Consider the following 407,372-nt stretch of genomic DNA (forward strand, 5'->3'; position numbering starts at 1 on the left):
GTGGACAGTTCCCGAACAGGGAGGTGGATATTGATTGCATGGTCCACTGCAAGGGCAGCTGGCAGACTTCGCTGCGCCACCAGTGAGAGCACTGTTGAAGGAAAAGCAGCTGGAATGTCAGGAACACAATGGAGGTGGCTATCAATATAACAGGAACGGCAGTCACTTGCTTGGAGTGCCAGGGTACTGACACAGTGTGGTCCCTTGAAACACTGGCAAAACTGCCTTGTGCTGGGAAGATTAGTGAAATTGATCCTCAAACTACCTTAATTGGCTTCCTGCCACAGACATGTGGGTTGCTAGCATTGTACCTAACCTACTGCTGCGAAAGGTGGTGGTGGATGGGGAATTGTTGGCAAACTGGACCAATGCATTTTTTAAAAACTAGATTTGCTTCTGTGCCTCCACACCCCACCACCCACCTCCAAACTCATTTCAAAGGGCCTGGGAAAATTCCTCCCATTCACTCTGAAATACATGGGCCACATGTTTACCACTGATGCCCCAAAAGGTTTTCAGTTGATGCTTGTAAGCTATAATAAAGATGTTTGTTTAGGAGGTGTGTTTTATGTTTGGTTTGTGATTGTGAAAATATTCTATGATCTAATCAATCATTTTTAACTGAAGTAAATTATAATTTTTCCATATTGCATTTTATTTAATTTACATTTCTTCTGATATACTTGACATCATGCAGAATCACCAGCCACAGGTTTACCACAAATGTTATATTTAAACTGTCAACATTTAGCAATGCATAACTAAATTTTACATGTTTTGCTCTAAAACATGTACAATGGAGCCACCTTACACAAAGTCTCTTTGTGAATCTGATTAATCTCCAATTTACTGTAAATACACATTACAGTAAGTTAAAAAAACCATATTCAATTGATCCCAAATATTTCAGGGTGCCGTTTTAATGCCACTTGTATGTGTGGTTTCAGTTATGCGTCAATATGAAAAATACAGCATAACTCAAAGCAAATCTGTCCTTGCTTTCCAAGCAAACTAAAATGAATCTATGATTCTATAAGTGATGCAAGACTTACACTAGCTGTTTCAGGACTCTTGGTATGAAACCACATTAAGAAGCTGCTCAGCTGGTCCTTTGGACATTTGAGTAAAATACTGAGAGGATCGACTCTCTGACCAATTTTTTCCGAGAAATGAACAGCCCAGGAGGGAAGTGTACACAATGTTCCTTTGTGGTTGACCCAAGTGTGACCCGCAAAATGGTTCAGTCGTCCAATAGGCATTGTGTTCCATGCATCTCAGTCAACACAACTGCAGCCTCACTGATTCTTGGTCTGTTTGACTCAACAGTGTTCTGCTACACCCATACAACTTCCAGCAGTACGGATTTCATTTGTATCATGGAGAAGAATCAAAAGTAGGTAATAACAGTGAAATATTTGTAATTCCAAATGTTTATAATAGTGTGAAGAAAGACAAATATAATTAGTCATGTGTTATCAATACATTGTAATTTGTGATTTGTTGGCATAATTGTACAAGTAAAATATAGTGAAATGTAACTCATTATTAACACACATTGTTTCCATAATTATAAAATTATTTTGGAAAATTCATTTTTGAAAATTCGGCATCGTAGTTTTAAAATGATTCAGAGAGAAAATATTGAGGATAGTAGAGATCTGCTAAACAGAATAAATCCTTATTTGTAGTCAAAATTACATTATTATAAAAATGCACATTTCATCTGCAAATTTTTTTTAAAAACGGTGTGATACTTTTATTTTCCTTATCTATTTGAACTGCTAGATTTACAATTCTATTCTGTGACTGAGTGTGGGCCAACCTTGGCCAATGCTGCTTTGTGCATGTCTACAAGGAAGTGTGTTGTAATATCAGGTGTATTCACCCGGGCAATTTCCCTCTCATTTTCTCTCTTTCGCTGTTGGAAACCACCTGGTCTCTCCTTGTTACCTGCCCCCATAGACATCTTAGGCAGGGAACCAATCATGCACGGAATCACGACATATCAGACATATCTTGCATGCCAGCATGCCATACCACTGAGTCACCCATTCATTAAAAAAATTGACATGCTTTTGCAATGTCTCTATTTCAAAAGTGTTGAATAGCAAAAACTGCCAGCCATACTTGACTGCAAATAATTCAAAATTGTTTCTCGATGAACATTTTAAAGATAGCAATGAAAAAAGGTCATCCAAGTCATCATCCTTTTTAGTCTTTTGTAAATAATGTTCTTGTACTCATTTCCACTTCTATCACTATAATCGGACAGTTAAATTCTTATTCATGTCATTGATTACAAACAATATTCGAGTTAGCTTTGTTCAATTACTAAAGAGGTATTTTACTGAAAAATATTAAACTATATTAGTATTTTCCATGTATTCATTTTGAGCAACAGGAAAGAAACAATTCCTGAACAAGTCAGCAATAAAAACACGTTACTAAAGTTATCAGAAAAAGTGCACAACAATTTTGGTTGTGATAAGTGCAGATATTACAGAACAGACAGTGATAGGCAACTAGGTGGCAGGAACATATATTTGCAATGGTTAAATTAACAGCATATACATAAGAAACAAGCTAATGTATAGCGTACACAACAAACCAAGACAGGTGAACCAATCTATATCATCAGTGTGGAAACATCTGAGACTGCAGTTACCTTGTACTTGAAGGATAGCATTGGAACTGACAGTACCATTAGAATTTTTAGCTCGTACAACATAAATGCCAGCATCTTTATCAGACACCTTGTCAATGAAAAGAATGTGTTTGCCTTCCTTGTTTGAAATTTTAAAATGCTGATCTGTTGTCAGCTTCTGTCCATTCTTGTACCTGAAGTAAAGAGTGTATTTTAAGTCAAGTAACATCTGGCACCATTTTAATAATACCACATTTATTTTTAAGAATAGCCCAAAATTAGAAAATGTATTTTATATAAAAGAGTTTTCTGCATAAAGCAAAATATTATTAAGTATTAACCCAGTCTAAGTGACGAAGGACATGCTTTTCAAAACATTTTCAAATCTCACAAATATACAGGAGCATGGAATGTTATAGCATAGCAAACCTAAAGCACACCATCAAGTTTTTTACTCCCGTACATGATCTTTCTGGCTTCTCATGCTCTAATATTCATTTCAAGCAGCTATCTCATTTAATTTTAACCAACCTTAATGACTCTGCTAAAATTCCAAATCCTAACTACCTGCAAGCAATAAAAATGGTAACATCGCTTTCAGTTCTTTTCATAATTTTCCCAAATGTATGCCTTCTTGAAACCCCACAAAAATTATTTGTATCAAAGTTCCAAGCTTGAGAAAACTTTAGGACAATTGAATCATTCAGCTTTGAGTGGAAGTGAATGAAATTGGACCTTATAGAGCGATGCTCAATTAGACTGTAGGAAAATCCTAGAGCTCAGTCAGGTCAGGTTGGGGGATTGAGGGGAATTTGGCAGTGTAGTCGAAGGGCCGAGGGGTAGTCAAGAAAATAGTGGATTGGTTGTATATTTACACAGGAGTTAGACTAGGATTTTTCAGTCTAATATTTCCTGAGTAACAATTCAGGTAAATATGTCGGAACTGTCCAAAGTCTTCCACTCTAACTCATAGTTGGAGGCTTTTTCGGAGGGTCTTGGGGAGCAGAGTAATTGACCATCAGAAGTTCAAACTTCCTGAGCAATTTCCACTGAGTTAGCGGATTGGGACTTTTGAGGGGTCCCATGGTCCATCTTGAGGTACAGCCAGCTTCCAACGATCTAGAGACCAGAAGATCAAGGCCAATGTGTCATTTGTGGTTGGCTGGCTGTGTCGATAAGGCAGATTAAAGTTCAAAGCTTGAGCTGCAGCTATTTACAGTGTAAAATTAATGACTTAGATAAACAGACCAAGTGTATTCAAGCTTGCCAGCCAATCAAAGCTAGGTAGGAAAGTAACCTGAGAATAATCAAAGAGGTTACAAAGGAATAGAGACAGGTTAAGTAAGTGGGGAAATAGATGGGAAATGGGGGGTGTGATGTTGGAAATATTATTTACTTTGCTAGGGAGAATAGAAAAGCCAAATTCTTTTTACAAGGTTAGAAACCAGTAAAAGTTGGGATTTAGAGGGATTTTAGTGATCTTGTACACAAGTAACAGAAAGTTAACATGTAGATACCCCAAGCATTTAGGAAGGCAAATAGTGTGTTTGCCTGTACTGAAAGGTGTTTGGAATACAAGAGTAAGATATCTTGTTACATTTACATAGGGCTTTTGTGAGACCGAACCTCAGGTACTGTGCACAGATTTCATAGAATTTACAGTGCAGCAGGTGGCCATTCGGCCTATCGAGTCTGCACTGGTTCTTGGAAAGAGCACCCTACTTAAGCCCACTCCTCCACCCTACCCCCGCAACCCAGTAACCCCACCTAACCTTTTTTTGGATACTAAGGGCAATTTAGCATGGCCAATCCACCTAACCTGCACATCTTTGGGCTGTGGGAGGAAACCGGAGTACCTAGAGGAAGCTCACGCAGGCACCGGGAGAACATGCAGACTCCGCACAGACAGTAACCCAAGCCGAGAATCGAACCTGGGGCCCAGGAGCTGTGAAGCAACAGTGCTAACCACTGGTGCTACCGTGCTGCCCATTTGGTCTCTTCCGAAGGAAGGATATACTTGCCCCAGAGGGGTTGCAATGTGGCTCACTAGATTGATTCCTACGATGAGAGTGTTGTCCAATGGGAGGAAATTGAGTATATTGAGTCTATCGAAGAATGAGAGGTGATATCTTTGAAACATATAACATTTTAGAGGAGTTGACAGGGTAGGTGCTGAGAGGCTGCAGAGTCTAGGACCAGGCCATAGTTTCAGGATAAGGAGTTGACCTGGGACTGAAATGTATTAATTTAAATGAGTGTCGGTTGTTAGAATTCTCGATCCAAGAGAACTGTGCATGCTCAGACATTGGGTGTATTTGAGACTGAGATTGACAGAGCTTTGGTGACAAAGGAAGTCAAGGGATATATGGTGGTGGGATACAAAATGGAGTTGAATGAGAAGATCGCCATGATCTTATAGCACGATGAAGCAGGCTTAAGAGGCATGGCCTGCTTTTATTCCTTATGTTCTTTTATCAAAATCAGAATGATTTAACAAGGTAATTGAGATCAGCTTTTCAATATTCTAAAGTAACACAATTGTAAGGTCCTAGTTTTCATTAAAACCCTTACAGAATTATGGCCTGAATTCTCTGGCCATTCACGCCTGTGAGATTCTCTAGTCCCCTCGGCAGCGCATTCCCACTGTGGGTTTCCCTGAGTCGTGGGGTGTCTTCTTGGGAATTCCCATTGACAGCAGTTGGAGCAGTAATATCGCCACAAGCGAACGGCGCACCGCCTTCCGCTGCCAAGAAACACGTGGCTGGGAGGCCGGTGAATCCCACCCTATCATTTCTCAGGTCATATGTTCCCCAACAAAGGTAAAGATCACCTTTTGATGTTGGATTAGTATGATTTTCTTTGATCTCCCATATTGCTTGGAGCTTCCTGGAATTGTCAATTTTTGATGAGTGATAGCTGAAAACCGATAATGAAAATTAAAAGTGATAATGACTGGAATGAAGCAGCATTATTTTGTCTCCACATCTGATCTTGTTACTTCTACAAAGGCTAAATACTGTCACTAAAATTAGGTCTACTGAAGTGGTTTGTACAAATAAAAATTGCTCTACAGTTTAGACGATGATTGGTTACAAGACTTGTTCCCTTGATGTCTTGATGTGTGTCAGATATAGGCTGGAATTTTCCAGCCTCCCAACCCCATCCCCTGCAGCAGGTTTTCCTGCGATGGATACAGAAAGTCCCATCGAGAGTATTATACTATATCCGTGACCCTATTCTGGATGATTTCATTGATGTCATGGGCTTTGATGGAAACTTAGCATTTGGGGTGACACCTTTTCTCTTATTGAAACTACCAAGCTTCATTCTTTTACCTTCACCAGCAATACTGGTGGCATTGTGGTCCTACTCACCAAATCTCATTTCAACTGTTGCTTTATTACTCGAACAGCTTCTCCATTTCTAAGCATCGTACCTTGCTCTGAAACAATCTTCAATTTAAATGCACATCTCATGCTCAGCGAAGCCCCACCCAAGTTTGTCATTCATTTCCTCAATTCTTACCTGCCTCAGCACTGTGACTTTTCATCCCCGGTGATTTCAAACTCTGTATCAAGTTATCTTACTCTTTCCTGTCCTCAACTTTAATCTTTCTCTCCGTATAAACTCACTTACCCGTATTCATATGACCCCCTTGACCATGTCATCTCATGTGGACCTTGATTTCCATCGTCACAATTTCAGGCAAAGGACTATGACTCATCAACTCCATGTACTGCTCACCACTCATATCTTCCTTCCCTTTCCTGCATCCTCCCCTGGGGAAAACAGGCCTCCAAGTCGCTTCCAATGGACGAGATTCTCTGGCCTCCCCATCGCATGTCTCCTTGCGGCAGGAGGTGGCCCACATTGGCTGGTGGAAGGATCTTCTGATCCAGCCGCTGTCAATAGGATTGCCCATTGAATCCACCACACGCTGCTAGGAAACACACGGAAGGGTGCACCGTTGGTAGGACCAGAAGATCCGCCGGCTTAAACAGCCGGAAGAACCTGCCACATGACCCATTTAAACTTCCAACCATCACCTGCCCTTTGTTCACTGCAAACTTATGTAGCTTTCCACCCACTCAATCACTTCCTCACTCCCATCTTTGATGCACTTGTCAACAATAAACCCTTGGTGTTCTCTCTCACCCTGGCCTATCACCTGGTACTGCTCCTTTCTCTGCTCCCTTTAATTCAAGGGATGCAGGTTTAAAGGCAAATAGTGCACAACTGATGTAGCCTTTCATCACTAGATCACCACAAGAAGTACTATGGAGCCCTGCTCTACGCTGCCAAAGCTGCTTAGGATCATCTGGGAATGCAAAGATAACTCAGATATTCTTTTTTTGACTAGCAAACATCTCATTAAACCTGCATTCCCTCCACCAATGCACTCTCATCTCCAGTAAGAAATTTGAGGAGCTCACGTCTTCCTCATCACTCTATGTTCCACTGCCTCCACCACAGTCCTACCTTCCTCTTGCTGAAGAAGTTACCAGTCATAGTACCTGTACTTTTTGGCAGCCAATAGCATCTTAGCTGTTTAAACAAGTCAGTTATTCATCAGTTCTAATTATTCTAGATACTGAAAATTTCCAGTTCTAATGACTGATGGAAGATTTTAAACTGCAATTGCCCTGCAGTTAATTTGCACACAATTTTGGGCATAGCCATATAATTGTATATTAACGTGTGAATATCTAAAGTAGGAGGAATAGTCACTTGGCTCCTCAAGCCTGCTCCGTCATTCAATAAGATCATGGCTGATCTGATTGTAACCTCAACTCCACATTCCTGCCTAATCCTGATAACCTTTCACTCCCTTGCTTATCAAGAATCTATCTACCTCTGCCTTAAAAATATGTAAAGATTCTACTTCCATCAGCTTTTGATGAAGAAAGTTCCAAAGATTCAAAGCACTCCTAGAGAAAAAATGCCTCTTCATCACTGTCCTTTGAGCAGCACGGTAGCACAAGTGATTAGCACTGTGGCTTCACAGCGCCAGGGTCCCAGGTTCGATTCCCTGCTGTGTCACTGTCTGTGCAGAGTCTGCACGTTCTCCCTGTGTCTGCGTGGGTTTCCTCCGAGTGCTCCGGTTTCCTCCCACCGTCCAAAGACATGCAGGTTAGGTGGATTGGCCATGGTAACTTGCCCTTCGTGACCAAAAAAGGTTAGGAGGAGTTATTGGGTTACGGGTATAGGGCGGAAGTGTGGGCTTAAGTGGATCGGTGCAGACTCGATGGACCAAATGCCCTCCTTCTGCACTGTATGTTCTATGTTCGTAAATGAGTGGCACCTTATTTTTAAACAATGGCTCCTCGTACTGGATTCTTCTACAAGAGGATTCTATCAAGACATCTTCTAAACTCCAGTGGATACAAACTTAGCCTGTCCAACCTTTCTTCAATTAATTTGCCATCTCCTTATTTTCCTTATTATTCCCCCAGACTTACTTTCTATAGGACCAAATGCTCAGTTTCTAAACTCCTTTTTCTTTCTTAAATTCAATAGAAATTCTTACTATCTGTCTTTTTATTTCTAGTTAGCTTTCTTTCACACTCTAATTTTTCCTTCCTTTTAATCTTTTGGCCATTCTTTGTGTTTTTTATATTCTGTCTAATCTTCTGACCTGCCACCCACCCCTCTTTATGCAATTAGATGCTTTTTCTTTAATTTGGATACTATCTTTAATTTTTTTTAGTTGACCACAGATGATGATCCTCCCCTTGAATGTTTTATTTCTTGCTGGAATGTATCTATTCTGAAATATCCCCCTCAAATATCCGCCACTGCACCTCTGTTGACCTATCCCTTAATCTAATTTGCCAGTTCATTTTAGCTAGCTTAAAAAACAGCTAACTGATATGATTGATCAAAAATGAGGACAGAGGCACAGCTGAAACATGTTTGCAGCTGTTCAATTTACGTGCAGTCTCGCTCATTAATCAGGAAAGTGAAGCAATTATGGTCATTCATGGAATACTGATTCTTTGAAGTGCCAATGATTGTTCCCCTAGTTGTAACTTCTCGTTTTGAGCCTCCAAGATCACCAGAGTATTAAGGAACTGCAGAACTGTTGGACAAGCTTGAAAACCCCTTTGGAAATGTGGCCATGGACCATTTACAGAAGAGAAGCTTCAGGACTGTGAAATTAATCTCATGTAGTCACTGAATGTTTAGTCCAAAAGCGCAATCTTGGAATGCCCATAGTGGTGATCCCAGCGCCTGGGCTGAAAGTAGAACATCTAGTCACATTGCCAAAGCTTTTGGCACTGGGGCAGGGAGTTGGGGGTGGACATTCATGCACACCCCGCACTGGGCAATACTGTAGGGGTCACTACTCATAGGCATTTGTAAAAGGCCTCAAGGCCACAATCATAGACGAGTCTTTGATGGAAACAAATGCTGACTCGTGCAGGCTTCTTCCTGATACTGCAGCGAGGAGACCATCAGGAAGATGTGGCTTGGTGTTATCACTGTGTGCATTATTGCTTGTAAGCAGGGGAGAAGAATGTGATGGTGGTGCTTGGCTCACCAAAGGGAGAAGAACGTTCAAGACCAAGTGGCAGCAGGTCTTCCTCCAGAGGCAGATAATGATTCTCAGGGAGTCATCATTGGTCATCTGCTAGACCCAGGGTGTATAAATGTTGTGTGTGTTATCTGCAAATAAGCAAGAACCAGTGTCACAGATTCAGGATTTTGTGCCAAGGGAACCTGAAGGGCATTCAATGTCAGTGGGCATGAAAGTAACTGTTGCACTCAACTTCTACGCCAGTGGCTCCTTCCAGGGCTCCACTGTGGACCTCTACAGGATTTCCTGAGTGTCCACTCACAAATGCAGCCAGGAGGTTTAAGATGTTATTTTTTTTAAATGTCCACAATTTTATCACAATCATCAGAGAGCAAGCAAGCCAGGATGCAACAGCACTGAGCATTGCTAAAAATTTGGATTTCCTACAGGTGCAGGGTGCCACTGACTGTACTCCTGTGGTTATAAAAGCCCCCCAGCAACAGACAGTCCAGTATACCAACTGGAACGGTTACAATTCGCCCAATGTGCAGCTGGTGTGCGACCGTAACAAAACTTATGCAGGTTTGATCTAGGTACCCAGGAAGTGTCCACGACTTGTACATCCTGAGTGGCTCTCAGATCCCTGACATCTTTGAAGGATCACAGGATACAGGGTTGGCTCCTTGGGGACAAGGGCTACCCGCATAGAACATAGCTCATGATGCCTGTGCAACGGCCTCACACACCTGCTGGGAGAAGGTATAACGAGGTATAACGAGGCTCATGTTGCAACCCGGAACACACCATAAGGATCCTAAAAATGTTATTATGGTGCCTGGACAGGTCTGGCAGAGCTCCCTAGAGGGTCCCTCGAGGGTTTCAAGCCCATTGTGACTTGTGCACTACACAACCTGGCACCACAAAGGAGGGAGGAGTTGACGGATAATAAGATGGAGGAGCTACATGTCTCCCCTGTTGAGGAGTTCATCAAAAGTTTTGACAATGGCAATGAAGTTGTGAAAGCCAAGGATGTAGGTGAATAGACCAGTGCACAGGCCAGGCAAGGCAGGTATGATTGTGAGGCCTTCATTCCCAGCAGATTCCAGAAATAGGATGACGAGATACACTGAGGATCCTCCAGGACAACTCTCCTCCATCATGGGCTAGCATGACCACCGGCATTGCTATTCCTCTAATTTCACCCATGAATTCCCAGATGATAATGCATCGTTAGACAGCATCCTCATGTTGCCATGATGCTTTGAAGGATGAACAAGCCTCGAGGGCATGTGTCTGTGCTGAGGTGAGGTTCGACCTGGATGAAGGCATCCCAGCATCAGACATCAGAAAGTGCTGCTTCTTCACACATCCATTCAGCATCCCAGTTTCAACAGCACGCTTCAAGACTTAGGGGAACTTGCATAATCCTCAGTAGCCTAGTGGTTGCATGCCTTCAATCTGGCAAGCCACCTCAAGGAGATCCAAGGCAGTATTCCACAATGTGTTACAGTGATGTTGAAACTGAAACATAATACATGGGACAAAGCAGCTTGTGAAATAACGCTGCTGTGACTACACTTAGAGATGACTCAGTCACCTGTGGTACACACCCGAAATGACATTGACATCAGTAGTTTGTTAGGGATCCTGAACTGCATTTGTCCTAATCCTAATATAGGAGTGAAGCTCTTGAGCATGAAGAGGTCAGACCATCTGGTATTGAGATGCCTCCTCGTACACACAACCAATGTGCCCTCATGGCCAGCCCATAGCCCTTTTGTGTTGACATCGATGGATGCCAACAATAGCTACAGTGATTGAGTGCAGCCCCTGCAGCAGTGCAGGACTGACATCCTGGGCCCAGGTCTCTATGACAACCATGATCCTACCAGGGTGGACCTTGGTGGGTTGGCATGCTAGCGTTATTACATCAGACTGAAGGCAGATGGGCTCCTCCATTGTGTGTTGCAATCTGAGGAGTGCAGCTGAAATCCTTTTGGCAGCTGATTTAGGACCGAGTCCCGAGGTGTGTCATCAGGCTTGGACTCAACAGAATTGTGGCCTCCAACACCCCTCCGAGGGCCGGTGATCTCTGATGTCCCTGCCTCAGCCTGCTGTGCTCAACAAAATTGTGACCTCTGAGGTTATTCCGGAATTAGGCCCCACCGATGTTTGTGTCTCTGTGCTGGTGGAGGGTGTGGGTGAGCACTGTCCTCAGGTTCCTCACCCGAGGTGTTGTTGGGGCTGCACGGATGCCCTGCGGCAGCTTCTCAGAGGTGACTACCAAAAGAAAGGAGAGGCAATTAGTGCATAGCAAGTGACTCTGAAACAGGAGAATTCATTTACAGTATGGCTGTCTGTCGCATGGTGTAGTGCCAGATCCTCACTTGGGTGTGCGTGCTGACTTTATCGTCAACGCAGACACAGTCTATGTCTTCTCTGGCCAGCTCTACGGTTCTGTTCTCAAAATCTGTGAGAACATTGATCTTGGGAACTCCACCCCAGGTCTGGGACATTCTCCTTGTTATTGTGAGCCAGCTTGTCCTGCAGGAAGATAGATGGAGAGAGTGTGAAGAAGATGTATTGGAGGGCAGATAATAAGGATGCCTGGCATGCGTGGATGACAAACGGAGCCCTGTACAGGATTAGGACACGAACTGCAAAGGGGAAGTGGCCAGGTGGAGATGTTAGGGTGTGCGAGAGTGAATGCTGATGTCCTTTGAAATTATAGCGAATGAGATCCTTATGAATGTGTGATGGACTTGTGGGTGTGTGAATTGAGCATGGTGAGATTGTTGATTTTCCCTGGCAGGACAGAGGCGATATCGTCTTCCAGCACTAGGTGGCTGACCTCTTCTGCTGTGCGTTTGCACTGAATACTGATGCAACCGCCTCCCACGGTCACCTGGTGGAAGTCCTGTGTCCAGGGTGAGGATAGAGAACATTGCAGCAGGCCACGACTGTGTCCTACACCAGTGAGGCATCACTGATTTTGGGTGCAGCATTCTTTCTGCGTTTGGAAGCCATTGGCGAGATTCTCCGCCCCCCCGCCGGGTCGGAGAATCGCCGAGGGCTGGCGTGAATCCCGCCCCCGCCGGTTGCCAAATTCTCCGGCACCGGATATTCGGCGGGGGCGGGAATCGCGCTGCACTGGTTGGCGCCCCCCCCCCCCCCCCCGCCCCCCCCGCGATTCTCCGGCCCGGATGGGCCGAAGTCCGGCTGCTAGGATGCCTGTCCCGCCGGCGTGGATTAAACTACCTCTCTTACCGGCGGGACAAGGCGACGCGGGTGGGCTCCGGGGTCCTGGGGGGGGGGTGGGGGGGGCGCGGGGCGATCTGGCCCCGGGGGGGATGCTCCCACGGTGGCCTGGCCCACGATCGGGGCCCACCGATCCGCGGGCGGGCCTGTGCCGTGGGGGCACTCTTTTCCTTCCGCCTTCGCCACGGTCTCCACCATGGCGGAGGCGGAAGAGACTCCCTCCACTGCGCATGCGCGGGGTGCCGTGAGCGGCCGCTAACGCTCCCGCGCATGCGCCGCCTGGCAATGTCATTTCCGCCCGCCAGCTGGCGGGGCGGAAATCAGTCCGGCGCGGGCCTAGCCCCTCAACGTTAGGGCTCGGCCCCCCCAAGATGCGGAGGATTCCACACCTTTGAGGCGGCGCGATGACCGACTGATTTGCGCCGTTTTTGCCGCCGGTCGGTGGACATCGCGCCGATACCGGAGAATTTCGTCCCATGTCTTCACTGGAGCTGTCCCAGGCTTCAGAGTATGCGAACGGAATGCAAGGGTGACGTTTAAATATGGTGCTTGGGGTTAGAGAGTGTGGAGGATGGGCGAATCAGATGTAAAACAGCATGTCCCCCATGGATGAATAATTAATGCAGCCTGAAACACACGATACAGCATGAAAACAACCCGCCATTGCAGCTGGCAGTGAAACACTGTTTTCTACATCCGCGAATGCACTTAGTGCATTTCACAGAAAATCCCGGCCTTTGAACTACGTATTCATCTTTCTAATTTAATGTACTCTCTGCCAATCAAGAGATCATTATTACCTTAGAGGTTCTGCATTTTAATTTAGTGTCTAGCACCTCATACTATTTATGTAGAACCCCTTTCCTAGTTCTACCTATGTCCTTGGTACTAAATGGACCACAACATTGGGATCATGCCCCTCCCAGTGCAAGCTCTTCTCTAGCCCTTAGCAGTTGTCCTGAACCCTGGCACCGGACAGTCAACACAGCCATCTAGACTCTTGCTCTTAGCTGCAGAGAACAGTGTCAATCCCCCTCGCTATACTGTCCCTTATACCTTATGAGCACATTTATTTTTGCTCCCTCCACTTGGATGGTTTCCTGTACCACAGTGCCATAGTTAGTTTACTCATCCACCCTGCAGCCCCACTCTAATCCAAACAAGCTGAGAGAGCCTCAAACCTATTGGACAATTGCAAAGGCTGAGGCTCCTGCACTCCTGCCCTCTAGGTCCCCTTACCTTTTTCACTTGCAGTTACATATCCTGTCCCAGTCCCTGACCACTGATACTAACATTCTCCCTTCTTAATGTGAGTGTCTACAACTCAGCCTCCAGATCAATGATTTTGAGCTGAAGCTCCTCGAACTGCAAACACTTACTGCAGACCTGTTTGCCCTGGATCACACTGGCATTCAGGAGTCCCAACATGCTGCACCCTTGACACATCACCTGCCCTGCCATCCTAAATGTGATTTTATTCATTATGTAATTAAATTATGCAATTTATAATTAACATACTTTGTGGTTTCATTAGTTATTAGGCTGTAATAAATCAGATCCATGGTCAACAGCTCATGCTGAGGAGCTAAATATATCTTAATGTAATAGAAATGTTCTAAGACAGAAGCAATTTGACTTGTATAAATTATTGTTGCTTGTTATAGGTTACCCACCATGTCAAAGTTGGTTCTGGGAATCCTGTTACATCTATTTCCAAGGTCACAGGAGAACCTTCTACCACACTGACATTAGACAAGAGCTTGGAGAAGTTGGGTGTGTTGCTAGCCAGGTTGCACTTGGTTGTGCTTCTTGCTGTATGCCTGATTTCCTCACCGATGGTATGATAGCCTGTATCATGCACTGACTGATCTATACTGAGGGGCACTGCTAGTGGTTCAGGTGAAGTGTATAAATTATTTCTGTTAGACCTCAATTCTTTTCTAAAACATCTCCTATTACGACCATGCAGCAACTCCTGTGTTTCAGTCACACTCTCATGCATATCATAAGTCTGCAGCTGTGTCTCATGCACTTCACAGAAAGAATCGCAGGCTGATGAATTAGTTACCATTTGGGATTTTAACATATGCATGCTCGAAACAATATTGGGTGCAGGAATTGTCAGTGGGCTGTGGATAAATGAGGAAGACTCAGATCTATATTTTGTGCAGGGCTCAGTGCTGTGATTTGGACGAGATGAGGAATTACATTCTGATCCACTATAAACTTGTGATCTTGAGTGATTTACTGTATCAGCAGTGCCCACAGGTGCTAGCAGATCAGAGTTGTCAGTCATTCTGCTATAGCTTGCTTGTATCTGTGGTTGGCCACTATAAGACCCAGCAAATAGACTGTGGGAACTTAATCTGGACATTTTATCCACTTCGGTTTCGGAATGGAGTATGTTCGATTCTGGAGTCTCAGGAAGTGGAGGCAAAGAAATGTCATCAGGTGACATGCATTCATATTCTTCTACAGATAGGGTTTCATCTACAAAAGATTCATTTTGCACATCTCCATCAGTCACTGTGCTGCCTTCTGTTGAAGGATGAAACAACTCAGCAGCTTCTTGTGAATATGAATCTTCTGGAACTGAATCAGTGGCTTGGTTGCTCAGTAATCCATCCAGGTTGGCATTTAAAGGTTCCTGGAAAAACAAAAACAAATAGTATTTCTGATGTATTTAATTTGCTAAGTACACCATGCTCTCCTTATTTGAGTGTTCCTATTTCTGCTGTACCACTGGGTGGCACCTCGATAACTTCCCAAAATTGTTCTTCACCATCATGTCTGCAGTTCCTGCGGCTGAATTCTTCATTAAATAAAGGGAGAATTCACAACACTCTACTTTCATCAGAAAACTAGGCAGCAGAAGAAATAAAGTCACTTTATATCTGCTGTTAAATTTAATGATGGTAACATGTAAGAACAAAGAAAATAGGAGATTGACCAACTGGCTAATTATATTAAATTCATAATGTGCTTGGTTTCAAATGTACTTTTTAGGACACCAGTATGCCAAAAACTACATAAAATTACAAAACCTTCCATGTCCATGTGAAGCCCTTGAGATTAAATGAGCAGTGGTGGGGCATGGATACAAAATTAGGTGAGGGACAAAAAGCAGAGAGTAAGTGTGAATGTTTTTCAGACAGTGGTGCCCACCTGGGGTCAGATTAGAACTATTGTTCATTTAGATATTTATAAATGACCTGTGGTGGGTATAAAATGAATTATTTTTTGAAGTTTTCAGGTATGACAAAACTCAGAAAAGTAGTAAACAGTGAGGAGGATAGTGCCAGACTTCAGGAGGACACAGGCTAACTCTGAAATGGGCAGACACAGGCAGATTAAAATTAGCACAGACAAGTATGAAGTCATGCATTTGGAAACAAGAATGAGGCAGAGGCTATATTTAGAAATTGCCCAATGTTAAAGGCAGTGCCGGGGCAGAGGGACTTTGGGGTGAGATGGGGAGAATGTTTTAATGCAGTGAGTTATCCTCTAGAATGCAATGTCTAAATGTGTGGTGGAATAGAAAGTTTCAAAAGGAAATTGGATGGACACTCAAAGTGGAGAAAATTGTCAGAGCACGGGGAAAAGGCAGGTGAGTGAGACTTCCAAAGAGCAGACAATGCATGATGAGCTGGATGGCCTTCTGCACTACAAGGTTCGACACATGGAATTTAGTGTTTCCCTGGGAGCAGGCTGAGATACAGAGACGGCCATACAATAGAGTGGGAAAGTGCAGCGTGGATACCCTGTTGCCTTCCTGACTCTCTCCAATTAGGTCCAGGGCAGGATGGGTTGGGAACAGTTTTCTTGCCCAGAGGCCAATTGAAGCCCTAGTGGCTACATCTCGCAGCCACAGGTTTTTAACCAGGGAAGACCCGGAGCTGAGAAGAAGGGTTTGAACAACAGCGCCTCAATAGCCTTGACTGGACCCCTTCAGTGTAACTGATCAAAACCTTCTCAGCTTGTCAGTTTCACTGAAGTAGCTCTTCCCACAGTGTATTCACCTCAGTCACCCTGTTTAGTTGCAAAGACAGTATGGAAGCCTTGAGTCTTAGGAAAATAAGGAACTTTTGATTTAAAACACACTTAATTTTCATTTTAAGTACCTCACTTGCTTTCCTGCTGACTTACAGAGGTTTCCCGCTGGTCTCGGAACCCGCTCCAGGAAAAGCCGGAAGAGGGTGCAATGACATCAGGATCTCTATGTCCAAAAACGACTTTCCCAATAAGCACATACTGGAATTTTCCTTCACCTACCTGGGAAAATTCAGTTACCTCGAGACTAGACTATTCCAATGCTCACCTGGCGGCCACCCATTGTCCACACCGCTGCCCATATTCTCAGTCGCTGTTCACTAATTTTCCTTCTGCTTGCTGGTCTACATTCGCTCCTGGTGTGGTAATACCTTGATTTTAAAACTCTTAACTTTGTTTTCAAATCTCTGCATGGCCTTGCTCCACCCAATCAATGCTTTGCAATCTTTACATTTCTCCAATTCTAGCATCTTGCACATCCTCAATTTTAATTACAGCACCACTGATGGCCGTACTTTCAGTTGCCGAGGCCCTAAGCTTTTTAATTTAATCTCCATACCTCTCCACCTTTGTACCTTTTCCCCTTTAAGATCCTTTCCAAAACTTTCACCAAGTTTTTGTATCGCCTAACCAAATATCTCTTTATGTGGCTCAGAGTCAATTTTTAAATTACAACACTGCCCTGAAACACCTTGCCATGATTTACATTAAAGTTGCCTTATGAATGCAATTTGTTGGAATAACATTTACATTGTAAAAAGTCATTTATTTACATTCAATCAATCTAAAAATACACACCTTTCAATATCGCTAACTGCTCAAAATTGTCATGAATCATTCTATAGGACAACTAAATACAAAGGGGCTGCTTAGCTCAGTTGTCCAGATGGCTGGCACATGGTTCAGAAAAATGCCAGCAGTGTTTGTTGGATTCTCATTTGAGGTGAGGTAGTCTTGAGAGCCACCCCCTCATCCTGCCCCTGAGAGTGGGTACACAATGGCAAAACCACACCTGGGGGAAAAGGAATTGCCATGGAAATTGCTCAGGATGAAGAATTAGCAATGAGCCGATGACCTGCCTTCAAGCAGAACATATATGAATGAACTAAATAAACTATTCTCTTTTTGCGAATTGGAAATATGTTTCGAAATAACACATAACAAATCATTTCTGTGCGCAGAGGAATTTTTAAGCAAATTTTACTCAGTGTTCAGGTCTCATTCTGGTGATATTACCTTTTACCTTTGTTAATTTAGGAATACTTTAATGGAATACATACATGACTAGATGACAACGATTCTTTTTGGAGTTCTGTCCGACTGTCTGGGGTCCCTCTGTTTTCTGTTTCATCCATTTGATCCTCTTTGGAAGAATTTGACACTGATATTTCTGAATTATTCCCAAGGGTAGTCATGAAAAGTTCAGTATTTTCTGATCTGTTTCCTATGAGGTGAAGGACAAAAACCCTTCTTTCTGAATTAGTGGAATATGTTGATGCAAAGAGCGATTTTGGCTGGGACTGCTTCATTTCAAATGGTTGGGACAAGGTGGTGGTGTAACACTGAACATTTGTCTCTTCCCCTCTGCAGTTCTTCACATCATCAGTTATTGTTTGGACATCTTCTGTGGTTAGTCCTAGAACATGATTAGGGTCTGTGACATGTATCAAGGAGGGATTTAGGTCTTTGTTTTCTTTTGTCCCATTAGTTGCGTCCACAATCGGTTTTGATGAAGCTCTGGTCACCTTTTCTTGCTCATGGTTGTCCAGTGTTTGATATGCTGTTTGCAAGCTTGCACCATCAAGTGATGATTGGAAATCACTGGTGTCCATCTAACAGTAATTAAACAGACATAAAATTAAGACACTTTTATCTTCATTATTAATTGATATGATTCTTCAATAAAAAAAGTTATTTCACTTTTAACATTCACCATAGTATAAGAAAAACACAAAATCACTGTCGGATTGCCACTCCACTCCTACCTTACTGCATCATACCAGAGCTCCGCATTTCTGGCCAGGGTTTCAAATCCCTGCTTCTCCAGGAATGCAAAGTGCACACAAAATAGAACTGCTTCTACGCAGCGCTGGATTGTCAGGAGAAGACAAGACATGCCCCCCTTTTACGGTACTATCTGCCGTGTTAAACAGCTTTTCAGCATATTGGTACATGAGTGTATGAGCGAATGAGTAGGTGGTAAGGGCATAGGTAGGTAAGATATGTGGGTAAGGAGGTAGAGTGGCAGGTGGGTGAAATAAGTGGGTAAGGGGGTGAAGTGGCAAGTGGGTAGGGTGGCAGGTAGGCAGGGTGACAGGTGGGTAAGGTCGCATGTGGATAGTTGAAAAGGGTGGTGAGGTTGGATGAGATTGGGTAGGGGGGGGGGGGGTGTTGGGAGGTCAATTGAATAGTTACCCAGTAGTTCGACAAGGAGTTTTCTGTCTTAACATTTCCTGGGTAACTATCCAGATAATTATGTCAGAACTGTCCAAAGTCTCTGACTCTTACTCAAGAGTTGGGGCTTTTACCAGAGATTCCCAGGGAGCACTGGCATTGGCCATCAGAAGTTCATATTTCCAGGCAAATGCAATAGAGTCAACATATTGGACTTTCGAGGGGTCAACAAGTGTATCTTGGAGATCCAGAGACCAGATAACCTGGGCCAAAGAGTTTTACTAATTGATAATGTACATTTAGATACCTAGAAAGACATAAGAACATAAGAACTAGGAACAGGAGTAGGCCATCTGGCCCCTCGAGCCTGCTCCGCCATTTAATGAGATCATGGCTGATCTTTGTGGACTCAGCTCCACTCTCCGGCCCGTACACCATATCCCCGAATCCCTTTATTCTTTAGAAAGGTATCTATCTTTTTCTTAAAAACGTTTGCTTCACTGGGCAAGGAATTCCAGAGATTCACAACCCTTCAGGTGAAGACGTTCCTCCTAAACTCGGTCTTAAATCTACTTCCCCTTATTTTGAGGCTATGCCCCCTAGTTCTGCTTTCCCCGACCAGTGGAAACAACCTGCCCGCCTCTATCCTATCTATTCCCTTCGCAATTTTAATGTCTCAATAAGATCCCCCCGCATCCTTCTAAACGCCAATGAGTACAGTCCCAGTCTACTCAACCTCTCGTCATAATCTAATCCCCTCAACTCTGGGATCAACCTAGTGAATCTCCTCTGCACTCCCTCCAGTGCCAATATGTCCTTTCTCAGGTAAGGAGACCAAAACTGAACACAATACTCCAGATGCGGCCTCACCGACACCCTATACAATTGCAGCATAACCTCCCTAGTCTTGAACTCCATCCCTCTAGCAATGAAAGACAAAACTCGATTAGCCTTCTTAATCACCTGTTGCACCTGCACACCAACTTCTTGCGACTCGTGCACCAGCACACCCAGGTCTCTCTGCACAGCAGCATGTTTTAACATCTTACCGTTTAAATAATAATCCATTCTGCTGTTATTCCTCCCAAAATGGATAGCCTCACACTTGGCAACATTGAATTCCATCTGCCAGACCCTAGCCCATTCACCTAACCTATCCAAATCCTTCTGCAGACTTCCGGTATCCTCTGCACTTTTTGCTTCACCACTCATCTTAGTGTCGTCTGCAAACTTTGACACATTGCACTTGGTCCCCAACTCCAAATCATCTATGTAAATTGTGAACAACTGCGGGCCCAACACTGATCCTTGAGGGACCCCACTAGTTACAGGTTGCCAACCAGAGAAACACCCATTTATCCCCACTCTCTGCTTTCTGTTAGTTAACCAATCCTCTACCTATGCTACCACTTTACCCTCAATGCCATGCATCTTTAGTTTATGCAGCAACCGTTTGTGTGGCACCTTGTCAAAAGCTTTCTGGAAATCCAGATATACCACATCCATTGGCTCCTCGTTATCTACTGCACTGGTAACGTCCTCAAAAAATTCTACCAAATTAGTCAGACACGACCTACCCTTTGTGAACCCATGCTGCATCTGCCCAATGGGACAATTTCCCTCCAGGTGCCCCGCTATTTCCTCCTTAATGATAGATTCCAGCATTTTCCCTACAACCAAAGTTAAGCTTACCGGCCTATAATTACCCGCTTTCTGCCGACCTCCTTTTTTAAACAGTGGTGTCACGTTTGCTACTTTCCAATCCTCTGGGACCACCCCAGAGTCTAGTGAATTTTGATAAATTATCACTAGTGCGTTTACAATTTCCCTAGCCATCTCTTTTAACACTCTGGGATGCATCCCATCAGGGCCAGGAGACTTGTCTACCTTTAGCCCCATTAGCTTGCCCAATACTGCCTCCTTAGTGATTACAATCATCTCAAGGTCCTCACCTATCATATCTTTATTTCCATCAGTCATTGGCATGTTATTTGTGTCTTCCACTGTGAAGACTGACCCAAAAAACCTGTTCAGCTCCTCAGCCATTTCCCCGTGTCCTATTATTAAATCTCCCTTCTCATCTTCCAAAGGACCAATATTTACCTTAGCCACTCTTTTTTGTCTTATATATTTGTAGAAGCTTTTACTATCTGCTTTTATGTTCTGAGCCAGTTTACTTTCAGTCTACCTTACTCTTCTTTATAGCTTTTTTAGTAGCTTTCTGTTGTCCCCTAACGACTTCCCAGTCCTCTAGTCTCCCACTAATTTTTGCCATTTTGTATGTTTTTTCCTTCAATTTGATACTCTCCCTCACCTCCTTAGATATCCACGATCGATTTTTCCCCTTTCTACCGTCTTTCTTTTTTGTCGGTATGAACCTTTTCTGAACACTGTGAAAGATCGCTCGGAAGGTTCTCCACTGTTCCTCAACTGCTTCACCATGAAGTCTTTGCTCCCAGTCTACCTTAGCTAGTTCTCCTCTCATCCCATTGTAATCGCCTTTGTTTAAGCACAAAACACTAGTGTTTGATTTTACCTTGTCATCCTCCAACTGTATTTAAAATTCCACCATATTGTGGTCGCTCCTTCCAAGAGGATCCCGAACTATGAGATCATTAATCAATCCTGCCTCATTACACAGGACCAGATCTAGGACCGCTTGTTCCCTTGTAGGTTCCATTACATGCTGTTCCAGGAAATTATCCCGGACACATTCTATAAACTCCTCCTCAAGGCTGCCTTTACCAGCCTGGTTAAACCAATCGACATGTAGATTAAAATCCCCCATGATAACCACTGTATCATTTCTACATGCATCCGTTATTTCTTTGCTTATTGCCTGCCCTACCATCCTGTTACTATTTGGTGGCCTATAGACTACTCCTATCAGTGACCTTTTCGCCTTACTATTCCTGATTTCCACCCAAATTGATTCAACCTTGTCCTCCATAGCACCAATATCATCCCTTACTATTGCCCGGATGCCATCCTTAAACAACAAAGCTACACCACCGCCCTTACCGTCCATTCTATCCTTTCGTATAGTTTGATACCCTTGGATATTTAACTCCCAGTCGTGACCATCTTTTAACCATGTTTCAGTAATGGCCACTAAATCATAGTCATTCACGATGATTTGCGCCATCAACTCATTCACCTTATTCCGTATACTACGAGCATTCAGGTAGAGTACACTTATGCTGTTTTTTATGTCTTTGTTATGAATCCTAACACCTTGATCAGTAACTTTTCGCAAATTATTTTTCCTCTTACCCTTTCTCCTAATTTTCCTCGTCTTTGAACCCATATCTCTACATAATAACCTGTCATGTACCCTGCTGCCTTGATCTCCATTAACCATTATACTGTCCATAGCTTTACCCTTCCCTTCCCCCCAACTTGCTAGTTTAAAGTCCTTGTGACCAACCTATTTATCCTATTCAGGGGACAGGATTCTCCCCTAGCGAGCGCGTTTCGCCGCATGTTTCCTGGCGCCGCAGTGCCGAGAAACACATGGCTATTCAACGCGACTTGTTTTGTTTAATGGGCCTGAATGGGGAATGCGTGGCTGAGGCCATACATGTGTAGCAATACTGCCAGTGCATTGCAAAATCAGGACGACATTTTAAAATCGGCGAGGCCTCAGAAATGATCTCCAACCTCCCCCACAGCCCGAATGCACTATGGGTGGGTGGGTGGGTGGGTGGGTGGGTGGGTGGGTGGGTGGGTGGGTGGGTGGGTTCCCCCCCCCCCCCCCCCCCCCCCCCCCCCCCACCGGGCCAGGACCCCCAGCCTGATTGCACACAGAAAATGCCAGCTGGATGTGCCAGCAGGGCATCTTGGCACTGCCATGGTTCCAAGTTGGCACTGCCAAGGTGCCAAGCTAGCACTACCCTGTTCAAATGGCATGCAGCTGGGGTCCACCGGTCCCCTGGGAGACCCCCACGAGAGCCGTTCCATCTAGTCCCCATTTGTGGGGACAAGTGCTGAATGGCGCTCACCCGAGGTCTTTGGGGCGGAAGGGCTGAATCCCAAAGCTTCAGGTCCCTCGGGAATCTGCACATTAGAGTACGGTTAACTGTCTCACTCTAATATGCAAATTTGCCACATGGCGATACCACCCACAATGGCGGGATCTCCTGAGTCGTTGCGAGCCCGGTAGATACCGGGAGCGGGGTTTCCCGGCTTTCATTGGCAATGCTGTGCCGCGCGCAGTGAGCTGCTTTTCTGCCGCAGCGTGGCAGCCCATATTCTTTTGTATTGCGCCCATATTCTTTTTTCCTCAGGTTTAAAATCATTTCTCCATAGAAACTCTCCAGTGCAGAAGGAGGCCATTCAGCCCATCAAGTCCGCACCAACCCTCCGAAAGAGCACTCTACCTAGGCCCACTTACAGACCCTAACCTCGTATCCCTGTGCATTGATCATGGCCAATCCACCTAACCTGCACATCTTTGGACTGTGGGAGGAAACCGGAGCACCCGGAGCAAACACATGCAGACATGGGGAGAACATACAAATGAGGGCACAATGAGTAGCACAAGTGGATAGCACTGTGGCTTCACAGCGCCAGGGTCCCAGGTTCGATTCCCCGCTGGGTCACTGTCTGTGTGGAGTCTGCACGTTCTCCCAGTATCTGCGTGGGTTTCCTCCAGGTGCTTGGTTTCCTCCCACAGTCCAAAGACGTGCAGGTTAGGTGGATTGGCCATGCTAAATTGCCCTCAAGTGTCCAAAAAAGGTTAGGAGGGGTTATTGGGTTACGGGGATAGGTTGGAAGTGTGGGCTTAAATGTGGGTCGGTGCAGACTTGATGGGCCGAATGGCCTCCTTCTGCACTGTATGTTCTCTGTAATTGGAGCAGATAGCTGTCGCTGTCATTGCCAGCAGTGCAGCCCCAAGGATAAAGATGCAGAAATTCAATGACATCACACAAGTGGTCAAGATGAGTGAATGCAAATTCATATGCTAACCTTACAAATAACCTGACACCTGCCACATACACTGCTCCACCTGACATTTTTCATCAACCAAAACTCATATTTCACATTCTTAGTTTCAACTGACCCTCATACATTTAACATTGTTACAAACCTCATACGCATATCTCTCACACACTCACGGTTATTCAACAGTCATATCACCCAACACATTGCACCACATTCACTTGACACACTTCCCTTTCCCTTGCAGGCAAAGTGGCAAATAACTACAGGTAGCAGCAACTAACCACTGGGGCACAGGCTTAGGTGTAGGCACTCATCCAAATGGAGGAGACCAGGATTGCCATCTCTGGGGTGGCCACGACTGAGGTTGTGTCCAGCGATGAGGCGGAAACCATTGGAAATAGTTGTATATACCTATCTAACGCTCCTTCTCGCAAAAGTTCTACAATCTCTTTTGATTTACAAGTTACAGATGATATATAAGGGTAATAAGTCCACAGAGACAGAAGTCTCGTCACCAGAATTCCTTTTATTTACGAACCCTAACAGCTGAACAACCATGACCATTCAGTCTGCTGTCTACACCGGGAGTGCAGAATATTTGACACTCCCTGTTATATTCACAGGAAGGGGTTCCCTGATTGGGCCACTAATCAGGGAACTCGCATTCTAATTGGCCAATCTCAAAGGCCTGGCCTAAGTCATTACAAAAAGGATGCACCTTTTATTTTTCACGTCTTCCCTCTATGCAACCCTACCCTTGTGCTTTCCTTCTTTCAGACAGTCAAGAACTGCCACCTCGTCATGCAGTAATGTGGAAATTTGAAGTGCAAAAGGAAGAAGAGATTAATAGTGATAAAACACCATCACTTGATCTCTCACTGGCAGCCACTGGTTCATACACTGGTAATATAGATACTTTAAAAGGTAGCACTGAAATAGAATCTGATGTGGTAAGTTACTGAGCACAAGGGGCCTGCAGTCAGAGGAAAAAGACCGGTCCACACAAGTGCCCAACACCCTGAAGGCAGATTTGCACGTGGATTCTGCTGCAGAGAACTCAGAAGAGGACTTCAATGTAGTGGCATAAATAAAATGATTGATCAATGTGGGAATGAGAGTTCACTCTATCTGTGTATATCAAGTCCTGGGATGTTTGTGAGATGAGCACCCAATGAATTTGCAATGTTAATGTAAGCCTACTTGTGACACCAATAAAGATTATTATTACTAAAATAACTTTCTGTTGAAACGTAGGATGCATTGTGTCAGCGGGTCAAAAACAAGGGTACCTTCTTAGCAGCCAATAGAATGTGTGAAAATCGGTCATGCATGGGCTGAATTCGGTCACTTACTGGCATGTCCTGTCGCGAGGGCTGAAAGTGAGAGGTGACCCCATTCAATGGGTGGCAGGACCCAGGGCAGTATATTGCCTGTGGTGGTCAATTGGAATGCCACCACCAGGACCTAAATCCAATTAAGGATGGCAACCACCTCCCAAGAGTGACCAGCTCAATTGGAGGACTTGCTGCACAGCAAGCTCTGCAGCACCACCACTTGAGAGGTGGAAATTGCTGAGGTTGCAACTCCAAGGAGGGCATGCCTTAATGGCTGGGTGCCCTGTAAGAAAGATGAGTTGGATTGCGGTATGTCGGGGTCAGGTATGTATTTCTTGACGATCAGGTGGAGAGGTGAATGGTCATCGGAAATTGGTGGGGGAACCTCCTCCATGGATCATGAAGAACCTGTTGGTAAACCACCAGGTTTCACCCGGCGATCTCCCCAGGCAGTGGCAGGCCCTCCTAAAATATCCAAATTGTCCTCGGAGGCAGGAAGTGGCCTTTAACTGGCCACCTAAGTGACTCAACTGGCCACCAGATGGGTGGCCAAGTCATCAACTTTCCTGCAGTTGGCAATATGCTATGGTGGTGGAAAGATGATGGGAATCTCTCCGAATGCCTAGCTTGTTATTTGCCAGTTTGGAAAATTCAGTCCCATATGCCTGATAGTCAGTCAGGTAAGTGTCATGATATTCAAACACACACATCATGATGGACACACTAACAGGCAAATCAGAGTACACAACACCACAACCAATCACAGACAAGAACACCAACCACATAAAAAGCACGAGCACGACACCTGGAGGTCAGTAGGTCTGGGGAGAAGGAAGCATGAAAGAGCTGTTGAAACACCACAAGCAGGGAGCCCCCCACGTGCAGAGTGCAAAGACCAAGTTGTAAATAGTGAGTTTAAATAAACAAGTGTTGTACCATATGCAACTGTGTTGGCTCTTCTGTGTGTTAGAACACCCAACACCACATGGTACAGGAGTGGATCGATACCTGCCTACCAACCTGCCATTCTGGACATGGACCACACCGGCAAACCGCAGCCGATGCAAGTCACGGGGAACCTAGGCACCAACTGGAAGCTCTACAGGCAGCGATTTGACCTGTACATCCGTGCCACCGAAAAACAGAATGTCTCGGATGATTCGAAGATTGCAATGCTCCTCTTCTACGCAGGCCCCCACCCAAATGATGTCTTTAATTCACTGGTGTTCGAGGAAGGCGAAAACCAGGCCAAATATGACACGGTCATCCTCAAAATGGACCAGCACTTTCAAACTGAAGTAAACGAAACTTTCGAAAGATACATCTTTCAGCAACGCCTGCAAGGTAAGGAGGAGCTTTTTCAACCCTTTTTGACGCACCTCCGGATTCTAGCGCAGTCCTGCGGTTACGGCACCACCACAGAGTCCATGATCAGGGACCAGATTGTTTTTGGCGTTGCCTCCAGTGGCCTACGCCAGCAGCTTCTTAAAATAAAGAGCCTCACCTTAGCGTCTGCTGTGGAAGCCTGTGTCCTCCATGAAAATGCGACCTGCCGTTTTGCCCGATTTCAGGCGTCCGAGTTGGCACGGAGGGGGTCCCCAGCCGTCGAATCGGCAAGCCAGGCCGCCCACGACGTTGAACGCATCCAGGCCGTCGATTTCTTCCCGCCCCACGGCCCGGACGACAGCGGCCGCTTCCCGCGCTTTTCGCGGTCTCCCGCGCAGGTGCGCGCCAAGAATAACGGCCACAACGAGGGACGCACTGCGCAGGCGCGCCCACCGCAAGATCGCACTGCGCATGCGCAGTGGCGCAACGAACGCCGTGACGTCATGACGTGCAGCAAGTGTGGAGGTCTACACTTAAAAGGGCAATGTCCTGCAAAATACCAACAGTGCAACAGATGTGCCATGATAGGCCACTACGCAGCCCGCTGTCGTGCGGCTCAACCCATGGATCCGGCGCATCCTCGACAACCTCGCACACGAGTCAGGACCGTCCAGCCCACGCATCAAGACTTCCAGTTAAGTGATGCAGATGACCAGGATGACTTCAGAGTTGCCGTCATTGATGTCAACAAGGTCAATGCCATCAATCCAGACGATGAGTGGTGTGCCACCCTGACGGTCAACCGATCGCGCGTCGCCTTCCGTCTGGACACCGGCGCATCCGCCAACCTGATTGCTTACTCTGCAGTCCAGGCCATGAAGGTCAAACCACTCATCACACCATCCCGGCTTAAGATGGTTGACTATAACGGGAACGTTATCCCGTCCGTAGGATCTTGCCAGCTACAGGTGACTCACAAGAGGTACACGGCCACACTCCCCTTCGAAGTTGTGGGCTCATCAAAGGACTCGTTACTGGGCGCACAAGCGTGTAAGGTCCTTCACCTGGTACAGCGCATCATGTCTCTCTCTCCAGATGAGATATCCGACTTCCCGGATGCTGAGTTCCACGCGAATCTCCATTCCCTCCTCGCTCACAACCAGGAGGTTTTTGAAGGCATGGGGACATTGCCACACACGTACAAGATTCGACTCAGACCGGACGCCATCCCTGTCGTTCACGCACCTCGCAGGGTTCCTGCGCCTCTCAAAGACCGCCTCAAGGCACAACTGCAGATTCTTCAGGACCAAGGGGTCCTATCCAAGGTCACGGAGCCCACGCCATGGGTCAGCTCCATGGTCTGTGTAAAGAAGCCCTCTGGCGAGCTCCGTATATGTATAGATCCAAAAGATCTGAACAACAACATCATGCGGGAACACTATCCCATCCCAAAACGAGAAGACCTCACCAGCGAGATGGCGCGAGCCAACATATTCACTAAATTGGATGCGTCCAAAGGATTCTGGCAGATCCAACTGGACCCGGCCAGCCGAAGACTATGCACATTCAACACCCCTTTTGGCAGATTCTGCTACAACCGGATGCCATTCGGCATCATTTCGGCATCTGAAGTATTCCACCGCATTATGGAGCAGATGATGGAAGGCATCGACGGGGTACGTGTATATGTGGACGATATCATCATTTGGTCCACCACTCCGCAGGAACACATGCATCGTCTTCGACGTGTCTTCACCCGCATACGGCAAAATGGCCTGCGTCTCAACCGTGCGAAGTGTGCTTTCGGCCAGACGGAGCTGAAATTCCTCGGGGACCACATCTCAAGGTCCGGGGTCCGTCCCGATGCAGACAAGGTTAGCGCCATCACAGCCATGCCACGACCGGCTGACAAGAAGGCTGTCTTAAGATTCCTGGGCATGGTCAACTTCCTTGGGAAGTTCATTCCCAACCTGGCTTCTCATACAATAAACATGCGCCATCTCGTAAAAAAATCGACGGAATTCAACTGGCACCAGTCGCATCAGCAGGAATGGGAGGAGCTCAAGCACAAACTGGTCACGGCACCAGTGCTGGCCTTCTTTGACGCGACTCGCCCTACAAAGATCTCAACAGACGCCAGCCAATCTGGTATTGGAGCGGTACTCCTGCAAAAAGACAGCACGTCATCATGGGCCCCGGTTGCGTATGCCTCACGAGCCATGACCCCTACCGAACAGCGCTACGCGCAAATCGAAAAAGAATGCCTGGGCTTGTTAACTGGACTGGACAAGTTCCACGACTATGTGTATGGCCTGCCACGATTCACGGTCGAAACTGACCACCGCCCCCTGGTCAACATCATTAACAAAGACCTGAACGACATGACTCCTCGCCTCCAGCGCATCTTACTCAAACTCAGGAGGTACGATTTTGAACTGATCTACACTCCGGGGAAGGAACTCATAGTGGCGGACACTCTTTCCCGAGCAGTGAGCACACCACCAGATGCGGAGGGGTTCGTGCGTCAAATTGAGGCACACGTGACTCTGACAGCAGCAAATATGCCAGCTGATGATCCTTGTCTGGCCCACATACGCGCAGAGACGGCGACTGACCCTCTGCTGCAGCGAGTGATGCGCCACATGACGGAAGGGTGGCTAAAAGGGCAGTGCCCCCAGTTTTACAATGTGCGAGATGATCTCACCAATATAGACGGGGTCCTTATGAAATCGCATAGGATCGTCATTCCACACAGTGTGCGCCAGATGATTCTTCGTCAACTACACGAAGGCCACTTGGGTGTCGAAAAATGCAGACGAAGGGCCCGGGCGGCGGTATATTGGCCGGGTATTAATGAAGACATAGCCAACATGGTGCTCAACTGCACAACCTGTCAGAGGTTTCAGCCGGCGCAACCTCCGGAAACACTTCTACCACACGAGATGGTGACGTCCCCCTGGGCGAAGGTGGGTGTTGACCTATTTCACGCGCTCGGCAGAGATTACATTGTTATTATAGACTACTTCTCAAACTACCCGGAAGTCATGCCTCTCCATGATCTGACGTCGTCCGCAGTCATTGGGGCCTGCAAGGAAACGTTTGCTCGCCATGGCATTCCAAGGACTGTCATGTCAGACAATGGACCTTGTTTTGCCAGCCGTGAATGGTCGTCCTTTGCCGCAGCATATGGTTTCACTCATGTGACATCCAGCCCTCTGCATCCACAATCGAACGGGAAGGCTGAAAAGGGTGTCCACATCGCAAAGCGGCTCCTGTGCAAGGCGGCTGATGCCGGATCGGACTTTAACCTTGCCTTGCTGGCCTATCGATCGGCCCCGTTATCCACGGGCCTCTCGCCAGCGCAGCTACTAATGGGTCGCTCCCTCAGGACGACGGTACCTTCCGTCCTGGCACCGACAACAGACCATGAGGCGGTTCTTCGGGACATGCAACTGCAGCGTGATCGCCAGAAAGGTCGGTACGACACACGAGCGACGGACCTGCCCCCCCTGTCCTCCGGAGACAAAGTACGCGTCCATCAACCGTATGGTGGCTGGTCAGCACCGGCCGAAGTCCTCCGACAAGTGGCTCCCCGCTCGTTCCTGGTTCGCATGCCGGATGGTTCCGTGCGTCGCCGCAATCGGCGCGCCCTTCGCCGACTTCCACGTTCACAGCCACACAACACGCCAGACCCTCAACAGGCTTCCGAGGATGACTTTGTGGAGCTGCCGCACATCACGCCCTTTCCATCGCCACCCATGGCCATGCCTGCACAGCAGCCGGTGGTTCTTGATCCACCCTTAAGGCGGTCAACCCGAATTCGTCGCAAACCCATTAGAATGGACTTATAATACAGTTCATATGTTTAATAAGTTGGACAATTTTACATGATAACCTGTTGTTGTTTATCGTTCCAGATGTCGTCTGACTGGACAACTGTTCAAAATTTTTTTTCTTCTTCTCTCGTTCGCATTTCTGTTATGTTATGGTACAACTGGATTCATGTGACGCACTCGACATCGCCCCATGTACATAGTTCCGTCATAGACACATGCTGCACACGACACACACACACTCTTAGATGCACTCACGTCACGATCATATTTATTACCACGTAGGCACATATCTTTGTAAAAAGGGGGGATGTCATGATATTCAAACACACACATCATGATGGACACACTAACAGGCAAATCAGAGTACACAACACCACAACCAATCACAGACAAGAACACCAACCACATAAAAAGCACGAGCACGACACCTGGAGGTCAGTAGGTCTGGGGAGAAGGAAGCATGAAAGAGCTGTTGAAACACCACAAGCAGGGAGCCCCCCACGTGCAGAGTGCAAAGACCAAGTTGTAAATAGTGAGTTTAAATAAACAAGTGTTGTACCATATGCAACTGTGTTGGCTCTTCTGTGTGTTAGAACACCCAACACCACAGTAAGTATGTGAAAATCAGTCATGCAAGGGCTGAATTCAGCTTGCTTTTGGCAATAAATTGTTGAAAAGAGTTTATGTGAGTACTATCATCAAGGAGATTAAGAGGGCAATATAATAGTTGATGTAGAAGTGTGGTGTGCATTTTTCCGTCTTCATGGTGTTAATCTGATGTCATTTGTTGTACAATTATTTACAGGTCACAACATCAATCTCAAGTCACTGTCCTTTCGATCGGAGTTCACTGTTCTCTCTTAGCCTCTTTCTCCATATAAAATCCCCCTTTTTTCATGGTGGCTCCTTTAACATTGTCAACTCATTTACACTATATCCTCTTCTCGAATCATGGAAGTAAGCTTGCTTGTGTCCCTCAGCCACTTTCAGCCCCCTTCCTTCAATGTCTGCCCTGGAAGAAGCTCCTCCAATTTGCTTAAAATTATACTTTCAACTGTGTTCATTTCTCCCTCCATTTGTCATAATACTTCATCTGTTGATCTGTGCAATCACTCTTTTACCGACATGTTTGTGGTTCTTGTGCCCAAATGCACCATCCCCCACCCCCATCTTCATTTCCATAAATTCAAAACGTGCTATATTAGTGTATATGGTGCTCGGCTGCTTTAGCTATTCATTCAGATGGGCAGCATGGTAGCCTTGTGGATAGCACAATTGCTTCACAGTTCCAGGGTCCCAGGTTCGATTCTGGCTTGGGTCACTGTCTGTGCGGAGTCTGCACATCCTCCCCGTGTGTGCGTGGGTTTCCTCCGGGTGCTCCGGTTTCCTCCCACAGTCCAAAGATGTGCCGGTTAGGTGGATTGGCCATGATAAATTGCCCTTAGTGTCCAAAATTGCCCTTAGTGTTGGGTGGGGTTACTGGGTTGTGGGGATGGGGTGGCGGTGTTGACCTTGGGTAGGGTGCTCTTTCCAAGAGCTGGTGCAGACTCGATGGGCTGAATGGCCTCCTTCTGCACTGTAAATTCTATGTATGGAACGTAGCGATCAAACAATTGTGAGTGGACCACTGTATACTGCATTGTTTGTCTTTTTCTCAGTGCAGTGCTTTCTGCTTTCCCTCTTTAGGTTTCTCTACCCTCCTTCCTAACCTCTCTTATTGCTGAAGTAAAAGCAGAATATTGCAGAGGCTGGAAATCTAAAAGAAAAACAGAACATGCTGGAAAAACTCAGCAGGGGTCTGGCAGCATCCATGGAGAGAGAGAGAGCGAGTTAGCGTTCTAGTCATACAGACTCGAAACGTTAACCATGGCCATAACTTCCTCTTAAGTCCATCTTTCCAAAGTTTGTTCCAATGGCTCAGAAGGGCAGCACGGTAGCCTTGTGGATAGCACAATTGCTTCACAGCTCCAGGGTCCCAGGTTCGATTCCGGCTTGGGTCACTGTCTGTGCGGAGTCTGCACATCCTCCCCGTGTGTGCGTGGGTTTCCTCCGGGTGCTCCGGTTTCCTCCCACAGTCCAAAGATGTGCAGGTTAGGTGGATTGGCCATGATAAATTGCCCTTCGTGTCCAAAATTGCCCTTAGTGTTTGGTGGGGTTACTAGGTTATGGGGATAGGGTGGCGGTGTTGACCTTGGGTAGGGTGCTCTTTCCAAGAGCCGGTGCAGACTCGATGGGCCGAATGGCCTCCTTCTGCACTGTAAATTCTATGAATAAGCATGGAACCCTCGTTGAAAACAGTTTAGTCTGTATTTAAGAATAAGTTTGATGTTGTAAATAGAAGGCTAAAAGATTGGAAAGAATTGTACCAACCATTTGGGATGGACTGGGAGGTGCCTATTTGCAAGCGGCAGGAAAGGTAGCAGTTGTGTCACCTGCCAGTTGCCTAATTGAGCTACCATGTGGCCAATTAGGGGCACTTCCCATCTCTGCATGCAATTTGTCCAGATTGGGGAGCTGCTGCCACATGGGGAGACTAGGCAACAAAATCTGGCAGTCTCCCAACGTATTCTACGGAGTGGGGACAGGGAGGGGGAAAACACCCTCCATTTTGAATGCACTTTGGTCCAGGAGAGACCCCCTTGTGCCAATGACCTCACTCATGTAAATGGGCCACCTATACCTCACAGTGTCTTGCATGGAGCTAAAATAAATGGAATAAATACATTAGACCATAAGACCATAAGACATAGGAGCAGAATTAGGCCACTTGGCCCATCGAGTCTGCTCCGCCATTCAATCATGGCTGATATTTTTCTCATCCCCATTCTCCTGCCTTCTCCCCATAACCCCTGCTCCTCTTATTAATCAGGAACCTATCTATCTCTGCCTTAAAAGCACTCAGTGAATTGGCCTCCACAGCCTTCTGCAGCAAAGAGTTCCACAGATTCACCACCCTCTGGCTGAAAGAATTCCTCCTTATCTCTGTTTTAAAGGATCGTCCCTTTAATCCGAGATGGTGTCCTCTGGTTCTAGTTTTTCCTGCAAGTGGAAACATCCTCCCCATGTCCCCTCTATCCAGGCCTCGCAGTATCTTGTACGTTTCAATAAGATCCCCTCTCATCCTTCTAAACTCCAATGAGTACAGACCTAGAGTCCTCAAACGTTTCTCATACGACAAGTTCTTCATTCCATGGATCATTCTTGTGAACCTCCTCTGGACCCTTTCAAAGGCCAGCACATCCTTCCTTAGATATGGGGCCCAAAACTGCTCACAATACTCCAAATGGGGTCTGACCAGAGCCTTATACAGCCTCAGAAGTACATCCCTGGTCTTGTATTCTAGCCCTCTTGACATGAATGTTAACATTGCATTTGCCTTCTTAACTGCTGACTGAACCTGAACATTAACCTTAAGGGAATCGTGAACAAAGACTCCCAAGTCCCTTTGTGCTTCTGATTTCCGAAGCATTTCCCCATTTAGAAAATAGTCTATGCCTTGATTCATCCTTCCAAAGTGCATAACCTCACACTTTTCCACATTGTATTCCATCTGCCACTTCTTTGCCCACTCTCCTAGCCTGTCCAAGTCCTTCTGCAGTCCCCCTGCTTTCTCAATACTACCGTCCCTCTACAGATCTTTGTATCAGCTGCAAACGTAGCAACAGTGCCTTCAGTACCTTCTTCCAGATCATTAATGTATATTGTAAAAGTTGTGGTCCCAGCACAGACCCGAGGCACACCACTAGTCACCGGCTGCCAGCCTGAAAATGTATGACGGAATAGCAACAAAGTGCTGTTAGATAGCGGGGTCATTCCTAGCGCTTTAAGAGCCGTTAATCATTGGCATAATTTACCGGCCACGTCCCACCAGAATCTGGACGGGACATAGAATCATAGAATGTAAAGTGCAGAAGGCCATTCGGCCCATCAGTTCTGCACCGGCCATTGGAAAGAGCACCCTACCTAAGCCCACACCTCCACCCTATCCTTGTAACCCAGCAACCCCACCCAATCTTTTTGGACACTAAGGGCAATTTTTAGCATGGCCAATCCACCTAACCTGCACATTTCTGGACTGCCGAAGGAAACTGGAGCACCCAGCGGAAACCCATGCAGACACAGGGAGAACGTGCAAAATCCGCACAGTGTCCTAAGCCGGGAATCGAACCCAGGTCCCTGGCGCTGTGAAGCGACAGTGCTAACCACTGTTCTACCATGCCGCCCATGGCTGGCAGACCCCAGGGGAGGTCTCTACCGGGATTCCCAACAGTCGTTATGCCTTGCGAGATCGAACCACAGTTAAATGAGCATAAACCCCACTTAACTCTGCCAACGCTAGATTGAACCGGCTCCCAGGATCAACCTGCCGCGCCAAGGAGACCCCAGCCGGTCACCGTTTAGCACTGGTCCCCTCAAATACGGACCAGGTGGAACAGCACTTGGGGGGGCGGGTCTCTCCAGCAATCGGAGGCCCTCAAGTGGTCAGCCTCCGAGCAGGGTGGCAGTATCTGGCACCCTGGCAGTGCCACCTGGGTGCCACCTTGCACAACCAGGTTGGCAGGGGCACTGCCAGGGTGCCAAGCTAGCAGTGACAATGTGTCTGGGTGGACACATCCAGGAGGCTCTGCCCATGTGAGGTGGGGTGTGGGGGGCCCAGAGGACCCCCTTATAGGTCGCTTCGGGAGATTGAGAGATCGGTGCACCTTATATAAATGGCGTTCCGATCTCTTCCTGCACTGAGGAGCTCCACTTGTCAGAGCTCCTTAGTGCAGAAAATGCACTAAGTGCGGCCACGTGAGCGCGTTCCCGCCGGGGGCCGGAATAGCAATAAAGTGCTGTTAGATAGCGGGGTCATTCCGCTAATCCCGCCCAGAACAGACTCTTATTTTCAAAAAATTAAACTGCGTCCATTGTTTCCCACATGGTGACAAAATAAGAGATCAAAATCTGAGATAATCAAGTTCTAAATTACTTTGTTATTTTTCTGATAAATGTAAAAATATTTACCTGCTTTTGCTCCTGAACATTTCTTGTTTCATCTGATTGACTTGAATTTTTGGTTGGTTTTCCTGCAGCTTCAGCCTGTTTGACATTGACATTCAGTGTAAGCTATGTTAGTTAAAGGCACCCAACTATCATCTACAGGATGTTTCCTCTGAGTCAGTTCAGTTCTGGTACAGAGAGCATTTTTGCTACTTGGTGTTATGTCAACATTCTAATGTCAGCTAAGTATATATTTTTTGTAATAGATTGATTTACTATAAGAATTTAAATTTTTTTTGAGGATGCGCAAAAGGTATTGCGATACTGACATCATGTAGACATGATCAAAGATGAACTTGTATTAATTTTACAAAAAATGAAACATTCCCTGAAATGAAGTGGCGAGAAAATCATGGAATTTCTTGCACACTTGAGCTGGGGGTATTTTCATGTTTCCCCAAATTCCATTGAAGCAGAAATTGCATTATCTTTACAAAATTGTTATTAAACTGTGCCATATTTGTTTGATCTTTCATTTGGCACTTCACAAGAATGTAATTCTCATATAGAGATGTGAAAAATCAACCAAAACATTTTGCAAAATTGTCTTCATTTCTGCTGGACCAGGAACATGAGTAAGAATAATATAGGGCAGCACGGTGGTGCAGTGGTTAGCACAGTTGCCTCACTGCGCCGAGGTCCCAGGTTCGATCCCGGCTCTGGGTCACTGTCCATGTGGAGTTTGCACATTCTCCCCGTGTTTGCGTGGGTTTCGCCCCCACAACCCAAAAGATGTGCAGGGTAGGTGGATTGGCCACGTTAAATTGCCCCTTAACTGGAAAAAATTAATTGGGTACTCTAAATTTATATTTAAAAAAAGAATAATATACACAAAACAGATGTATAGAAGGCATTATACCTCAAAGTACAAATATGATTAACTGTAAAAAAATCCTCTGCCACAGAGCAATTGATCACAAATTTGATTCAGTGCTTGAAAGGATAATGCTCTGGTTCCCTGAATGCTGGACAGTCAAAGAAAAAAGTACAAACAAAGAAAAGTACAGCACAGAAACAGGCCCTTCGGCCCTCCAAACCTGTGCCAATCATGATGCCCTAACTAAAAAAAAACTTCTGCCCTTACTCGGTCCGTATCCCTTTATTTCCTCCCAATTCATGCACCTATTCAGATGCCTCTTAAATGTTGTTAATAATAATAATAATAACCGTTTATTGACACAAGTATGAAGTTACTGCGAATATGAAGTTACTGTGAAAAGCCCCTAGTCGCCACATTCCGGCGCCTGTTCGGGTAAGCTGACATGGGAATTGAACCCGCGCTGCTGGCCTTGTTCTGCATCACAAACTAGCTGTTTAGCCCACTGAGCTAATGTGCCTGCTTCCACCACATCCTCTGGCAGCGTGGTCCAGGCACCCACCACTCTCTGCATGAAAAACTTACCCCGCACATCTCCCTTAAACTTTTCCTCTCTCACCTTAACCTGTGCCCCCTTGTAATTGATACTTCCACCCTTGGAAAAAACCTCTGACTATCCTTCCTGTCTCTGCCTCTCATAATGTTGTCGACCTCTATCAGGTCTCCCCTCAGCCCCCATCTTTCCAGTGAAAACAATCTTAGTTTAGAACATAGAACAGTACAGCACAGAACAGGCCTTTCGGCCCTCGATGTTGTGCCGAGCTTTGTCCGAAACCAAGATCAAGCTATCCCACTCCCTGTTATTCTGGTGTGCTCCATGTGCCTATCCAATAACCGCTTGAAAGTTCCTAAAGTGTCCAACTCCACTATCACAGCAGGCAGTCCATTCCACACCCTAACCACTCTCTGAGTAAAGAACCTACCTAGGACATCCTCCTATATCTCCCACCCCAAACCTTATAGTTATGCCCCCTTGTAACAGCTACATCCACCCGAGGAAATACTCTCTGAACATCCACTCTATCTATCCCCCTCATTATCTTATAAACCTCTATTAAGTCGCCTCTCATCCTCCTCCGCTCCAAAGAGAAAAGCCCTAGCTCCCTCAACCTTTCCTCATACCGTCCAAACCAGGCAGCATCCTGGTAAATCTCCTTTCCACCCTTTCCACTGCTTCCACATCCCTCATATAGTGAGGTGACCAGAACTGCACACAATACTCCAAATGTTGTCTCACCAGGGTCCTGTACAGTTGCCTCATAACCCCACGACTCTTAACCCCCTGTGAATAAATGCTAACACACTATAGGCCTTCTTCACGGCTCTATCCACTTGAGTGGCAACCTTCAGAGATTTGTGGACATGAACCCCAAGATCGCTCTGATCCTCCACATTACTCAGAACCCTGCCGTTGACCCTGAAATCCGCATTCAAATTTGTCCTATCAAAATGAATCACCTCGCACTTATCAGGGTTAAACTCCATCTGCCATTTTTCGGCCCAGCACTGCACCCTATTAACGTCTCTTTGCAGCCTACAACAGCCCTCCACCTCATCCACTACTCCACCAATCTTGGTGTCATTAGCAACTTTACTGACCCACCCTTCAGCCCCCTCCTTCAAGTCATTTATAAAAATCACAAATAACAGAGGACCCAGCACTGATCCCTGTGGTACACTGCTGGTAACTGGTCTCCAGTCTGAACATTTTCCATCCACCACCACCCTCTGTCTTCTATGTGATAGCCAGTTACTTATCCAATTGGCCAAATTTCCCTCTATCCCACACCTCCTTACTTTCTTCATGAGCCGACCATGTGGAACCTTATCAAACGCCTTACTGAAATCCATGTATACGACATCAGGCTCTACCTTCATCTACACACTTAGTTACCTCCTCAAAGAATTCAATCAAATTTGTGAGGCAAGACTTACCCTTCACAAATCCGTGTAGACTATCCAGGTTTAAGCTGCATCTTTCCAAATGGTCATTAATCCTATCCCTCAGGACGTTTTCCATTAACTTACCAACCACCGAAGTAAGACTAACCGGCCTATAATTATCAGGGTCATTCCTATTCCCTTTCTTGAGCAACAACATTCACCACTCTCCAGTCCTCTGGCACTATCCCCGTGGACAGTGAGGACCCAAAGATCAAAGCCAAAGGCTCTGCAATTTCATCCCTTGCCTCCCAAAGAATCCTAGGATATATCCCATCTGGCCCAGGGGACTTGTCGACCCTCAGGTTTTTCAAAATTGCTAATACAACTTCCCTCAGAACATCTACCTCCTCCAGCCTACCCGCCTGTACCACACTCTCATCCTCAAAAACATAGCCCCTCTCCTTGGTGAACACTGAAGAAAAGTATTCATTCAACGCCTCTCCTATCTCGTCTCACTCCATGCACAAGTTCCCACTACTGTTCTTGACCGGCCTTAACCTTACCCTGGTCATTCTTTTATTTCTCACATAAGAGTAAAAAGCCTTGGGGTTTTCCTTGATCCGACCCGCCAAGGACTTCTCATGCCCCCTCCTAGCTCTCCTAAGCCCTTTTGTTAGCTCAATCCTTGCTACCTGGTAACCCTCAAGCGACCCAACTGAACCTTGTTTTCTCATCCTTACAAACGCTTCCTTTTTCCTCTTGACAAGACATTCAACCTCTTTTGTGGACCATTGTTCCCTCACACGGCCAATTCTTCCCTGCCTGACAGGGACTCCCCTTTCAAGGACACGCAGTATTTGTTCCTTGAACAAGCTCCACTTTTCATTTGTACCTTTCCCTGACAGTTTCTGTTCCCATCTTATGCTCCCTAATTCTTGCCTAATCGCATCATAATTACCCCTCCCCCAGTTATAAACCTTGCCCTGCCGTATGTCCCTATCCCTCTCCATTGCAATGGTGAAAGACACCGAATTGTGGTCACTATCTCCGAAGTGCTCTCGCAGAAACAAATCTAATACTTGGCCTGGTTCATTACCCAGTACCAAATCCAATGTGGCCCACCTCTTGTCGGTCTATCCACATATTGTGTCAGGAAACCCTCCTGCACACACTGTACAAAAACTGCCCCATCCGAACTGTTCGACCTATAGAGGTTCCAATCAATATTTGGAAAGTTAAAGTCACCCATGACAACTACCCCGAGACCTCCACCCCTATCCATAATCTGTTTTGCAATTTCTTCCTCCACATCTCTATTACTATTTGGGGGCCTATAGAAAACACCTAACAACGTGACTGCTCCTTTCCTATTTCTAACTTCGGCCCCTATTACCTCAGTAGGCAGATCCCCCTCGAACTGCCTTTTTGCAGCCGTTAAACTATCCTTGATTAACAATGCTACTCCTCCACCTCTTTTACCATCTTCCCCACCCTTACTGAAACATCTATACCCCAGAACTTCCAACAACCATTCCTGTCCCTGTTCTAACCATGTCTCCGTAACGGCCACAACATCGTAGTCCCAAGTACCAATCCACGCTCCAAGTTCACCTACATTATTCCAGATGCTCCTTGCATTAAAGAAGACACACTTCAACCCACCTTTATCTGCCCTCTCTCCCTGTTCCTCAACTCGCTAGCACGCGGCACCGGCAACAAATGAGAGATGACAACATGGTTTGTCCTGGCTCTCAGCTTCCACCCTAGCTCCCTAAATTCCTGTTTTAAATCAATCTCTTCTCATAGCCAACACCCTCGAGACCAGGCAACATCCTGGGGAACCTTCTTTGCACTCTGTCGAAAGCCTCCACATCCTTCTGATAATGTGGTGACCAGAACTGCACACAATACTCCAAATGCGGCCTAACCAAGGTTTTATATAGCTGCAGCATGATTTCCCAACCCCTGTACTCAATGCCCTGAATGATGAAGACAAGCATTCTTAATCACCTTGTCTATCTATGTTGCCACTTTTAGGGAACTGTGGACCTGCACGCCCAGATCCCTCTGTATCTTGATGTTCCTAAGGGTTCTGTAATTTACAGTATAATTCATACCTGGATTTGATCCTGCAAAATGCATCACATTGCATTTGTCCGGATTAAACTCCATCTGCCATTTCTGTACCCAAGTCTCCAATCTATCTATCCTCTGACAATCCTCAGTACTATCAGTAACTCCGCCAATCTTCGCAAAAGTACTGATCAGACCACCCACATTTTCCTCCAGATCATTTATACAAAGAACAGAGGTCCCAGCACTGATCCCTGTGGAACACCACTAGCTACAGATCTCCATTCTGAAAAACATCCTTCCACCGCTACTCTTTGTCTTCTATAACCAAGACAGTTCTGCATTCATCTAGCCAGCTCACCCCGAATCCCATGTGATTTTAGTTTTTGTCCCAGTCTGCCATGTGGGACCTTGTCAAACACCTCACTAAAGTCCATATAAACTACACCAACAGCCCTTCCCTTTTTGTCACCTCTTCAAAAAAATCAATCAACTTGGTGAGACATGACCTTCCTGGTACAAAACCATGCTGCCTGTCACTAACTAGTCCATTTTCCTCCAAATGTGCATACATGCTGTCCCTCAGTATCTTTTCCAAAAGCTTTCCACCACTGATGTCAGGCTCGCCGGCCTATAATTTGCTGGATTATCCCTGCTTCCTTTCTTAAAGAAAGGAATAACATTGGCTATTCTCTAGTCCTCTGGAACCTCGCCTGTGGTCAAAGAAGATGTAAATATATCTGTTAAGGCTATTTCTCCCCTTGTCTCCCACAGTAACCTGGGATAGATCCCATCCAGCCCCAGGTACTTGTCTACCTTAATGCAATTTAGGATACTCAAGACTTCCTCCTTTGATATATTGACGTTCTCAAGAACGTTCACACACCGATCCCTGACATCAACATCTGTTATGTCCTTCTCCCTGGTGAAAACCGATACAAAGACTTATTAAGGATTTCACCCACTTCCTGTGGTTCCACACATCATGTCCCTCCACTGTCCTTGAGTGGGCTACTCTTTCTCTTGTTACCCTCTTTCTCCTAATATATGCATAAAAAGCCTTGGGATTCTCCTTGACTACGTTAACCCTCTTGATTCCATGTATAAGTTCCTTCCTACTTTCACTGTACTCCTCAAGGGCTTCATCCGTTTTTAGATACCTAGACCTATTGTATGCTTCCTTTTTCCATTTGACTAAGCTTACAATTTCCCTTCTCATCCATGGTTCCTGAATCTTGCCATTTCTAGCCTTCATTTTTGCAGGGTCTTGCACTTCAATCAACTCGCCTTTAAAAGCCTCCCACACGTCATACGTGGATTTGGCCTCAAATAGCAGCTCCCAGTTCCTGTCGAATTTGGGTGTATCCTAAATTGGCCTTTGTCCAATTAAGCACCCTCACCCACTCAAGACATGATTTCCATGCTTCAGGCTAGTCTGAACTTGTTAACGAACTATCTCATTTAACATTTGAACAAAACTAGATTCCTTTTGCCTTTTAAATTCAGTTAGCCATTTTTAAAATTGGGGCAGCACATAAATCTAAGAGGTTTGTCGGTCTGTAGGATATTACAGAGATAAGGAGGGGTGATGTCATGGAGGGTTTTAAAAACAAGGTTGGAGACTTCCGGCTATGCGAAGCTAAGTCGCACGTTCGGCAGCTCCCGCCAGAAACGGACTTTGGGGCTCTTTTTAGGGCCCCCAGTGGCATTTGTTCGACGGTTCCCAGTGTGGGAAGGTGACAGTAACATTTCCCGGCACTGTGTGGATTGGACCAGGAGTGGAGTGGTGAACTTGGTACACTACGAGTCCAGTGATGGCGGCAACCCTCAAAATTTGGGGGCAGTGGAGACACCACAGGGGGGAGGCAGAGGCTTCGGTGTGGTCCCCGATCCGAGAGAACCATCGGTTTGTCCCGGGGAGAATGGATGGGGGGTTCCTGAGCTGGCACAGGGCAGGTATTAGAAGGATGGGGGACCTGTTTATAGATGGGACGTTTGCGAGCCTTGGGGCGTTGGAGGAAAAATTTGGGCTCCCCCCTGGAAATGCCTTCAGGTACATGCAGGTAAGGGCGTTTGTAAGACGGCAGGTGAGGGAATTTCCGCTGCTGCCAGCACGAAGGATCCAGGATAGGGTGCTCTCGGGGATGTGGGTTGGAGAAGGCAAGGTCTCGCCGATCTACCAGGAGATGCAGGAAGAGGAGGAGGCCTTGGTGGAGGAGCTGAAAGGTAAATGGGCGGAGGAGCTGGGGGAGGAGATAGACGAGGGTACGTGGGCGGGCGTCCTGGGTAGGGTAAATTCTTCCTCCTCTTGCGCCAGGCTTAGCCTGATACAATTTAAGGTTCTGCACAGGGCGCACATGACTGGGCAAGGCTGAGTCGGTTTTTTGGAGTAGAGGACAGGTGTGTGAGGTGTTCGGGCAGCCCAGCAAATCACGCCCACATGTTCTGGGCGTGCCCAGCGCTGGATGGGTTCTGGAGGGGCCTTGCGAGGACCATGTCTAAGGTGGTAAACACCCAGGTTAAGCCGAGTTGGGGGCTCGCACTCGCACTTGGGGGAGTGCAGGAGGTGAAAGAGGCCGGTATTCTGGCCTTTGCGTCCCTGGTAGCCCGGCGGAGGATTCTGCTACAGTGGAAGGATGCGAGGCCCCCAAACGTGGAAGCCTGGATCAGCGACATGGTAGGGTTCATTAAATTGGAGAGGGTAAAATTTGCCGGAAGAGGATCTGTGCAAGGGTTCTTCAGGCGATGGCAATCGTTCCTAGACTTTCTCGCGGAGCGTTAGGAGGCGGTCAGCAGCAGCAGCAACACGGGGGGGGGGAGTCTTTGTGTTTACTACTGTGTTTATTATCGTTTAATGGGGGGCTTGTATAGTGGGGGAATATGTGATATAGCTATAAGATGTTTATTTATGTGTTCGTTGTTTTTTCTTATTTCTGTAAGGGGGGGGGGTTGTTGAAAATATGTAAAAATTTGAATAAAAATATTTAAAAAGAAAAAAACAACATTGGAAATTGTAAAATTGATATGTTGCAGGGCAATGTAGGTCAGTGAGCTCAGGGGAGACATATGCAAAGGACTTGGTTTGAATTAGGATATGGACTGCAAATCTTTTGTATGAGCTCAATTTTATGCAAGGAGAAAGATGGGAGGCTGGTCAAGAGAGCATTACAATAGCCAAGTCCTGAAGTAACAAAGGATAAAGGTTCCAACAACAGATGAGTTGAGGCAGGGGAAGAAACTTCTGCTCATCCAGTACTAGACATTGGAGGTGTGAAGACAGTGATAGTGATGAGATAGAGCTGGCATACATGAGGAGCCTGTAGAGACAGTCATCCACTATAATCATCAGTAAAACTGAAAGTTCCTACCTGAACAATTTATGTGCTTACCACATTATGAAGTTTTGATTCAAGTTCTCTTAACCCATTGCACAGTTCCTTTATTGATTCAAGGATTTCATTGTGTTTTGTTGCCAGTTTGTTCACAAGTTTATTTGCTTCTTCAGGACCTATAAATGTGAATATAGACATGAAACCAGTGTTCACTTTCAATTTAAAGGAAGACAAATCCAACTCTATTTCCAAATATACATTGTCCCAGTTACATTTGTTCTTATTTACTACATATTGTAACTATTATATTGGTCAGGGTGCTAGTTTAATCTTTGAATTACTTATGGTGAATTACCAATATTTTGCGACATAAAATAATCTGTATATATCTCTGCATCAGTACCAGATGTTATCATGCAATTGTGTCCACATTAAAACCTACTTTCAAAATGACATCTCAGAGCTAATTAAGGCAGTTATAAAGCAACATCCTCTCACACAATTTGAAATTATTGATCTGGAAGAAATATTGTGATTAAGGTCACACTGAACAGAAAAATTGAGGTAAAAATTCATTTTCAAAGGATGATTTTGAGGTACTTAAAGCAAATTAAGTCAGAAGTTTATTGTCTTTCTGGAAGGTTGACAGATTAATATTCAAAAGAAAGCAAATGTTTCATATTCCCTGCATTTCTCTTGAAGTTTCTACTTGACAAAGACCACTGTAAAACTGCATTATCATCCTCAGCAAATTGTTGGTTGCTAAAATATGCTTTACTCCGAAACTGCTTGTTGGTTACCACAGACAATTGTACAAAAATCCAAATGTTGACGTGTATTCAAAATGTTGCACAGATCTTTGTTGAAGAAGCAATTAATACACATGTGAATATGGTAGACATTTCTACCACATTCAAAATGTTTGATCTGTATATTTTTAACAAGTTATCATGTTGGAAAATAAGGGGCGAAATTCTCCCCCAACGGCGGGATGTCCGCCGACTGGCGCCAAAGACGGCGCCAATCAGACGGGCATCGCGCCGGCCCAAAGGTGCGGAATGCTCCGCATCTTTGGCGGCCTAGCCCCAACATTGAGGGGCTAGGTAGACGCCGGAGGGATTTCCGCCCTGCCAGCTGGCGGAAATGGCGTTTGTTGCCCCGCCAGCTGGCGCGGAAATGCGGCGCATGCGCGGGAGCGTCAGCGGCCGCTGTCAGTTTCCCGCGCATGCGCAGTGGGGAGAGTCTCTTCCGCCTCCGCCATGGTGGAGGCCGTAGCGGAGGCGGAAGGGAAAGAGTGCCCCCACGGCACAGGCCCGCCCGCGGATCGGTGGGCCCCGATCGTGGGCCAGGCCACCTTGGGGGCACCCCCCGGGGTCAGATCGCCCCGTGCCCCCCCCAGGACCCCGGAGCCCGCCCACGCAGCCTGGTCCCGCCGGTAAATACCAGGTTTGATTTACGTCGGCGGGACAGGCAATTCCTGGGCGGGACTTCGGCCCATCCGGGCCGGAGAATCCAGCGGGGGGTCCCGCCAACCGGCGCGGCCCAATTCCCGCCCCCGCCCAATCTCCGGTACCGGAGATTTCGGCGGGGGCGGGATTCACGGCGGCCAACGGCCATTCTCCGACCCGGCGGGGGGTCGGAGAATGACGCCCAAGGTTCCTAATCTTACTGAAACCTTGAAACGCTTTTGTAATTACCCTGGCTCATGATCAGTAATAGTATATATATGTACACTCCATTCACAGGCGTAGTGAGAAATAAAAAGGAAACACCTGGCATTTCTGATCCTCACTGCACATTGCCTCATGATTTCCTGGAATACCCTGGAAGGACAATAGGTGAGCCTGTTCTTGGCATTGGTGCAGGCCCATCATAAGCATTGTAATGATGTTGAAGTGACTGTTCCCAGACCTCTCACATTCCACTGTACTGCAATAAGGCTCGTGACAAGTCTTTTCCCAGACAGGGGCAGCAGGAGCAAATTGGATTGGATTGGATTGGATTTGTTTATTGTCACGTGTACCGAGGTACAGTGAAAAGTATTTTTCTGCGAGCAGCTCAACAGATCATTAAATACATGGGAAGAAAAGGGAAGAAAAGAAAATACATAATAGGGCAACACAACATATACAATGTAACTACATAAGCACTGGCATCGGATGAAGCATACAGGGTGTAGTGTTAATGAGGTCAATCCATAAGAGGGTCATTTAGGAGACTGGTGACAGTGGGGAAGAAGCTGTTTTTGAGTCTGTTCGTGCATGTTCTCAGACTTCTGTATCTCCTGCCCGATGGAAGATGTTGGAAGAGTGAGTAAGACGGGTGGGAGGGATCTTTGAATATGCTGCCCGCTTTCCCCAGGCAGCAGGAGGTGTAGATGGAGTCAATGGATGGGAGGCAGGTTTGTGTGATGGACTGGGCGGTGTTCACGACTCTCTGAAGTTTCTTGCGGTCCTGGACCGAGCAGTTGCCATACCAGGCTGCAATGCAGCCCGATAGGATGCTTTCTATAGTGCATCTGTAAAAGTTGGTAAGGGTTAATGTGGACATGCCGAATTTCCTTAGTTTCCTGAGGAAGTATGGGCGCTGTTGTGCTTTCTTGGTGGTAGCGTCAACATGGGTGGACCAGGACAGATTTTTGGAGAAATCAAGCATAGAAACTAGCTGCAGCCAGTTTTTTGTTTTTTTAAATTCCTCGGCATGATTATAAGGCCAGTAGAGACCTGCAGTTGTCTTTCTGCTTCTGATGTCCATTTTGGTGTGGCATGGTATAGGATGCAGGGTACATGTGTGTGCACCGAATGGTAATCTATACTGTCACGGGTGCAGAGTATCTCAGACTCCCAGTGAGGGCTTATTGCATGGGATGAGAAGTCACGTAACAAATTCCACAGCCATATGTCCAGCACAAATGGGCTCTTCTTTCTACAAATAGAAAAACCTTTACCCAAGAAATTTGTATCTTTAAAGTGAATTGCTTATCCTTCCATGAAAGGTAAACTCTGGCATTATTGTGGTATTTGACTAAATAATACCACAGAAAGAAGTGGCAGGAATCCAACTACAGGCACAGCAAACAAAGGGGACAACTATGAGAAAGGGACAGACAATGCAGGACAGAGGCTGCTATACCTAAATGTGTACAGTATACGAAACAAGGTAAATGAGCTAGATGCGCACATTGAAGTTGGCGGATAGAATGTTGTGGGCATCACAGAGACGTGGCTGCAAGGGCATCAGGGCTGGGATCTAAATATCCAAGAATATGTGTTCTATCGAAAGTTCAGGTAGATGGGCAAAGGGGGTGGGGTTGCATTGGCATTGTTAGTAAGAAATGAACTTAAATCGATATCGGGTCGGAAGATGTAGTGGGTAGAGTTGAGAAATCACAAAGGAAAAAAGATCCTGATGGGAGTTATGTACAGGCTCCCGAGCAGTAGTTAGATGTGGTGCAGAAAATAAATCAGGAGACAGAAAAGACACACAAGACCAGCAACACTACAATAATCATGGGGGACTGAGAAAATCAGATTGGTAGCGGATCTCAAGAAAAGGAATTTCTAGAATGTCTATGAGATGTTTTTTGGAGCAGCTTGTGACAGAGCCTACTCGGGAACAAGCAATTCTGGATTTGGTGATGTGTAAGGAGGCAGACTTGATTAAGGAACTTACGGTGAAGGGACCCTTAGGGGGCAGTGACCACAAAACGATAGAATTCATCCTGCAGTTTGAGGGGAGACTCTGGAATCAGATCTAAAGGTTTTACAATTAAATAAGGTAACGACAAAGACATGAGGGAGGAGCTGGCCAGAGTTGATTGGAAGCAGAGAAGACAGTGGAGCAATGGCAATGGCAGGAGTTTTTGAGGGTTATTTGGGAGGCGCAACAGAAATTCATCCCAAGGAGGAGGAAACATGCTAAGGGGAGAATGAGGCAAGCATGGCTGACAAGGGAAGTAAAGGACAGCATAAAAGCAAAGGATAAAGCCTACAATGTGGCAAGAATTAGTGGGAAGCCAGAGGATTGGGAAGCCTGTAAAAGCGAACAGAGAACTAAAAAAGGTAATAAGGGGGGAAAATGAAATATAAGTGTAAGCTAGCTAGTAATATCAAAGAAGATTGCAAGAGTTTTGCCGATAAAGAAAAGGTAAGAGAGAGGCAAGAATGGACGTTGGACCACTGGAAAATAAGGCCGGAGTAGTAGTAATAGGGAACAAAGAAATGGCAGGGGAACTGAATCAGTCTGCACAGTGGAAGACACCAGTGACATACCAGAACTTCAAGAGAGTCACTCAGAGATGAGTGAAGTGGCCATCACTAAGGAGAAGGTGCTGGGGAAACCGAACGGTTTGAAGGTGGATAAATCACCCGGACCGTATGGACTTCACCCCAGGGTTCTGAAGGAGACAGCTGAGGAGATTGTGAAGGCATTGGTGGTGATCTTTCAGGAATCACTGGAGGCAAGGAGGGTCCCAGAGTGTTGGAAAATGGCTAATGTAACATATCTGTTTAAGGGTGGGAGGAAGGAAGAGGATGGGAAATTATAGGCTGGTTAGCCTGAATTTGGTTGTTGGTAAGATTTTAGAGTTTATTATTAAGGATGAGATTGCAGAGAACTTAGAAGTGCATGATAAAATAGGACTGAGTAAGCATGAATTCATCAAGGGGAGGTTATGCCTGACAAATCTGTTGGAATTCTTTGAGGAGGTAACAAGGAAGTTAAACAAAGGAGAACCAGTGGACATGATCCATTTGGATTTCCAGAAGGCCTTTGACAAGGTGCCATAAAGGAGGCTGGTAAATATGATAAGAGCCCATGGTGTTAGAGGCAAGGTACTGGCATGGATAGAGGATTGGTTGACTGGAAAAAGGCAGAGGGTAGGGATGAAGGGGTTCTTTTCAGGACGGCTGCCGGTGACCAGTGGTGTTCCGCAGGGGTTAGCCTTAGGACAGCAGGTATTCACGATATACATTAATGATCTGGAAGAAGGAACTGAGGGCATTGTTGCTAAGTTTCTGGATAATACAAAGATATGTAGAGGGACAGATTGTGTTGAGGAAGCAGAGAGGCTGTAGAAGGACCTGGACATGCTAGGAGAGTAGTAGATGGAATACAATAGAAAAGTGCGCAGTTATGCACTTTGGTAGGAAGAATAGAGGTAAAGACAATTTTCGAAATGGGTGAAGGCTTTGGAAATCAGAAGCTCAAAGGGATTTGAGTCCCAGCTCAGGATTCTGTTAAGGTTAATGTGCAAGTTCAGCAGTTCGGAAGGCAAACGCAATGTCAGCATTCATGTTGAGAGGGCTGGAGTACAAGAACAGCAATGTTGAGGCTGTATAAGGCTCTGGTCAGACCACATTGGAATATTGTGAGCAGTTTTGGATCCCCTATTTAAGGAAGGATGTGCTGGCCTTGGACAGGGTCCAGAGGAGGTTCACAAGAATGATTCCCGGAATGAAGGACTTGTCATATGAGGAGTGGTTGAGGATTCGGAGTCTGTACTCGATGGAGTTTAGAAGGATAAGGGGGGATCTCATTGAAACTTACAGAATACTGAGGGTCCCAGATAGCGTGATTGTGGAAAGGATGTTTCCACTAGTCAGAGAAACTAGAATCCGAGGGCACAGCCTCAGACTGAAGGGATGATCCTTTAAAACTGAGGAATTTCTTCAGCCAGAGGGTGGTGAATCTGTGGGACTCATTGCCGTAGAAGGCTGTGGAAACCAAATCACTGAGTGTCTTTAAGACAGAGATGGATAGGTTCTTGATTAATAAAAGGATCAGGGGTTATGGGGAGAATACTGGAGAATGGGGATGAGAAAAATATCAGCCATGATTGAATGGCGGAGCAGACTCAATGGGTGATTGGTTTAATGCTGCTCCTATGCCTTATGGTCCTTTCCAAAGTCATTGAAGGAGATGTTCTCTCTCAAATCCATGCTCATCTTTTCCAGATCTCCATGTTTAAAACCCTTTAATCTGAGTTCTGCCTCTACCACAATACCAAAATGTTTCTTATCCAAGTCACAAATGGCATCCAGTGTGACTGTGACAAAAGCAAATTATCCCTCCTTGCTTCTCGTCCTGTCTGCAGTCTTTGACATAGTTGACCACACCATCTTTCTGACCCATAGACTACAATAAGTAAGGATACACAACAACAACAACTCCTCCACGATACCGGGTCCCTGCAAGGCTGCGTTCTTAATCCCCAACTATACTCCCTATACACACACAACTGTGTGGCAAAAGTTGGCTCAAACTCCATCTACAAGTTTGCTGGTGACACCACCGTAGTGGGTCGGGTTTCAAAAAACGAGGAGTTAGAGTACAGGAGGGGGATAGAGAACCTAGTGTCATGGCATGACGACAACAATCTCTCCCTCAATGTCAGCAAAACTAAGGAGCTGGTCATTGACTTCAGGAAGCGAAGTATCGTACACACCCCTGTCTGCATCAATGGTGCCAAAGTGGAGATGGTGACAGCTTCAAATTCCTAGTGTGCACATCACCAACAATCTGTCCTGGTCCACTCATGTCGACGCTACGACCAAGAAAGCACAGCAGCGCCTATACTTCCTCAGGAAACTAAGGAAATTCGACAGGTCATCATTGACTCTTACCAATTTTTACAGATGCAGCATAGAAAGCATCCTGTCTGGCTGCATCACAGCCTGGTATGACAACTGCTCGACCCAAGATTGTAAGAAGCTACACATAGTCATGAACACAGCCAGTCCATCACGCCTTCCAACCATTGACTTTGCCTACACCTCCCGCAGCCTTGGGAACGGGCAGCATAATCAAAGACCCCTCCGACCTGGGTTATTCTCTCTTCCAACTTCTTCCATCGGGCAGTAGATACAAAAGTCTGAGAACGTGCACTAACAGGTTCAAAAACATCCTCTTCTCCGCTGTTATCAGACTCCTGATTGACCCTCTCATGGACTGATCTCTTCACACATCTTCTCTGCTGAGTAGTACTACACTCTGTATGCTCAGCCAATGCCTGTGTCTATGTATTTACATTGTGTATTTGTGTCAATCAGTCAATCAATCCTCTAACACCGTTCCATTATCATCCAGTTGGGTGGGACTGCACATACCTGATTCCATTCTTAACCATCTAATCATAGTTTATGGGCCAGGGTTTAGAGAACCCCAAAGTGCATCATGGAGTTCACCTGACCCACAACTTTTACTAGATTGTGGTATGTGGAGCACACGGCCCACTCTACATGTGATGTACAGCAGTATTTTTTTAAAGCAAAACAATGTTTATTCTATGAACTCAAGTTAACCTTTTTAAAACATACAGTGAACATCTTAGCAACCATTAATTCAAATACAACCCCCAAAGACTACAACACTAAGTAAACCTTTAAGCTTTCCTTTTTAACATCCATACGACTTAAAAACAAAACCTTTATCAGAAGCACATCAGGTTAAAGGCACTACTGAAAACATTTATAATTCTGAATTCACCAAATGATCAAGAGATAGTCTTTTGATGGCAGAGAGAACAGCAGTACACCTGCTTGGTCTGGCTTCAGCTCTAACACTGAAAATGAAACTAAAACACACCATGCAGCCTGCTCAAAAACGAAAATAAAAAGCTGACAGACAGCCCAGCTCCACCCACTCTCTGACATCACTGCACTAGTAAACACCCATTTCTTAAAGGTACTCTCACTACAGATATGTATATACACACCCATTTATAAACAACAATTTCTTAAAGGTACTCTCACAAGATACCTCCCCTCAAAAAAAAATACCCATCAACTTCAAGATGGTTTCATTTTTCACCTTTTCACTATCCTTTAAGAAATGCACACAGGAAATATACTTTTTCATTTCAAAAAAACACACGCAAACTGGTATAATAATATAGTTTTTTTTTCTTGTTCTTCTTCCTCCAACTGAAATCCTTCTCAATTGACAGTCTCTTTGAACAACAAGGTCTCTGCATGATCCGTCCATTTGTCTACGCCTCGGCATTTCTCTTTAAAGTCAGATACTTTAGTTCAATCTGATCACAGAGTCCCTTGCAATTCTCCAACACAGGAGCATTGGTTATCACAGCTTTCAGACTTTCAAATGCCTGTTGAAAGTCCGCTGTCCATTGAAATTTTTGACGTTTCTTCAGCAAGTCCATCAGTGGAGCAATCATGCTACAAAATGTTTGCACAAATGATCGATCAAATCCACTCATGCCAAGAAATCGCATTATTTCCCTTTGTCTTGAGGGTATCGAAACTCCTCAAGGAAAGTGATTCGGGCTTTTCCAAATTCACTTTTGGCTAGGTTTATCACCAAACCCGCCTCCTGAAGTCGATCGAATAACTCCATCAGATATTTCAAATGTTCTGTCCATGTCTGGCTGAAAATTACCAGATCGTTGATGTATACCGCACAATTGGGTAACCCTGAAACGACTGTGTTAATTAACCGTTGAAATGTGGCTGGGGCATTTTCATGCCAAATGGCATATACCATCTGGAGTCAAAAAAGCTGAAATCTCCTTCGCCCTTTCAGATAAAGGTACCTGTCAGTAATCTTTAAGTAAATCCAGTTCGGAAATAAAAGCGGATTGTCCCACTTTCTCAATGCAATCCTCCAAACGTGGGATAGGATAAGAGTTTGTTCTTTTAACCGCATTAACTTTTCTATAGTCCACACACAACCATTGGGTACTGTCCGGTTTAGGTACCATCACTATGGGTGAGCTCCATTGGCTGCAACCCATTTCAATTATGCCATTTTTAAGCATACTCTCAATCTCTTCGTTAATCTGCGCCAATTTTAAAGGGATAAGTCTGTATGGATGTTGTTTGATTGGAACAGCATTTCCCACATCTACATCATGTTTCGCCATTTTAGTACTTGCCAATTAATCTCTACAACCTTGCCCACGTGATATCAATAACTCTTTCAGGTCAGTTCGTTTTTCCTCTGGAAGGTAACTCAACAATTTATCCCAATTTTTAAGAACATCCTCGTTTTCCAATTTAATTTGAGGTATGTCAAATTCACAGTCATCTGGATTTGGTTTGTCACTTTGAGTTAGAATCATTAAAACCTCCTCCTTTTTCTCTCCTTCCCTTTCAAACTACCTTTTAAGCATATTCACATGACACACTCGGTAAGTTTTCCTTCTATCCGGTGTATTTACCACATAATTCACCTCACTTAATTTCCTTTCAATCTGATAAGATCCACAAAACATTGCTTTTAAAGGTTCACCGACCACTGGTAACAATACTAAAACTTTATCTCCACTGGCAAAACTACGAACTTTGGATTTCCTGTCCGCTACCCGTTTCATCACATTTTGTGCAACTTTTAAATGTTGTCTAGCCAATTCACCTGCTCTATTTAATTGTTCCCTAAAATTTGAAACGCAATCCAATAATGTAATTTCCGATTTCTCACTCACCAATTTTTCCTTGATCAATTTAAGTGGTCCTCTTATCTCATGACCAAAAATTAGTTCAAAAGGACTAAATTTGGTTGACCCATTAGGTGCATCCCTAATTGCAAACAGTATGAATGGAATTCCTTTATCCCAAACCTCTGGATAATCTTGACAATAAGCCCTCAACACTGTCTTTAATGTCTGATGCCACCTTTCTAACGCTCCCTGCGATTCTGGATGGTACGCAGTTGATTTAAATTGTTTTATTCCTAAGCTATCCATAACTTCTTCGAATAACCTTGAGGTAAAATTCGATCCTTGATCCAATTGTATTTCTGTGGGTAGTACATATCGAATAAAGGATTTAAGTAACTCCGCCACAATATTTTTAGCTGTAATATTATGTACTGGAATGGCCTCTGGAAACCTAGTAGACACATCCATTATAATCAAAAGATATTGATTCGCACTTTTTTTGTTTTACGAAGCGGTCCTACGCAATCAATTAGGACCCTTGTAAAAGGTTCCTCAAATGCTGCAATGGGTATTAAGGGCACTGGTTTTATCACTGCTTGAAGTTTCCCTATCACTTGACATGTGTGACATGATTGACAAAATTTAACTCCATCTTTATGTAGTCCAGGCCAATAAAAATGTTTCTGGATTTTAGCTTGAGATTTCCTTATTACCAAATGACCTCCCACTGGTACCTCATGTGCAAATCGCAACACCTCCTTTCTATACCCTACCAGCAAAACTACTTGATGAACGTCTGCCCACTTTTCATCCGCCTGCATATGTAAAGGTCTCCATTTTCTCATCAAGACATCACTTTTACGGTAATAACACTCTGGTATACACGCAGATTCCTTTTCCGTGTATGCTTTCTGATACATCTGTTTTATTTCTACATCTTTTTGTTGTAACTCCGCCAATTTTCCTGAACTAAAAATATCTGCCTCATCCTCCACCTGTTCTTGTTCTTTTTCAACCATCTGATCAAAAATCGTTTCTGATAATTGCACTTCAACGTCTTCTTCACACTTTGATTTATCCTCTTGTCTTAACCTGTGACTATGCGACCTTGTTATTACACAATCCGGAAAAATCCCAGGATATTCGTCCTTCAACAACACTTCAGTTGTCTGATTTTCCACTGGCTTATCAACCACAGTAGGCATCACTCCTACCTGCGATCCAGGTATATCATTACCCAAGATAAACTGTATTCCTGGACAAGATAGTTTCTCTATTACTCCTACTACCACTTCACCACTCTTCACTGGACTTTCCAATCTTACTTTGTATAATGTAACACTACTCCTCTCACCCTGAATTCCACATATTACCATCTTTTCTGGCAACATTCTTCCCAAACTACATAACTCCTCATCTCTTACCATTAAAGATTGAATAGCTCCTGTATCTCTCAAAATTGTGACTTCTTCATCTGCTACTCCTGATACACATGAGTAAACCTTACCCACACAAGTAAATTCTTCAGAGATCTGGCACCTTCTTATCAATCACCTCTTGATCAGCCTGTACAATCTTTTGCACCTCCTTCACTTCACTTGGCTTTCCTTTACCACTTTAACAAACTCTACTGTCTTATCCTGTTTTACCACATCAGCCTTCCCAGTGCTTTTCTTCAACTACCAACACTGTGACTTTACATGGCCTAGTATATTACAGTGAAAACATTTCAAACTTTTCATGTCTCTTCCACCCTCTTGGATTTCTTTTTTAGTCTGAGGTACACTCTCCTTATTATCTCTCATCAGATCACCTTTACCTTTACCACTTGAGTATTTCTCATGTCCCCAGTTTCTATCCCTCACAGGCTGAAACTGATGTCGGAAACCAAGCTTTGATTTATGAACTCATTCATAATCATCTGCCATTTCTGCTGCTAATCTCGCAGTTTTAACGCTCTGTTCTTCCACATGAATTCTCACTACATCAGGAATTGAATTTTTAAACTCCTCCAAAAGTATAATTTCTCTGAGAACTTCATACATTTGGTCTACTTTCAAAGCCCTTATCCACCTATCAAAATTACTCTGTTTGAGCCTTTCAAACTCCATGTTTGACCAAATTCTTGACCTAAATTTCTAACCCTTTGTCTGTAGGCTTCAGGCACTAATTCATATGCACTAAGATAGATTTTTTCACCTCCTCATACGTCCCAGGTACCTCCTCCGGTAGTGATGCAAACACTTCACTCGCCCTACCTACCAGCTTTATTTGAATCAGTAATACCCACATCTCCTGTGGCCATTTCATTTGTTTAGCTACCTTCTCAAATGAAATGAAAAAGGCTTCTACCTCCTTCTCATCAAACCTTGGCAATGCTTTGACATATTTAAATAGATCCCGACCAAGCCTTCAACTTTGACGCTCTTTCTCACTATCCTCATCACTGTCATCCAACTGAATGTTTCCCTTTACGCCTGCCAATTTTAACTGACTGTCATGTTTCATGGTCATTTTCTGAAGTTCAAACTCTCTCTCTTTATCCCCGATCTGTATCTCCCTTTCTCTTTCTTTCTGTTCTGCTAGGGCTATTCTTTCTTTTCTCCTTTCTTCTCCCTCCTTTTGTTTGTCCTCTCTCTCTCTTTCTTTTTCTCTTTCTTTTTCCTCTCACTCACTTTTGTATTCAAGCTGCTTTCACTCTTTCTCATGTTCCATTTGTTTAATTTGCAACTGAATTTTTGCTATTTCCAATGAGTCAAACTGTATCTCAGGCACCTTTAAATGTTTAGCCACTGCCACAATGACCTCATCTTTTCACATTTTGTCAGGTAATGTTAACTGCAATGTTTTTGCCAAATCTAACAGTTTGCTTTTAGTCTCTGTCCGTAAGGTCCTGCGCGTGACCGTCTCCACCCCCAAAAATGTCAGAGCCTCTGAAAGAGCCATTGTCCACAACACACTCCCTACTTAAACTAAAATACCACACCTGAAAAGCACCCACAATATGCTCACCCCTCACTGGCTTAAGTTCACTAAGCTAATCCAATAGATAGACTTTTATCCCGGACGAGCCCCCAATTTGTTATGGACCTGGGTTTAGAGAACCCCAAAATGTATCATGGAGTTCACCTGACCCACAACTTTTACTAGATTGTGGTATGGGGAGCACACGGCCCACTCTAGAAGTGTGGTACAGCAGAAATGGAAATATTTTTTAAAAAGCAAAACAATGTTTATTCTATGAACTCAAGTTAACCTTTTTAAAACATACAGTGAACATCTTAGCAACCAATAATTCAAATACAACCCCCAAAGACTACAACACTAAGTAAACCTTTAAACTTTCCTTTTCAACATCCATACGACTTTAAAAAAAAACCTTTATCAGAAGCACATCAGGTTAAAGTCACTATTGAAAACATTTATAATTCTGAATTCACCAAATGATCAAGAGATAGTCTTTTGATGGCAGAGAGAACAGCAGTACACCTGCTTGGCCTGGCTTCAGCTCAACACTGAAAACTAAACTAAACCATACCCTGCAGCCTGCTCAAAAACGAAAGTAAAAATCTGACAGACAGCCCAGCTCCACCCCCTCTCTGACATCACTGCAGTAGTAAACACCCATTTCTTAAAGGTAGTCTCATTACAGATATTTATATAAACACCCATTTATAAACACCCATTTCTTAAAGGTACTCTCACATGACAATAGCCACTAGCAATTGGCTTCTCTTTCTGCTCTCGCACTACGACTTCAGCTGTCATCCAAGGATCTTTCATTTGCTGCCTTCCATTTCTCAACTAATCCTGCTGCTTGGCAATATGATGACGAACCTCAGCATTTTTAGCCATAATTGCAGATCAATAAATTAAAGTGAATTTTCAATATCAAAAGCAATGCTGTTTTTAAGCCAGGCAGCTGGATCATGGTAATTAGTTGCAAGGATGATTCCTTTCATCGGTAGATGAAACAAAAATCCAAATGTAGACACCAAAGATCAACTTGGTTATTTATACCAGCATTGCTCTCCAAAGGCAACAGACACTTCTGGCTGGTGATTCCTGGCTGGCCCCAGATGTTCACTGTATGTTTTAAAAAGGTTAACTTGAGACTAATGCAGCCATGGCTGCATTACTGTCCTTCGCTGTGTAGCTGTTCAAAATTTGATGTGAGCCTATTGAGTTGTGCTAATACCTTTCAAAGCATGAAGTTAGAAATCTGGCTTGCTCTTGCTTCTTGGACAAAGGGCTCTGAGTCCTGCGACATTTACTTGGACCACGTCCACTGTAGCAGCACCAACAAGTGAATATGCATTGCAAAAAGGAGCCCAAGAGCACAGTTTCGCGGTCCTCCCACATTACGCCATACCCCTCCCAGACACGACCAATCTTACTTTTGGTTTTGGAAGACTCTATTTTACATGAGTGTCAAAATGGTGGTGCTGCACCTTTGTGACTGGACAAAGTTCACCTGTCCCTCCCTTACTGTCCCTGTGACTCCGATTTACCTGGGCCTCACGATGTGTAGGTAGAGATGCCACCTGTTATTCAAGAGACTCCACCACTAAACTGTTGTTGTGGTGGTGGACATTGATACGCCCAACACCTGCGAGGCGCCCATGCCTCACGTGGATCTGTAGCCACCTGTGATGGCTCGAGACATACACTGGAGGCTTCCAATAATAAACAAAGGGGTTTATTGATGAATGGCAAAGGTAGTTCGATAACAGGCTCAGAACACTATACAACTGGGCCTGCTTCCAGGGCTCTGGCAAACTCCCCATTGGCTGGGGTTCATGCGCCTCACGTGCTGGCCCTGAGCCGGTAACATAGTCTGTGGCGCCCATTCACTTAAAGGGGCCATGCTACCACATCTCTCCTCCATTAAGTCCCTTAACAGACTACCCCAAAGCATGTACAAATGTTACAGTGGTTAACAGGAAGCACTAAAGAAACAGAATGCATCAAAAAGTCAATCAGTCCGGAGACCTCCGGGTTCTCCCAGACCTCCATAACCCAGCCACAGGCTCGACACTCTGGCGAGTGGTCCACAGACGATGCCACCTCAGGCGGGCTCACTCCGACGATAGGTGAACTAGCCTCAATGGCCTCAACAGATGCAGCAGGTTGAACAGAAACACGAGTCCCTGGCTACCCATAGAATCCCTACAGTGCAGAAGGAGGCCATTTGGCCCATTAAATCTGCACTGGCCATCTGAAAAAGCACCCGACCTATCCCTGTAACCCCACCTAATCCTTGGCTGGATTGAGTTATAGAGTATTCACGGTCCCTGCTGGACTTGTTGACTCCAAATTGGGGGTCATCACCCCTCGACTCCTCAGGTGGTCAATGTGATTTTTGACGGTCTTCCCGTTAACATCGACCACATATGACACCGGCCCCAACTGGACCACAGCCTCTCCTTCTAACCAAGGTGAAGCTGCACATAATTTCGGACCAAAGCTGGACTCCCACCCGGAACCACCTGTCACCTCTCTGCACTGACCGGTGACAATTTTGGGAGGCCTGATGTGCCTCCACCCTCCCCACCAAATTTAGAAATACAATATCCAATCGGGTTCGCAACTGACGGCCAATGAGCAACTCAGCTGGTGTGACCCCCAAGAGAGTTGTACAACAACAAAAAATTAGCCAACCTCAAGAGTGTACTGCCAAAATTCCACCAGCACATCTCCTGTCTCACCAGGGGCAACAACACTCTTGACCACTGCTATTCAAAAATCAAGGGCACCTACTGTTCCTTCCCCCGACCGCACTTTGGAAAATCAGACCATAAGACGCTCCTCCTGCTTCCGTCATACAAGCAGAAACTCAAGCGGGAGAATCCAGCGAAGAAGGTTGTGCAGTGCTGGTCCGAGGAAACAGAAGAGCTCTTACGTGACTGCTTAGAATCAGTGGACTGATCCATATTTAAAAACTCAGCGACCAACTTCAATGAGTATGCCGCCACCGTCACAGACTTCATCAGAAAATGTGTGGACGAATGTGTGCCAAAGAAAGCAGTACGTGCGTTCCCCAACTGGAAACCATGGCTTAATTGGGAGATTGATTCCCTACTGAAGGACAGGTCTGAGGCGTTCAAATCAGTTGACCCTGACCTATACAAGAAATCCATGTACGACCTCCGCAAAACCATCTGGGATGCCAAGAGAGAATATCAGACCAAGCTAGAGTCACAGACTAGCATTACATACTCGCGGCGGTTGTGGCAAGGCCTAAACAACATAACAGGCCACAAAGCGAAGCCGAGCAGTACCTCCAGCAGCAGTGCACCCCTCCCTGATGAACTCAATGCATTCTATGCTCGGTTCGAGCATGAAACCAACGATCTGCCAACGACTGCACCAGCAGCCCAAAACACACCCACACCCACCCTCACAGCTTCCAAAGTCAGATCAGCTTTCCTGAAAGTGAACCCTCGGAAGGCGACGGGTCAGGACGGGATCCCGAGTCGTGCACTCAGAGCCTGCGTGGACCAGCTGGCAGATGTATTTGCGGATATATTTAACCTGTCCCTACTCCGTGCCGAGGTCCCCACCTGCTTCAAGAAGACCACCATCATACCAGTGCCAAAGAAGAACCAGGCCATGTGCCTCAATGACTACCATCTGGTGGCCCTGACATCCGTCGTAATGAAATGCTTCAAGAGGTTGGTCATGAAACGCATCAACTCAATACTCCCAGAACGCCTTTATCCACTGCAATTCGCATACCGCTGCAACCGGTCCACAGCTGACACTATCAACCTGGCCCTACACTCATCCCTAGAACATCTCAACAACAAGGACTTCTACATCAGACTCCTATTTATCCACCTTCAACAGCATAATCCCAGCCAAACTCATATCAAAACTCCAAAACCTAGGACTTGACTCCTCACTCTGCAACTGGATCCTCAAATTTCTGACCCACAAATCACAATCAGTCCTCAATACCGGGGCCCCGCAAGGCTGCGTACTAACTACACTCCCTGTACACACATGACTGCATGGCAAAATTTGGTTTCAACTCCATCTACAAGTATGCTGACGACATGACTTTGGTGGGCCGAATCTAGAATAACTATGAGTCAGAATACAAGAGGGAGATAGAGAACCTAGTGGAGTGGTGCAACAACAACAATCTATCCCTCAATGCCAGCAAAACTAAAGAACAGGTCATTGACTTCAGGAAGCAAAGTACTGTACACACTCCTGTCAGCATCAACGGGTCTGAGGTGGAGATGGTTAAGAGCCTCAAATTCCTAGGCGTGCACATTACCAAAAATCTGGTCCAACCACGTCGATTCTACCACCAAGAAAGCACAACAGTGCCTATTCTTCCTCAGGAAACTAAGGAAATTTGTCATGTCAACACTAACTCATACCAACCTTTACAGATGCACCATGGAAAGCATCCTATCTGACTGCATCACAGCCTGGTATGGCAACTGCGCGGTCCAAGACCGCAAGAAACTCCAGAGAGTCGTGAATACAGCCCAGTCCATCACACAAACCTGCCTCCCATCCATTGACTCCATCTACACCTCCCGCTGCCAGGGGAAAGCGGGCAGCATAATCAAAGACCCCTCCCACCCGACTTACTCACTCTTCCAACTTCTTCCGTCGGGCAGGAGATACAAAAGTCTGAGAACAAGCACAAACAGACTCAAAAACAGCTTCTTCCCCACTGTTACCATACTCCTAAACGACCCTCTTATGGACTGACCTGATTAATACTACACTCCTGTATGCTTCACCCAATGCCGGTGTCTATGTATTTACATTGTGTACCTTGTGTTGCCCTATATGTATTTTCTTTTTATTTTATTTTCATGTACTTAATGATCTGTTTGAGCTGCTTGCATAAAAATATTTTTCACTGTACCTCGGTACACATGACAATAAACAAATCCAAATCCAAATCCAAGTTGGCAAGCGTGTCACTGTTGTACTAGTTCTTCAGTAGCTTTTCTATGCCCGGCCACCAGACATAACTGCATGCCAACATCTTCATCTTTGTCCTGGGTGGGCGCTGTATAACTCTTGAAGGAAGGGCTCCCTGGCCTGATGTGCGACGGCCACCCGTGATCCCACAGAATCACGTCATCTTCACATGTCGACTTGTCTCGATGATTGAAATAGGACCTCAGCTGTTTATACTTCTCATAACGCCAGTCAGTCTATCATTCTGATAGATGGAGCAGGCTCAAAGGGCCAAAAGGTCTCCTCCGGCTCCTATCTTCTATGTATCTATGTATTCCTTTGACCTCTGAAAGAATAGGGTCTCTTCAGGTCTATCTGCGGATGTACCCCACTGTTTTTGTACTGAAAGACTTTGGCAAGGTGTCTTGGAGGTTTAGGGCTCGAATTATCTCTTGGGGTACCGGTGGTGGTGGAGTGCTCTTGGTAGGGGCAGGCAACTTAATACATCTGCATTAACAATTTGAGTCCCAGGCTGGTGCTGAAAAGCATAGCAGTGCCCAACTCTGTATCCCCGTGAGGCTATAGGTGACATGGGCTTATCTTTCCTTAACTAGCTCAGTAATGGCTGTGGTCAGTCACTATGTCGAACCATCGATCATATGCCTACTGGTGGAATTACTTCACACCAAATATAACCGCTAAGCCCGCCTTCTCAATCTGGGTGTAGATTTGTTCTGCTTCAGAGAGGGCCCTTGAGGCATTCCGAACCATCTCCCTTTTTATGGGATAAAACTGTCCCTGTACCGTAAGAGATTTGACCACTGCAATGCTTGCTTCACAACTTGGAAGGCTTCCTGTTGAGGCTCCCTCCATTGCTGTTGCTAGATTTAAAATAAACCTTCCATAGTAATTGACCATACCAAAGAAGGACATAAGCTCATTGATGTTTTTGGGTGCAGGGACATCTTGCGTGGCATTAATCTTTTCTTTCAATGGGTGCAACTCTGTCGCATCACATCTGAGGTCTGAAACGTACATTTTTCACTTTTTAGGTGGGCCCCTGCATCACAAAACCTCTTTAGTACTGCCTCAAGGCTGGCCATGTGCTCTTCTGGTGTAATGCCGATGATGAGCGTGTTATCAAGGTAAACCACCACCTTGGGAATTCCTTGGAAATTTTCCATCATGTGCTGGAAGATAGTGCAGGCTGAAGCAATGCCGAATGGCAATCTGGTATACTGGAAGAGGCGTTTGTGGGTGTTGATTGTAGAAAACTTCTGAGACTCCACATCCACCTCTCGTTGCAGGTAGGCATGACTGAGGTCCAATTTTGAATAGGTGAGCTTGGCGTAGAGGTCTTCAATTTGGGGAAATCGGATACCGATCAACATGGGCAACTTAATTTGTCAGCTAATATTCCCCACCATTAACCCACCATTATGAGGATTGCAACAGAATTTTATGCTAGCGGGTTTCCAGCTGTTCGGTTCCCAACAGATTCATTGTGCCAGCCCATCACCAAACCCGCCATGGTGGGATGGGAGAATTCCACCCTTTGTTGGAGGTAATTGAAATTTCAGGTCCAAGTCTTAAATGCCTGGAAATTTGATTAGAAACCTGGTGAAACAGATGGTGCAGCTGTCAGAGGACCCAAGTAGAGATCACGGCATTGCAGACAGCACACACCTACATTAGCTACGCTTCAAATGTACTTTATTGAATGTAAATCCCTTTGAGTCATTCTGAAGTCAAGAAACGTACAAAACAAATGCAATTCTTTCTTTTTTTCCTTAAGGAGACAGTGTTGCACAAGGTTTTTATGGTGATTGACCTACAAACTCTTGCAGATGAAAGAACACAAAAGAGAGAAATACTGCTTACTGCATTGTGTGAGACAGCTGCAAATACATATCAATAGGGCCAGGTATGGAGAGAGAACAATATCGCCTCTCTTACCCCCAGACCAGCGGATTAGTGGAGAAATAAGTACAATAACCTGAAGAGGTCAGGCAAGGTATCAAATTAGTAACTTTTTTTCCCTCCACTGGCACATGGACATTAACACATATTTCTGTCCATCTTCTAAAACTAATTGCTGCACACGTTAACCTTCACATTCTTATTCTTAGGCCGTCCCTTGGAGTTGAGGATTACTTGCTTCCACACTAAAAATGAGTTCTCAGATGACCTACAGTCTCTGTCACAGGTGGAGCAGATGGTGGTTGGAGGAGCGTGTGGGTCTGCCCTCCTGGTGCTCATTTGCCCATGCTGAAATTCTGAGTAGAGTGCTTTTGTCTTGTCAGACAATATGGACGATATGGCTCGCCCAGCAGAGTGTGGTCAATGCTTCGGCCTGAGCGAAAACACAGACTTTTGTGCGCCTATCCTGCAAATGGAGTTTCAGGATATTGCAGAGGCAGTGATGATACTTGGGTTTTGAAGTGCCCGCTGTAAATTGTTCATGTCTCTGAGTCACATAGGAAGCGGGTATCACTACTGCTCTGTAGACCATGAGCTTTGTACGGGGTCTGTGGTCCTGGTCTTAAAGCACTCTCTTCTTCAGGTGACTACAGGCTGCGCTGGCGCAGTGAAGGCAGTGTTTAACCTCAACATCAATGTCTACCTGTTGACAGTAGGCTCGCCAGGTATCCACGTTGTCCAAGGCCTCTTCATTGATTTTGATAACCAGGTGGCAGTGCTGTGTTGCAGGGGCAGGTTGGTAGGGAACCTTTGTCTTATAGATGTTTAATGTAGTCAAGACCACCTACGGCCCAAGCGTCTAGGGCCCCACACGACTGCTGACCAAAAATGGAGAAGTGCTCATCAAGAACAGAACGGCTGTCAGCGCCTGCTGGAAGGAGCAGTTTGACAACCTCCTTAACACCTTCAATATGGGTGTCCTCAACTCCATCCCACAGCATACTACCAGCCACTATCTCAACACAATGTCTACCCATGAGATAAGAGATAGAAAAAGCCACCCGACAGTTAAAGAACAAGCCATCTGAAGCAGATGGAATCCCTGCCAAAGTACTAAAAGATGGCAGAAAAGCACTATTGGCATGAATATATGACCTAAGTTCCCTTATCTTGAAAGAGGAGAACATACCAGGAGATTGCAGAGATGCCGTAATTGTGATCATCTTTTAAAAAGGTGGCAAGTCTGACTGCAGTAACTACAGAGGAATTTCCCTGCTCTCAGCCACAGAGAAGATCATCACAAGGGTCCTCCTTAATCGCCAGCTCCATGTGCCTGAAGAGCACCTCCCAGAGTTGCAATGCACATTCTGCCCACTAAGGGCCACAACGGACATGATCTTCGCCGCATGGCAGCTATAAGAGAAATGCAGGGAACAGCACCGACCCTTCTACATGGCCTTCTTTGATCTTACAACACTGTCAATTGTGAGGGGTTATGGGGCACCCTCCTCCATTTCGGCTGCCCCCAAACGTTTGTCACCGTCCTCTGCCTGTTGCATGATGACAAGCAGTGATCCTGACCAACAGATCCCCCACAGACTCAATTCATGTTCAGACTGGGGTCAAGTAAAGCTGTGTCATCACACCAACGCTCTTTTCAATTTTCCTTGCTCCAATCTCCATCTTACCCTCAGCAAGCTCCCCCTGGAGTGGAGTTGAACTACAAACAAAATGGGAATCTGTTCAAATTCTGCCGCCTGCAATTCAGATCCAAGATCATCCCATCATCTGTCATTGAACTACAGTATACAGCTGATGCTTACATTTGTGCACACTCATGAGGTCGTGCTGCAAGCCATCGTCAACATCTTCACCGAGGCATATGACAGCATGGGCCTTACACTGAACATCCATCAGATAAAGGTCTCTTCTACCAAACTGCTTCACATTACACTGTGGCTGAGGAGTTCATTAACTCAGGATTTGAAAATATATGTCTCAGCACTTTCCCGAACAGATATTTCTTGTTGAACCTTCAAATCCTTCCTTTCATCAACAGTTGCTACTGGGATACAGGCAGACGTATACTTTCTGCTGTCTTGTTCATAACAATTGAGAACACCAATAATAGACCCTTGACACCCCATGAAGCAGCAGTCCTGGAGATGCTGGGAACCATGTGGCTACAGGAATAAACAAAGGGTACCGCTTCAAAACCACCACATCCATACCCAGCCCCCTCCTCCTAAAAATAAACATTTCTCGCCCTTTCATTTCTCTCATCTTTGGGTTTATGTTACCCAGTAATCACCAGCATTCATAATTCTTTTCAATGGTCTTCTTAAACACCTTTCCCCTGTCTCTTCCAGCTTCACCTTCAACAACAAGTGCTAGGAGTTCATGGATATTTTGTCATTAATATTGAGACCATCTGACCAGCTGCCTTGGCCACGTCCCATGGGTCCACTTGGCCAAACCTCCTTTAATCCACCGCCACCAACCTCCCACCCCGCCCTAGGCATAAAATCAGATTTTCTTCTAGTTTCTCTATAATCTCCCTTCATGTCCCCTCTGAGCTCAACTTGTCCATGAAGTTCATCTCCTGTTCCCTGGATCCTATTTCCATGAAACTGTCGGTCACGAAGTTGTCCTCCTGACCCCCCCATTAGCTGATATTGTAAACGGTTCTCCCTCTTCAGGTGTTGTTCCTTCTTCCTTTAAATTTGCCATCATCACGCCTCTCCTCCAAACAATCACCTCTTAACCCATCGGCCTTCCAAACTACCATCTCCAACCTTTCTTTCCTCTCAAAAGTCCTTGAATATGATACAGCCTCCAGGGTCTGTGCCCATCTTTCATGGAGCTCCATGTTTGAAACTTTCCAATCAGGTTTCCACCCCTGCTGCAGTACAAAAACAGCTCTTATAAATGACATCATATGTAACTGTGACAAAGGTAAATTTTCAATTTTCCCTCCCCGCCCTTCTCAACTTGCTTGCAGCCTTTGGCATGGTTGGCCACAGCATCTGGGAAGTCAGAAGGATTATTTTTGGGATGTTGAAATCAACACAGCTCAGGTAGCTTCCTGTGCTAACATATTGAACTGCCTGACGTCTGCAGGAAAAACATCCTCCTCAAAAACACCACCGACTGACAATCATTCTCCTCAAAAACACCACCGACTGACAATCATCCTCCTCAAAAACACCGCCGACGACAATCATTCTCCTCAAAAACACCGCCGACTGACAATCATCGTCCTCAAAAACACCGCCGACTGACAATCATCCTCCTCAAAAACACCACCGACTGACAATCATTCTCCTCAAAAACACCACCGACTGACAATCATCCTCCTCAAAAACACCACCGACTGACAATCATCGTCCTCAAAAACACCACCGACTGACAATCATTCGCCTCAAAAACACCACCGACTGACAATCATCCTCCTCAAAAACACCACCGACTGACAATCATCGTCCTCAAAAACACCACCGACTGACAATCATCGTCCTCAAAAACACCACCGACTGACAATCATCCTCCTCAAAAACACCACCGACTGACAATCATCCTCCTCAAAAACACCGCCGACTGACAATCATCCTCCTCAAAAACACCACCGACTGACAATCATCCTCCTCAAAAACACCACCGACTGACAATCATCCTCCTCAAAAACACCACCGACTGACAATCATTCTCCTCAAAAACACCACCGACTGACAATCATCCTCCTCAAAAACACCGCCGACTGACAATCATCCTCCTCAAAAACACCACCGACTGACAATCCTCCTCCTCAAAAACACCGCCGACGACAATCATTCTCCTCAAAAACACCGCCGACTGACAATTAACAAAGTACTCTCATTGACTCAGGACCCCAAAATTAAAAACCCACATGCTCGTTTGAAATTTAAAGTCTTGGCTGAAACACACTCCACATCCTTGCAACAAGGTAACTGACCGTGGACAACCCTCAACCAATTAAAGATGGGCCAGGGGAGAATTGGCCATTTGGCCCACAAATGTAACGTGATGTACAGCTCAGATTGTGACTGTGGCTATCGAAGCTAGACCATCGCCCACATACTGAACTTCCACACCGAGAAATCCATTCCTGGTGGCACCACAACACTTCACACTATGTCAGCTAAAGCCCTTGAATGGATTGTTAACCTTAACACTGAAATATAAAGGCATCCCCAGCCATAGAAATAAAATAGCCCACACTCTCTTCCCCCAACACTTCTCCATTGTTGTCCAGCTTTATGGGACTGCCCTTTACTGATTCTATTATCTATCTTTTTTTTTTTAAAATTCCAATTAAGGGGCAATTTAGCATGGCCAATGCCCCTACCCTGCACACCTTTGGGTTATGGGGGTATGGTAGTATGCATTAGGGGTCATGTGGGACTGTGAAGCCGTGATGTCATTGGCTGACAGATCCCAGGTCCTGGTTGGCTGTTGACATCTAGCTCCGCCCTGAAGGCGGAGTATAAGAACCAGGAGTTCTCCCCCGCAGGCCAGTTTGCTACTGAACTGCGGGGAACAAGTCACACTTAATAAAGCCTCATCGACTTCATCTCTATTCGTCTCTCGTGAGTCTTTGTGCGCTACAATTTATTAAGCGTGCTTAAAAGAACTATGGAGCTCAGGATCATCCCGGAATGCCTGAGGATCAGCCCCAACGCAGTGAACTCAGCAGCAGTTTTCAAACACTGGCAGACTTGTATCGAGTCCTACCTCAGAACGGCCCCCGGCCGGGTCACAGAAGACCAGAAACTACAGGTCCTGCACTCGAGGGTAAGCCCGGAAATTTTCCCTCTCATCGAAGACGCAGAGGATTTCCAGACGGCGTTCGCAGCACTAAAAAGCATCTATGTTCGCCCAGTGAACCAGATTTACGCACGCGACCAACTCGCAACGAGACGGCAAAGTGCCGGAGAATCGATAGATGAATTCTACGCCGCGCTACTAATTTTGGGACGGGCCTGCAGCTGCCCGCCGGTAAACGTGATGGAACACACGGACATGTTGATGCGTGATGCTTTTGTGGCTGGTATGAACTCTTCCCAAATCCGCCAAAGACTTTTAGAAAAAGAGTCGCTAGGACTCTCAGAGGCATGGGCCCTTGCAGCCTCACTAGATGTGGCCGCGCGAAACGCCCACGCCTACGGCCCCGACCGCGCGGCAGCCCCTTGGGCTCCGTGGACCCCCGTCGCGACAAACCCCCCCCCCACTCCCCCCCCCCCCCACCCCACAGGCTTGCGCAGTTCAGACGCCAAGTCGTCCCGGGGGAGCCCGCTGCTATTTCTGCGGCCAGGCGAAACACCCCCGGCAGCGCTGCCCGGCCCGCGCAGCGATTTGTAAGAGCTGCGGGAAAAAGGGCCATTTCGCGGCTGTGTGCCGTTCCCGGGAGGTCGCCGCTGTCCCCGGCGAACAAGGATTCCTGCGCGCTTCTAACGCTCCCCAACCCCTCCAGCGCCCCATGTACGACCCACAGGCGCAACCAGTTTGGGTCCCGGCCACCGCTGTCCAGCGCCCATGTACGACCCGCAGGCGCAACCAGTTTGGATCCCGGCCACCGCTGTCCCCGGAGAACAAGGCGATCTGCGCGTTTCTGACGCTCCCCAACCCCCCCAGCGCCCCATGTGCGACCCGCAGGCGCCGCCATTTTGGGTCCCGGCCACCACGAGGGGAAGAGGGGCGCCGCCATCTTGGGACCCCCCAGACCTGTGCGACGCATGGGGACGGCCATTTGGTCCACCCCCGCCGCCATCTTGTGACCCCCCAGCCATGTGCGATGCATGGGGGCGGCCATTTTGTTCACCCCCGCCGCCATCTTGGACGGCAACAACGGACCCCAGTGTCGACGGCTCCACGGGGTTCGAGGAAGACGCTCAAGCACTACGATCACGTCTGGCCTCAATGACGCTGGACCAAGCGCGGCCCCGGACGCTCCAGACGACGACAACAATGGTGCTGATAAACGGGCACGAGACACCATGCCTGGTCGACTCCGGGAGCACGGAAAGTTTCATCCACCCCGACACGGTAAGACGCTGTTTTTTGACCATCCGTCCCAGTGCGCAAAAGATTTCCCTAGCTGCAGGATCCCACTCCGTACAGGTTAAAGGCTTCTGCATAGTGACCCTAACGGTGCAAGGGAGGGAGTTTAAAAACGACAGGCTCTACGTCCTTCCCCAACTCTGCGCGCCCACATTACTGGGATTAGATTTCCAGTGCAACCTGCAGAGCCTAACGTTTCAATTCGGCGGCCCAATACCCCCACTCACTATCTGCGGCCTCGCAACCCTCAAGGTTGAGCCCCCATCCTTGTTTGCAAACCTCACCCCGGATTGCAAACCCGTCGTCACTAGGAGCAGACGGTACAGCGCCCAGGACCGGACATTCATTCGGTCCGAAGTCCAGCGGCTACTGAAGGAAGGCATAATCCAGGCCAGCAACAGTCCCTGGAGAGCACAGGTGGTAGTAGTAAAGACAGGGGAGAAGCAAAGGATGGTCATAGACTATAGCCAGACCATCAACAGGTACACACAACTAGATGCGTACCCTCTCCCCCGCATATCCGACATGGTCAATCGGATTGCCCAATATAAGGTCTTCTCCACCGTGGACCTCAAGTCCGCCTACCATCAGCTCCCCATTCGCCCAAGTGACCGCAAGTACACAGCCTTCGAGGCAGACGGGCGATTATACCACTTCCTAAGGGTCCCATTTGGCGTCACAAACGGGGTCTCGGTCTTCCAACGAGAGATGGACCGAATGGTTGATCAACACGGGTTGCAGGCCACATTCCCGTACCTCGACAACGTAACCATCTGCGGCCACGATCAGCAGGACCACGACGCCAACCTCCAAAAATTCCTCCAGACCGCTAAAACCTTGAACCTCACATACAACGAGGACAAGTGCGTGTTTAGCACAAACCGGCTAGCCATCTTGGGATACGTAGTGCGCAATGGGATAATAGGCCCCGACCCCGAACGCATGCGCCCCCTCATGGAATTTCCCCTCCCGCACTGCTCAAAAGCCCTAAAACGCTGCCTGGGGTTCTTTTCATATTACACCCAGTGGGTCCCCCAGTACGCAGACAAGGCCCGCCCCCTAATACAGACCACGACCTTCCCTCTGTCGACAGAGGCTTGCCAGGCCTTCAGCCGCATCAAAGCGGATATCGCAAAGGCCACGATGCGCGCCATCGACGAGTCCCTCCCCTTCCAGGTCGAGAGCGACGCCTCCGATGTAGCTCTAGCGGCCACCCTTAACCAAGCGGGCAGGCCCGTGGCCTTTTTCTCCTGAACCCTCCACGCTTCAGAAATCCGCCACTCCTCAGTGGAAAAGGAAGCCCAAGCCATAGTGGAAGCTGTGCGACATTGGAGGCATTACCTGGCCGGCAGGAGATTCACTCTCCTCACGGACCAACGGTCGGTAGCCTTCATGTTCGATAATGCACAGCGGGGCAAAATTAAGAACGACAAGATCGTAAGGTGGAGGATCGAGCTCTCCACCTTCAACTATGAGATCATGTACCGTCCTGGAAAGCTGAACGAGCTGTCCGATGCCCTATCCCGCGGCACATGTGCCAACGCACAAATTAACCGCCTCCAAACCCTCCACGAGGACCTCTGCCACCCGGGGGTCACTCGGTTCTACCACTTTATAAAGTCCCGCAACCTCCCCTACTCTGTGGAGGAGGTCCGTACAGTCAAAAGGAACTGCCACATCTGCGCAGAGTGCAAACCGCACTTTTTCAGGCCGGATGGTGCGCACCTGATCAAGGCTTCCCGTCCCTTTGAACGCCTTAGTCTGGATTTCAAAGGCCCGTCCCCTCCACCGACCGCAACATATACTTCCTGAACGTGGTGGACGAGTACTCCCGTTTCCCCTTCGCCATCCCCTGCCCTGACATGACAGCGGCCACAGTCATTAAAGCCCTTAACACCATATTCACACTGTTCGGTTGCCCCGCATACGTCCACAGCGACAGGGGGTCCTCCTTTATGAGTGACGAGCTGCACCAGTTCCTGCTCAGCAACGGTATAGCCTCGAGCAGGATGACCAGCTACAACCCCCGGGGGAACGGGCAAGTAGAGAGGGAGAACGGCACGGTCTGGAAGACCGTCCTACTGGTCCTACAGTCCAGGGACCTCCCAGTTTCACGGTGGCAGGAGGTCCTCCCGGATGCTCTCCACTCCATCCGGTCGCTACTGTGTACTAGCACTAACCAAACGCCTCACGAGCGCCTCCTTGTCTTCCCCAGGAAGTCCTCCTCTGGAACGTCGCTGCCGACCTGGCTGGCGGTCCCAGGACCCATCTTGCTCCGAAAACATGTGCGGGCGCACAAGTCGGACCCGTTGGTCGAGAGGGTTTGCCTCCTCCACGCGAACCCGCAGTACGCTTACGTGGAGTACCCCGACGGCCGACAGGACACGGTCTCCCTGCGCGATCTGGCGCCCGCCGGCAACACGCACACACCACCGACACCAATCACCCCCTCCCTGCCACCGGCGCACCCCGCGAGCGCCCCCTTCCCGGGAGGATCGGTCCTCCTCCCAGGTCCGACCAGAAGTGAAGCTGAAGCAGAAACCGTAAGGCTCCCGGAGACGACAACACGGGAACCAGCACCACCACCGGGGCCGAGGCGATCGACGAGGACGACCAGACCGCCCGACCGACTCGTGGCATCGATGTAACACTACAATGTTGTGGACTTTAATGAGAACTCTTTCCTTTTCCCCCTTTTACTGTAAATAGTTCAAAACAAAAAAAAAAACCTCTGTACATGCTGTGATGACATGCAAACGTTTTCCTCCCAGGACCAACCTTGTAAACCCTTACCACCATACGAAGCACCACCCCGCCGGGTTCATTTTTAACACGGGGTGAATGTGGTAGTATGCATTAGGGGTCATGTGGGACTGTGAAGCCGTGATGTCATTGGCTGACAGATCCCAGGTCCTGGTTGGCTGTTGACCTCTAGCTCCGCCCTGAAGGCGGAGTATAAGAACCAGGAGTTCTCCCCCACAGGCCAGTCTGCTACTGAACTGCGGGGAACAAGTCACGCTTAATAAAGCCTCATCGACTTCATCTCTATTCGTCTCTCGTGAGTCTTTGTGCGCTACAGGGGGTGAGACCCATGCAGGCACAGGGAGAATGTGCAAACGCTACACAGATAGTGACCCAGCGTCGGGATTGAAAGCGGGTCCTCGGCACTGTGAGGCAGCAGTGCTAACCATTGCACCACCGCGCTGCCCAGAGATTCTTATCGATCTAACCATAGCCAAAAAAGCACTTTCAATGGTTTCTCTTCCTACCCCTGCACAGTTACCTCTGATGTCCCCCAAGGATTTATCCTTGGTCCACTCCTATTTCCCATCTACATGCTGCCCCTCAACAACGTCATCTGAAGACACAGTGTTAGCTTTCACTTGTACGCTGATACCCAGTTCTACCTCACAACCTCGACTTCTCCACTGTTGCTAAATTATCAGATTGCTTATCCCACATCTAGTACTAGATGAGCAGAAGTTTCCTCCTATTAGACATTGCGAAGTCTGAAGCCATTGTTTTCCGTTCCAGATCCAAATTCCATTCCCCAGCTATGGCATCCATCTCTTTTCCTGGCAACAGAGATGAGGCCAGTCCGCTCGCACCCCATTGATCCAGAGATGAGCTTCCAACCTCATATTCATGTCATCACCTATTTCCACCTCCACAACATCGTCCAATTTCTCCATAACATCGTCCAATATCAGCTCATCTGCTGAAATCGCATTTGTGCCTTTATTACTCCAGACTTGACTATTCCAACTCACTTTTGCTGGTCTCTCACATTCTAAATTCATTTAACACAATGTCATCCAAAATTCTGCTGCCCGTGCCTTAACTCACAGCACCCTCTTATGCTCACTGGCCCTTACACATCCCTGCTTCCAAATCCCTCCATGGCCTCACCCCTCTACAGCTCCATAATCTCCTCTAGCTCCATAACCTGTCAAGATATTTGCGCTCATCCAATTCTGGCTTCCTGTGCATCCCAAATTTTATAGTTGTTCCATCATTGGTGGCCCTGCCTTCAGTTGTCTCGGCCCCATGCTAAGGACCACCGTCCGATAACTCTCGGACTCGCTTCCTTGCTCTCTTCCCAAAGAAACTCCTTCAAACCCACTTTTTTGACCAAGCCTTTGATCATCTGACCTAATGGGTGGGATTTTCCAGCCCCCCCTGCAGTGCGTTTTCCAACAACAGAGGGGGTCCACCATTAGACTGTGGCAGATCTTCTGGTCCTGCTGATTTCTACAGGGTTTTGCATGGCCTGCACCCTCCACCGCTGGGGAAACCTGCTGCGGGGGCTGGCCATTGTCAGGACCGGAAAATCCCACCGACAGCAAGGGCGAAGCGTTCCGCCCAATATCATCTTATGTGGTTCACTGTCATACTTTGTTTTATAATGATCCTTTGAGGCACCTTATGACATTTTATTATGTTGAATAAATACTAAATAAATAAGTAATTGTTGTTGTAATTTCAAGAAGGAATTAGATATAGCTCTTGGGGCCAAAAGGGTCAAGGGTCATGGGAGGGAAGGCAGGATCAGGGTATTGAACTTGATGATCAGCCATGATCATAATGAATGGTGGAGCAGGCTCCTGCTTCTATTTTCTAAGTTTCTATGTTTGTATTCATGAACACATAAATGATTAAAAGAATTCTGAACAATAATAAACATGGAGGTGTCAGAAATAGTTGTGATGGAAATATATTCAACAACAACAGCTTGCCAATATATCATAATTCTAACATATAAAAGATAAAAATAAGAAAATATGGAATTTTTACACACAAAAAATTGCCAGATGCAATGGGCTTAAATCCTGTCCTTCCACTTCTAAAAAGTGGGTTCGGCCAGATTGAGAGGATGGAAATTTTCCTAGTTTGTTGTAATGACTTTTTTTAACATGAGCTTAGATTGTTTGGAGACTTGGGCAGAGAGATGGCAGATGGAGTTTAATCCGGACAAATGTGTGGTAATGCATTTTGGAAGGTCTAATGCAGGTAGGGAATATACAGTGAACGGTAGAACCCTCAAGAGTATCGAAAGTTAGAGAGATCTAGGAGTATAGGTTCACAGGTCACTGAAAGGGGCAACACAGATGGAGAAGGTAGTCAAGAAGGCATACGGCATGCTTGCCTTCATTGGCCGGGGCATTGAGTATAAGAATTGGCAAGTCATGTTGCAGCTGTATAGAACCTTAGTTAGGCCACACTTGGAGTATGGTGTTCAATTCTGGTCGCCACACTACCAGAAGGATGTGGAGGCTTTAGAGAGGGTGCAGAAGAGATTTACCAGAATGTTGCCTGGTATGGAGGGCATTAGCTATGAGGAGCGGTTGAATAAACTCAGTTTGTTCTCACTGGAACGACGGAGGTTGAGGGCGAACTGATAGAGGTCTACAAAATTATGAGGGGCATAGACAGAGTGGATAGTCAGAGGCTTTTCCCCAGGGTAGAGGGGTCAATTGCTAGGGGGCATAGGTTTAAGGTGCGAGGGGCAAGGTTTAGAGTAGATGTACGAGGCAAGTTTTTTTACACAGAGGGTAGTGGGTGCCTGGAACGCGCTACCGGAGGAGGTGGTGGAAGCAGTGACGATAGTGATATTTAAGGGGCATCTTGACAAATACATGAATAGGATGGGAATAGAGGGATACGGACCCAGGAAGTGTAGAAGATTATAGTTTAGTCGGGCAGCATGGTCGGCACGGGCTTGAAGGGCCCAAGGGCCTGTTCCTGTGCTGTACATTTCTTTGTTCTGGTCTCAATTCAGATAATTCTTGGTATGGGACCACAAAACATAACCTTTCTTTAATTGCCATCAATTGGCAATCTCACTCAAAGGGACCATTAGACAGCTGTTGTGCCTAGTTCGATCTTGTAAATATATACACTCGAGTAATGGGACGGTTTCTTTCTACAGATTGGATTGAGGCATGTTGTTGGGACAGTGGGAAAAGAAAAAGAGTTGAACATTGTTAGGACAGGGCAAAAGGAGATTTATTCTGACCATTCTAGATGAAGCCGGAATGCCTGCTTGGTGTCCAATAAGGTAAGCATTCATTCCCCTGCATTAACATTGATTAGCTTGCTGAACACAAAAACTTTTAAAAATACAATAATTATTCGCTCTAACCATATAGTCGCATTGCCAGTTCTGTGATTTGTTGGATTCTCTCCTCTTGCTGTGGTACGGTGGGCCACACAAACTTCTCAAACTGCTTGTAGAGAACTCCCACTGCTTCCTTTGTCTTGCACTCAGCTGAATACTTCCCAACTCTAACAACTGTACCACTTGCATCTTCACACCAAAACTGACTCTGAAATGTATAAATAGGCAAATTGATATATTTAATAGTACATGCAGATAAATGAATTTGTTTGAAAATGACGCAATACTTGTTATCATTTACTGTTTCTAGAAAATGTACTCAATCTATCAATGTTGGAGCACTAAAGGCCATCCAACATATCAAGTCCTTTCTTTCCACAGACCATGAACAATTTTCCATCAGGCATTCTCCCGCATGTCGCTACTTTGTCTCTATTACTGAAAGAGGCATAAATGCTAGATTATTTTAGATGCCACCATACACCACATCAGTGGATGGCACAGTAGCACAGAGGCTTCACAGCTCCAGGATCCCAGGTTCGATTCCCAGCTTGCGTCACTGTTGGTGCAGAGGTTGCACGTTCTCCCCGTGTCTGCGTGGGTTGCCTCTGGGTGCTCCGGTTTCCTCCACAGTCCAAAGATGTGCAGGTTAGGTGGATTGGCCATGCTAAATTGCCCTTAGTGTCTAAAACGGTTAGGTGGGGTTACTGGGTTACGGGGATAGGGTGGAGGTGTGGGCTTAGGTAGAGTGCTCATTCCAAGGGCTGGTGCATACTCGATGTGCCGAATGGCCTTCTTCTGCATTGTAAATTCCATGATTCTATGATCAATATACAGCAAGGGGCTACTATGCTGGTTTAGCTTAGTTGGCTGTCCAGATGGTTTCTGATGTAGAGCAAAGCCAACAGCGTGGGTTCAATTGCCATACTAGCTGAGGTTATTGATGAAGCCACTGCCTTCTCAACACTGCTCTTCGCCCGAGGTGTGGTGATCCTCAGGTTAAATCACCACCAGTCCACTCTCCCCCTCAAAGGGGAAAGCAGCCTATGATCATCTGGGACTATGGCGACTTTACTTAATTTACTATGCTTTAATTAGGTTTGTGATTTATGACCGGAGTACATCTGAAATTATCTTGTTGATTATAGCTCCAATTTGTCTTTCCAGATATGCTCAATGAACATTGGACAATCACGTCCAAACCCTTTCCCTCATCTACCTTGGCTATTGGGCATACACTCTGTTTTATACTATCATGTGAATTTAATTAGGCCAGATCCCTTTAATTGGTATCTATCCAACAAATTGCCATGTGTGCCATGAATATATTTCATAATGTGCAAATACAGAAATATTCCAATATTAGCTCATGCCTCCATGTGTCTCATCAATCATTTTGAGGAATAAGGTTAGCTCAGATGGTTCGAGCGTGGTGCTAATAATGCCAAGGTCATGGTTTTGATCCGGTACTGGCCAACATTGCTAACCACTCATAAATTCAACAAGGTGCCTGGCAGGTTTAGTCCCAACCACTTCGCCAACGTGTTTCTGCGTGGTTTTGACTAATGTGGAGCAGTGCAAAATCCCTTTTTTCTAGGGGCAGCATGGAGACACAGTAGTTAGCATTGTTGCCGCACAGCACCAAGGACCCGGGTTCAATTCCGGTCTTGGGTGACTTCCTCCCAGTGTCTGTATGGGCTTCCTTCAGATGCTCCGATTTCCTCCCAGAGTACAAAGATGTGCAGGTTAGGTGGAATGGTCAAGCTAAATTGCCCCTTAGTTCAAAAAAATGGTCAGGTTGGGTTATGGGGTTGCAGGGTTAGGCCGGTGTGGGCTTAGGTATCCAGTGCTCTTTCAGAGGGTTGGTATAGACACGATGTGCCGAATGGTCTCCTTCTGCACTATAGGGATTCTATGATTCTATGAAGGTTTTACGGTGTAAAAACGTACAGTGCACTAGCTTGTGCCGGAATGAAAATGACATGGAGAAAGAGTGTAACAGATTTGTTCCTAAGATAAGAGAGCCTCTTCCCAAATCAATCCAAGAGAAAACACAATGCTTAAGTTCCACTTCCTGTATTTCACATACCATTTAAAAATACAGTTTATCTCCATTCACTCGACTGGGCTCTGAAAAGTAATTTAGGATCTATGCGCTCATCAGAACATGTGCTCAGGATTTTTTTAGTTGCATCTCCTGTTTTCAGACATACATCGTTTCAGTTACTCACGTTTAATATAAAAAATATACGACATTATTTAAAACGATTTTTAAAAAAAATTCCCAATAATCTCATGAGCTGAAAACAAGTGTGGAATAAACAATGGTCTAGCAACTTAATAAAGTTGGCGATATTCAACGAAAAAACAATTTTCACTATGTTGTTACTAAAGCAAAAATTAAATTAAGTTGAAATCTATACCAGTGCAATAATTTGCATTACTCACCTCTTCCATAGCCTGCTGCAATTGTATGGTCATGTCCAAGCTTTGTTTGTATTCCTCCACTGTCTTGTCAAGTTCATTCACCTGTTTCTGTAATTCATTCAAGGATTCTTCAAGTACATTTATTTCTGCTCTGGGGACATGCTTTTCCAGCACGGTAGTGCCTTTTGTCACATACTGAATCATTTTCTTATTGAATATCTTTTAAACACAGAAAGCACAACATGAACTTAGGGATCAGAGTTAGTGCCACCAAATTATTACAGTTCAGTGGTTGAAAACTAAACAAAATAGGTGCACACAGTTACCTCAAATCTTTCAGTATATATTTCAACTTGCTGGGCTTGATTTCGGACAGCTTTCAGATTGCGGGATTTCTCATTTTTCTTCAGGTAACTAAATTTCAAGTTGTTAAACTTCTTCTTGAGTTCTTTATAGGATTCCTTTAACTAAAGATATATATTTTACAGAATTATTATTTATTCATTACATCAACTTTAAAAGTGAACTTCAAAGGGGGTTATTCTCCAGCCGTGTGTCGCCTGACGCCATTATGTCAGGAGAATTCTAGGAGAGGCCTGAAAAGGGATTTGCGCTGAACAAATGATGCTCCCGGACCCTCCCAGCAGATGTAACCTGGTTCACGACCTCACTGGGCATGAACCAGATGAGTATATTAAAATTCTCATTTTAATATGCTGGATTTAGCTTTAAGCTAAATTCTTCCAGCTCCTGCAATTCCTCCACCAACCAGCGCAACATAAAGCGCGGTGTGCATCACTACTGGTCTCCACAAATGGAGACCAGATGTGATGTCCACTCTGGGGGTGCTCAGACCTGGTACCGGCGATTGGGGGGACCTTATTCAGCTATTGGGTGGGGGTGTGGAGGGTTGGGGGTCTTTGCTGCTGGGAAGGGGGGGGGTGTCTGTAGTGTTCTTCTGAGGTCGGCCTGATCTCTGAGGATCAGCCTTGCTGGCGTCTTTGGGTTCCACTCATCTCATTTTTGGCACAAATCACTCCTGGCTCCAAAAAAAAAAAACTAAGTGCGGAAAGGTCACAATTGGAATTGCACCAGAACCCCTGCCGCGACTTGCACTGACTTTCACATCCGAAAATACTTAATCATTTTTTGGGAGAATTCCACCCAAATAGTTAGATCAAAATATTCTTGATAAAATCAGGGCGATGGTAGTAAAATACATAATAAATATCCAGTCATAAAGGAGTTGGTTTTCATTTACCTTAACAATATTACAAAAGGATTATACCTAATTGTTAAGATACAAAGACAGTGGCCGGGATTCTCCGTTACGATTGCGCCCCACTACCACTGCTAGCGAGGAGGGAGAATTTGGGCTCAGCCAAATCTCCCATTCACTGCAGTGAGACTGGAGAATCCCGCTGCCATGAACAGATGGAGAATCCTGCCCATTGCCTTTGTCATTACACCAAATAACCATTATAAAGTAATGATTATAGATATTGTATTCTTGGTTTTCTATGATAATGCAAATATTCAAACATTTCAGTTGCATTTAAAGAGGAACAGATTTTATGGCTTTCTGGCCGACAGAGTCATGAAGTGAGTTGGGAGAACTAACAGCTTGTTTTCAACCGAGGAGACAAAAGCAGAAGTTAGGTCATAGCAAAAGAAATTTGTCATAGTATATCAATGGATGCCAATGTCAGCTGTTATGGAAAGTCATACCAACCATAACAGCACTGTTATTGGAGATATTAACGACAACAGCATAAGGAAAATCTGTAGTTTATTCAAGCATAAAAGAAGGTTATGTAGTTGAAATATATTTAATAATAATAATCTTTTATTGTCACAAGTAGGCTTACATTAACACTGCAATGAAGTTACTGTGAAAAGCCCCTCATCGCCACATTCCGGCGCCTGTTCGGGTACACAGAGGGAGAATTCAGAATTCTCAGCTGGTACGGGAATTGAACCCGCACTGCTGGCCTTGTTCTGCAAAACAAACTAGTTGTCTAGCCCACTGAGCTAAACCAACTTCCATTGAGCTAAACCAGCTTTGAGGAGTGGGTTGACCAACTGCCGTGGATATTTTGATATCATCTTGGAATTTGATCTCCCATCCTGTGTCCCAGGCAAGGATTACTGGGGCAGGGGTGAGCGGGGGGGAAACATGTCATTGAGTCATGGAATCATACAATTTACAGTGCAGAAGGAGGCCATTTGGCCTAGCGAATCTGCACCGGCCCTCAGAAAGAGCACCCTACTTAAGCCCACACCTCCACCCTATCCCCGTAACCCAGTAACCCAACCTAACCTTTTTGGACACTAAGGGCAATTTAGCAAAGCCAGTCCACCTAATCTGCACAGCTTTGGACTGTGGGAGGAAACTGAGCACCCCGGAGGAAACTCACGCAGACACAGGGAGACCGGGACACAGACAGTGACCCAAGCCGGGAATCGAACCTGGGGCCCTGGAGCTGTGAAGCAACTGTGCTACCACTGTGCTACCATGCTGTCCCATGGAGGTTTACAGTATGGAAACAGGCCCTTTGGACAAACCTGTCAATGACACACAGTTTTTAGCACTAAACTATTCCCAATTGCCCGCATTTGACGCATATCCCTCTATATCCATCTTACCCATATAACTGTCTAAAGGCTTTTTAAAAGACAAAATTGTACCCGCCTCTACTATTACCTCTGGCAGCTCGTTCCAGACATTCACCACCCTCTATGTGAAAAAAATGCCCCTCTGGACCCTTTTGTATCTCTCCCCTCTCACCTTAACCTATGCCCTCTCGTTTCAGACTCCCCTACCTTTGGGAAAAGATGTTGACTGTCTATCTTATCTATGCCATTCATTATTTTATAGACCTCTATAAGGTCACTCCTAAGCCTCCTACGTTCCAGGGAAAAAAGTCCCAGTCTATCCAGCCTCTCCTTATAACTCAAACCATCAAGTCCCGGTGGCATCCTAGTAAATCTTCTCTCCACTCTTTCTAGTTCAATAATATCCTTTCTATTATAGGGTGACCAGAACTTTTTGATTTTATTTGATTTATTATTGTCACATGTATTAGTATACAGTGAAAATTATTGTTTCTTGCATGCTATACAGGCAACGCATACCGTACATAGGGAAGGAAGGAGAGACTACAGAATGTAATGTTACAGTCATAGCTAGGGTGCAGAGAAAAGATTAACTTAATACAAGGTAGGTCCATTCAAAAGTCTGATGGCAGCAGGGAAGAAGCTGTTCTTGAGTCGGTTGGTACGTGACGTCAAAGTTTTGTATCTTTTTCCTGACTGAAGAAGGTGGAAGAGAGTATGTCCGGGGTGCGTGGGGTCCTTAATTATGCTGGTTGCCTTTCCGAGACAGCGGGTATTATAGACAGAGTCAATGGATGGGAGCTTGGTTTACGTGATGGACTGGGCTACATTCACAACCTTTTGTAATTTCCTGTGGTCTTGGGCACAACAGGAACCATACCAAGCTGTGATACAACCAGATAGAACGCTTTTAATGGTGCATCTGTAAAGGTTGTTGAGAGTGGTAGCTGACATGCCAAATTTCCTTTTGATCTTCTGAGAAAGTTGGTGGGCTTTCTTAACTATAGTGTCGGCATGGGGGGCACAAGGACAGGTTGTTGGTGAACTGTACACCTAAAAACTTGAAGCTCTCGACCCTTTCTACTTCATTCCCATTGATGTAGACAGGGGCATGTTCTCCTCTACACTTCCTGAAGTCGATGACAATCTCCTTCGTTTTGTTGACATTGAGGGAGAGATTATTGTCGTCACACCAGTTCACCAGATTCTCTACCTCATTCCTGTACTCTGTCTCGTCATTGTTTGAAATCTGACCCACTAAGGTGGTGTCATGAGCAAATTTGAAAATCGAGTTGGAGGGGAATTTAGCCGCACAGTCATAGGTGTATAAGAGTATAGTCGGGGGCTAAGAACACAGCCTTGTGGGGCACTGGTATTGAGGATGAGCGTGGAGGAGGTGAACTGAACACAGTATGGCTAACTAATGTCTTGTACAACTTCAACAAGACGTCCCAACTCTTGTATTCAATTTTTTGACCAATGAAAGGAGGGGGAAGGGGATGGAATGGGGGGGGGGGGGGGGGGGGGGGGGGGGGGGAAGAGACGTGGGGGGTATGAGTCGTTGTCTGGTGGTGGGGAAGAGGAGTCCAGGCTAGCGGCAGCAGCATTCTGAGCCAGGCATAAGTGCAAGGAGCTGGGACCAACACAGGTCACGGGGATTCCAGCTACCTAGAGGCGTGGGTGGGGACAGCAGGTGTGAGGGGGAGTGAGTTCCAGGCAGGCCCAAGATTAGGGTTCTAGTAAGAGATGAGAGGATGGGTATGCCCAGGCAGGCATGAGGGGGCGTGAGATCCGGGCTTCATTGGTCACTTTGCCGGTCTCACCAGGGCCTGCCCCATCACCACTCCTCCAGTGAAGTGTCCCTTAATCTTTCCACCAAGGTCATCACCCTGTTTAGGAATTTCCAGCTATGTTTATTGATCATTCATTTAAATCTCTACTCACAGAGGGAATTGTCAGTACATTGGGAGGAGGAATTGGTTTGTGTTGTGTTTCTTTCTGGAATTAAAATGGGTGCAAAGCATACCAATTCAGCAGTAGGCCAGCCTGTGCCCAACTGTGCAGGCCTTGGTCCCGCTGTTCAATTTGTAGGGATAATTTTTTAGACAGCCCAAATGAACCGTAGCTGAAGTATCCCGCTACGGCAGCAGCCCCTGTGGAAGCCAACTCGAGGTAAATTTGTAAAGTTTTGCTCTCTGTGGAATCCAGGAGAACAGGAATGCTTCCCCTGACCCCACAGTCCTGGTGATTGCCCCACTCCTAATTTGCCTGGAATGAACACTTTCTGGAATTTATCTGCTCAGAAGGCCTGAAATTGATTTTTATTGGAGGGTGAACTGCCTGCACGAGATGGCCGGTAACCTCACCTCAAAGGTTTAGCAGAGGCCCCAATAAACAATTCCTGGACACTCTTGGTCATATTGATTGGATGCTGCTGAGTTAAACAATCCAGTCTAATGTCTATCCCAATGTGGAAAATCTATGACCTTGAAATCATGTTACGGGATTACAGGATATGAATGCTCAGCATCTTTCTATGAACTTGCTCTGTCCACTACTTTAGAAAAGATGGTAGTAACCGGTTCAAAATAAATGGCAAATTTACAACATTATACCAAGGCCTATAATATTAATATGTCACAATGTCCATCGATTTCGAATAAGTACATTGATGTTTAGTAATATTATATATTAATAGGCAAATTTATAATCCTTTCATTTCCTATTTCAGATTTGTCACCATTTGATTTATTCCCTTTGTTTTTTCCAGATAAATCCGAGAGGTTAGCGGGTAACATATTCTCAATGCCATTCTAATAGTTGTCCGAGAATGAAGTGTAGGAATCTCTGACTCTCCTTCTTCTGATCCCATGCCCCCCACTCCAACCATCTTCCCAATGAATTTGACAGCAAGAATTCAGTGCAGTGAGGGATGAACCCTCAATCTTACCACGTTGGATTACTGTTCCACTTAGTTTCAATTTCACCTTAATGCTGTACTAATGAATTTACAAATATAGCAGTCATAGAGTTGACTCATGACATTATTTCTTCATAAACAAACTATTTCTTTTACCTGGAACAAAACATTTGCAAATTTGAAAAGATTGCTAAAAAATTGCTGTTTGCAACAACACTGAGTGATAGATTTATTTTAGCTGTCATTAGAAGTCTTGTTTAAAACCAGCAAATAACTGGCAATGTTGGAGAACGATTTCTAGAAATGCTGAATTATTAGTTTGGGAATCACACCATTATACTTCAGACTCGTGACAAAGAAAAACAACTGTTTGGGTGTCCTCTCCTCTGGGTCTTTTTATAGGTCGACAGTCATTTGCTACTTTTAAACATGATGGCAGAACTCCCAATGCAGCCGCTGAGCTTGTTGATTTGCTGATATTTCACAAGGGCCCACACAGTTAAACATACAGTGTAGCTCGGTGTGCAAGCAGTTTAGTCTTTCTAGTTCAGATATAATTGTCTAACCACAAGTCTGATGATTTACAGTTGTCATTTAGTATCGCTCTGAGAGTGATAGTTGCCAAGTATAGCTTTTATGTCAAACTGTGGTATGAACAGAGCTCCTGCTATCATCTGTTGAAACTTCCAGCAATGAAAGCATTTTAACATTTCTAAATCTTCACTTTACACCAGTCCAGTTGTTATATCTCTGGACTAGCAACTCGGCTGAGGGTTTAAAATCAAGAAATAGAAATATTTTGTTGAAAATTAGCACCGTGGCAATTTCTTCAAACTGAAATGTTAATCACAAGCAAATTTTTTGAACCAAATAGAAAATATTTTAATCACCTATGTTTCCCCAATACTCAGTTTAAGTTTGAGGTTATATTTGTCACTCAAACATGCTCATTCATGCTGAGAGGGGGAAAAAATTAATGACACATTGCCTTAGTTAACATGTACAGAATTTCTAATCGATATCTGTATGTTTTGAGCTGGATGTAAAAGATTGGAAGCACCAGCCGCTGACCATTCTGAGCAGCTGTGCTGATTTTGTTTAGTCAGGTGTGGAAGGTGTTAGGTAAAACACTTGAATGGTTGGCTGTATAACAGCTACCAAGTCTTTAATAATTTGTAGTACCCTCAATAACGACACGAGAGTGTGGAATGGTAAATGAAGGCTTTAATAAGCAGAGAACTAGCCAGTTACCGAGACTTGTGCTTACTGAGTGCCGCCTACAGGGCGCCACCTTATATACAGCTCCCTGGTGGGCGGAGTCGGAGGAGGAGTTCCCCAGGGTTCCAAACCCGGACTTAAAGGGGCATCACCTACATGGTGTTAAGGGTACAGTAACCATTCATCACATTCAACCCGTTTAAAAAAAAACACAAAGCCCGTCGGGGTGAAGTGGAATCACATGTCTATTCTTTTTGGCAGCCTGCTCGTCCTCGACGACCTTCTCAGCTCGGGCGGTGGTGCGGCGGACACGGACGTCTTTGGTGAGGGTACATCCGGGAGCACAGTGGTCGGAGCTTTCGTCCTGGTCGGAGTAGGGGGTCGGGGGCTGGGGGAATAGCTGGGGCTGGGGGTAGTGGTGCCGGTGCCGGCGGAGAGTGTGGAGGGGGGGTCGCTAGGGGGAGGGCGTGGTCGGTGTCTACCACCGGAGTGGGGGTCCCAGGGGGGCATCAGTGGGGGAACCAGCGGGTGCCAGGTCCCGTAGGGAAGCCGCGAGGAGGGGGGCGTCAGTAGTGGGGGAACCAGCGGGTGCCAGATCCCGGAGGGAAACCGTGTCTTGCCTGCCATCGGGGTGCTCGACGTAGGCATATTGGGGGTTGCCATGTAGCAGTAGGACCCTCTCGACCAGGGGGTCCATTTTATGGCTCCTTGCGTGCCTCCGGAGAAGAACAGGTCCCAGAGTCGTCAGCCAAGGTGGAAGCGAGACCCCGGAGGTGGACCTCCTGGGGAAGACAAACAAGCGGTTGTGAGGGGTCTCATTCGTGGCCGTGCAGAGGAGCGACATAATGGAGTGGAGGGCATTGGGTAGGACCTCCTGCCAGCGGGTGGTTGGGAGACTTCTCGACTGTAGGGCCAGAAGGACAGCCTTCCAAACTGTCGCGTTCTCCCTCTCCACTTGCCTGTTTCCCCGCGGGTTATAACTGGTCATTCTGCTCGAGGCGATGCCCTTGCTGAGCAGATACTGACGCAGCTCATCGCTCATGAACGATGTACCCCGGTCTTTGTGGATATAAGCAGGGAAACCAAACAGAGTGAGGATGCTGTGCAGTGCCTTTATCACGGTGGCCGAGGTCATGTCGGGACAGGGAACAGCGAATGGGAAGCGGGAGAACTCGTCGATGACGGTTAGGATGTAGGTATTGCGGTTGGTGGGCGGGAGGGGACCTTTGAAGTCCAGGCATAGTCGCTCAAAGAGCCCCGAGGCCTTTACAAGGAAAGCCTTGTCTGGCCGGTAGAAGTACGGTTTGCACTCCGCGCAGATCTGGCAAGCCCTGGTCATGGCCTTGACCTCCTTGGTGGAGTAAGGTAGGTTGCGGGACTTGATAAAGTGGGCGAGCCGGGTAACCCCTGGGAGACAGAGGTCATTGTGGATAGCCCGCAGGCGACCCTCCGGCGCATTGGCACACGTGCCGCGTGACAGGGCATCTGGGGGCTCATTGAGCTCCCCAGGACGATACTTAATATTGTACGTGTAGGTGGAGAGTTCGATCCTCCACCTCAAGATTTTATCATTTTTAATTTTGCCCTGTTGTGCGTTATCAAACATGAAGGCTACCGGCCATTGGTCAGTAATGTGGGTGAACCTCCTACCGGCTAGGTAGTGCCTCTAGTGTCGCACAGCCTCCACAACGGCTTGTGCCTCCTTTTTGGCTGCGGAGTGCCGAATCTCAGAGGCGGTGAGGGTCCGGGAGAAGAATGCTACTAGCCTGCCTGCCTGGTTGAGGGTAGCAGCCAGGGCGATGTCTGACGCATCGCTCTCTACCTGGAAAGGGATGGTTTTGTCCACCGCGTGCATAGCGGCCTTGTTGATGTTGGCCTTGATGCGGCTGAAGGCCGACCGGGCCTCAGCCATCAGGGGAAATGTTGTGGTCTTTATGAGTGGGCGGGCTTTGTCCGCATATCTGGGGACACTGGGCGTAATCGGAGAAAAGCCCCAAGCACCGTTTGAGGGCCTTGAGGCTATGGGGGAGGGGAAGTTCCTTAAGGGGGCGCATGCGGTCGGGGTCAGGACCTAGGACCCCGTTTTCCATGACGTAGCCGAGGATGGCTAGTTGGGTTGTGTGGAAAACGCATTTTTCCTTGTTGTAGGTCAGGTTGAGGGCTCGGGCGGTCTGGAGGAACTTTTCAAGGTTTGTGTCATGGTCCTGCTGATCATGGCCACAGATGGTGACATTGTCCAAGTACGGGTATGTAGCCCGCAAGCCGTATTGGTCCACCATTTGGTCCATCGCCCTCTGGAAGACGGACACCCCATTGGTGACGCCGAAGAGGACCCTGAGGAAGTGGAAGAGCCGGCCGGCTGCTTCGAAAGCAGAATACAGGCGGTCTTTCAGTCGGATAGGGAGCTGGTGGTAGGCGGATTTGAGGTCGACAGTGGAGAATACACGGTATTGAGCGATCCGATTTACCATTTCTGCTATGCGGGGAAGGGGGTACGCATCAAGCTGCGTGAAGCGGTTTATGGTCTGGCTGTAGTCCACGACCATCCGTTTCTATTCCCCGGACCGTCCTACCGCCACTTGTGCTCTCCAGGGGCTGTTGCTAGCCTCGATGACCCCCTCTTCCAGTAAACGCTGGACCTCTGACTTGATAAAAGTCATATCTTGGGCACTGTACCGCCGGATCCTGGTGGCGACGGGCTTACAATCGGGGGTGAGGTTCGCGAATAGTGAGGGGGGTGCAACTTTCAGTGTTGCAAGGCTGCATACCGTGAGGGGGGCCTTGTCGTAAGTGGTCACCTTCTCGATCGTGGCGGAGATTCTATGGCTCACCCGGGCGTGGAGTAGGCACAGCTTGCGAGGCCCTAGGACGGGAGTTTCCGAGGATGCCAGGCCTCGAAGCTGCCGAGCCAGTACTTAAAAATTTATCTGGCTTCTGGTGTCCTGGCTTCCAGGTTGAGCTTTGCTGGCTTGAGACTGGTGTCCATCCTAACGTAGTTCTGCTTATTAAATTGTAGTACCCTCAATAACGACACAAGAGTGTGGAATGGTAAATGAAGGTTTTAATAAGCAGAGAACTAGCCAGTTACCGAGACATGTGCTTACTGAGTGCCGCCTACAGGGCGCCACCTTATATACGGCTCCCTGGTGGGCGGAGACGGAGGCGGAGTCCCCCAAGGTTCCAAACCCGGTCTTAAAGGGGCATCACCTACATGGTGTTAAGGGTACAGTAACCATTCATCACATATTTTAAGGGAGAAAACCTTGCATGCATCGAAAGAGCCTTTTGCCTGATAAACTATTAAACAAAATAATTGCTCAGCTGTATTTTATGATCAACCACAACTACTCATATTTATAGCATCTTTAATATCATGAAACGTCACAAGGTGATCAGAGGAGCATTATAAAACAATATATGACTGAACCACAGAAGAGATATTAAGTCAGTGTTCAATCCGAGGTAAGCAGCCACGCATAAGCCGTAGGTTAGAGCAAAAAGAGGTTTATTATTACCTACAATCAAATCATCACTCCTCCCCGGAGGCTTTCCTTCCCCAAACTGCACCCAGATTGTGGTTTTAATACTAGAGGGGCTACATCTGTTGAAGCCCTGCCCCTTTATCAGGGAGGTTCATATTCCCCAGAGGGCACAAGAAACCTAATGGTTCCTATCCCGTGACCTCCGCTGGGGTTATGTGAACACCGTGCCGTTATTGGACACCTCGGGGATTCCATGTGTACTGAAAATCTGGCTTAGTTTTTCCCATAGTGGCTCGGGCAGTTGTCGCCTGTATCCACACTGCTTCCAGCCACTGAGTGAGCGTCTACCAGAAAGAGGAACATTGCCCACTGGAAAGGGTTCACAAAGCCGCTATAAACATGGGTCCAAGACGTTTCGGGCTAATCCCAAGGGTGGAGTGGGGCTGCTGCAGGTAATCGTTATTGAGCCTGAGACTGGGGCATCACTGGGCTACCTGTTCAATGTCCGTGTCGATGCTGGGCCACCAGACGTAGCTCCGGATGAGCATCTTCATTTTAGACACTCCCATGTGTCCATTATGGAGGTCTAGTACGAGCGCTGCATGTCCATCACGGGGGTGAGCCATAAGAGCATGCTGTGTTCGATACTCAGTTCTTGCATCTCCCCCGTGTAAGCCATCAGGTCCGCAGGGAGAGCCCGGTGCTGGGCCCTATGCTGGGCCCCATACTGCACCATATGCCTGATGCGGGAGAGCTGTGTGTCAGTCTGGGTCCAGCCGCGGATCCGAGATACCGTGACTGGTAGTGAGTCCATGAAATGGAGGGCAGTTATTACCTCATTGGTCGTGGTGGGAGTAGGTGGCGTAATGGGCAGTGGTAGGCGGATCAAAGCATCCACGTGGGGTATGTGGGCCCTGGAGTGGTGTTCCAATAAGTAGTCATGCTGCCAGTAATAGCACGCAGTGCTGGACGTGGGCAAAGGCTATGAGAGAAATCGCATGGTCTTCCTTGAAGAGCCCCAGAAGGGGCTTGTGGTCCTTCAGGACAGTGAGATGGTGCCCGTAGACATACTGGTGGAATTCTTTAAGTCAAATACCACGGCCAGTACTTCTTTCTCGACTTGCACGTACCGTTTTTCCACGTTGGCCAATGTCCTAAATGCAAATGCGATAGGTCACTTAGGGCCATCTTCCATTACATGTACTAGCAGGCCCGACGCCATAAGGGGGTGTCACAGGTCAGTATTGAGTGGCCTAGAAGGGTCAAAATGAGTAAGCAGTCTCGAAGAGGGAAGCTGATGCTTTACAATGTGAAAGCTGCTTGTTGCTCGGTGCCTAGAGTTGTCCCTTCTTCAGTGGTTTATGGAGGGGAGCCAATGTTGTGGCTAATCCTGGGAGGAACTTCCCATAATAATTGACCAGCCCCAGGAAAGCCCGAAGTTCCATTGGCTCCCTGGCACCGGGACTTGACGGATGGCCTGGACCTTCTCCCCCATGGGTGCAGACCGTGGTATAACAACTTGGCTGCTTTGAAGATGCACTTCTCTTGGCACAGGTGGACACCAGCCACCACAAAGCTAAAAAATAGACCTTTCACACCTTTTGTTCTGTCTGGGGACTGCTATTAGCACTCTTTCCCCTTGGTTTCTGTGGCCATTAGCACCTGTTTTCCCTGGGTTTCTGTGGCTATGACTCATCTTTCATTCTCATCCACAGTATAAATATTTCCCACTTTCTCTGTCTGTTAGCTTTGACAGTCATTGGACTCAAAACGTTAGCTCTTTTCTCTCCCTACAGATGCTGCCAGGCCTGTTGAGATTTTCCAGCATTTACTTTTTGGCACCACAAAGCTTTGTCGCACTTCTGCCAAATTGCAGAGGTGCTCCTATTCGGACGATCTGGTTATCAATACATCATCTAAGTACACCGCCACGCATATGTTCTCCATGATCCGCTGAAATATTGCGCATGCCGGGAGACCCTGAATGGTAGCCAGTTGTACTCATGGAATCTCATCCTTATCGCCAGTGTGAGATCCGAGGTGAGCAGCCATGCATAAGCCATAGGTTAGAGCACAAAGAGGTTTATTATTACTTACAATCAAATCACCACCACTCCCTAGCGGGTCTCCTTCCCCAACCTGTACCCAATTTGTGTTTTTTATACTAGAGGGGCTACACCTGTTAAGGGGAAGCCTTGCCCCTTTACCGGGGAAGTTCATATTCCTCGCAGGGCACAGGAAACCTTATGATTCCTGTCCCATGACCTCCGCTGGGGTTATAACAATCAGATGGCTAAAAATCTGCTGAAAACTTGCTGGTACAATTTAAGAAATATCTTGAGGGAGGAAAGAGAGGTAGAGGGCCCCATTGAGGGCATTCCAGATCTTGGGGCCAAGACACTGAAGGCATAGCCACCAATAGTGCAGCAATTAAAATGGAGGATGCACAAGTGGCCAGAATTGGTGCAGTGCAGATGTCTCTGAGGGTTGTGGGGTTGGAGGATGTTACAGGGAAAGGGAGGGGCAGGACAATGGAGAGATTAGGAAACCAGGGTGGGAATTTTAAAATCATGGTGTTACTTGACCGGGAGCCAGTGTAGGTTAGCATGCACAGCGGTGGTAGGGGAATGGTACTTTCTGTGATCTAAGACACAGGTAGCAGAATTCTGGATGATCACAAGTTTACCGATGATAGAATGCGGGAGACCCGCAAGGGGCATGTTGAAATAGTAAGTCTCGAGATAATAAAGCAAGGATGAGGGTTTCAACCGCAGATGAACAGGGGTGAAGTTGGGCGATGTAACCGGTCATTTTAAGAAACAATGGTAAAAATTGGGATTATAATCACATCTGTACATAATTTGCTGTGATCTGTTTTAGTTATCGTGCAGGTAAAAACAGCGATAAATTAGAATTGTATGAAAGTCATTGCTTCGACTGTAAGAAATAAAAAAGCATGCACAACGGTCATGAGTAATGCAAATTTTACAAAGACAAGCTGAGATCAGAGTAATAATAGTCACAGTAACACTTATTCTGCAAATTTGTAAATTCAAAAGATTGTCCTCATGTCCCTCTGCCAGACCCTGCCATCCACCCACTCCACATGTCCCTTCATGCCCCTTTGCCAAACTGCCCTCTCAGGCTCCTCCTGCCACATGCCAAGCTCTGGCACTCTATATCCATTGACTCACTGTACACTTTATAGAAACAATATGCACCATAGTGCTTAGTGGGACCTATCAAACCATAGTTTTGAACAAATGTAATCCATTGATGAATTTCTCTGATGAGAAAAAGTCTGGATGCAAGCTAATAAAAGTATCACTCTTGCAGGCCCTTTGAAATTTGAAAAAGAAAAAAACCCAGAAACATTTGAAAGCACTTGTTATGGCAACAAACATTGTGAAATTGACTGCATAGATCAGAGAGGCTGAGCTGTCAATCAAACTCTGAGCAGCAACAGTTTTCATAATTCACTAGCTGCCTGGGCTCTGAATCATGTCTCATTATGCACTGCTCAGGCTCTGTGATCTCTGCAGCCTATTTCACAATGTCTGTTGACTTAACTTCAGTGGTTTTGAAGTGTTTGTGGTTTGTAGCTTTTGAAACGTCAAATGGCCTGGGTGATTTTATTAGCTTCCAGTCAGACATTTTCTCATAGGAAAAATTTGTCAGTTAATTATTTTTTTCAAATTTTTTTTTTTACAAATCCCACTATACACTATGGTAAGAGTACAGTGGATCAATCAGCATGGACGTGCCAGAGTTTGGCACAGGGGCCATGATGAGCCTGAGGGGATGGGTAGAAGGGCAGACCCTGGCATAGGAGGCTGACGGGACATATGTGGTGAATGGCAGAATGGAACTTGCCACAGATGAGACCTCTTAAAATTGAATAGCTAGGATAACACTAGAATAGTTCTACATAAGTTAGTTTATTAAGGATTGTGATTAATCATAGAAAGTATACCTAGTATTCATTATTAACCATTAAACCTGTAATTTTAGGACATAACAGTAATAAGCATTTAAACTCTTGCTACAAGCAGTAGCCACAATGCATGAGTGGACTTAAGCTAGCTAACTTTCCCAAGTTTTTGAGACAAACAGGATAGTGTGGTCAGCAAATGACACAGTCAACTCAGTAAACAGTTCTTATCAGTGCCCCCAATATCCTGTCTCAGACAATCCATGGTGTAAAGAGGAAACCAGCTTTGGCATTCTGCTCCTGGATGAACAATGAGGTTGGCAGGAACTGACTGCGACACGTAGCATGGGAATGTCTGAAAAACAACTTTAGAATGGGCACAAGATCCTGGTAAACAACAGGTGACTGGATGGGGTTAAATCATGAGCTGATCACAAATCATCATTTTGCTTAAAGTAAATTTTATTGGATAATATAAAAGTGACAGCTCCAAGGATTGGATCAAGTCCAATAGGGGTGGGCTATTGATTTTTGGAAAATCCTATAATTGGTGTGTTTTTGTCAGTGTTAGCCAGATTGACCATGGCATTTATCCAGATCTCTCTCCATGTACATGAAACCAAGCTTGGAATAATAAAGCCGCCATAACCAGGTTGATGTGTATCTGCTGAGCTGTGTATTAAGCGGAGCCATAACCACGAGGGAGAAACACCACGTAAAAACTGGCTCATTATTCAGGCCTTGAAAATGCTCCTACAGGAGGCATAAGAGAACTGAGAGGGAGGGTGGAGGGCAAAGCTTGGCATCGGGGGCATGAGGAGACATAGGGGTGTGGTGCATAGAAATGCATGGGGTGGCTTGAATGAGGCAGGGGAGGGTGAAAGGGGTGAGAGCTGGAGGGCCTTTGTGTTTCTTTTCCATTGGGATAAAGTCCCATGGCACTGAGGCAAGCTTTTTAAACAGCCCACCTCCACAATTGACTGCCCTTGTGGCTGCCTCTGCACTTCTTCCCAATTGGTGGTCTGACTCCATCTTGGACCTGACCCCCAGCAATGAAGATCCCGCCTTGGAGAACACTTTCTCTCGAGGCTGGGAGTCTGAGTTGGTGATTTTGGTGATTCTCCCTATCCTCAAGGGGGAAGTGAGTTCAAAGAGGGCATGAGTGGAGATAGATGATGAACTAGAGAAAAAAAGCGAGTTCAGGACTAAGGCAAGGGAGTATTAAAGAAGGTTTGGCCAAGTTAACTAGTACAAAATCCAGGCCCGCGTGGCATCCTCATAATTTATTTTCCCACCTACCTTCCTATCGCCAGCAAATGTGGCTACAATACACACCGTCTATTTCATCTAAATCATTAACATAGGTTGTAAATAATTGAAGCACATTTCCCTGTGACACTCAACCTAAATATGCCCCATACATCCCAACTGTGTCCAGAAAGATGCTACAGTTTTCTCAGTCCTGGAATCCTACCACTTCTTAAATAAATCCCCCCTTCCACTTGGAAGTCCAAACAACAATTACAAGAACTTACATTTATATTTCACCTTTAAGATGATGAAACTTTCCAGGATGCTCTGCACATGCATTATAAAACAAAGCATAACATCAAACCCATAAAGGTATATTAGGACAAATGACCAAAAAGCTTTGTCAAAGAGATAGTATTAAGAAGTATCATAAAGGAGGAAAGTGAGGTATAAAATCTTAGAATAATAGAATTTACAGTGCAGAAGGAGGCCATTCGGCCCATCGAGTCTGCACCGGCCCTTGGAAAGAGCATCCTGCCCAAGCCCACGCTGCCATCCTATGCCTGTAATCTAGTAACCCTACCTAACCTTTTGGACACTGAGGGGAAATTTAGCATGACCAGTCCACCTAACCTGCACATTTTTGGACTGTGGGAGGAAACCAGAGCAGCCGGAGGAAGCCCACGCAGACACGGGGAGAAAGTACAAACTCCACACAGACAGCCACCCGAGGCCGCAATTGAACCCGGGTCCCTGGAGCTGTGAGGCAGCAGTGCGAACCACTGTGCCACCATGCTGCTGGGAGCTGGAGAGCTATAAGGAGGGGATTCGAGACACTGCAGCCTAGATAACTGAAGGCACAGCCACTAATGGTGGATCAATTTTGACTGGGAATGCACAAAAAGCCATAATTAAAGGACTGCTGATATCTCGGAGGATTGTGGGATTGGAGAAGATTACAGAACTATAGATGAGCATTTTCAAATCAAGGTGTTGCTTGACTGTGACTAAACATATGTGATCCTTCCTCCTTTCAAAGCTTTAAAGACTGGCTTTACCTAACACTGGCCCCTTATACCTTGTTCTATGGTTGAATAGATGTTAATGATCCCATAGAGTATTCCAAATTCTTCTCTTCACCACGAATGGAAGAACGAATGATTGTTTATGAGATTTTATGATACATGAGATTGCATTTGCCTCCATAATAATGATGACTGGCTTTCAACTTAATTCATTGAATGCTAATACTTTCTTGTCCTATGTAATGGAGAAAGGTGCTTAATAAATAAAATAAATATTTATTTAAAAATTGAAATTAAAGTGATACGTGGTCTTTGGAGTTGAATCAATTTTTCCAACGTTTGTTGGAACATGTAGGCGTCTCCTTCCGAAACAGTTAATGTTAGCCTGAGAATTCACAGGTTATTATTATTGTAGTGGAACATTCTCCCAGATATTTAGGAATCTCTCATTTTCTTTTGGAAGAGTACTGTACTGGCCTGTCTCCCTGAGTTTTCCTGCCATGCTTTTATGGTCTGTGTTCTCACTGGTTTTACTGTGCTGTCATGCTCCCTTCAATTAACCACATGGTAGTGAATTAGTCATTTTTAAAGAAGGCTCATATTATTCACTAGTTTATTTCATTGATAGGAAATGTTCAGTTCTGATCTGAATGAAACTGTGACCAGAGCCAAGCAGTTTTGCTCTCACAGCAGTTCAGCTAAAGAGATGAACAGTCTTTAAATCAATGCAGCCTTGTCTGACGACAAGGAGGAGCTGAAACAAGCTGAGAAGCATCTTCTGCAGACATACAGCCAGAGTTTATGCAGAGGTCTGACAGGAGTCGGATCTTGACTTGAAAGCAGTATCAAGAGATTGCTCTTTCTCAAAGAATATCTGTGTAAAGCAGGTATTCCTATGTGCCATTGGTAGTTAAAGTGGATTGAGAGCTGAGATGTATTTTTTCCTGTTGTGTAAGTGGGAATAAAGGTAGCAGTTAAGAGTATTGTATTCATTGTATTAAATATTATTGTGTAAGGGGTAATTGTAGGTTATTTTCTGGTGTGATGTTCAAGATATTCTAATACTGTTAGTAATAAAGTTATTTTTATTATACCATATCTCTATTTCTTCGTGCAATCGCTCCTTTCCTCACAGTCTTACAAATTAAAATAAAACATTGGGGTTTCTGCCAGAATCCTAGCCACTGTTGGGGTCTTGTCTGGGATCCTAATACAATCCAAGGCAGTGAGATTACTATGTGGATTGGGAAACCTGGCTCTATTCCTAAATAATTACTCCTAAAGCACCATATTTAACACTGAAAAAGCCATTGACACAAATTGCACCAAAAATAGAGATTTTGACCTAGAAATTTGTCTAGAAACATTTACACGCATGGAAAATGTAACATTTGCAAAGTGTGGGCCAGAGGCAAAATAGATGGCAATTATCCCAGAGGAAGCTTCGCAATTTTGTAGGTCCTGGAAATTAAGGTGTGGAGGGGCTGGGAGGGAGGCGAGCAAGAGAGCTGTGTTCACAACCCATTAATAGGTCACATTAACACTGTGGAGCCAGGATGAACACTCATGCTTTCTCTTGTTACCATATAAATATGACTTTCAAAACACATGTTTTACTATTTTGGTGACAGCCTTCAGCTGTCCCTATAAAGACTACTGGATAAGCCTCAGTAGGAAACACACTGAACATCGCAGTTAAGGGTTTTTGTGTCACTGTATTAACTAACAATGTGTAAGGGGTAATTACAAGTTACTTTTGTGTGTGATGTTAAGATATTTTAATACTGTGTTAGTAATAAAGTTTGCTTTCATATACCAGGTCCCTATTTGAAATCACTCCTGGGGCAAGGCATCCTTTCCTCACAGTCTTACAAAATTAAAATAAAATATTGGGGTTTCTGTCCAGTATCCACGTCAATGGTGGTGTCTGGTCCCAGATCATAATACTCCCTTCTCCTGTTCTCCACTCAGAAAATGGGCAGAACAAAAAGTAATTCCTCCATCTTTATGTCAGTCCCTTTCAACACATATTGTAAACAGTACATACTGTAAACAGTCATGCCATGGCAGGCATTAGAATTTAAGTATCAGAGATAGGAAAAAGAAAGGCAGTCCAAAGTGATTGACTGCAATAAGGGAAGTTTGCAGATTGACATGGAGGTCTGGCAAACCACCAACATGCCTCATCCATTGCAATAATGTTTTAAATCAACTGATCCTTCTTTTTCCAAAAACCCCTTGATTTTTCTACAAACCTCATTCATTTCTTCTTTCATGGTACAGTAATGCAAATTTGCCTCCAGTTTTTCTCCATGTTGATCTGCTTTTGCACTCCACTGGATGCTCTGACCCTCTAGAACTTCAAGTTTCTGCTGAAGAGAGTCCACTGAAGCTTCAATGAATTTCTACCCAAAAGAAAGTCATCAGAGGTTAAACAGGCTAGCGAATTTAGTAATTTGTGTCAATGGAAAGATTTCTGCACAATCTAAATTTAACTTACGGACTGCTGTGTAATGGAGATTATATCCGTTGCTAATGTAAGAGACAATTTATACAAATGGCGCACATGTATCTCCTTTTCTTTGTGGTGACTAAGTTGTATCTTTGCTTGACTGCTGGTGTCTGACATTCTTAACAGTTCTGGATATTGCAGCTCTCCGGTCTTCATCATCTCCTCAAGCTGAAATGAAACCCATTAAATTACAACTGATAATAAAAATTACTGCAACAACAGCAACTTTTATTTATATGGGGCTTTATTTAAAAAAAAGTATTCACATTTTTCAATTTTATACACAAACAGTAAAACAGTATTACAATTTTTAAAAAACGTGGAGCCCTCATCCACCCCCCCCCCCCCCACCCCTGTACAAAACATCTCCCTGCAGAAACCCCATCACCCACTCCCCTCCCTCCTCATTCCCTAACAGCTAACAGTGACCTGCTTTTTATTCCCGCCAGCAATGCTTGACGCCACCTTTAGAAAATAGAGACAGGACTGGGAGACACTAGTAGTCAGGGACTTTTACATAGGGGACAGACTCACGACCTTGGATGATCTAATGGAAGATCTGGAGCTACTGACAGGACTGGAACTCCGGCACCTTTAAATTAACACTTTCTCCGCAAGGAGGCGGCAAGGTACCCTAGGGCCCAAGAGACAAGTTACTGGAAGAACTAATAAACATGGACTGTAAAGAGAGGGGTGGGGGGGAACTGTGTGGACATCTATGGACGGTTGCTGGAAAGGGCAAGAGCACCACTGGATGGAGCCAGGCAAAAATGAGAGGACGACCTTTGGGTGGAAGTAGGTTGGGGATTCTGGGGTGAAGCACCAACTCCATCTCCTCCTGCACTAGGCTAAGCCTCATGCAGTTTAAAGTGGTGCACAGAATGCACCTGACCAGAACCCGAATGAACAGGTTCTTCCCGTAGGTGGAGGATAAATGTGAACGGCGCCAGGGAAGCTCAGCCAACCACGTCCACATGTTCGGAGCCTGCTCCAGACTTGTCGGGTTCTGGACAGTCTTTTTCAAGGCGATGTCCAAGGTTGTGGGGGAGAGGGTGGGAATCTTTGGGGTATCAGAACAGCCAGAACTACATGTGGGGAAGAAGGCCGACGGCCTGGCTTTTGCATCCCTAATCACACGCTGGAGAATCCTGCTCGGCTGGCAATCAGCAGCACCACCCACAGCTGCAAACTGGCTGGAAGACCTATCGGAATTTCTCCACCTCGAGAAGATAAAGTACACCATCCGAGGGTCGGACAAGGGCTTCCACAAAGCATAGGGGCTATATATCAGCCTGTTCCAAGACCTGTTTGAAGCCAACAGTGACTAGGCAAAGAGGTGGTGGGGGAGGAGGGATGGCAGAAAACAAATAAGAACACACACAATGGAGAGGAGCAGAAGGGGAGGGGAGATGAAGTGAAGAGGGAACCCAAGGGAGTCACAGAGTGAAACAAGGGGAGAAAGGAAGGAGGGGTGGTGCAGGAAGCCCCCCCCCACCCCCCACCCCCCCCCCCCCGCTGGACCCTGCAAGGACAACAACTAAAACCGCAGCAGAACGTAGGGGAGCACAGTGTCTGACACCCAGGGTGAAAGGTGGTATTAGGGAAAAAACAGACAGTCAACGGGCATAAGGGAGGGAGGGGTGATGGTCAGCAGATGGAGAGAGTATATGTAAACATTTGTAAATAAGAGACATCACGACATGTAAATACCAGGTGAACTATATGTTAAGTTGTTATTCTGTAAAAACTGAAAATGCCAATAAAAATATTTTAAAAAGAAAGTACAGAATAAACAGCTGCCATCTCCAGTACAACCCCTCAATTGCCCTCCTCACGGTGCACTTAACTTTCTCGAGTCATAAGAACTTGATAAGATTCCCCTGCCACAACGAGGCACTGGGTGGAGAGGTTGACCTACACCCAGCAGCACCCACCTTCGAGCAATCAGTGAGGCGAAGGCCAGGACATCAATTCCCACCCCCGTCTGCAGCTCTGTCTGGTCCAACACCCCAAATATGGGCCCCCTAGGTACAGGGCTCAGTTCAATTTGTAGAATTACTGACATGGTGCTGAAGAAGGAGACCCCCATGAGCTTAGGGAGCGACCAGAACATGTGAACATGATTAGCCGGGCCCCTCCCATACCACTCACACTTATCCTCCACCTCCTCAAACAGCTTGCTCATCCTGAATTTGGTCAGGGGGGCCCTAAGCACTACCTTCAACCGTATCAACCCTAACCTCGCACATGATGACATTGCATTCACCCCATTCCTCCAGCTCAGACCCCAACTCCTCCTCCCACTTAGCCTTACCCCATCCACCGACACTGCCTCTTCCACCATAATCCTACCATAAATCTCCTATGTACTTCCCTCCTCCATTCCGGCCAGCGACAAAACCCTCTCCAACAACAAGGACAGAACACCACAGGGAATGTTGGGGAAACCTCTTTGGTGAAGTTGGGAACCTGCAGGTACCTAAAAACATCAGCATGTGAAAGCCCAAATTTCTCCGACAACTCCTCCAGGCTCGTAAATCGCCCCTCCAAAAACAAGTCTCTCATCCCTCCCACCTCCTTCCCCTCCACCCCCTAAACCTGCCATCCAGCCTCGCCGGCTCAAACGGTGTGGTAGTATGTATTGGGGGTCATGTGGGACTGGAAGCCCTAATGTCTTTGGCTGACAGACCCCGGGTCCTGGTTGGCCGTTGACCTCTAGCTCCGCCCTGAAGGCGGAGTATAAGAAGCCGGTGTCTTCCCCCGCAGGCCAGTTTACTATCGAGCTGCGGGGGAACAGACACGCTTAATAAATTGTAGCCCACAAAGCCTCATCGACTTCACTCTATTCGTCTCACGGAGTCTTTGTGCGCTACAAACGGATGGTTCACACAAATCAGCACCAGCTTCGATACTGCCCCCAATATAAAGTGCTGCTGAACTTGTTTCCATATGTTCAATGTGGAGACCACTATTCGCTGCAGTGTGCCAGGCCCGCTCAATCGCCGCTATTGTCCCTGCACCCCCTGCGTGTGGCCAGTGGGTGCCGCCATCTTACTCGCCTCAGACCACGTGCGGCCAGTGGGTGCCGCCATCTTGCTCCCCTCACAACACGTGCGGCCCGTGCGTGCCGCCATCTTGCTTGCCTCACAACCAATGGGCGGAGCCATCTTGCCTGCCCCAGGACACGTGCAGACCGAGGGCGCCGCCATCTTGCCTGCCTCAGGACGCGCGCGGCCCGTGGACGCCGCCATCTTGCCCGCCTCAGAACCCCTGCCTGTTGGGCAACTCATCGGGCTGCTCATCGCCTGCAACCACAGGCGACCAGCCGCGTCTCGCTTCTGTCACGATCGACCAGTCCCAACTGCACAACCTCGCGACCGCGTCGACAAAGGTGAAGGTCGACGGGCATGAGATATCCTGCCTTCTGGACTCCGGGAGCACTGAGAGCTTCATCCACCCCGATAGGGTAAGGCGCTGCTCCCTCGCGGTACACCCCATTAACCAAAGAATCTCCCTGGCCTCCGGATCCCACTCTGTGGCGATCCGGGGGTACTGCATCGCCACCCTCACCATCCAGGGCGTAGAGTTCAGCGGCTTCCGGCTCTATGTCCTCCCCAACCTCTGCGCTGCCTTGCTACTCGGCCTGGACTTCCAGTGCAACCTCCAGAGCCTAACCCTGAAATTCAGCAGGCCCCTACCACCCCTTAATGTATGCGGCCTCACGACCCTTAAGGTCGACCCGCCTTCTCTGTTTGCAAACCTCACCCCGGATTGCAAACCCGTTGCCACCAGGAACAGACGATACAGCGCCCAGGACAGGACCTTCATCAGGTCTGAGGTCCAGCGGCTGCTGCAGGAAAGTATCATCGAGGCCAGCAACAGCCCCTGGAGTGGCCAAGTGGTAGTGGTGAAAACGGGGGAGAAAAACAAGATGGTCGTTGACTACAGTCAGACCATCAATCGGTACACGCAGCTCGACGCGTACCCCCTCCCACGCATATCTGATATGGTCAATCAGCTTGCACAGTACCGGGTCTTCTCGACAGTGGACCCGAAATCTGCCTACCACCAGCTCCCCATTCGCAAGGCGGACCGCCCGTACACCGCGTTTGAAGCGGACGGCCGCCTTTACCATTTTCTTAGGATTCCTTTCAGCGTCACCAACGGGGTCTCAGTCTTCCAACGGGAGATGGGCCGAATGGTTGACCGATACAGACTGCGGGCCACTTTCCTATATCTGGATAACGTCACCATCTGCGGCCACGACCAGCAGGACCACGACGCTAATCTTTCCAAATTTCTCCACACCACCAAACTCCTCAACCTAACCTACCACAAGGAGAAGTGTGTGTTCAGCACGAACCGATTAGCCATCCTCGACTATGTGGTTCAGAACGGAGTTCTGGGGCCCGACCCCGATCGCATGCACCCCCTCATGGATCACCCCCTTCCCCACTGCCCCAAAGCCCTCAAACGATGCCTGGGGTTCTTTTCGTACTACGCCCAGTGGGTCCCAAACTATGTGGACAAGGCCCGCCCACTCATCCACTCCACCGGTTTCCCACTGATGCACGAGGCTCACCAGGCCTTCAACCGTATCAAGGCCGACATCGCCAAGGCCGCGATGCACGCGGTTGACGAGACGCTCCCCTTTTAAGTCGAGAGCGATGCATCAGACGTCGCTTTGGCCGCCACCCTTAACCAGGCAGGCAGGCCCGTGGCATTCTTTTCCTGCACCCTCCATGCCTCCGAAATTCGGCACTCCTCCGTCGAAAAGGAGGCCCAAGCCATCGTTGAAGCTGTGCGGCACTGGAAGCATTACCTGGCCGGCAGGAGATTCACTCTCCTCACTGACCAACAGTCGGTTGCCTTCATGTTTAACACACAGCGGGGTAAGATCAAAAATGATAAGATCTTGTGGTGGAGGATCGAGCTGTCCACCTTTAATTACGAGATTTTGTATCGCCCCGGTAAGCTCAACAAGCCCCCCGATGCCCTATCCCGAGGCACATGTGCTATCACCAGTCAGGGCTATCACCAGAGACTGCCAGGTCTGCGCAGAGTGTAAACCGCACGTCTACCGGCCAGACCGTGTGCGCCTGGTGAATGCCTCCCGCCCCTTTGAACGCCTCAGCGTGGACTTCAAAGGGACCCTCCCCTCCACCGACCGCAAACACGTAATTTCTCGATGTGGTCGACGAATATTCCAGATTCCCCTTCGCCATCCCATGACCCGATATGACGTATGCCACCGTCATCAAAGCCCTCAACACCATCTTCGCTCTGTTTGGTTTCCCCGCCTACGTCCACAGCGATGGAGCGGAAGAATGGGACGGTCTGGAAGGCCGTCCAGCTGGCCCCACGGTCCAGAAATCTCCCAGCCTCCCGCTGGCAGGAAGTCCTCCCCGACGCACTTCACTCCATTTGGTCGCTCCTGTGCACGGTGACTAACGAAACCCCCCATGAACGTCTCTTTGCCTTCCCCAGGAAGTCCACCTCCTGGGTTTCGCTCCCAACGTGGCTGGCAGCTCCAGGACCCGTTCTCCTCCGCAAGCACGTGCGGCTCCACAAGGCGGACCCGTTGGTTGAGAGGGTACAGCTACTACACGCAAACCCGCAGTACGCCTACGTAGCGTATCCCGACGGCTGCTAAGACACAGTCTCCCTCAGGAACCTGGCACAAGCTGGGTCCCCACACACTCCCCTCCCTCTGGACCGGCACCACCCTCTCTTCCCCCAGCGCACCCCACCAGAGCCGCCGCTCCAGGACAATCCGTCCTCCCCTTGGTCCCATCCGGGGATGAAGAGGATGTCGGCACGCTTCCGGAGTCACCGACGACCGAGCTGATGCCGGACTCGCCACCAGCACTGCGGCGCTCTCAACGACGGATCAAGGCGCCCGACCGTCCAAATCTGTAACCTTCTCTGAGATGGTTATGACAACCTGTATGTAAATAGGTTTCCACCACCCCCACTGGACTCATTTTTAACAGGGGGTGAATGTGGTAGTCACCACTGTTGTATTATATTGTATATACTGCACTGCATACGAGAGTATGGGGGTAGATCCCTGCCTGCTGGCTCCGCCCAGTAGGCGGAGTATAAATGTGTGTGCTCTCCAAACTGCAGCCATTTCGGCAGCAGCTGTAGGAGGCCACACATCTGTGTAATAAAGCCTCGATTACTCTCTACTCTCGTCTCGTCGTAATTGATCAGTGTTCAGCTGAATACATCCCCAGAGCTGAATACTTCCCCAGAGCAAGCGGCAGCGAGGATTTTGTGAGGGCCACGAAGAATCCAGCACGAGTTTTAAGGATACAAATTAATAACATTTATTTACAATAACATATATATATAACAGCAGCAGCAACTTCCCTTGCTGTACACTCCTTCCTGCTGGTTCCTAAACTGGCCAGCTTTATTTATACTAGGAGTTTACTAATGGTTTCTCCGCCCCCCTCATTGGGGAAGCTCATACTCCCACAGGATTGTGGGATTGTCATTAGTCCCCAGCCAATGGTAAGCAGGCAGGTTATAACATCCCTCCCCCCCAAAGTCCAAGGAATCCACCGAAGACCCTGGCGAAGGAGGGAATCGGACTCGTTTTGCCGCAGGCCGGACACCATTTGCACGCGGCGCAGGATCAGGCAGCGTGTAACGAGACGGAGACCGGCGCTTCCGTGATGAACGGCGCAACGGTTGTACATCCACGGCCCGTGGACCCGAGGATTCCTCCTCTGATGCATCCTGTGTCTCCATCTCGGAGTCAGAGTCTGCTGCCTCCGTCATGTCAGCGTCTCTATCTCCATTCGGTTCTGTAACGACCTGCGCAGGCTTCGAGTGAGGCACCAGTGGAAGATTGTGAGGACTACCTTTCCTTGTCTCTGGTCTCTGCGGCTGTAGAAATGAGCTCCGGGGGCGGGGAATCTTTTGAGGGGATAGTCTTCTGGACCGAACGTGGTCTACATGTTTGCGCTGGAGACGACCCTGGGCTTGCACCGGGTAAGATATAGGGCCCGTTTGGCGAAAGATTACACCAGGAACCCACTGGGCACCACCAGCAAAATTCCGAACGAACACTGGGTCACCAGGCGCAAACTGCCGAATCGGCCGATGCCGAGAAAATCCCTGTCCCTGCCGTTCTTGTGTGCGGCGTACTTTTGCGCCAATGTCCGGGAAAACCATACTAAGGCGGGTGCGAAGTCTCCGGCCCATTAGGAGTTCTGTGGGAGCTACCCCAGTCACCGCATGGGGGGTGGTCCGATACGTAAACAAAAAGCGAGCCGTCTCGTGTCCATTGATCCGGAAGGCTGCTTCGTTAGGCCTCTTTTGAATGTCTGCACTGCGCGCTCTGCCAACTCATTTGAAGCCGGGTGGTAAGGGGCAGTGCGGATATGGCGTATGCCGTTCATCTTCGTGAACCTCGCAAACTCCTCACTCGTGAATGGAGTATGGAGTGCCGTTATCCGTGACCAGCACCTCGGGAAGGCCATGCGTACTAAACGACAAACGCATCTTTTCAATTGTTGCGCAGGATGTTGTCCCCTGCATCTTATGCACCTCTAGCCATTTAGACTGGGCGTCAATTAATAGAAGGAACATGGATCCTTGAAAAGGGCCTGCGAAATCTGTATGCAAGCGTGCCCAAGGCCATTCCCAGTGATGTAGGGGCGCGGCCGGCGGAAGCTTCTGATGCTCCTGGCAAATGGAGCAGTTTTGGGGTACCTTCTCAATGTCGGTGTCAAGGCCTGGCCACCAGACATAACTCCGGGCCAACATTTTCATTTTGGTCACACCTGGATGCCCATTGTGCAAGTCTGTTAGTATCAGCTCCTGGTCTTTTTCCGGGACAATCACACGCGTCCCCCACAAGAGGATGCCGTCTTCCATGCTGAATTCTGACAGCTTGGAGGAAAATGCCCGCAACTCGCCTGGGAGCTGTCTATGCTGCCCACCATACAGGACTATGTGCCGAACCTTTGGCAGGACTGGCTCCGTCTGGGTCCACTCACGGATCTGTGATGCCGTGACAGGCAAGGTGTCCATAAAATTTAGGGTTGCAACCACCTCACCGGTCGTGGGGGTCGACATGGGGCCGGTCGATAAAGGCAATCGGCTCAGTGCGTCGGCATTTGCTATCTGCGTACCTGGTTTGTGCTCCAGAGAATACTCGTATGCAGCAAGCAACAAAGCCCAGCACTGGATCCGTGCGGAAGCAATGGGCGGTATTGGCTTAACCTCTCTGAAAAGTCCCAGCAGAGGCTTATGATCAGTCACGATAGTGAAATGGCGGCCATACACGTACTGGTGGAAGCATTTCACCGCAAAAGCCACTGCCAGGCCCTCCTTCTCGATCTGCGCGTACATTTTCTCCCCTGCAGTCAATGTGCGGGGGGCGAAAACTATCGGTCGCTTGGCCCCGTTCTCCATCTTGTGGGACAGGACGGCCCCAATACCATACGGGGATGCATCACATGTGACGAGCAAAGGCTTTCCAGGATCATAGTGGGTTAGTAACCCAGACGATGACAATTGATGCTTTACCCGCCGGAAAGCGGTTTCTTGCGGCTGACCCCAAACCCAGGTGTGATTTTTCTTTAGCAGAAGGTGCAAAGGGGCCAGCGTAGTTGCCAGATTGGGGAGGAACTTCCCGTAATAGTTTACGAGACCGAGAAAAGAATGAAGATGCAAAGTGTCAGTCGGGGCGGGGGCCTGTTGAATTGCACGCACCTTCTCTGCGATGGGGTGCAAACCTTCGCGGTCCACCCGATAACCTAGGTAGACTACTTCCTTTGCCTGAAATACGCACTTTGTGCGACGTAAACGGACTCCAGCCTCCGAAAGGCGTCTAAGGACAGCCTCCAGATTTTCCAAATGTTCCTGCTCCGACGTCCCTGTAATCAAAACGTCATCTAAGTAGACAGCAACACGTGGTAAACCTCTCAAAATGCCCTCCATAACACGTTGAAAAATTTCACAGGCAGAAGGTATTCCAAAGGGCAACCGTGTATATTCATACAGGCCCCGGTGTGTATTAATCGTTACATATGGTCGGGAGGCAGGGTCCAGCTCCAACTGCAGGTAGGCGTGGCTCATATCCAATTTTGTGAACGAGAGTCCACCTGCAAGCTTCGCGTAGAGATCCTCTATGCGAGGCATTGGATATCGGTCGAGTCAGGAAGCCGTATTCACTGTAAGTTTATAGTCGCCACACAAGCGAACTGTGGCATCTGGCTTCATTACAGATACAATTGGTGCTGCCCAGTCAGCAAAACGGACGGGCCTGGTAATACAAAACTCTCCAAACGAGTGAGCTCCCCTTCTACCTCCTCGAGCAAGGCGTAAGGCTCGGGCGCGCCCAGAAATAGCGCAGCGTGGCTCCTGGTTCGACTTGGATATGGGCTACGGCCCCTTTTATTTTCCCCAAACCAGGCTGGAATACATCTGGGTATCGTCCTAGCACCTCAGTCAACCCTTCAAAAACTGTTTGGAGGATGTGCTGCCATTGCAACCTCAAATGGCGCAACCAGTCCCGACCCAACATGTTGGGCCCATGGCCGCGCACCACGATAAGTGGGAAACGCCCCTCCTGGCGTCCATAAACAACAGGGGTCATTGTAGTTCCTGCAATGTCCAGTGGTTCCCCTGTGTAGGTGGCCAACCTGGCCTGTGAGTCGGTTAATGTAAGGGTCTGTACACCCTGCTTGATGCGGTCGAATGTACTCTGGGCGATCACGGAGACCGCTGCGCCAGTATCCAACTCCATCTCAAGAGGGTGGCCATTGACCCGTACTGTCACCTTAATGGGGGCCACACGGGGAGCTGCCACACAATGCAACTGCAGGCAGTCGTCCTCCGTCTCCACGTCCTCAGGAGTAGTCGCCGCAGGTTCATCCACATGGAAGGTACGGCCCCTGGGCTGGTCCCAGTTATGGTCCCTGGGCTGGTCCCAGTTTCGGTCGGAACGACGGCGCCTCAGGCGCCCCCAGGACCGCCATCCGCGACGGGGTCGGCGCCTACAAGTCTGACACGGACATGGCTCCTCATCCATTGGTTCTGGAGAAGGCTCCCTTCGGGGAGGAATGTTCGACGGCCACTGGCGTCGGTCCGGACGTTGCCTCGCCCAAGGTACCGCAGGATTGTGGGGGGACGTTTTCGGACAGAAGGGGTTGCGCCCCAAGGCATGCACTTCCATTCGCTGTAGCTCCTGCACTCCTTGTTCTGCGCTCTCTCGGGACAATACTATTTGAATGACCTGTTGAAAAGTCAATGTTGGCTCAGCTAACAACTTTCTCTGGGTGGCCGCATTGTTAATACCGCAAACCAAACGGTCGCGTAACATTTCTGACAAGGTCTCACCATTGTCACAGTACTCCGCAATCCTGCGTAGCCTGGATAGAAAATCGGCAAGGGATTCTCCAGGGGTCCTCTCAGCGGTATTAACCTGGTAACGCTGGACTATCGTGGACGGGGTTGGGTTAAAATGTTGCCCCACTATATTCACAAGTTCATCAAACGTTTTGGTGTCCGGCGCAGCTGGGTACATAAGGCTCCTAATCACCCCAAACGTATGCGGGCCGCAGGCGGTGAGCAATATGACCACCTGGCGCTCGTTTTCGGTGATATTGTTTGCCCGGAAATAGTAACGCATCCGTTGTGTGCACTGGTTCCAGCTTTCCAGCGCAGCATCAAAAACATCCAAACGTCCGTACAGAGGCATGGTTTAATAGAAAACAACTTCCAACCTGTAGCCAACAAAAATCCAGGGAGGTGGCTTCAGCAGTGTAGACAGCTATTCACTTTAACCTTCGTCGCCAGTTTTGTGAGGGCCACGAAGAATCCAGCACGAATTTTAAGGATACAAAGTAATAAGATTTATTTACAATAACATATATATATAACAGCAGCAGTAACTTCCCTTGCTGCACACTCCTTCCTGCTGGTTCCTAAACTGGCCAGCTTTATTTATACTAGGAGTTTACTAATGGTTTCTCCGCCCCCTTCATTGGGGAAGCTCATACTCCCACAGGATTGTGGGATTGTCATTAGTCCCCAGCCAATGGTAAGCAGGCAGGTTATAACAGAGAGCATCACTAGCGGCCTTCACCTCGACCCCTTACATGACTCCGACTCCATCCGACCCATACAGCCTCAAGATTTATCTGGCGCTTTTAATATAATAAAATGTACCAGGCACTTCACTGGTGCATTCTAAAACAAAATACAACACCGAGCCACATAAGGAGATACTAGGGTAGTTAACCAAAAATTTGGATTTTGAGGAGCATCTTAAGGGAGGAAAGAAGCAGAGAGGTGAAAAGAAGGAATACCAGAGGTTAGGTGGATAGATGGAAGCACAGTCCCCATGGACCAGCAGTAAAAATAAGTGATGCTCAAGACTAGCACAATTATCTTGATGTTTGTGTACCTGGACGAAACGACTGAGATAAAGAGCAGAGAGGCCACAGAGGGGTTTGAAAACAAGGATGAGAATTTTTTAATTGAGGCATTTATTTGCGGGCCATTGTAGGTTAGTGAGCACAGGATGAATGAATGGACTTGATGCAAATTGGGATATGGGCAGCAGAGGTTTAGATGATGTCATATGTACAAGGGTAGATTTTGAAAGGCTAGCAAGGAGGAACATTAGTATTAATACTTTGGAAACATGGAAAATCTGATGTAAAATTAAATCCTTGAATGAAGTCAAATTAAGGCCAATGTTTTAAATTCTGAAATAATGCATTTGGCACGATTTTCCCACAGCGTTGTGCCCGGCGCCAATCCTTTACGTCGGGTGCACAGTGAGATGCACTGTTGTCGGGGGGGTGAACTCGGGAGAGCTCGTGACCACCATCATCACCGTGTTGGAAGGCTCCGGATCAGCCTCCAGGCGTCCCTCCTCCTAACCGTAAGGCTTACCTCGTGACGGAGGGCAACTGGACTGAGCTCCGGTTGCCCCTGCGTCTTCTAGCTCTGTCAGTCTTGGTGACTCCCCAATGGCTTCACCATGGTGTCGATATCCTCGACGATGCCCCGTGTGAGTGGGCTATTGCTGTGCAATGCCTCGCCAATGTCCACCTGCGTCAAGGACATGTCCACCAATGACTCAAACATGCTGTCGAGGCAGTCAGTCATGGCCATCACTGACTGAGCAAAGCCTTGGACACCACGACTCATGGCGCTGACCTCGTGCTCCAGGCTTTCCACTGCAGTCGGCACACTAGCAGTGTTGGCCTAGGTGCCACACATTGCTGCCGCAATTTCCTGCACCCATAGCCTTTGGGACTCCTCCAATCAGCTATGGACCCTTGGAGTGTTGCTGACATCCCTCTTTGAATGTCATGGCCACACCCTATTAACTTTATGAGCTCCAGGATCGCCTGGTCCAGAGGCTCAGCATCCGACTGAGACTCAGCTAGGTCCTGGGATCTAGCAGACCTCCGACTGTTGCCACCCCTGGATGTATCTGCCTCCACCTGATGTGCATCTTCAACTGTACGGTGCTCATCAGATCGTGTCCCAGAACCGTGTCCTTTACTTTCGCCCACCGAGATGTGTGTTTCTGCACTGGTGGAGGGTGGGGATGGCACTATTCTGGAAAACTGACCCATTTGATCCGAAGGTTGAAAGTTGGGCCTATATGTAGAAATACTTCAATATTTTTTTTAATGCCAATAAAATCATGGCAGAAGGCAAGCAAATATTTACATTACTCACATTTTGCGGTCCACAGACATCTAACCTCATGAGAAGCCCAAGATATCTGGAGGCTCCAGACACCAGGTTTTTTGATCAATTAGTGAGAGACCACTACAATCCTTGGCCCTACATTATTATGCAATGCTCTATTCAACCATTAGGGGTCCTGGATAAACAGCACCAGCTTTTGTAACCAGAGACATTGTGAATTTGATCTGTTTCTCAGTGATATGTTGTGTGGCCGTTTGGTCTGTGGTATTAGTAACTTGAACATTCAGAAGAAGTTGCTGGCAGAAACCAGAATATCCTTAAGCAAAGTGGTTGAGTTGGTTCAAACAACTGAAAGCGTTTTTGAACTACAGGATGTGCAAAGCGAGGTAGAACGGGGGAACGGTAGTTCTCGAAGTACCTGGGGCTGGATTCTCCGCTCCACCGCGCCACATTTCTGCCTCGACCCGCCGGCGGGATTCTCCGTTATGCCGACTGGTCAATGGGGTTTCCCCATGCTGTCTGGAAACCCCTGGGCGCCAGCAGAATGGAGCATCCACCGGCAGAGAATCCCGCCCCTGGTGTGAGGGCGCAGCAGAGCCTGAGAAAAGGAAGAGTGATGGTCAGTCAAGTGTTTAGAGGCTTATTATCATTGTCGGGGAAACCATCCCCAAGACAGGTGCAAATGTAAGGAATTCATTTGTTTCAGATGAAATAGAAAAGGCCATATATGCAAGTCAAATGCAGAGTCAGACAGGTTGTGCCTTGTACCCAAAAAGAAACTTCGGCAAACCCAGTGAACAAGCTTGAGGATGACCCGGAAAAGACGTCCGAAGTCTATAAGCTTAACATAGTGATCACACAATGACCTGTCCATGAACGAGTGGAGGTCCACTGCTGTGAGAAAGCCTTGATGGTCACACAAGTACAGTCAATGCCTCGCTGCACTTGGGGAAATCCAGGCTACGGCCCTGAAGCCGCTTTTCCTCTTGGCCTGATATGTTGTGAACTTGATATACTGACCAGCCTGATGATGCATGGCAACTGTGACCTCCTTTATGTAGCAATGGACTGCTAGCTGAAAGATGCCACATTGACCTTCAGATGATCCCTGGAATGATCTGCTGAAATAGAAGTTGAGTACCAATGTCCATTACGAGAACAGGCATTCTGTGGCCACCACTTTCCAGTGGTCTCAACATCTATTCCAGTTTCAACATAACTCCACCATCATCGCCTTAAAAAGGTACAGTCTTCATAGGCACTGCTGCTTGGACATTTCAATGAAGTTAAGCCTTCTGTCGGTATACCCTTTGAGCTAAATGTGCCTTCTCCAACTTGGCTGCACTTATTGCCCATGCACCCTACTTGTTCACCTCCATTTGCTTCCTATAGCCCTGGAGCTCCCCTGGCTATTGCACTGTTGCAGAGTGCGGCTGCATGCCCACCTCTGGGCCACTCACCTTCTCAATGGACGGGTTAGAATCTGAAAACTCTAACCCCATCGCCAGCCGATGCCTCCACTGCCTTGAGGCTTCCAGTGACCCTTCCATCAATCCGGAAAGCCTGGCTTGGTTGAGGATTCACGCTGCCAACACATTCACATTCCCTCTATTTATTCTCCCAACCCTCTGGTGCTACAAGCTTGCCTCGTTCCTCTGACCTTGTTTCCTTTGAACCCCAGGTAAGATTGAAATACTTGGTAAAACGCCATGTAATTGGCTGCTTTATTATGTTAGTGCCTTCCTGCCTTCTTTCAGTCTGCCATTGATCTACCACATTGACCGCCTTTGGAAAAATGGGCCGATGGTTGGAAGAGGTTGGCTATTTTATGGTCATCATTCTGACTACCCCCACCGTCCACTCCCCCCCCCCCCCCCCCATTGTACTGATAGGGTGAAATCACAGGTATAAGCACAGACTATCAGAATTGATAAAACATCATTCAGATGGTTCAGGGTGCAACAGTTGATATTGGTTGAGGTACACAATGCTGAGTGATCGTCCAGAGCTGCATGGGAGTGCAGATTCTATTGAACCTGCTTTAAAGCTGATGATGCACAATCACTTGAATTTTTCTGCATAAGTGTGGCAGCTGGTTTCTGTCAGTCCTTGGAATGTAATACCCTGTACGCTATGCCAGCTGTCTTAAGTGACATCATGCAAGAATGGTTGTCTGGATTGCATTCCATAGATGACATTGCAAAGTTCTTCTAAAATCAGAAGGTCAAATGAGAGTGTGCCTATCAGCAGTGGCATGAGTGCAGTATCATGGTGGCAGCTAATTGGCACTTATGTCAATCGCTGATCCATAGCATCACTTAGTCCTGCAAAAAAGGAAACAGGCATTCCTTAATGTAATAAGATCAAAGCAACTCCAATATGGTTGCAAAGTGGCGTTTTGTAAATACAATTTTGTAGTCAATAGAACTTCCCAGCTCTTTCAGCAGCCACAAGTGAGTGGCATATTCTCGATCAGAAAAGGTGTGAATTTTGCAGTCATTGGTGAAGCAATGGAACTCCCTGATCTTGAAGACAGCCTTGCGAACAAACTTTATTTAATTGGGATAGAGCTGTAGCGATGTTGTCAATCTGTCCAAGCAGTTAATCATTTTCAAGGATTCGCAGACAGGAATTGGAAAGCAAAAAACAAAATCACTTTTTTAAAACTTTACATACGAAAAAAATAAATATTAGGACATAAACGTGGGGTATATGTAGAAGCGGAAATATCATGAAAATAAGCCCTGGAAAAAAATGAGAAATTTTCTTTTAAAAGTCAAGTAATTAGCTGAGGCACAAGGCGGAGAAGCCGACCTCCACCCCAACAGGACCCACCTTTGGGCGATCAGCGAGGCGAAGGCTAAGACATCTGCCTCCGCATCCGCCTCCAACCCCGGCTGATCCAACACCCCGAATATGGCTTCTAGGGGGCCTGGTTCGAGTCTCACGTGCACCGCCTTTGAGATTACCCTAAAGACCTCTCTCCAATATTGGACAGGACCAAAACATATGAACGTGATTTGCGGGCCCCACACCACAAAACAGTCGCTTTTGTCCAAATTTAGCTTATACCCCGAAAAAGACCCAAACACTCGAAGCAGTTCCAGTGTACCACCCATAGACGCACTCCGTTCTGACACATACAATAGCAAATTGCCTGCGTACAAAGATGCCCTAAGCTCCACCTTCCCCCGAACTATCCCCCTTCACACCCCCAAACTCCTCAACGTGATGGTCAAAGGCTCAATCACAAGCGCAAACAACAGGGGGAACATAGGACATCCGTGCCTGGTCCCTCGGTGCAGAGCAAAATACTCAGAATTTATACTATTCGTGCGGATGCTCACCCTCGGCTCCATGCAAAGTAATCGTTTAAAAAATATATATTTTTATTCAAATTTTTACATATTTTCAACAAACCCCCCCCTTACAGAAATAAGAAAAAACAAAGAACACATCAATAAACATCTTATAGCTATGTCACGTATTCCCCCAATATACAAGCCCCCCATTAAACGATAATAAACACAGTAGTAAACACAAAGTACCCCCCCCCGCCCCCCCCACCCCCTGGGTTGCTGCTGCTGCTGTCCACCTCCTAACGCTCCGCTAGAAAGCCTAGGGATGGTTGCCACCACCTGAAGAACCCTTGCACAGATCCTCTTAAGGCAAATTTTACCCTCTCCAATTGAATGAACCCTGCCATGTCGCTGATCCAGGCTTCCACAGTTGGGGGCCTCGCAACCTTCCACTGTGGCAGAATCCTCCACGATGCAAAGGCCAGAATACTGGCCTCTTTCGCCTCCTGCACTCCCGGCTCGTCCGATACCTCAAATAGCGCGAGCCACCAACTCGGCTTAACCGGGTGTTTACCACCTTAGACACCGTCCTCGCAATGCCCCTCCAGAACCCATCCAGCGCTGGGCACGCCCAGAACATGTGGGCGTGATTTGCTGGGCTGCCCGAACACCTCACACACCTGTCCTCTACTCCAAAAAACCGACTCAGCCTTGCCCAGTCATGTGCGCCCTGTGAGAACCTTAAATTGTATCAGGCTAAGCCTGGTGCAAGAGGAGGAAGAATTAACCCTACCCAGGGCATCCGCCCACGTACCCTCGTCTATCTCCTCCCCCAGCTCCTCCTCCCATTTACCTTTCAGCTCCTCCACCGAGGCCTCCTCCTCCTCCTGCATCTCCTGGTAGATCGCCGAGGCCCCGCCTTCTCCAACCGACACCCCCGAGAGCACCCTATCCTGGATCCTACGTGCTGGCAGCACCAGGAATTCCCTCACCTGCCGTCTTACAAATGCCCTTACCTGAATGTACCTGAAGGCATTTCCAGGGGGGAGCTCAAATGTTTCCTCCAACGCCCCAAGGCTCGCAAATGTCCCATCTATAAACAGGTCCCCCATCCTTCTAATACCTGCCCTGTGCCAGCTCAGGAACCCCCCATCCATTCTCCCCGGGATAAACCGATGGTTCTCTCGGATCGGGGACCACACCGAAGCCTCTGCCTCCCCCCTGTGGTGTCTCCACTGCCCCCAAATTTTGAGGGTCGCCGCCACCACTGGACTCGTGGTGTACCTTGTCGGCGGGAGCGGTAGCGGTGCCGTCACCAGCGCTCTCAGGCTCGTGCCCACACAGGACGCCATCTCCAGCCTCTTCCACACTGCCCTCTCCCCCTCCATTACCCACTTGCATATCATCGACACATTGGCAGCCCAGTAGTACCCACATAGATTAGGCAGCGCCAGCCCTCCTCTGTCCCTGCTCCATTCCAGAAACACCCTTCCCACCCTCGGGGTCTTTTTCGCCCATATAAACCCCATGATGCTCCTGCTGACCCTTAGGGATCAGGATGGGGAGACACTGGAATATAAAAAGGAACCTCGGGAGCACCGTTATCTTCACCGACTGTACCCTACCCGCCAGGGAGAGCGGCAGCATATCCCACCTTTTAAACTCCTCCTCCATCTGCTCCGCCAGCCTCGTCAAGTTGAGCTTGTGTAAGGCCCCCCAGCTCCTGGCGACCTGGATCCCTAGGTACCGAAAACTCCTTTCCGCCACTTCAGTGGAAGCTCGTCTATCCCCCTTCCCTGGTCCCCTGGGTGTATGACGAATAGCTCACTTCCCCATGTTGAGCTTATACCCGGAAAAGTCTCCAAACTCCCTGAGAATCCGCATCACCTCCGGCATCCCCCCCACCGGGTCCGCCACATACAGTAACAGGTCGTCGGCATACAACAAAACCTGGTGTTCCTCCCCCCCCCCCCCCCCGCACCAGCCCCCTCCAGTTCCTGGACTCCTTCAAAGCCATTGCCAAAGGCTCAATTGCCAACGCAAATAGCAGGGGGGATAGGGGGCACCCCTGACTCATCCCCCGGTACAACCGATAGTATTCCAACCTCCTCCGATTCGTGGCCACGCTCGCCACCGGGGATTCGTACAGTCACCTAACCCAACCAATGAACCCTCCCTGAACCCGAACCTCCTCAACACTTCCCACAGGTACCCCCACTCCACCCTATCGAAGGCCTTCTCCACATCCATAGCCGCCACTATCTCCGCTTCCCCCTCCACTGCAGGCATCATGATTACATTTAGGAGCCTCCGCACATTGGTATTTACCTGCCTTCCCTTCACGAAACCCGTCTGGTCCTCGTGGATCACCCCCGGGACACAGTCCTCAATTCTGGTAGCCAACACCTTCGTTAACAGTTTCAAATCCACGTTGAGGAGCGAGATTGGCCTATACGACCCACACTGTAAAGGGTCCTCGTCCCGCTTCAAGATCAGCACGATCCGCGCCCTGGACATCGTCGGGGGTAGGACCCCCCACTCCCTCGCCTCATTGAAAGTCCTCACTAGTAGTGGGCCCAGCAGGTCCATATACTTCCTGGAAAATTCCACCGGGAACCCATCTGGCCCCGGTACCTTCCCCGCCTGCATACTCCCCAGCCCCTTAGTCAGCTCCTCCAGCCCTACCGGTGCCCCAAGCCCCGCCACCAGCCCCTCCTCTACCCTCAGGAACCACAGCCGGTCCAGAAAACGACACATCCCCCCCTCCTCCGTCGGGGGCTCAGACCTATACAGCGCCTCATAGAAGTCTCTAAATACCCCATTTATTCCCACCACACTCCGCACCGTGTTCCCCCCTTTATCCCTAACCCCCCCAATCTCCCTCACTGCCTCCCGCTTCCGAAGCTGGTGTGCCAGCATCTGGCTAGCCTTCTCCCCACAGTCATACACCGCCCCTTGCACCTTCCTCCACTGCACCTCCGCCTTCTTGGTAGTCAACAGGTCGAAACTGGCCTGGAGGCTTCGTCGCTCCTTGAGTAGTCCCTCCTCGGGGACCTCTGCATACCTCCTATCTACCCTTAAAATCTCCCCCACCAACCTCTCCCTCCCTCTCCTTTCCCTCCTTGTGGACCCTAGTGGAGCTCTCCCCTAATCACCGCCTTTAGCGCCTCCCAGACGACCCCTACCTGCACCTCCCCATTATCATTCACCTCTCGGTATCTTTCAATGCACCCCCGGATCCACCCGCTCACCTCCTCATCCACCAGCAAACCCACCTCCAGGCGCCACAACGGCGCTGGTCCCTCTCCTCCCCTAGCTCGAGCTCCACCCAGTGCGGGGCATGGTCTGAGATGGCTATGGCCGAATACTCCGTGTCCTCCACCCTCGGGATCAGCGCCCTGCTCAAAACGAAGTCGTCAAACCGGGAGTAGGCTTTATGGACGTGGGAAAAGACAGAGAATTCCCTGGCCCCCGGCCTAACAAACCTCCATGGGTCCACTCCTCCCATCTGGTCCATAAACCCCCTCAACACCTAGGCCGCCGCCGGCCTCTTACCCGTCCTGGACCTAATGCTGGATCCAATACCGTATTAAAGTCCCCCCCCCCCCATTATCAAGCTCCCTGCCTCCAGGTCCGGAATCCGGCCCAACATGCGTCGCATAAATCCGACATCGTCCCAATTCGGGGCATATACATTCACCAAGACCACCTGCACCCCCTGCAGCTTCCCACTCACCATCACGTACCTACGTTCATTGTCTGCCACGATGTTCAGCGCCACAAACGACACCCGCTTCCCCACCAAAATCACCACCCCTCGATTCTTTGTGTATCCAACCTGAATGGAAAACCTGCCCTACCCACCCCTTCCTCAGCCTAACCTGGTCTGCCACCCTCAAATGCGTCTCCTGGAGCATGACCACATCTGCCTTCAGTCCCTTCAGGTGCGCAAACACACAGGCCCTCTTGACCGGCCCGTTCAGGCCTCTCACATTCCAAGCCCACCCGCCCCCCCCCCGCTGATTAGCCATCTTCCTTTCCAGGCCAGCCACATGCCCGTGCCTCACGCACTCTCTGTTTCCCCCAGCAGCAGACCCCTGCCCCGACTCTCTCTTCAGGCTCCAGCTCCCCTTTGGCCAATGCAGCAGCAACCCAGTTTCCTCACCCCCCCCCCCTCCCCCAGCTAGGTCCCCCCTAGGTGCGATGCTCCCCCCATAACACTCCCCTAAGTCAGCTGACTCCTGCTGACCCCGGCTGCTCCCGCCACTCCATCGACCCCCCCAGTGTGAGAATCTCCCCCCCCCACCTCCTGTCCATCAGCGAGCGCTCCTCTCCAGCACCACCCCTCCTCCCCGACCACGACCCTTCCCTAGCGCAGGAAAAAAGCCTGTGCTTTCCACCAAGCCTGCCCCGCCCCCTCTGGCGCAGCTCCCTTTCGTGGCCTGATCCCAGCTCCCCCACCTCGGGCCTCCCCTCCCCCGCAATGGGGCCCCCTCTTCCAACCACCGACACCCACACTCTCACCAAACCCCCACTACAAATCATTTCACCCTACCCCACCCAGCACCCAAAAAAGAAAAACTGTACCAAACAGAACAGAACATCCCCCCAAAACACAACAATCACATCAATCCCTTCTCGATATCCCCTCGCAACCGACCCTGAATCCGAGTCCAACGTTTCGGCCTGGATAAAGGTCCAAGCCTCCTCCGACGTCTCAAAGTAGTGGTGGCGGTCGTTGAAAGTGACCCACAGTCGCGCCGGCTGCAACATTCCAAATTTCACCCCCCTCCGATGCAGAACCGCCTTAGCCCGATTGTACCCGGCCCTTTTCTTGGCCACCGCTGCGCTCCAGTCCTGGTTTATCCTGACCACTGCATTCTCCCACCTGCTGCTCCACTCCTTCTTTGCCCACCTTAGGACACACTCCCTGTCCACAAAGCGGTGGAACCGCACCAGCACCGCCCGCAGCGGCTCGTTGGATTTCGGCCTCCACGCCAGGACTCGGTGGGTCCCCTCCAGCTCCAGGGGCCTCGGGAAGGCCCCCGCGCCCATCACGTGTTCAGCATCGTGACCACGTATGCTCCAACATCCGACCCCTCCACTCCTTCCGGGAGACCCAGAATCCGCAGGTTCTTCCTCCTCGACCGATTCTCCATGTCCTTGAACTTCTCTTGCTATTTCTTATGCATTGCCTCATGCGCCCCTACCTTCACCGCCAGGCCCAAGATCTCGTCCTCGTTCTCTGAGGCCAATTGCCGCACCTCCCGGATCGCCGCCCCTTGGGCCTTCTGGGTCTCGAGCAGCTTGTCTATCAAAGCCTTCATCGTCTCCAACAGCTCTGCCTTCAATTCCGTGAAGCAGCGCTGGAGAAACCCCTGCTGTTCCTGCGACCACTGCGCCCACGCTGCCTGGTCTCCACCCGCTGCCATCTTGGTTTTCCTCCCTCGCACTTTCCGCTGCTCCAAAACTACTTTTTTCACCGCTCCACTCCTGGTCCAATCTATACAGTGCTGGGGAAATGTTACTGTCACCTTCCCACACTGGGAACCGTCGATCAAATGCCGCTGGGGGCCCTAAAAAGATCCGAAAGTCCGTTTCTGGCGGGAGCTGCCGAACGTGCGACTTAGCTCCGCATAGCCGCAACCGGAAGTCCATGCAAAATAATCTTACTCACGCCACAAAACGCGGCACAATCCCAAACTGCTCCAAAACCCTCATCAAATACCCCCACTCTACCCGGTCAATCACCTTCTCGCCGTCCAACGCCACCACCACCTCAGTCTCCCTCCCCTCCGCCAGTGTCATAACTACATTCAATACCCTCCTAATGTTTGAAAAGAGCTGTCTCCCTTTTACAAACCCCGTCTGATCTTCCCTTATCAACTTCGGGAGACATTCCTCCAATCTACCCGCCAACACCTTTGCATCCACATTCAAGAGTGAGATGGGCGATACGACCAACACTCTGTCGGATCCTTATCCTTCTTTTCTTTAATACAGTTGGAGTACCCAATTATTTATTTATATTTTTCAAATAAGGGACAATTTAGCGTGGCCAATCCACCTAACCTGCACATCTTTGGGTTGTTGGGGTGAAACCCAACAGACACGGGGAGAATGTGCAAACTCCATACGGACAGTGACCCAAGGCTGGGAGTTGAACCCGGGTCCTCAGTGGCGCAGACCCAGTGCTAACCACTGCGCCACGTACCACCATTATCCTTATCCTTCTTGAGCAACAAGGAAATCAATGCCTGCCCCAAAGTCTGTGGCAACACCCCTATCCCTATCATCTTCAAGGCTTCCCATACCACAGCCCGTGAAACCTCCCCCGTACAATTAAACCCCATGTATTCCTCAATTACTTTCCCAATCTTATCACAAAACCCTTAGTCCCCCAATAACCCCACATCAAATCTCCACCCTGGCCTCTGCACTGTCCCCTTCTCCAACACCATGTCCACCCAATGCGGCGCATGATTCAATATCACAATTGCCGAATATTCCAACACCTTGACCCCGGCCAACAGCGTCTCCCCACCACAAAAACATCTTACCGTTTAAATAATAATCCATACTGCTGTTATTCCTCCCAACCTTTGGGGAGCCTGAAGAGGGAGGACCCCCAGGGACCCCATAGCGGGGTGTCCTCACTTGGGGGGGTGGGTCGTGTCCATGTGTGTGGGGAGTGACATTTCCCATGGGTGGTGGGGGGGGGGCGGGGGAGGGGGGGAACTCACAAGTTAACTTAGAGATTGGGGCACGTTTCAAAATGGCGACCCGATCTCAGAGTTCAGACCCCCAGTATTAGGGCAGGTGAGCCAAAGCTTGATCAGTGAGGTAGATCTTAAAGAGCATATTAAAGTAGAATGAGAGGTTGAGAGACAGGGAAGTGTAAGGAGGGAATTCCAGAACTTAGTTTCTTGGGCACGATTAAAAATTGGGGATGCGACTGGAGGAGCAGAGATTTAGCAGGGTTTTAGGGATGAGGGATGTTGGATAGAAAGGGAGGAGTGAGGCCAAAGAGCGATTTGAAAACAATGATGTAAATGTTAAGTTTAAGGCATCACTAAACCAAAAGTCAACGTAGGTCAGAAAGACATGAGTGATTAATCAATGGAATTTGGTGCAAATTAGGACACAGACAGCAGAGTTTTGGACGGATTCAGGTGTATGTAGGGTGGAAGATGGGAGAGTGGCTAGGATATTTTTGGACTACTCATGCCTAGAGGTAAGTTATGAATGAATGTTATCCATGTTGATATTGTTAAGCACCCAAATTATTAACGCTTTTTAATAATGTATTGCAAAATAAATTATAAAGCTGTTCTTGCCTAATCCAAGTAGCCCCTAAATGTCTGCTCAGTAAGGATCTTGCCTCACCCAAGTGCCTGTGCTCTGTTGAGTCATGGCAGTGGCCTTGGAATATCATTAGTTATGGAAATGCTGCACAATCCACATTTTTATATTCATTATTTTCCTTCAAAGTATTGCAGCACGCCTGATTACCGCAGAAAATAAACATCATGTGACCTCGGGGAAGGATGTACTCATGATATGGGTCAGGACTTTGCAATCAGTGGCGAAGCAACCACACCCAAAGAAGCTTCCCACAAGGGTCAAACGAGCTCTATGATATGGATTTCACATTCGCAACATTAATTTGAATCTGGCATCAGAGGGAATCTCAGGCCTCCGCCAATGATATCATCCAATACCATTTTACTGGAATTCTCACATACAGCAAGCCAGAGAATAAAATGCATTGATTACCCATTTTTATACATTTTACAGGGAGCAAAATAAAGATTGAGTCATTGAGTAAGAAATATCAGAAACAAACTTAAAAAAATATTTTTATCGTATTATAAAGACTCTGGGTGGGATTTCCCGCACCCACCCACAGCCTGTTTTGCGGCGGCCCACCATTGGACAGGGGCAGGATATTCTGGTCACACCCTCAGCCGCCGGGGAAATCTGTGGTGGAGGATCACCGTCGGTGAGACAGACCGGAAAATCCCATCCATTTACTATGGAAAAGCTTGGCACTACATAAATATAGAATTAGTTTTCCAGGGTCAGTGAAACTTTTCAGTGTACGTTATGAAATTAGTATGCCATTAAAACTCCAGTTACACCTTATTAAAAGGGCATCACCCTTTTTGGGGTTTCTAACAATGTTACCAGAGTGTAAGTTGGAAAGTTATCAATTTGGGGATTTCTAATTGATTGAAGTCTGTGGGGACTTCAACAATGTACCCATGGAGACGAATTGAATCAGTGACGGCAACTTAGGAATTTTTGTGTTCAATCATGTTGTGCAAGCTTCTGAAATTGCTCTTAGATTCAGAGGAGTAATGACAATGAATGCCAGCATTACAACTGCAAAATACGATCATGATATTCTGAAGATTAATAAAAGTAGGAATATCTTTGCACACAATCAGTAAAATATGATGGGGAGGCCAGTAATTGCATAATATGTTTGCTATTTTTGCTGCTGCAGGTTGTGATATTATGTAGAATGTCTAGTATATAAAGGGTTAATGTAATATTATAATTGACAACTAGATGGAGCTAGGAACAGACCTATAAAAAGGACCGACTCTCAGGCTTCTGGGAGAGAGTGTAGGAGAGAGCAGAGTACAGTTTAAGACAGAGTGCATGAGATAACTATTAGTATAATGTAGATTGCAGTTTAATAAATTATTACTTGCTATAGGAGTAAGTGATCGAGCTGAATATTAAGTCGTGTAATAAATGTTAACTTTGTTATTGAACTCAGCTTGTGTGGTCTTTGTGAATGCTACCACATCCATCCTGATATAAGAAACACAAAAAAAACACATGGTACCAGAAGTGTGTTCCTAGAAGCATGGCAGTTAGTTTAGAAAGTCAGATTAGCTTCAAAGAAGAAAAAAAGAACAATCACGCTACTGAACGGATCTTGAAGTCAGCACCACGTTACAGATCGTAAGATGGAAGGTCTACACAAGCCAGGACACTTTAAGACGACCAGTAAACTAAGTCTAAATTGGAAAAATTTCAAACAACAGATTGAAGTTTTTTTATCTGCCTCCGCGTTAGAATCAGCTTCTGATCATCGTAAAATTGCGCTTGTCCTAAATTTAGCTGGACGGCAGGCATTCAAATTATATAATTCGTTCGAGTTTGAAAACAGTGAGGATCAAAAAAATATGAGCTGGTCATTGCAAATTCGACATTCATTATAAAGCACAAGTGAAGAAACTTATGAGCGCAATGTGTTTTTAAAAAGGCTGCAGCTAGGAGAATTGATTGATTAATTTGTTAATAATCTCAGACTCAGAGCTCAGTCTTGTAATTTTTCATCCATGATGGATTCACTAATTCGTGATCAGATTGTTTTTGGTGTATATGATGAGCGGTTGCGTGAACTTTTACTTCGACGACCAATTCTGGCGTTAGATGAAGCAATTCATCTCTGCAAGGCTAGCGAATAAGCCACAAATCAATATGCAGAGTATAGGGCTCAGGAAAAGGGCGCAAATCCGGGAAATGTGGCCGATACCAATAACTCAGTGACGTAGTTTAGAAGACACTGAATGTGACCATTTTGAACATGACATAAGCAGAGTGATGACGTGTACGCGCTGTGGACATGCCCATTTTAGAAAAGATTGTCCTGCAAAAGGAAATAAATGCTCGCAATGCGGTAAACTAAATCATTTTGCCTCCCAATGTTGTTTTACATCAGCGAAACCAGTGAAAGACTCTAAAAAAATCATTCAACATATATAATTAAGTACAGAGTGTTACTTCAAATTCAGAATTATCTAAGTATACTCTGCAAGATACTTTTTTGGTGGATGCGATTACCAGGGAAAAGAAATTGGACACTGATGAAAAGAAAATACTTCAACAAACAGATCTAAACAAAGATTGGACTGTTACACTGAATGTTAGTGGTTCAGATGTTGCATTTAAGCTTGATGCAGGTGCGTATGCAAACTTCAGAACAGATGTGGATTTGAAACGAGTAAATAAGTTTCCAAAGATTCAAAAGTCCAAATGACATCTGACAGACTTCAATGGAAACACAATTGCAACAAGAGGTTCCTGCTGCCTCACAGTAAAGAACTGTAACATGTGCATACCATTAGAGTTTGAAATAGTTGATGTTTTGTTATACTCTTGTCGTAGCATAAGCTGCTTCCTTGATGTGCACTCTGACAAAGGAAGGTTCAGACTTGGAGATAGCTTTAACATGTTTATTAAACTATTAACAATTCTCCTACTTGGATTCGACGCTACTGTTAATCCTTCTATAGCTACTCCGGCTGACTAACCAGTCTGCTACAATCCACGTGGTGGGAGTGATGTTCAATCAACCCTGTGTCTGTACTCACTGAGAGACTCCACTGGAAAGAGACTGAGCATGTGTGATGTGTCCTTTTATATGGGTTGGTGTAATGCCCTCCTGTGGTAGTGTCACCTCTGTGTGTATCGTGACTGCCCATTGGCCGTGTCCTATCTTACTGACCTATTGGTTGACTGTCTGTGTGTCATGTCGCTGGTGCTCCCTCGGGTGTCTAGCTAGGTGTAGTGTATGTACATTAACCCTTTGTATACTTAGTGATGTATATCACCACATCCCCCCTTTTTTCGTGTTACATATTTTCTGTACAGTGTTAAAGAAAATTGAACAAACTAGGTAGATGAGTGATACTCTGTACAAGTTATGATAACAGTGATCATTAAACAATAAGTCCAAATCATATGCATGAGTCCAAAGGTCATCAATTATTATGGTTGAGTGGCTTTCTTGTTTGGTTGGTGAGTTGGTGATGTTGATGGCGGCATTGCATTGTAAATGCCATCAGTGTCCCTGTGCAGAAGGAACCAAAAAGTGGTCAAATCACTTAATTGTATGATTTGGACTCTTTTTTTCCTTTCGATGCTTGTGGTGGTAATTCTTGAAGGCATCTGTCTTGAAAGCCAGGTTGCCTGTTGGTAGTGCAGCAAACGTGAATTGGTAAGATGCATCGTCCTGCCATGGCATGTCATTGTACTGAGCTGAGCAGTAACAGTGTCCCTCATTTGCAGAGTTGTACCATGTCGTATCAGTCGTAGTTCCATTGGTGTTGTTTTTGTCATGCTTGTTGTCGACGTTGTTGCCTTTGGTACGCTTCTTGCTATTGTCTTTGGTGTTGTTGTTGTGTTGGTTGGTTTTGTTGCCGTGTTTGCTGCGCTCAAGGATCACACTCTGTGGATAATACGAGTCCTTCACACAGTTACTCGTGTTAGCGTGCTTTGTGGCATCTGCTGTCTCCTTGAGCGTGCCGTCACTGAGTTTGTGGCGCTCCCCGTCTGGAGTCATGTCCGGCTTACTTGAATCAGCTTTGGCTTATCGATGCTCCTCGCGTGGAGTCTGGTCTGTTTCACCTGAGTCACTTTTGGTTTGTCGATGCTCCCCGTCTGGAACTCTTTCTGGTTCACCTGAATCAGCTTTGGTTTCTTGATGCTCCCCGTCCGGAGTCATTGCAGGTTCACTTGAATCTTCTGAGGTTTCTTGATGCTCCACGTCCGGAGTCAAAACATTCAGGAATGCATTTGCTTGTGGAGAGGCTCGAGCGAATGAGGTTTGAAGTAACGTGATGTCACCGGAGTCACCAGTCGTCTCACTGTGATTGTCGAGTGCCTCTGTACATTCTAGCTGAGGTCTGTGACGTTGCACATCTGGAATGGGAAGTGGGATGCCATCGTCACTTGTCTCACATGCAGTGGGTAGAGCCTCAGTGTCTTCTTGTCGTTCACTTGAGCTGGGTAGACCGTCAGAGTCTTCTTCTGGTGGCTCAAATAATCTGGGTGGACTGTCATAGTCTGCTTGCTGTACACTTGAGCGTGGCAGACTGTCATAGTCTTTCTGTTGTTCACTTGAGTGTGGCAGACTTGGATTGTCTGCTGCTGGTTGCTCAGAGGAGGTTGCTAGACCCTCATGGTCTTGTTCATGCAAAGACTGCGCTTTGGAGTCTTGCATTGCTTCTATCGTGGAGTCTGTCCACAAGCTCGCTGTGGAGGCTTGTGTCACTCCCTCTGTAGAGTCTTGCAGCGTTCCCTGTGTGGAATCGTGCATTGGTCTCTCTGTGGAAACTGTCATCACTTCTTGTTCATGCAAGGACTGCGCTGTGGAGTCTTGCGTTGCTTCTATCGTGGAGTCTGTCCATGAGCTCGCTGTGGAGGCTTGTGTCACTGGAGTCACTTCTTGTGTGGAGACATGCAGTTGTCTCGCTGTGGAGTCTATCATCGCTGTCTGTGTGGAGGCTGGGACCCTTTGTGGTGCGTGGACCACGCTGTGTGTGGAGTCGGGGACCCTTCGGGGTGCGTGGACCACTCTCTGTGTGGCAGCAGGCAGCTCTCTGTGGGCTTGTACCGCTCTCTGCCCAATGGCGCCAGGCCGCAGCATAATCCTGCACTCACGAGTCGGGATGTCATATCTGCTGGGCTGAAGATCCTCAAATCTGAAGGACTCATCGTCGGGGTCTTCAATGTACAACACGTCTCGTTGCGGATCGGATTTGGTACTGGGGTTGCCTCCCAAGGTGAAAGCTTTGTCTGAGTCGTTGTCTTCTAGGACCATATCATCACGTTTTGTGTCGGAGCTGGCATTGGGCTCGCGATGTCCAAAGAAGAATTCAAGGTCTGAGTCTTCAAGGACTGTATCATCTCTTTGGGCTTGTTGCAGAGTTCTGCAGAGGTTACTTTCAGCTACTGGTTGAATTTCAGGCATTGTGCTGTCGTTCCAGGTTAAAGAAGGGGGTTTTACGGCTTAAAATCTTTTTTCATATTTTGGGACATTTCCCCTTTAAGTGGGCGTGGTCCGGGGACTCTGACGTCATGAAGCGTGTGACGTAGTGCGTAGGAAGCAATTGCGCATGCGCATATCACTGTTCCTTTGCTTGGAGCCTTGTTCTCAATTGCGCATGCGCGGCTTCTAGCGCATGCGCAAACGGACCTTCCCGTTCTGTGCGCTCTTCACGTAACTGCGCATGCGCAGCACCCTTTCCAAGATGGCTGCAATTCAAAACTGCCGTTCGTTGCTGAAAGCCTACCTCGCGGTGAGTTTTGGCGCCTCTTTTACCTTTTCTTCTTGCATGTTCCTCGCAGAATTCTTGAAATTTGTCCAGGACTGCCTGGAAGTCACTCTTGTTTTGCCCCTTTGAGTATTTGAAGGTCTGGAAATTTCAGCTGCTTCTGGACCCGCGATGGTAAGTAGAAGCTTCATTTTCTCTGCATCCGCCACGCCATCTAGGTCGGACGCCACCAGGTAGATCTCGAATCTGCCAGAACCAACACCAGTTTTCTCTGTGTGTATCGTGACTGCCCATTGGTCGTGTCCTATCTTACTGTCCTATTGGTTGACTGTCTGTGTGTCATGTCTCTGGTGCTCCCTCTAGTGTCTAGCTAGGTGTAGTGTATGTACATTAACCCTTTGTGTACTTACAGTGATGTATATCACCACAGTTGACTCTACCAAATCATCATTAATAGGTGTGGATGCATGCATACAATTACATTTGGTGCAAAGATTCATACTGCCAAGACATTCATAGCAGGCATGTTACCAGTTTCACAACTAAGCTTAATTCAGGAGACAGCAAAAGATGCAATCTTTCAGCATATGATAAAACATCTGATGGAAGGATGGCACAATGGCAGCTTCAACAGTTTTAGAAGTGTCATAGGTGACCTGACCGCTGTCAATGGTTCTTTGCTGAAAGTTGACTGAATTGTCATACCATCCTGCCTCTGAACACGTATCCTAGCAAGGATACATGAAGGGCATCAAGGAATAGAGAAATGCAAAAGACATGCTATGCAATCCAGTTTATTGGCCAGGCAATAATGAAGATGTTCAAGATTGTAATGGCTGCCAAACACATCAACTGTCTCAGTGCAAAGAAACATTTGCATCGAGTGAACGTATCACTAACCGATGGTTAAAGGTTGGGATGGACTTATTCTATTTTAGAGGAAATGATGACCTAATAATCATAGATTATTATTCCAATTATCCAAAAGTGATAACGCTAACAGATTTGACTGCTCAATCAGTCATAAGAGCTGTGAAGGTTGTATTCACATGACATGGCATACCCCTAAAGGTCATGACGGATAATAGTCCCTGTTTTAGTGGTTGGGAATGATTGTCATTTGCCAAATGCTACAACCTCCAACACATCACACCAAGTCCGTTATACCCACAGGTAAATGGGAAAGCCGAGAAAGATGTTGGAATAGTAAAGAAACTGTTCAAGAAGGCGCACGATGATCAAAAGAATTTTTCTATAGCACTGTTAAGCTACAGAGCTACTCCTTTGGCATCAGGTTTGTCGCCTGCCCAGATGGGAAGAAAGCTACGTACTCCGTTACCCGGCATAACTGTTTCGAATCTGGATGAACAGATGATACATGATAAAATGCGACAACGAAAAAGCAAACAAAGTTCCTACTATGACAGACATGCAAAGGAACTACCTCCGCTTAACCAAGGAGGTATCGTTAAGGTACAACATCCAAATCGTGGTTGGTCGGAAACTGCAAAGGTGATGATTGAAGTTGCACCATGCTCATATGTGGTACAAACCAAATCTGGAGTGATGTATCGCAGGAATCGATGAATTTTATTAAAAGTCAAGAAACCAATTCACTTTCCAGAACCAACTCTAACACAACTGGACTCCACGTTTTGCAATATTGAATTTCCAACAGCTTTAATGTCAAACACAGCTCATGAACAGACAAAGGACAATTCTAATGACACCCCAAGTGTATTAAGAAGGTCCAAGAGGATAAGGAAACAACCTAATCGTCTGACCTTGTAACAAATAATAACCTATTACTCTGTAATTGTGATATATTTGACATGACATTGTACATGATATGTATAAACTAATTCCCATACATGTATGTATTAAATGTTTGAAAGTGTTTCAAACATTTTTCAAAGAAAGGGGGATGTGACATTATGTGGAATGTCTAGTATATAAAGGGTTAATGTAATATCATAATTGACCACTAGATGGAGCTGGAAACAGACCTATAAAAAGTACTGTCTCTTAGGCTTCTGGGAGAGAGTGTAGGAGAGCAGAGTACAGTTTAATTCAGAGTGCATGAGACAAGTATTAGTATAGTGTGGATTGTCGTTTAATAGATTATTGTTTGCTACAGGAGTAGGTGGTCGGGCTGTATATTACGTAGCGTCATAAATGTTAGCTTTGTTATTGAACTTAACTTGTCTGGTCTTTGTGAACACTACGACAACCATCCTGAATATAAGAAACAACAAAGAACACCACACAGGTAACTCCTGAAATGTAAGTAGCTGGGTGTTCAGGAACACAGAGCCTACCGGAGCAGGACAAATAAAATTGTCTGACTCCCTGTCATGTTTCCTGTGGGAGATCTTTGCATCATAAACGTTCAGGACATTTGTAACCTTCCCTGTAATTGGCAATGCAGTACAGGAGTTTGACTGTGTGGACTACTTAGACAATTCACCTCAATCACAGCTCTGATTTGTAGTTAAATATGCACCTTTGGAAGAATCTTCCCAGATGTGCAATCTCATTGGTGTTTCCCAATATTAACTTTAAACAAGATCTTTACATGAACTGAACAAATATCTTATGTGGCTCATTCTATAGGGGGCAGAATCATTACAGAAACAGAATGAAGTGTCTATCTGCACATTTTTCCGTGCAATAGAGGTCCACAATTTTGTTCCTGTTTACAATAATCTACTTTTTGATACAGTTCTGAAGCAGAGATCTCTTCAACCTATGGAATACGTTATGTATTTAAGTAGTAAGTCCCTGCTGATGGAACATTGCGCGAACTGTAGTGACATCAGGATAATGTTTTGCATGGGCTGTACGAGAAACATCTCCTGAATAAACCTTGCTTCGAGTTTTGAAGAAACCCAAGTGTATGGCACCTCCATGCTTTTGCTCTTTACAGCGATTCAAGAATATAACAGAATATTATAATTTTTTAGCACAACTATGCGAATCAATAAGAAGAGAGACCAAATAGTGATATGTAGAAGCCAGGTTAGGAATGTGGCAATGCCAATTTAGAAGCAAAGATGTTAGGTGAAGGCCATAGAAATAGAAATCAACTTCGAAAATTATAATTACAATCAAAATTAAAGGTGGGATGAAACAACAGAACTGAAAATTTTGTATGCATGATCAAAGCCACTGCAAAATATTTACATTTAAGGACATACCTCTTGCGTGGTCTTATGAAATTTAACTGTCATAAGAAAAATCATTTCATACTCCTTTGTTTTATTCTTTACTTGCTGATGAAGATTTTGTAACTCTGTGATTTTTTCATTTCTCTCCTTTAGGAAAACTCCTTTCAGTGTCAAAAGCTCTGCTATTTTTACTCTGTATTCCACCTCAGCATTTAACTGCTACAGTAAAAAGAAAATCACCAAATCAACATTGTGGAATTAATAGCTTTTACTGCATGTTACCATGAATTAAGTCATCACATTCCAGCCCACAACTAACCATTGATGATAATTCAATGGTAAATTACGTTCAGACCAAGTTTTAACCTATGTACGCAATATACATCCAACTTACATCAAGATGCAGGCGGCAACATCAGGTCAATTTTATCACAATATTTATTCAAAATAAACTGAAAAATTAGAGACAACAATTTTATTACAAACCCAAAAATGAATGACCAATGTGCTTTTAGTACCCAGCTATTTCTGTCTGGTTTACCAAATATCTGGAATAACCTCTATAATAGACCACAAGATATTTACAGAAGAGAAAGACAATTCCAATTGAATGCTTACCTCCACCACTCTACCCAGGAATTCATTTCATGAATTGATCACACTTCGTATGATTAAAAAAATCTTCCGATGCCTGGCTTAAATTTGTTTTTGACTAAGGCAACGGTAAGAAAGTTATAGGTTCAAGCCCCTCCCCAGAGACTTGAGCACATAATCTAGGCTGACATTTCAATGCAGAATTGCACGTGTGCTGCACTGTTGGATGTGCTATCTGTCAGGTGAAATGTTAAACCATGGCCCTGTTTGTCTCGATCGGTGGCTGTAATAAATTCCTTCTTTTTTGAAGAAGAGCCGAGGGGAGTTCTCCTGGTGTCCCAATCAATATTTATTCACTTATCCCTCAACCAACATCACTCAAACAAGCTATTTGATCATTTATTTAATTGCAGTTTCGGCTGTCTTTCCTCATATTTCTGACCTCTTACACGAAGGATGAGAATTACTTTCTCAAGCACTTTCCCCATTTAATTTCCTCCATAACTCTCTTCTGGTGCTCCACTACAACCATTCTTCATATATGAATCTAGACACTGGTTAGATATCCAACTGCAGGAAGATCGCACCCAAACTTAATCTTGTCCTGATCAAATTCAGCAATTAGGAGAAGAATTCTGAATTAAATTTCCCGCACTAGCCTAAGGCACTGAAGTCAATTGTACCATATCTATCAGTTCAATTAATCTGGCATAGACCGATGAATAAATTCTACAACTTTCCTGGTTTGCATGTTAGCGTATTTTTGTTTTAGAGAGCCATCAGGTTTGTAGTATTTTGTGGTTCCTCTGTTATTAGAAAGGTTGCACTCCTTACCTGCAAATGTGGCTTTGCTTTGTTGAATTTGTCTTGCAGCTCCAGAATAGCCTCAAAATTGCATCCCAGGTCAATACTGAATGGTGGAATAAGGTCATCTTCCAGCATCTTCAAACAGTGAATTGTCTGAACAAAATAACTCTGAAGTGGCCTTTCATTTTAGATGACATTTAATTTCTCAAATCTACTGACAATTGAACAGTATTTTATCTCTACCAAATACGTTTAAAATTCTACATTGAAAAACTCAAATAATTCTGTAAGTTTCTGGACCTAAGTCAATGAGAAACTCTGAAGTAAAAAGGAAGAGACATTCAGCTGATCAAGCCTGTTCCTTCCATAGACCATAAACTAATTTACTACTTTATTGACATACAATTGGAGGACTGAGGGCCTAAAATTCCGTATTTTTAAGAGCAAAAATGGTGCTGTTCCAGTATGGGAGCCAGAACTTGAGAATGTAATGTGCTTGCGGGATTGCGTAACTCTGTCAATAGCAAGCAGCTTTCGCTGTTCAGCATTCTTGTAGTCCTGAATAGTAGTTTGCTTAGGTTGGTACCTCATTTTCTGGTATGACTGTTGCTGCTTCCAGTATGTTCTTCTACACTCTTCATGGAACTAAGGCTGATGATGGAGGAGTGAGCGGTGCAATGAGGTCACAGATTGTGCCGGTATAAAACTCTGCTGTTGACCAGTGTCTCATGAATGTTTGGTTTTGAGTTGCTGGATCTGTTCAAAATCTATTCCATTTAAACATAATGGTAATATCACACAACACACGGGAGGGTATTGTCAATTTTAAGATAGGACTTTGTTTGACAAGAACTGTGCAGTGGTCATTCTTACTGTTACTGCCATGGACAGATGCATGTACGACAGGTAGATTGGTGAGGACAAGGTCAAGTCAGTGTTTTTCCTCTTGCTGGATCCCTCACCTCCTGCTGCAGACACAGTCTAGCAATTATGTCCTTTGAGACTTTGCCAGCTGGTGCTACTGAGTTACTCTACCCGGTGATGGACATTGAAATCCCCACTCATAGTACATTCTTCACCCTTGCCACCCTCAATGCTTCACCTAAGGGGTGCTTAACATTGAAGAGTACCAAATCATCAGCTGCTGGGGCGGCTGTGAAAATTGGACGTGTGTTGTAGGTGATAATCAGCAGAAGGTTTCTTGCCATGTTTGGCCTGATGGCGTGAGACTTCATGGGGTCCAGAGGCAATGTTCAGAACTCCCAGGGCAGCTCCCTCTTGACTGTGTACCACTGTGCTGCCACCACTGGTGAGTCTATCCTGCTGGTGGGACAAGATATATCCACTAGAGGTGGTGGCAAGAATGGTGATGGCAGTGTCTGAGACATTGTCTGTAAAGAATTATTCTGCTAATCTGACTATGTTAGGTTGTTACTTGACTAGTCTAATATTGACACAAGTACCCCAATTTTTTTTAAAAAATAATCTTTATTGTCACAAGTAGGCATTCATTAACACTGCAATGAACTTACTGTGAAAAGCCCCAATCGCCACATTCCGGCGCCTGTTCGGGTACACAAAGGGAAAATTTTGAATGTCCAATTCACCTAACAGCACATCTTTCGGGACTTGTGGGAGGAAACCAGACCACTCAAAGGAAACCCATGCGGATATGGGGAGACCGTGCAGACTCCACATAGACAGTGACCCAAGCCGGGAATCGAAGCTGGGACCCTGGAGCTGTGAAGCAACAGTGCTACCCACTGTGCTACCGTGCTGCCCACAATGTTAGTATGGGGGACATTGCAGAGTTGACAGGGCTGCATGTGCCATGGCCATTTCTGGTGCTTGGGTCAATGCTAAATGGTCTGTCCAGTTTTGTTCGTTAATGACTTTTCTGTAGCAGGTTGATGTAACTGAGTGCCTGCCAGGCCATTTCAGAGGGTAGTTAAGTATCAATGATATGGCTATGGGTCTGGAGTCACATGTAGGCCACACCCAGTGAGTCTGGCAGGATTCCTTTCATAAAGGGCATTAGTGCGACAATCGACAATACATGGAAACATACATAGAAAATAGAAGCAGGAGGAGGCCATTCGGCCCTACGAGCCTGCTTCACCATTCATTATGATCATGGCTGATCATCAAGTTCAATATCCTGATCCCGCTTTCCCCCAATGGTTTCACGGTCACTATAACAGAGATTAGCTTTTAATTACGGATTTATGGAATGTCCCAGGGAATTAGCCAGTGTCTCTGGATTGCTAGTCCATTGACACAGGGGCCTTGGAGGAGCATTGTTTGATATGGGGGGAAAGGGAAAGACCTTTTAAACTTAGCTTAAATGTTCCCTCATCTGGACCATGATACACATCACCTCTGAAATACCATGAACCACTATTACTTGAAGAGCTGGCCTTATTCCATGAAAATTGCAGAGGTTCAGAGATGCCTACCCCCACAATTGAATCAGCCAGGTCAGCAGTGCAGGGTGGAGGTTCATGACCCTCGTCAGCCTGTACCTTTACCCCTCTCTGGTGAAAATTGCAGGATGCTGTAATGGGGCCGGAAATCACGGAATTGGGTCCTTGTGGAATGTCTGTGTGGAATGTCCTCGACTCTGTCCCCATTGTTTGAAAATCAGCAAAGGTTTTATAAGGTAGTGATGCTTCAGTGATCACTTGTTCAATTAATTCTTACCTTTTTAAGTTGCTCTTTGAATTTCTTCCACTGTTTTTTGACTGATTGAATTTGGTTTAACTGAAGTTGATAACCGGTCCACTGATCTGTGAGAGTCAATTTTCTTTTGTTTAGCTGGTCAATCTTATTTTCAACTACATTTACTGACTTTTTCAGGTTTTGATTTGAGCTTTCATTTCTCTGAAAAATGAAAAAACAACAGTTTCAGCAAGAAGTTATGATGTGGAGATGCTGGCATTGGACTGGGGTGGGCACAGTAAGAAGTCTTACAACATCAGGTTAAATATCAACAGCTTTGTTTGGAATCACTAGCTGTGTTTGTGGAACCCACTGCTTCACTCACCTGATGAAGGAGTTGCGCTCTGAAAGCTAGTGATTCGAAACAAACCTGTTGGACTTTAACCTGGTGTTGTAAGACTTCTTACAGCAAGAAGTTAGTTCAATCAGGAATTTCACAATAGTGTTTTCTCAATTAATGCCCCAGTTTGTACTCTCATTATCAAAAAGGACAGTACTGCATTACAAGCAAGCTACCATGCATCAGCTTTGCCACAAACTTGAGAAAAATAGAATAAGTTAGTTTACACTAATTAAAGAATGGTATCAGAATGTTAGCTATGAGCAGAAATTAAAATCATGAATCCAAGCCTTCCTGATCTCTGCTACTGCAATTGGATCAAACCAAGACCAAACCTTGTTCAATAGGATTTTCTAATGATGGATTGAAAGCTCTGAATTGGCAAAATTTATCCCCCTCACTCAGCTAGAGGACAAAACCATTGTCTGCTTTTATTCTTAAAACTGCAATTTCTTTACTGAATTAACATCCATGGCTGTGTATATTCAACATGAAATCAAAGCATATAGAGGACAAACTACTCTTCATTCCAATGCATAAGTGTATATATATGTTCCAGAACCTCAGAGGTCTTTTGAGTCAGTGCAGCCAATGTTCATCTCCAAGTTTATGGCAATTCAAATTGGGTTTGCATAGCTTGCAAATCTCCACAGCAAATAGCTCTCCTCAATCCGGTCTAAGGTCATTTGCATAACTATTCTTTTTTTTTAAAATTTAGATTACCCAATTATTTTTTCCAATTACGGGGCAATTTAGTGTGGCCAATCCACCTACTCTGCACATTTTTGGGTTGTGGGGGCGAAACACACGCAGACACGGGGAGAATGTGCAAACTCCACACTGACAGTGATCCAGAGCTGGGATCGAACCTGGGACCTCAGCGCCGTGGGGGCAGCTGTGCAAACCACTAGGCCACCGTGCTGCCCTGCATAACTATTCATAATATCAGGTACAAATGCAAATAGATCCAGAGGTGGATTTCATAACAGGAGAAGACAATACCGTGCAAGTGAAATTTAAAGGAATTGGGTTCATTATTGTCACAATGGGGTGAAAAAATTCAGAGAACCTCCAGAGAGCCAGAGACATTTCAAAAGCATCAGCAGCCTTTTTTTGAGAGTAGAGTGGTGGTGGATTGACAAGTAGGAAGCTAAAAGGCAACACAAGCCCCGGGTTCAAACAACGCATTTCCAAACAGCTGACAGAAACCTCTCACTCTCCAATTCCCCCTCTCCATTTAATAGTTGCTGCATTAGCTGCTTATGAGGACAGTTGTTCCACCACAGTACGATTTCATAGCACTAAACTTTAGGTTAAGAAGAGTTGACCGTTTCTGTTCTGAACGTGAAAGCTCTGTGCTGAACGCTAGTTGCAGAGGTCCTTCCAGAGATGGCGCAGTTTGTCATATGCCTCTCTGCCATCTGATGCCCTGAGAAGGCAAGCTTCCACATTCAGTCCCATGTGGGTTAGGGACTGCAGAAATGGTATGTGACAACTTGGTAGATGAGCCAACAAGGCCACTGTGGTTTCTTTATTGCTTTGGTATGATATATTTAATAGAGTAACATATAAATGATGGTGTGATATGAGTGGCGTCCTTTGGAAAAGTCCTCCAGAAGAATGATTAGACATGTTCATAGTGATGATACGGAGTCTGCTTTAAGAATAAGAGGCCATTGACGATCAACATCCACAAAGCTAAGTACATAGCCTTTCGCAACAGATATAGCGGTGCAGAGACAGAGTACAGGGCACCAATCGGGCAACCTGACCGACTTGACAGTCCTTCACGGATCCTTCTCTTTCTCCAAATAAGTTAGCCAGGAAGTTTTGTTTTGCCAAATTTTCTGACACTAAAGGAGACTGGGACCAAATTATAACCTGCACAAGGCTCATGCCAGCAGGAAATAATATACTAAAGACACCGTTATAATAATAATAATAATAATAATAATAATAATAATAATAATAATAATCGCTTATTGTCACAAGTAGACTTCAATGAAGTTACTGTGAAAAACACCTGGTCGCCACATTCTGGCGCCTGTTCAGGGAGGCTGGAACGGGAATTGAACCCACGCTGCTGGTCTTGTTCTGCATTACAAGCCAGCTGTCTTAGCCCACTGTGCTAAACCAGCCCCTGCTGAACCAGCCCCTAACATTGCAATCCTCAGAGCTCTTAAAGACTTCCCTACCTTGAAGGCCCTTTTCTACTAAGTTTCCAGGAGAATGCTGCAGATTCATCATCTGGTATGTCTGTGGTCCAGGGAGCAGAATGGAGCCCTTTCCCGTCCCTTTTACAATGGGCACTTACACTGTCCAATACCTCCTCCAGCACCTGTCTCTTCTCTTCCTCCAACTGTGGAAACTCCAGTCCGTCTAAAAACTGCTCCATGTCCCCCTCTTCACCCACCAGGTCCGCCCTGTACGGCTCCTTATAATAATCCCTAAATGCTTCATTTATCTTCCCCGTCTCCGATCCCATCTCCCCTGATTCCGTATCCTCAATATTTCCCTGGACGCAGCCTGCCTCTGTAGCTGAAGTGCTAACATTCGACTCGCCTTCTCTCCATGTTCGTACTGCATCTCGCTTGCCCTGCACAACTGTCCTCCCCATCGTCAACTTAGCAAATTGCCCCTGCAACATTTTTCTCCTCGCCAATCCCTCCGTGATGGGCACCCTCAAGTACTCCATATCTGCCTCAACTATCTTGTTCATTAACTGCTCATACTCCTCCCTCCTTTCAGGCTCTGCATGAGCCTTAAACGCTTTTAAAGCTTCTGAAAATGTGGCCGTCGACACCTCCCCGTTTTGGTTCAATTCTACATAATCTTTAATCACAGCCCACACTTTCTCACAAAATCCTCTATCCGCCAACAATCTCGAATTGAGCCTCCACCCAAGCCTCTGCTCCCGTCCCGATCCAAACCGAATCTCCAGCCAATGGGGCGAATGGTCCAATGGTCCCTGCATACTCTGCCCCCTCCACCTCAACCAAACCTACCGGCTCACCATAAAAAAGTGGATTCTTGAATACACCCTATAAACATGTGAGAATTCCTCCTGGATTCTTAAAGCGCCATGGGTCCACCATACCTATCTTTTCCATAAACCCTCCCAGCTACTTTGCCATTCGTATACTACCCATTGACCCGGGGCTTGATCGATCTACCCTCGGTTCTAGAACACAATTTAAATACCCTCCCATGACCAACTGGTGCGTGGCCAAGTCCGGGATCGCTGCCAGCAACCCCTTCATAAAACCTATATCATCCAAATTTGGTGCATACATATTCACCAGTATCATCGGCGTCCAATACCCCACTCACCATCACATATCTACCATGGCACCGCATACATTACTGGCAACTGCACAAAGATTGAGTGAAATGTAAGAGGTTCAAAAATAAGACAAGGAATGTAGTCAGATCAGAGAATTTTGCATTTGAGGCTGGCCAATATATATACCGCAAAGTCTACCCTGAAACAATATTTTGAGCAGAAAGCACATCTAATAGTGATTGATCATTTACTAGTACACGATGATTGAGCAGTAATCCCAAGAGCATTGAGACTCGAGATCTTACAATACCTGCATCAAGGTCATTTAGGTTTTCCCAAGTGCAGAGCTGGAGCACAGTGTTCGGTTTAATGGCCGGGTCTCTCAAAGTCATTGGAAGAAATTATATCAAGATGTATCCATGTAACTTCACAGACAGGAATCAAAAGAACAACTTATGTCATTTTCTTATCCTACAGGGTCATGGGAGTGCCTCGGAATGGAGTGATTTGAGCATAAAGGGAAATTGCTCATACTTGGAGAAGACTACTACTCAAAGTGGATTAAAGTGAATCAGTTACAGCAGTGAAAGAAATTTTCAACGTCTTATGGTATTCCTAATATTCTTGTATCAGATACCTGTCCACAATTCACGAACATAGAGGGCGCGATTTAATGGAAAAAGAAGTGTCACATGTGGGACGTGTTTAACGGGATGTTTCCTGGCACTTGCAGCACCGAGACCAACTCCACTATTAAATGGGACTCTGCTACTTTTTCGGGCCTTGGTGAGGAACGCCCCGCCGAGGCTGCATTTAGATTCATTTCCTGTACAAACAAGCTCAGCTCGCCAGTGCAGGGAAAATGGTACCTCGATTCTCGATACCCTCCCCCACCCTGCCGCGGCCTCCGGATGCCCCCCCCCCCCCCAAAACCCCAACTTGCTAATTAGGGAGTCCTTTGAGATGATTAGAGAAGCCTCTTGCGAGATTTACCGGTTTTGGTGCGGCTTTGGTCTCGATCCACTGCAGTTTGTCTATCACCGCAAACGGTCCACAGCAGATGCTATCTCCCTGGCTTTACAATCAACACTCGAACACCTCGACAACAAGGACACCTACGTAAGACTGCTGTTCATTGATTACAGCTCAGTCTTCAACACCATTATCCCGACAAGACTAATAACCAAACTCTGCAATCTTGGACTTGACCCCTCCCTGTGCAGCTGGACTCTTGACTTCCTCACCAACAGACCACAATCTGTCAGGACAGGCAACAGCACCTCTTCCACAATAGTCCTCAACACCGGGGCCACATAGGGATGTGTGCTCAGTCCTCTACTGTACTCCCTATACACACATGACTGTGTGGCAAGATTTAACTCCAACTCAATCTAGAAGTTTGCGGATGATACAACTGTGGGGGGACGTATCTCAAACAACGACGAATCAGACTGCAGGAGGGAGATAATTCCCTTGGTTGCATGGTGTACCGAAAAAACCTCTCTGTAAATGTCGGAAAGACCAAGGAACTGATCATCGACTTCAGGAAGCGTAACACGACCCCCCCGTCTGCATCAATGGCTCCGGAGTGGAGATGGTCGATAGCTTTAAGTTCCTGGGGGGTCACCATCACCAACAGTTGACCCTAGTCCACTCACGTTGATGCAACAGTCAAGAAAGCCCAACAACGTCTCTACTTCGTGCGGAAGCTAAAGTAATTTGGCATGTCTGCACCGACTCTCACAAACTCGTACAGATGTGCAATAGAGAGCATCCTATCCGGCTGCATCCCTGCCTGGTATGGCAACCGCTCGCTCCAAGATTGCAAGAAACTGCAGAGTGTGGTGAATTCAGCCCAACGCATCACACAAGCTTGCCATCCCCACATTGATTCTGTCTACACCTCCCGCTGCCTCAGGAAGGCAGACAGCATTATCAGAGACCCCTCCCACCCAGGCATTGCCTTCTTCCAGACCGTTCCATCAGGCAGAAGGTACAGAAGCCTGAAGACCCGCACATCCAGACATAGTAACAGCTTCTTCCCCACATCTACAAGACTCCTCAACGACTCCCCTTCGGACTGATCTGTTCCCTGTAAGAACACTGTTCACGGTGCCCTATGCTGCTCTTGCTCATGTATTTTCTTTGTTTGGCCCCTTGTTCTGTACTGTAACCAATCACTGTTTGTCGATGTACCATTTGTCAATGTTCTCTGTTGATTATTCTTTTGTCTACTATGTACATACTGTGGACGTTCCCTCGGCCGCAGAAAAATACTTTTCACTCTACTTCGGTACATGTACAATATGAAATGAAAATTTCATATTGTGAAAAGCCTCTAGTTGCCACATTTCGGCACCTGTTTGGGGAGGCTGGTACGGGAATTGAACCCATACTGCTGGCTTGCCTTGGCCTGCTTTAAAAGCCAGCTATTTAGCCCTGTGCTAAACCAGCCCCAATAAATCAAATCAAATCAAATCCCGACTCGGGCGCGACGAGGCCAGTAGATCGCATCCAGAGTTTCAAGAGTAGGCAGAATTATTTAGATTTGTTCACATAAGTTCACCAAGGTTTCCTCAGGCTAATGGAGAAGCAGAAAGAGGTGTCAGAACTGAAAAAGCTTTACAGAAAAAGAATGAGGATCTTCAAATAGTGCTCTTGAGTTGCAGATCCTCAACCTTGCAAAATAGATTGGCTGCATGCCATCAGATCAGCCACCATCTTAGTAAATGGCGGAGCAGGCTGGAGGGGCTGAATGGCCTACTCCTGCACCTTGTTTGTATTTTGTATGTACTTCATACTTTTGTATGAAGGTTGCAGACACAGATTCCTTTCCTTTCGCATACATTGACACCACAGGTCAAACACACCGACTTACAGAAAGTGCAAGACAAAGAAGAATCTTAACAAAACAAACAGATGAAACACTGTGATTGTTGTCACAGAGCAAGGACATTATCAGGTCTTTGACAAGGGTAATAGGTTTGGATTAGAAATCAATCGAGATTTGGAGAAATAGTGGAGAAATCACCATACTTGATACTTTACATTGTCGAAATGGAACAGCAAGAAGAAACAGAAGAGCTTAGATTGCACTGGAGCGACAGAGTGAAAATCAATGACTGGAAAGGTCACAATAATCAGAAATTAAAGACACTGGGCTGGATTTTTGGCCGCAGTCACCACAGGATCGCTACAACCGGGACGGGAACCATGTAAAGGCTCATTGACCTCAGGTGTGAATTTCCGGTTCCTAGGCGGGGCTGGAAAAGCCCACCCACTGAAGAAATGATCCCAAATCATCCACTGGTTTGAATTCTGTTCAACAGCATCCAGAGACAAACAGCAGAATGTTTTATTCCCTACATATGGGAGGAGAATGAGGTACAGTAGACTTGTGAAACATCACAACACTTATCGGTGGAGGGAAGGCAAGAAGACATGACCCACGGAAAGAGCACCCTACCTAGGCCCCCTCCCACACCCTATCCCAGTGACCCCACCTAACCTGCACATTTTTGGACACTAAGGGGTACTTTTGCATGGCCAATCCATCCTAACCCGCACACCTTTGGACTGTGGGAGGAAACCGGAGAACCCGGAGGAGATCCACACTGACAGGGGGAGAAAGTGCAAATTCCACACAGACAGTCACGCAAGGTAAGAATCGAACCTGGGTCCCTGGAACTATGAGGCAGCAGTGCTAACCACTGTGCCACCATGCCGCCCTTATGTGCTCTGAGAGTCTGGGAGAAAGCAGCATGGAAAGAAGCTAGTGTGAGGAAGTGTTCTCATGACTGTAAATATGTTACAGTAAAAGTTAAGAGTGTTTGCAACTGGCAGTCTTCAGAAGCTAGGAAAACTATTCAAAGCCAACAACACAATAATATAGCCACCTTCCAAAAAAGAGCAACCAAAAATCAAAAATTCGTGCATTTGGCTTTCCAACCCAAAAATGGTCAAGAAACCCCATCAAAAACGAAGTCTTACAACACCAGGTTAAAGTCCAACAGGTTTGTTTCGTATCACTAACGCTCCGAAAGCCAGTGATTCGAAACAAACCTGTTGGATTTTAACCTGGTAAGACTTCTTACTGTGCCCACCCCTGTCAAACGCCGGCATCTCCACATCATCAAAACGAAGGTGGTAAGATTCCACCCTCAGTTGCAACATTGCAATGTTGTTTTCTGTGTAACGCAAGTTCACCCTATATTGTTTTAAAAGTTTCCATTGTCTATTAGAATGAAGCTGAGAAGTAATAATGCATAATGCCAAACATTATCTCTGCATTCTACTTGAGAAACTTTCTGTACATGGAATGCTGCCATGCAAGACATTTAAAGAGGATTCCATAACGATCATTCCAAACAAATAAATAAACTGTAGAAAGAATTGAGCTTTGAGAAGATATCAAACATCTGATACTCTGTACTTTGGAAACCTTATTAATTATGAAACTGACCTCCTTATTCTGCCAAGTGAGCTGACACTGTTTGCAAAGTAGTGAGGTAAAACAAAGCATAGCTCTTTGCAAGTAGCCCCTAAGGAGGCTGTACCAAATAAATTAGTCAGGCCTTATTTCAAACATCAAAGGGAAAAAAAATCTATTAATAATGAGCTTGCTAGCATATTATGGATGTATAAAAAGGTACATTTAGTTGCGCTCTCAGATTTCACTCAGGCCAAATCATCATGTTTGTATATCCTCACTGAAAACATCAAACGTAAGGTAAAATTTCAATTGTTTTATTGTCCCAAATATTAAATTCACATCTATATGTCTTAAAATTGGCACAAGAGTAGAAAGGGAATTGTGGCCAAACCATGGCTTACAAGGGAAATTAGAGATAGTATTAGATTCAAAGAAGAGGCATACAAATTAGCAAGAAAAAGCAATAGACCTGAGGATTGGGAAAAGTTTAAAATTCAGCAAAGGGGGACCAAGGGATTGATTAGGAAGGGGAAAATACAATTTACAAGTAAGCTAGCGGGGAACATAAAAGCTGACTGTAAAAGTTTCTATAGGTATGTAAAGAGAAAAAGATTGATTCAAAACTAATGTAGGCCCCTTACAGTCAGAAACGAGGGAATTTATAACAGGGAACAAAGAAATGGCTGAGGAACTAAATTCATATTTGCTTCTATCTTCACAAAGGAAGAAATGAATAATGTACTGGAAGTTCTGAGAAACACAAGTTTTAGTGAGGAGCTGAAGGAAATTAGTATTAGTAAAGAAATGGTTTGGGGAAAATTAATGGGATTGAAGGCGGACAAATCTCCATGGCCTGATAATCTTCATCCCAGAATACATAAGGAAGTGGCCCTCAAAATAGTACATCCATTGGTGGTAATTTTCCAAAATTCTTTGGACTCTGGAATGGTTCCTACAGATTGGAGGGTAGCTAATATAACTCTGCTATTCAAAAAAGAAGGTAGAGAGAAAACAGGGAACAAAAGACCAGTGAGCCTTACCTCAGTAGTAGGGAAGTTGCTGGAGTCCATTATCAAGGATTTCATAGCCCAGCATTTGGAAAACAGTGGTGTAATCAGACAAAGTCAGCATGGATTTATAAAAGGAAAATCATGCTTGATAAATCTATTTGAATTCTTTTGAAAATGTAAGTAGTTGAGTTGACCAGGGAGAACCAGTGGATGTGGTTTATTTAGACTTTTGGAAGGCCTTCGACATTAAAGCACATGGGATTACGGGTAGTGTCTTGAGATGGATAGAAAGCTGGTTAGCAAACCGGAAACAAAATGTTGGAATAAATGGATCTTTTCCCGATTGGCAGGCAGTGACTTGTGGGGTCTGTGCTAGGACCCCAACTGTATTTGAACAAGGGAACTCAATGTATTGTCTCCAAATTTGCAGATGATACAAGATTGGGTGGGAGGGTGAGCTGTGAGGAGGATGCAGAGAAGCTTCCGTAGGATTTGGACAGGCTGAGTGAGTGGGCACATGCATGGCAGATGCAGTATAATGTGGATAAATATGAGGTTATTCACTTTGGTAGCAAAAATAGGGAGGCAGATTATTAATTGAATGGATGTAAATTGGGAGAGGTGGATACTCAGTGAGACCTTGGTGTCCTCGTGCATCAGTCGCTGAAAGTAAGCGCACCGGTACAGCAGGCAGTAAAGAAGGCAAGTGGTATGTTGGCCTTCATAGCGAGAGAATTGGAGTATAGGAATAGAGATGTTTCACTGCAATTGTATAGGGCATTGGTGAGACCACACCTGGAGTAGTATGTGCAGTTTTGGTGTCCTTATCTGAGGAAGGGTGTTCTTGCTCTGGAGGGAGTGCAGTGAATGTTTACCGGGCTGATTCCTGGGATGACGGGACTGTCATAGGAGGAGACACTAAATTGGTTAGGGTTATATTCATTGGAGTTTAGAAGAGTGAGAGGAGATCTCATAGAAACTTACAAGATTCTAACAGGATTAGTCAGGATAGATTCAGAAAGAATGTTCCCGATGGGGGAGAGCAGAACTAGAACAAAGAACAAAGAAAAGTACAGCACAGGAACAGGCCCTTCAGCCTTCCAAGCCTGCTGCCCTTCTAAACTAAAATCTTCTACACTTCTGGGGTCCATATCCCTCTATTCCCATCCTATTCATGTATTTGTCAGATGCCCCTTAAACGTCACTATCGTCCCTGCTTCCACCACCTCCTCCAGCAGCACGTTCCAGGCACCCACTACCCTCTGTGTAAAAAACTTGCCTCGTACATCTCTTCTAAACCTTGCCCTTCGCACCTTAAACCTATGCCCCCGAGCAATTGACCCCTCTACCCTGGGAAAAATTCTCTGACTATCCACTCTGTCTATGCCCCTCATAATTTTGTAGACCTCTATCAGGTCGCCTCTCAACCTCCTTTGTTCCAGTGAGAACAAACCGAGTTTATTCAACCTCTCCTCATCGCTAATGCCCTCCATACCAGGCAACGTCCTGGTAAATCTCTTCTGCACCCTCTCTAAAGCCTCCACATCCTTCAGGTAGTGCGGTGACCAGAATTGAACACTATACTCCTATAACTAGTGGTTATAGTTTGAGGATAAGGGGTAAACCTTTTAGGACTGAGGTGAGGAGAAATTTCATCATCCAGAGAGTGGTGAATCCATGGAATTCACTACCGCAGAAAGCAGTTGAGGCCAAAACGTTATGTAATTTCAAGAAGGAATTAGATATAGCTCTTGGGGCTAAAGGGATCAAAGGATATACGGGAAAGGTGGGATCAGGGTATTGAACTTAATGATCAGCCATGATCATAATGAATGGTCGAATGGCCTCCTCCTGCTTCTATGTATGTTTCTATGTAAAATGTTTGCATTTAGAATATAATTTCAGAAAATGTGACGCAAGTTTCTGTACTGCAACAGAAGCAAATTGAAGCTGAAGAAGTAGGGATTGTGAATCAATGCCAGAAAAGCACCACTGAGAAACTATGGGCGGTTTTGAATGGAAGTGATGGGGGTCTTGCCTGCCAGCTGGAGAGCCAACAAGGGCTCTTTATCGCCTCTTTTATGGAAGGTCTATCATGTGCTATTCAGGCATTTATCTGGACAGCAGTGGACTTTCCTTGGACCTCAGTGTTTTTGGTGGGGGCGCTGGCCAAAAGTCGAATCTGTCGAAGGCTGCCAGCCAATCAGAGGTCAACAACTATATTGAGTGGCAGCTCCAGCAGGGAGGTTGTGACTGCTGCTGATATGACACCAACCGAAGCCCAGTTCTTTCATTGGGTCCCAGGCTACAGCTGAGTAATGATGGCAGAACATTTCCAGAGTGGGGCTGGGGGAAAGGGGGGGTGGGGGGGGGGGGGGTGACAGCAAGAGTAGGGAGTGGCTTTCAATCGCCCTGGCCCCCTTACTGATGATGGCTCCCTTGACTTGGCACTAATTGTATATGGATGAGGGAGATTACACCCCCTCTGGCCTGTTGAATAGTCTGCATCTGACACCCTCCCACCTGATTAAATGCCATCCAACCACTAGAGCTGCCATGGGGGAGGGCATTAAACTCTGCTTGTGAGAGACTTTGAAAACGCAAACAATCCTGAATGACCAGTTACACATCAAACAATTACAATGAAAGAAGGCAACCTAGTTGAAGCACTCAACATTCTTTTCCTAAAAAAAATCAAAGATGTTTTTTCTGGAAGTTCTTTTGGGAGAAATTTGTCATTCAGTATCCCAAAAAATGGGTGATTACACTCGATCTAATTTTCTTATTCCTGGAAAATTAAATATTGCCCGTAACCTTCTGACTCACCAGCGTTGGATTTAAGGGGTACCCCAAAGATGCACTGGGGAATCCCTCTTGGAAGTTCTCAGGTAAGGGTTTATCAGGCAATTATCCAGAAGCATTAACTTGCCCTGGACTATTGCACTTTGCTGGGAATTATCCAACTAAGCAATTTTATTCATTAACTTTGGATGGTTCTGACAGGGTTACACTAATAATTACTCTGAAAGTGTTAGAAGAAATAAAACCACTTGTAATTTCAGCGTAACTATTTTAAACACCCAGATGGAGCCCTACATGCGACACTCCCCACACTCCGGATTATCCTATCCCCGACTAATCACCCCCCCCACCACACATTATTCCCCAAATCCCTCTCCGGCCCCCCCCCCCCCCCTCAACATCCGACCCTCCCGACAAAATACCCTTGCCCCGACTCCCCAATCTGACCTGATTCGTCCTGACACAACTGCACACCCTCCCCCCCACCATATTCAAACCACCCCACAGCTCAGCATCCAACCCCCCACCCCCGATGTCCAACTTCTCAGACATCAGACCCCCCTACCCAACACAGCAACCCCGCACCTGCCCCAACCCAAGTAGACCTGACGCCCTCCTCTCCCGACTCAACCTTCCCTCTCGACTTGACCCTCACTCCCAACCCTGTCCACTCCGGACCCGACCAGATCTTCCCCTCCTGATCCGATCAGCCAAATCTCTCTCACGCATCTGAGACACTTACCTACTCCCCAGCCTGTCAATTTTCCTGGACCCTTTAAGCCTACCTGCTTTACAGCAGCCAGTGCAATATAAAAGGGGAGGTGGCCTCCCTGAATTCTCTGGAGTTTGACTGCATGGGGCCTGCGTGGAATCTTTCACTGCAGGCTCCAAGCAGCTCCAGCCGGGAGATTTCAACAAAGTTTCCCATAGCTGGTAAGTGCGCTTAAAACTCTTAATTCCAGCAGGCCATGACTTTCTAATGCCAGTCGGATGTTATGGTCCAATAAATTTGGTCCTGTGACATTAAAATTATGCAGGTTGAAAATTCCTTATCCAAAATGGTTGGGGCCGAGCGTGTATTGGATCTTGAAATTTTACGGATTTTGGAATATACTGCGCATGTGTGGCACGTGTTGGGAACTGTGCATGTGCTGTGAGTGTTGGGAATTGTGCATGTGCAAAATGTTGGGAACTGCGCATGTGCGGAACATTGGGATCTGCACATGTGTGGTGCACGTTGGGAACTGCGCATGTGCACTACATGTTGGGAACTGTGCATGTGCAGAATATTGGGAAATGCGCATGTGCAGCATACATTGGGAACTGTGCATATGCGGAACATTGGGAAATGTGCGTGTGCGGCAGGCATTGGGAACTGCACATGTAATAATAATAATCTTTATTGTCACAAGTAGGCTTACATTAACACTGCAATGAAATTACTGCAAAAGCCCCTAGTCGCCACATTACAGTGCCTGTTCAGGGTGACAGAGGGCGAATTCAGAATGTCCAGCAGCAGGCATTGGGAACTGCGAATGTGCAGCAGGCATTGGGAACTGCGCATGTGAGGCACTAGTTAGGAACTGCTCATGTGTGACGCACGTTGGGAACTGCGCATGTGCGGCGTATGTTAGAACTGTTCATGTGTGACGCACGTTGGGAACTACGAATGTGCGATGGACGTTGGGAAGTGCGAACGTGCGATGTGCGTTGGGAACTGTGCATGTGCTTTGTGCATTGGGAATTGCGTATCGCCCGGGAGCCTTGTGAGATTTCCCACTCGTGATGTCTTGTCGGCACTCGAAAAAAAGTGCGGATTTCGGAATTTTTAGGAATTTGGTTAAGGGATTCTTAACCTGTATTAACATATCCATTGACGGGCAGCACAGTGGCACAGTGGTTAGCACTACTGTCTCACGGCACTGAGGTCGCAGATTCAATCCTGGCTCTGGGTCATTGTCCGTGTGGAGTTTGCACATTCTCCCCCAGTTTGTTTAATAAATGTTTTATTCTTTGTGTTAAAAGTTCATCATCAAATTGTTTCAGTAATTTTCCTCCACAGTTTCAAACAAAATACTAGGATCTATCAAGCCAAGTTCCCCTCTGGCATTGGACTTGTCCAGTAGTCACATCAGCTGGAATCATAATGAACGGCAAAAGCACTAGAATTTTCAACATGAATTGAAAAATTTACATTAAAATTGTTTACTTGTAGCAAAAGTCTTACCATGTTTACTGCACTTTTGAAGTTAAACCCCAGATCTTGAAGCGAAATAAAGTTCATAAGGACCAACTGCAATTTAGAATCCACAAGCTCCAACATCGACCTCACATTTTCTTCATTGTCCTTCATAGATTGAGACTGGAAACAATCCTCTAGGTTTTGCATTGTTGCTTCAACCTAATTCATGAAAAATATGATGCAGTTTAGTTTCAGAACAAGTCCATGTTGCCTAATTTAATCTTTAAATATTCTGATTAGTTTGGGAAGGAACTAAAATAGTTAATGCTGCTAAGAAATTATAAACTAAAGAAACGTTAAAAATTCTGTACATTCAGACCATCAAATCATGTTTAAACAAATTACAAAACTTTAATTTTAAAACAAATTAGTTGGAACATCAGGGCACAGAGAAGAACTCCAGGATCACAGGCACAGTGCTGGAGGCTTTCGTGCTTGTAGTGGATAGGAAGGGGGAAGCTAGGAGGGGGAAGTAGGGTAGCCAGGAGACCTCAAGGGCAACCCTGTGAAGGGAATGTGAGCTGGTGGCCAAGGAGATCAATTCCCAGCATCTCAAGCTGAGCACCTGACAACAGGGCCACAAAACGGTAATGGCCTCATGCAATGTTCCACCCATCCCTCGTGTTTCTCAATTTATCACACTCCCATCACTCACCCAGCAGCACTCCATGGCTCTCAGGACTCAAGCCTAACATTGAGATACCCTCCCTCAACCTCAAACTAATTTTACTAATGCCAGTTCCACATTTAGCTCCTGCTACTTCCACATACTTACACCTATTCACCACTGACAGGTACAGCACCCAAACACAATCACTGACGTTCTCCCCTATCTCTTGTAGGACACAGTGGCCCATAGAACAAGGAAGCAGAATAGAACTGGTGAGAGCCAAGAACACCTCAACTCTTGAGCACTATGGCGGAGATGTGTTATGGGCCAGGGTTTAGAGAACCCCAAAGTGTATCATGGAGTTCTCCTGACCCACAACTTTTAATAGATTGTAGTATGGGGAGCACACGACCCACTCTACAGGTGTGGTACAGCAGAAATGGAAAAGTATTTTTTTAAAGCAAAACAATGTTTATTCTATGAACTGAAGTTCAACTTTTTAAAACATAGAGTGAACATCTTAGCAACCATTAATTCAAATATAACCCCCAAAGAATACAACACTAAGTAATCCTTAATAACTTAGTTATTTAGTTCAATCTGATCACAGAGTCCCTTGTAATTCTCCAACACAGGAGCATTGGTTATCACAGCTTTCTGGCAGTCAAATGCCTGTTGAAACTCTGCTGTCCACTGAAATCTTCGGTGTTGCTTCAGCAAGTCCATCAGTGGAGCAACCACACTACAAAAATTTTGCACAAATGTTCGATCAAATCCACTCATGCCAAGAAATCGCATTATTTCCCTTTGTGTCGAAGGTATTGGAAACTCCCCAATAACTTTTGGTTACACATCCCGTGGGACCATTCAACCCTGTCCAATTGTATGGCCAAGGAAAGTGGCTTGGGCTTTTCCAAATTCACTTTTGGCTAGGTTTATCACCAAACCCGCCTCCTGAAGTCGATCGAATAACTCCATCAGATGTTTTAAATGTTCTTTCCATGTCTGGCTGAAAATTCCCAGATCTTTGATGTATACCGCACAATTGGGTAATCCTGAAACGATTTTGTTAATTAACTGTTGAAATGTGGCTGGGGTGTTTTTCATGCCAAATGGCATAACTTTGAATTGGTATATACCATCTGGAGTCACAAAAGCTGAAATCTCCTTTGCTCTTTCTGATAAAGGTACCTGCCAGTAACCTTTAAGTAAATCCAGTTTGGATATAAAAGCTGATTTTCCCACTTTCTAAATGCAATCCTCCAAATGTGGGCTAGGATAAGAATCCGTTCTTGTAACTGCATTAACCTTTCTATAATCCACACACAACCGTTGGGTACCATCTGGTTTAGGTACCATCACTATGGGTGAGCTCCATTGGCTGCAACACACTTCAATTATGCCATTTTTAAGCATGCTCTTAATCTCTTTGTTCACCTGTGCCAATTTTAAAGGGTTAAGTCTATATGGATGTTGTTTGATTGGAACAGCATTTCCCACATCTACATCATGTCTCGCCATTTTAGTATTTCCCAATTTATCTCTACATACTTGCCCATGTGATATCAACAATTCTTTCAGGTCAGTCCATTGTTCCTCTGGAAGGTAACTCAACAATTTATCCCAATTTTAAAGAAATTTTCCATTTCATTTTTCAATTTAATTTGTGGTATGTCAAATTCACAGTCATCTGGAATTGGTTCGTCACTTTGAGTTAGAATCATTAAATCCTCCTAATTTTTTTCTCCTTCCCTTTCAAAGTACTTTTTATGCATATTCACATGACACACTCGGTGAGTCTTCCTTCTATCTGGTGTTTTTACCACATAATTCACCTCACTTAATTTCTTTTCAAACTGATAAGGTCCACAAAACCTTGCTTTTAAAGGTTCACCTACCACTGGTAACAATACTAAAACTTTATCTCCACTGGCAAAAGTACAAACTTTAGATTTCTTGTCCGCGACCCATTTCATCATATTTTGTGCAAATTTTAAATGTTGTCAAGCCAATTCACCTGCTCTATTTAATCATTCCCTAAATTTTGACACGTAATCCAATAATGTAATTTCCGAATTCTCACTCACCAATTTTTCCTTAATCAATTTAAGTGGTCCTCTTACCTCATGACCAAAAATTAGTTCAAAAGGACTGAATTTGGTTGACTCACTAGGTGCATCCCTAATTGCAAACAGTACGAATGGAATTCCTTTATCCCAATCTCTGGATAATCGTGACAATAAGCCCTCAACATCGGCTTTAATGTCCGATGCCACCTTTCTAATGCTCCCTGCGATTCTGGATGGTACGCAGTTGATTTAAATTGTTTTATTCCAAAGCTATCCATAACTTCTTTGAATAACCTTGAGGTAAAATTTGATCTTTGATCCGATTGTATTTCTGTGGGTAGTCCATATCTAGTAAGGAATTTAAGTAACTCCTCCACAACCCTTTTTAGCTGTAATATTATGTCCTGGAATGGCCTCTGGAAACACAATAGATACATCCATTATAGTCAAAAGATATTGATTCCCACTTTTCGTCTTAGGAAGCGGTCCTGCGCAATCAATTTGGACCCTTGTAAAAGGTTCCTCAAATGCTGCAATAGGTATTAAGGGCACTGGTTTTATCACTGCTTGAGATTTCCCTGTCACTTGACATGTATGACATGATTGACAAAATTTAACTACATCTTTATGTAGTCCAGGCCAATAAAAATGTTTCTGGATTTTTAGCTTGAGTTTTCCTTATTCCCAAATGACCTCCCACTGGTACCTCATGTGCTACTCGCAACACCTCCTTTCCATACCCTACCGGCAATACTACTTGATGAACGTCTGCCCACTTTTCATCCACTTGCATATGTAAAGGTCTCCATTTTCTCATCAAGACATCACTTCTACGGTAATAACACTCTGGTATACACTCAGATTCCTCTTCCGTATATGTTTTCTGATACATCCGTTTTATTTCTATATCTTTTTGTTGTAACTCCGCCAATTTTCCTGAACTAAAAATATTTGCCTCATCTTCCACCTGTTCTTGTTCTTTTTCAACCATTTGATCAAAAATTGTTTCTGACAATTGCACTTCAACTTCACTCTTTGATTTCTCCGCTTGTCTTAACCTGTGACTTTGCGACCTGTGACTTTGCGATACTACACAATCTGGAAAAATCCCAGCATATTCGTCCTTCAACACTTCAGTTGTCTGATTTTCCACTGGCTTAAATACCACAGTAGGCATCACTCCCACCTGCGATCCAGCTATATCATTACCCAAGATAAACTGTATTCCTGGACAACATAGTTTCTCTATTACTCCTACTACCACTTCACCACTCTTCATTGGACTTTCCAATCTTACTTTATATAATGTAACACTACTCCTCTCACCCTGAATTCCACATATCACCACCTTTTCTGGCAACATTCTTCCCAAACTACATAACTCCTCACCTCTTACCATTAAAGATTGACTAGCTCCCATATCTCTTAAAATTGTGACTTATTAATTTGCTCCTCCTGATACACATGAGTAAACCTTACCCACACAAGTAAATTCTTTAAAGAGATCAGGCACCTTCTTATCAATCACCTCTTGATCAGGCTGTACACTCTTTTGCATCTCCTTCACTTCACTTGGGCTTTCCTTTACCACTTTAACAAACTCTACTATCTTATCCTGTTTTACCACATTAGCCTTTCCAGTGCTTTTCTTCAACTACCAACAATATGACTTTATATGGCCTAGTATATTACAGTGAAAACATTTCAAACTTTTATGTCTCTTCCACCCTCCTGGATTTCTTTTTTAATGTGAGGTACACTCTCCTTATTATCTTCCATCAGATCACCTTTACCTTTACCACTTGAGTATTTCTCATGTCCCCAGTTTATATCCCTTACAGGCTGAAACTGATGTCAGAAACCAAGCTTTGATTTATGAACTAATTCATAATCATCTGCCATTTCTGCTGCTAACCTCGCAGTTTTCACCCTCTGCTCTTCCACATGAATTCTGACTACATCAGGAATTGAATTTTTAAACTCCTCCAAAAGTATAATTTCTCTGAGAGCTTCATACATTTGGTCTATTTTCAAAGCCCTTATCAACCTATCAAAATTACTCTGTTTGAGCCTTTCAAACTCCATGTAAGTTTGCCCATATTCTTTTCCTAAATTTCTAACCCTTTGTCTGTAGGCTTCAGGCACTAGTTCATATGCACCTAAGATAGATGTTTTCACCTCCTCATACGTCCCAGGCACCTCCTCCGTTAGTGATGCAAACACTTCACCAGCCCTACCTACCAGCTTTGTTTGAATCAGTAATACCCACATCTCCTGTGGCCATTTCATTTGTTTAGCTACCTTCTCAAATGAAATGAAAAAGGCTTCTACCTCCTTCTCATCAAACATTGGCAATGCTTGAACATATTTAAATAGATCCCCATCGAGGCTTCGACTATGACGCTCTTTCTCACTATCCTCATCACTGTCATCCAACTGTATGTTTCCCTTTACGTCAGCCAGTTTCAACTGACTGTCATGTTTCATGGCCATTTTCTGAAGTTCAAACTCTCTCTCTTTATCTTTTTCCCTGATCTGTATCTCCCTTTCTCTTTCTTTCTGTTCTGCTAGGGTTATTCTTTATTTTCTCCTTTCTTCTCTCTCCTTTTCTTTGTCCCCTCTCTCTCTTTCTTTTTCCTCTCTTATCTCTTTCATATTTAAGCTGCTTTAATTCTTTCTCATGTTCCATTTTTTAAATTTGCAACTGAACTTTTGCCATTTCCAATGAGTCAAACAGTATCTCAGGCAACTTTAAATGCTTAGCCACTGCCATAATTACCTCATCTTTTTGCATTTTGTCAGGTAATGTTAACTGCAATGTTTTTGCCAAATCTAACAGTCTGCTTTTAGTCTCCATAAGGTACTGCGTGTGACCGTCTCCACCCCCAAAAACTTCAGAGCCTCTGAAAGAGCCATTGTCCACAACACACTCCCCACTTGAACTGGAATACCGCACCTGAAAAGAAACCACAATATGCTCACCCCTCACTGTCTTTATGTTCACTATGCCAATCCGATAGATATACTTTTATCCCCCTCGAGACCCCAATTTGTTATGGGCCAGGGTTTAGAGAACCCCAAAGTTCACCTGACCCACAACTTTCAATAGATTGTGGTATGGGGAGCACACAACCCACTCTACAGGTGTGGTACAGCAGAAATGGTACATTACACATTCTGTGGCTGACTGCAGCTCCAACACTGAAACAAAACCAAAAAAAAAGACACACCCAAGCTTTTTCTCAAAGTGAAACTAAAAGCTGACAGCCAGCCCAGCTCCACCCACACTCTGACATCACTGCAGTAATAAACACCCATTTCTTAAAGGTACACCCGCTACAGTTATTCTATAAAAAACACCCATTTCTTCAAGGTACTCTCACATGACAGATGATTCATGCACTGTGAGACTGGCTGTGACAGAGCCCACAGCATCCAGCATCACTGAGAACATTGAGGATAAAGCTATGTTACTGCCTCTTTTCCCTACTCAATTCCCAGCTCACCCTTAATCTGCTATCGGGCATGATGATGAACAAACTGAAGATGGGATTTTAATATGCATAAAGACTGGGAAAATCAGATGTGCAAAGGTAGCCTAGATCAGGGTTTTTCAAACTCAGTGTCGTGACCCATGGGTGGGTCGTGGGAGGCCGTGGAGCAATTTGTTGTGGCATTCCTGATCGCGGGAAAATGTCCTCAACGGTCGTGACCAGGTGTTGAGATTGCAGGTCGCATGCAGTGCCCGATTGGTTGCGCCATTTGAGGGGGAGGGGGGTGCTAGGCTGGGCTGTGTACTGGACGGCATGGATCCCGAACTTCCAGTGGTTGGCAAAAGTGGGTCCTGGGAAAAAAAGTTTGATGCACACTGGCCTCGATGAAGAATTCAGAGAATGTTTTCAGGGTAGTTTCTTGGAATCGTAAATTCTGGCACCCAGCAGAAAACAGGCCGTACTAGACCTAGTATTGTGCAATGAGATCGGAGTAACTAATGAACTCATAGTGAAGGCACCCTAGGTAGCAGTGATCATAATATGACTGAATTTTACATTCAGCCTGAGAGGGAGAAGAGTTGGTCTAAGACCAGTGATTTAAACTTCAATAAGGACAATTATGACGGTATGAAAGCAGAGCTAGTTGAAGTGAACTGGCATATTAGTATAAGAGATAGGTCAACATGAGATGAATGGCAGTCATTTAAGTGGACATTTCTGAATACACAGATACTTTCTAACAAGAAAGAAAACCTCCAAGGGGAGAATGGTTAAAAAATTAAAGATAGTATCAAACTTAAAGAAAAAGTATATAATTACACAAAGTTGAGTAACAGGTCAGAAGATTGAACAGAATATAAAAAACAGCAGAAAATTACAAAAGATTGATAAGGAAGCAAAAATTAGAGTACGAGAGAAAGCTAGCTGGAAATATAAAGGCATAGTAAGAGTTTCTGTAAATATTTTCAAAAGAAAGGAATTAACAAATGAAGGTTGGTCCTATAGAAAGAGAACATGTAAAATTAATGGAAAATATGGCTTTGGAATTCGCTCAACCCGGCGGGTTTGGTGGCAGATGGGCGCAGTGAATCTGGTGAGAGTCAAAACGTCGGAAACCCACTGACATAAAATTACATTGTAATTCTCCCAATGGCGTGTTAACGGCAGCTCAATTATCCCGCTGACTGGTAGCGTGAATGCCATTTACATCTCAGAGACGCTCATTAAAAACTGCCCACCAGTATCCCATCAGGATTTCCAATCTTGCTTTCCATCCACGGGAAATCACAACAGTGTCAAACACGAGAGAGAGCACAACAGCACATCCCACTTGATCTTAGAACCATCATCTCTGCTATTCAACCCACCACTAAGTCCTCTCATGCCAGCTCTGCCCTTCCAACCATAACCTGTGTCCCCTCATGCCTTTTCTTACTGGATCTTTCATGCCATTTACCCACTGTACATTTTCTACAACCAATGAACACCATGGTATAAAGTGGGATGTCTAGAAAAAAAACCTTAAAAACTGTAATCCATTGATTACTTTCTCCTATGATAAAAGGGTCTGGACTACAAGTCAATATAAGTGTCAATCATTCATGCACTTTTTAAGTTTCAAAAACCACAAACATTTGAAAATATTTACTTCTGTCAACAATCATTAGGAAATTGACCAGAGAGCCTGAGTTGTCATTCAAACAGTATTTCTTCTGGGAACCAGGTGTTCTGCTATTCTAATATATGTCTCAGCTCTCAGCCAAGCTTCATTATGTATCCTGAGGGATATGGGCAGGGTAAATAGTGAGAAACTTTCCTACTCGAGAGCATCAAGAACTAGAGGGTACAGATCCAAAATAATTAGCAAAATGCGTAAAATTGATGTGAGGAAATGTCTTTTCACCCAGAGTGTATTTGGAGTCTGGATTGAACTTCCAGAGAGGGTGGTGGAAGCACATTCAATTACGGTATTCAAAAGGAAGTGGATTGCCAACTTAAAATAAATAATGTGCAAGATTATGGGGATAAGGAGTGGGGTGGGACAAGTCGAGTGATTTTTAAAAGAGCCAGTGCAGACTCTCCTTCTGCACTTTAAGGATTCTGTAATTCTGTGATCTCTACATTTCACTATGTTTGTTTACATAGCTAAGTGTTTTCAAGTGTTTGTGGTTTTGAAAATTCAAAAGGCCTGGATGATTGACAATTTTATTGGTTGGTGGTCCAGACTCTTTTTTTCACTGGAGGAAGTTTTGTCTTTATTCTTTTATGGTTTCCGGGCATCGCTGCCAAGGCTAGCATTTGTTGTGCCCAATGGATTACATTTTTTTCAGAGAGTTTCTGTTCGACATACGCCTTTACACTATAGTGTTTATTGGTTGTAGAAAGCACACATTGAGTCAATACGCTTGGAAGTCTCAGAGACTTGCATAGTGTGCATTAGGGTATATAGAGCCTGATGGAGGCATAAGGGGACATCCGGAGTAGGGGAAGGGTAGAGCTTGGTAGAGCGGGCATAAACTTATCTTATTAAAATGTTCCCTCATGCACATTAGGGTTCATGGCTTCTCTAAGTTGTCATGAACCACAACTCTTTAAAAATCTGGTCGAATCCATGGAAATTGTGGAGAAGTCGGAGGTATCTATCTCTGCAATAAAGCTGGTCAGGTTGGGAGTGCCAGATGATGGCTTCTGAAAGGAAGCATCATTTAAAGGCACCCCCTACAATTGCACAGCCCAGAAATAGAGTTGGGAATCCCAGAATCGGTACTCTCTGCTATTCTAAGGGGCTCCCAAGTCAACCCGACTCTGTGAAAATTCAGTCCAAGTTTGTAAGTAGAGCATCAACTTAGCTTGTCCCCTTTGACTTCATGACAACACCTGATCAAAGGTTTCCAGCACAGGTAAGGGATGCCCGCATGAGTCCCCTTCCCAGCGGGTTGTGCCAAAAGTGGTATGAAGCATTATGCACCCCACTGAGAGAAGGCCACCAGCCTCTGTGGCACCATCTCCAGTTTCTCAGGAGGTCATACCTTTTCCAAATCTGTCATTAATGTACTTGGTTATATGGCATACTTTAAACTCATTAGTTAAAGGGCATCGAGTGCCAGTTGACATCACAGAATATGTCATAAAAGCGGAAAATGCTGGATAAACTCAGCAGGTCTGGCAGCATCTGTGGAAGGAGGAACAGAGTTAAGATTTCAAGTTAATATAATCCTTCGCAGCTGGGGTGGGGCCATAAAATGAGGCAACCTTTTTAAAAGTCCATCGACTTCAGTGGACTGGAAACGCACCCAATTGATTTTTGCACAATGGGCATCAGTTACATATTAACAACGAAAAATATAATAATCTGTCACTTTATTCACTCAGCATAATTCCTTTGTTCCGTAGAAAACAACAAGGCTCTGTCAAAAACAGAAGTCCATTTCAAGAAGTTCCCCAAATGTCCAAAATAAGTCATCTATCCATCAATCCATGGGCCGGGATTTTCTGCCCCTCACCCCCTGCGGCAGGAGGCTGCTCGCCATTGGCTGGCAGTGGGTACTTCCAATCCCGCCAAAGCAATAGCGTTTTCTATGGCTCGCTGGCCGCGCCACCGGGGAACCCACAGGCCAGTGGCATGCCACCTCCGCTGCCAGATAAACCGCCACAGCGGGGCCAGGAAATTCTTCAATAACATTGAAAATTGTAGAGCAAAATGTAAAATTAATGTTTTGCTGATCTCAGAACAAGAAAGCATTTGGTCATTTTAGATCATAATCAACAAATGCATTTTGAGCTCTGCACAGCATAACTAAATAAAACGTATTTCAGTAAGATATTGTTTTTTTAAAGAATCACCTCTTCAGCTTGTTTCAGAAAGGTCGTATACGATTGCAAGTGTTCAACCTGTGCATTCAGGTCCCGCCACAATGTTTTCCATTCTGCATTCAGGAGTACAAATCTTTCAGAAAATGACTTTACTTCTGGGACGTCAAACATTTCTGCCTGTTTGATGATGCCTGTAATGCGTTCTAATTCACTTTCTACCTCCTGAAAAACATATATCATTGCAGTTAAGGGTGTGCCTAATAAACAAATAGGAGCACAACAATCTTCTAAAGCCAGAAATGAAAACAGGAAATGCTGGGAACACTCAGTAGACCTGGCAGCATGTGTGGAGAGAGAAACAGAGTCAGCATTTCAGGTTGATGGCCTTTGATTAGAACTGAAGTTACAGATGTAAGAGGTTTAAAACAAGTAAAGAGGCAGGGAAAGGAGGGAGGGGAGGAAAGAACAAAATGGAAGGACTGTGTTGGGTGAAAGACAGGAGAGATTAAATGGCAAAAGGGATGCTGGTGAAAAGCAAAAAGAGAGTGGTAATGGGACAAGTAAAGAAACAAAGGCATGTTGAGAAGAGGTATAAATGATAATAGCATAATCAGCACCAACATCTTCCATTCACAAACAAAACCATAAACACAAAATAAAATGGGGACAGAGGTTATGATCTGAAATTCTTGAACTCGACATTGAGTCCAGAAGATATTCAAATGCCTAACTGAAAGAAAATATGTTGTTCCTTGAGCTTACACCGGGCTTCATTAGAACAGTGCAGGAGACCGAGATCAGAGTGGGAGTATAACAAAGAATTAAAATGACTGGAACTCAGGATCATGCTTGTGAACTGAACGGAGCTGTTAGTAATGATTCTCTGCTTTCCCATCATGCCTCTTCTGACCACATCCTTTGTTTCTTCATTTGTTCCATTAACACCTGCTTTTTATTTCATACAGTCATCCATTTCATCATTTAATCTCTCCTGTCTTTCACCCCATAACAAACCTCCCGTTTTGTTTTTTCTCCCCCCACCCTTTTCTCTGCCTCATGCTTAAAACCTGTTGGATCTCTCATTGTTTTCCTGATCTGATAAAAATTCACTGAGCTGAAATATTGGACTCAGCAGGCTGGGAGGTGGAAAGGGCACATAATGGAGCTGGAAGGTGTGAGATGGGAGAGCCTGTCACCTTACCAATTCCCCTCAATCAAGTCTAAGGTAGAAAAGGTCGAGAACAGTCATCCCAGCCGAAGGTCAATTGAGGCCCTTAAGTGACCACTTAAAGGCCACTTCAGGTCCTCATCTGTTTCCTTGGGATGCCACCCATTATTTTTGACATCAAACCCTCAAAGGACTCCCTGACTGACCCCAATGATCCTGCTCCACTCACCTGCATGTCGGGACTCCAGTAACAGTCTTCATCCTCAGGTCGCTGCAATACTGGCAGCGGCCCCTGCTCCCAATACTGGTGATCTGATGGCCTTTGTTTGGCTTGAAGCTTTTGGAGGTGGGATATTTGCCCTTCAGGAGAAAGCCTGGTGAAATGTTTCTCCTTTGTGGAGCCTGAACCCTGGCACAAGTTAGCAGTCTGCCCGATTGGGATTTAATCTTGATGGGGCTCCCGGAAATAGCGGCAGTGGAATTGCCATCGGATCTATGGCTAGTGGACGGACCCACCACCACGACCACTAAATCTTACCAGTTAACCCAGTTTCGCTCCCCACAGATGCTGTCAGATCTGCTGAATCTTTCCAACTTGTCTATTTTCATTTCAGATTTCTTCAATAAGCTCTGTCACATCTTTGTTTACTTGACTCTGCTTAACTTTCATTGACTTTCAACATTAACTCAGCTTCTCTTTCCATAGATGCTGTCTGTCCCGCCAAGTCTCCCCAGTATTTCCTATTTTTATTTTGAAATTTCAGCATCCCCAGTACTTTGCCTTTGTTTTGTGGTGGTCTTCCTTTTTCGGTATATTTCGTCACTGAATTAAACATTGCATTTATTTGCATTGTCAGACATTTGTTCCTGATTATATAATTGCTACAGGTTACTAATTCAGTCAACTAAAAATGTTTCTCCGCAATTGAAAAAATTATCCTGTGTATTGTTAAAAATGAAACTTAACTGAAGAAAACACTTCTGTTCACAATGCTGTTGTGGTTTTTGAAAATAGTTCATGGAGCAGCTTTTGTATAAATCCCTAACCGCCGCCTTTCCAATTATAAAAATATTTCAAAGATCAAATAAAGGTCAAATTTCAAAGAAGCATACTATTTTTGTCTCCTTCCCACTCAACTGCTTTGGTGACAATAGGGATAGCGGGGAACACCTATGTGACAAAATGGCCCCATTAATTTTAATTGAGGCTAAAGACTGACTGGATTAAATCTAGAACTGCCAACCCTTTTTTAAAAATCTGCTGAGTGGGCTTAGTGTACACTTTATTTGGAGCAAGTCTTGTTGGGCTCTGCAGATCCTCATTAGCCACCAGGGCTCTGAGAATAACTCTCCTCTATTCAAATGACTGCTGCATCTCCAACACTGGCCTTGCTTAGCCAGGCAAGAACATAGTGTTCAAACAGAGAAAGTAAAGTTCTCAGACTCTGCACAGTTTCCAAAATTGGAGTCCTACTGAACTGCCAAAGAAAAGTGACCTGGCCCAACAAATCTATGCTTTCCAGCCTCAGTGAAAGGAACATGAGTAGACATTACACATTTGCCAAATAGTAAATTAATACCATCTTTAAGTGGGGCTGGTATTCTTCGATGTCGTACTGTGAGCCATTTGTGATTCTAATGGATCAGTGATGTGGCCTAGAACTGATTTTGACTTCCGACCTTTGAGATTCTAGTTCAACATTACACAGCAAATATATTATTTTACATTATAACAAAAATAGAAAACAAACAGTAAATCTCACCTAGAACACACATGCAATTTTACAAAATGGAAATCTATAGATATAGATTACCTTAGACTGATCAGACATATCCAAATATTTGTTCAGAATGTCTTCAGATTCAGAGAGAGAGGAACCTGGCTCTGGCGTACTGGAAAGTCGCGATCTACACGCTTGTAGACATCCTGAGACCTTGACAAATTACACATTTATAGTCAAATCTAGTTTCTGCAAATTTGTCCTTTAAACAACCTGGAATAGTGATTTACTTTGTGAAACATGTAGTTTATTTGACAAATTTAAAGCAGCCACGTATAATAATGGGAAAAAGGTGAAATTAATCAGAAGTATCATCTAGGGTGAATTAACCCATTTGCTCTGAATGTTTTGTTCAGCTTTTTCTGTAATTTGAATGTAGTAATTTACTGAGTCAACTGTTGTCAACATTACACAAGGGCAGCACGGTGGTGCAGTGGTTAGCATTGCTGCCTCACGGCACCGAGGTCCCAGGTTCGATCCAGGCTCTGGGTCACTGTCCGTGTGGAGTTTGCACATTCTCCCCATGTTAGTGTGGGTTTTGCCCCCACAACACAAAGATGTGCAGGGTAGGTAGATTGGCCATGCTAAATTGCCCCTTTAATGGATAAAATGAATTGGGTACTCTAAAAAAAATTTTTTTTAAATTACACGCCCTTCACATTGCTCTTATTTTGCGTCTGAAGTCCATTTTCATAATGCCATCTGACTGTTCTAAGACATATAATTTGATTCACGGAATAGTTTCAAACAAATGTACCTTGGTAACCTAGATTGAAGTGTTCAGTTTACAACACTGGAAAGAAATGTTGTTTTATTTGCTGTAACCATGGTTTATCTCTGTTGACAGAATCTCTTTTTTGCCTCTGTCCAGCTATTTGGTATAATTTCTTTAACACCACTCGATGTCTACAAGAGTAGTGGCCCCACAGTGCTTTGCCTTACAGTCATGCAGTTACACATGAAACATTTTCCAGAGATGTCATTAACTCAGTTTTATTTAAGATGTTAAAATAGTTACATATGACTATCAACAGTTCGGTTTTGAAGTTACTCAGTTGTGGAACCCTCATGCATGAAACCGTATGATGCTTGGTGTCAAAATGTTTCTCCTTTGGCAAGAACTGAAAGTAGTTGTAAAGGCTAAATATACTAAGTTAGGATCCTAAGAAAAGTCAACGTCCTATTCAGCTATTAACGTAACTGCTCAGGTTTATATTATTAAGGCATAAAATCATTTAAATATCATGGAGGCTTGTTTTTGCTTGGGTTCAGCAAGGAATTTTGTAGAGCATTTCAATAGATGCTCAACTAAGTGAAGTAGAGACTGGAGAAATAAACAATAAACGATGTCCATGGAAGAAGTAGGCTTGATGAGCTAGCACGTGTTCCATTTTTACTTAAACTCTTCAAGTGATCGGATGCAGCACGACAAAGTCAAAGTTTAAAGTTATGATTCGGCTCTTCTTCAAACATTCTTTTAACCATAATGTGATAGCATTTCAGTAATATTTAGTAATTAGGTGAGTAGTTACACAATTTCTCTTCAAAAATGTGCAATATGTCAAGTGTACCAATTCCATTTTGATTTGGCTGAAGATAGGCGAATTGCAATTAATTTCTCAAGCGATCGTTTCAAATTGCATTAGCACATCAGCCAGTTCCCCAACCACTAGAAAGGTACCAAGCTAGCATCAATCTCTTATTCCACTGCTATTTGCTTTTCTGAATGTATTGACACAAAACATGGGGTGGCATGGTGGCACAGTGGTTAGCACTGCTGCCTCACAACCCCAGGTTCCCGGGTTCAATTCCTCAATTCATGTGGAGGAAGTTGATACCCGCTCCCAGTAGCCATCAAGGTCACTGCAGCCCTGAGCCTCTATGCCTCAGGAGCTTCTCAGGGCTCGAGCGGGAATTTGTGTGGCATTTGAAAAGCTACAGCCCACAAGTGCATCTGTGAGGTCACAGGTGCCTTGTTTGCCCTGCAGCCGAAGATATAAACTTTGACATGGGCCAGGCCCAACAAGATGCCCGGGCAGCAGGATTCTCTGCCATCAACAGAATACCCCAGGTCCAGCGGGTAATAGATGGCACGCATGTTGCCTTGCTATCACCGGGCCGTCAGGGTGTTCCCTACATCAACAGGAAGGGATCCACTCCCTGAACGTCCAGCTCATGTGTGACCACCACCTGAGGTTCATGTACCTGTGTGCACATTTCCCAGGGAGTGTGCCCAAAGCTACATCCTGGGGCAGTCAGACATCCTCGGCCTCTTTGAGGACCACCCCAGGCTGGCCGGTTGGCTCTTGGGGATAAGGGGTGAGGATCTGGCTAATTTTGCCAGTACGCAGGCTGGTGACCAATGAGTAGACCCAATAAAAAGAGGCCCAGACGGCCATTAGGGCTATAATTGAGTGATGCATCGGACTACTCAAAATGAGATTCCGATGCCTCGACCACTTCGGTGGTGCACTGCAGTACATCCCCCCTAGAGGGTCGCCCGCTTCGTGGTGGTTTGCTGTGCCCTCCACAACCTGGAAGAGCGGCGTGCTGGAGATGGAGGGGGAGGAACTTGCGGCCACCTCCAAGGAGGAAGACGAGGAGGCGCGGACCAGGAGGAGCTGGCGGATGAGCCCAGGAAGGACCCTCAGGACCAGCCAGTGGATGGAGGACAGGCGGTAGCGGTAGCGGTGAGGATCCAGCAAGCCCGGAGGGCTAGGGACGTGGCTTTGTCTGTCATCTTACCCACTCCCCCAGCCCTTTCCTCCCTACGGATTTCACCCTCACCACCCCCCCCACCACCACCCTCCCAGGGTTTGTGTAACATCACTTCATGGGGCTGTGCTGGCACTGTAAATGGGTCACTGTCGATGACAGGGGGGTGATAACCCACTGAGAGCTGAGCGCTGGTACTCCTCAATCTATGCCATAGTCTGACTCCTGCCTGTCTGCTATGTGCTCATTCATCACCCCTGGGGCAAGGGATTGGCGGTCAGCCCACATCTCGGGTGCAAAGTGTTTAATGCTGTACCTATGTGTCCCTAACTGCCCTTAGCCCCTGATAATGCCACCCCCACTTCTCCTCCTGGTGATGTTCCCCAGCTGATGGCTACTGTCACTTCCTCCCAGGCGACACTGGCTGCTCTGTGGTTGACCCTCCAAGCTCTTCAGGGGTATAGGGCATGCAATCTGGTTTTGACTATGTTAAACAATCTGGCCAGGTCAGCATTCTCGAATCATGGGGCTGGCCTCCTCGGCAGCATAGTTGTGAGCTGTGTGGGGTTTGCTCTGCAAGATCCATTTAAGTGCTGCTCCCCCTTGTTGGTGGGGAGCCAGTGGGCATGGTCCCATCAAATCAGCCGGTGGGACCATCATTTGTGGCATGAAGCCTATTGGGCTGTGTTAAGTAGACCAATTAATGCTTGATACACTGGTGATGGCGTCGCCGGGTCGAGCATCAGGAAGCTCGCGGCGGTTCCTGCTCGCTACCACATTTAGAAACGTATCCATTAGATCGCTCTTTGAAGATGTAACTAATACGTTAGATACAGGGGCATCATCCAAGTAGTACACTTGAAGTTATAAATGTCATTTGATAAGGTGCCACACTAAAGGTTAATTCACAAGATAAAGGCTCATGGAGTTGGGGGTAATATATTAGCATGGATGGGGGATTGATTAATAGATAGGAAACAGAGAGTACGCGTAAATTGGGCGATTTCACATTGGCAGGCTAAGGTGCTGCAAGGTTCAGTGCTATAGGGCCTCAGCTTTTAGTTACATCATCAAAACTCTGATAAATTTGCAAACATTATTTCACTTTTGTAGGGACACAGAATAAATACAGGACTAAAATATTTTCCTATCATTTCTTCGGTGTGTTGCCAAAAACTAAATTAAATATCTGGGCAAGTGAAGCTAATTTTGAGTCAATGAGGAACTAAGAACTTAACTCTGAGGACAATCGAAAGAGAAATGATGAAATATCTGTCAAAGACTCGAAGCAGAAAGTGGCTTCTACATTAATCTATATTAATTACTCAGACAGTAATGTATCTAAATCTGCTGATGATGTAAAATTCGGTTGAAATATAAGCTGTGAGGAAGAACAAAAGGACTGCGAGGAGACATAGGAGAGTGGGCGATAAGTTGACAGATGGTGAATAATGCGGGGAAGTGTGAGGTTATTCACTTTGGTAGTAAGAATAGAAAAGCAGAATATTTATAAAAGGCATGAAGCATGTAAATGTTGATGTTCAGCGAGACTTGAGTGTAAGGAACACATAATGTTAGCATGTAGGTACAGCAAGCAATTAGGAAGACAAATGGCATGTTGGCCTTTATTGCCAGAGAATTGGAATACAAGAATGAGGAAGTCTTGCTACAATGGTTTTCGTGAGACTACACCTGGAATTCTGTGCACAGGTTTGGTCTCAATATTTACAGAATAGTATACTTGCATTGGAGGTGGTACAGTGATGGTTCACTTGATTGGTCCTGGGATGAGGGAGTTGTCCGATCAATCATTTTGGGCCGAGATGAGACGACATTTCTTCACTCAGAGGGTTGTGAATCTTTGGGTTGTAAATATTCTATCACTGACTGTATTCAAGACTCTCAGGCAATTAAGGGATATGGGAAATGGTCTGAAAATTTGAATTGCGACAGAAGATCAGCAATGATCATATTGAACAGTGGATTAGGCTCAAGGGGCAGAATGTTCTAATCCTGGTCCTGCTATTTATTATGTTCTTCTGACTCTGCACATTATTGAAAAGCAGCAGAACACTACAGACCTTTTCTCAGATATTAACTATCAAGTATGTCTATTGAACAATGAACAAATGAATTAATAGATAAAAATGCTCATATATTTAGAACAGATTTATAATAGGTATGCTAACTACTTAAAATGAATCTTTCTCATCTCCTTGCTTGACTTTTATTTTAATATTTATATACCTTAATATTTATATTCTTATAATCATACCAAATGAGGAAGAACAAAAGGACTGCGAGGAGACATAAGCTAAGCAAGTGGGCGATAAGTTGGCAGACGGAAAATAATGACTATTATTTTAATATTTATATACCTTAATATTTATATTCTTATAATCAAACAAAGTGCAAGAGCTAACTGGGCTGGTTCATCTATTGTAAAGCTTGAACTCAGTTAACGATTTGAACAGTCCACCCTCAAATTCTCTAAATACCTGCCACCAAAAATCATAAATAGCTGTCAGTCATCAACATAACTGAGGAGATCATAGTTATTTGTGATTGAATATTTTTGTTTGGTTCTTGCTTCCAATTTATAACATCAAAGAAATTTAAATATGTCTTTGCAATATTGTGTCAAGTTAGGTTATCTGATCTGGAAGGCGTTTCAACTTTCAAAGCGGCCGTAGAAGGGATTCTGAACCTGAATTTTCTTGAAATGATTTTATTTAAATGGCTTTTTACGCAGTTACAATATTATTTATCTGACTAGTTAGTTTATTCAATTTAAATGACTTTTTAACCTAATTCTAATATCATTCATCTGATTTGGTATAAATTTATGACTTTTTAAAAAGATTCTGCTCAAATTAATTAAACTTAAGCTATTGCACCATTTACCTTTGGCAATGATTCTATTACATTAGGAATTACAGCAATTTAGTTTTGGCAAGTTCTGTGGGCATGGTTACTATCATAGAATTTACAGTGCAGGAGGAGGCCATTTGACCCATCGAGTCTGCACCAGCCCTTGGAAAGAGCACCCTACTAGAGCCCACGCCTCCACCCTTCCCCCGTAACCCCACCTAACGTTTTTGGACACAAGGGCAATTTAGCATGGCAAATCCACCTAACCTGCACATCTTTGGACTGTGGGAGGAAACCAGAGCACCCGGAACCCCACGCAGCCATGGGGAGAACGGACGAACTCCGCACAGACAGTGACCCAAGCCGGAAATTGAACCTGGGGCTCTGGAGCTGTGAAGCAACTGTGCTAACCACTGTGCTACCGTGCTGCCCACAATAAACAAATGGCCAATAGGAGAAGACATTAATGGCCTTGTCCGAAATTTGAACCTGGGATCTCTCGCAAGTTCCTAGACTGAACACCCAAAGCGAGAATCATACCCCTAAACAAACGAGTCCACACCACTATTCTTCTATTTGTTGACCCATGTGATTTCTGCTGCGCATCTGTGTAAGGAAAGCTGCAGAGCTATGCTGGGGCTCAAGGCATAAGAGTATTTTCCTGCCGCTCACCTGATATTCTTGCTCCCAGCAGTGTTTAGTTTGTGATCAGTGGCAACTTCCACTGCTATTCCACCAATCGTGAAATCTAGCCCTATAATTGATTTTTGGAAGTGTGTTTTTTTTTGTGAGCGCCACGAAGAATCCAGCATGTGTTTGTAGAATCAAAAAGAAATAATTGTATTTACAATTACATATATACAACAGCAGCAGTACTCCACCACTGCTCTCACCTCTAGCTCGTTCCACGCTGCTCTATTCATGCATGTGACTATGCTAATGATTTCTCCGCCCTCCTCATTGGGGGAACTCATACTCACTGAGGATTGTGGGATTTCCATTAGTCCCCAGCCAATAATAATCTGGCAGGTTATAACAGTTTTCATCAAGTTATTTTAAAACACCATACAAGCTTTTTAGTACAGAACAAATACTATTTAACTGAAGATGAAATTATCAAAATGTTATATTAAGATGGTCAAATATGATAGAAAAGTCTAAGATTTAACATGATATTGACTTCTTCATTTCTGTTTCAGAAATTTATGTACAGGATTTTTCTGCTGTTTTATTGTCACTTTTCAAGATCTTTTTTAAAGTATTTATTTTCATTGCATTTCTTTGAATGCATTTTTAAAGGCTTCTATATTAGGCATGTTAAATGACTAAAGTTCCACTTTTGTATGTTGTTAAACATGTGCCTGATTTACATGAATGATGGTTAGATTATCGAAGGCCTTTAAGGGTGTAAAGGCAGAGACTCAGTAACCATGACCTCTTCAAGTCCCGAAAGACGTGCTTGTTATGTGAATTGGACATTGTGAATTCTCCCTCAGTATACCTGAACAGGTGCCGGGATGTCAACTAGGGGATTTTCACAGTAACCTCACTGCAATGTTAATGCAACTCGTGACACTATTAAAGATGATTATTATTGAAGGAGCACAATGGCTGTGACCATGGATGGTTGCTTCTGCAATCTCCTACAGGGTCATGTACAGTCGGCTTGACCTGGTGCCAGTCAGTCGCAATTAAATTAACCACCTGGAATTTCTTTGCTTCTGGCCCCTTCAAATGGTGTTTACAGACAGTATCGCACAAATGTATGAGACAGATCATGGGTGGATTCAATTTCAGGGCAGAGAGACACATAATCTTGCTGTCTGATGAAGGCAAGTGCAAGCATCGGGGTCTATCTCTGATAGGTTTCCCACAGGAGCAGCATGCAATAAACTGCCTGCACATGGTAATCAGACACACCCCACCAGCAAGGGCTTCCACTCCATCAATGCTCAGCTCATCTGCGCCCAAAGAAAGGTATTCATGTATGTTTGCACAGAATTCGCCGTGAGCTGGCATGATACTTTCACATTGCAGCTTTCTAATCCCACAATGTCTCTGTGTGAAAGTATGGTTATTTGGGATAGATCTTTAAACATTGGTTCATGACACCTCTCAGGAACCTCATCACCAACCACAGGAGATGAATCTCACCAGCCACATCATCATATGATATGTTATTGAGCAAGCTATAGGAATACTGAAGTCTCGGATCGTGTCTTCAGGATCCTTAAGGGGGAGGGGGAGCAGCCAGAAGTTGTGGTGCACATTGGTACCAACGACGTAGGTAGGAAAAGGGGTGTGGAGGTAATAAACGAGTTTAGGGAGTTAGGCTGGAAGTTAAAAGCCAGGACAGACAGAGTTGTCATCTCTGGTTTGTTGCTGGTGCCATGTGATAGCGAGGCTAGGAATAGGGAGAGAGTGCAGCTGAACACGTGGCTGCAGGAATGGTATAGGAGGGAGGGCTTCAGGTATTTGGATAATTGGAGCGCATTCTGGGGAAGGTGGGACCTGTACAAGCAGGATGGGTTGCATCTGAATCAGAGGGGCACCAATATCCTGGGAGGGAGGTTTTCTAGTACTCTTCGGGAGGGTTTAAACTAATTTGGCAGGGGAATGGGAACCGAATTTGTAGTCCAGCAACTAAGGTAGCCGATATTCAGGACGCCAAAGCGTGTAATGAGGCAGTGGGGAAGGGAACACTGACAAAGGAGAGTACTTGCAGGCACGGAGATGGGTTGAAGTGTGTATACTTCAACGCAAGAGGCATCAGGAATAAGATGGGTGAACTTAAGGCATGGATCGGTTCTTGGGACTACGATGTGGTGGCCATCATGGCAACTTGGATAGAAGAGGGGCAGAAATAGTTGTTGGAGGTCCCTGGTTATAGATGTTTCAATAAGATTGGAGGTCCCTGGTTATAGATGTTTCAATAATATTAGGGAGGGTGGTAAAAGAGGTGGGGGGGGGGGTGGCATTGTTAATTAGAGATAGTATAACAGCTGCAGAAAGGCAGTTCGAGGAGCATCTGCCTACTGAGGTAGTATGGGTTGAAGTCAGAAATAGGAAAGGAGCAGTCACCTTGTTAGGAGTTTTCTATAGGCTCCCCAATAGTAGCAGAGATGTGGAGGAACAGATTGGGAAACCGATTTTGGAAATGTGCAGAAATCACAGGGTAGTAGTCATGGGTGACTTTAACTTCCCAAACATTGAGTGGAAACTCTTTAGATCAAATAGTTTGGATGGGGTGGTGTTTGTGCAGTGTGTCCAGGAAGCTTTTCTAACACAGTATGTAGATTGTCCGACCAGAGGAGGGGCAATATTGGATTTAGTACTTGGTAATGAACCAGGGCAAGTGATAGATTTGTTAGTGGGGGAGCATTTTGGAGATAGTGACCACAATTCTGTGACTTTCACTAGTAATGGAGAGGGATAGGTGTGTGCAACAGGGCAAGGTTTACAATTGGGGGAAGGGTAAATACGATGTTGTCAGACAAGAATTGAAGTGCATAAGTTGGGAACATAGCCTGTCAGGGTAATGTGGAACTTGTTCAAGGAACAGGTACTACGTGTCCTTGATATGCATGTCCCTGTCAGGCAGGGAAGAGATGGTCGAGTGAGGAAACCATGGTTGACAAGAGAGGTTGAATGTCTTGTTAAGAGGAAGAAGGATACTTATGTAAGGCTGAGGAAACAAGGTTCAGACAGGGCGTTGGAAGGATACAAGATAGCCAGGAGGGAACTGAAGAAAGGGATTAGGAGAGCTAAGAGAGGGCATGAACAATCTTTGGCGGGTAGGATCAAGGAATACCCCAAGGCCTTTTACACATATGTGAGAAATATGAGAATGACCTTGTTAGGAGTTTTCTATAGGCTCCCCAATAGTAGCAGAGATGTGGAGGAACAGATTGGGAAACCGATTTTGGAAAGGTGCAGAAATCACAGGGTAGTAGTCATGGGTGACTTTAACTTCCCAAACATTGAGTGGAAACTCTTTAGATCAAATAGTTTGGATGGGGTGGTGTTTGTGCAGTGTGTCCAGGAAGCTTTTCTAACACAGTATGTAGATTGTCCGACCAGAGGAGGGGCAATATTGGATTTAGTACTTGGTAATGAACCAGGGCAAGTGATAGATTTGTTAGTGGGGGAGTGTAGGTCCGATCGAGGACAGTAGCGGGAGATTGTGTATTGAGTCTGAAGAGATAGGAGAGGTCTTGAACGAGTACTTTTCTTCAGTATTTACGAATGAGAGGGGCCATATTGTTGGAGAGGACAGTGTGAAACAGGCTGGTAAGCTCGAGGAAATACTTGTTAGGAAGGAAGATGTGTTGGGCATTTTGAAAAACTTGAGGATAGACAAGTCCCACGGGCCTGACATGATATATCCAAGGATTCTATGGGAAGCAAGAGATGAAATTGCAGAGCCGTTGGCAATGATCTTTTCGTCCTCACTGTCAACAGGGGTGGTACCAGGGGATTGGAGAGTGGCGAATGTCGTGCCCCTGTTCAAAAAAGGGACTAGGGATAACCCTGGGAATTACAGGCCAGTTAGTCTTACTTCGGTGTAGGCAAAGTCATGGAAAGGGTACTGAAGGATAGGATTTCTGAGCATCTGGAAAGACACTGCTTGATTAGGGATAGTCAGCACGGATTTGTGAGGGGTAGGTCTTGCCTTACAAGTCTGATTGAATTCTTTGAGGAGGTGACCAAGCATGTGGATGAAGATAAAGCAGTGGCAGTAGTGTACATGGATTTTAGTAAGGCATTTGATAAGGTTCTCCATGGTAGGCTTCTGCAGAAAGTAAGGAGGCATGGGATAGTGGGAAATTTGGCCAGTTGGATAACGAACTGGCTAACCGATAGAAGTCAGAGAGTGGTGGTGGATGGCAAATATTCAGCCTGGATCCCAGTTACCAGTGGCGGACCGCAGGGATCAGTTCTGGGTCCTCTGCTGTTTGTGATTTTCATTAATGACTTGGATGAGGGAGTTGAAGTGTGGGTCAGTAAATTTGCAGACGATACGAAGATTGGTGGAGTTGTGGATAGTGAGGAGGGCTGTTGTCGGCTGCAAAGAGACATAGATAGGATGCAGAGCTGGGCTGAGAAGTGGCAGATGGAGTTTAACCCTGAAAAGTGTGAGGTTGTCCATTTTGGAAGGACAAATATGAATGTGGAATACAGGGTTAACGGTAGAGTTCTTGGCACTGTGGAGGAGCAGAGAGATCTTGGGGTCTATGTTCATACATCTTTGAAAGTTGCCACTCAAGTGGATAGAGCTGTGAAGAAGGCCTATGGTGTGCTAGCGTTCATTAACAGAGGGTTTGAATTTAAGAGCCGTGAGGTGATGATGCAGCTGTACAAAACTTTGGTAAGGCCACATTTGGAGTACTGTGTACAGTTCTGGTCGCCTCATTTTAGGAAGGATGTGGAACCTTTGGAAAAGGTGCAAAGGAGATTTACCAGGATGTTGCCTGGAATGGAGAGTAGGTCTTACGAGGAAAGGTTGAGGGTGCTAGGCCTTTTCTCATTAGAATGGAGAAGGATGAAGGGCGACTTGATAGAGGTTTATAAGATGATCAGGGGAATAGATAGAGGAGACAGTCAGAGACTTTTTCCCCGGGTGGAACAAACCATTACAAGGGGACATAAATTTAAGGTGAATGGTGGAAGATATAGGGGGGATGTCAGAGGTAGGTTCTTTACCCAGAGAGTAGTGGGGGCATGGAATGCACTGCCTGTGGAAGTAGTTGAGTCGGAAACATTAGGGACCTTCAAGCAGCTATTGGATAGGTACATGGATTACGGTAAAATGATGTAGTGTAGATTTATTTGTTCTTAAGGGCAGCAGGGTAGCATTGTGGATAGCACAATTGCTTCACAGCTCCAGGGTCCCAGGTTCGATTCCGGCTTGGGTCACTGTCTGTGCGGAGTCTGCACATCCTCCCCGTGTGTGCGTGGGTTTCCTCCGGGTGCTCCGGTTTCCTCCCACAGTCCAAAGAGTGCAGGTTAGGTGGATTGGCCATGATAAATTGCCCTTAGTGTCCAAAATTGCCCTTAGTGTTGGTTGGAGGTGTTGACTTTGGGTAGGGAGCCCTTTCCAAGAGCCGGTGCAGACTCGATGGGCCGAATGGCCTCCTTCTGCACTGTAAATTCAATGATAATCTATGATTAATCTAGGACAAAGGTTCGGCACAACATCGTGGGCCGAAGGCTCTGTTCTGTGCTGTATTTTTCTATGTTCTATGTTCTAATGTTCAGGTGCCTTGACAGGTCTGCGGAATCTTTATAATGCTGCAACCCATGCAACATTACATAGTGAAGGAAGTATGGGGGCTGGATGAAGAAGATACCCAAACAGCACCAGCTCCTCCACGGTAGTCCTCAATACCGGGGCTGCACAAGGCTGCATACTTGGCCCCCTGCTATACTCACGACACACACAGGACTGCATGGCAAGATTTGGCTCCAATGCCATCTTCAAGTTTGCTGATAACACGACTGTAGTGGGTCAGATTTCAAACGATGAATCAGAGTACAGGAGGGAGATAGAGAATCTAGTGGCGTGGTGGAATGACCGCAATCTCTCCCTCAACGTCAACAAAACTAAGGAGCTGGTCATTGACTTCAGGAAGTATACACCCCCTGTCTGCATCGATGGTGCCAAGGTGGAGATTGTTGACAGCTTTAAATTCCTAGATTTGCACATTACCAACAATCTGTCCTGGTCCACCGACCAATAAAACACAACAGCGCCTATACGTCCTCAGGAAACTAAGCAAATTTGGCATGTCCACATTGACTCTTACCAATTTTTACAGATGCACCATAGGAAGCATCTTATGTGGCTGCATTACAGCCTGGTATGGCAGCTGCTCAGCCCCAAGACCGTAAGAAACTACAGAGAATCGTGAACTTAGCCCAGTCCATCACGTGAAACCGCCTCCCAACCATTGACTCTGTCTACGCCTCCCGCTGCCTTGGGAAAGTGGGCAGAATAATCAAAGACCCATCCCACCTGGGTTATTATTTCTTCCAACTTCTTCCATCGGGCAGGAGATACAAAGTCTGAGAACACGCACTAACAGGTTCAAAAACAGCTTCTTCCCGGCTATTACCAGACTCCTGAATGACCCTCTTATGGACTGAGCTGATCTCTCCACACAGCTTCACTGCTGAGTAGTACTACACACCACAAGCTTCATGCAATGTCTGTGTCTATGTATTTACCTTGTGCATTTATCTATGTTTTATGTTATTTATGTTATTTATGTCCTATGTTTCTTTTCATGTATGGAACGATCGGTCTGGGCTGTACACAGAACAATACTTTTCACTGTCCCTTGGTACACGTGACAATAAATCAAATTAAAAATTAACTCCTCAATGGGTGTGGACAGCTATGATAATGGAGAAGCTGGGGATCTGAATGAACGGCCAGTGGAATATGTCGCTGTCTGCAACACAAGGGATGCTTTAATACTAGGTAGATTCAATTGGGCCAATGTTAACTGGATGATTGTCACCCAAACAACTATAGCCCTCAAACAAGCAATCCTGCAGCCTTCAATGCACTGGTCTAACATCCCCCAGCTTCTGAACACCACAAATCAAAGGATCAAAACAATAGAAGGGGACAACCACGTGTTAAGCTCCTGTGCTCTATAAAACATTTTTCTTTTTATTCCTACTACTTCTATGTGGTGCCGCTCCAGGGCTTCAGCAGAAATGATAAGAGGCTGGCATGGTGACTCTGAGTTTAAGAGTCTGTGAGGATCCTGCTCCTCCAGCAGTTCTGCAGGGACATCTGGCCTATTTGGAGTGTAGGTACCAGAACAGGTTATGAATGATGGAGTGGCAATGGTTGAGACATGCAGAGATTATTCCTTCATTCCTCCTCCCTTAGAGCAGCTCTAACTCTCTGCAGGAGAGGAGAGTGTCAAAATCATTGACAGGGGCTGTTTAGCACAGGGCTAAATCGCTGGCTTTGAAAGCAGACCAAGACAGGCCAGCAGCACGGTTCAATTCCCATAACAGCCTCCCCGAACAGGCGCCGGAATGTGGCGACTAGGGGCTTTTCACAGTAACTTCATTTGAAGCCTACTTGTGACAATAAGCGATTTTCATTTCATTTTTCATCTTGGAAGCCCTGATCTAGTCAGTCTACAACCATGTAAAACCCTGTGCAGAGATTTAGACCCAGAGAGTGCAGAGCCGTTGTCGGAGCCTACATGTATACAACAGCCCTGTCAGCACTGACTTCTGAGTGATCAGCTACAATTTCCTTGGATCTTGCCAAACACTCTAGGCTGGATAGCAACATTAGAAAAGTCCCACACTTGTTCGAGTCGGACTCCTCCATGCTCTCCTCCACCATGGACAGTGTGCCTGTCAATACCTCAAACATTGGCTGCAGTGCGCCAACATTCTAATTTTCAGTGTTGTACGCAGGAGTTCTCTATCTCTATCCTGTTAGCCAGAGTTGAGAGAGGAAGCTGTTCTCTGGTGCATTTATGTTATCAGCTGCCCCTTCCACTATTCTCTGCACCTACTCAATTTAAAAGTCCAATCTGCCTGTTTACGAGGTGCTGATTTTTGCACTTCTGTCTGCAACAATTGTTTTCTGTGATGGAGTATGCCCCGCAGACATTATCTCTTTTGAGGAATCTTTATCCTCCCTAGTTACGGGCTCTTGATCTTTGTGTGATAACTCTAAACGAGAGAAGAGACAATATTAAGTGTTCACAATCTAAGGAATATTCAGGAACCATCAGAGTTGTCAAGGTGCTTAAGTCCACAGAGGGTGAAGTTGCTTTGTGGGACTTGTAGATTGGAAAGATTAATGCTGTCATCCTTCTTCGATGAACCACACACTCACCATCTCCAATGCTGATGGAGTTTGAGATGCCATTTATCTCCCACTCCGCCATCTCTGCCAGGGAAGCTGCAGCCATATCTTGTCGTTCTTCATCTGTCCTGATCTCCCCTAGTATTCTGAACTCTCTTCTCCTGCAAGTGTGTCACATCAGACCAATGAGAGTCTCTGAATATGCACATCCAACGGAGTCCAAGCAACAGGAATGAATTTTAAATTAGAGCTATGCCATTCAGGGGTGATGCCAGAAGCACTCTTGCACAAAGGGTAGTGGTATTTGGTACCCTCCTTACCCAAAAATTTGTTTAGGCTGGGAGTCAGTGGAAAATTTAAAAACTGAGATTGATAGATTGTTCTTAGGCAATTGATTTAGGGTTCCAGAACCACGGTGCGTACATGGAGTCAATGTGGTGCAAGAGTTCATCCATGATCTATTGAATAGTGGAACAGGTCCAAGGGGCTCAATGGCTACTCATGTTCCCAAGAGGCAGTGCAAATGGTGAAGGTGAGAATCAGCCACATGCTGAAGTCACATCTTGAGAATTGTGGAAAGGTGCTATTGCAGTATGAGCAGTGACTGTGGTGGAGTTGGCAGAGGAGGTCAGATTTTGGTTATTAACGGTGGTGAAAGGAGGAATTGAGAAGTTGAAGTGTCAAAGGAATACGTGTTAAGAAGGGGGCATAACATAAGGTTGGTCTTGATGAAAGTGATGTGGGGTGAGGAGTGGTGTACAAGGAGTAGAACTGACAAGACAAGGTGAGAGGGGATGCACTGCAGGATTTGATTGAATAAAGCTGTATGCTCACCTTTCCTTGCCATGTCAGTGCATTGAGCCAATTATAACAGTGAATCCAGGATCTTTGGATCACATCCTTGCTGCTCATCTCCTCTGCCACCTCCAGTCAGGAGTCCTTGGTGATGGCAACTTGGTGTTTCTTCTTTCCAGCGGTTGGAAACTGCACCTCCTTTCTGTCTCTTACTTCACCCAGCAGAGCATCCAGAGATGCTCCTGAGAATCAGGGACTGCCTTTCCTCTTCTTCCAACCACGTCACTTCCTGCTTCCTCGGCTAAAAGTAGATACTTCAAATTTCTTCCGTCATTTGATTTTCTCACTGGTCCTTTCAATAGGTGCCAGAAAATTGTGCAACACAGGTGTGCTGTTGTTTTATTTAAATGGTGCCTGACCCTTAAAATAGGTCATGGCTCACTGTTGTTTAATGCTGTGCATCCCTTGTCTACTTCCACTCTCCCATATCTATGCTCCATTCTCATCTCTACATTCATATCAAGAGTGAATTATTTTGATGCACCCCAAAGTTAAATTTTCATCACAGCAGCGGGAAACATGAAATAGATCTGGTTTTGGGTCAGAAACACGCTTCCAGAGAGGAACTGATCAAAGTTCTTATTTTCATGGGGGTGAGGTGTCTAACTGATATGGAGACAGGTTTCACAATTAGGGCCAGTGGGAGCAGAAATGGAGGTGAATCAGATGAAATGTGGGATTCACTTAAACATCCCATAGCCGCCAAGAATGAGGCTGCTGGTTGTCCTAAGGGAGAAATCTGCTGATTGGGCCAAAGCCTTCCAATTTACAAGAGGGAAACGAGATGTCAGAGGGGTGCAGATGGACTGGCATCTGGGTAGACGGTTGTTTCATTAATCATGACCTGGATCCAAGGAGGCCATGAGGGAGAGGAGAGATATACTCTTCCCACAGGGTGGCAGGAAGAAGACATCTTGTCATATAGCAGAGGCACCTTCATGTTCAGTATCATCTCCCTCCTCCTCTCACCTCTTGCTTCTGCTTATCCCCCAAAGGACTGTTCTTTCCAGATTTTGTCTATTGTGCTAATGGTGCAAAGCTCTCTGAACGGTCATGTTATGGGCAGAAAAGCAGACCACCTCAATGACCCAGACCCTTGCAGGGGAGCATTTGAGGGCACTATCTAACAGGTCTCGGCACTGGAATCTCATCTTCAGAAGTCCAACGGCTTGCTCAAAGCATGTCATGCTGAGAAGTAGCAGTAGTAACAAGTATATCGCTTTGGATACTGTTGGGGAGGACGACTTACCAGGGGTAAGCCATGGGGTGCAGGTCTCTGGCATAGAGTCTGTTCCTGTTGCTCAGAAGGGAAGGGGGGAGAGGAGTAGAGCATTAGTCATTGGAGACTCCATAGTTAGGGGGATAGATAGGAGATTCTGTGGGAACGAGAGAGACTCGCGGTTGGTGTGTTGCCTCCCAGGTGCCAGGGTGCGCGATGTCTCGGATCGTGTTTTGGGGATCCTTAAGGGGGAGGGGGAGCAGCCCCAAGTCGTGGTCCACATAGGTACCAACGACATAGGTAGGAAAAGGGATAGGGATGTAAGGCAGGAATTCAGGGAGCTAGGATGGCAACTTAGATCTAGGACAGAGTTATTATCTCTGGATTGTTACCCCTGCCACGTGATAGCGAGGCAAGGAATAGGGAAAGAGAGGAGTTGAACACGTGGCCATAGGGATGGTGCCGGAGGGAGGGTTTCAGATTTCTGGATAATTGGGACTCATTCTGGGGTCGGCGGGACCTCAACAAATGGGATGGTCTACACCTGGACCAGAGGGGTACCAATATCCTGGGGGGGAAATTTGCTAATGCTCTTCGGGAGGGTTTAAACTAGTTCAGCAGGGGGATAGGAACCTGAATTGTAGCTCCAGTATACAGGAGGTTGAGAGTAGTGAGGTCATGGGTAAGGTTTCAAAGTTGCAGCAGTGTACCGGCAGGCAGGAAGGTGGTTTAAAGTGTGTCTTCTTCAATGCCAGGAGCATCCGGAATAAGGTGGGTGAACTTGCCGCATGGGTTGGTACCTGGGACTTCGATGTTGTGATCATTTCGGAGACATGGATAGAGCAGGGGCAAGAATGGTTGTTGCAGGTGCCAGGGTTTAGATATTTCAGTAAGCTCAGGGAAGGTGGTAAAAGAGGGGGAGGGGTAACATTGTTAGTCAAGGACAGTATTACGGTGGCAGAAAGGACGTTTGATGAGGACTCGTCTACTGAGGTAGTATGGGCTGAGGTTAGAAACAGGAAAGGAGAGGTCACCTTGTTAGGGGTTTTCTATAGGCATCCGAAAAGATCCAGAGATGTAGAGGAAAGGATTGCAAAGATAATTCTGGATAGGAGCGAAAGCAACAGGGTAGTTGTTATGGGGGACTTTAACTTTCCAAATATTGACTGGAAACGCTATAGTTCGAGTATTTTAGATGGGTCCGTTTTTGTCCAATGTGTGCAGGAGGGTTTCCTGACACAGTATGTAGATAGGCCAACGAGAGGCGAGGCCGTATTGGATTTGGTACTGGGTAATGAACCAGGACAGGTGTTAGATTTGGAGGTAGGTGAGCACTTCGGTGATAGTGACCACAATTCAATTACGTTTACTTTAGTGATGGAAAGGGAGAGGTATATACCACAGGGCAAGAGTTATATCTGGGGGAAAGGCAATTATGACGCGATGAGGCAAGACTTAGGATGCATCGGATGGAGAGGAAAACTGCAGGGGATGGGCACAATGGAAATGTGGAGCTTGTTCAAGGAACAGCTACTGCGTGTCCTTGATAAGTATGTACCTGTCAGACAGGGAGGAAGTGGTCGAGCAAGGGGACCATGGTTTACTAAGGCAGTCAAAACACTTATCAAGAGGAAGAAGGAAACTTATGTAAAGATGAGACATGAAGGTTCAGTTAGGGCGCTCGAGAGTTACAAGTTAACTAGGTAGGACCTAAAGAGAGAGCTAAGAAGAGCCAGGAGGAGACATGAGAAGTCTTTGGCAGGTAGGATCAAGGATAACCCTAAAGCGTTCTATAGATATGTCAGGAATAAAAGAATGACGAGGGTAAGAGTAGGGCCAGTCAAGGACAGTAGTGGGAAGTTGTTTCCAAATGGGAGTAGATCCTGTCTCGAAGAATTCTCTCCAGTAATTTCCCTACCACTGACATAATGCTCACCGGCCTGTAGTTCCCTGGATTATCCTTGCTACCCTTCTTAAACAAAGGAACAACATTGGCTATTCTCCAGTCCTCAGGGACATCCCCTGAAGACAGTGAGAAGCCAATGTTGTTCCTCTATTTAAGAAGGGTAGCAAGGATAATCCATGGAACTACAGGCCGGTGAGCCTTACTTCAGTGGTAGGGAAATTACTAGAGAGAATTCTTCGAGACAGGGTCTACTCCCATTTTTAAGCAAATGGACGTATTAGTGAGAGGCAGCATGGTTTTGTGAAGGTGGTTCTGGATTTGTTTGCTCTACCTTTCCCTTTTGAGGGAATATAACTTGATTGTGCCTGAACCATTTCTCATTTGAAGGTAGCCCATTGCTCAGCTACAGTTTTTTCCTCCAAATAGTCTATCCAGCCCAGCTCCAGTCTTGCCTCGTTGAAGTTGGTTCTACCCCAGTTAATGATTAGTCTCAAGTACCCATTATCCTTTTCTATCATCATCCTAAACCTTACGATACAATGATCACTGTCTCCTAAATGTTGCTTCACTGGCACTTGAGCAACCTCATTTCCAAGAATCAGATCTAGCAGTGCAGCCTTTCTTTTTGGACTGGACACAAAATGCTGTTGAAAATTTCCTGAACACAATCAAGGACCTTTTGCCCCTCTCTGCCCTTTACAGCACCATTGTCCCAATCTACATTTGGGTAATCAATGTCCCCATTACAACAACTATATAAGTTTCCATCTCTCTGTAATTTCCCTGCAGATTTGTTCTTCTACATCCTTCTCACGAGTTGGTGGTGTATAGGCGACATCAAGTAATGTAATTGCACTCTTTTCGTTCCTTAGCTCTGGCCAAATTGATTCTGTCTTTGATTCTCCAGCACTGAAATGCTCTCCTTAAACAATACTGCCACCCATCCTCGTTTCCCATCTTTTCTGAACATCTTGCACCAAGGAATATTTAACACCCAGTCCTGTCCTGCCATGAGTCAGGTCTTTGTTATCACCACAACGTCATATTTCCACATTGCAATCTGCACCTCTAACTCCCCAATCTTAATTACTATATTCTGTGCATTCACATACATGCACAGTAATCCGGATTCAGACTTTATTACTTTCTCATCTACTCTAGCTTCACCTGTTAGCTTACTATTCTCTACACTAGTGCCATCGATCCCTTCTATATTTTGTGCAATCTGTTATTGCTCTAATATTTTTTCTTTATTCCCACACCCCTGAGAGTTAGATTAAAGCCCTCCCAACAGCACTGGCAAAACACCCCCAAGGAACTAAATCTCAGCTGTGTTGAGGTGCATCCTGTCTGGCTTGTACAGATTCCATCTTCCCGAAAGCCAGTCGCAATGTCCTAGGAATCTAAAGCCCCCCTCCTGCGCCATCTCTCTAGCCACGCATTCACCTCCTTACTTTCCTATTTCTGCACTCCCTTGCATCAGGTTGAAACTTTCCCTCTTGAGCCTAATTGCCAGAACATTATCACAGTAGGTTAAGAAAAACATGTTTGAGGTACCTAAATGTTCATTTTTTATTGGTATTCTTTAATAAACATTTAAAAATTTGTAGAAACAATAAATTGATGACAGGAAAAGCAAGATCTTGATAGTAAAACACAATCTATATTTTCCTTAAAAAGAAAAAGACTTGCATTTCTATAAAATGTTATTTCTCTATAACATATCAAAGAATCAGAATAATACAGTGCAGCAGAGGCCCTTCGGCCCACCGAGTCTGTCCTGACACATGAAAAACACCTGACCTGCCTACCTAATCCCATTTGCCAGCACTTGGTCCATAGCCTTGAATGTTATGACGTGCCAAGTACTCATCCAGGTACTTTTTAAAGGATGTGAGGCAACCTGCCTCTACCACCTCCCAGACAGTGCACTCCAGACTGTCACCACCCTCTGGCTAAAAACATTTTTCCTCAAATCCCTCCCAAACCTCCTGCCCTTGACCTTGAACTTGTGTTCCCTTGAAACTGACCCTTCAACTTAGGGGAACAGCTGCTCCCTATCCACCCTATTTATGTCCCTCATATTTAAGTTAATTAACTTGTCTGAAGTGGCTTGACTATTACGTGTGGGGAAATATGGCAGTATTTTGCACACAGCAATATCCCCAAAACAGCAATATGATGATTAAGTGGCTAATCTACTTTTGGTGCTGTTGAATGATTCTAAACCAGAAATGTCACAGCTACCAACTTAGCTAAGCTGATCACTGAGTTTTACTGTAATGTTGAATGACATGGACCATTTTAGGTAATAAAATTGAAAGTGGCTAAAGACCACCAAAATAATTCTGAACCAAGTCTAGGATACTGGTAAAATTAACCTGGGAAAAAGCTAACTAGCACATGATGTCGATCCCAGTGAAGATTGAGTAAATGCAAGCATATTTAAAGAAAGTGCAAATCAATTACAGATTCATGTTCTCAATCTGTTATGCCAGTTTTTCAAAACCTTTATCCAGACCCTCCACCATTTATCAGCATAGCCCCTCCAAACAAACACACAATGCAAATTTTTGCCATTTTTTTTAGCTTCAGGATGGGCAAAAATGTTTGCCATATTTTTCGCGCAGAAACCTCTTTTGTGTTTACAATAGGTGACCGTGGTTGTAAATGTCAGTAGTTTGGTGACACACGACTATGACTATAAAACTATTTATAGTCAAAGATGAGAAGGCCAGATACCCTGTCATAATGGCAAGTAATTCTTACCCACATTGTCTTCATTATGGACTACTGATATGAAAGTCTCTAGATTACTTCCACATTGTTTCCTGTTTAATCATAAATATTTGTTCAATTGGGGGGGAAATAGACGTGACTCAAACAACCATGCTAAAATGGTCATTGCAATGGAATATGAAAAGGGAATTACCACAGAGTTTTGGGAGCCTATAGTTGCCTGGTGCTTTCTCCATGGCAATGCCTTGGCCAATCAGAATTTGCTTGCCAACCAATCAGCACCCTTTCTCCTGTAGTACAAATTGTTCTGATTGTTTGAAATTTGGCATTCTTGCATTTGTCCTGACTGCAAGACAAAACGTTTCGGCAACATGTCTCTCCTTTCAGCAATATTCAAGTTCTGTATCATCAAGCAACTGTGAGAATAGTGATAAAATACTCACAAAAAGTAAATCACTAAAGTTTGCACTGCAAGATTGGGGTTTGTTGTGCAAATTAAATGGTATTATATCTAAGTGTCAAGCTTGCACAATTTTAATCTTCCATCCCATTCAATTCCTCAATTTTACAGAGCAATCCCCAGAAGTCAAGAATAGAGGATCATTGGCTGTGAAGGTGAATTTTTATAAATTCTACAACTTTCATGTTCAATAAAGCAAAGTAAAAGTAATTACACCCAACATTAAAGTACATTATGATGAAAATAAAAATTGTTGAGAAATGCAGCAGGCCAGGCAGTATTTGTGAAGAGAAACAGGTTTAACATTTGTTCAAGATGACCTTTTATCGGAACTGAAGACAGATGGAAATGTTTTGAGTCAGTGAAAGGAATGGGGTTGGGGGGGGGGGGGGGGGAGAGACAGGCAGAACAAAAGGGAAAGTATGTGACAGGATGGAGGGCAGGAGAGGTTAAATAACAAAAATAATAATTATGCAAAAGTCAAAGTGAGTTGCAATGGGTATAGCAAAAAAACAAAAGATGTGCTCAGATGAGGTTTGAATGGTTATTTAGCAGCATGAAGGGATAAATAAAGAAACAAGACAAGACCAACTTGGCAAGATGAAGGCAATGGTTATGAACTAAAATTGTTGCATGATCTGCTACGGTGTTCCATCGAAACTCAACGCAAGTTCGAGGCACAGCACCTCATTTTTGACTCGGCATTCTCCAGTTTTCTGGTTCAACATTGAATTCAACAACTTGAGATTGTAACTTCTGCCTCCAACATTTTTTTTGGCTAGGTCAGTCTTGTTTCATTTTTTAAAAATTCCTTAATGTTGCATTCAGATGGTGACTATGTAGTCATTCACACTTCGCCTGGACACATTTTTAAAACATTCTCCCCATTATCACAACCTTTGGCTTTGATACCATGAAATTTTCTGTTTCTTCATCTTTTCTGCCCTCCACCCTCTCACAGGCCTTCCCTTCCTGGCCCAAACCTATTACACTCCTTCCTTTCTTTGGCCCTGATGACAGGTCAGCTCGACCTCCAATGTTAACTCTGTTTCTCTCCACAGATGTTGCCTGACCTGCTGAGTACTTTCAGCACTTTTTGTTTTCATTTCAGATTCCCAACACCCGCAGTATTTTGGTTCTGTATTAACATACACTGTGTCTTTTTCAAACAAACTCCTACGTGTTGTTGGTGACATTAACTGAACAACTGCAAATCACACCCATTAAAGTTTCTGATCATAGAAAGCAGTTTGGGAGAATCCATGATATGCGCTGTCCCTTCAGAAGTGGATTTGATCAACCAAATGGCCTCTGATTCTACAGTTTTAGGTTCCTGTTATAAAGTAATTTGAAGGCACAATTTGGATCAGCCTTTAAAAACCAAGACCACATGTAAAACAAATCATTTGTTTCTCCAATAACCCATGTCACTTTATTAAATGCATGAATTAACAACCACACCATTTGAACAATATGCAAAGTTCTTCAATGCAGTTTCCTATCAAAATTGTTTGAGCAAAAGGGTAGACATTATTTTGGATGAAATTTTTTTATACCTTTTCAAAATGATCATCGAAGGAAGAGATCAGTTCCTGTTTCTTTAAAGCTAGTTCCTTATGAGCATAACATTGCCTGGTCAGATAATCTACTCTCTGCTGAATGTAGCCAATCATCTCCTGAATTCCAGTGGCTCTGAAATGAAGCATATGAGATAGATATTGATTTTTCTCCAATAATAATAATCTTTATTAGTGTCACAAGTAGGCTTACATTAACACTACAATGAAGTTACTGTGAAAATCCCCCAGTCGCCACACTCCGGTGCCTGTTCGGGTACACTGAGGGAGAATTTAGAATGTCCAATTTCACCTAACAAGCACGTCTTTCGGGACTTGTGGGAGGAAACCGGAGCCCCTGGAGGAAACCCACGCAGACACAGGGAGAACGTGCAGACTCCATGCAGATAGTGACCCAAGCCAGGAATCGAACCTGAGTACCAGGCTCTGTGAAACAACAGTGCTAACCACTGCGCAAATGTGCCGTCCCCTTTTCCAATAAAGGGACTGGGAGAATGGGAAATCAATTCAGAATACAGACATAGGGCGCGATTCAACCAATCACCTTGGGCAAGTTTGGCAGAGTGTTTCTTGCCAGCTTTCTGGTGAGATCCACATCTCTATTCAACCCATTCTTTGGGGCCTTGGGGAGTTTCTCCCCGGTCAACCCCACACCAAAATTTTTTCAACACTGGCGAATTGAACTCGCCGATGAGACCAGCTCCTCAGAGATCAGGCCGCCATTTTGCAAGGACGGCCCGATCTCTAAGTGAGCTTGAGGATCTCCCACACACCCACACCCATGGGAAATGTCATCCCCGGCACACATAGCCATTACCCCACTCCCCCAAGTGAGGACACCCCTCTATGCAGTTACTGAAGGCCCCCCTTTTCAAGCCTTCCCACCCCTATTTCATGCCGCCCCCTTTCAGGACCCCCACTCTTAACCCTCCCAACCATATGGGGCCCCTTCATACCTGCTCTTCACCCACCTGATCTTGATAAGCTCCCTCATCTCCCCCTTTCATGGGCATGCCCCCCCCTCAGGCTCAGACCCTTGGCAGTACCACCCTGGCATCTGGCACCCTGGCAGTGCCAGGGTGGCAGTGCCAACGTGCCAGGTTGGAAATCCCAAGGTTACCGGGTGCCAGATCGAGAACCAGGGTGGCACCCTGCCCTGTCCCCAAACATCCATGGGCCTCCAATGGCATGGGAGACGCTCAGGTGCTGGTATGCCTGGTCCACGTTTGTTTGGACCAATACTAAAAGACACTCGGTCGAGGCCTCACTGGGGATGCCGTATTTGCCGGGCGTTGGGAGACTCCGGCACATGCATATTTAAAAAGGCCCCAAGGCTCATTTTAATATTTATCTCTGGATCTCGCCTAGCGAGGACTAGATCCAGATCGCGACGTTTTACAAGGTTCGGATTAGGACAGTATGGTGGCACAATGGTTAGCACTGCTGCCTCACAGCGCCAAGGACTCGGGTCCAATCCCGGCTTCGGGTGACTGTCTGTGAGGAGTTTGCACTTTCGCCCCGTGCCTGCGTGGGTTTCCTCCGGGTGCTCTTGTTTCCTCCCACTGTCTACAAATATGCAGTTTAGGTGGATTGACCATGAGGGTTACCGGGATTGGGCATGGGCGTGGGCCTGGGCAGGGTGCTCTTTCCAAGGGTCGTTGCAGACTCGATAGGCCGAATGGCGTCCTTTTGCACTGTAGGAATTCAATGAATCGAGCATTGCAATTCGGTGTTAGTACCTTTTATACCTTTTCCATAAAAAGCAATTCACCCTTCTGACATTGCAAATTTCAGCATTTCCCACATACCAACCAAACTGCCTATCAGAATTTTAAAAGCTTCCTGGGAATCAACTTTATTATTAATTATTATTCTTTAGAATTATTTAGAAAGAATTATACGTGCTTTGCAAGAATAATTCATTGTGTTAGGTTTCACTTTACGTCTGGTGGCAAAAATAATTAAAAGTAACAGTGGACAAAATTAGGTATTATCCTATGCCCATAACGTTTTGTGTTTTCTGCAAAATGTTTAAAATAAAATTAAAAATGGATAAAGGTTGGTCACAGATTGGTTTGCTTACAATGTAATCTTAGTACAGCCACCTGTGGATAACTCATATTTGAACATTTGAAGCCTTTCCATCTCCAATCTTCTGAAGAAGATTGAAAATATCACAATTTTTAAAATATTCCGGATAAAGGAATTTCAGGCAAAATTGAATAGGCCCGAAAAGCAGACACGAGGATCATGTTGCATAACAAGTCCATGCCCATTCCTTCAGATGCAGCCTGCTCATTTACATGATAGCTGAATGACACCCAACACTAAATACACTGTTGAGTGGCTGTATCCCTCAGCAGGGGGCCTCAAATTCAGGTGAGGCTACCACCACATAAGCTAACCTGCACTACTTGAAACCAGACTGCAACTCTTAAAGAGGAGGTACATTCTGGATGGAAGGTGCTAGAAGTGGCAAGGATAGGCAGCCTGAGCAGGAAAAACACTGACCAGTAGCAACTGGCAGAGCGCACGCTTCAAGGTCCTCTGATGCAGTACAGGAGACCTTGGTGCAGGAGGTGGGATATTTCATGTCCACAGGGGTCCAAGAAGCCCTCTAGATAAACTGTGAGAAGACACTGGGAGTAGAGAGCATCAACTTGCCCTCATATATGTAGCCCTACTGTAATCTTTCACACCCACATCTCACAACTTGAACATGCTACCAGTTATTCAACCTCGACAGTCATATCACCAAAACATGTTGTACCACATGCACTAACAACAGTTTTCTCTCTCTCGCACAACAAGGTGGTGCACAACTGGAGGCAGGAGGCAAGTGCAGAAGCCGATCCCTACCCCCATTAGGGAGATGGTGCTTACCATTCTTGGAGAAGCCATGACTGAGACCATGGCCAGCAAAGGAGTCAAAACCATTTAAGGAGATGGTGTACATGTACCTAATCCACCATCTCACTTTCTACTTCCCTCTCATCCCACAATCTCTTCTGATTTACAAGCAGTGTATACTTTTTGCTTTCGCCCCTCTGCTCACCACAATCTACCTTTGTGTCTTTTTCCTTGCAGATACCCAAGAACTGCAACCCCCTGGCCAGGCAGTAATGTAACAGCAAGAGAGGGCAGAGTAGGAGGATGGTAATGAAGAAGAAATGCCATCACTCGATCTCACACTCTCAGCCACCGATTCAGATCCTATTGCTCTATGTTATTTTAGTAGGTAGCATGCAGGCAGCATCTGCATGTGCTGAGAGCATAAGTATAGAGCATGAGTCGCCTTCAATCTGGACAGGACACAGGGGTAGGCTCCAGCTCACCAGAAGATCTATTGCAAAGGATTCAGAGATGTTCAATGCAGTAGCCTTGCAGGCCTGATAAGCAAAGAGATCATAGTATCCCTACAGTGCAGAAGAATGCCATTCGGTCCATCGAATCTACCCTTTCCCCTCAATCCCACCTAACCATATGGACACTTGGGGGAAACTTAGCATAGCCAAACCACGTAACGTGCAAATCTTTGGATTGTGGGAGGAAACCGGAGAACCTGGAGGAAATCTATGCAGACACGGGAAGATTGTGCAAACGCCACACAGACAGGCACCCGAGGTCATAAGCGAACGCAGTTCCTGACGCTGTGAGGCAGCAGTGCTAACCACTATGTCACCGTGCAACCCTCTCCTAAAAGGTCCTAGAAGAAAGGACAAAAGGCAAAAAACGAAGAAACATCGAGACATTGGAACATCAAATGCAAGCTGAGACACAGACCCAGAGATCAGACAGCAGTGAGCACAGCCCAGAAGCAGCAAACAGCGTCACAGAAACAGGGACAATTTCAGGGCTCAGCAGAAGCAAGGAATCAGCACGACAACTCGCAGTTCCTGAAGCTGTGAGGCAGCCGTGCTAACCACCATTTGTGTAGAAGACTCACAAGCGGCCCACAGCTGGGACAACTGGAGAAAAAGGTTCACAAGGTCAAGGTACAGACCTAATTCAGGATTACGCAAAAGAGAAAGATCAGGGGCGGAATTCTCCGGAAACGGCGCGATGTCCGCTGACTGGCGCCCAAAATGGCGCAAATCAGTCGGGCATCGCGCCGCCCCAAAGGTGCGGAATGCTCCGCATCTTTGGGGGCCGAGCCCCAACCTTAAGGGGCTAGGCCGGCGCCGGACGAATTTCCGCCCCGCCAGCTGGCGGAAAAGGCCTTTGGTGCCCCGCCAGCTGGCGCGGAAATGACATCTCCAGGCGGCACATGCGCGGGAGCGTCAGCGGCCGCTGACGGCATTCCCGCGCATGTGCAGTGGAGGGAGTCTCTTCCGCCTCCGCCATGATGGAGACCGTGGCGAAGGCGGAAGGGAAAGAGTGCCCCCACGGCACAGGCCCGCCCACGGATCGGTGGGCCCTGATCGCGGGCCAGGCCACCGTGGGGGCACCCCCCGGGGCCAGATCGCCCCGCGCCCCCCCCAGGACCCCGGAGCCCGCCCGCGCTGCCCTGTCCCGCCAGTAAGGTATGTGGTTTAATCTACGCCGGCGGGACAGGCATTTTAGCGGCGGGACTTCAGCCCATCCGGGCCGGAGAATCGCGGGGGGGGGGGGGCCCGCCAACCGGCGCGGCGCGATTCCCGCCCCCGCCGAATATCCGGTGGTGGAGAATTCGGCAACCGGCGGGGGCGGGATTCACGCCAGCCACCGGTGATTCTCCGACCCGGCAGGGGGTCGGAGAATCTCGCCCCATGTCAGTGCACTACTTTACTCCAGCAAGCCACTGAGTTGGATCTCAATCACTAGAAAGCCTACAGGGAGTTAAACAGGGTTGACCACCCAGGATTGACGTAGGTACCGGAAACGATAACGGCAAACTCAGCCCTGTGACTCTGCAAGACCTTCTTACCAATGTCTGGAAGCTTGTGCCAAAATTGTAAGTGCTATCCCACAGACTAGTCAAGCAACAACTTGGCACAGTGACACTCATGGAATCACACCTGACAGATAATCTCCCAGAAACCACCATCCACTATCATCAACCCTGGGTATGTCCTGTGTGATGAATGTAAGAAATTGTTATATGTTATATATTATATTTTATATTTGTGTCAGTAATGTTATTAAAAAAAAACCCTGGCAATGTGTCGACTTCTGCACTGTAAATTCTATGTTAAAGCTGCAATTAAGGTGTCGTAAAAGTGAGTAACCATCGTTTCTAACCATTTACATATAGATGGCAAATGGGATACTGTTTTGAATACTGGAAATTCCCTGGGGTATAGATAATGAGGGATTGTATTTAGTCCTAGCTAAGCAAGTAATGGAACACCTTTAGTGGGATACAGATGATGTAATGAATAGAGGAGCCATGTCTGTCTGTAATTTGCAGTTTTGCCAAATGCTGTTGGATTGAGCAGAAGGGTCTGACAACACAGAAGTGTACTGGATCTGCTCTTGTAAGAGTGTCTCTTCAAAAGTCACTTCACAAAGGGCCGCAAGTAAACCTGTTTTGTTAACTTTATTTAAATGTGGTATTTGAACTGTATTGGGATTGCTTGGTTCAAATATTTGTGGTGAAGGTGTCAGGCATCAGTTAAAGTTTTTCCATTTATTTAAGAACTGCTTAACTATGAATTTTAGAGCTATTTCTGTGATGTTAATGTGGTTAATACTTTGTTAAAAATAAAATTTGATTTAACCTAAAGGATCCCTATTTGTCAGTGGAATCACTCTTGGGATGAAGTATTCTTTCCTCACAGTTTTACAAATTGCAAATTGTTGATGTTTCTTATCTGGTATCCTAACATAAATGGAATCTGGACCGATATCCTAATACTTGTCCCACGAGAAGGACTGACCCAGCAAAGATGAGAGCACAGTGATATACAGTCAAGAGGGAGTTGCCTTGGAGTCCTTGACAAAGACTTGTGACCTCATAATGTCTCATGGCATCATGTCAAACATGAGCAAGGCAATCTCCTGTTGATTACTATATACCGCCACCTCCCCCTGACCCCTTCAAATGACGAATCAATGCTTTTCCACGTTGAACATACTTGGAGGAAGCACCTAGGGTGGCAAGGTTTCAGAATGTACTCTGGGTGCGGGACTTCAGTCCATCGCTAAGAGTTGCTTGGTGGCAACATTAGTGGCTGACCTGACCCAGGTGCCATAGCTTCTAGCCTGGATCTGCAGCTCGAGCTGGCTGTCCTAAAGGCCATAGCTTCTATCCAGGGTCTGCGGTAGGTGGTGAGGGGACCAAGAGAGAAATGCATACTAGAACTCACCCTCAACCATTGTGTTGCAAAGCGATAACAGAGGGATTGAATTTAAGAGCCGTGAGGTGATGATGCAGCTGTACAAAACTTTGGTAAACTTTTGAATGTAGGTGTGACAGTTTATGGAGCTATTCAGTAATATACATATTTTCCTAATTTTACTTTTTATTGTTTTGTATGAGGTCTATGTGCAAAAAGAACGTTTTCGCCAAAATAAACTTTCTTTGAATAACTGAAAATAAATAACTCCTATGTGTAGAAAAACAAGAGCAGAGAGCCTGGAGAGATCGTCCGCACCAGTTCAAAAAACACTGCGCTCGAAGCCAGCTCATCCATAAATTTGCCCATACCCCCAGATTGAATTCATCAGCATTGCAAATTTTCACTATTTGCACTCGTTGGCAGACTTCAAGGGGATTGTTAGAATTAAGCTTTTTCTTTCGGCACAATTGATATGTTTCAAAAACTTATAATATGGTTCAGAAAACAAAAGCAGTTTCAAGGGATTTATATTTCTATTAGTAAACATTAGAAATAAGGTATTGTTTTAGTGGATTTAATTTAATGTGTCTGTGTCTGGAAGGGTAAAACTGAAATTTAGATTCATGCTGGTCAATAGTGCTTTTACATGTGGGGGGTGGTTTCAATTCCAACTGTGATTCTATTATGCTTAGGGAGGGTTATGTCATGAAGAATAACTAATAGTAGCAGTGGTTGCTTAGCAGTTGCAGGCCCTTGTAAGGTAGGAAAGCGTTTAAGTTTTAGTTGTAGTTTTAGCTGGATATATTGCAGTTGGAGATAGGATACTGGGGAGTGCACATCTCTCAACTCTGCCAGAAGAAAGACTGCACAAGATGGGAGCTGCAAAGTGACAGGCTTACTAAAAAATTAATTACTGTCCAGAGAACCAGGGAATTGGGACAGAAAGAATGTCTTAAGATGACTGAAGCTAAGAGAATAGAGACCAAGTATTGTTCAGAAGAATTAAAGAAAAAGTAAAGAAGTGTTCTCTGTTAAAGAGACAATCGCAGTAATCTGAGTTAGAGTGGGAAAGCAGATTTCAGAGGGAAATCAAAAGTTTGAAGCTATTTTAATACCGTCTGGGACTCATGACTTAAATCAGTTTGTATGGCAGTCAAGACAACGGTGGTGGTGTAAAACATGGACTGGATTCACCATTAAAAATGAAGTGAAGCTTTGTTTAAAAGTGTAATTTGGAAAGCCTGGACTGGACTTCAGAATACAAACCACTAAGGGAAAGCATTACTCATAGATCATAGAATTTACAGTGCAGAAGGAGGCCATTTGGCCCATCGAGTCTGCACCAGCCCATGGAAAGATCACCCTACCTAATCCCACACCTCATCGCTATCCCCGTAACTCAGTAACCCCATCTAACCTTTTTGGACATGATGGGCAATTTAGCACGGCCAATCCACCTGACCTGCACTGTGAGAGGAAACCGGAGCACCCGGCGGAAACCCATGCAGTGGGGGGGGGGGGGGGGGTAGAACGTGCAGACTCCGCACAGAGAGTGACCCAAGCCGGGAATCGAACCTGGGACCCTGGAGCTGTGAAGCAATTGTGCTAACCACTGTGCTACCATGCCACCCGTTACACAGTAACTGAAAATAAATAACTCCTATGTGTAGAAAAACAAGAGCAGAGAGCCTGGAGAGATTTTCTGCACCAGTTCAAAAAACACTGCGCTCGAAGCCAGCTCATCCATAAATTTGCCCATACCCCCAGATTGAATTCATCAGCATTGCAAATTTTCACTATTTGCACTCATTGGCAGACGTCAAGGGGATTGTTAGAATTAAGCTTTTTCTTTCAGCACAATTGGTATGTTTCAAAAACTTATAATATGGTTCAGAAAACAAAAGCAGTTTCAAGGGATTTATATTTCTATTAGTAAACATTAGAAATAAGGTATTGTTTTAGTGGATTTAATTTAATGTTTCTGTGCCTGGAAGGGTAAAACTGAAATTTAGATTCATGCTGGTCAATAGTGCTTTTACATGTGGGGGGTGGTTTCAATTCCAACTGTGATTCTATTATGCTTAGGGAGGGTTATGTCATGAAGGATAACTAATAGTAGCAGTGGTTGCTTAGCAGTTGCAGGCCCTTGTAAGGTAGGAAAGCGTTTAAGTTTTAGTTGTAGTTTTAGCTGGATATATTGCAGTTGGAGATAGGATACTGGGGAGTGCACATCTCTCAACTCTGCCAGAAGAAAGACTGCACAAGATGGGAACTGCAAAGTGACAGGCTTACTAAAAAATTAATTACTGTCCAGAGAACCAGGGAATTGGGACAGAAAGAATGTCTTAAGATGACTGAAGCTAAGAGAATAGAGACCGGGAATCGAACCTGGGACCCCGGAGCTGTGAAGCAATTGTGCTAACCACGGTGCTACCATGCCGCCCATTACTGTGAGAGAAGATTTTAAAACATGTTTTTGGGAATGGAGTTTGGAAATTCTCATGTGACAATCATCTGGGGGGATTCTGAGTGGAATTCAACAAACACCAAATTGGGTTCAGATTGGACTGCGTGTATTTGACCATAGTCATCTTATGTGCAAAGGGACTTTGTATCTTAATGAGGCCATTTTATTTTAAGATTTACTTTATAATCTGTGCTAATCTTGAATTGTGTGTGCAATTGTTAAACTATGGGGGTAGTAAAGGAGTATTGTATAATTATGTAATTTCTTTCATGTTTAATAAATGTTTTTTTCATTGTTATTAAAGCTAGTTAGCGATCCTGTGACTCTGGTACTCCACATTTTACATTTAATAAAGTAAAAGCTACAGTATTTTGAGCCAGGGTTCCATTCTGGGATCCTCCCATCCAGAAACATCATTAACTGGGATCTTAACATTATGGGGCGAAATTCTCCGTTATCGGCGGAAAGTCCGCCGATCGGCGCAATAAACGGCGCAAATCCGACTTGCGTCACGTCGGAACAATGGGTCGATAGTCTCCGGCCCGAAATGGGCTAGCCGCGACGTAACGGGATCCGCGCTTGCGCAGTGGTTCACGCCGTGCAGCGTCATATGCGCTGCACGGCGTGACGGCTCAGAAGGCCGCGCTGCTCCCCCCCACCCGACCGCAACACCCGACCGCAACACCCGACTGGATGGCTGGCCGTCGCTCAGCCCCGAGGTTCGAGTCACGCGATGTGGAGGCGCTCCTGGACGCGGTGGAGCAGAGGAGGGACGCCCTGTATCCCGGGCACGGCCGCAGAGTTGCCACACGCCACAGCCGGCGTCTGTGGAGGGAAGTGGCAGAGGCCGTCACCGCTGTGGCCCTGACACCACGGACAGGCACCCAGTGCCACAAGAAGGTGAACGACCTCGTCAGAGCAGGCAGGGTGAGCCTCCCCCATATCCCCCCCTCCCCCATATCCCCCCTCTCCCACCTCCCCCATATCCCCCCTCCCCATATCCCCCCTCCCCCATATCCCCCCTCCCCCATATCCCCCATAGCCCCCCTCCCCATATCCCCCCTCCCCATATCCCCCATAGCCCCCCCTCCCCCATATCCCCCCTCCCCCATATCCCCCCTCCCCCATATCCCCCCTCCCCCATATCCCCCATATCCCCTCTCCCCCATATCCCCCCTCCTCATATCCCCCCTCCCCCATATCCCCCCCTCCCCATATCCCCCCTCCCCATATCCCCCCCTCCCACATATCCCCCCTCCCCATATCCTCCCCTCCCCATATCCCCCCTCCCCCATATCCCCCCCTCCTCCATATCCCCCCTCCCCCATATCCCCCCTCCCCCATATCCCCCCTCCCCCATATCCCCAAGTGAATCCAGCCCTAACCTTAACCTCTGCAATGCACGCGCAACCGATGGCGTGCATTCATATACCTGCCTAACACTGTTGCCTTTTACCCCTGCCCCCCCCCCCCCACAGGAGAAGCGCGCACACAACAATAGGGAGCATGTGAGGACTGGAGGAGGGCCCGCTGATGAGAGGCCACTGACCGTACACGAGGAAAGGGCCCTGGAACTGGCTGGCGGACCTGAGGACCGGGAGGTGGCTGATGCAGAGGTCGGGGGCGTACTAGCGAGTGAGCCACCGACAGCCCGTCCCCATATCCCCCCTCCCCTATATCCCCCTCCCCCGTATCACCTGATCACTGCCTGATGTCTAACCATGCATGCTTCATTGTGTATCGCAGGACCAAACGTCCAGGCACCCATCCCCGCAGATGCAGACCGCCCGCAGGATGCCCCTCGGAGACCACAGGAGACGGAGAGACCCGCACCCTCCAGCATGCGACGCCCGCAGGATGCCCCTCAGAGACCACGGGAGACGGAGAGACGGAGAGACCCGGACCCTCCAGCATGCGACGCCCGCAGGATGCCCCTCGCACACCACGGGAGACGGAGAGACCTGGAGCAACAGGGAGACGACACCCCCGTCACGTGCGGGAGCAACCACCCAGCGACGAGGGGGGCAGCCACAGGCCCTCATCACATCCGAGCCAGGACACCACTACCCAGGACACCACTACCCAGGACACCACTACCCGGGACACCCCTACCCGGGACAGCACTACCCGGGACAGCACTACCCGGGACAGCACTACCCGGGACACCACTACCCGGGACACCCCTACCCGGGACACCCCTACCCGGGACACCCCTACCCGGGACAGCACCAAGAAGACGAAATACCGGACAGTGACTCAGAGTGGATGGGTGGAGACGAACCCCCACCCCAAAGTGCCATGGACTCAGAGTGGGACGAAGAGCACGACACAACGCCACTGCTGTCACCAACACCCTCCACCATCGCAGAAACACTCACCACGGTTGGGCACTTTAGTGATGAGGCGTCTGGTACACTCACTGGTGCGCACAACACAGCCGTCCCGGTACAGCAGGTGGAGGTAGGAGCAGCAGAGGGACCGGGCGGTCGGAGGGCAGCCCAGCCCAAGCGAACATCTGCCGCCCAGATGGATCCCGGGTTCCTGGAGTTACCACACCCACACATAGATCCGATGCAACCACCGACCCGGAGACGAGCGAAGAGGGTGACGGGCGGCTTGCGGCGGCTGCGGTCGCAGGTGGAGGAGTCCACCCGCGTCCAGGAGCTGGGAGTGGTGCCGGTCATGCGTGCCACCCAGGCCGACACCGCACGGGTGGCGTCCGCGGTGGAGGCAATGGGTGCGACGGTGTCAGACATGGGGAACGGTTTGCGAGGCCTGGGGCCTTCCGTGCAGGCGGCGTCTGTGGCCCAGGAAATGGCTGCCCTCTCACAGGAGGCCATGAGCCAGTGCCAGCGCCAGATGGCAGAGGCGCTCAACGCCATAGCCCAGTCTCTGCAGGCCATGGCCCAGTCTCAGCAGGCCATGGCCCAGTCTCTGCAGGCCATCGCTGAGGGCATCGGCGCCAGTGGCCATGTGCGAGCCGGCGTCGCACTGTCACAGACAGGGTTTGCCAACCCCCTGGGCTCCATGGCTGCAAACCTGCAGACCCCTGTCGATACCAGCACGGGCCTCCAGGACTGGCAGCGCCAGATGTCGGGGGGGCGTCGGATGGCCAGTCCGTTCGCATCCCCCACCCATGTCGAGGCCTGGGGGCCATCGGGCACCCCGAGGGAGGAGGAGGTGGTGTGGTCCGTCCCGGCTCCCTCTGTAGGGGAGGTCCCGGTACACCGCGACACCTCGGACTCCCCCCCCCCCTTCCGTCCCAGGTGCATCGGGTGGGCAACGGGCAGGACAGGCTGGCAGCTCGCCATCCCAGTCACCCGGGCCGCAGCCTGGCCCATCTAGGCCAGGACGCCCCAGGAAACGGCCGCCAAAGGGATCCAGTGTCAGAGGGCAGGAATCACAGGAGTCCACCTCCAGTTCTGCTGTACCGTCTGGGGAACCACGTAGACGTAGTCAAAGGGCCCGTAAGGCCAAACAATTAGACACTGAGTAAGTTGGCACGGGTGCAGGGCACAGATGAGTTTTAGGGGCTAGGGCACGTGCATGAACTCCTTTGGTTATTAAAGTCAATGTTACACCTACCGAAGCTGCCTTTGTGCTCTGTCCAAAGTGTGCGGGGGTGTCATGTACGTTGAGCGCAAGTGTGTGTGTGTGAGGGGTGGTCTTACCTCAGCCCCAGGTGAGTCTGCCCCCTTCCCCCTGGGCCGCCATCAACATCCCCCGGGCAGAGGACGGGACCGTGCGCTGCAGTGTCACAGCCGCATGCAGGGATGGTCCGGGTGGATGGTGGTACTGTGGCCATGGGTCAGACATAGTCCAACGATGTAGAGCCAGGAGCTCATCGCAGGGCGGGTTGTCATCATCCTCCATGGCCTGCGATAAACACGCGTCCACCCGCAACTGTGTGAGTCCGGCCCGTTGTGCCGCAGGTGGATCGGCAATGGGGGGGGGGTGGTGTGCATGCGGGTGGGGTGGGTGGGGTTGGGGAGGGGGTGAGGGTGCTGGGTGGGTGGATGGGTGGGGGGTGTGGGTGGTCGGCTGTTGCCATGGTGTGCGGTCTGTGGCCATACTACCCGATTCCCACGCCCATCTAGTCAGTGAAGCGGGCGTCTATCAGTCTGTCCCGTGCCCGCTGGGCCAGCCGGTAACGGTGGACAGCCACCCACCTGTGTCTACCCCGTCTGCCCTGACCATTGCCCCCATCCCCCTCATCTGGGGAGGACTGGGCCTCTTCCTGCTGCTCCTCCACTCCGCCCTCCTCTGCCTGCGGCACATCGCCCCTCTGCTGGGCTATGTTGTGCAGGACGCAGCACACCACAATGATGCGGCCGACCCTATCTGACCGATACTGGAGGGCGCCCCCAGAGAGGTCCAGGCACCTGAAACGCATCTTCAGCACGCCAAAGCACCTCTCGATCACTCCCCTTGTCGCTACATGGGCATCATTGTAGCGGTTCTCCGCCTCACTGCGTGGCCTCCGTATAGGCGTCATCAGCCACGATCGCAATGGGTAGCCCCTGTCGCCCAGCTACCAGCCCCTCAGCCGGGGATGGCGTCCCTCGTACATGCTGGGGATGGATGACCGCGACAACACGAATGAGTCGTGTACACTGCCTGGGTGACGGGCGCAGACGTGCAGGATCATCATGCGGTGGTCGCAGACCACCTGTACGTTCATTGAATAGGTCCCCTTCCTATTAGTGAACACGGCCCTGTTATCTGCAGGTGGCCGCACCGCGACGTGCATCCCATCGATCGCGCCCTGGACCATGGGGAACCCGGCCACGGCAGAGAAGCCCACGGCCCGGGCATCTTGGCTGGCCCGGTCCATGGGGAAGCGGATGTAGCGGTGCGCCATGGCATATAGGGCATCTGTCACTGCCCGGATGCACCGGTGCACCGAAGTCTGCGATATGCCGGACAGGTCCCCACTCGGTGCCTGGAATGACCCCGTTGCATAAAAGTTCAGGGCCACCGTAACCTTTACGGACACGGGGAGAGGGTGTCCCCCGCCCGTGCCACGCGGTGACAGGTGTGCCAGCAGGTGGCAGATGTGTGCCATGGTTTCCCGGCTCATCCGGAGTCTCCTCCTGCATTCCCGGTCCGTGAGGTCCTGGTATGACTGCCGGGGCCGGTACACACGGGGCGCCCTCGGGTGCCTCCGTTGCCGTGGGGCCGCGACGTCCTCCTCCCCCTCCTCGTCCTGTTGGTCAGGTGTCCCTCCAGCCTGGGCGGCTGCCACCTGCCCCTCTGCGGCAGCCTGCGCCGCCTCTCTGGCACGCTCCTCCTCCTCCTCCTCCTCATCCAGGGCAACATAGACATGAGCGGCTGCCACCACGGCGGCCAACATCGCTGGATGATCTGAAAACATGACGGCCTGGTTGGGGGGAGGGGAACGACGACATGTCATCATTGCCCATATCCCCTCCTCCCCCCAGCCAGGTGGCATGGACCGCATGGGTCCAACTGTTGGAGGCTGGCACCTGGCCAGGTGGACCAACTCACTTGCCCTCCCATCCCCCTCCTCGGCATGGGCCCCCCCCAACCTCCACCCCGGCACGGACCACCCCCCCGCAACCTCCACCCCAGCACGGACACCCCCCCCCACCTCCACCCCGGCACGGACCCCCCCCCCCAACCTCCACCCCGGCACGGACCCCCCCCCCCCAACCTCCACCCCGGCACGGACCCCCCCCCCAACCTCCACCCCGGCACGGACCCCCCCCCCCAACCTCCACCCCGGCACGGCACGGACCCCCCCCCCAACCTCCACCCCGGCACGGACCCCCCCCCCAACCTCCACCCCAGCACGGACCCCCCCCCAACCTCCACCCCGGCACGGACCCCCCCCCCCAACCTCCACCCCGGCACGGCACGGACCCCCCCCCCAACCTCCACCCCGGCACGGACCCCCCCCAACCTCCACCCCGGCATGGACCCCCCCCCAACCTCCACCCCGGCACGGAACCCCCCCCAACCTCCACCCGGCACGGACCCCCCATCCACCTCCCCGGCACGGACCCCCTCCCGGCACTCCCCCGGAGCCCAGCCTACTCTAACACCCCCCCCCCCCCCCCCCCCCCCCCCGCCGCACACACACGAGCCGAGACACACCTCTCCTCACGCATTCAGACTGCGGCCACGCCATTGCCTGCCCAGAGCCAACTCCCCAGGCCGTCACTCACCTCCACGCTGGTCGGCGTGAACCTGGAGCACCGGGTCACGCCGATGAAAAGGAGGTTTGATTCACGTCGACGTGAACGGTCATCACGTCGACGGGACTTCGGCCCATCCGGAAGGGAGAATATCGGCAGGCCGAAAATCGGCTGCCTTGCGCAGACCCGTGACATTCTCCGCGGCAGCGGCGACATTAACTCTGGGGGGTCGGAGAATGACGCCCATGATATTCTTTAATTTGCTAAAGAACTATCTGCTATTTATCAACTAAATTTATAAATGGAGGAGAATGTGCAAACTCCACACTAACATTGACCTGGGGCCGGGATCGAACCCGGGGCCTCGGCGACATGAGACCACCATGCCCTCAAGGATTGCCGCCCTCAAGGATTGTTATTTAATGCAAATTCTTTTATTATTTACTTTCCAAGGCACTGCTCAATTGCACTGATTCATGGCAGAATTTACGATCAGTGACATGCAAATTGTTTGGATAAAAAGGCAGAGGGAAAAGAACACTTCAAACTAGCTCAATTTAAGTGGAATTTGGACCTAGATCGCCAATTGCACGCAAAGTGGGAAGTCTTGCCCTCGGTATTTCATTAATTTGAGCAATGTACAAGTTTAGTTAAGTTGCAGAAAAAATCTTCTGCAATAATTGCATGACCATAAATCTCATCTTTATGAAAATTGGAGGGTATGTGTGATGCTGTAAATAGGCAGAACTTTGTATGAAGTGTAAAAATTAGAACTAACACAAATATGAAAATCTGGTTGGCCATGGTCTTCACCCTTCCACATCTCTAAGTTCCTCCAGCCCTTCACGATCTCTGTGCTCCTCCAGATTGCTGGCAACTTGCGCATCTGCAATTATGTCACCCCAGCTATATCTTCAGTTGCCTGGAATCCCCTCCCTAGACCTTTCTGGGTCACAAGTCCTCATATCTCATATGGTTCACGGTCAATTTTTGTTTGTTAATGCACCGGTGAAGAACCTCAGGACATTTTGTTGAAGCTAATTTCACACACAGGGTAGAATTTTTTGCATTCTTTGCACAATATTTCCTACCTTTGGGGATCGATTTTAATCAACAGCTGTTGTCCCTTCTGTAGGGCCTCTGTAGTTGCAACTTCGATTGCCTGGCACAGAGAATTATGTTCTGCAGAGAGTTCTGACAAGCAGAGTGACTTTAAATTAAGATGTTTCAAATGACTTTCTATGTCTCCTAGCACATCAAATCCCTGTCAATAGAAACAAAGCAGAACATTACTCAATTACCTTGTGATCCAGATCATGACTGTGACCACATGAAACAATGACGAATAAGAAGCATCCAACTAATGGCAAAACTACTGGAATGTTACCTGGTGACTACATGTTTGTTGCAGAGTTTGCAGGTTCCTCCTAAGCAGCTACTTTACAATCTTTTGCGTTTTTTAGTAGATAAGGATGGTAAAAATTGAGGCCCATAACCCTTTAATGGTTAAAGACCATTCAAAACATGAGTAAAACTTAAGAAAATTCAGAATGGATAAAGGATATTCAACTACTCATAGAATCATAGAATTTACAGTGCAGAAGGAGGCCATTCGGCCCATCGAGTCTACACCGGCTCTTGGAAAGAGCACCCTACCCACACTTCCACCCTATCCCCATAACCCAGTAACCCCACCCAGCACCAAGGGCAATTTTGAACACTAAGGGCAATTTATCATGGCCAATCCACCTAACCTGCACATCTTTGGACTGTGGGAGGAAACCGGAGCCCCCGGAGGAAACCCACGCACACACGGAGAGGATGTGCAGACTCCACACAGACAGTGACTCAAGCCGGAATCGAACCTGGGACCCTGGAGCTGTGAAGCAATTGTGCTATCCACAATGCTACCATGCTGCCCTTCTTCTTCCATGATCCACATGTGGCTACCTCAGTGAAGGATACAGTCATTCCATCTTCCTTTTAAGTAACTGTATATGAAGTTAATCCCGACTAGGCATTCAATGTGAATTGATGGACCTACATCTGTAAGCTCCAGATGAAGAACCACAAAAGAAGGCTAACCAGAATTCACAAAAATAAAGTACTGCAGATACTGGAAATCTGAAATAAAAATGCAAAATGTTGGAAATATCCAACAAGTCTGGCAACATCTGCGGAAAGAAAAATATGGTTGGTGTTTTAGATTTAGTATTTTCCTCACGAAAGGTCATTAACTCTGTTTGTCTCTCCACAGATGCGGCCTGATCGCTGGGTATTTTCCAGACCAGAATATATTTGACCTCATGAATTTTAAAGGCGAGATTGAAATCCAAGTATGAAATTATATTGTGGTCCACTTAAGAATATCAGAGCTTTTCCTTTTAACATTGGATTTACCTCTGTACAACAGCGTTACAACAATTAGAGGGCAACTGTTTAAACAACACGGAACCTGAACAAGCTCAATGACATTGTGCCTGTGCGTGATAGTAATGATGGCCATATTCTGAATAATCTTCCTTCAGCTACTTTATTTTGTGGATTTTAGATATGTTTCCAATACTTTTTTTTTTACTGTGGGGGAGAAACAAGGAAATGGTAGGTATTCATTATTTTCACTTTTTAGATCCTTTTTGATTTCAATGAAAATGGAGCCACACAGGAAAATCTAACTCCAGCCATCTTATAGAAATATGTAGCTTTTCATACTGACTTTCTCATCTTCCACTCATACCAAATACCACCTAATACACTTCTCAATGGGACTAATCCTCGACCCTTCCCATTCCGTCTCGTGCTAATTAACACTAATACTAACTAACAATTGTCATACACTAATACTAACTAATGATGAGGCTTTATATGATGTCACCAGGCGTGGGGGAGAGGGGGAAGTGTTGGGGGGTGGCAGCAGCATGTAGACGAGTAATAGGAAGGAGCCAAGGATACATCCCTGGGGGACACCAGAGTTAAGATGAGATATATAAGAATGGATCCAGGTGAGTGCGGTCTTACCCACTTGAATGACTAAGGAGAGGCATTGGAAGAGGATGGTTTGGCCAATTGTGTCAAAGATAAGTGGTACGTCAAGAAGGATGATGAGGGAAAGTTTACCTTTGTCACTGACACATGGGATGTTATTTGTAACATTGCTAAGGGCTGCTTCAGTAGTGGGGCAGGACAGAACCTGGTTGGAGAGATCCAATCATGGAATTCTGGGAAAATAGCAGTGAATTTGGGAGGCAACGTCACATTCAAGGATCTTGGAGAGGAAAGGTATGTTGGCAATGTGACTGTAGTTTTCAAGGATGAAAGGGTCAAGGGTGCAATTTTTTGAGCAGAGGGATGATGATAGCAGATGTAAAGAGAAAGGGACACCACCTGATGCGAAAGAATTGCTAACAATATCAGCTAACATGGGGGACCAGGGAGGAAATTTGTGTGATCAGTAGTGGGTGAGTCTCGTGAACAAGGTTCACTTAGCGAAGATGACAAGGGGAGATAAGTAAGAATCTATAGAGTGATACGAGTTCAGGGCTAGAGCTGAGCATTAGAAGAACTTTGGCTCAGTGAGCTAATAGAAGGGAAGAGGTATAAATCAAATGATCTCCATCTTAGAGATTAAGAAGTTCTTGAGTTTGCTGTACATTGTTGGAGTTAAGGGTAGAGAAAACAGAGGAAAGGGTTTAAGAAAATGGGTTTTCTTTGCATTCCAAGATGATCCTGGAATAGTGAGCAGTTTCAACAGAAGAAGATAGGACTCAATAGTGTTTTCTGTGATCCAGTCAGATTTGTGGTAAATGGTGAAACCAGCTGTCCTCCTTATCCATTCAAGTCCATGTTCCTTGTGCTTAAGGGAATGGAGATGAAGGGCAGGATTTTCCGATGTACACTGTGGCCACAATTTTTCAGTAATTCCCTTAATTTTAAACAGAAGCCCCTAGTTCTAGATTTTCCCACAAAAATAAATATCCTTTCCACATCCACCCTATCAAGGCCCCTCAGGAGCTTATATGTTTCAATCAAGTTGCCTCTTGCTCTTCTAAACTCCAGTGGATATAAGCCTAGCCTATCCAACTTTGCCTTCTTTTAAGACCCTAGAATGACATCACTCAGGGATCGGAGACTTGGCAACCTGAAGTTCCAACAATTTGCTGAAGTACCACTTCCCTCGTGATTGTAGTTTTCTTGAATTTCTCCCTCTCTTTCTATCCTGATTTACAGCCATTTCTGGGGCGGTACTCGTATTCTCTATAGTGATGACCGATGTAAAATACCTGATAAATTAAATTGAAGCCCACTTCTACCTCCTTCCCGAAATCAACCAACAAGCCTTGCTAGACTCATGGTGTCAGCCTGTCCTTGCCACCCTAAACACATTTTGTCTTATCTTGACTCTATTTCCACTTCCCTTGTCCACTCCCTCCCCACCTACGTTCGCGATTCCTTTGATGCCTACGTCACATCAACAATTTCCAGTTTCCCGGCCCTAACTGCCTCTTCTTCACTATGGACATCCAATCCCTCTGCACCTCCATTACCCACCAGGAGGATCTCAGGGCTTCTCCCTCAAGCAGAGGCCCAAACAATCCCTGTCCACCACCACTCTCCTATGCCTAGCTGAACTTGTTCTTTCACTCAACAATTTCTCCTTTAAGTTGTCTCACTTTTGTAAATAAAAGGTGTGGTTATGGGTACCTGCATGGGTCCCCCGTCATGCCTGTCTTTTTGTGGGGTATGTGGAGCATTCCTTGTTTCAGTCCCACTCAAGATCCCTCCCACAACTCTCTCTCCATTACATCAATGATTATACTGGTGCTGCTTCATGCTCTCATCTGGACTTGGAAAGTGTTCTTGATGTTGCTTCCAATTTCCACCCCTCTTTCACGTTCACATGTTTTATCTCTGCAACCTCCCTTCCTTGCCCTCTGTCACAATTTCTGGTGATAGACTGACCACCAATATTCATTACATACTCACTGACTCCTACAGCCACCTCGACTGCAGCTCCTCACACCCCGCTCCCTGTAAGGACTCCATCTCATTCTCCCAGTTTCTCTGCGTCCACCACATCTGTTCCAATGATGTCACCTTTGAAAACAACACTTCGGACATGTCTTCCTTTTTCCTCAACCAAGTTTTCCCCAACAGTGGTTGGCAAGGCACCCAAACGTGTCCGACCCATCTCCTGCACCTCTGCCCTCATTCTTCCCAGAATCATGACAGGATCCCTCTTGTCCTCAATTGTCACTCCAAAAGCCTCCGCATTCAAGGATCATCCTTCGCCATTTCTGCCAACTGCAGCATGATGCCACCACTAAACACATCTTCCCCTTACTCCCTTGTCAGTGGGGACCAGTTTCTCTGTAACAACCTGGTCCACTCCCTCCATCACCCCCAAACCTTCATCCCCTTCCCACAGCATCTTCCCATGCATTTGGTGTGTAACATCTGCCCCTTTAGCTCCTTACTGTCCAAACACTACTGTTAAGTGAAGCAGTATTTCACTTACACCACCTTCAATTTAGTCTACTATATTTGCTACTCCCAATGTGGTCTCCTCTACATTGAGCAGTCTAATCGCAGATTAGGTGACCACTTTGCAGAACATATTCAATCCATCCGCAAGCATGACCACGGCCTTCCAGTCGCTTGTCATTGCAACTCAACATCTTGTTCTCATACCTACATGTTGCAGCAATGTTCCAGTGAGGCCTAACGCAAACTGGATGAACAACACCTCATCTCATGGGAGGCACGGTGGCACAGCGGTTAGCACTGTTGTCTTATAGTTCCAGGGACCCAGACTCAATTCCGGCCCCAGGTGACTGTCTGTGTGGAGTTTGCACTTTCTCCCCATGTCTGCGTGGGTTTCCTCCGGGTGCTTCAATTTCCTCTCACAGTCCAAACATGTGCAGGTTAGGTGTGCGGCCATGCTAAATTGCCCCTTAGTATCGAAAAGGTTAGGTAGGGTTACTAGGTTACAGGATAGGGTAGGGAAGTGGGCTTAAGTAGGGTGTTCTTTCCATGGGTCACTGCAGACTCGATTGGCCGAATGGCCTTCTTCTGCACTGTAGCGATTTTATGATCTTCCAACTAAGCACAATGTTACAGCCTTCTGGACTCAACATTGAATTTAACAACTTTAGACTGTGGACATTCTCTTCCATCTTGAACACCCCCCCCCCCCCCCCCCCCTCCCATTCTTGTTTTCTGTTTCCTTGTTTTGTCCCAATGCAAACAACATCACCCCCACAGGCCCATCTATCACTTCACTTGCTTTTCAGTTTTACTTTCACTGAGCACTGATCTTTTTCTTCTTTTAACACGTTCTGCTATCTTATCTTTATGCTTCTCTCAGCACTTCTTTAGTCTTTAATGCTACCATTAACATTCCATATGTCTTGTGTCAATGACATCTTTGTCAATTTCTCTTTTGCTCTAACCTATTCCTGACCTTCTAGTCTGTTCCGTCTCCTCCATAGCCCTAATCTATTACATTTTTATCCCTCTTCAATTCTGAAGAAGCCATAGACTCGAAATGTTAACTCTGATTTTCTCTGCTCAGATGCTGCCAAACCTGAGTTTATCCAGCATTTTCTGTTTATAGTTCGTAATGACTCCACACTACCAACCCCCTTGCACTGCATTTCCCATGGAGGCTCTTCCAAGAAGCCCATGCTCCAGGCTTCCCTTCCCTCTGTAAAGCACTTCCAAGACACCTGTGACCCAGCAGCAGAAGGCACCGTCAGGAACAATGCTTTTCATATCGGACAGTCTTCCCCCTGGTACTCCCCGGATTAATTCCTCATCAAGTCAACCCCGTGGATTCCCCTGAATCAATGCCCCCAATACCCCCTACAGTCAACCCCCAATCTCCGTCAGCAAACCACATCTCTCTCAAGACAACGCCAGGTATCCTCCAAGTCAATATCCAAGTACCTTCCGAGTCAACTTCCCTGGTCTCCCCCAGAGTCAACCCCCCTGCAACCCCACCCCAGTCAAAGTCAAACATTCCCGGTCTTCCCCAAGACACCCCACCCGGTACTCATTGAGTCAACCCCCCAGTACCTTCCACGTTAACAACACCCCACCCCCCCTTGATCTCCTCGAAATCAACACTTCCCCACCCCACCCCCTAGTCTCTCCCAAGTCAACCCCCCAACACCCTGAAGTCTTCCTTCTGGTCTTCCCTGGCTTGGCCCCTGGTACTTTGGAGTGAACCCACTGGTATCCTTTCAGTGTTACCCCGGTTCCCTTCCAGTGGACTGATACCTGAAAAAATATAATGTGCAAGGTTATGGGGATAAGGCAGGGAAATGAGACGAGGCAGAATGCTCTTTCAAAGAACCAGTGCAGACCCGAAGGGCCGAATGACCTCCTTCGGCACTGTAAAGATTCTGCGAAATAGAGTAGGCACATCGGTCATCACGCAAATAATCTTGCCCTTGTGCTTTGGGGAATGGCCGTAATGTCCGAGCTCCCCAACATTGGATTTGGGGGACTCCTCAAAGATTTGCTGGGGAATTCCTCTCAGAAGGTATCAGGTAAGGTTTGCACAGCAATAACCCAGAAATACAAAGCTGGGAACTATCCAAAATGCATTAAATCACAAACTTCAGGTGGTTCTGACCCGCCCACCCCCCACCCTTCCCAACCTCACCATCCTGACCTCTCACCCCTCCACCCCTTATCCTCCGACTACCCCAACCCAACGTCCCCACCCCACCTCTGTCCCTCAACCGCTTACTTCTGGCTTCCTCAACCTCCGATTCTCCTCCCCGTACCTCCCAGCTCCCAACTTTCCAACCCCATGAACCACCCCCCACCCCCCCACCCCCAATCTCCAACACCACCATCTACAGACCTCCGATCCCCTGAGCTCTGAACACCCAAATCCCCAAATCCTGTATTAGACAATTACCTTCTCCCTAGCCTGTCAATTTCTTGGGCATTTAAAAATTCCCTGCTTTGCAGCAGCTCATGAAGTAAAAAAGGGGAGTGTGGCCTCCTTGAATGAGGCAGAGTTGGACTGCGCTGGGGCCTTTTGATGCAAATCTCAATAATAATAATAATCACTTATTGTCACAAGTAGGCTTCAATGAAGTTACTGCGAAAAGCCCCTAGTCGCCACATTCCGGCACTTGTTCAGGGAGGCCGGTACGGGAATTGAACCCGCGCTGCTGACCTTGTTCTGCATTACAAGCCGGCTGTTTAGTCCATTGTGCTAAACCAGCCCATTGCTAAACCAGCCCCAAGCAGCTCCAGGGATTGGAAATGTCAGTGCAATTTTCAACGGCAGGTAAGTGTGTATTTATTTCTTCTAATTCCTGCAAGCCATTTCTTTCCGATGCTCGTCGGATGTTACAGTCCAATTATTAGGGCAAATGATTGTGCAGAAGTCCACCATCACCTATTCTGCAGTTGCACTGCTAGAGTTTCTGATCTCTGTCTTTTCCTCCAGATGTTAATAGTTCCAGTAACTTTGGTTTCCGGTTTTAATCAAGACTCCTGCATTTTCTATTGTATTAATAATAAATAATTATTGCTTAAGAAGTCTGCTGTTCCTCTTCTAATTAAAGGGTAGGTAGGATTTTCCAAATTAAACCAGCTAAAATCACAAGTGTTGTGAATATGTATTGATGGATAGTACATAAAATGATTTAATTTATGGTGCAAAAATCATGTGAAGCAAGTTTTTCAGAATGATTAATCAGAAATGTCAGGGGGGCACATTATGAATGTACTGTGTACTCAGTTATCTGGTAATATTGAATTTAATAGTTCAATTTTTGAAGAGGGTAGTTGGGTTGGGGGTCAGTCGGGTCTGTGGGGTGGGAGGTCAGACATCGGAGAAGTGGGTTGTTCCACAGGGCACGGGGAGGGGGGGCAGAGTGGAGGAAGATTTGGGTTGGGTCTGGCCCGTGGTAGGGGTGGGGGGGTCTCGTGCAAATGGGGAAATCCCAAGGTGGGGGTGGCCAGGGATAGGGAACACCATAGGGGTGGTTAGTCAGGGGTCTAGGTTGCCAGCTAGGGGTCAGGGTTGTCCTGTGGGGGAGGGGTGGTGCAAGGTGGCAGTGAGAGTCCCCTGAGGGGCCAGGTATAATGAGGGAGTCCCATGGGTGTGGTCGGTCTGGGTCTCTACAATAGTTACCCAGAAGTTATAAAATACGATGCTGGGGAGATCAGAAGTTACAGACATTCAAAAACAATATATTACCTCACCACCATTAGCTGTCAATGTAATTTGCCCGCTCTGTTAGCTGGTTTCTAGGTGTCTGTATGGTTTGCTCATAACCTTTTTTTTTAATAAGCTTAGAATACCCAATTCATTTTTTCCAATTAAGGGGCAATTTAGCGCGGCCAATCCACCTACTCTGCACATCTTTTGGTTGTGGGGGCGAGACCCACGCAAACGGGGAGAATGTTAAACTCCACAGGGAGAGTGACCCAGAGCCAGGATCGAACCTGGGACCTCGGCGCCATGAGGCAGCAGTGCGCCACCTTGCTGCCCTACTTGTTCATAACCTTATACAGTAATACAGATGAATAATTTTCTCACTCAAACTCATAAAACAGAACATAACGGTGAGAAGTCTGAACACAACACTGCAAAGCACCAAAGTGAACATGGTTTTCAATATCACCTAAGCATGTAAAGTCCTCTATTAGCAATTAATTAAAAGATCTAACTGAGTTATGAAAGCTGCTCTGTGCTCATAATATCTTCAAGCAATTTCAGTGCAAGCCAACACCACTGAGAGGTGACTAAGTATAATTGGTAATTACATCTTTAAATAGTGCAATCTATTCACTGAACACATGTTTTCTGCCTGAATTAACCAGCATGCTCAACACCCTGGAGGCAGCAACTTTTTATTTGGAATTAATGGGAATGTCAAATGGTTTGCGCTATTTGCTCAATGCAAAATATTAACTTAAATGTGGGCAGGTTACATTACAGAGAATGAATGCCTGAGTCGTGTCAGGGGGCAGTGCCATGGGAATGACCCCCTTCCCCTGGGTTGTATTCAGCTGAGCATCTCTGGCAGATTCTTCGCACTAGGTGCATGTCAAGGGGTCACGTCGGCGAGATGGACAATCTAACGAGGGGGGGCCTATCACATATAAAGGCCTGATAATTACATTTAAATATATTCAATTTGGGATCCCGATGTTGATCCGTTACATTATTGACGGAGGGTGGGGACACGCAATGGAAAATCCCGCCACCGTTAAACCCGTTTGGGAATTCCATAGGACTTTGCACTCCTGCTGCTGATCTCCACCCCTCACCCACCCCAAAAACAAGAACGCGAAATCCCTCCCTTTGGCTCTATCGTAAAATGTGCAACAACAATCAGCAGCGTACTTCACACACAACTTGGTTTCTTTAAACACCCAGTGGAGAGACTTGAGCTTTCCAAAAGGAGAAGGAGATGACTTTGGAAGAGATTTGTGGCAGTATATGAAATGGGAAATAGCATGAGAAAGTTTAATCTGAAATCCTGCTTTAAACTTTGGGAGTCGACGATAAAAGAACATGGATTGAAAATAATAAAAAGTAACTTTAGAACGTACATCAGAAAATTCTTCTCATGCAGACAACAATCGACATTTAGAATTAACTTTCAAATACAGTGAGACAGAAAAGAACCCTAGAATTGGTCAAATATGATTGTCTATACATGTTGTCTCATTCGGTGGATGAACTATAATTGGCAGAATGGTTGTTCTAATCTGTAAATATCTCTTAATCTTGCAAATTGGGCCGAGATAAGGATTCATTTTTAAATTTAAAACCATGCATTGTTCCAAGCCATAGGAACTGGAGCAGAAGGAGGCAATTCAGCCCTTCGAGCCTGTTCCGCCATTTAATCAGATCATGACTGATCTCATCCTGGTCTCAAATCCACCTTCCCACCTGTTCCACATATCCCTTTACGTCTCTCCTCATACGTCAACCCGTTCATCCCTGAAATCAATCTGGTGAACCTCCTCTGAACTGCCTCCAGTGCTACCACATCCTTCCTCAAATAAAGAAACCAAAACTGGGCACAATACTCCAGATATGGTCTCACCAACACCCTATACACTTGCAACAATACTTCTCTACTTTGATACTCCAGTCCTTTTGCAATAAACGCTAAGATTCCATTTGCCTTTTGTAGCTAATGTAGCTAGGAAGTCAGAATGCTTCAGCTTTTCTCCGCTGCTGCAAACCACAATGACACAAATTTGTTAAATAAATAACTGTAATGAAAATCCACAAGGTGGCAGTAGAGAAACAAAATCCTATTCGCTCTTGTTTTATTATGCAGATTCATAACATGGTTATGGCACAGGAGACCATTCAGCCGGTGATGTCTGTGGCAGCTCTCTGTTAAAGCAACTCACCTAGTCGCATTCCCCATCTTTTCCCAATAGCCCTGAACGTTTTTCTCTTTAGATAACTGCACAATTCTCTTTTGAAATCCTCAATTGATTATTCCTCCCCCCCAACACACCCCCACCTCCCCCTAGCCTCAGGCAGTGCATTCCTAACCACACACTGCATAGAAAATGTTTTCCCTCTTTTGCCATTTCTTCTTTCGACAATCACCTTAATTTGGTGTCCTCTGCTTTTGGATTCTTCCATAAATGGGAACAGCTTCTCCCTACCTTCTCTATCCAGTTCCCTCAATTTGTTGAACACCGCGATTAAATCACCTCTTAATATTTTCTTCTCCAGGACAGAAGCTCCAGCTTCTCCAACCTACCTATGTGACTAAAGTTCTCCATCCCTGAAATCACTCTGTGAATCGTTTTTGCGCTGTCAAATGCCATCACATCCTTCCAAAGGTCTGGTGCCCAGAACTGGAAACAATACTCCAGTTAATGCCGAACCATTGCTTTACATGGGTTTTTCATAAATGCCTTGCTTTTGTGCTCCCTGCCCTATTTCTAAAGCCGGGGAATACTGTATGCTTTATGACCGCTTTCTCAACCTGCTTTGCCGTTTACAATGACTTGCACACATATATGTCCCAGGTCCCTCTGCTCCTGTGACCACTTTAAAATTGTATCCTTTATTTTATGTTGCCTCTTCCAAAATGAATGACTTCACACTTCTCTGCATTAAATTTCATCTGCCACTTGATTGTCCAATCCACCACCGTTTCCATGTTGTGTTCAAATTTATCACTATCCTTCTCACAGTTCACAGTACTTCCAAATCCGTCCTACAGTACATTTAACCTTCTTCTGTTAATCTTGTGACATGAAGCATGTATGTATAATATACCTCCTGCTTATCCAGTTGAATGAAGGCTTATTCTCTTTTTATGACAGCTACTGCAATATATTTTTATGGAAATGCACCATTTGTTATATTTTTCATGTTTAACAATGTGCACATAATGACATTTTCTTCCACTTTTTGCACTCTGCATTAATAATGAACTATCCCAGCTCAGGTATCACAAAAGTCCAAATGTTCTTCAATTCCAGCCTTCTGCTCCGGTTGGATATTAAGATTTCCTGCACCGCAGCCATCAGCATGAATGTGTCTACCTCGGGCACCACAGTGGCATAGTGGTTAGCACTGCTGCCTCACGACGCCGAGGTCCCAGGTTCGATCTGGGCTCTGGGTCACTGTCCGTGTGGAGTTTGCACATTCTCCCCGTGTTTGCGTGGGTTTCGCCCCCCCACAACCCAAAGATGTGCAGGCTAGGTGGATTGGCCACGCTAAATTGCCCTTTAATTGGAAAAAATGAATTGGGCGCGCTAAATTCATAAAAAAAATTTAAAAAATGAATGTGTCTACCACCTTAATGCTAATTTAGAACAATAAATTGAATTTTGTGGTCTGGGCCCACATTCATTTGAAACAGGGTTTAGATTGCCCAAACTCATGTTATATATGATTTCCAGGAACCTTTGGAAGGAGCCTGGAAACTCAGCTAGTTCTGGATGTGTGGGGTGTAGTATCATTCTAAGCAGAATTTGGCATGGTAAGATAGTTGGTTGAGTGGGGCAATGGGGGTGGGGGGAGCCTTCAGTAGTTGAGCAGGAGGGGAAAGATTTCAGTGTGCCCCATCTTCCCCTCCTTCCCTCTTCCTCACCAAAACTCACCCCACCACTCTACCTCTCCTGCCCACCCCGAACATAATCTTTATTAGTGTCACAAGTAGGCTTACATTAACACTGCACTGAAGTTACTGTGAATTCAGAATGCCCAATTCACCGAACAAGCACGCCTTTCAGTCCTTATGGGAGGAAACCGGAGCGCCTGGAGGAAACCCACGCAGACACGGGGAGAACGTGCAGATTCCACACAGTGACCCGAACCTGGGTCCCTGTCACTATGCTAGCATGCCAAAAACCTTCCTATTCACATGTTTTCTGCAGCAGCAGTTAAGACTCGGACAGCGTACATTAGGCCATGCTCAGCAACATAAAAATGCAAGACTTTAAAGGGGCCTCTCAGTTGTCTCAGTTGTCACAAATCGGTTCAAGCTTCACGGCAGCCATCCCTGTCTCCGAGCTCTCAACCCCAAAATTGCATCTCACAGCTCCACTGGAGGCAACGGCCCAGTTTGGGAATCCCTGACTTAACTTTAAATTCCAACCATTATGTCATGTTAATCCTATCCAATGCAAACCTGGGACTGTTTAGCACAGTGGGCTAAACAACTGGCTAGTAATGCAGAACAAGGCCAGCAGCGCGGGTTCAATTCCTGTACCGGTCTCCCCAAACAGGCGCCGGAATGTGGCGACTAGGGGCTTTTCACAGTAACTTCATTGAAGCCTACTTGTGACAATAAGTGATTATTATTATTACCTTAGAGGTTTACATGCCTGCTCGGACAGATGTGGATTCAAAGTGAGTCTACAAAATGTCCAAAGATGAAAATCTGCAATAGAATATTTTTTCTGGGAAGAAAAATACTGAACTCAACCTCTGGCTTGATAAAGACCTAAAATCTATTCTGCATTTTATGTAGCACAGTGAGGTTGGTTGTACTTGTATAGAAATGTGGAATACTCCACACTTATTTTTACCATCCTATCCCATAATTTATGTTGAGGGCATAGTGCAATTAAAGGAGCAGATGGAGGTCCTGGCCTTGGTCGACCATATCTCTTGACCCCTTGAGGGTTCATGGATATTTATAGTATATTTGTACAGAGGTGAAAGGAGCAACCTATTGTGGACTATGAAGAAGAAAATTAAAGCTGTCACTTCATCCCTCTTTCAATCTTTAAGACAGAAAAATAGATAAAGGTCAAAGATCCTCACTGGAAACCATGGCCGGGATTGTTCCAGCCCGCTCCGGGTCGGAGAATCGGCGGGGGGGGGGGGGGGGGGGGGGGCGAGAATCCCGCCAAGCCACTCCGATGCCGGGCCGCCGATTTGATGGCGACCAGAGAATCGGCGCCCGCACGGTCGCCGCAGTGCCGGCCGGGGGCCGTTGAAAGCGGCCCCCCGCGGCGATTCTCCGCGCTCGACAGGCCGAGTGCCCGCCGAGTCCTGCCAGCGTGGTTTACATATGGTTCCACCAGGCGGGACCTCGGCGTTCTGGCTTCGGGGGCCGTCCTGGTGGGGGGGGGGGGGGGGTAGGGGGATTTGACTCCGGGGTGGCCTCCACGGTGGCCAAGCCCGCGATCAGTGTCTACCGATCGGCAGATGCGCTCATTCCGGGGGGGAGGAGGGCTATGTTCCTCCGTGCCAGGCCCCTGTAGGACTTCGCCATGTCGCACGGGGGCCAGCATGGTGACGGCAACCACGCGCATGCGCCGGCGCAGAGACGGCCGTGACGCGCATGCGCGGACCGCGCCGGCTGTGTAGGGCCGACTTTCGGCACCGGAGCAGCGCACAACCCTCCGCCACCATTTTAGCCCCCGAGAAAGAGGAGAATTACTTGGGCCTGGAGGCCCGTTGACGCCGGCGTCGCACGCGTTGGTTTTGACGCCTGCTTCAACACTTGACCGCGATATCAGTGATTCCTGGCCCAGAAGTTTCGACAAAATACGCTGCACAGAATAATGTGGATTTCAGTATATATATGAAGTATTTGCAACAAAATACCAACATAGATATGGCCCGGGAACTAACCTTATTTGCACTGTTAAAAAATTCATTGGCCTCTTGGAGCAATAATGCTCGTTCCTTCATAAGCAACCAGAACTCCTCGCACATCAACTTCAGTTTCTGATTTTGAAACACCATCTGTTCTTTATTTGTAAAGTTTTCCATAAGCAGAATCTCATCAGCCTCACCTTGTAATCTCTCAGCTGCAGAGGTGATTTCCTGCAATAAAATGTTTAAGGTTCTAGTTATTTCTTTCCAGGAGAATGACTGTGGGAACAAATTTGAGCAAACATAAAAGAGATTTTTTATATGCTCTAGGGCAAATAAAAGTGGGAATATTTAGAAACAATTGTATCATGTATCATTTATTCACTGAATGACCTTGCATCGCATCCTAAAGAAAGATTTATAAAGGATGTCTCAAAAATTCAATATTTTTCAGGTACTACTTATAACAAAGCTGTGTATAAAGTTCATCGAGGAAGATTTCAGTAAATATGTTAAGGACAGCATATAATCATAGATTCCACAGCATGGAGACAGGCCCTTTGGCCCAAACTGATCCATGCCAACTAAAAAGCCCATCTAAGCTAACCCCATTTGCCTGCATTTGGCCCATATCCCTCGAAACCTTTTCTATCCATGTATCCTTCCAAATGCCCTTTAAATATTGTCAAAGTCTCTGCCTCAACCACTTTCTCCGGCAGCTCATTCCACATATGTACCTCCCATTAATTCTTTCCCCTCTTAACTTACACCAATACCCTCTAGTTCTCAATTCTCCAACCCTGGGAAAAAGATTGGGTGCATTTCACCCTATCCATGCCTCTCATGATCTTATACACCTCTATAAGACCACCCCTCAGTCTCCTATGCTCCAAAGAAAAAAGTTCTAGCCTGCCGAATTGATCCCTATAACTCAGTCCCTGGAGTCCTGGTAACATCCTTGTAAATCTCTTCTGCAGTCTCTCCAGTTTAATAACATCTTTCCTGTAGCAAGGCAACCAAAATTGAACACAACACTCCAGGTGCGGCTGCACCAACGTCCTGTATAATTGCAACATAACTTCTATACTCAATGCCCTGGCTGATGAAGGCCAGCATACCAAAAGCCTTCTTCATTGTCCTATCTATCTGTGACTCCAACCTTTAGAGAACTGTGCACCTGAACTCCAAGGTCTCTCTGTTCCAAGATACTCCCTAAAGTCCTACCATTCACCATGATAGTCCTACGTTGATTTGACCTTCCAAAATGCAACACCTCACACTTATCTGTATTGAACTCCATTTGCATTTCTTGGCCCACTTCCCCAGCTGATCAATATCCTGATGCAATTTTTGATAACCTCCCTCACTGTCTACAATACCACCTATATTAGTGTCATCTGCAAACTTACTGATCATGCCTTGTATATTCGCATCCAAATCGTTGATATAGATAACAAACAGCAATGGGCCCAGTACTGACCCCTGAGGCATACCACTAGTCACAGGCCTCCAGTCCGACAAGCATTCTTCCACCATCAAGCCAATTGTGTATCTAATTTGCCAGTTCTCCCTGGATTCAGTGTGATCTAACCTTCCAGAGCAGCCTACCATGTAGAACTTTATCAAAGGCCTTACTGAAGTCCATATAGACCACGTCTACCACCCTGCCCTCATCAACCTTCCTGGTCACTTCATCAAAGAACTCGAACAAATTTGTAAGGCATGATCTCCCATACACAAAGCAGTGCTGACTACTCCTAATCAAACCCTGTTTTTCCAAATGCTTGCATATCTTATCCCTCAGAATCTTCTCTAGTAACTTACCCACCACAGATGTTAGGCTTACCGGTCTATAATTCCCAGGTTTTGCTTTGCAGCCCTTCTTAAATAAGGGCACAACATTTGCTACCCTCCAGTCATCTGGTACTGTCATGTGAGAGTACCTCTAAGAAATGGGTGTTTATAAAATAGCTGTAGTGGATGTACCTTTAAGAAATGGGTGTTTATCAGTGATGTCAGAGTGTGGGTGGAGCTGGGTTGTCTGCTTTTACTTTCGCTTTGGGCTGTCTGCTACAGGGTGTATTTTAGTTTTGTTTTAAATTTGGAGAAGCTGCAGTCACAGCAAGATGTGTATGAATCTCTGCAAGCTAAAGAATGTTCATTTGGTGATTTCAAAGTGGTAACTGTTCTCAGTAGAGAAGTTAAACCTAATGGGCGAGATTCTCCACTCCTGCGCCGGTTGGGAGAATCGCCTGGGCCTCCAAAATTTCCTGGGATGCCGGTCCGACGCCCTCCCGCAATTCTCCCAAGCGGCGGGAACGGCCCCGTCGAGTTCCGCGGGCCGCAGGCCGGAGAATTGCCGGAGACACCCAAAATGGCGATTCTCCGGCATCCCCGCTATTCTCAGGCCTGGATGGGCCGAGTGGCCAGGCCAAAACGGCGGGTTCCCCCCGGCGCTGTCCACACCTGGTCGCTGCCGTCGGGAACAGCGCGGGAACGTTGGGGGGGCAGCCTGCGGGAGGGGGAGGGGGGATCCTGCACCGGGGGGTACCTCAAATGTGGCATGGCCCACGATCGGTGCCCACCAATCGTCCTCTCTGAAGGAGGACCTGCTTCCTTCCGCAGCCCCGCAAGATCCGTCCGCCATCTTCTTGCGGGGCGGACTCAGAGAGGACAGCAACCACGTATGCGCGGGTGACGCCAGTTATGCGGCGCCGGCTGCGTCATCTATGCGGCGCCGCCTTTACGCGGTGACGAGGCCTGGCGCGTGTAGATGACGCGACCCCGATCCTAGCCTATTGTCGGGGCCTGAATCGATCGGGATCGGGGCCGTTTCACGCCGTCATGAACCTCGACGCCGTTCACGACGGCGTGGGCACTTCGGCACGGGAGTGGAGAATCCCGCCCAATGTCTTTCTGTAAAAAGGGTTATTTGTTGTCTTATGGATGTTGCAAGGAAAGATTAAGAGTAACTTATAGAATACTGTATTCTTTGGGGGATTTATTGGTGTTGATAGTTGTTAAGATGTTTACAGTTGGTTTACAAAGTGTTAACTGGTTTCATAAACATTGTTTTAATTTAAAAGTACTTTAACTCTCTGTTGAACTACATCTGAAAGGTAGGCCTGTGTGTTCCCCATAACCACAATCTATTAAAAGTTGTGGGTCAGGTGAACTCCATGATACACTTTGGGGTTCTCTAAACCCTGGCCCATAACAGTACCTCACCTGTGGCTAACGATGATGCAAATATTTCAGCCAGGGATCCCACAATTACTTCTTACAGCTCCCGCAATTTCTTCTCTAGAGAATCCAGAGAAGAAATTGCGGACCACATATTTTCCAGTAAATGAAAATAAATATATTTTCTCTTTGAAGAACTGCAGTTCCAGCTCTCCGTTTCAAATCTTTAAATTGTGGAGCTAGCACACAGCAATCTTAAGTGATATGCTCCTATTTTGAGATCTGCAATTTAAAGTAAGATGTAAATACACCTTTCCATGCAGATGGCCCCTCTAATATAAAAGTTGCAGAATCTCTGCCCCTAATGCTGTGCAGCTCCTCTCAGTTGTAAATATTTCCTGTCATAATTGGGGATGGAAAGTGGACCCCATAAAACAGGGCCTTGTATATTTTTTTTAATGTAATATTGTATTGTCTCAGGAGGCTAACCCAAAATTCGATCGGCTTTGGCATCAATCCCTTTGCACTACTTGTAAATAATTTGTCTACTATGTCCCTCAGGTCCGATTTCTGTTCAATAAATTTGGTTGTAACACAGGTTGTAACACAAGGCTGGAATTTCGCAGGCCCAAATGCACAATACTGCATTTATAGATATTGAACGATATCTTTCACACAGACACATTCCCCTAATTTCTTTGAATCAACCTCCAATCTATTTATTTGAACTACATTCTCAACTCTGCACATTCTTCTGTCACCTATCCATTTTTGAATAGCTCCATTAGTATCTTCATCCAAAATATTAATTGAGTTTTAAAACAACAATGGCTACTAAATATAAGGCATGATTTTTCTCATTGCATTGTGCCCGGCACCGATCCTGTTGTGTTGGGTGCATAGCGGAGGAGGCCTGAAACAGGCTTCGTGCTGGGCACCGAGCCGATCACGAGTCACCCAACATGCTACTCCCAGAAAATCATATTTAAATTAGCCATTAGGCTCATCTAAATATGTGTGGCCCCTTTGAGGCCATATTCTCCCAGCATTGACCACATCAAAGAGAGATAAGTGCATTCCAATCACTCACATGTGTGATTACATTGCACTTACTTATCTTTGATGTGGTCACTGTTTACAAACATTGGGATTTCACCACTTAGGCCACTGAACCATGAAGGGAGATGAATAAATCATTACGATCCATTTGCATTAATTTACATGCTCCCACAGGCACACTGCGTCGACCTTGATTCTGGGGAACGAAGCAACTCGTTCGGGTTAGCACCTGGCATTGATCCCGATTTTGCCCCAACGCCCAATTCTCCACCCAATCGGGAAACGCAATCCAGGCATCCTGGGATGGAGAATCCTGCTGTAAGTGTGGGTGAATACCTATCTGGATCTCACCAAAACAGCCAGAGAGAATCACCCCGCCAAACTTGCCCAAAATGACACAACCATTTTTGGAGGAATCCCACCCATAGGCTTCAATGGGGCCAACAGCAAGGGTTTACACGGAGCCATTTCTCAGCTATCAAATATTGCTGGTTCCAGTGCGAATCGGTTTTCTGGAACTTCTAACACCATTGTGACCCTCAATCCCAGTGAAGATCTCAGTGTTTGCCACTTTAAGGAGCAGAAAATCTTGGCCAGAGTCTCATGGAACTCCATTCATGCGGGCCTGGGTTGATTCCCGACGTTACGTGTGCGGTGGGAGCGTCGCACGCAGTGAGAGTTTGGCCGATGTTCAATGTAAATTTACATTGAGCCGATGTCCAATGTAAATTTGCTCCTCCACTCTCCTATGAGTTTCCAATAGTTTTCTATCCAAAGCAATAGTTGACCAAAAAATTCAAACAATGTAATCTATTCCATAGTGTTCAATGAGGCATTTTATTGAAGATGTTCTGAAAATCACATTATATGCTATTAGTGAACTCCTGTCATCCAACAATATAGCCATGTCCTCTAAAAACTCAATCACGTTAGTCAGGACAAACATAAGAATGCCAAATTTCAAGCAATCACAACTATTTATACTACACAAGAAAAGAGGGTAGAACAGTTATCAAGCTGATTCTGCTTGACCAAGGTACTGCCAAGGAGAAAGCAATGGGGAATTAAAGTCTCCTCAAGCAGACACCATGGTAATACAGATGCACCACCATTTTCTGAATCTGTATTAATTGAACTTTTGAACTTAGCGGTTGAGTTCAGTTTTAACAACACATAGGCATTTAATGCCCAAATAGATAGTGTAGCCATGGAATCCTCTTTAGGTCCAGGACTTACTATCATTTTTGTTAGTTACCAAGAGATACAAGCTTTAACAGCATGAGCCCTAATCTAATTTCTTGTGCATAAATCCAATACACAGATGATATTTTCATGATCTTTAAATCTGCAGCCACATGTATGATTTTCCTTCCACACCTTAATAGGCTCCTAATAAGCTTTCCCAAGCTTAAATTCACTTTTGAGATGAAGTAGTCTAATGTGGTCCCTTTTCTTGATGTGCTAATTGCGAAATCAGCTCATGAGTTTTCCATTACTATCTACATGAATAGGATGGGAATAGAGGGATACCGACCCCGGAAGTGTAGAAGATTTTAGTTTAGATGGGCAACATGGTCGGCGCTGGCTTGGAGGGCCGAAGGGCCTGTTCCTGTGCTGTACTTTTCTTTGTTCTTTGTACCACAAGCCGACCTTCACTGGTCACGATACCCATTGGGATTTGTATATGTGGTGAATGTAGGAATTTCAGATATATTGTATTATAAGTATTTTGTGAAGTAATGGGTAAAAGCTTGGGTTCGAGTGTGTTTGACTGCTGAAAACATATTTTGAAAGGTTCTTAGGTTGAAAGGCAACAAGGCATTCGGGAGCCAGAGTTGCAATTAACCATTGTAAAAAGCCTGGGCTCATGCAATTTTGTTTTCATCAAGGGGATTCCCTGGGGATTTAATCTTCATCATGGTGAGATGATGTCATTGCTGGGTGGAGCTAAGGCATCGGGCTTTTTGAGAAAGCATTTGCAGTTCAGTTCTGTTCTGGATGAAGCTGGGATCGCAAGTCAGGTTTTGTTCTCTACAGCTTAGTTAAAAAGAGATGAACAGTCTTTAAAGCAGTGCAGACTTGTCTGTGTACATGGGGATGCAGAAACAAGCCTGTTGAAACACCTTTTGAAGACATACAGCCAGAGCATTAGTCTTACCGGAATTAGATATTTTCTCTAAAGCACTGTCAAGAGTTCTCTTTCTCAAAGCATAACTCTGGAAAGCAAGTATTCCTCTGTGCCATTGGTATTTAAGGTGGATTGAGAGCTGAGGTGGGGGGATTTTCTTGCTGTTTAAGTGGGAATAAAGATAGCAATTAAGGGTATTGTATTCACTGTATTAAGTAGTATTGTTTCAGGGGTAATTGTAAGTTATTTTCTGGGATGATGTTAAAGATTTTAACACTGTTAGTCATGAAGTTTGTTTTAAGAAACACTATCCCTATTTCTTTCTTCAATCACTCCTGGGGTGAAGTTTCCTTTCCTCACAGTCTTACAAAATTAAAATTAAATATTGGTGCTTCTGTCCAGTTGAAGTCTGGGCTGGGATCATAATACCTGCTAAGATTGGCCTCATCATCAATTTTGTAAATAGGGCCCTAGTCATTTGCTCAACTTGCAAGCTTGACACAGAGGTAGAGGGCATCCTTCAGGATGATCCTGATCAGATCATTTTTCATTGTGTATTCTGCAAGCTTGTAAAATGCAAAGCTGTCACTTTCAGACCAGCCTAATTTAATTCAAATTTTGCTGCAAATGCTGCTCCTACGCAGTGGCTATGTAAGCAATATTTTCCACTAACAGGATGCTACTATCAAGCCAACAGGATGTTCTTCCTACCCCACAATTGAGCAGCATCATGTACAAATTTCAATGCCAGTGCAAAGACAGGTAAGTATGCTATACATTCTAATGAGAGGCTGATTGGAGCAAACAGCATAAGTACTAGCCCCATAATGTACACCACATATACAGACCCTACTCAATCTGCTTGCCTATTTATGCTTGCTAAAAATGACATACATTCATATGAAGAGACCCATCCTCTGCAAACAAAAGTAATGTGTTCAAGCTTTGTACCTTTTCTGAATTACCTGCAAGTTTGGGAAGCCTATGTTCCCGGTTACTTTCTCCAAGACAATCCCATGAATTAATTTTTTTTCTTAAATCAGAGACAACTTTCCAACCAATCAGCACTCTTTTCTCCTGGAAGGTAAATTGTTGTGGTCATTTGAAATTTGGCAATCTTGCATTTGTCCTGATAAGTGCAAGATGAAAAGCTTCAGCAACATGCCCCTCTTTTCAGCAAATATTTAAGTTCTGTACTTCCAAACGACTCTATGTTAAAAAGACAGGACATCTTTTCTCAAAAGCTATGTTGAAATTCACCAACATCTTCGACAGGATAGAACGGTCGTGCCAGTTTTTCACCACACAAGCAGAAGCCAAGAGTCAGGCTTATGTCAGAAATCAACCTTCGTAGGAAAGACTGAAGTTCAGATTTTCATGGGAGCGAGACCTTAATTGACCTTAATTTCCTGTTCGTTAGAGTCAATGGGAGTAAAAATGAATGCGGGTTTAAGCCAACCAAAGCTGCCATCACTGAGGCTGCTGGTTGAACTGAGAGAGAAAGCTTATGCTAAAGTCTGCCACTGAACCAGAGGGAACCAAGACGACTGACGGAGCTGGAGGCTTGGCACTTTTGAGGAGAGGAGGTTTTCTCTTCCTAGAGGATGGCAGGAGGATGTCACCTCACCCTGCAGCGGCGCACGTCTCTGTTAAGTGTTAACTCACTCCACCTCCAAATCCTTCCCCTCTGTTACAGCTTGGTCCTCTCCTGAAGAGGGCCTCACCATTCTTGACGTCAATGGACGCGATCTAACGGAGATGTTTCTAAGTGTGGTAGTGAGCGGGAACGGCCGCAAACCTCCCAGTGCTCAGCGCGGCGAGGCTGTCACCACTGTAAAAAGTTAATTGGTCCACGTAACGAGGCTCCACGTGCAAATGATGGTCTCGCCGGTTGATTCGCTGGGTCCAAGCTCGCCAGTCCACTGTTAAAAAGGAGAGCAGCACGAAAACAGCTCCTGTCAACCCCACTCAGATCACAGCCATACCACCGAGGAGACAAGCCCCGCAATTCAGGGATGTCGACCTGGGCAGATTATTGGATGCGATCGAGGCCAGGTGGGATTGCTCTGTTCCTCCAAGGGTCTTGGAGGGTTAGCCACAGGGCAGCCAGTGCCTTCTGGGAGGAAGTGGCAGCGGCTGTCAGCTCGGGGAGTGTGATCAGGAAGACCGGCACTCAATGCTGTAAGAAGATCAACGACTTCCATCGGGCTGCACGGGTAAGTTGGCACGGGAACCCGACCATCCCCACCCCCAACCCCAACCCCACCTCCCCGCTGAAGCACCAACCCCGAGCCTCCCAAACCCACAATGAATGATGCGTGTGGCTAATGATGGCCCCTCTGTGTCCCATAGAGGAAGTTGGCCTACAACAGATGGGAGAGGGCCAAGATGGGCAGCAGGGTGCCGTATATCAGAGTCCTCAACGCTACAGGAACGGGCCATGGAAGTCACGGGCATGGCCAAGGACAGATCTGTAACCAACATTGGCATACGGCACAGAGGTGAGGATCCACCGGCCCCCACTCAGATAACCTTCCCACTAACCACGTCAATTCTCCTGAAGGATCTCTCTCCGACGGCACCATACTGTACAAGGCTCTGGTCAGACCCCATTTAGAATATTGTGAGCAGTTTTGGGCCCCGTATCTAAGGAAGGATGTACTGGCCTTGGAAAGGGTCCAGAGGAGGTTCACAAGAATGATCCCCGGAATGGACGACTTGTCATATGAGGAGTAGTTGAAGACTCTGGGTCTGTACCCGATAAGAGTTTAGAAGGCTGAGGAGGAATCTCATTGAAACTTACAGAATACTGAGAGGCCCAGATGGAGAATGTGGAGAGGATGTTTCCACTAGTTGGAGAAACTAGAACCTGAGGCACAGCCTCAGACTGAAGGGACGATCCTTTAAAACAGAAATGAGGAGAAATTTCTTCAGCTAGAGGGTGGTGAATCTGTGGAACTCTTTGCCACAGAAGGCTGTGGAGTCAAATCACGGAGTGTCTTTTAGTCAGAGATAAATAGATTCTTGTTGAACAAGGGGATCAGGGGTTATGGGAGAAGGCAGGAGAATGGGGACGAGAAATATATCAGCCATGATCGAATGACGGAGCAGACCGGATGGCCAAATGGCCTAATTCTGCTCGCATGTCCTATGAACTTCCGGTTGTGGCAAGTGAGGGGTGGTCATGCACTAGGTAACTCCGATCAGAATCTGCATTTTTAAGGCCTTTTTGCCTGATTTTCCAGGAGAGTTTTGGAGGAAAGCATTCTGGATCAATAGTAGTGTTCCTGCGCCAACACATGCAAAAACGAAAAGGAAAAGGAAGCAAAAAAACCACAGAACCCACTGGGAGGCCTTGTGCAGTTCGCAGTAAAAATGGCAGCGTTGTCAGCGACGGCTGCCCCAATAACAGCGGACATACTCTCGGATTTGCCTGAAAAAGAGCTTGCAAAACACTTCAACAAGCAATGGAAGTTTGTGTCAGAGAGTCTACGTAAATCGATTGAGGAGGCGTTGGGCCTGGTCAAAATGAAAAGTGATAAGTGGTTAGCACTGTTGCTTCGCAGCGCCAGGGATCCGGGTTCAATTTCTGGCTTGGGTCAAGGAAGTGGGCGGTCTTAAATAAGGTTAAGGCTGTGTTGTATAAGAAAGGAGTTTGGTTGGGGTGCTGCACCCGACAAGTTTGCGGGTCAAATTCGAGTCGAAGAACTATTACATCGAGGAACTGGAGGAAGTGGACACCTTCATTAAAAAGCATGGACTTGGGGCTAGTTGAATGTGTTGTATAAGACCTTTCATGTAGGTGGGTTGGGAAGGGTGTTGGGGTATCCTGTAGAGGGTTGTTGATATTTGTTGCTAAAAGTAGTTTTTCTGTTTATGGAGTGGATGGCAAATTTTTAAGATGTGGAATGTACTATGAGGATTGTTTTATCCCTGAGGCGGGCAATGTCATTGTTTCTTTGTCCTTGGGGGGGGGGTGGAGTGGGGGAACAGCCCTGTTAGCAAGCAACAAAGCTAGCGAATGGGAGTGAGATGGGGGGAGGAGCTGCAGCCATTAAACTAGTTTGGTCAGGTTTGGTGAGCTTAGCATCTGGGTTGGGATTTGGGGAGAGAGAGTTTGGACCTTAGGTTTGGTCTCCGTTATGCTCTGAGGATGTACTGAAGGGCATTGAGCTGATGCAAACATGTAAAGCCCCAGTCCAGATGAGTTTCCTGTCGAATTTTATAAGAAGTTTGAGGGCCAATTGGTGCCATTGATAGTGATTCTTTTGCTCGGGGTTCATTGCCCAACACGCTTTCGCTGGCCTCTAACTCCCTCATCTTGAAAAAGGATAAGGACCCCACAGAATGTGGATCATATAGACCCAACTCTCTTTTGAATGTGGACTCCAAGCTACTGGCCAAGGTGCTAGCGCTGTGATTGGCGGCTTATGTCTCAAATGTAATTGCAGAAGACATGACAGTCTTTGTTAAGCGGAGGCAGTTAACGGCTAATATATGGCGTGTGCTGAATGCGGTCCTCTCCCCCTCTTCAGCCCCTGAACCAGAAGTGATTATATCTATGGATTCTGAGAAAGCATTTGACAGGGTGGAGTGGAAGTACCTTTTGAGGTGCTTGGGAGATTTGGCTTTGGGCAGAAGTAACATCTCATGGGTTTGGCTATTGTATCGAGCCCCTACGGCCTGTGTACTCACTAATATGAGGAATTTGGTGAATTTCCTAGTGAATAGGGGTTAGAACCTTTGTGCTGAGGTCTTCCTAGAAATGCAGGAGGATAAGGATGGGGTGGGTGGGGGGGTGGGGGGGATGCAGGGAGCATAGGGCATCTTTATATGCTGATAACCTGCTCTTGGATGTTACGGATTCAGTCTCCTCTATGCACAAAATAATGAAGCTACTGAGGAGCTTTGGCTCCTTTTTGGGGTATGAATTGAACTTGGAGAAGAATGAATATTTTTCAATTACAATATTTACGAGCAGATTATGTCAATGGAAGCTGTCTCGCTGGACCCGGTGAGGGAGAAGTGTGAGGGGGGCTCGGACCTATTTTGGATGAGAATGCATAGGGTGAGGCCCTTCGTAGGGTGAACTCCACTTCCTCCTGCACACGGTTCAGCCTGATTCAGCTTCAGGTGATACATAGGACTCACCAAACTAAGGCTAGGATGAGTGGTCCTTCACCGGAGTGGAGGACAAGTGTGAGCCGTGCTCCATGGGTCAGCTAACCACACCCACATGTTCTGGTCGTATACAACGATTGTAAGGTTTTGGATCTCCTTATTTAGCATCATGTCAGTGATTCTCAACACTGATCTGGAACCGTGTCCGTTGGTGACCATTATCGGGGTGTTGGACTCGCCGGGCCTGCAGACGGGGGTGAAGGCAGATGTTCTTGCCTTTGCCTTTGCCTCGTTGATAGCCCGGGGGCGAGTTCTGCTGGGATGGAGATCTTCCGGTCCGTCTAGTGTCTCTGCCTGGTCGGGTGACCTCATGGAATTTTTAGATCTGGAAAAGGCCAAGTACACTGTTCGGGGGTCAGTGGAGGGGTTCTACCTGAGGTGGCAGCTATTCATTTCCTGCTTTAAAAAGAGTGAATCACCATCAGCTGTTAAGGGGCTGGGGGAGGGAGGGTAGTTATTATATTGGGGGTGGGTTATTTTGGTCTTTCTTTGGGTGAGATTTATAGTTTGGTTGGTTGCTTTTTCTTTTTTGTTTCCTTTGCATAGAACATAGTTACTGACTCGCTGCTCAGAAACAAGAGTTCTGTACTATTTGATATTCGTTTTGGATTGGATTGGATTTGTTTATTGTCACGTGTACCGAGGTACAGTGAAAAGTATTTTTCTGCGAGCAGCTCAACAGATCATTAAGTACATGAGAAGAAAAGGGAATAAAAGAAAATACATAATAGGGCAACACATTTCTGGGCTGTTTGATGTTTATGGCACATTTGATATCAATGAAAGATTTTCAATTGAAAAAAAGTTTTAAATTCTGGTTTCTTGAGGATGCCCAATTTCCATTATCATTAGTGGCTGTGCCTTTAGCTGCCATGTGATAAGCTTTATATTCATGAACCTCTTTGTCTCCCTATTTCTCTTTCAAGATGCTGCTTAAAACTACTTGTTTGACCAATCTGTTGGCTATTTGCCTATTTTCCCTGACCTGTCTCCATGTCTAATTTTGCTTTTTAACATTCCCATGAAGTTCCTTGGGACATTACATTACATTAAAGGAGCTATACAAATATAGGTTGTCATCATGTTGTTGTCATCAATAATATTTTAAGTGTTTCTTTTTACTATTTATGGGATGTGATCATTGCTGGCAATTATTACCCATCCCTATTTACCCTGGAGGAGCTGGTCTTGAGCCAAAGTCTTGAATCACTGTAGTCCATGCGGTGCAGGTGTACTCACTGTTGGTAGGGAGTAGGTTCCAGGATTCTGATGTGGCAACAGTAAAGGAATGGCGATATATTTCCAAGTCCTTTTGGTGTTTGACTTAGAAGGGGACTTGCAGGTAGTGGCGTTCCCACACATCAACTGCCCTTGTTCTTCTGGCTGGTTGAGGTCATGGGCTTGAAAGGTGCTGTCAAAGGAACCTTGGTAAGTTTCTGCAGTGCATCTTGTACATGGTGCACATTGTTGAAACTGTGCAGTGATAGTAATGCCATTAAATGTCAATCGGATATGGTTCAACTCTCTCTTGTTGGAGATGGACATTTCCTGTCACTTTAATGGCAAAAATGTTACTTGCCATGAAACAATCCAAGCATGAATGTTATCCAGGCCTTATTTTGGGGCATGGACTGATTCAGTATCGGAGAGTTTGCTAATGGTTCTGAAAATTGTGCAATCATCAGAGAACACTTTTAATCTCATGAAGGAGGGTAGGTCACTGATAAGGCAGCCGAAGATGGTTGGGCCTGGGATAATTGCCCTGAGGAATTTCTACAGCAATGCCTTGGGACTGAGATGATTGACCTCCAACAATACAACCATCTTCCTTCGTGCAGATAGGACCCCAATCTGTTTAGAGATGCCCCCCAATACCCATTGATTTCAAATTTGTTTAGGTTCCTTGATGTCACACACAAACAAATCCTGTCTTGATGTCAAGGGCAGTCATCCTCACCTCACCTCTTGAATTCAGCTCTTGAATAAACTCTGTCTCTGAGCAGTGAGCCAGTAACTATGTTGCATGCAAATATAATTTAGGTGGTGAGACTACTGCAGCATGAAAGCGATATGGGGGTTGCCTGGGAATATTGTGCACACAATATTCTGCATAAAGATGTTTGTGTGACTGCACATTGATGAAATGGAAAACCTTGTGGTTGGTGAACACATCTGCATAATCTATTGATCTCTTAATTCCCAAATATGCACAGTTGAGAACATAGTTGCTGGAAACAAGCCAGAGCCACACATCCAAGTGCCTGATCATTTTGACCGGTGTAACTGAAGATAAAGTTAACTTAATTGCCCATTCCTGACAAACAAACCTTAAAATGTCTCCAGCTGAGCCATGGAACAATCCAGAAGCAAAGAATTTGTGGTTAGTAGTGCTTTTGACTGGTAAACCCTATGTGTTGGGTATGGCCTCCTTTGAGCTGCACCTCTCTGATTCTCCCTTCTCTCCTGTACAGCCACAGGTCTACAAGATCAGAAGGTTGTTGTTGCTGCTACTGCTGGTGGCATTGCTGGTCACTATCAGAGGTGCAATCTAAGGCAGCATAACCAAAACCCATCCCAATCTGATAGATCAGATGTCCAAAATGCGGATTAGACCTCCAAACCACAGATGGCATCGACAAAGTTTTGGTGAAACCCACAAAATATGTGAACCAACCAAATCCAATAGGCAAATAAAGTGCTGAGTATTGGCGTGTTTCTCTATGATTGCTTCAGCCCTCTCAATTACTGCTGTGTACTTGCCTTGTTTTCACTGGTGAGTTCCAGGACGCCCAGGAAACTCATGGACCCAAAGTTAATGAAAAGAGCATATCAATACAAAAGACAGATGATGGACTTTCAGCTCTGGAATTGCCCCTGCTACTGATGCATCCACTGGGCAAGAAAGAGCTTCGGCACTTGTTCTAGGAGTCTATGATTTCAATCGTATGTGATACTTCCATATTTGAACCGTTTGAGAAGCAATCTTTCACGCAAAAATGAAGTCTGACACAAGCCATGGAATGTAACAAGCATGTTTAGCAGTTCATTGTTGTCAGTTGACTGCATTAACACAGGGCAGGATTCTCCCTTTTGGGGACTAAGTTCCCCACACACGGAAAACATATGAGAATCACTCCGGACTTTTTCCTCGAAAGTCTGGGGTGATTCCCCGTTTTCCAGAGCCCGGCGTGCATCCCGCAGCTGTCTGCCGGCGGGGCCCTGCTGTACAGACTGTGCGGCAGCACATGCAAGCGGGTCCGCGCATGTGTGCGGCAGCTCACTTCAGCGCAGGCACCGGCGACATGCCGGACCCACACAGCGGGCCCGCGCGGAGGAAGGTAGGTCGCCCCCTAGATCTCAATGGTCCGCTGATCGGTGGCCCCCGATCACGGGCCTGGCCACCGCTCAGGACCCCCCCCCCTGGAGTCAGATTCCCCCTGCCCCACCAGGTCCGCCACCGTGGCTGCGGGTCCGAGCACCCTCTGGGTGGTACCAAATGTGAACCACGCCAGCGGGAACTCGGCCGGTCAACCACGGAGAATCGCCGCGGGGGCCTGTTCCAACGGCCCCCGACTGGCGCCACATCGGCCGAACACGCGCGACTGGCGGGTCCACGGATAATCATGGAAGCGCCGTTGCGCCGGATTTCCGGCGTGAACGGCTATTCGGCACCCCCACTCCGGGCGCGATTCCAGCGTGGAGGGTCGGATAATCCCACCCACAATATTTTTATTTTAAGAAGGGCAGCACGGTGGCACAGTGGTTAGCACTGCTGCCTCACATCACCAGGGACCCAGGTTCAATTCTGGTTTTCGGTGACTGTCTGGATTTTATATTTTCTCCACGTGCTTGCGTAGATTTCTTCCGGGTACTCCAGTTTCCTCCCACAGTCCAAAGATATGCAGGTTTGGTGGACTGTCTATGCTAAAAATTGCCCCTTAGTGTTCAAAGTGATAGGGTGGGGGCCTCCATAGGGTGCTCTTTCAGAGGGTCAGTGCAGATTTGATGGACTGAATGGCTTCCTTTTGCAGAGCAGGGATTCTATGGATTCTATGAATAATGCTCGAGTGAACAACAGCATGTTACATGGTAACTTGGCTTCCAGATACATTGTCATTTTGTCAGTTCTAAGCCCCACCTGTGCCCAAACCCATACACTCTTGCACATTAAAATCTATGTTTCTTGATGTATTCTGTAAATATGTATGGAAATGTTTACATGGCGTGACAAGTACTTTTTATATTGTATAATTATTTTATTTAAATATACTGTGTAAAGTAACTGTGTAGTAAGTTCTGGCAAACTTTAAAATCAATTCCATTTCATTCATCAAGCAAACGCTATGCAACAATGTTTTTGAGGGTATGCACTTACCTTGGCTTTATGCCCAAATTCTTGGTGCTCCTGTAATAGCCATTCATTTTCAGTCAGAGATGACCCTAGTTTTTCATTCTGTAAATAAGTCTCTCCATCGTGTTGGAACCACTGCATCACCTTCGTCAAATACACAGTGAAAATAATTTACCATACAGTATTGTACAGACATTTTACAGACAATTAAGGCCTTCTTTTAATTGCCAATTAAAACAATCAATTCCTGGACATAAGCATGGAAACATTTGGTGGGACTTCTGGTGGCGCAATGCAAGGGGAAGATGCTGGAAACCTAAAGTTTTACCCTTCTTTCCTAGCGCCATGGGTAAAGTTCTCTCTTATCGGAGATGCCCAGAGGAGGCGAAGCCAAAAAGGAATTCGTCATAAATTTGTCGACTGACTCCTCTCAGAGATCTGCTGGAGGTAAGACGTGGAGTCAGCGTCTTTTCAAACCACTCCACTAATGGCTGAAGCTCTCACCATAATTTTGGCAATTGAGCTCGACAAACACCAACAAAACATGTCGACAGATCTTAAAATATCAATTGAAACAAATAGCCCCTATTCCTTTAGCTCTGGAAATCACCAGTAAAACTGTCAAGGCTCATGGAGGCCGCATTGTCGGATCATAGTGACAGGATCACCCCCCTCGAGTCTGACCTTGCTTTGGTGGTCAAGGTTAACAGATCGTTAACAACTAAGCTGAATGATCTAGAGAACAGATCCAGGATCCAGAATGTGCGTATAGGGGGTTATTGGAAGGGATTGAGGGCTGCACCCCTACTGAATATTTCACAAGGTGTGCTTCCATCCCCCATTTTTAATGGAGTGAACTCCATCCTGTACAAAAGTGAAGTCAAAATCGAGATGATTTATCCAGTGGCCTTTGAGTAACGTTCTGAGAAAAAGACCACATTTTTTGATTCACCGTGAGATGCGGACTCCTTTATCCAAAAGCACAAGTTGTGCACTGTTTAATTTATTTTATGGCTCGGTGTGGAGGCACTTTGTATTTTGTTTCTTTTCATATTCGTCATTTGAGTTTACTATTGATGCCTTTAGAACAAAGAATAATACAGCACAGGGTCAGGTCCTTTGGCCCTCCAAGCTGTACCGGTCATGATACCAACCTTGGCCAAAACCCTTAGCACTTCCTTGTGCCGTATCTCTCTATACCCATCCTATCCATATGTTTCTCAAGATGCTTTTTGAACGCCATTAATGTATCTGCTTCCACAACCTCCCCTGGCAACGCGTTTCAGGCACTCACCACCCTCTGTGTAAAAACACCTCCCTCGCACATCTCCTCTAAACATTGTCCCATGGACCTTAAACCTGTACCCCCTGGTGACTGACCCCTCCACCCTGGGAAAGAGTGCCTGTCCATCCACTCTATCCATGCCCCTCAATCTTGTAGACCTCTATCACCCCTCAAGCTCCGTCATTCTAGTGAAAACAGTCCGAGTCCATTCAGCCTCTCTGCATAGCTAACACCCTCCAGATCAGGCAACATCTTGGTAAACCTCCTCTGCACCCTCTCCAATGTCTCCACATCCTACTGGTAGTGTGGCGACCAGAATTGTGCGCAATATTCCAAGTGCAGCCTTACCAAAGTTCTATACAACTGCAGCATGACTTGCCAATTTTTGTATTCAATGCCCCATCCGATGCAGGCAAGCATTCCGTATGCTTTCTTGACTGCCTTTTCCACTTGTGTTGCCACTTTCAAAGATCTGTGGACCTGCAGGCCCAGATCTCTCTGACTTTATATATTCCTAAGAGTTTGCCATTTACGGTATATTTTCCTGTTAGGTTAGACTAATCAAAATGTATTACGCACATTTGTCTGGATTAAACTCCATTCGCCATTTTTCTGCCAAAGTCTCCAACCTATCTATGCCCTGCTGTATCTTCTGACAATTCTCAACACTCTCTGCCACTTCACCAACCTTGGTGTCATCCGCGAACTTACGAATCAGATCAGCTACATTTTCCTCAAAATCATTTACGTATACTACAAATAAAAGAGGCCCCAGCACAGATCCATCTGGAACACCACTAGTCACACCTTCCATTCAGAAAACACCCTTCTACTGCTACCCTTTGCCTTCTGTGATCGAGCCAGTTCTGTATCCATCTTACCACCTCATTTCTGATCCTGTGTGACTTCACTTTTTGTACCAGTCTGCCATGAGGCACCTTGTCAAAGGCTTTACTAAAGTCCATGTAAACTATATCCACCGCCCTCCCCTTTTCAAACACCTTTGTCACCTCCTCTAAAAACCCGATCAAGTTATTGAGGCACGACCTCCTCTTCACAAAGTAATGTGTTTATCGCTACTGAGTCCATTTGTTTCCAAATGGGTATACATCCTGTCCCTGAGAATTCGCTCCAATAATTTACCTACTACCAACATGAGGCTCACCGGCCTATAGTTTCCTGGTTTATCCCTGCTACATTTCTTACCTGGTACCACATTAGCTATTCTCCAGTCCTCTGGGATCTCACCTATAGCCAATGAGGATACAAAGATGTCAATCGAGGCCCCAATACCTCCTCCTTTTCGATGTCACCATGACCCAGACTTACCCAAGAATCTTCTTCCACAAAATCCTTTTCTTTGAAGAAGACTGATGCAAAGTACTCATTTAGTACCTCACCCATTTCCTCTGGCTCAACACATAGATTTCCCCCACTGTCCTTAAGTGGTCCAATCCTTTTCCTGGCTACACTCTTGCTTTTTACATATGAATAAAATGCATATTCATTTTATTAGGATTCATCTTCATCCTACTTGCCAAGGACTTTTCATGACCCCTCCTAATCTCCCTCTTAAGTCCCTTCCTACTTCCTTTTTTTTTTATAAATGTTTTTTTTATTGGGTTTTTGAACAAAGTATATTTACCATTATGTACACAGAATAAGAAATATATATATATATGTACATATATAGAAGAGAACACCCAAACATACCAAAGAAAAAAAAGTAATAATAAAAAAGAAAATAAGAAATAAAATAGAATAACTGGTAGGGTATTGTGCACCAGCTCAACAGCAGCAACTCTGTACAACTGGCAACATTATTTACAGCACATAAGTAGGCAACTTTTTGTGGGGGGGGGGGAGGGGGGTGGAGACTGAGGAGGTAAATATACATTTGGGTGCCGGAGAAACAATTACAGTGGGCAATACTCAAATGGGTTTGGTGTTGATGTCGTCCCTTCCTACTTTCTTTATACTCCTCAGGGGTTTCGACTGTCCCCACCCTTCTATAGCGTACAAAGGTCTCCTTTTTCTTTTTGACAAGGTTCACAATATTCCTCGTTATCCGAGGCTCCCTAAACTTCCCATACTTATCCTTCGTTCTCTCAGGAACGTGACTTTTCTAAATCCTAATCAATTGTTGCTTGAAAGACTCCCACATGTCCGATGGTGATTTACCTTACAACATCCACACCTCCTCTTCTCAGGTTATGGCTGACTCCAATGGTCAATATGTCATTGTTTTTGGCTCCCTTCCAAACACCCCAGTAGTCCTGGTCAACATTTATGCCTGGATACTACTTTGCTGGCCGATAGAAAAATTTGGGAGGGCCTGTCCACCTCTATTGGTGGCTACATCAAGCTAAACAGATCTGACTCAATATTCCCCTCTACTTTGTGGGAGGCTCTTAAAGATGGCCTTCGGGGGGAAATTATTTCTTATGGAGCATACATGCGAAGGACGAGAAGGTTGCACAGCAGAGGCTGGTGGATTCCATTTTAGAGGTGGATCATCAGTACTCACTCGATCCTACTCCAGATCTATTGGCAAGCAGGAAAATAATTACAGACACAGTTTGAGCTACTGTCCACTAACATGGTTTGACATCAGTTACAGCACTCCAGGGGTATTTTTTTATGTGTTTGTCGGGGGGGGGGGGGGGGGGGGGGGTTGGAAGGCCAGTCGTCTTCTGGCTCATCAACTCAAACGTTAAGCGGCCTCCCGTGAGATTCCCCAGATACAGGCGGCAACCTCGTTTCCGCCCCTTCCCGGGTCAATGGGGCTTTTAATTCCTATTATGTGACCTATATAAATCGGAACCTCCCTTGGGCCATCTGGTGCTGTGTGACTTCTTGACAGTCTGCCCAACCCAGCTTTTGATGCAGATAAGAGCTGCGAGTTGGACTACCCATTATGCCCTGACGAGATTTTAAAACGTATTGGGTTGATGCAGGCTTGTAAGGTCCCTGGCCCGGATGGATTTCCGATCACATTTTACAAGTAGTTCTCAGAATAGCTTGTTCCTTTATTATTAGATATGTTTAATGACTCAGGGTGGCCCACAGGGGTTCACTGCATCCAACCCTCACTCAAGCCTCTATTTTGTTCATCTTTAAGAGGGACAAGGACCCGGCGAGTGCAGCTCATATTGACCCATCTCACTTTTAAATGCGGATGTTAAGTTGCTTGCTATGATTCTGGCCTTGCCTTTCCAGCATAATTTTGGAGGAGCAAACAATCTATGTAAAGGGCCAGCAACTATCAGCCAATATGCGTCGTCTTTTGATAGGGTGGAATGGGAATATTTATTTGAGATTCTCAGGAGATTTGGGTTCAGCAATAAATTTGCCTCTTGGGTTCTCCTGTTAAATAATGCCCAATAATGATTTATTCAAACACTTATACTCAGACTACTTCCCCTTGAATAGGGGCACCAGGCAGGACTGCATACCTTCTCCACTCTTATTCACCCTGCCTATAGAGCTATAGCATTGAGGGTCTCTACTCATGACGGGGTGGAACATCGGGTATCTTTCCACATAGCGTATTTAGTTTTATAAATTCAGAACCGACTCCCTCCATCGATGGCATACAGAAGACACTTTATATCTTTGGTTCATTCTCTGGCTTCAAATTAAATCCAGGCAAGAGTGAATGTTTTCCGCCTTCTGGAAGGCGAGCCCAATTGGGGACATTACCGTTCCGCCTCTTCAATACAAATTTTCATTGCTTGGGGGTCAGGGTTCCCCACAATTGGGTTTCACATTATAAATTGAATGACTTCAACCTGATCAATAATGGCCCTACAGAGGTGGATAGCCTTCCTCCATCCTTGGCGGGAAGGATTCAAACAATAAAAATGAACATATTCCCCTAGTTTTTTTTCTTTTTCTTTCAATGTCTCCCCACTTTTCTGCCAAATCCATTATTATTATGGTTAATAAATTGATATCAGCTTTTATTTGGGCGGGTAAGAATCCCAGAATCGGCAGCATTCTACTCCAGACAGGTAGACAGACAGGAAGCTTGGCTGTCCCACATTTATTGTTGTATTGCTGGGTTGCTGATATACAAAAACATTTCTTGTGGGTCAGCGATCCTGATTCTATTTGGGGCCAAATGGAGTCTCGCCCTTGCGCTACATCCACTCCCCTTGCCATAGTTACTGCACCATTGCCCTTTTCTCCTGCTAGATTCTTCTCAAACCCGGTGGTGGTCTCTTTCTCAGGATCTGGAAACAGTTGAAAAAACTTTGAACTTGTTCCCTGCCTTCACTGGCCATATCTGTAATAATCACCTTTTCTTACTTTCTGGATTGGACCCAACATTTAAATTGCGGGAAACAAAGGGAATTGAGCATTTTGGTGACCTGTTCATAGATGGGTGGTTTGCCAGTTTCAGAGAGTTAGCAGACAAATTTCAGTCACCCAAATCAAGCCTTTTTCATTATTTTCAAGTTTGTGATTTCTCTCGTAGGGTTTTTCCTTCCTTTCATCTGCCTCCACCTTCCTCATTACTGAAGAATATTTTATCCTTGGCTGAGCCTGGTAAGGAGTCTATCTCAGACAGATATGGGCTCATTCTCTTAACTGGTCCCTCCGCACTAGGTAGGTTTTGTGAGGGCCATGAAGAATCCAGCACGAGTTTTAAGGATACAAAGTAATAACATTTATTTACAATAACATATATATATATAACAGCAGCAACTTCCCTTGCTGCACACTCCTTCCTGCTGTTTCCAAACTGGCCAGCTTTATTTATACATGGAGTTTACTAATGGTTTCTCCGCCCCCCCTCATTGGGGAAGCTCATACTCCCACAGGATTGTGGGATTGCCACTGGTCCCCAGCCAATGGTAAGTAGGCAGGTTATAACAGTAGGGTAAGAGCAAAATGGGGGAGTGAGCTGGGCCCAATATTTACGAATGGGGTTTGAAGGGAGGTCCTTTACAGGGTCAACGCCACATCCTCTTGTGCCAGGTTGAGCCTGATTATGTTTAAGGTGCTGCACAGGACGCACATGACCAAGGCGAGGATGAGTGGGTTTTTCTCAAATGTGGAGGACAGATGTGATCACTGTTCACTTGCCCCAGCTGACTATATGCATATGTTTCGTCCTTCCCGAAACTCACAAGTTTCTGGGCTTTGTTTTTCATCTGCACATCGGAGATACTCTGTGGTCGCTGCTGGGGTAGAGGCCGACTTTGTCACTTTTGATCGCTGAAAGCCCGGAGGCAGATATTGCTTAGTTGGAGGTCTCTCGTCCCACCCAGTGCCTCTGGCTGTTTGAAGGACTTAATGCCCTTCTTGCACTGAGAAAATATTAAATTCACCATAAGGAATTCAGTGAAGCGGTTCTACCCGAGATCTATTCTCGTTTTTAAGGATCTAGACACCGTCAGCTGTTAGGGGTTCTAGGTAGAGTGTGTTCGTCAATTTGTTTCTCTCTTTTTGGTTGTTTGTAATTTTTGCATTCTTGTGTTTGTCTGTTATTATGTAAAACTTTAATAAACATACTTTAAAAAAAAACATTTGTGTACCAAACAAAACTACATTATGTCTTCTGCAGATGCATGGCTGGTCTTTAATGGAGAATCATTGGAATAATAATATTGGCTGGAATTCTCCGGCCGTTCGCTGGTTCTGATTCTCTGGTTCTGCCAGCAGTGCACCCCTGCCTGCGGGTTTCCCGGTGTTGTGGGCTGGCTTCAATGGGAATTCCCACTGACAGCGGCAGGAGCAGAGAATCCCACTGCCAGCGAACTGAGCACCGCCTCCTGGCATGGAAAACAAGTGACTGGGAGGTCGGGGAATTCAACCCATTAACCCTGTTCAGCTGATAACTGTTGCAAATGAAAGTTTCCAGTTACAAAATAATTATATAATAGAATGATGAGAAAAATTATATTGTACACACTAGTTATATTTCCTCTTACAATTAAATTCTAAATAACTTTACAATTTCCTTTCATGCTCAAGACTGCATGAAGGGACAATAATAGTTTATATCGATAGTTGACAGAGGTAAATTAGAATTAAATAATTGTAATTCTAAATTTATAAAATGGTTTAGATGGAGCAGATTTTGTCAGGTTTGTACAGGAAGGGTTCCTGACTCAATATATAGATAGGCCGACTAGGGGGTGATGTGTTCGGTAGGCTGGGTTGATGTGGACTGCACTTAATGCAGTGTAGCAGGAGACAGACCTCCAACACTTGATAAGATGCAACACGATTTTATTTAACATCTAAACTATTATACACGTTCAACTGTGGGTGGACACTATGCTGACTTGACTGGAGACCTGATACTAGCCTAACCAGACTTACTAGTTACCACATGGTGTTTGCATTGGCCAGCTCACTAACTCTGACTGTCTCAGAGGCTGGGTCCTGAGAGAGCAGGAAACCTGGTGCCCTCTGGCTTTATAGTGGTCGTGTCCTGTCTGGTGATTGGCTGCTCTGTTCTATGCGCTTACTGGTCATCCTGTGTGTCAATTACTGCCTATCTGCACTCCATTGTATACATAGATGTATATTATGACATCTCCCCTTTTTTTTTTGTTCTGTAATGTGTGTGTTGAGATAATAAATATTAAGGTGCATGTGCGTGTGGATGTGTACATGTGTGTGACTATATACACAATGTGCTAAAATTACCTTATGTACACAGGAAGGTGTCGCTAGTGCAGATACAGGGCAGATGAAACGGTAACAACGATATTTACAGAGGTCAAAAAGTTCAGTCTATAAGTTTAGTCTCTGCGGCTGGCGACTAATTCTGGTTGACCGCCTCAAGGGTGGATCAGGGGCAGCCTGCACTTGGATAGGCTGGACTGCCGCCAATGTGGTGGTCGCAGAGGTCGGCAGGATTGCTGGTAGATCGGTGGCCTCGTGGTAGGGCACATCCGGAGGAAGCATTGTGTGAGGTGGGACATCATGGTTAGATGACGGGCGTGAAACTCTGCGCAGCGCCCGTCTGTTGCGTCGTAGGAAGGAGCCATCAGCCATGCGGACGAGGAACAATCTTGCGGCCACTTGCTTGACCACCACAGCGGTGGCGGACCAGCCGCCGTCAGGCAACTGCACACAAACACGATCGGCTGGGACCAGCTCGGGGAGATCCGTGGCATGAGCGTCATATGCTGATTTCTGTTGGGCCCGAGACAGCTGCGTCGTCTGTATGACCGTGAGGTGGTCAAGGACTGGAACATGGATGGCTGGAACCGTGGTTCGCAGAGTGCGACTCATGAGCATCTGCGCGGGAGACAACCCAGTGGACAGCGGGGATGCTCTGTATGCCAGCAGCGCCAGGTTGAAGTCGGAGCCTGAGTCTGCAGCCTTGCATAGTAATCTCTTGACGATATGGATCCCTTTTTTGGCCTTCCCGTTTTACTGCGGGTGGTGGGGGCTGGAAGTTACATGACGAAAGTTGTATAGGCGGGCAAAATCAGACCATTCCTGGCTGTAAAAACAGGGACCGTTGTCACTCATCACCGTGAGCGGTATCCCATGCCTGGCAAACGTTTCTTTGCATACTTTAATCACCGCCTTCGACGTGATGTCGGACAGTTTCACCACTTCAGGGTAATTGGAGAAGTAGTCGACCATGAGGACATAGTCACGCCCCTTGGCGTGGAAAAGGCCGACACTGACTTTGGACCATGGGGAGGTCATTATCTCATGTTGCTGCAGAGTTTCTTTGGGTTGAGCTGGCTGAAATTTCTGACATGTGGGGCAGTTGAGGACCATGTTGGCAACGTCCTGGCTGATGCCCGGCCAATAGACTGTCTCTCGAGCTCTGCGTCGACATTTCTCGACCCCCAGGTGACCCTCATGGAGTTGGCCGAGCACCACAGCTCGCATGCTCTGCGGAATCACAATCCTATCGAGCTTCATGAGGATGCCGTCCACCACCGTCAGGTCGTCCTTGATGTTGTAAAACTGGGGACACTGTCCCTTCTGCCAGCCATTCGTGAGGTGCTGCATCACACGCTGTAGCACAGGATCCTTGGCCGTTTCCTCACGAATTTGGATGACCCTCTCATCAGTGGCCGGAAGGTTGGAGGCACACAATTGCACCTGCGCATCGATTTGGCAGACAAAGTCAGTTTGTTCACACGATGTGGTGATAGACCTGGAAAGGACATCTGCAACAATGAGTTCTTTGCCTAGCGTGTTGACAAGTTCAAAGTCATAGCGGCATAGCTTGAGAAGGATTCATTGTAACCGAGGCGTCATGTCATTCAAAACCTTCTGGATTATGTGAACTAGTGGCCCGTGGTCCGTCTCAATCGTGAATTTTGGGAGGCTATACACATAGGCGTGAAATTTGTCGAATCCCTTTATGAGGCCCAGGCATTCCTTCTCGATCTGAGCGTGTCATTGCTCAGCGGGTGTCATGGCTCTGGAGGCATACGCAACTGGGGCCCATGAGGAGGTGTCATCCCGTTAGAGGAGCACCACCCCAATACCATCCTGGCTCTAGTCAGTGGATATTTTGGTCTCTTTGGTAGGGTCGAAGAACGCCAGAACCGGGGCTGTGGTGAGTTTTGCCCTCTAAATTGAAGGTGTACCTGTGCAAGAGACCCTAGCTATTCAAGTGAGGGCAGGCATCCAGCAGAGGGCAGTTGAGTAGAGCTGCTGATTGGCTGTTGCGGGGAAATTTGCATGCGTCCGGTGCGGTCACTCTAACTTGAAGGTGTACCTGTGCAAGAGACCCTAGCTGTTCAAGTGAAGACAAGCATCCAGCAGAGGGCAGTAGAGCAGAGCTGCTGATTGGCTGTTGCAGGGAAATTTGCATACGTCCGGTGCGGTCACTCTAACTTGAAGGTGGTTTGTGGAGGAGCTGTTGTCAAGTGACACTTAAACCCGAAACACTTCTTCAGTGTTTCGTCCATACCCCCTCCTCTAACCCCAAAAAAACCAACCGCTGTAAAGATCAAGAGGAAAGCTCGAGGGCAGGTAGAAGTATAAACAAGTTGAAACGTGACATCACAGGCCTGCAGGCAAGGGATTGGCAGGTGACTGGTAAGTAGTTTTTCTTTTCTTTTCCTTCAGGTGTTATCGTGCGGGGCGCAGAGGTTGCTGAGAGAGTGCTTGCTGAGAAGGGGAGTGAATAACAGGTAAGCTCTTTCTTTCTTTTTCTTTTTTTATCTAGAGGGGATGGCAGGGAAAGTAGTGCAATGTTCCTCCTGCAGAATGTTTGAGGTGAGGGACGCCGTCAGTGTCCCTGGTAATTTCATCTGTGGGAAGTGCACCCATCTCTAGCTCCTCAGAAACTGTATTAGGGAGCTGGAGCTGGATGAACTTTGGATCATTCGGGAGGCAGAGGTGGTCATATTTAGAAGCTTCAGGCTGTAGTTACTCCGAAGAGTAAAGATAGATGGGTGACGGTGAGAGGGGCTGGGAGGAAGCAGTCAGTACAGGGATCCCCTGTGGTGATTCCGCTCAGTAACAAGTATAACGCCTGGGATACTGTTGGGGGGGATGACTTACCAGGGGTAAGCCATGGGGTACAGGTCTGTGGCACAGAGTCTGTCCCTGTTGCTCAGAAGGGCAGGGGGGGGAGAGGAGCAGAGCATTAGTCATTGGAGACTCCATAGTTAGGGGGCTAGATAGGAGATTCTGTGGGAACGAGAGAGACTCACGGTTGGTGTGTTGCCTCCCAGGTGCCAGGGTCCGTGATGTCTCGGATCGTGTTTTTGGGATTCTTAAGGGGGAGGGAGAGCAGCCTCAAGTCGTGGTCCACATAGGTACCAACAACATAGGTAGGAAAAGGGATTGGGATGGAAAGCAGGAATTCAGGGAGCTAGGGTGTAAACTTAGATCTAGGACAAACAGTTATTATCTCTGGGTTGTTACCCGTGCCACGTAATAGCGAGACAAGGAATAGGGGGAGAGCGGAGTTGAACACGTGGCGACAGGGATGGTGCAGGAGGGAGAGTTTCAGATTTCTGGATAATTGGGGCTCATTCTGGGGTCGGTGGGACCTCTACAAACAGAATGGTCTACACCTGGACCAGAGGGGTACCAATATCATGGGGGGGAAATTTGCTGATGCTCTTCGGGTGGGTTTAACCTAGTTCAGCAGGGGCTTGGGAACCTGAATTGTAGCTCCAGTATACAGGAGGTTGAGAGTAGTGAGGTCATGAGTAAGGTTTCAAAGTTGCAGGAGTGTACCGGCAGGCAGGAAGGTGGTTTAAAGTGTGTCTTCTTCAATGCCAGGAGCATCCGGAATAAGGTGGATGAACTTGCGGCATGGGTTGGTACATAGGACTTCGATGTTGTGGCCATTTTGGAGACATGGATTGAGCAGGGACAGGAATGGTTGTTGCAGGTGCAGGGGTTTAGATATTTCAGTAAGCTCAGGGAAGGTGGTAAAAGATGGGGAGGGGTGGCATTGTTAGTCAAGGACAGTATTACGGTGGCAGAAAGGACGTTTGATGAGGACTTGTCTACTGAGGTAGTATGGGCTGAGGTTAGAAACAGGAAAGGAGAGGTCACCCTGCTAGGGGTTTTCTATAGGCCTCCGAAAAGTTCCAGAGATGTAGAGGAAAGGATTGCAAAGATGCTTCTGGATAGGAGCGAAAGCAACAGGGTAGTTGTTATGGGGGACTTTAATTTTCCAAATATTGACTGGAAACGCTATAGTTCGAGTACTTTAGATGGGTCCGTTTTTGTCCAATGCGTGCAGGAGGGTTTTCTGACACAGTATGTAGATAGGCCAACGAGAGGCGAGGTCATTTTGGATTTGGTACTGGGTAATGAACCAGGACAGGTGTTAGATTTGGAGGTAGGTGAGCACTTTGGTGATAGTGACCACAATTCAATTACGTTTACTTTAGTGATGGAAAGGGATAGGTATATACCGCAGGGTAAGAGTTATATCTGGGGGAAAGGCAATTATGATGCGATGAGGCAAGACTTAGGATGCATCGGATGGAGAGGAAAACTGCAGGGGATGGCCACAATGGAAATGTGGAGCTTGTTCAAGGAACAGCTACTGCGTGTCCTTGATAAGTATGTACCTGTCAGGCAGGGAGGAAGTGGTCGAGCAAGGGAACCGTGGTTTACTAAAGCAGTCAAAACACTTGTCAAGAGGAAGAAGGAGGCTTATGTAAAGATGAGACATGAAAGTTTAGTTAGGGCGCTCGAGAGTTACAAGTTAGCTAGGAAGGACCTAAAGAGAGAGCTAAGAAGAGCCAGGAGGAGACATGAGAAGTCTTTGGCAGGTAGGATCAAGGATAACCCTAAAGCTTTCTATAGATATGTCAGGAATAAAAGAATGACTAGGGTAAGAGTAGGGCCAGTCAAGGACAGTAGCGGGAAGTTGTGCGTTGAGTCCGAGGAGATAGGAGAAGTGCTAAATAAATATTTTTCGTCAGTATTCACACAGGAAAAAGATAATATTGTCGAGGAGAATACTGAGATTCAGGCTACTAGACTATAAGGGCTTGAGGTTCATAAGGAGGAGGTGTTAGCAATTCTGGAAAGTGCGAAAATAGATAAGTCCCCTGGGTCGGATGGGATTTATCCTAGGTTTCTCTGGGAAGCTAGGGAGGAGATTGCTAAGCCTTTGGCTTTGATCTTTAAGTCATCTTTGTCTACAGGAATAGTGCCAGAAGACTGGAGGATAGCAAATGTTGTCCCCTTGTTCAAGAAGGGAAGTAGAGACAACCCCGGTAACTATAGGCCAGTGAGCCTTATTTCTGTTGTGGGAAAAATCTTGGAAAGGTTTATAAGAGATAGGATGCATAATCATCTGGAAAGGAATAATTTGATTAGAGATAGTCAACACAGTTTTGTGAAGGGTAGGTCGTGCCTCACAAACCTTATTGAGTTCTTTGAGAAGGTGACCAAACAGGTGGATGAGGGTAAAGCAGTTGATGTGGTGTATATGGATTTCAGTAAAGCATTTGATAAGGTTCCCCACGGTAGGCTACTGCAGAAGATACGGAGGCATGGGATTCAGGGTGATTTAGCAGTTTGGATCAGAAATTGGCTAGCTGGAGGAAGACAAAGGGTGGTGGTTGATGGGAAATGTTCAGACTGAAGTCCAGTTACTAGTGGTGTACCACAAGGATCTGTTTTGGGGCCACTGCTGTTTGTCATTTTTATAATTGACCTGGAGGAGGGCGTAGAAAGATGGGTGAGTAAATTTGCAGATGACACTAAAGTCAGTGGAGTTGTGGACAGTGCGGAAGGATGTTACAAGTTACAGAAGGACATAGATAAGCTGCAGCGCTGGGCTGAGAGGTGGCAAATGGAGTTTAATGCAGAAAAGTGTGAGGTGATTCATTTTGGAAGGAATAACAGGAAGACAGAGTACTGAGCTAATGGTAAGATTCTTGGCAGTGTGGATGAGCAGAGAGATCTTGGTGTCCATGTACATAGATCCCTGAAAGTTGCCACCCAGGTTGAGAGGGTTGTTAAGAAGGCGTATGGTGTGTTAGCTTTTATTGGTAGAGGGATTGAGTTTCGGAGCCATGAGGTCATGTTGCAGCTCTGGTGCGGCCGCATTTGGAGTACTGCATGCAATTCTGGTCGCCGCATTATAGGAAGGATGTGGAAGCATTGGAAAGGGTGCAGAGGAGATTTACCAGAATGTTGCCTGGTATGGAGGGAAGATCTTATGAGGAAAGGCTGAGGGACTTGAGGCTGTTTTCGTTAGAGAGAAGAAGGTTAAGAGGTGACTTAATTGAGGCATACAAGATGATCAGAGGATTGGATAGGGTGGACAGTGAGAGCCTTTTTCCTCGGATGGTGATGTCTAGAACGAGGGGACATTGCTTTAAATTGAGGGAAGATAGATATAGGACAGATGTCAGAGGTAGGTTCTTTATTCAGAGAGTAGTAAGGCCGTGGAATGCCCTGCCTGCAACAGTAGCGGACACGCCAACACTAAGGGCATTCAAATGGTAATTGGATAGACATATGGATGATAAGGGAATAGTGTAGATGGGCTTTAGAGTGGTGTCACAGGTTGGCGCAACATCGAGGGCCGAAGGGCCTGTACTGCGCTGTAATGTTCTATGTTCTCTGCTCAAGCCATTCTTTCTCATGAGCGGGAGCCATTGGAATTCCGTCGACTTTTTGGCGAGATGGCGGAGGGCAGTTGTGTGTGCCACCATGTTGGAAATGAACTTCCCAAGGAAGTTGACCATCTCTAGAAAGCAGAGGACCGCCTTCTTGTCCTCTGGGGTCTTCATGGCGTTGATCGCCAAGACCTTGTCAGCATCTGGCCGCACGCCTTGCTGCGAGATGTGGTCACCAAGGAATTTGATTTCTGATTGACCGAACGAGCACTTGGCTCTGTTGAGTCGGAGGCCATGCTCATGGATTCTGTGGAATACCTGCATGAGGCGATCGATGTGTTCTTGAGGAGTTGTGGACCAGATTATGACATCGTCAACATACACGCGCACCCCCTCGATACCCTCCATCATCTGTTCCATGATGCGGTGAAATACCTCTGAGGCAGAGATGATGCCAGAAGGCATCCGGTTGTAGCAGTGGCGACCGAACGGGGTATTGAATGTGCACAGCTTACAACTGGATGCATCCAGCTGTATTTGCTAGAACCCCTTGGAGGTGTCCAGCTTTGTAAAGAGTTTGGCATGAGCCATCTCGCTGGTCAACTCCTCTCGTTTTGATCTTGGGTAATGTTCCCTCATGATGTTGCGGTTTAAATCCTTGGGGTCGATGCAGATTCGAAGCTGCCCTGACGGCTTCTTGACGCAGACTATGGAGCTGACCCAGTCCGTGGGTTCTGTGACCTTTGATATGATGCCCTGGTCCTGGAGGTCCTGTAACTGCTGCTTGAGGCGGTCCTTGACGGGTGCCAGCACCCGACGTGGTGCGTGGATCACAGGGGTGGTGTTCAGTTTGAGCAGGATTTTGTATCAGTATGGGAGTGTGCCCATTCCGTCGAACACGCTGTGGTATTGCGTGATGATGTCATCAATTTCAGCCTGGAAGTTCTCATCAGGTGAGGCCGTCGCCTGTGAGGATGAAATGGTGTGGACTCGCTGAACCAAGTTCAGGAGTTTGCAGGCCCGAGCACCGAGCAGGGAAGCTCTGTCAGGTCCCACAATCTCAAATTGCTGTGTCGCTTTAAATGACTTATTGGAAACTCCGAGTTGGCATGAGTCACAGGCAGCTATGGCATTGCCATTGTAGTCAAGGAGCTGGCAGGCCGGTGGAAGAATGCTTGGTCTTACACGGATGGTGTCGAGATCAGATTTGGGGATGAGGTTCGCCGATCCGCCAGTGTCCAGTTTGAACCAGATGCGAGCCTTGTTGACTGTGAGGACAGCACACCACTCGTCGTCGGGATCCATGCTGAGGATCGGGAGGTGCTTCGCTGTCTTGGAGAAAGGAAGCGCATGCTTCGTAATGATGCCCACCCGGTATGGAGATTTGAGGCACGCAGCATCAGGATCTGTTGGGCTGTCGGGGTCAGAGTCTGGCATGGCCTGCCGTATTGAACGGACGCTTCTGCGCCACGGCTGGGATCACTGGATTGGGCAGTGGAGCAGATCTGCAAAGGGCTGCGTAGTGGCCAAGCTTGCCACACTGTAGACACCGTCGTGATTATGCCGGACTTTGCCGCTTTAAATGGGCGGAGCCACAATTCGGACACATCATGATGTCAACGTCAGCACGTTCCATGCGCCATCGCGCATGCGCAGTACGGTCAAACGACGTCTGCACCTGCGCAGTCTGGTCGTCGGTCCCGCCGTCCCCTCGGTCGTGGCGCGCATGCGCAGGGGCCCGGGATAAGCGCGCGGAATGGCCACTCTCGTCGATACTTAGGCCCTGCATTTGTGCGATGGCCTGCACCCGTTCCGCCTCATGGGAGGTTAGCTTTGCCGTTTCTGCCGCCCTGATGTGGGAGTACCAATTGTTAGCATGTTTGTGGAGAACGCATGTTTCGATGGCGATGGTGAGGGTGAGCTGCTTGACTTTCAGGAGCTGCTGGCGAAGAGAATTGGAGTGGACCCTGAAAACGATCTGATCCGGGATCATGGAACCAGTGGTCGAGTCATAGTTACATTACTGCGCGAGGATGCGGAGATGGGTCAGAAAGGATTGAAAAGGTTCATCCTTACCCTGAAGCCTCTGCTGGAAAACGTACCGTTCAAAGCTCTCATTCACCTCAATGTCGCAGTGGCTGTGGAACTTCAGTAGGACTGTTTCAAATTTTGTCTTGTCTTTGCCTTCAGCGAATGTAAGGGAGTTGTAAATGTGGATGGCGTGGTCCCCCGCTGTGGAGAGGAACAGTGCGATCTTCCTGGCGTCCGATGCGGCCTCGAGGTCGGTGGCTTCTAGATAGAGTTGGAACTTTTGTTTGAAGAACTTCCAATTTGCACCGAGGTTGCCGGCAATGCGGAGCTGTGGAGGAGGGCCGACGTTTTCCATGTCACTGGATGGCTGTTTGCTGGTCAACGCTGATTCACTCAAGGTAGGTCTGTCAATTTTCAGCATCACTCACTGGTACCATGATGTGTTGGGTAGGCTGGGTCGATGTGGACTGCACTTGATGCAGTGTAGCGAGAGACAGACCTCCAACACTTGATAAGATGCAACACGATTTTATTTAACATCTAAACTATTATACATGTTCAACTGTGGGTTGACACTATGCTGACTTGACTGGAGACCTGATACCAGCCTAACCAGACTTACTAGCTACCACATGGTGTTTGCACTGCCCAGCTCACTAACTCTGACTGTCTCAGAGGCTGGGTCCCGAGAGAGCGGGAAAACTGGTGCCCTCTGGCTTTCCTGTGGTCATGTCCTGTCTGATGATTGGCTGCTCTGTTACTGATCATCCTGTGTGTCAATCACTGCCTATCTGCACTCCATTGTATACATAGATGTATATTATGACAGGGGGGAGGCCATATTGGATTTGGTGCTTGGCAACGAACCCGGCCAGGTGTCAGATGTCTCGGTGGGAGAGCATTTCGGTGACAGTGGCCACAACTCCTTGGCCTTTACCATAGTCATGGAGATTGATAGGAACAGACAGTATGGGAAGGTATTTAATTGGGGGAGGGGAAATTATACTGCTATTAGACAGGAGCGGAGGAGCATAAAGTGGGAACAGTTGTTCTTGGGGAAATGCACAACAGTAATGTGGGGGTTGTTTAAGGAGCACTTGCTGCGAATGCTGGATAGTTTTGTCCCACTGAGACGAGGAAGGAATGGTAAGGTGAAGCAACCTTGGATGACAAGAGAAGTGGAGCTTCTAGTCAAGAGGAAGAAGGAAGCTTACATAAGGTTGAGGAAGCAAAGATCTGGCACGCGTCTAGAGGGTTACAAGGTAGCCAGGAAGGAACTCAAAAATGGACTTGGGAGAGCTAGAAGGGGGCATGAAAAAGCGCTGGCAGGAAGAATTAGGGAAAACCCCAAGGCATTCTATACTTATGTGAGAAATAAGAGGATGATCAGAGTAAGAGTAGGATCGACCAGGGATAGTGGAGGGAACTTATGCCTAGAGTCTGAGGTGATAAGGGAATCCCTAAATGAATATTTTGCTTCAGTATTCACTAGAGAGAGGGACCTTGTTGCTCATGAGAACAGCGTGAACCAGGTCAATAGACTCGAACAGGTTGATATTAAGAAGGAGGATGTGCTGGAAACTTTGAAAAGCATTAGGCTAGATAAGTCCCTGGGCTTGACGGGATATACCCCAGGTTACTATGGGAAGCAAGGGAGGAGATTGCTGCGCCGTTGGTGATGATCTTTGCGTCCTCACTCTCCACTGTAGTAGTACCGGATGATTGGAGGGAGGGGAATGTTGTTCCCCTGTTCAAGAAAGGAAATAGGGAAATCCCTGGGAATTACAGTCCCATTAGTCTTACGTCTGTGGTGAGCAAAATATTGGAAAGGATTCTGAGAGGTAGGGGGGTGGAATGCTCTGATCCTGAGGCTAAGTGTTGACGCCGTTGGAAACGCCATCGCGTTTCTCAATGGCATCAACATGGCCCAGGATCAGCAATTCTGGGCCCTACAGGGGGCCAGCCGGGCGCTGGAGCGGTTCACGCATCCCCAGCTGCTGATCCGGCCATGGAATGGGCATCGGGGGATGCGCAATGGGTCTGGCGCAGTCCCACCGGTGCGATTTCCGCGCATGCGTGGTATGTCCCTTGTCTGCGCCGGCACTGACCCAACATGGCTCAGGAGTACAACCGCCGGCTTGGAAGAAAGGAGGCCGGGAGACAGAAAGGTCAGCCCACCGATCGGTGGGTCCCGATCACGGGCGGGCCAGGCCACATCGGAGGCCACCCCCCCCTCCCTGGGGTTAGCCCCCCCAAAGGCCGCCCCCGGACCCTTAAACGCCAAGGTTCCGCCGGCTCAAAGCATGTTAGAACCCCGCCGGCGGGACTAGGTTTTTTTTTTTTACGGCCGCATATAGTCGTGGGGCCGGAGAATCATGGAGGGGCTGCGTAGAGCGGCCCCCGACCGGCGCCGCGCCAACCACACCAGCCCCAATGGCGCCGATTCTCCGCTCTGTGGAGAATCGCCTACCGACATCGGGGCGCGTGGCGCAATTCAAACGGCCCGACAGCAATTCTCCGACCTGGCGTGGGGTCGGAGAATCCCGCCCAGGATTTATGATTATTTAGAAAAACATAGTTTGCCTAAAGATAGTCAGCATGGCTTTGTGAGGGCAGGTCATGCCTCACAAGCCTCATTGAATTCTTTGAGGTTGTGACGAGACACATTGATGAAGGTCGGGCAGTGGATATGGTGTATATGGATTTCAGTAAGGAATTTGATAAGGTTCCCCATGGTAGGCTCATTCAGAAAGTTAGGGGGCATGGGATACAGGGAAATTTGGCTACCTGGATAGAGAATTGGCTGGCCAAAAGAAGACAGCGAGTGGTAGTGGATGGAAAGTATTCCGCCTGTAGGTCGGTGACTGTGGTGTCCCGCAAGGATCTTTTCTGGGACCTCGACTCTTTGTGGTATTTATAAATGACTTGGATGAGGAAGTGGGAAGGTGGGTTAGTAAGTTTGCCGATGACACAAAGGTTGGTGGAGTTGTAGATAGTGTTGAGGGCTGTTGCAAGTTACAACAGGACATTGACAGGATGCAGAGCTGGGCTGAGAAGTAGCAGATGGAGTTCAACTGAGATAAATGTGAAGTGATTAATTTTGGAAGGTTGAATTTGAATGCTGAATACAGGGTTAAAGGCAGGATTCTTGGAAGTGTGGAGGAACAGAGGGATCTTGGGGTCCACATACATAGATCCCTCAAAGTTGCCACCCAGATTGATAGGGTTGTTAAGAAGGCGTTTGGTGTGTTGGCTTTCATTAACAGGGGGATTGAGTTTAAGCGTCGCGAGGTTTTGCTGCAGCTTTATAAAACTCTGGTTAGACTTCATTTGGAATATTGTGCCCAGTTCTGGCTGCCTCATTATAGGAAGGATGTGGATGCTTTGGAGAGGGTGCAGAGGAGATTTACCAGGATGCTGCCTGGACTAGAGGGCATGACTTATGAAGAAAGGTTGAGGGAGCTCGGACTTTTCTCACTGGAGCGAAGAAGGCAGAGAGGTGACTTGATAGAGGTGTACAAGATGATGAGAGGCATGGATAGAGTGGATAGCCAGAGACTTTCCCCAGGACGGAAATGGCTGTCACGAGGGGTCATAATTTTAAGGTGATTGGAGGAAGGTATAGGGGAGATGTCAGAGGTAGGTTCTTTACACAGAGAGTGGTGGGTGTGTGGAATGCACTGCCAGCAGAGGTGGTGGAGTCAGAGTCATTAGGAACATTTAAACGACTCTTAGACAGGCACATGCACAGCAGTAAATTGAAGGGATGTAGGTTAGGTTGATCTTAGATTAGGATAAATGGTCGGCACAACATCGTGGGCTGAAGGGCCTATACTGTGCTCTACTGTTCTATGTTCTAGGTTATAAAAGCCTGATAGTGATTGCCTATGTTTTCTGTACTTTCTCAGCTAAAAACTAAAATAAAGATTCTCTGGTTCCCCCAGCCACGTGTTTCTCCGAACTGCTCCATCTGCTGGTATTCTCTCCTCCCACCACTGGTCAATGGATTGGATTGGATTTGTTTATTGTCACGTGTACCGAGGTACAGTGAAAAGTATTTTTCTGCGAGCAGCTCAACAGATCATTAAGTACATGAGAAGAAAAGGGAATAAAATAAAATACATATTAGGGCAACACAACATATACAATGTAACTACATAAGCACTGGCATCGGATGAAGCATACAGGGTGTAGTGTTAATGAAGTCAGTCCATAAGAGGGTCATTTAAGAGTCTGGTGACAGTGGGGAAGAGGCTGTTTTTGAGTCTGTTCGTGCGTGTTCTCAGACTTCTCTATCTCCTGCCCGATGGAAGAAGTTGGAAGAGTGAGTAAGCCGGGTGGGAGGGATCTTTGATGATACTGCGGGAGGTGTAAATGGAGTCAATGGATGGGAGGCAGGTTCGTGTGATAGACTGGGCGGTGTTCATGACAATGGGATTTCCAATGAGCCTACACTGACCCCCTGAATCATAGAAGTTACAGAGCAGGAGGCTGCCATTTGGTCCATCAAGTCTGCACCGGCCCCTACAACGAGTACCCTACTCAAGCCCACGTATCTACCCTATCCCCATAACCCAGTTACCCCCACTTAACCTTTTTTGGACATTAAGGGCAATTTAGCATGGCCAATCCACCTAACCTGCACATCTTTGGACTGTGGGAGGAAACCGGAGCACCCGGAGGAAACCCACGCAGACACGGGGAGAACGTGCAGACTCTGCACATACAGTGAGCCAAGCCAGGAATCCAACCTGGGAAACTGGAGCTGTGAAGCAACTGTGCTAACCACTAAGCTTAAGAGTACCTTACCTAGGCCCATCCCCCCATCCATCCCTGCAACCCATAACCCCACCTGAATGAAAGTTCCCTCTCACTAGTAGCAGTAAGTGGAACATAATATTTAATACTAACAGATGTTTCTAGGAAGCACCTCAGAACAAAAAAAAGTCTCTATGAAAAACAACACCTGCTCAAAAGTGGAAGCACTTCAGAGTTAATGGACAGTGAAGAATCAGAAAAACAAACAAAGCCAATCCCTCCTTTGAACATCCTGGACCTGTCAATAAAGAGGCTTGTTACAGGTGATGGACCATGAACTTGAATGTAATAGTGCAGTTAAAAGATGTTATGCTTCTCAGTATGCCCAGAGGCTTGAAAAAGTTCAAGGGGAATGAAACTGACTGTGAAAATACTTCACAGATTTCCAACACATCAGAGGGAAGATTTTCACCTTCATCTCACAGATCTTTGAACTTGACATGCTGGAAAAGACATCAAAGCGTTCCAACATATCAGTGGAAAGTCCTTTAACTACAACTTGATATGCTGATGATTTCATGTTTTTCAAGCTACAGAGGGACGAACTGCCACATGACACCCATCTCAGGAAAGAACCCTGACCTGAGCCCCTACAGCCCAAACCAAGCCCCCCCGAACTCCCACCGCCCCAGAAGGAACCCCCTTTGTATCCTGGAGGTAAGTGTAGAGACGGTACTCACTCCATTGCCCCCCCCCTCTCCCGGAGTCCACGGAACCAGGGAAGTACTGCCAAGTGGCAGGGCCTGAAGGGGGAAAGAAGGGGTAACTGATGGTGGGGGTTGCCTGAAGGGGAGCCCCTGAAGGGCGGAGCATGTGGCAAGCCTATAACGGGGTTTTGCTCACTTGGGGGTGGGGGCGGCCTTGCCCGTGATTAGGGGGTGCCTTGCAAGCAACTGAGGACGGGGGGCACTTGCCAGCGATTCGGGGCAGGGGGTCTTTTCAGAAATTCAGGGGGTGGGGGGCTTGACAGAGATTGCAGGGGTCTGCAGTGTTACTCTGAGATTGGGGCGCCCTGTAAAAATTATACCACGATCTCTGAGGAGCGGGGACCGGTCAGTGAGTTTAGGCACCCCCCCCTTCTCAAGGCCAGTGCAAAACCCACCCTCTCCAAAAAAGTTTCCAAGTGCCATTGAATAGCACCTGATAGCGCTGCCAGTGGGAAACACATCGGTTTTCCTGCTGGCTGCAGCACTTAGCTTTTCATCGGTTGAATTGAGGTCTGGATTTCAATCCAGTTCCCACTGATATTATGATAGTGGATTTTTTAAAAGTTAATTCTTAGGACTTGAATTGGCATTGCTGTCCATTCTGTGATATCTCCATGTATTATATGTAACTGAAGGCTACTCATGGTCACTGTCTTTATTTTGACAATATTATGCATTCTTCAAAAGTTACAAGTAACACACACAGAACCAATTGTTTTTGTACTAAAAAAATAACTCTGTCCTTAAGCAAGCACTTTAATATTTCACAGTCAAATTTGTAGTATGCTGCTAATAATATAGATTTGGCTCTTACTTCATCTACTTGTTGGTCCCACTGATAGATCCGCAGAATTTGCTCCAGGTCCAGCCTCTGGCGATGGGACTGGTCCTCCAATTGTCTCCTCCTGTCCTGCAGCAGCTCCAACAGACTCTCAACTTTTACACAGCTGCTTTGAGCTCCATGAATTAGCTCAGAATTTATTTTCGGTCCGGATACTTTGAACTCTTTGATTAAAGTGAGGAGTTCTTGACTTTTATTTAGAAGAGCCATTGAGTTTGTCAAAAGGACTGAAACAAAAGTAAACTTCTCAGAATCAGGTTACAATTCAACTTTCACACAAAATAGAAAATAGTTTACATAACTTCTTTAAAGAGTTCATTTTACTAGATGATTGCTTAGAGAAAATCTTGAATAAAAATTGAAAAATGCTCAGTGTGCATTCCTCTGATCACCCTTTCCTCAATTTTGAAAATCGCTTATGCCATCTCTTTCTTCCCTATTCTATCAGATAATCTGCTCATCTTTTTCTATTTTTCTCTTAATGTCACTTATAGTTCAAAAAGGGAATGAAGTAGGTTTAATTGCATTTCTACCACCATTAACCTTTGTCTCTAAGTGGTCAAAACACATATTTCTATGGTGAGGCTGGTAATCATTTGCCACGCTCCTTGTAATATCCTGACAGAGGGGTGGCCAGCAGATGGATTAACAAAGGAACATTTTGTCAAACTAAGAAACTATGATCAGAGAGCAAGATAAAATCTGCCATGTTCCAAGACGCCAAACTCAAAACTGACTGGAAACCCGTGCTCCACCCCCAGGGTTAGTGCTCCCTGGCCCCATTGGCTGATTGTGTCACGTGATCCTCCATAGCCTCGCCCCTTTAAAGGGGTACGCTACCATATCTTTCAGTCCCTGATGAGCATTCTCAAGTAACAAGGGAACTATTTACAACAGTGTCTCTCAAAACACTCTCTTACAGGCTCAGTCAGTCAAGGGACTTGTTTGAGAGCGGTGCAATTCACTGACAGGTGCTTCAGCAGTAGAGATGACTGGTGTTTGGCCCTCAAAGGGCTGACTCTCAAGAGTTGAAGGTGTATTCATACAGGTAGTTTCCTCAGTTCCCCTTGAAACAATACTGGGTTTGTCCTCGACGCAGCTGGCTGCGGCATTACTGTCATTCAAATCCATCTCACTGACAAGTCTACTAGGGCCAGATTGTCCCAATAGTTCGGAGTGCAGTTCACTTTTCCTTAAATGATCCAAGTGCTTTTTTAAACTTCTCCCTTGTACGTCCATTTTGTATGATACTGGACATGTTTTGGTCACGACCTTTCCCTGGACCGAATTGGGGCCAGCATCAAAATTCTTCGCCTAAGCGAAATCACCCACCACAAATATTCCTTCAACTTTATTTGAATCATGGTGACTTTTCAGTTAGTTTTGTTTAGCCATCACCCGCCCTGAAATTGTTTTAATATATAGTGCGTTTTTCCCACCGCGTTACACCCAGCGGCGATCTCATTGTGCCAGAAGCATCGCGGTAAAGGCCCAAATCAGGCTTCCCAGTGGGCCTAGCTCATCTGGTTCACGCCTTCACAGGGTATGATCCAGACAATCGTATATTAAGCTCATTTAAATATGAGCAGCCTGTTTGCGGCCGCATTCACCAGGCGCCTGGGTGTTACCGGCCTCACCAACAAAGCCGATTAGTACTGGTCTTCTACGCGGTCTCGGCCATTGGAGCCCCCTGGGTGGCTGTGGATGGCCAGGGCAGCATCCTGGCATGCCCCTTGGCAGCTGCGCACCTTGGCAGCAGTTTGCCAGGGTGACATGTTGATACGGCCAGGGCACCAGGTAGGCAGTGCCCAGATGCCAGGTTGGCTATGCCAAGCTGATACCCTGGCAATGCGAAGAGGCGGGGCCCGAGGGGGCCATTCCCATGAAAGGGGGTGATGGAGGGTTATGAAGAATGTGGGGGCAAAGGTGTGCCACGAAGGTTGGGAGGGGGTGTGAAGGAGGGGATCCTGAAAGGGGGGCCTTCAGTAACCCCATAACGGGGTGTGCTCACTGGGAGGGGTGGGGGGGGGGGAAAGAATGGCATTGTCCATAGCTGGGGGTTGAGGGGGACCCTCAAGCTCACTTAGGAAGAGCTGGTCTCGCTGGTGAGTTTAGCTCCTACTGCTGAAAACATTTCTAAGTCTGAGCTACCCAGGGGAAAACTCCCCAAGGCCCCCCCCAAGGCGCAACCCCCCCCCCCCCCCAGAAAAATCAATAAGTGTTGGTGAATCCAGGTCTGGATCTCATCCAAAAATCTGGCAAGGAAACACTGCACCAAACACGCCCAAAATGACATTTGGGGCATGATTCAGAGACTGCGTTGTGCCGAACGGGGATCGGGGAGTACCTAATGAATAATAGGAGAGGGAAAAATCAAGATTTGCGGCAAGCGCGAACCATTTTATGATTCAGCCGGCCTGCACCCGATGGTGAGTGTCGGATCACACCCAAAAATGGCAAGAATATCATTAACCCTCACTTGCATTCATTTCAATCTCATTAACGAGATTGAGGTCGAATGCAGCAGCTTCCCGGGAATTACCGGCTCCCCAGCGGGAAATCACACGAGCGACATTTCGTGCTCTTTTTCAAAAACGTGAAGCTGGCGCAATGACTACCGAAGGGAAGTCAGGAGGTGAGCAGCCATTTCCATGTGCCGACGTGCAGTTCAAGGGCACTGGTGTTGCTGCCCCAGTGCTCAGGCGACGGCCCCGTCAGGGGGGTTGGGCTTGGTCAGGGGGCTGAAGCATTCCAGGCTGGGGGACTGAGGACCTTTGCATTTGTGAGGCCCTCAAGCCTGATGTGTTGGGTGTTCTGGATCACATACAGGTCACCAACACTTGAAGTAGTGCAACACTATTTTATTAAAAGGTTAACTATTTAAACATACTTGAACTGTGGGTAATAACGATACTAGCTTTAACTAAAGACTTTTGTCTTGTCCTAACCAGTTGATGCACTCAGCACATGGTGAATGTCTGTGTTGCAGGCTGTGAGCTCTGTGCTCCTAGCTAGCTGCTGCTCGAATGAGCGGGAACTCTGATGCCCCCTGTCTTTATAGTGCGTGTGCTCTCACTGGTGATTGGCTGCGGTGTTGTGTATGTTGATTGGTCCCAATGTGTGTCCATCAGTGCGTGTCTGCACCATAATATATTGGTGTATATTATGACATCCCCCCTTTTATATAAAAAAATGTGCCTGCGTGACAATAAATAGTGTGTGGTGAATGTTAGTGACTACGTGTGTGCAAAATATTTAAAGGACTATGTACATAAAACTAAGCTATTTACATGGGAAGGTGCCTGGTGCAGAAAAAACAGTGTCACACAAATAACGAGATGAACACTATATATAAACCACTTGAACGATTAAACGGAAGAACAGAACAGACCAGAGAGTCCATTAGTGCACAAAGTTCACAAATTAAGTCTCTGAGGTGGGCGACGAATTCTGGTTGACCGCCTCAAGGGTGGGTCAAGAGCCACCGGCTGAGGAGCGGGCCGGACTGCGTCAGAGTGAGGAGGATGCAGAGTAACCGGAATCTCTGCATAGTCCAGGTCAGGGACAACAGGAGGGCATGGCACTGGCGGAGGATCACGTAGCGAGCGCGGAATGAGACGAAGGGCACGACGATTACGGCGCAGAATGGAACCATCCGGTAGACGAACCAGGAACGAGCGGGGAGCCACCTGCCGAAGAACCACAGCAGTTGCAGACCAGCCACCATTCGGAAGATGGATGCGGACGTTGTCATCTGGAGCCAGAGCAGGGAGATCAACTGCACGGGAGTCATGAGCCGCCTTGTGCTGTGCACGAGACAGTTGCATTCATTGAAGGACCGGAACGTGGTCAAGGTCTGGGACGTGAATGGACGGCACCGTCGTCCTCAGGGTGCGACCCATGAGAAGCTGGGCTGGCGACAGGCCGGTGGACAGTGGGGCCGAGCGATAGGCCAGCAGGGTGAGGTAGAAGTCGGATCCCGCATCAGCAGCCTTGCAGAGGAGCCGTTTGACTATGTGGACGCCCTTCTCCACTTTGCCATTGGATTGGGGGTACAGGGGACTGGATGTCACATGCACAAAGTTGTACCTCCTGGCAAAGTTGGACCATTCCTGGCTTGCGAAGCAGGGGCCATTGTCCGACATCACAGTGAGTGGGATGCCGTGATGAGCAAAGGTGTCCTTACAGGCACGGATGACTGCAGACGATGTGATGTTGTGCAAACGTACCACCTCCAGGTAGTTTGTACAATAGTCTCCAATCAGAACATAGTCCCTGCCCGGCATGTGGAACAGGTCGATGCCGACCTTGGACCAAGGGGACGTGACCAACTCATGGGGCTGTAGGGTCTCATGTGGTTCGGCCGGCTGGAACCGCTGACAGGTGGGGCAGTTGAGCACTGTGTTGGCGATGTCGTCATTGATGCCTGGCCAGTACACTGCCTCTCGGGCCCATCGGCAGCACTTCTCCACGCCAAGATGGCCCTCGTGTAGCTGTTCCAAGACAAGCAGGCGCATGCTGTGCGGGATAACAATGCGGTCCAGCTTCAGGAGGACACCATCGACTACCGCCAGATCATCTCTGATGTTGACCCCTGAGCCACCCGTCTGTTAGGTGGCGCATGACATGCTGTAGCAGGGGGTCAGCCGCAGTCTCGCGGCGAATTTGGACGAGGCGTTCATCCGTGGCCGGTAGATGGGAGGCCACGAAGGCCACATGGGCATCAACCTGGCAGACAAATCCCGCTGGGTCACACGGGGTGTTGACTGCCCTGGACAGAGCGTCGGCTATGATCAGGTCTTTGCCCGGGGTGTATGCGAGCTGGAAGTCGTATCGCCGGAGTTTGAGCAGATTGCGCTGGAGGCGAGGCGTCATGTCGTTCAAGTCGTTTTGTATTATATTGACCAGTGGGCGATGGTCGGTCTCGACGGTGAATTGGGGAAGGCCGTACACATAATCATGAAACTTGACGACACCGGTCAAAAGGCCCAGGCACTCCTTTTCTATCTGCGCGTAGCGCTGTTCCGTGGGGGTCATGGCGCGTGCAAAGGGGGCCCATGATGAGGCCTCATCGCGTTGCAGGAGCACTGCCCCAATGCCAGATTGGCTGGCATCAGTTGAAATTTTTGTCTCTTTCGCTGGATCAAAAAAGGCCAATACCGGGGCCGTGGTAAGTTTGGTTTTAAGTTCTCTCCATTCGCGCTCGTGGGCAGGAAGCCATTGGAAGTCTGTCGTCTTCCTGACCAGGTTCCTGAGAGCTGTGGTATGAGAGGCGAGGTTAGAGATGAACTTCCCTAGGAAGTTGACCATGCCCAGAAATCGGAGGACCGCCTTCTTGTCCTCTGGCTTTTTCATGGCTGTGATGGCAGCCACCTTGTCCGCATCCAGCCGCACACCCTTCTGGGAGATGTGGTCCCCTAGGAACTTGAGTTCCGTCTGGCCGAAGGAGCATTTGGCTCTGTTGTGGCGTAGGTCCTGCTCCCGTATGCGTTTGAACACGTGCTGGAGGCGACTGATATGCTCCTGCAGGGTGGTGGACCAAATGATTATGTCGTCGACATAGACGTGAACACCTTCAATGCCTTCCATCATTTGTTCCATGATCCTGTGGAACACCTTTGACGCCGATATGATCCCAAACAGCATCCTGTTGTAACAATATCTGCCAAAAGGGGTGTTAAAGGTACACAGTTTCCTGCTGGATCTGTCTAGTTGAATTTGCCAGAATCCTTTCGAGGCGTCAAGTTTGGTGAAGAGCTTGGTATGAGCTATCTTGCATGTGATCTCTTCGTGCTTGGGGATTGGGTAATGCTCCCTCATTATGTTGCGATTCAGATCCTTTGGATCAATGCAGATTCTGAGCTCACCAGAAGGCTTTTTTATGCAGACCATGGAACTGACCCAGTCGGTTGGTTCCGTAAATCTGGATCACTCCTTGGTCTTGGAGGTCCTGCAGCTGCTGCTTGAGGCGGTCCTTGAGGGGTGCTGGGACTCTGCGAGGTGCATGTACCACAGGCGTGGCGTTCTGTTTGAGTAGGATCTTGTAAGTATATGGGAGTGTGCCCAAGACTTTGAAGACGTTGTGGTGCTGGTCGATGATGGCGTTGAATTGCACCCTGAAGTCAGCATCCTGGAAGGCAGATGTGTCATAAGGAGAGAGTGAACTCTTTGAACGAGGTTTAGCAGCTTGCACGCGTGTGCGCCAAGCAGAGAGTCCTTCGAAGAGCCCACGATCTCGAAAGGAAGGATGGCTTTTCGTGACTTGTGCGTCACTTCGAGTTGGCATGAGCCGGTAGCAGGAATGATGTTGCCATTGTAGTCCAATGGAAGAATGGTTAGTTTGACACGAAGGCTTTGGAAAGCAGACCACGCCATGAGATTGGCGGAGGCACCAGTGTCCAGGCGGAATCGTATTTGGGACCGGTTGACCATCAGGGTGGCACACCACTCATCGTCTGGATCGATGCTGTATACCGACAGCGGTTGGTGTCTTTGCTTCGGGGACAGCCTGTTTTTCGTTACAACACCGACTCGAAAAGGCGCCTTTGGGTCCTTGGTGTCACTGCTGTGTGGGAGGTCGGAATCGGACTTTGTGACCGTGGGTTGAATTGCCCGAACATTCCTGCGAGGCTGGCTGAAGCATTATGAATTGGAAGGCTGAACTGCTCGATAGCGGGCAGCACAGTGGCCAAGTCTTCCACATCGTAGGCATTGTCGCTTTAAATGGGCGGAGCCACAGTTGCCGCACGTCGTGACGTCAGCACGTTCGCTGCGCCACCGCGCATGCGCGGTGCAGTCATGCGTGGTGCGCGCCTGCGCATTACGTTCCTCCACGTCGCCGTCCCCTCGTTTGGTGCGTACAAGTGCAGGAGTCCGCGAAAAGCGCGCAAAATGGCCGCCCTCATCCAGGCTGAGGCCCTGGAGGTGCTCAATCACTTCGACCCATTCCGCCTTGTGGGGACCTTGCCGCGCCGTTTCAGCCGCTTGTATATGGGAGTACCGACTGGTGGCATTTATATGCAGGACACAGGTCTCGATGGCGGTCACTAGGGTGAGTTGCTTTACTTTGAGGAGCAAAGGTGAGAGAGTTGAAAATGTGGATGGCATGGTCCCCGGCCGTGGAGAGGAGAAGATAAATCTTTCTGATGTCCGAGGCGCCCTCCGTGTCCGTGGCTTCGAGGAAGAGCTGGAAGCGCCGTTTGAAAATCTTCCAGTTGGCCCCGAGGTTGCCGGCGATGTGGAGCCCCAGAGGCGGGCTGATGTTGTCCATGTTGCACGATGACGGAATGCTGGCGGAAGGCAGATCACTTGCAGGTAGGTCTAAGAAGTGCTAGTATGCAACCACTCCTGGTATCATGATGTGTTGGGTGTTCTGGATCACATACAGGTCACCAACACTTGAAGTAATGCAACACTATTTTATTAAGAGGTTAACTATTTAAACATACTTGAACGGGGGTAAATACGATACTAGCTTTAACTAAAGACCTTTGCCTTGTCCTAACCAGTTGATGCACTCAGCATATGGTGAATGTCTGTGTTGCAGGCTGTGAGCTCTGTGCTCCTAGCTAGCTGCCACTCGAATGAGCAGGAACTCTGATGCCCCCTGTTTTTATAGTGCGTGTGCTCTCACTGGTGATTGGCTGCGGTGTTGTGTATGTTGATTGGTACCACTGTGTGTCCATCAGTGTGTGTCTGCACCATGATATATTGGTGTATATTATGACAAAGCCATCTTTAAATATCATTACACTTCCCCCTCGTCGGCCACCTTGTTCCCTCCGTCTGTGTAACATCACTCCAGGGTAATAGTCCTGTGTTGGCACCGTCAACGGGTCTCTGTACAAGGCAGGAGAGTGATGATAACTAGCTGTGAGGAAAGCTCTGGTACTCCTCAGGTTCTGTTGAAGTCTGACTCCTGCCTGTCTGCTGGCAGTGCGCTGACACTCATCCTCTGAGTGGGTCTGCAAAGAGTGCTTTGATTTTGGACCACTGTGCCTGGGGGCGGGGGGAGCAGAGGTGCAGATAGGCCCGCTGAGAATATTAACGTGACAGAGACTTCACATGTATGAGGTGTGATATGTTTCAAAATAAACATTTTACTGTAACAGATTTCCATTCCCACTCGCTCCAGATAGTGACGCCACCTCCCCCCTAGTGGCCCTCACTCTTCTTGACCTTCCGTGGTCTACTGCTACATCAGAAGTGGAGGCCGCCTGCTGCTTTCATTCCCTGCGGCCTTTGATGCCCTTGGCAGACACCCCCTGGAGGTCCTGGAGACAGGGCGCCCCAGCCGACTTACCGGTGTCACAGGCGTCGCTGTGCCACACTGTTCTGCCCACTGCCCTTGAGATGTGCCGATGCCAGGAGGGGGGAATTCGGAAGAAATGAAGACTGCTGCAGTCTCCTTGGTGGAAGGCACCGAGTTGGCTTCCAGCACCTCCTCCTCCCTGACAGTGTCCGGAGGGCCCTGGAGGACTCCATGGATGGAGGGGCAGCTGGAGTGAGCTCCAGAAGCCTCGGAGTCGTATGGCACTGCCAGTCCTGGGGGCTCCCATGGTGTTGACGCCTTCAGCGATGTTCCTCAGTGACTGGGCCATGCTCGGCAATGACTCAGTAATGTCCACCTGTATCTGGGACACGTCACTCAGCGACTGGGACATGATGTTGAGGCCCTCAGCCATGGTCATCACAGACAGAGTCATGCCTTGGACACCATCACTCAAGATGCGGATGTCATGCTCCAGGTTTTCAACTGCGGTCGCCATCCTAGCAGTGTTGGCACACATTTTCAGCACCATCCTCTGTGCCTGAAGCCTTTGTAACTCCTCCAATTGGCCTTGCAGCCACTAGAGTGTCGCTGGTACCCGCTCCTGACTCTCACGGCCATCTAACATCTGCATTAGCTCTGTGAGAACCTTATCCAGAGGCTGGCCATCCGGCTGGGACCCAGCTGAGTCCTAGGATCCAGCAGACCACCAACTGCTGTCTCCCTTGGATATTCCTACCTCCACCTGATGTGCATCAGTGACTGTTTGGTGCCTACCAGATTGTGCCCTGCAGCCTGCCCACTAATATCGCCCACCGAGGTGTATGTCTATGCTGGTGGAAGGTGCGGGTGATAACTGTGATGCATTGATGGTGGTCTCCTCTGACCTCTCCTCCAAGGTGTTTGCTTGTGTGGTGGGGATGGTGGTGGAGGGCGGGGGAGGGGGCGGTCTACTCCAGACGGCCTAGCCTCATCAGATGGTGATCCTGCAAGACAATGGACGTATGGTCAGTGAGAGGAAAAGATAATTTCTTCTCTCATGAATGAGCCAGGTCATCTGGGTGAAGGGGTAGTGGATCCTCACCTTTTTGGTACAAACTGACCATTGCTGTCAGTAACTGCTTTCCTCGGGCAACCCTGCAATTTCAAAGACGCATCCGTGATAAGGGGTGGGGACTTCAACCTCTGGGATTTCTGCTGGTGGATACCAGAAGGTTCTGAGGAACAAACACGAAGATTGAATGTGGGGAGGGTGAGAGGTGCCAGCCAGATGATTGGGGGGGTTTGGAATTGTAGGGGTGGCAGGCAACCCATGGGTGACGTTTATCTATCGCAATTTCTCTACCATTGCTGACTTAACTTTCCACTTGTAGTGAGTGCCAACGATAAGCAAGGACATGGAGCCCATAAATGGGCCAGTGAAGTGAATGTGCAGTCTTACCCAGGGGTAAGTTGACCATTCTCAAAGGGGCACGAGGGTCCCAGATTGCAAGTGTTGCTGCATTTGACAGCGGTCACACTGTTTGGCCAGATGTCCATCCTGAGCCACCACACTGCATGTGAGCATCTTCATCATCATTATCCCAGGATGGGCGCAGTGTTGCTCTTTTAACAAGAGCGTCCTAGTGGAGGTGGGAATAATCACCCTTGCTCCTCACAATATTACCCCGGACGAGATTCTCCCATTCGGCAGCAGAGTGTCCACGCCGTTGGTAACGCCGTCGCGTTTCACCATGGCGTGAACGGGCCACTGGGAGTACCGATTCTGGCCCCTACAGGGAGCCAGCACGGCGCTGGAGCGGTTCACGCCGCTCCAGCCTCCCATCCAGGCGCAACTGTGCGCCCCGGGATCCGCACATGCGCAGTTGCGCCGGCGTCAACGAGGACATGCGCAGTGGCGCCGGCGCCAACCCGAGCATGCGCGGTGGCCTCGCTCAACGCGCCGGCCCCGGCGCAACATGGCGCGGGCGTTCAGGGGCCGGCGTGTAAGAAAATAGGCCTGGGGAGCAAGAGGCCGACCCGCCGATCGGTGGGCCCCGATTGCGGGCCAGGCCCCATCGGAGGCTCCCCTCGGGGTCGGAGGATCCCTTCCCCCGCCCCCCCACAGGCCGCCCCGCGACTCTGCGTGCAGGGTTCCCGCCGGCGGCTACCAGGTGTGGATGGCGCCGGCGGGACTCTGCCTTTTTAGAGCGGCCGCTCGGCCCATCCGGGCCAGAGAATCGGCGGCCCAGCCGCGTACAGCGGCCCGCGACCGGCGCCAAGCCAAACGTGCCGGCGCCACACCAAACGCGCCGGCGCCAATTCTCCGCTCCGCGGAGAATCGCGTGCCGGCATCGGGGTGGCGTGGCGCCGTTGCGGGGCTGGGAGAATCCCACCGCCCCATCTTCGCAACTTAATTGGTCTTTTTTTATCTTAAAGGGTCGTAACTGCTATTGTTATGCCACCGGTGAAGGACCATGTGCTTGACTTGAGGTAATAAGGGGTCTTTTTTGGTCCAAAATCTAACCTGCCTCGTCAACATGGGCAAAGTATCAAAGGAGCACAAAGCAAGAAGCATCTCCTGTGCTACCAGTGGAGATGGTATACTCTGAGGTAGGGGAATAAGGTTCAAAGCATCCACATTTTGGCCTATATCGAAATGTGTACTCGTAAAGCTGCCCAAAATAGAGCCCAGGTTGGACCCCAGCTGAAGCTATGGGGAGAATGGTCTTATTCTCCCTAAATAACCTCAACAGGGGTTTGCAGTCAGTAACAACTATGAAATGCCATCCATAGACGTATTGGTAGAACTTTTAACTCCAAATATCATGACGAGTCCCTCTTTTTCAATTTGGGAACAAGCTTGTTCAGCACTGGTCAAAGTCTTTGAGGCACAGGCAATAGGCCATTCAGTACCATCTTCCATCTTATGGGTCAAAACCACCCCTATTCTGTACGGGAATGTGTCACAGGATTTGCTCTTTTGGTAAGTCAAAATGGGCCAAGTGAGTGGATGATTATAAGGATAATTTAACCTGTTCAAAGGCTTTTTTCTGATGCTTTTTCCAATATCATGGAAAGACTGGGAATAAATCTATCGTAATGGTTTACCATTTCTAAAATGGATTTCGATTACAACCTATTTCTGGGGGCCGTTGCATCTTTAATTGCTTTGGATCTTCTAATCCATAGAGTGCAGCCCTTTGCACTCTACCCCGAATCTTGGGCGGGATTCTCCGACCCCCCGCTGGGTCGGAGAATCGCTGGGGGCTGGCGTGAATCCCGCCCCCGCCGGTTGCCGAATTCTCCGGCACTGGAGATTCGGCGGGGGGCGGGAATCACGCCACGCCGGTTGGCGCCCCCCCCCCCACGATTCTCCGGCCCAGATGGGCCGAAGTCCCGCTGCTAGAATGCCTGTCCCGCCGGCGTGGATTAAACCACCTACCTTACCGGCGGTTCAATGCGGCGCGGGCGGGACTTCCGGGTGCGGCTATGCAGAGCTAGGTCGCATGTTCAGTAGCTCCCACTTGGAACGGACTTTTGGGCTCTTTTACAGGGCTCCCATGGCATTTGTTTGACATTTCCCGGTGTGGCAGGAAGACTGCAACATTCCCCTGACAGTGTCGCCCAGGAATTTTATGTCTTTTGGCTACCAGACCCGGCAGAAACAGTAAAAGATTTGGCTGTAACTGCAGGATAAACAGAGCCTCTTCCAGCATGCAGGCAGGGGAAGGGCAAGCTTAAAGCTGCAAACTGACCTGAGGGCCTTTATCAAAGTTGAATTCTAACAGCAGAGGGAACAACTGTGAAAAGATCTCACCAAGGCCACTGAAGAAGCGGGGGCGAGGCTTCCGGTGGCGGCCATGGAGGAGTAGGTCGCACATTCGGCAGCTCCCGTCTGGAACGGACACTTAGACCTTTCTCAGGAGTTTCCACAGATATTTTGGGGTAGATTGGTGAAGCGAACACTGCCAAAAGGATTCCCTCTCGAGACTTCCGGTTGCGGCTATGCGGAGCTAAGTCGCACATTCGGCGGCTCCTGCAAAAACGGACTTTTGGCCCGCAAGGGCACTTTTTCGACGTTTCCCGGTGTGGGAAGGAGTTAATAATAGCTCCCCGTCAGTATATGACATTAACTAGGAGCGGGGTGACAAAAAAGGTGGTGGTGGACCAGAAGAAGGGAGGGAAGAAGGACAAAATGGCGGCGGGCGGAGACCAGGCAGCGTGGAGGCAGTGGGCGGAGGAGCAACAGGAGGGTATCCAGCGCTGCTTCAGAGAGATTAAAACGGACCTGCTAGAGCCGATGAAGTCTTCTATTGATAAGCTGCTGGAGACACAGATGGCCCAGGGGGTGGCGATCCGAGAGGCACAACAAAAGATCTCTGACAATGAGGACGAGATCCTAGTCCTGGCGGTAAAGGTGGAGGCGCACGAGGCGCTCCACAAGAAATGGCAGGAGCGGTTCGAGGAGATGGAGAATCGGTCGAGGCAGAAGAATCTGCGGATTCTGGGCCTCCCGGAGGGGCTGGAGGGGCCGGACGTGGGGGCCTATGTGGTCACCATGTTAAACTCGCTGATGGGAGCGGGGTCCTTCCAGGGGCCCATGGAGCTGGAAGGGGCCCATAGAGTGTTGGCGAGGAGGCCCAAGGCTAACGAGCCTCCGCGGGCGGTGCTGGTGCGGTTCCATCGGTTCATCGATCGGGAGTGTGTGCTCAGGTGGGCCAAGAAGGAGAGGAGCAGCAGGGGGGGAGAACGCGGAGGTTCGGATATATCAGGACTGGAGTGCGGAGGTGGCGAAGAGGAGGGCCGGGTACAATCGAGCGAAGGCGGTGCTGCACAGGAAGGGGGTGAAGTTTGGCATGTTGCAGCCGGCGCGACTGTGGGTTACCTATAAGGACCGGCACCATTATTTTGAGTCTCCGGAGGAGGCGTGGGCCTTTGTTCAGGCCGAGAAGCTGGACACAGACTGAGGGTCGGGATGGGCGATTGGGGACTGCGGTGGATATGTTATGCCTATTTTTGGTTCGGGGGGGGGGGGGGCCTCTGCATTGTTTTGGGTTTCTTTTTCTCTGTGTTTTTCTCTTTCGGGTTGGGGAGGGTGGATGGGGTGGGTTGGGCACTGTTTTGGTTTGTGGCGGGGCCTGGTAGGTGGAGAGCGCGGGATGTTTTTCCCGCGCCGAAGACTGGGGGGTGGGTGGGACCGGGACGGGGAAGTTTCCCGCGCTTAGAACGGAGGGGGGAGAGCCTGTGAATGGGGAGCGGTAGAGGAGGGTGTGCCACACAATGGGAGGAGTCGAAGGGGAGGCGGGAGTGGCCGGGGTCAGCAGGAGTCAGCTGACTTGCGGAATTGCAATGGGGGGAGTAAACCAGCTAGGATGGGTCCTAGCCGGGTTTGGGGGGGTGGGGGGGGGGGGGGGGGGGGGGGAATCGAGTTGCTGCTGCTAAGATCAAGGAGGAGCTGGAGCGAGTGGGGTGGGTCGAGACGGGGGCATGCAGGTGTGGGGAACGGGCCGGGTGTGGGGTGCGGGCGCGTGGCAGGCCGAGGAGGGGTCATGGCTAGTCGGCGGGGGAGGGGGGCGGGTAGCCCCCTGATCCGGCTGATAACCTGGAATGTAAGGGGACTGAATGGGCCGGTTAAGCGGGCCCGCGTGTTCGCGCACCTGAAGGGGCTCAAGGCGGATGTGGTTATGCTCCAGGAGACACACCTGAAGGTGGCAGACCAGGTAAGACTGAGGAAAGGGTGGGTAGGTCAGGTGTTTCACTCGGGGCTAGATGCCAAAAATCGAGGGGTGGCGATCTTGGTGGGAAAGAAGGTGTTATTCGAGGCGTCGAGCATTGTGGCAGATAATGGCGGTAGGTACATAATGGCAAGTGGTAAGTTGCAGGGAGAGAGGGTGGTACTGGTCAATGTGTATGCTCCGAACTGGGACGATGCGGGTTTTATGCGGCGTATGTTGGGTCGGATCCCAGACTTGCAAGTGGGGGGCCTGATAATGGGGGGAGACTTTAACACGGTGTTGGATCCTGCACTGGATCGCTCCAGGTCTAGGACGGGTAGGAAGCCGGCGGCGGCTAGAGTGTTGAGGGGATTCATGGACCAAATGGGACGGGTGGACCCTTGGAGATTTGCAAGGCCGGGGGCTAGGGAATTTTCATTCTTCTCACATGTCCATAAGGCTTATTCTCGAATCGACTTTTTCATTTTGAGTAGGGCGCTGATAGCGAGAGTAGAGGATCCCGAGTATTCGGCAATAGCCATTTCGGAGAGTAGAGGAGCGAGAGTAGAGGATCCCGAGTATTCGGCAATAGCCATTTCGGACCACGCCCCGCATTGGGTGGACTTGGAAATGGGGGAGGAGAGGGACCAGCGCCCGCTGTGGCGCTTGGAGGTGGGGCTGTTGACGGACGAGGAGGTGAGCGAGCGGGTCCGAGGAAGTATAGAGAGGTACTTGGAGACCAACGACAACGGGGAGGTCTGAGTGGGGATGGTATGGGAGGCACTGAAGGCGGTGGTGAGGGGAGAGCTGATCTCCATCAGGGCCCACAAGGAGCGGAGGGAGCGGGGGGAGAGGGAGAGGCTGGTGAGGGAGATGGTGAGGGTAGACAGGAGGTATGCGGAAGAACCTGAGGAAGGATTGTTGAGGAAGAGGCGCAGCCTCCAGGCCGAATTCGACCTGGTGACCACCAGGAAGGCGGAGGTGCAGTGGAGGAAGGCCCAGGGGGCGGTCTACGAGTATGGGGAAAAGGCAAGCCGGATGCTGGCGCATCAGCTTCGGAAGCGGGATGCAACTAGGGAGATCGGGGGAGTTAAGGACAGGGGAGGGAGCATGGTGCGGGGTGGGGTTGGCATCAATGGGGTCTTCAGGGACTTCTACGAGGAATTGTACTGATCTGAGCCCCCACGGGAGGAGGGAGGAATGAGCCGTTTCCTGGACCAATTGAGGTTTCCAAAGGTGGAAGAGGGACTGGTGGCGGGACTGGGGGCCCCGATTGGGCTGGAGGAGCTGATCAAAGGGATAGGAAGCATGCAGGCGGGGAAGGCACCGGGGCCAGACGGTTTCCCGGTCGAGTTCTATAAAAAATATATGGACCTGTTGGGCCCGCTGTTAGTTAGGACCTTCAATGAGGCAAGGGAGGAGGGGGCTTTACCCCCGACGATGTCCCGGGCACTGATCTCCTTGATCCTGAAGCGGGACAAGGATCCCCTGCAATGTGGGTCTTACAGACCGATTTCCTTGCTAAATGTAGATGCCAAGGTGCTGGCGAAGGTCTTAGCCACGAGGATTGAGCATTGTGTGCCGCAGATCATCCATGAAGACCAGACGGGGTTTGTGGAGGGGAGACAGTTGAACGCGAATGTGCGGAGGCTTTTGAACGTTATCATGATGCCGGCGAGGGAGGGGGAGGCGGAGATAGTGGTGGTGATGGACGCTGAGAAAGCCTTCGATAGGGTAGAGTGGGGGTACCTGTGGGAGGTGCTGAAGAGGTTCAGGTTTGGGGAGGGGTTTGTCAGGTGGGTTAGGCTGTTGTATGAGGTCCCGATGGCGAGTGTGGCCACAAATAGGAGGAGGTCCGAGTACTTTCAGTTGCACCGAGGTACGAGACAGGGGTGTCCCCTGTCCCCCCTGCTCTTCGCACTGGCGATTGAACCCCTGGCTATGGCACTGAGAGAGTCGAGGAACTGGAGGGGGTTGGTGCGGGGTGGGGAGGAGCATAGGGTGTTGCTTTATGCGGACGACCTGCTGCTGTATGTGGCGGACCCGGTGGGAGGAATGCCAGAGGTAATGAGGATCCTTAGGGAATTCGGGGACTTTTCGGGGTACAAGCTCAATATGGGGAAGAGCGAGCTGTTCGTAGTTCAGCTAGGGGACCAGGAGAGGGGGATTGGCGAGCTCCCACTAAAAAGGGCGGAGAGGAGCTTCAGATATTTGGGGGTCCAGGTGACCAGGAGCTGGGGGTCCCTGCATAGGCTTAACTTTACAAGGCTGGTGGAGCAAATGGAGGAGGAGTTCAAGAGGTGGGACGCGTTGCCGCTGTCCCTGGCGGGTAGGGTGCAGTCAATCAAAATGACGGTGCCTCCCCGTGTTTATCCCGAAGGCTTTTTTCAGGCGGGTTAACAGGAATATAATGGGGTTTGTGTGGGCGCGAGGGACTCCGAGGGTGAGAAGGGTGTTCCTGGAGCGGAGTAGAGATTGGGGGGGGCTGGCGCTGCCCAACCTCTGTGGGTACTACTGGGCTGCCAATGCGACAATGGTGCGCAAGTGGATGATGGAGGGGGAGGGGGCTGCATGGAAGAGGCTGGAGACGGCGTCCTGTGTGGGTACGAGTCTGGGGGCGCTGGCAACGGCGCCGCTGCCGCTCCCTCCAAGGAGGTATACCACGAGCCCGGTGGTGGTGGCGGCCCTCAAAATTTGGGGGCAGTGGAGGCGACATAGGGGGGACGTTAGGGCCTCGGCGTGGACCCCATTACGGGGGAACCACCGGTTCGCCCCAGGAAGAACAGGTGGAGGGTTTTCGGGGTGGCACAGGGCAGGGATACGAAAGTTGGGGGACCTGTTTGTGGACGGGAAGTTCGCGAGCTTGGGTGAGCTGGAGGAGAAGTATGGGCTCCCCCCGGGGAACACCTTCAGGTACTTACAGGCAAGGGCGTTTGCCAGACGGCAGGTGGTGGAATTCCCACGGCTACTGCCACACACAGTACAGGACAGGGTGCTCTCGGGGAGGTGGGTGGGAGTGGGGAAGATCTCGGAAACTTACCAGGTGATGCAGGAGGAGGAGGATGCCTCGGTGGTGGAGTTGAAAGGTAAGTGGGAGGAGGAGTTGGGAGAGGAGATCGAAGAGGGGACGTGGGCAGATGCCCCAGGGAGGGTGAACTCTTCCTCTTCGTGCGCGAGGCTCAGCCTCATACAGTTTAAGGTGCTGCACAGGGCACGCATGACCGGGACAAGGATGAGCAGGTTCTTTGGGGGTGAGGACAGGTGTGTTAGGTGCTCAGGGAGCCCAGCATATCACACCCATATGTTCTGGGCATGCCCCGCGCTGGAGGAATTTTGGAAGGGCGAAGCGAGGACGGTGTCGAGGGTGGTAGGATCTAGGGTCAAACCGGGCTGGGGGCTCGCAATATTTGGGGTGGCAGAGGAGCCGGGAGTGCAGGAGGCGAAAGAGGCTGGAATTCTGGCCTTTGCGTCCCTGGTAGCCCGGCGAAGGATTCTCCTTCAGTGGAAAGATACGAGGCCCCCAAGCGTGGAATCATGGATCAGCGATATGGCAGGGTTCATTAAATTGGAGAGGGTGAAATTCGCCTTGAGAGGGTCGGTACAAGGGTTCTTTAGGTGGTGGAAACCGTTCTTAGACTTCCTGGCAGAACGATAGACATTGGTCAATGGCAGCAGCAGCTCGGGGGGTGGGGGGGGGGGGGGTTTACTTTATTTTTGTTTATGTTATTTACACTGGAAGGGTCTGAGGGGGTGTATACACCTGTTGTCTTAAGTCGGGGTATTAATGTTAATTTATTATTTAGGCACGGGGGGGGGGTTTGGGGGGTTGCTTTTTTAGATTGTGTTTTGTACTTAACCATGTTGGGTTCTTTTTTCTTTCTCATTTTGTTTTTGATATTTTATGAAAACCTTTAATAAATTTTTTTTAAAAAATCTTTTAAAGGCGGCACGGGCGGGCTCCAGGGTCCTGGGGGGGGCGCGGGGCGATCTGGCCCCGGGGGGTGCCCCCACGGTGGCCTGGCCCGCGATCGGGGCCCACTGATCTGCGGGCGGGCCTGTGCCGTGGGGGCACTCTTTTCCTTCCGCCTTCGCCACGGTCTCCACCATGGCGGAGGTGGAAGAGACTCCCTCCACAGCGCATGCGCGGGGATGCCGTGAGCGTCCGCTGACGCTCCTGCGCATGCGCCGCCCGGCAATATCATTTCTGCGCCAGCTGGCGGGGCACTTCCGCCAGCTGGCGGGGCGGAAATCAGTCTGGCGTGGGCCTAGCCCCTCAAGGTTGGGGCTCGGCCCCCCCAAGATGCGGAGGAGTCCGCACCTTTGGGGCGGCACAATGCCCGACTGATTTGCGCCGTTTATGGCGCCGGTCGGCGGACATCGCGCCGATACCGGAGAATTTCGCCCCTTGTTTGTTACTTCCTAAGCTTCAAATGTATACTTTTCTCATTTCAGTCTTACTCTGGCAGTCTTAAATCTCTTCAGACTCTCCTGTAATTAGTACATCGTCTCGATAGACAACCACCTTATGTAGGTCCTGTAGTAAACTTTCCATCATGCATTAGAATATCGAACAGGCAGATGAGACTCTGAAGAGTAACTGGGTATATCTTGGTACAAGCCTTTGTTGGTTTTTATGGCAACAAATTCCCTGTAAGTTTTGTCCAACTTTATTGTTTTTTTTAAATAAACATTTTATTAAGGTATTTTTGGTATAGAAACAACAACAAAATAGACAATATACATGAAACCATAAACATAGTGCAAAAACCATTTACCTTTCGTACAGGTCCCACCCTTATTACCCCCCTAATCTAACCTAAACTAACTTCCCCCCCAATCTGCTGACGATTAATTTTCCGCAAGGAAGTCGCTGAACGGTTGCCACCTCCGGGTGAACCCTAACAGTGACCCTCTCAAGGCGAACTTAATTTTCTCTATACAGACAAAGCTAGCCATGTCCGATAGCCAGGTCTCCGACTTCGAGGGCTTTGAGTCCCTGCATGCCAATGGTATCTGTCTCCGGGCTACCAGGGAAGCAAAGGCCAAAACATCTGCCTCTTTCTCCTCCTGGATTCCCGGATCTTCCGACACCCCAAAAATTGCCACCTCTGGCCCAGCGCCACCCTTGTTTTTAAAACCTTGTAAATGACGTCCGCAAACCATAGAATCATAGAATTTACAGTGCAGAAGGAGGCCATTCGGCCCATCGAGTCTGCACCGGCTCTTGGAAAGAGCACCCTACCCAAGGCCAACACCGCCACCCTATCCCCATAACCCAGTAACCCCAACCAACACTAAGGGCAATTTTGGACACTAAGGGCAATTTATCATGGCCAATCCACCTAACCTGCACATCTTTGGACTGTGGGAGGAAACCGGAGCACCCGGAGGAAACCCACGCACACACGGGGAGGATGTGCAGACTCCGCACAGACAGTGACCCAAGCTGGAATCGAACCTGGGACCCTGGAGCTGTGAAGCAATTGTGCTATCCACAAGGCTACCGTGCTGCCCTTGACAAAATCCTCGAAGCTTTGGACATGTCCAAAACATGTGGACATGGTTCGCTGGTCCTTCCGCGCATTTTGTGCACCTGTCTTCCACCCCAAAGAATCTGCTCATCTGGGCCACTGTCATGTGAGCCCGGTGCACAACCTTAAATTGTATCAGGCTGAGCCTGGCACATGTTGCGGACGCTTTGACTCTACTCAACGCGTCTGCCCAGAAACCACCCTCTATCTCACCTCCCAGCTCCTTCTCCTACTTATGCTTCAGCTCCTCGGTCTGCGTCTCCTCTGACCCCATAAGCTCCTTATAGATGTCCGAGACGCTCCCCTACCCTACCCACCCTCTGGAAATTACCCTATCCTGAATCCCCCTCAGCGGTAGGAGCGGGAAGGTTGCCACCTGTTTAGGAAGGAAGTCCCACATCTGCACATATCTGAATTTGTTTCCCCTCGCAAGCCCAAACTTTTCCTCCAGCGCCCTCATACTCGGAAATCTCCCCTCTATGAACACATCCCCCATCCTCTCAATCCTCGCTCTCCGCCATACCCTGAACCCCCCATCCATACTCCTCGGGGCAAACCAGTGATTATCACAAATTGGGGCCCAGACCAATGCTCCCACTGCTCCCACATGCCGCCTCCACTGGCCCCAAACTCTCAGTGCCGCCACCACCATGGGGCTGATGGAGTACCGCACTGGTGGGAGTGGCAGAGGCGCAGTTACCAACGCCCCCAGACTGGTGCCCTTACAAGAAGCCACCTCCATATGCACCCACGCCGACCCCTCCCCCACCACCCACTTCCTGATCATGGCTATGTTAGCCGCCCAGTAATAGTTGCTAAAATTTGGCAGCCCCAGCCCACCCTCTCCCTGGCTCCACTCGAGCATTACCTTCCTTACCTGCGGGGTCTTGCCCGCCCAAACAAAGCCAGTGATCACCCTGTTGTCCCACTTAAAAAAGGACCGTGGAATAAAAATGGGGAGGCATTGAAATACAAATAGGAACCTCAGGAGGACCGTCATTTTCACCGTTTGTAGCCTCCCAGCCAGTGACAATGGAAGCACGTCCCATCTCCGGAAATCGTCCTTCATTTGGTCCACTAGCCGGGCCAGATTCAATCTATGCAGCCGATCCCATTCCCGCAGCACTTGGATGCCCAGGTACCTAAAAGTACCCCCTACTGACCTAAACGGCAGCTCCCATAGTCGCCCCTCCTGTCCCCTCGCCTGAACCACAAACATCTCACTCTTATCCATGTTTAGCTTATACGCCGAAAACTGTCCAAATTTCCCTCAAATCTTCATAATTTCCTCCATCCCCTCTACTGGGTCTGAAACGTACAGAAGCAGATCATCGGCATAGAGCGAAACCCTGTAGGCACCAACTGCCTACCCTTAACAAACCCCGTCTGGTCCTCCCCAATAACATCCGGAACACAGTCCTCAATCCTGGAGGACAAGATTTTGGCCAGCAACTTGGCATCCACATTCAGCAGGGACAACTGCCTGTAGGACCCACACAGCTCTGGGTTCTTGTCCCGCTTAAGAATCAGCGAAAGTATTGCGTGTGACATCGTCGGGGGCAGCACCCCTCTTTCCCTTGCCTCATTGAACATCCTCAACAACACTGGCCCCAGTATCCTCGAGAACATTTCATAAAACTCCACTGGGTACCTGTCCGGACCCGGGGCCTTAAGCGCCTGCATGGCCTTCAAGCCTTCTACTACCTCTTCCAGCCCAATTGGGGCCCCCAGCACTCACTCCGTCCACCGTTGGGAAATTCAGCCCCTCCAAGAAGCGCCTCATCCCTTCCGGCCCCGTAGGGGGTTCCGACCAGTACAGCCTGCTGTAAAAATCTTAAACGCCTTATTCACCCCTGCCGAATCACCAGCCAGATCCCCCTCACCGTCCTTTACTTTCCCTATCTCCTTAGCTGCCTCCCTCTTCCTAAGCTGCTGTGCAAGCATTCTGCTGGCCTTCTCTCCATGTTCATAGATCGCCCCCTCGCCTTTCTCAGCTGCTCCACCGCCCTCCCTGTGGTCAGCAAGCTAATCTCGGCCTGCAGCCTCCGCCGTTCTCTCAGGAGCCCTGCCTCTGGGGTCTCCGCACACCTCCTATCGATCTGTAATATCTCCTTTACCAGTCTGTCCGTCTCTGCCCTGTCAACCTTCTCCCCATGAGCCCGGATCGAGATCGGCTCCCCCCCTTACCACCGCCGCCGAAGTTTCCCCCGTGTCATTGACCTGCAGGTAGCCCTGAATGCATTTCCTCAGCCGCTCGCACACCCCTTCATCCGCCAAGAGTCCCACATCCAACTTCCAGTGCGGGCGCTAGTTAACGTCTTTACTAACCTGCAGGTCAACCCAGTGCGGTGTATGGTCTGAGATTGTAATCACCGAATACCCCGTGTCCACTACCCCAGCCAGAAAGACTCTGCTCAAAATAAAGAAATCAATCCGGGAGTACACTTTATGCACGTGTGAGTAGAAGGAGAACTCTTTCACCCTCGGCTGCCCAAACCTCCATGGATCCACCCCTCCCATCAGCTCCATGAACCCTCTTAGTTCCTTTGCCATTGCTGGCACCCTGCCCATTTTCAAGCTTGACCGGTCCAAGCCAGGGTCTATAACTGTGTTGAAGTCCCCTCCCATGACCAACCTATGCGAGTCCAGGTCTGGTATCTTCCCCAGCATCCTCCTTATAAACTCCACATCATCCCAATATGGCGCATATGCATTCACTAATAGCACCTGCATCCCCCTCCAGTTTCCCACTGACTATAATATACCAACCTCCCACGTCCGAGAGACTATTCTACCCACTCAAACACCAGCCGCTTATTGACCAGGATCGCGACCACTCTAGTCTTTGAATCTAGTACCGAATGAAACACCTGGCTGACCCAGCCTTTCCTCAATCTAACCTGGTCCATTACCTTAAGGTGCGTCTCCTGCAACATTACCACGTCCGCCTTCAATCCCCTAAGATGCGCGAACACATGTGCCCTTTTGACCGGCCCATTTAACCCTTGCACATTCCAGGTGATCAGCCTAGTTGGGGGCTCATTTGCCCCCCCCCCACCACCTCTGCCGATCAGTCATCCCCTTTTTTTAGGCCTGCCACCAGCCCGTGATCCACGCCTCCACTGGTCCATCCCCAGGCAGCCCCCGACCTCCTCGCTGTCCTTCAGCCCAAGTCCCTCCCTCGCCAGCAGAACATTCACCCCCCCCCCCCCAGCAACAACGCCCTGTAACCCTATCCCTTTCCTAAACCAAACATATACACCCCCCCCCCCTGTGCTTCCGAGAGCTAGCTCACCCAGCTAGCTCGGTGGTCCCCATCCCCGGCGCCTGATAGTCTCCCACCTAGTGTTTCCCCCCCCCCTCACCCCCCTCTCATGCAAACAAATTCCGACATCAAACAATCCCCACAATTGCCCAATCGAAAAACACCAAGATCAAAACTAGCACACCTTTATCCCCCAACAGTGCAAATGAAAACCTAAACTCACTCAGCTCTACTGCTGGTTCCAAGCAAAACGAGAAACTTTTTGCAAAAACAGAGAAAGAAAACAGAAAATACAGAAACACGAACGTTGCAGCCAAGTTCAAATGTTCTCAGTCCTTCGCCAGCCCTTTCTTTCTTGCAAAGTCCAACGTGTCCTCAGGCGACTCAAAGTAAAAGTGCTGATCCTCATGCGTGACCCAGAGATGGGCTGGGTACAACAGTCCAAACTTCACCTTTTTCGTGAAAAGGATCGCCCTGATCTGATTGAAGCCTGTCCTGGCCACCTCTACACTCAGAGCTTGGTAAACCCGCAGGATGCTATTGTCCCATTTACAGCTCAGTGTCTGCTTGGCCCACTGCAGAATTCGCTCCTTATCCAAGAACCTGTGGAATCTCACCACCATAGCCCTCGGGGGGTCTCCCATTCGCGGCTTCCTCGCGAGTGCTCTGTGAGCCCTCTCCACCTCCAAGAGTCAGGAGAATGTCCCCAGCAGCCTGCGACGTATGCCCCAGCGACCGTTCCTTCGGACCCCTCCGGGAGCCCGACAATTCTTAAGTTCTGCCTGCGGGATCTATTCTCTATGTCCTCCATCTTCTCCAGAAGCTTCTTTTGCTGGTCCCTCAGCATCCCCACCTCCAGCTCCACCGCAGTCTGATGCTCCTCCTGCTCAGCCAGCGCCTTCTCCACCTTCTGGATTGCCCGATCCTGGGCGTCTAACCTGAGCTCCAACCGCTCAATCGACGCTTTTATCCGGTCCAAGCAGTCCCATTTCTGCATAGTAAGCATGACTTGCATCAGCTGCTCCATAGACCGCTGGGTCGACAAGCCAGAGGTCCGAACCTCCGCCCGCCATGCTGTCCCCTGTTGCAACAACAGCCCAAGTCTTCTCTGTCTTCTTATTTCTGCCCTTACGAACACTTCTAGTCCTTTTCTCCATGTACCGAAGTGGGAATTCAGTAGAGAATTGCCACCAACATCCGTTCTACAATTCAAGTCCGTTAAAAAATCGGGGGGAAAGGTCCAAAAGTCCGACCCGAGCGGGAGCCACCAAATGTGCGACCTACTCCTTCATAGCCACCACCGGAAGTCTCCAACTTTAATTGTTGGTACTCGTATCAAATTTAGTGCAAATTAAACCTCCTGCTCATTTGGTGTATAAATTATCAATTCCTGGGATTGGGTACTGGTCCAACTTGCTTACTCCATTCATAGTTAGTTTGTAGCCCTGCATATTCTAATTATTCCATCTGGCTTCACTACTAGCATGATTGGAGCCGCCCACTCCGTAAAATGTACAGGTTTGATAATTCCTAATTCTTGTCACTTTTTAAAAATATAAATATTTTTATTGAAGTTTTCATTTTATAAAACACAATAAACAAATCCATACAAACAAAATACCATTTGTAAACACCTACCGTTTTAAAAAAAACATATCATAAACCCCCCCTTACCTCCAACGCCTCTCCCCCCCCACCCCACCCCTGACCCACTGACTGCGACCAATTCCCAAAGATAGAAGACAAAGGTCACCACCTCCGGCAGGCCTCGGTCCATGACCCACCCAAGACAGCCACCAATCTAGCCCCTAAGACGAGATCAAAAGAAGCCCTTAGTCCCAGTCAGATTCCTAAACTCCCCTTGCCCGCCGCCCCCCCCCCCCCCCCCATAAACCTGAAAGAAATCTCTCCAGAGAAATTACTTCTCCTCTCCACACACCCTCCACTAACCCCCCCTTCCCCACCTCACTCCCATTACACTCTCCAGCTCGTCCCAGCTGCAAAAGAGTAACCAAAGTCCAACACACTTACAATACCTAAACTCCCTCCAGGGAGCATATATTCTCCATATTGTTACCTTGACCACTACCTGCCGACAACCCCCATAGCTCCCTCAATCCCAAACAACAGATACAAACTACAACACATCTCAAACCAACCCCTCCCAACTGTCCCCATTGAAGTCCAAATCAAATCCATTCAATCAAGTCCAAGTCCATGCTCCTTGACAAAAGCCTCCATCTTCTCCGACATATTGAAAAAACGATCTTTCAACTGAATTGTCGGGTACACCACTCCAGACCCGACGCCACTCCTAAATAATGCTGACTTTGTCTTATTAAAAGCTGCACGCTGCTTTGTCAACTCTGCTCTGACATCTTGGTATATCCTGATGATGCTTCCTTCCCACCTCGAGTACTGATTCACTTTGGCCCATTGCGGAACCCACTCCTACTCCTAAAAGCTGTGGAATCCAATAATCACCACCTCATTCGCCTGAGGTTTCCACCGGAGTACTCGGTGGGCCCGATCCAACTCTAGAGGAGACAGTCGCACCCCAGCCTCTCAAAAGCTTTGCAAACATCTGAGAAAAGTACTCAGTCAACTTTAGGCCCTCCACCCCCTCCAGCAAACCCATGAATCTGAGGTTTTGTCTCCTCGACCTTGACATTTGTTCTCCACGTCATCCGCCTTTGCCCTCAGAGTCTTGTTCCTCTCCTGCACCAGCAACATCTCAGCTTCCAACGAGGTGATTCGATCACCATACTGTGACAAGGCCGCCTCCACACCTTTCAGCACCTCTCCTTGCTCCTTCACCACCTGAGGTTTTTTCCAGCTTAAAGATTGCCATCATCATCCTGCCCTGCTCCTAAAAATGCTTCGCGTGACGGCATGGTGATGTAGTGGTTAGCACTGCTGCCTCTTGGCGCCGAGGTCCCAGGTCCAATCCCGCCCTGCGTCACTGTCCATGTGGAGTTTACACATTCTCCCTGTGTCTGCGTGGGTCGCACCCCCACAACCCAAAGATGTGCAGGGTAGGTTGATTGGCCATGTTAAATTGCCCCTTAATTGGAAGAAAAATAATTGGAAACTCTAAAATTAAAAAAAAGAGCTTCACAAACTGTTAGCAAACATATTGGTTGCCACACCCAAGGTTACCTTCCTCCTGCTGAGCTTCGCGGGTTTCCTGGCTCCATCGAAAAATTACCCCTGTATAATAATAATCTTCATTGTCACAAGTGAAATGAAAATGAAAATCGCTTCTTGTCACAAGTAGGCTTCAAATGAAGTTACTGTGAAAAGCCCCTAGTCGCCACATTCCTGCCCCTGTTCGGGGAGGCTGGTACGGGAATTGAACCGTGCTGCTGGCCTGCCTTGGTCTGCTCTAAAAGCAAGCTCTTTAGCCCTGTGCTAAACCAGTAGACATACATTAACACGAGAATGAAGGTACTGTGAAAAGCCCTTGTCGCCCATTCCAGCGCCTGTTCGGTTACACGGGGAGAATTCAGAATGTCCAAATTACCTAACAGCACGTCTCTCGGGACTTGTGTGAGGAAACCGGAGCATTCGGAAGAAACCCTCGCAGACACGGGGAGAACATGCAAACTCCGCACAGACAGTGACCCAAGCCGGGAATCGAACCTGGGACCCTGCAGCCGCGAAGCAATAGTGCTACCCACTGTGCTACCCTGCTGCCCACAATCTTCTTGCGTCCAAGCTTCTTCATAGATTGCAACATATTTTCCACAACCAATTCCTTATCCCATATGATGGGCCAGTTTTGATAACCAAATCCCCGGGAACCGAGTTAAAAAGTCCAAAAACAAAGGCAATGGCAGGAGCTACCTTATGTATGATCTTCTCCTAAATGTAGCCACTGGAAACTCCATTGTTCTTGTCACTTGAGTTCAGACTCAACTTTCTTGTTTAAGGCATAGAGGGTTGAGCTCTGAAATATTTGGGCGTGGCTTCCAGATCCACACAAATCTTTGCTTGACGGCCCTGTGTCCTTGCCTCACTTGTTTTTGAAACCACCTGATAATTATTTAAAATGTTACAAAGGCCTCCTTAATTAATTGAAAAGATCTCCAACCAATTTAATTTAATTTGGCAGAGTCAATTCCGGCCTATCAGATTTGGCCCTTTCCCTCTTACTACTACCAGGGGCAGTTCAGTTGACCGGTCCCGATAACTTAGGGCCGTTACTAAATTTCAGATTCTCAAAGCTTCACCAGTATTTGTTTTTTTAACAAAAAACAGTATTTGAACAATATATTTGTTCACCTACAGCTGTAGCGGAACCAGTGTCCATCTCCATTCCAAGCGGCTGACCATTTACTATTAGTATAATCATAATTGGGGACGTCTTGCCCACCTTAATGTTTTTTAATCTGTTTACTTCAGATCCATTTTCAGGGTTATTCTCAATGCTGTGTACTGGAGTTGAAATTTTATTTTGCTGGCCCCCTGTAGGCTCTGCCTAGCTTTCCATTTCCTCATAATGTACCCCCCTCAATTACATGTTTCCCTGAATCTACATCTTTTCTGGGTTTGATCGCGCACCCTCCCATCCCCATAGATAGCATTCTTCATAGTTCCTTGTCTGCAGGCCAAATTGAATTGCTTATATCTCTGCAGCCTCTTCTGCCTCGAGCCACTTTGCTCATTACTTTCTTAATCCTTGGTGCAAGACTGCCAGTGGCTTCTTGCCAAACTTGGTGGACCTCCCCTGCTTGCACACTCTGTAACTCCCTCTCAGCACATTCCATAGCCTGGGTACACTCTAATACATTCATTATGGTAAGCTCTGCCTCTGGAAACAATTATTTTTGAATGGCCATGTCCATAACACCACAGACCAGCCTGTCACTCAACATTCGTTTAGTGCAGACCTGAACTTGCATTGTTTAGCTATTTGTTTTAGGTGCATCATGAACACTCTGATCATCTCCCCTAGGGCTCTTGCTGTTGAATTGAACTTGTAAGGCTGCATTATTACCGAGTGCTTCAGGTGGTAATGACCCTTCACTAACTCCACCAGCTCCTCAAATGTTTTATAGTTGAGGGTATCTGGAAACATTAAATTCATAATTAGGCTGTAAGTGGGAGCCCTGCAGGCCATTAGGAGAATTACCTGCTGCTTTTCCTAACCTCCCCCACCACCCCCCCCGCCCAATTTAATTTGCCTTGAAAAAGAATGGAGACGCTCTACATATAGCACCCATTGTTCCATCTTGAGGTCAAATATTTCTAGTTTACCAAAAAGAGGCATTGTCACTCACAGACTGAAATAAGTTTGCTTTGATGGAAAAGTTTTCATATGAGGTCTGCTCTCCCGATTTTTCTAACAGCAGGAAAACACTCCAGTTGATCCTCATTCCCCCATGTAATATCCTGACAGACGGGCGACCATCCGACGGATTAACAAATTAATGATTTATTCAAGAAACTTGTGCAGAGAGTGAGATAAAAGCTCCAATGTTCCAAGACTCCAAACTCCTAACTAACAGGGAACCCGTGCTCCGCCCTCAGGGTACATGCACTCCAGCTCCATTGGCAGATTGGGTTGTAAGACCCTCCAGCCACTCACCCCCTTAAAGGGGCACGCTACTATACTCCCCAACGCTCAGAAGTAGAATGCTCCAAACTCTCCATCAGCTGTAAGAGAATTAGTACACTATGCCCCAATTTGAACGAGTGTAATCAATGCCGGGATTTGAAATGGTAGTTTGGTTCCAAGTCCAATAATCTCTTACGATGTAGCTCAGTCGGCTTAATCTCTCCTCTCTCTGGCTGTCACCTTTTACTCTATGTTCAGTACTGAAGCTGTCATGTCAGGAGCAGCGTGCCATCATAGCTAAGGCCCTGATTGATGCTTGGCTTGCTGCTGATGAAAATTAATCAATAATTGGCATATTCACATCATTAAGGTGTTAAATAGATTTCTGCAGTAAAAACAGAATGCTTGTATAGCCTTCCTAAAAACTAAAACATTGCATCATCTTTTTATTGACTCTCAGCTGCTCCAAATTTCCTTCACCTGTGAAAGCAGCTGTCAACTGCACATTTCCTCGACTTGGTAATTCAGCTACATACCACCCACATAAAAGCTGCAATTGAATTAGTGTCATGTGAATTTTAATCCTACTGCTGAACTACTGCCTACAATACCAAATTATTTTTCTTCTCAGACACATTTATTATTTTTCTTTGCATGCTCAAACCTATATAGAAGAGAAAATGACTACCCCTTGATCACACAATCAGTCAATTGGTTATGGTTCAGTGCTCGTCTGGAGCATCAATATCTTGCTCAGAAAGTGAAAAGACTGAAATTGGAAGGCTCAAGATCACACTTACTGATGTAAAATGAAATGGTAATGGCCAAGTTAGGGTGAAAGGATTGTTGAATAGAAGATTAGCAATAAACTTACGTAGTGTAGGCGTGAAGGCCCAAATTGATTCAGAAATGAAACGGAGTGAGACTTATCTCCTCTTCAAGGAGTTTCTATTTTACTCTAATGTCCGGTTAGGGTCTGAATCTTAATTCAAACTGCAATTACATATAAGTGTGATGGTGGTTTGAAATAAGTCAATTTTGTACCAATACTACAGCTATAATGTAAATCTTAATAGTTTCTGTTTCACTTAACTGCATTTAGTACACTGTCCGAACTTAATCACTAAAGGTGAGTCAGTAAGTCAGGCTAAAACATTGTGGGCATCTTCCTAGTCTCCCTCCCAGTTACAAATATTCAAGATATATTTAATTCAACTACTTGCCTTTCTTTAGATGTTGATGGTGATGAAGAAGTTGCTTTAAGGATCCCATGTCCTCAAATATCTGCGCACTGTTCAGAAAATCTTCAGCTTCATCAATTTTTATCGCAAACTAAAAAATATAGTGTTTTAACAGAATCAACTATAAAACTACCATGTCAATTGAGAGATCACAACACACTATCAAAATTTACTTTCATTTAACTGCATATTTTAATTCCAAGATTAAGTTAAATTGCTCTTTGGGTATTATAATCACTTTTCCTTTATTGATTACCAACCTCTAAAGCTTGATCGAAGAACTCAGAGGCCATTTTTAAAACTGTCTTTCGATTTTCAAGCAGTTGGTTGAGAGTTGTCCAATTGTCCCCCAGAGTTTTTCCCATCTCCTCATACAACTGGCTCTGGTTTTTATTCCCCTCTGCTGTTCTGTCAGCTTCAAGCAGCAAATCCCTAACACCACCTTCACGTGCCTATTACAGAGAACAACAATGTAAAAGTTTCCTGGATACTCAAACTAACTGTTTAAGCAAATTAAGACAGGAGTCTCTTCATCAAAGCTTATTTGATAATCTGTTTAAAATGAAAATAATTTCAACATCTTACTTTTTCCCCAGCCAGTTCTGCTAATTATTTTGAATATCTTCAGTTAACAATGTTAGCTGATGACTGGGGCAATTGATTCAGGGAGAGTACTGAACTTCACTTGTGAAAATGGCTATTAATTCGCAGGTACTCACTAATTCCTGCTGTTTCAGTACTCATTTCAACAGTCTTATAATTCAGCTGGAGTGTGGTTAAAAAGAGGAGAAAGACAGGATAAAGGGATAGAAGGGTCAGAGGATGAGGTGGATTCAGGGAACTAAGGACAGACAACAAAAGGAGAATGGGAGGAAGAATATAAACATGTACAATATAGGCACCAAATAAACAGGGGAAGAACATGGTGGAGAAATGCAAGCACCTTGAGAATTAAGTGCCTGAGTTGTTAAGAGGCCCTATTGTTGTTTGTGCGCATTGTAATGTTGCATATTGTCTCATGAAGTGGTCTAGAGACTTGCATTGTTGAACAATGACTGTTTATCAATAACACACAACGATATACTTGTATATAGAATTCAGCTCTGACTAGGTGCTGACTAGGTGGAGGCTTTAGAGAGGGTGCAGAAGAGATTTACCAGGATGTTGCCTGATAGGGCATTAGCTATGAGGAGAGGTTGAATAAACTCGGTTTGTTCTCACTGGAACAACGGAGGTTCAGGGGCGATCTGATAGAGTTCTACAAAATTATGAGGGGCATAGACAGAGTGGATAGTCAGAGACTTTTTCCTAGGGTAGAGGGGTCAATTACTAGGGGGCATAGGTTTAAGGTGCGAGGGGCAAGGTTTAGAGGAGATGTACGAGGCAAGTTTTTTTTACACAGAGGGTAGTGGGTGCCTGGAACTCGCTGCCGGAGGAGGTGGTGGAAGCAAGGCCGATAGTGACGTTTAAGGGGCATCTTGACAAATACATGAATAGGATGGGAATAGAGGGGTACGGACCCCGGAAGTGTCAAAGATTTTAGTTTAGACAGGCAGCATGGTCGCCGAAGGGCCTGTTCCTGTGCTGTACTTTTCTTTGTTCTTTGTTCATGTCAACTTTTACCTGACACACAGCTATACTCTACTACTCCCATGTGACTGTCTACATCATAATGTAGGCGGTACTGTTTCCCCAAACCCACATTAACCTTTACAGTCCTGAAAACCCGAATACTACACTTCCCCCAAGTCTTTACGCAGATGTATTTAGAAGTTATCAGAAGATTAATTTATTCCTCGTCTGGTAATTATGCCGTCGGCTACTGAATGTACAAGTGTATTCACTTGTTTAACCTGTTTTATTATTCAAGCCTGATTCTATCATAAACAGTAAAAATCTTCTTCTCCACAATAATCTATCTTGTGTCTAGCCTGGCCCTTAAATCTGTCTTAATTGGTCAGGCTTTGATGATGTTTTTCAAACTGAGGTTGCAATAATCATTTTGTTTTCATCCTGTGCTCATCAGGATTTGGAACGCTTCCATCCCGGTTATGGAGATGTTTTAATTTTCTGCAATTATCCAGAAAATCTTTTGAATTAATCATTTTGACTAGCTAGTTGCTTTCCTAATCTTGGCGAATTGAATTGAGCCCGTTTTCTGCTCTGACTTCTTTTTTTCCCATTTGCGTGTGGTCGCGCCACATATTATGTCGCTGACTCTGGATGTGGTCTGCAGCGTTCTTCAAGCCATGTTTCCTAAAACAATTGGTCTGCCAATGCTGGCTTATTATTGCACCAAATTTAAAAGCTTATTTCACACAGGTTTTTGGGAGTTTGCTCAATCTTTTGTGATCTGACTAGGTCCTTTGATTCTGTTTTTGATCAGGGCTCACAATAGACATTCAATAGACAGAGACTAGGGTCCTGAAAATTAATGAAGGAAACTACAATGGTATGAGGTGGAAGTTGGCTATGATAGATTGGGAAAATTTACTTAAGGGGATGACAGTGGTAGGCAATGGCAGACATTCAAGGAGCGCATGGGGGAAACTACAATTGTTTAATCTTGTCTGGCACAAAAGTAAAATGGGAAAGGTGGCCAAACCACGGCTTTCAAGGGAAATTAGGGATAGTATTTGATCCAAGGAAGTATACAAATTGGCCAAGAAAACAACGGATTGCAGACTCCGCCGGCAGGATGCTCCGTTTTGCCGGCAGCCCGGGGGTTTCCCGATGTTGTGGGGCAGCCCCACAATGGGAAACCCCATTGACTAGCTGGCATTGACTTCTTGGCCAATTAGTATGCTTCCTTGGATCGAATACTATCTCGAATTTCCCTTGTAAGCCGTGGATTGGCCAGCCCAACAGGTCTGAGGATTGGGAGCAGTTTAGAATTCAGCAAAGAAATAGCAAGGGATTTATTAAGAAGGGAAAAACAGAGTATGAGAGTAAGCATGCAGGGAACATAAAGGGTGGGGTTCTCTCGAATCCCCGCGATGGTCCGACGCCGGAGTAAAAAGCGGCGCAAACCACTCCGGCTTCGGGCCGACGGGAAGTTGCGGAATCCTCCGCACTTCCGGGGGTTAGGCCGTCGCTGGAGGGGGTTGGCGCCACGGCAACCAGCGGCGAAGGGCCAGCGCGAGTTAGCGCATGCGCGGAACCGCCAGCGTGGTCCGACACATGCGCAGACCGGCCAACGTATTCTAGCACATGTGCAGGGGGGTGTCTCCTCTGTGCCGGCCATGATGGAGCTCTACAGAGGATGGCACGGAAGGAAGGAGTGCCCCCACGGCCCGCCCGCAGATACGTGGCCCCGATCGCGGGCCAGGCGAGACTGGAGGGCCCCCTCCGGGGCCAGATTCCCCCGCGCACCCCCCCCCCACCCGAGGACCGCACCAGCTGGCCTACCAGCCAGGTCCCGCCGTGTGGGACCACGTCCAATCCACGCCGTTGCCATTGGCCCCCAACCGGCGCGCATGATCCCTGCTCTGCCCGATAACCGGCGCCGGATTCACGCCGCCCCCCCAGGAATTCTCCGACCCGGCGGGGGTTCGGAGAATCCTGCTTAAAAAGGTTCTATGTGTATGTGAAGAGAAACAGGGAAATGCATAATAGGGTACAAAGAAATGGCTGAGCAACTAAACACATACTTTGGTTCTGTCTTCACAAATGAGAAAAAAAATCAGATACCAGAAATGTTGGGGAGTGCAGGGTTTAGTGAAAGGGAGGAACTGAAGGAAATCAATATTAGTAGAGAAATGGTGTTGGGGAAATTGATGGGATTGAAGACTGACAAATCCCCAAGGCCTGAAAATCTACATCCTAGAGTACTTAAGGAAGTGGCACCAGAAATAGAGGACAGATTGGTGGGCATATTCCAGGATTCTATAGGCTCTGCAATAGTTCCTGATGTTAGGAGAGTAGCTAATGTATCTCCACTATTTCAAAAGGGAGGTAGAGAGAAAACAGAGAATTCTCGACCAGGAAGCCTGACATCAGTAGTGGGGAAAATTCTAGGATCCATTATCAAAGATTTTATAGCAGAGCTCTTAGAAAATAGTGGCATAATCAGGCAAAGTCAGTATGGATTTATGAAGAGGAAATCATGTTTAACAAATCTACTGGAATTCTTCAAGAATGTAACTTATAGAGTTGATGAAGGGGAGCCAGTGAATGTGGTGTATTTGGACTTTTAGAAGGCTTTTGACAAAGTCCCGCATAAGAGATTGGGGTGTAAAATTAAAGCGCATGTAATTAGGGGTAATGTATTGAGATGGATAGAAAACTGGTTGGCAGACAGGAAAAAAAGGAATTAACTGGTCTTTTTCAAATTGACAGGGAGTGACTAGTGGGGTACCACAGGGATCGATGCTAGGACCCCATCTATTCATAAATATATTAATGATTTAAATGAGGGAACAAAATATCTCCAAATTTGTAGATGACACCGAGTTGTGTGGGAGGGTGAATTGTGAGGAGGATGCAGAGGTCCCTCAGTGTGATTTGGACAAGTTGAGTGAGTGGGCAAATGAATGGCAGATACAATATAATTTGGAGAAATCGAAGTTATCCATTTTGGGAGCAAAACAAAAAGGCAGACTATTATCTGAATGGCCACAAATTCGGAGAGAGGAATATGCAAAGAGACTTACGTATCCTCACACACTAGTCACTGAAGGTAAGCATGCAGATACAGCACGCGGTAAAGAAGACAAAAGGTATGCTAGCCTTCATTGTGAGTGGATTTGAGTACAGGATCAGGGATGTCTTGCTGCAATTATACAGGGCCTTGGTGAAGCCACAACGGGAATATTCGGTGCAGTTTTGGTCTCTTTATCTGAGGAAGGGCATTCTTGCTCTCGAGGGAGTGCAGTGAAGGGTTATCAGACTGATTCCTGGGATGACAAGACAGACGTATGAATAGGGGTTGAGTCAGTTAGAATTGTATTCGCAGCAGTTCAGAAGAATGAGGAGGGATCGAATAGAAACCTATAAAATTCTAACAGGACTAAACATGATAGATGCAAGAAGGACGTTTCTCAATGGTGGGGGTATCAAGGGGTCACAGTCTGAGGATATGGGCTAGACCATTTAGGACAGGGATGAGGAGAAATCTCTTCACCCAGAGAGTGGCAGGCCTGTGGAATTTGCTACCACAGGAAGTAGTTGAAGCCAAAACATTGCTTTCAAGAAGCAGTTAGTACGGTGATACAGTGGTTAGCACTGCAGTCTCACAACTGCAGGAACCCGGGTTCGATTCCGACCCTGGGTGATTGTCTGTGTGGAGTTTGCTTTCTCCTCTTGTCTGTGTGGGTTTCCTCCGTGTGCTCCAGTTTCCTCCCACAGTCCAAAGATGTGCAGGTTAGGTGAACTGGACTTATTTTTTCAGTCTTAGGAATTTTGTGGTCCTTCATCTGCTGCTACCATGTTGTAAAGTTTTATGTTGTCTCATGACAACACTGATTTCCTGTCACAGCTGTCTCCAATACCCTCCATCATCCCAGAGATATTGACCTCGGTTGGGCACTTGAGTGAAGAGGCTCCTGGGGCACTATTTGGTGCGCACATACACATACTCTGGTACATCAGGTTGAGGGAGGAACTCCCGAGGGAGCGGATGGTCGGAGTGCAAGATGACCCCAGGGATCACAGAGCCAGGGACTACATGAGGGGATGTCAGCAAGATCCAGCAGCTGCAGGTGCAGTTTGTGGCAGCACGGTAGCATTGTGGACAGCACAATTGCTTCACAGCTCCAGGGCCCCAGCTTCGATTCCCGGCTTGGGTCACTGCCTGTGTGGAGTCTGCATGTTCTCCCCGTGTGTGCGTGGGTTTCCTCCGGGTGCTCCGGTTTCCTCCCACAGTCCAAAGATTGTCCTTAGTGTCCAAAATTGCCCTTAGTGTTGGGTGGGGTTACTGGGTAATGGGGATAGGGTGGAGGTGTGGGCTTGGGTAGGGTGCTCTTTCTAAGAGCCAGTGCAGACTCGATGGGCCGAATGGCCTCCTGCACTGTAACTTCGATGATTCTAGGCGTCCAACCGTGTGCAGGAGCTGTGTGATGGTGCTGACTATGCGTGCCACCCAGGCCAACACCGCATGGGTGGAGTCTGCGGTGGAGGTCTTGGGGATGAAGGTTTCGGCCTTGGATCAACATGTCCAAGTCCTGGGGCACTCTGTGCAGGCGGTGGCCAATGCCCAGGACAGGGTTGCTCTCTCACAGGCAGCCATGTGCCTGAACCACCTGGACATTGCAGAGCTGCCTTCAGAGCGTGGCCCAGTCACAGCGGGCCATGGCTGAGAACGTCGGCGGCATTATACAGGTGCAGGCTGACATGGCACAGACACAGAGGAAGGTGGCCCAGTCCCAGAGAGAGGTGGCATAGCCGATGGCTGATGTAGCACATGATGCAGTGTCCATGCCCCTGGCCAGGCACCCGCCCAGTTGGTGGCCCTGGAGGCAATCAGAGCGTCCCGTGCGCTTTGGCCCAGGTGCACACATTGTGCAGCCTCCCATACCTGCCCAGGCCCCATGTCCTGTTCATTCTCCCCCTCCCCAGCATCCTCCTTGTTGGATGAGGACTGGAGTGCATCCTCCTCTTCCAGCACGTCGCCCTCTGCTGCGCAATGTTGTGAAGGAAGCAGCAGGCCACCGTGATGTAGGTGACCCTCCCAGCGCTGTATAGAGGGCTCCAATGCAGCCACCATTGCTGTAGCTACTTCTTTTAGAACCCTAGGATGCAAGCCATCAGGACCAAGGGACTTATCTGCCTTTAGCCCCATTAGTTTATCTAATACTACTTCTCTGGTGATGGTGATGGTATTCGATTCCTCCCCTGTATTCTTTAGTACTAATGAGATGTTCAAGGTATCTCCCACCGTAAAGACTGATGCAAATTATCTGTTTAACCCCTTTGCTATTTCCTTGTTCCCAATAACTATCTCCCCAGATTCATTTTCTAAGGGATTTATGTTCACTTTATCTTGCGTCTCCCTTTTTATATATTTGAAGAAGCTCTTGTCAGTTTGTACCTTGCCAGTTTTCCCTCATAGTTTATTTTCTCCCTTTGTTATCTTTTTAGACCTCCTTTGCTGGATTCTGAATTTATCCCAGTTTTTGGGCTATCACTGACTTTTGTCTCCTTATATGCTTTTTCTTTCAACTTATTATGCTCCTTAACTTCCATGTTTAGACCATAAGACATAGGAGCAGAATTACACCATTCAGCCCATCGGGCCTGCTCCACCATTCAATCATCGCTGATATGTTTCTCATCCCCATTTTCCTCCCTTCTCTGCATAACCCCTGATCCCCTTATTAATCAAGAACCCAGCTATCTCTGTCTTAAAGACAATCAGTGACTTGGCCTCCGCAGCCTTCTGCAACAATGAGTTCCACAGATTCACCATCGTCTGGCTGAAGAAATTCCTCTTCATCTTTGTTTTAAAGGATCGTCCCTTCAGTCTGAGGCTGTGCCCTCGGGTTCTAGTTTTTCCTACCAGTGGAAATATCCTCTCCACGTCCATTCTATCTAGCCCTCTCAGAATTCTGTAAGTTTCAATGAGATCCCCCCTCATCCTTCTAAACTCCATCAGATACAGACCCAGAGTCTTCAACTGCCCCTCATATGACAAGTCCTTCATTCCAGGGATCATTTTTGTGAACCTCCTCTGGACCCTCTCCAAGGCCAGCACATCCTTCCTTAGATACAGGGCCCAAAACTGTTCATAATAGGAATAGTTGGTTTAGAATGTCTTAGGATCTTTCCTCCTTATTGGGATATATTTTTGCTGAGAGTCACAAATTACCTCCTTAAATGTCTGCCACTGGATGTTTATGGTCTATCCTGTTAATTTATCCGCCCAGACCACTTTAGCTAAATCTATTCTCATTTCATTGTAATTCCCTTTATTTACGTTAAACACAGTTGTTTCCAATCCAAGTTTCTCACTCTCATACTCAATATTAAATGTTATCCATGTTATAATCACTACTTCCTTGGGGATCTTTGACTCTGTCATTTATTAAACCTGCCTCATTATCCATTACCAGATCGAAGATAGCCTACTCCCTGGTTGTCTCCATGACATATTGCGCTAGAAAACTATCCCTAATGCACTCTATGAATTCACTGATTGCCGGATACAAAAATAGTACAGATACCTTTAGAAGGACTCAGTACAAAGGCAAGATTAAAAGCAGGCAGGAAAAGATGAAAGCTGTTTAGCAGATCTAACTGTTACAGCGGAGGACAAAATTGGAACAGCAATAATAGGCACATTCCTTGGGCAACCGTTAATCAGTCTCACAGGTGTGACTTGAACTGCCCAAAGCAGAGAGACAGGGTCCTCAAAATGACACGTGACAAAATGGATTTTGAGAATGAGGATTTTAAAAAATGAACCTGAACAATAAAACTGATCACATGAAGTCTTAGTCATGTGATGAATGTGTTAGTTATGCACTTCTTTAACTTTGCAGTACTCAATAATGCTTACACTTCAACCGTATGTGTGGCAGATTTGTTTAAATGTTAAACTGATTCACTAAATAATTAGTATCAATTGTGATCAATGCAGGAAATTTTATATAGTTTGCATTATTTATATATAAATATATATATGTATGTTGCAGTATAAGTTAATGTTTCCAGGCTCTCTGGCTACAGAAGATGCAATGAAGGTGTTGTAAAAGTGAGATTATCATTCATTCCAACCATGTATGTATTTGAAAAGAGAGGCTAAATGATTTTTTTTTTGATTGCTGAAGAGTCCCTGGGGAGTAGATCATTTGAGAAATTGTGTTTAGATTTATGTAAGCAGGGCTGGAGATCTGGGTGGGATAAAGATGATGTAATTAATGGAAGAAGCCAGATCAGTAGCAGGCAGTTTAGTTTTTAATTTTGCTCGGAGCTTTGAACTGAACAGCAGCTTTTGCCATAGGCTGACAGGTTAAGCTGTAGTCTGGCACAGACACAAAGATCTGCAGGCTGCTTCCTGAGAGGATCGCTCTCTCTCTAAGCAGTCTTCCCAAGAAATGTCTATCTAGAGGACAGCAAGTATTGCTGTGTTTGCTAACTGTGACTTTTGAAATGTGATGGATTTTACTCGATTGGAGATAGGGAAGGTATCATTTAGAAGCTGAAGTGTTTCCGTTTATTGTTAAGAATTGTTTAACTGTTAATTGTAAGCTATTTTTTCTGATCTTAATGTAGTTTAATCCTGTGTCAGTAATAAAGTGTATTTTAAGTATCCTTTCCTCACAGTTTTACAACTTTAAAAAAATGTTTGCGGTTCTTGTCCAGTATCCTAACGTATGTTGGGGTCTGGTCCAGAATCTGAACACAATGCAAGATTAAGGAATATAAAAGTATTACTTGATTTAGGTTTTACGATGACAACACATTGAGGTCACCGGGGAGAGGTGTAATTACATACATGGATCCTGTAGCTTGATGTAATAATAATATTTATTGCCACAAGTAGGCTTACATTAACGCTGAAATGAAGTTACTGTGAAAAGCCCGTAGTTGCCACATTCCGCCGCCTTTTCGGGTACACAGAGGGAGAATTTAGAATGTCCAAATTACCTAACAGCACGTCTTTTGGGACTTGTGGGAGGAAACCGGAGCGTCGGAGGAAACCCACGCAGACAGAGGGAGAACGTGGAGTCTCCGCACAGACAGTGACCCAAGCCGGGAATCGAATCTAGGACACTGGTGCTGTGAAGCAACAGTGCTAACCACTGTGCTACCATGCCACCGTATGTTGAATGGCGTTTAAATGGAGACAATTTAAGGTGTTGACAGACAATCTATGTCTTTTCCTCTGAAATCAACAGCTATTTGGTTTACACTGAAGATGCTAACTGCAGTATTTAGCTGGTCAGATAGATAGGGCACACATTTGCAGAATGGTTGAAGAGAGAGTTCGCTTCTTGTTGCTACACACTCAGTCTGACTCTGACCCTGGAAAAGCAGGGGGGGTTTAAAACACAAAGGGTTAGCCCGCTATTACATGATTTCCATTCTCAAACTAGTCAATTTTTAATATGGACATAAAAAGCGGGGGACCCTCACTCCAGGCCCATTGTTTACAATGGTTAAGTTAAATGGTCAGTGGTACCCTCTTCAGCTGAGGTCCATTCTCCAAGGGATTGAGTTTAATGACTTGGTCTGCACCCACCTGAATAAACAGATAATGTTATACAAGTGTTTTGTGATGATGATCCTGAGTGTCACAACACTCTCGGCTAGTGCTGGGCAATTCCACCCCCAGGAGAATAAAATTAGATTTTATTTAAAATATCTGAGGCCCTTGGCTGAGCCCAATAAGTTGCAGTCACAAGGTATGTAACTTTAATACAAGTAATCTTTGATTTTGTACAGCATTATAGTTAAACGGTCAGAAAATGTAACTGACTTTCTAATACCGCTTTCCCAACCCCCTGTCCTAACTACCCCCACTCTCTATACATACACAGACACACACACACACAAACAAAACAGAGAGGAAAGGGGAGTGGAACGATAAAGAAATATGAATACAATAAAAGGATCAAGATCTTTGATGCACTGGGATGATTTCTGTTAGTGTCTCTCCAAAGTTAACCCTTCGTTTTGATTCTTGTTCCTTCCAGGCTTGAGATGGTTTTGTCTGGCAAGGTTGTATATCTTCTCTGCGGACTCAGCATCGTTTCAAGTTCACAGCAAAGGATGTGCTGGGAACTCACTGCTTTCAGAACAATAAAGCAGTTTTTTCACTTCAGTAAGCAGGAGAGAAAGAGCGTTCTTTTCAGTTTCAAAGTCTAAACACTTCTGCCCAGTTCTCTCAGAAAGCATCACGCAGAAACCAATCACTGACCATTGTCAGGCAGAACACAGTCCCCGGGCCAACCCACTGGTTGCCAGCCAATCAATCGATTTGACTCCCTCCAAATCTTGTTAAAATCCACTCAGTGCTGAGGTGTCTGACTTCTCCTTTGAAAAACAAAACCTGGGAACACAATGTACTGACAAGCAGGCTGCTTCCACTTTGAGTCTTATGCTGAAAAGCACATTCTGATTATGGGACCACGGACCAAAGTAATAAAATAACATGAAACAAATGGGAACAAAAGAAATAAACAGGAAAGAATCATGAGGAACACAATTCAGTAAAATGAAAGGCTGGATAGTGGTAATGTGACTGAACATGACAGACCAGAGTTAAAACCTCCTACATCCCAGGAAGTCAGAATTATTGTACATTAAATGGGAAATATGCAAACATATATACCAACAGGACAGATTTTACCATCCAATTAATGCTTTGTTCTAAACTCAGTTTTTTTTTTTTTACAGATGTTGTAGGCTCCAGTCGTGACACACAATTTACTTCCTATCGTGAATCAGATCAGCACTCAAATAAATGAAAGGTTTGTTACAGGTATCGTTGGGTATAGATCCCACAATCAAGTTCCTCACAAGTGATTAGTCTTGGGTTGCTGGGAGGGTAGAATTGAGGTTTAGTGTGCCTAATTCAGGCAAACACATTGTCGTGTTGGGTGTTCTGGTTCACAAACAAGCCAACAATGCTGGAAGTGGTGTAATGCTATTTTATTAACTGTTCAACTATGCTAACATACTGTAAACGTGGGTATAAGCAATACCAGCTTAACTATGGACCCTTTCCTATCACTAGCTACGGTGAGGCACTCAGCACATGGTGAATGTCTGTGATGCAGGCTGTGAGCTCTGTGCTCTGAGCTGGCTGCTGCTAGAAAAGAGCGGGAACTCTCCTGTCCCCTGTCTTTATAGTGCTTGTGCTCTCACTGGTGATTGGCTGCGGTGTTATGTATGCTGGTTGGTCCTACTGCATGTCCATCAGTGTGTGTATGTGATTGCGCCATAATGTACTGATGTATATTATGACACACATGGTTGCTGCAATGTCCTCAATCCCTAAACCACGAGTTCCTCTTTTACCACCATACCTACCGAACACATCAGCCCCTTTCCCAGATCAACATGTCTTTTTCAAACCGGTCAACACATATATCAATTAACAGGGCCCCTGGTCAAAGTTACTTCCCAAACTTGCCAATCTTGCCAATAATATTACTTTCAAGCATAAATCTATTTCTACCATTAGTTTAATTCTATTTCAGTGTGTGAAAATGCACATTGCATCTTTCTACCATGCTTCCTCTTGGTGGCAGAATGTGATATACTTGCCTAAATATGTGATCCTCCATAGTGCTATCTGAATATCCAGATTCATGATGTGGCTCGATGCTGTGCATCTAGAAAAGCTTTATAGGACTGGGACATCCTCATATTGAGACAAACCTGACCTGCACCTTTTATTCCTTCTCCTCGTCCTCTGTCCTTTTCCATGAGTTCCAAAGCTTGCTCCTCATAGAAGAACAAAGGCAGGGCGACTGTCAAACCATATTTATTTTCAGTTGCTTCTCACTTAAAGAGGAATGCAGTACTGTACGTGCGCTGTAGTTGCCATGAGATACTATCTATCACAGATACCAGCAAGAATTACACTGAGGGTGAAGACAGATGCCTGAAAATGCACAGCATTTGAGGCTTTCAGTGAACTACATGTCAGGTTGTAAGTGAAAGCACACTTACAGGTGAAGGATAGAAGTGTAAAAGCTCTAGAAGCTTCAGGATATCAATACTAAAGTCTTCAAGTCCTTCAGAGCAGTGAGGGGAAGGTGGTTATAGATGGTTAAATTTGCCGAGTACAGTACCGTTTGGATGGGATATCTCAGTTTTACCCACCTGACGTGGTAATGTCATTAAAATTCTTGCAGCACCATTAGGGGATAGTACAGACGGTATATTCTGCTTGGTCCATTTCCTGTTATCATGCCTACACTGCTTTTACTGACCAAATACTGTTTCCCAAAAGAGCCTCCTAACTCATCCAAATTGCATTAGACACGACTTCACTGGAAGCTTCAATAATCCTGCATCTAACCATTGAGACATCTTTTGGTGCTTCCAAAAGCCAATTGCCTTTAAAAATGATGCTTGGACCCTTGTAATTTTAAATCCTGGAACTGCAGTCATTTATCCACCTTTCCTGGCCATTGGGACACTTCCAATTGCAGCTCAGCAACATTGTTGCTGAGAAAGAAAGCCGATTTTGGAAAATTACCAAGTGGGCAGAAAACCTGCCTCAGCACACTTCCATTTACAACAGCATTGGATACAAAAATATAGCCACCCGTTTCCTTCAGTGATTCTTCCTCTTCTAACCACACAGTTACCTTCAATATAACTTACATTACTTTATCACAGACACTGCCTATTTCCACCAGTTGCTGAGCGACTCACTCCCAGGATGTGGCACTGAAGCAGGCTGTGGGCCACAGAGGGGAAGGCGGGAGTGAACAAAGAACAAAGAAAATTGCAGCACAGGAACAGGCCCCTCGGCCCTCCCAGCCTGCGCCGATCCAGATCCTTTATCTAAACCTGTTGCCTATTTTCCAAGGATCTACTTCCCTCTGTTCCCCGCCCATTCATATATCTGTCTAGATACATCTTAAATTATGCCATCGTGCCCGCCTCTACCACCTCCGCTGGCAATGCGTTCCAGGTACCCACCACCCTCTGCGTAAAAAACTTTCCACGCACATCTCCCTTAAACTTTCCCCCTCTCACCTTCAAATCGTGACCCCTTGTAATTGACATCACCACTCTTGGAAAAAGCTTGTTTCTATCCATCCTGTCCATACCTATCATAATTTTGTAGACCTCAATCAGGTCCCCCCTCAACCTCCACCTTTCCAAAGAAAACAATCCTAATCTATTCAACGTCCCTCCATACCAGGCAACATCCTGGTGAACCTCCTCTGCACCCTCTCTAAAGCATCCACATCCTTCTGGTAATGTGGCGACCAGAACTGCACGCAGTATTCCAAATGTGGCCTAACCAAAGTCCTATACAACTGTAACATGACCTGCCGACTCTTGTACTCAATACCCCGTCCGATGAAGGCAAGCATGCTGTATGCCTTCTTGACCACTCTATCGACCTGCGTTGCCACCTTCAGGGTACAATGGACCTGAACTCCCAGATCTCTCTGTACATCAATTTTCCCCAGGACTCTTCCATTGACCGTATAGTCCGCTCTTGAATTGGATCTTCCAAAATGCATCACCTCGCATTTGCCTGGATTGAACTCCATCTGCCATTTCTCTGCCCAACTCTCCAATGTATCTATATTTTGCTGTATTCTCTGACAGTCCCCCTCGCTATCTGCAACTCCACTAATCTTAATATCATCTGCAAACTTGCTAATCAGACCACCTATACCTTTGTCCAGATCATTTATGTATATCACAAACAACAGTGGTCCGAGCACGGATCCCTGTAGAACACCACCAGTCACCCTTCTCCATTTTGAGACATTCCCTTCCACCACTACTCTCTGTCTCCTGTTGCCCAGCCAGTTCTTTATCCATCTAGCTAGTACACCCTGAACCCCATGCATCTTCACTTTTTCCATCAACCTACCATGGAAAACTTTATCAAACGCCTTACTGAAGTCCATGTATATGACATCTACAGCCCTTCCCTCATCAATTAACTTTGTCACTTCCTCAACGAATTCTATTAGGTTTGTAAGACATGACCTTCCCTGCACAAAAACATGCTGCCTATCACTGATAAGTCCATTTTCTTCCAAATGTGAATAGATCCTATCCCTCAGTATCTTCTCCAACAGTTTGCCTACCAGTTTGCATACATAAGATCTAGTCGACTTAAAACTGATGAAGCTTTGGAGGAATATCGGGAAAGAAGGACAAATCTCAAACGCGCACTAAAGAGGGCTCAAAAGGGTCATGAAATATCTTTGGCTAACAGGGTTAAGGAAAATCCCAAAGCCTTTTATTAGTACATAAGGAGCAAGAGGGTAAATAAAGAAAGGATTGGCCCACTCAAAGACCAAAGAGGGAATTTATGCGTGGACTCGGAGGAAATGGGTGAGATTCTTAATGAGTACTTTGCATCGGTATTCACCAAGGAGAGGGACATGACGGATGTTGAGGATAGGGATGGATGTTTAAATACTCTAGGTCAAGTCAGCATAAGGAAGGGGGAAGTTTTGGGTCTTCTAAAAGGCCTTAAGGTGGACAAGTCCCCAGGTCCGGATGGGATCTATCCCAGGTTACTGAGGGAAGCGAGGGACGAAATACCTGGGGCCTTAACAAATATCTTTGCAGCATCCTTGAGCACGGGTGAGGTCCCGGAGGACTGGAGAATTGCTAATGTTGTCCCTTTGTTTAAGAAGGGTAGCAGAGATAATCCAGGGAATTATAGACCTGTGAGCTTGATGTCAGTGGTAGGCAAACTGTTGGAGAAGATACTGAGGGATAGGATCTATTCACATTTGGAAGAAAATAGACTTATCAGTGATAAGCAGCATGGTTTTGTGCAGGGAAGGTCATGTCTTACAAACCTAATAGAATTCTTTGAGGAAGTGACAAAGTTAATTGATGAGGGAAGGGCTGTAGATGTCATATACATGGACTTCAGTAAGGCGTTTGATAAAGTTTCCCATGGCAGGTTGATGGAAAAAGTGAAGTCGTATGGGGTTCAGGGTGTACTAGCTAGATGGATAAAGGACTGGCTGGGCAACAGGAGACAGAGAGTAGTGGTGGAAGGGAGTGTCTCAAAATGGAGAAAGGTGACTGGTTGTGTTCCACAGGGATACGTTCTTGGACCACTGTTGTTTGTGATATACATAAATGATCTGGGCGAAGGTATAGGTGGTCTGATTAGCAAGTTTGCAGATGATACTAAGATTGGTGGAGTTGCAGATAGCGAGGAGGACTGTCAGAGAATACAGCAAAATATAGATAGATTGGAGAGTTAGGCAGAGAAATGGCAGATGGAGTTCAATCCAGACAAATGCAAGGTTTTGGAAGATCTAATTCAAGAGCGGACTATACGGTCAATGGAAGAGTCCTGGGGAAAATTGATGCACAGAGAGATCTGGGAGTTCAGATCCATTGTACCCTGAAGGTGGCAACGCAGGTTGATAGAGTGGTCAAGAAGGCATACAGCATGCTTGCCTTCATCGGACAGGGTATTGAGTACAAGACTCGGCAGGTCGTGTTACAGTTGTATAGGACTTTGGTTAGGCCACATTTGGAAAACTGCGTGCAGTTCTGGTCGCCACATTACCAGAAGGATGTGGATGCTTTAGAGAGGATGCGAGGAGGTTCACCAGGATATTGCCTGGTATGGAGGGTGCTAGCTATGAAGAAAGGTTGAGTAGATTAGGATTGTTTTCGTTGGAAAGACGGAGGTTGAGGGGGGGGACCTGATTGAGGTCTACAAAATTATGAGAGGTATGGACAGGGTGGATAGCAACAAGCTTTTTCCAAGAGTGGGGGTGTCAATTACAAGCGGTCATGATTTCAAGGTGAGCAGGGGAAGGTTTAAGGGAGATGTGCATGGAAAGTTTTTTACGCAGAGGGTGGTGGGTGCCTGGAACGCTTTGCCAGCGGAGGTGGTAGAGGCGGGCATGATAGAATCATTTAAGATGCATCGAGACAGATATATGAACGGGCGGGGAACAGAGGGAAGTAGATCCTTGGAAAATAGAAGACAGGTTTGGATAAAGGATCTGGATCGGCGCAGGCTGGGAGGGCCGAAGGGACTGTTCCTGTGCTGTAATTTTCTTTGTTAATTGTTCTTTGTACCACTGATGTCAAGCTCACAGGTGTATAATTCCCTGGATTATCTCTGCTACCCTTCTTAAACAAAGGGACAACATTAGCAATTCTCCAGTGCTCCGGGACCTCACCCGTGCTCAAGGATGCTGCAAAGATATCTGTTAAGGCCCCAGCTATTTCGTCCCTCGCTTCCCTCAGTAATCTGGGCTAGATCCCATCAGGACCTGGGGACCTGACCACCTTAATGCCTTTTAGAATATCCAAAACTTCCCCCTTCCTTATGCCGACTTCACCTCGAGTATTTAAACATCCATCCCTAACCTCAACATCCGTCATGTCCCTCCTCCTTGGTGAATACCGATGCAAAGTACTCATTAAAAATCTCACCCATTTCCTCTGACTCCACGCATAAATTCCCTCTTTTGTCTTTGAGTGGGCCAATCCTTTACCCTCTTGCTCCTTATATACAAATAAAAGGCTTTGGGATTTTCCTTAACCCTGTTAGCCAAAGATATTTCATGACCATACTTGGAACTATGATGCTGTTGCCATTACAGAGACCTGGTTGAGGGAAGGGCAGGATTGGCAGCTAAACGTTCCAGGATTTAGATGTTTCAGGCGGGACAGAGGGGGATGTAAAAAGGCTGGCGGAGTTGCGCTACTGGTTAGGGAGAATATCACAGCTGTGCTACGGGAGGACACCTCAGAGGGCAGTGAGGCTATATGGGTAGAGATCAGGAATAAGAAGGGTGCAGTCACAATGTTGGGGGTTTACTACAGGCCTCCCAACAGCCAGTGGGAGATAGAGGAGCAGATAGGTAGCAGATTTTGGAAAAGATTTTAAAAAGCAGGGTTGTGGTGAGGGAGACTTCAACTTCCCCAATATTGACTGGGACTCACTTAGTGCCGGGGGCTTAGACGGGGCAGAGTTTGTAAGGAGCATCCAGGAGGGCTTCGTAAAACAATATGTAGACAGTCCCAACTAGGGAAGGGGCGGTACTGGACCTGGTATTGGGGAATGAGCCCGGCCAGATGGTAGAAGTTTCAGTAGGGGAGCATTTCGGGAACAGTGACCACAATTCAGTAAGTTTTCAAGTGCTGGTGGACAAGGATAAGAGTGGTCCTAGGATAAATGTGCTAAATTGGGGGAAGGCTAATTATAACATATTAGGCGGGAACTGAAGAACCTAGATTGGGGGCCGATGTTTGAGGGCAAATCAACATCTGACATGTGGGAGGCTTTCAAGTGTCAGTTGAAAGGAATTCAGGACCGGCATGTTCCTGTGAAGAAGAAGGATAAATACGGCAATTTTTGGGAACCTTGGATAACGAGAGATATTGTAGGCCTCGTCAAAAAGAAAAAGGAGGCATTTGTCAGGGCTAAGAGGCTGGGAACAGGCGAAGCCTGTGTGGAATATAAGGAAAGTAGGAAGGAACTTAAGCAAGGAGTCAGGAAGGCCAGAAGGGGTCATGAAAAGTCATTGGCAAATAGGGTTAAGGAAAATCCCAAGGCTTTTTACGCATACATAAAAAGCAAGAGGATGGCCAGGGAAAGGGTTGGCCCACTGAAGGATAGGCAAGGGAATCTATGTGTGGAGTCCGAGGAAATGGGCGAGGTACTAAATGAATACTTTGCATCAGTATTCACCAAAGAGAAGGAATTGGTAGATGTTGAGTCTGGAGAAGGGTGTGTAGATAGCCTGCGTCACATTGAGGTCCAAAAAGACGAGGTGCTGGGCGTCTTAAAAAATATTAAGGTAAATAAGTCCCCAGGGCCTGATGGGATCGACCCCAGAATACTGAAGGAGGCTGGAGAGGAAATTGCTGAGACCTTGACAGAAATCTTTGGATCCTCACTGTCTTCAGGTGATGTCCCGGAGGACTGGAGAATAGCCAATGTTGTTCCTCTGTTTAAGAAGGGTAGCAAGGATAATCCAGGGAACTACAGGCCGGTGAGCCTTACTTCAGTGGTAGGGAAATTACTGGAGAGAATTCTTCGAGACAGGATCTACTCCCATTTGGAAGCAAATGGACATATTAGTGAGAGGCAGCATGGTTTTGTGAAGGGGAGGTCGTGTCTCACTAACTTGAATGAGTTTTTTGAGGAGGTCACTAAGATGATTGATGGAGGTAGGGCAGTGGTTGTTGTCTATTTGGACTTCAGTAAGGCCTTTGACAAGGTCCCTCATGGTAGACTAGTACAAAAGGTGAAGTCACACGGGATCAGGGGTGAGCTGGCAAGGTGGATACAGAACTGGCTAGGTCATAGAAGGCAGAGAGTAGCAATGGAAGGATGCTTTTCTAATTGGAGGGCTGTGACCAGTGGTGTTCCACAGGGATCAGTGCTGGGACCTTTGCTGTTTGTAGTATATATAAATGATTTGGAGGAAAATGTAACCGGTCTGATTAGTAAGTTTGCAGACGACACAAAGGTTGGTGGAATTGCGGATAGCGATGAGGACTGTCAGAGGATACAGCAGGATTTAGATTGTTTGGAAATTTGGGCGGAGAGATGGCAGATGGAGTTTAATCTGGACAAATGTGAGGTAATGCATTTTGGACGGTCTAATGCAGGTAGGGAATATACAGTGAATGGTAGAATCCTCAAGAGTATTGAAAGTCAGAGAGATCTAGGAGCCACAGGTCACTGAAAGGGGCAACACAGGTGGAGAAGGCCTTCATTGGCCGGGGCATTGAGTATAAGAATTGGCAAGTCATGTTGCAGCTGTATAGAACCTTAGTTAGGCCACACTTGGAGTATAGTGTTCAATTCTGGTCGCCACACTACCAGAAGGATGTGGAGGCTTTAGAGAGGGTGCAGAAGAGATTTACCAGAATGTTGCCTGGTATGGAGGGCATTAGATATGAGGAGCGGTTAAATAAACTTGGTTTGTTCTCACTGGAACGAAGGAGGTTGAGGGGCGACCTGATAGAGGTCTACAAAATTATGAGGGGCATAGACAGAGTAGATAGTCAGAGGCTTTTCCCCGGGGTAGAGGGGTCAATTACTAGGGGACATAGGTTTAAGGTGAGAGGAGCAAGGTTTAGAGTAGATGTACGAGGCAAGCTTTTTTACACAGAGGGTAGTGGGTGCCTGGAACTCGCTACCGGAGGAGGTGGTGGAAGCAGGGACGATAGTGACATTTAAGGGGCATCTTGACAAATACATGAATAGGATGGGAATAGAGGGATACGGACCCAGGAAGTGTAGAAGATTGTAGTTTAGTCGGGCAGCATGGTCGGCACGGGCTTGGAGGGCCGAAGGGCCTGTTCCTGTGCTGTACATTTCTTTGTTCTTGTTCTTTGACCCCTTTTAACCCTCTTTATTGTGCGTTTGGAGATTTGTCCTACTTTCCCGATATTCCTTCAAAGCTTCATCAGTTTTAAGTCGCCTAGATCTTATGTATGCTTCCTTTTTCATCTTAGCTAACCTCACAATTCCACCCGTCATCCATGGTTCCCTAATCTTGCCATTTCTATCCCTCATTTTCACAGGGACATGTCTGTCATGCACTCTAATCAACCTTTCCTTAAAAGACTCCCACATTTCAAATGTGGATTTACCCTTGAACAGCTGCTCCCAATCCACATTCCCTAGCCCCTGCCGAATTTTGTATCACTTGGCCTTTCCCCAATTTCACACTCTTCCTTTAGGACCACTCTCGTCTTTGTCCATGAGTATTCTAAAACTTACAGAATTGTGATCGCTATTCCCAAAGTAATCACCGACTGAAACTTCAACCACCTGGCCGGGATCACTCCCCAATACCAGGTCCAGTATGGCCCCTTCCCGAGTTGGACTATTTACATACTGGTCTAAAAACCTCTCCTGGATGCTCCTTACAAATTCTGCTCCATCAACACCTCCAACACTACATGTGTCCCATTCAATGTTGGGGAAGTTAAAATCTGCCATCACGACCACCCTATTGCTCCTAAATTTTTTTATAATCTGTCTACATATTTGTACCTCTACTTCACGCTCGCTTTTGGGAGGCCTGTAGTAAAGTCCCAACAATGTTACTGCACCCTTCCTATTTCTTAGCTCTACCCATATTGCCTCAGTGCTCAAATCCTCCATAGTGCCCTCCTTAATCACAGCTGTGATATCATCTCTGACCAGTAATGCAACTCCTCCACCCCTTTTACCTCCCTCTCTATACCACCTGAAGAATCTATACCCTGGGATATTTAGTTGCCAATCTTGCCCTTCCCTCAACCAAGTCTCAGTAATACCAATAACATCATATTCCAAAGTACTAATCCAAGCCCTAAGTTCATCTGCCTTACTTGCTACACTTCTCGCATTAAAACAAATGCACCTCAGACCACCTGTCCCCTTTGTGTTCATCATCTCTTCCCTGTCTACTCTTCCCCTTCGTCACAATGAGTTTATTATCTAGTACCTTACTGGCTTTAGTTGCTGCCTCTTTACTGACCTCTAACTTCCTAATCTGGTTCCCATCCCCCTGCCACATTAGTTTAAAACCTCCCCAACAGTGTTAGCAAAAGCACCCCCAAGGACATTGGTTCCAGTCCTGCCCAGGTGTAGACCATCCGATTTGTAATGGTCCCACCGCCCCCAGAACCGGTTCCAATGTCCCAAAAATCTGAACCCCCTCCCTCCTGCACCATCTCTCAAGCCACGTATTCTTTCTGACTATTCTTGAATTTCTACTCTGACTGTCTCGTGGCACTGGTAGCAATCCTGAGATTACTACCTTTGATGTCCTACTTTTTAACTTATCTCCTACCTCCCTAAATTCCGATTGTAGGACCTCATCCCATTTTTTACCTCTATCATCGGTGCCTATATGCACCACGACAGCTGGCTGTTCACCCTCCCCCTTCAGTATGTCCTGCAGCCGATCTGAGACATCCCTGACCCGTGCACCCAGGAGGCAACATACCATTCGTGAGTCTCGTTTTTGACCACAGAAACGTCTGTCTACTCCCCTTACGATTGAATCCCCTATGACTATAGCCCTGCCAGTCTTTTTCCCACCCTTCTGTGCAGCAGAGCCAGCCACGGTGCCATGAGCCTGGCTGCTACTGCCTTCCCCTGGTGAGTCATCTCCCCCAACAGTATCCAAAATGGAATACCTGTTTTGGAGGGAGATGACCGCAGGGGACACCTGGTAACAGGAACTTTGGGAAAAAATATTTGTTACCTTTCATTGGTGACCACTGACACACCTGACACCTGCCTGCTCATAGTTAGCCAATTTCATCAAATGGTACTGCAACAGACATTTGTCCTGATTTAGATATTCATTTGGTGTGACAAATGTTTTGGCATCGGCTTGGGCACCCATAAATAGGCCCACAAATTTAGCAGGGGGAACATGATCACTTTAAATCAGTGTCCTCAGTTCTGGACACTTCTGCCAATGGGAACGGTTTCTCTATATCTACTCTGTCAAGACTCCTCATGATTTTGTTTAGATTGGTTTGCTTTGCAGCCAGCCCACATCCAAAAAAACAGACATAATGGACATCAATTTATATCCCTGTCTCTCCCTGCAGCTCTTGAAAACGCATCTTGTGCAGTGTTAGAACTTCAGGCACTGTCATTCATTCATATCAGGACAAGCAAACAAATCTTGATTTCAAAAAATAAGCTACTGTTTACATATTTGCATCTGGGGAGTTACAGTCTTTTACAATTATTTGCTTCATCAATGACCTTCCTTCGATCACAAGATCAGAAGTGAGGATGTTCACTGATGATTGTATAATGTTCAGTACCATACACAATTCTTCAGATGCTGAAGCAGTTTGTGTACAGATAAAGATAGATCTGGGTAACATTCAGGAATGGGATGGTTAAGTGGCAAGTAACATTCATGACACACAATTGCCTGACTGTGACCTCCTCCATCTCTCATCAAGGGCCGGTTTAGATATAAGAGCTGGTTTAGCTCAGTGGGCTAGACAGCTGGTTTGTGATGCAGAACAATGCCAGCAGCAAGGGTTCAATTCCCGTACTAGCTTACCCGAACAGGTGCCGGAATGTGACGGCTAGGGGTTTTTCACAGTAACTTCATACTTGTGACAATAAAAGCTTATTATTATTAAGACAGAATTTAACCATCTCACCTTGATATTCCATGGCATTCCCATCTCCACCCACCAAGTTAAACATCCACCACCACCGATGCACAGTGGCAGCAGTGCATACTATATAAAAGATGCAATGCAGCAACTCACCAAAACTCCTTCAATAGCATCTTCAAATCCATGACCTCTACCACCTAGAAGGACAAGGTGCATGGGAACACCACCACCTGCAAGTTCCCATGGAAGTCACACCCTGTCTTGTCATGGAACTATATCACCGTTCCTTCACTGTTGCTGGATCAAAGTCCTAGAACTCCCTTCCTAATAACACAGTGTGTATATCTGCACCAGATGGACTGCAGCGATTCAAGAAGGTGGCTCACCACCACCTTCTCAATGGCAATTCGGGATGAGCCATGCTAGCATTGCCTACATCCCATGAAAAAATATTTTGATGTCCGTCTCCTTTAAGGGGCGACTGGCCATTGGCTTCACATGACCCAGAAAACCAATTGGGGACCAGGGTGGGGGTTCACCCTAGCAAGAGTGCGCTCTTGCCTCAATTGATTCCAGATGCTGACTGACAGCCACGAAGCTGTAAGACTCTGTAAGATAGTCCGTTGTAAACAAATGCTAGTTGTTTCATACCTAGCTGATGAGCCAAAGTTTACATTGGCGACAAGGATAAAGCAGAGGACCTGTGGTCCCAAGACGTTGAGAACAGAATCGGTTGAGGTCGAACACAGATTGCAAAACAGAAGCGTGCTGCAGGAAAAATGCCTCTATTCAGTCGATTAGATCCCTTTGATGCCCCCAATGAGGATTGAACACAGTATATAGAACATTTAGGTTATTATTTTATGACCAATGGAATAGAGGAGGAGGGGAATCATAGAATTCCTACAGTGGAGAAGGAAGCCAATCAGCCCATCAGGTCTGCATCGACCATCTGAAAGAGCACCCCACCGAGGCCCACGCCCCCAATATATCCCCGCAACCCACCTGGTCTTTTGGACATTTTTTGTTTATAAATCTTTTATTAAGGATTTTTATGTTTTCCAAAACAAAGACAATTGTGAACATACATTGAAATAACAGGGGGAAAAAATTATGTATACATCGGTTGTCTTTTGTGATTTACATCGATTGCGGCTTCCTGTTTTGGGTTCTCCAGTGAGTGTTTATTCCCAGCCAGGTCCACAAACTTCCTCCCCCACTCCTTTCTTCTCGATCCTCCCTCCTTTTAATCATCTGGTGTTCCCGGTTTCCTCTTCAGCTCCTATATCTTGCTCCTGTATGATTGGCGTGAGACCGTGTATTTTGTTATTTGCCGAACCTGGTTAGGCTCCATGTTCCCTCCCCTCTCTTCCCCACCACCCCTTACATTGAAATTCTTTGTTGTGTAGTAGCTTTCAGCTCCTTCTGGTTTACTGGCTGTTGGCTGCAAAAGGGTCTTAGAACAACTGAGTGAATGGCGTTTTGTCCATGAAGGGGTTCAGCCTTTGTGTTTAAGGAATACATCAGCAAAACTGGTGACCTACACAGGAAAGGCCATCAAAATCATGGATACTACCACCGTCTCAGTGAGGTGTCAGCAGCAATCTGCCCAACTCCCACTAATAGTTGTATCAGGCCGAGGAGCAAGTCTACTGGCCCGCAACTGGCTCAAAGAAATTAAATTGGACAGAAATTTTTCAAATACGAGGAAGCCTTCTAGAATTAATAAAGAAGTACAAAGATCTATTTTGTGATGAGCTAGAAAATGAAGCGCCTGCAGGCTACAGTCCACGTAGACCCAGAAGCAGTGCCAGACCTGTGCCCTATCTGTTAAGAAAGGTGAGAGACAGAATTCAAAATGTTAGAAGAACTGGGAATGATCCAGCCAGCCCAGTTTGTAGAATGGGCAGCCCCATAGCCCTGTGATAAAACCAGATAAGACTGTCCGCATCTGTGGGGACTACAAATTGACAGTGAATCAGGCTGCTAAGCAAGGCAAGTACCCCTTGCAAAGATAGAAGACAAGTACCCATTCCAAAAAAAAAAGACAAGTAACCCATTCAAAGATAGAAGACAAATACCCTAAACCAAAGATGGAAGACAAATACCTTATTCCAAAGATGAAAGACAAGTACCCCATTCCAAAGATGGAAGACAAGTAACCCATTCAAAGATAGAAGAAGGTTAAAAGGGGACTTAATTGAGGCATACAAGATGATCAGAGCATTGGATAGGGTGGACACTGAGAGCCTTTTTCCTCGGATGATGATGTCCAGCACGAGGGGACATAGCTTTAAATTGAGGGGAGATAGATATAGGACAGATGTCAGAGGTAGGTTCTTTACTCAGAAAGTAGTAAGGGCGTGGAATGCCCTGCCTGCAACAGTAGTGGACTTGCCAACATAAAGGGCATTCAAATGGTCATTGGATAGACATATGGGCGATAAGGGAATAGTGTAGATGGGCTTTAGAGTGGTTTCACAGGTCGGCGCAACATCGAGGGCCGAAGGGCCTGTACTGCACTGTAATGTTCTATGTTCTATGTTCTATAATACCCTATTCCAAAGATGGAAGACAAGTACACCATTCCAAAGATAGAAGACAAGTACCCTATTCCAAAGATGGGAGACAAGTAACCCATTCCAAAGGATAGAAGACAAGTACCCCATTCCAAAGGATAGAAGACAAGTAACCCATTGCAAAGATAGAAGACAAGTAACCCATTCCAAAGATAGGAGACAAGTACCCTTTTCCAAAGATGGAAGACAAGTACCCCATCCCAAAGGATAGAAGACAAGTAACCCATTCCAAAGATAGAAGACAAGTGTCCCATTCCAAAGATAGGAGACAAGTACCCTTTTCCAAAGATGGAAGACAAGTACCCCATCCCAAAGATAGGAGACAAGTACCCCATTCCAAAGATAGAAGACAAGTAACCCATTCCAAAGATGGAAGATTTGTTTGCAAAGCTGGCCAGTGGCCAATATTATACAAAGTCAGATCTGAGCCATGCTTATCAGCAGCTTGAGTTGGATGATGCTTCCCAAAGTTGTGTTACAATTAACAAATAAGGGTTTGTTTCAGTATACGCACCTGCCTTTCAGCAGATTCCAGAGGATGATGGAATGTTTGCTGCAAGGATTGCCACGTATAATAGTATACCTGGATGATGTATTGATAACAAAGCTGAGCACCTAGCTAACTTGGAAGATATGATAAAAAGATTTCAAGAGGCTGGAGTTCGCCTCAAAGTAGAAATGCACTTTTCAGGCCAATAAAGTGGCTTTCCTGGGTTACCGGGTAGATGCACATGGTGACCGCATGCAAGAAAATTTAAAGCAATTAAGGAGGCATGGTTCCCAGAAACACATCTCAGCTCAAGTCCTTCTGAGGAATGGGAAATTATTAAGGGGGTTTTCTGCCGAATTTGTCAACATTATTGGCCCCGATATATGTGTAACTGAAGAAGCACCTGCGTTGGGTTTGGAGGAAGTGTCAGAGAGAAACTTTTAACCACGTAAAGAAGTTATTACATTCATCTTGTTTATTGGTGCACTTCGATCTGTCCAGAAAAACTGGACCTCTCCTTATGGCGTTGGTCCAGTTTTGTCTCATATAATGGATGATGGGTCTGAAAGACCCTTAGGATATGTCTCCAGAACCTTTTTGGAGGATGAAAAAGACTATTCTCAGATTGAAAAAGAAGGGTTGACTGTCGTGTATGGAGTAAAGAAGTCCCACCGCTCTGTGCATGGAAGGCATTTTACCATTGTAACGGCCCACAAACCACTTTTGGGTCTTTTAAAGGAAGACAGGGCTATTCTGCCAATTGCATCAGCAAGAATTCAGTGTTGAGCATCAATCTTATCAGAATACACGTCTACATTCCAACACCGGCCTAGGATGCAGATAGCAAATGTGGATGCACCGAGTCGTCTGCCGTTGCCTGAAAGTGTAGCAGCACGTGCCCCCACCACTGCAGGAAATTGTGATGGCGCTCAGCTTCTTGGATACGTTGTCAGTTTTAGGACAGCAAATCAAGTATTCGACCAGCAAAGTGAGGCACAGAATATTAACAGAATGGACCAATGAGCCGGTGTCAGAAGAGATGAAGCCATATTATATTCGGAAAGACAAAATAAGTTGTTAAGACAGCATCATACTTTGGGGAGCAATCGTTGTCCTTGTAGCAGAAAGGGATTTGCTCTTGGTAGAATTTCATCATGCCCATCCAGGTGTGTCAAAATGAAGATTCTCGCCAGGAGTTACATTTGGTGGCCTGGCATTGATGCAGACATTGAGGGGTTAGTGAAGCACAGCAATCAGTGCCAGTTGCAACAAGTTGTCTGCTGTAGCCAATTTGCACTCTTGGGAATGGCCTGGTTGGCATGGGTGTGTCCCCACATTGATTATGTTGGGGCCATTTTTGGCATGATGTTTTTGTTCCCGATAGATCCCCATTCAAAGTGGATCCAGGTGTTTGAAATTAAGTTTATGTCTGCGCATGCCACAGTTAAGAAATTGCATCATTGTTTTGCATCCCATGGGAGACCTAAAGTAACCATGTTAGATAATGGAGCGGCTTTCATGAGTGTTGAATTTCAGAATCTCACCTCCATGAATGGCAAAATAAATATCCAGACTACACTATACCACCCAACATCCAATGGACTAGTTGAGCGACCAGTCCAAACGTTCACGACAGGTCTTAAAAAGCAGTCAGGTGCGACTCCGGAAACCAGAATGTCTTGATTTCTTCTAGGATACTGGACAACGTGACATTCTATGACAGGAGTGCCATCAGTGGAATTATTGATGGGTCAGCCTCTTAGGACCAGGCTAAATCGGTGTTTCTGAATTTTCCAGAGAGGTTAGAGGCCAGTCAGAGCAATCAGCAGAAAAACCACGATTCAGGCAAAGCAGTAAGGTCATTTGCAATAGATGAACCAGTGTATGTCAGAAATTTCGGAAGCGGACTAAACTGGGTCCCAGGAGTTGTTGTAGCTAAGACAGGAGGCTAGATGAAGCTAATTTTTTTGAGAAGACTGTAATTGAAGACACTTTGAAGAAAGGTGACTGAAACAAGGTATGAGATGGCAGGAAATCATTTTCCACCACTGTTTTGTGAAACAGAACCTGATGATCAATAGAAAAATGAAGGTTGATGAATGGATTGGATTGGATTTGTTTGTCACGTATACCGAGGTACAGTGAAAAGGATTTTTCTGCGAGCAGCTCAAACAGATCATTTAGTACATGAAAAGAAAATTAAATGAAAAGAAAATACATAATAGGGCAACACAAGGTACACACTGTAAATACATAGACACCAGCATCGGGTGAAGCATACAGGAGTGTAGTATTAATCAGGTCGGTCCATACGACCTATGTGCACCCCTAGAAATTTGGAGCTGTCAACCATCTCCACCTCGGTCCTGTTCATGCAGACAGGGGAGTGTACAGTACTTTGCTTCCTGAAGTAAATGACCAGTTCTTTAGTTTTGCTGGCATTGAGGGATAGGTTGTTGTTGTTGCACTAGGTTCTCTATCTCCCTCCTGTATTCTGATTCGTCGAGGAAACCAGAGCACTCAGGGAAAACCATGCAGACAAGGGGAGAACGTGCAGACTCTGCACAGACAGTGATCAAAGCCGCGAATCGTACCCGGGTCCATGGCGCTTGAAGCAACAGTGCTAACCATTGTGGTACCGTGCCGCCCAAACCAACTATAGAAGAGATTGCAATAATTCCACTTGGAAATTCCTAAATCAACGCTTGCTTTTAAATTATTGGACTGTGTTAGGATATCAAAAATAGATGGACTCGGTTTGAACACGAGTTAAATTGAGAGAGAGAGAGAGAGAGAGATAGGCTTTTGGATCAAATGTCCAAAACCATAAAACGTTTCTGGGAACTTATTTAGATGCAAAGTATTTCAGGACTTTTTGAATATAGGGCCCAAATGTCCATCCGAAAGAAGAATTGCAAACAAAAAGTGCTGGGACAGAGAATCTTTTGGGAACCACAGCAGACAGTGGGACTTGGGCAATTATGGAAGTAGGATAAACCCCAGGAATAGCTAAGAGGTGCTTCAGATTCAACTCTGTATCATTATGTGTTGAATTGCCCAAAATTGTAAAACAAGTTTTTGAGACAACACATGACATGGAAGACGAGGAGAACTATATCAACCAATCAGAAGGAATGGCATTGGTTACCAGAAGCTTCAGTCTGATAATCAGTATCCCAGTCGCAGATCAGTTCAATTGTGCAGATCTAGATAGTGGGTGTACATCCATCCATGGTATGTGGAGTGGACTAACTAAACTGTTACATGGATTCTTTAAGTGGGAAGATTGAAGTAAAGTCAAATAATATAACAGTTCTACTTGTTTCAGCTTTGGTGGTGGTAACACATTGAAATCACGAAAAAGAATAATAATCCCGTGCAAAATAGCAGGGGTAAATAATTTTACCAGTACTGATATCGTATCGGATGTAATACCTTTACTGTCAAATAAACCATCAATGTAAAAGGCTCAAATGAAGCTGGACTTGGAGCATGATAAAGCAATTGACTTTGCGGGATCTGTAGATTTGCAATTTACACAGTTGGGACTTTATTGTATACTTTTAAGGCCGATCATCTCGATTCTGGACAGAATGTTAAAGAGGTATTATTGGCAGCTGGAGATAGGGATTTAAAGGAGAAGAGGCAAATTATTATGAAACCACACCGACGATTTGCACATCCCTCTGGCTATCGGTCGAAGGTTCAATTAAATGATGCAGGGGTACTGGATGAAAGATACACGAGATTTGTCAAGGATGTTTGTGAAAAATTTGAGATATGTAAAAAGTAGAGAGTAGTATTGCAGCCAGTATCTTCTACTGGCGAGTGATTTTAATGAAATCGTAGTGATGGACCTCAAATTATGAGATAAAGAAAAAAAGATTTTTCTTCTACATTTTGTAGACCTAGCAATTAGATTTAGATTATAATTTTAGTGAAGGCAAAGAAGTAAATGTCAATTAAAAAAATGGAAAGATGGATTTGAATGGGGCTGGGAGCTAAATTCCTAACTGACTGGTAGAGTGACCCGTTTAAGAGGGCAGGCTCCACGGACTACATAACTGACTTGGGGATTATCACGGGGGAGCGGGCGAACCCCGACCATGGGGAGTTTGCGCGGGGCTCTGGGAGCAGGATCCTGGTCGGTGTGGACTCTGGAGTCTCAATGTTAACACATATAACATTGTATTCTCGCCCTCGCCTCTACCGCATCCCCGTAACCCAGTAACCCCACCTAACCTATTTTGGACAAAGGGCAATTTATCATGGCCAATCCACCTAACCTACACATCTTTGGACTGTTGGAGGAAACCGGAGCACCCAGAGAAAACCCACGCAGACACGGGGAGAACGTGCAGACTCCGCACGATGACTGAAGCCGGGAATCGAACCTGGGACCCTGGAGCTGTGAAGCAACTGTGCTAACCACTGTTCTGCCGTACTTACTGTCATAATATACTCCAGTATATCATGGTGCAGACATACACCGATGGACACACAGTGGGACCAATAAACACACACAACACCGCAGCCAATCACCAGTTAGAGCACACGCACTATAAAGACAGGGGGCATCAGAGTTCCCGCTCATTCGAGTTGCAGCTAGCTAGGAGGACAGAGCTCACAGCCTGCAACACAGACATTCACCATGTGCTGAGTGCATCGACTGGTTAGGACAAGGCAAAGGTCTTTAGTTAAAGCTAGTACCGTATTAACCCACAGACTGAGTATGTTTAAACAGTTAATGATTCAATAAAGTAGTGTTGCACTATTCCAAGTGTTGGTGACCTGTATGTGATCCAGAACGCCCAACACATCATGATACCAGGAGTTGAGGGATATTAGCACTTCTTAGACCTACCTGCTAGTGATCTGCCTTCCGCCAGCATTCGGTCATCCTGCAACATGGACAACATCAGCCCGCCGCCGCCGCTCCGCATCACCGGCAACCTCGGGGCCAACTGGAAGATTTTCAAACAGCGCTTCCAGCTCTTCCTCGAAGCCACAGACAAGGAGGGCGCTCGGATGCCAGAAAGATTGCTGTTCTCCTCTCCACGGCCGGGGACTATGCCATCCACATTTTCAATTCTCTCACCTTTGCGGATGATGAAGATAAAACAAAGTACAAGACGGTCCTCCTCAAGTTTGACACTCACTGCAGCGTAGAGGTGAATGAAAGTTTTGAGTACTACGTGTTCCAACAGCGTTTGCAGGGTAAGGATGAACCTTTCCAATCCTTTCTCACGCACCTCCGCATCCTTGCGCAGTCTTGCAGCTACGGGCCCACCTCCGACTCCATGATATGTGACCAGATCATTTTCGGTCTTCAGTCGCACCCCCTACGTCAGCAGCTCCTCAAAGTAAAGGAGCTCACCCTAGCAACCGCCATTGAGACCTGTGTCTTACATGAAAACGCCACGAGTCGGTATTCCCACATCCAAGCGGCTGAAACGGCGCGGCAAGGTCCCAACGAGGCGGAATGGGTCCAAGTGATTGAGCACCTCCAGGGCCTCAGCCTGGATGAGGGCGGCCATTTTGCGCGCTTTTCGCGGACTCCCATGCTTGTGCGCACCAAACGAGGGGACGGCGACGTTGAGGAAAGTACTGCGCAGGCACGCAACACGCACGACTGCACCGCTAATGCGCGGTGGCGCAGCGAACGTGCTGACGCTACGACGTGCGGCAACTGTGGCTCCGCCCATTTAAAACGGCAATGCCCTCCAACATCTCGACAATGCCGACAATGTGGCAGACTTGGCCACTATGCTGCCTTCAGCCAAGCAGCTCAGCCTGCCAATTCATATCGCTTCAGCCAGCCTCGCAGGAATGTCCGGGAAATTCAACCCACGGTCACCGAGTCCGATGCGGACCTCCCATACAGCAGTGACACCGAGGACCCGAAGGCGCCTTTTCGAGTTGGTGTCGTGACAAAAAACAGGCTGGCCCCGAAGCAAAGACACCAACCGCTGTCGGTATACAGCACTGATCCAGACGATGAGTGGTGTGCCACCCTGATGGTCAACCGGTCCCAAATCCGATTCCGCCTGGACACTGGTGCCTCCGCCAATCTCATTGCGCGGTCTGACTTCCAAAGCCTTCGTGTCAAACCAGCCATCGTTCCATCAGCCTGCCAGCTATTGGATTATAATGGCAATGTCATTCCTGCTAGCGGCTCGTGCCAACTTGAAGTGACGCACAGGTCACGCAAAGCCATCCTTCCTTTCGAGATCGTGGGCTCCTCGAAAGACTACCTGCTTGGCGCGCAGGCATGCAAGCTGTTGAACCTAGTTCAGAGAGTGCACTCTCTCTCTCTCTCCTGATGACAAGTCTGCCTTCCAGGACGCTGACTTCACGGCGCAACTCGACGCCATCTTCGACCAGCACCACGATATCTTCGAAGGCATGGGCACGCTCCCATATACTTACAAGATCCTACTCAAACAGAACGCCACGCCTGTGGTGCACGTACCTCGCAGGGTCCCAGCACCCCTTAAGGACCGCCTCAAGCAGCAGCTGCAGGACATACAGGACCAAGGAGTGATCTCCAGAGTTACGGAACCAACCGACTGGGTCAGTTCCATGGTATGTGTAAAAAAGCCTTCCGGCGAGCTGAGAATTTGCATTCATCCCAAGGATCTGAATCGCAATGTCATGAGGGAGCATTATCCAATTCCCAAGCGCGAAGAGATCACATGCGAGATGGCTCGCGCCAAGCTCTTCACCAAACTCAATGCCTCGAAAGGATTCTGGCAAATCCAGCTCGACAAATCCAGCAGGAAACTGTGTACATTCACTACCCCCTTTGGCAGATATTGTTACAACATGATGCCATTTGGGATCATATCTGCTTCAGAAGTGTTTCACAGGATCATGGAACAAATGATGGAAGGCATTGAAGGTGTTCGCGTCTATGTCGACGACATAATCATTTGGTCCACCACCCCGCAGGAGCATGTCAGTCGCCTCCAGCACGTGTTCAAATGCATATGTGAGCAGGGCCTACGCCTCAACAGGGCCAAATGCTCTTTTGGTCAGGCAGAACTCAAGTTCCTCGGGGACCACATCTCCCAGTTGGGTATGCGGCTGGATGCGGACAAGGTGGCTGCCATCACAGCCATGAAAACGCCAGAGGACAAGAAGGTGGTCCTCCGATTTCTGGGCATGGTCAACTTTTTAGGGAAGTTCACCCCTAACCTCGCCTCTCATACCAGGAACCTGGTCAGGAAGATGACAGACTTCCAATGGCTTCCTGCCCACGAGCGCGAATGGAGAGAACTCAAAACCAAACTCACCAAGGCCCCGGTCTTAGCTTTCTTTGATCCAGCAAAAGAGACCAAAATTTCGACCGATGCCAGCCAATCCGGCATTGGGGCAGTGCTCCTGCAACGCGATGAGGCCTCATCATGGGCCCCCGTGGCATATGCGTCACGTGCCATGACCCCCACGGAACAGCGCTATGCGCAGATAGAAAACGAGTGCCTGGGCCTCCTGACCGGTGTGGTTAAGTGTCACAATTATGTGTACGGACTTCCTCAATTCACCATCGAGACCGACCATCTCCCGCTGGTCAATATAATACAGAAAGACTTGAACGACATGACGCCTCGCCTCCAGCGCATTCTTCTCAAGCTCCAGCTGGTATACCCCAGGCAAAGGCCTTATCATTGCCGACGCTCTCTCCAGGGCATTCAACACTCCGTGACACCCAGCGGGATTCGTCTGCCAGGTTGACGCCCATGTGGCCTTTGTGGCCTCCAATCTACCTGCCACGGATGAACGCCTCGTCCAAATTTGCCGCGAGATGGTGGCTGACCCTTTGCTACAGTGTGTCATGTGCCACCTAACGACGGGTGGCTCAAGGGCCAATGTCCTCAGTTCTATAGCGTGAGAGATGATCTGGAGGTCATAGATGGTGTTCTCCTGAAACTGGACCGCATCGTCATTCTGCATAGCATGCGCCAGCTCGTCCTGGAACAGCTACACTAGGGCCATCTTGCCATGGAAAAGTGCCGCCGACGGGCCCGAGAGGCAGTGTACTGGCCCAGCATTAATGACAACATAGCCAACACAGTGCTCAACTGCCCCTCTTGTCAGCGCTTCCAGCCGGCCCAGCCATGTGAGACCCTACAGCCCCATGAGCTGGTCACGTCCCCTTGGACCAAAGTGGGCATCGACCTGTTCCACGCGCTGGGCAGGGACTATGGCCTGATTGTGGACTACTTTTCAAACTATCCGGAGGTGATACGCTGGCACGACATCACATCGCCTGCAGTCATCCGTGCATGCAAGGACACCTTTCCTCGACACTGTGATGTCGGACAATGGCCCCTGTTTCACAAGCCAGGAATGGTCCAACTTTGCCAGGTGGTGCAACATTGCACATGTGACATCCAGTCCCCTGTACACCCAATCCAACGGCAAAGTGGAGAAGGGCGTCCACATAATCAAACGGCTCCTCTGCAAGGCTGCCGAATCCGATTTCTACCTCGCCTTGCTGGCCTACCACTCTGCCCCACTGTCCACTGGCCTGTCGCCAGCCCAGCTGCTCATGGGTCGCACCCTGAGGACGACGGTGCCGTCCATTCATGTCCCAGACCTCGACCACGTTCCGGTCCTTCAACGTATGCAGCTGTCTCGTGCACAGCACAAAGCGGCTCGTGACTCCCGTGCAGCTGATCTCCCTGCTCTGGCTCCAGCTGATAACGTCCGCATCCATCTTCCGGATGGTGGTTGGTCTGCAACCGCTGTGGTTCTTCGACAGGTGGCCCCCCGCTTGTTCCTGGTTCGTCTACCGGATGGCTCCATTCTGCACCGCAATCGACGTGCCCTTCGTCTCGTTCCGCGCTCGCTACATGATCCTCCACTATTGCCACGCCCTCCTGTTGACCCTGACCTGGACTATGCAGAGATTCCAGTCACTCTGCATCCTCCTCACTCTGACGCAGTCCGGCCCGCTCCTCAGCCGACGGCTCCCGACCCCCTTGAGGCGGTCAACCAAAATTCGTCGCCCATCTCAGAGACTTAATTTGTTAACTTTGTGGACTTATGGACTTTCTGATTTGTTCTGTTCTTCCGTTTAATCGTTTACGTGGTTTGTATGTAGTGTTCATCTCGTTATTCTTGTGACATACTGTTTTTCTGCACCAGGCACCTTCCCATGTAAATAGCTTAGTTTTCATGTACATAGTCTTGTAAATATTTTGCATACACGGAGTCAGCGACATTCACCATACACGATTTATTGCCACGCAGGTACATTTTCATAAAAGGGGCGGGATGTCATAATATACACCAGTATATCATGGTGCAGACACACACGGATGGACACACAGTGGGACCAATCAACACACACACACCGCAGCCAATCACCAGTTAGAGCACACGCACTATAAAGACAGGGGGCATCAGAGTTCCCGCTCATTCGAGTTGCAGCTAGCTAGGAGAACAGAGTTCGCAGCCTGCAACACGACATTCACCATGTGCTGAGTGCATCGACTGGTTAGGACAAGGCAAAGGTCTTTAGTTAAAGCTAGTACCGTATTAACCCACAGTCTGAGTATGTTTAAACAGTTAATGATTCAATAAAATAGTGTTGCACTATTTCATGTGTTGATGATTTGTATGTGATCCAGAACACCCAACACATCACTTACTGCCCCTATCAGTGGTAAATTAGATCCATTTGACCAAGGGACTGAGTGTTCTGGTTTGTGGTTTGTACATTGAACAGCTTTACCATTTATTTTACTGCGAACGAGATCACAGGCAAGTACAAGCAGAAGGTGATACTTCTGACATGTAATTTGATTAAGAATCTCACGTTTCTGCAGGCAACCGATTTGAAGACCTTTGACCAGATGGTGAAATTGTTCAAAGAATATTTCAACCCAAGGCCCTCAATTATCCACCAGCGTTATAAGTTTAACTCTGCAGTGGGGGACCATGAAGAGCCTGCCTCAGCTTTCATAGCCAGGCTTTGCCAGCTTGCTGAGCGCTGTGAGTTCGGGACCGCTGGCTTGTGGGATCCATAAATTAATATCCAGAAGCTGCTCCTGGCTAAAACCACTATAACGTTGGAAAAGCGATTGAGATAGCTCAGGCAATGGAGTGCACCGAAAAAGGCACCACTGAGCTCCAAAGCGTGGCTGAAGGAGAGGTTAACCAAGTATAAGGCAGTGTGGCCACAATGTGCGCGGCAGGATCAACAGGCACAGCTGAGAACCAGAGTCAAAGGACTGGAAAAAGACAGGTTGTCAACCCAAGTCGCTGGGGTGAACTGCTACCGTTCCAGGGGAGAGCATCTGCAGGAGACCTGTCATGTCCAGGAGTTTGCGTGTTTCTGATGCGACCAAAGAGGGCACATTCAGGTTCATTGCCGCACTAGACGAAGCGTTTCAATGCAAAAATCAAAACAGCAGCAGCAGCGCCACTGAACATAGTGGAGAAGAACTCTGAAGAAAAGCATGCAATGTATTGGTCGAATGCAGTCCAATTGAATAAGACAGCCATGATTGAAATTGTCTTAAGGGTAAACGGTAAACCCCTAAAATGGAAGTCGACACCGGTGACCATGGGAGAGCAGACTTTCCAATATATTGATGCGGGAACTCAGCCTTTAAAATTGAGTCAAGCTTCCATTTTTGAATATCCTTGGAACCACAAACACACCTGTGGTGTACAAAGGGCGGGGGACAATTCTGCCATTAGTTGTCGTGGAAGGGCATAGACCCAGTCTGATGGGAAGTCACTGGTTACAGAAAATTAGGCTCAATTGGATGGAAATTTTCAAAATATCCAATGGTGTTCTCCAAGATGTCCGAAGAAGGTACAAAGACGTTTTTCACAAGGAACTAGGCCGGATTAAAGGCGTCAAAGCCAAAATTTATGTCAATCCGAATTCAACACCCACATTCTTCAGAGCTAGACCTGTACCATACGCATTGCATCAGAAGGTTGAAGCAGATCTGAAGAGATTTGAAGACCGGAGCACAATCAAGCTGGTTCAGTTTTCTGAGTAAGGGGCGCCAATAGTCCCTGTTCTCAAACCAGATCGTAAATTAAGAATTTGTGGGGACTATAAACTAACCATAAATCACGCTGCCCAAGTTGAAAAGTATCTGATTCCCTGGATTGAGGACCTCTACGCTAAGTTGGCAGGGGAGCTTTCCTATTCAAAATTGTACCTTAGTCATACTCTCTGCAACTAGAATTGGACAGAGTCTCAAAGGTTTGCCACCATAAATACCCACAAATGCATCTTTCAGTACACAAGGCTATCGTTTGGCACTGGTTCAGTCTGCACTATTTTCCAGCCTAGGATGGATAATATCTTGCAAGGGATTCTTACTGTGATAGTCTACTTTGATGATGTGGTGGTCACTGACATTACCCCTGAAGAACATGGGCGGGATTGTCCCTTTTGGGGACTAAGTCTCCACGCCCGCCGGAAAACGGGAGAGAATCATTCTGGACTTTTTCCTCAAAAGTCCGGGGCGATTCCCCGTTTTCCAGGGGACTAGCAGGGCCCCGGTGTGCATCCCTGCTGTCGGGACCGTGTGGCTGCGCATGCGCACGGAGGCGCAAGTAGGTCCGTGCATGCGCGCGGCGGCCCACTTCGGTGCGGACGCCACCGACATGACAGACCCACACAGCGGGCCCGCGCAGAGGACTATAGGTCATCCCCCCCCGCCCCCAGATCGCGATGGCCCGCCGATCGGTAGCCCCTGATCGCAGGCCTGGCCACCGCTGATGACCCACCCAGAGTCAGATTTTCCCCGCCCCCCCACCAGGACCGCCACGCGGCCACGGGTTCGCGCTCCCATCGGGTGTAAACCACGCCGGCGGGAGTTTGACTGGTTGACTGCGGCAAATCGCCGCGGGGGAATGTTCCAATGGCGCCTGACTGGTGTCGCGTCGACCGGGCGCGCCACTGGCGGGTCAGTGGAGAATTGCGGAAGCACCATCGCTCCGGATTTCCGGCGTGAACGGCTATTCTCCCCCTCCCCCCCCCCCCCCCCCCCCGCCCCCCGCTATGTGCGATTTTGGCATGGAGGGTCGGAGAATCCCGTCCCATATGTCTAGCCTGGAGGAAGTATTGAAGAGGTTGCAGGACACGGGGGTTCACCTAAAGCGCACAAAGTGTACTTTCCAGGGGAGAAATTCTCCCCAAACGGCGCGATGTCCGCCGACTGGCGCCCAAAACGGCGCCAATCAGACGGGCATCGCGCCGCCCCAAAGGTGCAGAATGCTCCGCATCTTTGGGGGCCGAGCCCCAACATTGAGGGGCTAGGCCGGCGCCGGAGGGATTTCCGCACCGCCAGCTGGCGGAAACGGCCTTTGTTGCCCCGGCAGCAGGCGCGGAAATGACATGTCAGGGCGGCGCATGTGCGGGAGCGTCAGCGGCCGCTGACAGTTTCCCGCGCATGCGCAGTGGGGAGAGTCTCTTCCGCCTCCGCCATGGCGGAGACAGTTGCGGAGGCGGAAGGGAAAGAGTGCCCCCACGGCACAGGCCCGCCCGCGGATCGGTGGGCCCCGATCGGGGGCCAGGCCACCGTGGGGGCACCCCCCAGGGCCAGATCGGCCCACGCCCCCCCCCCCGGGACCCCGGAGCCCGCCCACGCCGCCTTGTCCCGCCGGTAAATAGGTACTCTAATTTACGCCGGCGGGACAGGCAATTTATCGGCGGGACTTCGGCCCATCCGGGCCGGAGAATCCAGCAGGGGGGCCCGCCAACCGGCGCGGCCCGATTCCCGCCCCTGCCAAATATCCAGTACCGGAGACTTCGGCAACCGGTGGGGCGGGATTCATGGCGCCCGACGGCCATTCTCCGACCCGCTGGGGGGTTGGAGAATGACGCCCCAGGTCTCAGAACTGGCATACATAGGATTTTGCATTGATGCATAAGAACATAAGAACTAGGAGCAGGAGTAGGCCATCTGGCCCCTCGAGTCTGCTCCACCATTCAATGAGATCATGGCTGATCTTTTGTGGACTCAGCTCCACTTTCTGGCCCGAACACCATAATCCTTAATCCCTTTATCCTTCAAAAAACTATCTATCTTTATCTTAAAAACATTTAATGAAGGAGCCTCTACTGCTTCACTGGGCAAGGAATTCCATAGATTCACAACCCTTTGGGTGAAGAAGTTCCTCCTAAACTCAGTCCTAAATCTACTTCCCCTTATTTTGAGGCTATGCCGCCTAGTTCTGCTTTCACCCGCCAGTGGAAACAACCTGCCCGCATCTATCCTATCTATTCCCTTCATAAGTTTATATGTTTCTATAAGATCCCCCCCTCATCCTTCTAAATTCCAACGAGTACAGTCCCAGTCTGCTCAACCTCCCCTCGTAATCCAACCCCTTCAGCTCTGGGATTAACCTAGTGAATCTCTGCACACCCTCCAGTGCCAGTACGTCCTTTCTCAAGTAAGGAGACCAAAACTGAACACAATACTCCAGGTGTGGCCTCACTAACACCTTATACAATTGCAGCATAACCTCCCTAGTCTTAAACTCCATCCCTCTAGCAATGAAGGACAAAATTCCATTTGCCTTCTTAATCACCTGTTGCATCTGTAAACCAACTTTTTGCGACTCATGCACTAGCACACCCAGGTGTCTCTGCACAGCAGCATGTTTTAATATTTTATCATTTAAATAATAATCTCTTTTGCTGTTATTCCTACCAAAATGGAGAACCTCACATTTGTCAACATTGTATTCCATATGCCAAACCCTAGCCCATTCACTTAGCCGATCCAAATCCCTCTGCAGACTTCCAGTATCCTCTGCACTTTTTGCTGTACCACTCATCTTAGTGTCGTCTGCAAACTTGGACACATTGCCCTTGGTCCCCAACTCCAAATCATCTATGTAAATTGTGAACAATTATGGGCCCCAACACTGATCCCTGAGGGACACCACTAGCTACTGATTGCCAACCAGACAAACACCCATTAATCCCCACTCTTTGCTTTCTATTAATTAACCAATCCTCTATCCATGGTAATACTTTACCTTAATGCCATGCATCTTTATCTTATGCAGCAACCTTTTGTGTGGCACCTTGTCAAAGACTTTCTGGAAATCCAGATATACCACATCCATTGGCTCCCCGTTATCTGCCGCACTGGTAATGTCCTCAAAAAATTCCACTAAATTAGTTAGGCACGACCTGCCCTCTATGAACCCATGCTTCGTCTTCCCAATGCGACAATTTCCATCCAGATGCCTCGCTATTTATTCCTTGATGATAGATTCCAGCATCTTCCCTACTACCGAAGTTAAGCTCACTGGCCTATAATTACTCGCTTTCTGCCTACCTCCTTTTTTTAAACAGTGGTATCACGTTTGCTAATTTCCAATCCGCCGGGACCACCCCAGAGTCTAGTGAATTTTGGTAAATTATCACTAGTGCATTTGCAATTTCCTTAGCCATCTCTTTTAGCATTCTGGGATGCATTCCATCAGGGCCAGGAGACTTGTCTACCTTTAGCCCCATTAGCTTGCCCATCACTACCTCCTTAGTGATAACAATCCTCTCAATGTCCTCACCTGTCATGGCTTCATTTCCATCAGTTACTGGCATGTTATTTGTGTCTTCCACTGTGAAGACTGACCCAAAAACCTGTTCAGTTCCTCAGCCATTTCCTCATCTCCCATCATTAAATCTCCCTTCTCATCCTCTAAAGGACCAATATTTACCTTAGCCACTCTTTTTTGTTTTATATATTTGTAGAAACTTTTACTATCTGTTTTTATATTCTGAGCAAGTTTACTTTCAATCTATCTTGCTCTTCTTTACAGCTTTTTTAGTAGCTTTCTGTTGCCCCCTAAAGATTTCCCAGTCTTCTAGTCTCCCACTAATCTTTGCTACTTTGTATGCTTTTTCCTTCAATTTGATACTCTCCCTTATTTCCTTAGAAATCCACGGTCGATTTTCCCTCCTTCTACCGTCCTTCCTTTTTGTTGGTATAAACCCTGGCTGAGCACTGTGAAAAATTGTTTGTAAGGTTCTCCACTGTTCCTCAACTGTTTCACCATAAAGTCTTTGCTCCCAGTCTACCTTAGCTAGTTCTTCTCTCATCCCATTATAATCTCCTTTGTTTAAGCACAAAACACTAGTGTTTGATTTTACCTTCTCACACTCCATCAGTATTTTAAATTCCACCATATTGTGATCGCTCCTTGCGAGAGGATCCCTAACTATGAGATCCTGAATCAATCCTGTCTCATTACACAGGACCAGATATAGGACCGCTTGTTCCCTCGTAGGTTCCATTACATACTGTTCTAGGAAACTATCACGGATACATTCTATAAACTCCTCCTCAAGGCTGCCTTGGCCGACCTGGTTAAACCAATCGACACGTAGATTAAAATCCCCCATGATAACTGCTGTACCATTTCTACATGCATCAGTTATTTCTTTGTTTATTGCCTGCCCCACCATAATGTTACTATTTGGTGGCCTATAGACTACTCCTATCAGTGACTTTTTCACCTTACTATTCCTGATTTCCACCCAAATGGCTTCAACCTTATCCTCCATAGCACCGATGTCATCCCTTACTATTGCCCGGATGTCATCCTTAATTAACAGAGCTACACCACCTCCCTTACCATCCACTCTGTCCTTCCAAATAGTTTGATACTCTCGGATATTTAACTCCCAGTCGTGACCATCCTTTAACCATGTTTCAGTAATGGCCACTAAATCATAGTCATTCATGATGATTTGCGCCATCAACTCATTTACCTTATTCCGAATACTATGGGCATTCTGGTAAAGTACACTTATGTTGGATTTTTTTACCTCTGTTCTGAATCTTAACACCTCGATCAGTAACCTCTCCTAAATTATATTTCTTCTTAACCTTTCTCCTAATTTTCCTTGTCGTTGTACCCGTATCTTCATGTAACAACCTGCCGCATCGCTTACCATTAATGTTGTTACTTCCAGTTTTATTCCTTTTAGTATTCCTAGTCCTATTCACTGAGCTCCCCTCAGTCACTGTACCTTGTACTGTCGCTCTTTTTGATTTTTGACTATGGCTTCTCTGCCTTACACTTTCCCCCTGACTGCCTTTTGTTTCTGTCCCGGTTTTACTACCTTCCAACTTCCTGCATCGGTTCCCATCCCCCTGCCACATTAGTTTAAACTCTCCCCAACAGCTCTAGCAAACACCCCCCCTCGTACATCGGTTCTAGTCCTGCCCAGGTGCAGACCGTCCGGTTTGTACTGATCCCACCTTCCCCAGAACCGGTTCCAATGCCCCAGGAAATTGAATCCCTCCCTCTTGCACCATCTCTCGAGCCACGCATTCATCCTATCTATCCTGACATTCCTACTCTGACTAGCTCGTGGCACTGGTAGCAACCCTGAGATTAGTACCTTTGAACTCCTAACTCCCTGAATTCAGCTTGTAGGACCTCGTCCCGTTTTTTAACCTATATCGTTGGTGCCTATGTGCACCACAACAGCTGGCTGTTCACCCTCCCCTCCCAGAATGTCCTGCAGTCGCTCTGAGACATCCTTGACCCTTGCACCAGGGAGGCAACATACCATCCTGGAGTCTCGATTGCGTCCGCAGAACCGCCTGTCTATTCCCCTTACGATTGAGGCCCCTATGACTATAGCCCTGACATTCTTCTTCCTGCCCTTCTGCGCAGCAGAGCCAGCCACGGTACCATGAACCTGGCTGCTGCTGCCTTCCCCTGGTGAGCCATCTCCCTCAACAGTATCCAAAGCGGTATATATGTTTTGCAGGGAAATGACCGCAGGGGACACCTGCACTTCCTTCCTACTCTTGCTCTGTCTTTTCGTCACCCATTTTCTATCTCCCTCAGTAACTTTGACCTGCGGTGTGACCAACTCGCTAAACGTTCTATCCACGATGTCCTCAACATCGTGGTGCTCCAAAGTGAGTCCATCCGCAGCTCCAGAGCCGTCAAGCGGTCTAACAGGAGCTGCAACTGGACACACCTCTTGCACGTGAAGGACCCAGGGACAGTGGACGTGTCCCTGAGCTCCCACATCGCACACGAGGAGCATGACACGGGTCTGAGATCTCCTGCCATGTCTCAAACCTTCGGTTAACTTCAACAACTACAATTCCCCCCCCCCCCAAAAAAAAAACAACGAAGAAAAAATAAATAAATATACCAATGAAAAGAAAAAGAAAACAGAAAAACTACTTACCAGTCAATTACCAGGGATAAAAAGCACTTCCTCCCCACCCAGCTTCGAATTCCCACCTAGATTCAAATTCCCAAACTCACTCTGCTGTCTCACTCTGGCTGTGGCTTCTCTGGCTCACTGGGAGAACTCACTGGGAGTGAGATTACAAGTTGCTCTTTTTAAATTGGCCTGAGTTGACTCCCCTCCCCCACCTGCTTTTAGATCAAGGTAGATTTAAAGTGACTGACACTTAACTGCCAACCAGTTATGAGAGTGGGTGGGGTGGCCCTTGTTAACCTACACTGCACAATTCTAGATTAATTTAAACTCCTGAAATTTAAAAGGAGCTGACATACCGATTTGATTCAATTCCCACCTAGATTCAAATTCCCAAACTCACTTTGCTGTCTCACTCTGGCTGTGTCTTCTCTGGCTCACTGGATGAACTCACTGCGACAGAATTGCATCCCCTGGAAGAAAAGATCAAGGAATACACAAAGTCCCTGCACCCAAAAATGTCAGCATGCTCAAATCTTTCCTCGGTATGGTAAATTACTATACTATGGTAGGTTCATCTCAAATTGAGCCACAACATTACACCAGCTACCAAACAAGAAACAGTGATGGCAAAGGAGGTAGCCCCAAGAAAAAGCCTTCCAATTTGTGAAGCACGCATTACAGTCCTCGAACCCCTCTTGGTGAATTTTGACCCTGGAAAACCAATCGGGCCGACGCATCCTCTTACAGTAGATGGACAGTTTTATCCCACAAAATGGGCGACGGTTCTGAGTGCCCAATCGCCTTTGCCTTGAGGACCCTATCAGAAGCCGAACGGAACAATGCCCAGATCAAGAAAGAGGGTTTAGCAGTTACATACAGTGTGAAGAAATTCTCCAAATACGTGTATGGATGGCGGTTTGATAAAGTGACCGACCATTAGCCATTTCAGGACCTTTTAAGAGAAAACAAGCCCATACCGTCCATAACCACGGTGAGGGTGCAACATTGAGCCTTACTGCTGGCGGCCTACAATTGTGCTTTTCAGCATCAGCCTGGCATGCAAATTGCCAATGCAGATGTATTAAGTCACCCGCCCCTACAAAAGAGCATTCCATGTACCAGTACCCCAGGAGATCACACTGGCTTTGAACTTTCTATACACCCTGCCAGCATCCGTCAGACATAGCCGAAACTGGACACAAAGAGACCCCATACTCACAAAGATGAAAAGAATGAAACAGACAGGGTGGCGCTACGAGAAAGCTAGGAAACTTTGACAAAGAGTCATTCAGACTCGAAACATTATCTCCATTCTCTCTCCACAGATGCTGCTAGACATGCTGAGATTGTCTCATATTTTCTGTTTTTGTTTCAGATTCCAGCATAGGCAGTAACTTTTATCTTCTTGGCCTGGACCTTCTAAACAGCTGCAATGATAGTCATTGGATCGACATGGCACTTGTAAATATCCCTGATTCAACGCTGCTGTGCATTGCTACTGGGACCTTCCAAACCCAGCTTTCACAGAAACATGCAGCACAGTGTACCTAAGCGAACTGTAGAGCAAAGTAGCGCGAGAGGAAGACAGAGTACACCCACTTTTTGTGGCACTGGCTGCTGTATGATAAGTTTAAAGGTCCAATCTGAATGTTTGTGAATGGGTGAGTGGATGAATGGTTGAGTGAGTGGGTAGGTAGTTAGGGGGAGGTGGTTAGGTGGGTGAAGTTGGTGGGTGGGTGAGGTTGGTAGGTGGATAAGTAGGGTGGGTAAGTAGGGTGGGTAGGTTGGGTGGATAGGTGGATAAGGTGATGAAGGGGTTGACTGAAGGGGTTAAAATCATTCCAGCCACAGAATCTGCATGAAACTGCTGAAACTGCAGAAACACGAGGAACAATGGACAAAGAGGAACATTGATATACCATTGGACTCCATAATTAACTGATTGTCAGGAACTCACAGTCCTTTCCTGTTTATGTCTGTTACCTGCAGAAACACAAGGAACAGTGGACTCCCAGGCTCTGTAATTAACTGTTCCCTTCTTCTTCCTGGGCAGTCACTCAGGGTCGGGGATGACTTGCATTCCTCTCCGGGGAGGTGGGTACAGCGCTGGCTAAATAGTCCAATCCTAGATCTGCAGACTCTGCCACAGGTCTGGCAGCTGGTGTTTGATGAGGTGGGTGGGATGCTCTGGATTCTGCATTCTCTTTGCACTGTTTACGCTTGACCTATGCATGCTCAACACTGTAACGCTCAAAGTTCTAAGGAAAGCGATTCCCACGTGTCGATGGGGATGCTGCATTTATTTAGGGAGGTTTTCAGAGTATTCTTGTAGCATTTCCTCACCCCTCGCAGTGATCGCTTGCCACTGCGGAGCTCGAAGTAGAACATATGTTTCGGGAGTCTGGTATCGGGCATGCGGGCAATGTAGCCGGCCCATTGCAGCAAGTCGAGCATGACCAGTGCCTTGATACTGGGAATATTGGTCTCATGTTGGTACGCCTGGCCTGCCAGTGGATTTGCAGGATTTTGCGGAGGCAACGTTGATGCTATCTCTCCAGGCATTTGAGGTGTCTGCTGTACATTGTCCATGTTTTTGATGAATGCAGGAGAGCGGAGACCAGAGCTGCTCTGTAGACCATAAGCTTGGTGCAGGACTTGAGGTTGTGCCAAGTGGAGGCTCCCGAGGTATGGAAAATGATCCACATAGTCCAGGGGCACACCATGGATCTTGGTGATCAGGGGCAGTTTTGTGTGGCAGGAGCGGGCTGGTCGAGAACCTTCGTTTTCCAGTTGTTTTGTCTGAGGTCCGTTCTGTCATATGTCCTAGTGAATGCATCAATGATGGTTTGTTGCTCGGCCTCTGAGTGTGCACAGACACAGGCGTCGTCTGCGTACTGCAGCTCGCTGGCAGATGTTGGGGTGGTCTTGGTTCTGGGCCTGGAGGCGTTGGAGGTTAAACAGTTTCCCGCTTTGCCGGTAGGTTAGCTCCACTCCAGTGGGGAGCTTCAAAACTTCACTGATAACGGGTCAGGGATTCACGTAGTTGTAATTGAGAATCGATTGCTTCAGAATGATAGGTAAATGCAAATGACCTGTAACTGAGCTTAACAGTTACATGATCCTTGTATTCCTTTGGTCAGAGAGTCTGTGGGCCACATGATGGTGACAGGTTTCCCTGCTTATAGCTTGAATAAGGATCTTCAACGAGAACTCCGTGTGTCGTCTGGTCACTTGAGGGGAACTAGGTACATGGTAGTTGGATAGCTGTGAAGTTCCCTAACAAATTGCGACTCGGATGGGATCTGCTCAGGCCAGATGTGAGATGTGCATTATGTTCCTTGATTATACTCCCAACTGGGTGCTGTTAGAGACCAGCAGCCGATTTAAAAGAGCGAATGCAAACCGAGAGTAGACCAGATGAAGGGAGCGCAAGGGAAACGCTGTATATTGTAACTGGACAGCTGCAAAGGTTTCCTCAAGGGGACGCTCTGAGAGCGGCCAGACAAACCGCGGCCGTTCAGAGAATCTGTTAGCAATGGCGTTAATGCCAATAAGACAAGTTCCAAAAAAGCGGAACTTGAGTTCACTCCAGAATGGGGAGTTAAACGGAATGTGTTCCTTCACGTAGCCTGCAAATGCTCTAAACTGTGGCCATCTAAAATGGCCTCCCGGAAAGAATGATGGGAAATGTGGTCAGGCTGGGACACAGACAAGCTGCAGCTTGTGTATTTGCAAATGGCAGCTCAGAAGTATGCAGGAATTCATACAAGGCATTCAAGGTGATTAACGTAACAATGGGACCATCAGGTCCATCACATCATATTCCAGACTGAACGGCACCGAGCTCCTGCTCGGAGCCCTCCCAGGATTGGCCACTGAGTGCCCAGCCCAAAAGACATGGGAGACCTGAGGAATTGATTGACAGTGACCTCGAAACCGCCCACAAAAGGGGTGGGGAAAACACAACCCAGTTAAAAGGCAATGCAACCATTTTTTCTGCCTCTTTTGGAGGACCGGCTTCTGTCATCCAACTGCAGCACATCGACCAGCCAAGTTCAAGGACACACGCTCTCCACCAGAGAGACCACACCCTGCCTAGACGAACCAGACAACCTCCTGGCTCCACACGTGGGGAACCAGATAAAGGCCTTATCTAACCTGCACAGAGCTGGTCACTTGGAAGTTAAGTAAAGGTCGTTTAACTGTTGGATATAGTTTAATATGTGTAGTAGCGTGTAATTTATTAAGTATAGAAGTAATCCTAGGTTCAATAATAAACTGTGATTATACTAAATACTTGTTGTGTGGTGATTTGTCCAATACACTGAACACACTCGCACACTGTGGTTATTATTATTGAAAGAGACAGAAGTCAACAAACTACTTGGGAAAATGCAAAAACGGGGTGGATTCCATCAGACACCCTACTGACCAGTAAAAAGTGGTGGAAGGCTCAAACAAGTGATATAAATTGAGAAAGCCACTGTGCTGATCTTGACTTTATACTTACAGAAAACAAAGGTCATTCAGAAGTATGTGGGGACGGCAGCTCCCCAGCTATGATGCAGGTCACTGCAGCTGACCCAGCCCTCCCAGATTGGGATTTAGTGAAGTACGAAGGACAATGGGAGAATTGAAAGAAAAAGGGTACCATTAACCTCCATATAAAGCACCCACTGCTCCCCCACCCGTAGTATGGATGGCTACTTATCAAACGGTGGTGAAAGCAGAGCGCAACAGGACCCAGATAAGGAACATTGTAACGGTGCCTTTTACTACTGCAGAGAGACAAATGTTACAGGATTAACCCACCCCTAAGAAAAATAGTGGAAACATAGATTTTTGATAGAAAGTTGATGAGCTACAAGAAGCTCATGCCCTGGTTCAAGCAAAAGTGGATAAGGGGTCCTGGGATAGAGTAGATTGATAAAATAAAAAATTATGTTGGCCAAATACAGGCTTGTGTTGAACAATTCCGGAATCCAGCTCTGAGTCGACTTGTGAAGTCTCTCTAGGTCTCATATCAGTAATAGAAATTTAAAGATGTGAAATAAAGAGGAAATGATTGTGATTACCTAGTCAGTTAAAGTTAAAATGACCAAATTAGTTTATTATTTTCTTTTTGAGTTATTGCCTCGTAACTTAGGCAATAACTAAATTATCTGGGAAAAAACATAGAAATTAGAATAGGAGGGAAAAGTATAACATTTGAGAAGGTGAAGTTCAATATGGCGTTTAGAACTTGTTAAAATAAAGTTGGGCAAGGCTATACAGCTGCAAGATTCCAAGAATGTTTAGTTCTGTCCCTTTAGGTTTTGCAGAAAGATAACTCTTTCAGCAGACAATTAATTTGTTTTTAAATCTCCACACAGCTTTTGGATATAACCTCCTACTAATTAAGTTGCACGTTTTTGCTAGTTATGATTGCAGGTGATAATATGTTTGGGTGGGAATGTGCTTGAGATTTTGAATCAACAAATAGGTGATGCCTATAAAATCAGGGATTGGAAATTGGCTTAAATGTAACAATAAAAAGTCACAATGAAGGAGAATGGAGGATTCTCTTTTTTTATTTTAATCAAGGGATTGTGAGCTTTAATTTATTATAATAATCGCTTTTTTTTTTTTGTAGCGCTCTGTCTTTTTAAGAGGTTATAGCTGCGAGAGAAATCTGAAAATTAACAGCTTGAAATTTACAAGCTGTGAGAATCTGTATGTTTCATTCATTTTATGTGGATATTCATAGACTTTTTTAACCATTATTTTGGGCTACACTTGTTAATATTTATCTTTCTGGGGAATTAACATTATCTTCTGTTTTTAATAACAGGTATTTTGGAATGTGGCAGAATTAACTCTTGTCAATAAACAGCTGAAGATGTATTTAATTTTTACAAGAATTGGGAATTACAACATTTTAAGCTTCTGAATTGTTAGATATGTTCAAATGACTGAACCCATGTTTTGTTTTACAGGTAATTGCAAATGGAAAAAGATTTGCAGTAGCTTCAAGAATTAATTTGCAGATTTTCAATATCACAGCAATAATCATGGACTAAAGGATTGCAATGAATTTGGATTTGCTTATTGTCACGTGTACCGAGGTCCAGTGAAAAGTATTGTTCTGCGTACAGTTCAGACAGATCATTCCGTACATGAAAAGAAAATACATAGGGCAAAGACCATAACCTATTCAGGCCATTTGTTAATCCCAGACAAGTGCTCATGTCTGGGACGTCTGATTAATGAGTATCCAAACTTTGAAAACCACCAAGCCTGGATGCAAGACGTTGGAATTGCTGGATTAATTTTAATTCTTATGAACTGGTATGCTAAGAAAAGTGAAAAGAAAAAAACCGACATTTAAAGGAATTCCAATTAGCAATCATAGAATTTACAGTGCAGAAGGAGGCCATTCAGCCCATCGAGTCTGCACCAGCCCTTGGAAAGAGCAATCTCCATCCTATCCCCGTAATCCAGTAACCCCACCTAACCTTTTTGAACACTAAGGGGAATTTAGCATGGCAATCCACCTAACCTGCACATCTTTGGACAGTGGAAGGAAACCAGAGCACCCGGAGGAAACCCACGCAGACATGGAGAGAACATGCAGACTCCACAGACAGTGACCCAAGCCGGGAATCGAACTTGGGATCCTGAAGCTGTGAAGCAACTGTGCTAACCACTGTGCTACCGTGCTGCCCAATAAATAAAATACACTCAGTCTGGGTGGTTTTGATGGATATACAAACAAAGTTTCTTTTGAAGAGGAGATTAAATATTCTATGGAATATTTCCAGGGCTCGTGACTGGGCGAGGATAGTAACTAGTGGGATGCATCAAATTAGATTGGATTCAGTAATTGAGGGTAGAAGATAGAGACCGGAAATCAAAACAGCAAATGGGAATTGGGTGCAATTCAGTGGAATATTTAAATCTGACATTGATGGAAATTATAGCGAAAGCAATTCAGGAAACCGGGGAAGGCTGTTTGACGGGCCCTGATGCGCCTACATCCAGTCTGAACCAGAGCTCTGGATTTACACCTTTTGAGTTAATGATTTGCTGAGTCGTGCGATTACCGGAGTGAGTCATTTTGGAAGAAACCGATGCGGAGCCCCCAAAGGTAGGATCTGAGAATGCATGAGAGAATTAAACAAACAGCTACACATGATCAGGAAGGAAGTCAGGGACCAATAGGCATTTCAGGACCTAGAACGAGATCAGCAATTTGAAAAATGAAATGTACCCCAAGACGGCGATGGGGGAATTTAGCTGCCTCCAATCGTGTTGGCACGAGCCGTACGAGGTAGCAATGACAGTGATACGTGCGCATTTATTGACTAGCACAAAGGCGAGAAGTTGGTGGAAACATTACACTCAATTAAAGTTGTATGAAGATTCTACGAAAGTTAACAGCTGGTGGGAGCCGACGTTAATGTATTCATAGGTACCTGCTGGCCTTGGTAACACTTACACAGGTATGGGAAACATCCATGGCTCGCGTGAAAAACAGCACATGCCTGCATTCTAGACAATACTTTGTATTCCCGACTGGGGGCACCGACGAATGGTTAAAGAAACTTAACATCGGCGACTTCCAGTGACGGCGAACGGGAGACAGCCGCACACTGGAGGGCTCCCGCTCGAAAATAGGAATTTGGGAGTTTTAACGCCCGGTCCCGGAGGCAACGGAGACTGAAAAGGCTATAAGAAGGCACAGGAGGAGAAATGTCCAAGTTTGGGAGAAAAACGGCCATGAAAAAGGGGGTTAACGGAAGTCCGCCAGGGAGTGAAAACGTCAGTGGAGGAACTGTAAGGAAAGCGGAGGCTGGAGCACCAGGGGAGGTCGCATCGCTCACAGCAGAAGAAATGACCAAGGTGATGGCTGTGGAACAGTTCACAAAACACATGGAAGCGATGAAGAATGAGATGGGGGTGATATTCAAAGTGCTGGTGGAGGAGGCGATTGCTCCGGTGAGGGCGGCGGTATCGAGCACAGCGGCGGAGGTGCGGGAGCAAGGTGGGACACTGAAGGAAGTGGAAGAGGCATTATCGCAGCACAGTGATCAACTCACCTGGATGGGGAACGAGTTGCGGAGGGTGATAGAGACCAACAAGGGTCTGAGAGACAAAATGGAAGACCTGGAAAACAGATCTAGGTGACAGAATCTGAGGATTGTGGGTCTGCCCGAAGGTGTGGAAGGCCCGAGACCGACGGAGTATTTTGCCACGAAGTTGGCGAAACTATTGGGGGAGGGGGACGATCCCTCCCGAATTGAACTGGATCGGGCTCATCGGTCTTGGAGGCCTATACCAAAGGCGAGTGAGCCGCCAAGAGTAGTAACTCTGTGTTTCCGTAGGTATAGCGTGGAGGAGAAAGTCCTGTGCTGGGCAAAGCAGAAGCGGGTGGTGCAGTGGGCTGGAGCTGGTATATGCATCTACCAGGACTTTACGGTGGAGCTGGCGAGGAGGTGGGCTGCCTTCAGCCGGGTGAAGAAGGCACTGTACATCAGCAAGGTGCAGTGCGGCATCGTATATCCAGCTAAGTTGACAAATCCAAGGACTTATATTTTGGGACGGCGGCAGAAATGGAGGAGTTTGCGAAGGCAGCAGGACTTTGGCAGAATTGAGAAATGGTCCTGTACCAATGTAGCCTCATGTAACTTTATTTTTTCACTGCTTGTTGGTGTATGCACTAAATGAGTCGACGCTGTATATATTTGGACAAGGGAAGAGATGGGACTTTCATTTGCAATGATGGTTCTTTGGGGCTTGGGTGTGTATGCGGAGGTTGTGTGCTAAAGGGGATTTATTGGTTTTCCTGGGACCGGGCAAGGGGGAAGGAGACCCAGGCAGGGGCCTCCACACTGGCCGCTTTAAGCCGGCCAGTGAACGGGAGTGAGGTGGGGGGAGGGGCTGCGACCATCGGAGCCTGGTAGAACAGGTTTTGGTGAGTCTAGCCAGGGTGAAAAGTTGAGGGAAGGAACCGAGGTTGGGGGGAGGAGTTTACAAGAAGAAGTGGAGGGGAGGAGTCGGAGAGGGGGGTGGGAGGGGTGGCTGTCTACAATTCATGGGTGTCACTCACGGTACTCTTTCAGGGATTGGATGGCATTGAATATTAGGGGGGGGGTTTGGTGGGTGGACTGTATATGTCAATGGTGACCATAAGTGATTCCTAATTCCTTGTTTTTTCCTTTTCTTTCCACCTTGGGAGGGTTTTATTTGATGCTTATATTGTCAGGTGGATCGTTGTTTGGGGTGGTGGGAGGATGGGATTGTTGTTGTTGATAAGGGGATTGACATTGTATTTGTTACCTTTTACTGTTTGCTGGTGGGGTGTAAATTCTGAAGAAAATGTGAAAATGGAGAATAAAAATATTTATATTAAACAAAAGAAACTTAACATCTGGATTTCGGGCAACTAGGCATCGAACACAAACCATCATGTCTTCCTGGGATGCAAACAAGGGACCTCGAATTTCATCAGGCCTTTGGAGCAGCCAGATATACCTATTTGGCTCACCAATCTGGGCTGTGATGGGCAGAGAAGTCGCTATCTACATAAAGTGGGAGCCGAGGACTGAGATTAACACAATAGGATGGCAGTTTGAGAAAGTTATCGGTAGGAGCCATCTGGTTTTTACCACAGGACTGGGCACATGGAGATACTCTTGCCTAATTAACATTATGAATGGGCTTAACCCGACATCTTCTGACAGTGAACTTTGCAGGACAAACACAATTACCACCGTTTGTATGAGAACCTGGTCTTACTGGCCAGTCTTGCCAAAAGTTTTGCATGTATGCAATAGACAGATCTATACATGGGAGGCTGATAGCGAGGCTAAGAGCCCATGGGATCCAATGAAATTTGGCAAATTGGATCCAAAATTGGCTGAATGGCAGGAAACAGAGGGTGATGGTCGAGGTGTGTATTTCTAACTGGAAGCCCGTGTCCAGTGGAGTCTCGCAGGGATCAGTGTTGCGGCCCTTGCTGTTTGTGGTTTATGTAAATGATTTAGATATGAATGGAGAAGGGTTGATCAGTATATTCGCAGATGATACAAAAATTGGTGAGGTGTTAAATAGTGAGGAGGATAGCCTTCGATTTCAGGAGGATATAGACAGGCTGGTCAGATGGGCTGATCGGTGGCAAATGCGTTTCAATACAGAAAAGTGTGAGGTGATGCACTTGGGCAGGACAAACAAGGTAAAAGAATACATGATAAATGGCAGCACCCTGGGAAGCACCAAGGATCAGATCGACTTTGGTGTGCATGGAAATCAGTCCCTTAAGGTAGCAGAGCAGGTGGATACAATGGTTAAGAAGGCATCTGGTATATTGTCTTTATTAGCCCGCTGTTACCAGACTCTTAAACAACCCTCTTATGGACTGACCTGATTAATACTACACTGTGGACCTTGTGTTGCTCTTTTATGCATTTTTAAAAAATTTAATTTTATTTTCATGTACTAAATGATCTGTTTGAGCTGCTTGCAGAAAAATACTTTTCACTGTACCTCGGTACATGTGACATAAACAAAACAAAAAATCAAACAAACATTGAGTTCAAGAGCAGGGAGGTTTTGCTGGGACTGTATAAAATGTTGGTTAGACCACAGCTAAAGTATTGTGTGCAGTTCTGGAACCCACATAATAGGATGTGCTTGAAAGGATGCCGAGGAGATTTACCAGGATGTTGCCTTAGGAGGGGGCGGCACAGTGGTTAGTATTGGTGTGTCACAGTGCCAGGGACGCGGGTTCAAATCCGGCCTTGGGTGATTGTGAAGTTTGCATTTTCTCCCCGTGCTGTGTGGGCTACCTCCGGGTGCTCCCGTTTCCTCCCACAGTCCAAAGATATGCAGATTAGGTGGATTGGCCATGCTAAATTGCCCCTTAGTTTTCAAAGATGTGCATGTTAGGAGGGGTTGGGCATGGGAGGGGGCTGAGGTAGGTGCTCTTTCAGTGGGTCGGTGCAGACTCGTTGGGCCGAATGGTCCCCTTCTGCACTGTAGGAATTCAATGGTTCTATTCTATTCGATTCTATGGAGAATTTTAGCTATAAAGAGAGATTGGATAGACTGGGGTTGTTTTCCTTGGGGCAGAGGAGACTGAGGGGGAACATGATTGAGATGTATAAAAGTATGAAGGGCCATAAATAAAGTGGATAGGAAGAAACCTTTCCCCTTGGTCGAGGGATCAATGACCAGGGGGGCATAAAGTAAGGGGCAGGAGCTTTAGAGGGGGTGTGAGGAATAGCTTTTTCACCCAGTGGGTGGTGGGAGTCTGGAACTCGCTGCCTGAAAGCGTCGTAGAGGCAGAGACCCTCATAACATTAAGAAGTATTTAGATCTGCACTTGCAATGCCAAGCTATACACGGCCATGGGCCAAATGTGGAAAATGGGATTAGAATAGTTCATAAATTCAAAAAATATAGGAGCAGAATTTTGCCATTTGGCCCATCGCGTCTGCTCAGCCATTCGATCATGGCTGATCTCATCCTGACCTTAACTCCACCGTCCTGCCTGTTCTCCATAACCCTTCAACCAATTACCAGTTACAAATCTGTCCAACTCCTCCTTAAATTTACTCACTGTCCCAGCATCCACCGCACTCTGGGGTAGCGAATTCCACAGATTTACAACCCTTTGGGAGAAGTAGTTTCTCTTCAACTCTGTTTTAAATTTGCTACCTCTTGTCGTAAGACTATGACCTCTCATTCTGGAATGCCCCACAAGTTGCAGCAGATGCTCCACGTCTACTTTGTCCAAACCTTTTATCATCACATATGCCTCAATTTGATCTCCGCTCGTTCTTCTAAATTCAAGAGAGTATCGGCCGAAACTGTTCAATCTCACTTCATACGACAAACCCCTCATCTCCGGAATCAACCTAGCCTCTGAACTGCCTCCAATGCCACTACATCGTTTCTCAAATAAGGGGACCAATAGTTTTGTTGGTTGTTTATGACCGCGCAGATGTGATGGTCCAAAGGGCCTTTTCTGTGCTGTCGATTTCTAGGCCCTATGACTCTAGGAGATAGGTTTGATTGTATTGACATTCAATTTTATAGCCTCAGCACATGTGGCTATCACGTTCTTCCTAAATATGTGCTAAAATGCTGAACTGCCCCCTCCCTCTCTTCCCCCCCCCCCCCCCCCCCTAACCCACCCATCCCTGTCCCCAGATGGATTAATCACGATTGGGGAGGTAGTTGAGTCAAGTCAGGGTTAGTTGGGCTGAGTCGGGTAATCGGGGGCGAGTCAGGCTGAGCATAGTTGGGGGTCAAGGGGGTAGTCGGGTGGTGATGGGGATAGTAGAGTAGGGAAGATAGTCAGGTCATGGGTTTATTCGGGGGATCAGGGGGATAATTGGGTTGGGTTGAGGGTGTGGCAATGATTGGACAGCCATCTGTGGAGTTAGCCAGGTATTAAACTAGGTTTTGCTCAGTCTAACATTTCCTAGGTATCCAAGTAAGTACTGTGGATCTGTTTAAAGTCTCCCACTCTAGCTCAGAGTTGGAGTCATTCATGAAGGGTCCGTGAGAGCAGGCAAATTGCCTACCAGAATTTCCGGTATAGGACCAAGCATCAGGACTACTGCGGGGTCAGACGCACATCTTCAGTCATGTGTCGCTTCTCCGATTATCCAGAGACTGGAAGTTGTGGCCCGTTAAGTCTCTTTCTCCTGTCCCCTCCACTTATCAACAAGTGGGAGGAGCATGATAACTACTTTATCATGAAATGGAGTCATTCCGACCAGCTGCCTCTGCCACATCTCTTACTTTCCCTAGTCCACCCAGCAAACCTTGCTCCACAATATCCCCTTGCCCTTGCGCTCAACTCACTTCTTTCTCCAGTTTCTCTTTTATTTCCCCTTGTGCCCTCTGTGAGTTCACTATGAGGCATATCACCTGTTCCCTTGATCCCATGAACACTAAGCTATTGATCACCCCACTTTCCCTCCTGGTCCCTGTGTTGGTCAATATTGTTAATAGTTGTCGCTCTTTAGGGGTCATCTCCCTTTCCTTTAAATCTGTCATCACTCCTCTCCTCAAAAAAAACTATTCTTGCCCCAACTATCCTTTTAAACTACCACCCCATCTCCAAACTCTCTTTCCTCCCCAAAGTCCTTGATTGCGATGTCACCTCAAAATTATGTACTCCTCTTTCCTGAGGAATCCCTTGATCAGTGACAGTGCCGAAACAGCCCTTAGAAAAGTGATAAATGACATTCTATATGATTGTGACAAAGGAAAGAATCCCTCTTCATTCTTCTCAACCAGCCTGCAGACTTTGAAACAGTTGACTACGCCATCTTCCTTCAATACCTTTCCACTATCATACAGCTGCATAAGATTGCACTCCCAGTTTTCCTTCTCATCTAATCTTAGCCAGCATACCAATTGCAATGGCTCCTCTTTTTCTTGCTCCTGTACCATTATGCCTGGTATCCTCCAAGGGTCTATTCCTCACTCCCTCCTATTTCTCAACTATATGCTGTCGCTTAGGGACGCTTGGAGAATGCAGACTTGCTTTGTGGAACAATTGGTTTGCAAAATCCTTTTGAAGCTGCCACATTCTTGCTTCCAAATTCCTCCATGGCCTTGTTCCACCCTATCAATGGAATATTCTCCAGCCCCACAACCCTCTACAATGTATTCATGCTCACTGAATTCTGGCCTTTTGAGCATTCCTGATTTTAATTGTTCCACCATTAGTGGCCTTGTCTTCGGTTGCCAAAGCCCTAAGCTCCAGAATGAATTCCTTCTATCTCTTTGCCTCTTGGCCTCACTTTCCTTCTTTCTTCTTCTCAGACAGTCCCACGGAGTCAAGGATAACTTTCCCCCTTTAAGACATTCCTTAAAATCTACTTTTCTGATGAAGCTTCTGGTCATGTGACCTAACCTCCCCTTAAGTGGCTCGACTTATGTTTTGTTTCATAACGTTCCTGTGAAGTATCTTGATACATTTATTGTGTTAGAGTTGTTGCTGTCATTGCTGGATCAGACTTCTGGAACTGTCTCCTTACTAGTACTGTGGGTATACCTGCATGAACCAGTGGTTCAAGAAAGTGACTCACAAATACCCTCTCAAGGGCAATTTGGGATGGGTAATAAATGCTGGCTTACCACATATCATGAATTAAAAAAATAACTGTGAAATGACTGAAAGCAGCCACCATTATTCAAAGTTGAGCAAAGATATCGTCTCAATGTTTCAAAGAAAAACAGTTACTTTGCACTTGGTGGATTTGGATCCAATGTTTAGAAATCCCATATCAGTCCAGCTGCTATAGATACCGTTATCAAGGACCACATTTCCTTCATTATTCTTGTGACAAAAACAGGAATCTTCCAGGAAAATTAGGAAGATCCAAATGATTTAGGTCCCAATCTCAGTTGGGAAATCTAGCATAATCTTGAAAAAGGTTGGAGTCCATCCTGCCTCTTACATAGAAACATAGAAAATAGAAACAGGAGGAGGCCATTCAGCCCTTCGAGCCTGCCCGCCGTTCATCGTCATGGCTGATCATCAAGCTCAATGCTCTGATGCCATCTTCCACCCATATCCTTTGATCCCTTTAGCACCAAGAGCTATATCTAATTCCTTCTTTAAATCACACAATATTTTGGCCATACTTGCTCTCCCATACTTGCTGTGGTAGTCAACTCCACGCATTCATCACTCGGTGGGTGAATAAATTTCTCCTCACCTCAGTCCGAAAAGGTTTACCCCTTATCCTCAAACTATGACCCCCTAGTTCTGGACTCCCCTACCTTCGGGAATATTCTTTCTGAATCTACCGTCTAATCCTGTTAGAATTTTATACATTTCTATGGGATCCCCTCTCACTCTTCTAAACTTCAATGAATATAATCTTAATCGATTTAGTCTCTCCTCATATGACAGTCCCACCATCCCAGGAATCAGCCTGGTAAACCTTTGCTGCGCTGCTTCCATAGCAAGAACATCCTTCCTCATGTAAGGATATCAAAACTGCACATACTACTCCAGGTGTGTCCTCACCAGTGCCCTATACAATTGCAGTAAAACATCAAGATTCCTATACTCAAATCCTCTCACTCTGAAGGCCAACATACCATTTGCCTTCTTTATTGCCTGCTGTACTTGCGCGCTTACTTTAAATGACTGATACACGAGAACACCAAGGTCTCACTGAGTATCTACCTCTCTCAATTTACACCCATTCAAATAATAATTTGCCTTCCTATTTTTGCTATCGAAGCAGATAACCTCACATTTATCCATATTATACTGCATCTGCCATTCATTTACCCACTCAGTCAGTCTGTCCAAATCCTGCTGAAGCATCTCTGCATCGTCCTCACAGCTCACTCTCCCACCCAACTTTGAGAAGAATTACATTTGCAAATCATTAATATATAATGCGAACAGTTGGGGTCCTAGCACAGATGCCCGCAGTACCCCACTAGTCACTGCCTCCCACTAGTCACTGCCTGCCAATCAGAAAAATATCCATTTATTCCAACTTTTTGCTTCCTGCCTGCTAATCAGCTTTCTATTCATCTGCAAACATTACCTGTAATAAATCCCATGCGCTTTAACTTTACATATTAATCTGCTATGTGATACCTTGTCTAAAGCCTTCTGAAAGTCTAAATAAGCCACATCCACCTGTTCTCCGTGGTCAACTCTACTAGTTACATCTTCAAAGAATTCTAGTACATTTGTCAAAGCTTGTTAGGCCAGAAGGGGAGCATCCAAATGTGGACACACCCTACAAATAGTGCAAATACCTCTCTTCCCCATGATAACAAGCCATTCTCCTACCAACCTTGTAAACTTCAGTGCGATAAGTGCGGGTGGAATAAGCCCAGTAGAACTGTTGTGATTCCAACCAGTAGATTTTTCCTTTCCAAATCTGGCAATAGAACGGTCAAAGGTACAACCTACTTTCACATCAGTACAGCCCTTTCCAACAGCGTTGAATGTTTTCTCTTTTTTTTTGCCATATCTACAGGATGGTATTAATGTTCTGTGTCATCAGTTCATGGTTGCTTTAATATCTTGTACATTAAATATATAGTTAGGTCAACATTGGTGCTGTGATGCAATTGCTCCCAATTAATGCTTACCTGCCCACTCAATGCCCCTTACCTTCAGCTTAGCTAGAAGAATCTCATGTTCATTCAGTATTTTCCTGGTTTCATCAACATTACTGCCGATTTCAAGAAGATTTGGTACTGATTCAACCAACTGAAGTTCCACACACATCGCAGACTGAAATACAATAAGTGTTTGATTTATGGGAGATCATAATTACATTATCATGTTACTTATACATATAGTTAACACAAAACTGTAATTAGTACTTTCAAAACACTAAGTTTAGAACTTCAGAAAGGTTAGCTAATATCGAGGCACACAGAATTTTGCACAGGAGTGGAGCTACAAGCTGGAAAGCAAAACACAGGCCAAAGTTCAATTCTCTACATCACAACTTAATAAAACTATAGGGTATTCACTTCAGAGAGAGAGAGAACACTTGCCTTTAGTATAGCTACTACAATTCTTGAGTCCCCTGTTTGTACAGCTACAGTACTAATTGTCGTTGCTGAAGGTCGACCTCCAGAATCACTTTCATTGGACATGGTCTCTTACTTTACAATTGGTACAGCTGATTGATTAAACCTGTAGACAGAATTTTCAACCGAATCTAAAAGTTAGGCTGCAAAGTAACTGATAAAAGGCAATAAAATTGCAGTGCTCACTACTGAACATGTATTCAGGAAAAGGGCTCAGCTAACACTGTCTCAATATTCACAGCAGGGAACAGCTCGTTAAAAATAGATTGAAGCAGCATGTGTTGTATCACTGCTTTAGGAAGCTGACACACCCCTATTTTGACGGCACCAATCTGCCAGCCCTGCTCCATTATCAGCATAGAAGCACTGGATGCAATCCTCACACAACTTAAAATGACCTTGGACGATCAAATGGAAACAATCACAATCTGAAGGAAATGATTTTGTCCCACAGCAAGAGCTGTGAGCAAAAAGCTATCTAAATTAAGTTTTCAGCTTTATTTGCTAACTCATGAATCTTGACAGAGCTATTGCAAAGTTTTATTTCTGAACTTATAACGAACACCAGTGGTTCCCTACTTTTTCAGTAACATGGCACATTTCAATGAGACAAACAATTCCACAGCACACTTTTTTTCAGCTGAATTGATTGCTCATAAACATCACATTTACTTACATTTACTATTGTTACGGTCGTACTGGAGAGGTTAGCAACATCGTGCATACAACAAGCTAAATAAGAATCAAATGAATTAATGTTTCATTCACCACAGAATACATTGATTTTCGACTGCGAGCACAGAAACATTTTCAAAATCTGCCCAACTATTTCTAACTATTCATAACCCTAAATCTGTTCCACATGCAGTGCTCGGTTCATGCACCCAAATTTCACCTTTTCAGGTTATGAGTTACAGCGCCAGGGTCCCAGATTCAATTCTCGGCTTGGTCACTGTCTGTGCGGAGTCTGCACATTCTCTCTGTTTCTGCGTGGGCTTCCCGGGTGCTCCAGTTTTCTCCCACAAGTCCCGAAAGACGTGCTTGTTAGGTGAATTGGACATTCTGAATTCTCCCTCACTGTATCCGAACAGGCGCCGGAATGTGGCGACTAGGGGCTTTTCACAGTAACTTCATTGCAGTGTTAATGTAAGCCTACTTGTGACAATAATAAAGATTATTATTAGATCAAGGGATATAAAACAGATCCAGCAAAGAAAAATAGATACGGTCAATTTTGCTGCATCTGCCAACTTGCTTGGTCTTGTTTTACGATCAATAAAAAAAGTGCGGGAAAGCCATTGCTTGGTTTCTTTGGTGATTTGTAAAAACTAACACGTCATCTCAATTTCATCCTTTGGCCACCTGTTTTAGAATGTTCACGTTTTATAATCGAAAGACCATTACCTCACTTTTAAAGTATTTGATGATTAATTTTCATGAGTTTTATGAGTTGTAATTTTGGTTGGATTGAATATTGTTTAAGATGAAAAAAATGTTTGTTTTACATTGATTTTCATTCCCTTTGGACAACATAGGGCAGCACGGTAGCATAGTGGTTAGCACAATTGCTTCACAGCTCCAGGGTCCCAGGTTCGATTCCCGGCTTGGGTCACTGTCTGTGCGGAGTCTGCACATTCTCCCCGTGTCTGCGTGGGTTTCCTCCGGGTGCTCCGGTTTCCTCCCACAGTCAAAGATGTGCAGGTTAGGTGGATTGGCCATGCTAAATTGCCCTTAAGTGTCCAAAATGGCCCTTAGGTGTTGGGTGGGGTTACTGGGTTATTGGGATAGGATGGAGGTGTGGGCTTGGGTAGGGTGCTCTTTCCAAGAGCTGGTGCAGACTCGATGGGCCGAATGGCCTCCTTCTGCACTGTAAATTCTATGACTATTTCACGGCATTCTTGGACAGTTCTCAGTGTGCCGCAGCACACAGGATACAAACCACTGGAATATACTAACGTTGTTTAGAAAAGTGATTCAGTGTTGCAATTTCTATTCTGAGAAATAAAAAGGCAATATAAGAAAGTGCTGCAGAGTTACAATTTACACCTCACATAGTTACATTGACATAGGTTTTGCCCAAATGGCAACTTTATTGACAAGCAGAATATAACTTGGTAACAAAAATTACACATACAGCTTTGCAGGGGAAATGCAATATCTGGAATTATTTACCAGTAAACACTGACAGAAATAAGTTTCAATTCATAGTGCAGTCATGATTGATTTGTAATATCAGAAAAATACAATGTTAGTATGATTATAGAAAAACAAATCCTTCTGAATCAATAAAGAACTTCAAAAGCAAATGTTGTAGGTTCTTGCCAATTTTCCCAACATTTTTTTGCTAAGAATTCATAACCCGAATTCAGAAAAATGAGCTTGGGAATTTCAACCCAAGTTAACAGTGTAAAAATTAACATAAGGCCACCGCCCAAAAATGCTCACAATTCAACTGTTACTTCATTCAGTTGGCAATTTCAGTTCGATAGTGGATAAGAATGGTTACAGCAGTAAATCAGGAGCATTATTCGGAGGTTGAAAGCAAAGGAATGTTGTTGCAGTAGAGTACAGGGTCTTCAGTCACACCTTACAGATTCTATACTTGCCCCGAGACTGGTACCAAAACTTTCTATTTCCTAGAACCTAATCTGGAAATTCACCCGCACTTGGGGACAATTTTAACCATGGAAATTGGCGTAAATCAGGTGATAATGGTCACAAAATAGATTCTATACTGAGGAAGTGGTGCTGGACACGTAATGCAGAATCCAAGGGTAATGTTCAGGGGACTAAGTTTCAAATCCCGTCATGATCGGTGGCAGATTTAGAATTCAATGAAAAATCTGGAATTAGAAGTCTAATGATGGCCCATCTAGTTTACTAATGCCCTTTAGGGAAGGAAATCTGCCATTCTTATCTGGTCTGGCCTACATGTGACACAATGTGGTTGACTCTTAAATGGCTCAGCCAACCGCTCAGTTGTATCAAACTGCAACAAAGTCCACAAAAAGGAAAGAAACTGGACCGACTTCCAGGCATTCGATGTAGGCTCCGGAAACGACATTGGCAAATGTAGCCCTGTCGATCTTGCAAAGTGCTCCCGCTGCCAAAAGCTTTAAAGGGACTTCCGCGTGAACAGCTAGAATGCCCATCTGTTTCAGGTAATAGGCCATCTTACCATGCAAACCAGGGTTGAAATATTTAGTTGGACCCTCCCAAGTTTGATTTTAAATAACACATGGCTGGAGAAGATGTTACACTTATTGCACTCATGTGTCCAAGCATTTTACAGACTATGCAATGGTCCTCAGTTTTGAGCAGGAGGGATGGCTGTGAAGGCATTTGAGACAGTGCAGAATATATTTACAAAAATGGTTCCAGTGATGAGGAATGTGAATCAAAAGGAGAGATTGGAGAACATGCAGTTATTCTCCTCCGATAAGGGAAATTTGAGAGAAGATTTCATTGAAATGTAGAAAATCATGAGGGATCTAGACCGAAACTATTCGCATTAATAGAAGGATTGAAGAGGGCATCAATTTAAGGTGGTTGACAAATTGAACCATTAATGACATGACAATAAAGTTATTTTAAGCAGCATATGATTAGGATCTGAAATGTACTGCCTGAGAGAATGATAGAGGCTGATACAATTAGGGCTTTCAAAATAGAATAGGATAAGCACCTGAGCAGTGAACTATTGCTGGGATGTGGGGAAAGGGCAGCAGAGTGGGATTAGTTGAGTTGCTGGTGTAGAGAAATGGCAAATACAAGTCAGGCTGAATGGCCTCCTCGGTGCTGTACAATTCTGTAACCACTGTTGTCATTCCACAAACTTTTGTACAGCATGATCTTAACTTCTTCACAAAAATAATGTTGGCCACTGCCAACCTGGACTACACCGCTCCACGGAACCTCCCTGCATGTCAATACTTAACTGTGGGCCAGCATAGTATTCAAGCCACCTGACATTTTGCAGATCCAAAGCTTGTGAGTTGCTCCTTCAGGGGCTGCAGATTGTTAGTGGCATGGAAAAGTGACTTGGGCCTCCCAGCAGCTGGGGTAGAGGTGGGTGCAGACAGGTAAATTCTCCTCGTCAGTCATCTAAAAGGTAAAGGCCACAAAACTGGTGCGAATGTAATGGAAGTCCAAAGTCTAATAATGGCCTGCACTATGCTTCTGGCTACGTATTGTTTATACTTCACCCCATATAGGAAGCAGAAGCATCAGGAATGATGGAATTGTGATGCCAAACAGTTCCAGCTGATTTGGCCCATGTTTTCATAATTGAACTGTGCTAATCACTCACAGCTGAATATATATTTAGCTGCATGAGGGGCATCCCACTATAATTAATCTAGGGATGAACAACTATAAGTTACGAGAATAGATTGGAGAGGTTGCATCTGGTTTCATTGGAGAAAGGAAAGCTGGAAGGAAACTAGTTCGATGTATTCAAGATCCTGAAGGATATGGACTGGTTAATCGTGAGAAACTGTGCCCATTCGAGAGCATCAAGAACTGAAAGGCACAGATTCAAAATATTTGGCAATGGACTAAACATGATGTGAGGAAAGATTTTTCACCCACAGGGTGGTTGGAGTCTGGAATGAACTTCCTGAGAAGTTGGTGGAGGCAGGTTTGATTGAGATATTCAAAAGGGAATTGGATTATCAACTGAAAAGTGAGAATGTACAATGTTGCAGAGGTAAGGCAGGGGAGTGAGACTAGGTAAAATGCTCCTTTAACAAGCCAGTGTAGAGTTGATGGGCTCTTTCTGCACTGTAAAGATTCTGTAAATTCAACAGCAAGGACAGCAAATTCTGTAAAGGGCCAGGGATCTATCTTGCAGATGAGGGGTTCCTGACCAATACTCTCTTTAAAATTTACTAGTTGGGCTTTGCTCATTTATTCTCATTGCACAGTCTCTTTTAATTATTTTGATGGACCACACACATGCGTTACTGTAAGAGAACTAGGCCTGTGCTACATGACTGTGTACCCTTGCAGCTTCGCAAGAAAATTGCTCATGACTCACTTCTGCGGTAAAATGTTTGTGGATGTACTCAGACTCATTTTTGGAGTTTTATTTGATAATTTGGTGCACCCATTCAGGGGAATACAGGATTTGGGTCACCTGCATACATCAAGGCAAGGATTCTCTGATCCCAATGCGCCACACCTCTGCTGCGAGCGAGGACGGTGAATTTGACACTCAGCCAAATTTCACATTCTCTGCAGCAGGACCAGTGAATCCCGCCGGCGTGAATTGTTAGAGCACCCACCCCAAGTGTGCAAGTGGTATGTGGTTGTAATACTTCCAGGTCTGTAATAGGACCGAGGAATGGAGCAGAGGCTGCAGAGGGGGTAAGTTCGGCGAAGACAGAGGAGAAGAGGATTTCTCAGAAGATTTGGCCTATGATTTAAGAGACCATTTCTCATACCTCCACCTCACCCACGAGCAATGCCTAGGATGACTCAGATTCTACAAGGAGATGATCACAGAACTTCATCAACAGGACTTGCAGCCTCACACCAGGAAGAGAGTGTAAGACACTACTAATGGCCTGAAAGGTAATAGTCACATTAGAACTCTACACCGCCGGATTATTTCAGGTAGGAGTGGGTGACATACATGCCATTTACAGCATTCAAAGAGAAGCAGGATACATGGGCACAGAAGCATGTGCGCTCAGACTTGGCTTTCCTTGGACGAGTATGGCTTTGATTTGATTTATTATTGTCACATGTATTAGTATACAGTGAAAAGAATTGTTTCTTGCATGCTGAACGAACAATGCATACCGTACATAAGGAAGGAAGGAGAGACTGCAGAATATAATGTTACAGTTAGAGCAAGGTTAGAGAAAGGGTCAACATAATGAGGTAGGTCCATTCAAATGTCTGATGGCAGTAGGGAAGAAGCTGTTCTTGAGTCGGTTGGTACGCGACCTCAAACTTTGGTATCTTTTTCCTGACGGAAGGAGGTGGAAGAGAGTATGTCCGGGGTGAGTGGGGTCCTTATCATCATTCCCCACCTCAACACCCATATGGAACGCTCCATCACTGCATTCCCGTGTCCAAGATGCTGCAAATAAAAACCACCAATGACCATCATATAAAATCTATATCCAACATAAATCCACTATGAAAACAAAGTTGAATTATTCACGCTTATGCATCCTCTTTGTGCCGATCTTCCAGGTGCCATTGGCTAGCCTACTGCTTGTATGCAGTTCTACCCCAGTTGGTGCAGCATCACTAATGGAACATTATTGACTTTCATTAAAGGAGACTGCAAGTGGTATTCCAAGTTGTCCTCAAGCAGTTCTAGGCAGACAATGCCTGACTTCAGGCTGCACCATCTCAGCATGTGCAGCATCAGTCTCGGATGGCTGGCTGAGAGGCAACAGCAAGGACAGAGTGGCAGAGTGGCTGTGACAGAAGCATATATGTTGTCATCCTGAGAAAGGGTAGCAGATTCATGCTCCATGGTGCCCCTTCGATTCCTATGGGATGGTGCCTCACCAATCCTAGTAATCTATTGAAGTACAGATTGTTGGATTGCCACAAGATCCTGCATCCTTGCTCAGAATATTAGCTGTGGAGATGCCGGCGTTGGACTGGGGTGAGCACAGTAAGAAGTCTTACAACACCAGATTAATGTCCAACATGTTTGTTTCAAATCACTAGCTTTCGGAGCACTGCTCCTTCCTCAGGTGATGAAGATGTAGAGATACTATATCGTCTTGCATCTTTGACTTTGTCTAGATATATGTTTCTGGAGCCTACCTCTTCATTCACCCGAGGAAGGAGCAGTGCTCCGAAAGCTAGTAATTTGAAACAAACCTGTTGGACTTTAACCTGGTGTTGTAAGACTTCTTACAGAATACAAGAGCATACGAAGTGGGAAGAGGAGCAGACCAAATGGCCCCTTGAGCTTGCTCAGCCATTTAATGCAAACATCAACTCTGTAGTGATATGCATCACTGTAAATACACAAGGGGTTAATGTAAATACACTAAGTAAACACTAGAGGGAGCACTGGAGGTGTCATGACATTCAGACATAGAGCTAATGAACACATAGAATAGGATACGACCAATGGGCAGTCAAGACACCCAGAAGTAACACGACCACAAGGGGGCAACCCATATAAAAAGGACAGGGCACACTTCCTCTTCCTCTTTCCACAGGCAACACTCAGAGAGAAGGACAGGGGCAGATCAAAAGCATCACACCCACCGCATGGCTTAGAGCAGACTGGTTAGTTAGACGGAGTTACTATAACAAGGTTAGCAGGAGAGTCAAACTCAAGTAGGAGAATTGTTAACTGTTCAATAAATGTGTTAAACCTATCTCCAAGTCTGAATCTTCCTTTGTCAGCGCATACATCAAGGAAGCAGCTTATGATACATGAAGAAGCATAACACAACATGGTACCAGTAAGTGCCTGTTGAATCTATATAGTTCAACTCAACATATCCGTGACTACCAGCAACAGCACCCGGGAAAGATGATCGAGATTCTGGTTCCTCAGCAGCTCAGGTACCACGTCAATCTCAGTGCCAACTGGCGTGCATTCAAGCAGAGATTTGAGATTTACATGGTAGCATTCGACCTAGATGGCGTAGCCAATGCTGAGAAGATAAAGCTTCTACTCACCATTGCGGGTGAAAGTGCAACAGAAATCTTCAACTCCTTCAGGTACTCCAAAGGGCAGGACAAGAGAGACTTCCAGACAGTCCTGGACAAGTTTGAAAACTACTGCGAGGTAAACACAACAGAAGAAAATTGTTAAACGACCTACCTCGTATTAAGTTGATCCTTTCTCTACACCTTGCTCTAACTGCAACATTATATTCTGCAGTCTCTCCTTCCTTCCTTCCTTATGTACGGTATGCATTGTTTGTTCAGCATGCAAGAAACAATTCTTTTCACTGTGTACTAATACATGTGACAATAATAAATCAAATCAAATCAAAGCCATACTCATCCAAGGAAAGCCAAGTCTGAGCGCACATGCTTCTGTGCCCAAGTATCCTGCTTCTCTTTGAATGCTGTAAATGGCATGTATGTCACCACGAGGCCAAGGTCGGCTTGCAGCAGAGGAAAATGGCAATTTTGAGTGGCAGCCATCTTGAGAAAGGAGCTGGACATGCGCAGTTCCCCAGAAGACGCGAACCGGCAAAACAGTGCTTTGTGCATGCACGAGAAGCCGCGCATGCGCAGTTGTGAAAAGGTGCACAGTGCAGGAAAAGAGATCTGCTCATGCGCAATCCATTCCTATGCTCTACATCATAAGCGTCATGATGTCAGAGGCCACAGACCACACCCACTTAAAGAGGAAATAACCAAAAAGAGTGAAAAAAAGATTTAAGCCAGAAAACATAATTATTTCACCTGAAACGACAGCACAATGCCTGAACTTCGACCAGTCGCTGAAAGTAACCTCCGCAGAGCCCTGCAACAAGCAGTTAGCACCGCCCTAAGAGATGATTTAGTCCTTGAAGACTACGACTCAGACGTTGATTTCTTCCTTGGACACAGCGAGCACAATGACAGCTCCGACACAAAAAGTGATGATATGGTCCTTGAAGACTACGACTCGGAAGTTGATTTCATCATTGGACGTGGCGACCTCAGTACCAAATCCGAACCTCAACGAGATGATGTGTACATTACAGAATCCGACACAGACATGGATCAGTTCTTCGGATTTGACGATCCTCAGCCCAGCATAAACGACATCCCGACCCGTGAGTACAGGATTCTGCTGCGGCCTGAGGCCAAATGACTGAGAGCGGTACAAGCCCAGAGAACGGCTTGACGCCACACCAGTGGTCCACGCACCTGGAACAGTGCTCCACGCGCCACGAAGAGTCACCGACTCCACGCAGAGAGTGGCCCACGCACCACGAAGAGTCCCTGACTCCGCACAGAAAGCGATGACACTCCACAGCGAGACCACTGCACGTCTCCACACAGAAAGACTCCACAGCGAGACCATTGCATGACTCCATTGAGAGCGCACAGATCGACTCCACAGCGCGACCACTGCATGACTCCACACAGGGAACAATGCCAGACTCCACAGAGAGAGCGGTACAAGCCTCCACAGCAAGCTCGTTGACAGACTCCACGATGGAAGCAACGCAAGACTCCAGAGCGCAGTCCTTACATAAACAAGACCAGGAAGGTCTAGCAACCTTATTTGAGCAACCAGCAGCAGACGATACAAATCTGCCATGCTCAAGTGCACAGCAAGACGACTCTAACAGTCTACCACGCTCACGTGAACAAAAAGACCATGACAGTCTACCCAGATTATTTGAGCCACCAGAAGAAGACTCTGACAGTCTACCCAGCTCATCTAACCGACAAGAAGGCACTGAAGGTCTACCCACCGTATGTGCGACAAGTGACAAAGGCTTCACAATTCCCATAGAAGGGACGCGATTCTCCCCCCCCCCCCCCCCCCCACGCCGGGTGGGAGAATCGCCGGGGCGCCACGGCCCCTGCATGCGATTCTCCCCCCCCCCCACCTGAAACCAGCGCCGCGTGATTCACGCTGGGCCACTCGGGGAATTGCCGCAAACGGCGAGCGGTGATTCTCCGGCCCGGATGGGCCGAGCGGCCGCTACGACACAACAGGTTCCCGCCAGCGCCGTCCACCCCTGGTCGCTGCCGGCGGAAACTCTGTGGGAACGCTGGGGGGGGGGGGGGGGGGGCCTGTGGGGGGGGTGGGGGGTCTCCTTCACCTGGGGATGTCCTCCGATGGGGTCTGGCCCGTGATCGGGGCCCACCGATCGGCGGGCCGCCTCTTCCCCCCCCGAGCCTACCTCCTTCCGCGTGCGACCCCATAACACCGGCGCCATGTTGGTGAGGGGGCGGCGCACGTAAGAAGTTCCCCGCGCATGCGCAGGATGGCGCGGCCCAACTGTGCATGCGCAGGAATGAGCTGCCCCAACTGCGCACGCACGAGTTGGCGCGGTGCCCATTTGGCACCGCTTAAGGAGGCTGGAGTGGCGTGAACCGCTCCAGTGCTGTGCTGGCCCCCTATGGTCGTGCCCAGGCCCTATTCGCGCCGTCGTGAAACGCGACGGTGTTCACGATGGCACAGGCACTTAGTCCCGGGAGTGGAGAATCCCGCCCAAGATGTGCGACATCTCAGCGAGACTGACAGATCTCAGCTAGTATGTACAGAGGCACTTGACGGTCAAAGTGAGGTTACTAGTGACTCCAGTGGCACCACGTTAATTCAAACCTCATCCACTTGAGCCTCACCACAAGAAAATGTATTCCTGAAAGTTTTGACTCCGGACGGGGAGCACCTCAGATGATTCAAGTGACACCTCAGATGATTAGAGTGAACCTGAAATGACTCTGGATGGGGAGTGTCAAGAAACCAAAGGTGATTCAGGTGAACCAGGAAGGGCACCAGACGGGGAGCATCGACAAGCCAAAGATGATTCCAGTGAACTGGACATGACTCCAGACGGGGAGCGCCGAGGAATCAGAGACGGCACGCTCAATGAAACAGCAGATGCCACAAAGGACACTGACACAAGTAACTTTGTGAAGGACTCAAATTCTCCACTCGGTGTGGTCATTGAGTACAACAAGCACAACAACAAAACCTACAAAAACAACAAGAAGCGTACCAAAAGCACCAATGTCAACAACAAGCACGACAAAAACAACAATACTGGAACAATGACTGGTACGATATGGTACAACTCTGCAAATGCAGGACAATGTAACAGCACAGCTCCTAACACTGGCAAGAGTACAGACATACCATGGCATGACAGCAAATCTCACCGATTCAAGTTTGCTCCACTACAAACAAGCAAACCAGCTTTCAAGGCAGATGACATACTGCATCAATATTGCAATCACAAGAAACAGTCCAGGTGGGACAACACAGATGACATACTGCATCGCTACCACAAGCATAGAAAAAAAAAAGAGTCCAAATCAGACAACGAAGTGATTTGACCAATTGCACACCTCCTGATGACTTCTTGGTTCCTTAAGCACAGGGACACTGATGGAGTTCACAAGGAAATGACAAGATCAACATCGACACTTCAATAACAAAACAAGAAAGCCACTCGACCATATTAATTCATGAACTTTGGACTCATACATATTATTTGGTATTGTGTAATCATCATTGTCATCATGATTTGAACATGTCATCACTTATCTGCCTACTTTGTTCAATTTTCTTTAACACTGTACAGAAAATATGTAACACGAAAAAGGAGGGATGTGGTGATATGCATCACTGCAAATACACAAGGGGTTAATGTAAATACACTAAGTAAACACTAGAGGGAGCACTGGAGGTGTCATGACATTCAGACATAGAGCTAATGAACACATAGAATAGGATACGACCAATGGGCAGTCAAGACACCCAGAAGTAACATGACCACAAGGGGGCAACCCATATAAAAAGGACAGGGCACACTTCCTCTTCCTCTTTCCACAGGCAACACTCAGAGAGAAGGACAGGGGCAGATCAAAAGCATCACACCCACCGCATGACTTAGAGCAGACTGGTTAGTTAGACTGAGTTACTATAGCAAGATTAGCAGGAGAGTCGAACTCAAGTAGGGAATCGTTAACTGTTCAATAAATGTGTTAAACCTATCTCCAAGTCTGAACCTTCCTTTGTCAGAGCATACATCAAGGAAGCAGCTTATGCTACATGAGGAAACATAACACAACAAACTCCTCTTGCCTGCCTGCTCCCCATACCCCTTGATACCCTATGAAAGCAAAATCGGTCTACCTCAGCCTTAAATATTTTCAAATATATTCAACAGGGAGCATCTGCAACTCATTGTGCTAGATTCCAAAGATTCTTAACCCTTTGAGTGAAGAAATGTGTCCTCATCCCAGTCCTAAATAATTGACACGGGGGGCAAAATTCTCCGGAAACGGCGCGATGTCCGCCGACTGGCGCCCAAAGCGGCGCCAATCAGACGGGCATCGCGCCGCCCCAAAGGTGCGGAATGCTCCGCATCTTTGGGGGCCGAGCCCCAACATTGAGGGGCTTGGCCGACGCCGGAGGAATTTCCGCCCCGCCAGCTAGCGGAAACGGCCTTTGGTGCCCCGCCTGCTGGTGCGGAAATGACATCTCGGGGCGGCGCATGCGCGGGAAACTGTCAGCGGCCGCTGACGCAGTGGAGGGAGTCTCTTCTGCCTACGCCATGGTGGAGACCGTGGCGGAGGCGGAAGTGAAAGAATGCCCCCACGGCACAGGCCCACCCGCAGATCGGTGGGCCCCGATCGTGGGCCAGGCCACCGTGGGGGCACCCCCCGAGGCCAGATCGCCTCGCGCCCCCCCCAGGACCCCGGAGCCCACCCACGCCGCCTTGTCCCGCCGGTAAGGTAGGTGATTTAATTTACGCCGGCGGGACAGGCATTTTAGTGGCGGGACTTCGGCCTATCCGGGCCAGAGAATCGAGCGGGGGGGCCCGCCAACCGGCGCGGCGCTATTCCCGCCCCGCCGAATATCCGGTGCCGGAGACTTCGGCAACCGGCGGGGGCGGGATTCACGCCAGCCCCCGGCGATTCTCCGACCCGGCGGGGGGTCGGAGAATGTCGCCCCTTATCTTGAGGTTATACCTCCATGTTCTAGATTTGCCTGCTAGGGGAAACAATCTTGTATGTTTCAGTGAGATCACTTCTCAGTCTTCAAATATTTTTATGAAGGCATTTATCTATATACATCAAGCACAACCAAAACCAAAAAGAGGACAAACAGGAATCACACAACAAATAAATAACCAACACCCCCGCGCCCCACCCTCCCTGCTGTTACCCTCCACCCACTCTGCCTCCTTTTTTAACCCCTCACCTGCTCACACACCTCCTCATCCGCTAACCACCCTAGGTCCAGCCTTCACTGCAGGCGCTGGGCACCTCCCCCGGTCCACTTACAAGTCCACCCAATGCGGCGTGTGGTCTGAAACCACGATTGCCGAGTACCCCGAGTCGACCACCCCTGCCAATAAAGTCTTGCCCACCACAAAAAAAACAATCTTGGAGCCCACCCTATACACATGGGAGAAGTAAGAAAACCCCTTCGCCCTCAGCCTCCTAAACCTCCACAGGTCCCTCCCCACCCCCACACCCCCACCCCCTCCCCCCATGCGCTCCATGAACCCGTTCAGCTCCTTCACCAGCACTTACACTTACCCCGACCACACTTACCCCGACCTCGGGCTTGACAGGTCCAAACCTGGGTCAATGACTGTGTTAAAGTCCCCCCCCCCCCCCCCCCCCCACAACCCCCCCCCCCCACAACAATTAATCCGTGCGAGTCCAGGTCCGGGATCTTTTCCAGCACCCGCCTCATAAAGTTCACATCATCCAAATTTGGGAATAAACATTACCCAAATCCACCGACAGCCTCTCCAGCTTCCCACCCACCATCACGAACTTTCCCCCGAATCTGCTCCATATTCCCCACCTCAAACGCCACCCGTTTATTTACCAGCACCGCCATCCCCTCCTCTTCATGTCTAATCCCGAATGTAAGAGTTGCCTTGCCCATCCTTTCCTTAGCCTCATCTGATCCCCGATCTTCAAGTGTGTTCACTTCTTATTCTTCTAAACCCGAGAGAATACAGGCTTAATTTACTCAGGCTCTCATCATAGGCCAATTCTATCATCCCAAACATCAATCTAGTGAACATTCACTGCACCGCCTCCAATGTAAGTAGATTGTTCCTTAAATAGAAAGACCAGAATTACACATAAAACTGCAGGCCAGAGTTCTGTACAATTGTAGCAATATTTCCTTATTTTTGTACTCCAACCCCTTGTAATAAAGGTGAAATGAAAATGCAAAATGAAATGAAAGGTCAACATATCATTGGCTTTCCTTATGCTTGCTGTACCTTCATGTTAACTTCCTGTGTTCCTTGTACAAGTAGACCCAGGTTCCTCTGAATATCAATCTTTACAAGTTGCACACTTTTGTTTTTAAATCTGATTTTATATTCTTATGACCAAAGTGAATAGCTTCACACTTCCCCATATTATATCCCATTTTTTTTTTTTGGGGGGGGGTGGGGGGACTGACTGGATTGCTTCACAGGTAGTCAGCATGGACTCAATGGCCCAAATCGCTTTCTTCTTCATCATAAATGACTACCTGCCACCTTCTTGCCCATCCACCTAACCCGTCTATATCTCTTTGCAGCCTCTTCACCTCCTTCTCGCAGTTTACATTCCTATTTTGTATCATCTACAAATTTAGATATCTTATTCTTGGTCTCTCCATCTAAGTCATTAATATAGATTGTAAATAGCTGAGGGTCTAGCACTGATCCTTGTGACACTCCACTAGTAATAGCTTGCCAACTTGAAAATGTTGCATTTGTCCCTGTCTATTAACCAATACTATATCCATGCTAGTATATTAACCCTAACTTCATGAGCCTTTATCTTGCACTGCATCAAGTAGCCTTGGGAAATCAAAGCATTTATCTACTGTTTCCCTTTTATCTCCCTTGCCTCTAGTTCCATGTTTTGAGCGGGATTTCGCAGGCCGGTTTGCCCTGGGCTCAAATTCTTTTACGGCTGCTAAATCTCACAGGAGATCTATAATGGGATTTGTGCCAGCGAGGTCTCAGTTTGAGATCTTCTTCACCCTCCCACCGGTGACCTGATCAGGTTCATGCACAGAAAGGGCATGAATCTTATTTCCGTACATTACAATATTTTAACATATACTTACCGGGCTTGCTGCCCTAACATCCACCCAACCCTTATCGTCCCACTCAGTCGGTGTGACATCACACTGATGCGAATCACTACTGGTTTTCAAAAATGAGGTGTGGGAGTGAGTATAGACCCTGAATGGTGAGGGGCATGGCCGGGCAGTGGGAGGAGAAGGGATAGCTCTGATGACAATTCAGGCGGGACGGGGAGAGAGCCCCAGTGACTGCACAGGGAAGGGGATAATGCCCCTCGATACTTCCGTGGTAGTGGGGGGAATGCCCGGTAGCTTGTGGGGTGTTCCTCCGTGTCCGTGGGGGGCATTGGGGGAATCTATTTTAAATACAGACCCCTTAAAGATAGCACCCTGATCTCTGTGGACCTGGCCTTGCCAGCTATCAGGCCCCACCCCACCAGAGCGATGCCGTAAACCGTGTCCTCAGATTTTCTGTGCACTAAGTGCCAGAAAATCTGGTCTGAAACTCCGCTGTGTTCACATCAGTTTTCAGTCAGACTCCCTGACATTTTGCCATTTGGGGGAAAATTGGGTCCGGATAAATGGTTCCTTCTCTGGCTCGCGAACTGTAACTTGAGGTGCCGTACGGGTCAGTCCTCTGACCTCAACTGTTCACAATCTGTAGAAATGATCTGCAAGCAGGGCCAGAGTGTAACAGCAAAATTTGCGGATGATAATAAATAGGTAGGAAAGCAGGCAGTGAAGAGGAGATAAAGATTTTACAGATGGATATAGATAGGCTAGGGGATTGGGAAAACATTTAGCAGATAAAGTTGAATGTAGATAAGTACGAAGTTATCCATTTTGACCAAAAAATTAGAAAGACAAATGATCTAAATGGAAAGCAGATTCAAAATGTGTTGGCTGAGGGATCTGCTGTCTTTGTTCATGAATTGCAGAAAGTCAGTATGCAGGTACAACATATAATTAAAAAAGCAAATGGAATGCTAGCATTTATTACAAAAGGACTGGATTATAAAAGTAGAGAAGTGTTGTTGCCATTGTATAGGTTGTTGGTGAGACCACATCTGGAATACAGTGTCCAGTTTTGGTCTCCTTATTTGAGGAAGGATGTGGTGGCATTGGAGGCAGTTCAGAAGAGGTTCACCAGATTGATTCCGGGATTGAAAGGGTTGACGTATGAGGAGAGATTAAACAGTTTGGGCTTATACTCGCTGGAGTTTAGAAAGATGACAGGGGACCTGATCGAGGTATACAAGATTTAAAAGGGATTGATAAAGTAAATGTATACCAAATGTTCCCCCTTGTAGAGCAATCTAGAACGAGAGGTTACGGATATAGGTTGAGAGGCAGTAGATTTAGAACTGAGATGAGGAGGAACAAATTCTCACAGAGGATGGTGAATTTGAGGAACTCGCTATTACATAATGCGGTGGAATCTTAGTCATCAAATGGTTTCAAGGAGGGGATAAATATATTTCTGATTTTAAAAATGGATTAAAGAGATATGGGGAACAGGTGGGGAGGTGGATTTGAGACCAGAAAAAGATCAGCATGATCTGATTGAATGGCGGAGCAGGCGCGAAGGGCTGAACTGCCTACTTGTGCTCTTAATTCCTATGTCCCTACATTCTTATCATAATCAGTGCATGCAGAACACTGCAGATTTATTTTAGAACCCCATGATGCAGGCCATTTTTAAATGGGGATTTGTTGAATTTTAGTCCCTGAAGTTTCTTCAGTACTCTTTCTCTGCGAATATTAATTATCTTACGTTCCTCACTTTCATGAGCCTCTTGGCTATCTTCTATATGCAATCGCCATCTCCTACTGTGAAGACAGGCGGAAACGTTTTGTTCAATGTCTGTCATTTCCTCACTCCCCATGATAATTACTCCTGCCTCTGCCTCCTTGGACCAATGTATATTTTAGCTACTCTCTTCCATTTCATATACCTGGAAAAGCTCTTACAATTTTTTTTTATATTCCTGGCTGGTATTTATTTAAGAAATTTTCCAAATTATTTTCCAAATTCCCATACCAGCCTCCCCGAACAGGCTCCGGAATGTGGCGACTAGGGGCTTTTCATAGTAACTTCATTGAAGCCTACAATAAGTGATTTTCATTTCATTCTTTCATTAGAGACAGGAAAATGATGTGCATGGGCAAGGGCAGGGGCTGTAAAGGGTGGCTGATTCAATATCACTGAAATCAAAAGTCTTGTCACTCTCTAGTAATTTCTATTTTGACTTTTTAAATTGCTAAATCAATAGCTTTAGGTTTCCACCCAGGCTGCAGCTTTCCACCCAGGCTGCATCGCTGGACATTTATTCTAATTAAAATTGTGATGTATTGGTCAAAGCTGGTATTTTGAGTTTAAAATATTCCAAGAACCTATGGTTTGTATCTTCATTGCTGATGAAATTCAGAGATCTGGCTTCACTGTCTTCTGAACAAATATTGAGGTAACTTTGTCACAATTTCTAATAAAACATCATTAATTGACAGCTACACAAGATAACAAAAATAACTGGGGTTGTGTATGATATGCTTTATCAGAGATCTGTTCTGTTTTTGTCATCACAGCTACTACATATCTGCCAATTGTATATCATTCACACCACTTTATCTCTCAGTACTTCTGTGTACTAGAACTGCACAACCTATTTATTATTTGATGGTTAAAGTTACAATGTCCCTTTCCTCAATCGTTTAATTCTTTTGTCATTCTGTTTCAAATATTGTGCACACATGAGCAGTGACTTGATTTTATTGTGCATTAAGGTATGGTTTCATTTTAAATTCATTGAAGTGACGTAGATAGTCAGGAAAGTCATGAAAAAAGTGCTACAGCATTTAAAAAGAATAGGTCAATAGGCTGTCCCATGATGGTAACCCTTTACCAGCTTAGCGATCTCAATGAATAGTTGAAAATCTAATGATTTTCAATAGAATATTTGAACGTCAGTTAGAGATTTAACCCAAAGAATTTATAGTTAGAATATAAGTTGGTGCAAAAATATTAAATGGCTCTTTATTGTAACAACTGTTGTCAGTTCAACTGTTCCATTTACAAATAGTCAATCGGCTTGTTTTATTGCATGCAGAGAATGGGTCAAGATGAAGTGGGTTCAGAGGACAGGAGATAAGTGGACCAGTAGTGTTTAAATGATTGCCCTGTTGGAAAATTGAAAGGCAGAAGTAGAATGGAGTGAAGTGAAATGAGGTGAAAATACAATGGATTCAATATTGGAGAGGGACAGCAAATTAAAGCTCGAGGCAAGCGGGAAAACTCTGCAGGGTTGGAAGAGGCTAGAAGCAAGTGGGAAAACTGCAGGGTTGGAAGAGGCTAGAGGCAAGCGGGAAAGCTCTGCAGGGTTGGAGGAGGCTAGAGGCAAGTGGGAAAACTCTGCAGGGTTGGAAGAGGCTAGAGGCAAGCGGGGAAACTCTGCAGGGTTGGAAGAGGCTAGAGGCAAGTGAGAAAACTCTGCAGGGTTGGAAGAGGCTAGAGGCAAGCGGGAAAACTCTGCAGGGTTGGAAGAGGCTAGAGGCAAGCGGGAAAACTCTGGAGGGTTGGAAGAGGGTAGAGGCAAGCGGGAAAACTCTGCAGGGTTGGAAGCTGGAGCGGAGAGAAAAAAAGAGAAAAGGGGAAGTAAGAGAGAGTGGTTGGAATGGGGTAAATTGGTGCACAGTAAATTAGATGACCAGAGTTTTGAGGGAGGGCAGGCTGGTTGGGAAATATCAAGGGGCACTGGATGGTGCTGGCTTGAAAATCGAGATTAGGGGAAATTCAAATACTGGGATAAGCACTAACACTAATACGGTAAGGAGTGAGGCCAAGTAAGGGGAAGATTTACACAAAACTGAAATTATAAAGGCGAGGGGTAAGTAAAGGCAATATGGAAAAAATAGGAAAGAAATTTTAAAAACACAATTATGAAAGCAAAGAGAATGGCAGCATGGTGACGCAGTGGTTAGCCCTGCATCCTCATGGCACCGAGGTCCCAGGTTCGATCCCGGCTCTGGGTCACTGTCCGTGTGGAGTTTTCACATTCTCCCCGTGTTTGCGTGGGCACAACCCAACCACAACCCAAAGATGTGCAGTCTAGGTGGATTGGCCATGCTAAATTGCCCCTTAATTGGAAAAAATGAATTGGGTACTCAACATTTTTTTAAAAAAGGAAGGCAAAGAGAAACTGCAAAATCAAATTCGAAACTAAAAAAATCAAATTATAAAGAAAATAAAAATAAATGGGAAATTAATCTGTAGACACATAAATAACAAAAGAATAATCAAAAGAAAAACTTGAAAGAAAAATCCGGATCGAGAGAGAGGAACTAAAGGTTACACATATCAAACTCAAAGATTATAACAGCAAAATAGTATAAATATCAAATAATTACTTTGCCTGGTTACTTACCAGAGACAGTAAGATGATGAATATGCTATTAAAAGAAAATATTTTAAAAATATACTTAAGATCGTAAAGGGGGAAGATCATTTTTTTAAAATCAAATTAAAGGAGGATAAAACCACCAGTCTGGCTGGATTGCATCCATACATATGAAATAATTAGATAAGAAATTGTAGAGGCACTATCACAGATATTTTAAAAGTCATTATAAAATGGATTGGTCGAGAGCTCATGTGATTCGCATGTTTAAAAAAGGGGATTAAACAGTCCAGGGAACAATAGACCAACTGATCAAATCAGTGATGCAAAAGATAGTAATACAAAAGGGGTGGCGTGGGTTGCACAGTGGTTAGCACTGATGCCTCACAGCACCAGGGACTCAGGTTCAGTTCTGGCCTCAGGTGACTGTCTGTGCGGAGTTTTCACATTCTCCCCCTGTCTGCATAGGTTTCCTCCGGGTGCTCCGGTTTCTTCCCACATTCCAAAGATATGAAAGTTAGGTGGGTTGGCTGTGATAAACTGCCCCTTAGTGTCCAAAAGGTTAGATGGGTTATGGGGTTAGGGCGGGGCCGTGTACTGAGGTGGGGTGCTCTTTCTGAAAGTCAATGCAGACTCGATGGGCCAAATGGCCTCCTTCTGTACTGTAAGGATTCTATAAGGGAATTCTTTCTCAAAGACGTAACACTGAATATATAATACAGAATATTCGGCACAGATTCAAAAGCAAATGCTTGATCAACATTATTATAATCTGGAAGAAAGGGTAGGTAAGGGTAATTTAGTGGACATAACATATTTGAATTTTAAAAAGGGCCATCAAAAGGCATGATCGGAACATATGGCGTCAGGGGCTATCTGGCAACAAAAACAAAAACAGAGAGTAGGGGTTAAAGATAGTCATTCAACCGTGGCAACTCCGACAGGTCCCATACCCCAAATATGGCTCTAGCGGACCCAGCTCCAGATCCACATGAAAAACCTTGGACATGGTGTTAAATACTGTCCCCAAACACCTCCCCAACTTCGGGCAGGTCCAGAGCATATGAGCATGGCTGGCTGGCGATCTCTCACACTCCTCACACCTATCCTCCAATCTCTCAAACAAACGGCTTATCCTCGACCTTGTTTAGTGTGCCCGATACACCACTTTCTAGTTGAATCAGCCCCAGCCTTGCACATGAGGCCGAAGTGTTGACCCTTTGCAGCATTTCGCATCATAGTCCTTCCTCCAGCACCATCCCCAACTCTTCCTCACACTTAGCCTTGATCCCCTCCATCGACTCCTTCTTCTCCTCCATAATCCTACCATAAATCGCAGAGACAATCCCACTCTCCAGCACCCTCACCAACATCTTTGGTAAGGCCACATTTGGAGTACTGTGTACAGTTCTGGTCGCCTCATTTTAGGAAGGATGTGGAAGCTTTGGAAAAGGTGCAAAGGAGATTTTCCAGGATGTTGCCTGGAATGGAGAGTAGGTCTTATGAGGAAAGGTTGAGGGTGCTAGGCCTTTTCTCATTAGAACGGAGAAGGATGAGGGGCGACTTGATAGAGGTTTATAAGATGATCAGTGGAATAGATAGAGTAGACAGTCAGAGACTTTTTCCCCGGGTGGAACAAACCATTACAAGGGGACATAAATTTAAGGTGAATGGTGGAAGATATAGGGGGATGTCAGAGGTAGGTTCTTTACCCAGAGAGTAGTGGGGGCATGGAATGCACTGCCTGTGGAAGTAGTTGAGTCGGAAACATTAGGGACCTTCAAGCAGCTATTGGATATGTACATGGATTACGGTAAAATTATATCGTGTAGATTTATTTGTTCTTAAGGGCAGCATGGTACCATTGTGGATAGCACAATTGCTTCACAGCTCCAGGGTCCCAGGTTCGATTCCGGCTTGGGTCACTGTCTGTGTGGAGTCTGCACATCCTCCCAGTGTCTGCGTGGGTTTCCTCCGGGTGCTCCGGTTTCCTCCCACAGTCCAAAGAGTGCAGGTTAGGTGGATTGGCCATGATAAATTGCCCTTCGTGTCCAAAATTGCCCTTAGTGTTGGGTGGAGGTGTTGACTTTGGGTAGGGTGCTCTTTCCAAGAGCCTGTGCAGAATCAATGGGCCGAATGGCCTCCTTCTGCACTGTAAATTCAATGATAATCTATGATTAATCTAGGACAAAGGTTCGGCACAACATCGTGGGCCGAAGGGCCTGTTCTGTGCTGTATTTTTCTATGTTCTATGTTTTAGCACATCCTGCAACGAGGAGGATGGCGCTACCGGGAAACCCTGAAAAGGTCTTTCTTGCAAAATTCCACACCTGTGTACACCTAAAGCCTTCCTCACGCTGCAGCCCATACTTCACCCCCAACTATTCTAAACGTGCAAATCTCCCCTCCAGAAACAGATAAGTCATCTCTTTCACCCCTTTCTCCTCACATCTCTGGAAACTCGCAGCCACACTCCCCGGCTCAAACCCATGATTCCCCTTTAATGGCATCACCCTCAACCTTGACCTCAACTTGAAGTGCTGTCGGAATTACCCCCAAATCCTCAGCGTGGCTACCACTAGCGGATTCCCAGAATACTTCCCTGGGCCTAGCGGCAGCAGGGCCATTGCCAGCACTCGCAACCCGATCCCCCTTACAGGACTTCTCCTCTATCTGCACCCACAAAGCCTCCGACTCCTTCATCCAGTCCCGCACTGCCTCAGCATTCGCCGCCCAATAATAATGCAACAGATTTGGAAAATCCAGGCCCTTTTTGGAGCACCGCCTTCCCTATCCTTGCCACCTACCCTGCCCACACAAATGCCAAGATCAGCCTATCAATCCCTCGAAACAATGCCTTTGGTAACAAGACCGGCAGACACTGGAATGGGAACAACAACCATGGCAAAATATTCGACTTAACTGCCTGTACCTGGCCAGCCAACGACAACGGGAAACTATCCCACCTTCCCAGATCGTCCAAGTACCTAAAGTGAGCTGCCGCCACTCTAAATGGCAACCCCTCCAATCCCACCTCCCCTCACGAAGGAGACACAACAAAACACCTGCTCTTCCCCAGATTCAATTTATACCCTGAAAAGGCCCCAAATTTCCCTAGCGTCATCATTATGTCCCTCACCGAAGATCCTGGTTCCTTGATGTACAGCAGTAACTAATCTGCATTCAGAAACACCCTACTCTCCAACCACCCCACCTCACTATCCCTTCCATAAGACCAAGCCCCTCGGTGCAATCGCCAAGGGTTCAATTGTCAAACAAGAGGGGGGACATGCCTCATTTCCCGGGACAGTGGTAAGTACTCTGACTGTCTCATATTCACCTACACACGGGCTGTTGGATCCTTATATAGCAATTTTACCCTATCCACAAACTGGACCCAATTCCAGACTTCTCCAGTACCGCAAACAGATACCTCCACTCCATTCTGTCAAATGCTTTCTCCGATCAAACGCCACCACCACCTCTAACTCCCTCCTCTCTGCTGGAAAGAGCACCACATTCAGCAGTCGCTGCATGTTAGACAACAGCTGCCTGCCCTTGATGAACCCTGTCTGATCCTCCCCCACCACTTTTGAAGACACCCCTCCAGCCTCATGGCCAGTACCTTAACCAATATTTTGGCATCCACAATCAGTAGCGAAATGGGCCTATACGACCCACACTCCACTGGGTCCTTATCCTTTTTCAGAAACAATGAAATAGATACCCGCTTCATAATCTCCAGTAACACCCCTTCGCCATCATCCACGAAAATTTCCATCATCAATTGCGCCAACTTGTCCTTGAACTTTTTATAGAATTCCACTGGGAAGCCATCTGGCCCTGGCACTTTACCCAACTGCATCTTCCATATCGTTGCCTTCACTTCCTCCAGACCTAATGGCTCCTCCAACCCGGCCCTTTCCACCTCTACCCCCTCTGGCCACTGCAACCGCTAACAAAAACTCCTTCATCGCTGACTCATTCTCCAGCAGCTCCGAATTGTATACAAACAAAGAACAAAGAAATGTACAGCACAGGAACAGGCCCTTCGGCCCTCCAAGCCCGTGCCGACCATGCTGCCCGACTAAACTACAATCTTCTACACCCCTTATAAAAGTCTACAAACACTGTATTTACCTGCTCCGGAGCCACCACCACCCTTCCTGCCCATCCCTAATCCGCACAATCTCCCTCGCTGCTGCCTGCCGACGGAGCTGGCCCGCTAACAATCGACTGGCCTTCTCACCATACTCATACACAACCCTATGCACTCGCCTGAACTGCCGAACCGCTCTACTTGTAGATAGAAGTCAAACTTCGCCTATAACAGCTTCCTCCTCACCAACAGCCCCGGCTCAGGATCCCCCGGGTATCTTCCATCCACTTCCAAAATCTCCTCTTATCAGCCGCTGCTGTTCCTCCTGCACCTCCCACCTTCGCCTTAAATCCGATGACCTCCCCCCTCACTACCACCTTCAATGCCTCTCAGACCCCGCCAACGAGACTTCCCCATTTCGCTTAAACTCTACATACTCCTCCAACACCCTCCCCACCTCAATACAAAGGTTTGGGTCCGCCAACAAACCTACATCCAGCCTCCATGCCGGCCTCTGGGCTGGCCCCTTCTTCAGGACCCCATTCACCTAGTACAGCACGTGATCCAATATCACGATCACCGAATACTCTGCCTGCTTACCCTAGCCAGTAATGCCGTCCCTACCACAAAAAAGTCGATCCTCGAATACACCTTGCACACCGAGGAGAAAAACAAGTACTCCCTGTCCCGTCGGTGCAAAAACCTCCATGGGTCCACCCCTCCCATCTCCTTCATAAACCCCCCTAACACCTTCTCCCCCCTCCCCCGAAGGCTTTGACCTATCTATCCTCAGGTCCAATACCATATTCCAATCCCCCCCATTATCAGCTGGTCGGTATCCAGGTCCGGTATGGCCGCTAGCATCCTCCTCACAAACCCCGCGTCATCCCAGTTCGGGGTAGACACACAAACCAACACCACCAATCTATCATTCAGCACACCCCGTCACTATCACGTACCTGCTCCCCTGATCCACCACTGCCTTCTCCATTTGGAACCTCACCCGTTTACTCACCAGTGTAGAAACCTGGCTCAACCAGCCCTTCCTCAGCTTCATCTGCTCTTTTACCCTCAGGCAGGTCTCTTGTAACACCACCGCATCCACCTTTAAGCCCTTCAAATGCAAGAAAATCCACATTCTCTTCACTTGTCCCTCCAACCCTCGTACGTCCCACATCTCACCACTCTGACCGGGGGGGGGGGGGGGGGGGGGGGGGGGGGAGCCTCTCAAACACCCTGCCCTTCCTACCCATCATGACCATCCTTCCAGGCCCCGTCCCAGAAGCAGGGCCAAAGTGGTGGAGCTGCGTAAGGCGGTGATCGAGCAGGTGGAGCCACTATGGCCTCCTGCCTCTGCTGCTGAAATTTGCCATTGTCGCACCACAGAAACTTTGTTCCGGTTTCTGTCTCTGCCTCGTGCCACCCCTCACCCGATGAACCAGTCCCACCAGAGGAGCATTACATTCCCTGGGCACTCATGCACCCTTTGCCATCAAACACCACACAATTCAGATGGGGAAGGATCAAAAAGAATACTTAGAGCAGGAGCCGCCAAATGTGCGACCACTCAGTCCATGGCCGCCACTAGATGTCTCTGTGTCCCATAACACGTGCAAAGACATGGATGCTACTGGTGTCCTAGATGCCCACATGTGCAGGAAGTGCTGCTAGCTACAGAAACTTGAGCTCCAATTTTCAGAGGCCGAGTGGCGGCTGGAATCACTCTGATTCTTCCGTCAGGCTGAGAGTCATGTGAATAGAACTAGCTGCCCCTCAACTTAAGAGCCTGGAGGCAAAGAGGGAATGTGTGACCACCAGGCAGTCCAAGAGAACTAGGGAGGTAGAACTAGGGACCCCTGGGGTCACACTCACAAATTGATTTGCCATTTTGGAAGCTGGTGAGGGCGCTGGTTCCTCAAAGGAATGCAATCAAAACCAAGTGATGCACTATCAATTACGACGAGATGAGAGTAGAGAGTAATCGAGGCTTTATTACTCAGATGTATGGCCTCCTACAGCTGCTGCCGAAATGGCTGCAGTTCGGAGAGCACACATATTTATACTCCGCCTACTGAGCAGAGCCAGCAGGCAAGGATCTACCCCCGTACCCGTTGTATAGGGGCCTTACCGTAATACTCTCGTATGCAGTGCAGTATACACAATATGATACAATAGTGGTGACTACCACAATTCACCCCCTGTTAAAAATGAGTCCAGTTTGGGGGGGGGGGAAACTATTTGCATACTGGTTGTCATTAAAATTTCAGAGAAGGTTACAAATTTAGACGGTTGGGTGCCTTGATCCGTTGTTGAGAGCGCCGCAGTGCTGGTGGAGAGTCAGGCGTCGGCTCGGTCGTCGGTGACTCCGGGAGCGTGTCGACATCCTCTTCATCCCCGGGTAGGACCAAGGGGAGGACGGATTGTCCTGGAGTGGAGGCTGTGGTGGGGTGCGCTGGGGGAAGGGAGGGTGGTGCTGGTCCAGAGGGAGGGGAGTGTGTGGGGACCCAGCTGGTGCCAGGTCCTTGAGGGAGACTGTGTCTTGGCGGCCGTCGGGGTACGCTATGTAGGCATACTGCGGGTTTGTGTGGAATAGCTTTACCCTCTCAACCAACGGGTCCGCCTTGTGGAGCCGCACGTGCTTGCGGAGGAGAACGGGTCCTGGAGCTGCCAGCCATGTTGGGAGCGAAACCCCGGATTAGACTTCCTGGGGAAGGCAAAGAGACGTTCATGGGGGGTTTCGTTAGTCACCGTGCACAGGAGCGACCGAATGGAGTGAAGTGTGTCGGGGAGGACCTCCTGCCAGCGGGAGGCCGGGAGATTTCTGGACCGCAGGGCCAGCTGGACGGCCTTCCAGACCGTCCCATTCTCCCGCTCCACCTGCCGGTTTCCCCGGGGGTTGTAGCTGGTCGTCCTGCTCGAGACAATGCCCCTGTTGAAATGAATGGAAATGAAAATGAAAATCACTTGTCACAAAAAGGCTTCAAATGAAGTTACTGTGAAAAGACCCTCGTCTCCACATTCCGGTGCCTGTTCGGGGAGGCTGGTAGCTCATCGCTCATAAATGAGTATCCCCGGTCGCTGTGGACGTAGGCGGGGAAACCGAACAGAGCGAAGATGGCATTGAGGGCTTTGATGACGGTGGCAGACGTCATATCGGGGCATGAGATGGCGAAGGGGAATCTGGAATATTCGTCGACCTCATTGATAAAATACGTGTTGCGGTCGGAGGGGCCCTTTGAAGTCCACGCTGAGGTGTTCAAAGGTGTGGGAGGCCTTCACCAGGCGCGCACGGTCTGGCCGGTAGAAGTGCTGTTTACTTTCCGCGCAGACCTGGCTGTCTCTAGTGACAGCCCGGACTTCCTCGATGGAGTTGGGCAGATTGCGGGCCTTAATGAAGTGATAAAAGTGGGTGACCCCTGGGTGGCAGAGATCATCATGCAGGGTCCGGAGTCGGTCCACTTGCGCTGGCACATGTACCTCGGGACAGGGCATCGGGGGGGCTCGTTGAGCTTACCAGGGCGATACAAAATCTCGCTTACCAGGGCGATACAAAATCTCGTAAGTAAAGGTGGAAAGCTCGATCCTCCACTGCAGGATCTTATCATTTTTGATCTTACCCCGCTGTGTGTTGTTAAACATGAAGGCAACCGACCGTTGGTCTGTGAGGAGAGTGAATCTCCTGCCGGCCAGATAATGCCTCTAGTGCCGCACAGCTTCAACGATAGCTTGGGCCTCCTTTTTGACGGAGAAGTGCCGAATTTCAGAGGCATGGAGGGTGCGGGAAAAGAGGCCACGGGCTTGCCTGCCTGGTTGAGGGTGGTGGCCAGAGCGACGTCTGATGCATCGCTCTCGACTTGGAAGGGGTGCGTCTCGTCGACTGCGTGCATCGCGGCCTTGGCGATGTCGGCCTTGATACGGTTGAGGGCCTGGTATGCCTAGGCTGTCAGTGGGAAACCGGTGGAGTGGATGAGTGGGCGGGCCTTGTCTGCATAGTTAGGGACCCACTGGGCGTGGTACGATAAGAATTCCAGGCATCGTTTGAGGGCCTTGGGGCAGTGGGGAAGGGGGAGATCCATGAGGGGGCACATGCAATCGGGGTCGGGCCCTAGAACTCCGTTCTGAATCACATAGCCGAGGATGGCTAATCGGTTAGTGCTGACCACACACTGCACATTGTTGTAGGTTAGGTTGCGGAGTTTGGCGGTGTGGAGAAATTTGGAAAGGTTAGCGTCATGGTCCTGCTGGTCGTGGCCGCAGACGGTGACGTTATCCAGGTACGGGAAAGTGGCCCGCAGTCCGTACCGGTCAACCATTCGGTCCGTCTCCCATTGGAAGACCGAGACCCCGTTAGTGATGCCGAAGGGAACCCGAAGGAAATAGTAAAGGCGGCCGTCCGCTTCAAACGCGGTGTACAGACGGTCCGCCTTGTGAATGTGGAGCTGGTGGTAGGCAGATTTCAGGTCCACTGTCGAGAAGACCCGTGTACCGATTGATGGTCTGACTGCAGTCAACGACCATCCTGCTTTTCTCCCCCGTTTTCACCACTACCACTTGGGCTCTCCAGGGGCTGTTGCTGGCCTCGATGATACCTTCCCGCAGCAGCCGCTGGACCTCAGACTGATGAAGGTCCTGTCCTGGGCGCTGTACCGTCTGCTCCTGGTGGCGACAGGTTTACAATCCGGGGTGAAGTTTGCAAACAGAGAAGGCGGGTCGACCTTAAGGGTCGTGAGGCCACACACGATAAGGGGTGGTAGGGGCCCGCCAAATTTCAGGGTTAGGCTCGGGAGGTTGCACTGGAAGTCCAGGCCGAGTAGCAAGGCAGCGCAGAGGTTGGGGAGGACATAGAGCCGGAAGCCGCTGAACTCTACGCCCTGGACGGTGAGGGTGGCGATGCAGTACCCCCGGATCGCCACGGAGTGGGATCTGGAGGCTAGGGAGATTCTTTGGTTCATGGGGTGTACCGTGAGGGAGCAGCGCCTTACCGTATCGGGGTGGATGAAGCTCTTAGTGCTCCCGGAGTCAGGATATCTCATGCCCGTCGACCTTCACCTTTGTCGACGCGGTCGCGAGGTTGTGCGGTCGGGACTGGTCGATCGTGACGGAGGCGAGACGCGGCTGGTCGTTGGTGGTTGCAGGCGATGAGCGGCCTGCTGAGGTGCCTGACGTGCAGGGGTCCTGAGCCGGGAAACATGGCGGCGCCCATGGGCCGCACGTGTCCTGGGGCAGGCAAGATGGCTCCGCCCATTGGTTGTGAGGCAAGCAAGATGGCAGCGCCCACGGGCCGCACGTGTTGTGAGGGAGCAAGATGGCGGCGCCCACTGGCCGCACGTGGGGAGTGCAGGGACAATAGCGGCGATTAAGCGGGCCTGGCACACAGCAGCAAATTTTTCTTTCTTGCCGCAGGCCTTGCAGAGCGCGCTCCGCGCCGGGCAGCGCTGCTGGGGGTGTTTTGTCTGTCTGCAGAAGTAGCACTTAGGTCCCCCGGGGTTGGTTGTCTGCCGCGCGGTGCAGGCGTGGGGTTGGCTGGGTGCAGTTGCTGATGGGGTCCACGATGGGGTGGCCGCTGGCGGGGTTCACGATGCCCAGGAAGGGTGGGCCGTGCGGTTGGGGGTATACGCCTGTACATTGCGTGGGGCAACTGTGAGCGAGAGCGCTAGTTTCTTGGTTGCTGCGAGGTCAAGCATAGCCCCTTCTAAGAGGCGCTGGCGGATGTAGGCTGACCGTATGCTCATTATGAATGCGTCTCGTCTCTCAGTAGCAGGTTAGAATGTTCAGCGGCCGAAACGGCCTGGCAATCACAGTCTCTCACCAGGGCGAGCACGGCACGCCAGAAATCTTCCACAGACTCACTGGGAAGTTGATGCTACATGGACAGGAGGTACCTGGCGTAGATCTTGTTGGTCTGCAGAGCGTAATTTTCCTTCAGTAGCACCATGGCCTCTGTGTAGGTAGGCGCTTCCTGGATGAGGGGAAAGACATCGGAGCTCAGCCACGTGTACAGAATCTGGAGCTTTGTGCTTGTGGGATTGGGTCTGTTGCAGATCCGATGTATGCTTCAAAGCAAGCTAGCCAATGTGCGAAGTCCTTTTTGGCATTGTCTGCTTGAGGATGCAGCTGCAGGTGATCCGGCTTGATGTGGAGATCCATCTTTGTAAAATCTGTGTGCAATAAATTGATGCACTATCAATTACGACGAGACGAGAGTAGAGAGTAATCGAGGCTTTATTACACAGAGATTTGTGGCCTCCTACAGCTGCTGCCGAAATGGCTGCAGTTCGGAGAGCACACACATTTATACTCCGCCTACTGGGCGGAGCCAGCAGGCAGGGATCTACCCCCCGTACCTGTAGTACAGGGGCCTTACCGTAATACCCTCGTATGCAGTGCAGTATGTACAATATAATACAACAGTGGTGACTACCACACCAAGCGTCTGGCACCATGAGTACTCCGGCTGTACAAGAGAGGAGAATGAAGGAAGGAAGTGCAATAGTGCTGGGGAATTCATTAGTTAGGGGAACAGACAGGCTTTTCTGTGACTCTAGATGTGACTCCAGGATGTTATGTTGCCTTCTTGGTGCCAGGGTCAAGGACATCACAGAGAGGCTGCAGGACATTCTTCTGGGGGAGGGGGAGCAGCCAGAAGTGGTGGTCCACATCAGTACCAATGCCTTAGATAGGAAGGGGGATCTGATCCTGCAATCATAATTTTGTGAGCGGAGTAGGAAATTAGCAAGCAGGACCTCAAATATAGTCATCTCCAGATTACCCCAGTGCCATGTGCAAGTAAATACAGAAACAGAAGGATAAGGCTGATGAATGCATGATTGGAGAGATAGTGCAGGAGGGAGGGCTTTAGATTTCTGAGACACTGGAACTGGCTCTGGAGGAGATGGCACCTATACAGGCCAGACAGGTTATACCCGAATATAGCCGGGACTGAATTCTTTGTGGAGTGTTTTGCTAGTGTTGTTGGGAGGGCTTTAAACTAACTGGATTGGATTGGATTTGTTTATTGTCACGTGTACCGAGGTACAGTGAAAAGTATTTTTCTGCGAGCAGCTCAACAGATCATTAAGTACATGGGAAGAAAAGGGAATAAAAGAAAATACATAATAGGGCAACACAAGATATACAATGTAACTACATAAGCACTGGCATCGGATGAAGCATATAGGGTGTAGTGTTAATGAGGTCAGTCCATAAGAGGGTCATTTAGGAGACTGGTGACAGTGGGGAAGAAGCTGTTTTTGAGTCCGTTTGTGCGTGTTCTCAGACTTCTGTATCTCCTACCCGATGGAAGAAATTGGAAGAGTGAGTAAGACGGGTGGGAGGGATCTTTGATTATGCTGCCCGCTTTCCCCAGGCAGCAGGAGGTGTAGATGGAGTGAATGGATGGGAGGCAGGTGTGATGGACTGGGTGGTGTCCACGACTCTCTGAAGTTTCTTGCGGTCCTGGGCCGAGCAGTTGCCGTACCAGGCTGTGATGCAGCCAGATAGGATGATTTCTATGGTGCATCTGTAAAAGTTGGTAAGGGTTAATGTGGACATGCCGAATTTCCTTAGTTTCCTGAGGAAGTATAGGTGCTGTTGTGCTTTCTTGGTGGTAGCGTTGACGTGGGTGGACCAGGACAGATTTTTGGAGATGTGCACCCCTAGGAATTTGAAACTGCTAACCACCTCTACCTCGGCCCCGTTGATGCGGACAGGGGTGTGTACAGTACTTTTCTTCCTGAAGTCAATGACCAGCTCTTTACTTTTGCTGGCATTGAGGGAGAGATTGTTGTCGCTACACCACTCCACTAGGTTCTCTATCTACCTCCTGTATTCTGACTCATCGTTATTCGAGATCTGGCCCACTATGGTTGTATCGTCAGCAAACCTGTAGATGGAGTTGGAAACAAGTTTTGCCACGCAGTCGTGTGTGTACAGGGAGTAGAGTAGGGGGCTAAGTACGCAGCCTTGCGGGGCCCCGGTATTGAGGACTATTGTGGAGGAGGTGTTTTTTCATAGAATTTTCATAGAATTTACAGTGCAGAAGGAGGCCATTCGGCCCATCGAGTCTGCACCGGCTCTTGGAAAGAGCACCCTACCCAAGCCCACACCACCCTATCCCCATAACCCAGTAACCCCACTCAACCAACACTAAGGGCAATTTTGGACACTAAGGGCAATTTAGCATGGCCAATCCACCTAACCTGCACATCTTTGGACTGTGGGAGGAAACCGGAGCACCCGGAGGAAACCCACGCACACACGGGGAGAACGTGCAGACTCCGCACAGACAGTGACCCAGCCGGGAATCGAACCTGGGACCCTGGAGCTGTGAAGCAATTGCACTAACCGCTATGCTACCGTGCTGCCCAACAGCCCAACAACAGGTGTTGTTGTTCATTCTTACTGATTGTGGTCTGTTGGTCAGAAAATCGAGGATCCAGTTGCAGAGTGGAGAGCCAAGTCCTAGGTTTTGGAGCTTTGATATGAGCTTGGCTGGGTTTAATGGTGTTTAAGGCGGAGCTCTAGTCAATAAATAGGAGTCTGATGTAGGAGTCCTTGTTTTTGAGATGCTCTAGGGATGAGTGTAGGGCCAGGGAAATGGCGTCTGATGTGGACCAGTTGCAACGATATGCGAATTGCAGTGGATCGGCGTTCTGGGAGTATGGAGGTGATGCGCTTCATGATCAACCTCTCAAAGCACTTCATTATGACTGAAGTCAGGGCCACCGGACGGTAGATATTGAGGCACGTTGCCTGGTTCTTCTTTGGTACCGGTATGATGGTGGTCTTCTTGAAGAAGGTGGGGACCTCGGAGTGGAGTAGGGACAGGTTAAAGATGTCTGCGAATACCTCTGCCAGCTGGTCCGCGCAGGCTCTGCGTGCACGACCAGGGATCCCGTCCGGGCCCGTCGCCTTCCGAGGGTTCACTTTCAGGAAGGCCGATCTGACTTCGGAAGCTGTGATGGTAGGTATGGGTGAATTATGGGCTGCTGGGGCACTAGACAGTGGATTCTTGGTTACCTGCTCAAACCGAGCAGGGGTGTAGGGGTGTCGAACTCTGTAGGGGTGTGGAAACCAAGAGAAAATATTAGATAATAACAGGATGCACAAAATACTGGAAGGGGCAGACAGCATGAGTGTAAGGAATAGTAAGTTAATAGGTGAAGTCGGAGTAGGGGAGAAAGTTTTAAAGTCTAAATCAGAGTTACTGCACAGATATGTGAATCTTTGGATGCACCCTTGGTTCTTGAAGAAAGAGAAAACTGAGCGGTGACCTGCTAGAGGTCTTTATGAATATGAAAGTGCTTGATAGGTTAACAGCAGAGAAAAAGTGTTTCATGCACTAATAAATCCAATTAGGAATTCTAGGAAACAACTTTACCCAGATTGGTCAGAATGTGGAATTAATTCCCCCAAGGAGTAGCTGAGGTCACTGGCACAGGTATACTTGAGCAGAAAAAAAGATAAATGCATGAGGAAAGATATGTTTAAAGGGATAGATGGAGAAGGGTGGGAGGAGACTCCTGTGGAGCATAATCACCAGCAAGGACCTATTGGGCTGAAGGCATGTTTTTACACCGTAAATATTATGTAGTATAGCCCTTACTCACCCCTTCCCAATGTTTTGGTCAATAAGTTAATGTCTTTCATAATTCAGCTTCTAAGAAAATTCAAAGGGGGAAAAGCTGCCCATCTCTCAGTTTGTGTATTTCTCTCCATCTCCCACTATCTCATAACTCATAGTATTCAGAATCTTTGAGAGCAATTTTCATTTCCTTGACGTCAGTTATTGGCACGAATGGAGCAGTAAGCACATGAAAATGAAAACATCTCACTTCCACCCAAAGCCTGCTTAACTCGATTTTTGAGTGAATTTCCATACAGTTGGTTAACATTCTCGCGGCTAATTTCCAGGGGAACGTGAGAGAGGCTCATCAAAATATTTAGACTCCATGTTTAGGACCGAGACAACTTTGTTCTTCCATTCGCTAGAGTGCTGAACCAGGGGGTCCTTAAAAGGATGAAAGACATTCCCATTTAGCTTTCCGAATGATCTCTATCTGGCCTTGAGGATCATGAATATTCCCATCAGCTTCACAAGAAATCTTACCTCCAGGTATACTACTACCCGCAAAATTCTGGATTGCTTCCTTCTCCTTTAAAGACTCTCTCCTGGTTTGCTTTGTGGAGCGGCAGTCTGTTTTATCGGCCCACTAATCAGCAAACTACCTGTCAACACCTGTTGTGCTCTCACCACAAAAATAGTTTGAGTCTCTGGTGAACTTCATTTCTCTTCTCACCACCTGCTAGACAATGGTTAAAAACAAACATTGGTTCCTATAACTTACAGCTGTGAGCAATTAGCGTTGACCTTTTCTAAAAGAAAATTTCGGTGCAGGTAATTAGTTAGGCAATTAGAAGATGGCTCTGGATTTTGATCATTTAAATAACATGAAATCCCAAAAATGCTCTCTCGTTCTGCCTTTAATCCCAATCTTTTTCTCAGCTCAATACACTGTTTAAAGTTTAGTGAACACAAAATAAAAGTACAAGTACATCATCATTCAAAATGTATTTCTGTCAACACATGTTGAAACACTGAAACATGCATCTATACACACACATAACCACTTTAAAATACATGCTTGGTATAAAGCTTATTTTATTAAAGCTCTTGCAATTTGTTCATTTCATAGGATCATAGAATGTTTGCAGCACAGAGGTCATTCAGGCCTCCCTGCAAGAGCAAGTCACCTAGTCCCGTGTTCCTGCCTTTTCCCACAGCCCTGAAAATCTTTTCTCTTCAGATAATTATTCAACTCTCTTTTGAAAGTCACAATTGAATTTACTGTGCAACCCAGGTCCTAGCCACTTTATGTGTGAGCACTTTCCCTCGTGTTACTTCCGTTGCCAATCACCTCAAATCAATTTCCTCTCGTTCTTAATCTTTCCATCAATGGGCACAGTTCTCCGACTACTCTATCGAAACTCATCATAAATTTGAACATCTCTTATCAAATATCCTCTCAACGTTCTCTTCACCAAGGAGAACAGCCAAACTTCTCCAATGCAAATAACTGAAGTTCGTCCTGGGTGGAAATATTTTTGTCACTTGGAAAAATTCATAGTAATCAGGTAGAGTCAACATGGTTTAGTGAGACTGAAATCATGTTTAACCAATTTATTGGAATTTTTTGAAGTAGTAACATTATGCTGGAGATAAAGGGGAAGCTGTCAACGTACTTTACTTGGGTCTCCAGAATACATTGATAAGGTGCCACATAAAAGATTATTGTGGAAAATAAAAGTGCATGGTGTAGTGGGGTAACATATTGGTATGGATAGAGGATTGGCTAGCTAACAGGAAACCAAAAGAAGTCTTACGACACCAGGTTAAAGTCCAACAGGTTTGTTTTGAAAAAGTAGCTTTCGGAGCACTGCTCCTTCCTCAGATGAATGAAGAGGTGGGTTCTAGAAACATATATATTGACAAAGTCAAAGATGCAAGACGATACTTTGAATGCGAGTCTTTGCAGGTAATTAAGTCTACAGGTCCAGATGGAGCAACTGGAGAGAGGGATAATCACAGGTTAAATAAGTGTAAATTGTCTCAAGCCAGGACAGTTGGTAGGATTTCGCAAGCCCAGGCCAGGTGGTGGGAGGTGAATGTAATGAGAACTGAATCCAAGGTCCCAGTTGAGGCCGAACTCATGTGTGTGGAACTTGGCTATAAGTTTCTGCTCGGCGATTCTGCGTTGTCGCATATCCTGAAGGCCACCTTGGAGAACGCTTACCCGAAGATCAGAGGCTGAATGCCCTTGACTGTTGAAGTGTTCCCCGACTGGAAGGGAACATTCCTGCCTGGCAATTGTCGCGCGATGTCCGTTCATTCGTTGTTGCAGCGTCTGCATGGTCTCGCCATTGTACCACGCTTTGGGACATCCTTTCCTGCAGCGTATGAGGTAGACAATGTTGGCCGAGTCGCACGAGTATATACCGCGTACCTGGTGGGTGGTGTTCTCACGTATAATGGTGGTACCCATGTCGATGATCTGGCACGTCTTGCAGAGATTGCCATGGCAGGGTTGTGTGGTGTCATGGTCACTGTTCTGAAGGCTGGGTAGTTTGATGCAAACAATGGTTTGTTTGAGGTTGCGCGGTTGTTTGAAGGCCTCCCACACCCCCCACTACTTGCCTTCAAACAACTGCGCAACCTCAAACAAACCATTGTTTGCAGCAAACTACCCAGCCTTCAGAACAGCAACCACGACACCACAGAACCCTGCCATGGCAATCTCTGCAAGACGTGCCAGATCATCGACATGGGTACCACCATTACATGTGAGAACACCACCCGTCAGGTACGTGGTACATACTCGTGCGACTCAGCCAACGTTGTCTACCTCATACGCTGCAGGAAAAGATGTCCCGAAGCGTGGTACATTGGCGAGACCATGCAGACGCTGCGACAACAGATGAACGGACATTGCGCGACAATCGCCAGGCAGGAATGTTCCCTTCCAGTCGGGAAACATTTCAGCAGTCAAGGGCATTCAGCCTCTGAACTTCGAGTAAGTGTTCTCCAAGGCGGCCTTCAGAACATGTGACAACGCAGAATTGCCGAGCAGAAACTTATAGCCAAGTTCCGCACACATGAGTTTGGCTTCAACCGGACCTAGGATTCATGTCGCATTGCATTCACCCCCCACCACCTGGCCTGGGCTTGCAAAATCCTACCAACTGTCCTGGCGTGAGACAATTCACACCTCTTTAGCTGGTGATTATCCCTCTCTCCAGTTGCTCCGTCTGGACCTGTAAAGACTTAATTACCTGCAAAGATTTGCATTCAAAGTATCGTCTTGCATCTTTGACTTTGTCTGTACATATGTTTCTGGAGCCCACCTCTTCATTCACCTGAGGAAGGAGCAGTGCTCTGAAAACTAGTGATTTGAAACAAAACCGTTGGACTTTAACCTGGTGTTATAAGCCGGAATGTGGCGACTAGGGGCTTTTCACAGTAACTTCATACTTGTGACAATAAAAGGTTATTATTATTAAGACTTCTTACTGTGCTCACCCCAGTACAACGCCGGCGTCTGCACATCAAGGAAACAGAAAGTAACCATAATGGGATTTTTTCTGGATGGGAAGATGTGACAAGTGGTGTGCCACAGGGACCAGTGCTGGGGCCCAACTTTTTCACATTTATATAAATGACATGGATGAAGAGACTGATGGTATGGTTTCTAAATTTACTGATGACTAGATAGGAAAGTAAGTTATGAAGCAGACACAAGGAGGATACAAAGAAATGTAGATAGGTTAAATGAGTGTTCAAAGATCTGGCAAATGGAGTATAATGTGTGAAAATATGAAATTGTCCATTTTGGCAGGAAAAATGAAAAAGGGTGCGAGATTGTAAAGTGCTGGGATGCAGAGGGATTTGGGTGTCCTCGTGCATAAATTGCAAAAGGTTATTATGCAGGTATAGCAATGAATTAGGAAAGCTACTAGAAAGTTATCATTTATGGTGAGGGGAATTGAATACAAAAGTATAGACTATTCAGTTATACAGGGCATTGGTGAGACCACATGAGGGTACAGTGTACAATAATGATCTCCTTATTTAAGGAAAGATGTAAATGCTTTGGAAGCAGTTCAGAGAAGGTTTATTAGACTCATACCTGGAATGGGCATGTTGCTTAATGAAGAAAGGTTGGACAGGCTAGGCTTGTATCCATTGGGAGTTTATCAGAGTAAGTGGCGACTTTGATTTAAACATATAAGATCCCGAGGGAGCTTGACAGGGTGAATGTGAAAAGGATGTTTCCACTTATGGGAGTATTTAGATCGAGGGATCACTATTTAAAAATAAGGGGTTGCATACTTCAGACAGAGATGAGGAGTATGTTTTCCTCTCAGAGGGTCGTGAGTCTTGGGAAATCTCCTCCTCAAAAGGCAGTGGAAAGAAAGAATTTCAATATTTTTAAGGCAGAGACAGGCAGATTATTGAAAAGCAAGGGGGTGAAAGGTTATTGTGGTAGGTGGGAACATGGAGTTGAGGTCATAATCAGATCATGACCTTATTGAGTGGCAGAGCAGGTTCAATGGGCCACATGGCCCATTCCTGCTCTTTGTTTGTACGTTTCCCCCAAGGGCGGTTTCTGAACCGGGAAAGAGTCCTCGCATCTTTTCGCCACCCCTACAACGAAACTTCAGGCCATTGCTTTTATTTTGTGTCAACATTTTTGACAGGAGAAATTCTAGTTACAGAGGAAAGAAATAGTTTGTTCAAAAACATTTCATAAAGCATTTGTACAATTTATGAGACCCCTGTGCCAGACGGCATAGTTTCTGGGTCACATGCTCTCTTGATAACGTACTGAATACCTCACAGTGTGAGATACCTTTAATAGTGCAGCAACGGAGAGATCTTGAGGTGCGTACATAGACATACATGTACACACACTCAAACCTGCTGCCCTTCTTGGGGCTGAAAGATATACTTTGTATAAAACTTACATGCCATGAATTACGTTTTCAGATTGATATTTGTCTGTACAAATTTAGAGTTATTCCAGCTTGTACATCTTCATTAAATATAAATGCCCACAAAGTGCTTTTAGACAGGAAGAGCTGAGAAGAAACTAGTGGACTGCCTGATAGCCCACAAAAAATGCATATGTGATAGGGGAGGAGACTAACTGACATAGAACATAGAACAGTACAGCACAGAACAGGCCCTTCGGCCCTCGATGTTGTGCCGAGCATTGTCCGAAACCAAGATCAAGCTATCCCACTCCCTGTCATTCTGGTGTGCTCCACGTGCCTATCCAATAACCGCTTGAAAGTTCCTAAAGTGTCCGACTCCACTATCACAGCAGGCAGTCCATTCCACACCCTAACCACTCTCTGAGTAAAGAACCTACCTCGGACATCCCTCCTACATCTCCCACCCTGAACCGTATAGTTATGCCCCCTTGTAACAGCTACATCCACCCGAGGAAATAGTCTCTGAACGTCCACTCTATCTATCCCACTCATTATCTTATAAACCTCTATTAAGTCGCCTCTCATGCTCCTTCGCTCCAATGAGAAAGCCCTAGCTCCCTCAACCTTTCCTCATAAGACCTATCCTGCAAACCAGGCAGCATCCTGGTAAATCTCCTCTGCACCCTTTCAAATGCTTCCACATCCTTCCTATCGTGAGGTGACCAGAACTGCACACAATACTCCAATTGTGGTCTCATCAGGGTCATGTATAATTGCAACATAACCCCGCGGCTCTTAAACTCAAGCCCCCTGTTAATAAACGCTAACACACTATAGGCCTTCTTCACGGCTCTATCCTGAATCATGAATATGAACTCATCACATATTTGCTCATTCATAGTTCCAGGCTAACATTTCAATGAGTGTGCTGTTCTGGAGATGCCACCTTTGGTTGTAGTTTCAGACCAAGGTCCAGTGTACCTGTCTCTGTGGTTCAGGTGCATGTTAAATATCTCATGTTACTATTTTCTGAGCTCATATCTGTAATTATCCCACCATGTTGAGTTTGAATATCTGCTACACTGCTAGGAGGGAGCACCATGTGAAGCCCAAGAGCTTTCCCATATCAGAAAACTGGAGTTGCCGTCGGACTACTCTTCAGATCTGACCAGCAGTAGGGCACTGGTGCAGACATATGACAACTTATATTTGTACTGCTTTTAATATAATAAAATGTTACAGTGCGATTCATAGGTGCATTGAGCTTCACGAGTCAGATCACAAAAGGAGATAATGGTCTGGATTTTATCCTTGACGTGGCTAGAAGGAGTTGACAAAAATTCCCAGCTCTCCCAGTTCAGACCACCCACCTCAGGAGAAAGTGCCAGTCAAGAAAGGATTTTCACTGTGGGGAATGCAGGTGCAGTTTATGGTTGGCCAGCCAACCTGGAAAAGGTTTGGAGGCAGTCACAGGGGTCTGTTGGGTGCTGAAGTGGTGCTATGGGACTTTATACCAGGTATAATGAAAGAAGGCCCTCTAGCCACCACCCCCCACGCCTTTTCTGTGCATCTTCTGTCCCCACCCAGCCCATGTCAAGCTATGCCCCACACCCACCCTCTATGGTCCCTCATGCCAATCTATTGTACTTCCACGCCCATTCACCTACTAGACACTGTATAAAATGAATGAACACTATCGGATGAACAGACAAAGCTTTAAAAAAAAAGTAATTGATAGCTTTTCACTTGCTTAAGAAAACTTTAAAATAAGTATCAAACATCCTGACCCTTTAAAGTAACAGCATAAACTGCAAGCACTTGAAACTTCTTTATCTTGTGGAAATGAGTATCGTGCAATTGACAGACAAGATCAGAGAGCAGGGCTGTCAATAAAGCAATGGTTTACCTTAGGCTCGGCTGTTTCAACAATCTGTTGGATTTCTGAGCTCTCAGGCAAGCCTCATTATGCATTCTTGGCTGAGAGTCCAGACATCCATTGGAGAGTATATACCATCCAACACAAGTATATACCAACTACAAGATGCACTGCAGCAACTTACCAAGCCTCCTTCGACAGCACTTTTCAAACTCATGACCTCACCTATTTCTCTCTACAATGCTCTCATATCCCAGGGCCCATGGATCAATGATCTGTCCCAATATCCCTGGAACTGATTTCTCACAGTATTCTCATCCCTTCCTCATGAGTACTGCTGGACATGGAGATCACAACCCAATATTTTTAGATCCCAGGGCCACGGTTATAAATCTATATCCTTGGTAACAAATTACAATAATAAAACATATTTTGTTTTACCATCAAACAGAAACTTTCCGTCAGCAATGTTTGCATCACTTAAAAAGTGGGTTGGAAACAGGATGTGTAAGCAGAGGCCTCCACAAATGCTCAACCTTGCCGTCAATCCAAAAATACTAGATAAATTACTTCAGTAAATATTACTTACTGTGAGACAAGGTCCCAAAGAGTTTTTCTAGATTTAAAACATGGAAACAGTGATACAAATTCAATATCAAGTGAATACACAAAAATAATTGAGTACTTTACACAGCTTCTGGAATTTCCCACTCTAATACAAATTGTTAATGCTCCACATATCAACTGCAGCTGGATAAACAAATGTAACAGAAAAATTACTCATTTCTAAAATTATAAATGTAAACAATGAAGGAGTGGATGCGATTCTCCACAGTTGATATTAAGTGCTCCCGCCAGCGGAGAAACCGGAGTGGTTCCCACGGGTGCGAGGAGCGTCGTCGACATGGGACTCTCTTACCTTTAATATGGTAAATTATTCATAGTGGCTCGCACGCCAGCCGACCTGCATTTACTGATTTTGGGGTGCAACTTTCAACGGTGCCCCGATCCCAGCATCTAGAGAGAGGCCTCCTCTCCCCCACCACGGAAATAGTGAACCCCCCACCCTCAGGAGGACCACCCCCACCCCTAAGCAAAGAGGGGCAACCTCCTCCCACCACGGATATAACTGGTCACCCCCCACACCACACACGCATGAGGGTGACCGATGTTCCCCATCAGCCCCCCTCCTTTCAGGCTGCGTCCTTTGGCATTGCCATCAGTGCACTGCCCCCTAGCATCCTGACACTGACCCTCTTATCTGACATGATGGATCCCAAGGGGGAATCAAGGAGGTAAGCCCATGGCTCATGTGCCCCTCTGACACTGCCAGTTTGCAGAGGGAGGGTCCCCCAATGGTTCTGGAGGTTAAGTGGGTTCGGGCTGGGGGTAAGGGGATGACCTCGGGACTCTCCCCCAGGATGGAGGTCCCATGTCTGGACTGCCTCTTCTAGCCCTGAGCAACCTGAAGATCACTCTTGGCATTTCAGGCTACTCTCTGTTCAAAATCATAATTTTTGCCTGTGAACTGTGTAAACTTTGAAGTGGCCTTTCAACTGCTCTGCCTCACAACTGATGAGCAGATAAGACACTTCATTGAAGATACAAGCCAGGAAGCCTCAATTACTTTTCCTTCCCTCACATTCAGCCCCATGCTTTTAACACTGCAGCTTTTTGAAGTGTCTGAGCCTTCCTAGAAAACGCGTAACACTTAAAAAGCTATGAAATCCCAAGTTCCTTTGAAATGCTTTGCTTTCATTCAACTTTGCAGTGCAGCACCTTTAATTAGCCTTTGATTGTCAGTTTAATGGTTTAAACACAAGAAGGCAGAGGTTTGTTTATTTATCTGTCTCTTTACACTTGAATGGATCTGATGTACTTCCCATTGATCCCAACTGCAATGTTTATAAACATTCTTGTTCTGATTAACAGCTGCTGGCCATTTCCGAAATGCTAAGTGCTTTCTGCGATTAGAAAACAGGAAGTAAAAGAAGGTGCTCTGTCTTATTGCTGTCCCCACACCTAGCCGTTATAGGGAACTCTTCAAAACACAGAGACAGGCTGATTTTTAAAAAAACTGCAGTTAGAAAGAACAATTTTTCAAAAGAGGAAATAGAACTATATAAATAAAGAACAGTACACCTTTCTTTAAAATTGCCTGGACCTATCAATCAAAAGGTTTTTCACAAACCAATGGTTGTGAAATTGAATGTACACAATGCAGTTCAAAGCGTTTAGGCTTCTAAGCATGCATAGAGGTTTGAAAAAAGTTAAATGAAAAAAAATTGACTATGAAAATAAAATACTTCAAAGGTTTCCATAATATTAAAGAGAATGGTTTAATCTTCATCGAACAGATCTTTGAACTTGACAAGCTGGGAGACAGTTTAAATGTTTTGAACCTACAGATGAGGAGGTTTTCACTTTCTTGTCACAGATCTTTGATCTTGACTGGCTAAATGACAATTTAAAGAGATTGGGATCACAGACAGAAGACTTTCACCTTCCTCTCATAGATCTTTGATTTTGACATACTGAAAGACAGTTTAAAGGGTTTAAAGGCTACAGATGGGAAGACCAGCCAAATGACCCCCATCCCAGGAATGACCTATGGCCGGGGTGCCTCCAGCCCAAGCCCCCTCCAAGCCACAAATTGCCCCTGAAGGATCCCCCACCAGCACCGTGGGCAAGTGTAGGGACGGTACTCACCCCCTTGCCCACCCTGAGTGCAAGATGAAAGTTGGCACTGCCAAGTGGTGGAGCTTGAAGGTGGGCTGAGGGGGAGGCCTTGCCAGTGATTTGGGGGGGTCCTCATCAGGATTCTGAGGTCGGGGCACCATTTTCAAAGGTCTCTGAGGAGCAGGACCTGTCAACATGATTAGGCCTCGCCCCTCTCAGGTCCAGCAAAACCTCTGAGCCTCGTTGAAAAAATGTGCCATTGATTGGTCCCAATTCTCCACTGGCAGCAGCACTTAGTCTTGTGTGCAGTCTTTAAACCATGCAGGTTTCTTAATGGAATGTGTGTGTGTTGACATGGGCTGTTCATCTGGATGGCGCTCCTTGCCTAGAGAATGTCATTCCAGTGTCCCCTATTGCCTTGGTAACTATTGTCATTCCATTACAGTTGTTGGGAACACTTAGACATCTGGGGGGGGTGGTCATGGTAGTTCTGTACCCAGAACAGCTGGTGAGATCCTTTCTCACTACTGGCCGATTGTGGTGAAGAAGCAGCTTCTGTAGTTGAGCGTATAGGCCTGCAGTTGTGCCAATCTATTTAGTAGCTCTCTTCACTGTGTGTGATGGAGGTAACAGTTTCTTTCTGAATCAGCCAAGTTTCCAAGTGCACTGACTCCTGTTGAGAACATTGAAGGTTTGCACCCTGGCTGACTCCAATGCTTAGCTCTGGTAATGGTTGGCAGTCTTGTCAAGCTGAAATTTGGCTGTCATTTCACCTTAATATTTTCGCTCATGGTTGATACTAATTATGCTTTCAGAAGCTTTTTTGTTATTGGAAGAATAATTTACATGCATGTGACATTAGTCTCCAGACAGGACTACTTTCCATGCCTTCAGTTGGTGCATTTTTTCACTCTAAGGATTGCCTTGTATACGTCTGTGATAGGTTTACTCGATTTCTTTGGCGATTTACACTGCTCCCTCAGCCTTTCCATTCCACTGTGGATGGTGTTTAGATGATATGTAGTGTTGAATTTCACAATCCTTTGTGACATGGCCAAATTATTCCCTTGCGAACTGAGGGCCAGTGTCACTCATTACAATATCTGGAATGCTCTACTGAGCGAAGTGAGCTATCAGGCATTCTACTATTTCTCTCGTTACTTTTGAAGGCAGCTGGTCTAACTTTCAGTCGTCAGAACAGTAGTTTATAGTGACAAGATAATCAGATCCAGCCAAAATGAAAAGGTCTACTCCCAACTTCATCCATAAGCTGTATGGGTGGTAAGGCACTATCAATGACTGTGGTCAATGTGGTCTTTAATTACAGTGCTCATATTTGGCCAGTAAAGCACATCTCTTGCCTTTCTCAGAGTTGATTTAATTTGTTGATGGCTTGCATGGATGCACTCCAGCATCTCTCATCTCATCTTTTTCAGATGCTGACTCTATTTCCTTTGTACACAATGCCATATTGAGCTATCAATTCATCTTGGTATGTCCAATATGCTCTCATGATCATAGATGTGTCCTTGATTCTCTCTGTCCATCCTTTCATCACTACTTCTTGTAGTGCTTGTAGAATTGCATCTTGTTGGGTAGTTCACTAGATCTGAGCAAGGCATTTGTCTGTTAGATTTAATGTCTCCACTGGGTTGATGAATTCTAGATCATGTTTAGCTGCTGCTTCACGTTGAATCTGGAAATTGTCATATTTTGTTCTAGCATCCTCAACTTCCTTCATTAGCAGTGCTGCTCTTGACGGTATGCCTGCACTATAAATCTATTTTCCTTGCTTGTACATCACATCCAAATGATGCCTTCGCAAACATGTGACATTCTTTGCACTTGCTTTGGAGCAAATATAGTGATTTACAAAAAGGGGCTTGTGGTCGGCTCAACAGTTACTTTGTCTCTCCCAAGCAAGTATTGATGAAAATGCTCGCAGGTAAAAACAAGTTAGGCACCATTTCTCAATCTGAGCATAGCATTGTTCTGTTTGTGTTAGTGCCTTGGATGCAAATGCAACTGGTTGTCCTTGCTGTATCAGAGGTGTTCCCAGGCCGGTGTCTCCCTAGTGCCACACTGCAAGATAACTTTATCATTGACATCATAGTACTTCAGCACGAGCGTTGTCGTCACTAGTTGTTTCATTTTAATAAATGTGGTTTCTTGTTATGTTCCCCAATACCACAGCACATCCATGACAGTGGGCTTGTGTAATGCTTCACACTCAGCTGAAATATTAGGCACAATTTTAGCGAAATAATTCACAAATCCAACAAATCACTGCATTGCTTTCACATCTGTTTGTTCCTGCATTGCTGTTACCAATTTCACCTTGTCAGGATCTAGGTGAAGACCTTTTGTCATCAATGCATTACTTATCTACTCAATGTCCGGCATGTTCAGTTGCAACATGTTCTTGTTCGGCTTTAGATTCATCTGTCGATCTCTCTCCACAAGTTGTATTAAATTCTGATCATGTTCCGCTATGGCATCTTCCATTGTCTCTCCACATCCATAGGTGAGAAAAGCATCAACAATAGTTTCTATTGTGGGAAGTTCACTGACAGCCTCATGTTATCTGCATTGATAGTCTTCTGGAGCCATGGAAATGCCAAACGACACCTGCAATAATTTGTAGCTCCCGAAGCGAGTTCTCTGAGTGAGCCAGAGAAGAGACAGCTAGAGTGAGACACAACCAAGAGTGAGTTTGGGAATTTGAAGCTAGGTGGGAATTGAATCCAATCCAATCGGTAAGACTGTTCCTTTCAAATTTCAGGAGTTTAAATTAATATAATTTAATCTAGAATTGTGCAGTGGAGGTTAACAAGGGCTACCCCACCCACTCACATAACTGGTTGGCAGTTAAGTGTCAGTCACCTTAGTCTATTTTGATCTAAAAGCAGGTGGGGGAGGGGAGTCAACTCAGGCCAATTTTAAAAGAGAAACTTGTAACTCAGTCCCAGTGAGCCAGAGAAGACACAGCCAGAGGTGAGACTCAACTAAGAGTGAGTTTGGGAATTTGAATCTAGGTGGGAATTCGAAGCTTGGGGGGGGGGGGGGTCTTTTATCCCTGGTAAGTGACTGGTAAGTAGTTTTTCTTTTCATTGTCTAATTTATTTATTTTTTCCTTTCGTTTTTTGGAATTGCAGTTGTATAAGTTTACCTAAGGTTTAAGACATAGCAGGAGATCCCAGACCCATGTCATGCTCCTCGTGTGCGATGTGGGAGCTCAGGGACATGTCCACTGTCCCTGGCTCCTTCACGTGCAAGAGGTGTGTCCAGTTGCAGCTCCTGTTAGACCGCTTGACGGCTCTGGAGCTGCGGATGGACTCACTTTGGAGCATCCACGATGCTGAGGACATCGTGGATAGAACGTTTAGCGAGTTGGTCACATCGCAGGTGAAAGTTACTGAGGGAGATAGAAAATGGGTGACGAAAAGACAGAGCAAGAGTAGGAAGGGAGTGCAGGCATCCCCTGCGGTCATCTCCCTGCAAAACATATATACCGCTTTGGATACTGTTGAGGGAGATGGCTCACCAGGCGAAGGCAGCAGCAGCCAGGTTCATGGCTCTGCTGCACAGCTCGGCCAGAAGAAGAATGGCAGGGCTATAGTGATAATGGACTCAATCGTAAGGGGAACAGACAGGCTGTTCTGCGGACGCAATCAAGACTCCAGGATGGTATGTTGCCTCCCTGGTGCAAGGGTCAAGGATGTCTCGGAGCGGCAGCAGGACATTCTGGGGGGGGGGGGGGGGGGAGGGGGGGGAGGGTGAACAGCCAGCTGTTGTGGTGCACATAGGCACCAACGATATAGGTAAAAAAATGGGACGAGGTCCTACAAGCTGAATTCAGGGAGTTAGGAGTTAAACTAAAAAGTAGGATCTCAAAAGGTAGTAATCTCAGGATTGCTACCAGTGCCACGAGCTAGTCAGAGTAGGAATGTCAGGACAGATAGGATGAATGCGTGGCTCGAGAGATGGTGCAAGAGGGAGGGATTCAAATTCCTGGGGCATTGGAACCGGTTCTGGGGGAGGTGGGGCCAGTACAAACCGGACGGTCTGCACCTGGCCAGGACTGGAACCGATGTCCGAGGGGGAGTGTTTGCTAGAGCTGTTGGGGAGGGTTTAAACTAATGTGGCAGGGGAATGGGAACCAATGCAGGATGTTGGAAGGTAGTAAAACAGGGACAGAAACAAAAGGCAGTAAGGGGAAAAGTGTAAGGCAGAGAAGGCATAGTCAAAAATCAAAAAGGGCGACAGTGCAAGGTACAGTGACTGATGAGAGCTCAGTGAATAGGCCCAGTAGTACTAAAAGGAATAAAACGGGAAGTAACAAAATTAATGGTAAGTGTCGCGGCAAGTTGTTACATGAAGATATAGGTTCAACGACAAGGAAAATTAGGAGAAAAGCTAAGAGGAAATATAACTTGGGAGAGGTTACTGATCGAGGTGTTAAGACTGAAAATAGAGGTAAAAAAGCCAACAGAAGTGTACTTTACCTGAATGCTCGTAGTATTCGGAATAAGGTAAATGAGTTGATGGCGCAAATCATCGTGAATGACTATGATTTAGTGGCTATTACTGAAACATGGTTAAAGGATGGTCACGTCTGGGAGTTAAATATCTGAGGATATCAAACTATTCGGAAGGACAGAGTGGATGGTAAGGGGGGTAGCTCTGTTATTTAAGGATGACATCTGGGCAATAGTAAGGGATGACATCGGTGCTATGGAGGATAAGGTTGAAGCCATTTGGGTGGAAATCAGGAATAGTAAAGTTAAAAAGTCACTGATAGGAGTAGTCTATAGGCCACCAAATAGTAACATTATGGTGGGGCAGGCAATAAGCAAAGAAATAACGGATGCATATAGAAATGGTACAGCAGTTATCATGGGGGATTTTAATCTACATGTCGATTGGTTTAACCAGGTCGGTCAAGGCACCCTTGAGGAGGAGTTTATAAAATGTATCCGCGATAGTTTCCTAGAACAGTATGTCATGGAACCTATGAGGGAACAAGCGGTCCTAGATCTAGTGCTGTGTAATGAGACAGGATTGATTCAAGATCTCATAGTTAGTGATCCTCTCAGAAGGAGCGATCTCAATATGGTGGAATTTAAAATACAGATGGAGGGTGAGAAGGTAAAATAAAGCACCCGTGTTTTGTGCTTAAACAAAGGAGATTACAATGGGATGAGAGAAGAACTAGCTAAGGTAGACTGGGAGCAAAGACTTTATGGTGAAACAGTTGAGGAACAGCGGAGAACCTTCCAAGCGATTTTTCATAGTGCTCAGCAAAGGTTTATATCAACAAAAAGAAAGGACGGTAGAAAGAGGGAAAATCGACCATGGATATCTAAGGAAATAAGGGAGAGTATCAAATTGAAGAAAAAAGCATACAAAGTGGCAAAGATTAGTGGGAGACGAGAGGACTGGGAAATCTTTAGGGGGCAACAGAAAGCTACTAAAAAAGCTATAAAGAAGAGTAAGATAGATTATGAGAGCAAACTTGCTCAGAGTATAAAAACAGATAGTGAAAGCTTCTACAAATATATAATACAAAAAAGAGAGGCTAAGGTAAATATTGGTCCTTTAGAGGATGAGAAGGGAGATTTAATAATGGGAGATGAGGAAATGGCTGAGGAACTGAACAGGTTTTTTGGGTCGGTCTTCACAGTGGAAGACACAAATAACATGCCAGTGACTGATAGAAATGAGGCTATGACAGGTGAGGGCTTTGAGAGGATTGTTATCACCAAGGAGATAGTGATGGGCAAGCAAATGGTGCTAAAGGTAGACAAGTCTCCTGGCCCTGATGTAATGCATCCCAGAGTGCTAAAAGAGATGGCTAGAGAAATTGCAAATGCACTAGTGATAATTTACCAAAATTCACTAGACTCTGGGGTGGTTCCAGCAGATTGGAAATGAACAAACATGACACCACTGTTTAAAAAATGAAGGTAGGCAGAAAGCGGGTAATTATAGGCCAGTGAGCTTAACTTCGGTAATAGGGAAGATGCTGGAATCTATCATCAAGGAAGAAATAGCGAGGCAGCTGGATGGAAATTGTCCCATTGGGCAGACGCAGCATGGGTTCATAAAGGGCAGGTCGTGCCTAACTAATTTAGTGGAATTTTTGAGGACATTACCAGTGCGGTAGATAACGGGGAGCCAATGGATGTGGTATATCTGGATTTCCAGAAAGCCTTTGACAAGGTGCCACACAAAAGGTTGCTGCATAAGATAAAGATGCATGGCATTAAGGGTAAAGTATTAGCATGGATAGAGGATTGGTTAATTAATGGAAAGCAAAGAGTGGGGATTAATGGGTGTTTGTCTGGTTGGCAATCAGTAGCTAGTGGTGTCCCTCAGGGATCAGTGTTGGGCCCGCAATTGTTCACAATTTACATAGATGATTTGGAGTTGGGGACCAAGGGCGTTGTGTCCAAGTTTGCAGACGACACTAAGATGAGTGGTAAAGCAAAAAGTGCAGAGGATACTAGAAGTCTGCAGAGGGATTTGGATAGGTTAAGTGAATGGGCTAGCATCTGGCAGATGGAATACAATGTTGACAAAGGAGGTTATCCATTTTGGTAGGAATAACAGCAAAAGGGATTATTTAAATGATAAAATATTAAAACATGCTGCTGTGCAGAGACACCTGGGTGTGCTAGTACACGAGTCGCAAAACGTTGGTTTACAGGTGCAACAGGTGATTAAGAAGGCAATTTTGTACTTCATTGCTAGAGGGATGGAGTTTAAGACTAGGGAGGTTATGCTGCAATTGTATAAGGTGTTAGTGAGACCACACCTGGAGTATTGTGTTCAGTTTTGGTCTCCTTACTTGAGAAAGGACGTACTGGCACTGGAGGGTGCGCAGAGATTCACTAGGTCAATCCCAGAGCTGAAGGGGTTGGATTACGAGGAGAGGTTGAGTAGACTGGGACTGTATCGTTGGAATTTAGAAGGATGAGGGGGGATCTTATAGAAACATATAAAATTATGAAGGGAATAGATAGGATAGATGCAGGCAGGTTGTTTCCACTGGCGGGTGAAAGCAGAACTAGGGGGCATAGCCTCAAAATAAGGGGAAGTAGATTTAGGACTGAGTTTAGGAGGAACCTCTTCACCCAAAGGGTTGTGAATCTATGGAATTCCTTGCCCAGTGAAGCAGTAGAGGCTCCTTCAATAAATGTTAAGATAAAGATAGATAGTTTTTGAAGAATAAAGGGATTAAGGGTTATGGTGTTCGGGCTGGAAAGTGGAGCTGAGTCCACAAAAGATCAGCCATGATCTCATTGAATGGCGGAGCAGGCTCGAGGTGCCTGACGGCCTACTCCTGCTCCTAGTTCTTATGAATGGTGTCCAGAAAGCTTCTGTTTTTATCCAGCTTCACTTGCCAGGAACTATCCTTCGCATCTAGGGCAGTGAATACCTTTGCCTTGGAAAGTTGTGGCAAAATTCCTTTGATGGTTGGCATAGGCTAGTGAAATCTCTTCAGTGCTTTATTTAAATCCTTTGGGTCTAAGCATGCTCACAGCTTTCCTGATTGTTTCACTGCTCTCCTTCAGCTAATCCAGTCTGTAGGAGTTGTCACATTTTTGATTACCAGCCTCTTTTCCGGATCTTCTATCTTGTTTTTTGGGCTGATTCGAGGGTAACTGGAACTTCTTAGTAGATGCTGAATTGGTCTTACATTCTCATCTACTTTGAGATGATATTCTCCTGGTAGACATCCCAACCCTTTAAACGCATCTTTGTACTCCTCTATGATTTGTTCTGCCATCAGTGATTTTGTGTGATGGTGTAAATTGTTGTTGGCACATTCAGGGTTACCAGTCCAAGCTTTAGACTTGCTTCAGCTACAATGAGTGGCTGTTGCGTCCCATCTATGATCTGAAACACTAGATTTTCCTCTTTGCCATTGCATTGGGCTGTCAGACTTATTTGTCCTCTTGGTATAAGTATCGTGCCATCATGTAGCTTCAACCTTACTTTCGAGGTTTCCATTTAGGATCTACATGCTGAGCCACTTCACACAGATCTGTAAAGGCCATTACATTGCATTTCTTGTCAGCCAGATACTTTCCCTCTGCATTCATCATGGTAACAATCACAAACCATTTGTTGCCTGTAGACTTGACTGAACCAACCTGTTCTTTAACAGACCCGTCCACTGACACTGATCTAGTGGCCATCTGTCTTTGCTTGTTTTGCTTCTTTCTCGGAAAAAACCTGTGTGTGCAATGGCTCTGATTCCTGCAATTAAAACGGTTTACCCTATGCTGGGCAGTTCTTCTTTTCATTTGTATGCTCCTCTGCAGAATTTGCATCCTGCCCATTGTATGCGTTAGCTTCTCGACTACCTCTCAGCGTAATGTATCTCGTCTGCTCTGCCACACATATGATGTAGCTGACATTTCACAACTTCTGCGTTTTGACACGTGTCTAATGCTTTATTCAGCATCAGGTCCTCATCTTTAAGTGGGCTTGTGTCACTGAGAATCAGACCATTTTTTAGCTGTCTGATTTTACACGATTCTGCTGGCTGCATTACTGCTGTGACGTACCATTTCATGGTCTCGTTTTCACTCTGAACTTTAGTATTGAACACATAATTGTCATGAAAATGTCGCTTTAAGAAACATTTGGCTGCTCATGTTACTGCAGTGATGTCAGAATGTGGGTGGAGCTGAGCTCTGGCTCTGTTTTTTAGTTTCACTTTGAGAAAAGCTTGGGTGTGTCTGTGTCGTTTTGGTTTCGTTTTCAGTATTGGAGCTGAAGCCAGACGGAGCAGGTGTACTGCTGTTCTCTCTGCCATGAAAAGACTATCTCTTGATCATTTGGTGAATTCAGAATTATAAATGTTCTCAGTAGTGACTTTAACCTGATGTGCTTCTGTTAAAGGTTATGTTTTTTATAAGTCTTCTGGATGTTAAAAGGACAGCGTAAGCATTACTTAGTGTTGTATTCTTCGGGGGTTATATTTGAATTGATGGATGCTAAGATGTTCAATGTATGTTTTAAAAAGGTTAACTTGAGTTCATAGAATAAACATTGTTTTGCTTTTAAAAAATACTTTTCCATTTCTGCTGTACCACACCTGTAGAGTGGGCCGTGCACTCCCCGTACCACAATATATTAAAAGTTGTGGGTCAGGTGAACTCCATGATACACTTTGGGGTTCTCTAAACCCTGGCCCATAACATAATGTTCATATGTAACATTCACTCGGAGCTCAAAATGTGCCGTCAAGGCATTCAAAATCTTTCGACCAACTATCTTTGCTTGTCAGATTTAGGGTGGTAAACACTTTGTAGCAGCCCCTCCCCTATAATGTAGGAGTGTGGCTAATCTTATCGGTTCAGGATTATTAAGTCTATTACAAGGGCAAAACTATGAGATTGTAAATGGAAAAACCGCCGGTTTATTTTTCACATATCACCATTCATTTCAACTGGAGCTGCAGTAGAAATTTTACTGCAGTCATTTTCATTCACTCAGTTGTTTACTTGCAGCTTCTTTGCTTTTGACCTCACGTGGCTGCTTTTCCTTCGTCCTATTGCAGTAGCTTTTTGCAGGTTTGAAATTTTCTCTGCGTCTTTCTGAGCTGTGTCTTCTCTGTGACTCATATTTTACTTGCAGCCTTTTTTTCCCCTTTTTCCAAAAGTAGGTTTTTGCAAATTTGAAACTGTGTTCCTGGGTTTTCAGTGTCCTCTTTGCATCATTTCCAGGGTTCAAACATCTATGTTTTCTCCATTTTCTGACACCACGTTTCGTGTATAAGGACAGCAACCTTCTTCAGTGTCTGTCTCCGTGAGAGTCTTTACTGAACGGAATAGAAAAGGCAGCCTAAAGCGCTTGCCTCATGGCAGCATGAGATGACTATGACAAGTCAGATAGGACACTTACTAAGATTTCATTTTCAAAACTCAAACAGTACCCAAAGTCAGAAGACATTAGGGGCACGATCTAAAAAAAAAAAAAAAGTCCATTCTATGTGAGATTGGAGGTGCCGTTCCTACGCTTATAGCCCATTATCTAACGGCACACTGTTTTTTTGGGGCCTCAGCACGGAACGCTCCACCCCGGCCACACTCAAGTTGCATTCCCTGCACTGAGGAGCTCTGCTCGTCAGTGCAGGAAGAGGCTGGGATGCCGTTTTTAAATGGCCTCCCTATCACTTGACGCCCCGACTCAACCCCAGACCCCCCAACTCACCTGTCCCGAAGCCTAATCCTAAGGGCCAACCCTAGTCCCTGCCTTTCTGCCGAGAACTCATAACTACTACTGACCGTGGAGGGCTCTGGCCATGTGGCTGAAGGCTATTGCTAATACGGAATTGTGGTTAAGTGAGCACTTCACACATCCCAAGTGGATTCTGTGGGTAAGCGCGCCATGGAGCATGTGGGGTTTATTACCTAGTATCGCAATCAGACTGTGATATCTGGAAACTTCCTGAAAACTGCGTAAGGCAACGCCACAGGTGCATCAGCCAACATCCAAACATCCAGGGGATGGACCCTTGCCCCAGGGACATGTCCGCAGCCAGAGGATGGGTGAGTGTAATGGGGAGGGGCACCTGAACCCAGTACAAGTAACGTGCCCGGGGCATTGAGTATAAGAATTGGCAAGTCATGGTGCAGCTGTATAGAATCTTAGTTAGGCCACACTTGGAGTATAGTGTTCAATTCTGGTCGCCACACTACCAGAAGGATGTGGAGGCTTTAGAGAGGGTGCAGAAGAGATTTACCAGAATGTTGCCTGGTATGGAGGGCATTAGCTATGAGGAGCGGTTGAATAAACTCGGTTTGTTCTCACTGGAACGAAGGAGGTTGAGGGGAGACCTGATAGAGGTCTACAAAATTATGAGGGGCATAGACAGAGTGGATAGTCAGAGGCTTTTCCCCAGGGTAGAGGGGTCAATTACTAGGGGGCATAAGTTTAAGGTGAGAGGGGCAAGGTTTAGAGTAGATGTACGAGGCAAGTTTTTTACGCAGAGGGTAGTGGGTGCCTGGAACTCGCTACCGGAGGAGGTGGTGGAAGCAGGGACGATAGTGACATTTAAGGGGCATCTTGACAAATACATGAATAGGATGGGAATAGAGGGATACGGAACCAGGAAGTGTAGAAGATTGTAGTCTAGTCGGGCAGCATGGTCGGCACGGGCTTGGAGGGCCGAAGGGCCTGTTCCTGTGCTGTACATTTCTTTGTTCTTTGTTATGTGTGAGTGTCTGGGGTGCAAGCTGGGGGATCTGTTGTGTGGGTTCCCCCCGCTGCGGCCGGGTGTGCTTGGGCAGGGCGTGGAGTGGGGTGGGGGGGATTGAAGGGAAGCAATGGGGGGAGCTGGAGGGTCCTGAAGTGGAAGAAATCGGAGTTTGTCAGTCTCACACCTTCTCCGAATTCCTTACAGATATTAAATGGTATGGACGATATTTTGGACCCCGCGGCACTTGCCCTAGTGATGCTGCTGGCAGGCTGGACGGCCAAGCACCGCAGAAGGCAGTGGCAACAGCAGCGCTGACAGAAGCTCAAGGAGGCAGCCGATGTGCACGACCCCGCCACCCGAGGTGCCGGCCACCCATTAAGCCAGGGTGAGACCCAGAGGGGGAGGCCGGCGATGGCCCAGGGTATATAAGCGTCGCTGCTCTTTTGAGCAAATGACGGACAGCGCGTACCACAGGCAGCTGCGCCTCAATAAGCAGAATGTGCAGCACAGACTTGGCACCACGAGAAGGAGGACGACATCTGCTCCCGGTGGCCGCCAAGGTCACCGCTGCTCTGAACTTTTATGCCTCAGGATCATTCCAGGGCTCAAGCGGGGACTTTTGTAGCATGTCACAAGCTACAGGTCATGGATGCCCTGTTTGCCCAGGCAGAAAACTATGCAAACTTTGACATGAACCAAGCCCAACAAGATGCCCAGGCAGCAGGATTCTCCGCCATCACTGGGATGCCCCAGCTCCAGGGGCTGATAGATTGCACACATGTCGATTTGCACTCATCGGGCCATCACTTTGGCATTGCCAGCCTAGCTCCCCAGATAGTACGCCTTCCAGCCCGACAGTGCCATCTGGGCATCCTGGCAGTGCCATGCTGGCAATGCCAAGGTGCCTGGGTGGCACCAGCATAGATTCCAACCACTCGGTGGCCTCCGACCACCAAGATCATCCCCCCTCAAGTGCCATTCCGCCTTGTCCCGTTTTTGGGGCCCAGTGCTAAATGACGCCAGGCTGGGTCTCCTCTAGATGCCGGTTAGATCTGGCGTCAGCAGAGTTAAATGAGCTTTTGAGCTCACTTAACTCTGCAAGTCTGGGTCTCGTCCACTGTGGGCAGGTGACAGATGGCAGGGCACAGGTGGCAGGGCACAATGCAGCAACCATTAAAAAACAAAGCAGAATGATAAATGATTGTGAAATCAGTAGAGTATAAATCAGAAGAGTTATGTTAAGACGAGAGGTTGCTTTAGCCAGATCACATCTGGTGACCAGGTTTGGTTACCAAGATACAAGGGAAACATTCAAACCTTAGAAGCAGTTCAAATTAAAGTTCCAACTTCAGAACCTTGAGTTATGGGATATCAAATTAGGGAACTTGTGGAGCACATATATATGTATTTAAGGTAACTCAGCAGCATGAAAATGACATTTCTGAAGCATTACTTCAGGATAATTCAAGAATGCAGGACAAAAATGGTACTGATTCAAAATTATGGTCAGAATTTCTTTATGCAAACAGTGATCACGACTTAGAAGACTTCAAGGAGGAGAATTTGAACAACAATTTTCGACTCAATCAAGAGGCAGTTGCATGTCATGCTGGGGTAAGGGTTTCTTTCCTCTTGGATGGATGATCAAATGTGACAAAATAGCTTTCCTCATGTGTGTTCATCTTGTGGGAGAGATACAGATATGCATTACTGTGCATTTTGACAAAAGATGATTTATTAATTCTAGACATATAGTCTATATAGTCTGCTGAATAACCTGGTTACTTAATTCATTTATTCATACCTTGCTGCTAATTGTCACATGACAATGTCATATTAAATATATGTGCTGCTTTCTATTTTTAAATTTAAATGTCAAGAAGTAAAGATTTGTAGGAACCGGAGATAAAAGTCCACAAAACATAAACACTTGAGTAAACTACCTCACATTTCAAAGATCAAGAAACATATTCACCCAAGGCAACACATTTAGATAGTGACACAGTGAATGCCATATTTATTTGGCATTGGCAGTGCTTCAGACTTGGAGCAGCTGTCTGCATTCCAGGAAGGCTCCAGAGAGCATTCCAGAGAGCATTCTATGACACTTCAGTGGGAAGCAATGCAGTACTGATAATTACCATTTTCATTGTACTCTGAAATGTCAGTAGAGATTAACAATAATCAAAGATAAGTAAAGGTCATAAACCATAGTGTGATAATTTTCCAACAATGTTATTTACATCAGGTCCAACATTGCGAATGAAGAAACATATCTTCCTCCAGCGTTAAGTTAAAAAAGGAAAGTGAAGGAAAACAAAACAAATGAAACAGTTAGAATGAAGGAATGGGGTTGCATTTTATTTCCAGGGTGACAAAAAGACCATCAGGCCCATGTTATATCACATCCTTTGGCTGTTGCCATGAATGTGCACTAACAAAAGATTTTTGAAAAGAGAGCAATTACTTCACCACAGCTCCGTTTAAAAAAAAACGTTCTGACCCTTTTTGAGCAATTAGGTAGTCCCAGGGGATCGCATATCTAAACATTATTGTAACTATTGGCAGCTCCTCACAGACCTCCTGGTTCGATTGGAACAGCAGTTGGATGCACTTAGAAGCATGCAGGTGACGGAAAGGGTCAGGGATAGGAGTTACAGAAACGTGGTCACACCCAAGGTGCAGGGTGACCGCTAGAAAGGGCAGTCAGTGCAGGAATCTCCTGTGGCTGTCCCCCTCTCTAACAGGTATACTGTTTTGGATACTGTTGGGGGGGATAGCCCATCAGGGGAAAACAACAGCAGCGTGAACAGTGGCACCACAACTGGCTCTGTTGCTCAGCAGGGGAGGGCAAAGTGCAGGAGAGCGATAGTTGTATGAGACTCTATAATAAGGAGCACAGATAGGCACTTCTGTGGACGGGAAAGAAACTCCAGGATGGTATGTTGCTTCCCTGATGCCAGGGTCAAGGATGTCTCTGAACAAACACAGGACATCCTGAAGGGGGAGGATGAACAGCCAGAGGTCATAGTACACATAGGTACTAACGACATAGCGGGGAAGAGTGATGAGGTCCTGCAGAAGGAGTTCAGGGAGTTAAGTGATAAGCTAAAAAGCAGAACCTCAAGGGATGCAATCTCAGGATTACTCCCTGTGTCACATGCCAGTGAGCTTAGAAATAGGAGGATAGTGCAGCTAAATACGTGGCTAAACTGGTGGTGTAGGAGGGAGGTTTTCAGATTTCTGGACCACTGGGGTCACTTCCGGGGCAGGTGGGATCAGTACAAAAAGGACGGGTTGTATCTAAACTGGAGGGGCACCAATATCCTGGCTGGGAGGTTTGCTAGAGTCACTCAGGAGGATTTAAACTAGTATGGCAGGGGGGTGGGAACCAGAGAGTGGAAAGTATAATAACTGAAGGGGAAATAGAGAACAAAAATAAGAGAACAACATGACCCTGTCTGCACAAACGCAGTGGTTTGAAGTGTATTTAGTTCAACACCAGAAGTATAGCGGGTAAGGCAGATGAACTTAGAGCACTTATTAGTACTTGGAATTACGATGTGGCTATCACAGAAGCACGGTTAAAGGAAAGGCAGGATTGGCAGCTGAACGTTGGAGGATATAGATGCTTCCAGGGAGATAGAGGGGGATGTGAAAGGGTTGATGTGAAAGGGTTGAGGGAGTAACATTACTGGTTAAGGAGAATATTATAGCCGTACTGCATGAGGATACCTTGGAGGGCTCATACAATGAGACAATCTGGGTAGAGCTCAGGAAGGGGGCAATCACAATGTTGGGCGTTTATTACAGGTCCCCCAACTGCCAACGAGAGATAGAGGAACAGATAGGTAGAGAGATTTTGGACAGGTGCAAAAGTTCAGGATTGTTGTGGTTGGGGATGTAAATTTCCCCTATATTGACTGGGACTCACTTAGTGCTAGGTAGTTAGATGGGGCAGAGTTTGTAAGGTGTATCTAGGAAGTCTTCTTGATGCAATATATAGATAGTCCAACTAGATAAGGGGCAATACTGGAACTGTATTGGGGAATGAGCCTGGACAGGTTGTTGAGGTTTCAGTCGGGGAACATTTTGGGAGTAGTGACCATAATTCTGTAAGTTTTAGGGTACCTTTGGACAGGGATGAGGGTAACCCTCGCGTTAAGGTGCTAAACTGGAGAAAGGCAAATTACAATAACATTAGACAGGAATTGAAGAATTGTGATTGGGTGTGGCTGTTGGATAGGAAATCAACATCGGACATGTGGGAGCCTTTCAAGCACCAGTTGATTAAGATTCAGGAAAGTCACGTTCATGAGAGAACAAAGGATAAGTATGGGAAGTTTAGGGAGCCTTGGATAACGAGGGATATTGTGAACCACATCAAAAAGAAAAAGGAGACTTTTGTACGGTCTAGAAGGGTGGGGACAGTCAAAGCCCTTGAGAAGGATAAAGAAAGTAGGAAAGTACTGAAGTGGGAAATTAGGAGGGCTAGGAGGGGTCATGAAAAGTCCTTGCAAGTAGGATTAAGGTGAATCCAAAAGCTTTTTATTCATATGTAAAAAGTAAAAGGGTGGCCAGGGAAAGGATTGGACCACTTAAGGACAGTGGGGGAATCTATGTGTTGAGCCAGAGGAAATGGGTGAGGTACTAAATGAGTACTTTGGATCAGTGTTCACCAAAGAAAGGGACACTGTGGAAGATGATTCTTGGGTAGGGTGTGTGGATCATGTTAACATCGAAAAGGAGGTATTGGGTCATTTAAAAGATATTAAGGTAGATAAGTCTCCTGGGCTGGATGGGATTTACCTCAGAATACCGAGGAAAGCAAGGGAGGAAATTGCTGGGGCCTTGACTGGCATCTTTGTATCCTCATTGGCTACAGGTGAGATGCAAGAGGACTGGAGAATAGTTAATGTGGTACCGCTGTTTAAGAAAGGTAGCAGGGATAATCCTGGAAACTATAGGCTGGTGAGCCTCATGTCGGTTGAAGATAAATTATTGGAGAGAATTCTCAAGGACAGGATTTATACCCATTTGGAAACAAATGGACTCATAAGCAATAGGTAGCATGGTTTTGTGAAGGGGAGGTCGTGCCTCACTAAATTGATCAAGTTTTTTGAGGAGGTGACAAAGATGATTGATGAGGGGAGGATGGTGGATGGTGTTTTCATGGACTTCAGTAAAGCTTTTGACAAGGTGCCTCATGGCAGACTGGTACAAAAGGTGAAGTCACACAGGATCAGAGGTGAGGTGGCAAGATGAATACAGAACTGGCTCGGTCACAGAAGGCAAAGGGTAGCAGTCGAATTTGATTTGATTTATTGTCACATATATTGTCACATGTACAGTGAAAAGTATTGTTTCTTGCAAAGGGTGTTTTCCTGAATGGAAGGTTGTGACTAGTGCTGTTCCACAAGGATCTGTGCTTGGGCCTCTGTTATTTGTTGTGTATATAAACGTTTTGGAGTTTATTCCTGTGCTGTATTGTTCTTTGTTCTTATTATTCTCAAGAATAATTTATATTTGTGCTAACACCTTTTGTTTTAGAAATCCAACCAACGTCTTCCTGAAGACCGGAAGGAGTTAGTCTCTGTCCTCTGCAATTGTTCATATTCGAGGAAAAATAAAAACTTCAAATCTCACTCCCTGCTTCCTCAACTTGTATAGGTGGCTCCTCGTTCTATCTGACACAGCACCTTCTCTTTACCTTCAAAACATTGTAAGATTAACCATGGAAGATTATAATTATAGTAAAATAGGTCACGTTTAGAATTTCAAACTTCTAAAAATAAATTAACCTAGAGTCCAAGAGAGATCCAGACGTCTCACTGTAAAAAAAAGCAAGTATTGCAAAATCTTGTACAAACTCTGCAAAATAGACCCTCTATTAATCATGATATCCAAAAATTTGAAAGAAAGAAGGTAGAATCAGATGTAAAGGTATTACAGTTAAATAAAGGTAACTACAGGGGCATGAGGGAGGAACTGACGAAAATCGACAGGGAGCAGACCCTAGTGGGAAAGACAGTAGAACAGCAATGGCAGGAGTTTCTGGGAGTAATTGAGGACACAGTACAGAGGTTCATCCCAAAAAAAAGAAAGGTTATCAGAGAGGGGATTAGGCAGCCATGGCTGACAAAGGAAGTTAGGGAATGCATCAAAGCAAAAGAGAAAGCCTATAATGTGGCAAAGAGTAGTGGGAAGTCAGAAGATTGGGAAGGCTACAAAAACAAACAGAGGATAACAAAGAGAGAGATAAGGAAAGAGAGGATCAAATTTGAAGGTAGGCTAGCCAGTAACATTAGGAATGATAGTAAAAGTTTCTTTAAATACATTAAAAACAAACGGGAGGCAAAAGTTGACATTGGGCCGCTCCAAAATGACACTGGTAATTTTGTGATGGGAGACATGGAAATAGCCGAGGAACTGAATAAATACTTTGCGTCAGTCTTCACAGTAGAAGACATGAGTAATATCCCAACAATTCAGGAGAGTCAGGGGGCAGAGTTGAATATGGTAGCCATCACAAAGGAGAAAGTGCTAGAGAAACTAAGAGGTCTAAAAATTGACAAATCTCCGGGCCCAGATGGGCTACATCCTAGAGTTCTAAAGAAGATAGCTGAAGAAATAGTGGAGGCGTTGGTGATGATGTTTCAACAGTCACTGGAGTCAGGGAAAGTACCAGAGGATTGGGAAATCGCTGTTGTAACCCCACTGTTCAAGAAGGGAACAAGGAAAAAGATGGAAAATTATAGGCCAATTAGCCTGACCTCGGTTGTTGGCAAGATTCTAGAATCCATTGTTAAGGATGAGATTTCTAAATTCTTGGAAGTGCAGGGTCGGATTAGGACAAGTCAGCATGGATTTAGTAAGGGGAGGTCGTGCCTGACAAACCTATTAAGAGTTCTTTGAAGAGATAACAAATAGGTTAGACCAAGGAGAGCCAATGGATGTTATCTATCTTGACTTCCAAAAGGCCTTTGATAAGGTGCCTCACGGGAGACTGCTGAGTAAAGTAAGGGCCCATGGTATTCGAGGCAAGGTACTAACATGGATTGACGATTGGCTGTCAGGCAGAAGGTTGGATAAAAGGTTCTTTTTCGGAATGGCAACCGGTGACGAGTGGTGTCCCGCAGGGTTCAGTGTTGGGACCACAGCTGTTCTCTTTATATATTAACGATCTAGATAACGGGACTGAGGGCATTCTAGCTAAGTTTGCCGATGATACGAAGATAGGTGGAGCGGCAGGTAGTATGGAGGAGGTGGGGAGGCTTCAGAAAGATTGAGACAGTTTAGGAGAGTGGTCCAAGAAATGGCTGATGAAATTCAACGTGGGCAAGTGTGAGGTCTTGCACTTTGGAAAAAAGAATAGAGGCGTGGACTATTTTCTAAACGGTGACAAAATTCATAATGCAGAAGTGCAAAGGGACTTGGGAGTCCTAGTCCAGGATTCTCTAAAGGTAAACTTGCAGGTTGAGTCCGTAATTAAGAAAGCAAATGCAATGTTGTCATTCATCTCAAGAGGCTTGGAATATAAAAGCAGGGATGTGCTTCTGAAGCTTTATAAAGCATTAGTTAGGCCCCATTTAGAATACTGTGAGCAATTTTGGGCCCCACACCTCAGGAAGGATATACTGGCACTGGAGCGGGTCCAACGGAGATTCACACGGATGATCCCAGGAATGGTAGGCCTAACATACAATGAACGTCTGAGTATCCTGGGATTATATTCATTGGAGTTTAGGAGGTTGAGGGGAGATCTAATAGAAACTTACAAGATAATGAATGGCTTAGATAGGGTGGATGTAGGGAAGTCGTTTCCATTAGCAGGGGAGACTAGGACCCGGGGGCACAGCCTTAGAATAAAAGGGAGTCACTTTAGAACAGAGATGAGGAGAAATTTCTTCAGCCAGAGAGTGGTGTGTATGTGGAATTCATTGCCACAGAGGGCGGTGGAGGCCGGGACGTTGAGTGCCTTTAAGACAGAAGTTGATAAATTCTTGATTTCTCGAGGAATTAAGGGCTATGGAGAGAGAGCGGGTAAATGGAGTTGAAATCAGCCATGATTGAATGGTGGAGTGGACTCGATGGGCCGAATGGCCTTACTTCCACTCCTATGTCATATGGTCTTAAAATCTATCATATCCATTAAAACATATATATATGCCATTTAGGTAGCCTCAGCGAACCTAGGGAGAAAATCATGAAAAAGCCATAATCCACTTGTCCATGCATCAACATCTCTATCTATTGGCTGATATTTGCTGGAGCTTCATCATCAAATAGCACTAATTAAATTTCTTAATAAACATATTTTTTTAAAGAAATGTGATGTGAAAAAAATAGCACTAAATAGATATAAATATGATTTTTTTTAAAAAATAAGGCCAGAGCAAAGCAATAAGTCAGGCTCATTATGAATCTCATGCCCAATGGCAAATGTATTTCCAATATGGAAGCCCTTGTTCTCTAGGAACTGGAAGATGTTATGTGCAATGTAATCTGGCAAAGCAGGCACAAGACGTGAGCAGCTGTTTTACTGATGAAATATGCACTCGGAACACTGGACACCACTTTACACTTCAACTGAAAATAGCATGAAAAGACCAATGAGCCAAAGGTTTCAAACCTTGAAGCAAATTTAAGAAATAAAATTAACAGTAGCAACGTTTTCAAACAACAGTTAAATAGTACTTTAAATGATTCACAATGGAACAGATTTTACAGGGGTTGGTGAGGAGGCGTTGATGACGAATGCCAGAGTTTATATTCATTACCCCTTCTGAAATCGACTGCACCTATAAGTTGGTGGAGGTTCAAGGATCAGCACAGAAATCCTGAAGCTCCCCCGCCCCGCCTAATCACCACTGGCTTTTAACTTGCCTGCTCCATTATTGTTTGAAACCCCTCATGAAATTTGATGAATAGCAGAACCGCTAATGAACAAATAACTGAATTGTGGTGTGCTGTTAAATAATTAATTAGCAGAATTTCTTAAGAAAATTAATTTTCTTAATAATGTATTTTCAATAAATTTTAGTTTCTACCTTCACCCCATGTATGTGTCGCAATCTTTAATTTTGAGCATGTGAAAAAAACAATTAAAATCATTTTATTTTAGTGATTTTAATTTCCTGTTATGGGAGACGGCAGGAGGCAGGGATTTCTGAGGAAAATGCTTTAATGTGATCGGTTGAGGTGACGTCACACCACCTCCATATTGTAAAATCCCAGAAAAGGGCATTGCTGTCAGTTACAGTACCACTGCATAGCGATTACAGGGGAAATTCTCATCGGAGAAATTGTTTCATCTCTCAGTGAGGCTTACTTCAACGTCAGTGATGAGCACAATGCTTCGCTGCAAAATCATGCCCAAATGTCTCTCCTAACACAATAAAAAATCAAATTACTTCTAGAAGTTCTCTGAATATTTGGCAGCATGGTGGGCAGGAGGAGAGAAATCCTCTATCTACAAAGGGCCAGAAGATTCTCTGGACAGAGACTGAGAATGAGGGCACAATGAGTAGCACAAGTGGATAGCACTGTGGTTTCACAGTACCAGGGTGCCAGGTTCGATTCCCCGCTGGGTCACTGTCTGTGTGGAGTCTGCACGTTCTCCCAGTGTCTGCGTGGGTTTCCTCCGGGTGTTCCGGTTTCCTCCCACAGTCCAAAGACATGCAGGTTAGGTGGATTGGCCATGATAAATTGCCCTTAGTGACCAAAAAGGTTAGGAGGGGTTATTGGGTTACGGGGATAGGGTGGAAGTGAGTGCTTAAGTGGGTCGGTGCAGACTCGATGGGCATAATGGCCTCCTTCTGCACTGGATGTTCTATGTACTTCCACAATTTGGGTCATTCAACCTTGCAGAAAAGACTTTGGCCAGAAGTGAAGTTTGAACAGTGGGACCATTTTTGGGTCACACACCAGATTTTGTAATGGGTTGGCTTTGCCACACTCTTTCCTCGAGACATGGCATTCGTGGCCCACCTCCAAACTTCCCAACCAATTTTGACACGTATATTTTGTCAAAGTTTTTCCAATTAAAGGCATCACAGCATGGGTTACAAGGGTTCATGAGCATTTGGATTTTGCAGCAACTAAAGAAGGGAAAGGACACTTGAGAAGGTCAGGTCTCTCAATCTTACTTGGAGGTCTTGCTGGAGGATCTGAGGGGGCAGCAGTGAGGTGAGCATTCCGAAAGATGGGAAAAGGGAAAGCCTCTCTGGCCAAGCGGATGTGGATAGAAGTGTCCAAGGAAGTCAGGAGCGTCATCCCTCCAGTCTGGCGATAATACACCAAAAGGATTAATTATCTCAGGACATGCCAGGTGAGTGGTACAACACTATGTTCCACACTCTTCGCAGCATTCGCCTGCACAGTACTCACGAGGTCAACATATCGTACAGCTCTACTATTCTTCTCATGAGACACCTCACATCTTCATCTGAACAACCACCATTCATCCTCAATCTATTGACTGAGCCGCCTCACGCAATCCTCCAGTGTTCTTCCTTTTGCTCCACACAAGCCATTATGAGTACCTGAATCTGTTTTAACTCCTTCAGGAGAACACAACTGTGCAAGAGGTAGAAACCCATGGTTTGGTGGACCTCTAGTGATGGGCACCTTGCCAACCACTAGTATTCCCACTTGTTCTATTTTGAAGAAGGTTGCAGATGTCAGCAATGACCTACCATGGAAGGCACTGATCCTCAGCTTTGCCTAGAGATTTAATCATCTGCCTAGAACATAGAACATTACAGTGCAGTACAGGCCCTTCGGCCCTCAATGTTGCGCCGACCAGTGAAACCACTCTAAAGCCCATCTACACTATTCCCTTATCGTCCATATGTCTATCCAATGACCATTTGAATGCCCTTCGTGTTGGCGAGTCCACTACTGTTGCAGGCAGGGCATTCCACGCCCTTACTACTCTGAGTAAAGAACCTACCTCTGACATCTGTCTTATATCTATCTCCCCGCAACTTAAAGCTATGTCCCCTCGTGCTAGACATCACCATCCGAGGAAGAAGGCTCTCACTGTCCACCCTATCCAATCCTCTGATCATCTTGTATGCCTCAATTAAGTCACCTCTTAACCTTCTTCTAACGAAAACAGCCTCAAGTCCCTCAGCCTTTCCTCATAAGATCTTCCCTCCATACCAGGCAACATTCTGGTAAATCTCCTCTGCACCCTTTCCAATGCTTCCACATCCTCCCTATAATGCGGCGACCAGAATTGCACGTAATACTCCAAATGCGGCCGTACCAGTTTTGTACAGCTGCAACATGACAGCATGGCTCCGAAACTCAATCCCCCTACCAATAAAAGCTAACACACCGTACGCCATCTTAACAACTCTCTCAACCTGGGTGGTAACTTTCAGGGATCTATGTACATGGACACCGAGATCTCTCTGCTCATCCACGCTGCCAAGAATCTTACCAAGAATCTGTTGGAGATCATATGTTGCGGATCTTTTCACCTCCTTCAGCTGAACCTTGGGCTCTATCCAACAACCCCATGGAGTGACATGTGGCTGAAGAGAAGACTGCTGCTGGTGATGCTCCAATTTACTGAACCGCTCATCACAGGCCAACTGTCCCATCACAGGAAGAACCTATTTAGTCAATTCTGGCTGTACCAGCTCCAAACAAAGTATATCCTTCGTTAGATATGGAGAATATGGAGAGACAAATTGTACACTGTACTCCAGGTGTGGTCTCACCAAAGCCCTATAAAATTGTAGCAAGACTTCCTTGTTCTTGTACTCCAATCAATTTGCAATAAAGGCCTATATGCCATTTGTCTTTCTAATTGCTTGCTGTACCTGAATGCAATGAAATGAAAATTGCTTATTGTCACAAGTAGGCTTCAAATTAAGTTAACTGTGAAAAGCCTCTAAATGCAGTTTGTTTTCCACATACAAGTCTCTTTGAGGGTAAATATTTTGAATTTTCACTCTTTTAAAAAAAAATCTGTTATTTTATTATTCCTGCCAAAGTGAATAACCTCACACGTGCCCACATTATACTCCATCTGCTGTCTTGTTGCCTCCTCATTTAACCTCTCCATTCTCTTTGTAACCTTATTTTCCTACCTAGCTTTGTATAGCCTGCATATTTGGATTTTTTTTTGGTTCTCTGCACAAGTCATTAATATAACTTGTAAATAGCTGAAGGCCCAGCACTAATCCTTGCAGCACTCCAGCAGCTTCAGCTGCCAACTTGAAAATGCCCCATCCATCCCTACTCTCTGCTTCTTTTCCATTAACCAATTCATGCTAATAAATTATTCCCAACTCCATGAACTTCCATACTGACCTTCTGTGTGGTAACTTATTGACTGCATATTTGAAATCCAAGTATGTTGCACCAAGTGAGAGCCCTTTATCTATAAAGTATCTTGAAGTAGAAAAATGCCCAAAAGGGCTTCACAGGAGAAAAATAGACAAAAATTAACATCAAGTTAAAGTGAGTGGACAAGTGACCGAAAGTCGAGTCAAGAAAGTTAACTTTAAGGAGGAGTTATGGAGAGACAGAGGGGTTTGAGAATGGACAGTAAAAGGCAGGGATATCAATGGTAGGAAGAGAGTAGTAGGAGATGCATAAAAGTTGAGTTGAAAGAACACAAAATTCCTGGAGAGTTTTAAGGTTGGAGGGGGTAACAGAGATAAGGTACGTTAAGGTCATGGAGTGATTTCAGCACAAGAATTATAATTTTAGAACATGAGAAATAGAAGTTGTAGACCATACAACCTCTCAAACCTGCTTCACCATTTAATGAGATCATGCACAATCATCAACTTCAACTCCATTTTCCTGGCTGATTCACATATCTCTATTTTGCATAGGGTCCAAAAATCAATGTACTCAATGACTGAGCATCCACAGACATTTAGAGCATACAATTCCAAAGATTTGCAAATCTAAGTAAAGAAATTTTGCCAATCCCTTTTTCTGAGATAATGGCCCTCGTTCTAGGCTCTCGTACTTGGGGAAACAGTAACTCAGCATCTATCGTTACTCTTCTAAACAAAAGATGTTCTTTGCTTATTTTGCTAGTGAAAAGGTTGCATTGAAAAATTCAGCCAACCTCAGTTAGGAGGAGTCTACTCATACTTGTCAAAACAACGTGTTCAGCGCGACAGCTGGTATGATTTCCACTTCTGTTGTATTAATGATCTATCAGTCTCCTAGCCCTAAAACATTGCTATCAGTTACAATAAGTAACTTGTACTTACATACATTTGTCTAAAAATCAGCTAAAGACTCACTAAA

At 46.6% G+C, this 407,372-nt stretch overlaps 1 protein-coding gene and 2 long non-coding RNA genes across 6 annotated transcripts; 1 reads left to right on the plus strand and 2 right to left on the minus strand.

The window, feature by feature from the left end:
• Positions 1–652: 652 nt before the first annotated feature.
• On the minus strand, positions 653–340,829 carry ccdc141 (coiled-coil domain containing 141). Of its 4 annotated transcripts, none has more exons than XM_072477265.1 (25): positions 340,581–340,829; positions 340,189–340,311; positions 281,314–281,505; positions 281,036–281,144; positions 251,465–251,718; positions 228,794–228,913; positions 212,904–213,098; positions 198,895–199,067; positions 182,898–183,033; positions 159,765–159,884; positions 156,813–157,004; positions 146,782–146,955; positions 132,670–132,849; positions 129,997–130,104; positions 128,599–128,787; positions 96,322–96,501; positions 96,077–96,226; positions 77,705–77,845; positions 77,400–77,597; positions 74,976–75,159; positions 43,570–43,688; positions 35,311–35,385; positions 17,750–18,301; positions 14,093–15,066; positions 653–2,838 (listed from the first exon to the last, which is right to left on the minus strand). In XM_072477265.1, exons 1-25 carry the CDS (start codon positions 340,680–340,682, stop codon positions 2,553–2,555), a joined length of 5,226 nt encoding a protein of 1,741 aa, XP_072333366.1. In that variant the 5' UTR covers positions 340,683–340,829; the 3' UTR covers positions 653–2,552. The 4 variants fall into 4 exon arrangements, with proteins under 4 accessions (XP_072333366.1, XP_072333357.1, XP_072333375.1 ...); XM_072477256.1 differs by having other exon boundaries at positions 129,997–130,122; XM_072477284.1 differs by having other exon boundaries at positions 2,642–2,838; positions 14,488–15,066; positions 129,997–130,122.
• A 54,568-nt stretch (positions 340,830–395,397) lies between these two features.
• LOC140407799 (uncharacterized) lies at positions 395,398–399,776 on the plus strand. Its single transcript, XR_011939808.1, has 3 exons — positions 395,398–395,501; positions 395,618–395,702; positions 399,639–399,776. It is a non-coding gene; the product is annotated as an uncharacterized lncRNA (long non-coding RNA).
• On the minus strand, positions 395,589–399,780 carry LOC140407800 (uncharacterized). Its single transcript, XR_011939809.1, has 2 exons — positions 399,627–399,780; positions 395,589–395,770 (listed from the first exon to the last, which is right to left on the minus strand). It is a non-coding gene; the product is annotated as an uncharacterized lncRNA (long non-coding RNA).
• Positions 399,781–407,372: the final 7,592 nt, after the last annotated feature.

The sequence above is a fragment of the Scyliorhinus torazame genome, chromosome 2 (genome assembly GCF_047496885.1).
Source record: "Scyliorhinus torazame isolate Kashiwa2021f chromosome 2, sScyTor2.1, whole genome shotgun sequence".
Taxonomy (NCBI): domain Eukaryota; kingdom Metazoa; phylum Chordata; class Chondrichthyes; order Carcharhiniformes; family Scyliorhinidae; genus Scyliorhinus; species Scyliorhinus torazame.

Coding starts and splice junctions, on each gene's coding strand:
- ccdc141 (XM_072477256.1), bottom strand. CDS start 340,682: ATGTCCAATGAAAGTGATTCTGGAGGTCGACCTTCAGCAACGACAATT. Junction 251,719..281,035: donor CCATCAACATCTAAAGAAAG/GCAAGTAGTTGA, acceptor CTTTTGTTTCAG/TCCTTTTGACAAACTCAATG. Junction 213,099..228,793: donor AATTTGGGCATAAAGCCAAG/GTAAGTGCATAC, acceptor ATTTTATTGCAG/GAAATCACCTCTGCAGCTGA.